At 47.4% G+C, this 576716-nt stretch overlaps 3 protein-coding genes, 1 non-coding gene and 1 pseudogene across 6 annotated transcripts; 4 read left to right on the top strand and 1 right to left on the bottom strand.

The window, feature by feature from the left end:
- The first annotated feature begins 117903 nt into the window (after positions 1–117903).
- Positions 117904–237981, top strand: REC114 (REC114 meiotic recombination protein). The gene is made up of 4 exons (XM_074964886.1): positions 117904–118104; positions 124561–124650; positions 177045–177128; positions 237817–237981. The coding sequence occupies exons 1-4, from the start codon at positions 117925–117927 to the stop codon at positions 237979–237981; spliced, it is 519 nt and encodes a 172-aa protein (XP_074820987.1). The 5' UTR covers positions 117904–117924.
- Positions 237982–238050: 69 nt separating this feature from the next.
- On the bottom strand, positions 238051–338286 carry NPTN (neuroplastin). The gene is made up of 8 exons (XM_074965865.1): positions 337998–338286; positions 275206–275374; positions 272385–272479; positions 259637–259770; positions 252582–252855; positions 240632–240653; positions 239713–239789; positions 238051–239096 (listed from the first exon to the last, which is right to left on the bottom strand). The coding sequence occupies exons 1-7, from the start codon at positions 338071–338073 to the stop codon at positions 239729–239731; spliced, it is 831 nt and encodes a 276-aa protein (XP_074821966.1). The 5' UTR covers positions 338074–338286; the 3' UTR covers positions 238051–239096; positions 239713–239728.
- A 40288-nt stretch (positions 338287–378574) lies between these two features.
- On the top strand, positions 378575–460903 carry CD276 (CD276 molecule). 3 transcript variants are annotated; one of them, XM_074965862.1, is made up of 8 exons: positions 378580–378782; positions 417105–417268; positions 423512–423961; positions 426198–426494; positions 436687–436827; positions 450679–450720; positions 453563–453598; positions 460198–460900. In XM_074965862.1, exons 2-8 carry the CDS (start codon positions 417220–417222, stop codon positions 460218–460220), a joined length of 1038 nt encoding a protein of 345 aa, XP_074821963.1. In that variant the 5' UTR covers positions 378580–378782; positions 417105–417219; the 3' UTR covers positions 460221–460900. The 3 variants fall into 3 exon arrangements, with proteins under 3 accessions (XP_074821964.1, XP_074821963.1, XP_074821965.1); XM_074965864.1 differs by having other exon boundaries at positions 378583–378782; positions 423512–423862; positions 460198–460899; XM_074965863.1 differs by lacking the exon at positions 450679–450720 and having other exon boundaries at positions 378575–378782; positions 460198–460903.
- Positions 414556–414627, top strand: TRNAE-CUC (transfer RNA glutamic acid (anticodon CUC)). Its single transcript has one exon. It is a non-coding gene; the product is annotated as a tRNA-Glu (tRNA).
- A 43586-nt stretch (positions 460904–504489) lies between the features above and the next one.
- On the top strand, positions 504490–544536 carry LOC141994658 (zona pellucida sperm-binding protein 3-like; annotated as a pseudogene).
- Positions 544537–576716: the final 32180 nt, after the last annotated feature.

Raw genomic sequence — 576716 nt, 5'->3', positions numbered from 1 at the left:
AGCATTGCTGCTCCATGTCTCCTTCTCTGGAGAACAACAGACAAAGGGGAAGTTTTTTTTCCATTTTAAAAAGTTCTAGCCTCCCATTGGCTCTTTTGGTCAGGTTGTGGCAGATTTATGTTACCATCTGCCTGGGGCATCAGGTGATCAGGCTGAGGCCGCAGGATCTTGAGGGGAGGAGATGAAGGAGCACACCAATTGACTCAGTTGTAAGCTTTATTTATAAAATAACAGCGGTGAGTGCTGGGGGCACCCCACGTCACTTAGGGGAAGAAAGAAAGCGTTACTGCCCATGCCCTAACCCACTTTCATACTCACACACGCACAACCCAAGGCTGGTCAAGCCTGGGTGTAACGTCAGAAGAAGAGGGGAAAGAGTGGACGAGAGTTCTGTCCTGTGCACAGGCCATCCAGGGTCCGCTGTTGATCTCCGATTTGCTTCAGCTCTCAGGAGGGTTTTAAGTCCTGGGGTCTTTTGGGGGTGTTTCATTCAGGGACCTCTGTCCCCTGTGCTCTTTGTACCAGTCCAAACCGGCCTTCCGTGGCTTCCTCAGCTTTCCCAAAACACACCGGCTTCAGGGACGTGAAACTGTTGTTTTCCCCCTCGCTGGCCTTCACTGTCTTACTAGTTTTTGCCATCCCCTGCAGTCTTGTTTGGTTTACTGCTCTGTTCTCACGGCTGGTCAGGGTTGGAATCCAGGCCCCCGTCTTTCTTGGCAGGCAGCCAAGAGTCGGTTGTGTGCCGTGGCCTTGGGCTGGAGTCAGTGTCTTATCTTCGGACCTAGCTGGAGCGTCGAGTTAACCCATTCCCTTCTCCCTTCCTCCACCTTCAGCCTCTCACAACCTACGAAGGAAACTTTCGCTCCACACTCACCTTCAACCCTTCCCAAAATACTTCCCCATGCATATACATATATAGGCGTTAGCGATATACAATGCTGATGCTTACCCAGGGGACCCCATGGGGGGAAATTTTACTGTGACTGGGACATTCCCATGGGGCTATTTTACTATGATTGTGACATTCCCCCCCCCCTTGACCCCAAATCAACATCCTGTTGTGAGGGGTCACCACTTAGGTTTTTACCCTCCCTCCGACATGGTGGCTAGTGTCACTTTTGGCCTCCTACACAAACAGCAATATAGCACAAACAAAATTGTCAGGGTGGCAACAATTGCATACACTAGCCAGTAGTGGCTTCTGGCTTCATTAGTAACATAGCATAACACATCCCCTTGTTGGTATAGACGCCCCATCTGGATGGCTGTGGCAAAGGCAGCTTTCTCCAGATTAAATGTGTGCTGCAACACTGTAAAGGAGGAGGCATCTGTCTGGAACATGGTCAGTTGTTTCTGGGTGTGCGTCAATGGAAGAAAAACACTGGGCATGATCCATGAAAATTTAAACACAATATAATTAGAAACATTAACACTGCTTTGGATAACAGCGGGCCAATGCACCAAAAAATTTTGCACTTGAGATTGCAACCGCAAATCGAGGGGCACCCTGGGGTAGGTGGTCCTTGAAACGCACGCAGAGGTATTGGTAAACAGATGTGCCTTAGTGGGGGCATATCCCAATGCCTCCCTGTCACGGTTCCTTCCCCACTCTGAACTCTAGAGTACAGATGTGGGGACCTGCATGAAAACCTCCTAAACTTACTTTTACCAGCTTAGGTTAAAACTTCCCCAAGGTACAAACTATTTTACCTTTTGCCCTTGGACTTTATCGCTGCCACCACCAAACGTCTAACAGGTATATAATTGGGAAGGAGCCCATTTGGAAACGTCTTTCCCCCCAAAATCCTCCCAAACCTTATACCCCCTTTCCTGGGGAAGGTTTGATAAAAATCCTCACCAATTTGCATAGGTGACCACAGACCCAAACCCTTGGATCTTAAGAACAATGAAAAAGCAATCAGATTCTTAAAAGAAGAATTTTAACAGAAGTAAAAAGAATCACCTGTGTAAAATCAGGATGGTAAATACCTTACAGGGTAATCAGATTCAAAACATAGAGAATCCCTCTAGGCAAAACCTTAAGTTACAAAAAGACACAAAAATAGGAATCTACATCCCATTCAGTACAACTTATTTTCTCAGCCATTTAAAGAAATCAGAATCTAACGCATATCTAGCTAGATTACTTACTAAGTTCTAAGGCTCCATTCCTGTTCTGTCCCCAGCAAAACCGTCAAACAGACAGAGAGAGAGGCTTTTTTTCTCCCTCCCCCCAGCTTTTGAAAGTATCTTGTCTCCTCATTGATCATTTTGGTCAGGTGCCAGCGAGGTTATCCTAGCTTCTTAACCCTTAACAGGTGAAAGTGATCAATGGCTCCATGTCTAGTTGGCAGCCGGTGTCAAGTGGAGTGCCCCAGGGGTCGGTCCTGGGGCCGGTTTTGTTCAATATCTTCATAAATGATCTGGAGGATGGTGTGGATTGCACTCTCAGCAAATTTGCAGATGATACTAAATTGGGAGGAGTGGTAGATACGCTGGAGGGGAGGGATAGGATACAGAAGGACCTAGACAAATTGGAGGATTGGGCCAAAAGAAATCTGATGAGGTTCAATAAGGATAAGTGCAGGGTCCTGCACTTAGGATGGAAGAATCCAATGCACCGCTACAGACTAGGGACCGAATGGCTAGGCAGCAGTTCTGCGGAAAAGGACCTAGGGGTGACAGTGGACGAGAAGCTGGATATGAGTCAACAGTGTGCCCTTGTTGCCAAGAAGGCCAATGGCATTTTGGGATGTATAAGTAGGGGCATAGCCAGCAGATCGAGGGACGTGATCGTTCCCCTCTATTCGACACTGGTGAGGCCTCATCTGGAGTACTGTGTCCAGTTTTGGGCCCCACACTACAAGAAGGATGTGGATAAATTGGAGAGAGTCCAGCGAAGGGCAACAAAAATGATTAGGGGTCTAGAGCACATGACTTATGAGGAGAGGCTGAGGGAGCTGGGATTGTTTAGTCTGCAGAAGAGAAGAATGAGGGGGGATTTGATAGCTGCTTTCAACTACCTGAAAGGGGGTTCCAAAGAGGATGGCTCTAGACTGTTCTCAATGGTAGCAGATGACAGAACGAGGAGTAATGGTCTCAAGTTGCAATGGGGGAGGTTTAGATTGGATATTAGGAAAAACTTTTTCACTAAGAGGGTGGTGAAACACTGGAATGCGTTACCTAGGGAGGTGGTAGAATCTCCTTCCTTAGAGGTTTTTAAGGACAGGCTTGACAAAGCCCTGGCTGGGATGATTTAACTGGGAATTGGTCCTGCTTCGAGCAGGGGGTTGGACTAGATGACCTTCTGGGGTCCCTTCCAACCCTGATATTCTATGATTCTATGATTCTATGAAAGGGTTTTTCCTCTGGGCAGGAGGGATTTTAAAGGTGTTTACCCTTCCCTTTATAATTATGACACTCCCCTTCCCAGCAGATGTGTTGACCCACCTCATAGAAGAGGCCTGGAATTGCCTTTTCTTTACACATCATTTGAGGGTGCTCCATAGGCCATAGTTGCCAGGTGTTGCTCTCTGCAGTCCATACGTGCTGATAGGGACTGCAGTCAGCACATACTGCTTCGCCATGTCATTGGGGGAAGCCACCTCCCACATATCGCAATGGACCACCCAGTCTCAGAGGCAGCCTTCCCAAAGGCTTGGTTGGATTTTTATAGCAGGGGCCCACACTCCTCTCATGGGTCCAAAGGCCGTGAAGGAGCAGGTTATGCCTGTGCACTTCCAGTTAGTGAGTTTCCAGGAGTATCAAAAAGACCATTGTTCCTGTTAGGGGGCTTATTCCTTCACCCACTTACTTCCCTGGTCCTTCTTGCATGAACAGAGAGCAACAATACCCGAAGTCCAAAGGTGCAAACAATTCGATGTTTATTGGGGTGAACTTCCAGCAAGCATGATTCCAGTTTCCTTCCTTAGTATCCTCCTTCCCAGCTCTGACACCACAGAGCCTTACACCTGTTTCCCTGTTCCCATTCCTGCCCTTAGCCAACCATTATTCCAATTTCCTTACCCCCATTCCCTGTTCCCATTTCCCTTCTTTAGCAAAACATGATTCCAATTTCCACACCCCCATTCCCATCCTCCCCCCACTTCCTCATTGACTACAGATTATATAGTAAAACTTGAGTTCTGCTTAGCTATACCTTAACCAATAATTTTCCTGAAATTTAACTAACCAATCCTAACATATTGTAACATGATTATGTAACCAATTATATTCCACCACCTTAATTAGTTTACACCCAGCAAAATTAATTATACAGCAGACAGGAACAATCACAGAACCAGACAGAGATTATACAGACAAACAATAGCAAAGTGGGAACTATAATGACAAAACAATACAGAAGTGAGGATTTCACATCCCAGTATTGATAAGTGAGTTCTTGCCAGACAGGATGCTGTTTCCTTTTACATTTTCTAGGCACTTCCCTTTCTCTGGAGGTGATAGGCATTATCAGGACAGGATTGTATTCCTAACAGCACAATAGCACCTTCTTTCAATGTGACTTGTTTGGAATGTGAGGATGTGACTGGTCGCTTCCTAGCTTATGGCTGCCTCTGCTGCTTAGCCAAAGGCCTTAGCCTAAGCACAGGACCTCAGACTGTCACAGTAAGAGAAGGCCCTTACACCGGCAGACAGTGATTTTGATTCTTTCTTTTATACCTCTAGAACTAGCCAAGTGATAAGAATACACCTAAATTCTTAAAGTACAGGCCTTTGCAGACAGGCCTGAATATCTATATCCTAACATGTTAGGATTGGTTAGTTAAATTTCAGGAAAATGATTGGTTAAGGTATAGCTAAGCAGAACTCAAGTTTTACTATATAATCTGTAGTCAATGAGGAAGTGTGTGTGTGGGGGGATGGGAATGGGGGTGCGGAAATTGGAATCATGTTTTGCTAAAGAAGGGAAATGGGAACAGGGAATGGGGGTAAGGAAATTGGAATAATGGTTGGCTAAGGGCAGGAATGGGAACAGGGACACAGGTGTAAGGCTCTGTGGTGTCAGAGCTGGGAAGGAGGATACTAAGGAAGGAAACTGGAATCATGCTTGCTGGAAGTTCACCCCAATAAACATCGAATTGTTTGCACCTTTGGACTTCGGGTATTGTTGCTCTCTGTTCATGCGAGAAGGACCAGGGAAGTAAGTGGGTGAAGGAATAAGCCCCCTAACAGTTCCCGGGGAATCTCTGAGGAGGAATGGATTTCCCTGGGCCAGGCTTCATGGAGCACATTCTCCTGGATGCTACGGACTTGCTGGGTCAGATATTGTTGGATCTGGGAGCACACAGAATCCCAGGCTAGTCAGTCTCTGGCCTCAATTATGGTCTCAATCAATTCCCTGCAAGGTATCCCGCATGTGGAGGGCCAATTCGGTAGTATGTTTGAGGGCGGAGGGGGCCACCATAAGGTGGGTGAGATCCGCACTTGTGACAAGTCCCGTGGCCTTTTCCAATTGTCCCAATTGTTCGTCTCTCATGGCCCCTTGCTGAATGTTTTAAATACTAGCTGCCGTATTGGCCCCATCCCACAAGGAGCTTACTAAGGTTCGCCTTCTCCGGGGAGGGGCAAGGACAATGTCTGCCTCAGGAGGGCAAGTTGGACAGTGGCCCCCCTTGTACAATTGGGAAGGAAGGCAGGGACCTGAACGCATGTCAGGGGCAGGTAAATATCTAAAGCTCCCAAGGTGGCATTAAGGAGGATTCAGCTTTGAGTGGCTGCTTCCCATTTGGTGGCCGGTAACATCTGCCACCACCGCTGGTGGGGGGAGATGTGGAGGTGCTTTCCTAGAATTGTTTCCTGAAGTCTAGGGAGGAGGCTACAATTTAAAAGGGATGCTGGAAATCGTGTGGGGCATGTGATATTTACCTCCCCACACTGGTGGGGCACGTGTGTGAATGAGGGGGTGATATATGTGATATACCAACGTTTGGAACTGTGGGGGTTAGGTTGGACCCAACACCATCCAGGGACCAATACTGCAACCACATCCCGATGCCAGCTGTCAATGTGGAGCATTGACTCGGATGGCATATTAAACTCTTCTGTGACATTGAAAACCTCCCCATGTACCCTCCCATCGGTAGTCCACTGGAGCCATTGTTCCCAGATTTCCCCTTCCCAGTGGGACCATAAGTGCTGGCAGTATGGATGGAGATCTTCCTCCTCCAAAGGTAGGGACCACTGTTCCCAGGTGGACACAAACTTTTTGGGAGGGGGATTCAGACGGCGATGGGACGTAGTGTTGTCCATGTGGTGTTGCCTGGTGAGGTAAGGAACCCTTCTGGGTTAATCCCGTCTGGGATCCAATTGGTGAGGGATCATAGAATCATAGAATCATAGAATATCAGGGTTGGAAGGGACCCCAGAAGGTCATCTAGTCCAACTCCCTGCTCGAAGCAGGACCAATTCCCAGTTAAATCATCCCAGCCAGGGCTTTGTCAAGCCTGTCCTTAAAAACCTCTAAGGAAGGAGATTCTACCACCTCCCTAGGTAACGCATTCCAGTGTTTCACCACCCTCTTAGTGAAAAAGTTTTTCCTAATATCCAATCTAAACCTCCCCCATTGCAACTTGAGACCATTACTCCTCGTTCTGTCATCTGCTACCATTGAGAACAGTCTAGAGCCATCCTCTTTGGAACCCCCTTTCAGGTAGTTGAAAGCAGCTATCAAATCCCCCCTCATTCTTCTCTTCTGCAGACTAAACAATCCCAGCTCCCTCAGCCTCTCTTCATAAGTCATGTGCTCTAGACCCCTAATCATTTTTGTTGCCCTTCGCTGGACTCTCTCCAATTTATCCACATCCTTCTTGTAGTGTGGGGCCCAAAACTGGACACAGTACTCCAGATGAGGCCTCACCAGTGTCGAATAGAGGGGAACGATCACATCCCTCGATCTGCTGGCTATGCCCCTACTTATACATCCCAAAATGCCATTGGCCTTCTTGGCAACAAGGGCACACTGTTGACTCATATCCAGCTTCTCGTCCACTGTCACCCCTAGGTCCTTTTCCGCAGAACTGCTGCCTAGCCATTCGGTCCCTAGTCTGTAGCGGTGCATTGGATTCTTCCATCCTAAGTGCAGGACCCTGCACTTATCCTTATTGAACCTCATCAGATTTCTTTTGGCCCAATCCTCCAATTTGTCTAGGTCCTTCTGTATCCTATCCCTCCCCTCCAGCGTATCTACCACTCCTCCCAGTTTAGTATCATCTGCAAATTTGCTGAGAGTGCAATCCACACCATCCTCCAGATCATTTATGAAGATATTGAACAAAACCGGCCCCCAGGATATGCAGGGCCAGGGGATCTGGGGCTCTCGGCAGGGGGCCACCCCTGAAAGAATACCCAGATAATACATGGTGCCACATTCCCATGATGATGTGCCATAATTGCCCCTCTGCCAGTGGATAATTGACCTTTTCTTCCACCATGGCCAATTCTGAACAGAGGTAAAATTAATAAAGGAGGCCAAAAACATCGGAAACCCGAGGATTCCCATAGAGATGTGCCACCATACTTACATTGTATCACCCTGATGAATTCTGCAGGCCTGAAGCAGTAAGAGCAGTCCTACCGCTACTGTTCAGGGTGTCCCTGGGCTCTCGCTATTACTGCCTGTCCTGTTAACAAAGTAAAAGGGAAAGAAAAAGAACAACACAAATGCACCTATTGGGGAAACTGAGGCACATATGAAAACTCCCTAAATCATTAGTTATTCCATTACAGCCCCTCCTGGCCTCCGTCAAGGATGTCATTTGCCTGGTTTAGGAGGTCGCAACAACAATATTGCATCCCAGGGATCAGGGACTGCTATTGCTTGCCAAAGTGCTTCCCATTCTGCTCCAGGCCACCACATGAGGAACAGGATTTGCCCCCAGGGAGTCCAAGGGAGATTTGGGGCCACCCACCAGGTATTTTGTTGTGGCCCTGCTGTGTCTATCCGGACTATGCACTGTCTCCAAGGCACCTCCCCTCCAGCATTGTGCCACATTGTGGCTTTGGCCCCATCAGCAGCTCGAGCTAGGGAGAGCCTTTGGAGGTATTTTTCTTCCTTATAATTATGATTATCCAGATAATCCCATGGACAGCTGGAACCCTGGATGGTCCAGGCAGGTGACTGGTCCACAACTGAGGTCCACAACGCCATGACCAGAAACCTAAGGAGAAGCATATGTTTTGAGCTGATTGGCATGTGCCCATTTTAGTTTGCCTGGTAGCTGAAGCTGGTACACTACCAGGGAGATGCAATTCACAATGGAATACGGACCCACATACTTGACGTCCTGAGTGTGGGCCACCTTCCCCAGCTTTTGCAACATTACCTTGTCTTCAGTTTGCCATCCCTGGATGTCTTTAACAACGATTTCCTTACACTTGGCCTTTTCCTTATCTAAAGCAGCCTCTATGGCTTCGTGGGTTTCACATAGCTCCTTCCTCAACTGGGCAAAACTGAAACTTTTTTGGTTGTGGTAAATAGTAAATGTGATTATTGGTAAACACAGTACTTACATTTACATTTGTCTACTAGTGGGTTGCTAACACTTCCCTTCTCCCAAAACACTTCTTTTCAGGAATTAACACATATACATTGCCCATTATACAGTACTTTGGTCTCATTATTCAATTCATTCCACATACAGGATCCTAGTGAAATGTCTTTATTACAGGGCTCTGGAGCAACAGGCAAGGACAAGTACACCCACTTTTGAGGAGTCCACTCGGTACAACCTCTGGTGTCCAATAGCTTCTCTACCTCCCCAGCCCACTGGCTCAAGGTCTGGGGTAGCCAGAAGGATTCCATGTGCCATATGAGGAGTAGGCTAACTTTCCATATCTTTGCTTTCAGAGTTTATAGGTGTGCGATTTTAACAACAATTTCCTCAATTAAAAGGTCTGGCCTTACTATGCTAGAAACATACTGCATCCATTCGTATTGATTAGTATTAAACAGTGATCTTTTTCTTTGCTTTAGCAAGTGTATTCAAACCTTAGTGTTTCCTGATATTACCCAAAACATTTTGTGTTCCAAGGCGGACAAAAAAAGTATCTGCATTTCAGTGCATCCCATAGCTATAGCAGTATGATTTTTCATTTCCATTTGTTTCTGCATTAGGCTGTCCTGTAGCTGGGACAGAGAGCTTAATTTATTTTTTTTAATTACCTTCAGGTTTACAGTATTTATAATCCCTGCTCCAAAACCAATTCCTCCTAATATGGTGTCTACTACCTGAAGATGTTTCCCTGCAGTATTTTTTTTTAAATACACAACAGTGCTAGCAACAAGACAAACAACTCAAGACAAAACATTGAACACAAAACACAATTTCTATTGTGACAGCAGATTCATGGTATTTTGGGTTGCTCTTCAGCTGGTATCAGCTTTTCCTGATTTTCTAAAAAAGAACATTTTTCTACCCCTTTGGGGGTGGCAGATTATTGCTTAAAATATTCCTTTCTTTTATAAATACCCTTGCTGATTGCAGGCAAAACAGAGGAATTACCCCCATATTTTCCTGTGTTTGTTCTCTAGGCAGGCCAGGTTTCAATGGCTTCTACCTTTATCCATTAGGTAATTTGCATTAATACAGATGCTTTTTGGCCTGCTTTTGGATCCAAAGCCATTAGCAGCTCAGAGACTCTGTCTTAAAAGGGACACAATTAACTTTTACCAGAGTTTTGATTACTTTTCACTTTTAACTAGTGCTTTTAAACAAAAATCTGACAAAGAAAACACAACCTATTGTGCCCTAATAGGATTTTAATTAAGTAGCATGGTATGTTTGCATTTCTTTTACCCCTTCTACAATATACACTGCACATGTCCTGGGGAAAATACACATTTCTTCTACACTGCTCTGTTTTTACATAGCTGTATATAGATTACATTCCCTTTATACATTTAGGCAGTTAAGTTCCAATAGAACCCCCTTATATTTTTTTTGGCAAATTTGACTAAATTGTCCATAGTCAAATTATTTCAATTAGATAGCCTCTTTGCCTGGATTATTTACAGACATTCCTTTGGAAAACGGCCCATTTTTTGTTCAGAATGGATGCAAAGAAACCAAGAATTCTCTTTTTATAAAATTTTTCCTCTTCAATACTTTCATAAAGTTTAACTGCTTAATTCCCTCCAGCCTCTGCAGAGTTAACTTTTCACTCTTTCCTTAAATCACTTGCTTATCTCCCAAAAGGACACCTTAATCAACTCAGATTTTACCATTCCAAGTACTATTTCAGGGATCTAAATTCCCCATGTTTGCACTTACTCCTTTCCTTACTCCTACCACTATGCCCCCAGGGCTTCCAACCTATTTTCCATACAGGTAGAAGAAGGGTTAAAGCAGCTTTGGGGAGGCTGTGCAGAACACAGCCAATTAGCAGAGGGCTTATTGAGCCAGCCAATAGGGAGAAGGCTTAGTGGAGCAGCCAATCAGGGCCTGGCTGGCCCATATAAGAAGGGCTGATGAGCAGAACAGAGGAAGTCTCTCCCTAGAGACTAAGGGAGGAGGACTGGTTGCCCTGTAGGAGGGTTGAGTGAGAGCACTATGGACAGAGCAGTGCTAGGCAGGGTCAGGGGAGCAAGAGGGAGCTCCAGCCTGATGGCTGCCAGACTGAGGCCCTGATACAAGGGTGGAGAAGGTTCTAGGGCTGTGGGGAAGTGGCCCAGGGAAAAAGACAGTGGAGTAAAAGGAGGGGCAGTACGTGGCTGCTAGCTATAGAGTTCTTGGGCTGGGGCCTGGAGTAGTGGGGAGGACCCAGGCCCATCCACCCTTTGCCCTCCCACTAGCCACTGAGGGGAGTAGCCAGTGCATGGACTGAGTTTGCCACTGAGGTGAGTGGCTAGACTAGAGACTGCAGTTTGCCACTGAGGTGAGTCACTGGACTGAGGACTGTTGGGTCCCCTAGAAGCTGGGAGAGAACAGAGTGGGGCACAGCTAGAAGGCTGCCTCCAGAAGAGGATGCCAGGGAGTGGTGTGGGTCTGAGAGGTGGAGGCAAGAATGATGATGGGCAAGATACCACTAGATAAGGGCGCTCTGGTGAAATGAGAGCTAATTCCCAGGATGGCTAGTAGGAGATGCTGCAGTGGTGAGTCCCTCCCTGTTACAGCATGTCATTCATCTTTTTTGGATTGTAATTATCTAGGTACGACTTTGGCTCCCACCAGCATAGCATAAGTGTGTTTCCCAGTTGGTAATATACTTCTCCTCAAGCACTTCTCTGCTGGGGATGTTGTAAGTACCTCTATTGATGTGGGCCTCTTTGCCTCACTTCCCCCACCTGTAAAAGGGGGACAATAGCATTTTGCCCAAAGCACCGCTGAGATCCACAGAACTCCTGCTCTGCTGTCACCTAAACTCGCTCTTCTCCCTCCATCTAAGCATCCTGCTGCACAACTCCCACCTAAGCCCCAGAGTGTTCCACAAACTGGGGAAGATAAGTGTTCAGCTCCCTAAGGTGCTGAATCTAGCAGATGGCCTCTGAGCAAGCCATCCCATCCAGAATCCAGCTGGAGGAGGAGCCCACCTTTCAGCCCAGTGGTTCAAACACTTGCCTGTCATGTGGGAGACCCAGGTTCAATTCCTATCCCTCTGCCAGAGAGAGAGGAAGGATTTGAACAGAGTGCTCTACTTATAGGATATTCTGATGTGTGGTTCCTGCACTGTCTCATGGAAGCTGTTCAACTCTGGATAAAGAGTAGCTGGAGCAGATGGACTGGGCCCAGGGTCTCCCACCTCCCTGGTGGGTGCCTGGACCATGCAGTGAGTCATTTTCTCTCTCTGGACCAGTGATTAAATCTTTATCCGCAGTGGACCAGTTGCTGGGCCAGAGAGAGAATGGAAATGACTCCATTGTCTAGTGCTTCAAGTACCCATGTTCAAGCTCCAGCTACCTCTTTTCATTAATTACCCACAGTGTGCCAGCTTCAAGAGGAGAGACTGAGGAAGCACCAGCTCCTTGGCAGAGTGAGGCAGGCACCTAGCTCATTTCACCCAGGGAGCAGCTTGGGGCCCTATGTCGCCTGACTAGAGGTTGTGGGTTTCCATTTGTGGACTGCTAAATGGACATAGGGGCCTAGGCCTGTGAGAAGGGCAGGGCTCAGCACATAACCCTCTCAGCACATCTCCCATTGGCTAGTTTTGGCAGTTTCCTGCCTAGAATGCTGGCTTTTGTGGATCACGTTTGATGGTGCTGGTCTCTCCTCATTCATTGTATAGGGAGCCACGGCACTTAACTCAGGCTTTGTGGATCACAGGGTTTCAGTGATTTTTTTTTTCTAGGTGCCTAAAAGTTAGGCATTGTTAAGCTTAAACCCAGGCCTAAGAGACTTGCCTGAAGTCACACGGGGAAGTCTGTGACTGAGCAGGACATTGAAGCTGGGTCTCTTGAGTCTCAGGTTAGTGCTCTAATCAAAGCTGCTGGGGGCAGGGACTGTCTTCATATGCTTTTGTACAGCACCTAGCACAAAGGAACTAACCTATACTCTGTCTTGATTGTGGCCTCTGAGCACTAGTTCAGTAAAAATAGTTACATATCATAAGCAGACTTAAAACCCGGTGATCTAAACCATGGAATCCTTTCCCCTGCCTTTTGATGTGGTGGTGTGAATTGGGGACTTCAGCCAGCACAGCATTCTGAGGCTGGAGACATCAGTTTTACCAGTGAAGAAGCACTTTAAACATGAGAACAAGTCGCCCTCTTCCCCAGTCTAAGCAGCTCTGTCATGACAGATGGATGACAGCCTGCTGCTAGTGAGAAAATATCAGTCATTTTTGTGCCTGTTGATTCTGCCTTTGTTTCTCACTGCTCTGCAAAACCCTTGCACAAATCTGTTTCAGAGGAGCAATAGACTTCCACTCCCTTGGATCTGCAGGCTTCACTTAACAGGATTGATGACCAGATCTATTTAGAAATGTGTGGGTATAAAAAGACACTTTTTTCACCTGTCCCTGAGTAATGGAGGAAACACTTGGAGTTTTGCTGATGCTTTTTAAACTCCAACTTCTCAGTAGGAGAAGTTCAGATCAGGTGTTTGCCCCCAACACTTTTCAGTACTAGCCAGGGTTTAACTTTTTCTAGCAGGGAGAAGAGTGGGATGAAATGAATCAAAGACCTGATTTTCTGTGTTTTCTGAGCTGTTTGTTGCAAGTGCAGAAGGGCTGGGAGCAAAAAGTAGTTCTGAGCTACTTCTCTGATTATCCGTCAGATCCCAGGGCTGATCTGGGCTGGACCCATCCCCTGCTGCAGCCTCAGACTGCTCTAACTTAGGGTGTGTCTGCACTGTGCTGAAGGAGTAAATTCCAGGTCAGGCAGCTCCAGTGGCCAGGGATTTCTACCTCTGGCACTGGGGTTTAAGAGGGTGATGCTGGAGCTGCTCCAGTGATTGTGAAACCATATGCACCAGGGAATCCTCAGAAGAATCTCAATGAATGGTTAAGCTTGATTTTAGGGCTGCTTTGTGCTGCCAAAGTGGCACAAAACAGCCAGAACAGGGCCAAAGGATCAGTGTCAGTGCATTTTAGTGATCAGGAAAAGGATTGGAAAACACCTTCTATTGAGAATCTAGGAGCTTAATATATCTAGCTTTTCACAGAGAAGGTGAAGGGGTGACTTGATCACCTCCTGTAAGTACCTAGAGGAGGAACAGAATACTAGCGATAGTGTCACAGTTCAGCACAAGTGCAGCTGTATTTCCCTCTCGTGGTCCACCATAGGCACCTATTCTAGGCGCATGGCTTCTCAGCCATCACCTCTTGGGCAAGAGACCTGCATTTCTCTCCTGACCAGGGTTTTTCCAGGCTGCACATTTCCCTATATACATTGTGTTACTCCCAGCAAACCAGACTGCTTAAACAGGCCAGCATCTGCACTTTGTGCTCGTGCCAGAGATTATAAACAGCAAACCCCTTTATTCTTGAGGTTAATGCTTTCTCTGCAATGTTTTCAAAACAGAACCTACACATGCTAAAGCTTACGAGTGATTGTAGAAACCATATGCACCAGCTTACCAACTCCAATCTCAGGCTCTGGCAGGTGTCAGTCCTTCCATAATGATTGCTTCCCTCCCATCCATGGACAGAAGCTCCTGTCAGTTTGCTGGAGCAAAGAGAAGGCCCTGACTCAGTTTAAATTTAGCTATTTATCCAAAAGTCCTTTGTCTGTTGGTCTCTGGAGAATCCAGTCTGAACCAAGATGTATGAGTGTCTCCAGGTGGTGGGATCTCTCTAGAGGTGTTAGAACCTGAATAAATTTGCCTAATCACCCCCCCCCCCAATTGCTCTTAGTTCCTGGAGAGCTGGGGAACACTCTCATGGAATTACAGTCAATCCCTGCCCCACAATAATACATAAACTTAATACAGTGAGATCTTGCAGGGAATTGCCAGATCTGTCTCAGAGGGCTCTTCAATCTAGCAGACAAAGGTTTAACAAGATTCAATGGCTGGAAGTCGAAGCTAGACAAATTTAGAGTAGAAATAAGGCACAAACATTTTAACAGTGGGTATCCTTAACCACTGGAACAACTTACCAAGGGTTGTAATGGATTCTCCATCACTGCAAAGTTTAAAATCAAGATTGGATGGCTTTTTTTTAAAAAAAAAAATGCTCTCATTCCAAGCAGAATTAATTCAGGGAAGTTCTGAAATCAAACTAGATTGTCATAGTGGCCCCTGCTAGTTTTATAATCTGTGAAGGTGAACAACAGTAGAGGCTAAAGCCAGGTATGATGCAGGCAGGTGCTATGCCTCTTGCTCCATGCGCAGGGAGCAAATGCGTCTACATCCCACTCTGCCATAACTCCTGTGTTTCAGGCCTCTGATTCCCCACACAGAAATCTGCCAAGGAACCTCAGTCCCAACCAGCATCTCCCCCTATTATTCCAGTCCTGGGCTCCAGAACTGCTCTGACAATGTTCCTTCATTCTGACCTGCCATTTCCTCTCTTTGCCTGCTTTTCTGGGACAGTTGCTGTTTAAGCATTATATGAAGAGACATGGGAGTTTTCCTTAGACTACATGTGCCTGCACATCTCTGACTGATTCCTTAGGACTAGGATGCCGTTTGCTGCATCCTCTTTTGTGATGTGCCTGGGGAGACCAGGGGTCCACAAAGACTTTACCGGAGAGAGCTATCTCTGGAGAAGCTTTGCTGAGAAGTTGATGGTAGCAGGTTACTGTGACTCAGAAGCTAGGGACTCTGGCTTTGGTCTAGAGGCCTATTAGACTGTGTTTAAGGTTTTCATAGGAGTCCAGGAACATATCTGGCCATTCATAGTTTAGCTCCTGCACTTTTGACACAATAGCAATTGAAGCATCCGCTGTATAACAGACTTTATAAAACAGAGACCTGAATTTCCCTCTAGAATCATCAAAGAATAGGGTTGGAAGAGACCTCAGGAGGCGAACCCCCTGCTGAAAGCAGGACCAATCCCAGCTAGGGCTTTGTCAAACCTTCCTTAAAAACCTCTAAGGATGGATATTCCACCACCTCCCAAGGTAACCCATTCCAGTGCTTCAACCCCCTCCCAGTGTTTCCTAATATCCAACCTAGACCTCCCCCACTGCAACTTGAGACCATTTCTCCTTGTTCTGTCATCTGCCACCACTGAGAACAGCCTAGCTCCAACCTCTTTGGAACATCCTTCAGGTAGTTGAAGGCTGCAATCAAATTCCCCCCTCACTCTTTTCTGCAGACTAAATAAGCCTAGTTCCCTCAGCTTCTCATCATAAATCATGTGCCCCAGTGCCCTGATCATTTTCGTTGCCCTCCGCTGGACTCTCCCCAATTTGTGCACATCCCTTCTGTGGCGGGGCGGGGGGGACACAATACTCCAGATGTGTCCTCACCAGTGCCAAATAGAGGGGAATAATCACTTCCCTTGATCTGCTGGCAATGCTCCTAGTAATGCAGCCAAATATGCTTTTAGCCACCTTGGCAACAAGGGAGCTCTACCTTTCCAAGAGCTGCAACTACCATAGGACACAGTAGCTGACAATGCACCTCAATCCTGATCTGCAGCACCCCCTGCTATTCCAGCTCTGCAAATGTCTGCATCCTGCTCTCCAGCCCCCAGCTGCTGATCCAGCCCTGGGTTCTCTCACAGCTCTGTCAGGGCACCTCAGTCCTGACCTGCAGGGTGTGGTCCCCAAACAGTTCCATTCCTTCTAGAGAAATGAAGGAAAGTGTGGGTTTCAAAGAGCTGATTCAAGGTTCCAGGCAGAACAGGGTGGCCTTTGTCAGTGAACTATAGTTCGGCAAGACACATGGCCTCAAACAGAGCTCTGTCTTGCATAGCTATCCAACTCTGCCCACTGCAGAGATTGTCAGAATGTTTGCTTGATAGCACAGACTCTCCTTACATAGTTCTAGCACTAAATATTTCCCCTCCCGTCATATCAAAATCCTGCTAGTACCCACTGCTCTGTTTTATTTAAATCTCCTGATACTTTTGAATGCCAGTTCTGGTGTTCTGATTAAATTCAGCCCTAAGGGGAATTACTATTGTGTCTTGAGTTGAGATAATACCTTTTCCTCTCTAATCCCAAGCCTTTCTCCTACCACTGAAAAGAAGGGAACGAAGATACCTAGATTCATAAAGGCCATGTTAGATACGCTAATATCCCCTGTGCTATTATCCTCTGGTAACTCAAACAGTCACTTGCGACACACTTGTGCCCCTATACAATGAAAGAAGTAGGAACTGGATCACTGATCCTCAAAAGACAAGATATCCATGCACAAGTGAATATTGGCATATCTCATGCAAATCATAATGGTCTGTTCTCTACTCAGCCCATGCCCCTAATCAGAACTGTAACTAGGCATTTTAGTGCCTGGGGCAAGCAAGCATATTTGCACCCCCTAGAGGTAATGGGGGGTCATGCCCTGCCCCCCCAGATTTTTGCCTTCCACTTAGCACAGAGGTTTCAAACTGTGGGGCATACCCACCTCAGTTTGAAAACCATCACCTCCTGCCAGGACCTGGCAGATCAGAAGCTGGTAGGAGCTGCCTGGCCTGCTCATGCCCTGACTTTCCATGCTGCGGGAAACAGGGCACTGTCTGGCTGCCCAGCAGCTCTCCCTGCCCTGCTCTCCAAGCCAGGCCACCTCTGCACAACTGGGCAGTTCCCAGGCAGGGGGATCAGCACAGCTCTGAGCTGCATCCCGACACACTCTTGCCCCTTCCCCAAAGGAGCCAGGTGACACCCCATGGAGCCAGCCCCTGCCTGTGGAGCCTGGCTGCCAGGAGATCATAGAATCATAGAATATCGGGGTTGGAAGGGATCTCAGCAGGTCATCTAGTCCAACTCCATGCTCAAAGCAGGACCTAAATCTAAATCATCAACTAAATCATCCCAGCCAAAGCTTTGTCAAGCCTGACCTTAAAAACCTCAAGGGGTGCTCACTCACTGCTGCCCTGGCACTCCTGGCTCTGCTGCTGCTTCTCAGCTCAGAGGCAACATGTGGGGTAGTCATGTGTCCCCCACTTGCCCCAGCCTGGTTTTGGCTTGCCCTTAATGATTGTTAAAGAGTTATAGGGGCCCATCACAAAGGGGAATAAATCCCATAGGTAGGATTGAGAAGGAATGCATTGAAACAGTGTAAACCAAATTATATGAGCCACAATTCTGAGTGGAATGGACATGAGGCAGCAAAATAACTTGGATGGGGTTGTCACATCCCAAGTTGCTAAATCCAAGCATCAAGACTCAGTGGTAAGCTGCATAACTGAGCATTATTGATCATGTTTGCACTGCATGGGGATCTGTATCACACTGACTACGCTCCCATGGCTCGGCTTTGAGAGGGCTGATCACCCACAGGTCCCACTGAATCAGAGCATCAAAGTCCAGTCTGAGCATGTGCTGGGTTCAGTGTAAAATCTGGAAAGGACTCTTGGGAGCAGCAACTTCTTTGGGTGTTAAAGTCCTGATAAGGAATATGGAGAGGATGTCCAACTGTGAAGCCCCATTAAAAACCATTAATGGTTAATTTAGCACTGTATGTAATATTCCATTTCTCATGGAAAATTAAAATAAGGCATCCAGATTTCCAGGACACTTTGAGCAACAATAATGCATGGATTTCCCTGTACAATGGGGTGAACTTTAGTCTTTTGTGTTTTATTAATGCCTCACAGCTAAGGAAAATGACTAATAAACTGGCACTTTCGAGGATTGGATGGAACCATTCCATAGGCTGAATAAAACTAAATTCATTTGCTAATTTCCAACTAGCTGTCTCTCAGTATACATAAAGGAAAATTATAAAGCCACTGAAATAAGATCAATCTACGTTGTACCAAAGATCCTACCCTACCTTATATAGACAGGAAAAATGAGGCCCAAGTGTCTTGCCCAAGGATACCACAGCAAATCAGTGCCAGAGTCAGGAGCGGAAACCAGATATCTTTACCATCATTCTCTAACCACTTGATGATGATCTGTCCTCTTGTATATTACAGGGCAGAATAGTAAAGAAGCTAACAATTAAAAATAGTCAAACAAATCCATGTGCTGGCTTGAGGACCTCTTCATTTAGAAATCTGCCCTTATTTCCTAGGTCCTCTTTGGAAAGGGACTGGATATCCAGAAGATTCCTTGAGGTTGGGCAAAATTAAACGGTCTCCCCTGTGTCTTCTATTTTCCTCACCCAGAACTCCATGGAAATTCTGCCAGTATTCCCATCCCTTTTGTATTATTGCAATAATGTAGAATTGCCCATCTGTTGCTGAAGGACCTGTACCAATCTAATAGATTTTTATAGCCTGGAAAAACCACATGTATTTTTCATCTTCAAACACTGTACGAACTCACCAGCTAGTTAGTCTTCCATGAGCTTGAAAGGCAAGTTTTAGTGCTACCTACAAATCAGGAAACTGAGATACCATCTACAGAGAGGCTAAGGGATATGACCAAGGCCACTTAGCAATGCAATGGCAGAACAGGAATTAGACTGCAAGACTTCCTGATTCCTAGTCCAAGGTCAGTCCACTATAACATGTGACCTCTCTGCATCTGTGATCATTAAGTATGGCATGCCGAAAACAGAGATCAGGTCATTATCGGCCAACTGTGGGCAGCATTATGTTAAGCACTCCTCCCTATTGTTTCTGCAGTTTCCTAAATGTTAGCACTCCAACACAGAACTATTCCAGCTGCTGTATCCTGTCTACCCTGAGATCTACCTGCTATCACGACCAGAAGAATCTGAAGGATCCTCCTCTACCTGCAGCTCACATGAATGCTCCAGCCGGGCAGCAGAGTGAGAAATCCTGGACCAGAATCTAGAGAGAAGGGAGTCAGAAGTTTCACTGCTAGATGTTTCAAAAACCCCTCTCAACTTGGGTGCTGCCCTTATTCAGGGAGGCCGCCTCCACCCCCTACACTCCAAATGGCAGATACTGTCTGATGGGTAGGAAGGAGAGATCTCCACAAGAGACAGGATAGGTGCAGCTGGAGAACAGACAAGCAACTCCGTGTCAGAAAGAGGACACAGTGCTACCTCCAGTTTGCCTGTGTCAGAATCTTCTGCCTGTTAGAGCAATGGGTACCAAGCATTTTGAGCAATCACACTGGTTTACCAGGCGAAGACCTTGGTTGTACCCCCCAGGTCCTATTCAACTCTATGCACCCTTTGGCTGCACTGAGCCGGAGTTGCACAATCCCAGGCCATGTTCCATTGTGGGCGAGTGGAAGCACTGCTGAATGAGAGAAGAGAGCAGTACTTCATTGTTAAAGTAAGTAGCACTGGTACACGTGGCAGTGATTGGGAACCACTATGTAAGGAGAAGATGGCAACAGCTGTTACCTTTTGGTTTCACTAGGTGTGACACTGGAAATGCTGGAGACTAGTGTATTTTAAAATGGCAGCATGTGCAGAACACTGAACTGTGGTTGTAATTTCCAAGGGCTTTCTCGGTTTCTATTCATCCCTAATTTCAGAGTGCCTCACAAGATTTGCAGCTTCTGATTTTACTGATCTTTGTTTCTCTTCATATGTTTCACTTCCCTGCTCAGATCTTGCCAGCAGGGTTTCATTACAAAATAGCTGGGTTTTTTAAATAGCATAATTGAAAATCATAAGTTATGAAGATTGATATTTATTATCTGAGCACTCCATATTTGAATATCACATGTCAGTCTTTCACTGCTGAGCTAAACCCCCTGCTTTGCGTTAGCCAGCTGTGCATCCCTTTTTGATTCTTCCCTATTTGCTGTAATTGAATTTTTATGCATTGCTCATTCTCCAATGTATAACTGCTTAGTGAATGCAGGAAAACGGAGACCAGAGGCTTGTACTTCTCACCATCTCTCAGCAGAAGAAGGTGGTGCTGTGTATCACCTGATTTGAAGTGTGTTTTTAATCCTTTAAAACACCTAAACTCCTGGTTGCTCAGCCATATATGAGACTGTCACCTTGATGAATGTCAGTAGAGGAAAATGTTATCACTAACATTGAGTTGGGATGGGCAGGGATGAGTGTGCGGGGAGAATAGCAAATTAGACTGGATTAGTGTTAACATTATCACCAGGAATAGCCCCATGGAGTCAGTTGTTTGTTCTGTCATCTCTGCTGTGGCCATGTGGGTTTCCAGAAGAGCAGCTGGGAACCAAAACCTCACATCCAAGCCCTTTCTCTAAGATGAGTGAGTGTTTTAAATCAAGATGCACAGTATTTTAGCCTGGGCCCATTTATACTGTATGTAGACAGAGTGGCCTACAGGACTGAGTATTGAGATTGGATGGGAACTCAGGAGATCTGTCTTCTATTTCCAGTTCTGCCAATGGTTTGCTGGATGACCTTGGGAAAGTCAGTGCCCCTTGCTGTGCCTCAGTTTCTTCATCTGTAACATGGAAATATTAACCTCCTTTGTACAGTGCTTTTGAGAATTATAGAAGTTAGGTTTTGTTATGTAAGGGACCCTTTGCTCTGACTAGAAAGGGGTTAAAACACCTCCCTAAAAAGCCCTCTTTGGGACTCCACTAATCAGCACTTGGTGGATTAGAAGATGCCCTTGGCAAAGAATGCTGATGAGCATCTTTAGCAGCAGGCAGCTGGTCCCCTTAAAGGATCAATACAGTCTTCAGAATCACTTTTGGTTTATAATATACCATGTTACAGGTGTCTAAGCTACACACAAGCTATGCAGAATCCTATGTTTGACCAAGCACTGTTCTGACAGGCCCTCAAAAAGATAACAAACTGGCTACTCTGTCCATATACCATTGCCCTCTGTTGGCCAGAACTGTTCAACTGTTTATCCTAGACCCTATAGTGCTAATAGTAGTGGGGATTTCCCATTAGCCTAAAGTAGTGCAGGGCCAGTGCAGAAAAAGGAGAAATTAGTTATATCCCCACTGTGTCCATGAAGTTCCAAGGGGTCCAGCTCAGTGGCAGCTCTGAAATTCTTAGGTGCCATAGATACGTGACCATTTATGTGACTGAATTACACGCCTTTTTTGGGTTCTTTCCTGGGTAGTTTAGGCCCCTCCATGTTCCAAGCTATTAAATTATGATTTTGTCAGCCATTTTCAGGCCTGTACTTGAAGGATTAGGCCTGTGTAGGAGCACAACACTTTGTGACTGTGTGTATCTGCCACTAGAGAGCAGGAGAATGGTTCCCAGCTGATTCTTGCCGCAGGGACAGCGGCTGAGCTCCACAGAGAAGTATTTCTGTAGCTTGTTATGTAAGAGAATTTCAGAGGATGACATTTACAGTGAAACTAGACAACCTTTCACTCCATTTATCCAAGCTCTCACAGCTGCCATTTCCAGACAGATGAAGCTGTGCTAAATACCGAGCAAAGGAAAGCATCCTCTACCCAAAGCAAAGCTAGAACAGCAGTCCTGCTGTTCTCATGCTCACCACTCGGTGTTAGCTTTTGAAAGTCAATGCCCTCAGTTTCAGGCTGACACTCTCAAACCTTCCCCATCCTACATGCCCAGGCCTCAGGCACCCCGGCACACATCTCATTAGCTGCAATCTAGGCATACAGGAAGGCCGACATCTGCCTACCAGAAGCAGGAGAAACTAGGGGACAGACAGGTGGATTGGTCCTAGAGGAAAACCCTAAGGACAGCCAAGTTTAAGGAGAATGCTTAGACTGAGGTTTATATTTTTCTATTTAAGTGATGAGTCAAACCAAATCCCAAGAATAGGATAAGCTTGGACTTTAGACCAGGGTGGGGACTCTACCTTCTTTCAGCCAGATACAATAATTTCTGGACTGGAGTAAGTGGAAGAGTGTTCTCTAAGGAAGGCTGAAGGAACAGTAACTGCAATGCTTATCAGTAGGATAGAGGTTACAAGGGAGATCAATCCACATGCTTCAGGCATGTGCTGATCACTGTGGGGTCTGGAAGATGTTCCTGGCAAAGAATATTATTGCACTTAGGTGAATTATGGATGGAGACCTCCTTCAGCCAGAAAGTTTGACTTTTCCTAAAGTTCAGGGGTATAGTGTGATGGAACAAACTATGTAAATAAAACCCCCACAAAACCAGGAGGAGCTCCCTCCCAGGCAGATCTAGTAGCCTCCAGAGTATTTTCCAGAGAGGAGTGGAATCCCTACCCTTAAATGTGAAGCCCTAGAGATCCCACTGTATTGGTCCCCAATGGGCAATGCACCAGATGGGACCAGAGAGGACTTTCTTATCTTTGTCAGTTGCCCACTATCACCCTTTACTTCCTAGCCACAAGATTTCAGGTTTTTAAGAACTCTGCTTCTTTTGGAAAAACCAAACCATTTAACACAAGCTCATCACACTCAACATCCTTTTCCCCCTGACCCGGCTCTCCTGCAAGAGCCTGCCTACACCCTACAGAATTATAGTCTTGAACATCACATGCATGCAAGCAAGCCAGATTCTTGACTCTTCCTTCTGACCCAAGAACTCCCACACATCCCTAACTCAAGGAAATTACCCTCTGGCTTTTATGAGAATTAGGTGATCTTCCAGCTATCACCTGATCTCCATCTGTCCTCAGAGCATCAGTTGAGAGGCAACTGAGTGCTCACAAATGGGACTAGGCTCATCTTTCCTTAAAGGGCCAGCCACCCATGACAGAGCACAAAATAGTGCCCCTCCAAGAGGGGTGCTGCACTCACACAATGGGAATAAGCACTCCAGGACATACTTCCCACTCTCCTCCAATGATGGGGACACTCTGAGATCAGGATCTGTGGGTTGGGAAGCCAATAGCCCAGCAGTGTAATTGTGTTGTTCTCTTGACACTGTCTCCCAACAAAACCTGGTAGGATAACTTGATGCAAGTGAATGCAGCTGGGGTTCTGGGTGGGTCCTTTACAGGGATAGCAGCTAGTTGCAAAGTGAGATCTGGGCTCCTTGAGTGCTTCCAGCACCCCCCAGTGCTGGAGACTTGCTACTAGCCCAGAAGGGACATGAGGTCTGTTTGGATACATTAATTCCTGTGATTTTTATACCCAAAGGAGGACTGGGCTCATTCTTCTGTTATAATTAATTAGCCCAAATGCTTTGTAAGCTGGGGCAAAGCCAGGGAGATGCCAAGTAGAGTTTCTCACCCTCTCAAAATAAATTCAAGTTTCTCCCCACTTTGTTTCTTCACAAAAGTGCCTTTTTACATTGAAGTAATTGTCCCACCAGGTTGTGTCAGCAGCTTGTGCTGAAACATAAGACATTAATTTTGTCACCTGTGACAACTAGCTGAGGTTCCACTCTACATATTGACTGACCTGTTTACAAAAAAGCCCAGGCCTGGTGAGTGTGCTGCACAAATCAATTGTGGCAAGCAGGGGAGCAGTGACCAGGTTCACACACATAGCTGAGAACATTTAATTTGCAAACCTCCTTAAGCAGATGCAATGAAAGGACAACTAATCTTTGTTAAAGCCATGTGCTCTGGGCCACTAGAGTGAGGGTTCTGTCACAGTCTCCATTGGGAAACTTGTTTCTAAGGTTTAGAATGAGCTGGGGGCTTCAACCTGGGGCAAAAAGACCCAGACCATCAAAGGCATTTGGGCACCTAATTGCCAATTAAATTCATGGGGGTTAGGAGCCAAAATACCTTTGAGGACCTGGACCTAACAGTCTAAACTGATCCACCCTTTGCCTGACGTGAGGGGAAACAGAGTCACAAGGAGGTGAACTGACTTGCCCAAGTTCACCTAGCTGGTACCAGGAACAGAATCCAGGTTTCTGAGTCCTAGCACAGTGCTGTAGCCACTGGACCACACTGCCCCTTAGTTAGTCACACTGCAGTTTCATCCCATTGCTCCTAGTGAAACCTCTTCAGACCCACCTAAACAACACACGGCAAACAGTTTTAGATATGTTTGTGCAGTCGCAGGGCTTGGTCTGTGAGGTGCTCAAGCATCTCAGGAGCAGATCCCAGGGAGCAGAGGATTGGCAGTCAGGGCTCCTGGATTCTACTCCCAGCTCTGCCAGTAATTCACTGCATGTAGTCTGATTTAAACACATAAGCATAAAAGCTTAGGCTCTCTCCACCCTGACAAATAATTAAAACCACAAGCTGTAACAGAGACAAGACAGCCAACAAAAATTGGATGGCTCCTACAAATATCCCAGACCAACATACTTATGTCTGACCTTGGGCAAGGCCTGAAAACTTAAGGAGGACATGGGACAGAACACTGGATACAAGTCTTTCATGCAGTATGGCAGGAAAGAAAAGCCAATGCAGTTTGCAGAAGCATCAAACCATGATTCAGGGCAGGTAATAGACTCAGCTATGCCATTGGGGTCGGTCCTGGGGCCGGTTTTGTTCAATATCTTCATAAATGATCTGGAGGATGGTGTGGATTGCACTCTCAGCAAATTTGCAGATGATACTAAACTGGGAGGAGTGGTAGATACGCTGGAGGGGAGGGATAGGATACAGAAGGACCTAGACAAATTGGAGGATTGGGCCAAAAGAAATCTGATGAGGTTCAATAAGGATAAGTGCAGGGTCCTGCACTTAGGATGGAAGAATCCAATGCACCGCTACAGACTAGGGACCGAATGGCTAGGCAGCAGTTCTGCGGAAAAGGACCTAGGGGTGACAGTGGACGAGAAGCTGGATATGAGTCAACAGTGTGCCCTTGTTGCCAAGAAGGCCAATGGCATTTTGGGATGTATAAGTAGGGGCATAGCGAGCAGATCGAGGGACGTGATCGTTCCCCTCTATTCGACACTGGTGAGGCCTCATCTGGAGTACTGTGTCCAGTTTTGGGCCCCACACTACAAGAAGGATGTGGATAAATTGGAGAGAGTCCAGCGAAGGGCAACAAAAATGATTAGGGGTCTAGAGCACATGACTTATGAAGAGAGGCTGAGGGAGCTGGGATTGTTTAGTCTGCAGAAGAGAAGAATGAGGGGGGATTTGATAGCTGCTTTCAACTACCTGAAAGGGGGTTCCAAAGAGGATGGCTCTAGACTGTTCTCAATGGTAGCAGATGACAGAACGAGGAGTAATGGTCTCAAGTTGCAATGGGGGAGGTTTAGATTGGATATTAGGAAAAACTTTTTCACTAAGAGGGTGGTGAAACACTGGAATGCGTTACCTAGGGAGGTGGTAGAATCTCCTTCCTTAGAGGTTTTTAAGGTCAGGCTTGACAAAGCCCTGGCTGGGATGATTTAACTGGGAATTGGTCCTGCTTCGAGCAGGGGGTTGGACTAGATGACCTTCTGGGGTCCCTTCCAACCCTGATATTCTATGATTCTATGATTCTATGATTGTGGTGAAATTGCATCTGTAATACTGTGTTCCATTCTGGGCCCCTTGTTACCAAAAAGACGTTGACAAATTTGGGAGGGAGTTCAGAGGAAAGTAACACAAATGATTCAGGAGCCTGAGGGACTGACTTAGGAAGAAAGATTAAAATAATGAAATTAAATATGTATAGGTTGGCTCAGAGATTACCAGGGCACAGGATAACAATCTCCAAGTAGTTAAAGGGTTTAAACACCAAGAAGGGAGAGGAGTTATTTAGTGTGATATTTAGGAGTTTAACTAGGAGTAACAGAATGGAAAGTGAGTTAAGGAAAATGTAGACTAAATCTCAGGTAGAACTTCCTGACGGTGAAGTGTAGCTGGCTAAGGAACTGTCTCCCAAGAGAAGGGATGGAAGCCTTATCCCTGGAGACATTTAAAACTGGAGTACCCGAAGCTCTGGGGAATGGACTGTAGGGAACAACACCTGAAAAACAAAGGAAGCATTATTGGACTGGGGAAGGATCCTGGCTGAAAGATTCAGCCAGTAAGGCTGGTAGAGCATGTGGTGAGAGAGACCCTTTTGTTTTAAATTCATTCAGCTTGTTAAATTAGATATTAGTTTGCATTTTACCCTTTATTTTTTTATAACCAATTCTGACTTTTATGTCTCATTACTTGTAGTAATTACAGAAAAAGATTAAGTGAATAAGCTTGTTTTATAGTTTTATCGAAACCAGTGTGTGTTTGGACTGAAGTGTTTGGGAATCTCCATTTGAGATAACTGGGTTGTGCGTATCGTTTTCTAATAATGAAATGACAGACTTTATATGAGCTTGTATTATCCAGGCTGGTGTTGGGCAGTACAAGATGCACATTTCTGGGGACAAACCTGGTACTGGGAATTTGCTGGTGTCGCTCTGTAATACAGTTCTTCAGTGACTGGCTACGGCACTCATACAACATATCTAGGAGTGAATTATATGCTGCGGGCTGTGTGTAAACAGACCAGGAGTGGTTGTTCTCACAGCAAAGCAGTGTAAGGGGCACCCCAGTTTGGAGAGTTATGGGGTCACAGCTGTCCATAGTTCAGATTGTACCCTGGGTAATGTCCTGGTACCTTTAGGCTCCCCCACTCCTGGCATTTCCTTGCACTGATTCATTCGTTAAAAAAGGGAAGGAGGAGGATCTGGGGAACTACAGGCCAGTCGGCCACACCTCAGTCCCTGGAAAAATCCTAGAGCAGGTCCTCAAGGAATCAATTCTGAAGCACTTAGAGGAGAGGAAAGTGATCAGGAACAGTCAGCATGGATTGACCAAAGGCAAGTCATGCCTGACTAACCTAATTGCCTTCTATGGCGAGATAACTGGCTTTGTGGATGAGGAGAAAGCAGTGGATGTGTTATTCCTTGACTTTAGCAAAGCTTTTGACACAGTCTCCCACAGTATTCTTGCCAGCAAGGTAAAGAAGCATGGATTGGATGAATGGACTATAAGGTGGATAGAAAGCTGGCTAGATTGTCGGGCTCAATGGATAGTGATCAATGGCTCCATGTCTAGTTGGCAGCCGGTATCAAGTGGAGTGCCCCAAGGGTCGGCCCTGGGGCCGGTTTTGTTCAATATCTTCATAAATGATCTGGAGGATGGTGTGGATTGCACCCTCAGCAAGTTTGCAGATGACACTCAACTGGGAGGAGTGGTAGATACACTGGAGGGTAGGGATAGGATCCAGAGCGACCTAGACAAATTGGAGGATTGGGCCAAAAGAAATCTAAGGTTCAATAAGGACAAGTGCAGAGTCCTGTACTTAGGAAGGAAGAATCCCATGCACCGCTACAGACTAGGGACCGAATGGCTAGGCAGCAGTTCTGCAGAAAAGGACCTGGGGATCACAGTGGATGAGAAGCTGGATAAGAGTCAGCAGTATGCCCTTGTTGCCAAGAAGGCCAACGGCATATTGGGCTGTATTACCAGGAGCATTGCCAACAGATCAAGGGACATGATCATTCCCCTCTATTCGGCATTGGTAAGGCCTCATCTGGAGTACTGTGTCCAGTTTTGGGCCCCACACTACAAGAAGGATGTGGAAAAATTGGAAAGAGTCCAGCGGAGGGCAACAAAAATGATTAGGGGACTGGAACACATAACTTATGAGGAGAGGCTGAGGGAACTGGGATTATTTAGTCTGCAGAAGAGAAGAATGAGGGGGGATTTGATAGCTGCTTTCAACTACCTGAAAGGGGGTTCCAAAGAGGATGGCTCTAGACGGTTCTCTGTGGTAGCAGATGACAGAACAAGGAGTAATGGTTTCAAGTTGCAGTGGGCGAGGTTTATGTTGGATATTAGGAAAACCTTTTTCACTAGGAGAGTGGTGAAGCACTGGAATGGGTTACCTAGGGAGGTGGTGGAATCTCCTTCCTTTGAGGTTTTTAAGGTCATGCTTGACAAAGCCCTGGCTGGGATAATTTAGTTGGGGATTGGCCCTTTTTGAGCAGGGGGTGGGACTAGATGACCTCCTGAGGTCCCTTCCAACCCTGATATTCTATGATTCCCCCAGTGCAAGTCAGAGCAGCCTGAAAGATGGTCTAACACAGAGGTCGGTAACCTATAGCACACGTGCCAAAGACGGCACACGAGCCGATTTTTAATGGCACGCTGCTGCCTGCCGAGTCCCAGCCACCGGCCCCGCTCAGCCCACTGCCGAACCCAGGCCGGGACCCCGGCAGGCAGGAGTGTGCCATTAAAAATCCTGCCCGCCCCTGCCCGCTCTTCTCTTTCTCTCCCCCCCCGCCCCACAACTCCCGGGGCAGGGTGAAGAAGCTTGGTCCTACCGGCTACTGCTGCAGGGCAGGCAAGCTCCCCTCCCCCACCTCTTCCCCCAGAGCGCTGGGTTCCTGCCCCACCTCCTCTCCCTCCCTGCCGCCGATCAGCTGATGGCCCTCGTGAGGGAGGGGGAGAAGCGAAGCCGCAGCACACTTCCTGTTCCAGGGAGGAGGCGGAGAAGAGGTGGGGACGGGGCCTTGGGGAAAGGGGGTGGAATCAGGGCATATCCCCTCCAGCCCCCTGCCGTGCGCCGCTCAGGGCAGGGGGCTGGGAGCACTCCCAAGACCCCAGCCCACACCCCCAACCCTCTGCCCTGACCCCTGCACCCCCCACGACCCCAGCCCTGACTCCAGCGCCCCCACACACCCCATGTCCTGACTCTTGCACCCCCCACATTCCCACCCCCAACCTGAGCACAAATTGGGAGCTCCTGCACCCCCCCTTACCCTCCCACATTCCCACCTGCACCCCTCATACCAAATGGGAGCTGCCCAGGTAAGCATTCCACCCCCAAACCTCCTGCCCCAACCCTGAGCCCCCTCCCTCATTCTAGCTCCTGGCCAGACCCTACACCCCACCCCCAGCCTGCTCCTTCACCCCCAGCCCTGTGCTCAGTGCACTCCCACCCTCAGCTCAGTGCAGAGAGAGAGGAAGAGAATGGGCTAGAACCAGGGAGAAGATAGGTACCCACTCTATGTGGGCAGGGCTGGGATCCCAGACCGGCAGCGGGCTGAGCAGGGCTGGCAGCCAGGACCCTGGCAGCCAGGAGCCGGCAGACGGAACTCCAGACTGGCAGCGAGCTGAGCCACTCAGCCCGCTGTCTGTCTGGGGTCCTGGCCGCCGGCCCCTTGCTGGTCTGGAGTCCCGGCCACCGGCCCCGCTCAACCTGCTGCCGGCCAAGGTAAACAGAACCCCGGGCCGGCAGCGTAAGATCAACATTTTAATTTAATTTTAAATGAAGCTTCTTAAACATTTTGAAAACCTTGTTTACTTTACATTCGACAATAGTTTAGTTATATAATATATAGACTTAAAGAGCGAGGCCTTCTAAAAAACGTTAAAATGTATTAGTGCCACGCGAAACCTTAAATTAAAGTGAATAAATGAAGACTCGGCACACCACTTCTGAAAGGTTGCCGACCCCTGGTCTAACATATGCCAGCTGCCACTGGCTCTATGGAGCTGTCATAACAACAAGTGATCAACCAGGTGCAACAGAGCCCTGGCCATACCTTCTTTCCAGGCTGATGCATCCACCATAAGGTGCATGTGTGTATGAGTCTCTATGCCACCTGAGGATCCTCCAACATGGAGATCAGCCTCCTGTGGCCGCTTTAGTGAAGCTTTGTGCCAGAAGAGTGGCAAAAAGTTGGCCTAATATAGAGAAGAACCTGGCCCCATGGGTCTAAAATGGGGTTAATTGCTTTACTTCCTATGGCTGTTCTGAGGCTAGCTATTGGTACAGAACTCTGAGATCTTTGGATGAAAAAGCAAAGCGTTCCTACTGGTAGAACTCACTCAAAACAGGCTTATTTTCCACATTAACGGTTTTGCAGGCAGTTAGCCTTTGTCCTTGACACAGGCTAATAATTCTCACCTTTCTGTAGCAACCTCTTTGGAGGATCTCAAAGCACTTCACAATCAATTGGCCTCTCCAAAACAACTACAATCAACCTAGTTATTCAAAAACCTGGCTATTTATCCCTGTGCTGGAACTTTATATCCTGGAGCCTGTGGACACTTCCAGATAAAACAGCAGAAGAGTCAGAGACACCTGCTTTTCCAAAATCTCATTACACAGTTCTTTCCAACAGACACCGATTTGTGAGGCTGCCACTCGGGTCCTGAAGGAGATTGTCATTTCTAAAGCTATTCCAAGCCGAAGTACTGAGTTCACACATCTCTGAGAAGACAAAAGAGATGGTATCAGGATATAAGTTTCAGCTGAAGTGTTGGGACTGTGCTTGAAAGTAATCAAATGCCTTAATAGTACCAAGCTTATCTCTCAGGCTTGTATTTTTCCCTCTCTCTTTAAGGTGTCTGCACTCAATGTTTTTCTGTTTCTCCTAACAATAAGGGCTGCAAAGGAGGCTTTCAGTGCATCAGTTGAATAGTCCCGAGACTAAGAAGGATTTACACTGAAGATTGTAACAGCATCAAAGACACCATTTCATCTTCAGCACCAGTAATCCCCATTTTAAAAACTCTATTATCTGACTGGGTCTTCATTTGCTAGTTACATAATCCCCATCGATGCAGCAATACAGAAATGCATACAGTGATCTTACGGAGACAGCCACAGAATTCCCAGCCCCCTGACTCATCCAGGAGTAGTGCAAAGACCAGGAAGAATGCAGAGAGCAGCAAGAAAGGGTTTAAAGTTAATGACTGAATGAAGGGAAGAAAGTCTGTGAGGATCCCACTGTGACTGCAAAATGCCTGTCAAAAGTTCTGGGGATCGATCGCCTTCTGATTTTAATGAATCATTTGAGAGCAAGTTCCCGAATCCCTAGCTTTATGATAAAACATTTCACTGCAGGTCATGAATACTGAATCTAGCTGTTCTCCAAACTGCTGGTTTCCTAGAGAAATCTGGTGTCTCTTGTTGAGGGTTAGAGGGGAGAATTAGGTTTGGCTACACTTGCGAGTTACAGCGCATTAAAGGAGCCCCGGGCGCACTAGCTCACTACCCATCCACACTGGCAAGGCACTGTGGAAGTAGAAAAAGGGAATTTGGATGCAGGCCTCTGAAATGAGTAGGAGTCAGGCTAACTCTAACTTTAATAACATGAGATTTGCAGAAGCGGGGATAGTGCGAAGCGAGTAGGAAAAGAACTGTGAAAGAGGCTGTTGTGACCTTGTATTAGATAAGAATAGAATGTAGACTGTAAGAGAAATTGGTGAGAAAAATAAATTATCATGAAGGAATATGTATAAACAATATGCAGCTGTTGCTTATTATTGTCTGTAATAAAGGTATAAATGCTTGCTCTATTTGTTTATCTTTTGAGACACCTGCCTAGGTGGCAGAAACCCTGTGTCCTAGTGCACTCTCTCCCTCTGTGCAATTGCTTGAGATAATAAAGTGTATCTGACTTGCTGCACCCAACCTGAGAGTGAGAACTATGGTTTTTCTCCGACAGCACGTAGAGCACACTGACTCCACTGCTGGTCCGCTCCTGGTACTCCACCTCGGCAAGTGGAATAACGTTTTGCGCGCCCCCGCTAGAGCACGTGGCACCAGTGTGGATGCCCTGGTCTGTTAGTACACTCTGGTCAGCCTCTAGAAGTGTCCCACAGTGCCTGTTCTAGCCACTCTGGTCATCACTTTGAACTCTATTGCCCCTGTCCTCAGGTGACCAACCGTTAGACCCGCCCTTTAAATTCTCTGGAAATTTTGAAAATCCCCTTCCTGTTTGCTCAGCAAGGCATGGAGTGCTGTCAGTGAATCTTTCCAGGTGAACATGCGCCAAGCAATCCTCAGTATGGAGCAATGGCGAGGTGCTGGACCTCATCAGTGTTTGGGAGGAGGAAGCTATCCAGTCCCAGCTGTTCTCAAGCCATAGGAATTACAATACCTTTGGGCAGAGGTATCAAAGGACATGATGGAAAGGGGCCATGACCAGGATGCACTGCAGTGCAGGATTTAAAGTCAAGGAGCTGTGGAATGCCTACCGCAAAGCCCGCGAGGCAAACAGCTGCTTTGGTGCTGCCCCTGCGACCTGCCATTTCTACAAAGAGCTGGATGTGATACTTGGGGCTGACCCCACCTCCACTTCGAGGACCACCATGGACACTTCAGAGCCCGGTTCAACAAGGTGGGAGGAGGAGGAGCAGCAAAGCGGGAGCAAGGGTGCTGAGGTGGAGGAAGACACCCCGGAATCCCTAGATGCATGCAGCCAGGAGCTGTCCTCAAGCTAGGAGGAAGGTAGCAAGTCGCGGGGGCCGGTGCTTGGGGAAGGACAAACACCAGAGGAGGTTCCCGGTAAGCAGCTTTTATTTTGGGAAGGAAGTTATTTGGTGCGGGCTCTTGGGGTGAGGAGGGTTAGGGCTGCATGCATGCCTAGATGCAGAATAGGGTGTTGATGTGCTCTCTCACGTCATGGTAAACGGCCTCAGTGATCTCTTCAAACGTCTCACGCAGAAGTTGTGCAATGCGCTTGTGCAGGTTTCTCGGGAGAGCGACTCTGTTCCTTGTCCCAGTAAGGCTAACATGTCCACCCCAAGTCACCAGTCCTAATTCAGTTTAGATCAGGGGTGGGCAAACTATGGCCCAGGGCCCACATCTGGCCCTCCAGACATTTTAATCCAGCCCTTGAGTTCCCGCCAGGGAGTGGGGTCCAGGGCTTGCCCCACTCTGGCGCTCCAGCCAGGGAGTGGGGTCCGGGGGTTGCCCACTCCACATGTCTTTCAGAAGCAGTGGCATGTTCCCCCTCTGGCTCCTATGCATAGAGACAGCCGAGGGGCTCCGCACAGTGCCCCCGCAGCTCCCATTGGCTGGGAACCATGGCCCACGGGAGCAGCAGGGGCAGTGCCTGTGGACAGGGCAGCGCACAGAGCCACCTGGCCATGCCGCCGCGTAGAAGCCAGAAGGGGGGACATGGCGCTGCTTTCGGGAGCTGCTTGAGGTAAGTGCCACCTGGAGCCTGCACCCCTGACACCCTCCTGCACCCCAACCCCCTGCTCCAGCCCTGATCTCCCCCGCCTCCCACCAAACCCCTCGGTCCGAGCCTGGAGCACCCTCCTACAGCCCCAGTAGGAGCCTTCCCCCGCCTGCAACCCAACCTCCAATTTTGTGAGCATTCATGGCCCGCCATACAATTTCCATACCCAGATGTGGCCCACGGGCCAAAAAGTTTGCCCACCCCGGGTTTAGATCCTGGCCTGTGTGGTGGCCTCTGTAGAAGGGGGTTTGTTGCCAGTAGACAAATATCCATATAAAAAGCCATTGGGTTCTCCTGGTGTTTTTTGTCTGTAAGCAGGAAGAGTAGAAGCATTACACTGCCAATTAACTTTATACTCAAGTTACCCAAACTCCATTTTACTTCAAAAGAAAGTGGAGAGGGTTAAAATTTGGTTTTGGATTTTATTTCATTCCCATTCCTACAATGCACTTCAGATTAGTGCAGGGCCAGATTTATGCAGGGGCTTTAGGGGCTGCAATCAAGGGCCTCGGGCTAAAGGGGGCCCTGCAACAGGCCCGTCAACAGGGGAGGCAAAGTGGACAATTGCCCAGGGGCCTGGATGATTTAAAAGGGCTCAGGGGTCCCCGGCTGCCACCAGCACCGTAGCAGGACTAAGACAGGCTTCCTGCTCACCCTTGCTCTGCACCGCTCTCGGAAGCAGTTGGCACATCCCTGTGGCTCTGGGAGAGGGTGGGTGTCTCTGCATGCTGTCCCTTGCCCCGAGCACCGACTCCACAGCTCCCATTGGCTGGGAACTGTGGCCATTGGGCACTGTGGGGGTGGTGCCTGCTGGCAGTGGCACACCGTAGAGACCCCCTGGTTCCCCCCCCCCCGCAGGGAATGCTGCCAGAGGGGTGTTCCAATTGCTTTCAGGAGCCACCCGAGGTAAGGGCTGACCAATTGGCTCCCTCCTGCAGCCCCACCCCGTGCCCCAGCCCAGAGCCCACACCCCCTCCCACACCCAAACTCCCTTCCAGAGCCCACATCCCCTCAGACAGGGGTCCCACAAAATCTAATAGCGCCAGGCCTACAGGAGAGTTAATCCAGCCCTGGATTAGTGCCAGGAAATCCCTGGAGACTGGGTGTTTTATAATATTTCCCATGTACCTTGGAGTCTGACTGACATTTTTCACAAGAATTACATAGCTGTAAGAGCTGAGTTTTCCTTCACAGAGGAAAACCATGGGAAATATTGTGAGCTTCAATGCACCGAGTTTCCTTCAAACTCATCAGTTAAATTGCAGAGGGCAGATTTGCCCTTCACCAAATGGAAGGTGAACAGGGTGGTGTGATGTTATTGACAGAATCTGTAACTGTATAGATCATTGTTGCAACCAAGGTCCTTTAGTGGCACCAAATCTTGTATTTGGTCAAAGAGGGTCAAATAAGGTGTCTACGACAAGGTTATGGTTTGCTGGTTATGATTATGCTATCTGTATGCATGTATCATTTTTGTATTTAAAGATATAAGTATTGGCTCTATACTGTCTGTATTTCAAACTTGTGCTGTGCTTCTAGGTGACACCCCAGACAAGTTGGTGTCAGCTCTGCCTAGCCTGCTTGATGGCCCATCAAGGACCATCAGCTATACAATTGACCCACTGAGAGAAGGCAGACACACCTTGTGACCTTGTGCAGGGACATGCCTATGGACAGAACTCAGAGGTTTTTCCAGGCCATGTGATGGACGGCTTGTCTTTGGGACAAAGAAAGAAAGACCACATGGCAAGAGAATATAAAAAGCTGCTGCAGTTCCTCCATCTTGTCTTCAATCCTGCTTCTTACCTCTGGAGGGACTTTGCTACAAATGGAAGCTCTACACAAAGGACTGATGACCCATCCCAGCTGTGGACGTACTCCAGAGACTTGATTTGAACATGCAGTTTATTGTATCACTGCTACAAGCCTGAACCAAGAATTTTGCCATGACTGTATGTAATTGATTCCATTTAACCAGTTCTAGCTCTCATCTATATCTTTTTTCCTTTTATGAATAAACCGTTAGATTCTAAAGGATTGGCAACAGCGTGATTTGTGGGTAAGATCTGATTTGTATATTGACCTGGGTCTGGGGCTTGGTCCTTTGGGATCAAGAGAACCTTTTTTCCTTTACTGGGTTATTGGTTTTCATAACCATTCATCCCCATAATGAGTGGCACTGGTGGTGATACTGGGAAACTGGAGTGTCTAAGGGAATTGCTTGTATTACTTATGGTTAGCCAGTGGGGTGAGACCAAAGTCCTCTCTATTTGGCTGGTTTGGTGTGCCTTAAAGGTGGAGAACCACCAGCCTGAGGCTGACTGCCCTGCTCTAAGCAATTTGTCCTGAACTGGTACTCTCAGTTGTGTCCCACCAAAGGCAGCATCGTTACACAGGCACAATTGGCTAGCTCCAGGGCTCTGAGAAGACCAGGCCCTACCTTAGAAGTGCATTGTGGGAACATTTAGTAGCCATTCTGGGAGCTTACCATGTTTGTTTGGGACAGAAATGGGACAGAGCGCCCCTTAATGAAATGTATGAGACTCTTACAAAAGGGACAGCCCTGGGGTGGGGGGAGGTGCATTGGGGAGGGTTGTGGCTGAAGGGGTATTTTCCAAAGCAGTTTGTCTCTCTCCAATCACAGCCCGGAGCAGCATGGCTGTAGACAGAGGTAGTGCACTGAACAGAAATATATTGCTTTGAAAAGATGAGACACAGCACTGTCCACATTCTGTATTGCTGCTGCTTAATGAGTGACAGCTGGTGCACATTACAGACTGAGGGCATGATGGCTGAATTTTCATGAATGCAGTTAAGGGCGAGGGAAGGGCTCATCCTTTACTGATTGTGCTGGCACTATAACAATGAGGTGACATCTCCTTCTGTCCACATTGATTAGGACATCGAGTGGGCTTGGCAAGCACCCTTTATTTATCCCATCACATGGGTTTGCTGGAACTGGCAATTAAAGAAATTGGGAGACAAACCTGAACTTACAATTGTCTGATGAGGACACCTTGGAAAAGAATAGAGTTGCTTTGCCATCAATTGCTTGTGACAGCCAGCCAAGCTGAGAAGGGTTTAGTGAATTCATTTCACTCCAGCCCAGGGACCAGGAGCCCAGCATTCACAAGGTCAGCATTCTGCTTCACAGGGAGACAAGGGAGCTTGTAGGCATGTTTCAGAGATCTAGAGCTTTTAACTCTTAGTAATTTGAGATATAACCATTTGGTGATGGCAGAGGATGAGAGGAGAACTAATGATTTAATCCTTCCTCTGCTGGTCCCACCCCTCACACACCTGCTGTCATTTCTTAGCATTCCACAAATCAATGAGAAGATCCGATCACATGGGGAAGAGGATAGTGCAGAGGACAGGTAACGGGGATGAGATTAGGAATGAGGATGGGACAGTGGGAGGACTGGGAATCACCGGCCCAGGGCTAAATCCAGCACAGGTAAATAGTGACTGAATGTAACTATCTTGTCCTGGTTCTTTGATAGTGTCTATGAAGTGATCTCATTCTCATTCCTAGGAGTCTCCTTACCTCAACTGTCACTAATATTGGCTGAGGACATGGAGGGCAAAACCTCCTCACCCACTGAGGCAATTTTGGCACTTACTGGCGAGGGACAAATGTGTCCTGCTGGCTGGGTAGATAAGTAGAGGCCTTGGTTCTCCAGGGCTGTCAACTATTCACCAGCACAAAAGTCACATGCATTTAAGAGTGAAAGTTAAAAGAAAGATACTTCCACCAGCTGCTTTATCCCCTGCTCCCTCACAGGAACTGCTGGGAGCAGGAAGTGGTGTCTCTGCTGGGCCACCTTGAAGTTTAGTTTATGACTGGAATTTTCAGAGGTACCTAACTCCCTTAGGCTTTTATTGCATGTCAGGCACTTAACTCCCTTAGGTGTCTTTGAAAATCCCACTCTTGATGCCTTCTTGCATTAGAGCTTTCACTGTTGTGCTAATCCCAGAAGGCATGGCACACCACTCTTTCAAGACACCTGCACCACAGTGCGGGGAGGGGAGGAATGTCTCTGATCTGATCTCAGAATAAAGGTTCAGATTTGTGTGTGTGTGAGAGAGAGAGAGAGAGTCAGGCCACTTCTTCTTGTGCATGATCGGCTTTGGCCAGCTAAGCAGCATAATGAATAGTTACTACAACTCCTGAGGAAGCTCTTAGAAGGAAGGTAGTATGGATGGTGAGCATTCAGCTGTTGTGACCTGCATTGGGTGTGCCATGTTTGTCTTTCTTCCACAGGACAGAAGCGACTTTGTCTGTACAAAGTGCAAGCTGGTCTCCATATTGGAAGAGAAGGTTCTAGGTCTGGAGAAACAAGTATCGACCCTGCGTTGCATAAGAGAAACTGAAGATTTCCTGGACAGACGTCAGGATATGCTTCTATGGGCACAATGTTCTGAAGAAGCACAGCAGGCTGCGCAGCGGGGACAGAAGGATGGTGAAGAAATTTGGCAGCATGTGACCTCCAGAAGAAGAAAGGGGAGCGTTCATGTCCCAGCAACGCAGATACAGGTAAGTAACCGTTTTCATGTTCTCTCCACAGGTACTAATGCAGAGAGCGGACCAGATGATAGATCTGAGGGAAGGGAACAGAAGGAGACTCCGCCGATTGGAAGGCATGAGATGCGCTGTCCTAGGGATGGGGGTTCCACGACCACCGCTCCCAAGAGAAGGAGGCGGGTGGTGGTGGTCAGGGACTCCCTCCTCAGGGGGACTGAGTCATCTATCTGCTGCCCCGACCAGGAAAACTGAGAAGTCTGCTGCTTGTCAGGAGCTAGGATTCACGATGTGACGGAGAGACTGCCGAGACTCATCAAGCTCACGGATCACTACCCCTTCCTGCTTCTCCACGTGGGCACCAATGATACTGCCAAGAATGACCTTGAGTGGATCACTGCAGATTATGTGGCTCTGGAAAGAAGGATAAAGGAGTTTGAGGGGCAAGTGGTGTTCTCGTCCATCCTCCCCATGGAAGGAAAAGGCCTGGGTAAAGACTGTCGAATCGTGGAAGTCAAGGAACGGCTACGCAGGTGGTGTCGGAGAGAAGGCTTCGTATTCTTTGATCATGGGATGGTGTTCCAAGAAGGAGGAGTGCTAGGCAGAGACAGGCTCCACCTAATGAAGAGAGGCTGGCTAACCTAGTGAGGAGGGCTTTAAACTAGGTTCACCGGGGGAAGGAGACCAAAGCCCTGAGGTAAGTGGGGAGGTGGGATACCAGGAGGAAGCACGAGCAGGAGAGTGCACAAGGGGACGGCTCCTGCCTCATACTGAGAAAGAGAGACTATCAGTGAGTTATCTCAAGTGCTTATACACAAATGCAAGAAGCCTGGGAAACAAGCAGGGAGAACTGGAAGTCCTGGCACAGTCAAGGAATTATGATGTGATTGGAATAACAGAGACTTGGTGGGATAACTCACATGACTGGAGTACTGTCACTGATGGATATAAACTGTTCAGGAAGGTCAGGCAGGGCAGAAAAGGTGGGGGAGTTGCATTGTATGTAAGAGAGCAGTATGACTGCTCAGAGCTCAAGTATGAAACTGCAGAAAAACCTGAGAGTCTCTGGATTAGATTTAGAAGTGTGAGCAACAAGGGTGATGTCATGGTGGGAGTCTGCTATAGACCACCGGACCAGGAGGATGAGGTGGACTAGGCTTTCTTCCGGCAACTAACGGAAGTTACTAGATCGCAGGCCCTGATTCTCATGGGAGACTTCAATCACCCTGATATCTGCTGGGAGAGCAATACAGCGGTGCACAGACAATCCAGGAAGATTTTGGAGAGTGTAGGGGACAATTTCCTGGTGCAAGTGCTGGAGGAACCAACTAGGGGCAGAGCTCTTCTTGACCTGCTGCTCACAAACAGGGAAGAATTCATAGGGGAAGCAAAAGTGGATGGAAACCTGGGCGGAAGTGACCATGAGATGGTTGAGTTCAGGACCCTGACAAAAGGAAGAAAGGAAAGCAGCAGAATATGGACCCTGGACTTCAGAAAAGCAGACTTTGACTCCCTCAGGGAACTGATGGGCAGGATCCCCTGGGAGAATAACATGAGAGGGAAAGGAGTCCAGGAGAGCTGGTTGTATTTTAAAGAATCCTTATTGAGGTCACAGGGACAAACCATCCCAATGTGTAAAAAGAATAGTAAATATGGCAGGTGACCAGCTTGGCTTAACAGTGAAATCCTTGCTGATCTTAAACACAAAAAAGAAGCTTACAAGAAATGGAAGATTGGACAAATGACCAGGGAAGAGTATAAAAATATTGCTCAGGCATGCAGGAGTGAAATCAGGAAGGCCAAATCACACCTGGAGGTGCAGCTAGCAAGAGATGTCAAGAGTAACAAGAAGGGTTTCTTCATGTATGTTAGCAACAAGAAGAAACTCAAGGAACGTGTGGGCCCCTTACTGAATGAGGGAGGCAACCTAGTGACAGAGGATGTGGAAAAAGCTAATGAACTCCATGCTTTTTTTGCCTCTGTCTTCACGAACAAGGTCAGCTCCCAGACTACTGCACTGGGCAGAACAGTGTGGGGAGGATGTGACCAGCCCTCTGTGGAGAAAGAAGTGGTTCGGGACTATTGAGAAAAGCTGGAGGAGCACAAGTCCATGGGGCCGGATACACTGCATCCAAGAGTGCTAAAGGAGTTGGCGGATGTGATTGCAGAGCCATTGGCCATTATCTTTGAAAACTCATGGCGATCAGGGGAGGTCCCGGATGACTTGAAAAAGGCTAATGTAGTGTCCATCTTTAAAAAAGGGAAGAAGGAGGATCCGGGGAACTACAGGCCAGTCAGCCTTACCTCAGTCCCTGGAAAAATCATGGAGCAGGTCCTCAAGAAATCAATTCTGAAGCACTTAGAGGAGAGGAAAGTGATCAGGAACAGTCAGCATGGATTCACCAAGGGCAAGTCATGCCTGACTAACCTAATAGCCTTCTATGATGAGATAACGGGCTCTGTGGATGAGGGGAAAGCGGTGGACATGTTGTTCCTTGACTTTAGCAAAGCTTTTGATATGTTCTCCCACAGTATTCTTGCCAGCAAGTTAAAGAAGTATGGGCTGGATGAATGGACTATAAGGTGGATAGAAAGCTGGCTATATTGTTGGGCTCGACGGATAGTGATCAATGGCTCCATGTCTAGTTGGCAGCCAATATCAAGTGGAGTGCCCCAAGGGTCAGTCCTGGGGCCGATTTTGTTCAATATCTTCATTAATGATCTGGAGGATGGCGTGGATTGCACCCTCAGCAAGTTTGCAGATGACAGTAAACTGGGAGGAGAGGTAGATATGCTGGAGGGTAGGGATAGGACACAGAGGGATGTAGACAAATTAGAGGATTGGGCCAAAAGAAATCTGATGAGGTTCAACAAGGACAAGTGCAGAGTCCTGCACTTAGGACGGAAGAATCCCATGCACCGCTACAGACTAGGGATGAAATGGCTAGGCAGCAGTTCTGCAGAAAAGGACCTGGGGATTACAGTGGATAAGAAGCTGGATAAGAGTCAGCAGTATGCCCTTGTTGCCAAGAAGGCCAACGGCATATTGGGCTGTATTACCAGGAGCCTTGCCAACAGATCAAGGGACGTGATCATTCCCCTCTATTCGACATTGGTGAGGCCTCATCTGGAGTACTGTGTCCAGTTTTGGGCCCCACACTACAAGAAGGATGTGGAAAAATTGGAAAACGTCCAGCGGAGGGCAACAAAAATGATTAGGGGACTGGAACACAAGACTTCTGAGGAGAGGCTGAGGGAACTGGGATTGTTTAGTCTGCGGAAGAGAAGAATGAGGGGGGATTTGATAGCTGCTTTCAACTACCTGAAAGGGGGTTCCAAAGAGGATGAATCTAGACTGTTCTCAGTGGTAGCAGATGACAGAATGAGGAGTAATAGTCTCAAGTTGCAGTGGGGGGAGTTTTAGGCTGGATATTAGGAAAACCTTTTTCACTAGGAGGGTGGTGAAGCACTGGAATGTGGTGCCTGGGGAGGTGGTGGAATCTCCTTCCTTAGAAGTTTTTAAGGTTAGGCATGACAAAGCCCTGACTGGGATGATTTAGTTGGGGCTTGGTCCTGCTTTGAGCAGGGGGTTGGACTAGATGATCTCCTGAGGTCCCTTCCAATCCTGATATTCTATAATGGCATTGGAGGACGAGTACATGCCCTGGAGAGTGCTTCCCTTCATTGACATGCTTTGGTTTTAGGTTCTATTGATTTTAAATTAATGGGATTATAAAACTGCATTAAAATAGAATGAAGAAAATATCCCCAATGTGAAGAAGCACACAGCAAACTGTAACAATTTCTCACTTGAGGGTGTGAATTGGAATGGGGCTCACTTCCAGAGCAACTTTCATCCAACGTCCTCATGGTGTTTTAGAAACAAAGTAAGGGATGTTTTAAGGCATCTGTTACAGGACAAGGACACCCCATCCCCCCTTGGGGCAGGGCAAGGGCATTGCAGCCCTGCGGTTAAGTCTGCCTGACTAATCTTTCCCTCAGGGCAGTAGGGCCCAGCAGCCAGTATCAATATGGTCACCCTCCTCAGCAGGGCTGCATGGCCTAGTGGTCAGAGTCTTTATGGCTGCCCTCCTCAACGGGGCTATGTGGCCTAGTGGCCAGTGGGGGAGTAGGCCACCACCTAGGGTTGGGTGGCAGCCAGGGAAGGGGACCCAAGCCCTTCCTGCTGCACCAGATTCCAGCCCAGGCCCCTCTCAGGGGCAAGTGTTCTCACAACTGAGTCAGCGAGGATCCATCCAAAACATGCTGATGACACTTGGGAGAAGGGCTAGTCCCCTCCCACTCCCCACCCTCTACTTCCTACCATATCTCCTGTTGCTATGGTCTGGGCATCATCGGGTGCCTCAACCTGTGCTGCTCTCGGTGGTTCCAAGGTGGGGGGAGGGATAGCTCAGTGGTTTGAGCATTGGCCTGTTAAACCCATGGTTGTGAGTTCAATCCTTGAGGGGGCCATTTAGGGATGTGGGGCAAAAATTGGGGATTGGTCCTGCTTTGAGCAGGGGGTTGGACTAGATGACCTCCTGAGGTCCCTTCCAACCCTGATATTCTATGATTCTATGATAACCTCCCTTGGGCATCCTCAGCTGCCTGGGTCTCAGAGCTTCTGGCTTCCAAGGTCTGAGGCTTCAGCTGCTCCCAGGCCAGAGCCTGCAACATGTATCCTTCCTGCTTGGCAGCCAGTCCTGACTGAACTGAGCTGTTCCCTTTTATACTGCAGCTCCAGCAGGGGCAAGGGGGCATGGTTTCTGCTGCCAAGGGAGTGGACTTAACCCTTTTATCCCCAGTGCGTGACAAGTACACCCCATCACAGCATCATTAAAGGCCAACAGTTATTCTCTCCATTTTACAAATGGATAATGGAGGCACAGTTTGTTTCAGCAACTTGCTCAGAATTGCACTATAAAAAGCTAGTGTTAGAGCTCGGAAAGGATCCCAGGAAATTTGGTTCCCAGTCCCCTGCTCTAATCACTAGACAACACTCTCCTCAAGCCAAGCAAGTTGTGTATATAATTAAAATATCAGGGATCACATCCTGGCCTTTGCTCTGGCTGCTTTGTGCCACTCCAGTGGAATGAAGAAGCTTTAAAGCCAGTACAGATCCAGCCATTCAAACACCTTTGCCCTAGGTGCTCCTAAGCCAGTCACACTTCCTCTCACCACCACTCTGTCCCCCACCCCAGCTCCTGCGCTGGGGAAAGTTCAGGGATGTGGCTGGGGTGTACTACGCCCCAGCAGTCTCCAGTTACCAGAATGGCCTTGGGCACTGTGAGCAGCCCATTACATTACAGCAATTTTCAGGCTAACTCACTCCAAGGGCTGGGGTGGCATAGATTGGTCAGGGGCTGCAAAGTCAGCTTAAATCCATCTTTCTCCCCATGCTTGCACTGAGCATGGCTTGGGCAGACCAGAGGATCTGGCCCTTTATGTAGCTAGAATTAACAGAACCTTTGCTGGGGGGGGGGGGGGGAAGAAAGCCAGTGTGTGGATCTAGTCAACTCCAAAGAATGTGCTTATCCTCCTTCCCGCTGCCAGTGACAGCAATGCACAGCAGAGGGATTCAAGAGCCTGAGCTGGAGTTGTGTGTTACACACAGAAGGGACATAGTGAGGGCAGCCTTTCCCAGCAGTGCAGTAACTGGGTCAGACTCAGAAAGGGGAAAACCCAGTGTTCCAATTAAATAGGAGTGAGAAACATATGTTTCTAAAGGCTTTTTCATACCATTGTTACATGCCATTGAAAGTTGGATGGATCAGATCAGTGGGTAATGGGACAGTAGTGGCATCTGGAATTATTTTGAAATAGCATCCCATCTCACTGCATCTGGAGGGCAGTGCTTTTTATTTTACTGTATACTTTCTGGGAGCAGAAAAGATAGTAAGGAATGATAAAAAAGCAAAGGACAAGAGGGGGAGCCTACCGGCAATCACGCTGTGATAAGAGGGCATTTTCCATGCCATATAATTCCACCTCTTCATCTTCATTTTGTAGAAGCTTTCATGAGATTTGCATTCATCTTTAAGTGCATTCAAGAATCTTGTCTTGCTTCTGCACTGCATAGTGTAACCCATGGTCTGTGTATTATGCACCCCCCTCGGTGCCCATTTTACAGACATATGAGTCTGCTACAGCTGCCTGTTAAGCAATTTAGTCCTTTAGCTCAACCTGTAGTGGCTGATGCTTTTAGGTGTGACGGTCCCAAGTTCACTCCCCGTTCACAACCAACACAGCAATTGTCACAACTGCACCTTCAGACTCAAAGAAACCCCAAGTTTGATGTTTGTTAACCAGTGGCAAGCCAGTGGCAAGAGTCAGTACTGAGTGACATGAGACAGCCCCATCCTTCGCAATTCTACCAGGCTCTCACTGGTTCAGGGCACGAGAAACCAGGTAGAGAACTGTGTTTCCAACACTGATCAGTAGCCCTAAGCCACTGAGTGAGACCCTCCCCTCTAGCAGATTGTCTTCCAAGACACTAGTTAAAGGCTGAGGCTTTGTTTTTTTGTCAGGGATGGATATAGACGGTGGGATGTCTCAGACATGGCATGTGCCAATGTTAAATGTTTGTCCTCTAACAATGCATGTTCAGATGTCTCTGCAGTATGTCTTCTGCCACTGTGATAGACTCAGACACATTCAGCATGGCAGGATATACATGGAAGCCATATTCACCACAGGGGTCGAAACCAGGAGTTGGATTACCTTTCATCCTGTGCTTTGAGTTTATTCACCTTACAGAATCTACAGCTATTGTTAAAAGAGACTCTTCATTTGGCATAAGGAAGGATACTGTGGGCTGAAACAAGGAGTGATGCTGGCAAGCCAGGTGCCAGCTTATGCCTCATTTGGATGCTGACAAACGCACAGCTGGAACCAATCTGGCTCACCTATGTGTTAGTATTGTTAAAATAGGTATTAGTGTTACAAAAATGTGCTTAGTGTTCAGATTTTACTGAGTGCTTTAAGTTGTTGCATGCATTAATTTAACTTATAACAATCCGTAGCTCATATTGTAAAGTAACATTCAAGCATTTGCATTGTAAGCCTCTGTAGCTGTGTAGGTCACCAGGCAGGAGAGAGACATTAACTAGTGTGAAATGCTGGCCTACAGCAAAAGGTGTTATGTCCTGCCCAACAGAGAAGGCCCATCGACACCGGACAAACACCACCAGAGGACAAGATACTTTGTTGGTTGCTGTCTTCCCTCCCCATGAAGAGTAGACTAGACATGCAAGTAAACTCCTCCCATCAGCTGAACTGGCTGCTCAGAGAAGGGGGAAAAGGAAATAACTATCTCTGTGCAGCATGGACTCTCAAGGGCAGGGTTTTCTAGGCACAAGCAAGAGATCCCTGGTGTTTAGCCTGGATTAGCCTGGACATATAGAGCTTGCTTATTAGAGAAGCTTGTATTACCTTTTGAAATTTAAGAATAACTCATTTGTGTGTGTATGTTTACCTGATTTAAATTTGTAAATAACTATTTCCTTTTCCTAGTTAATAAATATTTAGATAGATAAATAATATCTAATTAGATCTTGGTGTGAGATCTAAGGTGCAATTGACCTGGGGTAAGTGATTGGTCCTTTGGGACTGGGAGTAACCTGAATATTGTTTGATTTTTGGGGGGGACTATTTATCACAAAGGCAAGCTTACGGCATGGCACGATAAACCGGAGTCACAGACAGTCCCCTTTAAGCCTGTTATAGTGCTTGAGGCATTTACACTTGAAATTTAAGTATAGAACTTACAGCCAATTTGGGGTTTGTGCCCTGCCACTTAACTGTCTGCCCTGTGATTGGTACTCATGCTCTTGAGCCACTTCAGAACAGCTGGACACAAAGAACTTCATAGTTCAAGCAGGCCATGAGTAAATACCATTTGTGGCTTAGACAAAGTGGCACTGCATAATATGGGCTAGAAATACCCTAGAAGTCAGCACAGATGAACAGTTTTTTCCCTCTTGGCTACAACTGGCACATCGGAGCCCAATATTGTCCTTACCTCCCCATTCAGAAAGAACGCTGTCAATACTAGCAGAGGTATCTTGCCTTTCACTAAAGCGTTGTCATCCCCTTCTCCTCTCCTTATACTTGCACCTCTACCTCTGACCACATAGCCCCTCTCACACTCTCAGACTGACACATGCACAGCATTTGAATCTGAAGGCTCTACTTGTATTTGTTCATTTCTGTATCAGCATTGCTAGCCTCAAGCATTCAAAAATCATGAGTCAGGAGATTGTTTTTCACATTTTCTTGAAAAAAAGATATATTTGGGGTTCTTGTTATTCACCTTCTGGATTTAGAGCACTCAGGGATCACATTCTCAAGCTTTTATCTGCAACTACAGAATCATAGAATATCAGGGTTGGAAGGGACCTCAGGAGGTCATCTAGTCCAACCCCCTGCTCAAAAAGCAGGACCAATCCCCAACTAAATCATCCCAGCCAGGGCTTTGTCAAGCCTGACCTTAAAAACTTCTAAGGAAGCAGATTCCACCATCTCCCTAAGTAACGCATACCAGTGTTTCATCACCCTCCTAGTGAAAAAGTTTTTCCTAACATCCAACCTAAACGTCCCCCACTGCAACCATGAGGTCTAGACATTTGCTTTTTTAAAATAAGAAAGTTGAGAGTCTCACCTAAATAACATGACTCCGGGAGCCAGAAATTTAAGAAAAACACCAAGTATTGAAACTTATGCTAAAATGGTGAGAGTTGGCAATGCTACTGAAGAAACTGTACGTAAGCTACCTCATCTGACAGGTTCTGCTTCAGATCCATCACTGTCCTCTCCCCTGCCCTCCGCACCCTGTAAAACTCCCAGAAGACTACAGGGAAAGCTAGAAACAAAAGGTTACATTAAACCCAGCTGTACCTCCCTTAACTTCAATGGGTTTAAGCCAGTAAGAAATTGGGCCCAAACACCAGTGGTCCATAGCATGAAAGTAAAGCTACAGTGAAGAAAACAATCAATATATTCCAGGTTCTGTAAACAGTGGGTCAAATTCTGCTCCAGGGTACACTGGTGTCAAGCTTGACGTGCATCTTAAAGAACTATGGTGACTGGGTGTGGGTGTTGCACCTTTAAGAAATGGATGCAGAGTCCAAAAGTAGCAGCATAGCTGCCAGTGGTCCTGGATTGGCCTGGACAGTCCTGGATCACATCAGGGAACTGTAATCCTGGCCAGTGCTCTGGGTCTTGAGCAGCTGGCATGTTCCTCACTCTCTGCTTTAAAGAACTAGACTCAAACTGTTTTAGTCCCTGGCTCCCCATCCCCAGGCAAACAGCTAGCTGCCGCCCTGGTGAGCTAGTTGTTTTCCAGGAGGGAAAAGGAGATGAGGAGGGTGGCTTAGGGTTATTTTGCTGCTCCTAAATCACTTGCTTGTTCCCTGGAACCCCAAGAGGGGAAACATCAAGAGGCACAAAACCAGAAAGATGAGAATCCATCCCCTTCAGGGTGCTATTGAGCACCTACCCTTGAGTTAACAGGCCTGGAATAAGTCTAGAACTTCCTCAACACCCCAAGGGGATGCTGTTGAAGGACCAGAATCCTGACACGCCCCTATTCAGGACAGCACTTAAACACATGCTTAATTTTATTCACATGCTTAAGTGCTTTCTTGACTTCAGGCCTGCCTCCCTTTGTTGTTAACTGTATTAGTCTCCCCCTGGTCCTTGTGTGCCAAGAGCATGAGGCCTGGGATTGTGCCCCCGCCCCTCGGACACACACAGGGCAAGGCAAAAGATGGGCCTAAATATTGTCAAGAAAAAGAGGAAAAACTTCACAAGCTCAGAGTCTCACATTACCAGTAAAGAGTAATAATAACCATGAATAATGTCAGGGTTTTTTTTGTTTGTTTTTGTTTTTTTTAATTTTAGCATGTGCATAGTTTTCTAGTTAAGCGATGGCATCTTCAGTGATGCAGAAGATGCAGTTCTTCTGGGCCACCACTGAACCTAGTCAGCAGGCATTCATCGACAATCTGTGTCATCATCTGTGTTGTGCTGCAGCTGCACAAAGGGCTGTCATGAAGGCCCCAGCGATAATGGATGGATGCACAGAGATCTTGTCTGGTCCGGAATCTATTCAACAGGGACCATTGGTGACAGAGCAGGTCAAAACCAGGCGGGCAAATTGTGAAGTCGGCGTCGAGGGACTGGTTGGGGATTATAACAGATATCCATTCCTCTTGTCAGAGAGTTTCTGCCCTAATATCCTGGCGTGGCAGATGAGACCATAGTGGGCGGCGTGATGGCAAATGTGCAGCTGGTGGTTTAAAAAGGTCATTGTGCAGCGACAGGCTTGGGTTGGCGCATACTTTCTCCAGTAACTTGCCAGTGGCAACCTCTCGTCTGATAGCATCTCCACAGGCAGGGTTGCTAACCTAATGAGGAGGGCTTTAAACTAGGTTCGCCGGGGGATGGTGACCTAAGCCCAGAGGTAAGTGGGGGAGTGGGATACTGGGAGGAAACACAAGGAGGAGGGTACAAGATGGGAAACCTCCTGATTCATACTGAGAAAGCAGGGCAATTGGCTAGTTTTCTTAGATGCAACGCAAGAAGCCTGGGAAACAAGCAGGAAGAACTGGAAGTACTGGTACAACCAAGGAACTATGATGTGATTGGAATAACAGAAACTTAGTGGGGCAGTTCACATAACTGGAGCACTGTCATGGATGGGTATAAACTGTTCAGGAACGACAGGTATGGGAGGAGGAGTTGCCTTGTGTGGAGGAAAAATACAGTAGACCCAAGTAATCCTAAAACTTTGGTCAAGCTAACTGTGTATATGAAGCCTAAGAAGAGAGTAAGAAAAATTCCATTGTGGGGCAATTGCAGCAACACAGCTTAAGAAATATCACCCTAACAGCTAGAAATTAGGAAAGACCATTAACCGCAAAAGAGCAACTTGTCAATAATGGGACAACCTTGTTTTGCTATATTCCAAATAAGGCAAAACTACTGTTAAGGCTCATATTATATGCCAAATAAGGGAAAGCTCCACTGGCGGAAGTTGACCAATTGTGGTTTTCAGCTATATAAACTCATGTATTTTCTGTTTATGCCAGAGCAGCTCCAGCTGACTCTCCCTGTATGCGCATGCTTGAATAAAGCTGGCCTCAGGCTTGTTCTGAACAAAATACAATGTGTGGTTAATTTTCCACCACAATCTTGGTGCCGTGACTCGGATAGACGATGATCCCCAAGTGCCGGAGGACCGCGAGCTGCTCCCCACCCGGACCCATCCGAAAGGTAAGAGACCTTTTGAAATCTCTATATTGGGTTTCTGGTGGAGGACCGCACGTAGGCTCTGGGCTTGGGTGAGTTGTACGCTCTATCTGGACTTTTGCTGCCAGACATGCCTGATGCCCTTGGGGTGGATTAGAGTCCCATCCAGGTTTGGTTTCCCCGGGAAGAGCCATTGAGTTTGGCTGGGCAGGTCATGGATAGACCTGGTTCTGTGTGCCAGTGTGAAAGTGAAGGTCGGTAGACCGGTGTGAGTGTGAGTCACAGGAAGACGCCCAGAGCGCCCTGCAAAGCCATGGGCTCATGACCAGAGGTGCCTCTAATGCGAGCCCTGTGACTCTATCTAGTGGGCATCGCGATAAATGCCCTGACCTTGGCAGTTTCCCTCTGCATGGCATGACCGGCGAGGGGCCTGTCTGGGTCTAGGAGTGTGTGATCCCATCCCTTCTGTCCTCGGACAGTCTGTTTCCTTCCCTCTTTCCTTCCCTATCTCTGGTTCCTGCCTGAAGGCAGTTTGACAAGCCACTGACTGGTCTGATCACCTCGCCTGAAGCGACAGAGTATGCGGTGCCAGCCGACGCGCTTTGCTGAAGGGGGCTGCAAGACAGTCGAGGAGGCCCTAAACAAAACCTTCCCTGTGTGACTGTGATGAGTGAATCGAGTTGGGTACTGGGGGCTGGAGGGTCCAAGAGGATCCCCGCCTCATTAGGTAAAAAAATGGGGACTGGTGAGTCAAAAAGGATCACCGTCCTGCCAAAAGGCACACTGGTGTACTACATGTATGCAAATTATAGTCCTTTCGCTTGCAAGTTTTTAAAGAAATGGAATTGGTATACCAGGGATGATCCAAAATTACAGTTTCCCTTAGAGGGAAGCTTCGACCTTGACAAGATTGCGCACCTCAGAGGCGCACTACAGGCCAAAGCAGTAGGGCAAGGTCAGTTTGATGCATATTTCGATTGGAATGGGGAAACAGAAAAAAGGCACCATGAATCTCAAATGGGGAGTCTCAAGGACTCCCAAGAGAAACACAATTAAAAGAGAGAAAGGAGAAATGAACTCTTCCCCAAACCCCAGCTGGCCAACAGATACCCCTTTACTCTTCAAGGCCTCTCCAAAAAAAACCCTCGGCCCCATCCGAAGATCTTATAGATTTACATTTAGAATGTAGACCACCAGCTGCCCCTACATCACCTGGACAATCGGGTGCAGGACTGTCTGCCCAGGGCAGAACAAATAGAGAGGCCGGTAGACCCTGCACGCCTCCACCAGACTACAACCTGGAAGCTGACTCCACTATCCAGGGACCCCTACTCCAAGCAGTAACACCAATATCAGCATCTATCTCACCCCCTTCCCCTGAGTCGCCCTCGGATCCCACAGAAAGCCCAATCACTGCCCTAGCAGACTTGGTCCGATTCCTATCTGGCCAACTAGACGGACTGACAGAGAATTCACCTGGACCACCGGCATGGAATACTAGGTTACAAAGAACTTTACAATCCCGGGAACCCCCCATGCCCAGTCCTCAGCCCCTGTCTCCCCACCAGGAGGCAACCTTTCCCCTGAGCCAACTTCCAGTCCCAGGTTTAGATGAGTCAGGCCAGGTGACCCTGGTAACTGTACATGCACCATGGTCTCCCACGGATTTGTATAAACTTGGTTGAAAAATTCCCCAAAATAAGGGAAGACCATGTCAAATTCCAAGAAGAATTAAGAACAGACATAAGCTGTTATAACTCTAACTGAGCAGATTTAAATAAACTCCTGAGAGGAGTCCTGCCCAGGGAAACATTAAATCGCCTCCTACAAGAGGCCCAGTGGCCGATCAATGACTGAGGTGAGGATAGGGACTTAAACACAGACAGGAACAAGCTGTTGGACGCGGTTCTTAAAATCTGCCTGAGAAAGACAGATTGGACAAAAATTAGTGCTTGTAGACAAATTAGAGGAGAAAACCCTGCTGATTATATGCAGCGTCTTAAGCAGGTTTTCGAGAGATATTCTGGCATAGATAATGCAGAGCGAAATGCTAAACAAACCGTGGTGGCTGCTTTTGTCCAAGGACTCAATCCACGATTGCGAGACCAATTGAAAATTGGTATCGTGGATTGGGAAGGAAAAAACCCAGATGAAATTTTAGCAGCTGCCCAACACTACTACTGCCAGTTGGAAAAGAAAAAGGATGACATCAAAACTAAATTAATGGCCCTCCAGATTCAGAACCTACAGAAACCCTGCAGCAACCACCCATTAAGGGGGAAAGGAGCGAGACCCAACAGAGGTCCCCACCATCTCCCTACCCAGAGGCAAAATAATGATGCCTGTTACTTATGTGGACAGGTGGGCCATTGGAAAAGCAATTGCCCCAATCGCCTAAACTGATCAACTGATCCTGCCCTTTCATAGCAATAGTCTTCACCTGTTCCCTTATGCCCTCAAAGCCATTAGGATAGCCAGGAGACGGGTGACATCATCACTTTGCTTGTTCCTTTGAACCAGACGGGACCATATGTAAACTGTATAATTAATGGCACCCCTACCTCTTGCCTCATAGATACTGGTGCCTCGCGGTCTACTCTCCGCGCGGGTGATTTCCCTTCCCTCCCAGTAACCTCAGAAATAGTAAATGCAATGGGAGTGAGCAACACTCCTATTTCCCATCCCATCTCCTTACCTCTGACCGTTTCTATCAGTCCTCTGTCTGAGCACCATGCTTTCCTCCTCAGCCCTTGCTACCTGTTAACCTTTTGAGAAGAGACTTGCTGTACAAATTAAACTGTACAATTTATTGCACCCCAGACAGTGTGCATTTGGATGTCCCGGATCCCAGTCAAAATGAGGTCCTGGCAGTCCTGCAATTGGGTGTTCCAGAGGAAGAGACAGACTCCAGCCCTTCCTTGTTGCAACAGGAATTGCTGGCCAAGGTTCCTCCATGTTTGTGGGCTGAGCATGCCAACCAAGTAAGGTGCATCAAGACTGCCAGACCGGTTCAAATTCACCTAGCTCCAACAAAGCCCCTTCCTAGAGTTCAGCAATACCCTCTCTCAAGGGAGGCCGAGGAGGGAATCCGCCCAGTGATTATCTCCCTAATTCTACAAGGAGTTATTATTTCTACAGTCAGTAAATGTAACACCCCCATTTTACCTGTAAGGAAACCTGGCAAGCAGACTTGGCGCTTTGTCCAGGATCTCCGTGCTGTCAATGCCTCTGTTCTCCCTACCTACCCAGTTGTCCCGAATCCTGCTATTATTCTCTCCTATATTCCTCCCTCTGCAGTTTATTTCAGGGTTGTTGACCTCTGCTCGGCTTTCTTCTCTATCCCTGTCCACAGAGATAGTCAATATCTGTTTGCTTTCACCTACCAAGGGTGTCAATACACTTGGACTAGGTTACCCCAGGGTTACACCGAATTGCCCACCTTGTTCTCGCAGATCCTCAAAAGGGATCTGGATGACATTGAATCCAAAATGGGGTCCACTCTAGTCCAGTACATAGACGACCTGCTATTGGCATCGCCGTCTTTAGAGGCCTCTAAAACTGATTCCCTTACGCTATTGCAAGCTCTAGCCAAGAAGGGTCATAAAGCCTCCAAGTCTAAGCTGCAGCTCTGTCTGCCCAAAGTCCATTATTTGGGACATGACATTTCAGCTGGAGAGAGATGCTTGTCCTCTGCGCAAATATGAGTCATCCTCCAGGTCCCTAAACCAACCACTAAGAAACAAATGCGCAGCTTCCTAGGTATGGCTGGGTATTGCTGACAGTGGATCGTTGGGTATACAGCTATTGTTAGGCCCCTGCAAGAATTAACCCTTGACAAGGTCCATGAACCCCTTCCATGGACCCCAAAAGCTGAGGAAGCATTTACTAAGATTAAGAAAGCTCTTACCAGGTCCCCCGCCTTGGGCCTACCTGACTATCAGAAGTCCTTCACTCTCTACTGCCATGAGAGGGAGGGAATAGCCTTGGGGGTCCTTACTCAAACTCATGGTGACAAACAATGCCCCGTAGCATATTATAGCTCACCTTTGGACCCTGTAGCAGCTGGACTCCCTCCTTGTCTTCAGGCGGTAGCTGCAGCCGCTTCCCTTGTGGAGGCTTCTGATACTCTCGTTTTGAGTTCCCCCTTATGTGTTGCCATCCCGCATGCTAGGACCACCCTGCTTCTGAAAAGCAGAACCCAGCATGTCTCTAACTCTAGACTAAGTATGAAATGCTGCTTTTAAACGCTTCACATGTAACCCTTACTCGCTACCCTGTCCTTAAACCCGCTTCCCTACTTCCCGCGACAACTGAGGGAGAACCCCATGACTGTTTAGCTGAGACAACAGAACTCTTCACTCCTAGAACTGATCTAAACGATACCCCGCTTCATAATCATGATCTACTATTCTGTGTAGATGGGTTCTGCCTCAGAAATCCTGTGGCCCTGCTTGTGGCCGGCTATGCTGTTTGTTCCCATCACGAGCCTGTGGAGGCCCACTCCCTTCCAGGAGCACACTCAGCCCAAGTCGCAGAACTTGTCACCCTTACCCATGCTTGTACTTTAGCCAAGGACAAGTCTGTTACCATCTACACAGACTCTTGATATGCCTTCGGGGTGGTTCATGATTATGGGCAACTATGGAAACACCGAGGATTTCTCACTTCGGGGGGGCAAAGATTAGTAATGGGCCCTTTGCTGATGCTCTTCTCTCTGCCCTTCAACTCCCTTCTGCCATTGCCATTGTAAAATGTACTAGTCATGTTATGATGATGTTACCAGAGGAAATGCACTGGGAGATACTACTGTTAGACAGGCGGCCCTTTCTGGGTCTCCGGCTTCATTTGGTTTTATTTTCTTCAGTTCACAGTTCCCCTCCATGCCTGCCTCTCTCCACGATTTAGTTTTTATGCTAGATTCGTCCCCAGAACCAGAGAAGGATAGATGGAGGCGGGATGGATGTACTTTGCATCCGGATGCCTTGTGGCACTCCCCAGGAGGCCGCTTGGTGGTGCCCAAAGCTGTGCTCCCCTATCTCGCTCGTGTGTCCCATGGAGTGGCGCATGTGAGCAAAGGGGGGATGATCGCCTCAGTACTGCGTCATTGGTATGCCCCAAATTTCTCCATTATGGCACAGCAGTACTGCAATTCTTGTCCAATCTGCCTAGCCCACAATTGTGGCAGACCAGTTCGGACAAAACCAGCTGCGCACCCTACCTCGTGGGGACCTTTTGTAAATATCCAAATCGATTTTATCAATATGCCGAAGTGTTGTTCTTATGAGTATGTTCTTGTTTGTGTTGTACGTATTCCGGATGGGTAGAGGCCTACCCTTGTGCCAAGGCCGATTCCCTCACCATAGTAAAAAAAATGTTAAGGGATTTTATTCCTCGGTTTGGTCTACCTCTCTCTATTAACAGTGACCGAGGCACCCATTTCACAGGCCAAATCATGCAACAAAACTGCAAGGCTCTTAACATCACCCAATACTTACATTGTGCTCATCACCCTCAAAGTGCAGGGGCGGTTGAGCACAAAAATGGGGAACTAAAGAACGAAATCTCTAAGATCTGTGCTGAAACCAGCCTTAAATGGCCTGATGCCCTACCCCTTGCTCTCATGTATATGAGGAGCACACCTGCATGCAAACATGGCCTATCCCCATAAGAAATCCTTATGGCCAGATCCATGCATATGCCAGCATCCCCTCCACCACTCCCTTGCCAACTGGACCTGCAACTAAACGATGATACTGTTATGACATACTGTCAGACGCTAATTCGTTGCATTAGGTCTATCCACTCACAGGTCCAAAGTGCCCTGGTGGAACCAGCTGACACATCGTGCCATCCTCTTCAGCCTGGAGACTGGGTTTATATTAAGGTATATCAGAGGAAGACTTCTTTGGAACCTCACTGGAAAGGCCCCTACCAGGTCTTTCTGACATACAGCGGTCAAGTGCAAGGGACTCGTCAGCTGGATCCACGCCTTCCATTGCAAGAAAACAACGCCACCTCTGGACCCAGACGCTGGGGATTTTCAACTGGCAGATCCAGTTCCCGAAAACAACCAGAGTAACTGTGACAACAACCCCGCTTCAGGCCCCGAAAGGGAACCTAGATATAACCTCAGGAACAGAAAGTAATACCTCCAGTGTTTCGCCTTTATAGCCAGCTGAGGCATTGGCTTGCTGGTAAAAGGGACACCGGAGACCAAAGGTCAGAATAAAGCCTTTAGAAGTCCAGTGGAGAGCCTACTGTCCGCTGGCACTCGGCTGCCATGACCAACCGTGTGGTCAGAATAAAAGAATCAGCCATGGTGCGAAAATGCCTTCTATTTGGTTCGTATGTGTAACTATGTTCTTGCTACTATTGCTGAATTTTCATGATACTGTTATGTTCTTTTGGATGGACAAAGCCACCAGTGATTCATCAACAAAAAAACCCTTTGAAGGACCGGATACAGTGCCAGTAACCTCTCCCTTGAATGACGTTAAGCCATGGACGTTCCAGGAAAGGAAGAGGAACATCTGCTCTGCTGGAGCCAAGGTACAAGAATTCATGACCACAAAAGACATTGAAAACTGACCCTGGTGGAAGAGACGGAGTATTGTATACTGGCAAGGAGGGAGTTGTGGACTCTTTGCTTGGGAATGTGGTACTACTTGGTATTTGGGGTTTCTCCCGAGGGTGGCAGAATGCGCCGTTGGGCAAGTACCCTGGGGATGTACTGCTCTCCCTAATTGACTCCCAGACAATGTATATCCAGAAAGCCTTGCTACCACAACCATCAACTCCATCATCCCTTCCTCCATTAATCTCACCACCACCCCCACAACCTACCCAAATATAGACGATATCCTATATTCAAATGAAACCCAATGGCCAAAACCTTCACATTTAAGTGATTTATGGACATTTTGGTCAGAGAAATTATTTTTTAAGGTTCAGGACCGTTCATATGAGTGAATGATTGAGTGGAGAACAGATGGGTTGGTGGAAATAGAAATATATGATATCACTGCAACTGAGCCCCAAAAGTCAGAAATTGAAATTGATGGGGCCCATAGCAGGACAGATATGATGGCTATTCCCAGAGTTTGTAGCATAATAGGGCCCTTATTGTTATTTGGTCACCCAACTGGTAAATAATCAAACAAATTACCCAAAAGATTTGTCCTGCTGCTGAAAAAATTACCTGTACTGAAAATGTCCCAATAACTAACAATTTAAACTGTACCATATTGCAGTACACCCCGTCCTATGCTATTGATGCTGAGGCCCCTCAAGAGTATATAAGGGTGTTCAGCCATCAAATGTGGCATAATACTTCATCAAAAAAAAAAGATGGGTTAAAATTTCAATAAACTGTAATTAATGCTACACTAGGGTGAAGGATTCATGCAGGGTTCATGCACTTGGCAACATTCAGGGCACACCTTGAGTGTTGTGTAGGAGCAGTGCACACACAGCTCCTCTCAAGGGCATGAACCTTGGAAACTCGCCCAGATGACATGAACCGTGGGAAGCCTCCCAGGACTGGGCTCAAGGCCCGAGAGCAAGGAATGCGGTAGATAGAAATTGGTAAATAAGAATATTAAACATAGCCAGTGTATTCCTTTTATCTGTTGGAGTATGTAATGCACAGGAGGAGAAAAAGAATAAAAGAGAGATTGGAAAGCTGACAAGGCAGACCAGCCTGCTTGCTTGCTTAAAGCCTTGTTCTGTCTTGTATTTGGACCGCAACAACTGGCGCCCAAACGTGGGGCCCTCAGCACTCACCTCGCCCGGCAAGGGTTTCAGACGCGTCACTCATCCGCTTCGCGGATCCCGGTGAGTATTTTTCGTCGTGGTAAGTATTGGAAGCTCCCTCTCTGCTTTGCAAGTGCAACACCGCAATGAGCTACAGTATTTGCTGCGTAAGGCTCAGCATGATTGCCCCACTCCAGAACTCACTCTCCTGCTACAGGAGGTGAGTGCCCAATGCCCGTGGTACCCTGAAGCCGGAACCCTTAAGCTAGCGGACTGGGAGCGGTTGGGCCAGACATTGCACAAAGAGCCTCGGGCGCCCGTGCAGGCTTTACATGCCTGGCACCTCTGCCGCGACGCAATACAGCGTGTCGCCTTGGAAAGGCCCTCCCTCGCGCCAATAGAGAGGCTGGTGATCTCGCCACCCCCGTCCGCTCCTGCAGCCATCCCTCCCCCTGCTTCGCCCCCAGTGCCTCAATTACTGCCGCCTCCTTTGTCTTCCCCTCTGGAGCCGGTGAGTGGTCACCGGGGCCCCCCGGGGGGTCATCTGCATCTGCTCAGGGGCTTTCACTGGTGCAACAAATGGTTCACGCAGCGAAGACTCGCCCAGATCTTACAGCAGAGGAATTAGCTGATCTGGTCTCAGTTTGCCCGGTGACCTGGCAGGATGATGGCCAGGGCAACCAGCTTGCAAACTGGGTCAGTTTGCCTTACTCGGTGATCAGAGAGGTAAAGAAAGCGATTCGCGAGTTCGGCCTCATTAGCACGTATGTACGTGGTCTCCTTGAAGGGCTAGGTACTGGGTACACCCTCGTCCCTGAAGATTGGAAGGCGCTGTTGCGCATGATGCTGACGCCCAGTCAGTATGTTATTTGGCTTAGTGAGTATCGGCAGATGGCGGAACGCCAAGCCCAGGTATATATAGCGCAAGGTGTCACTTATGAGCAGTTAGCAGGGGAGGGCCCGTTTGCTACCGTTCAGATGCAGTCTCAACTCCAGCAGGCTGTTTTCCCCATTATTTCTGCCGCACCCAGCATGCTTTCCGGAAGGTCCCGGATTCAGGCAAGCCTACCAAAAGCTTTGCCAGTATCCGTCAGGGTGCATCAGAGTCCTTTATGGATTTTACCAACAGATTGCAGGAGGCTATCCTCCGAGAGGTGGGTAACCCTGCGGCAGCTCAGGAGATTCTGTTAAAAATGGCGGTTGAAAATGCGAATGAGGATTGCCGCCGTGCTCTCCAGGCGGCACAAGCTGCTGGCGTTCTAGAGCTGTCGGACATGCTGCGGGAGTGCCAAAACATCGGCACACAAGCACATAAAGCTGGGGTTCTGGCCACCACCCTGCGGAAAAGCGGGAAGGAGGGGAAGCGTTGTTATCGCTGTGGTAAGGAGGGTCACTTTCAGCAGGAGTGCCGCTCATCGACGGCGCCCGCCCGCCCCTCAAAGAAGTGCCCCAAGTGTCGGAAGGGCTATCACTGGGCTAATCAGTGTCGTAGTGGGTAGGGAAACCGCACGACGGGTCCCCCCCGAACCCAGGGCCAAACGGGGGTGTTCCCCACTCAGACAACTGTTCCTCTGCCTTAAAATCCATAGACTCCATGAGGGCGGCGACTGCCGGAATGCAGGGCTTGATTTGATTATGCAGGAGGACACTGATTTTCAGTTGCCGGGGAAGGTTTGCGCCATACCTACACAGGTGACGGGACCTCTCCCTGCCAGATTTGTGGGTCTGGTTCTCCCTCGCTCACACGCTGGGAAACAGGGATTTTTTGTCATCCCAGGGGTCATTGACGCCGATTACACCGGTGTTATTAAGGTTCAGGTGTGGACCCATCTTCCGCAGATGCTCCCGAGTGGACGGTCAATTGCACAATTGATTTTAGTCCCCTATCAGGTGCCAGCCGCAGAGGATCGAACCCGGGGCGGAGACGGCTTTGGATCGACGCTGTCTCAGTCGCCACCTCATGACACGTCCTCTCAATTTGTTGCTCTAACAATGTCGCTCTGCCCCTCGAAACCTCAGTTAACACTTCTTTTAAATAATTTTCCTTTTACAGGGCTGGTGGACACTGGAGCTGACGTTACAGTGATTCGTGATCAGGACTGGCTGGTCAGTTGGCCAACAGTACCTTCTAAAGAGTTGTTGGGGATCGGGGGTAGCAAACCCGGGCGCCAAAATTTGTCTTGGGTCACGGTCTCTAAACCAGGAGGCCGTGCCCTTGCTACAATCCACCCTTTTGTGCTCCCTGTCCACCTCAATATTTGGGGCCGTGACTTACTTGTAAAGCTGGACACCACCCTCGATATTAATATATAATGGCCCCAAACCCTCCCCCACCCACCTTGCCCTCCGCATTACCATTGGTATGGCAATCCTTAGAGCCCGTATGGATTGACCAGGGGCCCCTCCCCCTAGAAAAGCTGAAAGCGCTTCATTCACTTGTACAATAACATTTGCATGCACAGCGCTTGGAGAGCTTCACTAGTCCTTGGAACTAGCTGCTGTTATTTTGGCCTTTCAATTTTTTGCTGATTGTCCCTTTAATTTGATTGTGGACACGCATTATGTTTATCAGGTAATCGATCATTTACCCCTTGCCCTCATTACACCTCAGACTGATGCGGACCTCCTCCGCCTGTTTTTGTCCTTACAGTATCTCCTCACCACTCGTAATTTCCCTTATTTTGTTGCTCATATTCGCAGTTATACCCCTCTGCCTGGGCTACTCACCGAGGGCAATGCGCGCGCCAATCGTGCGTTACGTGGTCAGGTAATTTCCCTCTTTTCTGACCCCATCGAAAGCCATTCCTTTTTTCATCAGTCTGCCTCTGTTTTGGCCCGACAGTTTCACATTCCTGCTGATCATGCACGTTCTATTGTTCGTTCCTGCCCCCACTGTGCCGCTGCTGCCCCTACCTTTTCTTATGCCATTAACCCCAGAGGTACCGCAGCGAATCAGCTGTGGCAAATGGATGTCACTCACGTGCCACAATTCCGCCCCTATTCGTTTTTACATGTTTCCATTGATACCTATTCGGGATTCCTCTGGGCGACCCCACAGCGTGGGGAAGCCACTCCCAAAGTTATTCACCATTTGCTAGCCTGTTTTGCGGTTATGGGTCGCCCGAGCCAGATAAAAATGGATAATGCCCCAGCCTATTGCTCCACAGCCCTCTCCACCTTTTGTGCCCAATGGGATGTCCGTCTCAAACACGGGATCCCTTATAATTCCACAGGCCAAGCTATTGTTGAACGTGCAAATCGCACACTAAAAACCTTGCTTGACAAACAATTAAAACAAGGGGAGCTGCGTCTCCGAACCTTAGGAGACATTCAGCAACAATTGCATGTCCTTTTGTTTACTTTAAATAATTTAACACTGAATACAGATCAGCAGTCCCCCGCGGATTGGCATTTTCATAAGTCCGAGGTACTGGAAAGACCGCGTGTCTATTACCGTCAGCTGCCTGATCCGCAATGGTTGGGCCCAGTACCTTTAATTACTTGGGGTCAGGGATATGCTGCTGTGTCTCTCCCTGCGGGACCGTTGTGGGTTCCGGCCCGGTGTGTGCGACCGGCACTGAAACAGCATGGCATGTTACGTGGCACGTGTTACGTGGCAGAGGGGTATAACTGCGAATATGAGTGTGCTGTGCATGCAAATGTTATTGTACAAGTGAATGAAGCGCTTTCAGCTTTTCTAGGGGGAGGGGCCACTGGTCAATCCATACCGGAGTTTCAGCTGACCTTGGAGGAGAATGCGGTGCCTCCCGGGTCGACAATGGTGGGACGGAGACGGAGGAGACGTAGCGTCCCAAGCCAGCCCGTGACATGGGGAGCAGTGAAAGCATTGGTCGCCGCGGCTCAACGAAGACTGGCAGCAAACCAACAGCCAGAGACTCCTGAGACTCTGTTTGTGGCCATTCTCGCCCAAATCTCTGCTAATTCTGTATTGATTGTGTGCCTTATGTGCCTGCTATTTCCTGTAGGAGTTGACTCGGGAGCGCCTCCTCCGTTACGGGCCCGAATGACATATAACCTATGGGAAAGATTGGCTTCAATAGCAAATGTTACCCACTTTTGTTAATCTGATTTTGTAGCAGCTGAAGAATTGTTAGGTATGTGCCTTATTCCAGTATGTCATCACCCTGAGGAAATAGGGAATGAGACGATGCTCGCTGCTTACGCAAACCTCTCTTCCCAGTACTCTAGCATGGCTAATTGGGGCCCGGCCAACTATACTTTACCTTCTTGGGCTTATTTTTTGCTGTTGCTGTGTGCAATGTATTTCCTTTTTGTTAAGGCTTTGTCGAGACCCGCCCTGGCATGCTCCACGACTTATGACATTGTCTGTCCGGGAGTTAATGGCTTGCAAAAGCAAATTGATGGCTACCATGAGATGGCCGAGCACAAATAAACAAAAAAGGAGGGGATGAAGGATTCATGCAGGGTTCATGCACTTGGCAACATTCAGGGCACACCCTGAGTGTTGTGTAGGAGCAGTGCACACACGGCTCCTCTCAAGGGCATGAACCTTGGAAACTCGCCCAGATGACATGAACCATGGGAAGCCTCCCAGGACTGGGCTCAAGGCCCGAGAGCAAGGAATGTGGTAGATAGAAATTGGTAAATAAGAATATTAAACATAGCCAGTGTATTCCTTTTATCTGTTGGAGTATGTAATGCGCAGGAGGAGAAAAAGAATAGAAGAGAGGGTGGAAAGCTGACAAGGCAGACCAGCCTGCTTGCTTGCTTAAAGCCTTGTTCTGTCTTGTATTTGGACCGCAACACTAGGTAAAATTTACACTACCCTTATCTAGTTTTCAGATTACCTCTATATATCCTAATTGTTCAAAAGGAGCTGCCATTCGGTTGGCACAGCAACGGACCTGGGTTTCCGCTAGAAAGAAAAGGGACTTGGCCGGACACCTATGGGATGGTGCAAATAGCGTAGCTGCAATCTAGAATATCCATAAAGGTTAGCAACATGAGGAAAAATGGGGACAGCTGGAAAAAGCCACGGGCCTTATTACTGGAGCACAGCTAGCTCAGGTTCAGGCTGGTGTTGGTGAATTATACGCCCTTAGTTCAATGACCCAAAAGCTGTTAACAAAAATGGTACTGGGTATCACCAACGCTGGAAAGGCATTGCAGTGGGATCAGGCTTGTTCAGCGGTTCAGGATTTTCTGAATGACCAGCTCACGGCCATTCAGAGGGATCTTGAACATCAGGCATGGCCCTCTGCCCTTACAGTCACCTCGGGAGTACCATCTGATCTGTGGCCGTGGAGACATACTTGGAGATTTTCTGAGTGGAAATGCAGACGTTCGCAGTGCTCCTTCCAAGCATATGGGCCGGTCGGAGGGGTGTGGGCTCCCACCTACTGAATCCTGCTGGGTCCACGGGGAGGATGCATGTGGGACTGGATAATTCACCGAGACATTCGGGAACTTGAACTACCTGGTATGCCCAACCGATTTGTAGTCAGTGCTCCTGGAATAACGCCCGACATTTGGGTAGGGATTGGAAGCCAATGGACACTCTGGCCGTTAGAACCCCCTCAACTTCAGTGTGTACGTAAACTAAAACCAGGAGAGGTTGTCACTGTTCATGACAACATTTGTTGGGAGGGTATGGGACACGGGACTATCCAGACCGGACATCTACTTTTCCAAGCTAATAATAGCTGTGTGCATGTTAAGACCACTACCTTGAATGATGTACATTTTAATCTCACCACAGTCGCAGGCAATCGTATCATTCATTGGCCTGCGGATAAAATTCTACAATTAGCTCTTAGGTTCCAAATACCCTCTAACTGGACTACTTTAGTACCTGATCGATTCCAAAATTTGCTTTCAATCCTACCAGAGATTCAGAAAATTTCCGAATTACAGGGACAAATTCACATGCTCCAAAATATATATCAAGCCGAAAAGAATGCCTTTTATACTGCCTATAGAATGTCTACTTTGTGTACCCAGACTGATGTATTGTGTTTTGTGAATAAAGCTGTACACCAATCCCAAGCACATCATATTATCACCATGGGAATGTTGTTGCTTTTACTGCTGTTTAGCACAGGGTTATGTTATTATTGCTGTAATAGATGTATTCATAATTGTCTATCCAGCCTTAGACCTGCCAACCTCGGATCAAGAAAGCAGGTGGCACTGATAATTGTAAATGAGACGTATGATACAGTTTGGGCAAAAGAACAGGAGGAAGAAAAGGAGGAAATTGACAGGCTCATGGCTATGGAAGTTTAGGCCCCAGGCACCAAATGGGGGAATGTGGAGGAAAAGTAGACCCAAGTAGGCCTAAAACTTTGGTCAAGCTAACTGTGTATATGAAGCCTAAGAAGAGAGTAAGGAAAATTCCATTGTGGGGCAATTGGAGCAACACAGCTTAAGAAACATCACCCTAACAGCTAGAAATTAGGAAAGACCATTAATCACAAAAGAACAACTTGTCAATAACAGGAAAAGCTTGTTTTGCTATATTCCAAATAAGGCAAAACTACGGTTAAGGCTCGCATTATATGCCAAATAAGGGAAAGCTCCATTGGTGGAAGTGTGCTTGACCAATTATGGTTTTCAGCTATATAAACCCCTGTATTTTCTGTTTACGCCAGAGCAGCTCCAGCTGACTCTCCCCGTATGCACATGCTTGAATAAAGCTGGCCTCAGGCTTGTTCTAAACCAAACAAAATGCATGGTTAATTTTCCACGACAATTGTATGTAAGAGAGCAGTATGATTGCTCAGCGCTCCAGTTTGAAACTGGAGAAAAGCCTGTTGAGAGTCTTTGGGTTAAGTTTAGAGGCGAGAGCAACAAGGGTGATGTCACAGTGGGCGTGTGCTATAGACCACTGGATCAGAAGGATGAGGTAGATGAGGCTTTCTTCGGACACCTAACTGAAGTCTAAAGATCACAGGCCCTGGTTCTAATGGGGGACTTCAATAACCCTGACATCTGCTGGGAGAGCAATACAGCAGTGCACAGACAATCCAGGGAGCTTTTAGAGAGTGTTGGGGACAACTTCCTGGTACAAGTGATGGAGGAACCGACTAGGGGCCGTGCTCCTCTTGACCTGCTGCTTACAAACAGGGAAGAATTGGTAGGGAAAGTAGACGTGGGTGGCAAGCTAGGCAGCAGTGACCATGAGAAGGTTGAGTTCAGGATCCTCACAAACGGAAGCAAGGAGAGTAGTAAAATACGGACCCTGGACTTCAGAAAAGCAGACTTAGACTCCCTTAGGGAACAGATGGGCAGGATCTCCTGGGAGGCTAATATGAGGGGGCAAGGAGTCCAGGAGAGCTGGCTGTATTTTAAAGAAGCCTTATTGAGGGCACAGGAACAAACCATCCCAAAGTGCAGAAAGAATAGCAAATATGGCAGGCAACCAGCTTGGCTTAACAGTGAAATCTTCGGTGAGCTTAAACTCAAAAAGGAAGCTTAAAAGAAGTAGAAATTTGGACAGATGACTAGGGAGGAGTATAAAAATATTGCTAGAGCATGCAGGGGTGTAATCAGGAAGGCCAAGGCACAATTGGAGTTGCAGCTAGCAAGGGATGTGAAGGGTAACAAGAAGGGTTTCTACAGGTATGTAAGCAATAAGAAGGTGGTCAGGGAAAGTGTGGGACCCCTACTGAATGGGGGAGGCAACCTAGTGACACATGATGTGGAAAAAGCTGAAGTACTCAATGCTTTTTTTGCCTTGGTGTTCACAGACAAGGGCTGCTCCCAGATTGCTGCACTGGGCAACAGAGAATGGGGAGTAGGTGAGCAGCCCTCAGTGTTGAAAGAACAGGTTAAAGACTATTTTAAAAAGCTGGACATGCACAAGTCCATGGATCCAGATCTAATGCATCCAAGGGTGCTGAGGGAGTTGGCTGATGGGATTGCAGAGCCATTGGCCATTATCTTTGAAAATTCGTGGCGATCGTGGGAGGTCCCAGATGATTGGAAAAAGGCAAATATAGTGCCCATATTTAAAAAAGGGAAGAAAGAGAACCCGGGGAACTACAGACCGAGGACCGACTGGCTAAGCAGGAGTTCTGCAGAAAAGGACCTGGGGATTACAGTGGATGAGAAGCTGGATATGAGTCAGCAGTGTGCCCTTGTTGCCAAGAAGGCTAATGGCATATTGGGCTGTATTAGTAGGAGCATTGCCAAGGTCAAGGGAAGTGATTATTTCCCTCTATTCGGCACTGGTGAGGCCACACCTGGAGTACTGCATCCAGTTTTGGGCCCCCCACTACAGAAAGGATGTGGACACGTTGGAGAGCGTCCCGCAGAGGGCAACGAAAATGATTAGTGGGCTGGGGCACATGATTTACGAGGAGAGGCTGAGGGAACTGCGATTATTTAGTCTGCAGAAGAGAAGAGTGAGGGGGGATTTGATAGCAGCCTTCAACTACCTGAAGGTGGGTTCCAAAGAGGATGGAGCTAGGCTGTTGTCAGTGGTGGCAGATGACAGAATGAGGAGTAATGGTCTCAAGTTGCAGTGGGGGAGGTTTAGGTTGGATATTAGGAAACTCTATTTCACTAGGAGGGTGTTGAAGCACTGGAATGGGTTACCTAGGGAGGTGGTGGAATCTCCTTCCTTAGAGGTTTTTAAGGCCCGGCTTGACAAAGCCTTGGCTGGGATGATTTAGTTGGTGCTGGTCCTGCTTTGAGCAGGGGATTGGAGTAGATGACCTCCTGAGATCTCTTTCAACCCTAATATTCTATGATTCTATGATATGAGGAGGAGCAATATTGCTCATAACTGGAAGCCATGGGAGTGGAGTCGGACAAAGGGTGCCGGAGATGATACGCATGGCAGCATTTTACTGTGTATCCACCAGTTTGGTGTGTGACAATCGACTCCAAACTGGTGCATAGTACTCCTCCACCGAATACGAGGTGGCAAGAGCTGACATCCAGAAAGTTGGAGCACGAGCACCCCATGACGAACCTGCCAGTTTGCTAAGAAGATTGTTGCGCATCTTAACTTTAGCTGCTTTCTTCTTCAGGTGGGCATGGTAACTCAGTGTGCGGTCTAAGGTCACACCTAGATAGATCGGTTCTACTTCATGCTTCACCTTCTGACCATTCAGATAAACATTCAGTTCTCGGATTGTGCTGGTGTGATGAAGATGGAACAAACTGGAGATTGTTTTTATGACGCTTGGCTGGAGGCACCAAGTCTTACAGTAGTCAGCTAACTTTATCATGTCCCAGTTTAAGGTGGCATCAAGCTTTTGGAACGTCCAGACTTGGGTACGGCAACTGATGTCATCTGCGTAAATGAACTTTTGTGACTCTGTTGTTGGCAGGTCATTGATGTAAAGGTTGAACAGGGTTGAACAGGGTTGGAGCACAGAGCCCTGGGGTAGCCCATTGCTCTGTCATCTCCAAGCACTCATCTTCAGTGTAACAAGCACAAGCTCCGTCCCTGTTCTAATGCCCCAGAAACCCCTGACCCTCCAGTAAGTAGCAACTTCAGGTGGATTTACTTATACTCCCATTAGGGTTGCCAATTTTGATTGGATGTATTCTTGGAGATTTAATCACATGACATAATCTTTAATTAAAGATTAATCTTTAATTCCTGGAGACTCCAGGCCAATCCTGGAGGGTTGGCAATCCTAATTCCCATCACCAACACCAGTACAGCCTCATGCAGCAAAGTCCTTACAGTGTTTCTTACCCTTTCCCACAAGGCCAGAAAAAAGCAGAGCACTCCCTTCCTCAAGATCACAGCACATATTGAGCCCACCTAGCCCAGACCCTCCCCCTCACTTCCTGCTTGTGTCATCTTGTATACCCCTCTGCTGGTGGCTAATTGGTTCATCAGCCTGATCAGCTAATTAGCTACATATCCCCAGTCAGCCTTCTCTGTAGGGGAACTGATTGGTGCCTAAGTGACCAAACTGCTGGCTGACCCTCTAGCTTTCGGCAAGCATCAGGGAGACGCTAACACACGTCTACTTGGAGTGCACCAGGTTGCAGCACCTATTCCAGCTTCTGAAGAACCTTCTCCTTAGGTTCTGGCTGTGCTTTGCCCCCCACCTCCTGCTCTATGCACACCCTATCCCTAGCCCCACAAAGTCACAAGACCTCCTTTTCAACCTCCTCCTCCTGGCGCTGGCCAGATGGCCATCCACCATGCCAGGAGGAGGATGTTGGACGGGAAGGTGCTCTGCGACTGTGGGAACTATTTCCGCTCTTCTCTTGGTTCAGGTATCCAGGCAGAGTTCCTCTTGGCCTCATCCCTGGCTCCCTGGATGCCTTTGAGGAGCCGTGGGTGCTGTCCAGTGTTCTCTGCTCAGTGTCCCCTTCTGGCTCCCTGCTTATGACCCTGTGACCCTCACTCCTGTCCTTGTTTTATCATTAGTTGTCCCCCATAATCATTTGAGCCCTGGGTTTAGTTGCTCCTCCCTTTAGGCTGGGGGAGAGGCCTTTAGACGTGGGCCGGCTTGCATCCACCCATTCCTGGAACTCAATAGGTGCTAGCTTCTGACATTCTGTCACAGTTACTGAGTCGCAGAGCCTGGGTCTACAGAGTCAGGGTCACGGGCCTTGCAGTATAGGGCTAAAAGTAGCACTGTAGACATTCCTGCTTGGGCTGGAGCTTAGACTCTGCAACCTGATGAGGGAGCTGGGTCCAGAACTCAGGCTCCAGCCCAAATGGAAATGTTTACACTTCTGTTTTTAGCCCCATAGCATGAGCCTGAGTCTGTAGACCTGGGCTCTGAGACTTGCTGCTCTGGGTCCTTTTTTTGCAATGTACACATACCCTAAGAGATTCGGTGACCCAGGAAAAGTGTGGTAGACCTGGACGGGTAATTAACAAATTCCAAAAAGTGTTGTATGTCTTGCATATTTTGGGGACAGTGCATGTCCAAAATAGCTCAAACTTTCTCAGGGTCTAGTTTTAAGCCCTTTGCTGCTAGGTGTCCAATACATGGTACAGCTGACAGGCACAGTCTAGTTTTTTTGTTATTCAGCTTGAGATTCACTTGATATGCACTAATCCAGGTTTTCTCACCACCACCACCCCCCACCCACACACACACACCCCTCCAAAAACCACACACACAAACTCACTCTCCTGCTGGCATTATAATGCATCATGCGCATTATAAAGAGAGGTTTCAAAGAGGGATGGGCTATTACCAGCAGGAGAGTGAGTTTGTATGTGTGTCTGTGGGGGGGGGGGGGAAGGGTGAGAAAATCTGGATTTGTGCTGGAAATGGCCCTCCTTGATGATCACTTTAGATAAGCTGTTATGAACAGGACAGTGGGGTGGGAGGAAGTTTTGTTTCATGGTCTCTGTGTGTATATAATGTCTTCTGCAGTTTCCACAATATGCTATGCATCCGATGAAGTGAGCTGTAGCTCACGAAAGCTCATGCTCAAATAAACTGGTTAGTCTCTAAGGTGCCACAAGTACTCCTTTTCTTTTTTCTTTTTACGAATACAGACTAACACGGCTGTTACTCTGAAACTTGATATGCACTATTGCTATCAGATTCTGATCATAATCAACATTAGCCTTTTCAAGGAAGTCTCCACAACCAAGCACTAAAATGTCATCTGCAATTACACCAGCCCCTTCAATCCCTCTAGCACTTTATGTTGATAAGTCTGATATCCTTCTGGCACTGGAGAAATTTCCAGTAGCATTCACAGCCATTTATGTCTGCCAGGAGAACTCCAGAAGGTCCTCAAATACTGGCTGTCTTCATCAAATTTTACCTTCCAGAAACCATCTTTGACATCTACAGTAGAAAGGCCTTTGTGAGTCTTGGCAGCATCTCTTCAATCATTGGCAAAGGATAGTGGGAGGCTTTCAAAGCGTCATTGACATTTAACACATATGCGGAGTTTGCTTGAATTTTTAATCCCAGGAGGGGGATAGATCTCAGAGCCCTGACTCCAGCCCAAGTGGGAATAACTACACTGCTATTTTTATCCCTGTCACCTGAGCCCTGCAAGCCCAAATCAGTTGACCCGGGCTCTCAGACTCACTGCTTGTGAGGGTGGGGGTTATATTGCAGTGTAAACTTCTAACTGTGCACACCCTTGGCTATTTTTCTGCAGCCCTGGCATGGATTTTTTTTTAACATACAAGAGGAGGATGTTTGACATCTCTATAATGGTTTCCTGTTGGGGACGGATTTGCCCACTCATGAGGAAATCCTAGTCAATAGCCTACTTGTGTCAACACAGTCAGAATTAATCAAGTCCTTCCTTACTCAGGGGAGAAGCTGCCATGTCCCACAGGAATATACTGCAGCCTCAGTAAATATTCTCTTTAAAGTTACAGATTGCTTTGACAAGCAGGGTCAGAGTGTGTGCCACAATTACCCTGGATTTCTGAACAGCTACAGTATTTGGTGAGCAAGGTACAGAAGCAGAGGTCCCGCACATGATTGATTGGAACCATCTGCTGTATTCCTGGAAGCAGACAAACTCCAGGGGGAATAAAACAATATTTTATTGATAGTAAAGAACTGTTGTGCCTCCCTGAGACTGCAATGAGATATGCCATTGGTGCTGGAGTCCTCTGCAATTAACAGAGACCTAATAAAACAATTTTCCTGAAAGTTATCATTAATTTGGAAATTGCTTTTATCTGTTTAATCATATGGCCCCCATCATGGTAGTATTTGAATGCCTCACAATTGTTAATGCTTCCAACACCCCTGTGAAGTAGGGAATTATTAATATGCCCATTTTACTGACTGGAGGACTGAGGCACAGGGCAGATCGAGTTATTTGCCCGAGGTCACAGGGAAGCGTGTGGCTGAGCCAATAACTGCCCCAAGTTTCCCAAGTCTCTGGCCTGTAGCCATACCTAATCCCTTACATCTGCAGAACACTTGTTCTGCTATATTAACAAAAGGAGGTTTCTGTGTCACGGGGAACCTCGACTCTGCAAGAACAGTAGAGGTCTATGTGGAAGAGGCAAAGACTGACCTGCTGCTCTACTTATGAACCAATTTCAGTGACAGAAGTGTTATTCTTATGGGCTGTCATTGACAGAATTCCCACTTCGATAACGCCAAGCAAATTCTTATTTCTGACTGTTTTCCTTAATTTTAGGGACCAGTTTCTACTTCATAGCAATAAGAAAGCATGTCAGGCTGGTATTTCACAGAAATTATTGCACTTCTAGGATAGTTAGAGTTGTTCATCCTTAAGCTTGAGATCAGGCTATTGTTGGCATTATACAATTTCCCCTACACCCCCTGTGTTATTGCTAAATGAATGTCCACCTATTATTGAATGTTACAGAAGAAAATTCACTAGAAAAATCATTTCAAATTGCTCGAAAAATACCAGTTTGTGACAGTGTTTTTTTCAAAGTTAAGAAGGAATATTTGGATCTCAATTAACTGATTTTTTTTAAGAGTCAGGATGTGAGGTTTGTGTTTAATTTCAAATCAAGGAAGCATTGCTACAATGGACTGAGAGATGGGATCCTAAATACTGCTTGGTCATAATTTACAAACAATTGACATGGACAAAAACCAAATGCGTGTTCTCCAATGCGTCTGGTAGCACGCAGGGCTATGGGATGGGAAAGCCCCCCATTTTGGCTTCTAAGTTGGGGCAGAACTTGGAACTTTCTGCTCCCAAAACACAGGACCCTACCACTTGAGCTAAAAGGGAATCCTTTTTAGCGACATCAGTTATGTAGAGTTTATATTCTCTTTTTGGATGAGCCATTAGAGGGCAACAATCTCTCTGACGCACACATACACTCCGGTACATCAGTTTAAACCAGGAAATTGCATGTGTCAATGGAGATTCAGGCAAGCACCCACTATATGTGCACCATTATGTTTACAAGTGTGCAAACCTGTTTTGGAGCTGGTCTACATGTAAACATTGCACTGCTTTAACTAGCATTGGTTTTGAAATCCAGCTAATTAAACCAATACAAAACTTGGGTGGATACATTTAATTGATTTATATTTAAATTGGTCCATGCAGAGGGTTGCACTGGTTTAGTTAAATTGATTTTAAAAAAACCCAAAATCAGTTTTAGTTAAAGCAAGCATATGCTCTGTGCAATCCTTGACAATGTAGCCCAAGTCATGGGTTCACTAGTAGTTGCCTCCAGTGACAACTGTTAGCTGACAAAGTCTGCACCATTGTCAGACAAGTAAAGGACTTGCCCTTGGTCTTCTCATTCTCGTTGAATAACTGATTTGTTACGTTTCAGAGTAACAGCCGTGTTAGTCTGTATTCGTAAAAAGAAAAAAGAAAAGGAGTACTTGTGGCACCTTAGAGACTAACCAGTTTATTTGAGCATGAGCTTTCGTGAGCTACAGCTCACTTCATCGGATGCATAGCATATCGTGGAAACTGCAGAAGACATTATATACACACAGAGACCATGAAGTTGAAGTTTTGTTTCATGGTCTCTGTGTGTATATAATGTCTTCTGCAGTTTCCACGATACGCTATGCATCCGATGAAGTGAGCTGTAGCTCACGAAAGCTCATGCTCAAATAAACTGATTTGTTACGATGGCTCGTCTTTGGCTATAAGCACGTCCTAACTTTTGTGCCTGTTTCCTCTGCCCAGAAAAACAAATTGGCTCTCACTAGAACCCCTGTTTCTAATACTGTTAACAATCAGCTAACTGCACAGTTACAAAGGTACTATTGCCCAATGCACCATCCATTTAACTAACATACTTCTCTTCAGATTACAGATGCTTAGAGGAGAGAGCCTAAAAATAGCCTCCTTCAAGGTGGTAGAGCAGAGAGGTCCAATTGCCGTTGATAATAGAACAAGTTAGACAGTCTCTTTGGAATATGCCTTCAGAGCAAGAACACTGGTGAAAAAATAATGTTACCACTACAGAAGTGAGCTTACTGCTTTGCCATATGGGGAGAAAACAGGTAACTAGTTTCAGGTTACCTGATTGGCCGGAAGTGAATGCAACCACTTTAGTCCTCTGAAGCCCCTGGGTCTGAATTCATGACCCACTTACTAACAAGACACAGGTAATAGAAAGAAGAGCAAGTGAATAACCTGAGTTAAATGTCGGATGTCGGAGGACTGAATTGGCCTGAACAGGTTAACAAGCCCTTTATCATCTGGTCAACAGTTCAAATCTGAAGAAGGAGGGTAGCACCTGGAGGTCTTAACCATTGAATGGGCATTCAGTGAAGTGAGTTGATGGTCAGTGCATAATGGGCTATGTCAATATCATCCTGTAGCAAGTGGCATTCATTGAACCCACTGTTGACAGTCCCAGAAGAGAGGCAAGGCCTGAATACATAGCACCAACAGCACTGGGCATGTTCAAAATGCCAGCATATCAATCCCATCTCACACCTAGCTGTGCCCTCTCCGGAGATGGGTTGAGGCACATTATCAGCAAGGAGCAGCTTGCTCTGCAGCTGCCCAAGTTATTGCTGTTCTGAGGATACGCAGAGACTGTCCAGCCTGTGCTACATTCACTTATGTTATTTTTAAATACATCAGTTGAGAATGGGTTTGGCTTAACCAAAGGATGTGTGTCATGTACAGACATGCACGTGCACACACTTCTCTTCACAAAAAGAGGGAAGAGAATTCACATCCTAGCCTGCAAGCAGCCTCTTGGTGGCTGGAATAGCAGCCACTGCCTTCCCAAACCTCTTCCAGGTGCATTTGGAGCCACTGGATCTGAATACAGAAAGAGCCCATGGCTCCTTCCTCGGCTTGCACCCCCCCCCCCCCCGCACACACTGAAATTGCTCTCCTGAGTCCTTTAGGGGTAAAAGAACTGGAGCCCTCTGGCACCTAGTACTGATTTGAAGCCCACCAGGAAGATTTCTCACTGACCATAGCCATGCATGGGCAGGACAGATTGTTTAATCTATGGCACACTCCAATTTTGCAGCTGTTGAGTTAGCCATGGCTTCCCTAGGCTCTCAGGCTCCCTGTGAGAAGCACACTTGACATTCTTTCAGCCACTTCATCATCATCCTCAACCTCATCATCAATTATTTCCACTCACAATCTTTTACAATATGTAGAATATCTCCACAGGCCTCCTGAGACATGCAGCAGCATGTTCTTCTACAGGACCTGGACATCTTAATATGACCTCAGAGCTCTTCTACTCTGGGTTGGTGGAGTTTAGAGCTTGGAAGGGCATGAGATTAACAAAGCCAGCCCAGGCCCATGTGCACAACTGCCTGGTGATAATGTTGGATCATATTAAAGAAGTTCCATATTAAAATCACAAATGAGTTTGATTCCCCATAGTTTAAATTCCAGAGTATTAATAATTAAGAGGTCTCTTGGTTTTTGGTACTGTTTCTCTCCCTCTCTGTGTGAAACTTGCAAACTGCTAATTGTGTTAGTACATTCTAAGACAGAGTCTGTTCTCAAAGCAATTCTTTGTAACAACTACTCACACAGAGAGAGACTCAAAGCAATACTCTGTAAAAACAGAAACCGCACACAGAGACTCCCCGCCCTTTTGTTGTATTTATCTCGCTTTGTTAACAATTGTGATTAAAATAGAGATAGAGGATGTATGTGGATGGATGGTTGGTGTGGATAATAACTGAATGATAAGGGAGGTGCCAGCCTAAGAATCCAGTCTCCATTGGCTGAAGAAGGCATCAAGTGGAAACAACCAGAGGACCCCTGGAGGGCAGACTGGAATCCACCCAACAGCCTCAAGGATGGGAGAACCAAAAAACAAGATAACATCTGGCAGCACGGAGCCATCAGGAATGTGCCACCTGCTGATTGATTCAGGAACAGCATGATGAAGCAATTCCCATAGACTAGCATAGGAATAAATTCCTATAAAAATGGACTCTAGAAAGTGAGAACTTTGGGGTCTGATTCTGCAAACCAACTTCCAGGAGCATCAGATGTGCATCTGACAAGGCCCTGCTCCCTCCTTGTGTCCAGGCCACCTGGCCAGTGGGTTGGCATGAGCAACTCTAAGGCTGGTAACTATGATAACAACCTTGCAGAACCTGTGTGTGTATGAATGAATGTGTGAATAAATATGAAATTGAATGGAATGTTATAGCTACAACTAACTGCTTACTATGATTCTTTCTGTATTCACAATAAATGTGGCAATTTGCCTTTTCCCCTTTAATAAGATCCTGCTGGTTTTTATTTTATTGGTATAACAATAACAGCATGCTGCACATTAGCCTCCCCTGGTAATGGGGGTGCCAGTGCTAATACCCTGCACAGTAGCAACTGTCTGAAAATGAGGATGAGTTTGAGAATGAGGCCAGTGTGCTGCAGCCACTGAATGAGAACCAGGGGGCTGAGAGGGATAATAATGAGCCTACTGTGTACTCTACTCTTCCTGATGTTATTTGAGCCTGGGTTTCTGTCTTTCACCACTCTCCTGAGTCCCGCTCCTGCAGACAGCAGGCAGGCTGACGAAGAAAATGCTCCTGCCCTCCAGCGCTGAGACCTGCGATGTTCCCAAACACTCATCCTGCAATGCCAAGACCAGGGATGCTCCAACCACTCTCCTCAGGGTGGTTATATAGGAGATGCTCCCACTCTTCTGCCCCATGGCACCAGGATGGGAGCACACTCCCACCCACTTGCCCTGTGGCATCCAGATCATCATCTCACACAGCAGTGCCAATGGTGGGTACACTCCTGCCTGTGGTACCAAGACAGGGAACACTCCCTCCCACTCACCTCTAGAAGAGCGCAAGAGAGAAAAGTGTCTAATTCATTTTAATGCCTTTTATTTCTGCATTCCCCTTCTTGGAAAAGGCTATACACTGATTTCCCTGATTTTGAACCCTATAAAATGACCTTCAAACAGTCCCTCCTTTAAGACTATGTTTCCTCCAGCAGTGAAAGCTGAGTTCATCACTGACTATGTGGCCTACATCCTCCCACACCAAGAGACACTGATATTTGTACCAGTCAAGGAGTGCCAACAGCCAGCTGTTTACAGATTCACAGGAGGGGATGTCACAGAAGACTCCCTCTTGGTGATGCCTGACTTGTTAGGATTTGAGCCTTCCAACAGAAGCAGAAAGATCATGTAAAAAAATTCCAGGCTCTCTTTGCACCTACAGAGTGAATTTTCTTTTTTCCCATCCTAACTGAGTTGGTGGCAGACAAGTGATTCTGCCACTTGGAGGGTTTAAATCAAGATCAAATTGGTCTTTTCTAAAGATACTTGGTAGTTTAATTACAGGTTGCTTAGCTTGGCAAAGGAATCACTGGGTGAAGACTTAACTTCTTGCACTGCTCTCATTACCATAGTATCAGAACATCTTCCAATCTTACCTTAAGCATGTGTCTAATAACATAAGCTTTGTTTTCTCATCCTCTCTCCTTAAGATCTATCAAAGGGTGTGCTAAGAGTAGCTGCGTGTCTCAGGAGAAGAATGTTTGCCAATCCCAACCAAAGGAATTACCTGACTGCATCCTCCAAATGTGATGCTACAACTATAAAATTAAATTGGGCCCTTTCACCATGCAGAAGGAGAAAAAAAAAATGCATATTGAACAGCCGCAGACCCAACTAAATAAAGCTCCTTCCCCACTCTGAGCCAAGTTTATAATTACTTTTTCATCAAGTTTTGAACCATGCACTTTAATGGAAAAAGTTAGCAAGAGCAATTCTGAAACTGACATAAGTGTATTGGATTTTGTAAACATTTATATATAAAAAAAGTCATCAACTGGAACCTGAGCTTCCTGATTTGTTCTCACTAATCAGCAACAATGTGCCAGACTGGCTTCTGGATCCACACACCATTTAAAACAGCACTTTCAGATGCTTGGACAGAGTCATCTTTTGCCTTTTCAATTCTGTTGATTTTAACACCCTTTTTGACATTTCTTTCTTGGTTGTTCCATACTCCTCTCTCCACCCCCACAATAACTCATCCCCACCACCATTCTTTGCTGGCCCTCCAACACCCAGGCCAAATTAAGGCCTAAGCACTTTAGGTCCATGCTTAGAGTCGAGTTCATGTAGTCGTGATTAATTTGAGATCTCAGTTTTCATTTAAAAACAAAAATTAAATTTCTAGCCCTTGTGGCTTGAAAACGTGAATGGTGTGTGATGCAGTGGTGTCTGCCTGAGTCTGCAGCCAGCCTGAAACAATTGTTCAGAGGGGTGAACTACCCCATGTGTCTCAATGGGATGTTAACTCCAAGACCTCCTGCTGTAGGGCCTTCACTGACACCTCCAAGCAGAGGACTGTGTGTGACAAGGTCATGATGTCCCTCATCTCCAGTGGGATCACTGATGTCGTCCCATTTCCTTGGGGAGCCTAAACACAATTCTCCCTCCATTCAGATAGGAATCCTTAGGATTCCCATGGGCCAAAACTGCATCATTTGGTCCAGCTGCTCTGATTGGTGACAGAAGCAGCTGCAGGATGGTGTCGCTCCAGGACCTCATCTCCCATTGCATGGAATGGACAATTCCAGAAGGTCAGCACTAAGCAGCAGGAATGGGACTAGGATCGGAATTCAGGGAAATGCCTTGAGGATCCCTGGGAAGGAGAGTTACTCCTTCAGGATAGTCACTGTGAGCAAATCTAATAAAAATCCAGGTGGGGACGGGGGCCATATATCCCAGAAGGATTGAGGCTGCAGGTGGGGGAGATTGCTTTCAGTTCCCATGTCATCCAAAGGAGTCTCCCACCTGCCCTCCAATGTCCCTGGATACTCCTTGTCTCATGTTCCTTGCAGAGACCCCGGGAGAGTGGCCAAGCCCCACAGCTCTCAGACTAATGTCAGAGTTAGGAACTGCTCCTCAGCTGTCACTCTGCTTTTCCATGGGGATTGGGGCTGCGGGGGTGGGGGGAGATTAGGGAGTTTTCTTAGCACAGGAGAGGTCGCACTGCCTGAATTCATGAGTTTAGGGTCTGTCCCTTTCTCTCTATGCAGGTTTCAGAGTAACAGCCGTGTTAGTCTGTATTCGTAAAAAGAAAAAAGAAAAGGAGTACTTGTGGCACCTTAGAGACTCAAATAAACTGGTTAGTCTCTAAGGTGTCACAAGTACTCCTTTTCTTTTTTCTCTCTATGCAGGTTGCCCGTCAGTCACTTTGTGATCCCAGCTAGCGGACTTGTTGTAGCACATTGGAGCTGGAGGAGGAACAAGATTGTCTCCCAGTTCCAAGGCCTCCATAACTCAGGTAGGAACCACTTCTGGCTTTAACTCCAATGTCTCTCTGTAGCTGGGTGGGTGATAGAGGGCAGTGTTTCCAACTGGGGGATGGTTCAAGGGGCTCAGGATTGGGTCTGGCCAGTTTAGACAACCTGGCACTAAGTGACTTTGCCCAAGAATCCCCAGTGACTTAGCAGCAGAGCTGAGTTGAGAACCCAGATGTCCTGGCTTCTGTACCTGCATTTTAGCCAGAAGTCCATCCTTGCTCCCTACAATGGTCTGGTGTTCACTCTTCAGATGGGCCCGACCAGCTTCCTGACCTGCTTTCCCACTGACTCCTGTCTCATGCTCCTGCAGAATTTGGGGAGAAGAGGAATATAAACCCTGTCAGATGAACCCCACTGCTCTGAATCAGAGGTGGGACCTGCTTCTACTTATTGTGTTAGCTTTGCCCAGTTCTGTGAGCTGTATTGGTTGGAGGGATCTGGAGAATCTGCATAGTTTCTGCAGAAGTGGGTCACCCTGGCTGGTGGTCATCGTGGAGGGGTGTGTGCAGGTTGGGTAGATTCCCCAGGGGGCACAGGCTTAGGGTGAGGCAGGTGTGGGACTGCAAGTGGGTTTGTTCTCACTCACTGGGCAATTGGCAACCCTGGGTAAGTCCCTTGCTCAAGGGGTGGGTGAGTGGGAGCTTGGCACTAACATCTGTTACAGATCTCACAGGGATCTTGTAACCATGCCTTTGTGGGTCACAACTGAGAACACCAAATTCAGGACAAACTGTTGAGAATTAGGGCAGCTACACCCCTGGTGGTTATTCTTCCATAAGATATACCAAACCAGCAACAAAAGTAAACTTCTGTCTCACCACACTAACAAGAAGTCATAAAAGCAGTTTTCTTAGGTATTCCAGTCCTAGTATCACCCCCCAAAACACTGGATTTAAAGATAAGTGGTTATTTACAACCAGTCTCATCAAATAAAAGGTACTTCTGATCCCAAAGGACCAGCCACACACCCAGGTCAATATATAACTCAGATCTTACCCAAAAATCATGCTGATGCCAATCCTTTAGTTTGTAAAATCTAAAGGTTTTTTTATAAAAAGAAAGAAAGGTGAGAGTTAAAACTGGTTAAAGGAATGAAATACATACATTAAATGCAAAGTTCTTGGTTCAGGCTTGTAGCAGTGATGGAATAAACTGCTGACTTAAGTCAAGTCTCTGGCTGCTTCCAAATCATTGGAAGGACCTCAGTTCCTTGGTTAGAATGTTCCCATTAGTATAAATCCATAGTCCAGAGCAGGTCTGAGCGAACTACGGCCCGTGGGCCACACCCGGCCTGCCAGCCGATTTTATCTGGCCCTCGAGCTCCTGCTGGGGAGCAGGATCTGGGGCTTGCCCTGCTCCCACACTCTAGCAGGGAAGCGGGGTCGGGGGCCTGATTCTAATGGACAACTAATGGCACATTTCATGTGCTGTACTTCAGGTGGGATTTTTCCAGACTTCTCCACTTCCATCCTTCTGCTCATGCAATACATCTGAAATCCTCCCTTGAGGAAATATACTATCTGAAGAAGTAATAGAAGCAGATGAGCTGAGGTTAAGAATCCAGTTCAGAACTAAGTACCTGAAAATCAAGTACCACTTCATGGTATTTATTAAATACTGCAGAGCGGTGCTTGGGCTTAAATGATTTTTGGCAAATCTAGAAAAGGTCACTTAGCAATTATAAATCACTGAAATGGATGTTTCAGGACACATGATCCTGATTCTTGGAAGTTTATGATTAAACCAGGTAAATGATGGGATTTGAATGTGCATATGCATTTGGAATTAATCTTCTGCACATATGCACGTCACAACCTTACAAAATTTTACACTTGCACTTGCCTGGGGGGAGATTTTATGGATGAGTAAATTATCATTCCATTTCCCGTCATCATGACAAGGGTTGGTGAGTGCCTGGGCTGGTAACTTTTTCTGAAAATTTTGCAAGGCTGGTGTAGTGTATATTTCCCTATAGGTTGATATATCTCAATGGAGCATTTAGTCTATTGGTTTAGTTTAGTTAGCTTAGTCTATTTGGTTTAGTTTTAGTTATTATATGAATTTCTAGCTTATTCTTTTTGCTTAATAATAAAAACCTTAGAATTTGAGAAGATATTAACAGATTTAGTTTATAGCAAACCTTCAGATTGATACACCCTCCTCTCTCCCCTCCCCAAACAAAAAAAAAAACTACCTTGAACAGCACTCCCTATAGCTGAGGGAGAAAAGCTGCAGACTACATGACCTCACTTTGCCACTTTTGAGAGTAAAGCAGCATGCAGTGGGCATTCGAGAGACACTCCCTCTCAATATGGTGAGTGCTTTGCCTTATTGACACCTATATGCAGCCTACACTTGCACTGGAGAGCACAGCCTTGTGCCCCCTCCTGTGCATGGTGCAACAAAGCCTTGATATTTGTACAATGCTTTCAAGAAGCGATTATGTTACTCCGCTCAGACCTAAGTAGCCTTGGTATCCCTGCTCCCATCCCATATGTGAGGGTTCCATGAGTGGAAAGGAAGAGCAGTTTCTGTTCAGTACTTGGGGCCTTCTCGCAGACAGTATCTTTTGCACTATATTAAATTGTCCATAAAACCTACAGCTGGGCTAGACCTCCATGGCTGAGAGCACCAGTCCTCAATCTTTGCTTCAGCCTGGTGCTGCCAGTAACAGCAGGCAAAGCTCTCCAGCCCAGGCAAGGCAACCTTTGTGTGTGATCAGGCTTAAGTATACCTTTGTCATGTCCATTTTGCCTGCCACCAGTATCCACTGAATATGAATTGTAGCAGGGCTTCTTCTCCGCCTCGGTAGGTCCCACACTTCCTTCTAGCGATGGGTCAGGATAGTGTCTTGTCTCTCAGAATTTCCCCCGCTCTGTTTATAGTGGGTGGGGAAATTCTGTCTCCAAGCAGCCTTCCCATTTCTGGGCCTGCTATGCCCTCAGTGCTTCACTGGGGCTTCTGGCCTCCTTGGTGGACATCCAGTGAGAGGAAAAAAGGGGTAGGGGAGGGGCCCAGTTCTGCCCTCTACTCTGGGCCCCAACCCAGGGATCATACAAGTAGCAGCATCATGCTGCCAGTTTCAGGAAAGCTGCTAGTTTCCCTGGGTTACTTCCCCACGCCCCTTGGCTTACTGTCCCCACTTCGCTTGGGCGGGGTACCTCCCAACCCTCCTGCCGGGGGAGGGAGAGCCCCTAGTCTCTGGTAGCCCTTCCAGGCATGGCAGCACCACACCAAATGCATGGCTCAGTCTCTCCCCTCTGGCGGGGTCCTTTTCTTAAGGTCTTAGGACCTGGAAGGGTCCTTAGCTCCTGTTTAGGGAGGGTTTCTCCCCAATCTCTGTACCTGTGGGGTTCTCCCCTGGTCCTTGTCAGCTTCCGCACTGCTAAGCTCTCCAACAACTCACCTTCACTCTCACACCACCTATCATCTCCCCTGACTGGCTGACGAGAAGGCTTTTAACCCTTTCTGGCAGGTTTTTAATTGGCTCCAGGTGTCCTAATTAAGCTGGAGTAACTCCTGCTCAGGTACCAGGGGAAGAGGGACCTGTTTATTCCCAGGCTAATGCCTTCCTTCCTGCACTCTCCTGTAGCAGTCTAGCCTGACCCTGTCACAGAATGAACTGCTGGTCAGGGATAGGTAGAAACCACACTACAGTCACTTTGTCCTGAGGAAATACAAGACTGGAAATCAAACTTGACCGATCTCTGGCAAGGTATTGTACTCTCTACAGCAGGGGTCAGCAACCTTTTAGAAGTGGTGTGCCGAGTCTTCATTTATTCGCTCTAATTTAAGGTTTTGCGTGCCAGTAATACATTTTAATGTTTTTAGAAGGTATCTTTCTATAAGTCTATAATATATAACTAAACTATTGTTGTACGTAAAGTAAATAAGGTTTTAAAAATGTTTAAGAAGTGTCATTTAAAATTAAATTAAAATGCAGATCTTATCAGTTTAGTGTGATCCTTGCCTTTGCTTTTCCTTGCTGAGTTTTCCAATGTCTGGCATGTATTTGGATACTTTAAGCTGCACACAGGCTTCTGAGTGATCAGTTGTCAACCACTAGTGTTAAACACTAACCCAGGAACCTATCCTTGCAACAAAGCCCATTGCCAACTGTGTCCACATATCTATTCAGGGGACATCATAGGGCCTAATCACATCAGCCACACTATCAGAGGCTCGTTCACCTGCACATCTACCAATGTGATATATGCCATCATGTGCCAGCAATGCCCCTCTGCCATATACATTGGCCAAACCGGACAGTCTCTATGTAAAAGAATAAATGGACACAAATCAGACGTCAAGAACTATAACATTCAAAAACCAGTTGGAGAACACTTCAATCTCTCTGGTCACTCGATTACAGACCTAAAAGTCGCAATATTACAACAAAAAAACTTCAAAAACAGACTCCAACGAGAGACTGCTGAATTGGAATTAATTTGCAAACTGGATACAATTAACTTAGGCTTGAATAGAGACTCGGAGTGGATGGGTCATTACACAAAGTAAAACGATTTCCCCATGTTTATTTCCCCCCCCCTACTGTTCCTCACACATTCTTGTCAACTGCTGGAAATGGCCCAACTTGATTATCACTACAAAAGGTTTTTTTTCTCTCCTGCTGGTAATAGCTCACCTTACCTGATCACTCTCATTACAGTGTGTACGGTAACACCCATTGTTTCATGTTCTCTGTGTATATAAAATCTCCCTACTGTATTTTCCACTGCATGCATCTGATGAAGTGAGCTGTAGCTCACGAAAGCTTATGCTCAAATAAATGTGTTAGTCTCTAAGGTGCCACAAGTACTCCTTTTCTTTTTGTGTTCTCTGTCAGTGTCTCAAAACATGAATTATATAGGGTGATTATTAATATATATTTTACTCTTACTTTTATAGTAAATATAAGGGACACACAAAAATGTTTGACTTTGACTAAGGGGTTGCCAACTTGAAAATCTGAGAAACACTGCTCTACGGCATATGCAGGAAATATGGAAGCTGTTGAATGGTCTCCAACTTTTCATTTTGGCCTTAGGCCTCGTATCTGCTCAGATAGCAGAAATGTCTCTTAAAAAGTAGAATTTGCTTGATTAACTTGAGAGCTTATGTAAAGAGACATCCTAAGCTTTCCATTGACATCGTGCCCCTGTTAAATGAGAAGCAAATGTGTTAGCAAGCCCTGTCCCTGGACTGCTAAGAAAGGAACGCACAATACCTTGTGTCCCAGATGGCATTCCATCTAACACACTTGTTATTTCACTGAGAATGTTAATGAAGGTTTTGCTTCTTGAAGGCCCTGACTGTTCGGTTCCAATATAACCTCTAAAAACAACAAGAAGGAATAAGACTGAAGGGGCGAGCGGGCGGGGAGGGGGGTTAGACTTTTATCTCTCGATGGTGGATTTCAGGAATCAATCAATGGAAGTCAATGGAGTTTTACTGGTGTAAAACCAGCTGTAAGTGAAATCAGGATCAGACCAAGGTTCTGCAAGGAGTAATTGGAGAGGTCTCTGCATTTTCAAACAGCATCGAAATTAACCTGAATTAAGCATTTGTTGACTGTATTAAAATTAACCCAAACATAATTTATAGTCACAGGGAATACATTCTATACTTAATGTTTGCTAAGGACTGACAGTGTGCTTAGCATTGTAAAATAGGTGAAAATTAAGACAGTCCCTACCGCAAAGAGGTTACAGTCTAAAATGCAGACATGGAGGAGAGAGAATCCACCATCACAGAAATATTCTCTTGAAGAAATATCCAGGGTGAAATCCTGTTCACCTTTCTCAGGCTATAGGTCCCACTGAAATCAAAGGGACTCTGGAGGAAAGCAACTTTCAGCCTTCAGTGTCTTATTGGATCCCGAGAGATTGATATTCATAGCGAAGCCTTGGAGACTCACACTTCAGATTGATGGGGACTAGATTTGTCACAGGGTAAATACATCCCATTCCTAATGATTGGGTGGAGGCTAGGTATTTTACACTATTCCTGAAGCACTTTCCACAGTGTGTGTGCATGTCAGGTGGAGTGGGAAGGGTTTATAACAGGGAAAACTAAAGCCAAATTCAAAAGGGAAAACACTTCATGGTCTTGGTGTTGTTCTTGGCTGTTATTTCTCTTTTGCTTTCTGATAAACTAGGAAGAGGATCAGGTTATATTCACTATTGGTGACTGTAAAGAGTTATCAGTGGAGGGTCCAAACCTGTGATCCTACACTGTCCAACTCTCTGCCAAAGCCTGAGTTTAGCAATATACAGGCCAGAGCATAAGACCGATTGGTTTAGACAGACTTTTGATTAATATTTACTAATAACAGGGAGTAGGATGAGCAAATGTTGCTACGGGTAGATGATCATATTTAATAATTCACTGTTGTATTAATGGCAGGCACCCAGGTGTCTTGGTGATGGGCTCCAACATAAGGGCTAGACTATGCCTTTAAGGAACAACCTTGTGCTGGGGGCAGTGCAGAGTCACCAGGAGCAATGGGACGTGAAGGCGCAATCTCTCCCTGGGCTCTCCAGTGCTTAATGCGAGGTAGTCCTCGTGGAGGGAGAGGGGAGACCACCAGGTGTCCCCTACTTTTCAGTCCACTGATTCTCCCTAGTGCAAGAGCTGCAGTTATTTGAGCCTGCACCACAGCATCGCTTTTGAGGAAGCCATACCTTTATGGAGGAGAATGGCTTGGGAAGTAGAGTGGAGGCACCAAGGGTGGAATCCAGAAAGCTATGTAGGCACCTAAACCCCAGAGTTAGCTACCTAAATCCCCAATGCATTCAACAAAATCCCTGCCAAATCCTGTAGGGGCCTAAGTCATTTGGCACCAAAGTTTTTCAGTGTAAAAGTTCCCTGCACGCCTATGTTTCTGCCTCTGGGCATGCACACTATTGCCTCACTGTTGGCTTCTCGATGCCTCCCTCCCTCCTAAGCCCCAGTTCATGAATTGGGGAAGACAGGCAGCTGGAAACCTAACTCGCCCAAGGGGCCTGATCTGGAAGGTGGCCTCTTAGCACACCTACCGGATCGGGCCCCATTCAAAATCTGGAGGGGAGGAAGTGGTGCCTACCTTGTAACTGTTAGCTCATAGTTAAAGCACTCACCTGGGAGACAGGATACCCCGGTTCAATTCTCCCCTCTCTAGCAAGGGCTGGAGGGAAGGTTCTTTAACAATGGCCTCTCCTAACTCTCAGGTGAGTTCTCTAACCACTCTCAGCTATTCTGATTTGGGGCTCCCTCAGTCTCCTCTGTTGAAGCTTTCCCACTATGGATAAATAATGAAAAAGTGATCAGAGCAGGGGCACATGACCAGGGTCTCCAGCCTCTTAGGTGGGTGTCCTCACCAGTGGACGATAGAGTCACTCTCACATCTCTGGCCCCATTACTCATTCATTATTTATCCAAAGTAGAACAGCTTCAACCGGAGAGACTGAGGGAGCCTCCCACATGAGACAGTCCCATAGCCCAGTGCATAAAGCATTCTCCTAAGACAAGGGAAACACCTGTTCAGATCTTTTCTCCCCCAGCCCCGCGTCACAGAGGGAGGAAATTAATCTGGATCTCTATATCCCAGGTCAAGGCTTTAACCACTGAGCTAAATCTTATAAAGTTGGCAGTACCCCCCACCTTTGACAAGGGAGATATCTAACTAATTCCTGCAAGAAATTACACAGGCACCTAAACCAAGAAAGGGATTCCTGTTCACAGACTGCTAGCAGAACAAGGTGCTTTCCTGCGGCCTGGACATAGGCACATATCTCCGAGAAGGAGGCAGGGCTTAATACATCAGCCTCACTTGTTGGCTAGCTTAGTCAGCTCTCTGCCCAGTGTGTTAGTTTTGACGGATTACATTTTTAGGCACCTCTCTCCCCGCTTCGTTGTATAGGGAGCTAGACAAGCATCTAACTCAGTCTTTGTGGATTGCGGTGTTCTTCCTGTGAATTTCTAGGTGCCTAAAAGTTAGGTGCTGCGATGCTCAATGTTGCAATGCCTAAGTACTTTTGTGGAGTCCACCCTAAGGCTTTCTGTTCATACCCCAGCCCTCCATGGATTGCTTGAAATCCACAGGATATCAGACCCCTGTGGGCATGGTGAGTCTTGCACCCTACCTATTCAGTGGGGAGCGGGGAAGGGACATCTCTGCCACACCAGAAGCATGACCTGTAGGTGAAACTAGTGGAGTCTTCTTGTGCCACCATGGGCCCTGCACAGGAGATGATGTGTCCCAGTATTTTTGCTCACTGGGGGCCTCATCCAGCAAGCTATTGAGCATGTTTTGTGTGTTCTGACTGCCCTAAAATGCTACTGACTTCAAGGGGGGGGTACTCAGTAGCCTGGAAATACATGCTCAAAACCTTGCAAGATTTGGGCCCTGAGATACCCATCTGATTTTATTGAAGTCTCTGGTGGCATGGATGGAGAGTAATCATATAGTCTAACTCCAGCTTCAGTATTACACAAGCAATACTGTCCACAGTACACAGTCTTAAATAGGAGATAACACTGAGTAGTTGCTATTTCTATTCCTTTTACACTGACAAGTCATCTACTGATATGGGATTAAAAGTCTCTCACATAAAGAACACAGAGGCTAAGTTAAAAGGAAATTCAGATGATGACTGGAAGGAAGGTCACGGGGGAATAAAAAGGAAATAAGGGATTGCAAGGAAACAAAAATAAATGAGGACACAAACAGAACAAAGTTCTGATGACTCAGATTCTGAAGGCCTAAAAGCTGCCCTACAAGTGCACATATGCAATATTACTTACTTCAGTGACACTACAGCAGAATTTGGCCCTGAATGCTCACTGATATTAAGTCTTGATTAATAAGGTTGATGGTCTAACATTTTTCTGAAAAGCTACACACAGTAATCCTTTACCTCGTCCAACTGAAATGATTAGCTAGAATAAATACAAAAAGGAATGGCTTTTTCTAAAGTGAAAAGTGTTGTCTTGGTTCAAAAGTTCCCCAACTGCCCCATATTTTTAGTGATAATAATAATACACTTTGCACCATTATACCACCACTTTTTTCTAAAGACCTCACAGATCTTTACAAATGTGAATTATTGATCACATCACCACAGTGAGGGGTAAGTGTTATCTTCAATCTACAGATGGGGAAACAGGCACAGATCCTCAAAGACATTTAATTTCCAAGTTAGGAGCCTAAATATCTTTGAAGATCTGGGCCTAAAGCCCCCGTTTCCACAACATGTCAATGGCAGAAATGAGAGTAGGACCCAGCAGTCCTGACTCCAAGTACTTTAAGCTAATCACTGTTAAACTGCTTCCAGCAGTTTCTTTTACTAAAGGTCATCGTTTTACTTTTTCTGAAATATGAATAACGCTGTTTCTTGTTAAGATCTTTCCCACTTTTCACTCCTCCTTCCCAACCACACAAGTGAAATAACTCCACTTAGATACAGTCAGGAGCCAGAATATAATGAGTATTTTGAAACAGCAAATTGCAACTGCCGATCCTGAGTTCAAAAAGCTGTAGGCAAAAATAAGACAATGCAGTGCTATCAAAAGTCCTCAGGCAAACAGCACAAATATTTATAGTCAAGAGAGGCGGCTGAGTAAATAGTGGCTATGGTACCTCTATATAAGTCACTATTTGAGATGGAATCCTCTGCATAAGACCTCTCCAGTGCCCACAGGTCTCATCTGGGATTATCTCCCTGACCCTCCACTATGGGTACTATGTATCTAGTTGTGGGAGGGCTTTGGAAATCTGCAGTCCCCCTGCACATAGTCAGCTCAACTTTCGACCAGCTAGCTCAATAACTGGGGTAAAGAATGCGTGTTTATGTATTCTTTGTTCCAGGTGCCCTGTTATTGTCACTGCCTGCAGAAAGTCTCCATAAGTATCTAACAATACCCATGGACAAAGGATAGCATCCTAACTGGGTCAAGCAAAATCTGAAGCACAGCTCTGTGACTAATTGATACCCAGGGGACCCCAAAAATGTCACCTCACACCTCAAAAAGGAGTTGGCTGTTGGGTGTCACCTTGTCATATGACACCTTAAGAAAGGCGAGTTTCCTGTGATGTATAGGAGGCCACATGCCTCTCTAAAATAGGAAGAACTCATAAGTCTGATAGCAAAATTGCCCCAGCTGATCTCAGCTAATAGTTCCTTGATTACAATGTCAGGGAACTGGGGGCAGGATTTTTTCTGTGGCTGACTATTAACCATCAGATCACATTAGAAAGCTCATGTATTCCTTTAAGCATTCGCTTGAGGCTGGCTACTGTAAAGAAGACACCAAGCTTCATTGGAGATGGGACTCCAGCTAGTTTGATGTCAGTACTTAGTGTTTTATTTTTCATTTCTCCCTGCACATGCACAAACTTGGCCTCCAGTGACACCAGTGAGATTTTATTAGTATAAGATAGAAGGAATCTAACCCCAGGACACTGATGGCAGCATCTGAGGAGTCAATTAACAAGAAAACAATCATGATATAAATTAATACTTTATAACCCAATTCCTGCACTGTACAGTATGCAAACCAATATCAAAGCAAAGACAGTTTGATGCTGGGACAGGGATTGGTCCTGGATTTTGTCATTAGGCTGTACGAATAAATAAAAACTTAATGTGTGACATTGCAAGGTCATGTTCAATATCCTTTCTGTCCTCCATGCCCTGATTCTGTCACATTTAGTGGGAAGAGAGTCTCTCTAATATCTGGTTTCAGAGTAACAGCCGTGTTAGTCTGTATTCGCAAAAAGAAAAGGAGTACTTGTGGCACCTTAGAGACTAACCAATTTATTTGAGCATAAGCTTTCGTGAGCTACAGCTCACTTCATCAGATGCATACTGTGGAAAGTGTAGAAGATCTTTTTATATACACACAAAGCATGAAAAAATACCTCCTCCCACCCCACTCTCCTGCTGGTAATAGCTTATCTAAAGTGACCACTCTCCTTACAATGTGTATGATAATCAAGGTGGGCCATTTCCAGCACAAATCCACGGTTTAACAAGAACGTCGGGGGGGGGGGTAGGAAAAAACAAGGGGAAATATCTACAACCTCATCATCATCATCATCTTCTTCGTCCCCAAAACCTGCTTCCGTATTGCCTCTATCTCCATTGAAGGAGTCAAACAACACGGCTGGGGTAGTGGTGGCTGAACCCCCTAAAATGGCATGCAACTCATCATAGAAGCGGTATGTTTGGGGCTCTGACCCAGAGCGGCCGTTCGCCTCTCTGGTTTTCTGGTAGGCTTGCCTCAGCTCCTTCAGTTTCACGCGGCACTGCTTCGGGTCCCTGTTATGGCCTCTATCCTTCATGCCCTGGGAGATTTTGACAAAGGTTTTGGCATTTCGAAAACTGGAACGGAGTTCTGATAGCACGGATTCCTCTCCCCATACAGCGATCAGATCCCGTACCTCCCGTTCGGTCCATGCTGGAGCTCTTTTGCGATTCTGGGACTCCATCATGGTCACCTCTGCTGATGAGCTCTGCATGGTCACCTGCAGCTTGCCACGCTGGCCAAACAGGAAATGAGATTCAAAAGTTCGCGGTTCTTTTCCTGTCTACCTGGCCAGTGCATCTGAGTTGAGAGTGCTGTCCAGAGCGGTCAAAATGGAGCACTCTGGGATAGCTCCCGGAGGCCAATACCGTCGAATTGTGTCCACAGTACCCCAAATTCGAGCCGGCAAGGCCAATTTAAGCGCTAATCCACTTGTCAGGGGTGGAGTAAGGAAAATTGATTTTAAGAGCCCTTTAAGTCGAAATAAAGGGCTTCATCGTGTGGACGGGTGCAGGTTTACATCGATTTAATGCTGCTAAATTCGACCTAAAGTCCTAGTGTAGACCAGGGCTAAGGTGCCACATGTACTCCTTTTCTTTTCTCTAATATCTAACAGCAGAGCGGCTAATAGTGGCTAACAGAGGGAGTTTGCCTGGGATCTGCCTGAGAGGAGGTACGCTAAGGGCTGCATTAAGGAGGCTGTGTTGGTGAGCATCTGAGTGTCTGTTTTGGGGACAGTTTGACCTTGTGCTTGATTCGTAGTTTGAAAAGTGTGAATTGGGAATGCTTTCTTCCAGGTGAGCCTTGAGTGGGCCTGACTGTATAAAAAGCCAGTCAGCTGCGAACCAGCTGAGCAGCAAACAGCAGAGCAGCTAACAGAGGGAGTTTGCCTGGGGAGAGCCCACTGAGGCTTACATCTTGCCGGCTTCTCTGAGTAGTTACTACACCTCCTAAGGAAGCTCGTAGAAGGAAGGTAATATGGATGGGGGGTGTTCAGCTGTTGTGACCTGCACTGGATGTGCCATGTTTGTCTTTCTTCCACAGGACAGAAGCGACTTTGTCTGTACAAAGTGCAAGCTGGTCTCCATATTGGAAGAGAAGGTTCAAGGTCTGGAGCAACAGGTATCGACCTTGCGTTGCATAAGAGAAACTGAAGATTTCCCGGACAGATGTCAGGATATGCTTCTATGGGCACAACGTTCTGAAGATTCAGAGCAGGCTGCGCAGCGGGGACATGAGGACGGGGAAGAAATTTGGCAGCATGTGACCTCCAGAAGAAGAAAGGGGAGCGTTCATGTCCCAGCAACGCAGATACAGGTAAGTAACCGTTTTCATGTTCTCTCCACAGGTACTAATGCAGAGAGCGGACCAGATGATAGATCTGAGGGAAGGGAACAGAAGGAGACTCCGCCGATTGGAAGGCATGAGATGCGCTGTCCTAGGGATGGGGGTTCCACGACCACCGCTCCCAAGAGAAGGAGGCGGGTGGTGGTGGTCAGGGACTCCCTCCTCAGGGGGACTGAGTCATCTATCTGCCGCCCCGACCGGGAAAACCGAGAAGTCTGCTGCTTGCCAGGAGCTAGGATTCACAATGTGACGGAGAGACTGCCGAGACTCATCAAGCCCTCGGATCGCGACCCCTTCCTGCTTCTCCACGTGGGCACCAATGATACTGCCAAGAATGACCTTGAGCGGATCACTGCAGACCACGTGGCTCTGGGAAGAAGGATAAAGGAGTTTGAGGCGCAAGTGCTGTTCTCGTCCATCCTCCCCGTGGAAGGAAAAGGCCCGGGTAGAGACCGTCGAATCGTGGAAGTCAACAAACGGCTACGCAGGTGGTGTCTGAGAGAAGGCTTTGGATTCTTTGACCATGGGATGGTCTTCCAAGAAGAAGGAGTGCTAGGCGGAGACGGGCTCCACCTAACAAAGAGAGGGAACAGCATCTTCGCAAGCAGGCTGGCTAACCTAGTGAGGAGGGCTTTAAACTAGGTTCACTGGAGGAAGGAGACCAAAGCCCTGAGGTAAGTGGGGACGTGGGATACCGGGAGGAAGTGTGAGCAGGAGTGCGCGAGAGGGCAGGGCTCCTGCCTCATACTCAGAAACAGGGATGATCAGCCAGTTACCTCAAGTGCCTATACACAAATGCAAGAAGTGTGGGAAACAAGCAGGGAGAGCTGGAAGTCCTGGCACAGTCAAGGAATTATGATGTGATTGGAATAACAGAGACTTGGTGGGATAACTCACATGACTGGAGTACTGTCACTGATGGATATAAACTGTTCAGGAAGGACAGGCAGGGCAGAAAAGGTGGGGGAGTTGCACTGTATGTAAGGGAGCAGTATGACTGCTCAGAGCTCAAGTATGAAACTGCAGAAAAACCTGAGAGTCTCTGGATTAAGTTTAGAAGTGTGAGCAACAAGGGTGATGTCATGGTGGGAGTCTGCTATAGACCACCAGACCAGGGGGATGAGGTGGATGAGGCTTTCTTCTGGCAACTCACGGAAGTTACTAGATTGCAGGTCCTGGTTCTCATGGGAGACTTCAATCACCCTGATATCTGCTGGGAGAGCAATACAGTGGTGCACAGACAATCCAGGAAGTTCTTGGAAAGTGTAGGGGACAATTTCCTGGTGCAAGTGTTGGAGGAACCAACTAGGGGCAGAGCTCTTCTTGACCTGCTGCTCACAAACTGGGAAGAATTAGTAGGGGACACTAAGGTGGATGGGAACCTGGGAGGCAGTGACCATGAGATGGTCGAGTTCAGGATCCTGACACAGTGAAGAAAGGAGAGCAGCAGAATACAGACCCTGGACTTCAGAAAAGCAGACTTTGACTCCCTCAGGGAATGGATGGGCAGGATCCCGTGGGAGAATAACATGAGGGGGAAAGGAGTCCAGGACAGCTGGCTGTATTTTAAAGAATCCTTACTGAGGTTACAGGAACAAACCATCCCAATGTGTAAAAAGAATAGTAAATATGGCAGGCGACCAGCTTGGCTTAACAGTGAAATCTTTGCTGATCTCAAACACAAAAAAAGAAGCTTACAAGAAATGGAAGATTGGACAAATGACCAGGGAAGAGTATAAAAATATTGCTCAGGCATGCAGGAGTGAAATCAGGAAGGCCAAATCACACCTGGAGGTGCGGCTAGCAAGAGATGTTAAGAGTAACAAGAAGGGTTTCTTCAGGTATGTTAGCAACAAGAAGAAAGTCAAGGAAAGTGTGGGCTCCTTATTGAATGAGGGAGGCAACCTAGTGACAGAGGATGTGGAAAAAGCTAATGTACTCAATGCTTTTTTTGCCTCTGTCTTCATGAACAAGGTCAGCTCCCAGACTACTGCACTGGGCAGCACAGCATGGGGAGGAGGTGATCAGCCCTCTGTGGAGAAAGAAGTGGTTTGGGACTATTACAGAACCATTGGCCATTATCTTTGAAAACTCGTGGCGAACGGGGGAAGTCCCAGATGACTGGAAAAAGGCTAATGTAGTGCCAGTCTTTAAAAAAGGGAAGAAGGAGGATCCAGGGAACTACAGACCAGTCAGCCTCACCTCAGTCCCCGGAAAAATCATGGAGCAGGTCCTCAAAGAATCAATCCTGAAGCACTTACATGAGAGGAAAGTGATCAGGAACAGTCAGCATGGATTCACCAAGGGTAGGTCATGCCTGACTAATCTAATCGCCTTCTATGATGAGATTACTGGTTCTGTGGATGAAGGGAAAGCAGTGGATGTATTGTTTCTTGACTTTAGCAAAGCTTTTGACACGGTCTCCCGCAGTATTCTTGCCAGCAAGTTAAAGAAGTATGGGCTGGATGAATGCACTATAAGGTGGGTAGAAAGTTGGCTAGATTGTCGGGCTCAACGGGTAGTGATCAATGGCTCCATGTCTAGTTGGCAGCCGGTGTCAAGTGGAGTGCCCCAGGGGTCGGTCCTGGGGCTGGTTTTGTTCAATATCTTCATAAATGATCTGGAGGATGGTGTGGATTGCACTCTCAGCAACTTTGCGGATGATACTAAACTGGGAGGAGTGGTAGATATGCTGGAGGGCAGGGATAGGATACAGAGGGACCTAGACAAATTGGAGGATTGGCCCAAAAGAAATCTGATGAGGTTCAATAAAGATAAGTGCAGGGTCCTGCACTTAGGACGGAAGAACCCAATGCACAGCTACAGACTAGGGACCGAATGGCTAGGCAGCAGTTCTGCGGAAAAGGACCTACGGGTTACAGTGGACGAGAAGCTGGATATGAGTCAGCAGTGTGCCCTTGTTGCCAAGAAGGCCAACGGCATATTGGGATGTATAAGTAGGGGCATAGCCAGCAGATCGAGGGACGTGATCGTATTGGTGAGGCCTCATCTGGAGTACTGTGTCCAGTTCTGGGCCCCACACTACAAGAAGGATGTGGATAAATTGGAGAGAGTCCAGCGAAGGGCAACAAAAATGATTAGGGGACTGGAACACATGACTTATGAGGAGAGGCTGAGGGAACTGGGAATGTTTAGTCTGCAGAAGAGAAGAATGAGGGGGGATTTGATAGCTGCTTTCAACTACCTGAGAGGTGGTTCCAGAGAGGATGGTTCTAGACTATTCTCAGTGGTAGAAGAGGACAGGACAAGGAGTAATGGTCTCAAGTTGCAGTGGGGGAGGTTTAGGTTGTATATTAGGAAAAACTTTTTCACTAGGAGGGTGGTGAAACACTGGAATGCGTTACCTAGGGAGGTGGTAGAATCTCCTTTCTTAGAAGTTTTTAAGGTCAGGCTTGACAAAGCCCTGGCTGGGATGATTGAATTGGGGATTGGTCCTGCTTTGAGCAGGGGGTTGGACTAGATGACCTCCTGAGGTCCCTTCCAACCCTGATATTCTATGATTCTATTTAGAAAAGCTGGACGAGCACAAGTCCATGGGGCCGGATGCACTGCATCCGAGAGTGCTAAAGGAGTTGGCGGATGTGATTGCAGAGCCATTGGCCATTATCTTTGAAAACTCATGGCGATAGGGGGAAGTCCCGGACGACTGGAAAAGGGCTAATGTAGTGCCCATCTTTAAAAAAGGGAAGGAGGAGGATCCTGGGAACTACAGGCCAGTCAGCATCACCTCAGTCCCTGGAAAAATCATGGAGCAGGTCCTCAAGGAATCAATTCTGAAGCACTTAGAGGAGAGGAAAGTGATCAGGAACAGTCAGCATGGATTCACCAAGGGCAAGTCATGCCTGACTAATCTAATTGCCCTCTACGACAAGATAACTGGCTCTGTGGATGAGGGGAAAGCGGTGGACGTGTTGTTCCTTGACTTTAGCAAAGCTTTTGACACGGTCTCCCACAGTATTCTTGCCAGCAAGTTAAAGAAGTATGGGCTGGATGAATGGACTATAAGATGGATAGAAAGTTGGCTAGATTGTCGGGCTCAACGGGTAGTGATCAATGGCTCCATGTCTAGTTGGCAGCCGGTATCAAGTGGAGTGCCCCAGGGGTCGGTCCTGGGGCCGGTTTTGTTCAATATCTTCATAAATGATCTGGAGGATGGTGTGGATTGCACCCTCAGCAAGTTTGCAGATGACACTAAACTGGGAGGAGAGGAAGATACGCTGGAGGGTAGGGATAGGATACAGAGGGCCCTAGACAAATTAGAGGATTGGGCCAAAAGAAATCTGATGAGGTTCAACAAGGACAAGTGCAGAGTCCTGCACTTAGGACGGAAGAATCCCATGCACCACTACAGACTAGGGACCGAATGGCTAGGCAGCAGTTCTGCAGAAAAGGACCTAGGAGTTATAGTGGACGAGAAGCTGGATATGAGTCAGCAATGTGCCCTTGTTGCCAAGAAGGCCAATGGCTTTTTGGGATGTATATGTAGGGGCATTGCCAGAAGATCGAGGGACATGAGCGTTCCCCTCTATTTGACATTGGTGAGGCCTCATAGAATCATAGAATATCAGGGTTGGAAGGGACCCCAGAAGGTCATCTAGTCCAACCCCCTGCTCGAAGCAGGACCAATTGCCAGTTAAATCATCCCAGCCAGGGCTTTGTCAAGCCTGACCTTAAAAACCTCTAAGGAAGGAGATTCTACCACCTCCCTAGGTAACGCATTCCAGTGTTTCACCACCTTCTTAGTGAAAAAGTTTTTTCCTAATATCCAATCTAAACCTCCCCCATTGCAACTTGAGACCATTACTCCTCGTTCTGTCATCTGCTACCATTGAGAACAGTCTAGAGCCATCCTCTTTGGAACCCCCTTTCAGGTAGTTGAAAGCAGCTATCAAATCCCCCCTCATTCTTCTCTTCTGCAGACTAAACAATCCCAGCTCCCTCAGCCTCTCTTCATAAGTCATGTGCTCTAGACCCCTAATCATTTTTGTTGCCCTTCGCTGGACTCTCTCCAATTTATCCACATCCTTCTTGTAGTGTGGGGCCCAAAACTGGACACAGTACTCCAGATGAGGCCTCACCAGTGTCGAATAGAGGGGAACGATCACATCCCTCGATCTGCTCGCTATGCCCCTACTTATACATCCCAAAATGCCATTGGCCTTCTTGGCAACAAGGGCACACTGTTGACTCATATCCAGCTTCTCGTCCACTGTCACCCCTAGGTCCTTTTCCGCAGAACTGCTGCCTAGCCATTCGGTCCCTAGTCTGTAGCGGTGCATTGGATTCTTCCATCCTAAGTGCAGGACCCTGCACTTATCCTTATTGAACCTCATCAGATTTCTTTTGGCCCAATCCTCCAATTTGTCTAGGTCCTTCTGTATCCTATCCCTCCCCTCCAGCGTATCTACCACTCCTCCCAGTTTAGTATCATCTGCAAATTTGCTGAGTGCAATCCACACCATCCTCCAGATCATTTATGAAGATATTGAACAAAACCGGCCCCAGGACCGACCCCTGGGGCACTCCACTTGACACCGGCTGCCAACTAGACATGGAGCCATTGATCACTACCCGTTGAGCCCGACAATCTAGCCAGCTTTCTACCCACCTTATAGTGCATTCATCCAGCCTATACTTCTTTAACTTGCTGACAAGAATATTGTGGGAGACCGTGTCAAAAGCTTTGCTAAAGTCAAGAAACAATACATCCACTGCTTTCCCTTCATCCACAGAACCAGTAATCTCATCATAAAAGGCGATTAGATTAGTCAGGCATGACCTTCCCTTGGTGAATCCATGCTGACTGTTCCTGATCACTTTCCTCTCATGTAAGTGCTTCAGGATTGATTCTTTGAGGACCTGCTCCATGATTTTTCCAGGGACTGAGGTGAGGCTGACTGGCCTGTAGTTCCCAGGATCCTCCTTCTTCCCTTTTTTAAAGATTGGCACTACATTAGCCTTTTTCCAGTCATCCGGGACTTCCCCCGTTCGCCACGAGTTTTCAAAGATAATGAAAACTCATCTGGAGTACTGTGTCCAGTTTTGGGCCCCAGACTACAAGAAGGATGTGGAAAAATTGGAAAGAGTCCAGCGGAGGGCAACAAAAATGGTTAGGGGACTGGAACACATGACTTATGAGGAGAGGCTGAGGGAACTGGGCTTATTTAGTCTGCGGAAGAGAAGAATGAGTGGGGATTTGATAGCTGCTTTCAACTACCTGAAAGGGGGTTCCAAAGAGGATGGTTCTAGACTGTTCTCAGTGGTAGCTGATGACAGGACAAGGAGTAATGGTCTCAAGTTGCAGTGGGGGAGGTTTACGTTGGATATTAGGAAAAACTTGTTCACTAGGAGCGTGGTGAAACACTGGAAACACCTAGGGAGGTGGTGGCATCTCCTTCCCTAGAAGTTTTTAAGGTCAGGCTTGACAAAGCCCTGGCTCGGATGTTTTAGTTGGGTATTGGTCCTGCTTTGAGCAGGGGGTTGGACTAGATGACCTCCTGAGGTCCCTTCCAACCCTGATATTCTATGATTCTATGATTTAATGTTATGTGATTTGGAGAAATGTACAAATACCTGATCCTCCACTCCCAGATCCCTACTCTCCTGCCACAGGATATAACTAGCTCTCATTGAAGTTACTTGTGTCCTGCAGGAGGAGATTAAGGCCTCCAGGGTGTGAGTGAGGTAAATGTGGGTAAGCCCATTTACCTTAAAATCAAAGAAAAATATTTGTTACATAAGCACACCACGGCTCTTATGCTACCCAGATTAATACAAGATACCTGGGGAGATTAAGCCAGGTAATGATGATGATTTATGAGTGAACTGGTGCTCACAATCCAAAACTGAGACCCTATCCTCCCTCTCGGCTCTACCCTATTGCTGCCTGGGTGTAATTAACCACTGAGACTTCAAACAGCACAACAGGGCTGAGTAAGGGTCAAAGCCACATGGCCCTTACCAAGACACCAACCAATCGCGAGTATAAGCTGTGTTTCTACTTCACTGTGCCAGTGCAGCTCTTCCGTCATCCCCCAGTCTCCAGGCTTTCTACATTGGCCCTGTGTCTCCTCCTTTCCTTTGTTCTGACAAGAACTGTGCACATTTACCAGGCTTTCTGTATGTTCTTCATTATCATCATTACTGTCACTTATCTGTGGAATTCTCTGTCTAATCTTTGGGCTATTTTATTATCTTTCTATCTTAGGTACACATATGGGTCTCATTACTGTAGTGTCTGAGCACCTCACAATCCTTAATGTATGTCTCCTCACAGCACCCCTGGGAGATGGAGAAGTGCTATTATCTCCATTTACAGAGTGGGAACTGAGCCACAGAGAGATTAAGTGACTTGCCCATGGTCACACAAGAAGCCTGTGACAGAGCAGGATCTCCCAAGTCCCAGACTATTGCCTACCCACCAGATCATCTTCCCTCTTTTGTATTAGTCATGCATCTGTCTGACTCTGTAATATTTAGCCACTCCCCTAGCTGTCCTATCACTCTGCACATATACCTTGGTCTTGAGGCTGAAAATTCCATTTTAGCTGATCAGCCATTAACTTGCTCAGTCCTACTCCCACTGAAGTTAATGGAAGCTCTTCTATTAAGTTCATAAGAGCAGGAGCAGGTCCTCGATACCTATGTCTCAACAAGTTTACAGGTAGAATTTTTGTGCAACTGGTGTACTTCCACTGCAAAGAGAGACCAAAAGTAGACATTTTGACACTCCCAATAATACTTTTCTGTAGGAGGCAGAGACAGCTCGTAATAAATTCAGGACAATTGTTTTAGGAAGTTACCCAACAGCATTTCAGCCAAAGACACAGGAGTTTACGATATAAGACAACATTTCAATCCAATTAACTAAGTGCATGCAGTTCCCATTAAGAATGACAAAACACCAATAAATGTTGAACAGAGAAAGCAAATCTGTATCCAGGGCATTTCACAAAATTAACATTATTTTAAAAAAATCAGTGCAGACACACTGGCTCCTGCCCACTTTCATTTTGTTTTTCAAATTATTTACCTGATTTAGGATGGAGAGGCTGCCTTTTACTACAGGTGAACCAATGCTGAATCCAGAAACAAGATAAATAGTGATTCCTTAAAGAATTGCTGCTTTGTTCTCAATATTTTTATTCATTAACCATTGGTTACTTCTGTCAGGATTGCCTCCTCACTCTGAACTCTAGGGTACAGATGTGGAGACCCGCATGAAAGACCCCCTAAGCTCATTTCTACCAGCTTAGGTTAAAAACTTCCCCAAGGCACAAATTCTTTGCCCTTGCAGGGTATGCTGCCACCACCAAGTGATTTAACAAAGAATCAGGAAAAGGACTACTTGGAGTCTTATTCCCCCAAAATATCCCCCCAAGCCCTTACACCCCCTTTCCTGGGGAGGCTTGAGAATAATATCCTAATCAATTGGTTACAAAGTGATCACAGACCCAAACCCCTGGGTCTCAGGACAATAGAGAAATCAGTCAGGTTCTTAAAAGAAGGATTTTATTTAAAAAAAAAAAAAGGTAAAAATCACCTCTGTAAAATCAGGATGGAAAATAACTTTACAGGGTAACAAAAGATTCAAAAACACAGCAGAACTTCCTCTAGGCTTAGTTTCAAAGTTACAAAAAATGGGAATAAACCTCCCTCCAGCAAAGGAAAAATTCACAAGCAGAACAAAAGCCTGGCTTTTACTTACAATTTTTGTAATATGTGAGACTTTTAGGATGGTTTATAGGAGAAGGAGTTTTCTGACCTGATGCTTCTCTGCTTCCCAAGAGAACACACAAAATAAAGCCTCCCCCCCCCAAGAATTTTAAAGTATCTTCTTTCTCCATTGCTCCTTTTGGTCAGGTGCCAACCAGGTTATTTGAGCTTCTTAACCCCTTACAGGTGAGGAGGAATTCTAGGCTACCCTTAGTTGTATGGTTATGACAACTTCTAAATGTACAGGTCCAATTGCAAGCACTTGTGTCATTTTCAGAAAGGTGTGTAATGAGGAATGTCAGGTAATATGGACTAAGAAGAAACCCAGTATGTAAAGAGGGACTTTTACACAGTAGGTGAATGCTATACATAAAAAAATGTTCAGTCTTATTTTAGTATTTCATTTGCTATTGTTATTAATTGTGGGAGTTAATGTATGTTTTACTACTGCCCTGTACTGGAGAGAATACTAACTACTCAATTATGTGTCATAGGCTCTATACTACAGTAGAACCTCAGAATTATGAACACCTCAGGAATGGAGGTTGTTTGTAACTCTGAACAAATCGTTATGGTTGTTCTTTCAAAAATTTACAACTGAACATTGGCTTAATACAGCTTTGAAACTCTAATATGCAGAAGAAAAATGCTGGTTTTAACCATCTTTATTTAAAGAAACGAGCACAGAAACACTTTCCTTACCTTGTCAAATCTTTTTTTTAAACTTTCCCTTTATTTTTTTTAGTTGTTTGTGTTTAACACAGCACTGTACTGTATTTGCTTTTTTTTTTTTTTTTTTTTTGGTCTCTGCTGCTGTCTGATTGCTTACTTCTGGTTCCAAATGAGATGTGTGGTTGATCGGTCAGTTTGTAACTCTGGTGTTCATAACTCTGAGATTCTACTGTACTTGCAATTAGCAGAGGTTGTCCTTTAGTTCAAGTAGCAGGGGCCTGTGTTTTTGGAGCAGGAGGATCTAAGAGTTGAGCCCTGCTACCATCATGAAATTCTGAGTGGCCATTGTGTGCAGCGTGGTGGCACACATGAAGTCCTGGGGGGCCATAGATTTATTGTACTACTACGGCAGAGAATTGTACATGTCTAAGAGTTGTACATGTTTCTCCTTCTGTCTGTTCCTGTAGTGAATCCTAGGTTGATGACATTACTATCCAGAAATGATGATCATAGCACAGATTTAGAATTATTGAAAAGAAAAAAAAAAAAAGAGATTCCCTCTGAGCTACATGCAAGAGTTTGATTGATATTCTCCTGTCCCTACACGCATATAACTCTCATTGACATTGGTACTGGGGGCAAGACCTGCTATGAGGATCTGAGGGGAGAAATGTGCCCCATAACTTCACTCCAGGATCAAGGGAAAGGGGCAGATGGAGTCTGAGAGTACAGTCCCTTTATCTTATATAATCAATGAGAATGGTTAAGTTAGTGGGAGAGGTACAATGTGTGTCTAGAATTTTTTTCCCCAACCACCTCCTCAGTTATGCAAGGCCCTAAATCATTTTGATTCTGCAACAAAGTAGAGCAGGCTGTGGAGATGCCCTGCATAAGGACCCTTTGCCTCTCTACATCTTTCTCTATGGCAATGGTGTGAGGGATTTGGGGTGCGGTAGGCCAGGAGAGTAGCCAGTGGAGCTGCCACAGAGTAGATCCATAGGACTAAAATCCTTGCAGAGGGAGCTCACAGAGGCTCCAATGGCTAATTCAGCACATGAGCTGCAGTAGTAGCAGTAAAGTGGCCGTGCAGATGCTGAGAAACCAGCCACCAGGCTGGGATAAGGATTCCCCCATCCCATTCAACTCCTGAGACCATTTATTTCAGCTTTAAGGGGAATAGGTTGGACAGCATTTGATTTCAGGTTTGCAAAGATAACTTCTTAAGATCCATTTCCCCAGTGTGGAACCTTGTAAAGTTGAGTTCAAACACCAAAGTTTTGCTTTATTACCAAGGAATCATAGAATATCAGGGTTGGAAGGGACCTCAGGAGATCATCTAGTCCAACCCCCTGCTCAAAGCAGGACCAATCCCCAATTAAATCATCCCAGCCAGGGCTTTGTAAAGCCTGACCTTAAAGACTTCTAAGGAAGGAGATTCTACCACCTCCCTAGGTAACGCATTCCAGTGTTTCACCACCCTCCTAGTGAAAAAGTTTTTCCTAATATCCAACCTAAACCTCCCCCACAGCAACTTGAGACCATTACTCCTTGTGTCCTGTCATCTTCTACCACTGAGAATAATCTAGAACCATCCTCTTTGGAACCAACTCTCAGGTGGTTGAAAGCAGCTATCAAATCCCCTCTCATTCTTCTCTTCTGCAGACTAAACATTCCCAGTTCCCTCAGCCTCTCCTCCTAAGTCATGTGTTCCAGACCCCTAATCATTTTTGTTGCCCTTCGCTGGACTCTCTCCAATTTATCCACATCCTTCTTGTAGTGTGGGGCCCAAAACTGGACACAGTACTCCAGATGAGGCCTCACCAATGTCGAATAGAGGGGAACGATCACGTCCCTCGATCTGCTGGCTATGCCCCTACTTATACATCCCAAAATGCCATTGGCCTTCTTGGCAACAAGGGCACACTGTTGACTTATATCCAGCTTCTTGTCCACTGTCACCCCTAGGTCCTTTTCCACAGAACTGCTGCCTAGCCATTCGGTCCCTAGTCTGTAGCGGTGCATTGGATTCTTCCGTCCCAAGTGCAGGACCCTGCACTTATCCTTGTTGAACCTCATCAGATTTCTTTTGGCCCAATCCTCTGGTAGCTATATTTCAAAGTAGACTTGTTTCTGGCTTTCAGTTGAGGGTTGAGGTGTGGGGCTGAGAGAGAGGTTAGTGACATGAGTTTCCTGTGCTGTACTATCAGGCAGAAATGAATTTCAACGTAGTCTTGTGTACTCAGAATTCCTTTTAATGACTGTTGAGTCCAAGCCAGTACTTAAGGAGTCTATATGTGGTGACATTAGGCAACACTGGCTGTGTTAGTCAGTGTTAAAGAACCAGAGACAACCACAGGGTCTGTCTGTGTCCAACAACCTTAATAAAGAATCCCTTTTGTATTTGTAACCTTTCTGCCAAGTGGAGTAGGCAGCAACAAGGGCCAGGTTGAATATGTAGGGATTCCTTGTCAACAATACAACATAGAACCAGATAGAGCTCCCACCTAGTAACCTGGGAAAATTACACACCATGCCCTGGGCACCACTAAGAGGCAATACTTCCCCTCTTGCAAGCAGAGAGTCTGAGTATAGAAAAGAAACTTTTAATAAAAAGGGAGAAAGTAAGCTTGTGCTAACTTGGGAAAACGTGGCAAGCAGGATTCATTAGCTTAAAACCATGAGTAAAATCACCCACTCCAGAATATATTGGGCCGTGTCTTTTGCCTCAGGCTCTCTAGTCCAACAACCTTTAATGTGTCCCTCCCATCTGCCTCCACCACACTCCACTCACAGAGGTGCATTGGCATGAGTTCACCTTCCACCAAGGTGCGGAGGAAAGGTAGATACGCTGGAGGGTAGGGATAGGATACAGAGGGACCTAGACAAATTAGAGGATTGGGCCAAAAGAAATCTGATGAGGTTCAACAAGGACAAGTGCAGAGTCCTGCACTTAGGACGGAAGAATCCCATGCACCGCTACAGACTAGGGACCGAATGGCTAGGCAGCAGTTCTGCAGAAAAGGACCTAGGGGTTACAGTGGATGAGAAGCTGGATATGAGTCAACAGTGTGCCCTTGTTGCCAAGAAGACTAATGGCATTTTGGGATGTATAAGTAGGGGCATTGCCAGCAGATCGAAGGATGTGATCGTTCCCCTCTATTCGACATTGGTGAGGCCCCATCTGGAGTACTGTGTCCAGTTTTGGGCCCCACACTACAAGAAGGATGTGGAAAAATTGGAAAACGTCCAGCGGACTTCTGAGGAGAGGCTGAGGGAACTGGGATTGTTTAGTCTGCAGAAGAGAAGAATGAGGGGGGATTTGATAGCTGCTTTCAACTACCTGAAAGGGGGTTCCAAAGAGGATGGCTCTAGACTGTTCTCAGTGGTAGCAGCTGACAGAACAAGGAGTAATGGTCTCAAGTTGCAGTGGGGGAGGTTTAGGTTGGATATTAGGAAAAACTTTTTCACTAGGAGGGCGGTGAAGCACTGGAATGGGTTACCTAGGGAGGTGGTGGAATCTCCTTCCTTAGAAGTTTTTAAGGTCAGGCTTGACAAAGCCCTGGCTGGGATGATTTAGTTGGGGATTGGTCCTGCTTTGAGCAGGGGGTTGAACTAGATATAGCTCAGTGGTTTGAGCATTGGCCTGCTAAACCCAAGGTTGTGAGTTCAATCCTTGAGGGGGCCATTTAGGGATCTGGGGCAAAAATTGGGGATTGGTCCTGCTTCGAGCAGGGGGTTGGACTAGATGACCTCCTGAGGTCCCTTCCAACCCTGATATTCTATGATTCTATGACCTCCTGAAGTCCCTTCCAACCCTGATATTCTATTGATTCTAACGCACTTTGCTCACTCCTCCGGCTGCCCTGCTTGATCCGCCAACCACTTGCTGCTCCATCACACCCTCTGGCATGTCTTGCGGTCCCACCACTTAGCACAGCTCTCAGTGATTTCAGCTATTGGGGGGGGAAGCTTCACTGCTAGTGTAGGGTGGGAGGTCTCTTTCACCAGTGATGTTATCTCACCACAGGTCTAATACTTAGACCTAGTTATTAGTGACTTCAGCTCAATTGATCCACAACAAAAGACTCACAATTGAGTTTAATTGCTCTATCATTACACTGTGGAGAAGGAAAAGGTTAAATAGCATCTGGACCCTCAGGCAGCACCCACACCACCAGGTACAAACACCTATCCCCAACCTCTCTTCTCTCCACTGGCTGTTGGCTCCTGTCCCCTGCCTAGCGAGTGCAGTTCAGTTGAGGGCGAGTCCCTCAATCAGGGTATGCCAAGCACAGTTCTGCTGTCCTTGATTCACACAACAAGGATAACAACACTTTATTACCTTGACACTCAATATCAAAGTGACATGATACAAGCCCAGCCAAAAGTGATCTTTTAGGCAAAGCAGCTCCATAGTGCTGCACACATAGGCAGAGTGGGTATGTCTACGCAAACAAGGTCAATTCCTGAAGTCTTCTTCCCCAGCTCATCACTAGATGTCAGGGGAGAGCTCACTCAGATCCTGCTTGCATATTAACCACTATGAAGTCCCGCCTAGTCTCTACCACAAGGGCTAATGCAGAAAGAGAAAATACCTGATAGCTGAGTGGGGTGGGGAAGGCTTGGCTTTCCATAAAAAATACTTCTCCTTCAACCTACTTCAAATGAGGGGTAGACAGCGAAACACACTTCTCTGATCTGCAGTTCCCCCCTCCATCCAAGTGTAAATTTGAATTAATTAATAAATGCCCTTAAGTTTTTAAGGTCACAGAAAATGAAAGGCATTCAGCAAAACAAATGCAGTGACAGTGGGGATTTTTTTTATGTCAGTGGAAAAGTTGTGAGGCAGAAGCTCCTTCATCTGTGCCTTGCAAGTGCTGAAGTTGGAAATCTTTAAAAAAAACAACAATAATAATAAAACATGGGGGGAAAATGATGCAGATAAATTTGGTTCACCAGAAATGTAGGGTACTTTATAAAAACATAAAGAGACAAAGGCCTCAATGCTCAATTCTTCCATTCTAGTGCTTGGGGCAGGAATGGAAGGAGAGAAAAAATGGCTTTAAACCAGGACTGTCCTCCCGGTATTATGGGGCATTCAGGAGCTTGCCCAGCCCCCAGTGTAAATTAGAGCTCTTTTGGTTTGCTCTTACCGATACCCTGCTTCCCAGGGTCATTTGTGGGTACTAGGAAGCAGAGAATAGCCATAGCATAGTATACTCAAGCCATGCCTTCACCTCACATCCCACTTTGTCCTTCCTCCCCTTGCCTCACATGCTAGGGGCTAGGAGCAAGGCTGGCATAGAGCTCTTATGCCAGCTCTACACCAGCCAGAGAGGCTTCCTGTACAGGGAGTATTTTCTGGGGGCTGTTTCCACTTCCTTTATGGCTCCTAACTCATATGATCAGACACTGTCTAGTAGATCTCTCGGTTGTCCTAGAAGACACCCTTTCTGATTGATCTAATTTAAGGAAGTGGCATAAAATGAGAGAGAAATTGAGAGTCTGCTTCTTTTCTGGAGAGAAATGCTATACTTAATTATGAACATGGTGCCTAGTCACTGTAGAACAGAGGTTCCCAAACTGTGGGGCATACCCACCTAGGGTGGTGCAGAGGAATGTTTGGGGGGGGATGTCTGGGACCTGGGCCAGCCCCCACGCAGGGCGGGGAGGGAGCACCACCCAACTCGGCTCATGTCCCTGTCCCTGGCTGCTGGCTCCACTCCCAACCCCACATCCGGGGCTCCGCTCATCCCAGGGTTCTGGCTGCCAGCCCCACGTCCTGGGCTTTACTGCTGGCCCTGGCTGCCAGCCCTGGCTGCCAGCCCCATGCCCGGGGGCCTCGGCTGCCAGCCTTGCACCCCGGCTGCTGGCCTCCGCCCCTCACCGAGGCTCCACTCCTGGCCCTGCCCCCAACTCCACCTGTGTACCTGTGTCCCCAGCCTTGGCCCCCTTACCCATGTCCCCTCCTCCTGGAGCCACAGCCCCACTCCTGGCCCTGGCCAGTTGGAGATGGGGTGTGGACACGGTAAGGGGGGCTGCGAGGTAAAAAGTTTGGGGACCATTGCTATATAAATAGGTTAGAAATGCCTAGATTAGATAAAATGAACAGGTGCAGTGCAAGAACATATGGAGGTACTATTTGTGAAGAACTAATTTTGGATGGCTTCAGGAAAAAAAGTGAGTTTGAGGATTGCATTCGAGGAGATGGCTAGTACTTGGAGAACAGGAAGTGGGAGGCTGAGGGGAAATGTTGCAAAATGTAGATTCAATCACTTAAAATTAGAGATGGGCCTGAGTCACAAAGTCTAGATACTGACTGGAACTTCACTGAATTTCTGGGGTGTTTGGATCCAGGGTTTTGGTTTGGCCCATCATAGACAAAGGGACATCTGTGACGTTCAGATCCAGGGCATTATTTGTAGCCATAGCTGTAGAAAAAGAATCTAATACAAACTATCAGCCTTCAGACTCATGCTTTTTAACACTACTTGAACTGTGCTACAAACACCCAGAAATGCATTGCCCATTCTATTTATTACTTAAACATTCTAAAGCTCACTGCAACAGACTGATTTTCTGTCAGGGGAAAATGTGAAGCCAGGGCTAAATATCATGAGTAAAATTTCATACTGAAGCCTAAGTTGCTGTGATGATTCTCAGAGAAACAAATCTCTGTTGGCAGGTGACTGGTTGGAGGACAGAACTTCTGGCACTCTCTAGAACTGGGGTCCTCCAGGTGGGCTCACAAGGATTTCCAAGCGTCCCCTTTCCATGCTCCTGAGCTTTAAATCTGAGTGTGTGTACGATATCTTTTATAATCCATCCCCATCCAGCTAAACCATCCTGACCATGGTTAACATTTATCACCAGATCTTAAAGACATTATTTTGTGACTGATGTGGAATTGCAATGTCTAAGAATACTGTGCTATAACAATTTTATGAACATTGTGTGTGGCCTGGTCAGTGAGGTGAAGTTATTGTATTCTGTAAGATTTTCCTCATTGAATGTTGTAACCTAATAAGGGGCTGTGGGAAAAGCAAGCAGGAAAGCAACACAAGAGCTATAGATAAGCAACCCTTCCAACAAACATGGGTGGCAATTACAAGACAACGGCATATTTCTAGGCTCCAAGCTAAAGTGACACAGCTGTTCTGCCAATGCTGGGAATAAAGAGATCCAAAGAACACTAAACAGTTAAAAAGCCATTTGCAGCAGAGGAAAGAGTGAATTGTCAGGAGGACAAGTTGACACAGAGATAGAACTCTGTGGAGAAGTCTGAAAGAGTTGGCTCTCTCCCCAGTTACAGGGAATGGTAAGCCTTATGGAAAGACAGGCTAGCATGCAGGCTGTTTATTGTTTTAAGATTTGTTTTCTCTTAAATGCTTTTGTTCTAAATAAATAATAGCTTGCTTTAAGAAAGCTGTCTGGTGACTGGTTACCACTGTTGTTTCTTCTGGAGGGGAAAAAAAAAAAAAAAAAACTATGGGTGCTAAAGATGTCAGGCCTGCTGAGGTAATAACAGTTAGCACCTACAGACTGCAACCCAAAGCCTGATCTGAGAGGGGAAGAATCACCTGATTCCATGCTGCCACCATAGCGATATGGCTGGAGGCCTGAGCCCTGCAGCAGGTGAATTCTGAGGACCCGGAGGGGTCAGATGTGCAGTTAGCCCAGGAACTGTGACATAATATGTAAGAGATATTTGTAATCTATCCCCATCTACCTAAATCATTCTTACCAAAGTTGACATTTATCCCTACATCTTAAAGACCCTGTTTGGCTTTTGAAATGCACCAGATTATAGCTGGTTTCAGAGTAGCAGCCGTGTTAGTCTGTATTCGCAAAAAGAAAAGGAGTACTTGTGGCAACTTAGAGACTAACAAATTTATTTGAGCATAAGCTTTCACAAAAGCTTATGCTCAAATAAATTTGTTAGTCTCTAAGTTGCCACAAGTACTCCTTTTCTTTTTGCAGATTATAGCTGCTTTTGTTTTTTAAATGCACAAGGAAAGAGGTACACCCAGGCCACGTTGCAGCTGCCAAAGCAACTCCCCAGACAAAGGTGAGCCACAGTCACTTGCAAGACTGGAAGGGGCTGGTATAGAATGACATACACAATTTTGACTGGGGAGGGAAATAATTTTGGGCCCCTACACTCAAGAAATTTGAAAACAGCAGATATGGGATATAAAATAATGTAAAACTCTGCAAAATCACAGCATAGTAAAAAAATGCTTTTAGTTTCACCCTCATCTCCCCTAGGCTACATCCCCGAATATATTTATGCTCTTCTAGTTCACGGGGATTCTCACTGCTAGGGTCTTGTGCTTTTGTAGCAGGAGGATTTGACTTCTACCACTGCTGTCTCTGTGAAGTTCCAAGCAGCCACAGTGTGCAGCACAGTGACAATGGAGAAGTCCTAGGTGGCTACGGATTTGCCACCACATCTCTGATGAAATGCGAATTTGTCAATTTCACCTTTCAGACACTTTTTTCTCTCTCCTCTTTTTGTAGTTTAAAATTGGCAGCCTCAGTAGCCTTTTGCAAGAATTGCATTTTAACCAATTTCACACACGTTTATCCTCTAGCTATAGAAATAATGGTGCAATGTTCCAGGAAAGTCAGTGTTGTCAGGAGCTGGGAGATCAGGGGCTTAATGAACTAGCCTTTTCCTCTGGGTAAAAATCCTACTTAGTATATAAGAAAGACTGGAGTTCGATAATCTTCCTGTAACCACATGTCAGACCACAGAGCCAGTGACACACTGGTAGTCTCTGTTCAGGGGACGCTCAGGGCTGGAACAGCAGGGAGTGATGAAATCTTCCCTGAGGTCCACTAGCAGAGATATATGTGGAAGTGGTGCCTCACAACCACAATAGTAAGCAATACTCAGGGCCATCTGGGGATGGGGGTGTGACAAAAAGGGCAGTTTCACCCACATCCCCTGTTTGAGAAGGTCCCCAAACCATGTGGCATCACAACCAGGATTGTGGGATCAGAGAGCCACACAGTTTTGGCCTTGCTGGCCCTCTGTCATGATGGAAGGGTGGCCAGGCCAAACCAGATTGGTGCTGCAACCCTGTGCGCCAGGTCGCAATGTCTGGAGTGGGGATCTAGGCCCAGCCCCATGGGACAGGAGCCATCGCTTCAGAGTGAGTGTGAACTGGGCTTGCTCTCCAACATCCTCCCGTCAGGCCTCCCCTCAGTGATAATTTGTTTAGAAGATTGAGTGGGAGGGTCCTCAGTTTTGCATTTTACCCCAAGCCCTCAGAAACCTCTGTGAGGCCTGGGGATACTGTAGGTTCAAGGCTGACGTAGAGCAGCAGAGCTGTGTGAGGGTTTCATGTCTGGAACAGCCATGGGCACTTCAGCTTAGGAGTGGAGTGCACTGGCAAAGCTGTGAGGGTGGAGAAGTTTGCATATCCTCTACCCATACTACGGCTCTAGCTGCTGCAATTTAGGTCTTCCATTTCATGGGCATCAAATTCAAAACAGGATTTTTTTTAAATAAAATTTGATAGAAGCATCTGATTTCACAGCTGCTCTTGCTTCAGCTCTGTTTCTTCTAAAGTAACATTTTGGTCTTTTTTGGTTTTGTTAAAAAATTGAGATGCAGACTGAGATTTTTATCTTCCTTCCTTCTTTTATGGGAACATTGTTTTGCAAGAAAGAATTCTGACAGACATGCTCAATCAGACACTAGAAAATGTTGCAGACAAACCACTTTCCACAACAGTTTTTGTTGCACTGAAGAAAAATGCATTTGATATATGCTCACTCTCACACTCTTTATTTCTCTGACATTCTTCGAAACCACAGAGGAAAATAATGTGAAAGTCCTAAGTTTACAGGTCAACTCTGGTCATTTGACAGGAGCAGGATGAAATCTTCTGGCAAAAATCTTTCTGAAATTTCCCTTTCACTCATGAAAAGCAAATGTGTCTGTTGGTTAGAGAAGGTAACTGACAATCAGGAGACATGTATTCCTGTTCTGTCACTGACTTTCTGTGTGACCGTGTCAAGTCATTTAACTTCTTTATGCCTGAGTTTCCCCATCTGTGAAATGGGCAAAAAACCCAAACACTTAACTTTGTAAAATGTTTTAAGGCTGTTTATTCAGGATTGTTCTGAGCGGGTTAATTGAGGAGGTGGTTTAAGAGTGGCACCCCAGCTCACTTTGTTAGCACAGATTCCCAACATCTCTCTGGACAGAGACTGCAGCCCCTATCACAGCCCTGTCAATGACCTTGGATGGCTGATGTGTAGTGAGCCTAGAGGTTGATGATAGGTAAATCCTATAAGTGAAATGGATAAAAGTGCAAAGCGTTATTATGAGTCACTGTACTATCACTTTTTTTCTTTTTTTTTTTAAAAGAGAAAATTTAGGCTGCTCAGAGGATTATATAAAACCAAGAGCACAGAGAGAGAGAGAGAGCACGCGCACATGCATGCAATTTTCTATTTTATTACCAAGATATACAATCCAAGCACAGGCACCATAAAACTAAAATAGAATTGGTTTTTAAATGTAGTGCATTTCCTACTTACAGTGATATCCCAAAGTGCTTTACAATCCTTGGTCAGAAGAGACTGTTAGAGCAGTGGCTGTGCCAGGAAGTACAGAAGTCAGCTGCACTAATAACTCATACAGAGCCCTGGAGCTTAGAATGAGAACTGGGTGAACCGTTCATAATGAAACCCAAAACCATTTCACTTGGTTTCAGATTTCATTGCAAAATGGGAGGTTGAGGATGATCTACTTAGTTTTGCTGATGTTTACAGACCTTTAATTGAACCAAGGACAAATGTAAGGCCTTCGGTGAAAACTAGGCAAAAATAGGGAGTTCTGAATGAACTTCTCTTGAGCTTTTTGGATTTGTTAGAAAATGAAATTGGAAATGAAATTCGGAGAGCGTAAACCTCATGAGAGCTGTAACTGAAAAAAGCTTCCAACAAATCCTTAAGATCTGTAGCTTCCACATTTCACACAGATTAATAGTAAAACAATAAGGGCTGGATTGTGATTTATAGCCACAGCCTCACATAAGCTCCAAAGGACATAGTTCCTGAAGCAGGTACAAAATGCTTCTCACTGGTCCCAGGGGCACAGTGTGGGTGCTGTGATATCCTTGGAGACAATGCTCCTCTGTACCTGGCCAGCTCTGCCCTACTGGGTCAGACTAAAGGTTCATCTACCCCAGTATCCTGTCTTCCAACAGTGGCCAGTGCCAGGTGCCCCAGAGGGAATGAACAGAACAGGTAATCATCAAGTGATCCATCCCCTGTTGCTCCTTCCCAGCTTCAGGCAAACAGAGGCTAGGGACACCATTTCTGCCCATCCTGGCTAATAGTCATTGATAGACCTATCCTCCATGAATTAATCTAGTTCTTTTTTGAACCCTGTTATGGTCTTGGCCTTCACAACATCCTCTGGCAAGGAGTTCCACAGGTTGACCGCGCATTGTGTGAAGAAATACTTCCTTTCATTTGTTTTAAACCTGCTGCCCATTAATTTCATTTGGTGACCCCTAGTTCTTGTGTCAGGAGAAGTAGTAAACACCACCTCCTTATCTACTTTCTCTACACCAGTCATGATTTTATAGACCTCAATAATATATCCCCTTAGCTGTCTCTTTTCCAAGCTGAAAAGTCCCAGTCTTATTAATATCTCCTCATACGGAAGCCATTCCATACACCTAATCATTTTTATTGCCCCTTTTCTGAACCTTTTCCAATATATCTTTTTTGAGATGGGGCAACCACATCTGCACACAGTATTTAGGACGTGGGCATACCATGGATTTATATAGAGGCAACATGATATTTTCTGTCCTATTATCTCTCCCTTTCTTAATTATTCCCAGCATTCTGTTTGCTTTTTGACTGCCTCTGCACATTGAATGGATGTTTTCAGAGAACTATCCACAATGACTCCAAGATCTCTTTCTTGAGTGGTAACAGCTAATTTAGACCCCCATCATTTTATATGTATAGTTGGGATTATGCTTTCTAATATACATTACTTTGCATTTATCAATATTAAATTTCATCTGCCATTTTGTTGCCCAGTCACCCGGTTTTGAGAGATCCTTTTGTAGCTCTTCGCAGTCTGCCTGGGTCTTAGCTATCTTTAGTAGCTTTGTATTATCTGCAAATTTTGCCACCTCACTGTTTACCCCTTTTTCCAGATCATCTATGAATATGTTGAATAGGACTGGTCCCAGAACAGACCCCTAGGGGACACCACTATATACCTCTCTCCATTCTGAGAACTGACCATTTACACCTACCCTTTGTTTCCTATCTTTTAACCAGTTACCAATCCATGAGATCACCTTCCCTCTTATCCCACGGCAGCTTACTTTGTGTAAGAGCTGTAGCGGGGCGCAGACTCACCCAGCGGCGCGTCCTGCTGGTCCTCCAGGAATTAGCTCTTTCACCGGCTCTGGAGCGCCTTCTGCTGGTGTCCCTCCTGGACCCCGGTGCCCTTTTACCTGGGGTGTTGCCCCCTTGCAATACCCCTAACTCTTCCTGGGTCTCCTCAGCCTATGGGCTACTGCCAATCACCATCTAGCCCCCTTTCACTGTGGCCGACTGCAGTCTGTACAAACCAGTCATCATAGGCAAGGGAGGTTTTGACCTGCTGCCTTCCCCTGCAACCCAGTACCTCCAGAGGCCTTGTACAAGGCCCTGCAGCCTGGGGAATTGCCGGCCCAGCGCTCCGGAGCTCCTCTGGCCTTTCCCCAGCCCTGCTTCACTCCAGTACCCTTTAGCACTCAGAGAGCTAGGTCCATCTCCCTCCTCAGCTAGAGGGAGACTTTCTGCTCCTGGCCCACTGTTCTTTTATAAGGGCCAGCTGGGCCCTGATTGAGGCATGGCCACAGCTGAGGCTGCTTTCCCCACTCATCCTTTCCCCAGCAGTAGCCCTCTCCCAGGCTGCTTTTAACCCTTTTCCCCAGGAGTGGGGCAATCACTTTTGTGAGGGACCTTGTCAAAGGCTTTCTGATAATCTAAGTACACTATATCCACTGAATCCCCTTGGCCACATGCTTGTTGACCCCATCAAAGAATTCTAGTAGACTGGTGAGGCATGATTTCCCTTCACTAAAACCATGTTGACTTTTCCTCAACAAATTATGTTCATCTATATGTCTGACAATATTGTTTTTTATTATAATTTCAACCAGTTTGCCCAGTACTGAAGTCAGGTTTACAGGCCTGTAATTGCCATGATCACCTCTGGAGCCCTTTTAAAAAATTGGCATCACATTAGCTATCCTCCAGTCATTTGGTACAGAAGCTGATTTAAATGGTAGGTTACAGACTACAGTTAGTAGTTCTGCAATTTCACATTTAAGTTCCTTCAGAACTCTTGAGTGAATACCATCTAGGTCCTGGTGACTAATTGAGGTTTAATTTATCAATTTGTTCCAAAACCTCTTCTAATGATAACTCAATCTGGGACTGTTCCTCAGATCTGTCACCTGAAAAGAATGGCTCAGGTTTGGGAATCTCCCTCACATTCTCTACAATGGCCTTATCATCCTTGAGTGCTCCTTTAGCACCTCGATTGTCCAGTGGCCCCACTGGTTGTTTAGCAGGCTTCCTGCTTCTGATGTACTTAAATTTTGTTTTGCTATTACTTTTTGAATCTTTGGCTAACTGTTCCTCAAGTTCTTTTTTGACCCTCCTAATTGTATTTTTACACTTCATTTGCCAGTGTTTATGCTCCTTTCTATTTTCCTCACTAGGATTTAATTTCCACTTTTTAAAGAATGCCTTTTTGCCTCTCACTGCTTCTTTTACTTTCTGGTTTAGCCACAGTGGCTCTTTTTTGGTTCTCTTACTAATGTTTTTTAATTTGGGGTATACATTTAAGTTGAGCCTCTATTATGTGTCTTTAAAAAGTTTCCACACAGCTTGCAGAGATTTCACTTTTGGCACTGTACCCTTTAATTTCTGTTTAACTAACCTCCTCATTTTTGTGTAGTTGATACTGGAAACATAACCTTGGCATAGTCCTTATGCTTACTGGGCCTGATTTTTCATTGCTCTGAACCTTGCGTAGTCAATTAGACCTTTGCAAAGTGAATACAAAATGAGTGTAAAATTCTCTCATTTTAATTTTGGGAGTGCAAAGACTCTCATTATGACTGGTTTCTGTCCCAGAGAGGTAAAGAGGAAAAGAGGACCCTTGTGCCCATTCTCTCCTTTGAACACTCAGGCAAGAGCACAATCTGGACCTAAAATAATAACTACAACATTTTACTTTATAAAGCTCCTGTCACACTGTCTGGAATGATTCACAACCATGAGTGCCAACCTCATGGCAGACTGTCAAAAAGCAGGGCCAAGTCAATACTTTAGTGTTATTTCACAATGTTTCATGCTTCACACTTTGCTAGCAGCCACACAAATCATTAGCCAAAAGAGTAGCATCTGATAGTTTTTGCTTGAAATGACAGCAATGATGAGTCCCATTACTTTTCCTAACAATTCTCAAACATTTTGGGCCATCTGTGAATATAAAGATATTATGAAACCTTGCAACGGACTTACAAAAATCAGTTGCTTAATGGAGACCATCTTGTCATAAAGGGGAAGCAGAACTGTATTCAGTACATTGGGGAATACTTGGGGTGGTTCCTTAAAACAGGAGTTTGCTTCATAAAGATGGTGCCTCGTACAAATTTCATCACAGTAAATCAGAACAAAGAACAATGACGAATAATTAATTTATTTATGATTTTTTTGTCTATCCAGATTTCAATAGCCACAAATCCCTGTCTGAATCACGATCAGTTTTCTGTTGGTGTTTTTTGGAGCTTCCAGCTGAAATGACACCGGTGGGAAATGGTGGAGAGTAAGGCTCAGAAGAAAAAAAATTTAGGCTAAAAGTTTGATCTAGATTATGTTCTTTGATTCCCATCTGTCAGCGCAACAATGATGATGAAGACGAATGAAATCTTTTCCATTCTTCATTTGATCTACGGTCTAATATTTGCCAAGTGTATGAGCATAAGTCCTTGGCATGTGTGTGGCATGTGACCGCGGCTTGTACATGCCATTTGCCCTTCACTTGCACTTGTCAATGCTAGCTACCCTCATTAGCTTTAGCATGCCAACGAAGGCAAGGTCCCAGGGCATAGCAGAAGTAGGACATACTAAGAAACATTCTGTGTCCAATGCAAACCATCTGTTTTTCTGTCATATGATATTTGGAATTGGAAGAGCATTCGTCACCAATTTATTACATTGTTAACATAATCTAGGATTTGTATGGGGTGAGCTCCACAGATAGTATCTCTGCATAGTAAACAACCACTCCTGTAAGGGGTGGTTTTGCTTGCAGTTGATCCCAGCAACTCACTCAGTTCTCACTAGGGACTCTAGCAGGAGGTGCTGCGCCGGTGAGTCTCAACCTCACTACAGGGGAACTTCAATCACCCTGACATCTGCTGGGAGAGTAATACAGCAATGCATAGACAATCCAGGAAGTTTTTGGAGAGTGTTGGGGACAACTTCCTGGAACAAGTGATGGAGGACTCGACTAGGGGCCGTGCTCCTCTTGACCTGCTGCTTACAAACAGGGAAGAATTGGTAGGGGAAGCAGAAGTGGGTGGCAACCTTGGCAGTAGTGACCGTGAGATGGTTGAGTTCAGGAACCTGACAAAAGGAAGAAAGGAGAGTAGCAAAATAGGGACCCTGGACTTCAGAAAGCAGACTTGGACTCCCTTAGGAAACTGATGGGCAGGATCCCCTGGAAAGCTAATATGAGTGGGAAAGGAGTCCAGGAGAGCTGGCTGTATTTTAAAGAAGCCTCATTAAGGGCGCAGGAACAAACCATCCCAAAGTGCAGAAAGAATAGCAAATATGGCAGGCAACCAGTTTGGCTTAACAGTGAAATCTTCAGTGAGCTTAAACTCAAAAAGGAAGCTTAAAAGAAGTGGAAATTTGGACAGATGACTAGGGAGGAGTATAAAAATATTGCTAGAGCATGCAGGGGTGTAATCAGGAAGGCCAAAGCACAGTTGGAGTTGCAGCTAGCAAAGGGATGAGAAGAGTAATAAGAAGGGTTTCTACGGGTATGTTAGCAACAAGAAGGTGGTCAGGGAAAGTGTGGGACCCTTACTGAATGGGGGAGGCAACATAGTGACAGATGACATGAAAAAAGCTGAAGTACTCAATACTTTTTTTGCCTCGGTCTTCACAGACAAGGTCAGCTCCTAGACTGCTGCACTGGGAAACACAGTATGGGTAGGAGGTGAGCAGCCCTCAGTGATGAAAGAACAGGTTAAGGATTATTTAGAAAAGCTGGACATACACAAGTTCAGGGGTCCAGATCTAATGCATCCAAGGGTGCTGAGGGAGTTGGCTGATGGGATTGCAGAGCCATTGGCCATTATCTTTGAAAATTCGTGGTGATTGGGGGAGGTTCTGGATGATTGGAAAAAGGCAAATGTAGTTCCCATCTTTTAAAAAAGGTCTCACTTCAGTCTCCGGCAAAATCATGGAGCAGGTCCTCAAGGAATCCATTTTGAAGCACTTGGAGGAGAGGAAGGTGATCAGGAACAGTCAACATGGATTCACCAAGGGCAAGTCATGTCTGACCAACCTGATTGCCTTCTATGACGAGATAAGTGGCTCTGTGGATATGGGAAAAGCGGTGGATGTGATATATCTTGACTTTAGCAAAGCTTTTGATACAATCTCCCACAGTATTCTTGCCAGCAAGTTAAAAAAGTATGGATTGGATGAATGGACTATAAGGTGAATAGAAAGCTGGCTAGATTGTTGGGCTCAATGGGTAGTGATCAACAGCTTGATGTCTAGTTGGCAGCTGGTAACAAGCGGAGTGCCCCAGGGGTCGGTCCTGGGGCCAGTTTTCTTCAACATCCTTATCGATGGTCTGGATGATGGGATTAATTGCACCCTCAGCAAATTCGCAGGCGACACTAAACTGTGGGGAGAGGTAGATAAGCTGGAGGGTAGGGATAGGGTCCAGAGTGACCTAGACAAATTGGAGGATTGGGCCAAAAGAAATCTGAGGTTCAACAAGGACAAGTGCAAAGTCCTGCACTTAGGAAGGAACAATGCCATGCACCGCTACAGGCTGGGGACCGACTGGCTGAGCAGCAGTTCTGCAGAAAAGGACCTAGGGGTTACAGTGGATGAGAAACTGGATATGAGTCAGCAGTGTGCCCTCGTTGCCAAGAAGGCCAATGGCATATTGGGCTGTATTAGTAGGAGCACTGCCAGCAGATTGAGGGAAGTGATTATTCCCCTCTGTTCGGCACTGGTGAGGCCACACCTGGAGTACTGCGTCCATTTTTGGTCCCCTCGCTACAGAAGGGATGTGGACAAATTGGAGAGAATTCAGCGCAGGGCAATGAAAATGATTAGGGGGCTGGGGCATATGATTTATGAGGAGAGGCTGAAGGAACTGGGGTTATTTAGTCTGCAGAAGAGAAGAGTGAGGGGGGATTTGATAGCAACCTTCAACTACCTGAATGGAGGTTCCAAAGAGGATGGAGCTGGGCTGTTCTCAGTGCTGGCAGAACAAAAAGCAATGGTGTCAAATTGCAGTGTGGGGGGAGGTCTAGGTTGGATACTGGGAAACACTATTTCACTGGGAGGGTAGTGAAGCACTGGAATGGGTTACCAAGGAAGGTGGTGGAATCTCCATCCTTAGAGGTTTTTAAGGCCCAACTTGACAAAGCAAAGGCTGGGAGGGATGATTTATTTGGGGCTGGTCCTGCTTTGAGCAGGGGGTTGGACTACATGCCCTCCTGAGGTCTCTTCCAACCCTAATCTTCTATGATTCTATAAGACGTGAATGGGGAATGACAGGGTCTGTCAAGGTTCCTTCCCCACTCTGAACTCTAGGGTACAGATGTGGGGACCTGCATGAAAACCTCCTAAGCTTACTTTTACCAGCTTAGGTTAAAACTTCCCCAAGGTACAAACTATTTTATCCTTTGCCCTTGGACTTCCACTGCCACCACCAAACGTTTATCTGGGTTTATTTATTAGGAAAGCGTTGTTTGGAAACGTCTTTCCCCCCAGAATCCTCCCAACCCTTGCACCCCATTTCCTGGGGAAGGTTTAGTAAAAATCCTCACCAATTTGCATAGATGACCACAGACCCAAACCTTTGGATCTTAAGAAGAATGAAAAAGCATTCAGTTTCTGAAAAGAAGGATTTTAATAGAAGTAAAAAGAATCACCCCTGTAAAATCAGGATGGTAAATACCTTACAGGGTAATTAGATTCAAAACATAGAGAATCCCTCTCGGCAAAACCTTAAGTTACAAAAAGAGAGACACAGACAGGAATATCCATTCTATTCAGCACAGCTTAATTTCTCAACCATTTAAAGAAATCATAATCTAACGCATAGCTAGCTAGATTACTTACTAAATTCTAAGACTCCATTCCTGTTCTGTCCCCAGCAAAAGCATCACACAGACAGACAAAGACCCTCTGTTTTTCTCCCTCCTCCCAGCTTTTGATAGTATCTTGTCTCCTCATTGGTCATTTTGGTCAGGTGCCAGGGAGGTTATCCTAGCTTCTTAACCCTTTACAGGTGAGAGGATTTTTCCTTTGGCCAGGAGGGATTTTAAAGTTGTTTACCCTTCCCTTTATATTTATGACAGGGTCCGAGGAGGGGGAGGTGATGAGGCGATGTAGGCAACAGATGAAGCCAGAGAGTGGGGCTAGCTGGGATGAGGGGAGTGAGGGGATCTAAGAGACGGAGGGGACGGGGGACTCTGAGGGAAGGGCACGCTGCTGTCTCTGGACACCTCGCCCCGCGCGCTTTAGGGCTTTGCGCTGGGTCGGTCGGCTTTGGGCAGGGAAGGCTCGAGCGGGAAAGAGAGGACGCCACCCCATTGGCTGCCTTCTACTTCTCACCTCGTGATTGGCGTCCGGGTGCCCTCCTGTGGCGCAGTCGTTGTCGCCCTTAGCGGTGGAATGGCGGTTGCGGACGAGGGTGGCCGTGTCTGGCTGGGGCGGAAGGTTTCAGGCTCTGCCTCGGAGCCGGCTGGGACGCTCCCGTGTTCCGGCGCCGAGACGTGGCCGCTCAAGCGCTACGGCCGCTTTGTCTCCCCAGGAGCCCCTCCCTGCGGGGCGGGAGCTTCGGCCTCTTGGAAGGTGAGGCCTGGTTTGTGCGCTGGGTGCCCCGGGTGGAGCTGCACTCGTCGTCACTGCCCTGATTCCCGGCAGCCTCAGTACTTGCCCCCAGACGCCCGTGTGTCCGCCCCATCTTGCGGGGCCCCGCCGCGTCTCCCGCGTACCCTCACTCCGTGCCCCAGCCTCTCTGGACCCCCTAGTCTCTTGTATACCCTCGGTCTGTGCGCTGTAGCTGCCGAGTCTTCCTCACACCCTCGCTTTGTGGTCCTTTGTCACATCACATAAACTGCATTTAAACATATCTTAAAATTAAACAGTATTTGTTACCCACTGACTTTATGGATGTTTCCAACTTGAATGAGAAGCAACAGGATGGACATGAAGTGTGGGAGAGAGAAATCTGCAGAGGACATGGTGGTGGGTAGGAAATAAGGATAAGGCGTTTTAGATTATAAGTAGGGCCCTACCTAATTCACAGGAAAAATGTGACATGGACCATGAAATCTGATCTCCCTCATGAACTAGGGGCTCCTACCCTGAGTTTCAGCTGCTGCTAGTCCTGGCTGGGGATGGGGAGGGACCAGACTTCCTCTTCCCCTTCAAGGGCTGTTCCTGGTGTGGGTCAGACCCACCTCTGGGATCTTCCCCAGCTGCAGGAAGCTCTGCGGCTTGAGGTGAGCTGTCACCTTCCAGTGCTGGCAGGAGACTGCCGGGATGACCAAACATACAGTAACCCACACCCCATATCATATGACTTTCACTTTGGCACTGGCGGTGGCGCTGGCTTTAGAGCAGGATGCCTTGCCTTCCTCTCCTGCTGCTCAGCTCTGAAGACAGTTTCTCTGCCATCAGCAAGGCAGAAGTAAGGGTGGTAATCCCACAACCTACCTATAATAACCTTGTGACCCTTTCACCCTGTCCACCTTTTGGGTTGGGAGGGACCCCCATGGTTACAACATATGAAATTTCAGATGTAAAGATCTGAAAAGATGAAATTAACTAATTTCAAAACCCACTGGCTATGAAATTGACCAAAATGGACCATGAATTTGGTAGGGCCCGACTCATAAGCTTTTTAGAGCTGGGACTTGAAGTTGTCCTGTTTGTACAAGCCAAGCATGATGGGGCCCTGGTCTATGACTGGGACTCCTAGGTGCTACTGCAATACAAATAATGAATCATAATACTAGGGTTCTTTGCCAGTCTCTCCAACTCTTGTGATTTTTTTTTATCATGAGTTTTGTGATATTGGGTTACTTTCTCAAAGCTTTTAGAGTTACATGAATATGCTAGAATCTCAGCTTTTATTAAAAAAAAAAAAACCACAAAAATTCTAGCCTTCATGGTTGTGGAGATAAGCTTGAAAGCACAAACGCCTAAAAGTGCAAAAGGGACAAGGAAAACAAAAAAACTCTACATGTCTTATTTTTAAAGCCAACCATGATCATCATAGAATCATAGAAGATTAGGGTTGGAAGAGACCTCAGGAGGTCATCTAGTCCAACCCCCTGCTCAAAGCAGGACCAACCCCAACTAAATTATCCCACCCAGCCAATGCTTTGTCAAGCCGGGCCTTAAAAACCTCTAAGGATGGAGATTCCACCACCTCTCTTGGTAACCCATTCCAGTGCTTCACCACCCTCTTCATGAAATAGTTTTTCCTAATACCCAACCTAGACCTCCCGCAAATCATGACCTTTGATTTGAATACTTGGATTTGGCATCACTGAGGTGCAGAGCTAGAGGGTACCTCTTCTGGGTTGCCTCTGTGACTAGGCTTCCCAACAGACAGCTTCAGCAGTGCTGAAGTGCTCCAATATGTGAAACTTGAAGTTTTCAAACCATCATTCTGTGAAGAAAATTTAGATAGAAATTTAATAGGACACTGCCATTGTGTTGCATAGGAATATCTTGAAAACCCAGGTTAATTTTGTACTTAGTGTTGTAAGTCCTGAATGTACCAAAATCTCTTTTAAGAGAAACCAACAAAACCAAACACTTCTGTACCACTACTCAAATCAGTTAGTCCAATCAAAAGGTAGGAGAAGGGGACTTGAATGTAGGATTCATAATGGATGTCTACCTGCATCCCTAAGTATGCAGTTGCTACTACTGATGCTGCCATAATAATTTGCAACTAAAATGAGAGCACTGGACTTGCTTGAAAGTGAAGTAAATCGGAGTTTGAAAGAGATAATTGGGAAGTATATAGGCAGGCCTAAACTTTGATCAACCTGTTCATTTCTTGGTACAAAACAGTAGCAGGAACATTGTTTGGGCTTGCATGATGTTAAACATCTCTTCCTGTTGCATCTTTCTGCTCTTTGCATGCATTCTTAGACATAACCTTTTACGTTTGGTTTATTCCATGACTTTTGTACAGTGTCTTTTTTATTCTGCTGGTTTGAAAAATTTTAAAAAGAATTTTTTAATGATGGAAGCTTGTCCTTTGCATTAAAAGCAAAAATAAATTAGTTTTTTAAGGCTCTCAAGATTCCCAAAAGATTTCGTTCTATTTAGGTGATTTTATCCTTAAAAATGTTCACATTTAAAATAAACAGTAAGGACATAGAATGATTGCTCTACTTAATATGTAAAATTAAATGTAATGGGGCTTGTCCTTGAAAAGAAATAGGGGCTTTGACAGTACAGAAATGTACCCTGGGTGCTCTTAACAAATAATTTGAAATAGCCTTTTATGATTTAAAATGAAAATTATTGGACTGGATTGTCCATTGCCCAGCACTTTGGGTAGTAGTCATTTATACCAGTAGAAAGGGTATGGAAAAGGCTAGTAAAACAGAATGGTAATGATTTATGCTGACTTTGCATTGGTGTAAATAAACGCACAAAAGAAATGATGGGTTGTTTATCTCTGTCAAGATACTTGGGCTGTCTGAACTGTTAGTTGTTCTCTTTGTACAATGATTTATCCTTGTAAAATCTCTTGTGGTCTGAAGTGTAGCAAAATGTGGTAGCTGCAGCTACAGTAGCTCTTGACTGAGAGTCTTAAGATTTAATGGAACTAAGATTTGATTATGATTTTTTTTTGTATCAGTGTTCATTTCTGTTGCACAGTATGCCGTTTGTACTGCCTTCAGCTGTGTAATGAATGAACTTAGAAGTAGCCCATGTTGAATTCCACACTACTGAGAGGTGATCAGGGATCAGTTCTGGGTCCAGTTCTGTTCAATATCTTCATCAATGATGGCATAGAGTACACTTATAAAGTTTGCAGACAATATCAAGATGGGAGGGGCTGCAGGTGCTTTGGAGGATAGGATTATAATTCAGAATGATCTGGACAAACTGGAGAAATGGTCTGAAGTAAATAGGATGAAATTCAATAAGGATAAATGCAAATACTCTACTTAGGAAGGAACTATCAGTTGCACACATACAAAATGGGAAATGACTGCCTAGGAAGGAGTATTGCGGAAAGGGATCTGGGGGTCATAGTGGACTACAAGCTAAATAGGAGTCAACAGTGTAACATTGTTGCAAATAAAGCAATCATTCTGGGATGTATTAGCAGGAGCTTTGTAAGTGAGATACAAGAAGTAATTCTTCTGCTCTACCCCATGCTGTTAGACTTCACCGGGACTATTGTGTCCAGTTTTGGGCACCACATTTCAGGAAGGATATGGACAAATTGGAGAGTCCAGAGAAGAGCAACAAAAATGATTAAAGGTCTAGAAAGCATGACCTCTGAGGGAAGATTGAAAAAACTGAGTTTGTTAGTCTGGAAAAGAGAAGACGGAGGGGGGACATAACAGTTTTCAAGTACATAAAAGGTTATTACAAGGAGAATATTTTTCTCTTAACCTCTGAGGCTAGGACAAGAAGCAATGGTCTTAAATTGCAGCAAGGGGGATTTAGATTGGACATTAGGAAAAAACTTCCTAAGTATCAGGGTAGTTACACACTGGAATAATTTGTCTAGGGAGGTTGTGGAATCTCCATCATTGGAGATTTTTAAGAGCAGGGTAGACAAATACTTGTCAGGGGAGGTCTAGATAATACTTATTCCTGCCATGAGTGCAGGGGACTGGACTAGATGACCTCTCAAGTTCCCTTCCAGCCCTATGATTCTATGTGGGGAATGAATACTTTGGAAACGATTTCATGTTCAATGGTGCTGTTAACTTCACCATAATCACAAATGATGTTTTGTGTTACATATGGTCATTAAGAATATGGAGACTGATGTGATTTCATAAACCAATATTTTGCTATTTACACTGTTTTACAAACTATATATTTAAAATAAACAAAAAAGGTATTAAACTGGGGGGGGGGAGAAATTTAAGAGACCTAAGCCTTCCTTTTACATGTCTGTAAATCTTTTTGAACAAAATATGTCAGTGGAATAGCTACTACGTTTCTTTTTATTTCAATTGATCTGAAAACCTAGTCACGAACAGTAGAATTTTGTCAAATGTCTATATTGTTCATGAAAACAACAAGGAGTGTGGTGGCACCTTAAGGACTAACAGATTTATTTGAGCATAAGCTTTCGTGGGTAAAACCCCCACTTCTTCAGATGCATGGAGAAGTGGGGTTTTTACCCACGAAAGCTTATGCTCAAATAAATCTGTTAGTCTTTAAGGTGCCACTGGACTCCTTGTTGTTTTTGTGGATACAGACTAACACGGCTACCGCCGATATATTGTTCATGATCTTCCTAAATATACACTGGGAATGTAAACTATGTGGGAATGGACTGTGTCTTTCTTTTTATTTTGTACGGCACTGAGCAGGCTTCACAGGGAGGGCCATCTCCTGTGTGCATTTAATATTCATTCTTGCATAAATGTTTAGTTTTATAGCTTGGAAAATTGGAGTTTAAGTCCTAAACATTTCATAATTTAGCAGGATGAAAGCAAAACCAACCCAGAAGCAGTATGGCATTTTTAGAATGGCAAAATTTAAATGCAAGAGAGGGCTCAGGACAATCTGAATATAAAAAAGATTTGCTGGAGTATTGTGTCCATCAAAAATCATAAAAGTTTATAAAACCTAACCTGTGAGGAAAGGTTAAAAAATCTGGGCATATTTAGTCTTGAGAATAGAAGACTGAAAGGGGACTTGATAAACAGATACATTAAGGGCTATTGAAAAGAGGATTGTAATCAATTGTTTTCTATGCTAACTGAAGGTAGGACAAGTAGTAACAAGCTTAATCTGCAGCAAGGGAGAGTTAGGTAGATATTGGGAAAAACTTTCTAACTATAAAGATAGGTAAGTACTGGAATAGGCTTCCAAGGGAGGTTGTGGCATCCCTTCCATTGGGGGGTTTTTAAGAACAGACTCCTAATGACAAACACCTATAAGGGATTATCTACATATAATTGCCTCAGCATAAAAGGTTTCAGAGTAACAGCTGTGTTAGTCTGTATTCACAAAAAGAAAAGGAGTACTTGTGGCACCTTAGAGACTAACCAGTTTATTTGAGCATAAGCTTTCGTGAGCTACAGCTCTCTTCATTGGATGCATACTGTGGAAAATACAGAAGATGTTTTTATACACACAGACCATGAAAAAAATGGGTGTTTATCACTACAAAAGGTTTTCTCTCCCCTCACCCCACTCTCCTGCTTGTAATAGCATAAAAGGGTGAACTAGATGACCTTTTGTCATCCCTTCCTTCCATACATTTCTAAGATTCTGAAATCTAGATCGGTGGTATAAATATTGATTGCCTGAAAAATAAACCATACAAATCTTTGAAGTATGATAGTTGCTGAAACTTTATTAAAAGAATCTGGGTGAATCAACTGGCCTAACTTCCTTTCATGTGAAAGAAAAGAAATGTTATATAGCTTATCAAGCTCTTTGCATGACAGGAGATTCAAGGTTGAAGGGAAGAAAGTCAATGTGAATCTTGCTTACTGCAGCTCTGCTTATTATAGAGTTTGTCAGTACTCCAAAGGACTTTAGAACTGAATAGCAGTACAGCTGAAGATTGACTTGTACTATCATTAACTTCTTGCATAAAATTGATTAAATTGAGGAGCAACCACTGTATTTAAATATCTAAATGCATCATTTCTGCTTTAGATTGAATTGTTCATGAAATCATGATTAATTGTTGAACATAAATATTAAAATTAATAAAATAGTGGTCAATCATTTTCCCCTCTTTCACAAGTGGTTTGTGGTATCAAGAATGCTGAGAACCACTGTTTCAGATGAGAAAAATTCAAACTTGGTTACCTATAGTTAGGTATCTAAATCTATATTTTAGTGTCTAAATAAGAGGTCCTTTTCAGAATCAGTGAGCTTTCTCAACTCCCATCGTTATCAATAGCAGTGGAGTGCTCACTATCACTGAAAACTAAGCAGCTTCTTTAGGTGCCTAACTTCTGGCACCCAAGAGTGAAAACTTTGGTTTTACCTGAACCCATTATACTGGCAGTGGGATATACAGGTTTCATGTATATAATTGATTGCTCTCTTGTGTGTGTGTTTTTAAAGGTTTTGGAGTCAAATGAAGAATCAGGCTATCTTATTCTCACCATTGTTGTATCTGGCCATTTCTTTATTTCCCAAAGACGGGCAGTACAGGTAGGTTTTCAGTTTCATGTACTTAAATACATTTCTCAACTCAAGTTAGTAATCAGTCTTGGGTCTTTTGTCCTTCCTCAATTTAATGAGGTCTGTTACTGAAAGAAATCTGTACCAATTTTACTTAGCACATGCAAATTCTCATGGTTGGAAGAAGTTCTCTGAACTTACCTATATAATACTTAAAGTGCACTTTTCTTTCCCTATTGAATAGTGGTGTTTTTCTTGTGTGGCTGATAAACTAAATTTAAAAAGTGTGGTGAAACTGTGCCACTGGTGTCAAAGAATGTCATTATCAGCAATATGCTGGATACTTTCACCTGTATAGTTCACCTATTTGAGTACATCAGGTAAAAATATCAGATGTCAAGAATTATAACATTCATAAACCAGTCGGAGAACACTTCAATCCTGTGTGGGACCTTAATCTGGTCCTCTCCAGGCTAATGGGGCCCCCATTTGAACTGCTGGTGACTTGCTCCCTTCTCTATCTGTTGTGGAAGGTAGCCTTGCTAGTCGCCATTACATCAGCAAGGAGGGTGACTGAGTTAAAGGCCCTTACTTCAGACCCACCTTATATGGTTTTCCACAGGGATAAGGTGCAACTCAGACCTCACTCGGCCTTTCTTCCTAAGGTTGTGTCACACTTCCACACTAGTCAGGACATTTTCCGGACTGTTTTTTATCCTAAGCCTCATGCCAGTAGCCGTGAGCAGAGGCTGCACTCCCTGGATGTTTGGTGAGCACTACCCTTCTACATCGAGCGCATTAAGCCATTCAGGAAGTCGAACCAATTGTTCATAGCGGTGGCAGACCAGATGAAAGGACTCCCAGTCTCATCTCAAAGAATGACTTCCTGGATCATGTCATGCATGCACACGTGCTATGAGCTGGCCAAAACACCAGCCCCGGCTCTTACAGCACATTCCACGAGGGCTCAGGCTTCATCAGCGGTGTTCGTGGCCCAGGTCCAAAGACAAAAAATCTGCAGGGCAGCAACTTGGTCCTCGGTAAATACGTTCACCGCTCATTACGCTATCATCCAGCATGCCAGAGATGATGCAACTTTCGGCAGAGCAGTGCTCCAATTAGTGATTCCATAACTCCGACCCTACTGCCTAGGTAAGGCTTGGGAGTCCATCTAATTGGAATCGATATGAGCAATCACTTGAAGAAAAAACAGTTACTCACTGTTAGGGGGTTATTCCTTCACCCACTTACTTCTCTGGTCCTTCTCGCATGAACAGAGAGCAACAATACCCGAAGTCCAAAGGTGCAAACAATTCGATGTTTACTGGGGTGAACTTCCAGCAAGCATGATCCCAGTTTCCTTCCTTAGTATCCTCCTTCCCAGCTCTGACACCACAGAGCCTTACACCTGTGTCCCTGTTCCCATTCCTGCCCTTAGCAAAACATGATTCCAATTTCCCCACTCCCACTCCCATTCCCTGTTCCCATTTCCCCCTTTAGCAAAACATGATTCCAATTTCCTTACCCCCATTCCTTGTTCCCATTTCCCCCACACACACCCACCCACCCACCTCCCACTCCCTCACTTCCTGATTGACTGCAGACTATATAGTAAAACTTGAGTTCTGCTTAGCTATACCTTAACCAATCATTTTCCTGAAATTTAACTAACCAATCCTAACATATTGGAACATGATTATGTAACCAATTATATCCCACCACCTTAATTAATTTACACCCAGCAAAATTAATTATACAGCAGACAGAAACAATCACAGAACCAGACAGAGATTATACAGACAAACAATAGCAAAGTGGGAACTATAATGACAAAACAATACAGAAGTGAGGATTTCACATCCCAGCTATTGATAAGTGAGTTCTTGCCAGACAGGATGCTATCAAACTAAGTTTCCTTTTACATTTTCTAGGCACTTCCCTTTCTCTGGAGGTGATAGGCACTATCAGGACAGGATTGTATTCCTAAGAGCCCAGTAGCACCTTATTTCAATGTGACTAGTTTGGAATGTGAGGATGTGACTGGTTGCTTCCCAGCTTATGGCTGCCACTGCTGCTTAGCCAAAGGCCTTAGTCTAAGAACAAGGCCTCAGACTGTCACAGTAAGAGAAGGCCCTTACACTGGCAGACAGTGATTTTGATTCTTTCTTTTATACCTCTAGAACTAGCCAAGTGATAAGAATACACCTAAATTCTTGGAGTATAGGCCTTTACAGACAGATCTGAATATCCATATCCTAACATTCACCTTCTTGTAACTGTTGTTCTTTGAGATTTGTTGCTCATATCCATTCCCAACCCACCCTCCTTCCCCTCTGTCTGAGTAACCAGCAAGAAGAAACTGAGGAGGTGTCAAGTCGGCAGGGTCATATATTGAGTGCCACTCCAGGGGGCTCCACAGCCGACCCAATAGATGCTGCCAGGGGAACAACTTTCTAATGACTTTGTACGTGGCATGCACGCGGCTAATTGGAATGGATATGAGCAACATATCTCGAAGAACAACAGTTACGAGAAGGTGAGTAACCGTTTTTTGTCCAGCTCAGAACACAATTTTGTAATGTATGTGAACATTATAACGCCTCCATTTAGAAATGTTGTTGGTCCTTATGAATAAAATGAATATTTATAGGGAATAAAACTAATATTTACAGTTTGGAGAAAAATATGAGTGTTAAGTATTGACCTTGGATACATTAAAACAAATTTTGTGATAGAAACTGCATTTACAACTTCTATATAGTTGAAGAGCATACATTTCTTGGGCTGCTTTTTCTTACTTGGTCTGTGCTTGTAGATTTTTGTTCTAGACAGATAAATGTTAGCAGTAAAGAGTTTTGAAGGCTTAACGTTTGTCTTTTTTTTTTCTTCAAACTGGACTGGTACAGCTATTGTTTTGAGAGAGAAGTGTCTTAGATGAAATATACTTATCCTAAAACCAAATAGTACTTTTTTATATTGATCTGTGAAAATAGATGTGATTTACAGAAATTTCTAGAAAATGTTTAAATGACTTTTTTAACCACAGCTCTTTAAGGGCCTGATCCTATGAGGTACTGAGCACCTCTGGAGGAGTGTTGTGTGGGAGAGGACACTCAGCTCCTGGGAGAATTGGATCCTCGAAGAGGATCTTTCCCATCACCAGTAATTTTGTACTGCCTTTAATCACAGGAATTCAGAGTGCTTTACAAGCACTAATTTTCATAATGTCTATTGTACAAAACAGTACAATTAGGTGAAATGTCTTATCTATGGTCCAACATCATTATTTCAGTTTCAGGGTTCCCTCCCCACTCTGAACTCTATGGTACAGATGGGGGGACCTGCATGAAAGACCCCCTAAGCTTATTCTTACCAGCTTAGGTTAAAAACTTCCCCAAGGTACAAACTTTGCCTTGTCCTTGAACAGTATGCTGCCACCACCAAGCGTTTTAAACAAAGAACAGGGAAAGAGACCACTTGGAGACATCTTTCCCCAAAATATCCCCCGAAGCCCTACACCCCCTTTCCTGGGGAAGGCTTGATAATAATCTTCACCAATTTGTACAGATGAACACAGACTCAAACCGTTGGATCTTAAGAACAATGAAAAATCAATCAGGTTCTTAAAAGAAGAACTTTAATTAAAGAAAAGGTAAAAGAATCACCTCTGTAAAATCAGGATGGAAAATACTTTACAGGGTATTCAGATTCAAAACACAGAGGATCCCCCTCTGGGCAAAACCTTAAAGTTACAGAAAACAGGAATAAACCTCCCTCTTAACACAGGGAAAATTCACATAAAACAAAAGATAAACTAATCGCCTTCCCTGGCTTACTGATACTGGTTGCAATATTGGAGACTTGGATTAGGATGGGTTGGAGAAGATGGATTTCTGTCTGGCCTCTCTCAGTCCCAAGAGAGAACAAACACGTAAACAAAGAGCACACACAAAAGCCTTCCCTCTCCCCTCCCCCCCGCCCCCCCCAAGATTTGCCAGTATCTTGGTCCATTATTGGTCCTTTGGGTCAGGTGGCAGCCAAGTTAGCTGAGCTTCTTAAGCCTTTACAGGTAACAGAATGTTGCCTCTGGCCAGGAGGGATTTTATAGCACTGTATACAGAAAGGTGGTTACCCTTCCCTTTATATTTATGACACATGAATACTAAGATGTTTGTGCAGGTCTTGATATTCTTATTCTGTCTTCAGTCTTCTAAACCAGCCAGATCCTTGGAACTATAACCCAAACATCTAGCTTGCTATAGAAGATCTCAAAGAATGAAAAATAACAGTCAAGGAAAATTTCCTCTACTGTAGGTGTTGGTCACAAGTCAGTAGTTGAAAGTATAATTAGAGTTTCATTCTAAGCCTAACGTTCACAGCTCCTAAGTTTACACAAGAATGAGATTTTCCTTTGGAGCCGTCTGTGATTAATGTGAAGACAACATTTTTTAAAATGTCAACAGCACAGAAAAAATATATTTCAAATTACAAGAACTTAAAAATAACTGTTTGTAACAGAGGTCTCTGTCTCCAAGTGCAGCCCAACACACCACAGCTATGCCGAAAGGGTAGGAATAAATGGTCAGTTTTCAGAATGGAGAGAGGTAAATAGTGGTGTCCCCCAGGGGTCTGTACCGGGACCAGTCCTATTCAACATATTCATAAATGATCTGGAAAAAGGGGTAAACAGTGAGGTGGCAAAATGTGCAGATGATACAAAGCTCCTCAAGATAGTTAGGTCCCAGGCAGACTGCAAAGAACTACAAAAGGATCTCTCAAAACTGGGTGACAGGGAAACAAAATGGCAGATGAAATTCAATGTTGATAAACGCAAAGTAAAACAGATTGGAAAACATAATCCTAATTATACATATAAAATAATGAGGTCTAAATTAGCTGTTACCACTCAAGAAAGAGATATTGAAGTCATTGTGGATAGTTCTCTGAAAAGATCCACTCAGCGTGCAGCAGCAGTCAAACAAACTAACAGAATGTTGAGAATCATTAAGAAAGGGATAGATAATAAGACAGAAAATAAATAAATAAAATCATGGCTGGTATGCCTCTATTTAAATTCATGATATGCCCACTTTTTGAACCCTGTGTGCAGATGTGGTTGCCCCATCTCAAAAAAGATATATTGGAATTGGAAAAAGTTCAGAAAAGGGCAACAAAAATTATTATTGGTATGGAACGTCTGCCATATGAGGAGAGATTAGTAAGACTGGGACTTTTCAGCTTGGAAAAGAGATGACTAAGGGGGGATATGATTGAGGTCTATAAAATCATGAGTGGTGTGGAGAAAGTAAATAAAGACGTGTTATTTACTCCTCATAACACAAGAACTAGGGGTCACCAAATGACATTAATAGGCAGTAGGTTTAAAACAAACAAAAGGAAGTATTTCTTCACACAATGCACAGTCAGCCTGTGGAACGCCTTGCCAGAGGATGTTGTGAAGGCCAGGACTATAACAGGATTCAAAAAGCGAACTAGACAAGTTCATGGATAATCATGGCTATTAGCCAGGATGGACAGGGATGGTGTCCCTAGCCTCTGTTTGCCAGAAGCTGGGAATGGGTGACAGGGGATGGATCACTTGATGGTTACCTGTTCTGTTCATTCCCTCTGGGGCACCTGGCAATTGTCCACTGTTGGAAGACAGGATACTGGGCTAGATGGACCTTTGGTCTGACCCAGTGTGGCCTTTCTTATGTTCTTATGACAACTTAAAGTTCTCTGTCACCCCTTCTTCTCTGCACTAGGTTCTTCCGGTATTGGCTGATTTGAACTAGAGTAAATGGTGGAGTCTCTGTAACTTGAAGTCTTGTAAATCATGATCTGAGGACTTCAGTACCTCAGCCAGAGGTTATGGGTCTATTACAGGAGTGGATGGGTGAGATTCTGTGGCCTGTGATGTGCAGGAGGTCAGACTAGATGATCACAATGGTTCCTTCTGGCCTTAAAGTCTGAGTCTAATAGACTCCCTGGTACTGGGCACAGGCCCTCAGTGTTCCTTCATAAATGAAACAGTCAACCAAAATGATATCCTCCAATCCCAGGGTAATCAGTCTTTTGGTAGCTTCCCAGTGATTGCTTTAGTCTTCACAGAAAGGTAAATTCTGATCAGATAGTTAACACAATTAATATTAACAAGGAAGAAGGAACACAAGCCAAAGTAGGGAAAGAACGGATTGAAAAATATTTAGATAAATTAGATATATTCAAGTCAGCAGAGCCTGATGAAATGCACTCTAGATATTTAAGGAACTACCTGAAGCAGTCTCAGAACCATTAGTGATTATCTCTAAGAACTCATGGAGGACAGGTGAAGTCCCACAGGACTAGAGAAGGGGGCAATCAGTATCTATCTTTAAAGAGGGAACAAAGAGGACCCGGAGATTTGTAGACCAGTCAGCCTAACTTTGATATCTGGAAAGATACAGAACGAATTATTAAACAATCAGTTTGTAAACACCTAGAGGATAATAGGGTTATAAGTAATACCTGTTATGGATTTGTCAAGAATAAATCATGGCAAACCAACCTAATTTCCTTCTTTGACAGGTTACTGGCCTAATGGAAGTGGGGGAAAGCAGTAGACAAAATGTATTTTGATTTTAGTCAGGCTTTTGACACAGTCCCACATAATCTCATAAGCAAACTAGAAAAATGTGGTCTAGCTGAAATGTCTATAAGGTGAGCGCATAGCTGGTTGAAAGGCTACTCACAGTAGTTATCTATGGTTCACTGTCAAACTGGAAGATGTATTTACTGGGGCCCCACATGGGTCTCTCCTAGGTCTGATACTATTCCATACTTTCATTAATAACTTAGATACTGGAATAGAGACTATGTTTATTAAATCTGCAGATGACACCAAGCTGGGAGTGTTGCAAGTACAGTTGCCAACTTTCATGCAGTAAATAAGCACCCCGACTTTCACAATAAGCCAAAAATCAAGCTAATCCCATTTCAAAACAAGCCAATCCCTAAGAACCTCAACACTCTATGTGACTAGATCTCCTGGAGTGCAGTCTGGGACTATGGTGGGCTCGCTGTGCACCCCTGATTCTCTCCCCGCCTTGCCCCTGCTTGCCGGGAGCCGGTCAAATAAAAAGAAGCAACAAGCTGCTACAAGCCAAACAAGCAACAAGCTACAAGTCAAAAACTAGCCAACCAGCAACTCACAAGCCAATTAAGCCAAAAACAAGCCCAATTTCTGCGTTTTTTTCGTGGGTTTGGCATGTCTGGTTGCAAGCACTTTGGAGAATAGGATTAGACTTCAAAAGACCTTGGCAAATTAGAGAATTGGTCTGAAATCAACAATATGAAATTCAATAATGACAAGTGCAAAGTACTATGCTTATGGAGGAAAAATCAAATTCACAACTACAAAATGGGTAGGCAGTAGAACTGCTGAAAAGGTACTCATGCTTATAGTGGATCACAAATTGAATGAGAGTCAACAGTGTGATGCTGTTGTGAAAAAGGCAAAATAATTCTGGGGTGTGTTAACAGGGGTGTTGTACGTAAAACATGGGAGGTAATTGTTCCATTCAACTCAGCACTGGTGGAACCTAAGTGGACAAATTGGAGAGAATCCAGAGGAGAGCAACAAAAATGATAAAAGGTTTAGAAAACCTGACATATGAGGAAAGGCTAAGAAAACTAGGTATGTTTAGTCTTGAGAAAAGAAGACTGAGGAGGGACTGAATAAGTTGTCAAATAAGTGCTGTTTTAAAGAGGATGGTTAACAGTTGTTCTACATGTCCACTGACGGTTAGATAAGAAGTAATGGGCAGCAAAGGAAATGTAGTTTAGAGATTAGGAAAAACTTTCTATTGACAAGGATAGTGAAATACTTGCATAGGTTTCCAAGGGAGGTAGTAGAATCCCCATTATTAGAAGTTTTTAAGACCAAGTTAGACAAACATGTCCGAGATGTTCTAGGTGTACCTTGTCCTCCCTCAGTGCAGGGGGCTAGACTAGATGGCCTAACAAGGTTCCTTCTAGCCCTACATTTCTATGATTCTTTCTAGCCCCCCTATCCCAGGGTATCCACAGTCTTTTCATAGTGTATATCTGCTCTTGTTGGGCCTTACCTTCTTTCCAAAGGTTTCAGGCAGCTTCCCAGCCATTCTCTTTCTGGCCCATTGCTGGCGGGAAATACTGCAGGAGCTAACTCCCCTCATGCCGCTCTCCTTGTGGCCCTGCCCTAGGCTCGTCTGCCAGACTCTTTCTGGGCTGCCCTGCTCCAACTTGCTCCTCCCAGTCTGCATCTTTGCAGCATTATTTTTATCCCCTAACTCAGTTATCCCCTTGCCTGTCAGTAGGCCCAGCCTACTCCCATCTTCGGAAGCTGGACCCACTTCACACAAAGAGTCCAAATACCCTGTGACAACCTTTAAATATGTTCTTTTGTAAAGTATGATGCCTTTTCAGCCTAACTTTTCAGAACTAATCATTCTCTTGCACAGTAATGGAAACGTACTCAAATTCACAAATAATATCTAAAGAACTCATGCACTGTTTAGGCTTGAATAATATATAATTTCAAAAAAAAGTTATTGTACTAGAAATCTTTATCACTGACTGAATCTCCGTCAGCAAAATCACTATAAAAACATTAACTTGCGAGTACAAGTTTTCAAATCTCACATCTACAGGTTCTCTATACAGTGCTCTAGCCTACTGCACACTAGTGGCCACGTGGACCTTGCTGCTTTCACCTACTGCTGTTATAGAGTCACCCTTACTTTAGACATATCCTAATTTTTGAGTGCTTGATATTGTAACCTTAATATTCTTTTTTAACATAGTTTTTTGTGTATTTTAAAACTTTAAACAAGTCTAAAAAGATGCACAGAATTGAGTTAGAATATTGCTTGCAGTGAGCTTTGTGTTAAAGTCCTAAAAATAATTGATACTGTACTGCAAATATGTATATTTGCACACTTACACATACATACATACATACAGGCAATGTAAAAATGCTGTTTTAACTAAAGACCAGTTTATCACAGTCCTTTTATGGTATACTGGGAAGATGCAAGAGAAGCGCATTTCTTCCACCCCAACCTGATGAGAGGCAGTAATCAAGTGAATGCTTGTGCACCCTGAAAACCCTGAAAACAAGGAAGGCCTGTAGAGCTGCTTGCCATATTGCGCACCTCAAAACAAGTGTCTGGAGTGGTTATGAGTGTGGCCAGAGCTCCATCCATTTTGCACACCAGGGAGGACAGTGCTGTGGATCTATGCAGGCAGCACTTTTAACGTGTGGCAAGTACCTCTGCTAAAGGAGTCTTCTTTGCAGCACCATGGAGGCAATATGCCTTATGCAATCATCAGACTTCCTTTCTCCATCACTGCTTGGGCATCACAGACATTGAGACCCTGTCCTTGCTGCTTGCCATCTCCCCCCACAATGTGCAAAAAACTGCGACCCCAACCCCCCAAAAAAGAAAAACTGAGTCATAGTTTAGCCCCAAGTATGTAGTGATTTATTCAGATTGGCCTGCTAGACCTTAACAGTCTCTTCAGCTGGATAGGAATGTGGTCAAAAACCTTGTAAGTACATATTATTTACTCGATAGGCCAAAATACTTCTAAAGTATAAAGTTTTAATACTGTCTGAAACACATATCCCAGAGTTGGCTACAAAGCTTTTGACAGGATTGACTCATAATCCAAGTTCTTTTCTTTTGAGATATCAATCATATGGTCGTACATCTTGGAGTTTATGTTCTGTCCATCATATATGAGCACTGATGAGAGGATTTAAGTCCAGTCCTGTTAGCATAGCTCCAAAATCTCATTTCAAAACACAGGGATGTTATTGGCTTGTTCTGCATTAATGGTTTATGTATCAATTTTACAGAAATAATGGCAGTGTAGTTCTTTTAACGAGTGTGGATTCATGTTTTAATTTTAAAAATTAAATAGAGAGGAATTTGTAAGTTATAAAACTTTGGGAAGTAAACTTTAGAGGAAGCTTTTGTATTTTCTTTCCCATCTTTTCTCAAGTTCCTCCAAATACAGGATAAAATCCTGACTCTGGGCTAGGTGAGAGGTGGGGACTCCCACTAGTACCAGCTGTCCTGCTACTCCTGGGGGAATTCTATGCCACTGCGCAATGCAGAATTTCTGCAGAATTAATGTGCTGCACAGAATTTCTGTTTTTCCTCACAGAATTGGCACTGCAGAGTTGTTGGATGCCACGAGGGGCCAGTGGACCCAGCAGAGCTCAGTTCCCTAATTTGCAAATAGAAGACACTTGCTGGGAGGAGGGGGACCCCGTTGAAGTCTGGAAGATGGGTGGGCGCAGTTCCTGGCACATCCTGAAGGAAGGAGGTGGCACACAGGAAACTCCGTACAACCCTGGGACCCAACATCAGGCTGCTTCTCCCTCTGGATCCCTGGGCTCTGGAAGGGGAGGAGGTGTGAGTGTGTGGGCGGGAGAGGCAGCTGATCTCTGGGGAGGATTGGGTGCGAATGTCTGGGCTGGGTGGTGCCCTGTGGCTGGGCTCTGGGGGAAGGAGGTGTGGGTGTCTGGCCTGCGGCTGGGCTCGGGGGTCAGAGACACAGGAACTGGATTGTTGTAGGGGTTTCTTTAACTCTGCTCCTGGGGGAATTTTTTTGAGTCTGTATTGTTACATAGTTGCTGACAGGTATTTTGAAATAAATTACAAAAATAATTGAAACTGGTATGATTATATAGTGTTATTTTGATTAAATGTGCAGAATTTTGCAGAATTTTAAAATATTGAGTGCAGAATTTTAAATTTTTTGGTGCAGAATTCCCCCAGGAGTATCCTGCCCCTTCTTTAGAGATGAAGATAGTAATATTCCCTTTTATGGCTTTGGGGGTGCAGAAGAGTAGCCTCTGAGGAAATGATGCCTCCCTCCTAATTCCAGTGGGGAGTTGAGATTTTCACAATTGAATGACCACAGAGGATATAGTGAGAGGGAGCTCAGAGGTGAACAGCTCCAAAACAGAGTTATCTGCTTCTTAACACCAATTGATTCCCATGATCTTCCCACTCCCACAAACTGGAGAGCAAGAGAGAGAGTACCTTAATACAGGGCTTTACAACCTCTGTAGCTGGCCCTCTCACCCATCAGCTGGCTCTTTGAGGTGTTCTTTCTCTCTCCCACAACTGCTCCATGGGTGTTATTGCATTCTCAGGAGGAGTGCTAATTGGTGAAGTCGGGGATGGGAAGGCTCTCTGTGATTCCCTGACACGTTGCTGGGATTGCTCAGGATAGTGTGCTTGCCTACATTTGGAGTGAGGGACTTGCATGCCTCTTTAGGACTCGCTCCTTAGGGACACTATTGACAAATCTTGCAGCATAGATGTGTCCAGAAAATAAATGGTGGTTAGAAATTTTTGAATGATTACTCTAATTTTTCACCTCTCGAACCAGAAATATTTCTGGCATATAAGGAGCAAAGAGTTTGCTGTTTACCGGAGCAATGTTGCCAATAATCAGACTAGAATTAGAGAGCAGCAGTCTCTGTGCGCTAGCTCCCTTCAGGGTATATCACTACACTGTCACACTTGTATTTCTAAATGTTTACCCATTGCAGTGGAACTCCTCCTCCTCCTCACCTCTAGCAAATGCAAAACACTTGAAGGATCAAAACTGTTAAACGAATAAATTTACTGTGGATTAACCAGAAACAAAATAGGCTTGTAGATAAGGGTCTTAAATAACTGATATAAAAATATAAGGATGTGGATCTGAAAGGGACACTTACACCCTAATGGAAATTGATAAGAAGAAAACCTTTATAGATTTTTTTTCTAAAGTAAAGAACCTCCAATATAAAAAATTCTGGAAAATAAAGGGCTGAACCATAGCATCAAAATGTGCAGGTAGAAGAAAGGAAACCTTCACAAGTACAGATCAGAGTTGGATAGTGCACTTAGAAGAGGAGCAGAGAAACGCAGTTAAGTAGCACCAGCCTTGTCTCCTAGGAGCTCTATGGATTTGGGGCTCTGCATTTCTTCTTAGTGTGAAGGTCCATATAGCCGTTACAATGGGTGCCTCAGCCTGCTTCCAGCTTGGAGACAGAGCTACAACTGTCAGTCACTAGCAGCAGGAGAATGCTCTGCCTTCTGAAGTTTCTTCTATTTTTTTTTCTGCCTCCACAGTGGCAGGCAGGCTCTACCAGACCTCTGCTACAGACTTTTTTTGAGGAGAATTCCAAACTTTATTTCAATTCTTTAGACTAACAATTCAGCTCAATTATTTGTCAGTCTAATTTTCAGCTGTGTCCTATGGCTGCATTTGATATCTGGGGAGATTGTTCCCTATGCTCTGCTTCCCCTGCTGAGTCATTTGCAGCAGCTGGTGCCCCTGCAAACTTCAGGGAGCGAATTAGGCTCAGAAAAGCCAGATGCAAAAGGAAAGTCAACCCTCCCACCCCTTCTCTTATCGATTATCTCATTGGGGAGCTCTGTGGGAGGATGCAAATTCTCCTCTCACAGCTCAGTCCAGATGGGGTTGACTAGGTCCTCCTTCCCTGAGCAGGGAAGTAGCCAGGCAAGATTAGGGAGAGGCCAACTCTGCTAAGCCAAATGGAGCCCAGGGTGGGTGGGGTTGCCTCAGCCCTTCTCCTCCTGACAAACAAAAAAGCAGGCAGCATTGGAAAAGAATTGGCTCCAGGGGAATCAGCTCCTGTCCCCATCACCATGAGGCAGACAAAGCCAGAAGAACAGTGCGCCAGATGGAAGATCATGCCTGAGTCCCAGTAGCCCATACAAGCAGTAATGCCTTTGACTCGAGTTCAGCTGCCTCTTTTCTCTTCTCCTTTGCTTCCCTGTGGGTCAAGAATGGAAGGCAACACACACAGTACAGATACTGCCAACCCTGGAGAGGGTGGAAAGGGGCCTTCTACCACAGCTCCCTCCACCTGCTGCCACTTTCATGGAGTGCAGCAGGGCTGGTAGTCCTCAGCTGTCTGTTTCCCTGCTCACCTTTTTAGAGTGCAGCATGGGGGATAATTCTCAGTGCCTGGTTCCCCTGCTTATCTTCATGGACAGAAGTATGGAAAACCAATGCAAAAAAGATTAGGTCATTGCTGTGCTCATTCCTGTAGGTGTTCGCCCCCTCCCCTTCAAAGACAATTCTTCCTCTTTAGGGAAGGAAGGCCAGCAGTCCAAATCAGATTAAGAATCAAATAGTAAAATATATTTACAGACAAACAAACAAAAACACAAGAGGATAAACTTCATCAGTACAAAAGTGTACTGAATATTGTGAAACCATAAGTGGTCTGCAGTTGCCCTAGACAAGTTATAGCTATTTATTCCTCATGCAACCTGGAAAGTGGTGTAACAGAGGGATAGGAATTTCCTGCCACTTCTACAAGATTGGAAAAATATTCGGCTGTCATTCCCGGCTGCTACTTGAGTCACCGTGCCCTCATGTCCAGGTTATGGCACTTAGCTTCTGTTGCAGGTTGCCATGTCTCACCAAGGCCTCCCCATAGTTGAGGGCTGTGTCAGACAGAAGAGGGACAGAATTCCAGATGTGAAATAAATGGTAGTTCCAGTTATTGCATATGTCCATTATACTAGTTGTATATGCATCTTGTGCACCAGTGCCAGAGAGTTGTCCCTACTGGTGCCTGTAGGGGCGACCATGCCAGTGCCCTGGAGTCCCTTGTGCTCCAAGCTGAGCAATAAAAGGTGGAGTCACCCTGCCCCTCCTTCTTACCATCTGTGGTCAGTGTTTGAAGCATGCTGTCAGCTCGTTCCTTCTACAAATGTACCATTATGCTTAATTGCTTTTCGTTAGTGGTACTTGTTTTGGGTCCTTGTATCTCTCTCTTCGCACAGAATTTCCTTTACCCCACAGAAATGGGCTGTAGTGCTGACAGCTATCACTATGGGCTGTTGGACCTGGCAGAACCCAGCTCGCACATAGAAGACACTGCTGGGGGAGGGGGAGGGGAGAGGGAGCTAGAGGATTCCTGGCAGGTGCAGTTCCCAGCATGCCCTGAGGGAAGGAGAGGGCAGTGCTCAGGAAACTCCATGCAGGTGGGACCGAGCATCAGGCTGTTTCTCCCTCTGGATCCCTGGGCTCTGAGGTGGGAGGGGGTGGGTGGCTGGGCTCTGGGGAGGAAGGGTGTGGGTGTCTGGGCAGGGGTGTATGTGGCTGGGCTCTGGGAGGGGGGAGGAGTGCAGTTGTATTTGCTGGGGGGCGCCCTGTGACTGGGCTCTGGGGAAGATGGGGGGCAGGTAACTGGGCTGGGGGGACCCATGGCTAGGCTCGGGGGGAGGGAATGTGGTATCTGAGCTAGGGGTCCCCAGTGACTGGGTTCTGGGGAGGAGGGGTTTCAGGTGTATTGGCTGGGGGGAGCCCTGCAGCTGTGCTCTGGGGAGCAGGGGTTGTGAGTATCAGGCCCCCCGGCTGGGCTTCAAGACAAGAACTAAGAAGCAGAGAGAAGAATGCCTCAGGTACATCCTTATGGAGGCTGCTCTTTGCCTGGCATTGGAACCACCTCAGCTGGTTGGAGGAATTTGCTCTCCGTTTAGGAGTGCTATCCCAGCCTTACCTGCGGATAGAGATAGGAGGATATCCCCTTTGCTGGGCAGTCTTCAAAGAGGTACAAATGCTCAGAGCACTCTAGACCTTTAAGCCAAAGAGGATAATGACTTATACTTTGTCCAAGTTCTTGATGTGGGACGCTTCAAATGCAGAGGCTAACCACGCTGGTACTGAAGGTAGAACACATCTTTCGGCCCACCACTCCCAAGTACTGCATTCTAGTGGCTTGTCCAGGCCACAGCCATTGACTCTGGTGCCCGTGCTAGGACAGTCAAGGCCAGCTGCTTCCTTGGTGCAGCCACTGGAGCCACTGCCCCGATCACACAGATCCATTTCGGTACTGACAGCTCTGGAGGCCAATATAGCTGTGAAGGATCTGCTGAGCCTCTCAATACTGCCCTTACCAATTATTCAGATCAACAGTGCCTTGCTGGGGCTGTCGCACATGGTACACACATTGATTAACACGTCAGGATCTGTTATGGCACCTGTGACTTCTGGTTTGGTAGCACTTCCAGCAATCTTGATGCCAGCTCTGAGACCAATTGTAACTGCTCCCCCTCACTGCACAGTCGTCAGACATTCAGCTGCGTGTCCCATCCCAGCTCTGCCCAGACAGCTGGCACAGCAAACCTCAGAAGAACTGCCCAATGAGCACAAGATCCGTTAATGTACGAAGGCACCTGGCCAGGTTTATTGTTGACAAAGCATGATCCTAGCTCCCCGGATCAATGTCTACGGTTACACTAGCACATGTATGCCTGTCACAATGGATGCAGCTGAGTCAGTGGTAGGACTTTCCAGTGTCCCCAAGGCTGGCCAAAGACACTTCCTCTGAGACTTCATTTTATACACCAGTACAAACAAGTTACATATTGCCCCTCTGATGTGGTTAGCTACCACCCATCACCTTGTACATGTTGGTACAATCAAAACATCTCTATCCATCACACTGTCATCCTGACCTCATCTTTAGGTCAGTGTGTTCTTGTTACCTTGTGGGGAGTGTTTGTACCTTATTGACTGTCGTCCTTCTGGAATGAGTTTACATGAATGTCTTAGGCCTAGCCTTTTGTAGGAATGTGTGTGTTTTTGCAATACCAGCCCTGTTCGTGCCAGATTCTGTGAGCTTGCAAGCAGGCAGAGCCTGACTTTTGCTAACTTTCCTCCTTTCTTTATATCAGCAAAGCTTGACCACTACTTTAGTTCAGGCCTTAGGCCTCACACCAGGCTTCTGATACAAGGCCTTATGTCTCAGGCTCTCTTCCTACTACAAGTACCAATAGCCAGGAAGCCCCCAGAGTTTCTGCTGGTACCGGAGGCCTATCATGGATCACAGTTCTGATCTCCAGCTTTACCTTGGCCTTTGGAGTACTCTTAACTCCTTTTTGGAGTTTGAAGCAGGTTACTGTGTCTCCCACTTCGGAGAATCAGGCTTCTTCCAGGGATTGTCCTAACTCTTGTAGGCATTGTCCTGGCAAGAGGAGATTAAGGGAATGGAGTGCCTGGTCAAGACACAGTTAGTCTCTAGTACTATATCAGATGCATCGTTAGCCTACTGGTTAGTGTTGGGGATGCCTTCAGTGTCTAGATCCTTTTTTCTACTGTACTACAGAAATAGATCCCCAAGAAAGGAAGTCTCCCTGACCAGAACTGAGACTATCCAAAGTTGGTGCTGGGCAACCACGGTGGAAACATATCCCCAAGAGATGAATTTTCTCCATGTGGTACTGATAGACGTGCTCAACGTTGGTACTGAGCTTCAGTGGGGCATTGAGGATTGGCACCAACTGTTACTTGCTTCAGATAGGCCTTGTACATAGATAGTGGAAGACCAACCCCAGGAAGGTTTTAACATGCCTCATCTGAGCATCTCATCTTCCTCAGTGGAAGATGCCCTGGTATCAGAGATGTCTTCTCCAGTACCAGATGATTTTAAGGCCTACATGGAGCTTCTGGAAAGGATCTCTGTCCCTGGGGATACTATGAAGCTTGTGGAGGAAAATCCCCATAATCTCATAGTCAACTTACACTTGGCTACAGCAAGGAAAATTTGTCCTCTCTATAAATTAGGCAGTTATGCAGCCTATAAAAGCCTTATGGCAAACCTCATCATCCCTCATACTGGTAGCTTAGTGCATGGAGTGCAAGTACCAAGTTCCTTCATAGGGGTATGAATAGTTTTATCAGCACCCCACACTAAGCTCCCGGAGAGTGGTGGCAGTAAATGAAAGACACTGCCACAGTAAAACAAAAGTGACTCCCAAAGATAAAGATGTAAAAAGAGCGACCTCTTTGGTAGAAAAATTTATTCATCTGCAGGGTTACAACTATGCATAGCTAATCATCAGCCCCCTTTGGACCCATTTTGATTATTCCGATTGGGATGATTTCTCCGAATTCCTCGATAAATGCCCAAGGACGAGTTCCAGTCTCTCTTGGTGGAAGATCATCTTGTTGCAAGGTTGCGCTGCAGGCTTCCTTGGATGTGGCAGACTTGGCAACTACAGTAACCATGCGCCACTCATGGCCCCAGTCATCAGGGATTCCTGTAGAAGTATAACAGACCAATGAAGATCTCTCCTTTGAGGGCTGTGCTATGTTTTCCTTATAGGCAGTGGTGTTGTAGCCATGGTGATCTCAGAATATTAGAGAGACACAGTGGGTGAGGTAATGTCTTTTATTGGGCCAGCTTCTGTTGGTGAGAGATAGGCTTTTGAGCTTGTTCAGAGTTCTTGCTCAGGTCTTGTCTCTCTCACCAACAGAAGCTTGTCCAATAAAATATATTACCTCACTCCCCTTGTCTCTATTTTTCTTGAAAGACAGATGAAGCATTGTACACATTAAAAGATTTGACGTCAGTGTTGAAATCCCTGGGTCTGTGTATACCAGCCCTGAAAAGAACAAAGTTTCATCCTCAGTTACCACTGAGGCAACAATATTATATGCCATGGGATCAGTACAGGTGAAAGCACAAGCAGCAAAGGAGGTCCCCTCTGTCCATACCCACCACCTCTTCCTCCAGGCAGCATGCCTCAAATCAGCCTGTTTGATTCCTCTGTTGAGGAAGGCATACTGACCATGGCAGATCCAAAAATCTTATCTCATTTGGGAGCAGGCTGTCACATTTCCTAAGTTATGGTGGTCCATGCTAAGCGCAGTGGAACTGTGTGTTTCTGTGTTCCCCACCTTCCCCCCGGCTTCCCTTTCCAGGGACCCATCTCATGAGTCTGTATTAAGGAAAGAAGTTCAGACTACGTTCTTTGGAAGCTGTAGAAGAAACCTTCAGTACTGGGGCAGGGGATCCTGCTATTTCCTAATACCCAAAACAAGAGGGTGTCTCAGGGCCATTTTGGAACAAGTATATCAAGAAGCTGCAGTTCCATATGGCTTCCCTCAGAACTATTATCCCTTCATTAGATCTGGGAGGTTGGTATGCTGCCCTTGACCTCAGGGATGTTCATTTCCATGTGGCAGTTCACCCTGGCCACAAGAAATTTCTAACCTTTCTAGTAGGAGGAATCCACTTCCAGTCCATACTTCTACCTTTCAACCTCTTATCCACACTGAGGGTTTTCACCAGGTGCATGGTGGAGGTAGCATCCTACCTTTGCCATGGGACATCCAGGTATACCCAGACCTGGATGATCTGGCTGGTGTAGGGTTGCTTCCTTCAGCAGGTGGAGAGGAGTATCCATTGAGCACTCCATCTCTTTTCATGCTTAGGCCTGGAAGTGACCAGAAAGCATTGATCCTCATGCTCCTCCAGAAAACAGAATTTATTGGAGCAGTCCTGGATTCAACCTTATCCAGGACTTTACTGTTACCAAGGTTTCTAGCTATACAAGACCTCTGTGCTTTCTTCAAGGGCCATCCATAAACCTCAGTGAGGAATTGCCTGGGGGTATGCAGTTTTGTGAACCTTCCTCCCTGCATGCCAGATTGCATCTCAGAGGGTTACAGACATGGCTCAAGTTAGCAAACCACCCTGAGGTACCAGGACAGACTGTTATGCATCCCACACACAGTCCTGTCATTCTTGGATTGGTGAATGAATGAAGACAACATTTTCAGGGGAGTATCTTTCTCCCTGTCTCTCCCCTTTATGACTTTCTTAATGGATGCTTCAGCAATGGGGTGGGGAATGCATCTGGGAGCTGCAAGCTCAAGACTTGTGATCCACTCAAGAGGTCAGGCTGCATATAAACATTTTACAGTTATGGACAATTGCCAGAGTTGACACTGGTTCCTGCCTCATATACAGGACTACCCAAGTACTTAGTGACAACACCACAGCGACGTTATATGTGAACAAGCAGGGGTGGGGGTGCCAGATCAAACGGCCTGTGTCAGGAGGCAGTCAGGCTTTGGAACTGCTGTATGCAGAATTTCTTGACTGTCAAAGCATCAGACCTACCAGGTGTTCAGAATGCATTGGCAGACTGAGCAGGTCGTTCGACCATGAATGGTCTCTCAACAGGATCATTCTAAGAGCAGTATTTCAAATATGGCGAGTCCCATTGGTGGACTTTCTTGCAACCCATCAAAACAGGAAATGCTCCCTTTTCTGTTGAAGGGTGGGCCACAGCCCTAGAGCAGATGCATCTCTCTTCCACAGGACAAGGGCCTGCTCTGTACCGGCCCTCCAGTGCCACTAATTCCCAAGATCATTTTCAAGCTGAAGCAAGAGCTAGGCAAAATGATACGTACTGCACCAGTCTGGACAAGGCAGCTGTGGTTCTCAGACCTGCTTAAGTTGTCCATCAGGAAACTCCTACCCTTACAGTTAGTCAAGGACCTGAAATCCCAGAGTCAGCATGCTGTTTGGAAGCAGTCCAGAATGTCCCACTTATTGGTAGGAAACCACAAGGGCTGCTTACCTTAGTAAGTGGTAGCATTTATCTTGGCAACTAAACATGATGTGTTGCCTACGTAATCTGAGTCAAAATATTTTTGACTGTTTGTTAAACTTAGAAGAGTCAGGTTTGGCAGGGAGCTCCATCAAAATATACCTAGCCACAGTTTCAGCATTCACCCACGTGTTTTGAGTAAGACTGTATTCTCTAACTCTATGACCACCAGGTTCCTAAAAAGCCTGGAGTGATTGTTCCCATCTATCAGAGATACTACTTCACAATGGGATTTGAACTTAGTGTTATCAGCCCTTATGGGAGACTCCATTTCAAACCGTTAGCCTCCTATTTGTTCTTACATCTCTTAAGAAAGGCAGCCTTTCTAAAAGCCATCACCTCAGCAAGAAGATTAGGGGAGCTACATGCCCTGGTGATGGATCCAAGTAATAGCCAATCAATACATTTACTGGTCTTCTTTCCAAAGCCACATGGTGATAAAGATGAACAAAATTTCACACTTTTGATGTTTGCCACGCATTGTTTTTTTATCTGGATAGAACAAAGCCTTTTCGGGTCTTTTCCCACCTGTTCATATCCTGCACAAAACAAACAAGAGGACATCCTGTAACAGTGCAATGACTGTCCAGGTCAGTGGCTCTCAATCTTTCTAGAATACTGTACACCTTTCAGGAGACTGATTTGTCTTGCATATCCCCAAGTTTCACCTCACTTAAAAAACAACTTGCTTACAAGATCAGATATAAAAATGCAAAAGTGTCACAGCACACTATTACTGAAATATTGCTTACTTTATCATATTTACCATATAATTATAAAATAAATCCATTGGAACATAAATATTGTACTTACATTTCAGTGTATAGTATATAGAGCACTATAAACAAGTCATTGTATGAAATTTTAGTTTGTACCGAATTTTCTAGTGCTTTTTATATAGCCTGTTGTAAAACTAGGCAAATATCTAGATTAGATAATGTATCACCTGGAAGACCTCTGCGTATCCCCTGGGGTACATGTACCCCTGGTTGAGAACCACTGGTCCAGGTGGACCACCAGCTCTGGTCTTGTGCTACAAGATCAAGGGCATCATGCCTCCTGGAAAACTCTGCACGTTCAACCAGAGTGCACTTAGCCTCCACAGCATTTGGGGGAAATATCACTGTAGTGGACATCTGTAGGACAGCAACATGGTCTTCAGTCCACACTATTGCTAGACATTATGCTATTACTGTCTCATCAAGAGAAGATACAAGTGTGGGGAAAGCAGTTCCTTTTCCAATGAGATTCCTACACCCACCTCCATTAGAAACTGCTTGGGAGTCACCTTGTGTAATTGACATATGCAGTTATGCCAAGAGGGGGAAAAACAGTTACTGACCTCAAAGAGCAACAATTACACTAGATGTATTACACATGTCCATTACACTCCCACCCTCATTCCCCAGCACATCGGCAAGTACTCCTTTTCTTTTTATCATCTAAAAGCCAAGTACAAAGAAACTGAATCATGGGTGTGCAGTTCTTCTCTGTGCATCTTCAGTGTGGAGCACAAGGAACACCAGAGTGCAGGTGTGGCTGCCCTTAAGGCAACCACTAAGGAACAAAGAAAAAGAGTACTTGTGGCACCTTAGAGACTAACCAATTTATTTGAGCATAAGCTTTCGTGAGCTACAGCTCACTTCATCGGATGCATACTGTGGAAAATACAGAAGACGTTTTTATACACACAAACCATGAAAAAATGGGTGATTATCACTACAAAAGGTTTTCTCTCCCCCCACCCCACTCTCCTGCTGGTAATAGCTTATGTAAAGTGATCACTCTCCTTACAATGTGTATGATAATCAAGGTGGGCCATTTCCAGCACAAATCCAGATTTTCTCCCCTCCCCCAACCCCCCCCCCACACACAAACCCACTCTCCTGTTGGTAATAGCTTATCTAAAGTGATCACTCTCCTTACAATGTGTATGATAATCAAGGTGGGCCATTTCCAGCACAAATCCAGGGTTTAACAAGAGCGTCTGGGGGGGGGGGTAGGAAAAAACAAGGGGAAATAGGTTACCTTGCATAATAACTTAGCCACTCCCAGTCTCTATTCAAGCCTAAGTTAATTGTATCCAATTTGCAAATGAATTCCAATTCAGCAGTCTCTCGCTGGAGTCTGGATTTGAAGTTTTTCTGTTGTAATATCGCAACTTTCATGTCTGTAATCGCGTGACCAGAGAGATTGAAGTGTTCTCCGACTGGTTTATGAATGTTATAATTCTTGACATCTGATTTGTACATTGTCATTTGTACATTGGTCAAACTGGACAGTCTCTACGTAAAAGAATAAATGGACACAAATGGACATGAAAGTTGCCATTTTCCCTAGTAGTCAGAAACCCAGCATTTCTAACTGGAGATCATTTTTACCTGACAGTGTGGCCTTCTCACAATACCAGCCCTTTACAGGCAGCCAGTCTCAGCCAGGCATTGCCTCAGCCCCCCTCTTTGGGCATGAAAATCTCAGGTGGCATCAGGCCAACAAAAAATAAGCACATAAGAACTGTCATCTGACACTCAAAGTGCCTCTGCATGCTTTCGCAAGCAATGCTATCATGGGTGTATGGTCCCTGTCAACCTACGAATTGCGTGGCCTAACAGCTTCTCCCCGGGGGCGGGGGGGTGGAGAACAGGATTCAAATCTGTTTCCTGTGGGTATATGAAGCTTTGGGATCAGATGTTCAGACAAATCAGTTCCCAGCTATCTTAGTGATACAGTGGGAAACCTTATAGAAAGCTGAGGCTATTCAGAGTCATCAGACATGTCTGTTTACAATCCTGACTCCTGCTAGATGCTATAGAAAGGAATTCAGATTTGGCAATCTAAAGCAGTCTTTGAAGTATATAACAGGAAAAAATTTCCTCTTTGCACATGGTAGCTAGAACAAGTGCAGAATTGGTAGCTGCTCTCCCTTGCCTCAGAGCTGTCTATCTTCAGGTATCCCAACTAGCCCTGTCTGGAGTTAAACCCCTGATTGATGCCATGCTCTCAGTTTGGGAGCAAAAGGGCTATCCATTGCTTTGATCAAATGAGGCCACTGGACATTGTCCATAGGGGGCACCCTATGGAGCTCTTCAAGATTTTCAGGAACCACTTTGTCCTGTTCACAATCTCAGAAACCCATAGAAAGGCTATGACATGAATTAAGTCTCCATTATTTATATCAGATTGGAGCATTGAAACCTGCTCCCCTCATCCTGTTTCTAGTCTCAGAGAATCAGATACAGACAGAACAAGGCCCTGTTTGAAACATATATGTAAGTTCATACTGGAGGCCTGTCTTCAAAGCATTCCTTTTTTACCATCCTGAGACAATTCTTATGTCTTGCAGCCTTTTTTTCTTTTCACAACTTCCATCATTGCCATTTGATCTTATATCTACTCTCAGGGTGTCTCTTCAGGATCAATGTCAATAATATTGGCTTTAGGAAAGAAGGAAATTCATTGATTCATAATAAACACAAACACTTGATGCCATGAAAACCAATCATAGGCCTGGTCTGAGGATGAATACTATTGGGTACAAAGTCTTATCAGAAGAACGTTAACAGAAGATGAAGATAGCCATAATGGACAACAAGTGATGTCACAGAAACACAAATCCAGAGTTCATATCATACTTACCCTGTAACTCCAAGTATTCCCTCCACATTTGGTGAATGCAGAGACTCAGATGTTTTGAATGGATCTTCCGGATTCAATTCAGGAATGGGTAACAAAACAAAACAAAAAAAAGAAAGAAAGGAAAAAAGAAAGAGCATACAACATCTACCAGCATCTCCTCCATGGATAACAACTGGGAAGAACATAATCAGCCCTACTCTAGAGAAATTCTTCCATCCTGTCTAGAGCAAAGTTTCCTATCTCTGCGTGCGCTGCCCACCAAGATTTACATGGTGGAAATTGGATTAGCAGAATGGCTTCTACACCCAGAAATCTCACTGGTAAATCTATTTGATTTACTGTTTCCAGATGCAAAGAGGTCAATAAAGGGGCCAATGGCCTCTCTGTGTGTCAGGACCTGGGATATGAAGTGGTAAATGACATATTGCAAAGCTGAGCAAGGATGCTGCTATGCATCTCCCCACCTCTTCCACTGCCCCCCAGGTAGTACAAAAGAGGCATGAGAGAGCAGCAGTGATACTATTTATGCTTTCTGGCTGAAGAGGCTATAGCTTTCAGGCTTGATTAACCTAGCCTTGGAGCTTTGGATGTCTTTGTCTCACAGAGGTGGTCTACTGTGGCAAGATCAAGTCTCCATCAGGGACCAGACAGGTTTAAAATGAATGCTTGGATGAAGTGATTATTGCTCTCATGGACCTCAAAAGAGAAATACAACAAATAAATATATCTTCTTCTACTGGCAAGGTCCTTAGTTTAACATGTCAAACCAATGAAACATAGACTTGAGTGGCCATAGCCCAATAGGGCTTTATTGCGAGTATAAAAGAGTTGTGCAAGCAAAATGGTCAAGTCTCTATAGTATAATGTTCTCAACATGTTCAAGAAAAGAAAGTTTGTGCACATCCCAACATTAAGTACTTCCTTAGGGCATCAATCTTATTCTAATGCTACAAGGTCATAGCTAGGGCCCTATCAATTTCACAGTTGTGAAAAACGTGTCATGGACCTTGAAATAAGCCCTTCCCCGTGAAATCTGATCTCCCCCATGCTGCTGAGAGTGCCCCAGCCAGAGGATCCTAGCTGCAAGTCCTGGCCAGGCTGGGAAGGGACAGGACTTGTTCTTCCCATACATAGCTGCTCTTGGGAGTAGATCAGACACACCTCTGGGTGCCTCCCCCTGCTGCAAGATGCTCTGGGGCTAGGCAGCAGCCCTGGAGGTTCCTGCAGCCAGAGGAGGCTGCCAGAGGTGGAGGTGGGTACAATCTCCTCTGTGCTGCTGGGAGTTAGTGTTCCAGAATACCCTTCCCCAAAAACCCTTCCTTCCTCCCCACCACAAGAAATAAACCAGAATTTCCTCCCACAATCCTTTCTCCACCATTCTGGAAAAAAAAAATCACATTTATTTATTTAACTCAAAATATAAAATATGAACTTTTTAAGGACAGTTCTTAACTAATGGACTGTCTGCAGAGACAGATCAAACCCTCGGACCACTAACCTTCCTACTTCTCCACGTGGGCACCAATGATACTACCAAGTATGACCTTGTGTGGGTCACTGCAGACTATGTGGCTCTGGGAAGAAGGATAAAGGAGTTTGAGGTGCAAGTCATGTTCTCGGCCGTCCTCCCTGTTGAAGGAAAAGGCCCATGTAGGGACCATCAAATTGTGGAAGTAAATGCGTGGTTACGCAGATGGTGTTGGAGAGAGGGCTTTGCATCCTTTGACCATGGGATATTGTTCCAGGAAGAAGGATTGGTAGGAAGAGATGGGATCCTCCCAACTAAGAGAGGAAAGAGCATCTTCGCAGGCAGGCTTGCTAACTTAGCGAGGAGGGCTTTAAACTAGGTTCGCTAGAGGATGGAGACCTAAGCCCTGAGGTAAGTGGGGAAGTGGGATACCAGGAGGAAACACAACTGGGAGGCCTCCCGATTGATACTGAAAAAGTAGGGTAGTCGGTTAGTTATCTTAGGTGCCTGTACATGAACACAAGAAGCCTGGAAAACAAGCAGGTACAGTCAAGGAACTATGATGTGATTGGAATAACAGAGATTTGGTGGGGTAACTGACATTACTGGAGCACTGTCATGGATGGGTATTGTGACAAAGGTCGAAGCCTGTATTGATGGGTGCCATGCTTCCAGGTAGATTCAGTGGCCTCAGAAGTTCGCTAAGACCCTCAGTATGACCTCCCTTTCTTAGTGTAGTGGCAAAGGTCACAGCATATTGAGCTACTTTCATCACAGGCCAGTATGGGAGGTGGGAAGGGGGATACCCCACAGTCTCTGTTGCTCCTTAGAGCTCAGTAGGCACAGTTCAGCCTCCTGCCTGCTTCCCCTCTCAAGGGAGTTTCTGTAGGGCAGGGTGCAGGAATCAGGGCCCACCCTCTACTCTGGGTTCCAGCCCAGGGACCCTAATGGGAGCAGCTGTTGATGGTTTCCTCTTCACCACTGGAGCTGCTTTGATTCCCTGGGCCACTTCTCTGTGGTCCCCTTCTCCTAGCTTCATCCTTATCTTGGGATTCAGCAACACTTCCTCTCCTCCAGTTCCTTTCACCTAGGCTCTCTTGAGTGAGCTGGAAGGAGAGCTTTTAAGCAGTATGAGTAGGACCTTGATTAGTTCCAGCTGTCTCCATTAGCCTAACGGCCTTAACTGGTTAATTGGCATCAGGTGTCTTGATTGGTCTGGAGTAGCCTTTGTTTGGCTACCTAGGGAACAGGGACCTGCTTCTCGAGTGGCTACTCTCCCTGCCTTCCACTCTGGCCTGGAGGGAGGCAGGGGGTTACTGCTCCTGCTGTTGCTCCAGCTCCTCCCTCTCTGCTACCTGGTGGCTGGCTGGCTGGCTGGTGGACCACCCCCCTTCCGGTTGCTGCTGCTCCTGCTGCAGCCCCTTGGGGAGGCCTGCTGGCCCGCTCCCCAGGAGAGGGGAGTGGGGGACCCCAGTCCTGGCTATTGCTGCTGCTGTGGACACCGTCACCACCACCACTACCACCTGGACAGGGTCCCTCCTGCCTGGCCTGCTGGAGCTGCTGCTGCTGCTGTGTTTGCTGCCTGGGAGCTGCTGGAGCCTTGAGGTGGAGAAGAAGAGGATTGTTCGCTGCTGGGGGAGCATGCAGGGACTCTGCAGACTACTGTGGAGGGAGCCTTTTGAGACTGAGTAATTTTCCAGCTGTGTTTTTGTGGTGGGGGTTTTGACTGTGTTTGTGGAGACACAGAGGGTGTAGTGTGGAGCCTGCCCCTGGTCCATCTGTGTGTCCCCTCCACCACCCCCACTGGCCATTTACCATCTGCTTCTGCCTCTGGAACTCAGCTGCTTGCCTGGCTTGCCATGCCCTTTTGCCACCATTTGGGCCTAGAGCAGCAGCTACCAAACACTGACATTTTCCAAGTGCATGTGGACACTTGTCCCCCTCTCCTTGGATTTACCCTCCCCCCCAGCAGACCCCCAGCTTTTCCCCTTACTATCTGCCCCTTACAGCCTTTGCTCCCTGCTTTTGCCCTAGCCCCTGAGCAGCTTCAGTTTGTTTGCCTGCCCTGTCCTTTTCCCTCTGCAGTTTTGCTTGTTTGTTTGCCCCACCCCAACCTCTGCAGTTAACCCCTTGGTTTCCCTGTCCTACCTCTAGCCTGGTTGTTCCCCCCCCACCTCCCCCGCAGTCCACCTGCCCTGATTAGCCCCTCGCTCCATGCGCCCATGCCCCCTCCCATGTGCTTGTGCCCCTCCCCTGTTTCAGTTTGAACCCTGGTATCACTGCACCCCACATTGCTGTTATAACCTCCCTTCCCTAGTGCAGCTAGAGGAGCCGGAATCCCATCGTGTGTCGGTGACTGAATCCCTCCCAACCCCAAATCCTTGCCTTCATAGGCCTCCCTGTCCAGCCCCCCCTTTCGGCGCCCTCCTCCTCTGCCTGCAGCCTAGTGGGGAGGAGTGGTCGACCTGCCCTCCCCTTTCCCCACCTCCCTCCCTGCTCACTATGGCGGGGGACAAGGCGGGTGGGACCCTTTGGGCAGCCCCCACTGCCCCTCCTCCACCTGCCCCCCTGTCGTCCCCTATGGCTCCCACCTCAACCGCCACTGCCAAACCACCTCCTACCGCCCCTGCTGGGACACCGGCAGTGATGGGCAAAGGGGTGGACTCCACTGCTGCCACGTCCCTCACCCCCTCTGATTCTGGGAGGTCCCCCCAGCCGGCGGGAAAGGACAAGGGAAAAAGAAGGGCTATGCAAAAATGAAGGAGGTTAGTTAATCAGAAATTAAAAGGTACAGTGACTAATGCCCCTACTCTACTTGCGCTACATTGATGACATCTTCATCATCTGGACCCATGGAAAAGAAGCCCTTGAGGAATTCCACCATGATTTCAACAATTTCCATCCAACCATCAACCTCAGCCTGGACCAGTCCACACAAGAGATTCACTTCCTGGACACTACGGTGCTAATAAGCGATGGTCACATAAACACCACCCTCTACCAGAAACCTACTGACCGCTATTCCTACCTACATGCCTCCAGCTTTCATCCAGACCACACCACACGATCCATCGTCTACAGCCAAGCTCTACGATACAACCGCATTTGCTCCAACCCCTCAGACAGAGACAGACACCTACAAGATCTCTATCATGCATTCTTACAACTACAATACCCACCTGCGGAAGTGAAGAAACAGATTGACAGAGCCAGAAGAGTACCCAGAAGTCACCTACTACAGGACGGGCCCAACAAAGAAAATAACAGAACGCCACTAGCCATCACTTTCAGCCCCCAACTAAAACCTCTCCAACGCATCATCAAGGATCTACAACCTATCCTGAAGGACGACCCATCACTCTCACAGATCTTGGGAGACAGGCCAGTCCTTGCTTACAGACAGCCCCCCAACCCTGAAGCAAATACTCACCAGCAACCACATACCACACAACAGAACCACTAACCCAGGAACCTATCCTTGCAACAAAGCCCATTGCCAACTGTGTCCACATATCTAGTCAGGGGACACCATCATAGGGCCTAATCACATCAGCCACACTATCAGAGGCTCGTTCACCTGCACATCTACCAATGTGATATATGCCATCATGTGCCAGCAATGCCCCTCTGCCATGTACATTGGTCAAACTGGACAGTCTCTACGTAAAAGAATAAATGGACACAAATCAGACGTCAAGAATTATAACATTCAAAAACCAGTTGGAGAAAGCTTCAATCTCTCTGGTCACTCGATTACAGACCTAAAAGTTGCAATTCTTCAACAAAAAAACTTCAAAAACAGACTCCAACGAGAGACTGCTAAATTGGAATTAATTTGCAAACTGGATACAATTAACTTAGGCTTGAATAGAGATTGGGAGTGGATGGGTCATTACACAAAGTAAAACTATTTCCCCATGTTTATTTCCCCCCCTCCACCCCCCACTGTTCCTCAGATGTTCTTGTCAACTGCTGGAAATGGCCCACCTTGATTATCACTACAAAAGGCTTCCCCCCCCCCCACTCTCCTGCTGGTAATAGCTCACCTTATCTAATCACTCTCCTTACAGTGTGTATGGTAACACCCATTGTTTCATGTTCTCTATGTATATAAATCTCCCCACTGTATTTTCCACTGAATGGATCCGATGAAGTGAGCTGTAGCTCCTGAAAGCTTATGCTCCAATATATTTGTTAGTCTCTAAGGTGCCACAAGTACTCCTTTTCTTTTTGCGAATACAGACTAACATGGCTGCTACTCTGAAACCAGTGACTAGAGTGAAATCCTTGCAAGCTGCATGGACACTTTTCAAAGACACCATAATAGAGGCTCAACTTAAATGTATACCCCAAATTAAAAAATACAGTTAAAGAACTAAAAAAAAGCCACTGTGGCTTAACAACCATGTAAAAGAAGCAGTGAGAGATAAAAAGTCATCTTTTAAAAAGTGGAAGTCAAATCCTAGTGAGGTAAATAAAAAGGAGCGTAAACACTGCCAAATTAAGTGTAAAAAGGTAACAAGAAAAGCCAAAAAGGAGTTTGAAGAACAGCTAGCCAGAAACTCAAAAGGTAATAACAAAATGTTTTTTAAGTACATCAGAAGCAGGAAGCCTGCTAAACAACCAATGGGGCCCCTGGACGATCAAGAGCACTTAAAGATGATAAAGTCATTGCAGAGAATCTAAATGAATTCTTTGCTTCAGTCTTCACGGCTGAGGATGTTAGGGAGATTTCCAAACCTGAGCCGTCTTTTGTAGGTGACAGATCTGAGGAATTGTCACAGATTGAAGTGTCACTAGAGGAGGTTTTGGAATTAATTGATAAACATAACAGTAACAAGTCACTGGGACCAGATGGCATTCACCCAAGAGTTCTGAAAGAACTCAAATGTGAAATTGCGGAACTATTAACTATGGTTTGTAACCTGTCCTTTAAATCAGCTACTGTACCCAATGACTGGAAGATAGCTAATGTAACGCCAATATTTAAGAAGGGCTCTAGAGGTGATCCTGGCAGTTACAGACCTTTAAGTCTAATGTCAGTACTGGGCAAATTAGTTGAAACAATAGTAAAGAATAAAATTGTCAGACACATAGAAGAGCATAAATTGTTGGGCAAAAGTCAACATGGTTTCTGTAAAGGGAGATCATGTCTTACTAATCTATTAGAGTTCTTTGAGGAGGTCAACAAACATGGACAAGGGGGATCCAGTGGACACAGTGTACTTAGATTTCCAGAAAGCCTTTGACAAGGTCCCTCATCAAAGGCTCTTACGTAAATTAAGTTGTCATGGGATAAGAGGGAAGATCCTTTCATGGATTGAGAACTGGTTAAAAGACAGGGAACAAAGGGTAGGAATAAATGATAAATTTTCAGAATGGAGATGGGTAACTAGTGGTGTTAGTCAAGGGTCAGTCCTAGGACCAATCCTATTCAACTTATTCATAAATGACCTGGAGAAAGAGGTAAGCAGTGAGGTGGCAAAGTTTGCAGACAATACTAAACTGCTCAAGATAGTTAAGACCAAAGCAGACTGTGAAGAACTTCAAAAAGATCTCACAAAACTAAGTGATTGGGCAACAAAGTGGCAAATGAAATTTAATGTGGATAAATGTAAAGTAATGCACAATGGAAAAAATAACCCCAACTATACATACAATATGATGGAGGCTAATTTAGCTACAACTAATCAGGAGAAAGATCTTGGAGTCATCGTGGATCGTTCTCTGAAGACGTCCACACAGTGTGCAGCTGCAGTCAAAAAAGCAAACGAGATGTTAGGAATCATTAAAAAATGGATAGAGAATAAGACGGAGAATATCTTATTGCCCTTATATAAATCCATGGTATGCCCACATCTTGAATACTGCATACAGATGTGGTCCCCTCATCTCAAAAAGGATATACTGGCATTAGAAAAGGTTCAGAAAAGGGCAACAAAAATGATTAGGGGTTTGGAATGGGTCCCATATGAGGAGAGATTAAAGAGGCTAGGACTTTTCAGCTTGGAAAGTGGTATGGAGAAAGTGAATAAAGAAAAGTTATTTACTTGTTCCCATAATATAAGAACTAGGGGTCACCAAATGAAATTAATGGGTAGCGGGTTTAAAACAAATCAAAGGAAGTTCTTCTTCACTCAGAGCACAGTTAACCTGTGGAACTCCTTGCCTGAGGAGGTTGTGAAGGCTAGGACTATAACAGGATTTAAAAGAGAACTGGATAAATTATCTTTGAAAACTCATGGTGATCAGGGGAGGTTCCGGATGACTGGAAAAAGGCAAATATAGTGCCCATCTTTAAAAAGGGGAAGAAGGAGAATCTGGGGAACTACAGACTGGTCAGCCTCACCTCAGTCCCCAGCAAAATCATGGAGCAGGTCCTCAAGGATTCCATTTTGAAGCACTTAGAGGAGAGGAAGGTGGTCATGAATAGTCAACATGGATTCACTAAGGGCAAGTCATGCCTGACCAATCTGATTGCCTTCTATGATGAGATAAGTGGCTCTGTGGATATGGGAAAAGCAGTGGACATGATATACCTTGACTTTAGCAAAGTTTTTGATACGGTCTCCACAGTATTCTTGCCAGCAAATTGAAGAAGTATGGATTGGATGAATGGACTATAAGGTGAATAGAAAGCTGGCTAGATCATCGGGCTCAATGGGTAGTGATCAATGGCTTGATGTCTAGTTGGCAGCCGGTATCAAGCGGAGTGCCCCAGGGGTCAGTCCTGGGGCCAGTTTTGTTCAACATCTTAATAAATGATCTGGTTGATGGGATGGATTGCACCCTCAGCAAATTTGCGGATGACACTAAGTTGTGGGGAGAGGTAGATACACTGGAGGGTAGGGATAGGGTCCAGAGTGACCTAGACAAATTAGAGGATTGGGCCAAAAGAAATCTGATGAGGTTCAACAAGGACAAGTGCAGAGTCCTGCGCTTAGGACTGAAGAATCCCAGTCACTGCTACAGGCTGGGGAACAACTGGCTAGGCGGCAGTTCTGCAGAAAAGGACCTGGGGATTACAGCGGACAAGAAGCTGGATATGAGTCAACAGTGTGCTCTTGTTGCCAAGAAGGCTAGCAGCATATTGGGCTGCATTAGTAGGAGCACTGCCAGCAGATTGAGGGAAGTGATTATTCCCCTCTTTTCGGCACTGGTGAGGCCAGTGTCCAGTCTGGAGTATTGTGTCCAGTTTTGGGCTCCCCACTACAGAAAGGATGTGGACAAATTGGAGAGAGTCCAGCGGAGGGCAACGAAAATTATTAGCAGGCTGGGGCACATGACTTACAAGGAGAAGCTGAGGGAACTGGGGTTATTTAGTCTGCAGAAGAGAAGAGTGAGGGGGGATTTGATAGCAGCCTTCAACTACCTGAAGGGTGGTTCCAAAGAGGGTGGAGCTCGGCTGTTCTCAGTGGTGGCTGATGACAGAACAAGGAGCAACGGTCTCAAGTTGCAGTAATGGAGGTCTAGGTTGGATATTAGGAACAACTATTTCACTAGGAGGGTGGTGAAGCACTGGAATGGGTTACTAAGGGAGGTGGTGGAATCTCCATCCTTAGAGGTTTTTAAGGCCTGTCATGACAAAGCCCTCCTTGGGATAATTTAGTTGGGGTTGGTCCTGCTTTGAGCAGGGGGTTGGACTAGATGACCTCCTGAGGTCTCTTCCAACCCTCATCTTCTGTGATTCTAGGATTAGAACCAAGAATCTAATTAACAGTTTTATATGAAAATCGTGAAAAAAAACAAGCTATTCATAGAGACTGTATTGAATTTGGGGGGCAGAAATGTTGTTTTTTTCATATGAAAGCAGAGGTAAAGCTCCTACTTCAAGTGTAAAATAGAACCCTTCACTATGGAGTTACAACTCTTCCATAATAGAATGCCACTTTACTCTTCCCACTCTGTGCACTCTTGCACAAAATAACAGAAAGTACCCTCCAGTTCCCCACTCCAAACTGGCATACTCTTTATCTTATTATTCTTCCTGGTGTTACACATACCTAGTGTATAACTAGTTGGGAAATTTTTTGATTTATAAATCTTAGTGTCTCCTCAATGGTAGATAAAGACTGAAATGAGGCATACCTGTGATGTATTGTGAAATGAGGCATGTAGTGAAACATACAGTATTGACATATTTTAAAAGTAATGGCATTTGCAAAGTACACACAAAATCCAGCCATATTGACTTTCATCAATCATGTTTGACTCACTAATTTTGAGAAGCAGGTTCCTGCAGTCTTTTTATAAAGCTCAGTTATTTGAAAACATCTTGAATGTAAGCAATAAATTTGAAAAAAGTAAAAGATTGCTTTTCATCATAAAAATACTAAGTAGTTTGCTATTTTAAATTTAAACTAATTTTCTTATAAAAATTATCACCCACTCTCCTTACTGGCAATAACTTAACATAGCAAATACAGTGTAAAACATCATAGTTTGCTCTCTCAGTTTGCAGTTCAAACAGTATGTTGATTCTGCATGGCATAGGTAAGGAGTGTTGTGAATATAAATTCAAGGTAAGAAATGGTGAACAGGACGTGGAGTGCAAGGGAATTTGATCCTGTATTAATTAACATACTGCTATACAGCTGCCAGGTTAGTCCTGCCTGATAGATGGAGAGGGTGAGTTGCTAAGGCCGAGATCTTCAAAGGTATTTAGGCACCTAATGACCAACCTAATCAGTGCCTGTTTAGCACCCTGAAGGTAACAGTTAAGGGTGGGATCATACCTAAATGATTTATGAACAAAGGTTCTGTTGAAAGTCAGTGTGACTTATGCTCCTAAATCAAAAGGAGTACTTGTGGCACCTTAGAGACTAACAAATTTATTTGAGCATAAGCTTTCGTGAGCTACAGCTCACTTCATCGGATGCATTCAGTGGAAAATACAGTTAGGATGAGATTTTCAGAAATGTGTAAGCCCATATTTGCTTAAACACTGTATCCATCTCCCTTATCTCTCTTGTACCCTTTTTAGAATATAAAGGAGCTGGTTTATATGAGGGTTGAAATGTCACACTATGAAGAGCTGTGTTTCTTGCTTTAACTTACATGTGTCTATTTGTAGTCATGGAATATCAGGGTTGGAAGGGACCTCAGGAGGTCATCTAGTCCAACCCCCTGCTCAGAGCAGGACCAATCCCCAATTTTTGCCCCAGATCCCTCAATGGCTCCCTCAAGGATTGAACTCACAACCCTGGGTTTAGCAGGCCAATGCTCAAACCACTGAGCTATCCCTCCCCTAAACTAGAATGCGATGAGTGGTGCTCCCTGGAGTACCCACACAGATTCTTATAGTATCAAGGCTTCAGTGGTTATAGGATAATAAATGTGGTAATTATGGTGTATATAATATTTTTGGAATATTTATTCTTTATATAAATCCCTTCCATCTGCATAACTAATTGAATAGTAGAGCTTGGATATTGTGATAAAGCATTGCATAGTGAATAATCAATTTATTAAAATGTACCATTTAGTAAATCAGTAATATTAATTCTAGTTCTGATTTAGCTGCTCTGTTCTCAGCAGCTTGAATATTCTTTTGAGGTTCATGTCTAGTTTTTAGCTATTCTCAGTTGCCTGTCTGTATCCCTCTGCTTGTGTAATTCAAAATCAACCACAAGTGAAGTGTAAGGTTAAAGCAAGTGATTCTGCTTAGTCCTGCAGTTTATTGAATGTTAAGGTTCCCTGGAAGTTGTCATTGCATTAAAAATGCAAGAATTCTTTTTTAATGTTCAGATGCTTTGATTTATTCTCTCAGTACAGAGGACATCATTTAGAGGAACTACAAACAACCTGAGAAACTAGAATTAGGGTACTTAGTGGAAAAGCTAAAGAGAAATATTCATCCTGTTTAGTATTCTGTTTGAAAGCATAATCATTCATCTTTGAGTGCATGCCCCTCTGTGTATTCCACTGTGGCTACACATGTGCTCCATGCACCCAGAGCTGGAGAATTTTGAAAGAAGTTTCCGTTGGTCTGTGCGTGCTCCCTTGCTCTCCTTGTGCCTCCATCTGAGAAGATAAAGGGTTTGGGGGTGGAGGGGTTGTCTGACCGCCTCTCCAGTTCCTTCTTACCGCCACATGGCCTGGTTTGGAATCTCCAGTGTCCAGAGCTTCATCTCCTTTACCCATTTATCTGTAAAAAATATATATCTCTGCAAATAATTTTTAGACATTTTAGAATTTGAGTGTATACAATAGTTTTACTTAGAGTTTTTATAGTTTAGCTTCCCCATCCTGCGGAGCCCTCCCTGTACCCCATTACAGGTACTGGACTAGGCCCTGGATTCTGGGCCTCAAAATTTGTGCTTCCTGCAGACATTCCTTCTTGATCAGTAACAAACCATCAACACTGCTTTTACTGCCACAGAGAAGCCCACATCACGGCAAGGTGCAGTATCTGCCACTGATTTCCCAGTCAGACCTGAGAGAGATGCAAATTTTGCCTTAAGAAGCACCTAATAGAAAAGTTTCAGAGTAGCAGCCATGTTAGTCTGTATTCGCAAAAAGAAAAGGAGTACTTGTGGCACCTTAGAGACTAACAAATTTATTTGAGCATAAGCTTTCGTGAGCTACAGCTCACTTCATCGGATGCATTCAGACTGAATGCATCCAATGAAGTGAGCTGTAGCTCACGAAAGCTTATGCTCAAATAAATTTGTTAGTCTCTAAGGTGCCACAAGTACTCCTTTTCTTTTTGCTAATAGAAAAGGGCATCAGGCTGCAGTCAAATCCAGGCTGGGGGACCCTCCATGTATATTGGTTTGGGATTCAACGGCATCGATAAAAGGCAGCCATTGAGAGCCTTGGCTACCAATGGTACTGACTTTTTTGCATACCTGTGGCACAGACTGTTAATACTCTGGCTCCATTGGTTTGGGAACACAGGACTTCTTGCGCTCTGGAAGAGCCAAGTCTTATGCTTTTCTTGAGAACATTTTTGCTCTCCTATATGTGGTGTCTCCTTCCCTATCAGATCCTTCCCTCACGAGGAAGGTCCTGCCTCCACCAGGTGATTTATGGGAGAAGCCTGTCTCCATTCCATCCTGCACTTATAACGTCCCTTCGGTGGAACTGTTGATACCAATGGTGGATCTGAACTAGGCCTTCACCTCTTTGGGAGACTCTGAGCCACCTGATGAACCAATGTTTCCTCCTCCAAGGCATGCCTTCCTGGGCAAGGGATGTGGACCAGTTTGAACCAACCTCCAACTCAACATCTACCTCAGATCATGCCAGGGGACCTCTACAACCTCCATTTGACCCATCTCATTGGCCATATTGGGGACCGTGGGACCTGTACCATCCCGTGGGGTCAGTTCGATCTGCTAGGGAGTCAGTCCATCACTGTTTCCCCTGAGGGGACAACTGGACCTTCCTCCTGACCCTATTGAAGAGGAAGAGTATGCACTGGCTCCAGCAAGATTGTCCTCTTCTCCAAATGAGGAAATGGCTCCAATGTCTCAGTCCCATCCTGATGACCATAAGCAGTTCCAGGACATGTTATGTAGACTTGCAGGGGAGTTTACAGATTTCTTTTGAGGAAGTTCAAGATCCTCTGCATATGCTCCTGGACATCCTTCAGTCCTCTGGTTCCAGCCATATAGTGCTTCCTGTTAACAAAGTCATACTGGATCCAACTAGAGCAGTCTGGCATACTCCAGCCACCTGTGCACACACTGAAGAGAGCAAAGAAATGTTATTTTGTTCCAGCTCAAGGGGAAGATTTCTTCCATCCTGCTCCTAACATCTTGGTTGTCCAGGCTGCCACGGAGAGATCTAAGCAACAACATCATTGATGTACTCCGGTTGAGAAAGAAGGCAAATGTCTCAACTTATTGGGTAGGAAGTTCTTGTCTACTAGCTTCCAGTTCAGGATAGCCAACTACCAAGCACTAATGGCTAAGTATGATTACCTGAACTATTCCAGGTTTAATGACTTCACTGACAAGCTCCCACACCAGGATAGAAATCAATTTCAGGATCTCATAGAAGAGGGCAAGATGGATCCCAGGCCCACTCTTCAATCGGTGGTAGATGCAGTGGATACATCAAGTGCAATGGCTTCTGCTATTGTAATGCACAGAGAATGATGGGTTCACGCTTTCGGTTTCCAAAGGAGGTCCAGAACACCATGGAGGACCTGTCCTTTGATGAAGCTCATATGTTTAACCAAGTCTTTACAAACCGGAAAAACTCTAGGGCCACCATCCACTCCTTGGGAATATATACACTTGCCCCGAAAAGAAACTTCTAAAGGAAGTCATACAAATCTGGACCCTCAATAACAGACTTAAAAGTGGCAATTCTTCAACCAAAAAAACTTCAAAAACAGACTCCAACGTGAAACTGCAGAACTGGAATTAATTTGGAAACTGGACACCATCAAATTAGGCCTGAATAAAGACTGGGAGTGGATGGGTCATTACAAAAACTAATTTCCCCCTGCTGTTACTCACACCTTCTTATCAACTGTTTGAAATGGGCCACCCTCATTACCATCACAAGTAATTTTTCCTTCCTTGGTATTCTACTGTTAATTAAATTGTCTTGTTAGACTGATCCCCGACTTGGTAAGGCAATTCCCATCTTTTCATGTACTATGTATATACCCGCTACTGTATGAAGTGGGTTCTAGCTCACAAAAGCTTATACCCAAATAAATTTGTTAGTCTCTAGGTGCCACAAGGAGGACTCCTCCTCTTTTTTTTTTTTTTTATTAAATCTGGACTGATAACTCAAATTCTGCCTCAGAGACTGTATGAGCCACACCATAAAAGGCAAAGGACTCAGAAGTCCCACTTTTCTGCACCTTCTGTGCCTGCATTGTCATTCCAATCTCATCCCCTGCATAAGTATTATTTTTGATGGGAGCGCAAAAGCTGCAGGTCAGTAATACTATCACCTGCCAATTTCCACATACCCTTTAGGGGTCGTCCAGCACTCTTTTTTTTCACACCTGAAGTGCAATAACAATGGACAAGTGGTTGCTAAATATCAACCATTTTGCCTATGTGATCAAGATTACATTCCTGCTTCCTCCAAAACCCATTCACCACCTGCTTTCAGGGACCATTCTCATGTGGAGATTCTCAAACAAGCAGTAGAATCTGTCTCACAGCAAGGAGCAATAGAGTGGGTACCTCTTCAGTACCAGAAGGGTTTTTACTCAATTTACTTCCTAGTATCTAAGAAGAAAAGCTGCTGAAGACCTATGCTCAATCTCTGCCACCTCAGTCATTTTATTTGCAAACTCAAGTTTTGCATGATGACAGGTTTCAGAGTAGCAGCCGTGTTAGTCTGTATCCTCAAAAAGAAAAGGAGGACTTGTGGCACTTTAGAGACTAACAAATTTATTTGAGCATAAGCCCTGATGAAGTGAGCTGTAGCTCATGAAAGCTTATGCTCAAATAAATTTGTTAGTCTCTAAGGTGCCACAAGTCCTCCTTTAAGTTTTGCATGGTCACTCTGATATCTGTAATCCCATCCCTAGAAAAAGATGTGTTGTTTTACAGCTCTTGACATAAAAGGCACATATTTTCACCCCATTCAGACATTTTCTCAGGTTCATGGTGGGTGTGGTTGACTTTCAATTCAGAGTGTGTTACCTGCACACTCTAGGCAGGACACCCCATCTTTACCCTTCCATTGCTCAAGAAGTAACCTGGTTAATTTAGGCACCCCCACCCTTTCCCAGTTCACAGGGCTAGGGGTGAAAGGCATCTACCTGTACCCAGTTCCTATGGTTCAAGGCCATCCTTACCCAGTTCCTAGAGTTCATGGCATAACCTGGTTAATTCAGGTACGCACCCTTACCCAGTTCCTAGGGCTCAGAATATAATCTTTTGTGGGTTTGGGGGCCTTTTCCCAGTGAACAAGCCTTACGCCATAATATCTCTTTAATCTCTATTAACAATCACGAAGCAGAAAACATAAGACAGGCCATCCTGGGTCAGACCAAAGATCCATCTAGCCCAGTATCCTGTCTTCTGACAGTAGCCAATGCCAGGTGTCCCAGAGGGAATGAACAGAACAGGTAGTCATTAAGTGATCCATCCCCTGTCGCCCATTCCCAGTTTCTGGAAAACAGAGGCTAGGAACACCATCCCTGTCCATCCTGGCTAATAGCCATTGATGGACCTATCCTCCATGCACTTAACTAGTTCTTTTTTGAACGCTGTTGTAGTCTTGGCCTTCACAACATCCTCTGACAAGGAGTTCCACAGGTTGACCATGCATTGTGTAAAGAAATACTTCCTTTTGTTTGTTTAAACCTGCTGCCTATTAATTTCATTTGGTGACCCCTAGTTCTTATGTAATGAGAAGGAGTAAATAACACTTCCATATTTACTTTCTCCACACCAGTCACGATTTTATAGACCTTTATCATATCCCCCCTTAATTGTCTCTTTTACAAGCTGAAAAGTCCCAGTCTTATTAATCTCTCCTCATATGGCAGCTATTCCATACCCCTGATCATTTGGGCTTTTTCTGAACCTTTTCCAATTCCAATATATCTTTTTTGAGATGGGGCGACCACATCTGCATTCAGTATTCAAGATGTGGGCATACCATGGATTTATATAGAGGCAATATGATATTTTCTGTACTATTATCTATCCCTTTCTTAATTATTCTCAGCATTCTGTTCCCTTTTTTGACTGCTGCTGCACATTGAGTGGATGTTTTCAGAGAAGTATCCACAATGACTCCAAGATCTCTTTCTTGAGTGGTAACAGCTAATTTAGATCCCATCATTTTATATGTATAGTTGGAATTATGCTTTCCAATGTATATTACTTTGCATTTATTAACATTAAATTTCATCTGCCTTTTTGTTGCCCGGTCACCCAGTTTTGAGAGATCCTTTTGTAGATCTTTGCAGTCTACTTGGGACTTAACTATCTTGAGTAGTTTTGTATCATCTGCAAATTTTGTCACCTCCCTGTTTACCCCTTTTTCCAGATCATTTATGAATATGTTGAATAAGACTGGTCCCAGTACAGACCTCTAGGGAGCACCACTATTTACCTCTCTCCATTCTAAAAACTGACCATTTATTCCTATCCTTTGTTTCCTATCTTTTAACCAGTTACCAATCCATGAGAGGACCTTCCCTCTTTATCCCATGACAGCTTACTTTGCTTAAAAGCCTTTGGTGAGGGACCTTGTCAAAGGCTTTCTGAAAATCTAAGTACACTATATCAACTGGATCCCTCTTGTCCACATACTTGTTGACTCCCTCAAAGAATTCTGGTAAATTGGTTAGTCATGATTTCCCTTTACAAAAGCCATGCTGACTCTTCCCTAACAAATTATGTTCATCTATGTGTCTGACAGTTTTGTTTTTTACTATAGTTTCCACCAGTTTGCCAGGTACTGAAGTCAGGTTTACCATCCTGTAATTGCCGGGATCACCTCTGGAACCCTTTTTAAAAATTGGAGTCACATTAGCTGTCCTCCAGTCATCTGGTACAGAAGCTGATTTGAATGATAGGTTACAGACTACAGTTAATGTTCTGCAATTTCACCTTAGAGTTCCTTCAGAACTCTTGAGTGAATGCCACCTGGTCCTGGGGACTTATTACTGTTTAGCATCTTGATCATCTAGTGACCCCACCGGTTGTTTAGCAGGCTTCCTGCTTCTGATGTACTTAAAAATTTTTTTTGCTATTGCTTTTTGAGTCTTTGGCTAGCTGTTCTTCATATTCTTTTTCAGACTTCCTAATTATATATTTACACTTCATTTGCCAGAGTTTATGCGCCTTTCTATTTCCCTCATTAGGATTTAACTTTCACTTTTTAAAGGATGCCCCTTTGCTTCTCATGGCTTTTTACTTAGTTGTTTAGTCACTTTTTTGGTTCTCTTACTGTGTTTTAATTTGGGGTACACATTTAACTTGAGCCTCTGTTATGGTGTCTTGAAAATGTTTCCATGCAGCTTGCAGGTCTTTCACTTTTGGCGCTGTACCTTTTAATTTTTATTTAACTAGTTCCTCATTTTTGTGTAGTCCTCCTTTCTGAAATTAAATGCTACAGTGTTGGGGCTGCTGTGGTGGGCACTATTACTAAGCAGTCCAGCTATATTCACCCCTTGGACCTGATCCCATGCTCCATTTAGGACTAAATCAAGAATTGCTTCTCCTCTTGTGGGTTCCAGGACTAGCTGCTCCAAGAAGTAGTCATTTAAGGTGTCAAGAAATGTTATCTCTGAATCCCATTCTGAGGCGACATGTACCCAGTCAATATGGGGATAGCTTTTTAATTTAATAGCCTCTCTAATCTCCCTAAGCATTTCACAGTCACTATCACCATCCTAGTGGGGTGGTCAGTAATATATCCCTACTGATATATTCTTATTATTAGAACATGGAATTATATATGCTAAGCATACAATCCTATGCTCATCAATACTGATCACGCTAGTGGACTTTCCCTGTTGGCCAGGCAAGGTCAGTGTTATCTGGGTTCTGGTTGCTGCACATCATGGTTGTTGTTTACAGGATTCTAGCCACTCTGATCTTGGGCTGTGTCTTGGAGGTGAGTTCTTATTCCTCCTGCAGGTCTTTCCTTCTTATTTTTCCCTGCTGATCTCCTTCTGGGACCCCAGTTTATATAGTGAAACTTAACTCCTGCTTAGCTATACCTTAGCCAATCACTTTTCTAAAATATTACAAAATAATTTTTGACCAATCCTAACATATTATGAAACAATTCCTTAACTAATCATAACCCAACACCTTAATTGATTTAAATCTTGCAAAATTAGTTATGCAACAGACAGAAATAATCAAAGAACCAGACAAACTATACAGATAAACAATAGAGAAGTTGGGACTGTAAAGGAAAAACAATAAAGATGTATAGATTTCACAATCACAACTGTTGATAAGTGATTCATTGCCAAACAGAATGCTGTCAAACAAAGTTTTCTTTAAACATCTTAAGCTCTGTTTCTTTATCTGGTGATGTTGGGTATTATTAGGACATGAGCACCTTTTAAACAGACTGATATTACATTGTTTTGATATAATTAAGAGCAGTGGTTTTCAAACCGTGGGTCGCGACCCAGAACTGGGTCGTGGAATGGAAGGGACTGGGTCACGGCGGCTCTGGTCACCACCATTAAAAGTCCCGCTGGCAGTACTGCCTGTCTAAGGCAGGCTAGTCCCTACCTATTCTGACACTGTGCTGCGCCCCGGAAGTGGCCAGCAGCAGGTCTGGTTCCTAGGAAGGGGGGCTACGGGGCTCCGCACGCTGCCCAAATACCGGCTCCGCACTCCCATTGGCTGGTTCCCAGCCAACGGGAGTTGAGGGGGGCGGTGTCTGCTCGTGAGAGCTGCGCGGAGCCTCTTGCATACCTCCGCCTAGGAGCCGGACCTGCTGCTGGCTGCTTCCGGGGCGCAGTGCAGTCTGTGGTGCCAGGACAGGCAGGAAGCCTGCCTCTGCACCCCAGCTGTGCCACTGGCCAGGAGCCGCTGGAGGTAGCCCCAACTCCCTGCCCCAGCCCTGAGCCCCCTCCCAAACCTGGAGCCCCCTCCTGCACCCAAATCCCTCCGCCCTGACCCCCTCCCGCACCCAACCCCCCTGCCACAGCCCTGAGTCCCCCCCACACCCCGAACCCCTATTCCAGGCCCCACCCTGCATCCCTCACCCATGCATCCCAACCCTCTGCCCCAACCCTGAGCCGCTCCCACACCCCAAACCCCTCATCCCCTGCTCCATTGGGTTGTGGGCATCAACAATTTTCTTCAACTGGGTTGCCAGAAAAAAAGTTTGAAAACCAGTGATTTAGAGGGAATGGGAGGATGTGACTTTCTGCTTCTTATTTCATGGCTGATACTGTCCTAATGTGACTTTGGAAAAAGGCCTGAGACCTTACAGGTGTTCCTGTTTGTTCTTGCTGTCCCGCCCTCCTCCCAGCATCTTTACCAAGGTATTCTATGTAGTAGCAGCCCATATCAGACATTGTAGCTTCACCATCTTCCCCTATCTTGATGACTAGCTTCTTGTTGCCAAGGCATGTTGTGAGGCCTAATAATTGATTTTGTCAGTGCTTCAGTTCCTGTCTTTCTTGGGGGTCAGTGTAAACTCAGAGAAGTTCATTCCTATTCTTAGTCAGACTTTAGATTTCATTGGAACATCCCTAAGTTCAATCACAGGAAATTTTTTTTCTGCCATGCACAGGTGATGGATGACCTCGGAGACCAAATCATAAGCAACCCTTAAGCACCCCTCAGAATCTGCCTTTCCCTCCTGGATCATATGGCTTCATATACTTACATCACTCCGTTTGCCAGACTCCATTTTCACTGCCTGCAAGGGTGGCTTCAAATAGTGGACTTACCAGTCTAACAGTCCATGAATACCATACTAATTGTTCCCGCCAAAATAATATCATCTGTGCTATGGTGGAAGAATCCCTACCAGGAATGCAAGGGCGATCACTCCCTATCCTCCCTACCTTCCAGGGAACCAGAAAGTGCTAGTGGATTCCCTCAGCAAATATTTCACGATCGACCATGAATGGGAGTTACACGACTTTAGTGAACAGTGTTTTTGTCCTATGGGGGACCCCCTAAGGGACCTGTTTGCCTCTCAGATAAACAGAAAATGCAGCATATACTACTCCAGAGGAGTCATAAGATGCCATTCTCAAGGTGATGCTGTACTTATTCCATGGTCAGACCATCTGAACTATGCCTTCCCTCCATTACCACTCCTACCTCAAGTCTTTTATGGTAAATTTGTCAGGACACGGTGCAAGTTATCCTCATCGCTCCCAACTGGCCCAGACAATTTTGGTTCCCAAGGCTCGTACTCATATTGTCTCAATCGCCAATCATCATTTGGTCCTTTTCCAATCTCCTGACCCAGGGGAAAGACAAAATCAAACATCCCAACCACTCCATCTCAGACTGTGTTTTTTGAATGAGTGTTAACCTTAGAATGGTTATGTTAAAACTAAAAGAGAGCAGGACTATCGTCTAAAGCACCTCCTGATGGAGTTGGCCCTCAGCTGGTTCCAGAAATGGCACTGGCATCATCGGTGCGCAGTGCCCCGGCCTCAGTGCGGGATGCCCCGGCACCGAGGAATGACTCCTCCAAGGCACATTGGCACTGCTCCCCAACTCGTAAGGTCAGCTCTAGCAGGCGGCTGCTCACAGTCCCCAGTACTGCATAAGAGAAAGAAGGCGGACAGGATTCGTTCCCCTGTTAAGAAACCATGAGGGGATTCCAGCGGGATGCATCCCACGGCGGGATACCCGCAGCCTGGCCCTCAAGACCCGGCACTGTTGACTCTGGCCCCAACCGGAGGTCTGTCGAGTCCAGTGCTGGTGGACTCCCCGACCCGGGAAGATTTGGAGGAAGAGCTAGATCTCCCCTCCACGCCAGATACCTACGAGGCAGCACAGGACCTTATTGCCATGGTGGCACAGTCCCTGGCCCCGCAGATGTGAGCTCTGGCACCACTCCAGACGCTGGCCCAAATTCAGACACCGTCAGCGGCATCTATGATGGCGCCACATGTGGCACTATCTCCGACACCCTTCACGGCACCGATGGTGGCACAGCCCCCTGTTCATCATCAGGGCGAGTCCACGATGTTATGGTGCAGCTCCCTGGCACCGTCAGGCTCCTCCCACCCGTGGTCGGGCTCAGAGTACTCTTTCAAGTTGGAGGCTGAGTCTTCTGTCTCCCGACACAGCCGGTATCACTTGCAATCCCAGCACTGCAGAGTCATGGACTCTTCGGCACCAGCAGTATCCTTGCCACCCCAGTGGCAGGGCCCAGTACAATGGCCCTTTTGGACTCCTTGGGCCTATCATTAGGCTCAGGGTCAGGGCTCCAGGATTGCATTGGTGGCATCCACACCTCGTGCTCCCCCCTCAGCAACATCGGTGTCACGCCACACCTCCAGGGCTCTGGAGGACCCCGCGCGGGACAAAGATTTTGGGCCTTCACACTCAGGCATAGCATCCAAACCAGCGCCACCAGTTGTACAGGAGCCACTTCCAGTCACATGGGGGATCGATGCACCCGACTCTGCCTCTGGGAAGCCAGAAGGGCAGGAAGACCCGGTCCCACTGGCCTCCTCCTCCTCGCCGGACGAGGTGATGGTGGGCACCACCAACACCACACTGGTGATGGACACCAGGGGACACTAGGACCTTCTTAGGAAGGTGGCCCTAAACCTAAACCTCCAGGTGGAGGAGGTCACGGAGGAGTCGGACCCGATGGTGGGCATCCTTGCCCCGGAAGGTCCATCTAGGGCTGCCAGTGGCGCTACAATCACATCAGCCAACTCCTTCAGCACCTTTGGATGCATTGCATCTGGCCCCATGGACCTGTGAACGTCCAGCTTTTCTAAATAGTCCTTAACCTGTTCTTTCACCACTGATGGCTGCTCCCCATATTGTGTTGCTCAGTGCAGCAGTCTGGGAGCTGACCTTGTCTGTGAAGACCGAGGCAAAAAAAGCATTGAGTACTTCAGCTTTTTCCACATCATCTGCTACTATGTTGCCTCCCCCGTTCAGTAAGGATTCCTCACTTTCCCTGACCACTTTCTTGTTACTAACATACCTGTAGAAACCTTTCTTGTTACCCTTCACATCCCTTGCTAGCTGCAACTCCATTTGTGCCTTGGCCTTCCTGATTATACCCCTGCCTGCTCGAGCAATATTTTTATACTCCTCCCTAGTCATCTGTCCAAATTTCCACTTCTTGTAAGCTTCCTTTTTGAGTTTAAGCTCACCGAAGATTTCACTGTTAAGCCAGGCTGGTTGCCTGCCATATTTGCTATTCTTTCTGCACTTTGGGATGGTTTGTTCCTGTGCCCTTAATAAGGCTTCTTTAAAATACAGCCGCTGTCCTGAACTCCTTGCCCCCTCATGTTAGCATCCCAGGGGATCCTACCTATCAGTTCCCTGAGGGAATCTAAGTCTGCTTTTCTGAAGTCCAGGGTCCCTATTTTGCTACTCTCCTTTCTTCCTTTTGTCAGGATCCTGAACTCAACCATCTCATGGTCACTACTGCCTAGGTTGCCACCCACTTCTACTTCCCCTACCAATTCTTCCCTGTTTGTAAGCAGCAGGTGAAGAGGAGCACGGCCCCTAGTTGGTTGCTCCATCACTTGTACCAGGAAGTTGTCTCCAACACTCTCCAAAAACTTCCTGGATTGTCTGTGCACTGCTGTATTACTCTCCCAGCAGATGTCAGGGTGATTGAAGCCCCCCACCCCCCTCCATGAGAACGAGGGCCTGTGATCTGGAAACTTCTGTTAGTTGTCCGAAGAAAGCCTTGTCTACCTCATCCTTCTGATCTGGTGGTCTATAGCACACACCCACCATGACATCACCTTGTTACTCTCGCCTCTAAACTTAACCCAAAGACTCTCAACAGGCTATTCTCCAGTTTCATACTGGAGCTCTGAGCAATCATACCACTCTCTTACATACAGTGCAACTCCTCCACCTTTCCTCCCATACCTGTCCTTCCTGAACAGTTTATACCCATCTATGATAATGCTCCAGTCATGTGAACTGCCCACAAAGTTTCTGTTATTCCAATCACATCATAGTTCCTTGATTTTGCCAGGACTTCCGATTCTTCTTGCGTTCGGATACAGGCACCTAAGATAACTAGCTGATTGCCCTACTTTCTCAGTATGAATCAGGAGACTTCTTGTACCCTCCTCCTTCTGTGTCCTCCTGGTATTCCACTTACCCACTTACCTCTGGGCTTAGGTCACCATCCTCCGACAAACCTAGTTTAAAGCCCTCCTCACTAGATTAGCAAGCCTGCCTGTGAAGATGTTTTTCCCTCTTTTCGCTAGGTGGATCCCATCTCTTCCAAGTAATCCTGCTTCCTGGAACAACATCCCATGGTCAAAGAATCCAAAGCCCTCTTTCCGACACCACCTGCGTAACCACACATTCAGCTCCACAATTGGACGGTCCCTACCTGGGTCTTTTCCTTCAACAGAGAGGATGGACAAGAACACGACTTGCACCTCAAACTCCTTTATCCTTCTTCCCAGAGCCATGTAGTCTAGAGTGATCCTCTTCAGGTCATTCTTGGCAGTATCATTGGTGCCCACGTGGAGAAGTAGGAAGGGGTAGCTGTCCAAGGTCTTGATCAGTCTCTGTAGACACTCCATCACATCCTGGATCTAGCTCCAGGAAAGCAGCACACTTCTTGAGTTTTCCAGTCTTGTCAGCAGATGGATGACTCCGTCCGCCTCAGAAGGGAGTCCCCTACCACCACCACCCATCTCCTCCTCTTGGGAGTTGTGGTCATGGAACCCCCATCCCTAGGACAATGCATCCCATGCCTTCCTGCTGATGGGGTCTCCTTCTGATCCTTTCCCTCAGAGGGATCTTCCAAATCCTTCTCCGCAGTAGTACGTGTGTAGAGAGCCTGAAAGTGGTTTCGCACCTCTGTCTGCATTGGGCATACATAGGTTCTCGTCTTTCTTCTTCTGGAGGTCACATGCTCCCAATATTCTTCCCCATTCTACACTGCACTCTCTGATTCTTCAGCATGTTGTACTTTCAGCACCAAACACTGACTTTTGTCCAGAAAATCTTCATGTTCTCTGATGCGATTCCGGTTTGATATTTGGTTCTCTAGTCCTTTTTAACCTTCTCTTCCAATATACAGACCAGCTTGCACTTTGTACAGATGAAGTCGCTTCTGTCCTCTGGGAGAAAGACAAACATGGCACATTCTGAGCAGGTCACAACAGCTGATTGCTCACCATCCATGTCTTCCTTCTCAGAGGCTCCTCAGATGTTGTATGTACTGCTCACAGGAATCTGAAAGGCAAAAACACTGTGCGATCTCCCCACAGGCGAACTCACAAGCAAACTCCCTCTGTTTGCCGTCCCTGACACTTGCATGGATAAAGGGATTACTGACGGGGCTTTTGTCCTTTCTCTGCCCCACATAGCTGCAATTTCTTGCCCTTTGTGGCAGCTCCCTCTACTATTTCTTGTTTCAGTGCTGTCACCTGAAGAATCTCTTTAAGCTATGCAGCTAAGCCATTCTGTGAGCCAAGAAGGAATTCCCTCCCCCCTCCCAACTCACAACTGTGATACTGGGGAGGCATTGCTCATACTTAGTGCCTTCCCTGATATCATTTCCAAGCATCTGATAGCAACTCCTAGCAGTTAAGCTAGCAGTCACAGGCTCTACCCCAGGAAGAGATTGTTCATCCATTAAAATGCTTCTAAGATACTGTAGGGTGTGAATAGTGGCTTTCTATCAAAGTATGCCTTGTCTTCTGTGCTTACAATTTACATGTGGACTGTTCTGCTCCTGCGAAAACAACTAGGCTTAGTACTTGGTCCGTCTTCATTTACACTTTTAGTCGCAGGTATTTTTAGTAAAAGTCTTGGACAGGTCATGGGCAATAAACAAAAAGTCACGGCCCCGTGACCTGTCCATGACTTTTGCTAAAAATACCAGTAACCTCTTACCTGCTGGGAGGGGGGCACTACTGAAGACTGCTGCTTGGGGGGAGGGCGGAGCAGTGTGGGATGATGCTTCTGCTGGGGGGGGTGGCCTGGGCCCCGCTGCTGCTGGAAGTGTCCCAGGGCCCCCTGCCACTGCTGGGGAGGGGGGTGGCCTGGGGCCCCGCTGCTGCTGGGGGGCGGCCCACGGCCCCGCTGTTGCTCTGGGTGGGGGGCAGCCGAGGCCCCCACCCCCACTGCTCCAGGCGGGCGACGTCCCAGGGCCCCGCCGCCACCGCCGCTGGTTCTGGACCACTGCTCCAGGGCAGTGCCAGGGACCAGCTGCCTGGGGCTACCAGAGCAGCAGCTCTAGGGCTTCCCTAGCTGCTGGGATGGTCCTGGGGTCAGCCACACCAGTGCTGCAAAATTCACGGAGGCTGCAGAAGCAGTGACTTCCTTTCCCTCCATGAATGACTCTCAGCCTTAATTATTATACTTTTGTTTAAGTGGTAAGGTGGAAGTCCTTTATTTCTCCCCATGGGTCATGCACAGCACATTTTATACACAGATTTTTAAATACTTTTGTTTCTGTAAGAATATTTTAAAACTTCATTTATAAGATCAATATGAGTGTTAAATCTGGAAATTAGCCAAGGAGACAGTGCTTTAGATCCACATCAAGGTTTAGGTTAAGAATTGAAGCATATGTCTTGGCCTGGGTTTCATAGTACATTGCTGGCACTGAAATGTTACATTCTGTTCTCTTAAAACTTCTACCATCTTAAATGGTGCAAAATCTTGATTATTTGTTCCCTCACTGAATAGGAACCAGAGATCCCTTCTGGATTTTGCATATGACACAGGCTATAGTTGAAAATATGGGGTGGATGTGGGTAATCAGAAGTGAATCCCCTTCCACATTTGAGGAGTTTCTGATTCGGACTTTTCATTTTGACCCACCTTTAGTTTTAAACCACACCTTTAGTTTTAAACCACACCTTTAATTTAAGATGCACACTTAGCATTTTGCTTTATTTTATGTGTTCATGTAATGACACCTCATTTTATTGTATCTGCACAGCTAAACAAGGATGACATTTCTGTAGGAAATGTAACATAATTTCTTTGTTAGTGATTGAAAACTCAGATTTAACATTGTCTGAATTTTGTTCAAACATTTAATTAAAAAAATTATGTGCACACAGTATATTTTTAGCCAGTAAGTTACTAATACTTCTCTGTATTCAGTATTCAGTAGTACTTTGTATTGTGGGTCAATTTCTACGTAACTGAGAACATAATTAGGCAGAGTATCTCTAAGTACACCGTACAGTGTACAGTTAACTTAGAAATACTTAATGTAAAATGCTACCCAATACTCTAGAAATTTTAGTTGTATTTTTATACCATTTACGGTAGGTGTTGTTTTACTCCATCTCATCTCAACATGTAAATCTTATCTTCTCCCCAGTGGGTCCAACAGAATGAATATGAATTAGGATATTCAAAACATGTACATGCCTCAACAGATTTACTGCTAAAATTAGGAAAGCACTTAAAATGTGTTTGGAAATTTGGCATACCAGAATGGATACATTTGTAATCTCCTACTACTTTTGTATACTTTAGAGAGAACTGTGTGACCACTAACTGCCTGGAAATTTCCTCTGTGGGCACATTATTTCATTATTGTCTATTATGGAGATTTTTGTGCCTTCTTCTGAAACTGGCTACTGCCTAAAATGGGATGGTGGATTAGTTGGATCATTGGTCTGATCTGGTATTGGCAATTCTCATGTTGCTAACTGATAATTCATGTGAAGTGTGCCCAGGTGCAACAGTTTTGGGCTCTTTAGAAATACTCTATGTGTAATAACAACATTACAGGAATTCAGGAATACCATATTCAATTAAATAGAATTGGTAGAATTTAGATATGTGGACTGTAGTTACCAAAATGGAATTTAGCCAGTATTCTCTGGAAAAGTGTGATGGTATCCTTAATGACTGTAATAGGTACTCAGCATTTTGGTTTTAAATTTTATCTGAGGCATGCTACACTGGTTTACTTCTTACTTGGAGAAAAGAGTGCCATCTACTGACTCCCCAGTACAACCTAATAACCTACAATGCAGGAGTGGGAGTAAGGTGTGAGGTGTCTCCCATTAAAGTACTGACCAGTTCTGATCAGTAAGACCAGACAGGTGTTGCTTTACTAGGCATGTCTTCTGAGATATTCATGTCATTAGGTATATAAAATCAAACCTATTTATATATAGTGAAAAACTGTAATTCAGCTACCTCTCTCTGAGCAGATGTTGAAAGCACTTTTTTTCTTGGGGGCTGAGGGGTGTCTCACCCTCCACTGAGTTTCTGGGTTTCCCTTTTCCCTTCCATTATTTCTTTATATCTACCCTCAGTTTCTCTACCTCCCCTTTTTTTGTCTGTCTTCCCTTTTATATGTTGTATGCAGCTATTGCTGAAAATTAGAATAATCCTTGATTGCTATCTGCAACCCATCACAGCTGCCTTTTCCAGCTAGCAGGATTCAGAATCCTATTCTTGAGGGGAAGAAATAGTAATAAAATTGTATGTTGGTCATGACAAAACTCATTTTGTGGTCTTACTTTTCTGTTGTTTGGCTTCTTGGTGACTCATAACAGCCAGTTTGGTTCAGGAATTGCTTCTGCATCTGATATTATGATTTGTTGTTGTTTGCTAGATTGTTTCTACTTCCTTGTTTTTTGTAGTTGTTTCCTTTTGACTTATGTTTGACTCCTGAGCAGCTGTTCTCAAACTGTGGTCAGTGAACCGCTGGTAGTCTGAGGAAAGCTGGCTGGTAAAATGGTGTTGGCTCTCTTCATATTTCTAGCTGCTGATCTTCATTGAAAGGTAGCTTAAATACATTAAATCCTTTCCTGATACTATTTTTGCATGTAAGCAACTGTAGTAGTTGCCACAAGCATGCTATACATTCAAGAATGGGTAAGGAGATTGTCTCTCTATTAAGATATGGTCCTCACTATGAAAAAGGTCTGAGAACCCTAGTTCTAGGGGATTTATGCTATTTCAGTAAATATCTATGTTATAAACTCAAATAGAAACACTTGGCTTGAGTCAACAGGCCTACAATTGGTATGGTTTCAGATCATGTACAGCTCACATCATGCTTAGCTAACTCCCTTTGTGCTGTTTTTTACTCTCTTCCTTCATCTTTGCCTTCATTTCATCTTCCTTTTGCCTCTCTAAATAGTCTTCTGAGCTCTGTCATTGCCATTTGTCCCCTTTGAGATTTTCTCTTATCTTTGACTGCCTCAGAAATCCTTCTGGGGGTCCTTCATGCTCCTCTAAACTGTTTGTGATGAATTAATAAAAACTGTTCACTTGCGATCCTGTTGACGTATTTATTGAGCAATCTAATTTTATTTACAATACATAAAGATTTCACATTAATTCTTTTGCCAACACATCTTTTAAAAGATGAAATCTATATAACTTAAATAAGTACATAACTTCAACTTTTTCATTGCTATATCCCAAGAAGGCAATATCTTGGAGATAATAGACGGATTTCAGGTGATGTTTAAACTTTTTTTAACCTGGACAGCAGTGTACTAGAGTTCCATGGTGGAAGTCTAGTGCTGAGTATACAACACTCTGTGAAATAGCTTTGACATGCATAGCCAGTTTGTATGCAAAATTTGTAAAGTCAGCTTATCAGCTTCCTAAATTAGTACCACACGCTAAACTTTGTAGTTTAATGTACTGCTTATGTGAGGAGATTCACAGTCAACGTAACTGGTGTATAAGCTTTAATAATTTGATAGAACGTTTTTGTTTTCTTTAAGTATATCTTAAGAAAATACCTAAGTATCTTTCTCAGCTGTAGACAAGCCCACTGTTACCACATTCTCAAGACTTGCATGTCTTCTGCTGCCCTCTAGGGCTACTGCATGGGATTTGTGAGTAGAATTCAAAGCTCTTTGTGGAAGGCATTATATAGTACAAGTCAAATTGCCTTTCATTATGTATGAATTGTGAAATATATTTAAAAATAAAACTTTAGTTTAATGTACTGGTACTGCTGTAGATATATTTTTAACTTAATTTCATACTGTGGTAAAAACAAATGAAACCCTGGAAATTTTGTATTGTATATGTGTTATGTTTATGTATGATAAATATTGTTTATTACAATATTTTTCTTTCAAAATATATAAGATTTGTATTTACATTCTTTATTTCTGAAAGAATTTCTTCGCCTTAAATTCATGTTGTAAATATTTTCTCATTTACTGACCAGGGTCAGTTTATTAGCTTGCATAACTGGGTCCTTTTGCTTTTCTGTTTTCTGTACTAGTCACTATTTTTTTTGCTTAATTTCAGGAAGGTTTTTCATTAATTGATGCCCACAAATGGTTGAAGATAGTAAGAAGAGCAGATTGTCTGTTATTTGGTTCAAAGTTAAAAGTAAGTTGCATTGTTGTTTCTGCTAGAAAAATCTGGGTGCTATGTCTGAACTTAATATCTGCAATGTCATTTTTGGTGTTGATTTTGGTGAAATTCAATAGGAAGTTCAAAGGTACAGTGAGTTATTTGTATGCTTAAGGTGAAGATGAAGGAACTCCTTTCCTCAAGCTAATGGACCTATGGTTTTGTTACTTGAATTTCTTTGCAAGTAGATGGTTTGGAGCCTAGATACTTTTGAATTCATCATACGTGACCATGGATAAAAATTTTAACTACATGTGCTTATTTGATATAATTAAAAGTGCTCCAGATTGTCCTAGACATCTAAACAAGATTTTCGGTAGAAATGACATCAGTTTCCTAGGATGTGTAAGTCTGAAACTCAGAACTGAGTGCTGTGTTACGGGTCATGGACTGCGCCTCTCCCATTCAGGTGTAGAATAGTTGGGGCATAAGAACGCCCCAGTGATTCTTTGACCTGTTCCAGCATACCACATTTCCAGGATCATGTGGGGGAGGTGCAGAACTGGCTAATATAGCTGTAAGTGAAGGAAGCAATGTCTAGCATAGCTCTTGCTTTGTTCCTTATGAAAGATTCATGTGGACCCGTCACAAGACTGCTTAACAGTCAGTGATTGCATTTTGTTTTTATATAGGTATGTTTGATTTATAAACAGAGAAGTGGTATTCTACAGTTTGCAGGGAAAAACACCTTATTGTCTGCAGAATGCTAGTAGACTCAAAGAAGAATAACAAACATTGGTCAAGTGAACAGGAAAGACATTTTCTTGCCTCAGAAATAGCCTAGTTCTTCTTCGAGTAGTGTCCCTATGGGTGCTCCACTGTAGCTTCTGCATTTCTGATCAGAGATCTTTGGTAGCAGTGTGTGTTGGGCCTGCACATGCACTCTCCCCTCCTCATGATCTGCCTCGAGGCTAATTAGTACTGTGTGGAAGAACTGTCCTCAGTTCCTTCTAAAGCACCCGGGCTAGAAACGGAGCAATTAGCAGTGCATTCACAGATACTTTACTCTTTAGAAATTCATTCTTAGCTAGTTTTAGTGTTTTTCTTCTTAGTATCATAGAGTTTCCTTTAGTTTTTTTCTCTTCCCTTTTTTCTCCCTTAATTGGGGATTGCCCTCAGTAACAGGTGTGCCTGGTTCGCCCAGGTTTAAGAGGTGCCTCTCCTGCAAGGAGTCCATTCTGGTAATGGTTGGGCATTCCTGTTGTGTCCGTTGCCTCGGGGAGGGCCACATTCCACAGAAGCGTACCATCTGTCAGCAGCCAAAAACCAGATCCTGAAAAAATGGGAACTGAAACTAAATCTGCTCCTCATGGGGCGAGCTCATCAGCCGGTGTCTGACCTGGGCCCAGAGTCTCCCAGGTGATGTGAGTCTTCTCCACAGCCTTCCATCTCCAAGGCCGGTGAACCGAGAGAAATCCTTCAGACTCTCCACGTAAGACCTCCAAAAAGAGAGCTTCAAGCCCTCATAGTGAGACCTGAACCAGCTAGAGGAGGTCCCCAGCATGTTCGGTCTCCCCTGTACTGATGGCACTGAAGGCATCTAAGCATGGTACCCATAAATCACATGGATCCAGTGCAAAAGATACTGCTGATATGCCTAAGGACCCTAAGGACACAGGCTTCGAAGCATCAGTAATGCCTGTCAGGTACAGGAAAGGAGATCATGCCGCTTCCGGGAAGACAGCATCAGTATGTACGCCCTCAGTACCGACCATCTCAAGATAGTACCTCCATCCGGAATTCGCACATAGTCCATGAGATCAGTTTGCCTTCTTCTCAGAAATCTGCAGATCAGCCACCTGGGTGTCCATACATACCTTTGCAGACTCTGCTTCAAACACTAGCTTCGGCTCCGCAGTATTATCATCCATAACAGACTCAACTCTGAAGCCCCAACCTCCCTGTGACTGCCCTATATTGACTATTTATGGTATAATTATGATATGTTTATGACATAATTATGAGGTATCTTGTGCAAAATGTCTCATGTGAGATGTCTATGGAAAAGTTATAATTTGCTGAATATTATTATCTTATGTGTATGCATGTATCTGAAGATATGAATATTGACTGTGTCTTTGTATTTCAAATGTGCTCAACCCTGGGTAACACCCTAAAGTTCGTTTGCATTCAGGCTAGCACATCATGGTGTGGTGTGGATTGCACTCTCAGCAAATTTGCAGATGATACTAAACTGGGAGGAGTGGTAGATACGCTGGAGGGGAGGGATAGGATACAGAAGGACCTAGACAAATTGGAGGATTGGGCCAAAAGAAATCTGATGAGGTTCAATAAGGATAAGTGCAGGGTCCTGCACTTAGGATGGAAGAATCCAATGCACCGCTACAGACTAGGGACCGAATGGCTAGGCAGCAGTTCTGCGGAAAAGGACCTAGGGGTGACAGTGGACGAGAAGCTGGATATGAGTCAACAGTGTGCCCTTGTTGCCAAGAAGGCCAATGGCATTTTGGGATGTATAAGTAGGGGCATAGCCAGCAGATCGAGGGATGTGATCGTTCCCCTCTATTCGACACTGGTGAGGCCTCATCTGGAGTACTGTGTCCAGTTTTGGGCCCCACACTACAAGAAGGATGTGGATAAATTGGAGAGAGTCCAGCGAAGGGCAACAAAAATGATTAGGGGTCTAGAGCACATGACTTATGAGGAGAGGCTGAGGGAGCTGGGATTGTTTAGTCTGCAGAAGAGAAGAATGAGGGGGGATTTGATAGCTGCTTTCAACTACCTGAAAGGGGGTTCCAAAGAGGATGGCTCTAGACTGTTCTCAATGGTAGCAGATGACAGAACGAGGAGTAATGGTCTCAAGTTGCAATGGGGGAGGTTTAGATTGGATATTAGGAAAAACTTTTTCACTAAGAGGGTGGTGAAACACTGGAATGCGTTACCTAGGGAGGTGGTAGAATCTCCTTCCTTAGAGGTTTTTAAGGTCAGGCTTGACAAAGCCCTGGCTGGGATGATTTAACTGGGAATTGGTCCTGCTTCGAGCAGGGGGTTGGACTAGATGACCTTCTGGGGTCCCTTCCAACCCTGATATTCTATGATTCTATGATCATGAATGGCCTATCCAAGTAGAATAGCCCATCAGCAAAGACAGTGGGCCTTGGGAAAGGATTGTCCCCACCTGGGGATGCTTCAGCCAGCCTATGAATAATGGCTGCTATGACTCAGCAAGGTATGCAAGAGCATGTGACTAGATCACATGATACTGAACTCCATTTTGGTACCTGTATTTTTCCACAAACTGGGCTGGGAACCTGACTTGGAACAAAGGCATTCTCGCCCTGTGGAAAAAACTATAAAATGGGGAAGTGACATCACCAAGGAGCCTCACTTTCTCCACAACTCGACACCTGAAAATACCTTTGGAAGAATAAAGATTTTGAACTGGGGAAGTGCTGGTCCCAGGCAAGAAAGAAGGAAACCCTGCCTGTGTATGAGACATCTACAAACTGTTTGTGAGACTGTTTAATTCAAATCCTGTGTAGTATATTAGGCTTAGATTGCATTTTTGTTTATTTGCTATCACTTAATCTTTCTGTAGTTAATAAACTTGTTTTATGTGTTATCTTAACCAGTGTGTTTTTAAGTGAAGTGTTAGGGAACGTTAGCTTTGTTAACAAAGCCTGTTGTATATCTTCCCCACACTGAGAGGGGAGCAGACTGTGCAGTGCATGATGGCATAATTCTGGGTTTATACTCCAGTAGGGGTGCAAGGCTCAGGAGTGAGAAATTGGCTGATGCCTCCCTTGTTGGTCCGTGAGTGGCTTAGGTAAAGCACTCAGGTGACTCAGTTGGGTGTGTGGTGGCACCTGCTGTCATGTTGGGTAATAACAGGGCCCAGAGGGTCCAGCTGTGTCTTACCAGCAGAGCAAAGGGAAGAGGCCAACCCAGCTGAATAGTTAGGGGCCCAGTAGTTCCAACAGCTTCCAGGCTTCACTCTGGGGGTACAGCCCATCACACTCCCCTTAGAGATACTGCTCTGGAGGTACCTACAGTGGAGACCCATAGGTACACTACTCAAAGAAAAGTAGTTACTTTGTGCAGTTAACGATGGTTCTTTGAAACATGTGTCCCTATGGGTGCTCCATGACCCACTCTCCTCCCCTCTACTTCAGAGTTCTTGATAGGGACTCTGTGGTAGAGAAGGAACTGAGGGTGGTTTGTGCATGCAGCACTAATTACCCTTGAGGCACAGCATGAGGAGAAGAGAGCATGTGTGCAGGCCAAACAGTCCCTGCTACCAAAGATCTCCAATCAGAAGCGCAGTGACCCCCAAACACCTACAGTGGAGCATCCATAGGGACGCACATCTCAAAGAACCATTGTTACAGCTCAAGGTAACTACTACTTCCTCTTACCTTGCTGTGGCATCAGAAAATGTATTTACTTTTTTCCCCAGTTATGAAGAGCTTATATCTCTCTCAGCTGATTTTAAATCCATGGATGATAATGACCCATAGCCAACCTATTTCCACATATGATCGCATAACTGAACCTGGGTCAGCATGTAGATGGGAGACCTACTGGAGGAAAATGTCCAGGTGCAGTAGTAAGTAGTGTTGGTGAATCAATAGATCATCATTTTTCCAATGAGCACCCCAGCATAGTGTTAAAAGGGCACTATGCTGCACCTTTCAGTTAAGAGATAAAATCAAAGTTTTGACAGCTTTTGTTTACATGGAGCACAAGGACACATTTCAGAAGGAGGAGGAATATTAACACCAGTGTCTTGGGTAAATTCAATCTGCATTGCCATATTATTTACCTAAATTCCTCCTGCACTTTCAATAGGATGTGGTGGTTTCGGCATGTCCTGTTAAACATTTGCCCTATTTCACACCAGAAATGGCTGCATTTTACTGGTGGAGAAGATATTAGAATCATAGACTGTCAGGGTTGGAAGGGACTTCGGGAGGTCATCTAGTCCAACCCCCTGCTCAAAGCAGGACCAATCCCTAATTTTTGCCCCAGATCCCTAAATAACCCCCTCAAGGATTGAGCTCACAAGCCTGGGTTTAGTAGGCCGATGCTCAAACCACTGAGCTATTCCTCCCCCCCATTCCTGTGCACAGTTGGTGTATTACATTTCAGGCCTGTCTTTCCATGTTGGTAAACCAAAAACATTGAAATTCCTGCAAAATATTGAGACACAGAGAGAGAGGCAGGAGCCCTTTGAATAGGGGAAAGCTGCTTATTTCTTTTCAAAAACAGGACTTATTTCTCAGTAAACAGAGAAACGAATGGTCTTGTACTAAAATGGCTTTTCCTTTGTTATGCTCCTTGCTTTTTATTTTGTTGACATAGTAGGAAATTAAAAAACACACAAACCACATTTCATTTATTTTGCTGCTTCTCTTTTCTCCTGTTCTCTATGTTCCCAGTTACCTGCTTCACAGCTGTACAGAGTCTAAAGACAGGTTTCAGAGTAACAGCCATGTTAGTCTGTATTCGCAAAAAGAAAAGGAGGACTTGTGGCACCTTAGAGACTAACCAATTTATTTGAGCATGAGCTTTCGTGAGCTACAGCTCACTTCATCGGATGCAAGAGTCTAAAGAATGATCCTCATTAAAGAAACATGGAGATTAATGACTGGGATTATATACTTTAGAAAAAGATTTATGAAAACCAATCTGACATTCACTCAGTTGATAATATTGCATTTCTAGTGAAATAGTCTGTTTTTATACAATGCCTTGCAAACTATCAGTTCAGAAACCCATTCTGCTGCTGTTTTAATTGAGAAATTTAGTTTGGAAACATCTTGATTTAAATGAGTTGCACATTTAAGAAAATCAGAACTAGTCAGAATTTTTTGCACCACAGCTGTATTTTTCTTTAAAGGATATTTCCTCAGGTCCTCAATTATATAACCATTCCAGGTGTGAAATTCACATTGGTGGTAGTAGGAAATCTGGGTAGCAGTTGTGCAATTAGGGGCTGAGAAGGCTTTGTTGCCTTATAAAGAGGAAGGGCTCTGGACTGAGAATTGGAAGACTGGCTGGGTTGCTAACTGTGTGATTTAAGGCAAAATCGAAACCTTCTATCGCTCACTCATCATATCCATAAAGTAATATTTATGTTTACCTTTGTAAATGTCCCTTGAGATCTGTTTAATAAAGTTCCACATAATAGTGTGTTAGTAGTTACAATTTACACCTTTGGACTAAAAAGAAAAGGAGTACTTGTGGCACCTTAGAGACTAACAAATGTATTTGAACATAAGCTTTCGTGAAGCAGCCATGACCCACCCTCCGTTACTCTCCTTACCATCTGTAGCAACAAGATTAAATCTGGCAAAAGGCCTAACCTACTACATTTCTCCTAGCCTCAAACTCGTCTTTTAGAAATAATTTGATGAAGAAATACTGGAACCAGCCAAAGAGCGCTGGCAAAACTGAGTTGTTATCCAGCCTCTATTTAAACAAGTGGAGAAGTGAGATCAAGTGTCTCCAAAAAATTTTGAACACTTTTACTCTTACCTAACTCAGGATCATTAGTAGTTGCAACAGTGCAGGAAAAATCAAAAATCAAAACAAGGCCCAAGGACAAGGCGGCCAAAGAGCTAGACCTGTCTGAGTGCAAAGCCTGTTCTCTGCCTCACTGAAACTATGTGGCAAACTACCAGGTGTTCACCAAATATAATTTGACGTGGGACAGGGTGACCCCTTCCTCCTGCTGAAAGGGGCAAAGGATACCAGGGAAGAGTTAAGGGAGACCATTAGAGAAGGTCAGATGGTGACCAGAATAGCCTTACAAGCAGTCATGGACATCTCTGACATGGCCATTTTGTTACCCTTTTTATTTATTGATATTTTGTAAATATAATGAAGGGAATCAAATAAGGATAAGGGTTTTCATAATTTCAAAGGAAAAATGAGTAGCCTTATCAAATTCCACTAAATCTACCAAAAGGAACAGAAAAAGGGAAGTAAAAAGAGAAATGTTAGCAGTTCAAAGTCAAGATCAATTGCATGTACTGTTCCATGTGAGATAAAGAAGAAAGAATTGTCCAAAACATCCTCCTTGGGATCTGTATCATCCAGGGTGGATAAAAATCAATGATTTAAATAAAAAAATCCAATTTTTTTTATTTAAATCAGATTATTTTGATAAAATGCTTTTTGAGGAAAAAACCTATCTAAAGATAGTTTTAGATGAAATATCTTTGAGCTATAATGTATCTTATCATGGAATAGGGATTATAAATTCTAATTCTATAGAATGAGACAATATATTCATGTAATGTTTAAGAAAAGTTTTGTAAATGAGTTCCAATTGTTCATGGATTAGGGACCCAATTTTATGGGCTCCAGGGGGCTGCTGTATAGATGATTTAGGTTAATCCTTCTATCTACCTAGTGGGACTCAGTGCTCAGTCTAGAAGATATCAGAGATGCTTAGTTCTTCTTCAAGTGCTGTCCCTGTGGATGCTCCACTCCAGGTGACCATTGATCAGAGATCTTCTGTAGCAGTGCCTGGTTGGGATACACGTACTCAGCTCTGTCTTGTGGCATCATTAGGGTCTGCCGGAATGCACACGTCCCGCTCCCCCCTCAGTTCCTTCTCAACCTTCTTCGGCTGAAGACGGGACTCGGGGCAGTGCTAACCTCTTCCCTGATTTCCTTCAGTGACAAGTAGAAAGGAATAGAAATAGTTAGCTAGACATATCCCAGTTCTCTACCTTCTTTTAGAATATTTCGTTAGTTTAAAACGAACGAAACCAAACACACACTTCTCTCATGTTCATCTCCCATTGAGTCTTCCCCCCAAGCAGTCATACTTCCATGATGCCGGGGTCCTATGCCATGGTCTGACTGGCACTCACTCGGTGTGAAATGCCTCAGCGAGACACACGTCCTTGCCAAGTGTCTCCACTGTACCAACCTGAAAACTAGGGCTCGTCATGACAGTGACTTGCAGCTAAAAATGCTCCTGATGGAGAAAGCTCTGCAACCACGTGTGGAGACGGGCAGTAAACCCTCTCCCTCACGCTCCCCTGCTAAGTTGGAACCAACCAGGAGCACGGCTTCACCCTCTCAGGCAAAGAGGCAGGAAGTCCCAATGTCTCCGCACAGGGACTTTCAAAAGGATAAAGGGTCGCCTGAAAGATCTTTACCCTCGGTGCTGACAGCGCCAAGAGCAGGTGCCTCCGACTGGCCCAGCACCTCAGCCGCGGCTCACGTGGGGTGCAAAAGCAGGGACCCAACTTCCCACAGTGGAAAGCTCTCCTCGGCACCAGTCCTGCCAGCACTGATGATGGACCCGGTGCTGGCAGCCCATTCCACCTCAGTGCTGACAAGAACATTGGCACCGAGCCTGCCCGTCACCCCTGCAGCAGACACGGAACCTCTGCAGGGCTCCTACAAACGGCCCGTGGCTCCTGCTAAAGCTAAACAAAAGTTGCTGTGGGCTGCCGTTCACACTCCACGCTCTGCAGCACCACAGCCCAGAGAGCAGCAACAATTTCTGTATCAGGATGATATCTCCATGGCCCCTGAGCCTGACTCTCCGCTCCTCGACACAGAGTGCTAACTGCTTGAACAACCGCTCTCGCCACCTGACCGGCTACCTTCACTGACAGCGAGAATGACATGCAGCAGCAGGCAGAGTTCTCCCTGCCTGATTCTCCTCCTCCACCGGAGCCATATCTGTCTCAAGGGTCGGCACCTCACAAGAACCAGCCTCAGTTTCCCTATTTTGTCCCCTTGTGGGAGGGGCCCCACTTTTCCTACCCCATGCCCTGGCCTCAGTGGTACCCTTTGTTGGCTCCTGCCACCACTCCTCCTCATGCCCCTACCACCAGACTGCAAGCCCGTTCTGCGCCTCTGTCTCCAGCTCCATCTACATCTAGAGCTCCTGAACCCCCTCTTGAAGATGTGGGCTATGAACCCTTCTGGATTTACTGGCTCCTGCCTCTCCATCTGCCGCAGATGAAGCCCTCATGCCTCCTCCTCCACAAAATGTGGACGACTAAGCAATTCCAGGAACTTTTCAAGAGGGTGGCAGTCAGCCAGGACATTCCTTTGGAGGAAATCCAGGAGACAACACAGACTCCTCAAAATCCTCCAACCCTCTGTGCTCTCAAAGATTGCGCTACCCATAAATGAAACCCTCCTGGAACCAGCTGATACTCTCTAGCAGACCCCTGCCTCCATGCAAGAAGGCTGAACGTAAATATTATGTTCCCGCTAAGGACATAGATTTCTTATTTTCCCACCCACAACCCTACTCTTGTGGTGGATGCAGTGATGCACAGAACAAAACAGCCACAATACCGGCCCACTCTGCAAGACAAAGACCTCAAACACCTTGACTTCCTGGGCCGCAAGGTTTATACCTCCTCCACTCTACAATTTAGAATGGCAAATTACTCCGCCCTCCTTGCAAGCTATGACTACGACAACTACAACAAGCTCTTTGATTTTGCCTCCCATATCCCAGAGGACAGGAGAGTGGACATGGCGGACACAGCAACCCACACTACTGCAACTGCGGTGGTGATGCGCAGGTCTTCCTGGCTGACTGCATCAGTATCCCCAAAGATCTGCAGACCAAAGCCGAAGACTTTTCCTTTGACAAAGAGGAACTTTTTTCTTAAAAAAACTGACTAAGTCCTTCACACTATGAAAGACTCTAGAGCCACCCTGCACACACTGGGCATATACCCGTCCCTCCCCAGGAGACAATGGTATCAACCTTATCAGAGGCACAAGTGCACAAGATCACCATCCCCATCCCAGACCATATGATATTGGGAGAAACCGCAACAGACCACCTAGGCGCAGACAAAACCATGTGCAACCAGCTACCTCCCACCCATCGGGAAACAAAAACAGCAATTTTGAAGTGCTGGTCGGGGGTCTGCGCTACCACCCTTTGACTCCACTGCCAATTTGCCCATTTGGCCACCGCCTCCAGGTTTTCCACCATGTCTGGCAACAGGTCACCCAGGACCGCTGGGTCCTGGAAATACTTGAGTCGGGTTACTCCATCCCTTTCATATCTTGCCCGCCCACCCTTCCCTGTCCCTCTTCAGGAACCCCTCTCACGAGCACCTACTTTGCATAGAAGTGGCTCATCTTCTACAGCTAGGTGCAGTGGAACCTGTACCAATGCAATATCAGGGGAAAGGCTTCTACTCCCACTACTTTCTGACCCAAAAGAAAGGTGGGGGATGGAGGCCTATACTAGACTACGCTGACTGAACAAATTTGTATGTGTACAGAAATTCAAGATGGTCGCATTGGGCACAATACTACCCACGCTGGAACTAGGGGACTGATTCACAGCCCTCGACCTACAGGATGCCTATTTCCACATATCCATTCATCTAGCACACAGATGCTTCCTGCAATTCACACTCGGACATGACCACTTTCAATACAGAGTACTTCCATTTGGTCTCTCCACAGCACCGAGAGTATTCTCCAAGACCTAGCCATAGTCGTGGCCCACCTCCGCAAACATGGGCTTATACTTTTCCCCTACTTAGACGATTGCCTTATCAAGGGCAGCTCATACGATGAGATGTTAAAAGCGATGCGTTTACCATCTCCCTCTTCCACAGTCTAGGCTTGCAAATAAACTTCCAAAAATCCACTCTGATACCCACACAGCAGATAGAGTGCTCCCTACAATGATGGACAAAACCAGAGAACCTATGCATGGGTGTCCCCTTCCATCCACACGCCTCAGTATTCATACTCACCACAGATGCTTCCCTGATAGGTTGGGGAGCGCACCTAGGGGAACACATGGCACAGGGCCTCTGGTCCCTATCAGAGACACATCTGCACATAAATCTTCTAGAGCTCAGAGCAATCGGGTACACCTGCCTTCAGTTTCTCCCCATCATAAAGAACAAATCCATTTGGGTCCTGAAGGACAATATAGCATGCATGTTCTACATTAACAGGCAGGGGGCAGTACGATTGCACTCCCTATGCACAGAAGCCATCTGGTTATGGAATTGGTGCATACAACATCACATAGAAATCACCGCTTCTTACCTGCCTGGGTGTCACAACACTACTGCCGACACAATCAGCAGACAGTTCTCTGAGGAGCACAAATGGGAATTACATCCCACAATAGTCCAACAACTCTTCTCTCACTCGGGCACCCCATTGATAGACCTGTTTGCCACAACTCAGAACCACAAATGCCATGTATTTTGCTCCAGAGCGGGACTCGGGACCGCATCCCTAAGGGATGCGTTCCTCATTCTGTGGAACAAATCCCTCATGCACACTTTTCCGCCGATCCCACTGATACAGAGGGGTCTACGCAAGATCAGAGAGGACAAGGCCACGGTCATACTTATTGCCCCAGCTTGGCCCAGACAGACATGGTATGTCCATCCGTCCTCCAAGGATTCTACCCAACAGACCAGATCTGCTCTCCCAGGACAATGGTTGGCTTCTGCATCCGCAGCTCCGGAAACTCCATCTGACGGTGTGGTTCCTTCATGGTTTCAGACCCATGAATTAGCCTGTTCGGAACAGGTCCAGTAAGTCGTCCTGCACAATAGAAGAGACTCCACTCGTAAGACTTACCTGCAAAAGTCGAAACGCTTCTCCATATGATGGTTCCACAGACGCTTGACACCCCAGACCGCGACCCTTCCTGACATCTTAGACTACCTTTTGAAATTAAAACAGGACGGGCTCTTTCTCAGTTCTATCACAGTACACCTCATGGCCCTCACCATTTTCCATGACCTGCTGGATGGATATTCACTTTTTGCCCAGCCCACCATAAAAAGGTTCCTCCCAGGCCAGCAAAATCTCTACCCTGAGATTCATCCATCAGCAGCCTCCTGGAATCTCAGCCTAGTTCTCCAAGGTCTCATGAAACCTCCCTTAGAACCCTTGGCTACCCTGCTCCATATGCCTATGAAAGTAGTTTACTTGGTTGCCATAACGTCAGTGAGAAGGGTCGGTGAAATAAGCACCCTGATGGCCTAACCTCCCTACATGATTTTCTCTAAAGACAAGGTTACGATGCAACCCCACCCCAAATTCCTCCCCAGTGTGGTGTCTACCTTCCACCTCTACCAACCATAACACTTACCTGCATTCTATTGCAAACCTCATAAGACTCCACAGGAAGCAGCATTACATATCCTCAACGTCCGATGGGCAATTGCATTCTATCTTGACAGAACTAAGGGGATTTACAAAATGGCTAGGTGATTTGTCTCCACTACTGAGAGATCAAGGGGTGATGGCATCTCTAAGCAACAACTCTCCAAATGCATCTCTGACTGCATCAGATCCTGCTACCAGACTTGGAATGCTCAACCACCTGAGGTCATCAGAACTCATTCTACTCGGGCGATGTCAACATCTGTTGCCTTCCTCCACAACGTACCTATTACCTACATATCCAAGGTGGCCACGTGGACATCTGACCACACATTCGCAAAACATTGTGCTATCACACAGGATACCACAGCAGATGCCATAGTAGGCCACACAGTACTGTCTACCGTTATTACTGCCGCAACTCCAAAATCCCACCAACCATAATGGGCACTGCTTCACATTCACCTGGAGTGGAGCACCCACAGGGACAGCACTTGAAGAAGAGAAGGTAACTCACCTTGTAGTAACTGAGGTTCTTCAAGATGTGTGTCCCCTAACGACGCCGCGAGACAGCAGCTGAGTGCATGCATCCCGACTAGGCACTGCTACAGAAGAAGATCTCCGATAAACGGTGCTGGGACGCACTGTCACCTGGAGTGGAGCACCCGCAGGGACACACATCTCGAAGAACCTGTTACTGCAGGTGAGTAACCTTCTCTTTTGCAGTTCTCAAACTGTGGATTTGTGTCTCCAGAGATAATATGCTTGTTAACAGCAAAAATGTTTTTAATAAATAAATAATAGACCTCAGCTATATTGTCTCTGCAAATTTGTGTACACAGAGTCAATCCCTTACCTCTCTCTAAAAGTTTCAAAAAGTTCAATGAATAGAAGATTGTTGGGTTGGAATAGAGCTGGAGAAGGAGAAGAAGTCTGGAGATAAATGTGAGAAGGGAGGCACAGGCAGTAGAAACAAAAGTGAAACTGTTTGAGCAGCATATTCTAGAAGTCTTGAGTCTTGGAGTATAGCCTTCATTGATTTGAGATCTACCATACTATTCTCTGACTAGAAGGGAAAACCTATGATGGCAGCAGGCCATAAAAGAGACCCAGTTTGGGAATAAGAACGATTCAAGAAATACGTTTGCTGATGATGTTTTAAAGAAAGTCACACCACTGAACTGATGGAAGTCACTTAAGCACTTGGATTCAGAGACTGTTGAAGTGATAATCTCACTTTTAACAGCAGTAGCTTCTTCTGCCGGTGTAGAAAGAATATTTTCTTCCTTTGGACTAATTCATTCCAAATTGAGAAATCATTTGGGGCCTGAAAAAGCAGGAAAGCTTGTTTTTCTTTTCCAGATTATGAACAAACAGGAAAATGAAGGTGAAGACGACTGAGTTAGCTGCAGAAGCCAATATTTTAAGTTTCTCATGTTGACCTGGCTGACATAGTCTATTTAATTTTTTTAAAATTTCATTTAAATATTTTAGTTAATTTTAACAAAAACCTAATTCAAAAATTCATATGCTTGTTTTGTTATAATAGTATATGTTTGCTGTTGAAGAAAATAATCCAGAATACACGATGTTGTTATTTTAGTTAAATAAAATAATTTAAATGTCTCTCTGGTGATGTTCTCCTAATACAGCATGGCAAGAAAATCCTCCAAATATTAATGATTAACCTGTTGAATTGGAGGTATTTATGAAGTCATTGGGAGGTGAACTATCTGCTTCAATTACCTTTGGTAAATGAAATAACCAAACATTTTCTGATATAGCTGTAAAACTAATCTGAAAAGTTTTCAAACTAAATCACTTAAAAATATAAATAGTGTGTACCTTCTAAAAATGAAACCTATCTCTGAGTTGTGAAGAATGTGCGTTAAGGTTATAACAACCAACAAGAATGCACTCTTATGTAGAAATCCATGATTAAATAGAGTCTTTCTGACTAGTGATTTAAATCATGATTAAGAGATTTAAATCAAATCCACCCCGATATCATTTTCATTTAAATGAGCTTCTTTTGGGGCAAATTGTGTTCAAAGGTCTACTTTGGTGTATTTGTAGTTTTAAAAAAAATTTAAAATGGCCCATAAATTAGCAAGAATGAATTTTGGGCAGAGGGCCAGTAATTTCCTTCTTGATTTTGAGTAGTAATTTTATCTGATATTAACAGATTTTTTTCCTAAAATTTATACATGGCCCTTTTCCCCCACACTGCATTCATAATAGATTAACAGTCCTGTGATATTCTCGCTCACGTAGCTGAGTCAGACAATGATTTAAGTAGGGCAGAGTTAAGGGGTATACAGACCATCTTTAGAACATGCAGTAAGAGGCAACATTTGGTCAGGGAATTCAGCAAATAGGAATTTTTTTTAAAATATCTCCCCATTTCAACAATTCTAGACACTAGAGATATTTTTTAAAGTTTTCCTTCTAAATACCCTTCTAACTGTTTCACAAGTCTTGTTGCCTAGATTGTTCACATTTCCCTCAACATTTAGGGTGACGTTCTGGCACCAATGAAGTCAATGGCAAAACACCTATGATTTCAATGACCATTATTTTATCCTTAAAGTTTTTTGTTCCAGGTCTGATGTTAAAGACGACCAGATCAAATTTTAAGAGAATCCTCCCTCTAAAAAGCAAAAATCTGCAGATTAAAGCATATCTAAGGCAAAGGATTTCATGGAGGAAATACTATCAAGACTATTAGCTAGTTTTAAGTTACCCAAATAATTGAGATGGCTGTATTTCAGAGTTTTCATGTACAGAAGCTGATTTCCAAGATTTTCCTTTCATTTCCCCATCTCCAGTTGTGTATTGAAGTTTTTTCTTTAAAGGTTTGGTCATGTTATGTACCGTTGCTATTATTTTTACCTCTTCAGCTTACCAAAGGGGGGGGGGGGGAGGAGGAGCTCTTGCTGAAACTAAAATCAATTAATTCTGTGCTACACTTCAGTGAGTTTTACACAGAGATCCAGAAGTTGGATATGTTGACAAGTTTAGTAAAATATCCTTTTAAAAAAAAAAATCAGAAGAAAAAGTCCTCTAAAATTTAGATTAGGCATTCAGATCTTGATTATATCTTCCTCTGCTTGGAAAGCACATGGCACATTTCAGACACTAAATCAATAATGGTGTTTTTCTTGAATGAAAGATAGCAGCAAATACTACTTTACATTTTTTAAAAGAAAATTAAAACCAAGCAGAGGGATATCTAATCCTAGCTTCCCCTGAAAGTTTGTTTTATTTCTGAAAGCCATTTTATAGATTTATAGTTACTAAGGTCAGAAGGGACCATTATGATCATCTAGTCTGACCTCTTGCACAGTGCAGGCCACAGAATCTCACCCACCCACTCCTGCGAAAAACCTCTCACCTATGTCTGAGCTATTGAAGTCCTCAAATCGTGGTTTAAAGACTTCAAGAAGCAGAGACTCCTCCAGCAAGTGACCCATGCCCCATGCTACAGAGGAAGGCGAAAAACATCCAGGGCCTCTTCCAATCTGCCCTGGAGGAAAATTCCTTCCCGACCCCAAATATGGCGATCAGATCCCACCCCATCTAACATTCCATCACAGGCCATTGGGCCTATTTACCATGAATATTTAAAGATCAATTAATTACCAAAATCATGTTATCCCATCATACCCTCTCCTCCATAAACTTATCGAGTTTAATCTTAAAGCCAGATAGGTCTTTTGCCCCCACTGCTTCCCTTGGAAGGCTATTCCAAAAGCTCACTCCTCTGATGGTTAGAAACCTTCGTCTAATTTCAAGTCTAAACTTCCCAATGACCAGTTTATATCCATTTGTTCTTGTGTCCACATTGAGCTTAAATAATTGCTCTCCCTCTCTGGTATTTATCTCTCTGATCTATTTATAGAGAGGGGGGAGGAATAGCTCAGTGGTTTGAGCATTGGCCTGCTAAACCCAGGGTTGTGAGTTCAATCCTTGAAGGGGCCATTTAAGGATGTGGAGCAAAAATTGGTGATTGGTCCTGCTTTGAGCAGGGGGTTGGACTAGATGACCTCCTGAGGTCCCTTCCAACCCTGATATTCTATGATTCTATATCTCCCCTCCACCTTCTTTTAGTTAGGCTAAACAAGCCAAGCTCCTTGAGTCTCCTTTCATAAGACAGGTTTTCCATTCCTCGGATCATCCTAGTAGCCCTTCTCTGTACCTGTTCCAGTTTGAATTCATCCTTCTTAAACATGGAAGACCAGAACTGCACACAGTATTCCAGGTGAGGTCTCACCAGTGCCTTGTATAACGGTACTAAAACCTCCTTATCTCTACTGGAAATACCTCGCCTGATGCATCCCAAGACCGCATTAGCTTTTTTCACGGCCATATCACATTGGCGGCTCATAGTCATCCTATGATGAACTAATACTCCAAGGTCCTTCTCCTCCTCTGTTACGTCTAATTGATGCGTCCCCAGCTTATAACTAAAATTCTTGTTATTAATCCCTAAATGCATAACCTTACACTTCTCACTCTTAAATTTCATCCTATTACTATTACTCCAGTTTACAAGGTCATCCAAATCCTCTTGTAGGATATCCCGGTCCTTCTCTAAATTGGCAATACCTCCCAGCTTTGTATCATCCGCAAACTTTATTAGCACACTCCCACTTTTTGTGCCGAGGTCAGTAATAGAAAGATTAAATAAGATTGGTCCCAAAACCAATCCCTGAGGAACTCCACTGGTAACCTCCCTCCAGCCTGACAGTTCACCTTTCAGTAGGACCCGCTGTAGTCTCTCTGTTAACCAATTCCTTATCCACCTTTCAATTTTCATACCGATCCCCATCTTTTCCAATTTAACTAATAATTCCCCATGTGGCACGGTATCAAACACCTTACTGAAATTTAGGTAAATTAGATCCACTGCGTTTCCTTTGTCTAAAAAAATCTGTTACTTTCTCAAAGTACCATTGACCTCAATGTCCTTAACTACTTTCTCCTTCAAAATTTTTTCCAAGACCTTGCATACTACAGATGTCAAACTAACAGGCCTGTAGTTACCCGGATCACTTTTTTTTCCTTTCTTAAAAATAGGAACTATGTTAGCAATTCTCCAATCATACGGTACAACCCCTAAGTTTACAAATTCATTAAAAATTCTTGCTAATGGGCTTGCAATTTCATGTGCCAATTCCTTTAATATTCTTGGATGAAGATTATCTGGGCCCCCCATTTTAGTCCCATTAAAGTGTTTGAGTTTGGCTTCTACCTCGGATGTGGTAATATCTACCTCCATATCCTCATTCCCACTTGTCATGCTACCATTATCCCTAAGATCCTCTTTAGCCTTATTAAAGACTGAGGCAAAGTATTTGTTTAGATATTGGGCCATGCCTAGATTATCCTTAACCTCCACTCCAGCCTCAGTGTTTAGTGGTCCCACGTCTTCTTTCTTTGTTTTCTTCTTATTTATATGGCTATAGAACCTTTTACTATTGGTTTTAATTCCCTTTGCAAGGTCCAACTCTACTTGACTTTTAGCCTCTCTCACTTTATCCCTACACATTCTGACCTCAATAAGGTAGCTTTCCTTGCTGATCCCTCCCATCTTCCACTCCTTATAGGCTTTCTGCTTTTTCTTAATCACCTCTCTGAGATGCTTGCTCATCCAGCTTGGTCTACAAGTCCTGCCTATGAATTTTTTCCCCTTTCTTGGGATGCAGGCTTCTGATAGCTTCTGCAGCTTTGATTTAAAGTAATCCCAGGCCTCCTCTGCCTTTAGATCCATAAGTTCTTCTGTCCAATCCACTTCCCTAACTAATTTCCTTAATTTTTGAAAGTCAGCCCTTTTGAAATCAAAAACCCTAGTTGCAGATTTATTTTTGTTAATCCTTCCGTTCAGTTTGAACTGAATTAGCTCATGATCACTTGAGCCAAGATTGTCCCCTACAACCATTTCTTCTATGAGGGCCTCACTACTCACCAAAACCAAATCTAAAATGGCATCCCCTCTAGTCAGTTCAGCAACTACTTGATGAAGGAATCCATCAGCTATCGCATCTAGGAAAATCTGAGCCCTATTATTATTACTAGCACTCATCCTCCAGTCTATATCTGGGAAGTTAAAGTCTCCCATGATAACGCAGTTTCCATTAGTATTTACTTCATTGAAAACATTAAAGAGGGCTCTATCCATATCCAGATTAGATCCTGGCGGTCTATAGCACACCCCAAGCACTATCCCAGGGGAGGCTCTAGTAGTTTTCTTCCCCAATGTAATTTTTGCCCAGACTGACTCTGTCTTATCCATTCCATCGCTTCTCATTTCTTTACATTCTACCTCATCATTGATATACAATGCTACTCCACCACCTTTACCTTTATTTCTGTCTTTCCTAAACAGCACATACCCTTCAATATCTGTATTCCAGTCATGACTACTATTCCACCATGTTTCTGTTATCCCTATAATATCTGGTTTCACTTCCTGCACCAGTAGCTCTAGTTCCTCCATTTTGTTACCTAGGCTCCTCGCATTGGTGTACAAACATCTTAATTTTTGCTGTTTGGCCTCGCTCACATTCTGTACCCTATTAGGCACGGTCATTCTACAGCCAGTGTAACCTATTAGACTGGTATCCACGCTACCCTTCCTCCTTATATACACATTCTCCTACCCACGGCTGTATCCTTTCTTACTTCGTTTTCTTCCCTCTCAATGCTAAAATCCGGCGTGGAGATTACCTGGACATCTCCCAGCCATCTCCCCCAAATTCCTAGTTTAAAGCTCTCTTAATCAGTTGTGCCAGCCTCCATCCTAGAAGTCTATTTCCTTCCCTACTCAGATGAAGTCCATCCCGAGAGAACTGTCCTCTGTCCATGAATGCCTCCCAGTGGCCATACATCCCAAAGCCCTCCTTATAGCATCACTGCCTAAGCCATCTGTTGATGGTCATAATCTTGTCACACCTTTGTTGCCTTTCTCTAGGAACAGGCAGAATCCCACTAAAGATCACCTGAGCCTCAATTTCCTTAAGCGTCTTCCCCAGCCTAGCATAGTGTCCCTTAATACTTTCCAGCGAGAACCTAGCTGTATCATTTGTTCCCACATGATGGATAATTAGGGGATTCTTTCCTGCTCCCTTTAGGATCCTTTTCAACCTCAGGTCTACATCCCCTATCTTAGCACCTGGAAGACAGCACACCCTTCTATTCTCTGGATCAGCTATGGTTACAGGCCTGTCTATTCTTCTCAGCAAAGAGTCCCCGATCACATAGACCTGCCTTTTCCTGGTGACGGTGCTATTCTCCAGTCTATCCCCTGTCCCCTCTGGCTGCAAGTTCTTTCCATTCCTACTTTCCCTTGTAATCCTCTTCAACCCATCCTGTATCCTCCTGGGGCTCATATTTGGTGTAGTCTCCATTGACTCTTCCCCTTTTCCTATAGGGCTAGCTGCTCTTCTCTTCTTCCTTGCCCTTCCACTTTCAGTGACTACCTGCTGAGCCCCTTCTTCATTTTCCAACTCTGCAAATCTGTTCTTGAGCTCTATTTCTCCTTCACTAGCCCGTTTTTCCTCTGCCTGGTTCTTTTAGTCACATGCTTCCACTGACCACTTTCCTCACCCAGTCTCCCCTCAGAATTCCTCAGTCCTGCTTCCATCTGCAAGTCTGAGCTTTTCCCTTCAGATACCTCATGTCTTTGCTCCATAATCTGCTCAAACCCCTTTCTAAACTCAGCCAGACTTTCTACCTGCATCTCCAAACCTCGGATCTTTTCCTCCATCAGCTCTATCAGATGGCATTTCCGATAGACAAAACTCTTACCAGGTACCCCCTCCAGGATTATGTACATACCGCAGCTTCCACATCCAGTCATCTTCATTGTGTCTTCCACTACATGAGTCACTCCCACTGCTGCCTCTGTATCTGTCATAGCCTTCCCACCTAAATCCTGTTAATCTGGGAAACACAAACCACACCAAACCACCACTACCCACTGCAAAAACAAACCCGAAACAAGTACCACAAGACGAACTCCCTTTACAAACGCCAACTGAAACTCCCCTGTTTGCTAGCTCCTGTGCCGCTGCAGCTGTCTGTGCTGCTGCCTGGCTGGCTACCTTTATAAGACCCCTAGTCAGAGAATCCCCGCCCCCTAATCAGGGCTCAGCTTCCCTCCCAGCACAAAGTCCCTACAAGCCTCTTCTCCTCCAACAGAACTCCCACTGAAACTCCCCTGTTTACAGCTCTGTTTGCTAGCTCTTGGGCCGCTACAGCTGTCTTTTGACTGTCACTATGGTGGCCTATTACCTTCATCTCTTCTGGAGAAAAAAATTTTTTAACCATGTTTTTTCTAAACACATCACTTCAGCATATGAAGTGGAGTGTTGCTTATTAACTATATCCTGGGCTAATAAACATTTCAGACCCCCACTGGCACCCAAACCATGGCCCCGCTCCCCTCTCACTCGTCCTTATGGACAGTAAAAAGTGGGAGGACCATGGCCTTCCCCCTGTTCCGGTGCCCCTGTTTCAGACTCCAAGTTAGTTTATCCAAGGATAGGATTGATACCTCACAAATAGGAAGTGCATTCAAGTTATATAAATATTTACATGAATGATAATGAAGGAAACTTTAAAACACTGCGCAAACAGAATTATGAACAAACTTGTAATTCTCATTCATATTACAGCTTCTTATCGTTTACTCAAGGCACAAAACTCTTCTGGTTATTAACTATCCCCCAAAATTATGTAGTCTGTTAGTTACCGCCACATATAAAATGGAAAAGTATTCTTATATAAAAATTATCGTGCAATGTGTTCTTTAAGATAGTTGTAGGAAGCAATGTTCCTTTATACACTTTATTTTCACTGAAACTCTATTGGTGACTAAGCACAATATACATGATCAGACTATTTAAAAATCCTTACAGGGTACACTCTGCACTTGAATAGCACACTTAGCTGTGCATCGGACCTGAAGTTTGTGCTCACATCCATTTATATATGCTCCTTAGCTAAATTGTTGCTGCCTTCCTCCTACATAAAGAAAATAAATGTCTACAACAAATATAAATCAATGGTGAACAGCAATTCAAAGTACCGATGTTATAACTTTTGTATAATTCAGATCCACATATACACAGCAAGGGAACAGTAGCTCATCAGAGCTGGAGTGTATTTAAATATTTTACAGTGCCCCCAAGAGACCATAAAGATATTATTTGTCTCTTGTGAAAATCCCCCAAAAGGAGTTCAAATTAAAATGTCATTTCTGATTTTGTCCCATATAGGTAAATTCTCCCATTAAAAATATGCCTTGCATCTCCATGAGTTACTTCTGAACTGGGAGGAGTTGATCAAATTCCTCTATCAGCTCAATAAACTAGAAGAAAAATCCCACAAGCTTTTCATGGTACAATGGATAAAGAGAGTTAAAAATCTGAACCATCACTTTGACATTTTTCCATTTAAAAAGCATTAGAACAGGGTTATTTACTTGCAGTGCCGTTAAATCACATTATATAATAGCTGTGTCTTAAAATAATGTGCCTGTAATAATATGCCAGATTGTTCGGTGAGCTACATAAATTTAGAGGACTTCACATTTAACTTCCAAGTATTTGACTACCTAGTAAAGATGAATGAGTAACAGCTGTGTTAGTCTGTATTCGCAAAAAGAAAAGGAGTACTTGTGGCACCTTAGAGACTAACCAATTTATTTGAGCATAAGCTTTCGTGAGCTACAGCTCACTTCATCGGATGCATACTGTGGAAAATACAGAAGATGTTCTTATACACACAAACCATGAAAAAATGGGTGTTTACCACTACAAAAGGTTTTCTCTCCCCCCACCCCACTCTCCTGCTGGTAATAGCTCATCTAAAGTGATCACTCTCCTTACAATGTGTATGATAATCAAGCTGGGCCATTTGCAGTAGTACAGTTTACTGATCTGGTCATTAAAGAAAAAGATAGGATAAATATGATATTGGCTTAGTGATGTGGAGCTCTATTCAGAAACATCCAGGATCAACTAAGCATTGTCCATCTAAATGAGACTTGTTCATGTTTGGTATCTTAAGCCCATTTTCGGTTTTAAAATTTCAAGATCAGCATAAAAGTCTGAATAATTTGCACATCACAAGCTGTCAAGGTTCCTCCCCCACTCTGAACTCTAGGGTACAGATGTGGGGACCTGCATGAAAAACCTCCTAAGCTTATTTTTACCAGCTTAGGTCAAAACTTCCCCAAGGTACAAAATATTCCACCCTTTTGTCCTTGGATTGGCCGCTACCACCACCAAACAAATACTGGTTACTGGGGAAGAGCTGTTTGGACACGTCTTTCCCCCCCCCAAAATACTTCCCAAAACCTTGCACCCCACTTCCTGGACAAGGTTTGGTAAAAAGCCTCACCAATTTGCCTAGGTGACTACAGACCCAGACCCTTGGATCTTAAGAACAATGAACAATCCTCCCAACACTTGCACCCCCCCTTTCCAGGGAAATGTTGGGTAAAAAGCCTCACCAATTTGCATAGGTGACCACAGACCCAAACCCTTGGATCTGAGAACAATGAAAAAACATTCAGTTTTCTTACAAAAAGACTTTTTTTTTTATTTCTATTTACTTCTATTTCTATTAAATCCCCCCTGTAAAGTCAGGATGGTAGATACCTTACAGGGTAATTAGATTCAAAACATAGAGAACCCCTCTAGGCAAAAACCTTAAGTTACAAAAAAGATACACAGACAGAAATAGTTATTCTATTCAGCACAATTCTTTTCTCAGCCATTTAAAGAAATCATAATCTAACATGTACCTAGCTAGATTACTTACTAAAAGTTCTAAGGCTTCATTCCTGGTCTATCCCCGGCAAAGACAGAATATAGACAGACACACATACACTTTGTTTCTCTCCCTCCTCCCAGCTTTTGAAAGTATCTTGTCTCCTCATTGGTCATTTTGGTCAGGTGCCAGCGAGGTTACCTTTAGCTTCTTAACCCTTTACAGGTGAAAGGAGATTTCCTCTGGCCAGGAGGGATTTTAAAGGGGTTTACCTTTCCCTTTATATTTATGACACAAGCTTTTGCATCCTGCATGCTATTAAGCATATAGATCAGCCCTTAAGGCATGCTAGCTCACTTGAAAGACATGCATGTCAGATACTTGAATCCTTTTTTGGCCTGCATTTTCAAAATGATTTACAGAATTATATCTAGTAGTTGCAGTTTCCAGTCTATTGTGTGATGTGACTGCTATCAAGGCGGATGCTATCAAACTCACCTTGGAAATTATACAGCATCCATCTGGTGAGGGGGTTTTATAAAGATATTGTTTTAATATTTAGAAACAAGTTCTCCATTCATTATATAAGTAAAAGGTAACATTATGTGAGACTCTGTTACCATTGTATGCATTGTTGGCTATTCCATGAGTGCAAAGTGATCCAGAACCTCATGGAACTGAGGGCATTGTTTGTGGGGGAGTGGATTGAGTGAGGCTGATTTTCACTAATAAGTGCTTCCAAAGACAGATTTCAAAAAGTGATTACAATAGCCTTCCATTTACATAGCATCTTTCAACACGGAAGGATCACAATGTGCTTTCTAAGCTCTAGTGGTCCCTCACACTCTTGTGGAGAGGATTTCCAATAAAACCTTACTACTGGTAGACTGCAAGTAACAGTCTTATAGGGGAGAGCTCCAGCTCCCTGTGTGGGGTGAGGCACAACAGTCCTTAACCCACAGCCACCTGACTGGGGAAGACAGTAATTAACAGCCTATAATTAACAGTCTGTGAGGAAGCTCTGGCCCTTTGGGCAAGGCAGAGCCACAATCAGTCTTAAGGCTTCAGCCACCTGGCTGGGGCAGACAACACACAGGGCCTTCTGGCCTAGGAGCGAATAGGCTGCTACCCAAAGGGTGGGGGCTCGCAGCAGGCGGTAGGGGAACCCAGGCCCACCCAACTTCACTGGGTCCCTGCCCAGGGCCTTAACAGTGGCAGAGTGCTCCACCACTGGGTCAGTGGGGAATCCAGACAACACACTGACTTACACTCCCACAGCAGAACTGGACTAGAGTCTGGTCCCCCTGGACTATTTCCTACCAGAGTCTGGGTGTAGGGTCCCATGGTCCAAAAAAATCCCCTGTCTCCTCATAGTATTCAGCCACTGGTAGCCCCTGGCGGTCCTCATCTGCATCCCCTGATGGCGGGACTGGGCTAGGCTTGGCTCTTGTAGGATCATTTGCTCTGTAGAAGAGACCTCCACTCTCCTGTGGCTCAGCAACAACTGAGGTCCAGGGCTCTCCTTCTCTACTTCCTGTCCTGCCCTGGTACTTCCAGTGAGTGGGGTGGGGTGGATTTGGCTCTGCCCACCCAGGGGAGGGAGGTCAGTCTGTCTCACTACATAAGCTTAAACAGCTGTACATTGCATTTGATCCACCACTGAAGTGCACCTGTCTCTGGGGTGGAAGGCAACAACTGCTTAACTATGCATATTCGCACTAAACTGTGGGTTCAAGAAAGTCTGAAATGAAGAATAACTTAATAAATTGAAACGGTAAGGAAAATTTAGAAATGGAAAATTTAATTACCATGTAATAATAATATCAAAGTCAGAATTTGGCTTGGATTCCATGGCTAATACCTCTGCTCCTCTCTGTAGTGACGTTGGATTTTTAGTAGCCAGAAGTGGTTAGAACTTGGTTTGTATCCTCTAAAAGATTCTACATTCCTTCGGTCATTATTAAACCAATACCCCAGGGAGGGCCCTTAATTGTACCCTGGGACATTGGTTTAATAATGACCAAAGGAATGTGCTTCTTACTTCCCCAGAAATACTTACAGCAGCCTGCTTTATTTTTTGGCAATCTCTGATTCAAGTAATTGCCCAAGCCCCACCAGGCTTAGATGGTGAGAGCTCTGATTAGTCTTTGATGGTCTGGCTGCAGGCAGAGTGCTACTTCTCGGGAAATCACATTTGCAGCCATGGACACTAATAGTTAAACATTCGTGGCCTTTATGTTGGCCAGCGTTGCATTAGAAATGCAGTGAACCACCAACTTTCCAAAAATGTTAAAGCGATAAATTGAAGTGGAATGTGCCTTAATATTTCAGCATCAACTTATGGCAGACTGAAAATTCTCCCTTTAAGATGCAGATAGATAGTGGCATGTGCAAAAGTAAAACCTTCTTGCTTACATTTCCTGGTTCCATATTTGCACTGGGAAACACCTTTGACTATTTGACAAAATGTTTCTGGTGTAGCTCCTGTCACGGAGTCCCTGGGCAATGCTCTGGAACTGCTCCCCATGAAGCCAGTCAGGACTCCGGGGAAGTCTCCTCTCTGGGAGCAGACTGTCTTCAGGACACAAAGCTCACACAGCTTCCACCTTCCTGGGTCTGACCTCAGAGCATTCAGCATCCTCTGCCCCTCCGTGCGCGTCCCACAGTGAGTCTGCTCAGGCGGGGCTCCTGGGGAAGCCAGAGGGTCCTGCACCCCAACTTCGCAGTCAGATGTGACTCTCAGACAGCCAGTAAAACAGAGGTTTATTAAACGACAGGAACATGGTCTAAAACAGAGCTTGTATGTGCAGAGAACAGGACCCCTCAGCTGGGTCCATTTTGGGGGGCAGTGAGCCAGACAACCACGTCTGCCCTTCACTCCATGTCCCAGCCAGCCCCAAACTGAAACTCCCTCCAGCCCCTCCTCCTCTGGGCTTTGTTCCTTTCCCGGGCCAGGAGGTCACCTGATTCCTTTTTTCTTCAACCCTTTAGCTCTCACCTTGCAGACTCCTGCACACACCTGCCCTCTAGGGCTCTGCAGTGATCATACACCCTTATCCCACCACCTAGATACTTAAGAACTGCATAGGGGAAACTGAGGCACCCCCACACTATTCAGAGGAAACATTAAGAACAGTCCCACTTCGTCACAGCTCCTTTGGAGTAAATGAAGAGGAAATTAATAAGCAGCAGGTTTAAAACGAACAGAAGGAAGCATTTCTTCACACAACACACAGTCAACCTGTGGAACTCTTTGCCAATCAGTGGTTATTAGCCAGGATGGGCAGGGATGGTGTCCCTAGCCTCAGTTTTCCAGGAGCTGGGAATGGGTGATGGGGTGGATCACTTGATGATTACCTGTTCTGTTCATTCCTTCTGAAGCACCTGGCTTTGGCCACTGTTGGAAGACAGGATACTTGGCTAGATGGACATTTGGTCTGACCCAGTATGGCCATTCTTATACAGCAAGGAGAAATTTAACCAACCTTGTGTTTATAGTTGGTGCAGTGATCCAGTAACTATCACTATTTTGTTTTGGCTACAATAAATACAAATTTAATTAAAAACAAAGTTGTTTGGTGGGATGCACACTCAAATTAATTTCTCTCTTTGGCTTTAAACAGAATGAATGCCGCATGTTTCGTATTCAGTTTGGTGGAGATTCAAAAGAGCAGGCGCTGGAACACTGCTATAATTGTGTGCAGAAACTTGCAGACTATGTAACAGTTCAGGTAACAGATGAGCAAAGCCAAGAGCTGCACCAAGGTCATAGTCAGCTGGCTAACCGTGAAAGTCAAGTGAAGGACTCTGAACAAAATACATCGATGCTGCATGGAGTAAGCCAGAAGAGTGTGTGTGTGAAACTGAGAAATATAATGGTTGCCTACTTTAAGTGCCATGTCCATACTCCTTCAAGCCAGTGGTTTTCAGCCTTTTTTCATTTGAGGACCCCTACAAATTTCAAATGGAGGTGCGAACCTCTTTGGAAGTCTTAGACATAGTTTGCGGACCCCCAGATGTCCGTGGACCACAGGATGAAAACCACTGCTTTAGGCCCAGAGCTTGGATGTGTAGTCTAATAAGAATATGGTCCTTGTGTGGTTGTTGGGTATAAGACATCACTATTTTAATCCTGTTGTTTAATAGTACAAATTTTTGAAAAGAGGCATTTCATCTATGCATTTGTCCAGAAACAAAACTATGCTATCTGCTAATGTAGTATCTTATTGACAAGCAGACCGATATTAAGATAAACCCTTTATTATGAACAAGAACTATGTATAGCAAGGAGGTAACAAACTTCCTACTACTCTGTGTAGCTGCAGCCTGTGACTCCTGTATCCTAGGCTTCTTTGTTTCTGCCCAGCAGGAAGTATGTCACATTACACTTTTTGATACTGTCTCACATGACCTTCTCATAAATAAACTAGGGAAATATAGCCTAGATGAACCTACTACAAGGTGGGTGCACTACTGGTTGGGAAAGCATTTTCAGAGTAGTTATTAATGGTTCTGTAGTGAGGTCTTCGACATAGGTGAGGCCTCATCTGGAGTACTGTGTCCAGTTTTGGGCCCCACACTACAAGAAGGATGTGGAAAAATTGGAAAGAGTCCAGCGGAGGGCAACAAAAATGATTAGTGGACTGTAACACATGACTTATGAGGAGAGGCTGAGGGAACTGGGATTGTTTAGTCTGCGGAAGAGAAGAATGAGGGGGGATTGGATAGCTGCTTTCAACTACCTGAAAGGGGGTTCCAAAGAGGATGGATCTAGACTGTTCTCAGTGGTAGTTGATGACAGAACAAGGAGTAATGGTCTCAAGTTGCAGTGGGGGAGGTTTAGGTTGGATATTAGGAAAAACTTTTTCACTAGGAGGGTGGTGAAACACTGGAATGCGTTACCTAGGGAGGTGGTGGAATCTCCTTCCTTAGAGGTTTTTAAGGTCAGGCTTGACAAAGCCCTGGCTGGGATGATTTAGTTGGGGATTGGTTCTGCTTTGAGCAGGGGGTTGGACTAGATGACCTCCTGAGGTCCCTTCCAACCCTGATATTCTATGCTTCTATGCCTTATTGGAAAAATCTGGGAGGTGAGTGGGCACAAGCACACCCACTTCTAAAGGCCCTTCACCCAGCCTAGCGGGAGGGACCACTGGACCCGGGTTCCAACTGATTACTTGGGACAACTAATGAGAAAACAGGGGTCGGAGTGATGGTCATAGGTTCAAAAAAGGGTACCGGATGGGGACACCAAGCAGAGGACCCCGGACAGCTCCCACTGCTCCTCAAAGGGAGCCAGCGGATGCTGCCTAAAGGAACTTTGCCCGGAGGCGTGAGACAATTGACCCCAGAATTGCAGAGCATCCCCTCATCCAGCATCCAGCTCCTGGTATTAAAGATGGCAACCTTTGTGAGGACCAGGAGGAGGTTGATGAGGAGATCTTGCGACTTTGTGGGGCCACGGACAGGGTGTGCGAAAATGAATAAGTGCAGGGAAAAGTGCAGCCAGAACCTCAGCAAGAGGTTCTGGAGGAGCTGGAAGAGGGGCTGTAACCTGGCGCATTCAAGGTCAGTGTGCGCCAGGTTCTCCCTCGCCGCAGAACGGGAAGGCCTCAGGAATGTGTGTGAACTGCGCCAGCAACACACCTGTGCTCACGGATCCGTAAAGGAGCCACCAACTGATGTGCCCGGCAGCCCGTGGGCCCAGGGTGGAATAGATACTGTCCCACCGGGGCTCCTCACCCTCTACAGATGGTAAGTAGTCCTGCCATTTGGTGTCGGAGCGGGACACAAGAGTGAGGAAATGCAACATGTGGAGCACGAGCATGTATAGGGCATGGTTCGGAAGTGAATCAGATACAGGGCGTGCAGCTGGCTCGAAGTATGGGAGTGGGGAGGCTGGGGGAGGTTCACGGAAGAGGGGCCCGATAAAAAGGTCCGGAGGGCCTGGGGTGAGGATGGACAGGGAGCCTTATCTTAGGGCCCGCCCCAGGAAGATGAGAGAAGTGGGTGACAAGGTAGCCCCCACCTCCTGGAGTACGCGCAGGGGGGTTGGAAGGGTGAAGAGCCCCATGCGCCAACCAAGCACCCGGGGATTCTCCCAGTCCCCCCGTCATAATGCAGGAGGTCTCCAACCCTGGTGATTTCTGCCAGGACCAACCTCTGGCACATCGAGGGAGACTCCGTCACATGCACATGTAGATCAGGGTTGTGTAGCAGGGGCTCCGCAAGGAGGTCTGCCCCCTCAGTGGCCACAAGGGACCTGGTTGCCGAAAAGAGCTTCCAGGTCTGCAGGAGGTCCTGGTAGAAGGCCGGCAGCTTGGAGAGGTCTCACGGAAGACCCCTGCCAGTCTTATTGGAGCCGTTGGAGGTGGCGGCGTAAGGCATGTGCCAACGTGCTCCACGCCAGACTACCTGTACCATAAAGGAGTCTCTGCAGGGCCTGGAGGCGGAAGACAGACCTGGCTGTGAAGGCAGACCATGCCCTGCCCTCCCTCCTCCAGGGGAAGACTCAAGACCCCTGCAGAGACCCAGTGCAGTCCTGGCCAGAAAAACTCCAGGACTGTCCTCTGGAGCCTGGCCAGGATCCCCGGGGCCAGGCTCAGGGTGTTGAGCCGGTGCCAGAGCATGGACAGGACTAGCTGGTTCAGCACCAGCGCTCTCCCTCACAGGGAGAGACACTGGAGCAGTCCTGTCCATCTCTGCAGCCGCTCACCCACCCTAGGCTCCAAATCCTGCTAGTTCTCCAGTGAAGAAGGATGCGTGGCGGAAAGAAAAACGCCAAGATAGAGCACCAGATGGCTTGAAGCGTGGGTGAGAGGGAACTCGCCTGCCACTTGTCCCCAACCACCAGGCCAGAGCTTTTGACCCAGTTGACCAGAGCAGAGGAGGCCACTGAGTAGATAGCCTGGCAGGCCTCGACCCGCACCAGGTCACCTGGGTCCTGGACCATGAGGAGCACGTCGTCAGCGTACACCAACAGGACCAGCCGCAGCTCCAGCTCCCGAAGCACCAACCCCATCAAACTCCGGTGGAAGAGACAGAGGAAGGGCTCGATCGCCAGAGCATACAGCTGGCCAGGGAGGGGGTCTGTAGCGAGGCGGTGTGGTTCCCTGCCACCCCGGGGAGGGACGAACCCCTCCGGCCACTAAAGGGGCAGAGCCAGTGACTCCTGCGCCCACCCCCCAGAGGTCAATGCGCAGGACAGGAAGTATAAAAGCCCAACCCCAGAGCTCACTGGAGGAGCAGCCACCAGAGAGGCCAGTTGCCTGCAGCCTAGCTCCCGGTTGGGAGACCCCAGCAACAGGTGGCAGACCCAAAGACTCACCCGCCTGACCAATGCCTGCCCCTCGCCAGTTACCTAGAGGAGCTGCCAAGCCTACCCCTCGCCAGTTACCCTGAGGAGCCCATGGTACTTGACCCCCCCGGAGGACACCGTCCGGACCCAGGTACCTCTAGAGGGGGAGTTAGGAATTAACCCGGGGGCATCGAACCCTAGTCTGGCTGTATCACTGCCAGAGCCTATGTCAGTGTGTTGCAGCCAGGATCCCCACTGACTCAGCAGCAGGTCTTCTGCTAGGACGCAGTGGAGTGGGTGGGCCTGCTTCCCCCTGCCACCCAACTTGTGGGTGGCAGTCTCCCCCTCTCCCAGGCCCCTCTGAGCTAAGAGCCTGGGCTTGTTGTTTACCTGCCTTTGCTCAGCTCCTGCCTGAGGACCTGAGCCCTTGACTCGCTGTTGCCGCCAACCACGGGCTGGTACAAATAACTGTCTGTGTTTGCCTTTATTGCTCCATGGTGAGAGACTGCCGCAACCAGGCTAATACATCGTCAAGAACTGAAAGGAAGTAGCGAGGCAGTGTGGTCTCCCGCCACCCCAGAGAGGGACGAGCCCTGGCCAAACCCCTCCACATGTGGAGAATGTGGGCAGCAGTCCCCTGATCCCTGTGAGAAGGGGTCTTAGGAGGAACGTGCCCAGGATGGCCATGGATATGGACAAGCTCATTAAGTTCCTGGCTAAGAGCCAGCAGCAGCAAGTGGCAGCCCAGCAACAGCAGCTGGTCCAGCAGTTAGGGGCACAACAGCAACAGCTGATTTTGGAGCTGGGACACCAGAACCAGGACCACCAGCAACAATGCCTGCAGCAGTTGGCAGCTCTGCTCCCCCGTCCTGCAGAACCCCAGCCAGGAGACACCGTTGGGCCGTCCAGTGTAGTCTGCCGATCCAGTTGACCAAGATGGGCCCCAACAATGAACCCAAGGCCTCCCTTGTGATCTTTGAGAGGGTGGCATTAGTTGTGGGGTGGGTCCAAGACCAGTGGGCCACCCTCTTGGCCCCGTATCCGACCGGGACCGCCACACACTGTGTACTGCGGACTATCGATGGAGGAGGCACAGAGTACAACCGGGTAAAGGCAGTGATTCTATATGCCTTGGACGTCAGCCCGGAAACCTTCTGGCAGCGGTTCTGGAGTCTGACCTTCCCTACGGATGCCCGACCTTGGTTGGTGGCCCAGGACCTGAGGGAGGCATGCAAGCAATGGCTACAGCCCGAGAGGCGAACCCCAGATGAGCTCACTGAGCAAGTTATTATGGACCAATTTGTCCACATCCTCCCACCGCAAGGAAGGGCCTGCGTCCTCCGCCATTGGCCTGTGACACAGGCCGCCGCCGTCACTCTGATGGAGGATTTCCTCACAGCTGAAGCCCTGTGGGGACTGGCGATTCAAGCCCACACACCAGGGCCCAAGCGCCCTAACCTAAAGAAGAAGGGGAGCACCCGGGCCGAACTACGAAACCCTTCACGGGGCCAGGAGCCCCGTTATAGCAGTCCGGAGGTGCTGGTTTGACAAACCCCAGCGACTGCTGAGCCAGGGGTCAGAGGGACCAATCGAAGCCCACCAAGGGGCCCCGTGGGAACATCTGCCCAGCCTGAGCATCCAGAGCTTGGACCCTGTTTCTTCTGTGGGAAATACGGACACCTGCAGCGTGACTTCACCGAGATGGACTGCAGCCCCGGTCACATTTGTGCGGGAGAAACCCACGCCTGATGGCCACACCCCACCAAGATTAAATTGCCAGTAGTTGTTGGGGATTGCCCGACCCTGGCCCTGATTGATTCAGGATGCGGCCAGATGCTAATCTGCCAAAATTTAGGCCTTTCAGCTGACCTGCACCTGGGGATGATTGGACTGCAATTCATCCACGATGATGTCTGGCCCTACCCCAGTGCCCGAATCTGGCTAACCATTGGCGGGTCATGCGGCTGATGGTGGTCGGCCTGGCTCCTCAACTAGCCTACCCGGTGATCCTGGGACTTGATTGGTCCTAGTGCCCAGAGGTCCTTCACTCAAGTGCTGAGAAAGGCCCTGAGGTCACCCTAGCGTCTGAAGGGGGCTGCCCCGAGACCTGCTCCAAGGAGCCAGAGGAACCAGACCCCAACGGACAGGGAGGAGAGCCCAAGGAACCCCCGCCGGGGCCCACCATCGAACCCATGCTTAGCACTGACTTTTGCCAGGACCAAAGGGAGGACCCCACCCTCAGTCAAGCATATGAACAGCTAGTGGCTGTCGATGGGACTCTGATCGATCAGTCCCAGACAAAGTGGTGGCCCCATTTCAAGTTGCGCTGCAACCACCTCTTTTAGGTGGAATGAGACCTTCACACCGGAGAGCTCCAGACCCAACTTCTTGTGCCTTAATGTCACCGACGAGCTGTAATGAAACTCGCCCACAGCATCCCGGCCGCAGGGCACTTGGGCCATGAAAAGACCCTCGCCCGAATTTTGACGAGGTTCTTCTGGCCCGGTGTACACCAGGAGGTGAGGAACTATTATAGTTCCTGTCCAGAATGCCAGCTAGCCGCTCCGCCACAGACGCCCAAGGTCCGGTTGATTCCTATGCCCATTGTAGAAACGTCGTTCAAGTGAGTAGCCATGGACTTGGTGAGCCCCCTTCCGAAAAGTATTGCCAGATTTCAGTACATACTGGTCATCGTGGACTATGCCACCTGTTTCCCCGAAGCAGTACCACTATGGAGCATCACTGCCCGAACAGTTGCTGATTAACTCTGAAGGTCTTCACCCACGTGGGCCTGCCCTGGGAAATCCTCACTGACCAGGGCACCAACTTCACCTCCCAGCTGCTGCAGCTGATATGCGACCTGGGGATTAAGTAGCTGCACACCTCCATATACCACCCGCAAACCTATGGCTTGGTTGAATGGTTTAACCGTACTATGAAGGACATGCTGTGCAATTTCCCCCAGGTGACCTACACCGATGGGATCAGCTACTCCTGCCCTTGCTTCTGGCCATCCGTGAGGTGCCTCCATCCCCCTTATAAGAGAGAGTCACCAATCACCACTACCCTACATTTCCTCCTGGGAGGAATCAGAATTGTAGGACTAGAAGGGACCTCAAGAGCTCATTTAGTCCAGGCCCCTGCACTCATGGTGTTTGTTTAACCTGTTCATAAAAATCTCCAATAATGGAGATTCCACAATGTCCCTAGGCAGTTTATTCCAGTGCTAAACCACCCTGACAGGAACGTTTTCTAATGTCCAACCTAAACAACCTTTGCTGCAATTTAAACCCATTGCTTCTTGTCCTATCCTCAGAGGCTAAGGAGAACAAATTTTCTCCTTCCTCCTTATAACAACCTTTTATGTATTTGAAAACTGTAATTGTGTCCCCTCTCAGTTTTCTCTTCTCCAGCCTAAACAAACCCAGTTTTTTCAATCATCCTTCATTGGTCATGTTTTCTAGACCTTTAATCATTTCTGTTGCTCTTCTCTGGACTGTCTCCAATTTGTCCACATCTTTCCATAGTTGCCCCAGAATTGGGCACAATGTGGCCTAATCAGCATGTAGTAAAGAGGAAGAATGACTTTTTGTGTTTTGCTTACAACACTCCTACTATTGCAGAACGAAGTTTGCTTTTTTTGCTATAGTGTTACATTGTTGACTCATATTTAGCTTATGGTCAACTATGAGCCCCAGATCTTTCTGCAGTACTCCTTCCTAAGCAGTCATTTCTCATTTTGTGTGTGTACAACTGATTGTTCCTTCCTAAGTGGAATACTTTTCATTTATCCTTATTGCACTGATTGAACTGTGATCCTTATTAATTTAAATTCTGTTTTGATACTTTCCAGCCAAGTCACGTTATAGATAAACCTCCAGCCCAGTCATGCACAAGCTTTCCAGAGAGACAGAGATCCGTAACAGAGCTAGCACAGGTAGAGTCAAACACTGTCATATGACAAGACACCGCTTCTCTCTGGCAGGGAGAGACAGTTTGTGGCAGGCTATGTTGATGATGTACCAGCTTGTTCAGTGAAACAGTAACTTGCAGACATCAAGACAGAAGCACACAAAGACCATACACTGAGAAAAGGGCAGGACCTTGTGTGTCTGCTGTTGAGTAGCCATGGACTTGGCTGCAGAACCTCAGATTTCACTCTAATTAACATTCAGGCCCTTATGGCTAGAAAGAAAAATATTAGATGCACTTAAACCAATCTAGTGTGCTGAGACAAATTCCAATTTTTACTTAACTGTGGGCTGGTGAATAAATTTAGAAACACATACTAACCTTGATCCAGAACTGCCACTGCTATCAATAGAAAGTTCAAAGAACAAGGTAGAGTGGCATGTATATAGTAACTACATTTTTTTTTATTTGTTCAGTACCTTATCACATTCAGTATCAGTAAGACAACATGGCACTATTATTCTTGTCCCGTTTCTGTGTCTTCCCCCTACACTTCCTTCCTAGCAACAACTCCCAGTTCCCCGTGGGCTTCACGTCTACCCTTTTACCCTATTTCCACTGCCCATGTGAAGGGCCGTGGAATAGTAAAACTTTCCTTAGAAGTCATTGGCTTTAGAGTTGATAGTTCAGTGACATTAATAGGGGCCTAGGAGTTCACCCCTCTCAAAGCTATTGATTTCCATAGACATCAATGCATGGGTTAGTGTCTGTTCATGTTTGGAAGGTTGTTTTTGCAACCATGAACCCTAAACTTTTTTTAAACACAGTGGAGATTTTGCATTAGGTGAATGGCATATAGGCCTCAAAATATATCACAGCCTAGATCTAGCACACAGGCTGTTTCTCACCTGTGTACTGGTCTGTTTGCAAACTATAGAATACTTCCATCAAAATGCTAAAGCCTAATGCTAATTTGTCAGCTGTAGTATCAGAGGGAGGAATGCGGCCACTGTCCACTCCTTAAGTTGACAGTTGGAGTGGGCCACTGATTCTCTCACAATGGCAATCTCAGTTAGAGACATTAATTCTGAAAGCAGAATGGGGTCTGCTCTGGAAGTTGCCTTGCTGTGGTAAATTAGAGGTTCCCCAAGAGCAGTAGATGTGCTGTAGACAGCTACACATGCCTGTGCACCATGGGGTGGAGGCAAGCTGAGGGTCAACTCTATTGCATGGCTGTGAACTCCAATGCATCAGACACACTCTCCTCTGACCATCTTCTCCCCCCACCAGCTCCTGCATGACACTCTTACGTTGGCTGCTTTGGGAGCCATCTAGTTACTAAATTGTCTAAACACAGACTAAACTTTTTAAGAATATATATATCATCCTAGTCTAATCACACACATCTCTGATATTTATAATACCTGCTCCAGATCAAAGGTTTTTGGTAGCAGGGCAGTAGCAATTATTGAGACTTTTCTCATGACATACACAGTAGTTACACACTGCAGCCATTACTACAATTGCTAGAACTTTTAGATTGCTCTTACTTGACTATACCAGGTAACGTTCTCCCTTTTGGAAAAACAGCTGCTTTTCTGTGTCCACTGAGATTGTATCAAGCAGTCAAATAATCCTTTACTGGTTTGTGTGCTTTCAAGTCAGCTGTTAATGTAACCCTTCTGCCCATCAGAGTTGGCAGCAACAAGGGCCGGGTTCAATATCTAGGGGATCCATTCCAATAACACAATGCAAAACCGGCTCGAGCCCCCACCCAGTGACCTGGGACAAATATATACCACCCCCCGCTGGGCGCCTTCAAGAGGCAATACTTCCCCTCTCGCAAGCACATAGTCTGAGTGTAGCAAAAAGCCTTTTAATAACAGAGAGAAACAATGTGGCATTATGTTGGGGAGACACCACCAACAGGATTCATAACACAACCCATGAGCAAAAAAAACCCACCCCAGGCAAATTGGGGCATGCCCCTTTCCCTCGGGTTCTTGAGTCCTAGCACCCAAACATCTCTTGAGTCCAGCAATCCACAAATCACCCAAAGTCCAAAAAGTCCAGCCCCAGAGTTCAAAAGTTCATCTGCATAGTGTTACCCCTTTCCCCCACACACAGGCACATTTTAGCCAGACTGGGGAGTAAGGGGCACCTTACATGTCCTGAAGCTGACTGCCCCACAGGGCTCTGCTCTGCTACGCTGTCTCACGAACGGCTCTGCTCCACCACGACCGGCTCCGCTCTGCACAGCTCGCCATCTCACGAACAGCTCTGCTCAGCTCGCCGTCTCACGAACGGCTCCGCTCCACCATGACCGGCTCTGCTCAGCTCGCCGTCTCACAAACAGCTCTGCACAGCTCGCCGTCTCACGAACGGCTCCGCTCTGCACAGCTCGCCGTCTCACGAACACACCGCTGTCTCACAAACGGCTCTGCTCAGCTCGCCGTCTCACGAACACACCGCTGTCTCACAAACAGCTCCGCTCTGCCAGCCTATCCACGAACAGCACCACTGCACTCTAGATCTTCCGGCTCCCCACTACTTGACACAGTGCTCAATGATTTCAGCTCTTCGTAGTGGGGGCCTTAGTGCTGGTGCACCATAAGGCCAAAGTGAATGCAGCACAGTACCTGTAGCAAGACTCTTAATAGACCCAAAATTAGCTCTGACATTCCACAGTGGAGAGAGACAGAGGTGCAATTGGTGCTTCAGGCCCTCACAAAGGGGCCCACACCACCAGGTACTAATACCTGTCTCAAGTCTCTCCCCCTTCACAGAGTTTTGGAACCCATGTCCCTTGCCTAGCGAGTGCTACTCAGTTGATGGTGAGTCCCTCCATCATAACAAAAGGCCAAGTACAGTTCCAAGCACAGTTCCCATAATCAGGGTAATAACAATTTACTCTTCCTGCCCCAATAACAAAGACACTGGGGATCCCACAACAGCCAAAGTGACCATTTGGGCAGTTATGGCCTCATTCTAGGCGGGGTGGGTGTGCCTATGCAAATTGAGATCAGCCCCTGAAGTTCTTTTCCACTACTTGCCACACCTCACCACCAGATGTCAGGGTGGAGCCCATCCTGACTCTGCTTACATCAACATACTGTCTACTTACATAATGAGGTTCCTCACCTTTAGCACTTTGGGCCACATGGCTGCTGACCAGCAAGACCTTACAAGCTTTTGGCTTTGTTTTCCAACTCTACTGCCATTTTATAGAATTGTAGAGTCTCCTTCAGCCACTTTATTTTGCCCTGGACTTAGACTTCAGAAATGCCTCTTTCAGTGTGTGTGCTTTGAGATCTTCACATCTGCTGAAATGTGGTAGTTGTTGCCACAAACTGACCAGGTAGGGTGTTTTGTGCTAGCAGCCTTTATCTCAGAGGTTTAGAGACTAACCAATTTATTTGAGCATAAGCCTTCGTGAGCTACAGCTCACTTGATCGGATGCATTCAGTGGAAAATACAGTGAGGAGATTTAGATACATAGAGAACATGAAACAATGGGTGTTACCGTACACACTGTAAGGAGAGTGATCACTTAAGATGAGCTATTACCAGCAGGAGAGCGGGGGGGGGGGGAGGGGGGGAGAAAACCTTTTGTAGTGATAATCAAGGTGGGCCATTTCCAGCAGTTGACAAGAATGTCTGAGGAACAGTGGGGGGAGGGAATAAACGTGGGGAAATAGTTCATAAATCTCCCCACTGTATTTTCCACTGAATGCATCCGATCAAGTGAGCTGTAGCTCACAAAAGCTTATGCTCAAATAAATTGGTTAGTCTCTAAGGTGCCACAAGTACTCCTTTTCTTTTTGCAAAGATTTAGTTGTGTGACAAAGTTCCTCCTCAGCCTTGGTGGGTCCTGTGCTTATTGGCGGATTTTCTTACCTCAGTTTGGCCACTTTCATGGCTTAAATCTGCCATTCACTCAGTTAGCCTCATCACTGGCCAGCATAGGGAAAGGAAGAACAATCTCCACAGTCTCTGCTGATCCACCTAGTGGATCAGGGAACAGGCCAGAGACCTTCCCCTCTGGTGGAACCCACAGTCCAGTTCAACTCCTCCGATATCAAGCAGGGAGTTGGAGGGATGGGGGGAACCCGGGCCCACCCTCTACTTCAGGTTCCAGCCCAGGGCCCTGTAGATTGTAGCTGTCTACAGTGGCTCCTGTAACAGCTGTGTGACAGCTACAATTCCCTGGGCTACTTCCCTGTGGCCTCCTCCCAACACCTTCTTTATTCTCACCACAGGACCTCCCTCCTGATGTCTGATAATGCTTGTACTTCTCAGTCTTCCAGTAGTACACCTTCTCACTCTCAACTTCTTGCGCCTCTTGTTCCCAGCTCCTCGCATGCACCACAAACTGAAGTGAGCTCCTTTTTAAACCCAGGTGCCCTGATTAGCCTGCCTTAATTGATTCTAGCAGCTTCTTGATTGGCTGCAGGTGTTCTAATCAGCCTGTCTGCCTTAATTGTTTCCAGAAGGCTCCTGATTGTTCTGAAACCTTCCCTGTTGGAGGACGGGACTGTCCCTTGCTTGCTCCTAAGCTATTTGCTTTCTATTCTTTCCTAAAGCCCCCTGGCCTGGATTTTTCTTACTTTTGGACCCTGCCTTAGTCCGTCCGCCCGACTGGGCTGGACGCTTTGTTGATTTGGTTTGATTTTCTGTCGTTCTTGCTTTTTTTTTATTGCTGACAAGCTGCCATCTTGCAGCCAGCACCACCCTCCCCCCCTCGCCTGCTTTCGGGCTCAGCTATTTGTTTTAGCTGAACCCCCGGAGGAGGGGGGGGAAGATTGCTGATTCTGCTATCCGGAGGGGGGAGTGGAAGCCCCCAGACCCAGCCGCTTTGCTGGCAGCTCGGACTATCTTTACAACATTCTTAGCATGCCGGAAGCCTTGGAACACAGCCAACACGGCTGGAGAAGAAGAATTTTAGAAGACAGGAGAAATAATTTAAGAAGCTACAAATCATTGTGAAGGGGGCCGTAAGATTGAGTAATTTTTCGAATTCTATTCTCGTGGGGGGGAGTCTGACTGTGTTTTAATTGCGTTTGTGGTGGCACAGGGAGTGTGGCACAGAGCCGCCTTCCGATCCATCGGTGCCCCCCCCACCGTTATTACAACTGTCACGGCCCCCCGCCATTTGTCCTTGCTGGCAACCTGCCATCTGCCCTCGGATCCAGCTGTTTGCTTTGGACTTTGCCTTTCGGACCGGACATAACAGCCGACCAAATGAGACTCTTTGGACAAACGTGCGTGGGTCTACACGCCCCCCCCCCCCCCCGGATTGCTTACTTTACGGCTTGCCCCTATTATTGGATTCCTTTTTGTTCCCCCCCCCCGTCCAACCCTTTGGCATTCCCCCCCCCGTCCAACCCTTTGGCATTCCCCCCCTCCCGCCTGCAGCCTAGCAGGGAGGAGTGGTTAATTCGCTTTCCCCTCCCCCTTTCTTCCGGCGTCTCCCCGTCTCTCCCTGCTCACAATGGCGGGGAATGAGAGGGGCGAGGCCCCTTTAGCAAATTTAGTTGTTTCTCCCCCCCCCCCCCCCCGATTGTCAAAATACTTGCCACCGCCCCTGCTGGGGCACCGGCAGCAGGAGGCACCGGAGTGATTACTGCTGCTGCTGTGCCCCCTGCCCCCTCAGGTTCTAGGAACCCCCTGCCAGCTGGCTGCAAAGGCCAGGGCAGGCAGAAAGGAAAGGGCCCCGCTAAAACATCTGGGCCCTCCATGGCAGGGGCTGCCCCCACAGCCGTGGCCTCGTCATCGACCGCGGCGTCCTTCCCCGCAGTTCCCTCCACCAGCTCTGCAAATGCTCCTCCCCCGGCCCCCAGGACGTATGCCCGGGCGCTGGCAGGCTCCCCCCTGCCTCCCTCCTCGTCATCTCGCCCACCCACTGCCTCCGCTACCATCACCAGCAGTCGGGGCCCTTTTCCCACCTTGACCAGGAAGCACGGTGTCCGTTGCCTCCTGGTGCCCGCCTCGCCCCATGTGGAGGCATACGTGCAGGCATTAGCGAAGGTGGTAGGACCCACGGCTATTGTGGCGGCCTCCAAGATGTATGGGAAGGTCGTTTTTTTCTTAGCTACGGAGGCTGCCGCCCAAGAGGTGGTGGAGAGGGGCCTGGCGGTGGGGGGGGGTGTTTGTCCCCCTAGAGCCGCTAGAAGAGCTGGGCGTTCGCCTCGTCCTCACCTCCGTTCCCCCCTTTTTACCCAATGTTGCCCTGTTACCCGCTCTCTCCACCCTGGGGAAACTTACCTCTGTCATCAGCCCTCTCCCATTGGGCTGCAAGGACCCCACCCTCCGTCACGTCCTTTCTTTCCGCCGGCAAGTGCAGCTTCTACTGCCGGCGGGGGTGCGTGACGGGGAGGCGCTCGAGGGGTCCTTCCTAGTCCCCTACCAGGGAGCCCGCTATCGGGTCTTTTACTCCACCGGAGAGGCCCGGTGCTACCTCTGCCGCTCAGCCGGGCATGTCCGCAGAGACTGCCCTTTGGCCCGGGGGGGAGGGGCACCTGAGACCCCCGAGACCCGGCAGGACATCGGCCCTGTTGTTGCCGACGCCTCTGGCTGCCCGGCACCTGAAACCAACCCTCCTCCTACTCAATCCATCGCTGCTCCCGTCCGGGCCCAGGAGACTCCTTCCCTACAACGCCCGGGCGAGCAAGGGAGTCCCACCCTTGCTATTTCCACTTCGGCAGAGCCTATGGAGGAGGGTGCGACAAAGATATTATTGGGCATAGGAGAGGGCCCGCCCCAAGGAGAACCCCCCCCCATGCTGCCTCACCGCTACCCCCCCCCGAACCCCTGAACCATTGCCTCCGCCCCCCGACACGGCCCCTGCTAACCAGCCCCCAGACGACGCTATGGAGGGCTGGAACCTAGTCCAGGGGAAACGGAGCAAGCGGAAGGCTCGAGCTCCGCTGCATCCATCCGACGCGGAAGCCCCCCGGAAGACCAGGAAGGGAGGCACTGACATCGGGCCCTCCGCTACGACCACGAGTGAGATCCATCCGCTGGTGTCGGGAGGGGAAGACAGACTGGCTTTGGAGGGCAGAACTCCCCCTCCACGGGAGACCCTCCCCTCCGAGACCCCTGAGGACGCCCCTTCTGCCCGGATACCATCCGAACCCCCCGCGAACCCCAAGGCGACCGCTGAGGCGGGCCCTAGAGGAGAGGCCCCCGGGGTAGCAGGCGTTGGCCTCTCCTCCATGTACGCGGAGATTGAGGCCCTAGATTTGACCCCGGTCACCCAGGGAGAGGATGATCTACTCCCGGCTGGCCTCGAGCTGGGCAACCTCACCCCAGCCCCTCTTTCCCCATGCTCCCTCCCCCTGATTGCCTTCCCGGGCGAGCACCCTGCAGAAGGTGGTCCACCACCTGATGCCACGGCCACCAAGACCACCGCGGAGCCAGCGCCTAGCATTACTGGGAGCCCCCTCCCTTACCCCTTAACCCTCGACTCTGCTCAGGAGGCACCTTCCTTCAGCTGCTTGCCTCCTGAATCCCAGAGCCTTACCTCTGCCCCTGCCCCCTCCCCTGCCCCCGCCCAGTTTACCCCCTCCTGTAATGCTCTTGCTGCCCCTGGGGTCGTTTTTTTTCCGCCTTTTGCAGATTCCCCCCAGGGAGCAGTTTTTGCACTTTCTAGTCGCGACCCATTAGGAGTTGCAATTTTTCCCCCGCCATCCCCTTCCACCCCAAGGCATGAAATGGATTTAATAACCCCAGCCTGTCAGACGCCCCGTCGCTGATCCGCACCCTGCCTACCCGCCTTAGCGGACCACAAGGCTGTATTAAGAGCCCCACCGGGGAATACCCCGGGAACCGTAACCCCACCCCCCTATGAGCTGCGGCATGCACTACGGAAGTTCCTAGAACACACCCATGGTGCCCGCAATAGGGTACAGCTAGCTCTTCAGCTCTGGGGGGACTTTGATCAAATTTTTCAGGCCACAAGGGCCCTTATAAAGGAGGGCAGAGGGCAAGGCAGGCGCGGTGCTGCGGCCTACGAGCGGGCCTGCAGCTTCCGAAGCGATCTACTCATCTACGGGATGGGTCACGGGTTGCTGCGCAACCCGCCGGGGGCCACGAACACCCCCGCCACTGAGAAACCCCCACCCCCCCAGCCCTCCGCATGATGCCTCTTATTATTGCAACCTTGAATACCAGGGGTTGTAGGATGGCTCTCCGCAGGTCCCAGGTGCTCTCTTACCTTCGGGAAGGGGGGTACTCTGTAGCTTTCCTGCAGGAGACCCATACGGACCCGACCGTTGAGGACAGGTGGCAGCTGGAGTGGGGGAACGGGGTCTACTTTAGCCACTTCACGACTTGGCAAGCTGGAGTGGCGACCCTGTTCTCCCCCACCCTACGGCCCGAGGTGCTAGGGGTCACTGAGGTCGTGCCGGGCCACCTGCTGCACCTTCGAGTCCGTATGGAGGGGCTCGTGGTCAACCTTGTTAATATCTATGCCCCGCAAATGAGCCCAAAGCGGCCACAATTTTACCAGCGGGTGTCCGACTTTCTCGGCACCCTAGATTCGCACGAGTGCCTGGTCCTGGGAGGGGACTTTAACACCACCCTCAAGGAACAGGACCGCTCAGGGGCCGAGCCGAGCCCAACCGCCGCGAACATCCTCCGGGGAATAGTTGAATATCACTCCCTAGTGGACGTCTGGCGTGACCATCACCCAGATGACACCTCCACGTTCACTTTTGTCCGGGTGGAGGCCCATCGGTCACACCACTCTCGGTTGGACCGTATTTATTTATCCCGTTTCCATCTTTCACAGGCTCACTCCTCCACCATTCGGCCGGCCCCTTTTTCCGACCATCATTTACTTACTATAACGGTCTCCCTCCGTGCAGAGAGACCGGGGCCAGCCTATTGGCACTTTAACAACAGCCTGTTGGAGGACGAGAGCTTCGTGACGTCCTTCCGGGAGTTTTGGCTCGCCTGGCGAGAGCAGTGGCGTGCCTTTCCCTCGGTGCGGCGATGGTGGGATCTAGGGAAGGTACGCACCAAGCTCTTCTGCCGTGACTACACTCGGGGCACCAGCCAACGGAGAAATGCGGCGATAGAGCAGTTGGAATGGGAGGTTTTGGAGCTGGAGAGGCGCCTGGCCGCCGACCCCGAGGACCCGTCCCTCTGCGGAGCATGCCGGGAGAAGCGGGAGGAGCTTCGGGCCCTCGAGGACCACCGGGCCCGAGGTGCCTTCGTCCGGTCCCGCATCCGCCTCCTTCGGGAGATGGACCGCGGCTCCCGCTTCTTCTATGCCCTGGAGAAAACGAGGGGGGCCAAGAAGCACGTCACCTGCCTTCTAGCGGAAGACGGCACCCCCCTCACGGATCCGGAGGAGATGTGTGGGAGGGCCCGCGACTTCTACACAAGCCTTTTCTCCCCGGATCCGACCGATCCTGGCGCTTGCAGGGTGCTCTGGGAGGACCTCCCCACGGTCAGCATGGGCGACCGAGAGCGGCTAGAGCTGCCTCTCACCCTGGCCGAGTTCTCGGAAGCCCTCCGCCGCATGCCCACCAATAAATCTCCGGGCATGGACGGGCTGACCGTGGAGTTTTACCGCGTGTTCTGGGACATCCTCGGCCCAGACCTAGTCACTGTCTGGGCTGAGTCCTTGCAGGGCGGGGTCCTCCCTCTGTCGTGCAGGCGAGCGGTGCTCGCCTTGCTGCCGAAGAAGGGGGACCTCCGCGATTTACGAAACTGGCGTCCCGTCTCACTCCTTAGCACGGATTACAAAATCGTAGCGAAAGCAATTTTGCTGCGGCTTGGGTCCGTGATGGCGGACGTGATCCACCCAGACCAGACCTATACTGTCCCAGGTCGCAGCATTTTTGACAACCTATTTCTAGTCCGAGACCTTTTGGAACTCGGGCGGAGAGATGGTCTGTCGTTCGCCCTCCTGTCTCTCGATCAGGAGAAGGCGTTCGATAGAGTAGACCATGGGTACCTCCTGAGCACTCTGCAGGCGTTTGGATTCGGACCTCAGTTTGTGAGTCTTCTCCGGGTGCTGTATGCCTCCGCGGAGTGTTTGGTTAGGCTCAACTGGACCCTGACCGAACCGGTCAGCTTCGGGCGAGGAGTGCGACAGGGGTGCCCCCTCTCGGGCCAGCTGTACGCTCTTGCGATTGAGCCTTTCCTCTGTCTCCTCCGCAGGAGGTTGACGGGGTTGGTGCTGTGGGAGCCGGAGCTGTGGCTGGTCCTGCCGGCGTACGTCGATGACGTACTTCTCGTGGTCCAGGACCCGGGCGACCTGGCGCGAGTGGAGGCATGCCAGGCCATCTATTCGGCAGCCTCCTCCGCCCAAGTCAACTGGGTCAAGAGCTCTGGCTTGGCGGTGAGGGACTGGCGGCAGGTAAGCTCCCTCCCACCCGCGCTTCAGACCATCCGGTGGAGCGCAGGTCCTCTGCTCTATCTCGGCGTTTACCTTTCCGCCACGCACCCTTCCCCGCCGGAGAACTGGCAAAATGTGGAGGGCGGGGTGATAGAGCGGATCCGGAAATGGACAGGGCTACTCCGATGTCTCTCCCTCCGAGGGAGAGCACTGGTGCTTAACCAACTAGTCCTGTCCACGCTCTGGTACCGGCTCAACACCCTGGCCCCGGCCCCGGGTTTCCTGACCCACCTCCGGAGATTGATTCTAGAGTTCTTTTGGTCGGGAATGCACTGGGCCCCTGTTGGAGTTCTTCATTTACCCCTGAAGGAAGGAGGACAGGGCCTGAAGTGTCTGTACACTCAGGTCCGCGTTTTCCGCCTCCAGGCCCTGCAGAGGCTCCTTTACAGTGCAGGTAGTTCGACGTGGAGCATACTGGCGCACGCCTTCCTGCGCCGCTTCCAAGGGCTCCGATACGACCGGCAGCTCTTTTTACCTTTGTTCGAGAGGTTTTCCGCGAGACCTCTCCGGGCTGCCGGTCTTCTACCAGGACCTCCTCCGGACCTGGAAACTGTTTCTAACGACCAGGTCCGTGGCGGCCACCGCGGGAGCAGATCTCCTCACGGAGCCCCTGCTACACAACCCCCAACTCCGTGTGCAGGTGGCGGAGTCCCGCTCGGTGCGCCAGAGGTTGGTCCTGGCGGAAGTCACGAGGGTCGGAGACCTCCTGGACTACGACCGGAGAGACTGGCTGGATCCCCTGATGCTCGCTCGGCGCATGGGGCTCTCCAGCCCCCGTACTCCCTGGCGCGTACTTCAGGAGGTGAAGGCCGCCTTGACCCCCGCTGCTCGGGCTTATGTCAACCGAGCCTTGCGCGAGGGCGCACCACGCCCATCCTCTACCCCAGGCCCGCCGGACCTTTCCATTGGGCCCCTACCCTGCCGATCCCGACAAACCCCTCACCCTTTCACTGCGAGCCGGCTGCATGAACTGCAGCCGGTCAGTTTTCAACTTGCACCACGGAAATATTTGTATACACTCATGCTTCACACCCTTCACGCCCACACCCTGGTGTCCCGCCCCGACACAAAGTGGCGGGACCTCCTGCCACCTTTGGAGGGTGAGCAACCTCGGTGGGCCAGCCTGTATTCCACCTTGGTCCCGAGGCCCGTCAGAGACATCATTTGGCGGCTCCTTCACGGAGCTGTGAGCACGGGCGTGTTTTTGACACGGTTCACTTCCATCCCGGATACTTGCCCTTTCTGTAATGTGAGGGAAACCCTGGCGCACATCTATTTAGAGTGTGCCAGATTGCAGCCCCTTTTTCGGCTCCTCACAAATATCCTATTGCGCTTCTGGCTTCATTTTTCCCCCCACCTCTTTATCTATACACTCCCCATCCATGGCCCCACAAAGTTGCGGGACCTCCTGGTTAACCTCCTCCTAGCTTTGGCAAAAACGGCCATTTATAAAACCAGAGAGAGGAGGTTGGCCCATGAAACATCCTGCGATTGTAGGGCCTTTTTCCTATCCTCAGTACATTCACGTATCCGGGCGGAGTTCCTCTGGGCGGCGTCCACCGACTCCCTTGACACCTTTGAAGAGCGGTGGGCGCTGTCCAAGGTTCTCTGCTCAGTGACCCCATCCGGTTCCCTCCGTCTAACCCTTTGATTGAGGGGAAGAGCGAGAGACACCAGCCCCAGCCGTTGCCGCTGTGGATACCATCGTCACTGTCATCTAGGAGGGCCCTATAATACGTGGGTGTCTACCCCCCACCCCCGAACTGCCCACCCCGCAGCCGTGCCCATCTTGCCGGGCACTCTCGGGGAGGGGGGGGGATAATCGGTGACACTGGGCGCGGCACTAGGTAACTCGAGGGGGTGGAAGACCACGAGTGTCGAGGAAGCCCCCCCGCTCTAGGCCACCAGGTAACTCAGGAGAGTGGAAGACCACGAGTGTCGAGGAAGCCCCCCCGCTCTGGGCCCAGGCTAGCCTGAACACTTCTCCCTCCTGAAAGCTGCTGTGTTATACCTTCTGTTTGCGTTGTTTTGTTGCATACTTTGATTTGGTTCTTTGGTAATTCTTGTAATTGTCACAATAAAATTTTTTTCTGTTTCCAAAAAAAAAAAAAAAAACAAACCTTCCCTGTTACCTTACCTAGGAAAAAGGGACCTACTTAGCCTGCTCTCCTGCTGCTGCCCTCTGGCCTAGGCTTTCCTTGCTTTTGCCCCTGCTTTCGACTTCGCCCCGACCGGGCCAGACGCTCTCCCCCCTTTCTTTTCTTTTTGTTGTTGTTTTTTCTTTCTCCGCTGTTGCTAGAGTGCTGGCTGGCTGCCGGCTGGCTGTTAGCCCCGCCCGCCCGCCCGCCCGCCCTCGGACACTGCTGCCGCTCCAGCTGAAACCGCCTGCCCCCCCCGAGAGAGGGGGGACCTGCCGGCCCACTTCCCCGGAGAAGGGGGAGTGGAAGGACCCAGCCCCCAGACCCAGCTGCTTGCTGTTTGTCTGCGGACCTGTCTCCGGCTGAGAGAATTTCTTATCATCCGCTCCGGCATCCCTGAAACCCCTGAAAAAGAAAACCCGGAACAGACAGAGAAACAGCCGTCTACTGGAGGAACACCACCCGGGGAATCTACAAATCGCCGCGGAGGGGGTCCAAGACTGAGTAACTTTCGAACTGTGCTCTCGTGCGGGGGGAAGCCTTGACTATGTCATGACTGTGTTTGTAGGGACACAGGGGGTGTGGCATGGAGCTGCCCCCCGATCCATCTGTGTCCTCCCAACCCCCACTACTATCCTCATCACTGCCCCCTCCATCGTCATTGCTGGCTGTTTAACATCTGCCTCTGGACTTGTGTGCCCCCCCCCGAACTGCCCATCCCACAGCCTGTCCCTTTTTACCTAACCCCAACTCCTGTTAACCACCTGCCACTGCCCCCACTGGGGCATCGGCAGTGGAGGGCACCGGGGTGACCTCCGCTGCTGCCATGCCCGCCGCCTCCCCAGACTCTAGGGGAGCCCCCCCAGCCAGAGGGAAAGGCCAGGGCAAGAAGAAGAGGAAGGGCCCCGCTAAAAGCACCAGGCCCTCCGGGGCAGGGGCCACCCCCACTGCTGCGGCCCCGCCACCGACCACAGCGTCCCTCCCCGTTGCCCCCTCCACCGGCTCTGCGGGTGTCCCTCCCTCACCCCCCAGGACGTATTCCTGGGCGGCGGCAGCCCCCCCACCTGCCGCCTCGTCATCTCACCCGCCCGCCGCCTCCACCACCATCAACTGCGGCCGGGGCCCCTTCCCCACCATGACAAGTAAGCACGGTGCCTCCTGGTGCCCGCCTCGCCCCATGTGGAGACCTAAGTGCGGGCATTGGCGAGGGTGGTGGGGCCCTCGGCCATTTTGGCGGCCTCCAAAATGTATGGGAAGGTCATCTTCTTCTTAGCATCGGAGGCTGCCGCCCAGGAAGCGGTGTAGAGGGGCCTGGGGGTGGGGGGGCGTTTGTCCCCCTAGAGCCGCTGGAGGACCTGGGCGTCCGCCTGGTCCTGACCCCTGTCCCTCCTTTTCTTCCCAATGCTGCCCTGTTAGCCACCATTTCCACCCTGGGGAAACCTGTTTCTGTCATCAGCCCTCTCCCGTTCGGCTGCAAGGACCCTCCGTCACATCTTTTCCTTCCGCCGGCAAGTGCAGCTTCTACTGCCGTCGGCGGCGCGTGACGGAGAGGCGCTCAAGGGGTCCTTCCTAGTCCCCCACCAGGGGGCCCGTTACCGGGTGTATTTCTCCATGGGGGAAGCCCGGTGCTACCTCTGCCGGGCATCGGGGCATGTCCGGAGGGACTGCCCCTTAACCCGGCAAGGAGGGGCACCTGGGATCCCTGAGACCTGGCAGGACATCGGCCCCGTCATTGCCGACGCCCCTGGCCGCCCGATACCCGAACCCGCCCCCCCTCCTCTTCGGACCACCACTTCTCCCGCTCAGGCCCAAGGGGCACCTCCCCTACAACGCCCAGACGAGCGGGATTGCCCCGCCCTCACAGCTGACAATCTGACGGGGCCTATAGAGGAGGGTGTGGCAAAGATACCACCAAGCATGGGAGAGATCCTGCCCCAGGGAGAATCCTCCCTCCCTTATGCTGCCCCACCGTCCCCCCCCCCCAAGTCCCTGAGCCATTGCCTTTACCCCCTGATACGACCCCTGCTAACCAGCCCCCAGATGATGCCATGGAGAGCTGGGCCCTAGTCCAGGAGAAGCGAGGCAAGCGGAAGGCTCAAGCTCCGCCTCATCTACCCAAGGCAGAGGCCCCCTGGAGGACCAGGAAGGGGGGCACCAATGCCGAACCTTCCGCTTTGCCCACAAGTGCGTCCCATCCACCGGTGTCAGCCGGGAAAGACGTGGTAGCACCGGAAGGTAGTGTCTCCCCTTCACGGGAGACCCTCCCCTCCGAGACCCTCGAGGAAGCCCCTTCTGTCCTGACACTACCCGAAGCCCCCGTGAACCCCAGGCAACAGTCATGGCGGGTGCCAGTGGGGTGAACCCTGGGGCGATGGAAAGTGTCCTCTCCTCCATGTTCAAGGAGATCGAGGCCATAGATCTGACCCCGGTCGCCCAGGGGGAGGACGACCTTTTGCCAGCAAACCTCGATTTGGGTGACCTCACTCCACCCCTCTTTTCCCCATGCTCCCTCCCCCTAACTGCTGCTTCTGCTCCCACCTCCAAGGAGCCCCTGGACTTCTCCATCGACCCAGCCGCTGATGGCACCCTGCTGACGACCACCGAGCTTGCTCAGGTGACAGCCGGCGCCACACGGCCGGGACACGAGCCGCCAGGGGCACCCCCCGTTGGTGCGGAGCAATCAATTTTCTTCCCGGGCGGTGGCCCAACAGAAGATGATCCACCTCCTGATGCTGTGGCCGCTAAATCCACCATAGAGCCCGCGCCCGGTATCACTGAGAGCTCCCTCCCCACCCCCTTAACCCTCGAGCCTGATCGGGAGGTGCCACTATCCAGCTGCTTCCCTCCCGAAACCCAGAACCTCGCCTCTGCCCCTGCCCCTACCCCTATCCAGTCTACCTCCTACGATGTTATCGCCACCCCCGGGGCTGTCTCCTTCCCTTTTCCAACTGATGACCCCCAGGGAGCGGCCTTTGCGTTCTCCTGCCCCGACCCATTAGGGGCTGTTATTTTTCCTCCACCGCCCCCTATCGCCCCAGGGCTTGAGGCGGGCCTAGAAGCTCCAGCCCATCAGGCACCCCGTTGGGGGTCCGCACCCTGCTTGCCCGTTTTAGTGGGCCACGGGGCTGCACCAAGGGCCCAGCCGGGGAACAACCGGGAAACCGTAACCCCACCCCCCCCACGAGCTGCGAGGAGCGCTGCGGAAGTTTTTAGAGGATGTCCGTGGCTCCCACAATAAGGTACAGCTTGCTCTCCAGCGATGGGGGGATTTTTTTCAAATCCTCCGGGCCACAAGGGCCCTTATGGTGGAAGGTAAAGGGACAGGGAAGCGGGATGCCGCGGCCTACTGGTGGGTCCGCATCTTCCGTGACCAATTACTCACCTATGGGATGGGTCAAGGACTGTTGCGCAGCCCGCTGGTGGATGCGAGTGTCCCTGCCAGTGAGGATCCCCCCTGGCCCTCCCCATGACACCTCTCACCATCGCAACGTTGAACACCCGGGGCTGTAGGATGGCTCTCCGCAGGTCCCAGGTGCTCTCCTTCCTTCGGGAGGGAGGGTACTCTGTGATTTTCCTGCAGGAGACCCATATGGATCCGACCACCGAAGACAGTTGGCGGCTGGAGTGGGGGGACAGGGTCTACTTTAGTCATTCCACGATTCGGCAAGCTGGAGTGGCGAACTTGTTCTCCCCCGACCTATGGCCCGAGATGCTAGGGGTCGCCGAGGCCGTGCAGGGTCACCTGCTGCATCTCCGGGTCCGTATAGAGGGGCTCGTGGTTCATCTCATTAACATCTATGCCCGGACATCGGGCCTGGAGCGGCTGCAATTCTATCAGCAGGCATCCGCCTTCCTCGGCACCTTAGATTCTCACGAGTGCCTGGTCCTGGGAGGGGATTTTAATACCACCCTCAAGGAGCGAGACCGCTCGGGGACCGAGTGGTGCCCGGCCGCCACGGACACCCTCCGGGATATAGTTGAACATCACTCCCTAGTGGACATCTGGCGTAACCACCATCTGGATGACACTTCCACGTTCACCTTTGTCCGGGTGGAAGCCCATCGGTCGAGCCACTCACAGTTGGACCGCATTTATTTATCATGCTTCCATCTCTCACGAGCCCACTCCTCCAGCATTCGGCTGGCCCCATTTTCAGACCATCGCCTAGCCACCGTGACAGCCTCCCTCTGTGCGGAGGGGCCGGGGCCGGCCTATTGGCATTTTAACAACAGCCTGTTGGAGGATGAGGGCTTCGTGATGTCCTTCCAGGAATTCTGGCTGGCCAGGCGAGGGCAGCAGCGTGCCTTTCCCTCGGTGCGGCGATGATGGGACCTGGGGAAGGTGCGCGCCCGGCTTTTCTGCCGCGACTACACCCAGGGCACCAGCCGACGGAGAAATGCGGTGAGAGAGCAGTTGGAACGGGAGGTCTTCGGGGCTGGCGGCCAGACGCCTCTCCAGCTCGAAGATCCGCTCCTCTGCGGAGCATGCCGGGAGAAGCGGGAGGAGCTCTGGGCCCTCAAGGACCATTGGGCCTGGGGCACCTTTGTTCGATCCCGCATCCGCCTCCTTCGGGAGATGGATCGCGGCTCCCGCTTCTTCTATGCCCTGGAGAAAACGAGGGAGACCAAGAAACACGTCACCTGCTTCCTGGCAGAAGACGACACCCCCCCTCACGGAACTGGCGGAAATGCGCGGGAGGGCCCGAGCCTTCTACGCAAGTCTTTTCTCCCCAGATCCGACTGACCCTAGCGCTTGCAGAGTGCTTTGGAAGGAGCTCCCTATGGTCAGCGCGAGTGTTTGAGACCGGCTAGAGTTGCCTCTCGCTCTGGCCGAGTTCTCGGAAGCCCTCTGTCGTATGCCCACTAATAAGTCTCCAGGTATGGACGGGCTGACCGTGGAGTTCTACCGCGTGTTTTGGGACGTCCTTGGCCCAGACCTAGTCACCGTCTGGGCCGAGTCTCTGCAGAGCAGGGTCCTCCCTCTCGTGCAGGCGAGCTGTGCTCGCCTTATTGCCGAACAAGGGGGATCTCCGCGATTTACGAAATTGGCGTCTCGTCTCGCTCCTCAGCACGGACTACAAAATCGTAGCGAAAGCAATCTCGCTGCGGATAGGGTCTGTGCTGGCGGACGTGATCCACCCAGACCAGACCTACACCGTTCTGGACCGCAGTATCTTTGATAACCTATTTCTGGTTCGGGACCTTTTGGAACTCGGGTGTAGAGACGGTCTGTCGTTCGCCCTCCTGTCCCTAAATCAGGAGAAGGCGTTCGGTAGGGTGGACCATGGGTACGTCCTGAGCACTCTGCAGGCGTTTGGCTTCGAACCCCAGTTTGTGGGTTTTCTCTGGGTGCTGTACGCTTCCGCAGAGTGTCTGGTTAAGCTCAACTGACCCTGACCGAACCGGTCAGCTTCGGGCGAGGAGTACGGCAGGGGTGCCCGCTCTCGGGCCAGCTGTACGCTCTGGCGATCGAGGCCTTCCTCTGTCTCCTCCGCAGGAGGTTAACAGGGTTGGTGCTGCGGGAGCCGGAGCTGCGGCTGGTCCTGTCGGTGTACGGTGATGACGTGCTCCTCGTGGTCCAGGACCCCAGTGACTTGGCGCGGGTGGAGGCTTGCCAGGCCATCTATTCGGCAGCCTCCTCCGCCCAGGTCAACTGGGTCAAGAGCTCTGGCTTGGCGTTAGGAGACTGGCGGCAGGCGAGCTCCCTCCCCCCCGCGCTTCAGACCATCTACCTGCTCTACCTCGGCGTTTACCTTTCTGCCACGCATCCTTCTCCGCCGGAAAACTGGGAAAATTTAGAGGGCGTGGTGATAGAGCGGCTCCGGAAATGGACGGGACTCCTCCGATGTCTCTCCCTCCGAGGGAGAGCGCTGGTGCTTAATCAACTAGTCCTGTCCATGCTCTGGTACCGGCTCAACACCCTGGTCCCGGCCCCGGGTTTCCTGACCAACCTCCAGACATAGATTCTGGGGTGCTTTTGGTCAGGAACGCACTGGGCCCCTGTAGGGGTTCTTCATCTACCCCTGAAGGAAGGAGGACAGGGCCTGAAGTGTCTACACACTCAGGTCTGTGTCTTCCGCCTCCAGGCCCTACAAAGGCTCCTCTATGGTGCAGGCAGTTCAGCGTGGAGCACACTGGCGCACGCCATCCTGCGCCGCATCCGAGGCCTCCGATATGACTGGCAGCTCTTTTATCTCCGTCCGGGAGGTCTTCTGCGAGACCTCTCCGGGCTGCCGGTCTTCTACCAGGACTTCCTCCGGACTTGGAAACTCTTTTTAACGACCAGGTCCGTGGCAGCCACGGAGGGGGTAGATCTCCTCGCGGAGCCCCTGCTACACAACCCCCAGCTCCGTGTGCAGGTGGCGGAGTCCCGCTCGGTGCGCCAGAGGTTGATCCTGGCAGAAGTCACGAGAGTCGGAGACCCCCCTGGACTACGACAGGGGAGACTGGCTGGATCCCCTGACGCTCGCCCAGCGCATGGGGCTCTCCAGACCTCGCACCCCCCGGCGCATACTTCAGGAGGCGAAGGCTGCTTTGCCGCCCGCTGCTCGAGCTTACCTCGACCGGGTTCTGCTCGAGGGCACGCCCCGCCCACCCTCTACCCCAGGCCCGCCAGACCTTTTAATTGGACCCCTGCCCCACAGACCCAATCGACCCCCTCACCCCTTCACTGCGAGCCGGCTACATGAACTGCAGCCGGTACGCTTCCAAACCGCACCAAGGAAACATCTATACACGCTCGCGTTCCACACCCTTCACGCCCTCACCCTAGTGGCCCGCCCTGACACAAAGTGGCGAAACCTTCTGCCACCTTTGGAGGGTGAGCAGCCCCAGTGGGCCAGCCTATATTCCACCGTGGTTCCGAGGCCCGTCGGGGACATCAGTTGGTGGCTCCTTCATGGAGCTGTGAGCATGGGCACGTACTTGGCACGGTTCACCCCCATCCCAGATTCTTGTCCCTTTTGTGGTGTGAGGGAAACCCTGGCACACGTATATTTGGAGTGCGCCAGGCTGCAGCCCCTGTTCCAGCTCCTCCCAAATCTTCTATTACGTTTTTGGTTGCATTTTTCCCCTCACCTTTATATTTATGCACTCCCCATCCGTGGCCTCACAAAGTCGTGGGATCTCCTAGTTAACCTCCTCCTGGCCCTGGCTAAAATGGCCATCTATAAAACCAGAGAGAGGAGGTTGGCCGATGGAGTTACCTGTGACTGTGGGGCCATTTTCCGATCCTTGGTCCGTTCACGTATCCGGGCGGAGTTCCTCTGGGCGGCATCCACCAACTCCCTTGATGCTTTTGAGGAGCAGTGAGCGCTGTCCGAGGTTCTCTGCTCAGTGTCCCCATCTGGGTCCCTTTGTCTGACCCTTTGATTGGGGGAGAGAGTAAGGGACCCCAGCCCCAGCCATTGCTGCTGCAGACACCACCACCTTAGAGGAATCCTTTCACATGTGGGTGCACGTGCCCCCTCCCCCTCCCGGACTGTCCACCCCACAGCCTGCCCCTCTTGTTGGGTGCTTTCAGAGGAGGGAATTGTTGGTGACACTCGGGCGTGGTGTCAGGTAACTCGAGGGGGTGGAAGACCACGAGAGTTGATGAAGCCCCCTCGCTCTGGGCCACCAGGTAACTTGGAAGGGTGGAAGACCACGAGAGTTGAGGAAGCCCCCCACTCTGGGCCCAGGCAAGCTTGAACACTTCCCTCCCCTGAAGCTAATGAGAAAACAATTGTGATTGGTTGCTGTGTTACACATTGCATATGCTGCTGTTTTTATTTTGTAAGTGTGTTATGCAAATAAAAAAATTACCCTCCTATAAAAAAAAAATCACTCTCCTGTAGCCATCTGGCCCGACCCTGTCACAGTTGTTTTTTTAAACCCCTTGAAATGAAGCAGTTCCTTATTTAAAAGTTATAGTCCAATGATGGGAGGATCTTATTGTACTGCTATGCAAGAGCAAATCTGGATTCTTATTTTCCTCATCTTTGGTCTTGAGAGTAGAGGATTCAGAGAACAATGGCACAAGTAGCAGCATCTCCTACTAGCTGATCCGTGGAGAGGTCACTGTAAGAGACTTCATAGAATCATAGAAATGTCAGGCTGGAAGGGACCATGAGGAGTTGTCTTAGTCCATGCGGCTGTAAGTGACAGGACCAAGTCTACAACACCATTCCTGAGTGGTGTTGCTCTAACTGGTTCTTAAAAAACCTCCACTGATGGGGATTCCACAATTGCCTTTGGAAGCCTATTCCAGAACTTAACTACCCTTATAGTTAGTTAGCTTTTCCTAATATCTAACCTAAATCTCAGATTTAGTATTGGGCAGATTAAGCCCATTACTACTTGTCGTACCTTCAGTGGACATGGAGAACAATTGATTACCATCCTCTTCATAACAGCCCTTAACATATCTGAAGATTTATCAGGTCCCCATTCAGTCATCTTTTCTCAAGACTAACCCATGCCTAGTTTTTTTTTAACCTTAGCACATAGGTCAGGTTTTCTAAACCTTTTATTTTTGTAATTCTCCTTTTGACTCACTCTGGCTTGTTCACATCTTTCTTAAAGTCTGGTGCCCAAAACTGAACACACTACTCCAACTGAGACCTTACAAATGCCAGACAGAGCAGAACAATTACTTCTTGTGTCTCACGTACCAGACTGCTCTTAATACAACTTGGAATATTAACCTTCTTCACAACTGCATCATATTGACGACTCATCTAATTTCTGAACTACTGGAGTGCCCAGTTACTTTTCAGCAGTACTACCACCTAGCCAGTTATTCCCCCTTTTGTAGTTGTGCATTTGATTTTTCCTTTCTGAGTGTAGTATTTTGCACTTGTCTTTAATTTAATCTGGTCAATTTCAGACCAGTTCTCCAATTTGTCAAGGTTGTTTTGAATTCTAATCCTGTCCTCCAAGGTGCTTGCAACTCCTCCCAGCTTGGTGTCACCTACAGATTTCATAAGTATATTCTCCATTCCATTATCCAAGTAACTGAATTGTACTGACAGACTCCAGAAGGACCCCACTGGATACACCCTCCTAGTTTGAACACAAACATTGATAACTGTTATTTGAATATGGTCTTTCAACTAGTTATGTAGCCACCTTATAGTAATTTCATCTAGACCAATGGTTCTCAAACTTATTTGACCGGGCCTTCCTTCTGTGTGTCTGTAGTCATGTACGCACCCCATCCCAAGTATATATACCTTCACCCAGCTCTGAATGCAGCGCCACACCGGAAGCAGCACAGAAACAAGGGTGGCAATGCGAAAAGTGATATTTGTCAATATCACTTTTCACAGCAAACTTAGCACCCCATTACCACCCATACTTCTGCACTGCTGCTGCCACCCCACTGCCTCCAGGTGAGGGTTTGGGGTGGGGGGAGGGAAAGAAAAGCCTGAGCCCAGGTGGTGGGGCTCTGGCTGTCCCTTTATCCCCACTTCCTGCATATGCATGTCCTTCTGCACAAGCTCCAGGCACTCAGGGTTGTCAAAGTACACAGCTCGCACCTCCCATGGAAGGCCTGCCCCATAGTTTGAGAACCGCTGATCTAGACTACATTTCCCTAGTTTGCTTATGAAAATGCCATGTGGGCCTGGGTCTAAAAAGCCTCACTAAAATCAAGGTGTCATGTCTACTGCTTCCCCCCATCCACTATGCCAGTAACCATGTCAAAGAAGGAAATTAGGTTCATTTGGCATGACTGGTTCTTGACAAATCCATGTTGGCTATTACTTATAACCCTGTTATCCTTTAGGTGCATGCAAACAGTTTGTTTAGTAATTTGTTCCAGTGCCTTTACAGATATCAGAGTTGGGCTGACTGGTCTAATTCCCCAGGTCCCTTTTATTCCCCTTTTTAAAGATTGCTTCACCTAGTTCTGTAAGTACGTTAGGGTAAATATTTAACCTGTTTTTTCCCTATTTTAGCTCATGATCCTTCCCCCTTGTTATTACTATTAATTGTGTTAAGCATCTGGTCACAATCTTTTCAGTGGAGACTGAAGCAAAATAGGCATTAAACACTTGAGCTGCCTTGATATCATCTGTTATTAGCTGTCCTTCCCTATTTAATAGTAGATCTGCACTTTCCTTTGGCTCTTGCTCCTAATATATTTATAGAACCTCATATTACCTTTTATGTCTCTTGTGAGTGTAATTCATTTTGTGCCTTAGACTTTTTGATTTAGTCCCTACATACTTGTGCTGTTCTTTTGTATTCATCCTTAGCAATTCATCCACAGTTCCACATTTTGTAAGATTCCTCTTTGATTGTCAGGTCATTAAAGAGCTCCTGATGGAGTCATACAGGCCTCTTATTCTTCTTTGCATCAGGATATATTGCTATTATGCTTTTAATATCTCTTTGGGAAACAGCCAGCTCTCCTGAACTCCTTTTTCCCTTTAGATTTGCTTCCTTTGGGACCTTACCTACCAGGTCCGAGTTTATTCAAGTCTGCTTTTTTGAAGTCTCTGCCTTTTTATTTTTTTTTATCTTCTCTCCTTCCCTTCTTAGATTACATTATTATATCATTTCATGATCACTTTCACCCAAGTTGCCTCCTATCTTCAGATTTGCAACCAATTCCCCCGTTAGTCACAATCAAGTATAAAATGGCTGCCTCCCTCACCTTCTGAAACAAGTCATCCCCAGTACATTCCAAGAACTTACTGGACATTTTGAGTTTTGTAATATTACTGGTCAAACAGCTGTTGGGGTAAAATCCCCCTTGGTTAGCAACTCTTGGGTTTTGGCTATTTCTGTATTTGTTCTAGAAATGCCTCATCCACCACCTTCCACCCTTTTATCTTCACCCACAGGCTTTCAAGTTGTCTGCCTCTTACCTCTATCTGGAACTCAGAACAAGCGTATACGTTCCTGGTGTATAAATAATACAACGCAACCCTCTTTTTCCCCCTGCCTGTCCTTTCTTCATTAGAGAGGATGCTGGCAGTGACCCTGGTATTTAGGTTGCATAATATTCTCCATTATAAAAGATGCTTGAAAAGCTCTAGCACCTGTATTGTTTGCAGCAGGCACTTACAGTTTAGAAAGCTCTGGTGTCAGAAGTGTCTTTTCTTTGCCCCAGGAAAATCTGTTCCCATTTGGTTGAGATGTAAATGGTCAAATTGCCATTTCCCCCACAGTGACTTGCATTCCTCAGGAAGTTTTGTCAGCATCCCAAAATAATTGAACATGAACGTTTTAAAACAGCTGCTGCCAAAATAGTAAGAGCACAGGGAATCCTGGGAGCTGCCTCCTCCATACCGCTCCCTAGACCTGACACATTGCTTCACTCTCCCCTCTGGCATCACCACATGGGACAGGAGCCCCCACCTCCTGCTGGAGGGAGGTGGGCCAGTGCCCTCCAATGCAGCACGTAGTGCCAGTTGCTGATTCTTCCCCCTCTGGACCCTTCCAGGAATAGCAGTCACCTTCTGCTGCCAGCTGTGTAATACTATTGCTGTTGTATGATTTTTTGTTTGGCATTATTATTATTGTAAATTGTGCTAGGCTTTTTTAAAAGAAAAGTTACCTTAAAAAAAAAAGCTGTTGAGATATTATTTAGGCTGCAGAGTCAAGCACTCAAAGGCTAGGAAATGCCAGATTTATGGCTTGCCAGGCAGCCTTCTTCTTACACCCTTGTACACATGTACTGATAGTACAGAATCATGTAATTAGACTTTTTTTTCCCCCCATAGAATCTAGAATCCATAGACTCCTTGTGGAGTCAATACTCTGTGTCAAGCAAGCAAGTTTTCAGAGAGTTTGAAGTACCTGTGATCAAGTGCTATCTTTGAAAACATTAATTAAAAATGGTTTTCAGAAAAAACCCAAAGACAGGAGCTATATTTCTGGACCTGACAGCAGCATATGACATGGTCTGGCACAGTGGTTATCAACCAGGAGTACACGTTCCCCTTGGGGTACACAGCAGTTTTCCAAGGGGTGAATCTAGATATTTGCCTAGTTTTACAACAGCTTACAGAAAAAGCAATGGTGAAGTCGGTACAAACTAAAATTTTATACAGACAATGACTCGTTTATACTGCTCTATATACCATACACTGAAATGTAAGTACAATATTTATATGGTAAAAATGAGTAAATAAACAATTTTTTCAGTCATAGGGTTCTGTGACACTTCTATATTTGTCTGATTTTGTAAGCAAGTAATTTTTAAGTGAGTTGTAACTTGGGGGTACGCAAGACAAATCAGACTCCTGAAAGGGGTACGGTAGTCTGGAAAGGTTGAGAGCCACTAATCTTAGTCAAATTATCAAGAGCACTCCCAGCGTGGATAATCAACATCACTGACCTCCTCTGCAACAGATGTTTCCGAATGCACATGGGAGACAGAGTTATCACATGGAAAAGACAAACCAATGGTCCTACCTCAAAGCTGTGTGCTGGCACCAACGCTTTTCAAACTGTACATGAATGACATTCCACTCACCCAGTACTGTGTGCTCCTGTATGCAGATGACGGCATTTGCTTAGGCATCCAAGCAAGATCATTCCCAGAACTCAAAGATGCCCTAAATGCTGACTTAAGATGGCAAGATTGTAGTCGGTGGCATTTACAACTCAGTGTGAGCAGAACAGTTTTGAGTGTATTCCATGTTTACAACACCAGAGCAGACCAGGAACTAAATATCTTTCTCAGTGGACCTCACTTGAAACATGAATCCCACTCACTCTACTTCAAAGTAAACCTAGATAGATGTCTCACATATCTTAAACCCCTGAGGAAAACTGCTGCTAAGGTAAGGATGCATAACAGCCTTCTAAGCAAATTGGCTGGCACTTTATAGAGAGCAAACGCTTAAACTCTGATCATCCATCTTAGCCCTCTGTTCCTCTGCAGCAGAATGCTGTGCTCCACTCTGGCTCCATTCATCTCAGATCAAATTGGCTGGCACACAACTACACTCAACCCTGTGCATCATAACTGGGATGATTCGACCCACATCAGTACCGTGGCTCCCTGTGTTAAGCAACATCACTCCTCCAGACATCTGTTATGAGGATGCTGCAGCCAGAATGATTGAGAAGATCAGGGAAAACCTGAGCCTACCAGTATACACCAACCTCTTTGACCATCCAGGAGTGCACTAGTCATGGAGGCACCTGTTTGTGGGCCCACTTACCCTGCCCAGATTTCTCTGCAACATCAAGGTAGTGTGAAGAATGGTCTGCAGCTGATATCAGAAACCAGTCTCTTATAACGGACCCTACCAAGCCGCTCACAGGCACTTCTGAATCTATTTCGAAGGGGCAAGGGTCAACGTGCAACCAGCCTTCATAGCTAGGTCTAGCACAAGGATCCCTACATGCAACTAGGGCCAAAGACAGACTATGTCACACCTCACTGATGACTACTCTCTGACCAGATTTGATAGTGGTCTGAAGGCTGTGCACTTTGCTGATGAGGCTGCCACAAATTGGCCTGGCAAGCTCTGCAACAGATAAGAACAGAATCCTTGCCTCATTCAGTGTACAGGATGGACATACAGGTGGCGGAAATAAGGTTGCAACTGTAAAACTGGCATTTCCTAATTTCTGAGTTCCTGACTTAGGGAAAAGAGATTGGAAAGAGGTCAGAGAAAGACTAGCCATGACGGAAAAGGGTGCAAATATCTTTTCTTGTGTGCAGAGGTCAAACATACATTAAATACTATTGTTTGGAAAATACTTTAAAACAGTGACTCCATCTGAAATAGGCTAGTATTTAGATGTTAGACCATAGCAAGCAAAAACTGTAGATGTGTCTTTTTTAACGTGTTAGCAATTAACATAAAAGGAAGATCTGACCTAGTTGGACTGTTCTACTTGTAATGAACAGGTGCCATGTAGATTTTTAGCGTGCATGTGTACTAAAACAAGCATTTCTGTGGACTCATGAACGCTACTTTAAAAAACATACTCAATTGCACTGACAATGAAATGTATCTTAAATAAAATCACCTTTGCCTTTGCAGTCTGTGCTGAAAAATACCTTTGCCTTTGCTTTTGCAGGCTGTGCTGAAATCATCAACATTTGAGCTCCCCCTTGCATATCAGCATTCCGTGTGGACTGCTGAAGAATTAGGGCCTTTTATTCGCCTATGTCTCATGGATCAGAATTTCCCAGCATTTGTGGAAGAAGTGGAGAAGGAGTTGAAAAAACTGACAGAAGGTTGAGGAAATGTTAATTCTGTATTTCAGGTAATAACAAGTAGAGTGGATACAAATTTGAGAAAATCTGATTTTTTTTGGTCAGTGTTTTATTTTTAAAAACAGGTGAATCCACTTTTTAATACATCATTGCACTTCAACGAATACACAGAACACAAGTTCATGCATCTACAGTTATGCACGGCATGAGAACCCTGTAACGTCTAATTCTACAATCAATCTTTAAATCAACATGAGAAATTACAGTGTCAAACTGAAGAGTATTACTAGTTGCATAGAATATCACCATGCTGTAACATTTCAACATCATTTAAAACAAAAAAGTAAATTATAAAAGTTGCCTGAATTGAATGTACAAGAATATGTTGAACACATCAGTGCAAAAGGATTTGAGAATTTACATGATTTAACAAACAAACAAACAAAAATCACTTAAAAAGCCATCATATATATTTATAAACTGAAGTTTGTACTACAATTCATCACCACTTGTTGGACTGTTCCAGCTTTTAAAGTCTTTGATTATACGACACCCAAATCTTTCTATATACGTTAAGCCCTTAAAATAATTTCAATTTATATTACTCCTCTAAGTACCAGAACCAGTATAATTCTCTCATCTCTCAGACATACAATATAAGGAATGAATATCAGCAATTTAAAAATGAAACGCTTACTGTATTTTGGTTTTCCTCTTCCCCAAAAATATAAATATATACGGTATACATTTTTAGGTTTTGCTGTACTTTACAAAAAGTCACTAGATGGCAGCAGTGCATTTTAGAGCTTTGCCAATTTAAGAGCTACATTAAGAAAGTAAAAAATGCCGCATGCATGATTTGACTTTACTTCTAATGTTTATATGCCATAAGGGAAAAAAAGCAACATTCACAGCACATCAAGCCCAAAATAGTTTACACCTTCTACACTGAAGCATTGTTAAAATGTGTCTGGGTACGTCATCCTTACAGGACAGGCTAAATAAGGCATGCTTTTATAGACAGTCATATTGTTGCTCACTTGAAAGGAAAAATCAAATAGAACTGGAGTTCTAGAACCAAGAGTTCCAATCATTAATTTAGCAGGTTATATTGCCATCAGTCTCTCAGAAACTTAAAGCTCTGTGGGAAAAAAAGAATTGAGAACAAAGGTATTAGTCAATGATTAATGCCACCCTGATTACAGTATGCCATAATGCACATCATAAAACTGCTTCAGATTTGCTATTAAGATAAAGGCTTGTCTATTTTTGTTTCAACCTAAAAACATCAGTTTCATACCATATCCTGGAACTGCTTACACCTAGCAAGCAAATTCACTTTTATGGTATAAAATCTGCAGAAATTATCCTTCAGGGTGGGTGTGTGTGCTTGTGTTAAGACTTACTTTGCTGCTGAAGCCGTAAGTGCTGCACAGGTAAGAATCATGTTAGAATTTGACTAGAGTTCTGTGAATATGCACTAACTACTGTGCCTAAGCTATTATGGCAGGGATCTTTTATAAAAATTCTTGGGTAGTGTATCCTTTTCAGCAGTGTATGGAAGAGTTCAGTAGAAATAATGCTTTATTCAAAACAGTTTCAGATAGCTTTGCAATTCAGTGAAATACCTACACATGGCTTGCTCGATCAGTATTATTTTTTGATTATTCTTTACATTTTTAGTTACACCTTACTGAAAGAACAGAAGTACTTAAATAGTAAGAATATTTTTTAAACATCTAAAAAGTCATACTTACATTACACGCATTATTTTTAATTTGTGTTTCTCTGACGTAAGTTTTTATCTTTGTGATTGTTTGTAGAGTTGCTTTTCCTTTAGAGGGGAAAAAAGTCACATCAAAATTGTTGAAAATGTAACAGCAGCATGGTTAAGAGACAAGTCACTCACAGTATGCAGTGTTGTAGCCATGCTGGTCCCAGGATATTACAAAGACAAGATGGGTGAAGTAATACCTTTTATTGGACCAGCTTCTGTTGGTGAGAGAGACAAGCTTTTGAGCTTATACAGAGCACACAAGCTTGTCCCTCACCAACAGAAGTTGGTCTAATAAAAGATATTACCTCACCCACCATGTCTCTCTAAGTCATTCAAGGTAAGGGTCAGGAGAGCTCTTCTGTCTTGAATAATCTTGTGAATATTTGCTTCCACTGACACTTGCTTTTGCAGGAAGGTTCTTGCAAATATAATCTCCCTCACCCAAATGGTCATGAATAAGCAAGAAAAAGCTTTGGGGGCACAAATACCAGTGAAAATCAGCAGGTTTTATGAGTAAGGATATTTGCAAATATTTTTCCTGTATTTGTCCAGCTGTGTGACTAAGCCCTTCATTCCTCTCACATCCACCTGAATTTGTATTGCTTTTCCTGGCCTGGGAAGGAACACTAAAGTAGGTGGCCTTAACCCACAGGCTCTTTGGGGCAGGAAGTATTTTCTTATTTGCTTAAATACCATCTAGCACAATACTCCAATCCCCATTAGAAACGGAGTGCTACAATACAAATAGTAATTGCTATCATACCTAAATCTAGGTTTCATGCACTACAAAATCCCGTAAGCCACCAAGCTCTTCAACTAAGCAATTTTAGGCTACAAATTTAGTAATAGTTTTATCTAGTTCAGTCACTATCTTAAGAAATTCAGATAAAAGTACTTACATTGGCCCAGCTGGTTCGTCATCTGCAGCAAGAGTTCCATTGTGATCCAATGAAAGACAAAGGAAGGAAAGAGAGTGGAGTCAGGTTCTATATTAAACTCTAGCTCGACAGTGAACAGCAAATTGATCTATTATGCGTTAAAGGCCATTCCACTTGGTAGTGCAAAGGTTCATGAGGTTATTTTTCTGGATTCAAGTTTTAATGGCAAGTATGTTGTTTCAATGGTTTGAGTTAACACTTTGAATGCTCGTCATGAAGAACTGCAACTGTAGCGGACAGATTGTTGCAATATGGTCATACTCATCTTGTCCCCAAGTTCCAGTGGTTCAATCTTATAAATTAGATGAGAAGACAAACCAACATTTCAGTTGTAAAATCCTGCTGTTTGTTTTCTTGCATTAACTTTGTTTTTAAATACACATTCGTCAACTCTTGATGGGCAAGTAGCAGTATATACGCAAAAGGTATATACCATCTCTTCTCCCCCAAGGATTATACAACCTATTTCATATTCCATTTTTCCAGATTCACATTGAACCAGTTTTGGGGGAGGTAGAAGCAGCAATATTTTAATGTGACGTTATAAACAAGTGCAGTCCCTTGCATAGCAGCAAGCACTGTGCATGTGTGTATCAGGACAAGACTCATGTAAAATACCAGGAAAAGTTAAATGGTGTTGCAACTCCCCTAGAGACAACAGACTTCAGCTACAGCAGACTGACAGCTCTGATCTGCCTGTCTCTCTTGGCAAAAACACCAGAAAAAAGTTATATATCATTTAGAAATTGGAAAAAAATCCAATAATTTGTGATGTTTCAACATATGCTTTCATTAACATTTTATTCTTTAGGATTTATAAATGCCTTATTTTGCCCTCAGGCTGCACTATAGAGAATAGTAATTGGGTACACAGTGTCACAAAAATTAATCCACAAAGTTGTGTTACTGCTCCTTGTAGAACTACTGTTGGGGAGCAATTGCTAATCCATTGTTTTAAGCATCAACTTTTTTTTTTTTTTTTTTTTAAAGGTTTGATGATTTTTTTCACTGATGCCTTTAAGAAACTCTCAGCAGGATTCCACAAGGGGGCTTAGTGCACATGAAGCAGTTATGGAAATTACAGTCTTAACAGTGTAGGCATCTGCATGAGCACACACTGGGAGTAATGTCTGTCAAAAATAGGACATTACTCCACCTGTACCTTCAAGGCAACGGATAGGCAAAGCCACTGCCAGCACAAACAGTGACTGGAACAAAAAAATATTTCAAAAAAATAAAGAACTAACCACAAACCAACAGCTTTGCAACCAAAGTAACACACTAGCGATACACCAGTGTCCACAGAAGTCCATCACTAGCAACAATACACTATCAAGACAAGGTACAGAGAAAACTAGGACTAGTAAGGACAACCAGACATCAATGTGCTGTATATACAGTGGAGATATACAGAGACACATCCAGGAACTGAAACACAAAGCACAGTAGAATAAAACTAAGTCCTGCCTCCACAAACATCTTCGATTCCTAAAAGATTTCAAAACAGACGATGCTACATACTCTACAAACTAAACTACACACTATTTGGGAACCTTTTAATGGAATCGGACAGACATCAGTGAGTCCTTAGGTTTTGTTTTTTGTAAGGATTAGTATTGGTTAGTAATGCCATATGAAAGCAGACATTCTACTTCAAGACTGTCATCTCAGCCTTCTACCAATATAATGAACATCTCTGGGAGTTTTGTTAGACTTCAGAAACATAAAACTATACTAATGGGATGCAAGCCATCTCTTGTTATGGTAACCATTCTGTGATCTTAACTAAAATACATGTAGCATGGATGCAGATTCCAGATGAATAATTTTGTTAGTCTAACATTTTTCTGACTTACAAAGGCTACCAGTGTCCTAGCAAAGATCTAATAACTATAGGAGCTGTGCCTGTAAGAATAGTTACAGTTAAGCATAAATTTGGAGACTGATAGATTCCTCCCACCACCCATCTAAATTCTATAGGTTCAATATAAAACAAAATGAAAGAATATGCCTTTGTATGTCACTAGCTTCTTGGTCAGCCATTTAACTGCTACAAAATCTACAGTACAATACAGTACAGACAAAGGACCAAAACCCTAATGAAAAAATCGCCCCAGGGGGGACAGAACTACAGAAAAATAAGTACAAAATTAAGAGTAAATCAAGATTAAAAACAGCAAACTGAAATCCAAATTAGTTGTGAACGTGAATGAAGAAACTTTAAGAAAAGTGTTAACATTATGAACTGTGCATCGTATAGACTGAAGCGGAGATTAACAAACTCCAAAGCATGCAGATCTCTCACTTACCACCATTTTTTTAAGGGTATGATGCAATTGAGGGGGAAAAAAAAGAAGTCATAGTAACCGATAAATATCAATATAACCCAAATCCCTCATGCCAGACGGCCTGCTCTAGTAACTGACTGTCTCTAACTCACTAGTATTTGAAACCAATAGTCAGAGAAGATGTGAACATGTCTCTTCATTCCATTCAAATGTTTGCAGATGATCAGTACTGTGCCAGGCTCTTGAAATACTGTGACTCAGTCTTCAGTTGTACAAGCTAACTGCACTACACCCCTCACTCTTTAGGAATTTGCTTTTTAATTTGGAGGATCGGCAGATTCTGTGAATCATTGTTTATATAATGCAAGGTTAACAACAAACCTTGCTTGTAGGTAAAGTGATTATCTGCTTAACATTGCCCTGAAATAGTGTATTCCGAAATTGAAAAGTTTACAACCTCTAGTATCTATACTTAACTAGCCCTCCTTCACATTGCAGTGTACATGGCTAACAGTGTTTGAGGTCATTTGTAGTATGTAGGATGAGTAGAGAAACTAATACCATTCAGCTCTAATTTCCTTGCTTGTCACTGTCAACATTTATTTAATTCTACTTTTTTCATTTAATTTCTCATATTACCCAGTTATTGTGTGTGTTTAAGGTTAACAGCACAGAATTTGGGTCCTTTGGAACAATCACACTATACCACCATTTTTTGTCCTGGATTAATACTTCGTGTGGCCCGTTATGATGCTACTGTAACATGGACATCATAAATTTAACATTTCTGATGTGCTCAGTATCTAGTTTCCTAGTAGTAACTTTTTTTTTTTTTAATTACTCTCGGGGTCATTGAGAACTAATTTTCAGAAGTGGATTTAAATAAAATTTACAGCATAAGTAAATATTTTTCTCCCTCAAAGTCCATTTTGCTGCTGAATATCCCTTTACCTAATGTAAGTCTCAGTTTAATGTTTCACTGAAGTGAAGTTTCAGAGAGAAGCAGCAGCATAAGAGATGAACATTTGCCAGATAGACCAGAGTCACAGGGCAGCAGTCAATTCTGCTCGCTTACCCCACTTCAGCTAAATACTCCCGGCCCAGGCTTATGCCAAATTTCAACTCAAGGACTTTTTTTTCCCCTTCTTTTAAAATGGCCAGTCTAAGCCACTTGGAAGTCTGGTTTTATAATGGAACTGCTTATAAAACTTTATAGCAGCTCTGTAAAATTGCTATAAAAACCAGCACCTAAGTGTAAAGCTAGTTTAATATTTTGCCTCTCCAGAAAGAGAAATAAAAGCAAAACAATCTCGAGGGAAATTTGAACATTCTACTTCCAGAGAACTTTATCACTGAGAAGAGTTTTAGACTTTATTTGTCCAATATTAAGTTTTTGTATTTTATTCTTCAGGTTCCCAAAAAGCACGATCAGTATTCAAGATGATCTGATGACTTCCAAAATGCAGGATGATATTGTGTTCTTAAAAACTAGTAATTTTTTGGAGATATGCAAGCTTTAGAAGAGCTGTGAGTTAAAACCCTTCTTATTAACTGTCAAGGGCTTTTGTTATACACAAAGATTTAGAGGCAACATTTACAACCACTAAGTCCCAAATTTGCAATAGGAATGGTTTTAATGCTATTTTTCTATCATGCTACATGACCAGTAGGAAAATGGGATAAGGGACTCATGGGCTGCATAAAACGTGCATATTAGTGAAGAGTTCATGTACCAAAAAAGCAAACAATCTGAAATGGAATGTAGGCATAAATAGAGATTTATAACAAAACATATGGCCAAGAGTGGTCAAATCAGGCGTATAATGAATTCTGTTCCTATAATAGTATCTAACAAACCTATACGGTGCTAAAGAGCAAAGCCGCCTGAGAAGTGATGCCATTTCGGCTGTCACTATGCTATAGTAATCCTCAGTTGCAGGTATAGTTAACACCTATGCATTTTTACAGTTTGTGTCGGACAGTTTGCTCTCCTTGGTGAGGTTAAGTGTGGGGGAGAAAGGTGAAGAGTAGTAGAAAAATAAAAAAAATTGTAACAAGATAAGCCGTTTTAGTGAAATAAACATATTCTTTAAATTACTACTTACAGTAATAGCAGTATCATAGAAAAGCAAGAAAAATGAGTATTAGAAAAAACGTGGGGTAATGAAATGGAACTGCTGCACCGCTGGAGCAGAAACATTTATGGAAATAGTTTACTTCTGATTAAGCTGACAAATGAAAAGGGAAGAAAGAGAAGACACGTTATAATAACTAACTTATTTCTTGGCTTTAAACTAAAGAATATGTAGAAAATGGATTTGGAAGTAAAAACTGTTCACTTGCTACAATCTTTGGTAGGAATGTAACCAACGAGTTTTTACTTTCTACTTACCCAAGAACACACCCTCTTAAAAAGTGATTTGCTAAATAAAAGAACTTTCTTCATTTAAGAGCCTTTAAAATATTACAGGGGTCACAATGGCTGATTTCTAGGGCTGTCATTACAGTCTCAAAAAATTAAGCAGCTTAAACTACCATGGGGAGGGGGGAGAGAGCTATTTGCCTCCTTTTGTTGTAAAATGCCCACCAACCAACATATGTGCTGGGCAAAATGAATCAGCACTGCCTCACTGAAAACTTTTGGTCCTACATGCAGTGAAGGAACAGCACTCTTGGCCTGGACTTGATATGTGACTTTTGAACAGCTCCTGATGTTGAAAGCTGCACACTATTCAACTACTGTATCAGAGCCTATGAACCCTGACAGCTATTTACAAAAAGAAATGCATTGGTGTGTCATGGGGGAAGCAAGGTTGGGTTTTTCTTTAAAAATTATGAAGGGGGGTCAAAGCACAGTCTCTCCCTCCCTCCAGCACACAAGTGAAAGCAAGGGATTCATTTAGCAAGCAAATAAATGAAGTGTTCACTGCAAGAAGCTCTTATTGTGGTATGTGAAAGGATACCCCTAGTCAACAAGGCACTACAGCAAAAATTGTAAGAACTCAGACACTATTCACATTTCCAGTTGGGAATACAGTTTTCACTGGATTCAGAGACTGGTTTTCCTCTCTTTCTGCTACACAGCAGCAGCAAAAAGGTGAGCAACTTGAGGATGTCAGGAAAGAAATACTAACAAAAGAGCTTTACACTACTGTCTTCCCCTTTTCCTTGGAATGGGAGACATGATTAAATTAAATGCTAAAAGCTATGTTCATGCAGTACTGAGGCTGAATACACAGGAACTCAAGTCAGGAAATGCCAGAGTTAAAGACTGCCCTCTCCTGTCTATGGAGTGAGTTTTGTGTGTTTTAGTACCAGCACCACACTTGCATGTGTGCATCCTGGCAACACCATTTACAGGCTATGGGGTGAGTCTTCCTTGTTCATCAAGTAGCCAGTGTGGGGAAGAGCACCAAATCATCCTTTTCAGCAATGATGCTCCCTGCCCCCATTCCTTGTCCATCAGAGTCAGAGTTGAGCTGAGGTATCTTAGAATCATAGAATATCAGGGTTGGAAGGGACCTCAGGAGGTCATCTAGTCCAACCCCCTGCTCAAAGCAGGACCAATCCCCAATTAAATCATCCCAGCCAGGGCTTTGTCAAGCCTGACCTTAAAAACTTCTAAGGAAGGAGATTCTACCACCTCCCTAGGTAACGCATTCCAGTGTTTCACCACCCTCCTAGTGAAAAAGTTTTTCCTAATATCCAACCTAAACCTCCCCCACTGCAACTTGAGACCATTACTCCTTGTCCTGTCATCTTCTACCACTGAGAATAGTCTAGAACCATCCTCTTTGGAACCACCTCTCAGGTAGTTGAAAGCAGTATCAAATCCCCCCTCATTCTTCTCTTCCGCAGACTAAACAATCCCAGTTCCCTCAGCCTCTCCTCATAAGTCATGTGTTCCAGACCCCTAATCATTTTTGTTGCCCTTCGCTGGACTCTCTCCAATTTATCCACATCCTTCTTGTAGTGTGGGGCCCAAAACTGGACACAGTACTCCAGATGAGGCCTCACCAATATCGAATAGAGGGGAACGATCACGTCCCTCGATCTGCTCGCTATGCCCCTACTTATACATCCCAAAATGCCATTGGCCTTCTTGGCAACAAGGGCACACTGCTGACTCATATCCAGCTTCTCGTCCACTGTAACCCCTAGGTCCTTTTCCGCAGAACTGCTGCCTAGCCATTCGGCCTCTAGTCTGTAGCTGTGCATTGGGTTCTTCCGTCCTAAGTGCAGGACCCTGCATTTATCCTTATTGAACCTCATCAGGTTTCTTTTGGCCCAATCCTCCAATTTGTCCAGGTCCCTCTGTATCCTATCTCTGCCCTCCAACGTATCTACCACTCCTCCCAGTTTAGTATCATCCGCAAATTTGCTAAGAGTGCAATCCACACCATCCTCCAGATCATTTATGAAGATCTTGAATGTATGCTGTTTCACAAGCTGGTTTAGACTCTTAAGATACAGTATGTGGCATAACTTTCCAGGCCTCTGAAGAACTAAATATCAAGTACACTCTTTTACTCCTATCGTCTGGGAAGAGGATGCTGATTTCTGAAAGATGAAACTGGGCTGGGGGTAATGAAAGGGAGGAAGTTTATGATATACCCCTTTTGAACTAATAGGAGCATTCAAGACACTGAAGTAATCCTGCTCCAGCTGTGTGGCGGTCTTTGTGCCTTAGAAAAAGAAAGTTGCTGGAATTTGGCCCTGTTGAGTTTCTGTGTAACTGGAAATATTCTAGTGGAGAAAAAAAATGAAGTTTCCTTCTCCCTGATAAAGATCATGAGAGGTCTCATTTGTATTAAGTCGTAGAGATGTATTATGGAGAGATTCACATTCCTGAGATCTGCTTACAGAGACAGTCCAGCAGGTTACTAAAAAGCCTTGGGGATCTTTAAAAGAAGAGGAGACTGGACACAGATCTCCCCTCCTCCCCCAAAGCCTGCCTTCAGGGGGCTCTGAACTGGGATGGAGTATACCAGAAAGTTAGGCTATAGATGAAAATTGTGTGTGCTGTGTCACTCAGACTGTTTACTACTAGCAGCCACTTGATAAGCCCAAGGAGGTAGCTTGGAGCAGACTAAATTGTCTGGATAGATCTTGATGACCTATGAGCATACAGGTCTCAAGTTAAGACACAAATGGCCATGTCATTCCATTCGAGTGTTCTCCTGACTGCCTCTCCTAATTGCCACTCCACAGGAAAATCTCTTTGTTAGGAATAAAAAATGAGGAGTTCTTGTGGTTCCTTAGAGACTAACAAATTTATTTGGGCATAAGCTTTCATGGGCTAGAACCAGTGGTGAGCTGGAGCCGGTTCGCACCGGTTCGCTAGAACCGCGAGGGACAACCGGTTCTAAAAGGGCTTCTAAATTTAACTGGCCAAAAGTGGCACCTTAGGCGCTGACTCCATGGGTGCTCCAGCCCTGGAGCACCCAAGGGGAAAATTTGGTGGGTGCCGCCCCACCCCCGGCCCCAGCTCACCTCCGCTGCGCCTCCTCCCCTGAACGCGCCGCCCCACTCTGCTTCTCCGCCCCCCGCCCCCAAGGCTTCCCTCAAATCAGCTGTTCGTGCAGGAAGCTGGGGCAGGCTGAGAAGCAGGCCGCAGCTTCCCGCTCAGGCCCAGGGAGGCGGAGGTGAGCTGGGGCGGGAGGGCCGCCCGTGCCACAGCAAGTAACCCGGGGGGGGGGGGGAGGGGAACCGCTCCCCGCTCCAGCTCACCTCCGCCATCCTCGGCCTGAGTGGTGAAGCCGCCACCTGCTTTTCCGCCCCTGCAGGCTTCCTGCCGAAGAGCTGATTCGCGGGAAGCCGGGGGGGGGGGGGGGGGGGCGGAGAAGCAGAGTGGGGCAGCACCTTCAGCGGAGGAGTGGAGGTGAGGTGATCCGGGGCCAGGCGCGGGGTGGGGAGCTGCCGGTGAGTGCTCTGCACCCACCGAATTTTCCCTGTGGGTGCTCCAGCCCCAGAGCACTCAGGGAGTCAGCACCTAAGGCGCCACTTTTGATGTGATCAGTGGGGGAGCAGCCACTCCCCCTGCTCCCCCCCTAGCTACGCACCCCCGCCCCTAGGAGCCAGAGGGACCTGCCGAATGCTTCCTGCCAGATGCTTCCTCCGGGATTCCCCACCTCGCCACCCGCCAGGTGCCTCTGGCTCTTAGGGGTGGGGTGGGCACCCACTACGGTGGCCCACGAGACCCTCCTGCCCCCGTTCTGGGGGCAGTCAGGGGACAGGAGAGGGGGGTGGATGGGGCCGGGGTCCTGGGGGGGTGGGGGCATCAAGGAACGTGGGGGGGTTGGATGGGGCAGGAGTCCCGGGGGGCGGGGAACGACCCCCTCATAGGGTGAGGAGGGAACCCGTTGTTAAGATTTTGGCAGCTCATCACTGGCTAGAACCCACTTCATCAGATGTATGAAATAAAAGATACACGAGCAGGTATAAATACATGTAAGGATGTGGGTTGCTTTACCAAGTGTTAGGTCAGTCTAACAAGATAAATCAATTAACAGCAGGATACCAAGGGAGGAGAAATAACTTTTGAATAAAACAGCCAAAGCTCAAGGAAGGAGGTAGCTTGTAGAGTCTGTGGAAAGATTTTTGGTAGATCTGGTGGCGAGTACACATCCCAGAGTCAAAGGTCCTCCTGCCACTAACCCTCCTCTTAGGTAAGCCAGGAAGGACTGATAGATAGCTCAAGCATCTCCACTGATTACAGCTGCAGTAGTATTACATGGGGAGAGATAGCTAGGAACCAAGTCATTTAGGACTTCATAGATCAAAACCAACACCTTAAAACAGCCCCAAGGAAATTAATTGATAGCCAGTGCAGATTACGGATCACAGTTGTGTTTCCAGCTGTTAATATAATTAGTGTTATTTAGAGCAAGATGCATTAATGAAATGCTACAAAATGCTCTGGCATATGCTATACAACGGTTAATATGAACTTCTTCTTTAGCAGGTTAAATACAGCTCACTGTTTAGTACTTCCATAGACTGATATGTAGAGAGGAGAATGGTACTACATGGGTTTTAGATGTAATTGAAAGTTCAATGCTAATGGCACACACAAAGGCACAGTTAAAGTTCACCCTTAACTTTGGCATTTCATGACTTTAGTGTTCAAAGGGGCAGTCAGTTTAAAAATTGCTTCTCCTTGGAATGTTTTGCTTAATATAACTGAAAGCTCAAAGCTTCTCCAGGTTTTTCATTTTCTTTTACGTGCATTTGACAGCACTGTGTGTACAGTCACTTTCCCCTGCTTGTGAGGGTCTTTTCCACAGCAGCGAAAAACTTTATGGTGCGATTGTAAAAGCACAGGAATAGCCAAGGGACTCCAGGACACTCGTCTGACGCAGAACTAACTGTTTTTGAAGTCAAGTGGATTTCAAGATGTTGGATTTCCTTTATGCAGGTAACCTTAATGGCACACCCATGTAGACATTTACATTTAATTTCCTCCCCTAGAAAAGGAAGTGGGAAGAGGGAGAAGAAGAGAAGCATCTCAAGGGCCTTGAGCTTAGTAGCCTTGAAAATAGCGAACAAAACAAGCAAATTCAGTAATCTCAACTCTTTGGCCTATCATTACCAGAACGTCTCTACTGGAGGAGATGATCTTGGGGATTTGAGAAGAGTGGCCAAGCCAAATGAGGACACTTCATGGGAGCCTAAGTTCACTACACTTAATTGTTGACGCATCATTTCAGGTACACAGTTAATGAGTTTAAGATAATGTCATTACAATGCTTGGAACTTGACCAAATGAAAACCAGTTTCCTCTGGAATAAATCCATGCACTGCTCCTTAGTAAGGACTGTTTTCCATGCCAAATTGCAAGTGTTAAGATTCTGCTGTAACCTCACTAGATAAAGGGTAGAAAAGTGCAATGAATTATGAAAAGCCACCAATGGAAAAGGTGGGACTATAACACAGGCTATTCTAACTCCTAGCCTAGTGTATATTCTGCTAAGCAACGAGAGGTTTGTAAACAGAGAAAAAGACTAGTAAAGAGGAGAAGTTTTTTAAAATTCAAAGTTTATCAGCACACAATGTAACGTTTTGTGGGCTGGTTGAGAGCCACCTTGGGACTAGGTCAGAGTTTTATACCGTCACCCATCACTACAGTGAGTATGCATCACTGTGCACCACTTTGTCCCTAGGTGCATTTCTAACAATCTTAGCAAAGTCTCTGTGCATGCTTTGTAGGCATTTTTACATTCACATAACTTGGCTGAACCAAAGCAGGTTTTCTCAGAACCCAGGGTATGCCTTGCTCCATGTCAGATTGAAACTTACAAGCCTCTGTTGTTTTGATATGAGGTTGTTTAGTAAAAAAAAATTTTTTTAATTAAGACTTTCTGTTCTCCAAGGTATTACTCAGAAATGGTAGAGCTATTTTCACGCAAACTTGGCAAAGAAGTTCACCGTTAGGCTCAGAAATTTTCATCCCAATAGGTGAACATTTGAAGACCACTGAATAATCAATCTGTTGTAGTGCATCAGCTACAGTAGTTATTGTTGCATCAGCTACAGTACTCAGGAGCACTGTGTTACCTGTCTGATACACCAGAAGGATTCTCCAGTATTATAAAATGATAGTGAATTATGATATGGACATGGTCACTCCCTGCTGCACCCTCTTCACCTGATCCATTACTTGAAAACATCACATCCTTATAGTGAGCAATAAGTTCCTCACTAGGACTCCTTGGGTAGGCTTTTGACAGACAACATTGTAAGCAACTAGTTGTTACGTTAAAGTCTGTTCACCAGTATGTCTTTCATACACCAGCTTCTCCTCTGAAATTGTCCCTCTTCCTTAAAGAGAGGAAGATATAGTGCAAAGAGCTCAAATAAGGATAAAATAAAAACTCTACCTTTTCTAAACACTGTACATGCATTAACTAATGAATCTTATCACCAGCATGGAAGGCAGATAACCTAGCTCCTTTCAACTTGGAATTTAACCCAGTGGACACAGCTAGACTAAAATTTCCATAACATTCCTTAATTACATTATGTAACCTCATAAAATACACTGTTAAAAACATTACTGATGCTTTCACCAGAGACCAGGATGCAAAACAGATTACAAGACCAGAGTCTTATTTAAATATCAAATAACTGATGAATGACTATAAGAACAATAAAATCAATGTCTCCCTATGGTCATTTGAAGTCAAAATTAAGATCCCTTTAATGTGACATGAAAACCTATCCCTGAATTTGCTCAATCCAACATAGCTTGCCAGATTTAGGAGGACACACTAAGGACTTGGGAGGTTCAGTTTATTTTCCTATGTTGCATGGCTGAAGTGTCAGATCTAAAAGCTATAGCACGGAAGAGAGATGGAACCATGGAACCACTACCAGTTTTACAATGAACGTTTCAAAGATCCAGTAATAACTGTCACCTATTCCATAGCATGAGGAATCAGGGACAAGCAAAGCTAGGAATTAATGTACAGATTCTTCAGAGCTACTGTGAAGGGCCTAATATTTGAGGCGAGAACAGCTGCTCAAATGAGAACTTTTCAGAACTCTTCGTGGACTGTGGTGCTTATTTTCTCCCATTGACCTGGTTCCATAAGTTTTACAAGTGGCTTTGAGAACACTCTTACCGTCTGGGACTTCATCTGGCCGCTTCCTCTTCTCATAAACGACTATGATAACGACAAGGATGATAATCTCTGCCAATATCCCCAAGAAGGGCCAGAGAGGGGCCAAGTGGCTGCGCACTCGCAGGATGGTGGTGGCAGAGGCAGAGCCAATTGGATTGGTTGCATTGCACTCATACTCGCCGGGATCCTCACTTATCTGGAGGTTTGTGATACTCAGCTCAGTGTAATTGTCTTTATTTGTAATGAAGAATCGGCCAGAGGAGTTGTTGATTTCCTGTAAAAAGCAGAAAGGGAACAGGGGGATGGGAACTTTGAGTAAGCCCAGGTGACACAAGCTGTTAGGGTATGTCTACACTGCAAAGAAAAATCTGTGGCAGCAAGTCTCGGCGCCCAGGTCAACTGACTCAGTGTCGTGCTACAGGGTTAAAAATAGCAGTGTAGACATTCTTGCTTGTGCTGCAGCCCAGACCCTGAAAACTGGCAAGGTGGAGGGGTCTCAAAACTCGGGCTCCAGAGGGAACATCTGCACTGCTATTTTTAGCCCTTATAGTGCAAGCCTCAGTCAGTGAGACTCACTGCCGCAGGTGTTCCCCCCCCATCCCCACCATTGCAGAGTAAACATACAGTTTCCATTCAGTCACTGTGCTAGGTGGGAAAATGTAAAGAGATTCTTGTAAAAGTGAAGAGGCTGGTTACTTCAGACTATTCAACAGTTTGAGTCCAATGTTTAAGTGTTCAGTCTTAAAAAGTTCCAAAATATTTACAGAGCTAAAGTCAGTCTCCAGTCACTTAAAATGCAGTTCTGCTCTGAAAGGAATATAAAAATGGCACCTTAAATCAGCAGACTTGCTCATTGCAATGACAAAATCTACATTTTTTTCACTCCTTTTTACTACGGTAAGACCTGCAACACCAACACAGCCATGATCATGTAAACAGAATTCTTTTCTGGCTTGTGTATCAGTGGAATTGTCAAGTCTCAATCATCAACTCTAAGGGCCTGGCTACACTTGCAGATTTTGGGCTTGGCTACACTTGCAAGTTAGAGCGCATTTAAGCAGTCCCAGGCGCCCTAACTCACAATCCATCCACACTGGCAAGGTACTTAGAGCGCCTGGACTCTGCACTTGCAGTGCTCCTGGTAATCCACCTCCAGGAGCAGCATAAAGCTTAGTGTACCTCGGCTGCAATGCCCTGGCATCAGTGTGAACGAGGTGTTGCATTACTGCGCTCTGATCGGCCTCCAGAAACGTCCCACAATCCCCTTAAGTCAAGTGGCCACTCTTGTCATTGTTTTGTAATCGCTGCAGGAATGCGGATATCCCCTTTCAAAGCTCCGTTTTTGACAACCGGCTGCTTATCTGCTCCAGGACAAAGCAAGCCATTAGTGCGGAATGCTGTCTGTGAGAGAGCAAGGCGGGGGGAGAGGGGGTCTGCTGCTGTCTGAACTTACAAGACAGCATGGTGACATGCTTTCGGCCCCCCAAAAACCCAGTCTCTCTACCTCCATGTACACACAACACACGCCCCGTCACACTCCACGTACACACAACACACTCCCCGTCACACTCCACCGCACCCCCCCCCCCCATTTGTAAAGCACATTGCAGCCACTTGCATGCTGGGATAGCTACCACAATGCACTGCTCTTTGTGGCCATTGCAAGAGCTGCTCATGTAGCCAAGCCAGTGAGCTTGAATCTTGACAGTGTGAACACACTGCAGCACTTACCCTACTGCGGTCTCCGAGGGCTGGTTTAACTAACAGCGCTCTACATCTGCAAGTGTAGTCATGCCTGTAGAGTGCTGAGAGTTAAACCAGCCCTCAGAGAGTGCTGCAGTCTGTCCACATTGTCAGCTGCAAGCGCACTGGCGTGGCCACATTTGCGGCACTTGCAGTGGCATTGGGAGCGGTGTATTCTGAGCAGCTATCCCACAGAGGACCTCTTCCCTTTCTAGCGCTGTGGCTTGTGGGAAGCGGGTGGGGGATGCGGGGCATTCTGGGTCCTGTCCCAATGCCCCGTGATGCATCGCTTCACATCCCAGCAATCCCTGTGCTTCCGTCCACATTTGGCGCCATCATTCAACATTGTTTGTACCGTGCGCTCTGTCTTCCCTTTCAGACTGCAGGAATGGAGCCCAAACTGCTGAGGAATATGCTGATGAGTCTCACCAGCATGTCACGTTTGGCAGTCAAGTTACTCCTTAAGATACAAATGGACAGTTGGCACTCTCTGTATGGGAAGCTGGACCTGACCGATGACAGCATCCCGGTGGTTATATCCGCGTGGTCTAACCTCCATAACATTTGTGAAGGGAAGGGTGAAAGATTCACTCAGGCATGGAACTCAGAGATTCAACTGGAGGCTGAATTTGAACAGCCAGAGAGCAGGGCTATTAGAGGGGTTCAGTGCAGGGCTGCAAGAATTAGGGATGCCTTGAGGGAGCAATTTGAGGCTGAAAGCCACCAGTAATGTTTGGTGCCCTGCATGGGAATGAAGTGCAATGGTTCCAATGTTAGTAGGAATCTGTGTTTGCTATGCTGACTTGCAGTGCCTGTTGGTTTCTGGGGCTAAGGTATCTTTTACTTAATGCAATAATAAAGAATGTTTTCAAAGCCAAAAAAGCCATTTATTTAAAAGAACATTCATTTACTGAAAAGAAACCCAACTGCTTGGGAAACAGAAAGGGCAAGGGGGTGGGGTGGGTAACGGTTCAATCACAGATTTGCGTACGTCCTGTTCTCATACTCAGCCTTCCTGTCTGGAGTGCTGTACAATGAGTGCTGTACTTCAGGATGGCTACACTGCATGGTGATCGGGGTTGAATGCAGTGGGTAAGGGTCGTAGTTTGCAGGGCTGGGTGGTGAAGCTATAGGTGTTGGTGGCAGCTGGTGGAGATAAGAACATGAAAGTAGGTTAGAGATGACATGGGGGCACAAGGGAAAGAGAGTTTTGGGACAAGGGCTGCAGGGGGTGGGTGGGCACGATAGTGCTCCGCCTGCATGGCTACGAGTGCCTGGATCAAGTCTGCTTGGCGCTCCATAATGCTTAGCAGCCGCTCCGCACTTCGGTGCCAGCGCTCCGCATTCTGCTGGCAGAACCTCCTTTCACTCTCCCTCCATTCCTGCACTTTTTTATTTTCATGAAGGGACTGCTGCATTACTTCATGCAGCATGTCTTCTTTGCTTCTACGTGGCCTCTTCCTAATTCTTTGGAGTCTTTCGGCCGGTGATAACATGGATGGCTGAGATCTCAAAGCTGCATCTGTAAAGGCAAAATGCAACACTTAACAGAGGCAGCATTGTTCACTCCAGACAGAGCAATGATTCGCCCGTACTTAAAGATGAGCACAGTCTAAACAATAGCACAATTTGCCCTTTCCAAAGCGGGCGCACATAACCCACAGGAGCCCCAAATGGTGAGTAAGCACAGGGTCAAGCGGGACTGATTGTTTCACTGCTGTACTGTCCTCTGGGGTTCTGTGCCTTGGGGAGAGCCAACAGCTGCAGGGGACCCCTTTACTAAACACTGTCCCCACATTTTCCACAGGAGTTCGTCCTGAAACTGAGGGTGACCTGGGAAGCAAGGAGGGTCTTCTACTACAATGTGACTTCTGCTCTGGCCCATATGCAGCTTGCATGTGTGCAGCAATGGTCCCGCTGCCCCTCACAGCACAGTGGCACTGACATGTTAGCCTGATTGGGACAAGGAGCACAGTAGCTCTCCCAAGGAACCTGTGCAAGCGCATTGCCCAGCTTCTGCATGAGACCTCTGAAGAGATCACTGAGGCCGATTACTGTAATGTGAGAGAGCACATCAACGCCCTATTCCGCATCTGGGCACGCGTGCAGCCCTAACCCTCCTCGCCCCAAGAGCCCGCATCAAATACCTTCCTTCCCAAAATAAAAGCCACTTACCGGACACCTCCTCTGGTGTTTGTCCTTCCCCAAGCACCGGCCGCTGCAACTGGCTACCTTCCTCCTGGCTTGAGAACAGCTCCTGGCTGCATGCATTTAGGAATTCCAGGGTGTCTTCCCCCTCCTCAGCACCTTCGCTCCCGCTTTCCTCCTCCTCCCTTGTTGAATTGGACTCGCAAGTGTCCATGTTGGTCCTCAGAGTGGAGGTGGGGTTGCCGCCCAGTATTGCGTCCCGCTCTTTGTAGAAATGGCAGGTCGCAGGAGCAGCACCGGAGCGGCCGTTTGCCTCGTGGGCTTTGCGGCATTCCACAGCTCCTTCACTTTAGCCCTGCACTGCAGTGCATCCCGATCATGGCCCATTTCCATCATGTCCCTTGATATCTGCCCGAAGGTATCATAATTCCTGCAGCTGGGACTAGACAGCTTCCCCCCCGCCCCCCGAAACACTGATGAGGTCCAGCACCTCGCCGTTGCTCCATACGGGGGATCTCCTGGCGTGTGGAAGCATGGTCACCTGGAAAGATTCGCTGACAGCACTCCACAACTTGCTGAGCAAACAGGAAGGGGATTTTCAAAATTCCCATAGAATTTAAAGGGCAGGTCTGACGGTTGGTCACCTTAGGGCAGTGCAGTAGAGTTCAAAGTGAAGCACTGGAATGGGTTACCTAGGGAGGTGGTGGAATCTCCTTCCTTTGAGGTTTTTAAGGTCAGGCTTGACAAAGCCCTGGCGGGGACGATTTAGTTGGGGATTGGTCCTGCTTTGAGCAGGGGGCTGGACTAGCTGACGACCTGAGGTCCCTTCCAACCCTGATATTCTATGATTCTATGACCAGTGTGGCTAGAACAGGCATTGTGGGACACTTCTGGAGGCTGATCAGAGCGCATTAATAGACCAGGGCGTCCACACTGGCGCTGCGGCACTCCAGCCAGGGCACACCATGCTTTATGCCTCTCCTCGAGATGGATTACCAGGAGCGCTCCAGCTGCGGAGTCCGGGCACTCTACATGGCTTGCCAGCATGGACGCGTCGTGAGTTAGGGCGCCCAGGGCTGCTTTAATGCGCTCTAACTCACAAGTGTGGCCATGCCCTAAGCAATAAGCTTGCACAGATGGCGCTAAACTTCAGACATTACTACTGATGATGGGAGGGTATATTTGCAGGGCTAGCAGGTAAAACACATTTTGATCTGAAAGTCATGTGAAGCTGCACATTTTTCCCATGCCACTTTCATCAAGTCACTTCTGAGCGTCACCCAGCAGGATGTCTGGACTCATACGACTGTGCTACGTAAAAGAGTTTTTATTCTATGATGCATTTTCTGGGTATCATTCTTCCACCTCACTTTTAAAATGTATGGACCCTATTACTTTGGCTCAGAGTCAACTGAAGTCAATGCACAGCACACAGATTCTCTTAAGTAATTTCCAAATAAGGGTGTCTAGTATACATAAACCCACTCTCAGTTTCAGGGATGAAAGATCTCACTCTTAGGCATTCAAGGCTGCTTCTTAAAATTACGACTTCTTGGAAATGGGCCTTTTACCTCAAAGAGTTGAGTTCATGTGCGACTGAGGGTTTGTCTACACTGGCAATTTACAGTGCTGCAACTTTCTCGCTCACGGGTGTGAAAAAACACCCCGCTGAGCGCAGCAAGTTTCAGCGCTGTAAGACGCCAGTGTAGACAGTGCCCCAGCGCTGGGAGCTACGCCCCTCATGAAGGCGACCGTACAAGGCACGTTAAAGTGCTACCGCGGCAGCACTTTAGCGTTGCAAGTGTAGGCTAGCCATTAGGTCACAAGCAAAGTGAGTGTTGTCTCAATCTAGCCCACAGGGTGACTCTGTCCACATTGTAAAGTCAGCTGCAGAACATACAAACACTGGAAGAACTGCAGGTTAGGGTCAAGGTGTCAGGGTATAGTTTGGGGGAAAGGGACCCAGGACTGGAAATACAAGAAACTCTGCAGGTTAGGATTGAGGTGCAACAGATTTGCTTGCACCATGTCCAGTTTGGACTTGATATATCCATTTTTAGTTTTCCTTAGAAATAATTAATGTGGCTTTCACCATCAAAGAGATAGCTGGGAAATTTTCACTTAAAAGAACACATTTATTCCATTACAGGTATATCATGATATTTTCTCTGCTTATAAGCATGTTTCTGACCCACAAGCAATGTGTAAAAGCCAGGACAATCTATAATTTCAACCACTTGTTAAATCTTTTGCCCAAGAGACAAGTATCCACATGGAAAATATGACTGCCAAAGCTCTTTACTGCCACCCTCACAGTGAACTTAATAAATTAGCTTCATAATAAGAAAATCAATCTACATTAGTAGAGATAATGGGAAAATGGACCATTTTGCACTGTTTTGTCTGAGATGCTTTACCCACCATGGAATGGCTGGTGTTACTACTTTTATCACCACCACTGCAACAAAATGCACCTGTACTACAATAGCACAGAATGTGCATAAGATTAAAGCAGCCAGTGACATCAACATTCATCTTGCATTCTAATATAGATAGGAATGACTAAGCTTAGCTGTAGCTTCTCACATGTGATGCCAAAGATAATTTCTTTACATAGTATAAGTGGAAAATTGGATTTCCAGGGTATCTGGAGAACCTGCTTAAAATGAAAGCAAATGATAAAATGCTGATGAGATTTTTTTCTGGAATTGGTATTCTTGCCCATTAAACACAGATTTGAAGGGACTCTGAGAATGTGTCCTGTTCCAGTTGCCCACTGCAAATTACACCATCCTTCCACGTTCTTGGCAGTTCACTTAGTGGTCACACCCAGCAGCAGTGTAACAAGCAGCTTTGCTTGCATTGGAATGGAGAATATAAACAAAGGAGACCATTTTAGAAAGCTTTAAATATTTCAGCTACTAACTTTAAAGGTAACCAGAATTACTTATTTCATTATTAAACAAATCATTTCAGCTCCAGTTCAGTAGATTCAAACAGACACCTCTCTCCCTCCCCCACCCCAATCAGTTTTTCAAAGAAGTTACAAAAGGCATTAGAGTGCCCAAACACTGGGAACAAATAAGAATTCCAGTTCTCTCGCCTATCAGAAGCTTCAGCAGGTTAATTCAGGCTTGCATACTGACATTATGGCTCTCACTCACCACAAATACTCCATTGACCTTCTTGCGCCACACCCAGTCGGGGTGGGGGAAGCCCACAGACTTGCAATACATGACTGCCTCCTGCCCTTCATTTTTGTTCTCACTTCGCTTGTGGACAGTGATATCAGGAATAGCTACAAAACACAAAACAGAAGTTTTGCATTTACAAACCATTCCTTTCAAAAGTGATATCAAGCTCAGAGAGCTTGAACAGATATTTAAATTATAAAATGCACAAAGAAGTGGACACCTACCCTTCCAAGCCAAGTCCAACTTACAAAATGTAAATCACATAAAATAGTAAACTCCCACATCTGCCCCAGTTAAGAAGTTCAGGCTGTAAAGACTGTGGGGGAGGTGGGGTGGGGTGAGGCGAATGGATGGGATATGAAGGAGGAGTCTCAGCCTCAGTGTTGAGGACTACTTACAGTCACATTCATCATCTTCTGATTAGGCCCCTTCCCTATTAAGGGAAGAGACTTATAAGGCTGAAGTTCCGCCACTGATCTCAACTGCAGCAGGATCACACACAAATCAATTCCAGTTGTCCTGCAGGGGCTTTCAGATTTAGGGACAGATTTACAAGTTCTCAGAATAGTCTCCCGTCTGGTGGAACATCTATAATTGAGGATTCTGAATGGATTTAGTCTGCTTTGAACTCTAATTTGCAGGAGTTCAGGGTCATGCCAAGCTAGCTGAAAAGCAAATTTCCCAAGGCTTGAAGCAAGATCTTGGATTTGACCTGAGACCAAGATATAGGAACCTGGCTGCTGTTCAGACTCCTGCCACCCAAGTGAGGACTTGTTACATCATAATAGAGATGGGCTTAGAAAAACAAGTGAAAAGAATTCTAACCACCACCATTAAACAGACATGATTTAGAGACTTCTCACTCTTACATGGGGTGGTACCTGCAGTATAGAAGAGCTTGCAGATACTGGAATCTCTCCTTTATCTTGGGGTTCTCCCATCCATCCTACTCATAAGCCTACATTCCACAGGAGGTCATGGGTAAGCGTGGGAACTATGTACACAGAATGGGGCCTTTACACTGGAACACACTATGCTGGCATGCATTTGTTTATAAATAATACTGTTGTCATCGCTTTGCCAGTTTTGCCACTGCAGCCTGTTGCACTATAATACCTTGAGAGATTAGAATGGATCAATGGACTGCCTGAGCTGAACCTTCACTTAGCAGATGGGTTAGTGTGCTGCAGTGACCACCACCTTTAAGAGCCATTCCCTTTCTAGCCTGCTAATGATGTCACACGTGGCCTGCCATGTGACTGCTGGGCAGTGAACTGTTAATCCAGTCAAAGTCCAAGCCAAGTGCTCCAGCAACAGACCCCAGACACTGGAAATTATTCCAGGGCTCACTCAATGCCAAAGCTTCCTTTGCCACTCTCCACTTTGCTCAAATGAGCACTGGACAGTCATCCTTACAGAAGGAAAGGAAGAAAATCTGTGTTCATTACAGCACACGTGCAGATGAAAATTAGTTTGGGAAGCTAGATAAATTTGATTATTCAAATCAGTCCAGCAAATGGAATAAACAAGACCTCCAAAACGACTGATCAACAGAGGCTGAATCTGCCCTTTGCTGGCAAATAATTGCATCGTGCCGTTTACTGTGAAAATATTTCTCAGCCAGAATGAGAAGTTCATGGTCTCAACATGACAGTTATTTTGCACTGTTTCAGAGTAGCAGCCATGTTAGTCTGTATCCGCAAAAAGAACAGGAGTACTTGTGGCACCTTAGAAGCTAACAAATTTATTTGAGCATAAGCTTTCGTGAGCTACAGCTCACTTCGTCGGATGCATGCAGTAGAAAATACAGTGGGGAGATTTTATATACAAAGAGAACATGAAACTATGGGTGTTACCATACACGCTGTAATGAGAGTGATCAGGTAAGGTGAGCTATTACCAGCAGGAGAGAAAAAAAACCTTTTGTAGTGATACTCAAGGTGGGCCATTTCCAGCAGTTGACAAGAACGTGTGAGGAAGGGGGGGGGGGGTAAACAAGGGGAAATAGTTTTACTTTGTGTAATGACACATCCACTCCCAGTCTTTATTCAAGCCTCAGTTAATTGTGTCCAGTTTGCAAATTAATTCCAATTCAGCAGTCTCTCGTTGGAGTCTGTTTTTAAAGTTTTTTTGTTGAAGAATTGCCACTTTTAGGTCTGTAATCGAGTGACCAAAGAGACTGAAGTGTTCTCCGACTGGTTTTTGAATGTTATAATTCTTGACGTCTGATTTGTGTCCATTTATTCTTTTACATAGAGACTGTCCAGTTTGGCCAATGTACCAACGTGATATATGCCATCATGTGCCAGCAATGCCCCTCTGCCATGTACATTGGCCAAACTGGCCGCACTCAGAGCACCGCTCCTGGCTCCTCGCCTGAGGTCCTGGCTGCTGACCCAGCGTTCCATTGCTGGCCCCACGCCTGCCCCCAGCTATGGCCACAACCTTGGTTCCTTACCCCTGTTTCTGCTCCCTCCCCTCCCTCCCCCCAGTCAAGGCCCCACTCCCAGCCCCGGCTCTGGGGGCAGGATGCAGACAGGGGCAAAGGGAGGGGGGGGGACAAGGTAAAAGTTTGGGGACCACAGAGTTAACCTGAAAAAGGCTTACTCTCTAATAGAGGAATACTGGCAACTGGATTTTTTTTTTTAATTGACTAATATGAAAAAATTCCAGAAGTTTCTGGTAGATCCCCATTTTAACCAGTAAGCGCTGAGAATTTAAAAACAATCCTGTAAAATAGTAAAGAGGTTTTCAGCTCTGATTTCAATTTAGTGGTCTGTTCAGCAGGGGAAAATTGATTATCCATGATAAACCATGAGACAGACTACATCCAAAGAATAGTCAAATGCACAAAACAAACTAAAGAAATAAAGGAGTTAGCAACATTTTTCTCCCTCAATTATAGTGATTCTAGCTGTTACCTGAGACTATGATACGCACTAGACTTTCAGACAAATGGGGTTTACATGCTGAGGGTCTCTAAACAGCTAAGGGAAAGCTACCTTTGTGCTCTGCACTGCCATGTGGGGAAACTAGGTTCACTGCCCACTTACTGTAGCCTCCAGCAGGAATGAGGCACTTGCTCAGCAACAGTCTTTATTACTGGATGGGACACCAGTTTTTATTAGCAGAGTTCTGAAAGGGGGTGGACAAAAGGCAAGGGCCTGTGGAGCATGTGGAAGGATTCATGGGCCCCCTAACTGATACGGAGGTCACCTCCTCCCCACTAGTTTGGAAGCTAGCAACAGGGAAATTAAGCAAAGGCCAAGGATTGGCCCTGCTTTGAGCAGGGGGTTGGACTAGATGACCTCCTGAGGTCCCTTCCAACCCTGATATTCTATGAAAAGTCAGGGTGAGCCCTAGAGATGTTTCTATGTTGTGCACTAAGAATGTGAGATTCAGGGAGTATGTCCCATTTCATGGAACAGAAGAGGCAGGAGGGAGGGGAAGAAGAGAAAGGCTAGCAGGCAACAAGGTAATAGTCCCAAAGCTGGCATCACAGGAATATCGAGAGTGACTGTAAATTACTCCCATTAGGAAAAGGAGAAACAGGATTCATCGGCTTAAACTGCAACCTCTCACAGTCTCCATCTGTCAGCACTGAGCTTTTCACTGCCATATATCAGCAGAGAGGAAGCAGGGCAGAGCCTTGCAGAGGAGGAAGGTGCAGTAAATCAGCACTGCTAATGCTGGCCCACTTTTACTGCATCAGCAGCCTTTTATAAAAAGAAAGGTGGGGGGGGCAGAAGAGAGGTTTCTAGGACAGTCACTCCAACTGCAGAGTGACCTCCTAGAGTCAGGAGATAATTACATTCCTTTAAGGAGAGGACATTTGTGTTGGGTTATCCCAAAGGGACAAGGATACATTCTATTTTATAGCTGGATGTTTACAATTCCACTAGGACAAAGACTATTTCTAGCTTGCAATCTATTGAAGGGAGCATGATATGGAATAGTAATATTCCAGAGCCTCCTATGCTAGCTGGTTTTCAACTACGGCTGAGACATTAACCCAATGCTTATTCTGCCAGAGAGCCTTGGCTAACTGGCAGTTGTGTTTTACTGTGCAGATTGCAATTAAGCAGCAGAGACCATACTGGTTCACCTGGATCAGGAATTTAGCAACAGAATCATAGAAATGTAGGGCTGGAAGGGACCTCAGGTGATCATCTAGTCCAGCCCCCTGCACTGAGGCAGGAAAAAGTAAACCTAGATCATTCCTGACAGGTTTTTGTCCAACCAGTACTTAAAAACCACAAGTGATGGGAATTCCACAGCCTTACCTGAAAGCCTATTCCAGAACAATTTAATTTTTCCTAATATCTAACCTAAATCTCCCTTACTACAGATTAAGTCCCTTACTTCTTGTCCTATCTTCTCTGGACATTGAAAACAACTGATCACTGTGCTCTTTTTCACCGTCCTCAACATATTTGAAGACTGTCACGAGGTCATAGTCATCTTTTCTCAAGACCAAATATGCCAGTTGGTTTTTTTAAAACCTTTCCTCATAGGTCAGGTTTTCTAAATTTTTTATCATTTTTGTTGCTCTCCTCTGGAGTCTCTCCAATTTGACCACATCTTTTCTAAAGTGTCACTCCCAGCAGTGGACACAGTACTCCAGCAGAGGCCTCACCAATGCCAAGTAGAGTGAAACAATTACCTCCTGTGTTTACATACGACACTCCTGTTAATATACCCCAGACACACATTTGCCTTTTTTGCAGCGGCATCTCCTAAATGATGACTCTCATTCAATTTGTGATCCACTACAATCCCTAGGTCCTTTTCAGCAGTACTACCACCTAGCCAGTTAGTTTCCACTTTGTAGTTAGGAAGAAAAAAATCAAATGCACAAATTTAGTTCTTTTCTCTTCACTCTGGATTTAGATTTCACTTAAGCTTTTGAGCAGTAGTGTTTGGTCAGAAAAGCAGAGGACTGGAAGCCACACTGTAATCCCTGCTCAGATACTAACTTGATGTGTGATCTTGGACAAGCCACATGCTTTGCCTCAGTTTCCCCATTCATAAAAATGGGCTAATAGCTTTCTCATTCATTACACCTCAGAGGTAATTTTTATGAAGTGCTTTTATGCATCTTATTTTTATTTCTACATCACAAAAAAGAGGAAAATAGTTCCTCAGTTTGAAGAAATTTTTAATATAATGTGTAAGCAGATAACACGAAAGAGGACCACTTTGAATTATACTTCACTTAACAATTTTGTAACTAACAATTATGTTTGAGCCATTCTGAAAGCAAGAGGAAATTCTTTATATTACTAGCACCAATTTCCTGTTAGTTAGAAATTGCATCTGTCCATTTAGTGCATCCTGGAAGATAATCCAGTGACAGAGAGAGATGCTCTCCTAGGAAGACAAACTGGGTGCGAGCCCTTTCCCACCCCCATATCTTCAAACACTTAACTATGTCACAGCCACACAATACACAGCACCATAGGGGTCTGACATGGTATGTTTAGAACTGATCCCTGAAAGAAAATTTCCTTCCAAGCACAAGTTTACAATGCTGCTTTTGACCTGCGGATGGAATTTGGTCCCAAGCTTCCAGTAAAGACAAAGGGAGCTGTATGCACATATCTGTGGGTAGAAATTGATAAGTAGGGAGTGCTGGTGCGCAGATGAACAGTTCACAACCATGCCCAGTTTCCCTTAATCCTTTGAATTTTTAAATGGGAAAAATTACATGTCAAGCAACCAGCTAAAGATACAAAGGGTTATGGGAATACAAAGGTGGCCTAGCAGAGGAAAACAGTGGGTCCAGTGCCCTTTCCATATTTACTATGCATAAAGCAGACCAGAAACATGTTTTAGTCTCCCACTAAATCGCATTAAAATTCTGGTTTTGTCTAAGCTGAAAAACTGAGTAGAGAACTAATAAAACAGTGACATCAGAATAAAAATCTTTGCCCATCAACTGCTCAACTTTCAGTAAGGCAACCCCATATTATAGTTTAGCGTGGTGCTATCTTCCATGTTCATTTACACTGCCTACAACAAGGGAATTTGGGGATGGATGAGAAAAGAAAAATTCCATGTCTTTAAAGGGGACATAATATTTTTTATCTGCCCTTTTGCATATGAATGGTATCCTGGCTGATGTCTGCCAGATGGTTTTTGCTGGGTCTAGCAGGACCTCATTGTTAGGGAGCGCAATATAAGCTGATGACAAAGTATGCAGGATGTCAAGCAGCTTGTGTTACAACTCCTTCAGTTCTCTGAGCGGAATCTGTAGTGAGTCCGCTACTCTCTTAGTAAGGTCCTGGAATTGTTTGAAGTCATCTGCCATGGTTGGTGGAGGAAGCATAACAGCTTCAACAGGAGAGGACGAGGAGATGTTTGTTGCTGAAGTGATCTCCTTGTCCAGTCTTGCTTCCTGTTCCTCAAAAGTCTCCTCTTGAGGATCACAAGCTGAGGGGGATTGTCTTCCTCTATCCCGATGTGAAACATTCAAGGTCCTAGAGAACTGTGTCTCTGCCCATGGGTCCCAGTACAGCCATTGAGGTGGTGCAAAGGACATTGGTGGTGGCATCCAAGGGTGTCCATACCAAGTGGGTGTGCCTTGTCTTTTATGGCAGTACTGTGGCTCTGAGACTGTTCTGGGTGATTGGTTCCTTGATGTTGCCCCAGAGAGCTTTCCACTGAGAATGAATATATGTTATTCTCATCCTCCTCTTCCTCGTTGCTCAATAGAGGTGGAGCAGTTAAGGAAGCTGACGGTGATTGTCTCGGCACTGTAGGGAATTCAGGAGACCGAGATGCAGTTGGTACTGCAGTTGTGCTGGTACCAAGGATTCTGGCGTAACAAACAGACCAATAGGTCTTTGGTGAAAAGGAAATGGAATTCCTGCGGTACTGTGGTAGCAGTCAGTACCATTAAGGCTTGCCAAGAGCGACACAGAGGGAGTCAACGGTACTTGCAGTCTTCAGTGCTCTGAAGAGCAGAGATAAGATGGTGCGGTCAAAGTGCTCAGTACCAAGGCTCACCTTGTCTCCAGCAATGGCATTTTAGTGGCGCTAGTACACATTCTACTGCTCTTTTCCCCTGATGGTACTGATGTTCACGAGCCTGTGCCCTTCAGGTCTTTAGGTTTACTGGCAATATTAGTACTTGAGAAGTCTCTAGCCTCATGGGGTCCCTGTCACCGCTCAGTTGTAACCAAGGTGGTTGACCTTGCTGTGGATCTCTTTTTTCCCTGGTCAATTCTTTAGTCTGGGGACTTATCGCTCGCTTTTTTGAACTTTTCTGAGAGGAATCACTACGTTTCCTCTTTGCAGCCACTGGAGAGTGCTGCATGGAAGACGTTGATGTGATTGGTCTTGTCAGGGACTGCTATGCCAGGGATGGGGAGGAGGGAAAGTTGTTCCAGGTCTGGAGGCTGGTGTAAGTGAACTTTCCACCATGAGGAGTCTGAACTTCAGCTCACGGTTTTTTCTGAACCTTTATTTTAAATTTCAGGCAGAAAGTGCACTTCTGTGGTATGTGGGACTCTCCAAGGCAGCAAATGCAGCACAAATGGCCATTGCTAACTGTAATAGCTTCGCTGCAGGACAGATAGCATTTAAACCCAGGAGCCAGGCATACCCTTGTCAGGTTTCACTTCCCAAAAGGGAAGAGATGAAGAAAATAAACTAAGGACAGGGAGATAACGATCTTCGAAAACAAAAAGAAAAATTTTTTTTAAATAAAAGGAGAATATTAACCTAACGGAAACACTACTAGCTACACTTAACTGGAAATGAAATTCAGAAATAAATTGGATTCTGCTTACTCAAACAGCGCTCATTTAGATTGACATATATACAGTAAAATAGCAGGGAAAGGAACAGAAAAAGACAAGCACCTCTGATGCTGTTTAGGTTATATCTTTAGTGATACCCCACAGCAAGTTGTTCCCAGATTTTATCTCATGAAAAAAACACTATTTTGTTCTGTATGCAGGCACTTTCACATTCAGTATCACATTTGCAAAGTTACATCTGCAGTTAAACATATTCATTTGCTTGTGCTTAATTTATGAGTGCAAATAGCCAATGTGCACACTCACGACCAGTCAAGTGCTAAATGGCCACATGTGCATGCTCAGACCCTATTTGTGCATCACATTGAGTATATGGACAAATAAATTAGGCACATGCAAATGTGTACACCTAACTTTGGCCCATACGTAGCTTTTTGGGTTAGCTTGCTACATTATTTGAGCAATAAACATGCTAATCTACATTTCCTCCTGATAAGGCAATAGCAAAGTTAATTTCTTTGTTTTCAGCACTACTGCTAGAGCATAGTAGTCTAGATCCAGAAGAATGATCTTTAAGTCTTGGTTCCAGAATTTTTGAACTACTATGCCATCGCAGTATGAATATTAAAAAACTCCCATTGAACTGGCAACGAGGTTTATTAGTTGGGAGAAACCGGTATACTCGTAACATACAAACTAGTCACTTAGTTTCAGAGTAGCAGCCGTGTTAGTCTGTATTTGCAAAAAGAAAAGGAGGACTTGTGGCACCTTAGAGACAACAAATTTGAGCATAAGCTTTCATGAGCTACAGCTCACTTCAGTGCATCCGAAGAAGTGAGCTGTAGCTCACAAAAGTTTATGCTCAAATAAATTTGTTAGTCTCTAAAGTGCCACAAGTACTCCTTTTCTTTTTAGTTTAGTGACATTCTACATTTAAGAGGATACATGTGACACCATATATGCTCCAGCTTTTATACAGTGGTTCTTGCAGTAGCAATAAATTTAGTGAGTAATCATTTTCAACATAATAAATTTATATGCAGTTCTAGGAAGACATTGGTTCTGCAGTTAAACGAGTAATCACCAGTAGCTTAGAAGACCCTCCTAAATACAGTCCTATGTAGCCACTACACAGGAAAATAATTTATATTGTACAAAAGTTTTGAGTTTTCCTTCAGCTAAAAAAATTTGCCTGCCACAATTTTCAGGATGGTTAAAAAGAATTCTCCCATTCCTCCACACCCCATACTTTGTATGTCTACAAATTTGTTTAATGCCTATTGGCCTAGGAATTAATAGTGATATTGTATGGAGTGGCTTCAGAATAGGGTTCAGGAGTCCTCTCAAGTTACTGACTGCTGTGCAATCTGCAAGTGTAACTCCTCCAGAGAGTGGTGCTTAACAGCCATTAACTTATAATTGGTAATGATTACTCAGTCACAGGTATTTATACATAATTTCTATGGAAAGTGGTTAATGTAATTAACTATTTTTCTGCCTCTACCCTTTGTGCCAATGGTTCAATCTAGGAAACTGAGTTTTCCCTGTGAAAGCCACAATCCCATGTTTCTACCACTGCTCGGTAGTACCACCAGGTTTTCTCCATGTCTGCAGCTATCCTTGGGCAGCAGAGTAACAGCACTTTTGGGGAATGCACAGCAGACATGCCAAACCCGCGGAAAAAACACAGAAATTGGGCTTGTTTTTGGTTTAATTGGCTTGTGAGTTGCTTGTTGGCTTGTAGCTTGTTGCTTCTTTATTTTGATCAGCTCCTGGCAAGCAGGGGCAAGGGGAGGAGAGAGTCAGGGGTACACAGCGGGCCCACCACAGTCCCAGAGTGCCGGGGGGGGAATCTAGTCCCATAGAGTGTTTGGGTTCTTAGGGATTGGCTTGTTTCAGCCTTGTTTTGAAATGGGATTAGCTTGATTTTTGGCTTATTGTGAAAGTCGGGGTGCTTATTTTCCATGTGAAAGTTGGTCACTCTGATGCACAGCCCCATGCTGCATCTTTTGACAGAGTGCTCTAGGCTGGCCATCTTTTCCCCTTATCAAAGCTAAGAAGCTTTCCTTCTCTCTGGAAATGACTTGTAAGGGTCACCCCTAAGAGCAAAAGTTATTTTACGTAAAGCGATAATTATTTAACAAGTTGAGCAAAATCACAGTAAACAAGATTAAGAGGCATAAAATCATGGCCAATCTAAATCCTGGAAAACAGGCTCACTAAATACGGCACAATCTTCTATTAAACTGATTCAAGCAAAGCGATAGAACTTGCATTCTTAGAGTTAAAAGAACAGGACTACATGTGGCACCTTAGAGAGACTAACAAATTTATTTGAGCATAAGCTTTCATGGGCTACAGCTCACTTCATCAGATGCATAGAATGTAAGAGGCTAAATTAGCTAATTTACACTTGGTATGGGTACTTCCACCTTTTCATGTTCTCTGTATGTATAAATATCTTCTTACTGTATGTTCCATTCTATGCATCCGATGAAGTGGGCTGTAGCCCACGAAAGCTTATGCTCAAATAAATTTGTTAGTCTCTAAGGTGCCTCAAGTACTCCTGTTCTTTTTGCTGATACAGACGAACACGGCTGCTAATCTGAAACCATTCTTAGAGTTGTGTGACTGTGCTCAAATTTCAGTCAGACTCCTTGTCATAAATATAAAGGGAAGGGTAAACCCCTTTAAAATCCCTCCTGGCCAGAGGAAAAATCCTCTCACCTGTAAAGGGTTAAGAAGCTAAAGGTAACCTCGCTGGCACCTGACCAAAATGACCAATGAGGAGACAAGATACTTTCAAAAGCTAGGAGGAGGGAGAAAAACAGAGGGTCTGTGGCTGTCTATATGCTGCTTTTGCCAGGGATAGACCAGGAATGGAGTCTTAGAACTTTAGTAAGTAATCTAGCTAGGTATGTGTTAGATTATGATTTCTTTAAATGGCTGAGAAAAGAATTGTGCTGAATAGAATAACTATTTCTGTCTGTGTGTCTTTTTTGTAACTTAAGGTTTTGCCTAGAGGGATTCTCTATGTTTTGAATCTAATTACCCTGTAAGGTATCTACCATCCTGATTTTACAGGGGTGATTCCTTTACTCCTATTTACTTCTATTTCTATTAAAATCTTCTTGTAAGAAAACTGAATGCTTTTTCATTGTTCTCAGATCCAAGGGTTTGGGTCTGTGGTCACCTATGCAAACTGGTGAGGATTTTTACCAAACCTTTCCCAGGAAGTGGGGTGCAAGGGTTGGGAGGATTTTGGGGGGAAAGACGTGTCCAAACTACGTTTCCCAGTAAACCCAGTTAGAGCTTGGTGGTGACAGTGGATATTCCAAGGACAAAGGATAAAATTAATTTGTACCTTGGGGAAGTTTTAACCTAAGCTGGTAAAAGTAAGCTTAGGAGGTTTTCATGCAGGTCCCCACATCTGTACCCTAGAGTTCAGAGTGGGGGAGGAACCTTGACACTCCTGATCAGCAGTGAATTTCTTCTTCCTCTCCCCTCCCACACAAAATGCCCTCTTGCCTTCCTAATTACATTTTCCTAATTATATATTTTAGAGAGCTTATCACCACTTTCTCCTTATGAGCACAATACCCAACATTTAACAAAAATTCACTATCTCTAGATAGTCTTTATGTAAAGATCCTCTCTCAGAGCCCACTGCAAAAAGGAACACTTTGAACAGAGGCACGCATTTGACAGTATTTTTTCATACATCTTGACTAGAATACAATCTTTTTAAACACAATAGTTTTAAGCCTCAGGAAATTGTTTGCTTTCTTTGTCTGAAGGTGTTAGAACAATGTAACTCACTTTTAACCATAATTTTACAGTTATTAGGTTTTCTTAATTTTATTTTAATATCAAATAAGTTGTCTCTTGGACTGCACAGTCTGTTACCTCCACTTTCCTGCTATGCTTAATTCAGTAGCTCAGCCATACAACATATCTTCAGTCAGGGGCAGAGAAGTTCCTGATGTGTCCATAAACAGCGTTTGACTTTGCTGAGGGCCTTTCTTAGGTAATATCACAGGAACATATCAAATAACTGAGGTCAGAAGCTACCCCCAGGGATACCAAAAAAACCAATAACCCATTTAGAAGACAATGATCTGTCTTCCCTTGTTACTTGCCATTAGGACTGGAACAACAGCAGACAAAGCTTTACACTTTTTAATTGAGCTTGAGGATGGGTTGGAAACAGAACCCCTTCAATGTAAGTTTAGGGACTCAGTATATGACAGACCTATGTAAAGGCAAAGAGCAATACAAAACCTGAAAGGGAGTGAGGTTTACATAGTTGGTTATGAGAATTTTGTACCTTGCAGACTAATTAGCTGCCTTTTCTTCTAACTGACCAAGCTCTTACCTGTTTTTTCATTAGTGCACCAAGTCCAGTTTTAAGCTCTGAAGTAGTTTATACACCTACTGTTAAACAGATAGGGCAGGAAAAAGGGCCACATACGTGGGGAATAACTGAGAAACCAGTGCCAACATTTGGTACAGGTAACCTCTGCAAACTGAATCCATACCTTGCCACCAGTGGAATGAAGACTCCAGAGAGAAATCTAGAGCGTGACAACCTAAACTGGTTTACTTTAATTAGTTGCTGGGTTCATACCATTTCCATTCAGTATCCACAAAAGGGACAGAAAAGTTATCATTATACACTGCAAAGCAGTCATAGTGGGGTACAGTTTACTGTAATGCTATGAACCAAAGGATGTGCCTCCAGAAGTCATATGAGCAACTATGGTGCCAGTGTGGATGCAGAACATTACTTCGTGATAAGCTAACACAAGGGAAGTAACTCAAGGGAGGGTCACTTGCGTTAATTATGTAGTATGGACAAACCCGGAGAGGACTAATGACAAAGAGGACCCAGAAGAGAAGAAAGGAAAGAGCACTGCTCAGACATAGCTTTCAGGAGAGAGAAAAACCGAAAATACCTTTCACTTCTATAGTGAAGTTGGCTACTGGCGAGTTAGCAAACATGAACACACATAAGTATTCCCCCGACTCATCTGCTCGGAGTTTCAAAATCCTGTAGGTATAAGGAGAGAATGTGTGTTAGTGGTATTGGGAATTATTTTTAGCAATTGAAAGGTCGCAGGAAACCAAAATATATTGGAGATTTTCATTTTTTAATCTGAATTTCAGAATGGTATCACAAACTGGTAAAATTGTGTTGGGTAATTATGATTTTATCCTGCAGTATAAATATATGTTGTATTTGCAGAGTATTCCCTCAGCAATAAAATACACAAACTCTAACACACTAGAATGACAATCAGTATTAATATTTCCACACATGAGGACTTTTCACTGTCTTCTCCATTCCCTCTGTTAGCTCTGTTCTTGTGAACCAGCTAGGATAATGCTACAGTTCTAGTTTTGGAGACTAAAAATATCAAAGATATTTTATACTTAAAGCCTAAGAATCTTCAATGTCACAAGAAAAGCTTTGACTCAATTGCATGCAGTAAGTTCTTCATCTAATAAAGAGTATTTGCTAAGTTCAGTTGATATTTAGCCTACAAACAGCTTGAGGGTCAGGTAAATAGATGTGCTTTGTGCTGCAGTATTTAACACAGAAGTCACATATCCACTCTGCCTAAAGCAAATGTTGCTAATGTTTCTCCCACCCCTCCCTTTACTGAAATCTACCCAACCCTCTTACAGAAAGGAAGTAATGTGCAGATGATCAGAAAGCCTACAAAAGATGTTTCCAGTAAAAGAGCTATTGAATAGGACAGAGCAATTGTCAAGATTCTTAGAAGCAGCCAGTGAATTTAACATGATACATTGCACTAGCTTCTTTTATCAGAGAATCTCAAAGTGGTGTACCAATATCAAGCCTCCATACCCGCCTTTTACACAGCAGTAAATTAAAGGTTCTTCTGCACTAGAGAAAGAATGGGTGCTTACTATAGTACCTATGGTTCCTAGAGACAATTGCCTTCATGGATTCAGATTGCAGGCAATGTGTAGCTTGGGGGCACAAACTTGAAACTCTGAACAACACTGTCCACTGATGCTGCAAGTGCACCCTGCCGATATCCTTGTACCACAACACCCAAGGACAATTCCAGCCAATCAATTCCTCCCATTAAATATCAAGAATTTACGGTAAGACTCGGAAATAATGGGGAAGAAGGGCAGGCATTCCCTCTTGCGGAAGATTAACAAGCAGTGCCGTTTCAGGAAGACGGTGGGTGAAGTGTTCTTAACTAAATATGGACCCGTAGCCCTGCTCTCCCCATCTGGGTGCGATGCTAAATCCAGGGAGGTTGTCTGGTGAAACTGTACAACAAACTCAAAGCTGCTGAATTGCATTGCATATCCCCACCTGCTTAAGCCACTGATGCAGAAGTAGCTCTTGTTGAGTGGCTCTCATGGAACAGATCTTTGAACCAAAGGGCCATGGTTTCCTAGCTAAGCTTAGTGGACAGACTATGTACACTAAGCTATTCTATACTACTCTACACTAACTACAAGGAGATCAATTAAACTAAGGAAAGAGCTAGCCTGAGGAAACACAGGAGAGTTCTGTATGCTCTCTTTTGGAACAACAAGGGAACTGAGGCAGTTGCGCTCCCATACATAGAGTATGTTGATGACATCACCATTGCACAAGATGTCTTGTGCACACCCCCAATGGATGTGGCTTTTCAAGGTAGTTTCACAGTTCAGTGCCAGGGGAGCCACACCTCACAAGAATTTTTCCTTACTGCAAACATCATACAGAAGGATATATGAGTGGGATTTGGGGCATCACCCTCTTATACACCTTTGGACAGGAGATGCTAGGACAGAGATATGGTTAGCATATTCAAAATTACAATCTCATGAGATCAATGTGTGCATGCCAATCATAGAGGGAACTCATGAAAATAATGCTTAAAGAATACTGGCATGTAATGGCATAGACTCAAGTGTATGGAAATACTAGTCACAAACGTTACAGGCTCCAGTACTAATGCACTAGCTCTATAGGTTTGCCAATTTTGGTTGGATATATTCCTGGAGGTTTCATCACATGACAATCTTTAATTAAGGATTAATCTTTAATTCCTGGAGGGTTAGCAACAGTAAGCTCTGAGCAGAGTTCGGTCTAAAATCTTACTGTGCTGACAAAAATGAGAAGTTCAGGCAGCTGCACTAGTTCAATTATCTCATCCATAATTAGCAATTCCATAATACTCCTGTCTATACTTCAATGACAGCTCAGAGCACTGGCTTTCATCTGTCAAGGCCCAGAGGATGTCTCCATCTGTCAAGTCCAAGCTGGTGGTAATCTCAGCTCAGACCAGCTCTTCTGTTCAGGCACAATATGCACAGATTCAAGAACACATTCTGCAATGTATGTAATAGGATATTGTACGATATATAGTATACTCAGCTGAGAAAGGAAACCATTATCTGTACTTCTATCCATACAATACACACCTGCTCCAAGAAAGTTCTAAAGAGCTGTGCCTTAAATTATGGGATATGTGCAAATACTACGTGGATATGAACTACTCAGGATAGCTATGGAGAACACTGATCCCTTTCAGAATTAGCTTTTTCTAGAACTATTTAGTTGTTCTGTTTAGCCTAGAAATCGCACACCCTTCTACTGCAGATGAATCTCATGCAAACTGTCCAGCCACCCTGTAGCAGAGATGTGAACAGAACCATGAAGTCCTGACTTTATCCTCTACTTTAAATCATAAGGCCACCACGTTTGATGCTATAGTGAAGAGACGTCTCCTCTTACAGACTTACTTGTGCTCTGTGGTGCTGGAATTCTTCTTAGTGCCAGAAATTTCTTCCCCATTCTTCACCCAATAGCTGTAAGTGAGGGGGCTGGGACTTGTGGTGAGGTTACATTGCAGGACGATGGGAGAACTATACTGGTGAATGTTCACAGCCTCACTGGCATTGATCCTGGGCTCTGGAACAAAGTGCACATTAAAGAGAGAGTCAGAAATCTCAGCTAACAACTATACCTCAAACCCAGGTCTAATGGTCAGCTGGGAGATAGGGAGGGAAGAGACTACTACTTCACTAATTTGGGAGACAAAGAAACAATCGCGAACAGCTGACCACTAGTGAAGGCAACAGTTTAAGGACCAGTTCCCCTATATAAAGAAAAAAAATTTAGATTCTTCACTTTCACACTTCAAACAACCTCTACACACCTCGAAGTAAGATTTTTACAAATCTTTTGCATATGGTGGAACGCAAAGAGGTAAGCTGCATATTTGGTGACTATGCAAGCAAAATCAGCTTCTTTTCCTCACCTCCTGAAGGAAGGAAGTCATTGTTTCTGGGCAATATAATGCAGTTTTATTCATTCAGAATAAAGCAAAACCCTTTCTATATGCAGAAACTTCAAGCAAAAACAGCCTGCTTTGGTGAATAATATGCATCTCTTTGGGTACCCAGTTCCCAGGAAGAAACCACATGTCAAGAGTCTTAGGAACAAGGCCATGTCTACAAGGGGGATATGCGCTCATTATTGCCATCAGTGTAGCTGCAATAGTACAAATCCCTACTGGAAATGGGCAGAATTTCTTTTTCTGCTGGTCTTATTCCCGCTTGAAGTTAAGGGTAGGCTCCACCAGTGCAAACTAGTTTATAAACAGTTTTTATCCTGTCCACATGAGGGTGCAGCTTCACCAACTGGTAGCCTGTGAAGGCTGAAATTGGAGCAAATCCCCAGTGTAGACAAGTATGCCAAAGCCCTAGTCCTCATTTTAGTCATCCAGTAAATCTTCCCGCAAAGTGGGTAGATAAGACTTGACATTCCTGATATTTTTAAAGTTAAAAATCTAGCAGATTTTTTAAAAAGCTTTTAAGCTTTCTTTATACATTGTAAAGACAAAATATTCTCTCTCTTTTGCAGGCCATCTTTAACTCTGGCCCTATAATTGCATTCCACATTTAGGCGAGAGGACCCTGATCAGTTGTGTCCATGACACTCAGCACTGTGCTGTTGCACACATTATATGAATTACAACTGTATGCAAGTTAGTTGCACAGTATAATCCACATCTATCTTTTCAGCATATACCAAGTACTGGAGAGGAAAGGGGAATCTCTGGCTCCTGTTGGGAGGGGGTATACAGAATCTCTGGCCAGAGAGAAAAAGGAAAAGTTGTTTTCTGTTGACCTCATTAGTTGACACAAGTTGGCGGAGAAGGGACAGTATGGCTGGGTAAAAGGGCAGCCAACAAGGGGGGGTGAGTTGGTACTTTGTAGCCCATACTGGAAACAGCATTCGTAGTTGAGGGGAGAATATCCAACTTGTACAGTAGTTGGAGGGTGAAAAGGTTTTTTAAATAAAGGGGGAAGAATAGATTTCCTACCTTTACTCAAACGAGTTTGACTGGGAGTGTCCTTAGTTTTATTTACTAGGAATCATTTTTTTGTTCACTTGAATAGACTCTGCTTTCAACACTGAGTCCCAGTGGTACTCCGCTGACAAGTTTTTAGTTATTTTCTGAAGCCTTGAATATCTCACATTTCAATCCTGAGTGGCAGTGTGAGAACTTATAAATTGTACGAGTCCAACTATATATCTGAAGCCTTGCAGAAATTAGCATTGGGAACTTGGACATTATGAATTTTCTCCTTAAATTTGAAAGCGGCATTATGCACAATTAAGGGCCAATATCCACAACCACCAAATTTTGAAAGCTGGCCATTGGAGCTATGAGTGGACAAAATGCCTTTCCAAAACTGCAAAGCAAGGATTTTTTCTACTGAGACTAAGAAAAGATCTTATCTACCTTCAAACTAAAAAATTATTAAGCATGAGAAATCACAGGTTTAAAAGATGAGAGAACTTTTGGCGGTTAGGCTTGGAAAAATGCCAATATCTCAGAATACAAGAACTTCCTTTGCATTCCAAACAGTAGGAGAGAAAACTGCAGATGGGTTGCCAGGTGTGGGTGTGGTTTATACAAACACATTCATATAATTCCTGATTAACATTCCATGGCCATGTCTGGAAGTTAATGAAGAATATTTATTCCAGTTGGTTCCATATATCTTGCTGACAGCTATTTTAAACATATTTGGAGTATAGATTAAGTCACACCATACAGTCTTCTGAAGTCTCACCTGTAAAGCACTTGGAAAGCAAATTATTAACGCAAATTATTAAATTGAATCGGGAAAAAAAATGAGGCACCATGAAGGTTATATTGTTATTCATAATGTAACATTAATCTCTACAATAATATAGTACTTGCCCTTCTTGCTGCTGCCCAGCGAGGCAAAGTGAGAATCTGACTACTGATGACCAATAAGCTCCTTACGTCACCACTTGATATGTGCATATCTTTTTCTTCCTAATTCTACGAGGTTGGCTATGCAAACTCCCTCTTGCAGTTACTTAGAAGTCCCAATATTAACCACCCCATCCCAGATACAATATTGCAGCTATCAAAATGCTGGAGTTCCTTCTATCCTTTCTTGTAGAAACTTTATTACTGTCCATCAGCTGCAACTCTGCCCCACTATGTCCTGCAATAGGAATTTTACCTGTGCAAGGACCACAAGATCAGGTCCTAGATGGAGGAAAATCATTTGTTTACCACTCCACCACTACTCTCCTCTCCCTTCATACCCCAATATTACCCCCAATGAGCAAGCACACAAGATTTTTTCACCTAAACAAAAAATACTATCAACTGTGAAAATACCCCTTTGAAGCAACATTAACTCAATTTCTGGGAATTTTGTAAACAGACATCAGCTTTACTAGAACTGCCTGATATTTGCTTCTGTTTTACAGATTTTCATTCAATATGAAAAGAAATATCTTCAGTTTTATTTACGTCAATGTACTATAAATAGCATTTTCCTGTCAAAAGACGAAACTGGTAAAACAAGTGCACTGGCCACTGTAATAGTGAACTGGATAGGTTTAAACAGAGTCATTAGTAGAGGCAGTCTGATGCTGTCTGCAGTACACTGGACTGAAGCCATGAACACACTATGGTGGTGGTTACAGTGCACCATGAGGTGACTCTGGAATGGAAAGCATATATGCTGCCATCAGAGAATGTTACAAGCATCATACCTTCAAAAAGCAAGTAATGGAAAACAGTTTTAATCTAGTCTACAGAACTAAAAAATTTGTGTAATAGAGACTTAATCCAGAAATCCTTTGGGAATTGCTTTATTTTTCAAATGTTTTTCATATTTAGGACATATTATGGACCATTTTAGGTCTGCTTTTCAGACTGTAAGTTGATGACCTGGCACTCAGAACAAACAAGCTATTTGGGACTTTAATGGCTACCTCTGCCAGTTTAGACCTATTCTTACCCGCCTGTCAGTTACATAGTAATGTTTGTGATATTTACAGGTGGTCACTTAACAGTTTGTGGCGCTGAATGAAATAATGGGAACCAAGTGAACAAGCAGCCTTTTTACAGGACTTGTTGGGAGCTTTCATATCCATCCTGGAAATATATGGAAATTACTAAACAGATGTTTGAAGCAAGAAGAGTTAAAGACTGAGAATGTAACTTAGAGTTTCCTGATGGCTGATCACTTTAAGTATTAAAATGTAAGCAGAAGTCACTAACGTTTCATCAATCTGTAAGAAAGCAGACAAGCAAGCAGGCATTGCTGTTTAGTTCTGAGGAGATAATGCATTGTGGAAGGGGTACAGGGTTAGGTGTACACAAAAAAAAGCCGTCCCACTCCAAAAAGGAACATCCTGAAGATCCTCATGAGGACAATCCTCCCTATACCTCACATTTGAGGTGTCAATTTTATATGAGCAGTGGTTTTAAAATAAGTGCATCCTACTGGAATCCACCATCCTGGTTTATGTATACAAACACTCAGAGTAGTGTTAAAGATAACATCCGTCCTCTACTATTCACAGCCCTAAAACATTGAGACATTTACACTAAATCAAAAAACCGCTCCTTTACGTTCTGCTCTTCACACTTGTACACAGTTAAGTCACTCTCTGCAGGTATTTCATTGTGAATGTGTGTAGATCTAAGCTGTATATCAATCACTACATCTCAGAGAAAGCAAACAGCATTCTTTCTATTCAATGTACATAAAAATAGGACTGAGTGTTAAAAGGGTTCTGAAATTTCCAGAACCAAAACTCATGTGGAACCTAATAAAGACAGCAGAAAATGTGTACAAAATCTAGGACAATAAATGGAACAAACAGCAACTGAGAATCAACTCATGCTATCCATAAGTTTTTTAAAAGGGATGTTACATTCCCAGTGGGGAGTGATTTGGCTAAAGCTAGTGCACATTAAGTTGATAACATCCCTTCACTCTGAGTGGCATTTACTTTCACACCACCATGTAAGAACAGCTGTATCAGTAATGTACTGTTGCATCAGAGAATCCGTTAGGACACATACTGTTGTTTAGAAAAGAAAAGAAGCTCTATGACTTTACGGAAAAATCCAGGCTTTAAAGATCACATATAACAACAAAATCAAAATGGGAAGGATTTGTACAGAAGCTTATGAACTCAAAACCATGTAAGTAAGGAAGGTATTCAGAGATTCAAAGAAAAAAGAAGAAATAAAAGTGGTTAGATCAGGAAAGAATAAAAACCATAACAGAAAGGCACTCATGAAGAAGCCAGCGACAGGGTGCAGGAAACCTACTATAAAAGTAAAGGGTTGTGGAAGAAAAAAAAATAATCAAAGACTGAGCTTGTTTTCACACAGGAGCTGTAGGACAGTTGCGTAGATTTCCCCAAGTCCTTTGATCCTACGGAAGAGAGACATAAAAAAAAAAAAGGTGGCAGAGACACTCTCAAGTATTACAACTGGAGGAATAATCTTGGGTTCAAAAAACAAGACAAAGGGTGGTAATATCAAGGGTCATGGGAGAGGGAGAAGGGTCACTGGACTGCCTCTAGTTACTACACTACTACTACTACTGTAGGGTGCTGAACTCACTCTGAAGGACGCTTATCGTAGCCTGGGCTCGAATCCACGTTATGGAGGGATTTTGTCTCAAGTCATTCCTCCTGGGATCATTGCTGGCCCTGCACTCGTAAGTCCCGGAGTCTTCCAATGTAAGGCGGGTTATTCTCAGCACACTCACGCCGTTCACCCCGTAGGCAGTGTTAATGGTGACACGGCGCTTCCGAGCACCATCCCAGAGCTGTTTGAAAGACTCAGCCCGGTTGACTTCAGCATACCACCACTGGATCTCTGGAGTGGGTTTCCCAACCACATCACAGTACAGCTCAAAAGCATCCCCTGTGAATTTAGTTTCTGACATGGGCGACTTGACAAACCCAGCTAGAGGGAGGGGCAGCAGAAATGCAGTGATAGATCAGCAGAAAATAACAGATGTTATAAAGAACAAAGCAAGTGAGTTGCAGAAAACAGACAAAGGATTAGATAAAACACCATAATTTACAGAAACCAGGTGTTAACAAGATTTTTATAGAAAGAAAGCACAACACACAGAGCGCTTGCTAATTTTGTTGGTTTGAAGGCGTGTTATAGTTTTCATAGCACAGCACATACCCTCTCAAGGAAGATTTCAGAGTAGCAGCCGTGTTAGTCTGTATCCGCAAAATGAACAGGAGTACTTGTGGCACCTTAGAGACTAACCAATTTATTAGAGCACAAGCTTTCGTGAGCTACAGCTCACTTCATCGGATGCACAGAATGGAACATATATATGTATGTTTATCCTCACCCACAACTATTTCACATTTGGGGACAATATATACCTTCAATTCAGTGGCACTGCTATGGGTACCCGCATGGCCCCACAGTATGCCAACATTTTTATGGCTGACTTAGAACAACGCTTCCTCAGCTCTCGTCCCCTAACACCCCTACTCTACTTGCGCTACATTGATGACATCTTCATCATCTGGACCCATGGAAAAGAAGCCCTTGAGGAATTCCATCATGATTTCAACAATTTCCATCCCACCATCAACCTCAGCCTAGACCAATCCACACAAGCGGTCCATTTCCTGGACACTACTATGCTAATAAGTGATGGTCACATAAACACCACCCTATACCGGAAACCTACTGACCACTATACTTACCTACATGCCTCCAGCTTCCATCCAGGACACACCACACAATCCATTGTCTACGGCCAAGCTCTAAGATACAACCACATTTGCACCAATCCCTCAGACAGAGACAAACACCTACAAGATCTCTATCAAGCATTCTTAAAACTACAATACCCACCTGCTGAAGTGAAGAAACAGATTGACAGAGCCGGAAGAGTACCCAGAAGTCACCTACTACAGGACAGGCCCAACAAAGAAAATAACAGAACGTCACTAGCCATCACCTTCAGCCCCCAACTAAAACCTCTCCAGCGCATCATCAAAGATTTACAACCTATCCTGAAAAATGATCCCTCACTCTCACAGATCTTGGGAGACAGACCAGTCCTCGCTTACAGACAGCCCCCCAACCTGAAGCAAATACTCACCAGCAACCACACACCACACAGCAAAAACACTAACCCAGGAACCTATCCTTGCAACAAAGCCCGATGCCAACTCTGTCCACATATTTATTCAAGTGCCACCATCATAGGAACTAATCACATCAGCCACACCATCAGGGGCTCGTTCACCTGCACATCTACCAATGTGATATATGCCATCATGTGCCAGCAATGCCCCTCTGCCATGTACATTGGCCAAACCGGACAGTCTCTACGCAAAAGAAAAAATGGACAAAAATCTGACATCAGGAATCATAACATTCAAAAACCGGTAGGAGAACACTTCAACCTCTCTGGCCACTCAGTAAAAGATTTAAGGTGGCAATTTTGCAACAGAAAAGCTTCAAAAACAGACTCCAATGAGAAACTGCTGAGCTTGAATTAATATGCAAACTAGATACCATTAACTTGGGTTTGAATAGAGACTGGGAGTGGCTGTGTCATTACACATATTGAATCTATTTCCTTAAGTTAAGTATCCTCACACCTTCTTGTCAACTGTCTAAATGGGCCATCTTGATTATCACTACAAAAGATTTTTTCTCCTGCTGATAATAGCTCATCTTAACTAATTAGCCTCTCACAGTTTGTATGGTAACTTCCAACTTAGATGATATATACATACAGATATCTATATCTTTATCTATATATATTACTATATGTTCCATTCTATGCATCCAATGAAGTGAGCTGTAGCTCACAAAAACTTATGCTCTAATAAATTTGTTAATCTCTAAGCTGCCACAAGTCCTCCTATTCTTTTTTCTCAAGGAAGAGGAGTTCTTGGGAGACAGACTACTGAGATAAGCATTTTATGATGGGGAGAAAACCTGGATTTGTGCTGGAAATGGCCCTCCTTGATGATCACTTTAGATAAGCTGTTACCAGCAGGAGAGTGGGGTGGGAGGAAGTTTTGTTTCATGGTCTCTGTGTGTATATAATGTCTTCTGCAGTTCCCACGATATGCTATGCTATGCATCCGATGAAGTGAGCTGTAGCTCACGAAAGCTCATGCTCAAATAAACTGGTTAGTTTCTAAGGTGCCACAAGTACTCCTTTTCTTTTTTCATTTTATGATGGGTTTTCTAGAGAGTGTCAAACTGGATTATAGGAGACTGCATCAGGGGAACCATTTACAGCAAACACACATCACCTTTTGGAACTGGAAAGCGATGAAATGGCACCAGGGAGCTATGGAAAAGCAGACTGTGAATTATGGTGGTCCTTTTTCTAGCTGCTTGAACTGTTTGGTTTATAAAAGTCAAATGTCCAACAGAAGTCCTTCCCCTGTCCATTCTCAGCCCTCTCATTAAAACAGAAAACTGATCAAACACCTACAGAAAAAAAAATAGCAAGCTTCTGTCCTATATACCTCTCCACCATGAACTCTACTTTGACCTTTTCTTCCATCTATTCTGAACTTCCGAGACAGGGAATTCCCTGAGATATAAGTGACCTACTTTCTGGCAGTAGCTAGATCATTGCAGCTGAAAGCAGTAGATTCTCACAATCTCTGTTAAAGTATGATAGGGATTTTCATCTTACACATATAAAATGACAAAAAAAATTCACTAATTGAGAAACTGACAGCATTGAGTAACTAGATATGTTACAGAGGAAGTCCTTCTGTACCTTTTGTAAAAGATGCACAGTTGTAATTCAGTACTAAAACCATTGGAGCCCCTTCTGTGATATACATTTCCCTGCTATTTACCAGCACTACTACAGCAGTACATTTGACTTTGTTTTAAGTTGTCCCCCAAAGCATATTTTGGAAGTGACCCACTGAAAATAGTGCAGATTTAAAGCCAGTCTATTTTGTATACTGAAAATTTTTGAAAAAACAGCTGGCCAGCTAGATTATGCAGCAAAACCTGTCATTTCTATGTTGAATTCTCTCTGGGCACCAGGGATCAGCAACAGCAGCAAGCAGGGAGGGCAGACAGCGTTCCGAACATCTACACCACTGATCAAATAGACTGCTCCATCCCACGCGTCCCCACACTCTTCCCCCACTCCCAAACACAATCCATTTCAGAAAGTGGTGTGGGGAAACAAGCCTTTGGGCTCTGTTATAAGGGAGAGGAGGAATGAGATGCTTATTCCATTAAACTTTTCATGCACACTGGTTAGATGAAATTTTTCAGTCCCTTGTCAGACAGTTTGAACTGCATCCTTTTATTCTTGTTCCAAGGTACTCTCTTCTCTGCTACTCAATAGGTAACTGATGAGCTGGGGTAAAATAAAATTTAAGTGACCAATAAATGCACACTGGAAAGCTAATATTACAGCAAGCGTTTCTGTAGATTTAGGAGGAATTTTGTATTCATGTTACACAGGCCACAGGCAGTTGAAGTATGGACAGAAAAAGCTTCTCTTGCTGTTCTAGTACTGGTTCCTCCAGAGCAATTGAGATAATCCATTACAACAATGTATAAACAAGGCCTAAAATTCTATATGCACATGTAAACTAGGCATAAAGGGTGTCCATCCAAGGACCATTTTGGTAATTTGCAATGAGCCCTAAGGCTACACCTAACTTTTATATTAAGTAGATATCAGCTGCCTTCATCTTCAGTACAAGAGTGCTGACTGTGAGATTATAGGTCCCAATACAATGTTCCATCTTGATCTGTGTACCAGATTTGTAATCTCTACAGACTGCTGCTCCATACTGCAAACTGCTTTTTAGAACTCCCTGAGATGTATTTGGGCTCCCCTACCTGAAGCAGCATAGCACAGAAGTTGCTGTAGCGCACACTTCAGTGAAATACAGATTAAATCTCTCATTGGCATTCTACACAGTCATGCAAGTGAAAATATTCTGCCATCAATATAAGGCAGTTTAGCATTAGACCACCAATGAGGAAATAATGAATTACTTTCTACCACACAAGATATTTGGGGTTTGCAGAGAGCTCCCCACACAAAAGGATGGAACCCTGGAAGGATTTAGAAGTGAGAGAAGTCACAGGAAGCCTCCTTATACAAAGCGTACTCTGAAAATGCCTTATTAGTAAGGGACTAGCTGCATGATTAGAAATGCCATGCAAGTCTATCAGCTTTTATATGTAACTCAGCGCTTTGCATTTTCACTAATTCATTACTAGGTACACAACACCAAACAGCATCAGCAAGTTTCAGGCAGTACTTTCAGTGAGCCATTTCTGATAAGGAAAGAGTTCCAAGAGGAAGCTACAAGTAGAGGTGAAATCCATCTGCACCTCATCGATTACTCAAAAAATGGAATGCACACTAAACAGAATACTTTCCATAATGGAAGAAAAGACTAGAAACTTACCTGGAGAACTCATGCTGTTTGGCAATTCTGTCAACGTTTGCCATCAAAGTGTACAAAACCAAGTAAATAGAGAAAGAATGTACAGATTTCACTACTTATATAAGAGGCTTCTGAAGCCAGAAAGTTTCCTTACTTGGTTTTCCCCATGGTATGTATACACTGGGGGGTTTTGCAGCATTGCGCATAAAGACAGATATTCAGGAGGTAGGTGCTAGAGCAAGAAAGAATAATAACGTATTCTTAAGAAGAGACCCCCACAAAAGACAATCTCTCTCTCTCTCTCAACAGATAAGGGAGAAAAATAGGTCCAAGTTAACTGATCTTGACATCTGAAAATTGCCCTCATTCAGATTTTCTAGCTGCCTACAGCTTTTAAAGCTGAATGCACCTTTCTCACACTTTGAGAACCCCCAAAACAATTTAGAAAGAACAACAGTCTTGTTTGGACTTCACAAGTGTCATTAAGGCACAGCTGGCAGCACTAAGTCTCGTAAAATTTGGGCTGACATTTGATGCTGATGCTGTAGAGCAAAAAAGATAAGGGAGTGGGAGAGGCATATATTTAACTGAGGTCTCCAGTTCACCTGGTAGCTCTTCAAGTATAAGGTAAAGAACTAAGGCCCTTTTGCAAGTTATAGAATAGCCCTGGTGCACTAGACAAAAAGGGCTCAGCCTCAGACACCACTTACTGAGAACTAGCAAATAGAAATGCTTATGAAAAATATTCTCCCTCTCAATAAGGCAGGTTCTTATGGGCATGGCTGTAAAGCTACCAATAGCTTACAGTCACTGGTAAGCCACCGACTGCTTTGTAAACTCCTAGGGAGTGAAATGCACTATGGAAAAAACAAAACGTTGTTCTACTGTATGTGGTAGCATTGAGCAAGTGGAGAGTTACTGTGAAGTCTGCCACAAGATTTACCACAAAGTCTCAATATAATTTCATGATACACCAGAGGACCAGGGATGTTACACTACTAGGACAGTCCAGGAAGCTTTGCCATTTCAGAGTAACATTTACTTGCTCTCACCAACATAAACTGATGTATTATTTTTTGTAATTTATTTTCTTCTAAGGCATTGTTCTTCAGATAAAGTCACAGGTTTGAGTAATGAAAAATTATATTAGACGCTCAATAGCTAAAATAGCTTTTTTTTTTTAAGTATATAAGCATAGAACTAGTCAAAGTGGATAAGTTTTCCATGTGCATCTGCACCAATGCATATGAAGACTGACCTGCAATAGCTCCTGCTGTACCTGTCTAAGACCTGCAGATTACAGATTGTGCAGTAGTTGTACAATGTGGAGATTCACTAAGACCTAGAATGAGAAATTACTTTAATTCAAATGCTAAAGGAACACTTTTTTCTGTAAGGACAGCTAGGAAAACTCAAAGATTGAAAGGATATTTGAGAGTCAGTACTTAGTTTATAAAACGAAAGGAGACATATAATGTAACATAAGTAAACTAACAGCACCAGAATGTTAGGAAAACTTCATGATAACAGACCCAGAGTGAATAGGAGACCGGAAATTCTAGTAATCCTGGTTTAAAAAAAAAAGTCAGATTTTCCCTTTAGTGCAGTACTTTCATTGACTAGGTCCTATCTGCAAAGACATGCAATTTCGCAACTGGACCAAGAGCTGCATTTTTGTCCAGCATACTTTTGATATGCATATTCTATGCAGCTAATTTTGGAATAACTGATCTGCCAAGGATCAAGAGTGATGCCAAGCTAAACTCTGTGCCCCTCTGGCATACATGAGTACACAGAACTCAGTTGAAGAGCACTGCCAGTTCAACTGCACACTGAAACTGCACACAAACTGGTAATGAGATGGTAACATGTTATCTGTGGACATGGCAGGTGAGCGGAATAGGCTTTCCTGCCCCTTTCTGCTGGCTGTTGTGTCATCTGTCTTGTCACCTTACCATTGGTCGTGTTACATAAGGGTTAGGCAATCACATGCACAAAGCCTAATTGCAATAAAATGTTTATGCAATGTTACAAATCTTAGAAAGCATGATTTAAATACGTATGGCAACTCCATGACATCTTGGTTGGAGTCCAATTTAAAACCACAAAAGGGGATTCCTTAATTGTTGAACAACCTCATTAAAAATTTAAAAGATGCCTACTTCCTTTCCGCTTGTTCTTTCTAGCGGAAAGAATGATCTCAGTGGGGGGGGGGGGGGAGAGCAATCAAGGAAAATATATTCGCTACCATCTATCTCTTTACCAGTCCAAAAATAGCTCAGAATTCAGTAGATAACTATCTTTTGGCAGAAGAGGCTATTTTGATTCTTAAATCATCTATTGCCTTTTATTACCAAGACTTCATAACTGATGTCTTAGACTGTAAACATATTGATGCCTGCAGGGTCAAAGCATCAGGGACATTAATCTTTGTAAGCAATTATCTGGTCTACAAGAGGTGGTTTAAAATAAAACCTAGTCTTCCTTGTATTTGCATGGCCAACCTTAATTCTGGCATTTTTCTTTCTGAGTGCTTGCCTTTGCACCCTTAAAAGAGCTGGAAGAATATGAAGTGTAATTTGATTTAGGGTCCACACTACACTACAAAAAGCTATTACCACAAGGTAGTGCTCAATACTGAACTTACAGCACAGACAAGACTCTAACCATCTTAATCATGCTCCCAAGTTGTGCTACAGTGCTGCTAAGTCCAAGGCTGGACCAAAATTCGGTTCATTTTACACTGCAAAGCCAAACAGTGTTTCACCAACATCAGAGAGAAACCACCATACTGTAACCAGGTCCCAAAATGTAACCTTTTTATAGCTTAGACAGGATCTTACCAGGGTCGATAAAAATCAATGATTTTTTTTAAAAAGGATTTTTTTTTAATTTAAATTGGATTTTTTTTTTTATAAAATGCTTTTTGAGGAAAAAACCTGTCTAAAGATTAGTTTTAATTAAGATACACTATAGCTCAAAGATATCTCATCATGGAATGGGGATTATAAATTCTATAGTATGAGACAATATATTCATGTAATGTTTAAGAAAAGTTTTGTAAATGAGTTCCAATAGTTCATGGATTAGGGACCCAATCATATGGGGTTCCACAGGCTTCTGTATAGATTATTTAGGTTAATCTTTTTATCTACCGACTGGGACTTAGTACTCAGTCTAGAAGATACCATCAGAGATGCTTAGTTTTGCAGTTCTCAAACTGTGGATTTGTGTCTCCAAAGATCACGTTTGTTAATAGCAAAAATGTTTTAAAATAAATAAATAGATAGAGGTGAGAAATAACAGACCTCAACCCTATTGTCCCTCTGCAAATTTGTGTACACAGAGTCAATACTTTACCTCTCTCTAAAAGTGCAAAGTTTCAAAAAATTCAGTGAACAGAAGATTGTTGGGGGCAGAATAGAGCTGGACAAGGAGTAGTCTGGAGATAAATGAGAAGGGAGGGACCGGCAGTACAGACAAAAGTGAAACTGTTTGAGCAGCATATTTCAGAAGTCTTGAGGTCTTTCTGCGTGTAGCCTTCATTGATTTGAGATCTACCATACCATTCTCTCACTAGAAGGGAAAACCTATAATGGCAGCAGGCTGTAAAAGAGACCCAGTTTGGGAATATTTTAATGAAGTTCCTCTACCTGTGGGTAAGACAGGCATGCATAAAAAATGCAAACAGCGCAACAAAGAAATGCAAGGCCTGGTTGCCCCAATGAAAACATCATGAAACGTGTTCCTTCTCAAGAGGAAGGCTGCGTTGAAGATGATGAAAGGAACATGTCTGAACATGCAGGATCTTCAGGTTGGTAAACTTTTTTATTTCATACGTCTTTCTTAAGGATTGCCTGTCTTCCTTCTGGACTATTCTTGAATTCTCATGTTTGAGCAAAAAATATAGTTTGTTACTCTATGGTACTATCATTTTAGATGCAGTTGGGATAAAAAATAAGTAGCTGAAATAGGCACTTCTTCCTTTTACAATTTCACCTTTAAAGTACTACTGAGCGTCAGTGAATGCAATGAGTAATACTAAATGAGCAGTATGGTAATAATACTTAAACAAAATAAGTCAATGCAGTTATTTAGGAGAATCCATCTTCAACATACAGGATTCTGAAGACTCTCCACCTTCAAGATCACCAATATTTTCTATAGTTTCAGAGTTATCTGCCAATGATAGTGTTTCAGTCACATCATGTGTGTCACATAGCCACAGTATATCACCTGTAGCAAAGAGAAACAAAAATCTGTCATCCAGAGACAACGATAGATAAGTTTGTGATAAGAACCAGCAGATCAGAAAAAGAAGTAACTGATGAAAAAATTGCCCAGTTTGTTTATGCAACAGACTCTCCTTTCCGTACGGCTGAGAACCTATACTTCACTAACATGGGTCAGTGATTAAGACCAGGATACAGTCCACCCAACAGAGTAGATGCCACAGGCAAATCACTGAATAAAGTGTATGAGAGAGAAATTGAGCAGTGTGCAAAAGGTGTAGAGGGTGAAATTATTAACCTGAGTCTTGATAGGTGAAGCAATGTCCACAATGATCCTGTTGTATGTGCTTGTGTGAGGGATAGCTCAGTGGGTTGAGCCTGCTAACCCCAGGGTTGCGAGTTCAATCCTTGAGGGGGCCATTTAGGGATCTGGGGCAAAAATTGGTGATTGGTCCTGCTTTGAGCAGGGGGTTGGACTAGATGACCTCCTAAGGTCCCCTCCAACACCGATATTCTATGATTCTATGAACGTCTTCCTTACAGAAACAATTGATACATCAGGAAATGCACACACAGCAGAATACTTACAAGAAGTAACAATAAAAGCTATAACAAACTGAAAAATAATTCAAGTGCCTAGTATGCAGCTTGGTCACAGACAACGCTGCAAAAGGTATCCAAGATGAGAAGAAATTTAGACGAGAGAGTCCTAAGCTAACAACATACGGTTGCAGTGCTCATTTGATGCACCACCTAGCCAAAGACTTCAGTGTTCCAGAAATAAAGGCTAATGTTGTTGAAATGGCAAAATACTTCCGTAACAACCACTTTGCAGCAGCTGCTCTGAAGAAAGTGGGAGGAACCAAGCTAACTCTCCCACAAGACGTGCGATGGAACTCAGCAGTGGACTGTTTTGAGCACTACATCAAGAACTGGCCTAAGCTGATGACAGTTTGTGAACAAAATCGTGAAAAAATAGCTGGCACTGTCACAGCCAAAGTTCTCAACATTGGGCTTCAGAGAAAGGTTGAACACATGCTGAGTACCCTGAAGCCTATTTCTGTAGCCTTGAACAAAATGTAGGGAAACAGCTGTTTTATTGCTGATGCTGCTGAAATTTGGAAGGAACTGAGTGAGATCTTTAAAAGAGAAATTTGCAAAGACAGAGTTAAAATAAGAGCATTAAAAAAACCCGAATGGGACAAGCACTATCTCCAGCTCATTTTCTTGCAGATAGTCTCAATACTTGATACCAGGGTCAAACCTTAACTGCTGAACAAGAGGAGTTGGCTATCACATGGACGTCCAGCAATCATTCCTCCATAATGCCAACTATAATAAACTTCAGAGCTAAGGGTGAACCATTCAAGAAATATATGTTTGCTGATGGTGTTATAAAGAAAGTCACACCACTGAAGTGGTGGAAGTCAGTTTATCACTTCAACAGTCTCTGAATCCAAGTGCTTATCTCACTTAACAGCAGTAGCTTCTTCTGCCAGTGTAGAAAGAATATTTTCTTCCTTTGCACTAATTCATTCCAAATTGAGAAATCATTTGGGACCTGAAAAAGCAGAAAAACTTGTTTTTCTTTTCCAGATTATGAACAAACAGGAAAATGAAGGTGAAGATGACTGAGTTAGCTGCAGAAGCCAATATTTTAAGTTTCTCATATTGACCTGGCTGACACAGTCTATTTAATTTTTGGGTTTTTTTTTTTTTTTTTTTAAGTATTTCATTTAACTATTTTTGTTAAAATTGTTTTAAACTAAAACAAACCTGATTTTAAAAAACTTGAATGTTTAACTACATTCAAAACTACATATGCTTGTTTTGTTAAAATATTATATGTTTGCTATTGAAGAAAAAAAATCCAGAATACATAATGTTGTTGTTTTAGTTAAATAAAGCAATTTAAATGTCTGTCTGGTGATGTTCTCCTCCTAATACAGCATGGCAAGAAAATCCTCCAAATATTAATGATTAACCTCTTGAATTGGAGATAGTTCACTTCATCACTTCACCAATGACTTCATAAATATCTCCTTTCACTCCTCCTGTAGAAGCCCTTATTTGGGCTTTGGCATCTTGTATATTGTGAGTGCATACTAATTACACTAGTTTTTTCGGCTATGAACTTTCTTCTTTAGTGTAACACATTAATTATCTGTAACACTTCAGACAAGGTATAGCATCTTTATTTAAGCTGTGAGAAATGAAACCAACCCAATTATAGAAAAACTAATTTCACTAGCTATCTTTTCAAGATTTAACCAAAGATTACTTAGGTCTGTGGTTCTGAACCTTTTCTATACCAGTACCACCCTTGTAATCCCTCCCATCTAGCCAGGAAACAGCCCCTCTTTCTCCAACCCTCATATCTATCCACAGGGAACAGACAATGTGGCCACCATACCCAGACTAAGAACCTCAACCTCAGATAGAAAGGTAGTAATTACAGACCACTAGTGACCTATTTGTCTTCTCCCACATGAGTCCTGATGGAATTTAAAATAAAAATCTTAAGTTTCCTCAATGTAAACATTCAAGTATAATGTTTACTTCCACAAAGCAAACACTTCCATGCATGATTAGAATGTGAGAGTGGGTGGAGGTTCTCTTCATATAGGATCATCATGTAGTAACAGTCAAGAACTGCCCTTTTGAAAGACAACACTAAAGATGACACCATTCTCAGAAATACTGCTGCTCCTATTTAAGGCTCCTGCTGTTCAGCTTCTTCACTTTTAAGAAATATTCCTAAACTACTTTTCTTCTAAAATACATCTTTATCTATTAACTGTGCTCAGAACCTCCTGCCCTCCCCCACCCCATGAGTCCATTTCACAAACAATATGAATATAATTTCTATGTACCAGCCAGATTATTCTTTCTAGTTACTCAGGGCTCCAAAGTAACTGGAACTTCTCTTGAACCTTATTATTGTATTATTGCAAGATATCATGATCTATGGGCAATACTGCTAAGATTTCCTCTGGTGCCTGCACATATGTAGTAATTATAAGAAAGGTAAATTTACGGAATTCAGATCCTGAAAATTCCCCATTTGCTACAATATTTTGAACAAGCAAGCGATAAGATTCCAAGCTGATGCTAATCTGTTGACTATTGTATGTTTTCAGAATGTAACATTTGAATAAGATCATCAAAGCAAAATGCATCCAAATATGATTTTTACTTGAGATAGATTGTAGTCAGAAGAACACAAAACAGGTTAACATTCTACTTCAATGACAGGATGGCCGAGCCAGTGTCAGGATGGCTGAGTGGTCTAAGGCGCCAGACTCAAGGCTCTGTCTTCCCCCTCTCCTGGGTGTTCTGACACATTTTGGGGGGAGGGATAGCTCAGTGGGTTGAGCATTGGCCTGCTAAACCCAGGGTTGTGAGTTCAATCCTTGACGGTGCCATTTCGGGATCTGGGGCAAAAATTGGGGACTGGTCCTGCTTTGAGCAAGGGTTTGGACTAGATGACCTCCTGAGGTCCCTTCCAACCCTGATATTCTATGATTCCATGATTTACAAGTGACAAAGAACTTCAGACTTAGCTTAGTATGGAGTGGGGTGAAAGAGGAAATAAAGCCACTTTCTGATTTGTACACCAAAGATTCTGAAGCACTACTGAATTGCTAATTTTGTTGATGGTGCACAAAGCATAGAAATCCTGTTCATTCTTCGGCAGTTTGGCTCAGAGGAGAGGACAGTAGCTGATGCAGTAGTTTGCAAAAATGATTTGCAAGACACTAGTGACAGATTGAGTAATGAGATGCAATTTTTAAACATTTGGGGAATCACGCTTCTCAAACATTCAGAAGTTCCTAACACAGCCACCGTTTTCTGTCCTGAGCAAAACACATTTCATTTCCAATGCTTGCTTTCTGTTGTAAACCCAGAGTTACCAAGGGTATATCTACACAGCATTTTGGACTGAGCAGGAGGAATCTGGGTCAACAGATTCAGGCTAGCACTCTAAAAACATCTGTATAGACAGCGCTTGAAATTGTGGCTTGGGCTGGAGCTCGGACTCTGAAGACTGCAGGGACTGAGGGGGGTTGGCTTCAGGGCCTGAGCGGCAACTGCAAAGCACTGTCGATACCAGGGATGGGCAAACTACAGCCTGCGGGCCGGATGCGGCCTGTCATGGCTTTGGATCCGGCCTGCGGGATTGCCATCCCCGTGGCACCGCGGGCCCTGGGCCGCTGCTGGAAGTGACCGGCACCACGTCCCTGCAGTCCCTGGGGGAGGGGGACAGAGGGCTCCCAGCGCTGCCCTCGCCTGCAGGCTCCGCCCCCCACAGCTCCCATTGGCCAGGAACAGGGAACCGCGGCCAAGGGAGCTTCGGAAGCAGTACTCACAGGCGAGGGCAGCGCCTGGAGCCCTCTGCTCCCCCTTCCCCAAGGGCCGCAGGGACGTGGTGCTGGCCGCTTCCGGTAGCGGCACGGGGCCCAGGCAGGCAGGGAGCCTGTCTTAGCCCCGCTGCACACCATTGCCACCCCGGAGCTGCTCCAGGTAAACGGCACCAGACTGGAGCCTGCACCCCAAACCCTTCCTGCATCCCAAGCCCCTGCCCTGAGCCCCCTAACCCCCTCCCACACCCCAACCCCCTGCCCCAGCCCTACATGCATGGCCCTGCATGCAATTTCCCCACCCAGATGTAGCCCTTGGGCCAAAAAGTTTGCCCACCCCTGGTCTATACAGCTATTTTTAGAGCATCAGTATGAGCCCCACTGGCCAAGTCTGTCAGCCCAGCTGGGAGGCTCGCTCCCGCTCACTCCAGAATTCTGACCTAGAGGTTAGAATAAAAGAGTGGAATCCAGTGCTCCTCTGACTCCAAGATCCAACTGAGCTGACTCACTATGTAACCTCAGGACAGCCATTTTACTTCCTTGTGCCTCAGTCACTCCAGATGGAAAAGTGTTCAAAAAGATTGTGCCCAATGGAGAAAACACATTGTATGAGTTGTGTTTTCATGAAGTTAAAAAAAAACAACAACAACAAAAAAAAAACCAACACTCTGGAGTTTGTTGTAGTATGAAGATTCAACATCTCAGTAACAGGAAAAGCAAAAGACTAAAACAGTTACGTATTCTTGGTACAACTACCCTGAACAGGATCTAAAGATAGATTAAGAAAGCACAATGTTCAGTACATTGGAAAGTATACATCCTAGACACATTAGCTAAAGAAATTAGAAGACACCCATCAAGAACTACCCATAGACACCTTTTGATTTAGTATTATCAATATATCAAACTGCATAGGAGATGCACAATAGGACAACTCAAGGGTCTGGACTAAGGCCTGGTCTACACTAGGAAATTAGGTTACTTTAACTATATCACTCGGGGATATGAAAAATCCACACCCCGCAGCAACGCAGTTAGACTGGCCTAACCCCAGGTGTAGACGGCGCTAGGTCAACAGGAGAATTCTCCCATCAATCTAGCTACTGCCTCTCAGAGAGGTGGAGTATATACGCAGATGGGAGGGGATCTCCTGTCAGCACAGATAGCGTCTTCACTGAAGCGCTACAGCAGCGGTTCTCAAACTGTGGGTCACTTTTTTAATGGAGTCACCAGGGCTGGCTTAGACTTGCTGGGGGACCCAGGACTGAAGCCTGAGCCCCGCTACCCAGGCCGAAGCTGGAAGCGCTTTGGCCTCTCCACCCGGGGCAGCGGGTGGGCTCAGGCTTTGGTCCCCACTCCTCGGGTCGTGTAGTAATTTTTGTTGTCAGAAGGGGGTCGCAGTACAATGAAGTTTGAGAACCCCTGCGCTACAGCACTGCCGTAGTATTTTAAGTGTAGACAAGCCCTAATTGTAATAAATGCAGACCACTGCTTTCAAAAAGGGTTGTTTAGCTGTGTAATATTTTGATCGCAATCTTGCTTAAAAGAGCTGCACCCAGTTTCCTCGGCCCAGTAGTTTCAATAGGAAGCAGTGTTGCACATAAATGGCATGCTGTCAGTGAAACTAGTTTTATCAAAGTGTGCATTTCAGAGATTTCAGCAAAATGGCTGCACATATACCACAGGAAGGACTGACATTTGATGCAAGCAGTGAGTCCGTCACTAGAGACTAATGTAAGCCAACTTACGGTAAGAAATGTAATGTTGAATATTCAAGTACAAAATTCCTTAAAAAGGATTTTTTCTAAACATGAAAAGGGAAAACAAACTGGTTTATACTTGCTCGCATCACTTACCTACGTTATGGAAACTTGTCCAGCACTGTCTGTGCACTCCAATGTATTCATCACACAAAGTTAAATTATACATAAATGGATTAGACAATCAAAGAATCACAGGACTGGAAGGGCCCTCAAGAGGTCATCTAGTCCAGTTCCCTGCACTCATGGCAGGACAAAGTATCATGTAGACCAGTGGTCACCAACTGGTCAATCATGATCCTGGAGACTCTCCCCCTCCTGCACCCCAATCTCCTGCCCCAGGATCAGCCCAGAACCCCCTCCCACACTTCAAACCCCTCAGCCCCAGCCCAGAGCCTGCACCTGCTCCTGAACCCCAACCCCCTACCCCAGCCCGGTGAAAGTGAGTGAGGGTGGGGGAGAGCGAGCAACAGGGGGTGGGGAGGGGAAATGGAGTGAGTGCGGTGAGGCTTCAGGGAAGGGGCACAGTAGATCCTGAGTTACACTTAAATTCAAAAAGTGATCTTGTGCATAAAAAGGTTGGAGACCTGATCTACATCATCCCTGACAGTTGTTTGTCTAACCTGCTCTTAAAAATCTCCAGTGATGGATCCACAACCTTCCTTGGCAATTTATTCCAGTGCTTAACCACCCTGACAGTTAGGGAATTTTTCCTAATGTCCAACCTAAACTTCCCTTGCTGCAATTTAAGCCCATTGCTTCTTGTCCTATCCTCAGAAAGTAATGAGAATCATTTTTCTGCCTCCTCCTTGTAACAACCTTTTATGTACTTGAAAACTGCTATCCTGTCCCCCTTCAGTCTTCTCTTCTCCAGACTAAACAAATCCAATTTTTGCAATCTTCCCTTATAGGTCATGTTTTTTAGACCAGGGGTTCTCAAACCGGGGGTCATGAGGTTATTACATGTGGGGTCACGTGTAAACCCCAAACCACCACAAACCCTGCTTCGCCTCCAGCATTTAAAATGGTGTTAATGTGTTTTTAATTTATAAGAGGGGTCGCACTCAGAGGCTTGCTATGTGAAAGTGGTCACCAGTACAAAAGTTTGAAAACCACTCACTGTTCTAGACCTTTAATCATTTTTGTTGCTGTTCTCTGGACTTTCTCCAATTTGTCCACATCTTTCCTGAAATGTCACCTAGAACTGGGCACAATTCTCCTGTTGAGGCCTTATCAGCATAGAATAGAGCAATTACTTCTTGTGTCTTGCCTACAACACTCCTGCTAATACATGACAGAATGACATTCATTTAAAAAAAAAAAAAAATACAGCAGTGTTACAATTCTAACCCATATTTAGCTTGTGTTCCACTATGATCCTCAGATCCCTTTCCACGGTACTCCTTCCTAGGCAGTCATTTGCCATTGTGTGTGTGTGCAACTGATTGTTCCTTCCTAAGTGGAGTCTTTTATTCAGTGCTTAACCACCATGACAGTTAGGAAGTTTTTCCTAATGTCCAACCTAAACCTCCCTTACTGAAATTTAAGCCCATTGTTTCTTGTGCTATCTTCAGAGGTTAAAAAGAACAATTCTTCTCCCTCCTCCTTGTAACAAACTTTTATGTACCGGAAAACTTATGCCCCTCTCAGTCTTCTCTTTTCCAGACTAAACAAACCCAAAAGAGTTAAAGAAGTAGTTACTCTGACAAGATCAGTGCTCTGCTACATGATGCAGAAAAAAACGCAAACTCAGTCTACAGCTTCTTCCCTGACAGGGCTTGGGAGTGCTGCAGCAGAAGGATACTTGCCTGCAGAGAGTAAGAGAAGGGAGGTGAGAAGAGATCTGTACCATCAGTCCCTCTCCAGAAACCTCCTCCATTCAACCAAAGAAGTGGTAGAGATTAGAGCTGGGAGACTTTTGGGGGGAGGGAGGGAGAGGAATAGTGAACTTGTCCCCCAAAACTGCATGCAGGTAGAATTTTGTGAATTGTTTTAGCTGACACAAAAACGGACAAAAAATTAGAGTTGGAAAGTTTTGTTCCAACTTTTCCTTTCAAAAAAATTTTTTTTTAATTTAGCATTGTTCCCCCTCAAAACCAAAAAAGCATGAAACTGAAAATGACCTGAAACAAAATGAAAAAGCCAAAAAAAATTATTTCGGGTCAAATAAAATGTTTCATTTGACCTAAAACAACATTTTCAATTTTAAGTTTCAGGGGGAAAAAAAGTGTTCTGGTTTAAACAAAACCTAAATTTTCTTTTTTCACCCACCCTACCCAAAAAATTGCTCAGTGCTAGTAGAAATGGGGCACTCTCCAGAGCCAATCCAACTCTTTCTAGCTACAAGCGGGGGGTGGGGAAATCACTGCAGTGGAAGACGAGGGGAAAAGGCTTTTGAAAAGATATGAAGTGCCTCCCTGAAACGTGCCCTCCCACCAACATGCAACAACACAATCCAATTAATTATTTGTTATAGAATCTGCACAGCAACTGCCCTAAAAAGTAGGACTGAGTTTTATTAAATCCATCTAGCTATTAGTGAAGACTTCTACATTCTCAGCATCCTGATGAAAGAACTGTGACCTCGGCTAGAAGCAAGATCTACCTGATTGACCCTAGTAAACCCAAAGCAGCAGGTATGAAGGCAGAAACATACATATGGGTTCTCTTCCCCATAGTATTAGCACGGGATGACTTACGAACTATTAGCTTCACCAAAGAATTCTGCTGTTAGACACCTCTGTATACCACAAGGCTGGGTCTTGATCTAATATTGGCATGGCACGTATCAAACAAATATGATGTGATGTATACGCCCACAAGCTACAAGATCAGACTAGTTTCAGAGTGGTAGCCATGTTAGTCTGTATCGGCAATAAAAACTAGGAGTACTTGTGGCACCTTGGAGACTAATAAATTTATTTGGGCATAAGCTTTCGTGGGCTAAAACCCACTTCATCGGATGCATGCAGACTAGAGTCCATGTTTTGGGACCATACTTTATGGAGAACCCTACTAACTCCGCAAGCTACACAGGAGGTTGGGCATCCCTGATAAGTTCATTTAGAAAAATACCGTAGAGTGTTTGGCACATTTCCAATAAAGAAAAACAATGAAACAAATTAATATTTAAAATACTGCAGCAGAAACAAGAGAGTTATCCTTTCAACCAGGTATTAATTTGCCAGAGTTCTGCTGTTTTGGCTTTTTACATGCGCTTGTGCCGAACTGTATCCTTTGAAAAAAACAGTTACGAACGTTTCTGTAAAACTTGTTCTTCAAGATGTGTTGCACATGTCCATTCCGATTTAGGTGACTAGCAAGTAGTAGACTGAGAGGTAAATTAAGGAGAAGCCAACTGCAGAAACACACTGCCCAAGCAGGCGTCGTCTCTAGCCTGCTGTGTGATAGCATAGTGCGCCAAGAATGTGTTCCCAGAGGACCAGGTCACTGGTCTGCATATGTCCTGGATCGGGACCTGCACTAGAAAGGCCGCCAAAGAGGCTAGGGACCTTGCAGAGTGGGCAGTTAAGTTCAATGGAGGGGGAATGCCTGCGAGGTCGTGGCATGTTCTTATGCACGATGTGATCCAAGATGAGACCCTTTGGGCAGAGACAGGAAGCCCTTTCATTCTCTCAGCAATCCCCACAAAGAGCTGTGGTGACTTATGAAACAGTCTGGTCCTTTCAAAGTAAAGAGCACATCTGATGTCCAGGGAATGCAGGCATTTTTCTTCCCTATTTGCATGAGGCTTGGGGTAAAAGACTGGCAGAAAGATAGGTTAGTTGTAATGGAATTGGGACACAACCTTTGGAAGAAACTTCGGATGCAGCTGAAGCTGTACCTTGTCCTTAAAGAAAATTTTATAGGGGGGGCTCTGCTGTGAGGGCTCGAATCTCTGAAACCCTCCTAGCTGAAGTAATCGCCACCAGGGAGGCTGTCTCACATGAAAGATGCAGCAGAGGGCACATCACCATTGGCTCGAAGTGTGGCCCCATTAGTTTCATGAGGACATGGTTTAAGTCCCATGGATGGAGAGGTTCTCTTATCTGCAGAAAAGTCTCTTCTAGATGTTTGAGGAAACAGATCACCATTTCATGTGAAAACACTGACTTACTGTCATCAAGAAGGCGTCTGTCATGGCTGTGACCCCTCAGAGAGTGGAACTGATGACACTTCCGGTTGGACCACGTGGTGAACAGGTCTATGTGGGGAAATCACCATCTGTGGAAGTTGCTCATCGCGACATCTGGGCATATAGACCACTCGTGATGAGTCGAGAAGGACCTGCTGAGCCAGTCTGCAAGCTGGTTCTGTACCCCTGGCAGCAATGAGGCCTTGATCTCGATCGAATGTTCGAAGCAAAATTCCCCTAGACGTACTGCTTCTCGACACAAGGGGCAAGAACGAGCCCCTCCTTGTCTCTTGATGTAGTACATGGCCGATGTGTTGTCCGTGAGGATCAAGACCGTTGTGTTCACAATATGGGGTAAGAACACCTGGCATACCAATTGGACTACCCTGAGCTCCCTCACATTGATCTGAAGCAATAGGTCCTCTGAGGACCAACGATCCTGGATCTTGAGCATCCCTAGATGGGCTCCCTAGTCCTTCTCCGAGGCGTTGAAGATCAGGTGTGCCAATGGCTTAGGTTTTGTGAAGAGAATCCCTTCACAGATCATCTGAGGATCCAGCCACCATGGCACGGAGCTGAGAATATGAAGTGGCACCATGACTGCCTTGTCCAGATGGTACCTTGAAGGGGAGTAGACCATTGCAAGCCAGGCTTGGAGAGGTCTGAGTCTCAGCCTCGCATGATGAGCAACATGCATATGAAGCCATATGGCTGAGGAGGCTCAAATCAAGCCTGACCATGGTGATCAGTTGAGACTGCATGCAACGTATTGACTCTGTGATCACTTGGAAATGACTCTCTGGGAGAAGAACCCTCACCAGCTGGGAGTCGAGAACCACACCAATGAATTCTATTCTCTGAATAGATACCAGGGTCGATTTCTGAATGTTGATCAAAAGGCCCAATTCCCAGAAGGTTGACTGATGTTTGACTACACTTGCACTCAAGACCTGCCCTTGATGAACCAGTTGTCGAGGTAAGGGAATACATGAACTCCTCTTCTCCTGAGGAAGGCTCCTACCACTGCCATGTATTTGGTGAAGACTCTCGGGGCCACTGAGAGGCCAAATGGCAGGGCCACAGACTGGTAATGTCCTTGGTTTGCCACAAACCTCAGGAATCTTGTGTCCTTGGAAGATCGACATGTGAAAGTATGCATCTTTTAAGTCGAGGGCAGCATACCAATCCCCTGGATCCAGTGACAGAATGATCAACCCCAAGGAGACCATGAGAAACTTCAACTTCTTAAGATGGCTGAGTCGATGCAAGTCTAAGATGGGTCTGAGACCTCCTGTGGCCTTGGATATCAAAAAATAAATGGGAGTAAAACCCTTTTCCCCTTAAATCAGGGGTGGGCAAACTTTTTGGGCCAAGGGAGATATCTGCAAATAGAAATTGTATGGCGGGCCATGAATGCTCACAAAATTGGAGTTGGAGTGCGGGAGGGGGTGAGGGCTCTGGTTAGGAGTGCAGGCTCTGGGGTGGGGCCAGAAATGAGGAGTTCAGTGCAAGAGGTGGCTCTGAGCTGAGGCAGCCGAGTGGGGTGCGGGGGGGATTGAGGGCTCTGGAGTGGGGTTGGGGATGAGGCGTTTGGTGCATAGGAGGATGCTCCGGGCTGGGACTGAGGGGTTCGGTTGCCAGGAGGGGAATCAAGGCTGGGGCAAGGGATTGGAGCCCAAGGTGGCGGCTCAGGGGTGCAGACTCCAGGCGGCGCTTACCTCAAGCGGCTCTGGGAAGCAGTGGCATGTCCCTCTCCAGCTCCTATGTGGAAGTGCGGCCAGGCAGCTTTGCTCACTGTCCCGTCCACAGGTGCCACCCCTGCAGCTCCCACTGGCTGCGGTTCATGACCAATGGGAGCTGTAGGGGCGGCGCTTGGGGCGGGGGCAGCGTGCAAAGCAGAGCCCCCTGGCCACCCCTACACGTAGGAGCCAGAGAGGGGACATGCCACGACTTCCAGGAGTAGCGTGGAGTGGCCCCCGACCCTGCTCCCCAGCTGGAGCACCAGAGCATGGCAAGTCCCAGACCCCGCTCCCCAGTGGGAGCTCGAGGGCCAGATTAAAACAGCTGATGGGCCGGATCCAGCCCACGGGCCATAGTTTGCCCACCCCTGCCTTAGATGTAGCGGAACCTCCTCCACCATTCCCATGCTGAGGAGGGATTGAACTTCTTGCTCTAGCAAAAGCTTGTGAGAGGGGTCCCGGAAGAGGGACTGGGAAGGTGGAGTTGAAATAAACTGGAAGGTATAAACAAATTCCACTGTATTTAGAACCCAGTGGTCGGAGGTGATCCATTTCCAGGCCTCTAGGAAGTGGGAAAGACTGTCAAAAAATAGGGGTAACTGAATCCCGACCATGAGGAATTGGTATGCTGTCCTTGACAAACCCATCAAAACAGGTGTTCCGAGGCACCTGAGTGACGTGGGGCCAATTGTGCCAGGCATCCAGAGGAGGAGGAAGGTGGGAGAAGTCTACATCCCAAACTCTTGTTCCTCTGTCTCCTGTGGTCATAGTGGTTCTGGTGGGGGTAGAAACGACTATTTTGCTGTAGCCTATATTGCCTCGTAGGCTGTGACTGCAGACCCAGGGACTTCAGTGTTGCCTTGGTATCTTTGAACCCGTGGAACCTGGCATCGGTTTGCTCCGAAAAGAGCGAGGGTCCCTCAAATGGCAGGTCTTGCACTGATTGTTGTACTTCTTGAGGAAACCCTGCTGCCTGCAGCCATGAGCTCCTACGCATAGTCACAGCTGTGACCACAGATCCGACTGCTGGGTCCGCAGCGTCAAGGGCTGTCTACAATGAGGCTTTCGCCACTGTCTTGCCCTCATCTATGGGGGTTGAGAACTCCTGTTGACTATCATGTGGAAGCCTGTCCTTAAATTTGTTCATAGACTCCCACATGTTAATGTCATGATGACCCAGCAGCGCCTGCTGGTTCGCTATCCTTAGCTGAAGCCCCCCCCGTTGGGTATGCCTTCCTCCCCGGAAGGTCCATTTTCCTGGGCTCCTTAGGCTTGGGGATAAACCCACCTAGCCATGGTGGTCCTTCTTGTTGGCAGCCACTACAATCAGAGCACCCAGTGGAGGATGCGAGAACGGAAACTCGTAGCCTTTAGCAGGCACAATGTATTTTCTTTCTGTTCTCTGGGCCATAGGAAGAATGGAAGCAGGATTCTGCCAGAGAGCCTTGATCGGTCCCATGATAGTGTTGTGCAAGGGAAGGGCAACCCTTGCAAGAGCTATGGCTGACAAAATATCCAGGAACCCATCTGCTGGTTCCTTGACAACCTCCGCCTGCCACCCTAGATTGGAGGCCACCTGCTTTAGCAAGTCCTAGTGGGCTCTAAGGTTGTCCTGAGGCAGAGAGGACCCCTCTGGGAAAGATGAGTAGCCATACGCTGCCAAGGAGCTTGTTCTGGTTGATCAGTCCTGGTCCTGACCTTGGCACCATGGAGTAGTCCAGCATCGGTACCAGGCTCAATTGTGAGACATGCTCCAGCATCTGCACTGAGCACACCGAGCAGGAGCGCCGTGAGCTGGTGCCCTGGCCCTGGGGAATTAACATTGTACATGCAGAATTTCCTTTCCCCCTCATAAATGGACTGCAGTGCTACTAGCCACCACTAAGGGCCACTGGACTCAGCAGAGCCCAGCTTGCACATAGAAGACACTTCTGGGGAGAGGGAGATAAGAGGGTTCCTGGCAGCTGCAGTTCCCAGCATGCCTGAGGAAGGAGACAGCAGTGCACAGGAAACTGTGCAAGCCTGGGACCGAGTATCAGGCTGTTTCTCCCTCTGGATCCCAGGGCTCGAAAGGGGAAAGGGGGCAGGTGTGTCTCGGCAAAGGGGGGCCCTGCAGCTGGGCTCTGAGGGATGAGAGGGTGGGAGTATCTTGAGCCATGGGGCCCCATGGCTGGGCTCGGGGAGGGGCGGGGACTGGTATCTGGGCTGGGTTGGCCCCACACTTGGGCTCTGCAGGGGAGGGGTTGTGGGTGTCTGGCCCTCCAGCTTGGCTTGAGGGGAGGAAAAGGGGCAGAGGACAGAAACTGGGTTGTCATGGGGTTTCTTTAACTCTTTACTCTCGGGAAAATTTCTGTGTGTCTGTACTGTTACAGACATACTTGCTGACAAGTATTTTGAAAAAAATTACCAAAATAATTGAAACCGGCATGTGTAGTGCTATTTTGACAAAATAAAATTTGCAGAATTTCTCAATATTGTGTGCAGAATTTTAAATTTTTTGGTGCAGAATGCCTCCAGGAGCATTACTCTACTGACAAAGATAAGCTAAATCCTGTTAGCAATAAAGCAGCAATTCAGGTCTGGAAGAGTGGTTTGAATTCTGTTCTGCCTCATATATAAGTGTTAGCAAAGCAACCGCGTAACATCTACTACTCGCACTTGTGATGTAAAAGGCAGGAAAAACAAACACAGATAGAGTTAGATCTGAACCAAGACTGGAAGTTAGAAAAGTTATTGGGGGGGGGGGGGGGGAGCGGTTTGTTGGTTTGTTTTTTGTTTGATCCACAATAAAAAAGTCAATTTACTAAGTAAATAATGAATACAGAAACCTCTGATGTAATTTTTTTTTAACACCTTCCAAAATATAATTGCACTTTGAGTAGTAGTCCCTGTAGTAAGTGTTCTGAGTGTCCTCTGAATATTCACTTGTAAGATGTGTTGGCGGGTGCAGTTCTACGGTGGAACCCACTCAATCTGTGATCCCTCTAAGCTGAGAGGTCGCACAGCCCCCCAGAAGTGATTCAAGTACCACATACTTGATTAGCAGAGTTGCGCACATCCAGCAATGTGTGTTCAGGTGCCCCTCTCCCAGCTGCTTTGCAGCCATGTTGCTCCTGCAGCTGCTCCCGGGACCTTCCTGCTGGCTGTGCAGAATGCTGGGGCGGTGAGAGAGAGGAAAGCTGATGTCAGGGTGTCCCCCTCCCCCTGTGCCCCATCTCCACAGAGCAGGGGAGAGGGGACAGGGCTCAGGACTTGGAGCAGGAGAGAGCTGATACGGTCTGAGGTTTGAACAAGCCTTCTGGGCGGTGAGTGAGTGCCTTAAAGAGACAGCGCAGTCTCTTAGGGACTTCCCTAGCAGCCAGCTCACACAATCTCTCTCTCTCTCTCACACACAAAGTCTCTTACCCTCCCCCCTGTCCATGTACACCATTCTCTGCAGAGTGAGGGAAGGGCTCAGGAGCAGGGGAGCTTTCAGTGACTGCCTTAAAGAGAGAGTGCACGGCGTCTCTCAGAAACTTCCCAGCGGCCAGCGCACATGCGCGCACACACACACAGTCTCTGTGTCACGCACCCCCATGGGCGTGCGCACACGCACACAGTCTTTCACACTCACCTCCCAACACATGTATTATTGTTATTGTTACTTCTTGGTACTTCGTGCAATGCACATATATTCTCTGTAATTTTATTCTTTCAAAGTGTGTTATTTTAGTTTTTTGACTGGTCTATGCATTTCATAATTTTTATTTCTCTCTCATACTTAAATCTGGTTCTTTGAGTAGTGAGTTCTAAAATGCCTAACCTGTCCTGACTGGAGTAATTATCCCTATGGTAACTCTTTAAAAATATTATATTATACCTAGGTTTTTTGTTTCTACTGGTGGCGCACATCATTTATTCCACACATGGATGGAAAAAATTAGAAGGAACACTCATAACAGTGCCTGTTGTAACGTTCATGGGTCTCCTCCCACCCCTTCCCTCTCCATTCTTGAAGGATTTCAGGACGAGGCTATAAAAGGGGATGTGGCACTCAAGCCACCTCAGTTCCTTCCAACTGTAGCAACACATGGTCATGAACCTTTCCGGGTCCACTGGATCTGGATCCTTTGTAGTAACCCTGACCCCGGCACTAGCACGTGCTGAAGCAGCATAGAATGCTACCCTAGGGAGAGAGGCAGCCAAGGAGACAGCAGATCAAGCTGGGGAGGTGACACCAAAGGGGGAAGTTGGAAAAAGATGTTAGAGAAGAAGGAGGGAAGCAGAAGAATCGAGATGCTGAGTTAGCAGATGAACTGGAGCTGGGGTAGGAGGTGAGATGATAAAGTACAGGAGGGATCTGGTAAGCCAGAAGGAGGAAAGAAGGAAAACAGAAAAGGTTTCAGGTCAGGAGAAGGAAAATGTGTGAGTAATGTGAGCAGACACTACAAGAAAAGGGAAGTAGAAGAAAATAACAACATCTACAGACATACTGGAGAGTATCAAGGGAAAAAACTGAAAGGAAAAATATAATTGGGGGAAGAGGGAATTGATCAAAAAGCTGTGTTAGATTAAAACAGATCCTGAAAACAGTATACGAGAAGTCCACCCACAAAAGAACTGAAGTATATGAACAGAGAGAATGACTGTTCGATATCTATTGAAAGAATACAGTTCAAAGGTTCTTAATATGGACAAGTGAGGGCCCACCAGGGTGAAGAAACCCCACTTGTGGATAAACTGGGTGAAGAGAGGTACAGTCATAAGATCATCAAATCTAAGGAGCACTTCAAGCCAAAGAGAAGCTAGACAGCAAGAGTGGAGCTGAACCTACAGCCAAGGAGAGGAAAAGTTGTTTCTTTCCCTGAACTGACACTATATTATGCTGAGTAATCTCTTTTGTTCTTTTTAATACCATGCCATTTGGTATTGTGGCAGAGCTCCGACCTTGTCCCCGTGGGTCCTGCGCTTCCAGGCGGTTTATTCTAGCTTCAGAGGCTCATTGCAACCCTCCACATAACCATTCTCTCTCTAGGGCCAGGGATACAGTCTACTGAGCCCTTTTCATCATAAGCCAGCAATGGAGGTTGGTGAGAGAATTCCTAGTCTCTGTTGCTCCTACAGCCTCATGCCAAAACAGTTTAGCCTCCTGTCCTGACAGGGGCCTGTTTTCCCCTCTCAGGAGGTGTTTCTGTAGTGGTGGGTTGGGGGGAACCCAGGCCCGCCCTCTACCCTGGGTTCCAGCCCAGGGACCCTAATGGTAGCAGCTGCTGGCAGCCAACCTTTTACTGCCAGAGTTGCTACATTTTTCTGGGTCACTTCCCCACAGCTCTCCTGCTTCTCCCTTCTTCACCCTTACCTTAGGGTTCCCTTACTAATGACTTGAGGGTGTCTTAATTAACCAGCCCTTCAGCCGCACTTCCTCTCCCCTGGCTCCTCTCTGCCTGACTGGAGTTAGCCTTTTATATTATCAGAGGGGCCTTAATTAGAGTCAGGTGGTCACATTAGCTTAATGGCCTCACCTGACTCTTTGCAGGTTAATTGGAGTCAGGTGTTCTCATTAGCCTGGAGCAGCCCCTGCTCTGGTCAATCAGAGAACAGAAAACTGTTAATCCAGTGGCCAGTATATCTGCCTTCTGCTACTCTGCTGTAGGGCGGCGTCCACTGACTCCCTTGACGCCTTTGAGGAGCAGTGGGCGCTGTCCAGGGCCCTCTGCTCCGTGTCCCCGTCCGGTTCCCTTCGTTTGACCCTTTGACCGCACTCCTGTCCCTGTTGTTCATTAGTTGTCCCCCGTAATTATTTGGTTTTCCAGGTCCTGTGGACCCCCCCCCTTAGGCTGGGAGGGATCCTTTAGCAGTGGGCGGGCTTTGCCACTTCCTGGATCCCCCAATAAGGCTACTCTGCTGTACCCAACTGGCCTGGGTCTATCACAGTATTAACTGCACAGAGTGAAGAAGAGTATCCTGTACAAGCTCACAAAGGTTAATGTATTGGTTACCTATAGTTTATTATTATGAAATAGTAAGTACTTGGTAATGATCTATATTATTTATCCTCCTGGTACAATTTTTGGGTTTTCCCTTATAAAGTTCTAAAAATTTAAAATTATCTCTTTTGTCTTAGTTTGCTTCTGTCTCTCCTCAGAGTTAGCACAGCCTAGGCTAGCTGTGTTATTGCACCTTCTCTTTAAGAAAGATCTGTGCTTTATCACCTAAGAACAACATTAAGCTTATCTGAGGTTCTTGTTTATTTTATTTTGTTTTTAGGTTAGATTACTTAGTTCAGATTTTGATTCTGACCACCAAACCCATGGCAGACATGAAAGCTCGGAGAGTTGGCTTCAAGAAGCATGGTTCTAGTCTATTAGTCTTTCCGGCATCAGATGCCTGGTGTGCCTCAAAGGGACGTTCTCCTTTCACAGTGCTCAATTCACAACACTTTTACCCTGAGGCCCTACAAGGAGTGCCAGAAAAGGCTACAAGCTTTATATTGCAATAAGCTCTAGTTGCAAAATCTCACATCCAAAGGACCTTGGCTGTAAGAAAGATTAAAAGGTGTTAGAGACAAAGAAGATTAAGAGCAGAATGCAGAAGGGACCAATCTCTGCGCCAGAGTCTGGATCCAAGATGGATCCCAGACCATCAGATTCAATGTGAAAGCACTCAGTGAAACGGTCTGTGTCAGCCTCTGGCATCAGATCAAAAACATAGGAGAAATCTTCGGATCAGTTTCTCTCTCTAGTCTGAGAAGAGCTACTAAGGTCAAAAAGGCTCCTGTTAGAAGACCAAGTCACATTCAGGAGAATCCTGAGACTCAAGACCACCAAAGAATAACGATGTTGTAGAGGGTTAAGAGCCATATTCCTGTTCTGAAAAGTTTATCTAATTCATAGAGTCCAAGGCCAGAAAGGATCACTGTGATCTAGTCTGATCTCCTGTATAATACAGGCCATAGACCTTCCCCAAAACAATTCATACGGTGTACCTTTTAGAAAAAACATCCAAGCCTGATTCTAAAATTGTCAGTGATGGATAATCCACCATGACTCTCAGTAAATTTTTCCAGTGGTTAACTACTCTGTTATAAAATTATGTCTTATGTGTAATCTTCAACTTTCAGCTGTTGGATCATGTTAAAAAAATTTCCTGCTAGTTTGAAGAGCTCATTATTAAATACTTGTTCTTGATGTAAGTACTTATAAACTAATCAAGTGCCTCTTAATAGTCTCTTTGTTAAACTACACAGATTGAGCTCCTTAACTATCACAATAAAGTATGTCATCTAATCCTTTAATCATTCTTGTTCTTCTATGAACCCTTTTCATTTTATCAACATCTTTCTTGAATCGTGGACACCAGAACTGGACACAGTATTCCAGCAGCTGTCGTACCAGTGCCAAATACAGAACTAAAATAACCTCTCTTACTCCTACTTGAGATTCCTTTGCTGGTGCATCCAAGGATCATATCAGCCCTTTTGGCCACAGCATTGCACAAGGAGCTCATGTTCAGATGATTGTCCACCATGACCCCCAAATCTTTTTCAAGGTCACTGCTTCCCAGGCTAGAGTCCCCCTTCTTGTAAGTATGGCCTACATTCTTTGTCCCTAGATGTACACGTTCAGCTTTAATCATACTAAACACATATCGTTTGCTTGCACCCAGCTTACACCAAGCTATCCAGATCACTCTGTATTAGTGACCTCCTCCTCATTATTTACCACTCTCTCAATGTGTGTGTCATCTTCAAGTTTTATCAATGGTGATTTTATGTTTTCTTCCAGGTCATTGATATAAATTGATACTAATAGCATAGGGCAACAGATCCCTGTGGGTCTGTTCTAGAAAAAACCTGCTCCATGGCAATTCTTCCTTTACACAGTTACATTGAAACCCATCAGTTAGCCAGCTTTTAATCCACTGAATGTGTGCCATGCTAACTTCACATCATTCTAGTTTTTTGTTTTGTTTTTTTTTAATCAAAATGTCATGTGGTACTAAGTCAAACCCTTTACAGAAGTCTGATCTTCATCAACCAATCTTGTAATCTGATTTTTAAAAAAAGATATCCAGTTAGTTTGACAGGATCAATTTTTCATAAACCCATGTTGACTGACAATTGTATTACTCACCCTTAATTCTTGATTAATCAGGTCCTATACCAGCCACTCCATTATCTTGCCTGGAACTGATGTCAGACTGTCAGGCCTGTAAGTACCCAGGTTACCCAATTTACCCTTTTTTAACTATTGGTACAATCTGGAAAATTTGTAACTTCTCCAGTGTTTCAAGACTTATGGAAAATCAACTGTGGTCCACAGAAACATTCCTGATCCAAAGAATATTCCTGATTCTGTTCTTGTTCACTCATCCATGCTGCACCAACATTTACAAAGGAAGCTCAAGTGCAGTTTAAACAATGGATCCAAAAGGTGCAGTTGGGTGGGTAAGGTTGTATCATCCTCCAAAGAGCATGGGGGGGGGGGGGGGGGAGAAGAAAGCCCCAGGTAATTTCTCTACTCATAACTCCACCCACAGACAGAAGAGGCAGTCAGATAAGTCACTGCAGATATCCCAACATTCCCCTTCAGCCCTCTTACATACTTACAGGCTCGTCCACTAACATTTTATGTCTCTCAGTCATACACATGCCAGGACCTGTAGTTTCATCCATAGTTTGAGCCAGATCCAAGATCAGAATCACAGTCCAAAGAATAATTGGAATGCATTAGACATATGTCCTAAGTTCCATTCTCACAATTAAAAAAAAAAAAAGCACCTCTAACTAAACACGATTCCTAGAGAATGACAAGGAACTTCAATTTGGCATGACTGATTCTATTGACCCTCTCCTAAGCAGTATAGGAATCTTCCACATTCTCATCCAGATAAAAACTCCTCTCCTCCTAAGGGTCAGAGAAAGTCTTGCTCCTCATAACAGGACTCCTAGATCAATTGACTTCACCTCCTTATAGGAAGTATTCTTCCACTGTAATTTCTGACACTACCAGAGGAGAAACAGCAGTCTGCAGCACAGGCTGAATATCAGGAGTTGAAGACAGAACCTGATGATGAATCTTTCCCAGACAAAAACATTATGGTTGCTTCTGCATCCTCTCCTTCTGATGTTGTTACAATTCTACTAACATGCACAGAAATGCAACAACATTGAAACTTCCTTCAGTCACAATGGAAGAGACCTCCCAGCCCATTTTTGACATCCTCTGTCTTTCATCTAAAAAAAAAAATCATAATCTAGACACTTTAGCCATATAACATACCTCTCTCCGGGTGTGAAGAAGGGTCTGTTCTATGCCTTCCACACTTCCTTCTTATCCAGAGGGTACAGACAATGCCAAAATAATTTTTGTTACTCTAACACAGGCAGGCAACAATAATTCTTGGAACACCTTCAGTTCTCCAAGGCGGTATCAAACTTCTCCCTGTGTCCCCAAACTTAACACAACAGGCAGGTGAAACCTCCTGTCCCTGCACCTAATTGCACAGGCTATAGGCCTCTACTGAATCTTGAGAAATCTTGCCCATGCGAAGTGCACCAAGTATTGACTAACTTTAGGAAAGTCAACTAGAAGGCACTATGCTCTTAAATGGAGTAGGTCTGTAAAGTGGACAAATGAAAAAAGGATAGGTCGATCTACCAGTAGCACAAATTCAGTCTACTCTTGAATACTTCAGTTAAAGCTCTCAGGACTTCTGTATCTTCCTTGAAAGTTCACTTAGCAGCTATATCAGCTCACCATGCATCAGTAAAACAAAAGCCAGTCTTTGTGCGTGATAGAGTGAAGAAATTTATTAGACGACTTGTCAATATGTATCGACCAGTAAAGGATCCAATATAGTTATGGGATATTAAATTAATCTTTACACAGCTAATGAAGCCTCCCTTAAGGCCCTGGGAGAGTCTGTTTTTTGTTCCACCTATCAAAATGGCTTTCCTCAGAGCCATATAGAATCATAGAATATCAGGGTTGGAAGGGACCTCAGGAGGTCATCTAGTCCAACCCCCTGCTCAAAGCAGGACCAATCCCCAATTTTTGCCCCAGATCCCTAAATGGCCCCTTCAAGGATTGAACTCACAACCCTGGGTTTAGCAGGCCAATGCTCAAACCACTGAGCTATTCCCCCCTCCCCCCATATCATAGGCTACTGAGTGCACTACATGCCCTTATGGCTAATCCTCCATTCATTACCTTTCACAATGATAAGGTGGTGCTTCATCCTGACTCTAGATTCCTTCCCAAAGTGGTATCGGACTTTCAACTTAATCCAACAATGAGTCTGCCAGTATTTTTTCTTAGATCCGATGCTCATATAAGGGAGTCAAAGCTGCACACCATGAATGCTAAAAGAACTTTGGCTTACTATCTTAACAGAACCAAGGCATTAAGAATAGGCTCTAGTTTCTTCATTTCATAGTGTGTCCCTTATGGATGACTGTCTATCTCACTACAGATGGGTTAGAAAGTGCACAACAGAAAGCTATAAATCATCATCTATTCTACCTTTTGTAGCGGTTGGGTCACATTCCAGAGCAATGGCTGCCTGCATAGCATGTTTTAGGCATATTCCAACTGCAGCAATCTGTAGGGCTATAAACATTTAAAAACACTACTCTCTAGACCCAGCATTTAAACTGCACACTCAGTTTAATACAGCAATATCTCAATCCCTACTCAATTAAGCTCAGATTACAAACTTTCCTTACATGATGCACTGGTTATCAAACTATAGTATTAGCAGGAATACACTTTTCTATGATGCCTACAAAAAAACCCAAGTGTTACACTGCTGGTGGGCTGAGACCACAACTTATAATGACCAGTATGGTCTCATTTTTTTCTTTGCACTCTGCCATTGGTCTGTCTGGATCCATCTGTTGTCGCATAATACTTGACTGTAAGATCTTTGGGGAAGGGACTGTCTTTTTGTTCTGTTTGTACAGTACCATGAACAATGGGGTCCTGATTCATGACTAAGGCTCCTAGGCACAATAACACTACTAAATAATAGTTTCCTGTAACTGTAGTTCTTTGAAAAGGACTCTGCATATGCACACTCACCACACACCTTCCCCTCTTCCTCAGAGTCCTAACAGAATCATAGACCTGAAGAAGCAGTGGAACAAATGGAGGTGGCTAGGGCGCCACATACCCCTTTTATAACATCACGCTCAGAACATTCAAGAATGGAGAGAGATAGGAAGGGCGCAGGAACACTGCAATGGGTTCGGCTATGAGAAGGTTCCACCATCTGCCCTCCGCCACTCCATGTTCTATACCATTTTGTAGGCATGCCTAAAAATTAGCCATAGTGAAGACAGCAATAAAGTATGACCCAAAGCAACCAACAGTACTGGACAAGTTTTTTCAAATGTTATATCCGTATTAAAAATGTAGCCTACTAAACAGACTGAGGGAATGTTGCAGAAGGGTAACATAACTCTGCTAAACCATTACTAAAATACAACCACAAAGCCTTTCCCAAGCTAGCTTCAAGTTGCTACTGAAATATACATAATCTTAACTTAAACATGAATGCCAGCAGGCTCAACCTTCTATTAGCTTTCTCACTGTTGTATACCAGAGCATAATCTCCCCACCGCACTAAAAATTACTATTCTACATAGCCTGTCTATATTTTTCCTAATTCATTTAGTCAGGTGCAGCATTAAAGACTTTTAAAAAAAATAAGCGAGTTTCTGCCTGCCTATGGACACAGATTTAAACAAAGTTGCCTGAAGTGAATGCTGAAGACAGTGATCCACTCAGATCTCACAAACTAAGTTGAGCAACACCTTGTCAGATGGGAATCCAAGAACAAAATAAATGGGCTGCAGGAAGTGATGCTGGTGATTCTATAGTGGGTGTTCTTCGTGTCCTGACAGTGCTGAAACAATGCCCAGCATCATCATGGTATATCGATATGACATACCATTTATAAGATGAGACTTAAAACAAAGTTCTGATGAAATCATGTTCATTGGAAATCTCATATGTTCTGGATGAGTACTGATGTTAATCCAGATGATCTGCCCCATTCCTTTCTACCTCCCTCAACTCCACCTGCTGTATTAATCGAAGAGTTATATTTGAACTATTTTTCAAGGTAGTGTGCTGCGCACTGTTAAACAGCTGCTGCATTCAAATAAGAAGTGGCTGTAGGAACATGTGAGAGGAGCCATATTTAAAAAATATTTTAATAGAAGTTTTATTATTGCAATAGGAGGGCCTATGATCTACAGCCTCCTGTGACATGCACTGAGATAACTGATATTTCCAAGTAGCTGAAGGGCTTCCATTGCCAGCTTCCTGTCTCTCCGGGAACAAAGCCCATTTGTGCACAAGAACAGGACATCAGTTTGGGCCTCTACTGATTTGATTTTTTATAGATAATACTAGGCCATAAAATGGAGAAGAGGCGGCATTGCAAAACATCCTTATTTGTATCATGGTATTGCCTGACTAGTCAAGAACAGGACCCCATTTTGACAGGCCCTATACAAAAAGTAATAGACGATCTGTTCCCCCAAACAGACTTACAGTCTGGACAAGACAGACACAGGTTAGGGGAAAGGGAGGTGATATAGAAGCAGAGTGAATAGTGAAAAGAATGACTGTTTGCAAGTGTCATGTTAGTTCCATGTTTGTTTGCATTGTTGTAGCCATGTTGATCCAAGAACAGACACACAAGGTGGGTGAAGTAATATATTTTATTGGACCAAATTCTATTGGTGAAAGAAGTTTTGAGCACCATAAAACTGAAGAACTCCTCTGTGGAGAGGAAATGCTGGTCTCTTTCCCCAACAAAAGTTGATGTGGAATTCAGAAACAATCTTGTGAGAGAAATTTAGGATGGAGGCAAAAGGATACCTTTTCCTTGTGAAAAACTGTATAAGGAGGGTCTGTCATGATGGCTCCCAACTCACTGACCCTCCTGGCCAAAGTGATTGCCACTAAAAATGGAACTTTCATGGACAGGTGGGACATGGAACATGTCATCAAGGGTTCTAATGGTGGTCTGTCTGGACCACCACCACAGAAAAAGATTGAAGTCCCACTGAGGTGTAGGTTTGACCACTGGCAGCAAGGTCCTAATCAGGCCCTCCATGAATCATACTGTAGTTGGGTGGGTGAAGTCTGTCTACTGGAGGGAGGAAGACACTAACTGCTGCAAGGTGGACTTGTAATGAGCTAATAGAAAGTCCTGAGTTGTTGGAGTGTTTTTTTAGAGACAGGAGATAATCTAAAACGACCGGCATATCTGCAGTGACTGAATAAAGTTAGTTGTGCTGCACCCAGGCAGAGAAACACCTCCATTTAGGTAGATGACAAGTCCTATACAAACTTTTCCTACTTTGGATAAGGACAGTCTGAATGGGTGATGAGCAGGAGCATTCTATTTCTGACACCCATCCAAACATTAGGCCATGAAGTGGAGCGAGCCCAGATTAGGGCATGTGATTCTGCCCCCCTCCTGAGTTAGGAGGTCCAGGAAGGGGTGAATTTTGATTGGAGGGTGGGCTGAGATAGTAGTTCAGGGAACTAAAACTGCCTGGGTCATTGGGTGCTAGGAGAATGATGCTGGCCCTGTCATAATATATCTTTCTTAGGACCTGTGGAAGCAGGGGAATGGGAGAAAAATGTATAACTGAGATAGTTTGTCCATGACAACAGAAGCGCTTTGCCCTAGGAGCAGCAGCCCATAGCTTCTCTGGAGCAGCACAGAGGAAATTTTTTGTTCATTTGAGTCACAAAGAAGTCCCACTGAGGTGTACCCCACAGTGTGAATATTTCACTTGGACAGAGTCATGGATCTTCCACTTGTGGTCCACAGAAAAGTGCCTGCTCAAATTTTCTGCTAAGGAGTTCTGAATACCTGGGAAGTATACAGCCTGGATAGTGATGAGGTTTCTGATGCACCAGTTCCAAAGCCTGACTACTTCTAGGCAAAGGGGAAGAGATCTTGCTCTGCCTTGTTTACGTAAAAGACCATGGTGATACTGTCTGACATCACTTGGATACGGAGTGAAGGTATAAGCAGGAGGAAGGCCTTGCAAGCAAGGCAGACAACTCTCAGTTCTAGTATGTTCATGTGTAGTCTGGCCTCCTGTGGGGTCGAAGTACCTTGAGCAGCATTGCTATTTAGGTACGCACCCCACCCCAGAAGAGAAGCATCTGTTACAACAGTGGCATTGGGGGTGGGAGTACTGAAGGGGATGCCCACTCTGACTTTTTCCAGGTTTGATCACCAAGTGAGGGAGGTGATGACTCTAGTGGGAACAGTAACCTTGTAGTTGATGTGATCCTTGTTCGGTGAGTAGACCAAGCAGAGCCAGCCCTGTAAATATCACAGATGAAGCCTGGTGAACGGTGTCACATAAGGGCATGAGGCCATACGGCCCAACAGCAACAGGCACATTCTCACTGTAATTAGAATCATAGATTCAAAAGGGACTGCAAAGGTCATCTAGTCTAACTCCTGCCAAGAGGCAGGATTTGTTGAGTCTGAACCATTCAAGACAGCTGGCTACCAAGCCTCCTTTTGAAAACCTCCAGTGAAGGAGCTGCCACAGTCTCCTGAGGCGTCTGTTCCATTGTCCTACTCTGCTTACAATTAGGAAGTTTTTCCTGAGATTTACTCTAAATCTGCTATGATGTCGTTTGAACCCATTACCTCTTGTCCTGCCCTCTGTGGCAAGAGAGAACAACTTTTCTCCATCTTTTTTATGGCAGCCTCTCAGGTATTTGAAGACCACTATCATGTCTCCCCTCAATCTCCTCTTTTCCAAACTAAGCATACCTAGTTCCTTCAGCCTCTGCTCAGATGACTTGCATTCCATCCCTTTGACCATCTTTGTTGCTCACCTCTGGATTTTTCTATACATTGGTGACCAAAGTTGGGACACAATACTCCAGCAGAGGCCTACTCAGACCTAGTAGAGTGGTACTATCACCTCCTGTGACTTGCATACTATGCCTCTATTAATGCAACCTAAAATTGCATTTGCCTTTTTTTCGGGGGGGGGGGGGGGTGCAACAGCATCATATTGGTGACTCATGTTGGGGTTGTGATCCACCACAACTCCCAGATTCTTCTCAGCAGTGTTGCTGCCAAGCCAGTTATTCCCCATTCTGTATTTGTGCATTTGGTTTTTCTTCCCTAAGTGTAGCACCCCTACTCTTTCATTTTGTCGTCTTATAGCCCAGTTCTCCAATTTATCAAGATCCCTTTGAATCTTAGCTCTAAGCCCCCCATAGCTTTGTGTATCAGCAAAATTGATCAGTATGCTCTCTATTTCTACATACAATTCCTTAAATAAAGATGTTAAGCAACACTGGACCCGGAACAGATCCCTGTGGAACCTCACTTGAGACCTCCCTCCAATCTGACATCATTCCATTAATAGTTAATTCTTTGTTTGCAACGGTAACCAATTATGTATCCATTTAATGGTAGTTCTATCAAGCCCCCGTTTCTCCAGCTTACTTAGCAGAATGTCATGTGGGACTGTCTAACAGAGCCTTGCTGATGTCCACCACATTCCCCCACCCACCAAACCAGTTAACCTGTCAAAGAAGGAAATCAAACTGGTTTGGCATGATTTGTTCTTGGTAAATCCACCCTGGCTGCCAGTGATTATCCCTTCATCCTCCAGGTATTTACAATCTGAACGTTTTATACATTGCTCTAGTAGCTGCCCAGGCAACAAAATCAGACTGACTGGTCTATAATTCTTGGACTGCAGGAAATTCATGAGATCAGGCTGTTCATTAACAAAAATCTTTCTGTGGAAAGAAAGCTCTTGCAGAAACAGAGTCCAGTGTTGCTTCATTAAAGTTTATCATCATCTTTGTGGGTGATAAAATGGACTTTTGTTTATGCAAATGCCCAGGGCTACTAGAAGATGGATCAGAAACAACAACTGCCAGCTTGACCTCCTGGCAGGAGCAGCCTACCAAGAGCTAGTTGCTCAGATGGGAGAAAACTCTGATGTCTCATTTGGGCTGCCACCACGAAGAAAACTTTTATGAACACTCTAGATGCTGTCACCAACCCAAAAGTAAGGACTCTGAACTGGAAATGTTCTTGGCCAACCACAAGCAGAAGGAATGCCCTGTGGAGTAATGAATGTCTAATAAGAAAGTACGTGTCCATCATGTCAAGAGCCCTGAACCACAACACCTCCAGTAGGGAGGGGATCGTGGATGCTAACGTAGCCATCCTGAATTTCAACTTTCAAATAAAGATGTTGAGCTTGTCAAAGGTTCAGAATGGGTCTCCACCCTCCGTCTTTTTTGGAGACTAGGAAATACAGGGAATAGAACCCTCTCCCTTGATAGTGAGCTGAGACATGCTCTATTGCCCCTCTTTGCAGGAGGAAGTCCACCTCTCGTGGAAGAATCACCTCATAAGAGTCGTCCCAAGAGGAGGACTGGGAAGGGGGTTTGTGACAGGGGAAGAGTATGAGACGGCCCCCAAAAGGTGATGGGAGAAGAGGTGGGTCGCAGATGGGGTCTTAACCAAGATGCCAGAAGTAGCCCTTTGCAGGTGGCTGGGAATGGGTAGAACTTGTGGTTGTAGAGGGGACCAAGAAGCAAGGACTCTGAACAGTCTGACACTTCCACAGCAGCTCGACTGCACACTGGTAGTAGAACACATGATACTCCTGGAAGAATTCTGTGCCAAAAAATTAAAAATTCTGCCCACAATATTTTAAAATTCTGCATATTTTATTTGTCAAAATAACACAATATAATCTCACCAGTTTCAAATATTTTTGGTCATTTATTTCAAAGTACCCATCAGCAAGTATGTCTGTAACAATACAGACAAAAAAAAGATTTAGGAAATGTTTTTTGACAAATAGCTTTCTTACTAGGCATATTAATACAGAACTCTTGAGTAATAATTCATTTAAACTACAACATAGAACTGTATTTCCCGCACCCATTAGAAGCAGTGCAAAGCTTTGGGGGAGTCAAGGATAATGGAGGAGCTGAGTGTGACAGGTGTCGGTCGGTCCTCCAAGCCCCTAGGGGCGATGGAGAGCTATGGTCTCCGTGGCAGGCCTCAGCCACACCTTCCGGGCGTTGGGGAATTAGCGGGGAAGGTGTGCCGGCCTGAGTCAGTAGCGGGCCCCTCAGGCAGGGGAGCGCCGGCAAGGGTCAGTAGCGCGCCCCTCAGGCAGGGGAGTGCCGGGGTAGGGGAACGCAGGCCCACCCAACTCCACTGCATTCCAGCCCAGGGCCCTGACAGTGGCGGGAGGCGAAAGTCCTGCCGCTGGGTCAGCGGGGCCGTCTGCGCCCGCTGACCAAACACACCCACCCCACAGTGTAGTTCGGCCCCTGGGCTACTTCCTACCCGGTCTCTCAGGCGGGTCGCTCCGGTCCCTCCATCTCCTCCGGGTATTCCACTGCGGGCAGCTCCAGTCCCTCCATCTCGTCCGAGTATTCCGCTGCGGGCCACTCCCACTCAGTATCGGACTCACGCTGGCCCGGGCTGCAGTCAGGCCCCTCCAGGTCCTCTGGGTATTCAGCGGCTGGCAGCCCTGGTTGCCAGAGGCCTTCCTCCCGGTCAGGCTCCTCCTTGCCCAGGGCTTCGCCTGGGTCAGCAGCAGGATCGCGAGGGAGCAGCCTGTGTCTGTCTCCCTCCCTGGTGCTCTCTTCACTGGGCAGAGGGCCCCGCCCTTTGTACTTCCTGTCCCACCCTTCCCCTTCCGGGGATTGGCGGAAGCTTGGCCTGGCCCCGCCCACTCCGGCTGAAAGGGTGGTTCTTTACCCTCTGGTTCGGAGGGGAGCCATCCTGGCTCCCTACACTGAGGGAGAGGGAAGTAAATTGCTGGGAAGGAGCCTGCGTGTGAACTTGGAGGGTTGTTGGGTATGGGTGGGAAAAATATGGAACAGGGTTGTTGGGTGGTTTTTTTTTGGGGGGGGGGGGGGGAGGGATTGTTAGGGAGAGGAAGTTACTCACCTTGTGCAGTAACGATGGTTCTTCGAGATGTGTGTCCCCCAGGGGTGTTCCACTGTAGGTGTATGGCTGGAGAGAAGCCAGTTCCTGAGACACCAAATTAGTATCATCCTCCAGTGTAGTAATGCAGGAGTCACCAACAGATCTTTCTTCCTGAACACTTTACCCTCCAGCCTGGGGATTTTCCAGCACTGCTGGTCCATTAGGGTCTGTAACAAACGCTCACCTGACCTCGACAGGCTCGGGGAGGGACTGCATGCTTGATCGGGAACTCTTTGTGACCATGAGAGTGCCCCCTACTCTCATGGGAAGCCCTGGAGAAAGAATCCTTGGGCTTAGGTGGTGCAAAATCCATTCCTAAGCATGTTGTTTGAGGGACGCTGTTCATCTGTTGGGGCCAATGTACCGGAGAGGGAAGGGAGAGGTCTCCCTGACCCAGACCAGAGAGGGGCCTCATAGCCTTCTCCATCAGGTGTTTTCCTTAAGCAAAGCTTTGTGAGGTCTTGGTGGAAATGAATGACCAGTACAGCACTTTGCAGAGATATGCATCTCACTCAAGCACTAGAGGCAGCGCTGGTGATTGCAGCGGACAGAGAAAGAGTGAGGGCAAGAGAGAGAGTTCCTGAACTCTAGGACCCTGGGCATAGTCCCAGATCGCAGGGAGGAAGTCTCCAGCACGAGAAAACAAGCTACCCTAACAGTACTATAAAAATCTAATACAAGGCTTAGATGTATAAAGAGTATTAACAGATTTATAGATTCTATCAAAAAAATCTGAGGATGCAGGATTCCAACTCAGGTCATGCAGCAGTAAGAAGGAACTGGAGAGGGGTTGGCCCACACTGCCTCTTATGACCTCGGTTGGGAGCATGAGGACATCTACTGGGCATGCGCAGACCAACAAACATTGCTTATTAGAATTTCTGGACTCAGGCACAAGGCATGTAAACGTCCCCACATGTGGAATACACATAGGGACCAGCACTCTAAGAAGAACTATCACATTTAGTTATCTTGCTATGTAAACACACTTGTATCTCTGAAGACAAAGCAAGGGATTAAGAAACATGAGGAAGGGGGTGAGAGAAGGTTGCACAGTGGAGAGAACATTTAGAGTGGAAACTGTAAGCAGCCTCCTATCAGTGTCCGAGGATCTCTGCTGAGGCTGCTTCTCATGTTTGCTCCTGACAGCCTGAGTTTCTACATGTCCCTCGCCAGAAAGGAAGAGGTTTCACTCTGCATATTTCTGGATCCAAGAGGAACTGAAGATATGCAATGTATTGCACATGAGGCCTCATTTACAAAAGGGTAAACTGGGCATACATTATGTAGAACTCTGGTGTGGCAAATTACAAACACTGCAGAAACTTCCTTTCAGCTAAAAAAGGGATTAAATATGAAAGTGAATCATCATGACAGTTTAGTTCAATATTAAATTCAAGTTTGTACTGTCTTCACATTGAGTTAAGCAAATGTGACAGTTCACACCTCAAAGTAGTTAAGTCAGACTGTCTGCTGATCCAAGAAGAGACCCTTGCGTCACTGTACACTCCATTCATGTTTCCAAGGTTATTTTCAAAACCACAAGGGGCCAGGAAGTTTTATAAATGAAAGCTTAGGATTATGGAGCACAACACTGTGGCAAATTCCACACTTTCAGAATCACAGAGTACAGTGTACCCTGACTGCGTGGTAACATCAGTGGTGCCATATTTATTCTTGTCAAATAGGCCTACTGGATATCATATAGAAGACGTGAAAGACCGAAATGCAAGTAACAAAGTTTCACAGTAACAAGCCCATCTCAGATAGCAAACATCCTCCTGGCTTGTAGGAAGAAGTAGGTATAGGAATGTCAAATAGAAAATATGTGCCAATAGGTTAGGGAGTGAAGTTTTTACACCACCATAAAATTCTCTCAATTGTTCCATTCAGTACCCAACCGCTCAATGCAGGTTATAGAGCAGTCAGCGGAAAGGGGGGTGGAACAAAGTTCAAATATTTCTGAAAGAGCAAAGGAAAGAGGTGATAGCACCAGACTGTAAAGAAAAAGGTGAAGGCAAGATGGAGTGCAATGAAAACAGGGTTGTAAAGCCATGTCCAGGACAGAAAGAGCCCTAACATTTAAATAAAATAAAAATAAAAATTTTAAAAGCAGCAGCAGCTGGAAAAAGTCATCTAAGCAATGGTAAAAACAAAAAGCATAAATATCAGAAGAGACTTTGATAAAGGCAATATTAAAGGAAGAGTAATTTAAAAGAAGAGTGTGCGAAAGCAGGAGAATCAAGCAAGAGAAATGGTTAGAAACTAAAGACTGCTGCCACCAAACCCCACCAAGGTGTAATGTAAAAATCAAGGTGTTAGACATTTGGCATGTGAGCTTTTACAAGCATTTGTTCTTATAAGAAATATGAAGAACTTCCACAGACATTAACTGCAGTACCTCAGTTGAATCCTAATCTGGATGTCTGTAAAAGGTATTTTAATAGGGGAAATCCAAGGAAACAGACTTGTCCACAGTAATTAAGATGAGTGCTAGAAATTAGATACATGACCTTAATGTCACAGGTCAAATCAGAGACCTTAATGCAAATATGGGGGGGGAAATCTAGGTTCAGAATGACTTAAAGAATGATTAGCATCTGACTATTTGTACATTAAGCTCCCAGATATGAATGCTAGTTTGTAACTTTAAGATAAATCTGTAATTAAAAATCCTCACACCACAAGTCAAATGATCCCATACTTACTTTTCTACTTTTAATTTTGTTTCAAATTACTAAAACAAGCAGTGTTCTGATTAGCTGTTGTCTCAATTTTGCTGAAGTCTTCCACTGCAGGTACATGGGTGGGAGCGAGCCATCAAGTAAAACACTAAAACCAAGCTGTTGAACAGCTCAGAGCATTAGTAATACTAATCGGATATGGAGCCTTTTTGGCTTCAGGTGTTCAAATCTAGCCCAATTTAGTGGCAACTGAAAATGTTTGCCATCTGATGACTCTTCTTAGGCCTATGCAAGATTAGCTGGTGGTCTCCTTGGGTATGTCTACACAGCCCACAGAAGCAAGCCTCCAAGCCCAGGTCAACTGACAAGGGAAGCAGGACTTGCACTGGCGCTTTAAAAATAGCTGTACAGACAATGCTTTGAATTTGCAGCTCAAGCTCTGAAGCCTATGGAGGGAAGTGGGCTTCAGAGCACTGTCTACACAGCTCTTTTTAGAAAGCTAGCATGAGCTCCACCACCTGAGCCTGTTGACCTGGGCATGGAGGCTCGCTTCTGCAGGCTAGTAGACATACTCTTAAGTTCCAAGAAAAGAGGTATCCACATTGAAACACTAACTCAAACTGAAATAATTGGTACTGTTAATCTCCAAAGACAAGCATTCCATAGGCATCAAGAATGAACCATGCCAACCATTAAGAGGTCCTTCCTAGTGGGAATTAAAGCACATTCGTAATTTAGCAGCATGGTGCGGGGACCGTGTGCTACTACTGCCTATATTCTGTGGATATAAAACTATCATTTCCAGTACTATCACTCTAACACCAGCACTAAGCTTTAATAATAATAAAAGCTCTTTCTAACCATCTTTTAAAAAATGGAGCATGCACAATTGCACCACTTGTCCCTGGCACAAAGTTTCTCTTTAGCCTGCCCCTGAGAAATACCTATACTCTTTTCCCCAATACCAACCCAAAATAATCCCAGGTCTGAACTGTGTTTGCTACCAAAACACTCACCTATCACCTGATATGTTACATTTGCTGCTAAGCTGCATAGTGTAAAAAAAAAAAAAAAAAATTCTTGTATTTGTCACATTTTAAAGTGTAAAAGTGTAGCAACATTTTATCAAACCAATGCTTACCTCTATTTACTGTATCAGGTGCCATTTAAGGATATTGGGGAGAAGATTTTCAAAGGCACAAAGGGCAGCTGGGTACCTAACTCCCATTACCTTTTCATGAGACTTTGATGCCCAACTGCTCTGGGATTCTGAAAATATCCCAAGAAGTCTCTCTTTCCTGTCAAACTAGTAACTCTACCTAACACAGTTCATCACCCTTAGAACTGGAGAACTCACTAGCTAGCCAGGCTTGCAATTACAGCAAAGGAGATTACAAGAAACCCAATACAGAATGCAATACCCCAATTTCCTGGATGCAAGCCCTGAACAAATCAACATGTCCGTTCTGACCTTCTCATCCACTTCCTGCAGAGATTAAGGCAGTTTAACCATCCAAGTAAACCCTCTCTACTGATGGATCCCAAACTCAAGAGTTTTTAGTTACACACTGTTCTACAAACATAACATAATCCATCATGCTAAAACAACTGAAGGTTTGCTTTTGTGATTCTGTCTGTCATTTTGCCTTAACGGGTAACTATCTGGTTTACAATACAGCTGCAATTTTCATGTTCATTATTTCATTCCATTATAAGAAATTCAGATGGAAGAGTCTTACCAATACAAAATTAGAGGAACTTTGTCAAAATATTTGGACTCCCAAATTTAGTCTGCTCTATCTGAATATCCTGTAGTGTGCTATTTACCCTTTGCTTCCTCTCCTTGATCTACCTCAATGTCTCTTTCAAGCCCTCCTTGGTCCCCATCAGAATATTTTCCAAGCCTCTCCATTTCACTAAAACTGCTCTGACACACCAACAATCTAAGACTTCATTCTAATTTGCAATTTCTTTCCTGCCTTAGAACACTCTTTGCTTTCCTCCACTCTGAATTCTTGAAAAAAGAAAAAGGAGTATTTGTGGCACCTTAGAGACTAACAAATTTATTAGAGCATAAGCTTTCGTGAGCTACAGCTCACTTGATCGGATGCTGTAGCTCACGAAAGCTTATGCTCAAGTAAATTTGTTAGTCTCTAAGGTGCCACAAGTACTCCTTTTCTTTTTGCGGATACAGACTAACACGGCTGCTACTCTGAAACCTCTCAATTCTTGGTTTCCAGAACTGCGCTCTTACCTTGTTGACCATCTCCCTAATAGCTGGCTCCTCACTCTCCCTCCTACCAGCTGGCATTCCCAGGGCTCTGTTCTTGCTCCTTTCTTTGTATTTCACCACAGCCACCTTCATCTACTCCCATTATTTGAAATACAATCTTGATACTGAGGATTCCTAAGTTTACCTCTCTAACCCTGGCCTCTCTTCTCTGTCAAAATCTCACATCTCTATCTGCCTCAAAATCTTGATATTCAACTGCCTTATAAACTGCATTTTCTGCCATTGTTCCCCAAAAGCAAATTTGTTTCCATCCTGTCCCTCTCCTCTGCTTTTTTTCCCCTCTCTATTAACACCTCTATTCTTCCCATCTCCCAGACCATACTCAATGTAATCAAGCTCCCCTCCTCCACCATATCCTGTTTCTTGCTAAATCCTGCTGATGCTGCTTCTGTAATAGCACCAAAATCTTCTCTTTCCTCACTCACATCATTGCTAAAAAAGAAAATCTCTTGTTCACATTGTGGATATCTCTCACCTTGATCACAACGTCTCTAACCTCTGCCTTTCACTTCCTCGTCTTTCTGTCCTAAACACTCCAACTACAGTGACCATCCCTTTCCTCTGGTCAAATCAGCTCCTTTCTTGAATTTCCCACTGACTTCTCATCTTAAGCCAATTTAAGATACTCATCTACAATGCCCTACATCAGGGGTGTGCAAACTACAGCTCAGGGGCTGCATCCCGACCTCCAGACATTTTAATCCATCCTCAAGTTCCGCCAGGGAGTCTTCCCGCCAGGGAGTGGGGTCCGGGACTTACCCCGCTCCGCACAGCTTCCAGAAGCAGTGGCATGTCCCCCCTCCAGCTCCTACGCGTAGGGGGAGCCAAGGGGCTTCACATGCTGCCCCCACAGCTCCCATTGGCCAGGAACCGTGGCCCATGACAGCAGCAGGGGCAGCGCCTGCGCACAGGGCAGCACACAGAGCCACCTGGCATAGAAGCCGGAGGGGGGACATGCCGCTGCTTCCAGGAGCTGCTTGAGGTAAGCGCCACCTGGAGCCTGCACCCCTGACCCGCTCCTGCACCCCAAACCCTTGCCCCAGCCCTCATCCCCCTCCTTCCAAACCCCTTGGTCCCAGTCTGGAGCACCCTCCTAAACCCCGGCGGGAGCCCTCCCCCCACCCAACCCCCAATTTTGTGAGCATTCATGGCCCGCCATACAATTTCCATACCCAGATGTGGCCCTCAGGCCAAAAAGTTTGCCGACCCCAGCCCTACATAGTCTTGGCCCTACCTGTCTCCCCCAATTCTGTGCCCTTCATCCCACATCTTGCACTCTTCCCAATATGTTTGCTTTACTGAATATTTAGTCTCCTTCTCCCCTCTCAACAGCACCTTCTGTCATGCTTTTCCCCCATACCTGAAACAACCTCAAACTTCCCTTGCCTGCCAAGAGCCCTCTCCCCGCTTTTAAACTCATCTCTTCAAGCACCCCTGCTGCTCCTCAGCAATTAACCCTACTTTCTCCTTTGCCTAAAATGCTATCCAAATTTTTCATGTGTTTGTTTTCTTTCTTAAACAGCAAGCTCTTCAGAATATGTATTAATCAAGGTTAGTAAAACCATGTGTACAATACAGCACTATATAAATGTGCTTTTAAATATTATATTTGGATATGGGACAACTTTACTTTAGTGAGGAAGAGGATGATTTGCTTTTCCCATCCCATCAGATCCAGGACATATTTAAAAAGCAAATATCACATAGTACAGGTCCTACATCAAGAGATTACTGTATATGCTTTCTAAAACCAGGAGAGTGTACGTACATTGATTTGTTTATTATTACTGATCCTTGGACTGATTAAAATCAGCTTGTTTCTTTTTTTTTTTAAGTTTATTTCCGGCTTAAAAGTACAACTTTAAAGATGAGCTGAATGTATTTTAATTATCTAATTACCTAGGGTTTTTTTATTTATACATACAATATGGAACTTTATAGCCAAATAAGATATGGCCCTGCTCTGAACAGCTTCAGTTGAAACCCAAGTTAAAATGTGTGGTTGGGGAAGAGGACAATGTGGTTTGCAACAATAAGCAACTGGTTGCTTTGGACAGTGTCACAAGCACTTTGAGGGTTCTGCAAGGGGCCTCTAGGCACAGTGGCCACAAGGAATAAAGCCCAGAAAGTGAAAGGAGACAAAGTGGAGGTTAAATTAGACATGTGGTTTGGGTTTGACCAAAAAAAAAAGAAAAAAAAAATGATTGCCAATGAGACACCCAGGAGTCAAGCTATGTGAGTTTTGAAAGACAAGACTTGAATTTGATATAGAAATCAAAAGGAAACCACAATGAATGAATCTGAAGAGGAGATGGACACCAACCTAGTGATGCGAAAAGTATGATTTTTTTTTCCATGGACAGTAGGGGGATGAGGTATGGGAATATGGCTACAGTAGTAGAGATGGGATACAATCATAGTTCAAGTAACAATTTTAGAGCAACGTCCAGTGGGATTTAAAGATAGGATTAGCATGGGTGAGAAGAGAAGAATCAAAAGTGTCTACACTTGCGAACCAGAAAGGATGGTGGAGACTGCTAATCCTTGCTATGCAAGAAAAGGCGCTCCGATTAACCACCAAGGGTGGTAAGAAGGAACTGAGAGGTCATAGGGCCGGTGGCGCCTGATATAATGACGCATGAACGTGGCACTCAGGGGAGCGCCACAGCTGGCCCTACAGATACCACTAAGGCAAAAATCTCTGACGAGCGCACACCTAGAATGGCATCGACATGAGCAAGCACTTGTAGAAAGTTTATTTCCATCACTGCATCATATCATATAATGTGTATTTTGAATAACAAAGTATCAGGGGATAGCCGTGTTAGTCTGTATCCACAAAAACAACAAGGAGTCCGGTGGCACCTTAAAGACTAACAGATTTATTTGAGCATAAGCTTTCGTCGGTAAAAATCCCACTTCTCCATGCATCTGAAGAAGTGGGGGTTTTACCCACGAAAGCTTATGCTCAAATAAATCTGTTAGTCTTTAAGGTGCCACCGGATTCCTTGTTGAATAATAAAGAGAAACACAGGATACAGTACAACTGGGAAGTTGTTTCCAAACACAATTTCTCAATACATCTATTTACATCAATCCATGATGAAAATCCACAATTGTTGCCACACAGTGCACCCCACACACACACACACACACACACACACACACCCCTTTTCATAAGAAGTAATCTCATCCATAATTAAAAATCATGCCAATCACTCCCCACCCCCCATTTATTGCATACAGTGACAGTTCCTCATTTACTGTTAACATTGTTATATAAACACATTCAGAAACATACTACTCTTCCTCTTCCATTGGCCCATGCAAGTCCATAATATGGGAGCACAAAACATTCCTGATTTTTTGTCCAGGCAGATCCTGCTCCAGACAGTGACAGGTGAACTTTCTGGCTGAGTGTACCAGTTCAGCAATCCATTACTGTCAGAGGTGCATTCAGGGGCAAATGGCTCACCTTTGGTTTCACAAAGCTTGTGAAGAGCACAGCAAGCCACAATAATGCAGACTGCACTAATTCCATTGGAATCCAAACACTTCTGTAAACAGCACCAACGGGATGTCAATCTGCCAAATACGCATTCAACCACCATTCTACCTACTGAGAGTATAATTAAACCTTCATTTGCCAGGCCCTCTGAGATCAGGATATGACTTCATAAGCCAAGGCAAAAGGGGATAGGCAGGGTCCCTAGAATAACAGTGGGGACAGTAACTCCATTTATGACAATGTCATTTGGTGGAAACAGCGTCCCAGCCTGACCATGGAGGTAGACTCCCAAACAGCGGAAAATCCTAGCACAGGGGTAGGCAACCTATGGCACACGTACCAAAGGTGGCACGTCAGCTGATTTTCAGTGGCACTCACACTGCCCAGGTCCTGGCGACCAGTCCGGGGGGGGCTCTGCATTTTAATTTAATTCTTAATTAAGCTTCTTAAACATTTTAAAAACCTTATTTACTTTACATACAACATTAGTTTAGTTATATATTATAGACTTATAGAAAGAGACCTTCTAAAAACGTTAAAATGTATTACTGGCATGCGAAACCTTAAATTAGAGTGAATAAATGAAGACTTGGCACACCACTTCCGAAAAGTTGCCGACCCCTGTCCTAGCATCATGAACTTTTCCAGTACAGCTCATGCTGGCATCCATAAATCAGCTTCTATAGTCCACAATATCAATGGAGTAGTATCCTTCACAGTTTACGTATGCATGTGCTCCTTCAGGAGGGCAAACTATGGGTACATGAGTCCCATAAACACCCCCAGCATAGTTTGGAAACCCCATTTTCTCAAAACTAGCAGTTACTTCAGGGATATTGTTTACGCCCACCACCTTTGGTTAAATCACATGCCTGATGGCAGAGGTTTCTGAGGCAACCACTTTACCCACAGCTGTCTTTCTAACACCAAAATGGATAGCAACAGATTTGTAGTTGTCTGGGGTAGACAGCTTCCTGATGGTTATAGCCCCTTGCTTCTGGACCAGCAAGGCAGCCTTCATGCATGTGTCGTGACGCTGGAGAGCTGTGGCAAGCTGCTCACATGGCTCCAGAAATGTAGCTTTCTGCCTGAAAAAGCTCTGGACCACTTCTGGTCATCTCAGGTTTGCATGACAATGTGATCCCAAAAGTCTGTGTTTTTGGCCCACCTCCAGAAGTGCTGGTCTACAAAGGGGGTATCAGCAGCTACACCAGGAGTCACGAGAGGCATCAGCCACATCGAGTTTGCCATGTCTGCATGCTCCTCCTTCTCCAACAGATGCCTTCAGTAGGGTCATAAAACACCATCTAAGTGTCCACTAGTGTCTCATAGATGCTCTGCCCATATCTTGAAACAGGAGTGAAAGCACAACCAAGACAAGTTCTTCAAATGGTGACTCTTCCATGTTGCCGAGAGCGTGCAGACCCAAAAGACAGCTCGGAAGAATATTTTGGCAGGCTGTGACAACTTCCTGCGAGCTGTGGGGTAGACAGTCAAGTTTTCCCACACTGCACCACAAACAAAGGGCTAAAGCAGCTACAGCTGGGAAGGGCACTAGGAAGCTCAGAATAGGCTGGTTTGACTCAGGTCTGTGTAATGCAGTGTCAACGCCCAAGCATGGGTGAGAGACCTGGGTTCAGAAATTCTAAACCTAGGGTCAATATTTAGTGTGGACATTCAAGCCCAGGCTTGCAAATACTGAACTAGTGGGCTTGAGTCCCTCTGACCCTTAGCTTATATTGCAGAGTAGACATCCACTCAGTCTTGCAAAATCTGACAAGTTTCTCCCAGGAATTCCCATGAAAGTTTAAATTGCAAGAATGTCAATTTCTCTAAATGCTTCCAATTTGATATGTTTTTAGAATCTTCACACAATCTTAAAAAGTACTTAATAAAGCTCCAATAGAATTTTAAATTATTAAAAATAATAATTTATTATTCCCCATTCATTTGAAGAGGAAACTTCACGGTAATTTTTTTTTTAAGTTCACCCTACAGAATCAATGACAATCTTTTGTCTGAGACCGAAATCAGAGATTTGCTTGCCTGTGGGCCATTCAAGACACCATAGCATTTTTGGAGGAGCAAGTTGTTTCATCAAAATACTGTGGTAATGTCTTCTTCAATTTCAACTGCTATGCTACTTTTAACTTCCTGTCCTAAACTCTTGCAGTGTTACTGTGCGCTGTGAAACACTGAAACCTTACACTACAGTGATGACTAGGTTTCAAATAGATAGTGTGATCCCTAGGTATATTTGTAAAACATTTTGGGATCCTTCAGCAAGATAGGAATGAATACAATATTTATTGTATTTAAAAGTCACATTTCTAAGCAAGTTGTTACCAAACTTAAAATACTTAAGTAGACCTATTCAAGCTGTAGTGATTTGTTTTTGTTGCATTTTTAAGTCACTGATCTTTGATTTTATTAGTGGCAATGCACATTCTTTAACAAACAAACAAGTTTCCTTTTATTTGAGCATAAGCTTCCGTGAGCTACAGCTCACTTCATCGGATGTAGCTCACGAAAGCTTATGCTTATGCTCAAATAAATTGGTTAGTCTCTAAGGTCTCCAAGGTGCCACAAGTACTCCTTTTCTTTTTGCGAATACAGACTAACATGGCTGCTACTCTGGAAAGTTTCCTTTTGTGACATTAAGACTATGTCTACACTACACAGCTTTTAGCGACATAGCTGCATTGCTACAGCCATGTCACTAAAAGTCGTGCGGTGTAGCCACTGTCGGCTCTCCTGCCAACAAAACACTTCCACTCCCATCAAGCGCCGTTTGCATTGTCGGCAGGAACGCACTGTTCACACTGGCACTTGTCATGGCAAAACTTTTGTTTTCCGGGGCTTGGGGGACGACGACTAACACCTCTGAAAGACAAAAGTGTTGTCGTTCAATTGCCAGTGTAGACATAGGTAAATTGAACTCTGCACTACGGCTATCTACATTTCCTACAACTGAGCACAACCTCAAAGCATCTTGAGGCAATCTATCAAATACTGGGACAACCACCATTTATGCCAATTGAAAAGTTGGGATGGGTGTGTGCTAAGTAATAAATATTCTAATTAATAAGCTTAGTCCACTCCATCCAAACACCACATGCCTTAACTAAGGTTCTAGTTCTGTGTCTAAAAGGACTTGCTTTATGCCAGCGCCTGATACTACCTGGCTAGCTAGGTAGGCCTTTATGCCAGCAACAGGAATCATGATCAGTGCACTACAGGGCTAAACACTTTAGCCTAACCCCAGCTTTATGTCAACATTCACTAATCTAAAGACTGGTACTCACTGTCACAAAGCAAAGGTTTACGCTGCAGATCTGCATGCAGTCTACATAGACTTCTTATACCAAATCCCATTATTCTATATCCTGCCTGCCATTGCTATGAAAGCACAGTTACAAGCACATGGCCCATTTAACTCAATGCTCCACTCACTTCACTTACATAAAATAGAAAACATAACAGATAGACAGATAAACTCAACAGAGATGACACCTGGAAAGTAATCAGACCACAAGAGTCAGACAGCATTTCTCTGACAGAAGGGAGGTCAGACTTATCCACAGCACATTCCAAACAGCATTTTTACAGGGATCCGAGGAAATTAGGTGCCCATTCCCCATTAGTCTCACCCTGCTGCAAAGTAAATGCTAAAAACAATAATGTTTGCAGCAGGTTGAGACTATTATCTTGTCAACATAGGTCAGTTCCGTTGACTTGCCTCCTACAAATTGTTGGTTTAGAATAACTAGTGCAGACCCCTTAACACACTTATCTACCAATGTGATATATGCCATCATGTGCCAGCAATGCCCCTCTGCTATGTACATTAGTCAAACTGGACAGTCTGTACGTAAAAGAATAAATGGACACAAATCAGACATCAAGAATTATAATATTCAAAAACCAGTTGGAGAACACTTCAATCTCTTTGGTCACTTGATTACAGACCTAAAAGTTGCAATTCTTCAACAAAAAAAAAACTTCAAAAACAGACTCCAACGAGAGACTGCTGAATTGGAATTAATTTGCAAACTGGATACAATTAACTTAGGCTTGACTAGAGACTGGGAGTGGTTGGGTCATTACACAAAGTAAACTATTTCCCCATGTTTATTCCCCCCCTCCACCCCCCACCGTTCCTCAGACGTTCTTGTCAACTGCTGGAAATGGCCCACCTTGATTATCACTACAAAAGGTCCCTCCCCCTCCCCCACCCCCACTCTCCTGCTGGTAATAGCACTCTCGTTACAGTGTGTATGGTAACACCCATTGTTTCATGTTCTCTATGTATATAAATCTCCCCACTGTATTTTCCACTGAATGCATCCGACAGCTCACGAAAGCTTATGCTCAAATAAATTTGTTAGTCTCTAAGGTGCCACAAGTACTCCTTTTCTTTTTATTTGAGAACCTCTGCAAATAAATAAACGAATGGAGACTTGGAGAAGATATGAAATCTTTAACCTATACTGCCATGTTTGGAAGTCTGAAACAGAAGAGATGGCAGCACTGCTGAAGAAAAAATTGCAAACCAGTGACTTATAGTTAGGGCTATGATTTTGTCAAGGAGATCACTGAATCCGTGACTTCCAGAGACCGCTGTGACTTGAGCCCCAGACGTCTGGGAGTTGCAGGGTCCACCGTTATTCCTGGCGGCTGGGAACTGCAGGGGCCCGAGCTCCCAGCCAGGGCGGAGGCAGGAGTGCCCAGCGCTCCCAGATGGCGGGGCTCCCGGGAACTCCCGGGGGCCACCCCACAACTCCCAGCCCCCACGGCCACCCTGTAGCATGAAGATGCCGCAGACGGCAGGGGTACCCTGGAGCATGGAGCCGCTGTGGGTGGAGGTGGACCCCTGAAGCTCCGAGCCAACGCAGGCGACGGGGGTGCACCAAGCTTAGAGCCACCGGAGGTGGAGGGGACCCTGCAGCTCCGAGCCAGGCCCCGCGGGGTGATGTAGGGAGCCTGCAGCTCCACATTTTGTCATGCATATTTTTACTAAAAGTCACATACAGGTCACTGGCTTCAGTGAATTTTTCTTTATTGCCTGTGACCTGTCCGTGACTTTACTAAAAACATGCATGACAAAATCTTAGCCTTATAGTAAGTGATCGCCTTCCTTTTAGATATATTTCAAAATGTGCATAGATTCGCAGTCCCATCTTTCTGCACTAAAACCTCTAAGCCCTACAGCATTTATACCTTCAGCTATGTCTTAATATTTACTACCTAATTTTTACAGTGTTTTACAACTGCACCTGTATACTTCCTGGTTGCAGAACCCACCTAAACTATATATCTCACCAGCTCAGCTGTTCAAACTTTATTGGTTCATGTACCACATTATGCTCAAATAAATTGGTTAGTCTCTAAGGTGCCACAGGTACTCCTTTTCTTTTTATAAAACATCTTGGGTTTTTAGACAGTGAATCAAAAGCATCAATTATTAATTTATGTAGGTTATGTTACTCAAATGATAGAAAACAATGAAATATGTCAAATGATGTTTTGATATGCTGCTAAATTAAGTCAATGGCTTGATTTTTTAATTTGTCTAATTTGAAATTGCTGCTTAATTCTAATCTGGATTGTTGTTGAACATGAGCCAAAATTTACTTTGTTTACGTTTTACAAAGTTTAAAATCAAGAAAAATATTAAACATTTTGAATAGCTCAGAGAAAATTTTAAAAGTGTCATTAATGAGAAGGGTGTGCTTGCGTCACAGAATATATAGTAGTTGCTATGTAGACTAGTGATACTCACTAGATACTAGAGAGCTTGTCAGAGGTCCAGTTCTACACTGAGGTTTGTCCTATACTTATTTTTAATGGCAATCAGGGAAAAAATGCTTGCAGAGATACCTAGGGCTGAAGGGCATAAAAAAAAATCCCAAAATTCTGTCAGGTATCAGGCTAAAGTCCTCTCTTCTTCTTAACTGCAAGTTACTGAGCAGCACTTTGTTAAATTCAAAATTGAGTGCCCCACCCTATGACAGTTTAATCAACTCTTCCTTTTCCTTTGACAGGAAGCAATGGATCCCTGATTCTTACCTGAGCACCAGGAAGCTTCAGCTTCAATTCATCCTAGTTCCAAGGCTTCAGGTTCCCAGATCCCCTCCCCAGTTCCCTCTGAGCCAGGGAGTTCGGTCAGTCCCACTGCAGGCCCTGGCTTCACGGGACAGTCTTTCCCACAGGTCTCCTCCTGCCCTGGTTATTGGACTGAACTTCTTTCCCCTTCATAAAAGGACTGCACAGCCCTCCTTCATGGAGCTGTGCCGTGATTCAAATACGCTTCCCCAGCCCACCAGTATCCAAGCTCCAGCCCCACTACATAGAGGCTCCTGTGGTCTTTGGACTCTTATACTTGGCCCCTCTCCCTCCTCCTTGGAGCTGGGCTGTGATTCAGACAGGCTCCCCAGCACACCAATAAGAACATAAAAACAGCCATACTGGGTCAGACCAATGGTCCATCTAGCCCACTATCCTGTCATCTGAGAGTTGCCTGCCAGATGCTTCAGAGGGAACAAACAGAAGAGGGCAATTATCAAGTGATGTATTCCCTGTTGTGCAGTTGCAGCATCCGGCAGTCAGAGGCTTAGGGACACCCAGAGCCTGGCTAACCGCCACTGATAGACCTATCCTCCACAAATTTATCTACTTCTTTTTTAAACCTAGTTATACTTTTGAGCTTCACAACACCCCCTGGAAACAAGTTTCCAGATTGACTATGTCTTGTCTGGAGAAGTACTTCCTGTTTGTTTGAAACCTGCTCCCTATTAAGTTCATTAGGTGACCCCTGGTTCTTGTGTTACTTGAAAGGGTAAACAACACTTTCTTATTCACTTTCTCCACACCATTCACGATTGTGTAGAACTCTATCATATCCCCCCCTTGGTTGTCTCTTTTCCAAACTGAACACTCCCAGTCTTTTTAATCTCTTCTCATATGGAAGCTGTTCCATATCCCCATCATGTGTTTTGCCCTTCTCTGTACCTTTTCCAATTCTAACATACCTTTTTTCAGATGGGGCAACCAGAACTGCACACTGCATTCAAGGTGTGGGTGTACTAGGGCTTTATATAATGGCATTATAATATTTTCTATCTTATTATCTATCCCTTTCCTAAAGGCTCCTAACATTCCATTAGCTTTTTTGACTGCTGGTGCATGTTGAGCGGAGGTTTTCAGAGAACTCCAAGATGTCTTTCTTGAGTGGTAACAGCTAATTCAGACCTCATCATTTTGTATGTATAATTGGGATTATGTTTTCCAATATGCATTACTTTGCACAATCTCCCCTCTGCTTCTGGTTCCCATCCCAAGGAGCCTCCCTCCTGACTCAATGCTCCCCTGCAAATCTCCTCTCCAGGCTCTACTTCTGATCCTCACCTACTCACTGGATGTTATCATGTTAAGGAGGTATCTACCTGATTAACAGCTGGTGCCAGTCCACTGCTCTCTTCAATACCTGTTTCCTTAAAGAATAAGGTCACGGAACAGGGGTTGGTTAGCCCCAGGTTCCACCCCTTAAAGGGGACAGAACACCCTGTTACAGGGTTCCAGTTGCAACAATTTCACATACCACAATTAGGGAACCCCTGCACTAGCTTTAGGATCACATGTCTCATCATGTCACATAGGTCCATCAATGGCTATTAGCCAGGATGGGCAGGAATGTTGTCCCTAGCCTCTGTTTGCCAGAAGCTGGGAATGAGCGACAGGGGATGGATCACTTGATGATTGCCTGTTCTGTTCATTCCCTCTGGGGCACTGGCCACAGTCGGAAGACAGGATACTAGGCTATATGGACCTTTGGTCTGACCCAGTAGGGCCGTTCTTATGTTCTTATTCATTTTTATAAGCTCTGCGTGACCTTCCTTGAAAAGAGTTTCACTCATTTAACCCAGCCTCTTGGCCCTGCTTTACATCGCCACTATCATGCACTTAGCTGCAAACTCGCACCATGGAGATGGTATGCTATGCTAGATTTAGCACACACTACCCTACGAGAAAACAAACAGTTTTTCCTTTATGGCCCTATCAGAGGATCTCTCTTTGGTTGCTAAGGAACTACAATTTTATTCCATTATAAATCATTTAAAGCAGCTCAGCAGATGCAGATTTAGTAGGCGGACATTTTACCAGGAGCATCTCATACGCTGCATAAGGCGTTATATGCCTCAGAAGCTCCTTGAGATACAAAAATTCAGAAAGCAGCTGTGATTTAAAGTTATGGGTCTTGACATTGCAGACAACATTTACTGTTTAAATAATATTTGCACTGCATGAACAGGTTCTGCTATTCAGAACAGGTTCAAAAGTGCCATCAGAGATTTTAAGTGGGATGACTGATCCAAAGCATTATGTTTTCACAGTAGCTATTAGCACAAGTATACTTTTTAAACTATATATTTATATCTTGGCAGAGAGTATTTAAAGTGGCAACTGCTGAACTCTGCATAAATAAACAATCTTTTTCACATATAGCCACACTGACTCTCTACGTTCTTCTTACAGAACGGCACTAGATTTCCAAAACCACTTTTCACACTCCAGTATTCAGCAGATCATATTGCTTTTGCTGCTCCAGCGCTTAGGCCTGGTCTACACTACAGAATTATGTCAACATAAGACAGCTTACATTGACCAAACTTGGTAAGCGTCTACACTAAAATACAGCTCCCACTGATGCAGTCCACTCATTTCACCAACTTAATGACTCCACCTCCGTGAGAGGCGTAGCGCTTAGGTTATATGATTAGGTCGACACAGTGTCAATGTAGACACTGCATTGCTTACATCAACCGTTGCTGCCTTTCAGAAGCCATCCCACAATGCCCTACACCGGGGAGGCCAACCTGAACCTAAGGAGGAGCCAGAATTTACCATTGTACATTGCCGAAGAGCCATAGTAATATGTCAGCAGCCCCCCATCAGCTCCCTCTCCCCCACACCTGCCGATCAGCTGTTTCAAGGCATGCAGGAGGCTGGGGGGGGGAGGAGCGAGGGCATGGCTGGCTCAGGGGAGGGGGCAGGAAGGGGTGGAGTGGGGACAGGGCTTGTGGCAGAGCCGGGGTTGAGCAGTGAACACCCCCTTGCACACTGGAAAGTTGGCGCCTGTAGCTTCAGCCTCGGAGTCGGTGCCTATACAAGGAGCTGCATATTAACTTCTGAACAGCCGCATGTGGCTCCGGAGCCACAGGTTGGCCATCCCTGCCCTACCCTGACAGCTAAATCAGTGCAAGCGCTCCTGGTGAAGACACGAACCGCCAACACGAGGAGCGTAGTGCGGACATGCAAAAACGATTTAATTATTGTGATGGCTGTATGTCGATGTAACTTAATTTTGTAGTGCAGACTTGCCCTAAGAGATCAGGGCATCCAGCGTGCACACCTGCTCCTGTCTCGCCTTGCTGCTTACCCAGGCGAATCAAATTTATTCTGCTATCCACACACCACCCCGATTCACTACTGCCCTGCCTCACTCTCTCTCAAACCACCCTCAGAAACATGCACACTCCCTGACATTACCACCACCCAGACTCCCTCCACACTACCTACTCACCCCTTCCAGCTCTACACACCTCACTATTAATCCCCCCATCTCTTGCTGTTCCTGCTCTCCCTTTCAGCAGCCTCCAGTTCCCCCCACCACAGCCACACTCCTCTCCACTTCTCTGCCCACCCCTACATATCAGCCTTGCTTCCTACCAACCTCTCTCAGGCTCCTCCCCAGCACCACTGTACCCTGCTCTCACCCTTCACACACACCTGCCCCCGCACCCCACCGCCCATCCCCTTGTCCCTTTCACCCCCCCCTTCTCTTCCAGCACCATGCTGCCTCCCCATATATGGGAGGTAGCCCCCTCACAACCCCCATCCCACTCCTCAGCCCAGCCATACCCTGTTCCCCAGCCCACCTCCCTCCCCCCACTCCGCCCCCAGCCCCCCCCGCTCCGCTCCCCCCTGCCCGGCTCCGCACCCCAGCCCCCCTGCTACCCTCCCCCGTGCCCTGCTCCGCTCCCCAGCCCCCCCGTGCCCGGCTCCGCTCCCACTCACCGTTCTGCGCTGCGGCGGGACCCGAGATGAGGCTGGCGGCGGCCAGCAAGAGGCAGAGCGACCCGGAGCCCGACATCCTCCTCTCAGGCCGGACACAGCGCGACACGGCCTGGGGCAGGAGGGGAACGGCGGCGACACCGAGAAGCGAACAGAGACCGGCTCCGTCCTTCTGCCTCCGACCTCCTACTGCAGCGCCAAGCCCCGCGAGACGCCGCAGCGGGAGGAAGCGAAGCTCCACCCATGGAGCTGCATGCTCACGTGACAGGCTTTGGGAGAAAGTGACCTGTGTCACGTGACAGCACGGGCCCTTAACCTGCCCGGCCACCGTACTGCAGCCCCTTACTACTCCCTTCCCTCCCCTCTCCAGCTCAGAGCCCCTATTCCTGCTGCACCCCCTAAGTGCCACCCCTTCCCCAGCGCAGAGCCCCCTGTCCCTGCTGCAGCCCCTTACTGACACCTCCCCCTCCTCAGAGCCCCCCAACGCTGTTGCAGCCCCTTAGTGCCACCTCCCCTCCCCCAACCCAGAGTCCCCCTGTAATGATGCTCCCTTTTGTTGCCGGCACCCAGTGCCGAGAGGCTGAACGACAGCTTGAGTTGGTTCGTTACCCGTGTGCTACACCCAATAATCACAAGGGGGTGGAGAAGCAGAAAAGTTTATTTGCAGCTGCAAAAAGGTACAGGGAGATTTGAATCTCAAATCCTGCACCCAGAGCAGGAAGTTACACAGGCTTTTATACATCCTTTTTCCCAGCATACTTATCCAATAGCAAGCTGCCCCAAGTATCCATATAGCCAGCCAATCCAGTTCCCAGCTAGTTCCCTGATTCTCTGTATCATTTGTTAAACTATACATAAAGCTGCTTTATTCAGCATTGTTCTTCCATATCTGCCCTGTGTGGCCTTGCTTAGTTTCAGGCAATCTGACTCTGCAACATATTGTTGCAGATCCTCAGCATAACTGCTGTGTGTGCCTCCAGGCGGGGGGGCCAAGGACACTTGGGCCTAGTACGCAGAGCTGCTGCGAGTGCCTCCAGGCGGGAGGGGGGGCCAAGGATACCTGGGCCTAGTGCGAGGGGGCTTCATCGACACTCGTGGTCTTCCATCCCCTCGAGTTACCTAGTGGCCATGCCCCAGTGTCCCCAACACTTTGGTGGGACACTTCTGAGAGTATCAAGTCAAGACAAATTGTTTAGAGCAGGGCAGTCACAGCCCCAGGGTGGTGAGTCTCCTCCTCTAAGGCAAAGCAAACCAGCCAGACAGAGAGGACTTTGCTCTCAACCCACTGGCTAACCACAAGTCATACAAGCAATTCCCTTAGACACTCCAGTTTCCCAGTATCACCACCAGTGCCAATTATCATGGGGACAAATGATCATGGAAACCAATGCCAGTGAAAAAGCTTTTCCTAACATCCAACCTAAACCTCCCCCCTGCAACTTTAGACAATTACTCCTTGTTCTGTCATCTGCTACCACTAAGATCAGTCTAGATCCATCCTCTTTGGACCCTCCCTTCAAGTAGTTGAAAGCAGCTATCAAATCTCCCCTCATTCTTCTCTTCTGCAGACTAAATAATCCCAGTCCCCTCAGTCTCTCCTCATAAATCACGTGCTCCAGCCCCCAATCAATTCTGTTGCCCTCCGCTGGACTCTTTCCAATTTTTCCACATTCTTCTTGTAGTGTGGGGCCCAAAACTGAACACGGTACTCCAGATGAGGCCTCACCAATGCCAAATAGAGGGGAATGATCACGTTCCTCGATCTGCTGGCAATGTTCCTACTTATACAGCCCAAAATGCCGTAAGCCTTCTTGACAACAAGGGCAAGCTGTTGACTCACATCCAGCTTCTCGTCCACTGTAACCCCTAGGTCCTTTTCTGCAGAACTGCTGCCTAGCCATTCGGTCCCTAATCTGTAGCAGTGCATGGGATTCTTCCGTCCTAAGTGCAGGACTCTGCACTTGTCCATGTTGAACCTCATCAGATTTCTTTTGTTCCAATCTTCTAATTTGTCTAGGTCCCTCTGTATCCTGTCCCTACCATCCAGTGTATCTATCACTCCTCCCAGTTCAGTGTCATCCGCAAACTTGCTGAGAGTGCAATTTACACCATCCTCCAGATCACTAATGAAGAAATTGAACAAAACCAGCCCCAGGGCCGACCCTTGGGGCACTCTCCTTGATATCGGCTGCCAACTAGACATGGAACCATTGATCATTACCCGTTGAACCCGATGATCTAGCCAGCTCTCTATCCATCTTACAGTCCATTGATCCAGCCCATACTTCTTTAACTTCCTGGCAAGAATACTGTGAGAGACCGTATCAAAAGCTTTGCTAAAGTTAAGGAATAACACGTCCACTGCTTTCCCCTCATCCACAGAGCCAGTTATCTCGTCATAGAAGGCAATTAGATTAGTCAGGCATGACTTGCCCTGGTGAATCCATGCTGACTGTTCCTGATCACTTTCCTCTCCTCTAAGTGCTTCAAAATTGATTCCTTGAGGACCTGCTCCATGATTTTTCCAGGGTCTGAGGTCAGGCTGACTGGCCCATAGTTCCCCAGATCCTCCTTCTTCCCTTTTTTAAAATGGGCACTACATTTTACATACTGGCTGTATTTCAAGGAATCCCTGTTGAGGTTACAGGGACAAACCATCCCGATGAGTCGAAAGAATAGTAAATATGGCAGGCGACCAGCTTGGCTTAATGGTGAAATCCTAGCGGATCTTAAACATAAAAAAGAAGCTTACAAGAAGTGGAAGGTTGGACATATGACCAGGGAAGAGTATAAAGATATTGCTCGGGCATGTAGGAAAGATATCAGGAGGGCCAAATCGCACCTGGAGCTGCAGCTAGCAAGAGATGTCAAGAGTAACAAGAAGGGTTTCTTCAGGTATGTTGGCAACAAGAAGAAAGCCAAGGAAAGTGTGGGCCCCTTACTGAATGAGGGAGGCAACCTAGTGACAGAGGATGTGGAAAAAGCTAATGTACTCAATGCTTTTTTTGCCTCTGTTTTCACTAACAAGGTCAGCTCCCAGACTGCTGCGCTGGGCATCACAGAATGCGGAAGAGATGGCCAGCCCTCTGTGGAGATAGAGGTGGTTAGGGACTATTTAGAAAAGCTGGACGTGCACAAGTCCATGGGGCCGGACGAGTTGCATCCGAGAGTGCTGAAGGAATTGGCGGCTGTGATTGCAGAGCCCTTGGCCACTATCTTTGAAAACTCGTGGCGAATGGGGGAAGTCCCGGATGACTGGAAAAAGGCTAATGTAGTGCCAATCTTTAAAAAAGGGAAGAAGGAGGATCCTGGGAACTACAGGCCAGTCAGCCTCACCTCAGTCCCTGGAAAAATCATGGAGCAGGTCCTCAAAGAATCAATCCTGAAGCACTTAGAGGAGAGGAAAGTGATCAGGAACAGTCAGCATGGGTTCACCAAGGGAAGGTCATGCCTGACTAATCTAATCGCCTTTTATGATGAGATTACTGGTTCTGTGGATGAAGGGAAAGCAGTGGATGTATTGTTTCTTGACTTTAGCAAAGCTTTTGACACGGTCTCCCACAGTATTCTTGTCAGCAAGTTAAGGAAGTATGGGCTAGATGAATGCACTATAAGGTGGGTAGAAAGCTGGCTAGATTGTCGGGCTCAACGGGTAGTGATCAATGGCTCCATGTCTAGTTGGCAGGCGGTGTCAAGTGGTGTGCCCCAGGGGTCGGTCCTGGGGCCGGTTTTGTTCAATATCTTCATAAATGATCTGGAGGATGGTGTGGATTGCACTCTCAGCAAATTTGCGGATGATACTAAACTGGGAGGAGTGGTAGATACACTGGAGGGGAGGGATAGGATACAGAAGGACCTAGACAAATTGGAGGATTGGGCCAAAAGAAATCTGATGAGGTTCAATAAGGATAAGTGCAGGGTCCTGCACTTAGGATGGAAGAATCCAATGCACCGCTACAGACTAGGGACCGAATGGCTAGGCAGCAGTTCTGCAGAAAAGGACCTAGGGGTGACAGTGGACGAGAAGCTGGATATGAGTCAACAGTGTGCCCTTGTTGCCAAGAAGGCCAATGGCATTTTGGGATGTATAAGTAGGGGCATAGCGAGCAGATCGAGGGACGTGATCGTTCCCCTCTATTCGACACTGGTGAGGCCTCATCTGGAGTACTGTGTCCAGTTTTGGGCCCCACACTACAAGAAGGATGTGGATAAATTGGAGAGAGTCCAGCGAAGGGCAACAAAAATGATTAGGGGTCTAGAGCACATGACTTATGAGGAGAGGCTGAGGGAGCTGGGATTGTTTAGTCTGCAGAAGAGAAGAATGAGGGGGGATTTGATAGCTGCTTTCAACTACCTGAAAGGGGGTTCCAAAGAGGATGGCTCTAGACTGTTCTCAATGGTAGCAGATGACAGAACGAGGAGTAATGGTCTCAAGTTGCAATGGGGGAGGTTTAGATTGGATATTAGGAAAAACTTTTTCACTAAGAGGGTGGTGAAACACTGGAATGCGTTACCTAGGGAGGTGGTAGAATCTCCTTCCTTAGAGGTTTTTAAGGTCAGGCTTGACAAAGCCCTGGCTGGGATGATTTAACTGGGAATTGGTCCTGCTTCGAGCAGGGGGTTGGACTAGATGACCTTCTGGGGTCCCTTCCAACCCTGATATTCTATGATTCTATGATTAGCCTTTTTCCAGTCATCCAGGACCTCCCCCAATCGCCATGAGTTTTCACAGATAATGGCCAATGGCTCTGCAGTCACATCTGCCAACTCCTTTAGCACTCTCGGATGCAGTGCATCCGGCCCCATGGACTTGTGCTCGTCCAGCTTTTCTAAATAGTCCTGAACTACTTCTTTCTCCACAGAGGGCTGGTCACCTCCTCCCCATACTGTGCTGCCCAGTGCAGTAGTCTGGGAGATGACCTTGTTCGTGAAGACAGAGGCAAAAAAAAAGCATTGAGTACATTAGCTTTTTCCACATCCTCTGTCACTAGGTTGCCTCCCCCATTCAGTAAAGCGCCCACACTTTCCCTGACCTTCTTCTTGTTGCTAACATACCTGTAGAAACCCTTCTTGTTACTCTTAACATGCCTTGCTAGTTGCAACTCCAATTGTGATTTGGCCTTCCTGATTTCACTCCTGCATGCCTGAGCAAAATATTTTTATACTCCTCCCTGGTCATTTGTCCAAGCTTCCACTTCTTGTAAACTTCTTTTTTGTGTTTAAGATCAGCTAGGATTTCACTGTTAAGCCAAGCTGGTCGCCTGCCATATTTACTATTCTTTCTACACATTGGGATGGTTTGTTCCTGAAACCTCAATAAGGATTCTTTAAAATACAGCCAGCTCTCCAGGACTCCTTTCCCCCTCATGTTATTCTTCCAGGGGATCCTGCCCATCAGTTCCCTGAGGGAGTCAAAGTCTGCTTTTCTGAAGTCCAGGGTCCGTATTCTGCTGCTCTCCTTTCTTCCTTTTGTCAGGGTCCTGAACTCAACCATCTCATGGTCTCTTCCTCCCAGGTTCCCATCCACTTTTGCTTCCCCTACTAATTCTTCCCCGTTTGTGAGCAGCAGGTCAAGAAGAGCTCTGCCCCTAGTGGGTTCCTCCAGCTCTTGCACCAGGAAATTATTCCCTACACTTTCCAAAAACTTCCTGGATTGTCTGTGCACCACTGTATTGCTCTCCTAGCAGGTCCCCTCTGAGAACCAGGGCCTGTGATCTAGTAACTTCTGTTAGTTGCCTGAAGAAAGCCTCGTCCACCTCATCTCCCTGATCCGGTGGTCTATAGCAGACTCCCACCATGACATCACCCTTGTTGCTCACTCTTCTAAACTTAATCCAGAGACTCTCAGGTTTTTCTGCAGTTTCATACTGGAGCTCTGAGCAGTCATACTGCTCTCTTACATACAATGCAACTCCCCCCACTTTTCTGCCCTGTCTGTCCTTCCGGAACAGTTTATATTCATCCATGACAGTGCTCCAGTCATGTGAGTTATCCCACCAGGTCTCTGGTATTCCAATCACATCATAATTCCTTGACGGTGCCAGGACTTCCAGTTCTCCCTGCTTGTTTCCCAGGCTCCTTGCATTTGTGTATAGGCACTTGAGATAACTCACTGATCGTCCTGCTTTCTCAGTATGAGGCAGGAGTGCTCCCCTCTTCCACTCTCCTGCTAGTGCTTCCTACTGGTATTCCACTTCCCCACTTACTTCAGGGCTTTGGTCTCCTTTCCCCGGTGAACCTAGTTTAAAGCCCTCCTCACTAGGTTAGCCAGCCTGCTTGCGAAGATGCTCTTCCCTCTCTTCATTAGGTGGAGCCCGTCTCTGCCTAGCACTCCTTCTTCTTGGAACACCATCCCATGGTCAAACCATTAAAACCACCATGGCGCCTGGGAGCCAGGCACCAGGACCCCATTGTGTTACGTGCTGTACAAACACAGGACAAAAGGATGCACAAACAGCTGGAGTGTGCTGGTGAACATGGCTGTGAGGTTTGTAAAGCACTGAGAGATTTCTGGATGAAAGGCTCTTGGGAAATCCTCGAACAGAAACAGTGGGATCCCTTGGTGCATGGCACTCGCCATTTCTGTATGTAAAGGAATGCATGGCACTGCTCCCGGTTCCAAATCCATGGAAAAACCCAGTAGGCCTCTAGGGGAAAGGTGATGCAGCCTGATGCTGTATAACTTTTCCTGCAGAGGTCTGCCATACATGCCCTGGAACTCCAGGGTCAGTGGGTAGCTGGGAAAGCCCTGTTAACATGACTCCACCAGAGCTGTTTTGACAACAGACTAGAAGAGACAGAGTATACAAGGTTCAGGAGGATGGGTTGAAGCACTGAGAGCCTGATTCTCCACTGACCTGCACCTTGTGCAGTCACTTACACCTGTGAAAATGCTTACTATTCTGCAGTGTTAATGCTACTATTCTGTGTTTATACGGTGCCTAGTACAATGGGGTCCCAGTCTATGACTTGGGCTATGGTAATGGGCTATTATGACTTGGGCTATTATTATGACAAAAGTCATAATAATAACATTCTGATCCGTAATCCCTTCATAGAGGATCCTGGGGACAACTGTCAATTTAGGAAGCTCAGGCAGCCTGATTCCAATGGAGCTGCACAGTCTGGGAGTCAGAAAAGGGGGCAGACAGCCCAGGTAGAGGTACAGGAGCTAGGGCCTGCTCTAACTGACACCAGCTACATATAGTGCCAAAAGTGCATTACACCTCCTTTCCAGCCCCCCAACACACACCTCCACCCTAGTGCCAGAGCAGCAGCTGGTGTTTGCTGCAGTAGCCAGCTCGGCTAGGTTTACACCATCCGAGAGCTTCCCCTGCCCTGCCTCGGGTATTCTCAGCCAGCCAGTAACAGATATAGTCTGGCTCCTTTGCATCATTTATATGGCACAAAGAAGCCAGATGGGACATGGGAATCTGGCCCAGTCTCTCTAAGAAAATCTCACTACTCAGCTAAAGACAATGAAACTCTGTCCCTAGGAGTATGGCAAGAAGTCACTGACAGCCATGGAATGCAACCATTGGTACCATAAAGCCCCATATTGATAACACACTTCAATGGGACTTAAGCATATGTTGATGTACTTTGTGGAATTATGGCTTAGATCTCTCCAACCAAAGCTGCAGTTCTAAAGCTGACCAACATCAAATATTCCAACTCTGGTGCATCCTGCATTTAAATAATTTCACAGTGCATCTCTATGGCTCACTGAACTCTCCAGCTGTATAATTTGTAATGCTGCTACTTACTTCATAGTCATCATGCAGGAATAGGGTTGCCAGGCATCTGGTTTTTGATAGGAATTAGAAAGTAACTAGTTAGGGATGCGGTTTTTGTAACTATCTTGGGATTCATTAAACAACAAACCAAATGAATGAGAAAGGAATAAAACTGTTAATAAAACAAACAGGAGAGCTTCTGTAGTGAACTGCTGCATACAGCCATGGGATGTTCCCAACCTCCACCTCCAGAGCACATCTCCAAATGCCTATATTCATAATACTGTCCCTTATGAGGGAGCATCTCTAAATTATAATCTTCTACAAACATATCTCTACATCTTCCCTCTTAAAGAAAAACAAATGAACTTCTATAGCCATATATATATATGGCTATAGAAGTTCATTTGTATATATAAAACAACTAACAACTATCTAATAACACATGTATTAATTTTTTAACCCATGTAGTACATTTCCATAAACCCAATGTGTCAGCTGCCTAGAGAGGAGAGGTTACCATCACATCACTCTGGAGTGAGTCTTTACCACTCACTTTTCCCAAATACCCCTTCTCCAGGCAGGTTAGCAAGTCTCAGCAGGCATTGATCATGACATTGGAGGTGATGCGGAGGAGTGTGGCACACTCATTGACCTGCTCGATCGTCTTGTTACTTTCAGCAGGCAACTTGAGGGTCTCCAGCTCGTTGAGGGAATGCTGTAGTGCCATGCCGTGCTTGGCGATCTGGCCATTGCATGTGCTCAAGTCCTCCACTTTGCTGGATAGGGTGCACAGCATGCTCTGCAGCTCTGCCTTGTCTGTCTGCAACATGGACTCTTCGTCACCTGACTCATCCAGTTCCGCCAGCATCTTGAGGGCCTTGGCCTTGAGTTTATCATGGAGTGCAAATGGCACCTCTCGATATGGATGGATAACTGGAGTGACCTGCTTGTTTATCCAGATTGTATGTTCACCCTGCAAGCAACCCAACCTTGAAACAGGTCATAGTATTCCCAAATAAGTGCCTTGTAGACAGATTCAGTGTGCTCTTGTTGTGAAATCATCAGTTTTATCACACTGAGTTTCTCACATGCAGCCAGGCCTAAAATTGCTATCAACTCCTTTGGCACTACAGTGAAAGGGAACCTGTACCTGATGTTTTTATGGCTGATCCTAGCAATGCACCTCCCCTTCACTGATATGTTTGTTCTAGAATAACCAGTTACTTTTATTTTTGTTAGTTCCAGTTTTGGTCTTATTTTCAGTCTCTCATAATCTTGTTCAGACAGAATATTAACTTGAGCTCCTGCGGCCAGTTTTAGTGGTATAATTGTTCCATTCATTGTCATAGGCAGTATCCAGTCGGCTTGCTAGATCGCAGTGCATCTATGAAAAATGTCTCAACCAGATTGTCTTTAACTGAATGCACTTGACTTTTCTGCATTGGGGATCTGCAGCATTTTGCAAAATATGACAGAGTTTCCCGAAGGGAAAACACTATTTGGGGCCATTCTCTGATCCACACCTTCCACATGACTGTCTGTGTCCAGTCTTTCCCCTAGCAGTGGTTTCATAGCGAGCGGTTCCACTCTTTGATTTGACCTTGTGATAAATTAAGGGGTGGAGGTAGCTCCCTTTTATGGACACCCAGCCAGTCAGTTAGCTATAAGGTCCCTCTTGGTGGCTGTTCTCTGCTTGCTTTACCTGTAAAGGGTTAAAAAAGTCCCCAGGTAAAGGAAAGGGAGTGGGCACCTGACCAAAAAAGCCAATGGGAAGGCTAGAACTTTTTAAAATGGGGAAAAAACTTCCCTTTTATGTCTGTTGTGGTTCTCTGGGAAAGAGGGGAACAGGGCAGCAGTTATGTTGTGAGAAGCTGAAGGCCAGATATGAAAATCATCAGATCATATCAAGAACTACCTAATTAACAATCCAGATATGTAAGTAGATCAGGAATGTTTAGAAAGATGCAATTAGGTTTCTTTCTGTTTATTTCTTATGGCTAGTGAATTCTTCTGTGCTAACCCCAGATTCTTTTGTTTGCTTGTGACCTTTAAGCTGAACTCCCAAGAAAGCTAATTTGGGTGCTTAATTTTTGGAATTGCTCTTTTAAAATCTAGCAATGGCCTGAGTTTTCAGATGTATTTTCTTTCTTTTTGTTTTTAATAAAATTTGCCTCTTTTAAGAACAGGATAGGATTTTTGGTTTGTGCATATGTTGTTTAATTAGCTGGTGGCAACAGCTAATTTCCTTTGTTTTCTTTCTCAGCTCTTCCCCGGAATGCGAGTGAAAGGGCTTGAGGGTACCCCTCAGGAAGGAATTCCCAAGTGTGCCTTTCTGGGTTCCAAAAAGGGGTTTTTTGCATTTGGGTGGTGGCAGCATCTACCCATCCAAGGTCAGAGAGAAGCTGTAACCTTGGGAGTTTAGTACAAGCCTGGAGTGGCCAGTATTAATTTTTAGAAACCTTGCAGGCCCCCACCTTCTGCACTCAAAGTGCCAGAGTGGGGAAATCAGCCTTGACAGACCTATTCTGGCTATATTCTTTTGTACTTAGTACATGGATAACCCCTTCTGGTACATTCAACTCTTTGGCTTGTGATTTCACAGTTTCTGCTGCCTCCCATACTTGGAGAGCTTTTTGTACAGTTAAGTCTCCTTCACAGAGGAGTCTCTCTTAACAGATTGTCTTTAATGCCACAAATGATTCTACCTCTGACCAGAGAATCTGTCAGCTCACCAATATCACAGGTTTTACTGAGTTTCCTTAATTCTGTGACATATTGCTCTATGGTGTCATCAGTTTAATAGTCAGCAAGCTTAAAACAAACAAAAGGAAGTATTTTTTCACACAACACACAGTCAACTTGTGGAACTCCTTGCCAGTTGCCAGGATGTTGTGAAGGCCAAGACTATAACAGGGTTCAAAAAGAACCAGATAAGTTCATGAAGGATAAGTCCATCAATGGCTATTAGCCAGGATGGTGTTACCTAGCAGCTCTGTGTTCTTGGGCAACCAGGGTGCAGTACCCAGCCTGTCTGACTCACAAAAGACCTTCCCCCCAGCCTCTGCTTGAACCAAAACCAATCAGAAGAAAGACTTACAAAAAAGCAATGAAAAGGCAGTGGGAGACACACCTAAACCCCTGGGACAAGAGTGACAGGATAAAGAAAACTCCCCTAGCCTCATTTGCATTGAAGATGGGACAGGGAGGCATCTCCATTAGCATACAGAATGGACAACAAAGATTCCAAGGCAAGAACTGCATGGAACTCTGGGACCAGAAAAGCAGGGAAGCACTGCATGATGGGGGATCTCTGCTCTAGATATTAATGAACCCACACCTGCACACACTCAGCTCAGTAGTTATCAGACCAATTCTAGTAATAGATCCTTTATTGACAGGTTTCAGAGTAGCAGCCGTGTTAGTCTGTATCCTCTAAAAGAACAGGAGTACTTGTGGCACCTTAGAGACTAACAAATTTACTAGAGCATAAGCTTTCGTGGGCTACAGCTCACTTCATCGGATGCATAGAATGGAACATATAGGAAGATAGATAGATAGATACATACAGATAAGTTGGAAGTTACCATACAAACTATGAGAGACTAATTAGTTAAGATGAGCTATTATCAGCAGAAAGAAAAGGAGTACTTGTGGCACCTTAGAGACTAACCAATTTATTTGAGCATAAGCTTTCGTGAGCTACAGCTCACTTCATCGGATGCATACTGTGGAAAGTACAGAAGATCTTTTATACACACAAAGCATGAAAAAATGGGTGTTTACCACTACAAAAGGTTTTCTCTCCCCCCACCCCACTCTCCTGCTGGTAATAGCTTATCTAAAGTGATCACTCTCCTTACAATGTGTATGATAATCAAGTTGGGCCATTTCCAGCACAAATCCAGGGTTTAACAAGAACGTCTGGGGGGGTAGGAAAAAACAAGGGGAAATAGGTTATCTTGCATAATGACTTAGCCACTCCCAGTCTCTATTCAAGCCTAAGTTAATTGTATCCAATTTGCAAATGAATTTCAATTCAACAGTCTCTCGCTGGAGTCTGGTTTTGAAGTTTTTCTGTTGTAATATCGCAACTTTCATGTCTGTAATCGCGTGACAAGAGAAAGTGAAGTGTTCTCCGACTGGTTTATGAATGTTATAATTCTTGACATCTGATTTGTGTCCATTTATTCTTTTACATAGAGACTGTCCAGTTTGATCAATGTACATGGCAGAGGGGCATTGCTGACACATGATGGCATATATCACATTGGTGGATGTGCAGGTGAACGAGCCTCTGATAGTGTGGCTGATGTTATTAGGCCCTGTGATGGTGTCCCCTGAATAGATATGTGGGCACAGTTGGCAATGGGCTTTGTTGCAGGGATAGGTTCCTGGGTTAGTGGTTCTGTTGTGTGGTATGTGGTTGCTGGTGAGTATTTGCTTCAGGTTGGGGGGCTGTCTGTAGGCAAGGACTGGCCTGTCTCCCAAGATTTGTGAGAGTGTTGGGTCATCCTTCAGGATAGGTTGTAGATCCTTAATAATGCGTTGGAGGTGTTTTAGTTGGGGGGCTGAAGGTGACGGCTAGTGGCGTTCTGTTATTTTCTTTGTTAGGCCTGTCCTGTAGTAGGTGACTTCTGGGAACTCTTCTGGCTCTATCAATCTGTTGATTGATAAGAACCAGACTCCAGCGAGAGACTGTTGAATTGAAATTCATTTGCAAATTGGATACAATTAACTTAGGCTTGAATAGAGACTGGGAGTGGCTAAGTCACTGGAAATGGCCCACCTTGATTATCATACACATTGTAAGGAGAGTGATCACTTTAGATAAGCTATTACCAGCAGGAGAGTGGGGTGGGGGGAGAGAAAACCTTTTGTAGTGGTAAACACCCATTTTTTCATGCTTTGTGTGTATAAAAGATCTTCTATACGTTCCACAGTATGCACCCGATGAAGTGAGCCGTAGCTCACGAAAGCTTATGCTCAAATAAATTGGTTAGTCTCTAAGGTGCCACAAGTACTCCTTTTCTTTTTGCGAATACAGACTAACACGGCTGTTACTCTGAATATTATCAGCAGGAGGAAAAAAAACTTTTGTAGTGATAATCAAGATGGCCCATTTAGACAGTTGACAAGAAGGTGTGAGGATACTTAACTTAAAGAAATAGATTCAATATGTGTAATGACCCAGCCACTCCCAGTCTCTATTCAAACCCAAGTTAATTGTATCTAGTTTGCATATTAATTCAAGCTCAGCAGTTTCTTGTTGGAGTCTGTCTTTGAAGCTTTTCTGTTGCAAAATTGCCACCCTTAAATCTGACTTAGAACAATGCTTCCTTAGCTCTCGTCCCCTAACACCCCTACTTTACTTGCGCTGCTTTGATGACATCTTCATCATCTGGACCCATGGAAAAGAAGCCCTTGAGGAATTCCACCATGATTTCAAGAATTTCCATCCCACCGTCAACCTCAGCCTAGACCAATCCACACAAGCGGTCCATTTCCTGGAAACTACTGTGCTAATAAACGATGGTCGCATAAACACCACCCTATACCGGAAACCTACTGACCACTATACTTACCTACATGCCTCCAGCTTCCATCCAGGACACACCACACAATCCATTGTCTACGGCCAAGCTCTACGATACAACCACATTTGCTCCAATCCCTCAGACAGAGACAAACACCTACAAGATCTCTATCAAGCATTCTTAAAACTACAATACCCACCTGCTGAAGTGAAGAAACAGATTGACAGAGCCGGAAGAGTACCCAGAAGTCACCTACTACAGGACAGGCCCAACAAAGAAAATAACAGAACGCCACTAGCCATCACCTTTAGCCCCAACTAAAACCTCTCCAGCGCATCATCAAAGATTTACAACCTATCCTGAAAAATGATCCCTCACTCTCACAGATCTTGGGAGACAGACCAGTCCTCGCTTACAGACAGCCACCCAACCTGAAGCAAATACTCACCAGCAACCACACACCACACAACGAAAACACTAACCCAGGAACCTGTCCTTGCAACAAAGCCCGATGCCAACTCTGTCCACATATTTATTCAAGTGCCACCATCATAGGAACTAATCACATCAGCCACACCATCAGGGGCTCGTTCACCTGCACATCTACCAATGTGATATATGCCATCATGTGCCAGCAATGCCCCTCTGCCATGTACATTGGCCAAAACGGACAGTCTCTACGCAAAAGAAAAAATGGACACAAATCTGACATTAGGAATCATAACATTGAAAAACCGGTAGGAGAACACTTCAACCTCTCTGGCCACTCAGTAAAAGATTTAAGGGTGGCAATTTTACAACAGAAAAGCTTCAAAAACAGACTCCAACGAGAAACTGCTGAGCTTGAATTAATATGCAAACTAGATACCATTAACTTGGGTTTGAATAGAGACTGGGAGTGGCTGGGTCATTACACATATTGAATCTATTTCCTTAAGTTAAGTATCCTCATACCTTCTTGTCAACTGTCTAAATGGGCCATCTTGATTATCACCACAAAAGTTTTTTTTTTCCTCCTGCTGATAATAGTTCATCTTAACTAATTAGCCTCTCACAGTTCGTATGGTAACTTACTTACATACATACATACATACATACATACATACATACATACATACAGATAAGTTAGATCCATCTATCTTCCTATATGTTCCATTCTATGCATCCAATGAAGTGGGCTGTAGCCCACGAAAGCTTATGCTCTAATAAATTTGTTAGTCTCTAAGGTGCCACAAGTACTCCACATCCTTTATTGGTACGCAAAATAGCGAAGTGCCCTAATTGCATTGTGACCTTCCTCCAAGGAACACCACCCAAAGCTAGGAATTATCAGTTCCTATTGTCTAGGCTGAACAAAACAACTTTGATATACTCCCTTGAGTCATCAGTTTACACATTAACAAATCTAGTGTTCTCCTGTGAACTATTACTGTTTCCCTACAAAAACCAGGGCTAGCTGTGAGGGGACGGGGGGGCTCCACTAGGACACAGTATAGAAAATTGTGTCTGCTGCTGGTGCATACGTATTCTCTCTGCTCTAGATGCACAGAGATGGTGGAGTGCTGTGCTGGAGGAAGGAGGGCACAAGAGACATAGCAGACAGGCAGGAGAAAAGGTGAGAGGGAATAACAGAAAGCAGCAGGAGCTGCAGGGAGAGAGGAGGAGGAGCCTCTTATGCACCTCTCTAGCACCCCCAGGAGTCCGGACTGATTAACACCAGCTTCTCAGGGAGCTTCCTGTTTCCTGCTGCTTCCCTGAACCCACATGAGGAGAACAGGCAGTCAACTGAAGTAGTAGGAGCCAGTTAGGCCCTTCAAACGCTGATATCTTCCCTCACTCAGACCCTGTTACCAGCCTGCTTCTTTGTCCCCTTCAACTGAGTGTTGAGAGCCACTATAGCTGGCACAGAACAGCAGTCATGAGTGAAAGAAGAAAACACCCCTCTGGGGCAGCATTCAGAAAAAGAAAGCAAGCAAAGGAAGCTTTTCTATCTAAGCAGGAGAGCTCCTTGCTCTCCTGAGATACATAGACACAAATGTTCACGGTGAGCCTTCCGGCCCCAGTGAGGATGTGAGTGGTGAGGAGATGCCTGATCTTCCAATTAGTCAGAGTGCAGGTGACCTGGCAGCTACTGCAGCATCCATATCTCCATCTCAAATGGACGTAACCATGCACATTCCTGAAGAAAAGTGTAGATCAGAGAAGAGTGTGGTGGAGGCGCAAGAAACAGCTGCTGCTGAGTTTAGTTCCTTAAGTCTAGATGATCCAGGACTGTGGACCCACTTGAGCAGTAGCCTGAGGGACTTTCTTGTACTGCATGGACTTTCTTGTACTGCATGGGCCACAGCAAGTGAAAAACTTCATGTTCCCCAAAGACAAAGAAAATAGAAGTTTCCATCCAACACATTACTAGCGTGAAATCCCCAATGGTGACAAATTGGAGAGGCCATGGCTTATGTACTCAAAAGCCCAGAATGCTGCATATTGTTTTTGTTGCAAACTCTTCCAGTCTAATGTTCCAGCCACACCGGGTTCTACAGGAACAAAGGACTGGAAAAATCTGGCTAGAAATCTGGCATGCCATGAGAAGGCAGCAAATCACCAGAGAGCATTCTATAGGTGGAAAGAGCTTGAGATGAGACTAAGGTTAAAGGCCACCATAGACGATCAGCATCAAGAGAAGATTGCATCAGAGTCTCTTTCCTGGCAAAATGTTCTGAAAAGGCTCATTGCCATTGTGAGACTGCTTGCTACCCAAAACCTAGCACTGCGTGGCACTTCAGATCAGCTGTATGTGCCAAACAATGGAAACTTCCTTAAAATTGAGGAGCTGATGGCTGAGTCTGATGCTGTACTCCAGGAGTATCTAAGAAGAGTCGCCATCCAAGAAATGTACACACACCCCTACCTGGGAAAAACAATTCAAAATGAGATCATACAGTTACTGGCAACAAAAGTCAAACAGAAGATTGTGGCAGATCTGAAGTCAGCAAGATATTACTCTGTTATTCTGGACTGCACACCTGACATCAGCCATACGGAACAAATCACTTTAATGGTGCGTTTTGTAACAACAACAGAACCTAGTGAAAATGTCCCTGCAATGGTGACTGTCAGAGAGCATTTTCTAGAATTTATTGACATTGATGATACTACAGGAGCTGGTATGACAAATGTGCTTCTTAAAAAGCTGGAAGATATGGGAATTGCAATAGCTGACATGAGAGGTCAGGGCTACGGTAATGGTGCCAACATGAGAGGAAAGAACAGAGGATTGCAGACACGGATTCGAGAGTTAAACCCTCCAGCTTTTTTTGTCCCATGCAGTTCTCATTCATTGAACTTGGTGGTCAGTGATGCAGCCTTCTAGTGAGGCTGCTGAATTTTTTAATGTAATTCAAAGCATCTGTGTATTTTTCTCTGCATCAACTCATTGATGGCAAATTTTGAAGCAACATCTGGGAACATCCTCTCTGAAACTGAAACCACTGAATGCCACATGATGGGAAAGTTGAGACGACGTGATAAAGCCTATCAGACTCCAAATTGGGAAGATAGATGATGCCATAGTTGCCATTAGGGAGGATAATGCTATGACAGGAACTGTTTTTTGGAGAACAGTGGCAGAGGGAAATGGAATCACCAGAAACATACATAACTTCAAATTTCTGTGTGGCTTAGTGTTGTGGCATGACATACTGTTTGAAATAAATGTTGTAAGCAAGAGACTCCAAAGTCTTGACCTTGATATATCTGGAGCAATGGAAAAACTGGACAAAGCAAAGTCCTACCTACAGTCTTACCCATCAGATGAGGGATTTCAAAACATTCTGAACAGTGCACAGAATTTTGGCAGAGGAACTTCACACTGAAGCTATTTTCCCATCCCTTCAAGAATACAAGAGTCACCAAAGAAGAAGACATTACGAGGCACGGGATAATCCCATAAGAGACCCCAAACAATAATTCAAAGTTGAATTCTTTAACCAGATGTGAGATTATGCAATACAGTCAGTTGAAGAACATTTCATGCAGCTCAAGGAACACAGCAGTATATTTGGGATGTTATATGATATTCCAAAACTCCTCACTATACCTGAAGAAGACCTACATGAGCAATGCAGGGCACTAGAGACAGTGTTGACACATGATGATATTGCGCGATATTGATGCCAGTGATTTAGGTGATGAACTGAAAGCCCTTTCAAGATACATTTCAGCAGGAAGAACTCCAAAGGCTGTTCTGGAATATATGTGCACAAATAAGATGACCACCCTCTTTCCAAATTCTTTTGTTGCTCTGCGCATACTTCTAGCACTTCCAGTAACAGTTGCCAGTGGAGAACGCAGCTTCTCCAAGCCAAAGTTAATAAAAACACATCTAAGCTCCACAATGACACAGAAGAGGCTGGTCGGCCTTGCAACCATCTCAATAGAGCATGAGCTGGCCCAGACTGTGGACCTCCAGCAGAAGCAGTTCAAATCTTTGCAACCAAGAAGGCACAGAAAGCACCAGTTTGATTATTTAAACAGACAAAAATGCAGTGTTTACTATGCAGACGAGAAAAGTTACATTTGCTGTTCAGGTGTTTGAAAGTGTTACTTAAAATTTTTGAACAAGGCATTTTAAGTTGTTCTCCTTTATTGGGGTAGGTAGTACCATGTAGCAGTGCCATGAGAGGTGTAGAACAGGAAGAAGGCAGAATTGAGACCTTTCAGAAAGTTTTGGCCCAAGCGAGGGGGCATGGGGGTGTCATTTGAGCTCCCTGCCTCAGGTGCCAAAATGTTGTGGGCCGGCCCTGAAAAACCCCTACCCATGCTTAAGTAAGTGTTCTGATGCCTGGATCCAAAATCTGCATCAGTGCCATTGGGACTTCATCTTCTCCTGACTGATTGTACTGGGGTATCTGCCTGTCTCCAGAACTCCGGACCCTCAGCTACCACTACCACCACCTGGGACCCTCGATCGATTCAAGCTTCATGGAGTGGTGAGAATCCAGCTCTCTCTCTCTTTCTCTCTCTAGGTATAGCCTTCTGACCCTGACTTGTGTGATCAGTTATAGTTTTCTAAACCTGACTTTTGTAATCAAATTTAAATTAGATTTAATATTATAACTGTTTTGTTTATTTGGCTTCCTTATGGTTATTACCTGGCAATAAATAACTTTCATGGTTAAGCTGATTGCTTCCCTCCCTCAACCTCCCCTCCCCCCGCTGGTGTTTTTTGGCTTCCTCATTCACTCTACAGCAACGCTTCTCATACCTAAGCTAAAAGATTCCTGCAGTGCCCAAAAATCCTGTGGGGTTTGCTCATCAAGTGGGTTACTACTCTGATGGGTTGGGTCACAGAGACCCCCTTGGGACTGCCACCTGATGTGCTGAGACTACCTCTGAGCCCATTTTCCCTGGAAGCTTGGGATTTCAGTACCCTGTCTTGTTGAGCCAGACATGCTAGCCTGCTAGAAACATAGACCCAGGTCTGAACCACGTCCCCCACAAGCTGCAGACTTAACTGAAAACAGCTTAGTAAGTGTTCCTGTCTCTAGCACGCAGATACCCACTTCCCAATGGGATCCAAACCCCAAATAAATCCGTTGTACACTGTATAAGCGTTATACAGAGTAAACACATAAATTGTTCACCCTCTATAACACTGATAGAGAGATATGCACAGCTGTTTGCTCCCCCAGGTATTAATTACTTGCTCTGGCTTAATTAATAAGTAAAAAGTGATTTTATTAAGTATAAAAAGTAGGATTTAAGTGGTTCCAAGTAATAACAGACAAAACAAAGTAAATTACCAAGCAAAATAAAACAAAAACATGCAAATCTAAGCCTAATACAGTAGGAAACTAAATGCAGGTAAATCTGACCCTCAGAGATGTTCCAATAAGCTTCTTTCACAGACTAGACTCCTTCCGAGTCTTGGTCCAGCAATCACTCACACCCCCATAGTTACTGTCCTTTGTTCCAGTTTCTTTCAGGCATCTCTTTGGGGTGGAGAGGCTATTTTTTGAGCCAGCTGAAGATAAAATCGAGGGGTTTCCAGGGCCTTTTATATTCTTTCTCTTGTGGGCATAACCCCCTTTGTTCTTCTGTGCAAAATCACAGCAACAAGATGGAGTCTGTAGCCACCTAGGCAAATCACATGTCTATGAATGATTCAGCTTTTTGCAGGCCGACACCATTGTTTACATGTTAGTCTGAACTTTCCCAGGATAGCTCAGACGTGGATTGGCATCTCCCAACGTCCATTGTCAGTTAAGTGTTTCTTGATTAAGTACTTTCTGAGAATAGTCCTTTCTCAAGAAGCTGACCAAATGCTTTACTGAGTTTATTTAGAATCAAACAAATACATAGCCAATATTCATAACTTCAAATACAAAAATGATACACATATACAGACAGCATAATCATAACCGGCAAACTACAACCTTTCCATAGAGACCCCACTTGACCTCCTCTGTACAAGAACTGGTGCAACCATAGGACCCTGGTTGCAACAATGATCTATACGTTCATAGTTTTTTGTCAATAACGTCACAACTACCAGAACAATTGTAACATGAAAGTGGAGATAGAGACATGCTGAAGCTGGGACGTATGAAGGTGGCAGCTTGGAAGTGCTGCTCGACCCAACCTACTGAGTCCAGGGACATATAAGGGGTCAGCTTGGGAGTGCTGATTAACCCGGTCCTCTCAGATGTGCTCTGTTAATGTGTGTGTGAGTTCATCTGATTCTGGGGCTGGAAGAACCAGCCCTGGGGAACCTAGATCCTGCAGGATAGCTCCTGGAGGGAACTTGAAGCAGGGAGAAGTAGAGCTCTGTATGAGAACACAAGTGGCACAAGCAGTACATTGATAGAATTAGAGACACCCCCTTCCAGAAGAGTAATCCTAAAAAATGAGCATACCCCAAAGTAATGGGCAAATCTGGTAATAATGGGCAGAGATGGTGTCCCTAGCCTCTGTTTGCTGGAAGCTGGGAATGGGCAACAGGGGATGGATCACTTGATGATAACATGTTCTGTTCGTTCCCTCTGGGGGACATGGCATTGGCCGCTGTCAGAAGACAGGATACTGGGCTAGATGGACCTTTGGTCTGACCCAGTGTGGCTGTTATTGTGTTCTTATGTTTGTTTTTTGCATGCATGCAAAAAACAATCTGTCAAAGGTTTCATTCCTTTTTGGCATTCAATATTCCTCAAATAGAGTCAGTATTTTACCTCATGCTTTCCCCTTCTTCAAACCTAAAGTTTTTATAAATGTCCAATGCTTCCTCCCCAACAACATGCAAAAAGATTGATTTCACTTTATCATTTTTCTCCTCTGCCCCTATTGCTGCTAAATACAATTCAAATCAATGTCTGATTTTTTTCCAGTTCCCTGCAACATTGCCTGAAAATTGCAGACTGGATGGAAGTTGCAACACATCCATTTTGGGCTTTTTCCCCCTTCTTAGTTCTCAAGTGCCTATACACAAATGCAAGGCGCCTGGGAAACAAGCAGGGAGAGCTGGAAGTCCTGGCACAGTCAAGGAATTATGATGTGATTGGAATAACAGAGACTTGGTGGGATAACTCACATGACAGGAGTACTGTCATGGATGGATATAAACTGTTCCGGAAGGACAGGCAGGGCAGAAAAGGTGGGGGAGTTGCACTGTATGTAAGAGAGCAGTATGACTGCTCAGAGCTCCAGTATGAAACTGCAGAAAAACCTGAGAGTCTCTGGATTAAGTTTAGAAGCGTGAGCAACAGGGGTGTTGTCGTGGTGGGAGTCTGCTATAGACCATCGGACCAGGGGGGTGAGGTGGACGAGGCTTTCTTCCGGCAACTCATGGAAGTTATTAGATCGCAGGCCCTGGTTCTCATTGGAGACTTCAGTCACCCTGATATCTGCTGGGAGAGCAATACAGTGGTGCACAAACAATCCAGGAAGGTTTTGGAAAGTGTAGGGGACAATTTCCTGGTGCAAGTGCTGGAGGAATCAACTAGGGGCAGAGCTCTTCTTGACCTGCTGCTCACAAATGGGGAAGAATAAGTAGGGGAAGCAAAAGTGGATGGGAACCTGGGAGGCAGTGACCATGAGATGGTCGAGTTCAGGATCCTGACCCAGGGAAGAAAGGAGAGCAGCAGAATACGGACCCTGGACTTCAGAAAAGCAGCCTTTGACTCCCTCAGGGAATGGATGGGCAGGATCTCCTGGGAGAATAATATGAGGGGGAAAGCAGTCCAGGAGAGCTGGCTGTATTTTAAACAATCCTTATTGAGGTTACAGGGACAAACCACCTGATGTGTAGAAAGAATAGCAAATATGGCAGGCGACCATCTTGGCTTCACAGTGAAATCCTTGCTGATCTTAAACACCAAAAAGAAACTTACAAGAAGTGGAAGATTGGACAAATGACCAGGGAAGAGTATAAAAATATTGTTCAGGCATGCAGGAGTGAAATCAGGAAGGCCAAATCACACCTGGAGTTGCAGCTAGCAAGAGATATTAAGGGTAACAAGAAGGGTTTCTTCAAGTATGTTAGGTGGATATAAGGTGAGTCCCCCTGGGGGGGGGGGCTGCTGACCCGCTCCCCGGAAGGGGGGAGTGGAGGGACCCAGCCCCCGGACCCAGCCCCCAGACCCAGCCGCTTGCTGTTTGTGGACCCGTATCCGGACGAGAAAGTCTCTTATCATCTGCTCCGGCATCCCTGGAATGCTACAGCTGCAAAGAAAGCCCGGAAAAGAAAGGGAAAAAGCCGTCCACTGGAGGAACACCGCCTGGGGAATCTACAAAAATCGCCATGAAGGGGGCTTAAGACTGAGTAACTTTCGAACTGTGCTCTCGTGTGGGGGGAGGCCTTGACTGTGTCTTGACAGTGTCTTGACAGTGTTTGTAGGGACACAGGGGGTGTGGCACAGAGCTGCCCCCCGATCCATCTGTGTCCTCCCAACCCCCACACTACTATCCTCACCACTGCCCCCCTCCACTGTCTTTGCTGGCTGTTTAACATCTGCCTCTCGACTCACCTGCTCGCCTTGATTCCACCGTGTGGGCCAGAAGCACCAGCCAACCAAACAGGACTCTCTCTGTATGAGCATACGTTGGTTCATGTGCACTCCCCCCAACTGTCCATCCCACAGCTTGTCCCTTTTTACCTGACCCCAACTCCTGTTAACCACCTGCCACCGCCCCCGCTGGGGCATCGGCAATGGAGGGCACCGGGGTGACCTCCGCCGCTGCCATGCCCATCGCCTCCCCAGACTCTAGGGGAGCCCCCCCAGCCAGCAGGAAAGGCCAGGGCAAGAAGAAGGGGAAGGGCCCCGCTAAAACCACCATGCCCTCCATGGCAGGGGCCACCCCCACTGCTGCGGCCCCGCCACCTACCACGGCATCCTTCCCTGCTGCCCCCTCCACCGGCTCTGTGGGTGTCCCTCCCTCAGCCCCCAGGATGTATGCCCGGGCGGCAGCAGCCCCCCTGCCTGCTGCCTCGTCATCTCTCCTGCCCACCGCCTCCACCACCATCAATAGCGGCCGCGGCCCCTTTCCCACCATGACAAGGAAGCAAGGTATCTGATGCCTCCTGGTGCCCGCCTCACCCCACGTGGAGACCTACGTGTGGGTGTTGGCGAGGGTGGTGGGGCCCTCGGCCATTGTGGTGGCCTCCAAAATGTACGGGAAGGTCGTCGTCTTCTTAGCATCGGAGGCTGCTGCCCAGGAAGTGGTGGAGAGGGGCCTGGCGGTGGGGGGGCGTTTGTCCCCCTAGAGCCGCTGGAGGACCTGGGCGTCCACCTGGTCCTGACCTCTGTCCCTCCTTTTCTCCTCAGTGCTGCCCTGTTATCCGCCCTTTCCACCCCGGGGAAACCTGTTTCTGTCATCAGCCCTCTCCCGTTGGGCTGCAAGGACCCCACCCTCCGTCACATTTTTTCCTTCTGCCAGCAAGTGCAGCTTCTACTGCTGTTGGCGGCGCGTGACGGAGAGGCGCTCGAGGGGTCCTTCCTAGTCCCCACCAGGGGGCCTGTTACCGGGTGTATTTCTCCATGGGGGAAGCGCGGTGCTACCTCTGCCGGGCGTCGGGTCATGTCCGGAGGGACTGCCCCTTAGCCCAGCAAGGAGGGGCACCTGGGATCCCTGAGACCCGACAGGACATCGGCCCCGTCATTGCCGATGCCCCTGGCTGCCCGGTACCCGAACCCGCCCCCCCCTCTTCGAACCACCACTACTCCCGCTCAGGCCCAAGGGGCACCTCCTCTACAGCGCCCAGACGAGCGGGAGAGCCCCGCCCACGCTGCTGACAATCTGGCGGGGCCTATAGAGGAGGCTGTGGCAGAGATACCACCAAGCATGGGAGAGAGCCTGGCCCAGGGAGAATCCTCCCTCCCTTACGCCACCTCACCGTTCCCCCCCCCAAGTCCCTGAGCCATTGCCTTTACCTCCTGATACGACCCCTGCTAACCAGCCCCCAGATGATGCCATGGAGGGCTGGGCCCTAGTCCAGGGGAAGCGAGGCAAGCGGAAGGCTCGAGCTCCACCTCATCTACCCGAAGTGGAGGCCCCCCGGAAGACCAGGAAGGGGGGTACCGATGCTGAATCTTCCGCTTTGCCCATGAGTGCATCCCATCCACCGGTGTCAGCCGGGAAAGACATGGCAGCACCGGAAGGTAGTGTCTCCCCTCCATGGGAGACCCTCCCCTTCGAGACCCTCGAGGAAGCCCCTTCTGTCCTGACACTACCCGAAGCCCCCGTGAACCCCAAGGCAACCATCGTGGCAGGTGCCAACGGGGGGAACCCCAGGGCGGCGGAAAGTGTCCTCTCCTCCATGTTCGAGGAGATCAAGGCCATAGATCTGACCCCGGTCGCCCAGGGGGAGGACGACCTTTTGCCAGCAAACCTCAATTTGGGCGACCTCACTCCACCCCTCTTTTTCCCCATGCTCCCTGCCCCTAACTGCTGCTGCTTCTCCGACCTCTGAGGAGCCCCTGGACTCCTCCATTGACCCGGCTGCTGATGGCACCCCGCTGATGACCACCGAGCCTGCTCAGGTGACAGCCGGCGCCACGTGGCCGGGACACGAGTCTCCAGGGGCACCCCCCATTGGTGCGGAGCAATTGACTTCCTTCCCGGGCGGGGGCCCTACAGAAGATAATCCACCTCCTGATGCTGTGGCCGCTAAATCCGCCATAGAGCCCGCACCCGGTATCACTGAGAGCTCCCTCCCCACCCCCTTAACCCTCGAGCCTGATCGGGAGGCACCACCATCCAGCTGCTTGCCTCCCGAAACCCAGAACCTCGCCTCTGCCCATGCCCCTGCCCCTATCCCTATCCAGTTTACCTCCTACAATGTTATCGCCGCCCCCGGGGCTGTCTCCTTCCCTTTCTCAACTGATAACCCCCAGGGAGCGGCCTTTGTGTTCTCCTGCCCCGACCCATTAAGAGCTGCTATTTTCCCTCCACCGACCCTGTCAAGCTTCCTTCCCCACTCTGAATTCTAGGGTACAGATGTGGGGACCTGCATGAAAACCTCCTAAGCTTACTTTTACCAGCTTAGGTTAAAACTTCCCCAAGGTACAAACTATTTTACGCTTTTGCCCCTGGATTTCCACTGCCACCACCAAACTTTATCTGGGTTCCTGAGAAAACGTAGTTTGGACACGTCTTTCCCCCCCAAAATCCTCCCAACCCTTGCATCCCACTTCCTGGGGAAGGTTTGGTAAAAATCCTCACCAATTTGCATAGGTGACCACAGACCCAAACCCTTGGATCTTAAGAACAATGAAAAAGCATTCAGTTTTCTTACAAGAAGACTTTTAATAGAAGTGAAAAGGAATCCCCTCTGTAAAATCAGGATGGTAGATACCTTACAGGGTAATTAGATTCAAAACAGAGAATCCCTCTAGGCAAAACCTTAAGTGATAAAAAAGACACACAGACAGGAATATTCATTCTATTCAGCACAGCTATTTTCTCAGCCATTTAAAGAAATCATAATCTAACACATACCTAGCTAGATTACTTACTAAGTTCTAAGACTCCATTCCTGTTCTGTCTCCGGCAAAAGCATCACACAGACAGACACAGACCCTTTGTTTTTCTCCCTCCTCCCAACTTTTGAAAGTATCTTGTCTCCTCATTGGTCATTTTGGTCAGGTGCCAGCGAGGTTACCTTTAGCTTCTTAACCCTTTACAGGTGAGAGGATTTTTCCTCTGGCCAGGAAGGATTTTAAAGGGGTTTACCCTTCCCTTTATATTTATGACAGCCCCCTATTGCCCCAGGGTTTGAGGCAGGCCTAGAAGCTCCAGCCCATCAGGCACCCCGTCGGGGGTCTGCAACTTGCTTGCCTGTTTTAGTGGGCCACGGGGCTGCACCAAGGGCCCCGCCAGGGAACAATCAGGAAACCGTAACCCCACCCCCCATGAGCTGCGAGGAGCGCTGGGGAAGTTTTTAGAAAATGCCCGTGGCTCCCGCAACAATGTACAGCTTGCTCTCCAGCGATGGGGGGACTTTTCTCAAATCCTCCAGGCCACAAGGGTCCTCATGGGGGAAGGTAAAGGGACGGGGAAGCAGGATGCTGCGGCCTACTGGTGGGTCCACGTCTTCCGTGAACAATTACTCACCTACAGGAGGGGTCAAGGACTGTTGCACAGCCCGCTGGGGGATGCAAGCATCCCTGCCAGTGAGGATCCTCGCCGGCCCTCCCCATGACACCTCTCACCATCGCAACGTTGAACACCTGGGGTTGTAGGATGGCTCTCCGCAGGTCCCAGGTGCTCTCCTTCCTTCGGGAGGGAGGATACTCTGTGGTTTTCCTGCAGGAGACCCATATGGATCCAACCGCCGAAGACAGTTGGCAGCTGGAGTGGGGGGACAGGGTCTACTTTAGCCATTCCACAGTTCAACAGGCTGGAGTGGCGACCCTGTTCTCCCCCGACCTACGGCCCGAGGTGCTAGGGGTCGCCGAGGCCGTGCCAGGTCGCCTGCTGCATCTCCGGGTCTGTATGGAGGGGCTCATGGTTAACCTCGTTAACGTCTATGCCCCAACATCGGGACTGGAGTGGCTGCAATTCTATCAGCAGGCGTCCGCCTTCCTCGGCACCTTAGATTCTCACGAGTGCCTGGTCCTATGAGGGGATTTTAATACCCCCCTCGAAGAGCGGGACCACTCGGGGACCGAGCAGAGCCCGGCCACCGCGAACACCCTCCGGGAGATAGTCGAACATCACTCCCTAGTGGACATCTGGCATGACCACCACCCGGATGACACTTCCACGTTCACCTTTGTCCGGGTAGAGGCCCATCAGTCGTGCATTTATTTATCATGCTTCCATCTCTCACGAGCCCACTCCTCCAGCATTCGGCTGGCCCCATTTTCAGACCATCACCTAGCCACTGTAACAGCCTCCCTCTGTGCGGAGAGGCCGCGGCCGGCCTATTGGTATTTTAACAACAGCCTGTTGGAGGATGAGGGCTTCGTGACGTCCTTCTGGGAATTCTGGCTGCCCGGGTGAGGGCAGTGGCGTGCCTTTCCCTCGGAGCGGTGATGGTGGGACCTGGAGAAGGTGCGCGCCTGGCTTTTCTGCCGCGACTACACCCGGGGCACCAGCTGATGGAGAAATGAGGCAATAGAGCAGTTGGAACGGGAGCTCTTATAGCTGGAGAGGCGTCTGGACGCCAGCCCTGAGGACCTGCTCCTCTGTGGAGCGTGCCTGGAAAAGCGGGAGGAGCTCCGGGCCCTCGAGAACCATCGGGCCCGGGGCACCTTTGTTCGATCCCGCATCCGCCTCCTTTGGGAGATGGATCGTGGCTCTCGCTTCTTCTATGCCCTGGAGAAAATGAGGGGGGCCAAGAAACACGTCACCTGCCTCCTGGCAGAAGACGACACCCCCCTCACGGAACCAGTGGAGATGTGCGGGAGGGCCCAAGCCTTCTACGCAAGTCTTTTCTCCCCGGATCCGACCAACCCTAGCGCTTGCAGAGTGCTTTGGGAGGAGCTTCCTATGGTCAGCGGGAGCGACCGAGACCGGCTAGAGTTGCCTCTCACTCTGGCTGAGTTCTCGGAAGCCCTCCGTCGTATGCCCACAAATAAATCTCCAGGCATGGACGGGCTGACCGTGGAGTTCTATCGCGTGTTTTGGGACATCCTTGGCCCAGACCTAGTCACCGTCTGGGTCGAGTCTCTGCAGAGCGGGGTCCTCCCTCTTTTGTGCAGGCGAGCTGTGCTTGCCTTATTGCCGAAGACGGGGGACCTCCGCGATTTACGAAACTGGCGTCCCGTCTCGCTCCTCAGCACAGACTACAAAATCGTAGCAAAAGCAATCTCGCTGCGGCTAGGGTCTGTGCTGGCGGACGTGATCCACTGAGACCAGACCTACACCATCCCGGACCGCAGTATCTTTGATAACCTATTTCTGGTTCGGGACCTTTTGGAACTCGGGTGTAGGGACAGTCTGTTGTTCGCCCTCCTGTCCCTAGATCAGGAGAAGGCGTTCAATAGGGTGGACCACGGGTACCTCCTGAGCACTCTGCAGGCGTTTGGCTTCGAACCCCAGTTTGTGGGTTTTCTCTGGGTGCTGTACACTTCCACAGAGTGTCTGGTTAAGCTCAACTGGACCCTGACCGAACCGGTCAGCTTTGGGCGAGGAGTGTGGCAGGGGTGCCCCCTCTCAGGCCAGCTGTACGCTCTGGTGATCGAGCCCTTCCTCTGTCTCCTCCATAGGAGGTTGACAGGGTTGGTGCTGCGGGAGCCGGAGCTGCGGCTGGTCCTGTCGGCGTACGGTGATGACGTGCTCCTCGTGGTCCAGGACCCCGGTGACTTGGCGCGGGTGGAGGCTTGCCAGGCCATCTATTCGGCAGCCTCCTCCGCCCAGGTCAACTGGGTCAAGAGCTCTGGCTTGGCGGTAGGAGACAGGCGGCAGGTGAGCTCCCTCCCACCCGCGCTTCAGACCATCCGGTGGAGCGCGGGTCTGCTGCTTTACCTCGGCGTTTACCTTTCTGCCACGCATCCCTCTCCGCTGGAAAACTGGGAAAATTTAGAGGGCGTGGTGATAGAGCGGCTCTGGAAATGGACGGGACTACTCTGATGTCTCTCCCTCCGAGGGAGAGCGCTGGTGCTTAATCAACTAGTCCTGTCCATGCTCTGGTACCGGCTCAACACCCTGGTCCCGGCCCCGGGTTTCCTGACCAACCTCCGGACATCGATTCTGGGGTGCTTTTGGTCAGGAACGCACTGGGCCCCTGTAGGGGTTCTTCATCTACCCCTGAAGGAAGGAGGACAGGGCCTGAAGTGTCTGCACACTCAGGTCCGTGTCTTCTGCCTCCAGGCCCTGCAGAGGCTCCTCTATGGTGCAGGCAGTTTGGCATGGAGCGTACTGGTGCACGCCATCCTGCGCCGCATCCGAGGGCTCCGATATGACCGGCAGCTCTTTTATCTCCATCCGGGAGGTATTCCGTGAGACCTCTCCGGGCTGCCGGTCCTCCAGGACCTCCTCCGGACTTGGAAACTGTTTTTAACGACCAGGTCTGTGGTGCCTACCGCGAGGGTAGATCTCCTCGCGGAGCCCTGCTACACAACCCCCAGCTCTGTGTGCAGGTGGCGGAGTCCTGCTCGGTGCGCCAGAGGTTGATCCTGGCAGAAGTCACGAGAGTCGGAGACCTCCTGGACTATGACTGGGGAGACTGGCTGGATCCCCTGACGCTCGCCTGGCGCATGGGGCTCTCCAGACCTCGCACCCCCCGGTGCATACTTCAGGAGGTGAAGGCTGCTTTGCCGCCCGCTGCTCGAGCTTACCTCAACCGGGTCCTGCTCGAGGGCACACCCCGCCCACCCTCTACCCCAGGCCCGCCGGACCTTTTAATTGGACCCCTGCCCCGCAGACCCAATCGACCCCCTCACCCCTTCACTGCGAGCCGGCTGCATGAACTGCAGCCGGTACGCTTCCAAACCGCTCCAAGGAAACATCTATACACTCTCGTGCTCCACACCCTTCTCGCCCTCACCCTAGTGTCCCACCCTAACACAAAGTGGCGAGACCTTCTGCCACCTTTGGAGGGTGAGCAGCCCTGGTGGGCCAGCCTATATTCCACCTTGGTTCCGAGGCCCGTCGGGGACATCAGTTGGCGGCTCCTCCATGGAGCTGTGAGCATGGGCACATACTTGGCGTGGTTCACCCCCATCCCAGATTCTTGTCCCTTTTGTGGTGTGATGGAAACCCTGGCACATGTATATTTGGAGTGCACCAGGCTGCAGCCCCTGTTCCAGCTCCTCAGAAATATTCTATTACGTTTTTGGTTGCATTTTTCCCCTCACCTTTTTATTTGTGCACTCCCCATCCGTGGCCTCACAAAGTCGCTGGATCTCCTAGTTAACCTTCTCCTGGCCCTGGCTAAAACGGCCATCTATAAAACCAGAGAGAGGAAGTTGGCTGATGGAATTTCCTGTGACTGTGGGGCCGTTTTCCGATCTTCAGTCCGTTCACGTATCCAGGCGGAGTTCCTCTGGGCGGCGTCCACCGACTCCCTTGATGCTTTTGAGGTGCGGTGGGCGCTGTCCGGGGTTCTCTGCTCGGTGTCCCCATCCGGGTCCCTTTGTCTGACCCTTTGATTGGGGGAGAGAGTAAGGGACCCCAGCCCCAGCCATTGCTGCTGCGGACACCACCACCTTAGAGGGGTCTTTTCACACGTGGGTGCACGTGCCCCCCCCCCGGATTGTCCACCCCACAGCCTGCCCCTTTTGTTGGGTGCTTTCAGAGGAGGGAATTGTTGGTGACACTCGGGCGTGGCGCCAGGTAACTTGAGGGGGTAGAAGACCACGAGAGTCGATGAAGCCCCCTCGCTCTGGGCCACCAGGTAACTCGGAAGGGTGGAAGACCACGAGAGTCGAGGAAGCCCCCCGCTCTGGGCCCAGGTAAGCTTGAACACTTCCCTCCCCTGAAGCTAATGAGAAAACAATTGTGATTGGTTGCTGTGTTACACATTGCATATGCTGTTGTTTTTGTTTTGTAAGTGTGTTATGCAAATAAAAACACCTTTTTTGCTTCAAAAAAAAAAAAAGAAACACTCTCCTGCTGCCCTCTGGCCACGCTGTATCACAACACCCATTTGTGGTAAAAAATTTGGTATTAATGTTAAGTTTTGGGGATAAGAATTTTGACACAGATGTCAAACCTTAGGATAATGCTACTGTCATAAATATAAAGGGAAGGGTAATCACCTTTAAAATCCCTCCTGGCCAGAGGAAAAATCCTTTCACCTGTAAAGGGTTAAGAAGCTAAAGGTAACCTTGCTGGCACCTGACCAAAATGACCAATGAGGAGACAAGATACTTTCAAAAGCTGGGAGGAGGGAGAAAAACAAAGGTCTGTCTGTGGGATGTTTTTGCCGGGGACAGAACAGGAATGGAGTCTTAGAACTTAGTAAGTAATCTAACTAGGTATGTGTTAGATTATGATTTCTTTAAATGGCTGAGAAAATGGCTGTGCTGAATAGAATGAATATTCCTGTCTGTGTGTCTTTTTTGTAACTTAAGGTTTTGCCTAGAGGGATTCTCTATGTTTTGAATCTAATTACCCTGTAAGGTATTTACCATCCTGATTTTACAGAGGTGATTCTTTTTACTGTTTCTTCTATTAAAATGTTTCTTTTCAAGAACTGAATGCTTTTTCATTGTTCTTAAGATCCAAGGGTTTGGGTCTGTGGTCACCTATGCAAATTGGTGAGGATTTTTACCAAACCTTTCCCAGGAAGTGGGGTGCAAGGGTTGGGAGGATTTGGGGGGGAAAGACGTTTCCAAACGACGCTTTCCTAATAAAAATAAACCCAGATAAATGTTTGGTGGTGGCAGTGGAAGTCCAAGGGCAAAGGGTAAAATTAGTTTGTACCTTGGGGAAGTTTTAACTTAAACTGGTAAAGGTAAGCTTAGGAGGTTTTCATGCAGGTCCCCACATCTGTACCCTAGAGTTCGGAGTGGGGAAGGAACCTTGACAGCTACTTTTCAATGAATACCTGTAAACAGACTTAAAGCTTACCACAGTGGAGAAACCATAACAAACCTGGTTTGCTGGGTGAGGGGGGAAATTGAGGCACACTGCCTCATGGCCTTAATGGTTGGATGCCAAGAGAACTATAACACAAACTTCCTTTGAGATAGTTTACTGCAAGAGGGTTAGTCACTGACTAAGGGGGCAGGTGTGTCGCCTTGTACCTCGGGGAACACCCTGAACCCCTCATCCTTATAATATGATTGTGTGGTATCCACTGCAAAGTTTGTCATGTCGGGTGTCTTCGGAAGGCTCATGATGCACTGAACATTGTTGTTATAGTAATGTTATAAGTTGTAATTTCATGTATATAGTTATGAGGCTAAAAATGTGTCCTCATGGCTTAAAACAAGCCCAGGCAAAACTCTCCAGGAACAGAGGGGCAGTTCACACCTCATTAGGGCATGTATAGGACAAACCCAGCCCAGCCTCAGAGGAACAAAGGACGTAGGCCTAGGCAGCAAGAAAGGATCTATTAGACTCTTGAGTGAGTAACCCCCCTTCCCTTGGTCAGTTGGGGACTACAATGAGGTAATGCTCACCTGACTCTGAAGGACGGGGCAAAGCCAAGAGGGAAGAAAGAACATGATAAAAGGGAGAGATGTTTGCCATGCTCTTCCTTTCTTTTCCACCTCTATCTACAGACATCACCACCAAGCGACTGAAGCACTGCTCAAAGGGGAGAGCCTGGCTGAAGAGCAACTGGCCAGCCTGTGGTGAGATGTATCTAAGTTTGTAACTGTACTGAAAGTGTTAAGATCAGCTTAGAATGCTTTTTGCTTTTATTTCATTTGACCAAATCTGACTTGTTGTGCTTTGACTTATAATCACTTAAAATCTATCTTTTGTAGTAAATACATTTTGTTTGTTTATTCTACCTGAAGCAGTGTATTTGGTTTGAAGTGTATCAGAAACTCCCCTTGGGATAACAAGCCTGGTACATATCAATTTCATTGTTAAATTGATGAACTCATGTAAGGTTGCAGTGTCCATCGGGCATAACTGGACACTGCAAGACAGGTTCCTAAAGTTGTGTCTGGGACCGGAGATATTGGCTAGTGTCATTTACTTGCACAATCCAAGGAGCAGCTTACATGCTAGAGGCTGGCTCCCAGCATCGGGGATTGGAGTGACCTAGGAGATCACCAATCTAGATAACAGCAAGGGAACATCATAGTGGCTCACCCCTCAGCCCAGACCCATCTCCAGTGCACATCCAAAGGGTTTTATCTCTGTGCCTCGTGAGCGAGCAGGATTTATGGTGTCTCTGACATAGTCTATCAAAAAGGCTACGGAGCTTGAAGTCAGCAACAATTCAGCGTTGTGGGCATATGGCTGGCATGGATCCATTCCTGGCAAGGGCTTGATGCTCAGCCTGCCATTTGAAGCAGCCAGAAGAATATGCTTCTTGCCTTTCCTTGTTCCTTTGCTCTCCACAGACCCAGTGTTAGCTTTGCTAACTCATTCTGGTGCTCCACATTCTCCTCACCCTCTGCATATTATTTTTCTTGTCCTAGGCCAGGTTCTGGGACTGGGGCAGTCAGTGAGTGGAGCAATCCCCTGCTGCTCAGTAAAGATAGCCCAGCCCCTGGGCTGCAGTTGCTTTGTTCCACATTGTTGTAAAGCCAGCCTGTGAAGGAACTTCTGAGGCTGGTGACATCACCAAAGGGGTGGAGCCTACAGGGGTTGGTCAAGGTAACAGTTGGAGACAGAGTGGATCTCCAAGAGGGAGATCTGGGAATGGTGACAGAGAAAGCCATTACAGAGGGTCAGACAGAGGGTCCAGCTACACTTGCCTGCAGAGAGAGGGCTACCTGAAGAAGGGTTGTCTCTGAGGAGGGAACTGGAAGATAGCTCAGATTGACATCCTGAGGCCCAGAAGCTCCAACATAGGTAGAGCATGGGGTGCTTTGGAGGAAAGAGATCCCTCAGTGAAAGGCATGATCCCAAAGCCATCCCATGTACCCAGCAGCAAAGGGCTGGTGCTTGGAGGCAACATGAGACATGGGCAGTCACGGCCCAGTGTGTTTATATATTTGTAAATGATTCAGAAGCTCAGGATGCATTAACACAGACAGGATAAGTGATGTGGCTTTTGTGTATAAAACTGTTTCTTTAATGCCTCCCATTCCATGTTAGATTAGGTTGGTTCTTGGTGTAATAAATAAGATACTTTGTTTTCACTAACTGAAAGACTAAACCTGATGTGCTACTAGTTTATTTAGATACCTTACTATTGCTTCTCCAAGTGACACTACCTAATAATTATATCACACTAGACCATAGCTTTGGTCTTGTCAGTTCCTGGGGAGAAAAGACTGTAACCTTTTAACTCTAAAAGAGACAAGGGGTGAACACTGTATGACGACAGCAATGGTACTAGAGAGCAAGTCACCCACTGCATGTGTGCATACCTGTCAGATGTTCACCAAAGGGAGAGCAGGTCATCACACAGTCTAATCAACTCTGTAGGGGGTCTGTAGCAGGGCAGTGTGGGCCAGCCAGCCTACATACCTTGTTGCAGTCATCAGTTCATTGTCATCATTATCTTCTGCTGCTGCTCAGGAAGTGTTTGTCTCTGTTGTAAGAGCAGAGCTGGGTTCTGTCTTATATCTTCCAGCTGGTACTCAGGGTCAATCATTAGCTGCCACTTAGTTGGAGCTGCTGATTCTCAGTATCTACCTGCTGAGCTTCTCCTTAGGCCAGGGCATGCTGCTCCTTGGCTCTGCAGGCGTTTAAAGGGGCAGACTGCTTTGCTACAGGCTCTGTGGGTGATCTAGAGTAGGCATCACTGCTTCTGGAACACCCCTCCTCCCTGTAGCTGGCAGAGAGGGTGGAACCATGGGAAAGGGTTGGTGTCCTTCTAGTAGCTCTGACGTATGTCAGGGGATCAGTTGGCCCAAGAACAGGGAAGCCCAAAGGCAACGTAAAGCCCCCTTGAGATGCACTGTCAGTAGTATATGACTCGATAGAATTAATCAGTCTATTTAGGGCTTATGTCCCACCCTCCATTCCTGTTTCCATTGGTGTTGAGGTGTGGAGCCATTGGCCATTTTGAATTTTTTTTATTATTTTTTATGTTTGAATAGTGGGATTGTTGTGTGCTTGTGCTTTGATATGTTTGGTTGATTGTTTAGAGAAAAAGATTGAAAGAATGGAGTGAGAGCTTAAAGATTTAAAAAAAGAAAGCTTTGGTTAGGTTTAGAGGAAAGAAAGGTTATTAAACAGAAAAAAGACTGTTTGGTTATGTTTAGTAAGGAGAGATGATTTTAAAGGACTAGTTTGGGATGTTATTAAAGAATAAAAAAATAAAATGTAAAAGGTTTAATATAAAGTTTGCTAAAAAAGAGCACATAGCAGAAAAAAGGGAATTTTATAAAGTGAAGACTGTTTAGTAAGCACATGGTAAAAATATAAAGGTAGGTTAATAGAAAAGCATTTAAAATATTAAATATAAAGTTAGGTTACGAAAAGAGCATTTAAAAAGAAAGATTAAAAGAGAGAACATGGCAGAAAAAGGGAAAAGAAAGCCCTTTGCAAAGGGCAAAGATAGGCAGCACATGGTTGAGTCAGAGTGAGAGATCCTACCCTTGTGACTGTTTTTTTTTTTTTTATTGAAACAGAAAAAAAAAATTTTATTGTGACAATTACAAGAATTATCAAGAACCAAATCAAAGTATGCAACAAAACAACGCAAACAGAAGGTATGACACAGCAGCTTTCAGGAGGGAGAAAGTATTCAGGCTAGCCTGGGCCCAGAGCGGGGGGCTTGGTCTTCCACCCTCCTGAGTTACCTGGTGGCCTAGAGCGGGGGGGCTTCCTCGACACTCGTGGTCTTCCACCCCCTCGAGTTACCTAGTGCTGCGCCCAGTGTCACCGATTATCCCCCCCCGAGAGTGCCCGGCAAGATGGGCACGGCTGCGGGGTGGGCAGTTTGGGGGTGGGGGGGTAGATACCCACGTATTATAGGGCCCTCCTAGCAAAGGGTTAGACGGAGGGAACCGGATGGGGTCACCGAGCAGAGAACCCCGGACAGCGCCCACCGCTCTTCAAAACCCTTGTGACTGTTCCTAGGGAAAGAGTGAGCTCCGAGGCTCACAATCCCTCAGGCTAATTATCTCCAACCTTGGGTCGGACCAATCAGATGCAGGAATGGAGGGCAGGACATAAGCCCTAAATAGGGCATAGAAACCTGTCAAAAATATATGGTGATTGTCAGGGTTTCCCCCACCACTCTGGGGTACAGATGTGGGGACCCATATGAAAGACCCCCTAAGCTTATATTTTACCAGTTTAGGTTAAAACTTCTCTAAGGCACTAATTCCTTAGCCTAATATTGCTACCACCACCAAGTGATTTACAGGGAAGGGTCACTTGGAATCCCTCTCCCCCAAAATATCCCAAGGCCCTTCACTCCCCTTTCCTGGGGAGGCTTGAGAATAAACTACCAAGCAGTTGCCTTAGCAATGTGAGCACAGATCAGAGCCTTTGTCTTCAGGACACTGAAATCAATCAGGTTCTTAAAAGAAGAACTTTATTTATAAAGAAAAAAGTAAACTAATCACAAAATCAGGATGGAAGGTAACTTTACAGGGTAATAAAAAGATTTTAAAACACAGACTATTCCCCCCTGGGCTCAGCTTCACAGTTACAAAAAGAGGAATGAAACTACCTCTGTAGGATAGGAAAATTCACAAGCCAAAACAAAAGATAACCTAATGCATTTCCTTGTCCTACTCACAGTTTCTGTGGTTTTAGATGGATTATTCTAGGTATATTTTCAGGAGATATTGTACCTACTTGGCTTCTCCCTCCATCCAGAGAGGGAACAACCCACACAACAACCAACAAATCCTTCCCCACCAGATTTGAAAGTATCTTCTTTTCTCATTAGTCCTTCTGGTCAGGTTCCAACTAGGTTATTTGAAGTGCTTAACCCTTTACAGGTAAGGCAATCCAGTTCAGCTGCCAAGGATACATAAATACTATCGAGCCATATACTTCTACTTTCTGTGAGCTCCTTGGCCACAGCTGAGGATCTGGGGCTATAACTTCCCATGTAGAGATCATTTTTCATCTCAAATGATCATGAAGCTCTTTACAGAGTGTCAGTGATCACTTACTCATCAATGGAATGCAGTCACTGCTTGGGAGGAGCACAGCTGCCATTGTGTGCCAGAAAAAACAAACATACAACCCTTTGAAGGAAGAGAGAAGAAGAAGAATTTCTCCTGATAAAACTATAGGGGGATTTAGGGAGATGGATATCGGCCATTACCTGAGTTAGAATTTAGCCTATCCACACTACTACCCTCTATTGGATGAGATCAGAACTACTTAGCTATGTGTGGTAAACCCTATATGGATGGGAACTAGCAGAGATTCTCCTTTAGCTTATTTGGTAGATGTCTGTGTCTTTTGGAGCCTGAGGTTCTGTCTCTGCTGTTGCCCTGAAATCCCAAGTGGCCACAGTGTGAAATGCTAAACGTCCACAGATTTGTTGCTGTAGCGGGGTGGTTACCCCGCTCCGGCCCTGAAGGGTTAAAAGCAGCCTTGGAGAGGGCTGTGGCTGGGAACAGCTAAGCTGATTGGGGGAAGCAGCCACAGCTGGGGCTATGCCCCAATCAGGCCACAGCTGGCCCTTATAAGAGGGCTGTGGGCCAGAAGCTGGAGGAATCTCACTCTAGCACTGGAGTAAGAAGGGCTAGCTGTTTGGGAACAAGGTACCTTAAGTGGAGCAGTGCTGGGGAAGGGCAAAGGGAGCTGGGGAGCTCCAGCCTGGTAAACCCCCCAGGCTGCAGGCCTTGGTAAAGGCCCAGAAAGGTACTGGGGCTGCAGAGGGGCAGCCTGGGAATAGGCAGAGGCAGTTGGTCCTAACCCCTTGCCAGTGATGAGTGGCTATTATATTGCAGTCTGCCCCAGTGAGCAGGGGCTAGATGATGACTGGCAGTAGCCACTGAGGGGAGGTGGATTTAGAGGGTTGGAAGTTCCCCAGGGAGGGGAGACCCAGAGTGTAGGGGAACTGCTGGGGCAGAACCCTGAGCTAAAGGGGCACTGGGGGCCAGTGGCAGGTGAGACACTGGCCTGCAGAGGGTGCTCTGGGCTGGAAGAGTTAATTCCTGAGATGACCAGCAGGAGGTGCTGTGCTGGTGAGTCTCACCTCACTACCGTTGCCAATGATCTAAGTCTATAGTTCTAACCAGCTGTTGAATGGGAAAAAAAGAACAAACATTAGCACCTCCCAGATAAACACCGGGAGAACTGAGAAGCAGAAAGCTGACCTTCAGCCTACTCTTTGCTTTCTGCTCACTATCTCCATGCCACTTCTGAAGCCCTGTCAGAATACTGTCTTGCCAAGATAATGGAAACTTCCCTTCCAGCTTTCACTTGGCTCCTTGATCAAATATTAGATGAGTGCAAAATTAAAATTGCAGATTGCTCTTTTTCCTCTCTCCTCCCCCCCCCCTTTTGGGGAGGGGGCGATGGCTTCATTATTAAGCACATTTTTATGGACATACCTTGGATAGTTCATTTTCTGAGAAGGAAAAATTAGCCAGAAATAATCATTTAGACAAAGAACATACAGTATTTAAATTCCTTCCCTGCAACTCTTTTTATTAATTCCAAGCAGATGTGGGAGGGTCTAATTTAAACTTTAAACTGAATTTCAATTCCTCAATCTGCCTTCATTTTCAATTATTTCTTTTGAGTTTTATGATTGTTTGGATTGGGGAAAAAAAGTCAACAATGCTCAGATACTGATTGTTACTTCCTCAGAGCCTAATGAGGGCAGTTGTCAGGATCTGTGGCAGACTCGAAGTGAAATCCTATATGAAAACCATGCTATCTGATAATATTGATATTTAGAGAACTGATTGCCAGATGGAACAAACAGCCAACCTCCCCCCCGCCCCCCAAACAAAAACAAACAACCAGCATCAATTGCCTACAAGTGCCCTATGTTGCATGTAAGCCCTTTGTGGGTAGGGATTGTTTTTGTTCTGTTTGTATAGCACCTAGCACAATGGGGTTCTGGTCTGTGACTGCAGCTCCTAGGTACTACTGCAATATAAATAATGCTTGTAACTTAACCTCTCCAGGCCTTTTGATGGCTCAGGATATCAATTGTTTTTTGCATTGAGGGAGAAACTGACAGTGACAGACATTTACTGATTACAATCAAATTCTGCATCTTTTAAAATCACTTGAAAGATCTGATCCTGTAAGGTGCTGAGTGTTTGCAACTCTCTCTGAAATCAACAGGGCTTATGAGTATTCTGCTTGTCTCAGAACCAGGCTTTTCCTTGGCAGAAACTGAGGCACAGTTTACCACCTAAAGTGACTCTGGGTGCCCCAATTTTTGGGTGGTAAACATGAGACAGCTTGTGTCTGCTTTTCTGAAGTGCTTTTCCCTCCAGTTGAGCTCAGTGGCAAGTGTTCAGCACCTGTGAAAATCAGGCTGCAGGTATCTCAAGTTGAGCACCCCAAAAAACCCAGTTGCACTGCTGACTTGCCCAGCATCAAAGAGAACCCAGGTCTCCTGACTTAGGGCTTGTCTACGCTACAGAGCCTTTCCCAGTATACGCAAAAAGAAAAGGAGTACTTGTGGCACCTTAGAGACTAACCAATTTATTTGAGCATAAGCTTTTGTGAGCTACAGCTTATGCTCAAATAAATTGGTTAGTCTCTAAGGTGCCACAAGTACTCCTTTTCTTTCTGCTCACAGGCTTACAGCAGAGTTGCAAAATACACAGTCTTGGCCAGCTGAGCAAGACTCTTATTAGACAGGAGGGAAAGGGAGAGGGAAGAAATAAGGTGGGGAAGAAAGAACACATATGGTGTGTGGGACAAAGTCTCACATACCAGATGGTATTTGGGATTTAGCCAGAGCCAGTGGAGATGCCAATGTTATCTGGGTCCCTCTTTCTTGACCCAGTCTGGTCAGGCCATATCTCAGGATCAGGACAATGAAGGTCCAAGGTCACAGGAGATGGTGGGAGTGACAGCCATGATGGTGAAGCTTGGGCCTGAGTTAAGCTGGGAAGCAGGGCTTTGTCAGCCAGAGAGAATCAGAGAAGCAGCAAAGGGAGCAGAGCCACAGCAACAAAAGCCAGGGAGCAGACCTGCGCTGGGAGGAGAGCTGCAGCAACCAGAGCCAGAGAAGCAGCCCAGGGGGCTGGAGGCAGAGCAGCAGCAGTGCTGGGGCTGGAGCTGGGTGCGGTGAGCATCTGGGGAGAGCGAGGGGGGACTCTGGGCAGCAGGTCCAGTGCAGGGAGACACCCCCAGGCAGAAAGATGCCTTGCAGGCCAGGCTTGGAGGGGGAATGTAACCCCGCTAGAGAAGTGGGGGGGAGGCTGACGCTAGGAAGAAGGCCCTACCACCTCCAAAGCAAGTGTCCGACCTGTGGCATCCCTGCAGCACAGCCAGGGCCTGGGCAAGAGGCCTGGGATATGTGAGGAACAGACTGAACTGCCCTGACATTTCAGCGATGGCTATTCATGGTTCCCTGTGCCCACAGAGCAGGGTGATGGGTTTTCCTTTGACCTTTCCCATTTCCCCCCTTATTTTTTGTAATAAGTTGCTGTTTAATAAATTGTATTTGCTTTAAACTGTTTGTAATGATCAGTGGGTCAGGGAAGCATCCATAATGGGGACACCCTAGCCCCTGCCCTAAGTGATCATCACAATGTTGGGGGTCAAGCCCCCAGAAGTCCTGAGCCCAGCCTTGTTGGGGTTACAAGGACTCTGCCACACCAGAGCGTGGAAAGGGAGCCCTCAAGGTCAGGCAGGCCTCTGGGTAAAGGGAGTGAGGACTCAGCTCCTTTCGCTAGCCCTCTTCACCGGGGTAGTGTATAAGCTAGGAAAGTTCCCCACAATAGCAGGATGATTTAGTTGGTGTTGGTCCTACTTTGAGCAGGGGGTTGGGCTACATGACCTCCTGAGGTCCCTTCCAACCCTGATATTCTATGACCATTCCCCCTCTTGCACAGGTGTCCCCCCTGACGCCCCTTCGAACGCAATGGAGGGGAGGTTGGGGTAGGAGGATGAAGGGTTTGCTGTAACACAGGCACCATCTCTCCGAAGTAAGGTAAGTTAAGTTGGCCTGTCCACCGGCTGCTCCTCACCCCACTTTCCCCGTGCCAAGAACCCGAGACCCGCCCGCAGCCCCACCTCTCGCTCCCAACCTTGCCCGGCAGCTCCCCAGGCCTGCCCGGATCCGGGCCCCTCCCGGGGGCAGCCGGCCTAGCCAATCGGGTAGCTCCCCCGTAGCCTGGGGGCCGGGATGAGATCACTCCCGGCTCAGGCAGGCGGCCCCCACTGCTCCCAGCTGGTGCGGCGCTATCCTCCGCCTCTGCCCGCTTCTCCCGTGGAGTTCGCTGCAAGGCCTGCCTTGTCCGGCCGGCTCGGGGCCCTGGCCACTACCCCCCGTAGCAGGCGGGGGAAGAAACCGGCCGGTTCCGCTTCGTACTGCCGCCGCCGGCCCAGGCTGGGTGAGTGCTCGCGGGGCCATTGTTTGAATGAGGGGCTGGGCGGGGAGCAGCCCGCAGCTGCTGGAGGGAGAGAAACTGGGCCTGGCCAGGGAGGTGTTCAGCCGCCGTCGCTTGCGGTTCCCCTGCGAGTTTGCAAGGAGGGGGCTGCCCCATGCCTGCGGGAGGGGTGGGGTTAGCCAAAGCACCAGGGGAGTTAGGTACACACCGCCTAACTCCCCTGGGCGCTTTGGCTACCCCCACCCTAGAGCCACGCACCCCTTTATAGTGTATATCCTTCTTGCCACATTTATCGATGCCTATCTACTGGAGACACGCTGCAGTGTGTGTCTCATAAAAATCACTCATTAAGTTCACTGTGTGCTCAGTCTTAGCACCGCCAGGAGCTCTGCCTGGTTGCGGGACCGAGACATCCCTAGGAGCGTCTTGCTGGATTAGGAACATTTTAAGAGGGAGCAAAGAGCCGGCGTGGACCGCGCTGGTTTTCGGAACTGGAGGCCGCTTGGCGTGGCCCGCTGGGGCAGGAGGGAGTACTGTGGCGTTCAGTGCGGGAAGAAGCTGGCTAGCTGCTGTTTCTCTGTCACGCGCCTAGAGCAGGAGGGTTGCTGGCCAGAGCGAGCTTCCTGAGTGACTGAAGAGATGGGGAGGGATCCAAGGCACCAATATAAGATTCTCTGCCTAGGGTGTCCTGGGGAAAGGGAGGGCCACGCTTCACAATCCTCATCTAGACAGGAACCAGACCTGCTTGGGAGACTCTGCGTCCTGGTTAGGATACTCTGCTATCCACCACTGTGGGCACATGTTCTCTCCCCCACCCTATTATTGTTCCTGGAAGTAGCTGTGTCAGTAGCATGGTGCATGTGGCAATAGTGCTGGAAAATGCTGATTGCAGAGCTTTGGTGTCAGGCTGGGAAGGTGGTGCTTATAAAACTGCAGGCACACAGCGTGGGTTGAGTGGCATTGTTGCAGGCATAGGGTGGGCTCTTGACCCCAGACCTAGTTCCATCAGGGAGCTCTGTGTGTTCTTAGCCAGAAACAAATCCCTGTGTGAAGTTCCCACTGGGCAATGGGTGCCCATAAGTATGCCAGCTGGCTCCAGCGTTTGGGAAAATGGACATGTTCCAGCCATAACTGGATGAGAACCTTTGCCCAGAATTAAACCGAACACTATGTTCCAAAAAAGTTCAATTAAAAGGGACATTGTCAACTTGAAAGTTACATTTCTCTCTGAAAATACCTGCTGTACTTACAGATGACACTTCGATTCCTATTGGTGAAAGAGACAAGAGGGGGAAACAACTCTATTTCTTTTCCAGTTCATTTTGTGCATTTGACAACAATTGCCGTGTTGCTGGTTTCATTGTTTCGTTGCAATCAGATGCACTTCTCATCTTAAGGCTTAGCATGAGAACATCATTCCTAGTCTGTACTCCTCGGCAGGGCGCTCACTTATGACACGCTCTGTCCCAGATCCCAGTCTGCAGGAAACTCACCCCTTCACATCTTAATAGATCTGTAAGGCTAGGATGGATCACTGTGATCTAGTGTGGCCTGCATGACACAGATCTTAGAATTTCTCTCAGTGGTTGCTCATTAAACCCTATCTTCTGGGTGAGCAAATGTGCAAGTACTTATATGGCTCCCATCATCACGTTATGTGAGCACCTCTAACGCACTCGTCTTCACAAGTACCATCATCCTCATAGTCTCTCTGGCTGTTGGTCTCTAAATCACTTGACCAAGTCCCCCACTCTTCAGCATAGCAGGGAACTAAACCCAAATCTCCTGAGTCTCTGGCTAGCGCCCTAAGTGGTGGACAGTCCTTCCTGTGTACCAGGCCCTGCAAGAGGGTGCAAGGGGAGCTGAAACAGAAACTAAAGAGGCAGCTGGCAGGAGTGTGCAGAGTGGAAAGGCAAGGGTGGGCCTGAGCACGTTCATTGGTATTGGTCTCCGTTCCACCCCAAAGACCCTTCTGAACATGAGCCAAGACAACACGAACCCCTCTAATAGCTTTAAAGAAATAGGGATGTTTTCAAGTCAATACTATTTAAAGGGGGATCTTTAAAAAAAAAAATCCAGTTTCTGATAATTTGACAATTAGATTCAAGTGGACAGTATCCCTTTAAATGACCTCCCCCTCCCCTTGCCCCCCAGTTCTGAGGTGTGATGGGAAAAGTAGAGATGGCATCAGAGAAGTATTTCTAGCCCCACCGGAATAGTTTTCTAAGGCTCCTTAAAAAGGATAAAGTTTGGGCACTGAAACTCCAAGGCTCATCTGTCATTGGTCTGGAATTGGTGCTGGCTGTTCGTCCTTGCTCCAGGAAGAGGAAATTAGGAAGTCTTTCAGCATCCTGTTTTCTTGTGCCATGGCAGGAAGACTGGGGTTGGGGCCTGAGGGTGGAGAGAGCAAAGCTGGACTTTGGAGGAAGCCAGCTGGGAGGGGGAGAAGCAAAGATGGATGCAAGAGGAAGCCAGTCGCTCAGCATGGCTGTCTGGAAACTTGTGCAGACCGTGCTTCATTGATTAGTACAACTTCCTGGTACAAGTGTTAAGGGAACTGACTAGGGCCGTGCTCCTCTTGACCTGCTGCTTACAAAAAGGAAGAAAGAAGAGGAGCAAAATATAGACCCTGGACTTCAGAAAAGCAGACTTAGACTCACTTAGGGAACTGATAGACAGGATCCCCTGGGAGGCTAATATGAGGGGGCAAGGAGTCCAGGAGAGCTGGCTTTATTTTAAAGAAGCCTTATTGAGGGCACAGGAACAAACCATCCCGAAGTGCAGAAAGCATAGCAGATATAGCAGGCAACCAGCTTGGCTTAACAGTGAAATCTTCGGTGAACTTAAACTCAAAAAGGAAGCTTACAAGAAGTGGAAATTTGGACAGATGACTAGGGAGGAGTATAAAAATATTGCTAGAGTATGCAGGGGTGTAATCAGGAAGGCCAAAGCACAGTTGGAGTTGCAGCTAGCAAGGGATGTGAAGGGTAACAAGAAGGGTTTCTACAGGGATGTAAGCAACAAGAAGAAGGTCAGGGAAAGTGTGGGACCCTTACTGAATGGGGGAGGCAAAGTAGTGACAGATGTGGAAAAAGCTGAAGTACTCAATGCTTTTTTTGCCTTGGTCTTCACAGACAAGGTCAGCTCCCAGACTGCTGCACTGGGCAGCACAGCATGGGGAGTAGGTGAGCAGCCCTCAGTGGTGAAAGAACAGATTAGACTATTTAGAAAAGCTGGACATGCGCAAGTCCATAGGTCCAGATCTAATGCATCCAAGGGTGCTGAGGGAGTTAGCTGAAGTGATCGCAGAACCATTGGCCATTATCTTTGAAGATTCGTGGCGATCGGGGGAGGTCTCGTACAATTGGAAAAAGCCAGATATAGTGCCCATATTTTAAAAAGGGAAAAAAGAGAACCTGGTGAACTACAGACCAGTCAGCATCATTTCAGTCTCTGGTAAAATCATGGAGCAGGTCCTCAAGGAATCCGTTTTGAAGCACTTGGAGGAAAGGAAGGTGATCAGGAACAGTCAACATGGATTCATCAAGGGCAAGTCATGCCTGATCAACCTGATTGCCTTCTATGATGAGATAACTGGCTCTATGGATATGGGGAAAGCAGTGGATGTGATATATCTTGACTTTAACAAAGCTTTTGATACGGTCTCCCACAGTATTCTTGCCAGCAAGTTAAAAGAAGTATGGATTGGATGAATGGACTCTAAGGTGGATATAAAGCTGCCTAGATTGTCGGGCTCAACGGGTAGTGATCAATGGCTCGATGTCTAGTTGGCAGCTGGTATCAAGCAGAGTGCCCCAGGGGTCGGTCCTGGTGCCGTTTTTGTTCAACATCTTTATTAATGATCTGGATGATGGGATTAATTGCACCCTCAGCAAATTTGCAGATGACACTAAACTGGGGAGAGAGGTAGGTATGATGGAGGGTAGGGATAGAGTCCAGAGTGACCTTGACAAATTGGAGAATTGGGCCAAAAGAAATCTGATGAGGACAAGTGCAGAGTCCTGCACTTAAGAAGGAAGAATGCCATGCACTGCTACAGGCTGGGGACTGACTGGCTAAGCAGCTGTTCTGCAGAAAAGGACCTGGGGATTACAGTGGATGAGAAGCTGGATATGAGTCAGCGGTATGCCCTCGTTGCCAAGAAGGCCAATGCCATATTGGGATGTATTAGAAGGAGCATTACCAGCAGATTAAGAGAAGTGATTATTCCCCTCCATTCGGCACTGGTGAGGCCACATCTGAAGTATTGTGTCCAATTTTGGTCCCCCCACTACACAAGGGATGTGGACAAATTGGAGAGAGTCCAATGGAGGACTATGAAAATGATTAGGAGGCTGGGGCATATGACTTATGAGGAGAGGCTGAGGGAACTGGGGTTATTTAGTCACAGAAGAGAAGAGTGAGGGGGGATTTGATAGCAGCTTTCAATTACCTGAAGGGCGGGTTCCAAAGAGGATGGAGCTTGGCTGTTCTCAGTGGTGGCAGATGACAGAAGAAGCAGCAATGGTCTCAAGTTGCAGTGGGGGAGGTCTAGGTTGGATATTCGGAAACACTATTTCACTAGGAGGGTGATGAAGCACTGGAATGGGTTACCTAGGGAGGTGGTGGAATCTCCATCCTTAGAGGTTTTTAAGGCCCGTCTTGACAAAGCCTTCGCTGGCATGATTTAGTTGGTGTTGGTCCAGCCTTGAGCAGGGGATTGGACTAGACAATCTCCTGACGTCTCTTCCAACCCATATATTCTATGATTGGGAGTTCTGGTAGCTCACAGCATTGTCCTGGCACTTAACTAAGGGGAGGTGCCAGGTCTGTAGTGTGCAGACCCTTCAATAACAAAGTGCTTGGGTTTATTTGATTGCCTAAGTGGTTTTCAGAACTGATTGGCCAGAGAGAGCATACTCCAAGGTCTATTCAGAACATGTAGGCTGAGCCTGGCAGGCCCCTCCACTCTCCTCCCACACTCCACAAACGAGATCAATGGAGGCATTATTTACACGCCAGGTTTTGACACACAGAGATCAATCCCTGCCTGTGCTTTTGGCCAGAGGCAGCCAGATGACACTGATTTCTCTCCCCCCCCCGCCCCAAATGAGTTTGAAACAGATGCTTCATTCAGATCCAGGATGTATAGAAGGGATGAGTGCACCGTAGAATGATTGCCTCTTCATCAGCTTATTAAGCACCAGTCACTCAGTGGCACCTGAAATAATGGAGAGAGAAAAGAGCCTCTTCCAGAGGTCGGGGGCAGGAAAAACAATGTCCAGGGCCTGGCAGGAGTGGTGTAGGGGTCTGAGCCTCACGTGTGATAGGTTAGTGCTATCTGGACACACATGATCAGCTTAGGCCTTCCAAGGCAGGTAAATGGGAGCCACCTGTGTGGGGAACTTTCAGGGAAGACCATAAAACCTCAAGGCCCTGCTTGCCCGACCTGGCTGAGCTGGGCTAGATTGGCCCTTAGTGCCTTCAGGCATGCTGCATGGGCGCAGGGGCCATTCTCTACTGTCCTCAGAGAGAGTGGGGTGAGCCTTGTGGCCCATTCTCCTCCCACCCTCTTCCAGGCAGCCAGCAGCCATAGGGCAAAAAGAAGGGGGCAGAGCCTGCATTTTTAGCCCCACTATGGCTGGGCCCTTTGCATGGGCTCCTTGCTTTACTTTAGGTCCCCAGGCAGAGGCTGGCTGCAGCTTGGTCCTAGCAATCTCAGAACACTTTTCCTAGGAAGTTACACTCAGGTATTCTTGATCTAAACTCCCCTGGTGTCCAGTCTGTCCTGTCAATGTGTGTGCACAAGTTGGCTGCTGCCCTGCACGCCAGAGGTGGATTTTGTAGCCCCGCTGAAATGGGAGGAGCTAGAGGAATATAAATGCCCATGGTCCAGCCTAGCTGGGCCCCCCATGCATTCCTTCTTGATCACCAATAGCTGTGGAACCTCACCAATAACTGAAGGGGTTGCCAGAGCCAGGGTATCGCAGCCAGGTCTGTGTAGCTGGAGGTAGAGTAGGGGTGCAGAGCTGGGGCTGGGTCCCTGCACACCTCAGCCCAGATTTTCAAACTCCGATACCAATACTTATTTGTTGTGGTAATGCCTAGGACCTGCAGTCATAGGTTAGGGCCCCATTCTGCTAGGTGCTGTATTATGACTGGGTTTGACTCACTCCTGCTGGCTTTCCTGGGGATTAGCTCTGTATGCAGGTGTACTCTCTTGTCTCACCAAGTGATGATCTCACCACCATCACTTCTGCTCCAGGGACTCATGTCACTCCCAGGATCGCAGAATCCTCTTCATGACACAGCCCTTCAGCCATGCCACACTCCATGCTCCCCCGCTTCCAGAGGCCAGTATCACAGTCATAGAATCATAGACTTTAAGGTCAGAAGGGACCATTATGATCATCTAGTCTGACCTCCTGCACAACACAGGCCACGGAATCTCACCCACCAACTCCTGTAACAAACCCTTAACTTATGTCTGAGCTATTGAAGTCCTCAAATCATGGTTTAAAGACTTCAAGGTGCAGAGACTCCTCTAACAAGTGACCCGTGCCCCACGCTGCAGAGGAAGGCAAAAAACCCCAAGGGCCTCTGCCAATCTGCCCTGGGGGAAAAATGTCTAATCCTTTTTTGAATCCTCCTAAACTCTTGGCCTCAGTGATACCTTGTGGCAGTGAGTTCCACGGCTAACTATGCCTGGTGTAAAAATATGTTTCTTTTTATCAGTTGCACATTGGTTGGCTATCAGCCTTATGCGACATCCCTTGTTCTTCCCTCAGTCCAGCCATGGTCTCAGTGTCGAGTGGGGGCAGGGGGGACCCAGGCTCACTCAGAACTCCGGGTCCTGGCACAGGGACCCTGTAGGTGGCTGCCACTTGCTGCGTTCCCACCGACTCCTCTGTAGATCTCCCTGGGCCACTTCCCCTTGGCCCCAGACCTCTCTTTGCCCTTGCTTCAGGGCCTCAGCCTGCATTTCCCTGCAGCCCACCAGGAGCTACCTTTAACTCCCCGGGTCTCTGCCTGCAGCACTGCTATGTCCAGTGTGCTTGCTGCCCTCCGCCTGCAAGGTAGCCAGTCCACCTTCCTCCTCAAGCTTCAGGGGGTGACAAGCTGCTCTATACTGCAGCTCTTCTTATATGGGCCTGTCCGGCCCTGATTGGCTGCTCTTATAAGCCCTTCTGTGATTGGCTGCCTCCTACACACCATCCCCCTTAAGACCGGCTGCCCTCGGGGGAGAGGGTATTACTTTCCCTGCTTCCCCTGCAGTTGTGTCCGCAAGACATCCTTCTCCTGCCTCAATTTCTCTACCATGAGGAACTGGCTATTCTGCTCCATGGTGTCCCTGGTTTTCCCTCTCTGTCCTTTTGCATTATCTTGTGCTATTCGCAAGGCCAGCACGGTGGCTTTCAGTTTTTCCCATAACCCTGGCCCTTACTCCGCAGGCTTTCCCAGTATCCCTTTTCCCAGGGTGTGAGCCCCTACCACAGCTTGTCCTGCTACAGTGTGGATTCCCTTGTCTCTCTGGGTCCTCTCCATCCCAGTCGTCATATCCATCATCTCCCTACCAGCCCCTGCTGAGTGTGGGAGATGGCCCCCTGCCTGGTCCATGGTCATCACTGCCACATTCCTCTTGGCAGTCCCTGGCCTAGCCGGATTCCTGGGCAGCCCTCTTCTATCCCACCTTCTCCTAAGGGGGCAGTGCTGTTTGATATGGCCCTCTTCATGGCACCGGAAGCAAGTCCTTTGCCTTCCCTTGGCCATGTTCCTCTCATTGTTCTTCCCTTGCTCAGCCCTTTCCCCTGGGTTAGCTTCGGCCCTGCAACTAAGAGGGCACTTCCTCCTCAGGTGCCCCTGTTGCCCACAGACCCAGCATGCCCATCCCTGCCCTGTTCTCCTCACAGGTAGGACTCTTTGGGCCCTCACTTCTTCCCAGTCTCCGGGAGAGGCTTCTGTCCCCTAACCTCTCTCAAATAGTCTTTCCAATTCCCCTTGTATCAGGGGCAGCAGTCAAACAGTCTGAGTCTCTCACTGAGTCCCCTTCCCTCAGGGGTGACGGAATACCCATATTCGCCAACACTTGTAACAGGGTTGACTCACCACTGCAGCGCCTCCTGATGGCTGTCCTGGGGATTAGCTATATATGCTAGTGCGTCCCCCTCTGGTGGCATCTTCCCACTGTCAATTCTGCTCCAGGGACCCACATTGCTCCCAGAACCACAGCACCCTGCTTGTGACACAGCCCTTCAGCTGTACCACACTCCTTGTTCCCCCCTTCCTGGGGACAGTATTACAGTGTAGCCACTTCCCCAGTGGTGAGTGGGACACAGGCCCACCCACTACTCCAGGTCACGGGCCAGGGGCCCTGTAGATGACCGCCACTTTCTGTGTCCTTGCTGACTCCTCTGTAGATCTCCCTGGGCCAATTCCCCGCAGCCCTAGCACCCTCTTTGCCCTTGTCTCAGCCTGAGAGATCCCTGCACCCTGCCAGGAGCTGCCTTTAGTTCCTTGGGTCTCTGCCTGCAGCACTGCTATGTCCAGGGTGCATTCTGCCCTCTGCCTGCAAGGTAGCCAGTTCATCTCCCTCCTCAAGCTCCAGGGGGGTGACTGAAACTGCACTGTACTGCAGCTCTTATATGGGCCTGTCCGGCCCTGACCGGCTGCTCCTATAAGCCCTTCTGTGATTGGCTGCCTCCTATGCATCCTCCCTAGGGCACTATTAACCCCTGAGAGCCCAGTGTGGGGCAGGCGCCCCATCACATTTATTAACACAGGACAAAAAGTGGTCCCTCTCCCCTTATTTAGGTCCATCAATGGCTATTAGCCAGGATGGGTAGGAATGGTATCCCTAGCCTCTGTTTGCCAGAAGCTGGGAAAGAACGACAGGGGATGGATCACTTGATGATTACCTGTTCTGTTCATTCCCTCTGGGGCACCTGGCACTGGCCACTGTCGGAAGACAGGATACTGGGCTAGATGGACCTTTGGTCTGACCCAGTAGGGCCATTCTTATGTTCTTAAGAGTGTACACACTTTGGTACTCACTCTGTGTGTGCATGTGCATGCAGCCCTCTCCCCAATGCCTCTGTCCATGTCATGTGCAGCTGAAAGTCTCTTTATGCGCGGCGTTCGAGATCATGCTTCCCAGGGCGCCATCCTACACAACCAGTGTCTGGGATTCTCCACCAATCCTCCTCTGAGCCCCTCCCCTCCCCTCCATCCTGGGCTCCCTCTCCACAGGGAACTGCCCCTGGTTCAGCCAGGCCCAGGGCACTTGAGAGCACGTCATTACTGCTGCTGCTCCTTCTGGTGTTCCTTTGGTGAGGAAACCCATACCAGGCCTTACCTTGTCCCTGGGCTCCGTGATCATGGGTGTCGATCAGGGTGTTACCTTCAGCCCAGCTTCAGAGACCCAGCTAGAGAGAAGAAGGGCCAGAGCTGGAGTGGGAGGGGATGAGGAGCCTGGCTGGGCTCAGGAGCCAGACCCCTGCCCCTTACCCACGGCTCAGCAGGAGGGGACATCTGAGCAGCTGCTGCTGGTGCAGATGCTGGTGCAGACTGTGGTGCAGCCACAGCCCAGTAGAGAATAGTTTCCACTCTCTCCACCCCACCTCTCTGCTGAGCCCATAGGTCTGGACTTCTGCTCTCCCCCAGCCTGCAGGCCCCAAACTGATGGGAGCCTTGAACTGTTCTCTCCCTCACCCCCAAAGATCCCCAAATGGGATGTGTTGCGGGGGAAGCAGGAGAAGAGAGGGAGAGAAGTGGACAGTTCCCCAATGTGGGGGAATGCCTAAGTGGGGAAGGGGTGAAATGCCAGTGACGAAGGATTATCCAGTGGGTAGGGCACTAGCCTAGAACTTGGGAGACTTGAATCTAACTCCCTGCTCTACTACAGACATCCTGTGTGACCCTGGGCTAGTCACTTAGTCTCTCCGGTCCCCGTCTGTACAATGGGGACAAAAGCACTGCCCTACCTCAGGGAATGTTGTAAGGTTATGCACATTAGGCACTCGGATCCTGTGGTCATGGAGCTGTTTACGTACCTTAGATGGCGAGATTTCCAAAGTGTTGGGAAAGGACAATTCCCAAAGCAGTGTAGGGGTCCCCAGGGATGCACGGTGGGGAGTTAATGGGCAGAAGAGGGGTGGCTTCATAAATGTGTTTCTCTTATAAAATGTCTGCCTTTAGCTAAATAAATACTGCATTTCAAGAGGCACATTCTGCACTGGGACAAGTAGCCTATTGCTAGTGAACTTGTTATTCCTGGCCCCTAGACTCTGGTGAAAGGATAATTTGCCTCCCTCCCCAAAGAACAAGTTTGACACCCCTTCTGTAGCCCCGCCTCTCCTAGCATTCCCTGCTGTGCTGGCCCCATTCTAGGCTAAAATCAGGCAGAGACTGATCTCTTAAAATGCCAGCCTGGCCTATTGCAGTTTGGAAACAGACTATTCCTTGCTGGTTTTTCTCTTGCTGCTGGGGGAGGGTAAGGGTTGGAACCAGGAATGGATGAAAGAATCTGTCCCAGTGTAGGGGGTTTTGGATTGCCAGAGAGAAACTATTGGGGCTAGCACAAATCCTCACCTCTCCTCTGAGAGAAATACTTTAAAGGAGATCGGGTAAAGGCAAAAGGAAAATCTTCCTTCAGACATTTTTGAAACCTTGGTGCATAATTTTAAACACATGGATAAGGGCAGATTGGTTAGGTTGTTTTCTTGTTGGATCATTTCCACTTAAGAGTTGGCCAGGGCAGAACTTTCAGTTCAATATGCAGGATACAAATGCAGTGTTGCCAGTCCTTGCAATATTGGATGTTTTACTTACAGCTCCAGCTTCTGGAGACAAGGATTATGAAGGAATCCCATCTTCCTATTTTTAAATGAGAGTTTCTAGCCCTCGTGGTTGCAGAGAAGCTTGAAAATGTGACCCGAGTGCATCTTAAAGGTCAAAATCCAGAGGGCAAAGAACTCCAGTTTTTTTAATCCCCTGATTTTTAAACCAGTCTTAGGATTGTTGGGGCCCTGATTCATGATTTTTGAACATTTGGAGTTGTCCTGTGCAAATGATGGGTTTTAATACCTGAACTAAAAAGTGGATTATGCCTGAGCTGGTAACTTCACGGCACTTCCTAATGAGCAAGTGTCCTCTTCACAAACCACCGCAGCTGACACTAAGTCCCCCACATGTTCATGATCTCAGCGGAGAGGCCGAATTCCCCTTTCAGCCTAGCTTTGGTCTCTTCGTGTTTGTGCTGGGAGAACCTTGCTCTGCTCTGAAGCCAGCTGGAGGACTTCAGTGTCGAGGTGCCACACGGATTCCTTTGCTCCAGCACTCTAACCATGTACAATACAAATCAGTAAAGGAAACCATTATTAATTTGCTTTTCCTGTGCTGGTAGGAGCATCAGTTGGACAAGCCACACTTCCCTAGGAAGAGCAGGTTGAGGGAGCAAGAGCATGTAACTGGAGCTCTGCAAATCTGTGGCTATCTGCTTTACAATCGTGGATATCTGCATCCGCAGACCTCATACACTTGGGGCAAGCTTGTCTAAGAGGTGTGCTGTGCACTGGCTTAGCATGTGTGAGCATAACTCTCTCTAGTAGCAACTATAATGCCCTGCTACTTAAGTGTGGTTCATGGTTATTCTTTTCGCTCAAGTGGTTCTTGTGCAGAAGGTGTTAGGTTTGATTCCTTTGGGTGCTTAGAGGATCTATGCAAAGGGGATAGGTTCTTTTCATATCACATGATGCTTTCTAGGGAGTAAAGTACTCTTCTGAAATGGAGGTAGAAATTCTGTATCTCTCTAAAAATGGAGTTCACTAGTAAATAGTGCATGGTAACTAGTGATTTATGCTCTGTGTGGTTTGTATTTAGTTTACTAAACAGCACACGCTCTGTGAAAGTGTGTTAACCAAGATTTTAAATTGTTTACATGTTTGGTGAAGTGACTTCATCTGTTTATATACTGTTCAGGGTCAGATTCTGATATAGGGTTGCCAGGTATCTGGTTTTCGACTGGAATGCCTGGTCGAAAGGGGATCCAGGCTGCTCTGGACCGGAGCATTAAAAGTCTGGTCAGCTGCGCAGTGGGGGCCTGGGGCTAAGGCACGCTCCCTGCCTGCCCTTGCTCTGCGCGGTTCCTGGAATTGATCACCAGGTCCCTGTAGCCCCTAGGTGCTGGGGCAGCCAAGGATTGGGAGGCTTCGTGCGCTGCCCCTGCCCCGAGAGCCAATGGGAGCTGCAGAAATGGCAGGGAACCGCAACCAATGAGAGCTGTGGGGGGCAGTGTCTGCATGCACAAAGGCAGCGCGCACCATGCAGAGTCTTCTGACTGCCCGTACGCTTAGAGGCTGCAGAGATCTGGTGGCTGCTTCCTCGGAGCCATGGTAAGTGCCGCCAGGACTCTGCACCCCATCCTGCACCCCAAACCCCTCATCCCTGGCCCCACTCCAGAGCCCACACCCCTACCCGCACTCCGAACCCCTCAGCCCCAGCCCGGAGCCCTGTCCTGCATCCCAAACCCCTCATCCCTGGCCTCACCCCAGAGCCCAGACTCCCAGCCAGAGCCCTCACCCCCCCGCATCCCAACCCTCTGCCCCAGCCCGGAGCACCCTCCTGCACCCCAAACCTCTCAACCCCAGCCCACTCCAGAGCCTGCATCCCCAGCCTAGAGCCCATACCCCATCCTACACCCCAACCCCCTGCCCCAGCCTGGTGAAAGTGACAGAGAAAGGGGGGATGGAGTGAGCGGGGGCAGGACCTTGGAGAAGGGCCAGGGCATGGGCGGGGCCTTAGAGAAGGGGCGGGGCAGGTGTGTTCCGTTTTGTGTGCTTAGAAAGTTGGCAACCCTACCAAAGTAATATCTTTACGGCACAAATAAGGTCCATTCGCTTCAATGGGACTTGATCAGGAAGTTAGTTCCAGCTCAGTGTGGGTGTGCCAGAATCTGTCCCTGAGACAGGGTGACCACCCAGCCCTTATTTTAAGATGTATTCCCATGGTATATTTCAGTTCTGATACATTACATTTCAAACAATAAATTGAAGCTTATGATAATTGCACTGTATACTTGGGAGCAGTAGACATGTACACTTGAGAGAAGAAATACATATGCTAAGAGAATTGTGTCTCTCTAAAATGTCCCTTTAAAATTAAGGATTCTCCTCCCCCTTTTGTTTAATGTTTTCCTTTAATTTTCCATTCAACAAAGGTGGCCCCCTCACCCTGAGATTCCCTGGAGCCTCCTGCAGGCTAAAGGAATTCTTAAAAATACAGTCAAACAGGACAAAGTCCCCGATTCAGCCACTCTGTGAAACAAATAACAAAATCTTCCTCCAGGCAACCCAATACCGGTTTAAGATCACTGGACTGCAGTATGCCTCGCAGGACCGCAGCCCTGGGCTTTGTGGGACCAAGGTGTGGCCTGGTTCTGGCATCAGCAATGCCCTCCTTGAAAAGGCTATCTGGAAATATCATGGGCTGTGAGATCCAGTGCTAATTAAGTGTAGAATGTGACTGTAATTGTTCATGGGAGCGTGGCACTAATTTATATGGCTGTGCTGGCTGTGATTTATACTGCTGTATAAATCATGTATTTCCCTAAACTGTGGACTGGAAACACTTACATGTCCAGGATATGTAAACTGGAGATTATATCCCGGAGCACTGATTTACATACACACATGACCTTCATTTCTCATGCAGAGTGAACAGTGTTTGGCCTTCAGTGTCTGGAGGGTTAGAACTTAAACCTGTGTGTTCCCCTAGAGCAGGGGTTCTCAACCTTTTTCTTTCTGAGGCCCCTCAACACGCTATAAAAGCTCCACGGCCCACCTGTGCCACAACAACTCTTTTCTGCATATACAAGCCAGGGTCAGTGTTAGGAATGGCAAGCAGGGCAATTGCTCAGGGCCCCATACCACAAGGGTATGGATGGCCCCATAACTTCATAAAGCTAAGTTGCTCAGGCTGTGGCTTCAGCCTGGGTGGTGGAGCTCAGAGCCCGGTCTGCAGACCTGCATGGCTGGGCTTCGGCTTTCTGCCCTGGGCCCTAATGAGTCTAATGCCAGCCGTGCTTGGTGGACCCCCTGAAACCTGCTCATGGCTCCCTTGGGGGCCCCAGACCCCTGGTTGGGAACCACTGCCATATCATCAGAGTGGGTCACTGTGACTTAGATGTTAATTATTGAAGCCTGACATTCCCTGTGTGCAGTGGGCATTATCTGTCTCTTACAGATGGGACCCTGAGACACAGAGAGGTGAAGTGACTTGCCTGAAATCACACAGCAAGTGGCAGAAGGACATTTGAAACCCAGAAATCCTGACTTCTAGTCCCCTGTGCAGATCAAGCTCCCTCCCTAAGCTGGGAACAGACCCCAGGAGTCCTGGTCTCCATCTAACCACTAAACACAGTGCCTCCCATGCTTCCTCTCCCTTTGCTATCTATGAAAGAAAAAAGGTCCCTTCTGTAACCCTTCTGCCAGGCCAAGTTGATAGCAGCAAGGGCCGGGTTCAGTACACAGGGGTTCCCTCTCATCAAAGCAAATACAAAACTGGCTCGAGCCCCCACCCAGTGACCTGGGAAAATCTTACACACCCCCTGGGCGCCTCAAAGAGGCAATACTTCCCCTCTCGCAAGCACAGAGTCTCGGTGTAGTAGAGAATCTTTAATAACATGAGGTAAACAACATCAGCATTAAATTGGGGAAACACCACAACTAGTGTTCATTAACCAAACCATGAGCAAAGACCCACCCCAGAAAATTGGGCCACACCCCTTCCCTTGAGTCCCAGAACCCAAACGTCTCTTGAGTCCAGCAATCCTCAAATCACCCAAAATCCAAAAAGTCCAGCCCCAGAGTTCAAAAGTTCATCTGCATAGTGTTACTCCCCAGTCTGGCTAAAATGTGCCTGTGTGTGGGGGAAAGAGGTAAGGGGTACCTTACGTGTCCTGAAGCTGACTGCCCCACAGGGCTCTGCTCTGCTCTGCTTCACCACGACCGGCTCAGCTCTGCACAGCTCGCCGTCTCACGAACACACCGCTGTCTCATGAACAGCTCTGCTCCACCACGACCGGTTCCACTCTGCTCAGCTCGCCGTCTCACGAACAGCTCTGCTCAGCTCGCTGTCTCACGACCGGCTCCACTCTGCTCAGCTCGCCATCTCACGAATGGCTCCGCTCTGCTCACCGTCTCACGAACAGCTCTGCTCAGCTCGCCATCTCACAAACAGCTCCGCTCTGCCAGCCTATCCACGAACAGCACCACTGCACTCTAGATCTTCCGGCTCCCCACTACTTGACACAGCGCTCAGTGATTTCAGCTCATAGTAGTGGGGGCCTTAGTGCTGGTGCACCATAAGGCCAAAGTGAATGCAGCACAGTACCTGTAGCAAGACTCTTAATAGACCCAAAATTAGCTCTGACATTCCACAGTGGAGAGAGACAGAGGTGCAGTTGGTGCTTCAGGCCCTCACAAAGGGGCCCACACCACCAGGTACTAATACCTGTCTCAAGTCTCTCTCCCTTCACAGAGTTTTGGAACCCGTGTCCCTTGCCTAGCGAGTGCTACTCAGTTGATGGTGAGTCCCTCCATCATAACAAAAGGCCAAGTACAGTTCCAAGCACAGTTCCCATAATCAGGGTAATAACAATTTACTCTTCCCGCCCCAATAACAAAGACACTGGGGATCCCACAACAGCCAAAGTGACCATTTGGGCAGTTATGGCCTCATTCTGGGTGGGGTGGGTGTGCCTATGCAAATTGAGATCAGCCCCTGAAGTTCTTTTCCACTACTTGCCACACCTCACCACCAGATGTCAGGGTGGAGCCCATCCTGACTCTGCTTACACTTCCTTTCATGGGGATTGTGCAAAAAGGTAGACCCCCAGATCCTTAGGACTGCTTTGTAAGTGTCAGTGTGCTGGATGGGTATGAAATTAAGAACTGGTTAGTTGCATGTTTGTTTGTGTTTTTGCTTCTGGACATGTACACATAGATTGCTAAGCCCCACTAAATTAGCTCACCAACATCAAATTAAATCTAAAGAGACTCGCCATTAACAGCCACTGTAAGCAGAGAGGCTCCACCATTGCCACCTTTAGCGAAAGCTTTATGTAGTGCCATAAAGGCCAATGTGCCTGGGCTGCTGGACCAAAGAGGGGAGCAAAATCCAGAGGTGATAGCCCCTCAGTGAGAATGTCCTGCCTCAGCTGTTCAGATCTAGGGATGATGAGTGCAAGAGCTGATTGCAATGGTGCATAAGGGGAGAGGCACTTACGTGGGTAGCTTTGACCCAAATCAAGGCGGGCTTTACAGTCACTTGGAGCCTAGATACCATGGTGACTGTTGCTGTGTTATTGCCTAAGATCATGAAGTCAATGCGTCAAGACCATGAATGGCATTCAGAAGCCAAGGTTGATGTTAATACCAATGTACCCGAGATCACTTATCCACTGACTTTTTAAAAAACTCCTGCACCCCAATCTGGGGCTATGCTGGTTATGTACTATGTATATATCTTGTGAACCTTTCATAATTTAAGCCTGACCCCAGATGTACAGTACCTTCCTTCTTAACTTGTGTAAATTTGATTTTAAACATAAACTTTAATAACATTTTTATTCTCTGCGGCTAATGCAGCTGAGAAAGTATGATATTGGAATAGAGTGGTTACTGGGAGAAACCTATCTAGCCCAACCTGGAGATCCCCCAGCAGTCTGGATCCCTCTGCTGAGGCTGACATATCAGAGAACTGTCACTCCAAAACCAGATGGGCTGGGGGGAGTTACTGCTGGCTACTGGCACCATCTGGGACTCTGGGAGAAACTGAGGGTCTAGAAGGACTTCTGGTACTCCTTCAGTCAAGGGAGCAAGCACCATCCCTGCACTTCTCCCATATGCTTCCACAAATCAGCCAGCATCACCTCCACCTCACTGGGGGTGTCTCAACCAGTTTGCTGTCAGCTGGACACAGGGAAAGCAAATGTACTGCACCATCTGGGGGTGTGTGAAAATAAGTCTTAGAGCTGGGGTTCACCTGTGTACTGATAGCACTGCACCCTGCAGTGGTATCTGCTCTATCGGCCTCAGCTGTACTTCAAGTAGGAGGGATGGAGAGGTACGGCCCTGAAAAACCTTGTGTGGGTGAGACGTTACCCATCGCCACCCCAATAGATGGGATAAACTATGGATCTGGGTAATCAAAGCCTTGTTAGCAGGTGAGGGAAGTACTGTAGTGGTGTTGGTCAAGTAGCAGGATATGATCAGTGCCTGAGCTTTGTATTTCTCCAGTGACTGCTCTTTCCATAGCTAGAAAACAGGAGGCTCTCTGTGGCTCGGGTGGTGCTTAGGAAAATATTGCTCAGGCACTGGATAGATAAAGGCCACACCAAGATATGCAGAATGGTGCTGGAGAAGCCGATGCAGTGTCTGTTGCTGAGCCAGTGTGTGTGTGGGGAACACTTGTTGGAATAGGCCGGCAATTTTCTTTAGTGCTGGTGAAATTTTGCTGGCCTTTTCCAACAAGTGGAACACCAGCTGGAGAGTCCAGGAGACTGAAGTCTTCTTTCTGTCCCCCACTCGTATGAAGCAGGTATGACAACACTGCGACCTTCCCACACCTTGCCCCTTGGTCATTCCTGACTACACTGAAAACATCATCTGAGATAATCTTTTACACAACACAGAATTAGCCTGTGGAGCTCGTTGCCACAGGATATTGGTGAGGTCAAGAGCTCAGCAGAATTCGAAAAGGGACGAGACCTTTATGTGGATGACACTATTCTCCAGAGTTAGAATAATAAATATAACAAAATACAGAAGAGTTTTGTACAGGATCTAAACCTGCCTGCTTTGGGACATAAAGTCTTTATGTGTGAGGGCTAGGAACTTTCCCTACGGACTGGTTATCCCATAACTGCCTCCTGCAGTGCTTTCTCCTCTGAAGCAGCTGTTGCTGGCCACTGGACTAGATGTCTTATCCAGCATGACATTTCCTATGTACCTTGAGGGACCATATTAAGGGGGCAAAAAGGGGATTTGGTCTCTATGCGTATTCAGTTGTTAGGTTCCTGTCAGGCTGCCTTCCAGGGATTCACACTCCTGCCTCTTAGGAGGAGAGCCTGACCAACTCATTCCCTCCCAGAGCTCAGCAACTTTGGATTTATTATCATACTGAGCTAGATTTGAACAGCTGACACAGAGAGGTGAAAGGTTTCATAGTCCAGCACTAAGTCACCAATCCTCTCATTCGAGGGACTCGACAGGGTTATACTTAGAAGTTGTTTGTATTTTATTTTTTGTTTTTTCCTTGTAAGTGCTCGCTGTGTTCCTCTCTCCATTAGCTTGTAGCTTTATGCCAAAATTGTCATGAGTGGCCATTCTTGGTGCCCAATATGAGAGCCTGAGGGCTTGGTTTTAGACTCCAGGGAGTGCACTCAGCTCCCACTGAGGGTAGATTGTTCCTTTCCAGGGGATGGAGGTGAGGGGCCAGGAAAAGCTACGAGGCTGATTGTAGGGAGGAGTATGAAGGTCAGAGGGGCTGTTTCCTCCCAAACCCATGATTCTTCTTTGAGTGCTTGCTCATGTCGATTCCATTCTAGGTGTGCGCGCGTCCCCGTGTGCAGCCATTGGAGATATTTGCCTGAACGGTAGCCGTCAGGCCGGCTGTGGCGCCCTCCAATGTGCCACACTCACGCTGTGGTATATCAGGCCCTTCCAGCCCATGCCTTCTCAGTTCCTTCTTATCGCCTGTGCTGTTCAGTCAGAGTGCCTCTCTTGCTTGTCAAGACCTAGTGGTTTCTTCCATTGGACTTCATGCCTTCGGGTCTCCTGTACATTGTTGATAGTGTTAAGCAGTTGTTAAGTGCTAGTTAGCTGATAGTTAAGGTCCCAGCCGGGACTTTGACCAAAGCAGGGCATGCGCTGAGCTCCTGGCTTTAAGCTCTGCTTGGTCTGTGGCAGGCTTATGCCTCTGAGTGACCCCCACAACAGCTGCCTTAAGCGCTTGGGGGAATCAGACATCAAGGAGAGTTGCTGGATCTGTAAGAAGTTTCGGCCTTGCACGCAGAAGGAGAGGGACATTCGCCTCAGTGCCCTCCTGATGGAGTTTGCCCTGCGCCCAGATTCCGAGCCTTCTACACAGGCTGCACCGAGTACTTTGGCCTCTGTGCGCAGTGTGCCGCTAGTGCCCAGCTCCTCTCAGCACCATTCACTGTTGCCGGTGCTGAAAAAGAAGTCAAAGAAGTGCTCGCTGATGCCAAGCAAGAAGGCCCAGGGGTCATCTGGTAAAGAACCCAGGCCTGCCTGCCAGCCTTCTCCAGAGCAGTGTGAGTGTGCCTCCACAGCTGGGGCTCTTAGCCCTCTTAAAGGTCCATCACTGACTCTGGTGAGAGGTATGGGACCCACCATCCTGCCTGCACCGTCGTCATTCCAAGCCCAAGTGCAGAGAGAACACAGGTCTCCACCTGCTCCTATGATGTCTCTGGTGCCACAGTTCTGGGGTAAGGCTCCCTGAGAGGGCAAGCCAGCCATTAAGACCCCTCCAGGGAGTGGGGGAATGCCGTCGGTCGCAGAACAAACAATCCCGTGGCAGGTTACAACTGCGTTGTCGGTCACCCAAACTCTTCCCCTGGCCGCCGAGATGTTATTCCCTAGTGCGGGGTCAATGCTCCCCATATTATAACCGACGCCGTTTGCTCTCTCACCGATCCGCATCTAGACGTTGGTCTTGGTCGCCGGCACCATGAGACTGCTTCCCCTTGTGTTACTGGTCTCTGCAGCACCATTCTCCCCGGCACCAGGACCGTTCTCCCTGGTATAGCCACCGGTCGCTTATGCCTGGTCAGTGCTCACCGTTAGCCATGACCAGCAAGTGGACCCAGGTGTTGACGGCTCCTCTCTGGTCACAAGAGAGCGGTTCCTCTGGCGTGAAGACCCAGTTCAGCCCATCACCCATCTGCGACAGGATTGGGCACTGGTGACTGCTGGCACTGCAGTGGCAGCAGGGCCAGTGGCGAACACAGTGGCTGTATTGGGGAGCTTGGGGCGTTCCAGTGATGACGATGCCCCCTTCTCAGTGTGTTTCAGTAGCTGCATCGGAGCAGAGGTTGACGGCCCCACCGGCACCGGGCCTGGTACCGGAAGCTAGCTCCGAGGTCGGGATGGAGGATCTGGTACCCACCCCCAAACCTCCCTCTCCAGCGGCTGCTGAGCCCTCAGTGCCTCCACCGGTGGCCAGAGCGTCCTCCTCTTACCCGATGAGGTGGTCACAGGACCTTCCAACGGCTAGTGATCAAAGGCTCCATGTCTAGTTGGCAGCTGGTATCAAGTGGAGTGCCCCAAGGGTCGGTCCTGGGGCTGGTTTTGTTCAATATCTTCGTTAATGATCTGAAGGATGGTGTGGACTGCACCCTCAGCAAGTTTGCAGATGACACTAAACTGGGAGGAGTGGTAGATACGCTGGAGGGTAGGGTTAGGATACAGAGGGACCTAAACAAAGTAGAGGATTGGGCCAAAAGAAATCTGATGAGGTTCAACAAGGACAAGTGCAGAGTTCTGCACTTAGGACGGAAGAATCCCATGCACCACTACAAACTAGGGACCGAATGGCTAGGCAGCAGTTCTGCAGAAAAGGACCTAGGGGTTACAGAGGACGAGAAGCTGGATATGAGTCAACAGTGTGCCCCTGTTGCCAAGAAGGCCAATGGCATTTTGGGCTGTATACATAGGGGCATTGCCAGCAGATCGAGGGACGTGATCATTCCCCTCTATTCGGCATTGGTGAGGCCTCATCTGGAGTACTGTATCCAGTTTTGGGCCACACACTACAAGAAGGATGTGGAAAAATTGGAAAGCGTCCAGCGGAGGGCAAGAAAAATGATTAGGGGGGGTTGGAGCACATGACTTCTGAGGAGAGGCTGAGGGAACTGGGATTGTTTAGTCTGCAGAAGAGAATTATGCTGGGGGGATTTGATAGCTGCTTTCAACTACCTGAAAGGGGGTTCCCAAGAGGATGGCTCTAGACTGTTCTCAGTGGTAGCAGATGACAGAACAAGGAGCAAGGGTCTCAAGTTGCAGTGGGGGAGGTTTAGGTTGGATGTTTGGAAAAACTTTTTCACTAAGAGGGTGGTGAAGCACTGGAATGGGTTACCCAGGGAGGTGGTGGAACCTCCTTCCTTAGGGGTTTTCAAGATCAGGCTTGACAAAGCCCTGGCTGGGATGATTTAGTTGGGGCTTGGTCCTGCTTTGAGCAGGGGGTTGGACTAGATGACCTCCTGAGGTTCCTTCCAACCCTGATATTCTATGATTCTTCCAGGGCCAGCCCCCCGGATCACTTTAAGGAACATCAAGCCCTTCTCAGGCAGGGGGCTGAGAACTTGGGGCTGGAAGTACAGGAGATGGCGGAGCAGGGGGACACCCTTTGAGGGGTCCTCAAGATTGCTAAAGCTCTGTGGCAGACTCCATCCTGCCCACCTTGAATTAGGCCGAGAAAAAGTGCTTTGTGCCAGCTTAAAGTTTCGAGTACCTGTATACCCACCCTCCCCCGGCTTGCTGGTGGTGTCGGCAGCCAGCAAGAAGGACAAGGAGGTCCCCACCGCCTCTACCTCCAAGAACAAAAAAGCCAAAAAACTTGATTTATTTGGCAGAAAAAATTATTCAACAGCCAGCTTACAATTCCTGGTGGTGAACCATCAGGCCCTGCTGGGCCAATATAATTTTAAGCTTTGGGACAGCTTCCAGAAGTTCCAGGACTCCCTTCTTCAGGGTCAGGCTTAGGAGTTTGATACCCTGGTAGAGGAAGGGACTGTGGCAGCCAGATGCTCCCTGCAAATGGCATGGGATGCAGCGGACTTGGCAGCGAGGGTGGTCACATCGGTGGTGGTGGTTATGCGACCCAGCTCCTGGCTCCAGACAGTGGGCCTCTCCCAGGAGACGTAGGCCTCGATTCAGGACCTCCCCTTTGACAGAGCTGGGCTCTTCTTCGATCAGACAGATGCTAGGCTACACGGGTAGAAGAATACTAAGGCTACGCTTCGCTCATTGGGCATGCATACCCCACAGTCTGCCAGAAAGCCATTCCAGCCTCCGCCGCTGTCGATGCCTTCCCAAGCCTGGCCGGGATCTACAAGAAGAAGGGATGCTGGGTTTAGCCATCGTCGCCCTTCCTCCTCTCGCTTGCCAGCCTAGTCTGGACCTACTAAGCACCCGGGGGGCAAAAGCGATCGTTTTGAGGGTGCGCTCGAGAGCGACGCCCCAGTCATCTGGTCAGACCCGGCCCATCCTTTCCTCAACCGCCTTTCTCCCTACCACTTGGCCTGGTCGTGGGTTACCTTGGACTGCTGGGTCCTGGACATAGTAGCTCGGGGCTACACCCTGCAGTTTGTGGATACCCCTCCTTCCCGCCCCCTTGCTTCCCCATCCCTTTTCAGGGACCCCTCTCATGAGCGCCTCTTGGTCTAGGAGGTCGACAAAGTCCTGCAGTTGGGGGCTGTGGAGACGGAAGTCAGAGATTCTACTCCCGATAATTCCTAATCCCAAAGGCCAAGGGGGGCCCCAGACCCATCCTGGACCTGCATGGCCTCAACAAATCTCTCAAGAAGTTGAAGTTCCGCATGGTCTCCCTGGCCTCCATTATCTCCTCCCTGGATCTGGGGGACTGGTACGTCACTCTTGACTTAAAGGACACTTACTTCCATGTCTCCATATTCCCAGGACACAGATGTTTCCTACGCTTCATAGTGGCAGGACGCCACTTCCAGTTCATGACGCTACCCTTTGGCCTGTCCTCGGCCCCCAGGTTGTTCACGAAATACGTGGCGCGGCTTACCTCAGATATCAGGGGAGTCCAGATCTTTCTGTACCTCGACGACTGGCTCATAAGGGGCAGGTCTCCAGGACAGGTGCAGAGAAGCCTCGATCTGGTGCGCTCCACCTGCAATGATCTGTGCCTGTTAATAAACACAGAAAAGTGCACTTTAATGCTGATCCAGTGTAGAGAGTTTATCGGAGTGGTTCTTGATTCCATGCATGCCAGGGCCTTCCTTCTGGAAGTACGCTTTCAGACCATGGTGGATCTCATTGCCCACATAAAGAGACATCCGATCACCATGGTACACGTTTGCTTGCAGCTGATGGGCCACATGGCGGTGTGCATGTACATGGTCAGGCACTCCTGGCTTCATCTGCGACCCCTGAAAATGTGGCTGGTAATGGTTTATGTTCCCAGCAGGCACCCCCTGGACCGAGCAGTCACCGTGCCGGACTGTACCCTCTCGTCCTCAAACTGGTGGCTAGACCCTAAGTCAGTGCTGCAGGAGTTCCCTATGCGTCCTCATCACTGTTGCTCACCCTGGTCTCGGACGTGTCAGTTCTGGGCTGGGGAGCCCACCTGGGCAAGCTCAGCACCCAAGGTCACTGGATGCAGCACAACTTAGCTCTTCATATCAAAGTCAGGGGGCTCAAGGCGGTGTGCCTTGACTGTCAGTCATTTTTGCACCACCTGAAAGGCAAGGTGGTGCAGGTCCTCATGGACAACATGGCCGTGCTGTATTACATCAACAGGCAGGACAGCTCGAGGTCCTCGGCCCTGTCAAGAGGTGCTCAGCCTCTGGAACCTTTGTGTGCAGAACGCCATCCACTGGTAGCCGCTTACCTACCTGGGACTGACCCAGCAGGCACGAGACGATGCTGGTTTTGGCAGAGCTGTGCTACAAGCTGCGCAACGGTGAACTCCGAGCCCACCTCCATTGTTACTGCTTGCAAGTCACCTGGAATGGAATCAACATGAGCAAGCACTCAAAGAAGAAAAACTGTTGTTCTTCGAGATGCGTTGCTCATGTCTATTCCATTACCCGCCCTCCTGTCCCTCTGTTGGAGTTGTTGGCAAGAAGGAACTGAGAGGGCTTGGGCCAGTGGCACGTGATATACTGCAGTGTGAGTGCAGCACCTGGGAGGGCCACAGCCAGCCCTACTGTTACTGCTAAGGCAAAAATCTTCGGCTGCACACACATGTAGAATGGAATGGACATGAGCAACACATCTCAAAGAACAACAGTTACGAAAGATAGGTAACCGTTTTTTCTTGGAGGTCTGCCAGGAGGAAACCTCAGTTCAAAGGATGGAGGCTCAATCCACATGAATGGCTGCTCTGCCTCTCCTGGCAGCGTAGAGGAGCTGCATTGCACTGAGCATGTCCCCCTGGGGTACTAGGAGATTCAGATGGGCCCAGTGGGATCTAAAGCTACTTCAGCATTAACTCCCTGTTAACTGCCCTGATGGGAGGTATGCTCTACGGAGTGGCTGGTTCCCCAGATCCCTCATTCTGCTCTGCCCCAAAGAGATAGATGGGGAAACTGAGGCACAGAGCATGGAAGTGACTTGCCCAAGGCCACTCAGTGGACTAGAACTCTGGTCTTCCCAGTCCTAATCCAGTGCTCTAGCCACTAGCATATTTGGGAATCCTGCTAGCTAGACTTGCAGGCTTACCCTACTTTCCACACACACAGCCCTTGTCTCTGCTGGTGAAAATCCGCTATTAAAAGAAATGATTTGGAGTATAAAAGTCCCCAGTCATGACTCACTCTAGCTGAAGGAGAGCCATGGTCAGTTGAACAGCGGAGTGTGATGTGTCTGTGCCATGCTGCTCCCTCCCACCATGATTCACTCACTTCCTGCCTCCCTGGGGTTTTGGAGGTGGGGTGGGGTGGGGAAGGGAGGTTGGCTTCTTTCTCTCCAGATTTAGAAAAAGCTGTGCTCATCAAGAGAGAGGTCAGTGGTTAAAACCAGCCCAGCCCAACCATTTGTTTCCAGGACAGAAACCATGTGATTCAAAGAGAATAGAGGAGCCTGGGAAGGAGAAGTGGGTTTGTTTCATCTCTGCTCTTTTCCCAACAACCAAAATTGCTATGTAAGGGTAACAGGTGATTGACAGAGGCCTGGACAGCTATTGCTTGGGAGGAAATGTGGTCAGGGAGTCAGGAGAGACTGGTTCTGTTTCTAGATCTGGCAATGGGTGGACAAGAGCTTCCATTTTTCTGTGCCTTGGTTTCCCCACTGGTAAAATGGGGATAATGACACCTCCTAATGTGCTTTGAGACCTATGAGTGAAACGTTAGTGGGTTGCTGCATAGCAGTATGGCTTTTCTTTTCCGTTTCTGCAAGCCCATGTGAGACTTAAAAAATAAAAAATCTGGTGGTCTGCAGTCTGGTCCCCAGAATGACAGCGACGGATTGAGGGTACCTGCACTGCTTGGGGCTGATCCTGAGGCGTTGCTGTGGGGGGTCTTTGAAGAGTGGTGGGCAGGAGCTGAAGTTCCAACAGAAAAAGGTTTGGAATCTCTTCTGTGCAACCCTTCGGTGCTGTGCTCTCCAGGGAAGAGTCCTACTGTGGTGAGCTTGTCATGTTTTGAGGCCATTGCTGGGGAATTGTGTTTGTAAAGCAGCAAGTCCCTTCCCCCGTCTGTGCCTTGGTTTCCTCTCCTAGCCTTTTTGTCTTGTCTGTTTAGACTGTAAGCTCTTCGGGGTGGCGACTGTTTCTCGCTGTGTGTGGCTGTAACCTACTGGTCAGTGAGTGTTAAGCATCCGCACCTTGCGAATGGGGATTTGGGTGTTTTAGCTCTCAGTGTGTTCGCCAAGGTGGTTGCCATTGCAAGTACAGCGCCTAGCACAATGGGACCCTCATTTTGGATGGGGGGCCCTCTAGGTGTTACTATACTAGAAGATGTCAATGGCCACCGTTGAGTGTGTCTTTGCTCTATATGGATCAGTCACAGAGACAGTTAAAGCTGATGGGCATGTAGCCACCATTTATTCCAGCTAAATGGAAAGAGTGAATAACTCCTTTATGGAGTGAGATTTCTAGAAATAATTGGGAGCCACTGTCCCAGGTCAGGGCAGCTGCACTGATATCTCCCCTTATTGGCCCAGCATGGGCACCCACTCCCAGCTCCCCAGCTGTTGCTTTTCTTGGGTGGAGACCCACGTCTCAATCCATTCTAAGCAGGGTATTTCCAGGCTGCGCAGTTCCCTGCCTTCACTGTGTTGTTCCTAGCACAGACAGGCTGCCCAAGGACATCTGGATGCTTCTCTTCAGAGATGGTTAACAGTGTGACTGCCCCCGGTAATAGATACCACCCAGCTCTTTTTTTTTATGCAAGCCTGTTTTATTGTCTTGGTAAAGACACTATGGAGAAAACATTAAAACCAATGAAATAACCTGCACACATGCTAATACTGGAGATCACCCCAACTCCAACATGGGCTCTGGCAAGAGCAGTCCTTCAGCGCCCCACAAGGGGGTCTCTTCTATGGCCACAAGTTCATAACAGCCTCTGTTCAGAAATAGTCCACCTTTACACAGTTCAGGAGTCTCTGCTCTTGAGTTTCCAGGAGCAGGTAAATATTAGATCATGGGATTTGGTCCCCAGGGCATAGCTTCCAAAAGGGTTGATTCCAAGTGGATCATTTGCATTCCACTTATTCCCAGGTACTTCCTAGGAAATCCACTTCACACGTATCAGGAAGTTCCTAATATCTTCTGGAGGTTGCGTTAGGCCAGGTCTGCACTACTGACCTGTGTCGGTATGTCTCCCCAAGTGACATAGTTATACTGACCTAACCCCCGGTGTGGACAGCGCTGTTTCGACAGGAGAGCTGCTCCCATCTACATAGCTACCATCTCTCGGGGAGGTGGAGTAACTACGCTGACAGGAGAAGCTCTCCCGTTGACTTATTAGCGTTGTCACTAAAGCGCTACAGCGGTGCAGCTGCCATGCTGTACGTGAAGACAAGCCCTGAGTCCCTCTCCTAGAGAAGTTGCATACATGCACAATTGCATTTTTAATATAATGGATCCCAAGGTATTACATGTAATTCACTCAGGTTTAACTTAATTCAGTAAAGTTCATTCAGGATACTGCAGGAAATTCAGTGTGTCACGGCCACCACCGAGGCGCTAGGCCTTAGCAAGAACTAACTCAGGGAGAATGAGGGTTTTATTCTCTAATTACTAACACAGAAGCTGGGGCATTGGTTGCAGGGTGTGTGTGTGTCAGAGCCTGAGAAAAGCAACTGGACAGCACAGAGAAAAGCCAGCAGACTGTGAGGGCAGCTGTCATGAGTGTGACCCTGAGAGGGACAGAGGCAGAGCCCCTTGGGGTACAGGACTGGCTTGAAAATTGTGAGCAAAGAAACTGCCTTCAGTTTGATCCTACTGTGTTCAGGAAAACAGGACTTTGTGCGCATTCTGTGAAAATTAAGCAGGATTGCACTACAGAAATACCTGACTCCATCCTCAGGTTCTCCTTCTGATGGAAAGAACTGAGGAAGGCCCCAGTATTGGCTCACCATTTGGGTTAAGGGACGGCAGCATTAATAGTCCTCTTGATCTGAGGCCAGAGAGGTCTCTGGTTGGGCAGAGTTTGGACAAAGTTTGGACCCCCTGCTTGGGTGAGCAACAGCTGTGTGTTTGTCTTTCAGGGTGGATTCTCTGCCATTCTCTGGGTTAAAGGTGGACGCTCTAGATGGAGCTGGCATGCAGGGTGTCATCAGCTGCCAGCTCCAGGTGCTGTGATGACTAATGGGCTGCTGCAGCCCAGCCTGTCTGACTTTCTCTGTGGCTGCAGGCTGTGCATACCTGGCTTTGTTTGCAGAGGGCTGCATGCCTGCCCTCTGGGTGCCTGGCTGCCGTAAGTGGCAGATTCCCTTGTGTAAAGGCCAGGCAGCCAAGAGTATGAGTGGGGCTGAGGGAACGTGTGCAGGCTAGTTGTGTGCATAAAACCAAGTGATTAAACTGACGGTTGGTAGGGGAAAGAAAAAAACTTTTGGGGCAAGGAGGAAGGAGAGATGGGAAAAGACTAGGCGAGAGAAACTGCCATGGAAATAAAAATAGAAATACATAGATTTCTAAACAGCCAAATCCCAGGACTGCCAAAAATAGGGTTGAAGGTATGGAGCCATAACTGGACAGTGAGGAGCTGGGAGCAAGAGGGTGTCCTTGCGCAGCACATGGTATTACATGCCTTGCTTGGTGCTCTCTGTCTGCAAAGCATGTTACAGTCCCCACTCCTGGGACGTGGGTGAATGCAGTCTTACCATCCCTGCTTTACGGATAGTGATTTGGGCAGAGACACTAAGGGAGCTGCCCAAGGCCTCGGACATACGGGCACAGTGTCCGAGACAGGAGAACTCAGGAGTTCCTGGCTCCAGCCTAGACTGGGCCTCTCTCTAGGATAGTGGTGATCTTGGACATAGTGAATATTCTCCTGCCTTGTAACAATCCTAGTGTGGCCCCAGTTATGTGAAACTAAGGGTGGCTTGACCACCTAAAGTAAGATCTTGTTGCTCTGTCTGTCTCTCCCTGCATTTGGCTGTGCATGGTATTTATAAGATGCCCATTCTTTTGATCTCCAAAGCTGTGATCCTGCAAAGGGACCTACAGCTATGAACCCTGTAGGAGTAAGAATCCATATTTATAGGTCTCTTTGCAGGCTGGAGCCTAAGGGCCAGATTATTAACAGTATTTATTGTTGTTATTGGTTATTTTTATTACTGTAGTGCCTGGGAGCCCTTGACATGAACCAGGACCCATTGTGCAAGGTGCTGCACAAACAGAACAAATGACTGTCCCTCCCTGCCCCCAGGGTTAGAGACAACAGCTGGGTATAGACACAGGGGAGTAGATGAAAACAAGGAGCTAGTATTGGTCAGCATGGTGGGTGGTCTCTGCACACTGACAGCCTACCTTTTGCTGAGCTGTTTTGTAGGCCACAGGGCTGAGGAGGGTCTTTGACAGATAATGAGATAGCTTTGCAGATGTTTACTGGGAGCAACTCACAAGTGTATGGGGCAGGGTGGCAGAAAGCAGGAAGGTGTTTGTTTGAAAACTTCACCAGTGGGCAGTGGAAGCTGGCCTCCTGGGCTGACTAGGGACCGAATGGCTAGGCAGCAGTTCTGCGGAAAAGGACCTAGGGGTGACAGTGGACGAGAAGCTGGATATGAGTCAACAGTGTGCCCTTGTTGCCAAGAAGGCCAATGGCATTTTGGGATGTATAAGTAGGGGCATAGCCAGCAGATCGAGGGATGTGATCGTTCCCCTCTATTCGACACTGGTGAGGCCTCATCTGGAGTACTGTGTCCAGTTTTGGGCCCCACACTACAAGAAGGATGTGGATAAATTGGAGAGAGTCCAGCGAAGGGCAACAAAAATGATTAGGGGTCTAGAGCACATGACTTATGAGGAGAGGCTGAGGGAGCTGGGATTGTTTAGTCTGCAGAAGAGAAGAATGAGGGGGGATTTGATAGCTGCTTTCAACTACCTGAAAGGGGGTTCCAAAGAGGATGGCTCTAGACTGTTCTCAATGGTAGCAGATGACAGAACGAGGAGTAATGGTCTCAAGTTGCAATGGGGGAGGTTTAGATTGGATATTAGGAAAAACTTTTTCACTAAGAGGGTGGTGAAACACTGGAATGCGTTACCTAGGGAGGTGGTAGAATCTCCTTCCTTAGAGGTTTTTAAGGTCAGGCTTGACAAAGCCCTGGCTGGGATGATTTAACTGGGAATTGGTCCTGCTTCGAGCAGGGGGTTGGACTAGATGACCTTCTGGGGTCCCTTCCAACCCTGATATTCTATGATTCTATGATTCTATGAGGTTGATTTCAGTGAGAGGTGCTTAAATACCTTTTAGAAACCTGGGCCTAAATACTTCTTGCGTTGGTATTTCTCTTGTGTGCGGACTCATTGTCCTGGTAGATTTCCTCCTCAAAAGTTGAACTGTCTATAGAATAGTGGATGTCGGTGATAGCTAAATTAGTATCAGAACAACCCCAAAGCCAGCAAATTCACACTCAAATGCAAATCTAAAGTCTGGGAGCTTTTGAAGTTGGAGTTCAGGTTTGGTCCCATCTCTAGTAATAATTCATGTCTTGCTGCTTACTGAATATTCTGTTCCAGTTGCTTTCCCACCACAGCCTCCCAGCATGCCCGGTGCTGACAGGTGTGGTCTGGACACTGGGACTCAGAGGAGAATGAAATAAAAAGCATGCACACCCACATCATGACAGCAGCTGAGCTCTGTGTGAAACTAGGCTCAAACCACCTCGCTCGAAGGAGGAAGGAACTGTCCAAACCTATGGAGCAGGTACCAGGCCACAAAGTCTGGGGCACCCACATCTCCACCACAGCAGCTCGGAAACAAAGAGCCAAGCCTCCTCAGCAGCCCTGATCCACAGGGCATTCTGGGCGGGGGCGGGCCAGGAAGGGAGGGGTATGTTGGGATTGTAGGGGTCTGGCCAGGGCAGACCTGTCTCCCAGGGATTGTCCACCCTGGCATGCTCCAATGGGTTTATGAAGCAAAGGTACAACTTAGAGCAGCCCTGAGGGCTCACTTAGCCTGTGCCTGGGGCATGCTGGCCTGTGCAACCCAGAAGAGAGGAGGCTTAAGCTGGCCCCCACTCTATCGCTGGGCCAGTGTGTAAGAAACATGTGCAGTTACGTTGGATGGAGAGAATCTAAACTCTCATGGTTCACGGCGTAAGGCAACCTCTAACGGCCATGGGGTAAGAAGAATGTTCTTCTAGGGGCAAGTTATCCCATAACTATCTTCTCTGGGGTTGGTTCCCTTTCCTCCTGTCATAAAAATAAAGGGAATGCTAACTACCTTTAAATCCCTCCTGGCCAGAGGAAAAAACCCTTTCACCTGTAAAGGATTAAGAAGCTAAAGATAACCTCGCTGGCACCAAAATGACCAATGAGGAGACAAGATACTTTCAAAGCTGGAGGGGGGGAACAAAGGGTTCTCTCGGTCTGTGTGTTGCCTTTGCTGGGACCAGAGCAGGAATGCAGGTCAGAACTCCTGTAAAGGGCTAATAAGCAATCTAGTTAGATATGTGTTAGATTCTGTTTTGTTTAAATGGCTGATAAAATAAGCTGTGCTGAATGGAATATATATTCCTGTTTTTGTGTCTTTTTGTAACTTAAGGTTTTGCCTAGAGGGATTCTCTATGTTTTGAATGTGATTACCCTGTAAAGTATTTACCATCCTGATTTTACAGAGGTGATTCTTTTACTTTTTTCTTCAATTAAAATTCTTCTTTTAAGAACCTGATTGCTTTTTCATTGTTCTTAAGATCCAAGGGTTTGGGTCTGTGTTCACCTATGCAAATTGGTGAGGATTTTTATCAAGCCTTCCCCAGGAAAGGGGGTGTAGGGTTTGGGAGCATTTTGGGGGGAAAGACGTTTCCAAGCGGGCTCTTTCCCTGTTATATATTTGTTAGACGCTTGGTGGTGGCAGCAGTAAAGTCCAAGGGCAAAAGGTAAAATAGTTTGTACCTTGGGGAAGTTTTAACCTAAGCTGGTAAAAATAAGCTTAGGGGGTTTTTCATGCAGGTCCCCACATCTGTACCCTAGAGTTCAGAGTGGGGAAGGAACCTTGACACCTCCGAAGTCTGTAATGTGAAAAACTGCTGTCTGACTTAATTTGCTACTTACTTAATTTGCTACTCACACAAACTGAGCATGCTCAGTAACATTTGCTGAAGCCACTGCCCTTACCGGCACCAGGTACTTCAGAGACGGGATACTGGTCTGACGATTGCTAGCTCTCTAATGGGTGCCTACTGATTGCTGTGATTTTTAAGCACCAGAGAGACTTAGCGACAGCCTCACAAAGGATTGGCAGGAATCAGTGCCCTGGTAGATGGTTATTAACACTGTGTTGAACTGGATCAGTGATTTTTTCAACCAGTGTTCCCTCTAATTTTTCCCACCCATGTGCAAAATGAATTTTGTTATGTGCACCAATATGGAGGTGATGTGTGACACATCACCTTCATATCGGTGCACATAACAAAATTCATGTGGTGGGGGTGGGGCCAAGGGGTTGAAAGTGGGGCAGAGGGTTGGGGTGTGAGGGCTCCGGCTGGGGATGTGGGCTCTGGGGTGGGGCCGGGGGTGAAGGGTTTGGGGTGCAGGAGGATGCTCCGGGGCTACAGCGGGGACAGAGGACTCCCCCCCCGCCCCCCCAGCTCTCTCCCTGCAGCAGCACCTGGGCTGGGGGCAGAGGCGCCTCTCCCCGTCGCAGCAGCTCGGGGGCTGGGGCTGTAGGATAGGCACACCTCCCCCCGCAGGTCCCGGCCACGGCTGGGTCCAGGCGGGGGGGTGGGGCGCCTCGGCCACGGCTGGGTTCGGGCCGGGGTGGGGTGCCCCGGCCGCAGCAGAGTTGGGGGTTGGGCTAGGTGGGGCTGGGGGAGGGGAACCCCTCCCTCGGCTGTGGCAGGTCCCCAGGTGGGTTCCCTGAGTGCCTGCATGGGCGCTAAGATGGCTGCTGGGCGGCCACGCAGCTTACAGGGAACTTAGTTCTCAACCTGTTTGTCATTGTGGACTGCATATGCAGCTCTCTGTGTGGGCCACAGCCACACAATACATCACATGGGCTGCAGCTGTGTTCTGATGGGGCCGCAAGCGGGCTGCGGATTGAGAACCACTGAACTAGATTGTGCTGTAGACCTCTTGAGAATACTTGACAGTGGTTGCTTGTAACAGGCTTGTCTACTGCCATTTGTTGTGTCTATTTAGAGTGTAAGCTCTCCAGGGCAAAGCCTGTCTCTTTCTCTGAACAATGCCCTGTCCAGTAGGGCCACGATCCCTGCTAGAGGCTTGTCTGGGCTGCTAGGTTCTAGTGTAATACAGATAACACTAACGGTTCCCATTGTCTGGGTGTAGCCAGGCCTCTCCTGGGAGAGGCTGGAGGAAACGGGGGGAGGGATAGCTCAGTGGTTTGAGCACTGGCCTGCTAAACCCAGGGTTGTGAGTTCAATCCTTGAGGGGGCCATTTAGGGATCTGGGGCAAAAACTGGGGACTCGTCTTGCTTTGGGCAGGGGGTTGGACTTAGATGACCTCCTGAGGTCCCTTCCAACCCTGATATTCTATGATTCTAAACCCTGTGTTAGTCCTTGCCTGTGCTTGCTGTTTATTTCATTTCCGCTGCCTGGAAGCTCTGTTGGGTGCTGCTGGCTTTATGCCATCGCAGCCAACCCATGGAAATGCCTGGGCCTTGCTGAATAAAGAGGCTGTTGATGTGGCTGGGGAGGTGCTGGTATGAACGGTGAATAGCTGCTTTTGACAGGAACCAAGCGGCTGCTCTTTTCTATCTGTTTGTTGTCTCCCAGCCTGTACTGGCTCTGATTCCATGGGAAATCAAACTAAGCTGAAATGCATATGCAGGGCCCGATCCTGCTCCATTGGAGTCAGTGGTAGTTTAGCTATTGGGTTTGGTGGGAGCAGAATTGGGCCCTTAAAAGGAGGTATCTTGTAAAAGAATGTGCTTGGCTGCACCTTGGAGGCAAAAGGGAGTGCACAGGGAACGGGTAGCTACAGGGCACCTTTTTATGGCCCCCTGGATGCTTAAAGTGGCTGGGAGCCATCCTCATCCCTCTCCCCGATGTAAACGGCAGCATCTCCAAAGCAAGCTCTATCTGTCAACGATTGCCCCCAGCACAGCCCAGAGCAGCTGCAGAGCAGTGTGCTCCCAGCCTCCCCTGAAGCGCTCCCATGGCAGGGGTTCAAGGGGGGGGGTGCACTGACATGGCTGTGTGGGGGTCCAGGACTGAAATAATGGGGTGCTGCAGGTCTGTGCATTGACAGAGTGAGGGGATGTGTTTGTGGGGAGTGTGTGTGGGGGGGTGTTTCTGGACTACAATAGCAGGGCTGTTGGGGAGCAGAGTGCACTGGCACATGCTCTGCCTTTGCCTCTGGATCTTCAGCCTATCTCCTCCATCCCACACTTCCACAGCAAGACTAAAACCAACCAAAACAAACTGCAAAGCCCCTGGAAAGTGGGGGTCTTCTGAGCACCTCATGCCTCCCAGAGAGGTTCTCCCCTTCCCATGGGCATTGCCGACTTCCCAGGAGGAGAGCTGAGGTCTCAGCAAGGACAATACAGTAGAACCTTAGAGTTACGAACACCTCGGGAATGGAGGTTGGTTGTAGCTCTGAAATGTTCCTAACTCTGAACAAAAGGTTATGGTTCTTTCAACTGTTTACAACAGAACATTGACTTAATACAGCGTTTACTCCTGGGGGCATTCTGCGCCAAAAAATAAAAATTCTGTGCACGATATTTTAAAATTTTGCAAAATTCTGCAAATTTTATTTGTCAAAATAACACTACATAATCACTCCAGTTTCAATTATTTTGGTAATTTATTTCCAAATACTTGTCAGCAACTATGTCTGTAACTATACAGATGCACACACAAATTCCCCCAGGAGTAGGGAATTAAAGAAACCCCTATTACTACCCAGTTCCTGTTTCTCTGCCCCCTTCACATCCCCTGCCCAGCCCAGCCATCGTGCCCCCCAGCCAATACACCCAAACCCCCTTCCCCCCAGAGCCCAGCCGCAGGGCCCCCCTTGCCCAGACTCCCACCCCCCTTCTCCCCAGAGCCCAGGGATCCAGAGGGGGAGACAGCCTGATGCTCGATCCCAGGCTTGTATGGAGTTTCCTGTGCGCTGCCCTGTCCTTCCCTCAGGGCATGCTGGGAATTGCAGCAGCCAGGAACCCTCTTGTTCCCTTCACCTCCCCCCAGCAGTGTGTTCTATGTGTAAGCTGGCATATGCCAGGTCCAGCGCCCCCTAGTGGTGACCAGCAGCACTGCAGCCCGTTTCTGTGGGGGGAAAGGAAATTCTATGTGCACGACGTTAATTTCTGCAAAATTCTGCATTGCGCAGTGGTGCAGAATTCCCCCAGGAGTAAGCTTTGAAACTTTACTATGCAGAAGAAAAATGCTGCTTTTAACCAGCTTAATTTAAATGAAACAAGCACAGAAACGGGTTCCTTACCTTGTTAAACATTTTTTAAAAACTTTCCCTTTATTTTTTTCATAGTTTCTATTTTACACAGTACTGTGCTGTATTTGCTTTTTTATGTGTGTCTCTGCTGCTGCCTGATTGCTTACTTCTGGTTCCAAATGAGGGGTGTGGCTGACCAGTGAGTTTGTAACTCTGGTGTTTGTAACTCTGAGGTTCAACTGCTATGATCCCCAGACTGTGAGGTGTGCTCCCCTAGGGGGGGTGCAGAGGAACATTTGTGAGAGGGGGCACAATGGGGCCTGGGCCAGCCCCCATGGGGGCCGGGGAGGAGTGCCTCTCAGCCCCGCTCTGTCCCCATCTCTGCTCTGGCCCAGTCCCAGCGACAACTCTGGCCCTGGCTTTGGCCCCTGGCTTCTGGCCCCGCTCTCAGCCATGGTGCCAGCTCCAGCTTCGGCCCCAGCCCTGGCTTGCGGTTCCTGGTCCTGGCCCTGGCCCCAGCTCCAGACCTAGGCTCCTGGGTGGGCAAGACCGGGTAAGGGGAGATGCGACCAGAAAAGTTTGGAGACCACTATTCTACTTTAATTTCCCCAAATTACCCAGCATACTTTGATTTATGTTACGTGTAATTTATTCCCCTTGGCCCCCACCTGGCACTAAAATCCCTGTTGATCTAATTAAAGCAAACCAAGGCATCCAGCAGGGAGGCAGTGAAGGATGACTGGAGGAGAGACCGTTGGGCTTAGGCAATGGGACAGGCTGCTTGTTTTGCTAAAAGTGTGGGGGCGTTGTCTAACCCAGGAAATGAGGGCCAGAGGCGCAGGGTGGTGGGGAAATGAAGGGCTCAGGTCTTCCCAGGCAGGGTGAGTTTAGGGCTCAAGTCAGGCGGGATGAAGGATTTTTGGGAGGGCTAGTGACATGATTATTTCTGGGCTGGCCTGTCAAACCATCCCAGGATCATTTAGCTCTTCCCTGGTGGTCTAGTGGTTAGGATTTGGCGCTCTCACCGCCATGGCCCAGGTTCGATTCCCGGTCAGGGACCAATATTTTGGGGGGAGAGATAGCTCAGTGGTTTGAGCATTGGCCTGCTAAACCCAGGGTTGTGAGTTCAATCCTTGAGGGGGCCATTTAGGGATCTGGGCCAAAAATTTTGGATTGGTCCTGCTTTGAGCGGGGGGTTGGACTAGATGATCTCCTGAGGTCTCTTCCAACCCTGATATTCTATGATTCTATGAACGGAGGGTGTGTGGGAGGCTCTGGGTGGCGACCAGTGCCCTCTGCAGGAGAAGTGGATCCTGGCAGCACTGCTGCAGCCTGTACCCTTTGCCATCTTGGAGTGTAAGCCAGTCATGGTAGCCACCAGCCAGTTTATGTGTGCTGTACAGCACCTAGTGCCGTGAGGCCTTGATCCATAGCTCTAGGATGCTATCACAGTGTACATTATTTCAGTGGGCTATTCAATTTCAGGGCAGGGCTGGGGACTGCTGGGCCCCACTGGCTGCAGGGCTGTGTGCGATCTGGGGCTTGCCGTGTTCGCTTTCAGCTGTAGAGTCCAGAGTTGCCAGCAATGTCAGTGGGACAAAGGGAGGTCTGGAGGTCCCCACACTCATTTCAGGGCTGTTTGGTCTCTTATTCTGCCCTTCATGCCCTCCCCACTGGTTCGCTCTCTGCTGCCCGTCCTGCATGACCACTGCAGAAGAGTGCTGGAGAACTGGGTATGCCCAGGTAGGGGGTTGCCATGGAGGTGGGGGGAAGTCCTGCCTTTTAATGCAAACTCTGCCAGTGACTTTGTGGGCTCCCCTGGCAGCGCTTAAAGGGCTGGGTCCTGTGGCGGGGAGAGGGAGGCTGAGCTTCCTCCACTGCCCTTGGCTTCAGCACTCCCCAGGGTCTGGCCCAAAGAGAAGGGGAAAGCGTTGTGGGTCTGTCAAAGCCTTTAAAGGGCAACGATCCTTTTTGCTCCCCTCCTGGTCTCTCCCCACCTCTATCGCTCTCCCCCTGCCCCCGCTGTTCTGCTTCCCATCCCCATGCTATCTCAGCCCCTGCACCCTAGAGCCGAGCAGGGCTGCCAGGCCTTGCTCTGAGCCTGCTTAGCCCTTCTCAGCCTTGCCAGCCCCGTGTATTCACAAATCTTGAGTTGGACCCCCTAAAAATAATGGGAGTGGCTTAAAAATCCTAATTTTGACCAAGAACAGCCTATTTCTGGCTCCCTGAGCCTTCGGGGGTCTCGCTTTCCGGCTTGTCTCTGCCGGAAATGGACTCTCCTTTTTTCCTTTATTTTTTTTTAAAAGGAAAGCTGAGATTCTGCTGTATTCATTTGACTCCAGGAGATGAGGCTAGCCACCAACAGCATGAGGCTCATGAGACTTGGCTGCCCTGCCTCCTGGAGGAGAGACCTCTGACTCCACCTGTGGGTCTTGGCTATGTGGTGGCAGGCTGTGAAAAGTGGTGCCCAGAGACTGAAAGAGAGAAGAAGGAATGTGGGGAGGAGAGCAATACGTAATGATAAAATCCCCCCGCGGCGTATAACGCATATGGAGGGTCCCCGTGTGCCAGCCGGGGTCTTGTGACTCTTCTGGCCCTTGGGCTGCTCCGAAGCTGGTTGGAGTCTGTCCTGTTGCACGTATTCCGATGGGAACAAAGCTGGACAAGCCTGACCTCTTTGAAGCATGTGGGTGAGAGAGGCTGGTAACAGTGGCCGTTGCTTGGGGCAGGATTATTTGCATCCTGGTAGTGTGTAGCGGCCCTGTTGAGATTGGGGCCTCCTCAGGAGAGATTGCCCCTGCCCCAGACAAGACAAGGGCTGTTTATTGCCAAGGCACAGAGACCAACTGACCTTCCCAGGGCTGTGCTGAGAGTTGGTGGCAGCAGGGAGTAGAATCATAGAATCATAGAATATCAGGGTTGGAAGGGACCTCAGGAGGTCATCTAGTCCAACCCCCTGCTCAAAGCAGGACCAATCCCCAATCAAATCATCCATCCAACATCGGCAAAGGCGAATGCAGCTCTCTGGAATCCCAGGCCAGTGCCTGACCCACACAGCCATCTCGGGTGGTTGGACTGAGCATGGCAGGAGGTGGGATCCTGAGCTGGATGCACCCACACTCTGAGCTGGTGCAGCCGCGGGGGGAAATACCGAATTAGGAGAACCAATGGCCAGACAGTGGGCAACTGGGCTGTATGGGCCGATGGCCTGTCTGAGCCGATGCAGGAGGCAAGCCGAGTTTGACCCTTCCAAGAAGGAAGAGTGCCATGACGTGCACCAGGGACCTTGCTACTGCTGTTGTACATGGAAGGTGCTCAGATGCCATGGTGATGAGCAGCAGTGTAAAGCCCTCAGGGAGATAGGTAGCGGCAGGACACAGTCCGAGGCGGGTCTCTGGCTGAGCTGATGTGCTGACTCTTCTGTGCTGGTGGGGCTGAGCTCAGCCGTGCCTTCAGCTCTGTTCCTGGTGGGCCCAGCCCGGAGCCCCTGCTGTCCACGGCAGTTCATGCTGATTGTTGTATCTCTTTCTTTTCAGCTCAGGGCAGTTCCTGCCGAGAGGGAAGATTCCCTTTGCCAAGGACACACGGAGCCTTGCTCTCCCCTGCCCACTACCCCCCACTGACGCTCTGGGATCTCGCCCTGCATCACAGATGCCCTGCCCATTGCTCATCCTGGTCCTGCTGGTGCTCGCTCCAGCCGGTGAGTGGGGCTGGGCGGTGTGGGGCACTTCAGGATGGGAGGTGGGGCACTAGGATGGTCCAATGCCCCTAGTGAGACCTTTGGCCTGAGTTACAATCCCCACAGGCTGCCGTAGGCCCATGTCCCATTCCCATTGGGGTCAGTGGGGGCTGTGACTTGGGGAGGAACAGGATCAGGACCTTTCTCCATGGCGCCGACTCCTGGGATGTGTGGTGTGAGCGTCAGGATTTGAGGGGGCTGGAGCTCATCTGGCGATGACGTGAGACCTTCTCGCCCGGCTGTCTCTCCCCTCTGCTCCTCAGCCCTTGCAGGGCGGGAAGAAGGAGCAAAGAGCCCAGCAGCTCGGTGTGGCTTTGCTCCCTCCTCTCCTGTGAGCACCAGGGCAGAAAGGTTCCTCTCCCCCCGCCCGGCCCTGCTCCTTCCCTGCAGCACCCAGTCTGGGAAGGAGCAGAGGGAAGATGAAGAACCTCTGGAGCTTCCCCCCTCCTCCCCAGCCTGGAAGGGGGGGAGAGGACCATTCTGCAGCCCTCCCAGGGCTGGGAGAGGGATGGAGACCCCCAGGAGGAGCAGAGGTGAGGCTGGAGGGGGCAGAATGGATGGTGGGGATAGGATTAATTGTTGGGCAGGGGACGGGCAGATGTGGGGTGAAAACTCCAGCAGAAGTGGCCAGATCATCTCCTGCAATACAGTACCTGTCACCCATGTGCTGGGTGTGAGCATGAGAGCAGGCCATCAATAGATGGACTGATGAACCACAATAGAGTCTTTGGCCCTGCAGTTGATCCCATAGGAGTCTCTGGGAACAGATGTTCTCATGGCACGTCTCAGATCTGGAGGTTTCAGCTGGGCTGTCAGGAGAATGGTCTGTCTGGCTGCATTTCAGTTGCTCCCACTCCTGACTGAAACCTCAACACAGACATAGTGTTTGTTTCCCACTTCGGGTGTAAACTTAGGTAGGTTTTGACTTCCCTAGAGTCACAGTACCTGGCTGTGGTTCTTGGGAGGGGCATGCTGGTGGGCGGGAGATGTTCTGGCAGCAAAGGGCAGAGGCAGGCATGGTGCCGGTGGGAGAAACATGCTCACCAGCAGCCCTTGCTACACTGTTGGGAGAGAGGTCGCTTGGTTTCCCCCCGCACCCACTGCAAGGGAAGACTGGCAGGGCGGGACCAGAGCCATGGCCCAGTATTGCTGGTAGCACTAGTGGCCTCCGTGCTTGTGTTCACAGGAGCTTCTGCAGCCATCTCATGGCTGGCTCCTCTGGAGCAACATCGGCAAAGGCGAATTCTCCAGCTGTGCCCCCACACTGGGGCAGCCCTATCAAATCCAGAGGTGGAGCAGCCCCAGTAGGTCATGTAGTCCTGCTTGCTGCCAATGCCATAGAGGATTGAAAGATGGATCTTGTGTGGCAGGGAGACCAGCTGAATTCAGATGGCTTTGTTTGTCCCACCTCCAAGTCCTGGAGGAGCTGTTTAATTGGAGGAAGAGGCTCCAGCGGTGTGACTCTTGTCCAGCTCAGGGGCTTGGAGCCAGGCTGGTTTGTGCCTCTGCAATGGGTGTCCCCAGCAGACTTGGCAGGGCAGGGCTGAGTGTGGGAAGTTGCAGCCCTGGTCAGATAGTGCAAATGGAATGGTGGGGGAGCAGGGGTAACGGCTGGGCTGGGAACAGGTTGCAATGGCAGATCAGAGGGAGGGGGAGGAGGGGAGGACCAGAACAGCAGGGGGCACTGGACAGTACTGAACCATCTAGCACAGGGGAGGACAAACTACAGCCCGCGGGCCAGATCCGGCCTGTCAGGACTTTCAATCCTGCCCTTGGGATTGCCAGCCCCGTGGTGCAGCAGGGGTTAAGGCAGGCTCCCTGCCTGTCCTGGCCCCATGCCACTCCCGGAAGCGTCCGGCACCATGTCCCTGGGGCCGGAGGAGGGGGGCAGAGGGCTCCGTGCACTGCCCCCGCCTGCAGGCACTGCCCCCCCCGCATCTCCCATTGCTGAGAACAGGGAACTGTGGCCAATGGGAGCTTTGGGGGTGGGACCCACAAGCAAGGGAAGGGCGCGGCCAAGCTGCCTGCCCCACCCCACCCCCAGGAGCCACTGCTGGACATGCTGGCCACTTCTGGGAGCGGCGCAGGGCCAGGATAGGCAGGGAGCCTGCCTTAGCCCTGCTGCACACTGCTGCCATCCCAGAGCAGCTCAAGGTATGCGGTGCTGGGCCAGAGCCCGCACCCCAACCCCCTGTCCTGAGCCCCCTCCCACACTCCACACCCCCTCCTGCACCCCAACCCCGTACCCTGAGCCCCTTTCTTCACACCGGAACCACTCCCACACGCTGCACTCCCTCCTGCACCCCAACCGCCTACCCCAACCCTACATTCATGGCCCTGCATACAATTTTCCACCCAGATGTGGCCCTCAGGCCAAAAAGTTTGCCCACTCCTGATCTAGCAGGTCTCGATTTCCCAAACTTGGTTTAAAGGCCAGCACAGATAGCTCCCAGAGAGGGAGAGACAGGCAGGTGAGGTAGGGTCACTCCCTGACGTGGCTGGAGGTTTGATAAAGTCAAACCTCTGGCTCCATCTGGTGTCTGAGAAGGAGTCACACACATCTTCCACTGGGCTTTATTCCAGCTTGCAAGGACTGATGTGGCTGCTGCGCAGTACCTATTAATTGCCTAACACCTGTGGCAGCTGCAGGATGGTAGGAGTCCAGAGTGGTGTCACCACCCCCGCTTCCAGAGCTGGGATAATTTTCAGATTTTGTTTTTTCTTGAAACATCTAAGCCACACTGAGCGCCTAGTGTGAGAAGTGCCGGATCTAAAGCGAACTTCCTACAGCATAAAACCCGTGGCGTACTGCCTTTCCCGAGCCGATTCCTTCTTTCCTTTTTCTCTAGTCTCCACTTTTCCCTAGGCTGTGATGTCTTTCCTCACTCTCTTCCTTTGCCTGTGTTCCCCTTGTATGAGTTAGTCCATTGTTTTTCCTCCTTTTAAAATATTTCACTCCCTCTCTTTTTTCCTCTAAAAAAATCTCTTTCTCAGGGCATGTTCACACTAATAATTTAAGTCTACCTAAGTTACATCGATATACAGTAATTAAATTGCTTTTGCCTGGATCCCCTGGTTGCCTGTCCCCCATACTTCTCCTCCTCCTCTTCCTCACCCAACATCTCCTGCTCATTGTGCATTGCAGGGGCCTGTGTCTCCAGCTCCCCCGAAGTATCCATGGGGAACTTGGGGTCGCTGCCGAGGATGGCACGCAGCTCCTTATAGAAGCGGCATGTCTGCAGCTCTGCACCAGAGCGACTGCCTCCCTTGCCTTCTGGTATGCCTGCCACAGCTCCTTGACTTTCACACAGCACTGCTGTGGGTCCCTGTTCTAGTCCTTTTCCCTGGGGCGATCTGCTCATTATATGTCGCTGTTTCTACTGCTGGATTAGAGCCATGCCAGAACAGCCTCTTTTCCCCACAGACCCAGGAGATCCCCCTCCTCCAGTGTAGCCCAGGCAGGAGCATGTTTGCTGTATGGAGCCAGCAGGGTCAACTGGGCAGTTGCTATGTGAACTATCCATGACGACCAAACAAGAAATGGAATTTCAAAAATGTATGGGGCTTTAAAAGGGCAGCTGGGCAGCAGAGTTCGAAACGGTGACCAGACTGGCAGTGTGGGGTATTGCGGGACACCTGTTGGAGGCCACTAAAGTTGACATAAGTAATGCAGTGTCTACGCTGATGCTGCATCGATCTAAGTATGTCGACCTAAACGCTATTCCTCTCATAGAGGTGGAGTTATTAAGTTGGCGTAGCAGGTGAGTTACATCGGCGGGAGTGACATTGTAGCATAGACGCTTCCAGAGTTAGGTCTATGTAGGCTGCCTTATGTCGACCTAACTCTGGAGTATAGATCAGGCCTCATTCATGTCGGGATATTTTCTAAATCCCCCTTTCTCCCCATCTCTGTTTTCTGTCAATCCATATTTGAAACAGGGGAATGTTGGTAAAAGCTGTGCTGGCAGAGCTGCGTGCGGTGGGCAAGTGCCATTTGTGCAGGCTCGCCCTGCCCCTGAGCTGGGCAGGAGGCCAGAGAAAGGCAGCTGGGATAATTGCAGAGGCAGGGAATGGTTGCACCTGTGAAGCTGGTTGAAGTAGATGGGCATCTAACTCAGACCCCACAAGACGGGAAACTGGCAGAGTGATGAAATGTACAAAATTGCATTCATCCTGAGGCAGTATGGTCAGGGCCATTAAAGCCAGATTCAGAACGACTCCTTCCTGTGGGGATACATGCACAGGGCTGTGTCACTGTCTGTTGTTTGAATGAGATCTTGGGAGGGGAAAGAGATCCACAGGGAACAGACGGGAAATGTCACGTTAGTTCTGGAATGGTGACAATAGAGTTGAAAAGAACAGAGTGTGTTCCTCCAGAATCAAGTTGCTTCTTTAGAGCAAAACATAGAGTGAGCGTACATGTGTGTGTGTACACATGCACATTCATGCACCCTTCACTGAGAGAACATGGGTCATTGAGAATGTTCCCCTAAATGCCCAAGGATAGCTGGTGCCTAAGGACTGTCCTGGCACTTGGGAGATATGGGCTCTCCTCTCAGCTCTGCCATTGACCTGCTAGGTGACCATGGACAAGTCATATCCCTGCTCTGTGCCTCAGTTTCCTCTCCCACCCTTTGTCTCTTGTTTCTTTAGCTTGTAAGCCCTTTGGGGCAGGGACTGTCTCACTATGTGATTGTACAGCACCTAGCACAATGGGGCCCTGATCTCAGCTAGAGCCACTGGGCACTGGTGGAATATCAATAATAATGTTTTGGGGCCGATACCTCTATTGTCACTTCAGCAATTGGGTTGAATCTTTGTTGGTATAACATCCGGTACAGCGTTCTAACGTCAGCTTGGTCTCCAGATTCCTCTGACAGCAGAGACACAGCCAAGGGTAAAATATGTGGAGACTCTTTTTTCCTGCTAGCACCTTCCTGTTACAGCCAAGGCAGGAGCCCTGGGTATAAAAGGAGACCGCTGCCCTCGTTAGTAATGCTGAGTTACTCTTTCAGGATGGCTGCGCCCTATGGCGATGAGAGACCTAAATGGAAGAGGATTTCAGCAGAGGATGGTTGTTTGCTGTAGGGCATGCTGCTAACAATATCGCAGAGCTGGCAGGAAGGTGTGGGTTGACTTACAGGCACATTGCCCAGGCAGAAGTTACAGCCATGAATACCCTGCACCAACGCTGAGCTGAGCTGAGCTGAGCAGAGCAGAAGGTCCCCTCTAGGCTTGGGTAGCTGATCCGTACCCTGCGATTCCCCTCGGGCAGCGCCATCCATGGGTCTCTACCATTGGAAGAGGGTTCAGTTAGTGGTGGTGGCCAGCTGAGGGCAGCAGTGGTGCAGATGTGGGGGACAGTGCCTATTCTGTGATGCCTGCTGAGACTGGCTCTTGCTGCAGCAGACTGTGTTGGCTCAGCTCTGGCATGCCCTAACCCAAAGGGACTTGGTATGGATGCTGTGATTTAATGGTGCTTTCTCTGCAATCACACCAGTGTGAGCTGTATTCCTGAGAGCTCCCACAAGCTAAGCAGGGTTGGCTGGGTCATTGCTGGGATGGGAGACCTTCAAGCAAAACAGAGCGCTGCAGAACAGAGTGCCGGTGAATCAATAGGGGGCACTCTTCCCTGACAGCCAGCACTGGCCAGCAGCAGGGGATGCTGTGCTGTTGGGTGAGAGCTCACATCCTGACCACTGTGATCATTAAGGATCAGAAGAGGCAGGGTTGTTAACCTGTGGTGTCCTGGCCAAATTCTAACTGTAGTTTGCCTTCCTCAAATCCCTCCAGCAGTGCCAGCTGGGTTCAGAGTGCTCCTTTGCTTCCTGCCCTAAACTGCTATGTTCTGTTGCCAGGCAGCTGCCATGTTCCTCCCCAGGGGTGGCCATAATGGTTGTGTCTGTATATGCAGCACTATCCTGCAAAACCCAGGTGTGGGTAGCGCCTGTTGACTCCAGTGCAGAGAAGGAAATGGAAAGGCACCTCAGCACTTTGGTCCTGGGGGGTAAAGCCCGACCTCCCCAGAGGCCCCCTCCCAGTCTAGGGGAAGGGAAAGCTGGGCTGAGGTTACCCCCTTGTTGTCCAGGGGCCTTCTGCCTCTAGCCCTGGTTTGCATGGTGCCGTGAGCTGGGAGGGGCTGTGCCATGGCAGTGTTTTTAGTGGTGTCTCACTGCTGTTTGCCTTTTTCTCCTCTCCCCCCAGGCTCAGTGGATATCCGGGTACCCGATGACCCTGTGATCGCCCTCTTTGGTCGGGACGCCGTCCTCCACTGCTCTTTCTTGCCTGACACCAGCTTCAGCCTGGCCGAGCTCAGCCTCATCTGGCAGCTGACAGACACCAAGCGGTTGGTGCACAGCTTTGCCAGTGGGCGGGACCAACTGGCTGACCAGGGCAGCGGCTATGTCAACCGCACGGCCCTCTTCTACGAGGAGCTGCCCCGGGGCAATGTCTCGCTGCTGCTGCGGCGGGTGCAGATCTCCGATGAGGGCAGCTTCACCTGCTTTGTCCGGGTCCATAGCTACAGCAGCGCGGCGGTGACACTACAGGTGGCCGGTGAGAGACGGGAGGAGGTGCTGGCTGTGGAGAGACACCTGGGCAGGCCCAGCCCCTATGTCCCCTGGCAGAGCCATGCTCACCTGGGGCTTACCCCAGGTTCGCCCTGCAATCTAGTGTCTCATCCCCTCACCCTCTGCCTTCCCACAGCACCTGCTGTCCTGCTCCCCATAGTCCCCCTCTCTCCCACTCCATCCCTTCCCCTGTTTTCCTACACGGTTCCTGTCTCTTTCCCCTCTTGCCTGACCCAGAGCCCAGCCATGGGTGGGTGGGGGCTAGGAGGGTTCAGGGTCCTGAGCTGAGTTTTGTGATTCTCTCTTTCAGTAAGGGCTCAGCTTGAACCCAAAATTCAACCTCCCCAGGTCTGGGAAGGGTTAGACGTGGGGCTCCCCCACTTTGGCAATTTGGGCCCATCTCTACCCCGTCTCGCTGTACTCCCCTGCCCCGGGGATCCCCTCTCAGATGCTGTGGGGATGGGGACAATTTAAATTATCTGGATAGCCTGCCTGACCTCCCTCCCCTGGGGAAAGCTGCTAGCCCCAGGAATCCATTGTGGGGCTCGGCTAAGCCCCAGGAATCCATTGTGGGGCTCGGCTAAACAACTGCACCACAGAATCATAGAATATTAGGGTTGGACGAGACCTCAGGAGGTCATCTAGTCCAACCCCCTGCTCAAAGCAGGACCAACACCAACTAAATCATCCTAGCCAAGGCTTTGTCAAGCCAGGCCTTAAAAACCTCTAAGGATGGAGATTCCATCACCTCCCTAGGTAACCCATTCCAGTGCTTCACCACCCTCCTAGTAAAATAGTGTTTCCCAATATCCAACCTAGACCTCCCCACTGCACCAAAATCCTGTAGCCGGCCCAGTGCAGTTAGCCCTCATGGGGATGCAGTCATGGCAGCTGGGTCGTTGATGCCGCCCAGCCTGGAGATGTGAAGGGATGGCCTCAGCCTGCCAGTCCCCCTTGGCTCGCCCTGGCCTCTGATGTGCTAGATCATAGAATCATAGAATCATAGAATATCAGGGTTGGAAGGGACCTCAGGAGGTCATCTAGTCCAACCCCCTGCTCAAAGCAGGACCAATCCGCAATTAAATCATCCCAGCCAGGGCTTTGTCAAGCCTGACCTTAAAAACTTCTAAGGAAGGAGATTCTACCACCTCCCTAGGTAACGCATTCCAGTGTTTCACCACCCTCCTAGTGAAAAAGTTTTTCCTAATATCCAACCTAAACCTCCCCCACTGCAACTTGAGACCATTACTCCTTGTCCTGTCATCTTCTACCACTGAGAATAGTCTAGAACCATCCTCTTTGGAACCACCTCTCAGGTAGTTGAAAGCAGCTATCAAATCCCCCCTCATTCTTCTCTTCTGCAGACTAAACAATCCCAGTTCCCTCAGCCTCTCCTCATAAGTCATGTGTTCCAGACCCTTAATCATTTTTGTTGCCCTTCGCTGGACTCTCTCCAATTTATCCACATCCTTCTTGTAGTGTGGCGCCCAAAACTGGACACAGTACTCCAGATGAGGCCTCACCAATGTCGAATAGAGGGGAACGATCACGTCCCTCGATCTGCTCGCTATGCCCCTACTTATACATCCCAAAATGCCATTGGCCTTCTTGGCAACAAGGGCACACTGCTGACTCATATCCAGCTTCTCGTCCACTGTAACCCCTAGGTCCTTTTCTGCAGAACTGCTGCCTAGCCATTCGGTCCCTAGTCTGTAGCTGTGCATTGGGTTCTTCCGTCCTAAGTGCAGGACCCTGCATTTATCCTTATTGAACCTCATCAGGTTTCTTTTGGCCCAATCCTCCAATTTGTCGTTGTTTGCTGTCCACAGAAACACGCTATGGGGAGGGGAGAGGGGGTACGTTCTCAGCCCCCAGGTCCCATTAGAGTGAATAGGTGTCATGTATATTGGGTTGGGGGTTAGATGCCATGAGCCAAACCAATGCCCAGCAAGAGGGCGCAGAGGGGTTGCAATTTGTGGGGTGTTCCTGCACAGCTCAGCGTTTTGCCTGGCAGGCTGTTAAGCTATCTGGGGCATCTGCAGCTCCCTCCCCCATCTCCAGCTCCGTGGGTCAGCTTCTCCATGGCCTCCCAGCCGAGAGCATTGTGGGAAAGTTATCCTAGCATGCCCTTTGCTGTATTTCTGAGGTGCAGGGAAGGGGTGGGGTGGGAATGGTGCCCTGGGTCCCAGTGGTGTGATGACTATGGGGTGGGAAGGCCATGGGGGAGGAAGGGGAAATGACCTTGCATTATTCATCAGCGCCCACCTCTGGCCAGCTGGCTAACTTCCATTGCATCATACCGGCTCTCCTCTCCTTTTCAGCTTTGTATTCCAAGCCCAACTTGAACCTGGAGCCCAGCAAGAACCTGAAGCCAGGGGACCTAGTGACAGTGACCTGCCACACCTTCCGCGGCTACCCTGCGGCCACGGTACTCTGGCAGGATGGCCAGGGCAACAACATCACAGAGAACGTCACCACCTCCCAGGTGGCCAATGAGGAAGGGCTCTTTGACGTGCAGAGCGTCCTCCAGGTGGTGCTGGAGCCCAACAGCACCTACTCCTGCCTGGTGCGGAACCCCGTGCTGCAGCAGGAGACCCACGCCTCCGTTACCATCACTGGTGAGCCGGGCAGGCGTTATGGCGGGGATGGGCCTACTGCCCAACAGCCCTGGGCATCCAGAACTCAGATCCTCAGGCTGGAGCTTTGGCCTCCCAGATAAAACCTAGAGAAGGGTGAAAGTGGTCCTGGAAAATGAGGACTGAACCAAATCTTCCCCCTAGACGCCAGCCCAGCCTGTCAAGGGGCCCAGAGCTTGCCTAGGCAGCTGTCTTCCTGTCTTTCCTTTGGCTTCTTGGCCTCTTCCTGGCCTCCACGCCATGCTGCAGGAATCTGGCCCTCACTGACTGATCTGAGTCTCTCTGATGTGCCACGCTGCAGGGGGACCTGGGGCCGAGTCAAGGGGAGTGCGTGACAAATCATTCCACCAGCTGGACACCTGCGTCCATAGAGGGGCAGACTCTGGCCTGTGGGAGACACCCCGCTTAGAAGGTGCAGCCTGGGAGGAGCAGGGGGGAAAAGGTGGCTTCACATCGCCTGCACTCTGGGCTGCTGCAGGGACGGAAGCAACCTTCACCGTAACCTGGAGTAGCCCAAAGGGTTGGTCTTATGGCAGCCTCCCCTGCACTGCTCAGCAGCCCCAAATCCCTGCATTCCCTCCTACTCCTGGCATGCCACCAACACTGGGGGCTGAGGAGTATGGTAGTGTGGGGCTGCTTATGCTGGGAGTTCTCCCTTGCCCCTATATGCTGCTGGAGAATCTGGCTCCTCGTCTCCATGTGCATCTCTACTCTGTCTGCAGTCCTGCCAGCTGCTTGTATGACAGACCTCCAAGGGACCCCTGGGAGCGAGGGGATGTGATGTGCATGGTTTGGTAGGTGGTGCTCTTCTCTCTGAGTCAGCATGGAGCTAGTGCCCAGCATGGCACCAGGGGGTGCTATGCTGCCAGAGATGCAGTCCCAGCTGAAATGGAAATAGAGGTCCTGACTGCTTGAGATCATTAAAGATCCTATTAATAAAGCCCCAGCATTCTGCATAGATCTCAACTCAGGCAGTTACATTCCACCAGCCTAAATCACCTCAGTATGTTTCAATAGGGTAAGGTGTTTTTCACTCTTTTTCTTACACTGTTGTGCAGCTGTGAACTGTTAAAGAGTTGGTGTGTTCCACCCTAGAGGTAGCTGCAGTGATCCCTATGTGTTCCCCACAGAGCACACTGGGAGCCTTGGGGCTGTAAGATTACTGTTAAGTTCCACTAACATCCTAATAAGTAACTTCCCTGAGCAAATCCCTGCTATTCCTGGGCCACAAATATACCTATAATTACAGTAATCCTTCCAACCAGGAGCCTACCGTTTTCCAGTGTAACTCATGTCCTGGTGAAGTTCCTGGGTAGTTCCGTTCAGCTAATATGCTGGCAGTTTGATTCCCACAGGCTGTCAGTGGCACCACTGGATTGTTGATGGCTGATTGTTCAGTGTTGTTCCCTCCACTTGATGGCTGAGCGAGGAGGAGGAGGGAGTTGAGAAAACAGATCATAAATATAAACAGGCCCAGTTTATTAAACACTGTTTATCGTACAGGAGGTTCTGTGCCGTAAGAGCATTGTTCAACTTAGCCACTTCCCTCTGAAAGTGTCTTGCTCTGCTGGCTCGATAAATAAAGAATTGTCACAGCTGGGGCTGCCAAGGGAGCACAGTCAGGGCTCGCTCAAGGAGACTGGCAGCTGATAATACCAAGACTAGTTCCCCATACAGGCCACCACTTGCAGTGCCTGTGCCCTGGGCAGGTTGTCTGCAGTGGGGCTTACACCTGGGGTGTGGATGCTGGATCTTAAAGCGTGACCTTCTACTACTTGAGCCAAATCCGAGCTGTCAGCCTAGGCTGCAGCAGGCTTAACCTGTGTATGGGCCCGGCTAGAGGAGATAAGAGTGCCACGCTGAGTGGGTGAGCAGGTTACACATGCGCCACTCCCTCCACCCAGCTGGGTGAGACTGACTGGCTGCAAGACAGCCCATGGCAGAGCAGCTCTTCTTACTGCAGCATGATGGGCACAGACCAGGCCCAGGACACATGAAGCACGGATCATGACTGTGGTATTGTGAGCCTGAGGGACCTAAGGAGAGCGGCCACCGTCCACAGCCCTTAGCCGAAGGAGGCCTGGCAAAGGAGAGCAGCAGTGTTGGGAGGGTTAGAGCCATCTGGGGCACGCAGAGTTCCTTGGTCGGCAGAGCTGTAACAGCCACACCTTCCCTCAGACCACGGGGCAGCACTAACCTTCCCCAGGGACTAGGGACCCCATCTGAAGGGGAGATAGGCAACAGTCCAACCAGACCCTCTGTTCTACCTGGGTCTCTCTTGTCCAGCCACGGGTTGTGCTGTGGCTCAGCCCTTTACTGCCCTGAGACATAATCGGTGCCCCTCAGCCCCCTCGATGAAATTCACCCAGCCCTACAGTCCTGCTTGGCACCCCTTTCCTCTCCAAAACACACAGTCCACCCATCCAGCTGCTGCTGCTGGGGGACACGACTCCTGAGGAAACGGGCGTGGGGGCGCAATTTGTGTGGTGTGCTTCACCTAGAGCGATGGGTCAGGCTGCTCTGGGGTGCAGACGGTGCTGGCTGCCCCACTGTCCCCTGCCGTCCCTGAAGAGGGAGCAGGGCTCAACCCCAGCTCTGGGAGGGCAGAGGGGAATGTTCATGTGGCTTTGCTCTTCCACCCTCCTCCTGTTTTCTTGGAGGAATCTTGCTCCACTTCTCCTGGACTCCAGTCGTGTTCCCCTGCTCTGTGGTCAGCTCCCCTCCCCCTCTCATTAGTGCCTAGATAGTCCAGACTCTGGAGGGATTGGGGATGTTCATGCTCCATTTTAAAGAGGAAAGCAAGGAGAACGGAGTGAATTTGGTCTGGGAGTAGCCAGGCGTCCTGGGTTGGCTACTCGTCCTGGGTCATTTTCTGCCCTTTGTGTTCCTGCTGCATGATTGAACTACCCCAGCTACTCCATTGGTAAAAGGGGTGCTTGAAATCTCTGCCCAGTTCTGGCCCCGGGCAGAGCCGCTCCCATTGTATGCGACGGGACCCAGGTGGGTCCCAGGCTCCGTTTCGTGGAAGCTGAGCTGGCAGGAGAAGTTCGACTTCTCAGTAAAATACTTTATGGGCCTGTCTCAGTTGCGCAGGTGACTAGCTCGCAGCTGGGTTATAAAGGGCTTCCAATTGTCCTTGCTAGCACTGCTTTTATAGCTGCCTTGGAGATCTTTATAACCTTGCACACTTACCGATAACATTAATTTAGTGCTTAATTATCCTTGGTACAGCACTTGCTGGGATGTGAAGGAGGGTCCCCGGTGGAGCATAAAGCTTTTGGCTAGATTCATGGCGCTCCTTCCAGCAAGCTGAGCACTGCTGTGCAGATGCTGGGCGGAGGATGGAGGACCAGGATTTCTTCCGTACAGACACAGCTAGTGCTAGGCACCGTCACTAGAGGAATAGAGGTGGTGGGCTCAGGTGGCACCAGGGAACTGCATTCCCCGGGCCCCAGACCTCTGCTGAATGTCCCAGGGGAACGCGTGGGGAGGGCAGTGACGGGTGAGCGCTAGACAACACTCCTTGCAGAGCACTAATGGAATCTTGTCCAGCTGTGGTAAGCTGTGATTTCGGTGTAGTTACACGGGTTGAGCATGGGAGTGATGCCGCGCTGACTAAGATCCAGCATATGTCCTCTGCCGGAGAAGGGTGGACGTGTACTGAAGAGCACTCGCTGAGATGGTCGTTCTGCTTACTGAGTCGATAAGTCTCAAGCTGGAGTGCTGTTGCCTCCTCTCAGCGCCAAACATACGTCTGTGGTGTCTGGCTTCAGTCTGGTACCTGAGTGTGGGTGGCCACATATCATTCCAATAGCTCCAGCCTGCTGCTTCTTGGCTTGGGTGGCAGAGCCTGCCGGGCAAAGTTCCCAGAATCTTGACCTGTGAAGAGAAAGAGGGAGGATACCGACTACTGTCCTCCCCAGGGTCCTGCTGTATAGGCTGGCCGAAGTGGATAAGCTTATTTCAGGGAGCACCAGGTGGTGCTGTTATAGTTATCCAAGTCTTTTTCTTGTGAGAAAAAGTCTTGGAACATGCCTTGGGAAGACATGCTGTGTTGTTGCTAGATTTTGGTGAGGCGAGATTCTGAGTAGAGTCAGTGTCTTGTGAAGAGGGAGCTGTGTGAGCGTCAGGAGAGATTTCTGTGTGCCTTGAGCTCTGAGAGTTAATTCCTGAGGCAGCATGGCCCTCTGGGAACCAAACATTGGTGCTGAGCTGAGATTCTGAGGGGCTGATGTACAGGTAAATAAAAAATTACACTTAGAATTTACCCGGATTTCACATAACTGATTTCTCTTCTACTGAGAAGCTGATCTGCAAGATCCTGGACTCCTGCTGTCTACCACTCAGCTGAGGGCAATTCTGAGGCTCAGAATGGAATATTTATAAGAATAAAGGGCACCACTGGTTGTGAAGAACATGTATCTTCCCAGACTTTCAGCGCTTCCTCTTAGAGCACTAAAGGAATGTGAGTGGATAGGGCTATAACTGCCCCAGTCATGCAATTTTCTGTATGGGTCTGAACACCGCTGTTTATCGCTCTTTAATCCTCTCCCCATCCCCAGTAAGATTCGCAAACTCATTTCTCTTGAGTAAGGCCAACCTACTAAAGCAAGTGTGCAGCTTGTTGGCCAACCCATTGCAGAGCTAGACGGAGTCCCAAGGCTTGTCTCCTTTGAACAGAACTTCCCAGATGAAAGTTCTCCTGCAATAAGACAGGCCATGGCAAATCTCTGGGCTCATGAAGTTGTGGGTGGCACCCTAATGGGGAGCAAGCTTCTATCTGCACTATGCAGACACATCCCCTTGACGCTGCTGTCCGGTCTGCCTGCCTCTAGGGTTCCACCCTCAGACTGCTCAGCCTGTACCCTGGATTCTCTCTCTGCAGACCCTGGACAACAGAATTCTATGTCTGGAAAGAAAGCTTGGTTGGTGCGTTCTCAGTAGAGCACACAACAGTGGGTTGTGTAACAGACTCACTATTGAATCCATTGCCATTCATCATGTGCAGCTCACTTGAGGTTTCCCTTGGGAGTCGTGGTACTTTCCTAATGGAGTTGCCACCTCCATGTGTTTGTCCAATGGGCAAAATGATGATATGGCATTTACTCCCCCACATCCTGTGTCCAGCGCTCAAGTCCAGGATTCTCTTCTCCTCCAGCAGGCTCCGGGGCAGGACTCTGGGAATCAGAACTGCCCAGCGTTTTCTGTAGCTGGCTGGCAGCCCTTGCTCTCTGTCTCATGCATTTGATGTGTGTCCTATCGTGCTGCTCTGGCATTGTACCCAGCTTTTTTTTCTCCTCCCTCCCAGCAGAGCAACCTTGCACCACAGAACTAATTGCTGGGCAAATTAGCATGTAAATGTAAACTCATTTGCTCCAGTTTTGTTTCCTGGGCAAGAGGGGTGTGTGTATGTGTAGGGGAGATGGGTGTTGGGTTTGCTTCAGGTCCTTAGTGGCGGCAGCAAAAGTAGCAGGTTTTCCTGTGGCAGGACCATACGTACATGTGTCCTATATACTCCACTCTCCTTTCTTCAGCAGCGGCCAGTGCCAGATATGTGCAAGCCACTGTAATTGACCTGCTTGTGCGATATCCTGCAGAGCCATGGGAAGAAATCCCTTCCTGATCCCTAAGGGCGATTGGCTGTTTCCCTGAAGCCTGAGGATTGAGGGGCCTTTTTGTTTTTAATCCCAGCTCATGTAACCAGAGGTACTCCTGTATTCTCATTCCTCAAACAAAATCCAGATCTCTTATGACCAAAGCTACTCCTGATGATCAAGGAATTTGAAGACAAAATGGATGAAAAAAAGAATCTGCCTATTTATTTACTACTTGGCTGCCTCTGAAGGACTGGTGCCCAGGTCTGCATCTTCCTTTATTTAAAACAAACCCAGTGAGCTGTTTATTATTCAGGAGTAGCCCAAACACTTCCACTTTGTGTAACATCCCCATATCATGGGTTGTCAGCAGGCTTTGAACTTGGGACCTTTGGCTCTATAAGCACAGGCCTCTGCTACCTGAGCTAAAAGAAAAACTTCATTAGTTGGCACTAATAGGCAGCTTTTTATCTTCTGTTTGGACCAGCTGCTAGAGGGAGCAGTCCGCTTAGCCAACATATTACACAGGCTGTAGAGTTGCTACAGTATTTGGGCCAATGCTGTACCATAACAGCAGCTCTAGCTCAATTCCTCCCTTCCCCCCGTATATCATAGAATTATAGAATATCAGGGTTGGAAGGGACCTCAGGAGGTCATCTAGTCCAATCCCCTGCTCAAAGCAGGACCAAGCCCCAACTAAATCATCCCAGCCAGGGCTTTGTCAAGCCTGACCTTAAAAACTTCAGAGGAAGGAGATTCCACCACCTCCCTAGGTAACACATTCCAGTGTTTCACCACCCTCCTAGTGAAAAAGTTTTTCCTAATATCCAACCTAAACCTCCCCCACTGCAACTTGAGACCACACTCCTTGTTCTGTCATCTGCTACCATTGAGAACAGTCTAGATCCATCCTCTTTGGAACCCCCTTTCAGGTAGTTGAAAACAGCTATCCAATCCCCCCTCATTCTTCTCTTCCGCAGACTAAACAATCCCAGTTCCCTCAGCCTCTCCTCAGAAGTCATGTGTTCCAGTCCCCTAATCATTTTTGTTGCCCTCCGCTGGACGCTTTCCAATTTTTCCATATCCTTCTTGTAGTTTGGGGCCCAAAACTGGACACAGTACTCCAGATGAGGCCTCACCAATGTCGAATAGAGGGGAACGATCACGTCCCTCGATCTGCTGGCAGTTCCCCTACTTATACATCCCAAAATGCCATTGGCCTTCTTGGCAACAAGGGCACACTGTTGACTCATATCCAGCTTCTCGTCCATTGTAACCCCTAGGTCCTTTTCTGCAGAACTGCTGCCGAGCCATTCGTCCCTAGTCTGTAGCGGTGCATGGGATTCTTCCGTCCTAAGTGCAGGACTCTACACTTGTCCTTGTTGAACCTCATCAGATTTCTTTTGGCCCAATCCTCTAATTTGTCTAGGGCCCTCTGTATCCTATCCTTATCCTCCAGCGTACCCTCTTCCCAGTTGAGTGTCATCTGCAAACTTGCTGAGGGTGCAATCCACACCATCCTCCAGATCATTAACGAAGATATTGAACAAAACCGGCCCTAGGACCGACCCTTGGGGCACTCCACTTGATACCGGCTGCCAACTAGACATGGAGCCATTGATCACTACCCGTTGAGCCTGACAATCTAGCCAACTTTCTATCCACCTTATAGTCCATTCGTCCAGCCCATACTTGCTGGCAAGAATCCTGTGGGAGACCGTGTCAAAAGCTTTGCTAAAGTCAAGGAACAACACGTCCATTGCTTTTGTGTATGCCCCAGCTTAGTTTCCGTGGCCAGATACCACCCCCAGCCCATGGGTGGCATGGGTGACCCACTGAGGTGCATGCCAGGACGTGCGTGAATACCTCTGAACCTGTGGTGGGAACATGCCGTGCCTGCTCCTAGCACTCACTGCTGGAGTTAGATTGCAGGGGAAGGATGAAGCAGCACCTGAGTCTCCTCTCCAGACTCCTAACATGAGGCAGATCAGCATTTGATCTGAATGTATTAGGATAATTATTTAAAGGTTAATGAAGTGTTTTATGTAGTGACTTAACCGGCTGCTTTCCTGCGTTGCCTGCTGCATCCAGAACCATGGCGGAAGGTGGCAGTTAGAACATCCAAAGATCCAAATGGCCTGAGAGCACCACACGGTTCTACAGGTGCTGTTGAGATGGCTGAGAGGCTGCAGCTGGCCCAGTTTGACAAGCAGTCACCTGATCTACCACTAGCTAATCTAACTCTAAAGCCCCATCACCATGGGCACAAGGCCAAGGCACCCTGTAATAATACCTAGCTCTCACAAAGCCCTTTTCACCTGTAGATCTTGAGGGAGGTGAGAATCGGCTCCATTTTATAGATGGGGAAACTGAGGTACAGAGCGGTGAAGCCTAAGTTCAGGCAGCAGGCCAGTGGCAGAGCTGGGACTAGAACCCAACTCTCCTGAGTGCTAGTTGATACTCTATCCACTAGGCCATGCTGCCTCACTTAAAGCCCACTTCAGCCATATGGGATGGAATGAGGAAATTTAGCAGTTGTGAGAAGCATCTTTGCAGATGATTGCTGATGGTGAGGCACTTGTACCATATTCTAAATAATGGGACCAATCCTCACACTATCTTCTCCAGCAAACTTCACCAGAACATGCAGCATATCCCGTAGGATGCACTGCAGTCTCTCTTCCTCTGCTATGCTGAGAGCTAGAGTGTGTTCATCTAAATACTATTTAATGAACCCCGAAGAGAGAAAGTTAAACATATTAACCCAGTAGCATGAACTGTGGTTAAAGTACTGTCACAGCAAACAGCTTTCCTCTATCTAATTTATACGGACACACATCCGCCCCTGCCTTTTCATCTTCACTCACCCTTAGGATAATTTAGGTCTTGGCTGTACCAGGAGCGACTCCCCCTTCTTGTTGTTAGCAGTTTGGACCAATCCTGCTCTGAAGAGTTTTTAGCTGCAACCATAGGCAGGACCAACCCCCGGTCAGCACCAACAGCTGAGCCTGGCTTTGATCTCAGTTGTACATGCTTTTGTCTTTACGGTACTTTTGCAATTAAGCCATTTTCAGTATTAGTTCAGGCTACACCCACTGCTCAGGCAAATGGGGTTGAGCTAAGCTGGCAGGATGGGGTCTTTGGTACTTGGCTGGCCCCCATTACCATGTCATTGGAACACCGCATAAACTTTAGCATCCCTGGGAGGCAGGGCTGTTCTCATTGTACAGAAGGGGAAACTGAGGCACAGAGAGAGAGTGACTTGCTCAGGGTCACACAGGATGATGATGGGAGAGCAGCAACTTGAACCCAGATCTCCAAATCTCCAGATCTCCCTAACCACTGGGCCATCCTATCTCTCACATCGAGAACCCACTTTCCCTGCAACTAACTGGCGGGGCGCTTCATTCACCAGGGCTGCTGAGCCAACACTTTTCAACATTATTAAACCCACGCAGATTTTCCTTTTGTGCTGAAGTTTATGGTTATAAGCAAATTATTTGTGATTATGCAAATTAGGCTATTTCGCATAAAACATTACTCCGAGGCTGCACAAAGCAGTGATGGAGAGAACTTAGAAACCAGGTGGTTTTGAATGGCTTTTTGAGAACCGCAGTTCTCACACAGTTTTTTTTTTTTTTTTTTGTTGCTACATATATTTGGGAGTGACTCGTTCTCTCCTTTTGGCTTGGTTCAAGATCTCGCCGCTGAATGAGTCAGCTGCAGGCCTGGCAGCCATCCGCATTCTGTGTAATGTGTGCACCCATGACCCCACGGTGGGAGTGTTTTTCCACCAGTCATTGTGTTTGACTGAGGTAGTCTGAATTGCAAGTAACTGGCGGAGGAAGTCAGCCTACCCCACCTAAAACCCCCTCTGCCGTGGGGAGAGGAGACCCTCTGAACTGACTGCCTTTTTCCTTAGTACTCTGGGCATCAGCTAGCCTCGCCCCCTCGTGGCAGAGCAGGGTAGGAATGGGTGATAAAATCAGACTCCCCCATATTTACCCCAAAGCCCCCATCACTCTATTTCTGAGGTGTCCGTAGCTGGGCTGGCTTCCCGGAAGCAGGAGGTGCTGGAAGGCCGCCTGTTCTGGTCAGATTTCCCACTCTGCTCTGCACACTCAGAGACTCGGAGATGAACCCTGACTTAGGGCTGTGTCATCCCCACTGAGCCACCTCCACCTTTTTGCGGGCTGCCCATTGCCGCAGTAAGGGGGACTGCGATAGCTCCAGAGCTCTGGGGGCCACTGAGATCCCGCCAGGTACTGGCCTGGGATCATCTCCCTTGATGCACTCAGGCATCGATTCAGTACGTGCCTAACTCCAAGCACGTGAGTTGTCCCATTGAAGCCAGTGGCAGTGCTCCCCAGCTTGCAGTTCGGCGTGTGCTCTGGTACCTTGCTAATGGGGGAGGCACAGGACAAAGAGCCCCTCAGTGTCTCTGTCCCACCAAACGCCCTTCCCGTAGGAGGGGAGCAAGGAGCCAGGGCATAGCTTCTGGCATTCCTCTGGGATGTGCTCCCTCTCTCTCTGTAGCAGCAGCACTGACCATGGTTGCATTTCTGTTTTTCTCTCTGAAGGCCAGCACCTCACCTTCCCTGCCGTGGCTCTCTGGGTGACCGTGGGACTCGCTATCTGCATCTTGGGGCTACTGGGCGCCCTGGCTTACGTGTGCCGGAAGAAAATTCGCCAGAGCTGCAAGGAAGAGGAAGAGAATGCCGGTAAGGAGCCCAGAGCCTGGCGCGCGCGCTCTCTCTCTCTCTCTCTCGTGTGTGTGTGTGTGTGTGTGTGTGTGTGTGTGTGTGTGTGTGTGTGTGTGTGTGTGTGTGTGTGTGTGTGTGTGTGTGTGTGTGTGTGTGGCGGGGGCAGGGAGGGTGTGAATTCTCAGAGTCCGTCTGCTCCGAGCCTGGAGGGCCTGTCAAGGTTCTTAGCCTTAACAGTTAATCCTGCCTCCCTTATAGAATATCAGGGTTGGAAGGGACCACAGGAGGTCATCTAGTCCAACCCCCTGCTCAAAGCAGGACCAATCCCCAATTTTTGTCCCAGATCCCTAAATGGCCCCCTCAAGGATTGAACTCACAACCCTGGTTTAAGCAGGCTAATGCTCAAACCCCTGAGCGATCCCTCCCCCCTCGAAGACTTTTTGTAGATGTTCCAGGTGTTCTGCCCAGGAATCTGAAAATATGGCCACATCGTAAAGGTAGGCAACTGCATATTCTCCTAATCCCACTAGGAGACCATCTACAAGTCTTTGGAAGGTGGCGGGTGCATTCTGCAGCCCGAGAGGGAATACATTAAATTCATACAGCCCGACCTGTGTGGTGAAGGCTGACTTTTCCTTGGCGGATTCATCTAGCGGTACCCGCCAGTACCCCTTGGTTAAGTCCAAGGTACAGATGAACTGGGCCTTCCCAGTTTCTCTAATAGTTCATCTGTGCATGGCATTGGATAGTTGTCTGGGCGAGTTACAGCATTTAGGTTACGGTAGTCCATGCAAAAAAGTATCTCCCCATCTGGTTTGGGAACTAGAACCACTGGAGATGCCCATGCACTGCCAGAGGGGCGGATTACTCCCATCTGTAGCATATCCTGGATCTCCCGTCCTATAGCAGTTTTAGCTTGAGGAGACACCCGGTAAGGTTGGACTTTAATTGGGTGAGCATTACCTGTGTCAATGGAGTGGTATGCCCATTCAGTCAGTCCTAGGGTGGCTGAGAACGTCGGCGCGTAGCTAGTGCACAGCTCCCTGATTAGCTGTCGCTGCATATGCCCAAGGGTCATGGAGAGGTTCACCTCTTCCACACCACCAGCACTTTTCCCTTCGTAGTAGACACCTTCAGGCCACTCAGCGTCATCTCCTCCCTGGGCTGTAAACTGACAAACCTTTAATTCTCTGGAATAAAAAGGCTTTAGAGAATTAATATGGTACATTAGGCTTTTGGTTGGAGGTGGGGAATGCTATGAGATAATTAACAGCTCCCAGGCGCTCCTGAACCGTGAATGGTCCTTCCCACGATGCTTCCATTTTATGGGCCTGGAGTGCCTTTAAGACCATGACCTGGTCCCCTACTTTGAAGGAACGCTCTCTGGCATGTTTATCATACCAGGCTTTTTGCTCTTTTTGAGCATCCTGTAGGTTTTCTTTAGCAAGGGCTAAAGAGGTTCGGACGGTGTTTTGTAGGTTGGTTACAAAGTCCAGAATGTTAGTTCCTGGAGAAGGTGTAAATCCCTCCCATTGCTGCTTCACCAACTGTAATGGCCCCTTAACCTCACGGCCATATACAAGTTCAAATGGTGAAAACCCTAAACTAGGATGTGGTACAGCTCTGTAGGCAAAGGGCAACTGCTGCAACACTAGGTCCCAATCATTGGAGTGCTTATTTACGTATCATGGCCCCCAAAGTTCCATTAAACTTCTCCACCATGCCATTTGTTTGATGGTGGTAAGGAGTGGCAACCAAGTGATTTACCCCATGAGCTTTCCAAAGGCTTTCCATAGTGCCTGCCAGGAAATTAGTTCCTGCATTTGTGAGGATGTCGGAGGGCCAACCTACCCTGGCAAAAATGTCTGCTAGTGCCTGGCACACACTTTTAAGCCCTGGTGTTGTTTAGAGCTACTGCTTCCAGCCATCGGGTGGCAAAATCCGTGAAAGTCAGTTTGTACTGCTTCCCTCTAAGTGTCTTTTTTGGAAAAGGACCCAGAATATCCACAGCTACTCGCTGAAATGGAACTTCAATGATGGGGAGTGGCTAGAGAGGGGCTTTGACCTAGTCTTGGGGTTTGCCCACTCTTTGGCGTACCTCACAAGTCCGGACATAGGTAGAAACGTCCTTGCCCATTCCCTCCCAGTGGAATGACCTCCCCAAACGGTCTTTGGTCCTGTTCACCCCAGCATGGCCACTAGGATGATCATGGGCTACGCTCAAGAGCTTGACCCGGTACTTAGTTGGAACTACCAACTGTCTCTGAGGATGCCAGTCTTCCTGGTGTCTACCAGAAAGAGTTTCCTTGTATAAAAGTCCTCTTTCTACAACAAACCTGGATCGATTAGAAGAGCTGAGAGGTGGTGGGTTGCTCCATGCCGCCTCCAAGCTCTCTGGAGGCTTTCATCTGCTTCCTGTTCGGTCTGGTGTAGGGTTATCGGCTGCTGCCGGTTCAGGTTTGGTGGAGCCCTCTGGGGTTGGGGTTGCAAGTACTGGATTCAGTTCTGGCAATGGGTCTGGTGCTGGTTGTTCCGCCGGTTCCGGTTCTGGGACTGGCTCTGTCTGTGTCTCTGGGACTGGATTATCACTGGATCCATCACCTCTGACCGGGTCCTGGTAGGAGTTTCCGGAACAGAGCTAGGCGTGACAGCTTGTTTAGCCTGGCTGCGGGTGACCATTCCCACCCTCTTGGCTAGCTTCACATGATTGGCCAAGTCTTCCCCCAACAGCATGGGGATGGGATAATCATCATAGACTACAAAAGTCCACATTCCTGACCAGCCCTTATACTGGACAGGCAACTTGGCTGTAGGCAAATTGAAAGAGTTGGACTTGAAAGGTTGAATTATCACTTGGATCTCTGGGTCGATTAAATTTGGGTCCACTAAGGAAGCATGGATAGCTGACACTTGTGCTCCGGTGTCCCTCCACACGGTGACCTTCTTCCCGCCTACCCTCACAGTTTCCCTCTGCTCCAAGGGTATCTGGGAGGTATCTGGGCCTGAGGACCTCTGGTGTGATTCCAGTGCAATGAACTGTAATCTGTAGGGGTTCTTGGGGCAGTTGGCCTTCACATGCCCAGGCTCGCTACATTTAAAACATCGTCCAGCTGACAGATCATTGGGGCGAGGTGGGTTGCTAGAGAACGGTGTGGCAGAACGATAAGGTGTCTGGAGGGTTCCTTGGGGGGTAATTGGGGCCTTGGGCTGCCCCCAGTAGTAGGGTGTGGTCTGAGGTTGTCCGTTCTGGTATCCGCTCCAACTGCGACCAGTTTTTTTCTTTTCTGCCACCTCCACCCATTTGGCTCCAATCTCCCCTGCCTCGATTACAGTTTTGGGCTTCCCATCTAGGATGTATCTTTCTATTTCTTCAGGAACACCCTCTAAGAACTGCTCCATTTGCATTAGGAAGGGCAAATCTTCTGGAGATTTAACACTTGCTCCCAATATCTAGGCATCCCAATGTTTCCCAATGTGGTAGGCATGTCGGGTAAATGACACGTCTGGTTTCCACCTTAGGGCTCTGATCCGCCGATGGGAATGCTCGGGTGTTAGCCCCATTCTGACTCTCGCCTTGGTTTTAAACAGTTCATACTTGTTCATGTGTTCCTTAGGCATTTCAGCCGCCACCTCAGCTAAGGGTCCACTGAGCTGCGGCCTCAGCTCTACCATGTATTGGTCTGTGGAGATGATATACCCAAGGGAGGCCCTTTTGAAGTTTTACAAGAAGGCCTCGGTATCATCTCCTGCCTTGTAGGTGGGGAACTTCCTGGGATGTGAAATGGTAGCTGGAGAAGGATTGCTATTCTGCTGAGCCTTTGCCTTCTCTATCTCCAGGGTATGCTTCCTCTCTTTTTCCTTTTCCTCCATTTCTTTTTCCTTTGCCTCCATAGCTCTCCTGTGGGCAGCCTCTTTGGCTGTTTCTGTTTTGGGCTCTGTCATGTTTGCCTCTCTGTTTTTAACTAACTTTACACCCGAGAGTTAGAAATAAAACAAACAAAAAACTTGGCTTGTAAAATTTTGCTGTGCTGTAACCAGATACCTATGTTCTCTGATGGTGATTGTCAGCCTACAGAAAAATCCTTAAAAAAACCCCTAACACCTTTGTATCCAGGCAAATAGACAGAAAACCCCTCTAGTTGCTCTTAGGTAAAAAAAAAAATCTTCTTCAGGTCTGTGAAGACTTGTGAATTTCCCTGCAGGAGGTTAACTACCCTGCCTTTTGGTAGAGAAAACTCCAGCTCACAAAAGACAATTCCCTTTTGTCTCTGCTCTGGACCCCAAGCAGAGATGAAAAAAAACCTCTTAACTGCTTTCAGCTGAAAACCTGCTTTCCAGCAGCCCAAAGGAAAAAAAAATCCCTTTTTAAAATCTGTGCTTCTTGTTCAAAAAATCTCAAATTGATCTCAAAATGATTTCAAGTTAATCCCACCGCTTCCACCATGTCAAGGTTCCTTCCCCACTCTGAACTCTAGGGTACAGATGTGGGGACCTGCATGAAAAACCCCTAAGCTTATTTTTACCAGCTTAGGTTAAAACTTCCCCAAGGTACAAACTATTTTACCTTTTGCCCTTAGACGCTTGGTGGTGGCAGCAATAAAGTCCAACAAATATATAACAGGGAAAGAGCCCACTTGGAAACGTCTTTCCAATTTGCATAGGTGAACACAGACCCAAACCCTTGGATCTTAAGAACAATGAAAAAGCAATCAGGTTCTTAAAAGAAGAATTTTAATTGAAGAAAAAGTAAAAGAATCACCTCTGTAAAATCAGGATGGTAAATACCTTACAGAGTAATCAGATTCAAAACATTGAGAGTCCCTCTAGGCAAAACCTTAAGTTACAAAAAGACACACAAAAAGGAATATACATTCCATTCAGCACAGCTTATTTTATCAGCCATTTAAACAAAACAGAATCTAAGGCATATCTAGCTAGATTACTTACTAAGTTCTAAGACTCCATTCCTTTCTGTTCCAGGCAAAAGCCTCACACAGACAAAGAGAACCTTTGTTTCCCCCCCCTCCAGCTTTGAAAGTATCTTGTCTCCTCATTGGTCATTTTGGTCAGATGCCAGCGAGGTTATCCTAGCTTCTTAACCCTTTACAGGTGAAAGGGTTTTTCCTCTGGCCAGGAGGGATTTTAAAGGTATTTACCTTCCCTTTATATTTATGACAGGGCCCGATTCAGGGTAGCACTTATGCACGGGCTTGAGTCCCTCTGAATTCAATGGGCTCAGCGACTCTGCCGCTGGGGAGATGTAGGCAGTTTCCACTCCCTTTGTCCCGGCATGCTTGAAGCACTTCGGGGAGGAAGATGCTGGGCATCTGGCAGATCTGATGCCCATCTCCCTGGCTGTGACTTCCCTGCTGAGGGCAGTTTTGATGTTGCTGGCCTGGGAGGAGCTGGTTATTCCAAATGTTATTGACTGGGTGGAGAAAGCCTCCTGAACTATGGATGACCACCACTACCTACACCTCTAAGGATGAACCCAGCTCCAGGGAATTCGCCCTGCTGCAGGCAGCTGTGGGCGGTGGAGAATGCAGTATGCACACAGTGCCCGGGGGAAACTTTACCACTCAAAGGCCTTTAATTGTGTCAGTGAAGGGTGAAAGGCTCTGCCAATGGTGAGAAGCCCTGTATGCTGGAGAGGATAGAGGGGTGTTTATGTGGCAGCCCAGCTTGGAGCAGTGCTGTGAGGGTTTTGCTAAGTGAGAGGCAATAGGGTGTTGGGTGTGAAATTCTCCCACTCTGCTTGATGGATGGTCGTAAGCCTCCAGCTCCACTATCCCCAGACCTGTGACATGGCCAATGGGGAGGTACCAATAGCTACATGTCCATGTGCGTTTCACGGCTGCCTGATTTCAGCAAGGCTCTGTCCAGGAACGTACCCCAAGAGCTCTCACCGCCCTCTGGGCGGGCAGGAGGTTTGCAGGCAGCTTCTGGCAGGAGCCTGGGTTAGAGTGAATTTAGTGAACTTAACTGTGAGCAATATGGGGTCTGTTCAGGCCGGTGCTGCTCAAACTCGCACACTGTACCTCCTGCCTGTGCCCTGGAACCCCACCCTCTCTGCCCTAGTCTGCACACGCCCTGCTGTTCCAGTCCTGGGGCCAGCACATCGCAGCACTGGTCCCTCTACTGTGCCAGCCAGCTGAGCTGCGGCTGGAGGTTTGGGCGCCCTGGCGGAGCTGGGTGTGGGAAGGTTGCCATAGTGCCGGCCTGCCTTGTACCTGACTCCATGGAGAGCTAATGGCCTACTGAGCTCCTGTGTGCCTCCAGCACCCCCTAACTCATTTGAAATAGCCTATGGCATGTGATCTGCTTTCCTTACCCCCCACGGGAGGGGCTAGTGCCCCCCTCTGGGGGACCCAGCTGTGCCAGAGGGGTGCAGCCTCCCAACTCCAGTCCCGCTTGCTTTTGAAGTGTCTGTCTTCCCCCACCTGGCACTGATTGCTTTCGCAATCACCATCATCTCACGGTGGGGGAAGGAAACACTTGCAGATGAACTGCATCCTGCCGGATCAACCCTCTGCTGGGCTGCACACCTGGGGGCAAGGGGTGAGAACGAGGCAGGCCAGTCCAAGAACCCTGTGCCATCTATCAGCAGGAGGCGACAGAAGATCAAGGAGCCCATGTGTACATAGGAATGGTTGTGGCTGCTGGGTTTGTGTTGCAAAGTCTCAGGGGTTTGTCTGGTAGCCCTAGCCAATGTGTTGCCTGTGCTGATATTGCAGTACCATGGGAGGGAGGCCCATACTACAGGAATGGGCCTGCCCACAACACTCTGTGCCTTGTGTGTCTCTGCTGCTCTCCGGACATGTGACTGCAGCATGTGTAGGGATACCCAGGCTAGCTTGATCAAAGCTCAGGGTTCTGCAGGGGTAGGGCTAAGTCTAGCTGCCATAGCTTTACTGCTGGATCAAAGCCAGCTTGGGTCTGTCTACACATGCTGCAATCACACATCTTGATTGCTGTCTAGACATGCCCATTGAATGGCCAGGTGCAGTGCCCCCATGTGGGAGAGAAGAAAGGGGGCTCATTTGTAGTGCTATTGAATTCAGGCTGCTGGACCCAGACAGGATCCTGTGGTTTGCAGAAGGGAGTGCTGGGGACTGCAGCACAGCAGGGGACTGAAACACCTGAGAATCCTGCCAGGCCTCCAGGGTACCAGGAGAGCAGGATGCTTACCTGGCGCAGACCCCTGCCTTCTCACAGTCAGGGAGTGCATTGTGAGAGGGCCTCAGGCTTGCTGCTCTCCATGTGGCCCAGACACAAGGCAATTTGAATATCAAGGCTCCTGGCACTGATGAATGGCCCTTTCAATCAATAGCAATGGGACGTTGCCAAGGTACGGAGAAGTCTCAGGGTGAGCCCCTCTGCATGGCTCTCTGGCTTCCAAAAATGGCACCATGCCTCGGAAGTTAACACAGCCAGAATTTCCCTGGAAAGTAGCAGTGCTGGAGGACTGCCATGTTTGAGTAGCTGCATCCCTACAGACCCCTGAGCTGTCTGCGCAGCCACATGCATGCAGCATTGCAGACAGAACCCAGCACACTGGAGTGAAAACAGCTGCTGGCGCGAGCAGTAGGGCTTTTATCTTCTTTAGGCCTCCAGCCACTAGGAGGCAGTGGTAAATACACATACACTAACTAGCACTTTCAATAGCGGGTTTACCTACAACCCATGCTGCCTGCTGCACCCAGGCACCTGCTACATTGAATGGAACAGATGGGGGGAGAGTGCAGGTTTGTGTTTGGCAAAGGGGTACTACTATGGGAGGGAAGTGGAGGTAGGAACTGGTTTAATATTACAAATGATGCTAACTTCTAGTCCCAGTGCCATCTGGGTTGTGGATAAATTCACAGTCTGTCACAAAAAGGAGAGAGGGGGGAAAAAAAAGAAACCAGGGATGGGAGGGGGGAATTGTCCATCAATAAAATCTGTGAAAATGTTTAAATGTCCGTAAAAACTGGCAAAATAATCTATGAATTCTTCTACCGCCTCCTTAATCCTCTGCCATGAACTCAGCAGAGAACTGAATAAAGGCACAGAGAGTGGAAGCAAGGTGTGTATTTCCTATGCTCCAGCATCGATTCCCTGCTCTAAATGGACCAGGGAAAATCACCCAGCAGTGATGGGTTCTGTAAATGACACACTGGGTTCTTTAGACTGGGAGATCAGGCTCTTGGGTGCTGGGCTCTGCCCTGACTTGAGGTGAGCCTTAGGGATGGAGCACAGGACTGGGAAGACCTGTGTTCTGTTCGTACCTCTGCTGCTGGTTAGTTGGGTGATCTTGGGCCAGTCACTTCACTTCCCCGGGCCTCAGTTTCTCCATCTGTAAAATGGAGATAATGATACTCCTTTGTAAAGTGTTACATGTAGAAAGTGTTTCCAGCTGTGAAATGTCCCCACCTCCCAGAAGGGTTGGGAGGCATAACTCATTCCAGGGTTTTGAAATCCCTAGATGAAAGATGCTGGAAAAGGGGCAAACTAGTGTTCCACCTCTACCAGAAGGCTGAATCAAAATGACTGAGAGGCAGGTTTCTGGGTTACATGGCTGTTTTTTCAGTCAAGTCACATTTAGTGGTAGTATTTTTGTGGGGGCGGCTGGGTGAAAGCTTGCAATGCTGCTACTACAAGGTGGGACCAAAGAAATTGGACCACAGGATTTAATCCCTTTTACTGCGATGCCCCAGTTAGCCAAACCTGGGTTCCTACTCTCTGGGGTCGTAATAGATGCACCAGGTATCTCTCCTCTCCCCAGCCATGTGCATTCCCAGAGTTTGGACGCACCCTATGCCAAGGAGGGTGTCCTGTGTTGTCCACACGTGTCTGCCTAACCACAGCTGTGGGGCAAGGACCCAAGTTAGCAGCAGCAGTCTATCCCCTGGGATGCCTTGGGATGGATGCGCCTGTTGCAAACATTATGCATCTTCTCCCTGGGGAGCAAACAGAGATGATCTGCCTGGGGGAGGGGGGGGGAATCTTTGTTGTTGAGGTTTGCAGCTGACATTTTGGAAGCAGCGAGGTGTCGCCAGCCAAGAGGCAGATGCTCAGAACCTGCCTCTCAATCTGCTCTGACATTTCCCTTCCCTCGCGACTCCTCACCCCACCCCCGACGGAGATGTGACGCGCAAAGTGACAGTTGGCCAAGTGCAAACACACAAAGGGTAGTATTCACTCGGGATAGCTCCTTTCCTTTCTGTACCCACCTTCTCATCTGAGAAGACATCACTAGCGTTTGCCACCATGGAAATGTCAAGGAAATAGCATGAGACACAGATGCTCTGTGCTCTGCCTCTCTTGTTCCTTTATCCCTGCACGTGTGTGTTCAGCTTTGAAAGAATTAATTAAAGCCCTGCCAATGTCTTGCTGGAAGCACTTTGAAAGCCCCTGTTTGAAAAACTGTTCTCCCCCTCGCTCTGTATTTTCTGCATCCTTGTCCTTTTCCCTGCTCTTTATTTCTGAAAGGTATTTGTATGAAAAGGGGATTTTTGTTCCTTTAAGTGCAGTTGCACATTCGGAGTGGCTGTAAAACCAGCTTTGTTGGCATTCCATACTTATTGTCTCCCACTGGTTCCGGAACCAATGGGCTCAATTTGCGAAAGCAAAAAAAGGTGGGTTTTTCTAGCTGCCACCACTCAAACTCCACCCAGGTGTGGGAAGTTTGGCTGGGTTCTTTCCTCCTCCTCCAGCCTCGGAGCCAGGGATGAAGAAGATTCTACAGATGGAACTCGCTTCATGAGTCTGTTGTTGCACAAGCAGAATAGAATTCAGCTGGCTCTCCTGGTAGGTGGGCTGCTTCTACATGACTGATGAGAGTGATTTTTGCCAGTGAAGTAAGCAAATCATGATGAATGGTCAAGAGAAGGTAGACAGTGAGAGTCTCCTAACACAAGAACAAGGAGACAATCAGTGAAACCATAAATAGATTCCTAGGTCAGAAGGGATCATTAAGATCATCTAGTCAAATTTTCTCTGTAACATGGGTCATAGTTACTTTTCATTTCTGCTGCCCCAGGATTTAAACCCGGGACCTTTGGCACTATAAAGCAAGACCATAACCCTATGCAACAGGTGTAACAAAGCGGCCTTTGGCGGGACACTACTGAGAGTATCAATTTAGGACAAATTGTTTAGAGCAGGGCAGTCACAGCAAGACTGGGGGTCCTTCACTACTAAGGCACACCAAACCAGCCAAACAGAGAGGACTTTGTTTTTTACCACACTGGCTAACCAGAAGCCATTCCCTCAGACACTCCAGTTTCCCAGTATCACCACCAGCACCACTCCTTATGGGGATGAATGGTCATGAAAACCAATACCCCAGTAAAAGAAAAAGAGGTTCTTCCGATCCCAAAGGACCAAGCCCCAGACCCAGGTCAGATCTTACCCACAAATCACGCTGTTGCCAATCTTTTAGAATCTAAAATCTAAAGGTTTATTCATAAAAAGAAAAAAATATAGATGAGAGTTAAAATTGGTTAAATGGAATTAAATACATACAACAATTTTAAAGTTTTTAGTTCAGGCTTGTTTCAGGCTTGATGGGATTACTGCTGATTTAAACCAATCAAGTCTCTGGAGTACAAACATACCAGCTTGGATGGGTCGTTCAGCTCTTTGTTCAGAGCTCCAGTTTCAAGCACAGTTCCTCCAGCAGTTAGAAGCAGGATTGAAGACAAAATGGAGGGGTTTCCAGGGCCTTTTATATCCTCTGCCATGTGGAGGGACCCCTTTGTTCTTACTGTGGAAAGTCACAGCAGCAAGCTGGAGTTTGGAGTCACATGGGTAAGTCATATGTCCATGCATGACTCAGTTTGCTGGTGGCAGCCATTGCTCACATGCTACCTTGAACGTTCCTAGGAAGGCTCCGTAGATGTGGATTGGAGTCTCCCAAGGCCCATTGTCAGTTAAGTGTTTCTTGATTGGGCACTTACTCAGAATAGTCCTTTCTCAAGAAGCTGACCAAATGCTTCACTGATGCTACTTAGAATCAAACACATTGCGATACAAGTACATAGCCAATATTCATAACTTCAAATACAAAAATGATACACACAGACAGACAGCATAATCCTAACCAGCAAATTACAACATTTTCATAGACACCTTACTTGACCTCCTTTGTACAAGATTTGGTGCAACTATAGGACCTTGGTTGCAACAATGATCTATGCGGTCACAGTTCATGTCAATAATGTCACATTAATAGATTCCTAGGTCAGAAGGGATCATTAAGATCATCTAGTCAAATCGTCTGTGTAACACGGGTCATAGTTATTTTTCATTTCTGCTGCCCCAGGATTTAAATCCGGGATCTTTGGCAATATAAAGCAAGACCATAACCCTACACAACAGAGCCAGCCATTTTCTTTGCTTCTGTGGCAGATTAGGTGGGATTTGAACCTGCCGCCACTAGCATACACAACAAAAAATGTTCCATTGCTCCACCAAATTAAAAGGGCAAATTTATAACTGATAAAATGAAATACTTTTTTCCACACAAATTTGACTGTATCATTTGATTGTGGAACTCTCTGCCACATGAAATTGTTGAGGCCAAGATCTTAGCTCGTTTCTAAGAGACTGTTACGTCTAGATGGATAACAAAAATATGCAAAGTTATCTTAGTTAATGCTAACAAATTTTGGAAGGGATAATACGCCTGGTACTTCAGCCAGTTTCTGTCTGGTAGAGATCAGTGTAAATTGTAACGAGGGGGCAGATTATTCCACAGCTGTTGTGTGGGGTCTTACCCCTTCCTGCGGAGCAGCTGGCCACTGTCGCAGACAGGACGCTGGACCTCTGTTCTGATCCAGTCTGGCAATCCCAATGCTCCTAAGTGCAGGTTGCCCTTGGGGGGCCTATTAACTTCGGTAGTGCCCCTTTAACAGTGCATTAGTGTTATGGAATCGACGTGGATCCTTCTGACCTGTTTGCTTGCTACATGAGCCTTCCAGGGCTGATGTGGGACCCTGGTGACGTTGCCATCTCGGCATGCCCGGTGCCATTTCAGCTGTCTGGCTGCTGGGGTGGGGTAGGGAGAGCGACTTGCCCTGCGAAGGACCCAGGGGAGGGAAGGAATGCGGAGGATGCTGTCTAGGATTTGTCAGGATGGATTCCTGCAGAGCAGCCGAGGTGCACGTCCAGGGTCTGTTCTGTTGAGGGCAGGTGCAATGCCATAGACACTTGGAGGTGTCACAAGTGGTGGGTCAGTCTTGAGTGTAGAATTCGCAGGGCCCTGCCAGGCAGAACCAAAGCAGGGTGATGTTACAGCTTGGTTGTGGCTTAGCAGCTTCAGCACAAGGTTGGGGAGCCAGGAGCTCCTGGGTTCTAGCTCAGTGTCTTAGAATCATAGAATATCAGGGTTGGAAGGGACCTCAGGAGGTCATCTAGTCCAACCCCCTGCTCAAAGCAGTCTCTGATAAGGACTCTTCTGTGGCCTTGGGTGAGTCAGCTAGGAGACAGTCGTTACAGCCTGTCTGTAGCAGTGGCCTGTCACCCTGCACGGAGGCAGTGTCACAGCAGGCTGTGCACGTTACAATGGCATGATGCAGTCCTGCCCTTACGGTGCCCCACAGGACAAATACAAAGGGCTGGAGACTGCACAGCCTAGTGTGACTGGTGTGTCCCTCTGTGGTGGGCTTGGAGTGAGGAGGATGAAGGTGGCGTGAAGTGCAGTCATGCTGGCCTTGTGCATTAGTGGGTTCACATGCCACAGCGTGCATCATTCAGTGCATACATGACCGTTCGCTTATACAGCATGTGTTCATGTACCCGTATCTGCAGGCAGAAATGTGCATATGTGACGTGTGTTCCAGTATGTGCTCACGATGTGGTGCGTGCATGGAAGCAGAAGGAGCATACCTTGGAAAGCAGATGGCAGCGATCGGAACTCCCCTGGGTCTAGGCCCCTTTGGAGCTCTCCAGACCTGTCCTCTCTCCAGGTCTCTGCTTGGGGATGCTGAGCCTTGTTAAGCCACTCAGAGAGCACTGCTCCAGATGGCAGCTTTGCTATAAATAGGGGCGCTGGCAGCGGCAGAGCCTTTGTTTGGCAGCCAGGCATCTGTGTCACATCAGACTGATTGGTGGGTCTCCTCTACACTCTGAGGAGAGGGGATCACGCTTATCAATCGCTGCTTCAGCCAAGGGCCTAGCTCTGCACTGGGATGGGGAGAGGAACCGCCATAGCACCAAAGCATAGCACCAAAGCATCACAGCTAGGACAGGACAAGGCTCTGTGTCTGGGATCACAGGGTCTGCAGCCTGGGGCTGCCTGACCAGCTGCCAGAGGCTAAAATTGCCTTCTCTGCAGGCCCCTGCTCAAGGAGAGTCCTGTACACACAGCTGTACACACAGCTCCGTCAGACAGACTCAACCTGCAAACAGCCTCCTCCCTTTCCTGTTAGCTGCGGATGAGCCATTATCCCCAGCAAGTTCCTGCCTGTTTCATCTGTATCAGAGTATGCATGCCCATCACTGTTGCATATAAATGCTTCCCTCCCCTGTTCCCACTGCAGGTGCATGGGCTCCTGAGAGCTGGAATTGGGCTCTCTCCTCTGCTCAGTCCTCCCTGCTTCAGATAATGAATGGAGTTCCAGGGCTGGGATAGCAAGAGGGGCTGTGGGCCAGGATTGAGGAGCATCAGCAAAGCTGTGGGGGCAGGGCAGGGCTGGGATAATAGGGCTGCAGGTTCAGACCTAGGGGCATTGGCAGGGCTGGAATAGCCAGAGGGCTGTGGGATGGGATGGGGACCATCCGTAGAGCTGGGTCTGAGAGCCGCCTCTACCTACCCATCCCCATTTTCTCAGTGATTTCTCTGTGCACCTCCGGAGGCTTCATGCACACATGGCTTTTGTTTTTCAGGGATGGAGGAGCAGATTGAGGATGATGGAGAACCCAAGACAGGTTGGTGAGATCTCAAAGCCCACATTCTGTGTAGATGACCGGGGTGGAGGCTGGGGCGCTGAATTTCATGTTGGGGCTGGGATTGCTAAAGGAGAAACCAACGTGCCTGCTGGGAAGGTGGGTCCTTGTGTTCTCACCCCAGCCTCCTGCATGAGTTCCAGGGGGCACCCTGTGGAGGGGGCTGGAATGGGTGGGTGGGTCTAATTCCTCCCTGCACCTTCCCACTGGTTTCTGTGCTGCCTGGCTTGTTTCTTACTGTCACCTGCTCAGTCTTAGCTAGGGTTGCCGGGCATCTGGTTTTCAACCAGAACACACAGTTGAAAATGGACCCTGGTGGCTCTGGTTAGCACTGTGACTGGGCCACACACAGTTCTTGCTCTTAAACAGTGACCCTTGCTGGGTCAGCTACATCCAATGCTGACCTTGTGGTCAGCAGGAAGTAGTTTCCCTAGTGCAGATGAGACAGGGTATGTTCTTGCATGAAACTCACAAGAGTATTAAGGAAAAAAGGAGCCCAGCCCTGAGTCGGAGAATATGTCTGACCCGGAAGATGGAGCTGATGTGCCACAGCCTGGGTGTGCACACAACATATCATGAACACATACTGAAACACACATGTCACATATGCACAGTTCTGCTTGCATATACTGGTATATTCACACATGTTGCGTAAGCAAACAGTCATGTATGCATTGAACGATGCACGCTGTGGCATGTGAACCCATTGATGCACAAGCATGTGCATACACAGAGTGGTGCACACTTGCATGTGCACACACCGATGCATGAGCATGCGCACACAGTCGTGCATGAATATAAAGGCATACGCACACATACACATGCTAATGCATAGTGTCGCGCACACTTCCATGTGCACATATGGATGCACAAGCATAAGCACCCAGTCGTGCATCCAGTTAAGAGCACATGCTCACACATGTACATACTAAGGCATGAGCATGTGCACATAGTTGTCCATGTATATTGCATACATGCAAACAGATACACTTGCATATGCAAACACATTGCCAAGTATGTGCATACAGTTGTGCATGTTGTACACATGGACTGTTGCAAACACACACATTGATACATGAACATGCGCATAGTCTCACACAGAAGTGCACTGTCGTGTGCGTGATCACACACATGCCAACACAGCCAGTCTCATGTTGGCGCCTGTGCCCTCTCGCACGACTCTTTGAGGCAGGCCAGCTGGCTGTCAGTGAACCCCTCCAAGCTGTGAGCAGACTGGCAGTTTCGCAGGGCGGAGATAAGCTGTGTTATCTTTTAATAAAAAGTGATAGTGGTGCTCTGCTGTACTCAAATGAGTTAATTATATGCCTGGTGATTCCCTTTATCTGCTCTGAGCACAACAATAGCTTTGTTGTATACAGATTGGCTTGCGCCTAATCTCTCCTTGGGAGAAAGCGCACTCCCAACGCAGACTTCTTGATGTTTGTAGCTGCCTATGAGATTTAAGGGCTGGGGCTTTGATTGGTGGTGGCAGTTGGCGAGTGTAATTACTGTGGAAGGCTGATAAATGCTATGAACTGTTAAATGGATTTTTTCCCCCTACCTTCATTAGTGGTGGGAGATAAACCACACAGCCTCCCCTCCTCCAGCCTAGTCCTTTCTCCTGACCCCCCCAAACCAACAGGAGACTGGTTTCAAATCTCTACTATAAATTTCAGCAATTAATTTACAGAGCCTCAGTGCCAGAATTTGGAAGCTGAAGGATGTGGTAACATAGCCTGGCATTTGTCCTCTTTTTTTTTTTTTTTTTTTTTCATATTGTGGCAGTAGTTTCTATAGGGGGGATTTGTGTGTGGGGAGATCATAGTCAGAACGAAGCACCCTGTCCTTGCCTGATCAGGAAATTCACTTTTGTTAAGCGCTGATGCCAAGAGCTGCCCAGAGGAAGCCATGTGCAGGCTACAGTCACCACCAGTGTTTAGCAAAATCAGCTCCGTATCTTGAGTGCCATATCTATTAATGGGCTAGTTACTAGAGCATTCCTGAAACCGCACTCAGGAGATGTTGCTTTCGTTACAAATTACAGGGGGTGAGTGGAGGGGAAGGGAGATCTTGGATTTTACTATCATTCAAAGATATGGCTGGGTCTCTGCCAATTTCCTAATCAGTAGGCATCCCCATCACAATCCCACTACTAATAATTGACACTGATAGGCCCCCTCGATAGCAATTAGAGAAGCCAAGGACTGAGCAGACAATGGATTTCAAACTCTCCACTCATGCCTAGGGGTGGTGTCTCCAGAATTGGACTCTGGCTCATAAAAGAGGGGCAGCTTTGGGTATGTAGAGAATGTGATCTCTAGGGCAGTCAGGCCGGGGGCTCTGCTCAGTGTCCTCCTCTGGGTCCCTTGTTTTGATTGTCTGACCTGTACTCAGTTGAGGTCTGGGCTCTGTTGCCTCTCTCTCACCTGAGGGGGCAGGCTTTTGTTGTTCTCATGGGCTCCGCCCACTGACCTGGGATTCAAACAGGCAGGATCACAAACAGGGGGAGCAGGCAAAGACAGAGTTTGCAAAACAATTAAATCGGGTTGTTTGGCTCCTTGATCAGAGGCAGCTCAGATGCGGCAGTGAGTCCCGGGCAGGGCAGCCAGGGCCAGTGCAGGACCGGCTGGGCAGGACTACATCACTGGGGAGGAAGAAAGGGATCCATTTGGGGTGGAGGAGAGCTGGGAGGAAGAGCATGTCCAGGATGCCCTGACGAGTTGGTGGATCTGGGCCCAGTGTGGTTGAATGCTCTGCTGCTCTGTTTGCTGCATGCTGTGGTCCTAGGCCTGAGTTTGACAGAATTCTCTCTTCTCACCAACAGCTTTGCAGCCTCTGAAGAGCCCAGAGAACAAAGAAGGTAAAGGGCATTTCTTCTCTCCTTTTGCACTCGCATACAGGGTCTCTTGCAATAACTACACAGGCTGGCAGACCCACTGGCTTCTGTACCCTTAAACCTCTGAAACCTAACTGCTATTACAGCCAACTGGCTGGTTAGCTCAGCAGGGACAGTTGGAGATCTGAGCTGTGGGTTATCTAAAAACAGCAACCCAAAGCCTAATGCAGAACCACAACCATCTGCTGGATGCTTTGTGTATCTGGGATTTAGATGATTTGCTCATCTCCATGGTGTTTGCAACTTCTCCCAGTTTGGTGTCAGCTGTGTATTTCATTAGCACCCTGTTGGCTCTTACTGCCAGATTGGCAATGAAGGTGTTAATTAGACCAGATTGGATTCGGAGGCCATAACCCCCCCCCCCCAACAGATCCGTTGCTGTTTAATTCTACCCTTTGTTTGTGGTTTCTTGGCCACTTTTCAGTTCACATCAATGATTTTATCCCAAGCCAATCAGGTTTTTGCTAGGTACAATATTAACCGCATTAATAAAATCCAAATGTATTATATTGATATCTGCTGCATTCCCCTCGTCCATTGATTTTGTAATTCTCCCAAAAAGAGCAATCAAGTTTGCCAAGATTTATTCTTTCCCAACATCCAGCGCAGTTTATTGCTCATGCATCCATTATGCTCTAGCGATTTATTGACTTTTTCTTTTAATTTCCATCATTTCACTAGTGCTAGAAGCTGGGCTAATGAGACAGTAATTGCCAGAATGATTCATTCATTCCTTTTTGCTGAGAACATCCTGGCTTCCCAAGTTCTCTGCGATACAGGCAATCATTTCCCAGGTGCACTGCGGAGGAAATGGACAAAAGGCAGCCAGATGCCCAACTCAGTGAAAATCTATGGGAGTTGGGCACCTAATTCCCATTTATGCCTTTGAAATTTCTCCTCCCTTCTTCCCCTGATTAATTAGCTGGTTGCTTTAATATCCTAGGGCCCAACTACCTTGGGTTGCACATGCAGATTTCCTTCTCAGTCATCAAAATTTATTTCTTTTGGTGTTAAAGGCAGATTTTCCTAAAGCAGCTTGGGGTCTCAGCTATTGTTAAGTCATGGTTAATTTCACCCCCTCCTCCATTATTAATGGCCCTGCTTTCTCTCTAGTGCTGCGTTTTGCCCTTCTGGATTTATAAAAACCTTTCCTTACTCCTCTTCACTCTGTTAGCTAGAGCATTATCTCACTCTGCTTTCTCTTCCTCCCCTTGCTGCCCTTATCTTTCCCCTGCAAGCCTAAACAGTCTGTGCTTGTTGTCATTGCCTCCTCACTTTTCATCTCCAAGCCAGATTGTTTGCTTAACCCCACAGCTTTGAGGAGTCCCTTTGCATCCTTCCTTGCTGCTTTTTTTTTTTTTTTTTTTAGCAGAAATGTAGTATGAATAATGGCATCTCCTAGGATTCTCCAGCTGATGAGGGTTTTTCAGTGCTGTACAAGGAGCTTTGAAAACACACACTCTTTCTCAACATGCACACAGGCCTTGCTGTGTAGGCAGGCTCAGCCTCTGGGAATGAGGGTGGAAATCTCTCAGCCTTTACTCTCTGCACTTTGGCAGCCCAGACCTTTTGCAACATTGGCTTTGTCTGACAGACCACCCCACCCTGATGATCTGACCACTCCAGCTTCCCTGTCTCTATGCCTTAGTGTGTGATAAGGAGAAGTTCCTGTGGAATATGGCTGAGTGAGACTGGCTATTTAACCATTACATTGCTGGACAAATCAATGCTTAGGGAAACCCATCAACACAGCCTGCAGACACTCGATAGCAGAATGTTGGTTAAAGTGAAAGGTAGTGCTGGCTCAGTGCTCCATAAATAGGGCACTTTGTATAGTAATTATTATTCCCTTTAGGTGTATATGACTTTAAGGGAAGCTGGGGTCTCCAACAAGCATAGAGATTGGTGCCCTCCAGCACTGGGTGCATCATAAGGATTAGGCCTGTGTGAAGCTTGCAGGAGGCATGGGGTCCTCTGCACAGCCACCTGGAGCTCTGTTCCTACCTGTGTTCTCATTTTCCCTACGTCCCGGGTGCACTCTTGGGTTCCTTGCATCTTGAGTCAGTCATTGCAGGGGGGAGTGTTCCAACTGTGGCACTACACTCCAAATTAAAGATGTCACTTTGTTGTAAATGTATTGGAGTTGTTCCAGTGTTGTGTGGGAGGAGGAAGGATGGCCAGGTGCTTATGGCCCACACCACGGATCTGAGCTCCTGGGGTCTATTTCAGCCTCGATCACTGTGCGAACGAGGACAAGTCTTTTACTGGCTTTGTGCCTTGGTTTCCCCATATGTAATTAGACAGTAAGAGCACCTCCCGTGGGGCTATATTCATCTAGGTTTGTAAACCCCTTTAAGTTCCATGGCCTGCAGCAGCAATGGGAGAATGCAATATTGTTGTAGTCCAGAAAACCAGCTCTAACCGAGAAGGCATGGGAGCTGGTGACCAACCTTCCCATCCTCAGACCTGGTGGGCCTGCGAGCACGTGCCATGCACAGTTCTTAGTAGTCCAGCCTTTGTTAGTTGGGCACAGCAGTGAGTCCATGGACATGTGTCTGTGCTTGTTTAGGGACTGTGCTTGCTCACCATACAGAGGCAGCTAGCTAGGGGATTCCAGCATGAGCACAAGGGATGAAAATCCCCTAACAAACCCAGTTGCAAACCCACTAACAGCCACGACAAGAAGAGAAGGGTCTGTCCTACCTACCGAGCAGTGTCTGTGTGCTGCAGGGCTGCTGTCAAAGCTGGCAGCCTGCCCGTGCCAGCCTGCTGGCTGAGCTAGGCTAGAAAGCTGCTCACCCAGGACACTGGGTACAAGCCACCTTGTGCCAAAGCCATATTTTTAAGCTACTGCCAGTAGGAGCAAGGTGCTTTGCTAGGATGCAGATTAACGTCATGGTTGGGCAGCATTTGCTGCTAGCTGGGAGCAGTGATGGGGGTTGCTCTCCAGCTCACGGGAAATCAGCTGATACATGCCAACTGCCCCTCATCAGCTCAGGCAAAGCAAGGGCCTGCCTGGGAGCCCTGCATCCCATGCAAACCCTGAAACTTGTGGGCTGGCCAGAGACCGAGGGGAAGATCATCCTGGGCTTCTGCAAGCCCCTGCAGAGCAGAGATGACCTTTGGTGTTATGGTCACGCCAGAAAGGTCCTCACACTGTTAATCCCATGGATGTCAATGTGTCCACTTCCAGAGTGGAGCTCTGTCCAGTATTAAGAAACCCCAGACTTCATCAGAGGTTTGTAAATACTGGGTCTGATTCTGCTCTCACTTACTCCAGTGCAGCTCCAGTGACTTCAGTTCATTCACCAGCGTGAGCAGCACTGGGCCATCATTTCATTGCTTCCTGGTTTTGTGTCAAGCATGAGATCCCAGTGAATGGAGGGGAAGGTTGTGGGCAGGGACCGCAGCATGTAGAGTCGCATAGTGTAACACCACCCTGCTGGGGCTGTGTACAGGGATCAGACTCTGGGCAGCTGGATTGAAAGAGCATGTGCTGCTACGGCCGGAACGAAAGAAGCAAAGCTGCCAGGGCCCGCAGTAAAAGGCTCTTCGGCTTGTGTGTGGGGACGAGCCACTAGAGAGGGACAAAGACCCACCCCGTTCTAGCCTGGGCATACTGGTCTGGGGTCATAGGATGGAGGGCATTTAAATGACCATGTGAAACTGAAGCTCTGCACAACAGCCTCCAGATTATCCACATTTCAGGCCTGTGGAGCCTGATCCGGAGAGGTGCTGAGCATCTGGAACGCACATTGACATCGAGGGGCATGCCAGGAGCTGAGCATCTCCCAGGAGCAGGCCCGCGACCACTCTGAGATTACGAATTTTTGCTTTGTAAGTGAATCCAGTGGTGAGGAGGGAGATCAGGCCTGGAGTCGGAAGCAGGCCCAGGCTGGACAGCTGTGGTGCAGGCTTCTCCATGCTTACCTGCCCAGGCAGGTAAGCACCTTTAGGTTGAAGAGAGGAACTTGGCCTCCATGATGCCCCCAGCCCAGGCTGGCAGTGGGGAATCACTGGGACCAGTTGTGGTGTGGGAACCAGGTTACTGAGAACTGTCCTCAGACACCAACACGTTCCATGCAGGCCACTGCAAAGCTGTCACAGGAGAACAGCTTGTGGGCACTCCAGCCCACATGGGGTTTGAACCCACAGCCTCATTACTAAAGGCTGTATCTCCTAGGCATGAGGCACTTGCTCCCAGGTGGGGGTTGTTCACATTCAGGAGTATCATCCGTGCCTGCAGTGTAAACAGCCCTCACAGTGGACTGGCCACACAATAGCTGCTGCCTTTGCCAGTGCAGTCACTGCAGTGCCAGCGTCTAATGCTCCGTAAAGCACTTGGAAATGCCTGGCATTTTGCAGGAGGTGCACAACCGTGCTCTCTGCGCTGGCCTCCCGGTGGTCCCTGCGTGGTAGGAGAAGTGTGGATTTTGATGCAGTAAAAGCACCGTGCTGGTCAGACAAGCCCCGTGGCACATCACCTGGCTTGATGAGAGTGCTGGAGGAAAAGCTTTATGGCCCTGCAGCATGAGCTCTGGATCCACAGTGTGCCATGGTATGATAGCAATACTCTCTGCTCCCTGAACTCTTTTCTCCTGAGGGTCCCAGAGAGCGTTGGAAAGGGGAATGGAGGAAGTCGCCTTACGCTCCTGGAAGGAAAGTGTGAATATCCCCATTTTTCAGATGGGTGAAGTTACAGGGTCTTCCAACACAGCAGTGAAGGAGCCTGGAATTTCTCTTGTGAGTCCCCTGCTCTATCCACTAGACTCTGGGATATTCTCTCACTGGGGGTCACAACACAGCAAGCTACCCAATCCTTCCCAGATTGCTCAATGAAAGAGAGTCTCATAGGGATGGGAGGGAGCTCCTAAGGGGCTCCTGCTATTGTTGCTGGCACCCAGTGCCGAGAGGCTGAACAACAGCTTGAGTGGTTTGTTATCCGGTGTGCTACACCCAATAATCACAACGGGGTGGAGAAGCAGAAAAGTTTATTTGAAGCTTCAAATAGGTACAGGGAGATTTGAATCTCAAATCCTGTACACAGAGCAGGAAGTTACACAGGCTTTTATACATCCTTTTTCCCAGCATACTTATCCAATAGCAAGCTGCCCCAAGTATCCATATAGCCAGCCAATCCAGTTCCCTGGTTCTCTGTATCATTTGTTAAATGATACATAAAGCTGCTTTATTCAGCATTGTTCTTCCATATCTGCCCTGTGTGGCCTTGCTTAGTTTCAGGCAGTCTGACTCTGCAGCATATTGTTGCAGATTCTCAGCATAACTGCTGTGTGTGCCTCCAGGCGGGGGGGCCAAGGACACTTGGGCCTAGTACGCAGAGCTGCTGCGAGTGCCTCCAGGCGGGAGGGGGGGCCAAGGACACCTGGGCCTAGTGCGAGGGGGCTTCATCGACACTCGTGGTCTTCCATCCCCTCGAGTTACCTAGTGGCCATGCCCCAGTGTCCCCAACACTATGGAAGAGGGGCCATGGATGGGATAGGACGCATACCACTGCATTCCCCGTATCATGCTCAATGCAACAGTTCCATGCCCTTCAATGCGTGCATCTTACAGTAACTAAAACCTACCTCAGTCCCTTCCTGTGCCCGTGGGGAATGCTAAGTGAGTTGTCTGTATCCTCATGGAGACTTGTAAAGCATTTTCTCCACAAATCATTCATCCGGTGCCAACCTTAGCAGAGCATGAGTGATATAAGCATGAACCCCAGGGCACCGGTTGAGCTGCTGTAACTTTGAATGGTCATTTATTGAAATGGGTGATTTGATGGATTTATCTTTCTTTTTTTTACTTTAAATATCAGCCATTTTGCTGTATTGGTCTGGTCGAGGTTTTCCTGACAATTTTTGTTAACTGGGATGGGGGCAGGAGTGTGAGCTAGTGGCTGGCGCACAGGACTGGGGTTTTTTGAGTTTTTGGTGGAAAAAAATCAATATCTGAAGTATTTTGTCCAAAAGCTGAAATACTGTGATTCTGAAATGCCGACCTAGTGGCGCATGGGAATTGTAGTTCAGGTACCTCATGTCCCCATTCTCCTCTATAGGTTGGAATCCCTGGTTGAACTACCTGATGAGGGGAGGGGGGGTGATCCATCATGGCAGTGGTGTAGCCGCAGGGCATCATGGGAAATGAAGTCCACCTATAGAAGAGAATGGGAATACAAGCATCCAAACTACCATTCCCATGAAGCAGTATGATGGCATTTCACAATTAAAATATTTTGGCTTTCTGGCGTTCATTTTTTTTTAAATGAAAATTTGAATTTTTCTATGGAAAATAGACACTTTGTGAAAACGTTCACTACGTCGAAATCCCAATTCTGCATCAAAAAAGTTTCAACATAAAATTTCCCACCTGTCCTATTAATCACGTAACATTCACCCAGTAGGCTGAACCTTGTGAAAACTGGCCCCTTGTGTGGATTGTGCCCTTTGACCTGCCTGGGAGCCATTCTCGGTTTCTCTGTATTCTGTGTTTCTCTCACCTTGTCCCCTCCCCCCACATAAGGTCCGTGGATTGATTATTCACTTTTCTTTCACTTTCAGGCAACGAACAAGAAATTGACTGACAGGAAATGGAGGAGACACACAAACGATGCCCCATGCCACAGACTAGCAGCCTGTCCTCTCAGACCATTGTAGCCTCCTGGGGGATGTCCTATAGGAGACACTGAATATCCCATCGTCTGTGCCACCATTGCTGCATACCCTGGCCATGAAGGACAGCAGCTTCAGCCTGTTTTCTCTGTTTGCTTCATCATAACCATCTCCCCCACCAACACACACACAGGGTAGATGCGACTGTGTCGCTATGTAGGGCTTGCTTCCTCATGGGGCTGGATACACTTTATTTCCAGGAGTTATTGTCTTCCTGGCCCATGCAGCCCAAAGGGGCCTGATTCTCCATTGTCCTGCACCTTGGGTGCTCACTTCTACCGGTGCAAAGTGGGTGCATAGTGCTCCCAATGGTGACCATTTGCACTCACGCTGCCCCAGTGGAAATGACTGCACAAGATGAAGGGCAGTGGAGAGTTGGGCCCAGGATGTGAAGGGCCCCTTCCTGTAGGTGATTAACTTAGAGATCAGTGGGATTACTCCTGCGTTTAAAGTTAAGCAGGCGCTTAAGTGCTCTGCTGGATGGGTTGGAGGGCTCTGGCCCCTTGTGAGATTGAACCCTCCCTGCACAGGAGGTGCAGCCAGCAGAATCTGAGCAGCCAGGAGGGATGCAGTGGGGACTCTTGTCCTGTGTCAAACGTGTGTGTGGGCAAGTGGGGTGGGTGGTGGGGTGGGCAGTATCGTTGGTTAAGGGGATATTTGGTTATCAGTGCCCCATTACAGCACCAGCTCTTGGTGTCTTGGCCCTTGTAGCATGTGACTAATGCGAGAGCCAGCTCTATGGCTCCATGGATGTCCCTCCTCCCCACTTCCAGCCATCCTTCCCCCGCTCTCACCACAAAGCAGGCTCCAGCTTATTCCCACACCCCAAATTCAGCTTCTAAAGCAGGCGGACAGGGGGAGGGGATGGGACCAGGTGTCCATGTCTTTCAGAAGATCCTAAAGACAGAGGCTCTGAGTATCCTTGTGCCCTCCTGTCTGTCTTTCCTCTCCTGCACCTGGTGCCTGAGGCCCAACCACAACTGCTCTCCTCCATTCAACCAAGGGGAGCCTGCTGATCGTTGGACCATCCTCCCCCCAAGATGCCTTCATGGACAAGGTTCAACAACCTCCAAGAGGCAGGCCTGTGGAGGTGGACAGTGGGCCCAAGAAAGTCTTTGAAGTTCCTTGGAGATGGACAGTGGGTCCAGGTGGCTGTAGAGATGGAGAATGGCCTAGTATGGTTGTAGGGGCTTGGTGGGGATGGAGGTCATAGACTTGAGTGGAAGTGGTCCATGCTCTTGGTCCTGGCTATGGCAGAGGCACAGCTCCAGAGAGCGTCTTGTTATCTTTAATGTTGTACCACTGTCACCAGCATGTGTCTTTTGCCTTAAGCCCCTGGAGCCAGATCTGTCCCTGGCTTAATTCCATTGAGGTTGGTGGAGTTACCCCAGGGGTGGGTTTGGCCCAGAGGATTTTGTGAGGCCGGAGAGGGAGAGGAAACTTCATAGATCTCACCCCCCTGCCTTGGCCTTGCTTTAACAAAGAGTCAGGAAGTATCTGTAACTGGATGTTGTGCCTGCTTGGGCCAACTGTGAGGAGGGGAACTTGCAGGTCAGATGTGACCCTCGGCTACTATCTCCCAAGCTGCTTGCGTCCCTGCTGGAGAAGGGGACGGGCATGAGCAGAGGCAGAGATGGATTCTCCCACGGTTTTTGCATCCCTGGTTGGGAGGGAAGATCCACAATTTTCTGCAACAAAGCTATCCCCATTTCCTGCTCTGTCCGTCAGAAAGCCTCCCCTGCAGCCTGGTTCCAGGGCCAGTGAGGCCAACGGTGCCACCTCAGCTCCCTGTGAGGAGAACTGGGTCAGGCACCTCAGTGAAGTTAAATGGGAGTTCCCCCATGGCTGTAGCTCTCACACACTGGCCAGTGTGTTCCTGGGCATCTGGTAGCCATTTTGAAGCCAAGGTTTCCCATGAGCTGATGCCTCTAAAGTATGTGTTTGGAGCCAGCAATTCTGAGGTGAATGGAAAATACCTGACTGAGCAGCATGATACCTGCCTGTGACCCTAAGCTTTTCCTATCAGAAAGCGAGAAGCAAGGGGAAGCTAGGCTGAGAGAATCCAATGGGCCATGGAGGCCCACCTGCCTTCTCAGCCCCACACATGGTTCATCTGAATCCAGAGGGAGGCCCCATGGTGGAGCAAAGCAGGGGATGGGTGCCAGGGCCTATCTGATGGACTAAAGGCTCTGGTTTCTGAGGCTACCACTGGCCCTCTCACCAGCACTAAAATCACTATGGGCTTCCCAGCTCTGTCGATGGGGGGTCGTGCGATTAACTTCACTGGGGATGCACTCGTATCCCAGCTGAGGGGCTATTATAGGGGGTGGTGGGGAGCACCTCCTATCATTAAGATTGCTGATACCACCCTATATAAGACCCTGCTTTCAGTTGTTTTATAGCTTTGCCAAGCTTTAGCTGTTTGGGCGGAGATTTTCCATGCCAGAGGTCTGCCTCAGGCTGAATGCATTTGGCAAATTTCAGCCAGAATGGCTTGGCCGTTTCTGAGAACGAGGCTAAGGGAAAGGACATTGTTTAGTCCACATTAAAAACAATTTGGGCACCCTTTTCTTTGAGCAGCTTTTGCACCCTGTGCTTTGGAGTGACACTTGAAATTTGGTGGGGGCATGGCCTCTGTGTCAGATGTGCCTGTTGCCACCCTGGTGAAAATCTGCCCACATTTGCTCAGATTTCTTTTTAAAATTGCAGTTTGCATGTGCCCAGAGACTTCAGTTTTACCAGCAAAAATCTCTGATGATTCCATCCTCATTGAGCATGCTCAAGGCTCTCTCAGCTCTTAGCGCTGACCAGACTCTGCATGTGCCATCCCCAAAGAGCAGCTGTGCATGCTGCTGCTAGACTAGGGCTGCTGGGACAAAGCTGGGCTTGCCCTGTGATTGCTGTTCTAGGCCAGGTGTGGCTAGGCACTAGAGCTGAGGGCAGAGAGGCTGTCTCTCCTGTGCTCTCAGGGCCCCCTTGCCTTGCTGGGATCTAGGCACTCTGGGGGAGAAAGCTGTCTGATGTGAGTGCAGAGGGGACAAAAGTGGGATCAGGACAAGGGAAGGAGTAAATTGGTGAATCTAGTGAGCCTGGGGTTGCAGGGGGAGGGATGCTGGGACTAGCGGGATAAGGAGGCTGGGACTGGCAACTGGGGGAGGGACTGGGAACCAGGGAGAGAAATGGGACAGGACTGGGAGCCAGTTGGCTGGGGTGGGTGGGGTACTGGCACTGGCTGGACAGTGAGGTTGGGATTAGGGACCAGTGGTGGGGGGCAAAGGAGGGGGACAACTGAGAAGGAGTTGGGATGTGGGAGGAGAATTGGGACTGCTTGGGCAAAGAGACAGGGCAAGGAGGGTGGGAAGGGGAGACTGAATTTAAATGAGCAGCCCAGGGAGGGAGATTAGGAGTGGGAGCCTGTGGGGGTGGGAAGAAGAGGGATCTCTGATGTGGAACTGGGAAAGGGAACTGGCTGGGAGAGGAGTTGGGGCAAAATGGGGAGAATTGTGACGGGGTATGAGTGAGATTTGGGAGAGAGTTTGGTATTTGGAGAGCAAGTGGGGGGATGGAGTGGGAGGTGGGGGAGAGGGAGACTAATGCAGGCTGGACAAGGAGATGGGCTGGGATGAGAAGCCTGAGCAGTAAAGGCGACAGGGTAGGCCAGGAGAATGGGACTGGAACAAGGAACCAGGGCTGGGACAGAGACAGGAATAGGTTGTTGGGGAGAAGGGATCAAGCTTGGGAGCAATGATGGGAAGAGTCTGTGCCACTAGAGCACATGCCCCTCCAGAGCTGGATTGGAACCCAAGGTTACTGAGGCTCATTCCTCTGCCGTCAGCAAGCATCTGGCAAAGTGTGGATCTCATACCCCTCTGAGCCACATAGAGGATGACAACCCACTACTGTTACCAGTTACTCCATGAGCTCCAGTGGCAGAGGTCTGTGGGGTGAATCTAACAGTTCCAGCCCTGCTGCTGATGCATATAGGTGTCAATATGCCACACAAAGGAATTCCTGATCTTTCAGTTTATTTTTTTAAAACTTTGGAAAATATGTGACCCCCTTGTGCATGTGTATTATGGTACAGTGTTTAATGACATGGTCACATACTGTTGTTTCCACAGGATCCCTTCCTGGTTCAGTGCACTGGCTGGACCTACTCTAGGAATTATAGAATCATAGAATATCAGGGTTGGAAGGGATCTCAGGAGGTCATCTAGTGCAACCCCCTGCTCAAAGCAGGACCAATCCCCAATTAAATCATCTCAGCCAGGGCTTTGTCAAGCCTGACTCAAAAAACCTCTAAGGAAGGAGATTCCACTACCTCCTTAGGTAACCCAGTCCAGTGCTTCACCACCCTCCTTGTGAAAAAGTTTTTCCTCATATTCAACCTAAACCTCCCCCACTGCAACTTGAGACCATTACTCCTTGTTCTGTTGTCTGCCACCACTGAGAACAGTCTAGATCCATCCTCTTTGGACCCCCCTTCAGGTAGTTGAAAGCAGCTATCAAATCCCCCCGCATTCTTCTCTTCTGCAGACTAAATGAATGGAGTCTGCAGGACCCTGTCTCGTTTGTTGCTGAGGAACGGAGCTTCAAGAAGAGAAAGGCATGGGTCTCATAGGAAAGGCAGTTGAATGCTGCCCTGGACAAGTGGATTCTATTCCTGTCCCTGAGGCTGAGTCCCTGTGTGATGCTGGGCAAGTCAAACCAATTCTTAACAGGGGGCCACTGACTGTGTTCCTCATTTTGGGGGTGCCTGACTGGAGACCCTGGTTGGAAGTGTTGAGCACGCCCTGCTGCAGCTGGTCAGTAAGAACTGTGATTGAATATAGAAAGTGCTATATAATGCTTGTCAGGCCCTAGGTGCCTCGTATTGGGCACCAAAATTAGTAGATACTTTTGACCTTAATCTCTTTGTGCCTCAGCTGTCCACCTGTAAAATGTGGATAATACCTCTCCTCTCTCCGAGATGCTGGGGACAGGGGATTCATTAATTTTGGTGAAGCACTTCACTACTCTAATGATGAGTGGGGGAGAAAAGCTCCTGAGGAAATGAATAATTCTGTCTCAGAGCAGGGTTTGAATAGTGGGCAGTAGATGGGGCGTTCGGGCCTCACATGGAACAATGAGGCCAAAACAAAATATTGACTAACTGCCCATTAAGGGAACACAGTCCACCGTGCATCATGATGGAAAAAACAGTATGAGATTGTGTAATTAAAGACTGTGTCATAAAGCGTAGGCACCAGGGACCGAATTTAGATGGCCACGGTGGCCTTAATTCTGACATTTCCTAACTTTTGATGGCTTGACTTTGCAATCTAAATAGCTTCCTTTTAATGTAGCTTTTGTGCGTAACAAAGACCTGTGCAGGCCACGGAATGTTTGAGTTAAGGGGCCTAAGACGGAATGTTCTGGCCCATAAAAGGAGCAGAGCCATTTAAGCTGTGCTCACAGCACCAGCGGAAACATAAAGGGACAGACCAAAGTCAGGGAGATGCCAGCATTGTCCAGCCAGCCTACCTTATGCACATTTTCTGATTCCTGGCTGCCTTCTTCACCCTCCATCCCTGCTTCTCACACTCAGGCCCAACCGTGTTGCATTCGGACATCCTCAGCACTCGTCTCTGGCCCCACTCAGGCAGGGAGATACCATTGTGCTAGAATCAAGGTCTGATTTGGTATTTTTTTAAATTATTTAAATTCTGGAAGCTGGAGTATTTTGTGCCTTGACACATTTTGGGGGGAATAAATGCTTGGTTCTTTTTGACAAAGTTCCTGGGGCCTGGTGTGGTTTGTAGTATGGTTTGGTGTGCAGGCCCAGCAGTCCTCGTTGGCATGAGGAGAGAACATCAGCCGTAGAAAGACCTGAGTTGTAACGCAGTAGCTGGGGTAGATGTATGTTCCTATGATCTACTGGGGGTTCTAGGAGAACCCAGCTGCCTGCTAGGGCCCTGCCAGAACCTGTGGACTTCCCCACCCTGGAGAACCTGGGACGACTCTGTCAGCCCTATGTTAGGGAGAGCGGTGCAGGTCTACATCTCTGGCCAGACCAAGAGGAGTCCCTGATGCCCTCATCCCATGGTAGGACTCGTTGCCAGATGTGAACGGCGTGCAGACGTAGCCCTTTAGAGGCAGCCTCCACCCACATCCACTGTCAGGGATCCTCAGCTGCCCCATCCCAGCTGTTGGGGACACTCCAGCTCTCCAGCTCCGGTGGGTATTGGAGAGGCTAAAACTCCTGTTCAAACCTGCTGTGAGGGGTTCCCATATTAGAGGCACGGGCTCCTGCAAACGAGAGAGCCAGGTCACAGAAGAACTTCCCGCTTTCTGGAGCTGGCTGTAAAGAAGGGTCTTAGGTGTTACTGCATTGCACAGTTCTGTCGGTAGTCAAGGCTGGAGCCATGTGGGGTTGTTTCCATCCTGCGTTCAACCTCAGGCCACTCTCCCCAGTCATTGTCCCAGCATACAAGAGGTACTCAGGGGCAGCACACACAAGTGCTAACCAAACCCTGTGCACCCAGCCTGCAAAAGCTTTCTCAGGTTCTCCTGTGGTGATGTCTTGCCCCTGGGAAGGTGCTGGGATTCATGCTGTGTCACTGAAGGGTTTGTACTCTGGCCATGAAGCCAACTTTTCAAGTGTTGAGGTCATGGGGGGCAGGTGGAGAGTGTATGGTTTAAGGATATCTGACATGCAATGGCCATGAAGCAGCCTGGGAGCCTTGGGGTACTTGCTAAAAGCACTGGGGTATGGATCCATGCAGAAAGTCTATCTCCACTGCTTCCCCAGTTCTGGAGTTTACAAGGTTCACCCACTAGTTAAGTCAATGGGGTTGCTCCAGATCTACACCACTGTAGCGAGATGCCACTGAAATCAATAGGGTTACACCAGATTAACAGCAGTGTAAGTGAGATCAGAATTTGGCATGGTGGGTGTAAGCATCTCTCCTTAAGAGAGCTGGCTCAAATAGTTCATTCAAAACATTTTTTCAGTAGGAATGGCTTTTTTGTCAAAATGACAATATCCATTTTTGATAATAATTTGGGGGTTTTATCAAAAAAACTGGAAAAAATTTTTTTCACATGTTGGCAATCAAAAGCTGAAAAATGTTGGCTGAAAACTGAAAGAATTCTGCTGAAAATCGAAAATGTTGGTTTGGACTAAAATTTTGGAGGTTCTGAAAACTTTGAAGAAAAAAGTGAAAACATTTTCAGTTTTGTCAAAATTTGTCATGGAAACAAAACCCATTTTTCCCCAACCAGCTCTGCTCCCTGTATCCAGAGGTTACCAAAGATGGGAGTTACCGCCTTTTAAAATATGTGACACAGATTGCTCCTGAAGGACAAGGAATAGTGGAGGGAGGAGGAGGACGGAATGGTTGCTGGGAATAAACTGAGAGTCATATTTTGTATCATGTATTAAGTGTCTTCTAATCCCTGTTACATTCTGGCTCAGTATTTGCACCATGCATCATAGTAATAAGCAGCCGGACAATGGCAGGTGAGTGTGTGTGTGTAGCCCAAGATATATTTGGGGTCTTCCAATAAATGAGGTTCTTTCTAAGGAGCTCCTAGATAGCCCCTGGGAACCTCTGAGTTCATGAGACAGCATCTAAATGTGGTGGATGGGGCAGAATGAAATAGAAACCTCACCCTCTCCAAATGCTTATATGCGTTCTATTGATGTGTCCATATATCAAAGGGCATTGGAGCCTTTATCAAAGGCGTAAGTATAGCACTCCATTAATCTGGCCTCAGGCTGGGAGGAGGTCCCAAATATCATTAGTAGGAAAGGGTATTTATATTAGACCATAATTTATCTACCCAAAGGAATCAGATGTGAGTTTGTGGGGCAGGTTGTATCATTGCTAGGCCACTTCTCAGTAAGTGCTATGTGAATGTGTTCTAACACAGGAGTCTCTGGGCCATGGTGCAGGGGGTTGGAGGGCTGTGACTGTGATGAGATCCCAGGGTACAACCTGGAACTGGGGGATGGCTGTGCCCCCCTAGTTCCCCAGCCTGGGTTGTCTCTCACGATGCTTTGCTAGTGACAAGCAGCAACCCCCTCCGGGAGCTATCATCACTCAGCCACCAGTATGGAGAGACACACCCAGCTATATTGAACGAATGCTCTCCAAGACACCTGTGAAACACCTGTGAACAGGAAATGGGAAACACCAGCAAATCTACCTGAGCCCCCAGCCTTGCACCCTATACATGTACTGTCTTATACAGCTCAAGACCTCCTCTTGAACAATGCAAGATCATTAATTAGTTCTCCACTTCATCAAAGGATAATGGACCTGCACCAGCCTTCGTAATCTGAGCAGATTCCCCAAGAACTTTAGACAAACTGACTTGGTTAAGATACACCATTAACATAAATTGATTAACCACAGAAAGACAGATTTGAAGTGATTGTAAGTGGTGGACATACAGGACAAAGATAGTTACAAAAGAAATAAAAGTAAAATCACAGTCTAAATTCTGAACTTTATCAGACTAAGCAAGATTGGAATCAAACAGCTTTTCTCACCCCACTGGATGTTACAGATAGGTTATAATTCTTAATACACAGGCTGAATTTCCTTCTTAACCTGGGAACAATCTTCCCAGTTCAAAGTCTTTGTCTTCCCAGCGTTCTTGTTGTCTTCAGTGTATGTGGGGGAGGGGAGAGGTGGTTTCATGATGCCACTGTCCTTTATTTTATACTCTCAATCCATGTCCCAGGGAAGATACTGACCCAGGCATGTTCTGGTGGGGCTTGCTGAGTCAGAGTTGAGCAATTCCCATTATGTGGTGCTTGTGCAACTGTCTCTTACAAAATTGTAAATCCCTTTTTTACAATTCCCCTGCTGATTAATGAACACCTATCTGGGTCACCTCTCTTTTAGTCACTGGAGAGCTAGTTGTGGGCGTCTCCCAAACTCACAGCGTATTTCAATAACAGCCATACAGCACATCTCATAACTTCATCCACACTAACAATATACATAATTTGACAGAACAATGAATTTCAGCAGACCGTGGCCTTTCATGTGGTACCTTATGTCAAGGTTCCTTCCCCACTCTGAATGCTAGGGTACAGATGTGGGGACCTGCATGAAAACCTCCTAAGCTTATCTTTACCAGCTTAGGTCAAAAACTTCCCCAAGGTACAAAGTATTCCACCCTTTGTCCTTGGATTGGCCGCTACCACCACCAAACAAATACTGGTTACTGGGGAAGAGCTGTTTGGAAACGTCTTTCCCCCCAAAATACTTCCCAAAACCTTGTACCCCACTTCCTGGACAAGGTTTGGTAAAAAGCCTCACCAATTTGCCTAGGTGACTACAGACCCAGACCCTTGGATCTGAGAACAATGAAAAAGCATTCAGTTTTCTTACAAGAAGACTTTAAACAGAAATAGGAGTAAATAGAAGTAAAGAAATCCCCTCTGTAAAATCAGGATGGTAGATACATTACAGGGTAATTAGATTCAAAACATAGAGAATCCCTCTAGGCAAAACCTTAAGTTACAAAAAAGATACACAGACAGAAATAGTTATTCTATTCAGCACAATTCTTTTCTCAGCCATTTAAAGAAATCATAATCTAACACATACCTAGCTAGATTACTTACTAAAAGTTCTAAGACTCCATTCCTGGTCTATCCCCGACAAAACCAACAGACAGACAGACAGAGACCCTTTGTTTCTCTCCCTCCTCCCAGCTTTTGAAAGTATCTTGTCTCCTCATTGGTCATTTTGGTCAGGTACCAGCGAGGTTACCTTTAGCTTCTTAACCCTTTACAGGTGAGAGGAGTTTTCCTCTGGCCAGGAGGGATTTTAAAGGGGTTTACCCTTCCCTTTACATTTATGACACCTTACAAGGCATGCTTTGTATGAAATATCACAACCACATACAAATAATAAATATGGGGGTTACAGGGTGCTGCTTTGAGGTCCAGTGTGTCACAGTGACTTACTGCACTTTTGGGAGCTGACTTAAAATAGGAAAGTTTGGCCACCAATGCAGTGACTTTGGTCAGTCTCATCCTATGGATATTTGTCCCTATCCCCAAACTGCCACCAGGATGAATTCTTATTAATTTTATGTTAGCTACTAATAATGAAAATTATCTGTAGAGTGATGCCAGCATACAGCACTTTATGAACAGGGGCACTGGCAAGCATTGCTCAGGTGGCTCCAGGATTAGACCAGCAGGGGCAATGCAAGAGGTATTGACAGAGCCGGATAGGGGCTCAGGACAAGAATAGCAGGGAATGGGGTAAGAGGGGGGGCTGCAGATCTGGACTGAGGGGCATTCAGAGAGCTGTGCACGGCCCAGGGCCAGAAGAACAGGAGGGCTGCAGATCTAGATAGGGGAGGGGGAAGGTCAGTGCTGGATGGCAAGACAGCGCTGCAGGCCCCCGGTGGGGATTTTAGACTAGAACCGCAGACTCCGTGGGTCAGATCTAAGATGCTTTGACCAAGTGTTGTCATTGGTCAGGTCTGGACCAGCAGGGCGTGCTGCAGTTCAGTATCAAGGTGCAATGGCTGAGCTCTGGGTTGGAAGTTTGCTCAGCTCCAGCCCATGGCAAGGCCAACACTGGCAAGCGGTTAGTGCCCGGTTCCGGATGTGAATGGGGAGGTATGGATTTGTGCATGAGAGGAGAGGAAAATGTGTGTATTGATTCTGCAGGAAGCCTTGAGCGCTCATGTGCCCCAGCTTCCTAAGGGCAGTGGAACCTGAGCTGAGCCTAGGGAGCATTTCAGGCTCAGAGCACACATCCTGTAGCTCCAGCACCATGCTCCTTAGCACAAGCTATGAGTCTGCAGATAAGGACCGGCTGCACGTGAGGAGGATCATCCTCAACCCACCTTCCAGATAAGCATCTCGCTCGCCTTCCATCCTCACCAGTGCTGCTGCACCTGATACCTTGACAGGCTCATCCATCAGCCAGCGGCAGGTACGGAGAGAAAATCCCTCTGGCCGAGGCAGGAGCGAGATCCCGGCCTGGTAACATCTCTTTATTTTAATAACTAGAACAGCAGCATCTAGACCCAATTCCCAAAGGGAGGTTGTATTTTCATGTCTAAGGGAGATTTTATTACAGGCAGCTCAAGCCGGGCTCTATCTCTCTTCCAATCACACCCGGCCTCTCTCCCACTCACTGCGCTCTAGGAGAATCTTATTACCTCCTCCTCCTGTTTCTGTTTTAGCTAGGACCTCTCTTCAAGTCAATGAGGATCTGCCCTCTCCCTGGGAACCAAAGTCTCTCTCAGCTATGCTAAGTGCTGATTGCGAGAGTGGTTGCTCCCACTGTTGGGCTTTCATCCCCTTTCTGAGACTGGAGGAAACTCATCACATGACTTAATGTGATTCTCTGCTTTGGTGGCGTGACCTGGCCCAGGTCACACAGCAGGTCAGTGGCAGAGCTGGGAGTAGAATTCAGGTCTCCTGAGTCCCCGTCTCAGGCTCTAGCCACTGGGCTCGCTAGCACCTCACCGTGGAGAGCCAATGCAAGGGGATATTGTGGCTTTGCCAGTGTTTGATTGACAAAGACTTCTCCATTGTGCTACCATGGAATTCCAGCTCACGGAATTCATGGCCATCCAGAGGGCAGAATTTGTGGGGCGGGGAACAAAGTCCTTGCACATTACCAATTGGGGGAGATTTGTGCAGCTGATACACTGGGGCTGTTGGATAGTTTCTCGATTTCAGTCAGAGCCTGGCACAGGTTTGCTGTTTAGACAGCTCTATTGAACATGTGAGTCCTAATAAACGCAGCATTTCTCAATCCATGACCATCCCCCAAGGGAAAAATAGCTTATTTGCTGTAGATATCGCAAATAGTGGAGGGCGAAAGAATCAGAACAGCACTGTAAAGCAGTGAAAAGAAAATCACCTACTAGTTGAAACACCTAACGTGTGATGAGCAGAGCTGGGGGAAATTTTGTGGACAAATAGTTTATTCAACAACAACAACAACAAAAGCAATTTCCATTGAAGCTATGGGTGAATTTTACATGAATAATTTTGTCCATTCATGAAACAGCCGGAGGAGGAGATGCAGCTGCTGCCACTGCTGCCCCCAACATTCTCCCCCCAAAATAGCCTTTAGCTGAGTTGTTAGGGCACTTAGCTTGGAAGCAGAAACGACACTGGTTCAAATCCCTGCTCTGGAACAGACCCAGAAATGGCCTTCTTTCAATTCACCAAAAATTCCAAATTCGGTTTGAACTGACCCATTTTTTTTAATCTATTGGAACTGCCTGTGAACTGAAAAATCAGTTATTCGTCCAGCGTCAGGGCATGAGGCAAACTCCCCAGGCTGTTTTCCTAGCAATGCTACCTGTCCTAGTAGTCCCAGACTAGCCACTCTGTTATTCTGAAGGTGCTCAGATACCATGGAGATGGGAGCAGTGTAAGATCCTGAGTAGAACACCCTGATTTCGAAGAGGCCAGCTCACATCCTGCCAGCACCCCTTGCCCTGACATTACTGCAGGGCCCATGTAACCAACGTAACGTTCTGCTCAGTGACAGTGTGCTAAACTGTGTTGTGACATGCTGCTGCAGCAAAAACATGTCCTGACATTATTGACATAAACATAATGGCAGCCTGACCTATGTGTGTGTCCCATTGGAGAATCTGTCTGACAGCCAGCCTTTCACACCCCTGCCAGCCGCAGAGGCTTGTAAATCCCAGCTCATGAGACTGCAGAGTCAGGCACATGCTTCACCCGTGAGCTCAGACCCGAGCTCTGACTTGGATGTCAAGGTGGGGAGGGTGAGGGAAGGAAGTGGGGCAGGACCTGAGGTAGGACAGCCTTTTGGACAGGTGGGGCGGATACTGTGGCTGGGACAGTATTATTTTTAGCCATCCTTCCTGGGCATAAAGCCAGGCTCTGCATTTTAATAGAAAAAATATTTCTGAAAGTGAGACAAGTTAAAGCCTGTAGGTATCAAAGTCGTATTAAAGAGGGAATGGATGGTTATTTCATTTGTGGAGCTTGATATATGGCCTGACTCAAGCTGTGATGCTTTTAAAGAGGGCCCTGAAGTGCCATTAATATAATTTACCACCCAGGCGCAATGCCACAGGCGAGGGAATCAAGCCAGCAGAACACCCCCACTGCTGTTCCCCCACCTTGACTCTGGGGGCGAGGCAGACAGGTGGGCAGCTTCTGGGTGGGGCTGCGATTGTCTGCTCTGCTTCCTGTTGCTCTGTGAATAATTCTAGTGGTGCGGTGCAGCCATGGGATCACAATGGATGAGGGGCTGGGGTAAAGGGAGAATGGGGGGGACTCAGAAAACTGGGGAATGGAATAAAGGAGGCTTCCAAGGGCATAATGGATCTTGGTACATGTAGGTCAGTGGTTTAAGTCCATGCTGGCTGGTAGCAATCCAAAGTTATTAGTATCTGATAGCTGTTTAGTAGTCCAGATGTGGTGGGAAGAGGTGGGGTTAGTCCAGTTCCAAGCAGCGAGTTTGAACAGACTTCCTTGGCATGACTTTATTGGTTACCAAGTCAGGCATCCACAGCCCAGAGCCACCAATTAGCACGAATTGTCAGGCTCAGAGAGGTGGGAAAAGTGAGGTTTGCTGGCACCCATGCTGCTTGCGCTCGCCTCCACAGGACACCTTTCCCTGGGGGTTCCACAGCATTCCCTCTTTTAAAGGCCTGGTCAAGGCAGGAGATGTAGGGTAATGAGCCTAGATCAGTTCCCTTCTCTTTCCCATGTCAGGCCGCCAGTCCCTGGGGATAGGGAGATCTTGGCCTAATTGCACCAGTTCAGGCTGGCCCCAGCTCTGGGATGGAGTGAGGCGTGGCCTAGCGCCCGCTAGCCAGGTGTGTGCTGCCATCACAGCCAGGAGAGGTTGACAATCAGTCTGGCTGCTGATTGGCCTCCGGAATAAGGGCCTGGATTCAAACTAGTGAGTAGATTGGGCTGGGGACAGAGAGAGACCACAGCTGCTGGGACAGCTCTCCTCTTCCCAGAGAGATGCCCGTTCCCATGGGCACAGTCCTGCCTCCAGTACTGCCTGAGTGACAGAAAAGTAAAAACTCCAGTAGAACCAAGCTGGGGAGAGCTACAGGGGGCATGGGGTGGGAAGGAACCCTCAGCCTCAGGACAGGGAGTGGCAGTAGAGCCATTTCCCAACATCCCTCTTGAGAGAAGTGAATGGTAGCCATGGACCCCCAGCTTCACCCCAACTCACCGAGCCCTATCCCCACTTCCCGGCTGTGGGCACCAGGAACCTCATCCTACACTGCCCTTTAAGGGCATTCCCTCCCCTGAGCCCCCCAGAACTCTTTGCCCAGCTGCAGCCGATTTCATTGCTCTCAATGGCACGGCTGCAGGCAGGGGCTCTGCTGGGAAATAAGCCATGAAGGGACGCTAACTCTTTCAGTCAAGGCAAGAAAACAGACACGCTCCCAGGTGTCTCCAGAGGTCAGGGCTTGTGTGACACCCCCAGCAAACGCTGGCCACTCTGATCTGGGTATCACCGGCGCCTCACGTACAGCCAGCCAGTGATCCCACCAGATCTCATGAGCTAAGCAAGCAGGGTCCGGGCCTGGCCAGTACCATGATGGGAGCCCAGTGAAGAAAACCCAGCGGGATGTAGGAAGTGGTTCAGCGGGGGGCGCTCTTTTCTCAGCCTCTCAGGGTGATACCCCAGCTCTGTGTAGGGCGGGGTTGGGTTTATGCACATCCTGCTCTTAGTTGTTGTGGATTAATGCTGGTGTGACTGTGATCCCCTGACTACCGGCTAAGATACAGTCTTGGGAATTCATCATTAAAGATCCCCTCACAGTTTCCACCAAAGCTACGGGCGTTAGGCCCACTGTCACAGTAAAGTCAACATTGGGTAACACCATACAGTCTCCCTGACATTCCCCTGCAGTTTTGATTGGACAGTCTTCCTCCTCATTTGTTTAACATTATTGCACACTGCTAAACATCTGCTGCCTTTCCCCCACCCCAGAGATGGCTGCCTGTCACTGGCAGGTGACGTAACTCTGTGTCTGTGACATAATGTGGGATGGAAAGGTGATATATAAATATACAATGCTGTTTGTTCTTTCTTTCAGCCATTAATAGCAGGTGCAGAAGAAATAAGAGGAGCTGGTTGCGAATTTTTAGACAAAACATTTTTTCATTGAAAAATGCCCATTTGCAGAAACACAAACTGTTAGAAGGGACCGCAAGGGTTATGTAATCTAACCCCTGCCAAGATGCAGGATTTGTTGTGTCCAAACCTTCCAGGACAGATGGCAACCCAGCCTCCTTTTGAAAACCTCCAGTGAAGGAGCTTCTGTGACCTCCCTAGGCATCTGTTCCATTGTCCTACTGTGCTTACAGCTATGAAGTTTTTCTTGAGATTTAATTTAAATCTGCTGTGCTGTTCTTTGACCCCATTGCCTCTTGTCCTGCCCTCTGTGGCACAAGAGAACAACTTTTCTTCATCTTTCAGCATTTTGGGGATAATTTTTCACGATTATTTCTTTCTGGTGAACGTCTGCCCTTCCTGGGCCCACCCTGGCCTGGGAGAGTCAGAAAGCTGCTCTCCTGAGATTCCTGCCCAGGTTTGCACACTCAGGGAATTCAGAGGCAGATTCCTCTCTGCTCACAGTATCGCTTTTCACAAGGAAGGAGGGGGTGCAGGCTTGGAGGTGGGTGGTGCAGGGGCAATAACAGATCCAAAGGGACCCATGCTGCTATGGAGAGGAGCCCAGAAACATGGGCAGAGGGAATGGCCTTCTGCAGGGAAAGATCAGGGTCCATGCAGTTCTCCATTGGCTCCCTGTCTGATTCAGGGGCTCCACTGCATGCCCAGCTGATCTGACCCGAACCCGGAGGAGTTGGGGGAAGAGAGGTGTGGCATTAGCTCAGAGAGTCTGGAGCACCCGTCTCCCTCTATCTACTGATGGGAAAAGGAACATGCGACCCGTTAGACCCAAATGTAACACCCCCACCCGTGCAATTCCCTAACTACCACTGGCAGTGTGCACCTGTCATAACAGGTACCACACATGCTTGTGCCATGGGTGCAGCATTTGGCTACAGTGTGTGTCTCTCTGGGCGGGGTGATACAGGAGGAAAGAGTGGGTGGGCTGTCAAGGAAGAGAAGACCTTGCTATTTATTAGGTAGTCATCAGCATGTGCCAGAGCTGGTGCAGGGACACTCACAGCAGCTGCTCAGCTCAGCTCTTGCATTCAGTGCCACCCCCTTTAGCAGGAGAGTCCAATACAGGTTCCCATGGCTGCTATGGAGATAGCAGTGGAGAGGCTAATGCTATTCACGTGCACGGAGTGAGGGATAAGCCTGCAGGAATCTTGGCTGCAGTTCAGCTGCTAGAATTCACTTGTGTGTGTTCTTCACTTTCTGATGCAGCCTCTGGAGGAGCAGGTGAGGCTGAGAGTTGATCCAAACAGCCTCATTTCTTCAAAACAAACATCTCATTTGCTGGGTTAGTTCCGAAAGCACCAGGGTTACACTCCCCTGGCTCTGATCAATGGAGGCTTGACTCCCTTCATCAATAAGAAATAAAGGTTGCCCCATTCTTCTATTGACCTAATTACAGAGGGGAAGAAAGTAAAGACACTGCTCATATTTAACTCCATGCCCTCCCTTCCCACTCTCCTCCACCCATCTTGCAGCCTGGAAACCAGCGGGTTTAATTTGGATTAATGTAATGGTGCTAGTCTGATCTCTTATTGCTAGCTAGGTATGAGGAACAGGTGGTGAATCCCGGGGGTGGTGTGGTGGGGGAGGAGATTCTAGTGGAGATCAGAGAGCACTTTATATGCTGTTACTAAATCGAGCTTCCACACACTTTCTAATCCACACCCCCCAGAGCCTTTTGAAAAAAAGCATGCTGAACTCAGACTGTGGTGGTAACCTTGCTTCTGTGTTTGTATGGTTGCTGCTGAGCTTATCCCATTGGCTGGTGAACAGTAGTTCACAGTGTTCCACCCATGCCCTTTATGAGATCAGGTCAGCCCCACGTGCTCCACTCACCAACCATCTGCTGCACTAGCATATGGGCTCAGCTAGGGGTGCAATCCCAGCTCTGACTAGCACTGATCTGCTATCCATGCTTTGCATCTGCCAGGGGACCAGAGGAGATGGTGCCATTGGACACCACCTATGCTGCAGCATTGAGATGTAATACACATACCGGTCAGTGCAGCCATCTTGGTTCACACCCTGGGGATTGTACTGGGGCCCTCCAGAGCTAAAAGCATGAACGAAAGTGTCAAGGCGGGGCTCTAACAGACTTGTGCCCTGTATGCTGTGGGCACAGAGGGGGCCTGTACACACTGTGCAGTGGGTTCCAGAGACACACAGGCATAAGCTTAGGCTGGTTTGTTTCTCCTGGGGTGCACCACAACCCCTATGGCACTGTGTGATGGTGTGAACCCCGGCCAGGGCTAAGGGAGCCTTGACTGCCCCTGAGGATGGAGAGGGTGTGGCCCAATGAAGGGGGTAGAAGTGAAAGAGGACCAAGGTCAGCATCAGCTGGAGAGGATGTTGTGAGTGTTCTGAGGCTGGGAAGGGGCCTGAGAGAAGACTAGGAAGGAGTAGAAAATCTTTGCTAGGCCTGAGCTGAAGCCTGACTGGAGACAGGGTCCTGAGGAGCTGTAGCCTGAGCTAGAGCCGCTGAGTGAGGGGGGAAGTGTGCCAGCCCCTGGGCCATGAGGCTGCGTAAGGCACAGGAGCCTGTGGTTAGGCAGGAGGGCAGCCTGGAGCAGCAGAGGCATGCCTGTGACAAGGTGGTGGCCAGCTGAGCAAGGGGAAGGTTTGGATGTTTATCTGTTTCTCTTGGACTTTGGTAAAGAACTCCGTGACCCTGGAAGGAGCTAGATTCTGTCAGGTTGTCTGGCTGGAGGGCCAAGTCACTCCTATTGCCAGAGTAGGAGAAAGGACAGTGGGAAAACTGAGGCAGACTTGCTGCATCACTGTGTCCAGACACCAGGGATGTGCTGGAGTGGCAACTTTGCTACACACTCCCACCTGTGTTGTCTAGACTTTAACACCCCTAGTGTCTTCATCATGGCATCCCAATTCACAGCTGCCTTCCTCCCACCCAATGAGGAGTGGCTGTGGCTTTCTTACGGAGTGCAAAGCCTTTCCTTAACTTGCTGATGTGGGCTAAAAGGTGTCAGTCATCCTGCTGCTTTCTTGGCTGTGCCTTACCACAGTTAATCCAGAGGGAGGCATAGTATGGTTTGGTGAATGGGACTGAGGATGCCTCCAGCACATATGTGGAAATCAGGGTCTGCATGAGTGAGGTTTGAGTACTGGGTAAACTGACAATGTCCAGCTATCCACAGCCTTGGGTGAACAGGCCACATCCTAGACTTCATTTGAGAGTGGGGGGAAATAACCTTCCCAGAGACATACAGCATGGCCTTCAGCTGCTCACAGGCTCTTGGTGGAGGTCAAATCAAGTTTGTTCGTGCATTCAAAATCCCCAGATGCTGTAATGGCCTGGCTGCATCCACTCTAGAGTGCTGAATGGGACTTCGCGGTGACCAAAGAGGCTGCCATCCTGGGCTTTCTTACACTGGCCCTATGAATGCATGTTTGGAGCAGACTTTGGGCTTTAGTCAGAGCTGCATGAATGCTCACACAACGCTGACAGGCTCAATAATGCTAATTGCTTACCTACCTCATTCTCAAGGCAGTGATGTAAGCAACTTTGAAATGCTAACTCCTTTGTCTCACAAAACTGGGTGATTGGGCAACAAAATGGCAGATGAAATACAACATTGTTAAATGCAAAGTAATGCACATTGGAAAAAATAATCCTAACTACACATATATAATGCTGGGGTCTAAATTAGCTGTTATCACCCAGGAAAGAGACCTTGAAGCCATTATGAATACTTCAGCTCAGTGCTCAGCAATGGTGTCATAAACATACAGCTAAGGGTAGCCTAGGATTCCTCCTTACCTGTAAGGGGTTAACAAGCTCAAATAATTTGGTTGGCACCTGACCAAAAGGACCAATGGGGAAAGAAGATACTTTCAAATCACGGGGAGGGGAAGGCTTTGTTTGTGCTCTGTGTTGTATGTTCTCTGGGGAAGCAGAGAAGCATCAGGTCAGAAAACTCCTTCTCCTAAAATCATCTTAAAATGAGTCTCAGTATTGCAAAAAGAGTAAGTAAATAAGGCAAGGTGTGTTAGATTATCTTTTGCTTTTAGCTTGTGAATTTTCCCTATGCTTAGAGGGAGGTTTATCCCAGTTTTTTGTAAAGTGTTGCCTAGAGGGGAATCCTCTGTGTTTTGAATCTGATTACTCTGTAAAGTTACCTTCCATCCTGATTTTACAGAGATGCTTTTTTTTACTTTTTTTTCTTTATAATAAAGTTCTGTTTTTTAAGAATCTGGTTTACCTATTTGCTTGGTATATTGTTCTCAAGCCTCCCCAGGAAAGGGGGTGAAGGGACTTGGGGGGATATTTTAGGGAACAGGAACTCCAAGTGGTCCTTTACCTGAATCTTTGTCTAACTCACTTGGTGGTGGCAGCAGTACCCATCCAAGGACAAGGAAGGATCTGTGTCTTGGGGAAGTTTTTAACCTAAGCTGGTGGAAATAAGCTTAGGGGGTCTTTCATGTGGGTCCTCACATCTGTACCCTAGAGTTCAGAGTGGGGAGGGAACCTTGACAAATGGTCAAAAAAGGCTAACAGAATGTTAGGACCCATTGGGAAAGGGTTAGAAAATAAGACCCAACATTTAATAATGCCACTATATAAATTCATGGTACACCCACACCTTGCATACTTTGTCCTATTCTGGTAGGGTGACCAGACAGCAAATGTGAAAAATTGGGATGGGGGTGGGGAGTAATAGGAGCTTATATAAGAAAAAGATCCCAAAATCAGGACTGTCCCTATAAAATCGGGACATCTGGTCACCCTGTATTCTGGTTGCCCCATCTCAGAAAGGATACAGCGGAACTGGAAAAGGTTCAGAGAAGGGCAACAAAGATAATCATGGTGTGGCACATACGACACCATACGAGGAGAGACTAAAAAGATTAGGGCTGTTCAGCTTAGCAAAGAAACTATTAAGGAGGGGTGATACAATAGAGGTTATAAAATCATGAATGCTATGGACAAGTGAATAGAGAAGTGTTATTTACCCTTTCCCACAACACAAAAACCAGAGGTCACCCCATGAAATGAATCGTCAGTAGGTTTAATACAAACAAGAGGAAGTACCTTTTCACACAACGCACAATTAACCTGTGGAATCAGATGCCATGGGATGTTGTGATGGCCAAAAGTATAACTGGGTTCAAAAAAGAACTAGATATGGTCAATGACTATCAGACAAGATGGTCAGGGATGGAAACCCGTACTCAGAGTGACCCTAAACCTCTGACAGCCAGAAGCCAGGAGGGGAAGACCGGGGTGGATCTCCCCAAAATTGCTCTGTTTGATACACTCCCCCTGAAGCTTTGGTACGGCCACTGATGGAGACACGATACTGGGCTAGATGGATCATTGCTCTAATCCCAGTATGGCCGTTCTAATGTTCTTTGTACTGCACCTTTAAATATTTCTACAAACTCTGCCTTTCTCCACAGACAGTTGCCATTTAGCTGTCATGCTTGCTACAGCCTGCTACAGAGGAGCACACATGCTGTGCTCTCTCATGGAGGCTTTGCTTTTGTTCTTTCTTGAAGTTGTTGTTTTCCTTCATCCAAAATAACAGCCCGTCAGACGCAAAGCATGTGGTTTGCTCTTTATATAAGGAAAAGACCTACCGAGGTCTTAGGATTTAGGAGCCTCCTAGTGACCTTGGGAATTAAAACTACCTTCACGTGAGGTGGGTTTCACGCATTGGGTCTTTGCTGATCTGTCGGCCAGGCCCATTAGAAACCACAAGAGTCACATCTCTGCTCAGTGCTGAAGCAGGGCACTCTCCCCGTTAACGCAGCCTGGCACACTCTCCTCAGCTGACAGGTCTTTTTTTAGAGGCTGGCTGCCAAGCTGCTACTGTAATGAGGAGTGACTCAGACATTCACAAGGTTCACTGACTCTATTTCCGAGTTAACGCGTGACTGACTGAGGCAGGCTGAACAGGCAGCACTGGTGCACTCCCTGCTGCCACCGCAAGCAGGATATCCATGAGACAGGGTCTCTGACCCGCCAGGGATTGGGGAACTTGGCAGACTGTTGCACGGGCCACCAAGCTGTGACCTGTTGTGGGGTGTAGTGAGAGGCTCAGATGGGCCGGTCTTTGTTCTATGGATACCATTGCTATTGGCCCACTGAAAATCCCTAGATTAGACACATCCTTAAAGGAGTTCAAGTACTTACTGCCTATCATTGAGAACTCCTGGGAAAGCAAGGTAAAGAGGCAGAGTCCAAATGCACTGGCCCGGCTTCACAGACAGACATGACCTACCATAGGACCGTGGCTACAGAACTGCATGTCAGAGCCCTCAGACTTGGTGTAGCCAGGCCAAATTCAGAGTTGCTGAGCACCCAGAAGGCCTCCTGCAGCCTATGGGAGCAGCGGGGGCTCTCGCCCTCAGGGGTTGATCCAACAATAGTTGCTGCTGCAGAATTTAGAAATAAAGTCCCTGGAATTATGAAGCTACAGTTGTGATCTCGTAGTTGCAAGCAGGCTTCCAATATAAGTTCTTTTTTTTGTTTTCTTTTCTGTAATGGCCTGCTCCCACTGGGAGATCTGCTGTGGAGTTCAATGGGAGCAGGATCAGACCCTACCTTTTTTTTCACCCCTCCCCCCCCCCCCCCCCAAAACAAATACCCAGTTACTTTTGGCCTGGAAATGGTTATGCTTCTTTCAGGCCACAGTAGAACTATCTGAAAAGCAAATTGACTGAGTTCAAGTCCCCTGAAAATGTAGCACCTCATACTTCCTTTGGGAAGGCAGAGCTAAGAAACAAATTGGAACCTGATCCTCCTCTCACCCTGGCATAAATCTGGAGTAACGCTACTGAAGGCAAGGGAATAACCCTAGTGTAAAGCCAATGTATGGGAGAGGAGCATGAAACCCTATTGTATGAGTTCCCACTGCTCCTGTCTGTAACCCTGCTGGAGAACTAGCACCGGGGGCAGATTTGAACAAATTGGGTCTAAAAATCAGGAGAGACACTGAAGGTTGCAGGCTCCATGTGAACAGCTGCTTGAGATGGAGAACTGGGTGTGGGATGGGCAATTAACCCTTTAGGTGTCAGGGCAAACCTTGTCTTTCCTTTTTAAAGCCCAGGTGCTCAGATGTGAAGGGTAACAAGAAGGGTCTCCCACAGTATTCTTGCCAGCAAGTTAAAAAAGTATGGATTGGATGAATGGACTATAAAGTGGATAGAAAGCTGGCTAGATTATTGGGCTCAGTGGATTGTGATCAATGGCTCCATGTCTAGCTGGCAGCCGGTATCAAGCGGAGTGCCCCAAGGGTTGGTCCTGGGGCCAGTTTTGTTCAAGATATTTATTAATGATCTGGATGATGGGATTAATTGCATCTTCAGCAAGTTCACAGATGACACTAAACTGGGGGAGAGTGGTAGATATGCTGGAGGGCAGGGATAGGGTCCAGAGTGACCTAGACAAATTGGAGGATCAGGCCAAAAGAAATCTGATGAAGTTCAACAAGGACAAGTGCAGGGTCTTGCACTTAGGAAGGAAGAATCCCATGCACCGCTACAGGCTAGGGACTGACTGGCTAAGCAGCAGTTCTGCAGAAAAGGACCTGGGGATTACAGTGGACGAGAAGCTGGATATGAGTCAGCAGTGTGCCCTTGTTGCCAAGAAGGCCAACGGCATATTAGGCTGTATTAGTAGGAGCATTGCCAGCAGATCGAGGGAAGTGATTATTCCCCTCTATTCGGCACTGGTGAGGTCACACTTGGAGTATTGCATCCAGTTTTGGTCCCCCCACTACAGAAGGGATGTGGACAAATTGGAGAGAGTCTAGTGGAGGGCAATGAAAATGATTAGGGGGCTGGGGCACATGATTTACGAGGAGAGGCTGAGGGAAAGGGGATTATTTAGTCTGCAGAAAAGAAGAGGGGGGATTTAATAGCAGCCTTCAACTACCTGAAGGGGGGTTCCAAAGAGAATGGAGCTAGGCTGTTCTCAGTGGTGGCAGATGACAGAAGAAGAAGCAATGGTCTCAAGTTGCAGTGGGGGAGGTCTAGGTTGGATATTAGGAAACACTATTTCACTAGGAGGGTGGTGAAGCACTGGAATGGGTTACCTCAGGAGGTGGTGGAATCTCCATCCTTAGAGGTTTTTAAGGCCTGGCTTGACAAAGCCTTCGCTGGGATGATTTAGTTGGTGTTGGTCCTGCTTTGAGCAGGAGATTGGACTAGATGACCTCCTGAGGTCTCTTCCAACCCTAATATTCTCTGATTCTATGTAGTTAGGCTCCTGACACCCATTGAAATCAATGTAAATTAGGAGCCTAAGTACCTTTGAGGATCTGGGCCTAAGTGCCTCACCCTCTTTGTTCTGGGGAGGCCTTCAATTGCTAGGGCTGAATGACAATCCAGGATTACTCCTGTAACTCCCCCTCCTGGTCCCCACCCCACCCTCTGGCCACGGGGAATCCTCAGAGCTTCTCGAGCAGGGGGTCTCAAACTTTTTTATTGGCAACCCTTTTCACACAGCAAGCCTATGAGTGTGACTCACCCCCCGCCCCCCAATCCTTCCTGGCTTGGACCCAGCTCCACTCGCTCTGCTGAGTCTCAGTAGTTCCTCCCGTTTCCAGAAAGTGTTTTTCCCCTCCCTCCATCCAAGCAGATGTCACTTTCATCGTGGAATCAACAGAGGGGCCAGTGGCTTGTTCCGGCGTGAGTTTGGCCTCACCTTGCTCACAAAGGGCCTGGGTGCCTGCAATAGCAGGGATAATGGGGAAGAGGAGGAATCTGACTGTAACAGCATGGTAATGAACCCTCAGTTCATGCTGAGGAACTGCTGACCCAGGCCAGGAGGTACTTCCAAACCTGCAGCTGTATCAGTTGGTTCCAGGTGTCCTGGGTAGGAAGGGCATGTGGAACAGGGAAGTTTGTCCCTTTATGGCCAAGGGGCCTTGGGCCAGCCAGCCCTGATCAATTAGCCCCATCTGTGCCACAATTAGCTTCTTCCTAGCCTGAGGAGGTGGGACTTCTGGGCACAGTATGGGGAGCACCCAGAGCTCAGAAAAAGGCTTGAGAGAACAGAGCTGGGAGGAGAAAGTTATGGCAGGGGCTGCAGAGAGGGGGACACTCCTGCAGGGAAAGGGAAGCCCGGGCAGCAGGTGGGCACATGCGGGGGTCCTGAGATAGGCTCTGTAGGAAGGAGGAAGGTCCCTAGAAGAAGCTGCCAGAGTTCCTGGCAAGGGGAGGCAGTGGGAAGCAGCTAGGAGGAAAAGAGCCTCCATTGGAAAGCCCTGGGAGGCCATGCTTAGCCTCTGCAGAGCCCAAGAGTGGGGGTATAAGTCCGGGAATGTCCATGTAGCCTAAGAGGGGCAGAAGAACTGTTTTGTTTGGATGGTTTTTGGCTTTTCCTAGAAGGGAACTGAATTGGAAAGCTGAGTTGGCTGGAGGATTGGGCCATGACAGATACAGCCTGCTGGAGAACCAAACTGGCTGACAACAGAGGGTGCTAGAGTGGGAGAACCTCTGCAGTGTGACATCGTGGCCCCAGGGATGGCTCTGGTGGTGAGCATGCCCCTTAGAACAGGGCCTTTAAGGACTGTGTGATGAGCAGAGATACACTGTCTTGGGCCATGCTCACTGAGAATTTTCTGGCTGAGTGGTAGGAGCAGTGGAACTGTGGATCTGCTGCCGAGAGGGAACAGGGAGTCTCTTTAGAGATCTCAGTGTATGTCCCTTTCATATGCAGGTGAGAGGGCTATGACATCAATGCAGGGAACATGTCAGCAGAGTGCAGCAGGGAGCAGGACCCTAGCGGATGTTCAGGCCAGATGAAAAGACCAGGCAAAGATGCCAGAGAAGAAACAGGAAAAATTGTTGCCTCCCAACTGTGCAGCACCTTCTACTCCAGTCCTAGACCTCACACCATATTGCCAGTACAGTGCACCCCTGTCATGACCTGCAGCCCCACTGCGTGTCCAGTGCAAGGTCTCTCCTGACCACTGAATGATAGCACTAGCTGAAACTCAGTATTGGATGGGACCTTCCCCTTTGCAATATCCTTTGGTGAAGCTCCCAGTGAGACACAGCACATCGTTTGGTAAAGTGTAGAATAAGGCACAGATTGTTGGGACACATCTCACTCCTGCCCACTGTACTCCATCACTCACCTGGAGTCATGCATGGGAACATTCCTCCATCAGACTGCGGCTCATGAGAAACTGGCTCTGACGGGAGAACTGCCAGCCACCAGCGGACTTTGTGCCAGGCCTGAAGAGGCTGTGCTCTTCCACCATCCACACAGTGTGGTCCATGGCTCCCTCCATCCCTGCCCTACAGAGTGACCTGGTGGATGGCAGCTGGGGACGCCAGCACATATGCAGCCCATGCCTGAGTTCCTGTCAGCCCAGAAAAAGACAGATCACAGCCGGGAAGGAGAAGGGAGCTGCCCCTCAGCTCCCATTCATCCCCAGAGGAGATACATAATGAGAGCACTTCACAAACAGAAAGAGCTGGTCCTCCATTGCTATTAAACACCAGCAATTACAGTGATGAATCCTGCATTAGCAGCAATGAGAGAGCTGGGAAATGGTGAGTGGGGTTTGCTGCTTATTGATCACAAGCTGCTAATGTACCAGTGTAGGATTTAAAACTCCAAAATTTATCCTCTTCAACCCTGTCAAGAACCAGCAGCACTTACACCCAGGAACCTTCTCTCCCATAACTTAATGTTGATAAATATATCCATCATGCTTCTCAAGCTTCAACCCTGCCAGTGCATGTTAGGAGCAAGAGAAATGTGTGTTTGACAGTGCATGGTCATAGAGAGCACCTGGAATTTGCTATGAGTTGTGTCATAATTGACAGTTTGTAACGTTTAACTATAAAACCATTTGTTAAGGTTCTCTTCTTACTGTACCAAATTCAATACACTAGGCTTTTAGGAAGAAAGTGGAAAAACAACCCTAAGGACTTGTCACGTGAGACATCAGCAGGGTTTCCACACTAGCTTTTCGGATCCCCAGTGCAGATCTCTGCCTCCTAATTGCATAACCTTTTTCTTTCATGTGGAGCAGCCACTAGAGGGGGACTTGGCATAGACTTTGCCAGTGAGTTATACAACCATTTGTGAGGCAGCTATAAAAAAGTTAGGAACTAAAGAATCCTGATTCTATTCCTGTCAATGGGTGGTCTATTGTTTAGAGCAGTGGTTACAGGCAGGAGAGTCAAGTACATAGATTGCTTTTCAGAATGAATGTACCAAATGTGACAAAGTGGGTGAGACTTAATTGGCCCTATTAAAAAGCAGGGGTCTAGTCCCAGCAGTGCCAGAAATTGATGTTTGCTGCCTCCCAGTTAACTTGTTTGCAAAATGACTGGAAAGATGCTTGCCTTCATTCTAGCACTGAGGTATGAGGTTGCTCACTAATAAGCATTATGAAGTATATAGAAATATAAACAGCAGTGATGAGGTTTGTACTCCTAATACATATTCTTCTACACACTCTAACCTGGTGGTTCCCAACCACCAGTATATGTATCAACAATGGTACTTCGGGTCTCGATGACCAGTACTCTGAGTTCACCCTCCTTGCTTTAATGATGAAGTTCGGTGCTAGGCTCTAGTGCACCACCACGTCTCTCCTTGCACTCAGCTGCATGCAATCTGGTGCACAAGAGAGCCTGCTTGACTCTAACGTGTCCAGTTTTGCAATCTAACTCTGTTGTGAGTTTGAGCAGCACAACTGAATGGGATGCATCGAGATCTTTCACTCAGCATAGGTCTTAGCTGGGTAACCCAGCACAGATACCCCAGGCAGGCTGAGGTGCACAATGTGCTGGGGTGCCTAGATTGTCTATATCCCTCCCTGAATTAATAAAGAGCAGCCGCACCACGAAAAAGCTTTGCTTGTGGCATAACTTATTCATCGTTACTAAAAATGTCAGGGAGCAACTCCAGGACATGTAGATCTACTCGGAGCAAGACAGTCTGTGTGGGGAGTTGTTCATGTTTTACTGATGGCTTTTTCGGCACAAAGAGACCATAGAGAAAGAATAAGGCATGGGGCAGTGGTGTCTCTAGGGATTGCAAACACAGTCACTGTTGCCTTTCTTGGCTGGGGATACATGCCACTGGTTGTGTTATCATGCACTTGGAAATCCCTGCGAGCAAACTTTGCACCCTGTTTTTCCTCTCTGTTAACGCTGCCTTGATGTGGCCCTCATTTGTCCAACATGAGCTTACACTGCACTCTGTAGCTGAGGCTACAGTGTGGTATGGAAGCAGGGGACTGATAAGCACTTAAGAGAAGTTCCCGTACTGTATATTTATTATACACGAAGGGCCCAGAGAGCTCTGGAGATGTGCCCTGCTCTGAGACAGAAATGAGGGGAGCAAAAAGAATCTCCATGATGTGATTTTATGTGACAGATTTTCCTCCCAAAGAAAGGGGCTTTCTGCTGCAATGGGCATGTTTCCTGCTTAGATTAGTTGAGCTGTTGATATGAAGTCAGTTTTAGATGAGTACTGGTGAGCAGGGCTACCTAGAGAGGCAGGATGGCTGAGTGGATCTGGAACCAGAATGGGACTAGCGCTGGTTGAAAATTTCCCAACGGAACATTTTCCTGTCCGAAAACGCTGATTCATCAAAATCAAACCAGTGTGGAAATGTGACAATTTCAACAAAATTCCGTTTTGGGAAAACAAAAAAAAATGAAGCATTTTGATAAGGTTGTTTTGGCCCAATCAGAATGGAACATTTTGATTTTTCACTGTGAAACGACTTCAATTTGTAACTTATTTTATTTCAAATTATAATATACAATTTAAGAAGTCAAAATTGAAATGAACCGATTCAGTTTCATCAAAACAAAACATTTGGATTGACCCACGACTCTTTTTTATGTTTTGTTTTGCAGTACATTTTGACAATCTTTGTTTTCGTTCAAATTTGGCATGACTACAAAGGTCAAAAGAGGGGAATTTCCTGCCAAACAGAAATACTGGCTGCCGTACAGTGCTAATGGGGGCTTAAGAACCCTGGGTTCTGTGCCTGAGTGCTACTGACCCGCTGGGTGACCTTGGGAAAGTTACATCCCCATCTCACTAAACTGTAAGCATTTGGGGGCAGGGACTCTCTCTCACAGAATCATAGAATATCAGGGTTGGAAGGGATCTCAGGAGGTCATCTAGTCCAACCCCCTGCTCAAAGCAGGACCAAGCCCCAACTAAATCATCCCAGCCAGGGCTTTGTCAAGCCTGACCTTAAAAACCTCTAAGGAAGGAGATTCCACCACCTCCCTAGGTAACGCATTCCAGTGCTTCACCACCTTCCTAGTGAAAAAGTTTTTCCTAATATCCAACCTAGACCTCCCCCACTGCAACTTGAGACCATTACTCTTTGTTCTGTCATCAGCTACCACTGAGAACAGTCTAGATCCATCCTCTTTGGAACCCCCTTTCAGGTAGTTGAAAGCAGCTATCAAATCCCCCCTCACTCTTCTCTTCTGCAGACTAAATAATCCCCATTCCCTCAGCCTCTCCTCAGAAGTCATGTGCTCCAACCCCCTAATCATTTTTGTTGCCCTCCGCTGGACTCTTTCCAATTTTTCCACATCCTTCTTGTAGTGAGGGTCCCAAAACTGGACACAGTACTCCAGATGAGGCCTCACCAATGCCGAATAGAGGGGAATGATCACGTCCCTTGATCTGCTGGCAATGCTCCTACTTATAGAGCCCAAAATGCTGTTAGCCTTCTTGGCAACAAGGGCACACTGTCGACTCATATCCAGCTTCTCGTCCACTGTAACCCCTAGGTCCTTTTCTGCAGAACTGCTGTCTAGCCATTAGGTCCCTAGTCTGTAGCGGTGCATGGGGATTCTTCCGTCCTAAGTGCAGGACTCTGCACTTGTCCTTGTTGAACCTCATCAGATTTCTTTTGGCTCAATGCTCTTATTTGTCTAGGTCCCTCTGTATCCTATCCCTACCCTCCAGCGTATCTACCACTCCTCCTAGTTGAGTGTCATCTGCAAACTTGCTGAGGATGCAATCCATGCCATCCTCCAGATCATTAATGAAGATATTGAACAAAACCGGCCCCAGGACCAACCCTTGGGGTACTCCGCTTGATACTGGCTGCCAACTAGACATGGAGCCATTGATCACTACCCGTTGAGCCCGACGATCTAGCCAGCTTTCTATACATCTTATAGTCCATTCATCCAGTCCATACTTCTTTAACTTGCTGGCAAGAATACTGTGGGAGGCCGTATCAAAAGCTTTGCTTAAGTCAAGGAATAACATGTCCACTGCTTTCCCCTCATCCACAGAGCCAGTTATCTCGTCATAGAAGGCAATTAGGTTAGTCAGGCATGACTTGCCCTTGGTGAATCCATGCTGACTGTTCCTGATCACTTTCCTCTCCTCGAAGTGCTTCAGAATTGATTCCTTGAGGACCTGCTCCATGATTTTTCCAGGGACTGAGGTGAGGCTGACTGGCCTGTAGTTCCCCAGGTCATCCTCCTTCCCTTTTTAAAAAGATAAGCACTATATTAGCCTTTTTCCAGTCATCTGGGACCTCCCCTGATCGCCATGAGTTTTCAAAGATAATGGCCAATGGCTCTGCAATCACATCCACCAACTCCTTTAGCACTCTCGGATGCAGTGCATCCAGCCCCATGGACTTGTGCTTGTCCAGCTTTTCTAAATAGTCCTGAACCACTTCCTTCTCCACAGAGGGCTGGTCACCTGCTCCCCATGCTGTGCTGCCCAGTGCAGTAGTCTGGGAGCTGACCTTGTTCATGAAGACAGGGGAAAAAAAAGAGTGTTTGGCCAGGGCTGTCCTTACCCATATGCAAAGTACGCAGCTCCGTAGGGCACCAGGAAATGGTGCCCTGCGCAGCTGTGTGCTGCTCCAGCCCCTGCTCCAGCTCTTCCCCATGGCCCCCACCCCCGCTCTGCCTCTTCCCCACCCCAGTCCCACCTCTTCCTGCCCCTGCTCCGCCCCAGCCCTGCCCCCACTCCCCATAGCTCTGCAGCAGGGCCGGGGCTGCACTTACCGGAGGCGGGAAGTGCAGCGATCCAGCCCCAGCCTGCTCCGCGCCACCAGTGAGTGCTGGGGGGTGGTTCCCCCCTGCTCCCCAAGCCAGGCCTACCCCCCCGCTCGTCCCATGGAGGCCTGGGGCCAGCCCCCCTGCTCCGCCCCGCAGAGGCCTGCCCCCCCACTCCCATGGGTGGGCTGTGTAGGGCACCAGAATAGCTAGGGACAGCCCTGTGTTTGGCCATCACCTAGTACAATGTGGGTGCCAGTGTAAAATCAATAATGAAAGGAGCGGAGCCTCACAGCCCTGGAGACTGACATCCTTTATGTTTTCATTGATCAGGTGCAGTCAAGTAGTAGCATTGCATTCCTCCTCCCTTCCACCTAGCCCATTGTTCCTGGTTCATAGAGCATCAACTCTGACCTCAAAGGAACTCTTCCAGAAGTGCTAGGTTAGCTCAGTCTCCAGGCCCTTCTAGTCCTGGGGCTCTCTAGCAATCGCCAGTGAGTGCCTATTGTCATGGGAATTTAACATGACATGGACATCTGGGTCAGATCCTCAGCTGGGGTAAATCAGCATGGCTGCATTGACCTCAGGGGAGCTGTATTGATGTACCCCAGCTGAGGATCTGGACACTGGGAACTGGACTGAGACCTATCAACTCATTTCACTCTAAACAGGATGGGGTGGATTTTCAGTTGCTTTCCACATGGATTCAACTAATTCAACAAACCTAGGGGTGACTTCCTGGATTGGTGACACCAGCAACTTGGCCAAGAAAAAGGGCTGGGTGCATCTTCTTACATGTGGCTGTGAAGCCCTATGGTTTGAATTGAATCCAGGACATCCTGCTAGCAGACAGAAAAATTATTGCAATATCTGCCAGTTGGATGTCCTGAACACAGCTCAAACACAGGGTGGCAAAGTCCCCTGTAAGAAAGCACATCATATGGGCACAGTATCAGTATTTACCATGCGTTTGAACACAAGAGCATGAGACCTGGAAGAACTTGCAACGGTGCAGGAAGTTTATTGGCAACTTACTTGTTTCTACACTATTGCCCAACACTGTACGGTCTATCTTTGTAGCCAGCCATGATAGTTGTAGCAAAACACAGAATTCCTAACTCACAAGTAGTTGGTTTCCTCCATCAGAAGAGGACTTGCTCATTGATGAGCATTTGCCAGCTTCTTTCCTAGCTAAGGGCCCAATCCTTTCAGGGGCTGAGCAGCCTTGACTCCCTCTGAAGTTCATAGGAATTAAGGACACTCAGCACTTCACAGCAGGAAGTCAGCCCCTGGAAGTATTGGGCACCAAAGCAGTGAAGGCTTCAGCCACATCTCCCATTTGCCAGTGAAATATCCCACCCTGTATGGGTTATTTACTTGGCCAAGATCATCAGAGGTATTTAGGCATTTAACTCCTATTGAAATCAGGTAGGCACCCAACTATCTAGAGGATATGGACCTTCTCAATGTCTTTACTCTTGGAACCCTTGAGACCTGGCTCTAGTTAATTCCCATTGCCTTGAAGATTGTTGTTTGGAGTCTCTGTGTTTTCAAGTTTCCTTGTCACATGCACACTTCCAGCCAGTAATAACAATAACTGTGGTGTATTGAGCCTTTTATTTTAGCCTAGTACATACCTGTTATACCCATGTGTCCGATCTCTAAGAAGTCTGTGGTCTGCAGTGCCAGGCAGCCATTCATGGCAGAACACCAGGGCCCAAGTTACACACACTCTGGGCTCTCTTCCTTGGTTTGCTGGGTTCTCAGGCTTTGTGTACACACACAAGTTGTACTGAATTAACTCTAAAGCTGTACAGCCTCCCCTAGTGGTAGAAAGATGCTTATATCAGTCTAGCTTATTCCCGTCTGGGAAGGGGAATGAGCTACTGTAACCAAGTGTGCTCTTGGGGGACACTACTGAGAGTATCAATTCAGGACAAATTGCTTAAAATAGGGAAGTCACAGACCAAACCTGGGTGTCCTTTATTACTAAAGCACACCAAACCAGCTAGAGAGGACTTCGGTTTTACCCCACTGGCTAACCAGAAGTCATACAAGCAATTCCCTCAGACACTCCAGTTTCCCAGTATCACCACCAGCACCGCTCCTTATGGGGATGAATGGTTATGAAAACCAATACCCCAGTAAAAGAAAAAGAGGTTCTTCCGATCCCAAAGGACCAAGCCCCAGACCCAGGTCAGATCTTACCCACAAATCACACTGTTGCCAATCCTTTAGAATCTAAAATCTAAAGGTTTATTCATAAAAAGAGAAATATAGATGAGAGCTAAAATTGGTTAAATGGAATGAATTACATACAATAATGGCAAAGTTCTTGATTCAGGCTTGTAGCAGTGATGGAATAAACTGCAGTTTCAAATCAAGTCTCTGGAGTACATCCACAGCTGGGATGGGTCATTCAGTCCTTTGTTCAGAGCTTCAGTTTGTAGCAAAGTTCCTCCAGAGGTAAGAAGCAGGATTGAAGACAAAATGGAGGGGTTTCTAGGGCCTTTTATATCCTCTGTCATGCAGAAGTAAATCCCTTTGTTCTTACTGTAGAAAATCACAGCAGCAAGATGAGTTTGGAGTCACATGGGCAAGTCATATGTCCATGCATGACTCAGTTTGCAGGTGGCAGCCATTGCTCACATGCTACCTTGAAGGTCCCAGGAAGACTCCTCAGATGTGGATTGGAGTCTCCCAAGGTCCATTGTCAGTTAAGTGTTTCTTGATGGGGCGCTTAGTCAGAATAGTCCTTTCTCAAGAAGGTGACTAAATGCTTCACTGATGCTACTTAGAATCAAATACATTGAGATATAAGTACATAGCCAATATTCATAACTTCAAATACAAAAATGATACACACATACAGACAGCATAATTATAACCAGCAAATTATAACCTTTTGATGGACACCTTACATGACCTCCTTTGTACAAGATTTGATGCCACTATAGGACTATGCTTGCAACAATGATCTATACGGTCATAGTTCATGTCAATAATGTCACAGCTACCCAGTATAAGCCTGCTTTATACCAGTGTAACTGCAGCTACACTAGGGGTTGTACTGGTCTAACTATATCAGTAACAAATCACACCCCTACCTGTACCAACTGTGTGTGTAGAGCAGGGGTTATCTATAATAATGGCCATGGAAAGCATCAGTTTACTCTTTGTGCACAGGGAAACATGACAGTGACATCACGAGTACAGCGTGTGTCACTTCAGCAAATATTTGCTCATGACCACAACCTTTTTCTACAGCCCGTGCCAGAGAGCCATTTTTCTTTGTACTGTATGTACAAACAGCTGTACCAATTAACATAACTAACACACAAAGGCCAATTAATCTCTTGATTATGCCTGCCATTCACTTATCTGAAGCTATTATGTTAAGATCAGCTTTTGTACCTCTGCTTGCTATGCAAATAACTAAGTCATGATGCCTTCATTACCAATATACAACTACCCGGAGCTGATACCCATGAAATCTAATGCGGACAGATTACCAGCGTGTGGAGCCAAATGGATTGCGCAGTTAAAGGTTGGGCATGCTGGACTGCAGTGCCTTGTGTCATGCTAGAAAATGGCACTTAAGTCTCCATACAGATCCTGCCACGTTCACCTGGGCTGGATTTGGCCTGGATTTACACCAATCTCTGCTGGATCAAAGAGGCACCCAAGGCAGAAAGACCACTAGGGAGCTTCTCAAAGCAGCTGGCACAGCATGGGAAAGGGACAGAGCCAGGGCCAATGGGGAAATGTATTCATGAGGCACATCCCCTCAGCGGTCTCCCCTGGTTCCCCGGCTCTAAAGTACTGCTACTCCTCTAGCTGGCAGGGATTCTAAGGGAGGTTCAAAACCATCCTACCCTCAGGCCTTAGGGGCCTTCACTGGGAAAGGGAGGTGTAATAAGGCTTTTTTTGCCTGGACCATCAGTGGTGACTCTCGGTGTGTCTACACTGCAATTAGACACCTGCAGTTAGCCTGTGCCAGCTGACTCGGGCTTGCGCAGTCTGGGCCAAGGGGCTGTTTAATTGCAGTGTAGATGTTTGGGCTTGGGCTGCAGGCCGAGCTCTGGGACTCTCCCACCTCACAGGGTCCTAGATCTTGGGCTTGAATGTCTACACCACAATTAAACAGGTCATTAGCCTGAGCCCTGCAAGCCTGAGTTAGCTGGCATGGGCCAGCCACAGGTGTTTAATTGCAGCGGAGACATACCCTCAGGCCTGCTGACATTTCCCCTCCTGCCTTTCTCATGGCTCCAGCACTCACTGATCTCCCCTGTTGTTCACGTCTTTGTTTGCCACCATCCCGGTTGCTACAACTCATGGAATAATGGGCCAAGTTCTGTCTTCCTGGATGCAGTGGGAGCACTGGGTGCAGAAATGGGACCAGCGTTTGTAACCTAACTGTGGCTGGAAGCTAGCCAGGAAAAGAAGTGTGAGAGCATGCTACATTGCTTTTGTGTTGGCCTTAAAAATATCATCACTGATGATAAGCAGGTGCATAAGTGCTCATAGAATTGATGGCCAGAAGGAATATTGTACCATCCTAGGTACTTATACAGCCCCTATTACCACAGGATCTGAGCACCTCACAATCTTCAGTGTATTTATCCTTTTAACCTGAGTCATGGTGGAAATGTGGACGTAAATGTTTAGTGTTGCATGAGGAGCTCTTGGTGTACATGGAGGGGAGTTGATGGGAATTCTCTGTGATAAGAATATGTCAAGTAAGCTAAAGAGCAAAGTTTCTAAATCATGACTAGACCAGCCTTGCCATACTGGTCGGAATGCTGGCCAATGAGGAAGAGCAAAGAACAACCACTGCACACCCGGGTGCTGGAACTAGGGGTGCTGCTGCACCCCCTGGCTTGAAGTGGTTTCAGGGTTCACAGTTTGGTTCAATAGCTTTCCGCACCCCCACTATACAAAATATCCCAGCGCCCTGCTGTACGCTGCTGAAATGAGAATGCCCAGGTGGATGCTGGGTAAGATGAGAGAAGCCTCCATCACAGAAAGGCTGAGGGAGTATCACCTGGGTTGGCTGTGTCATGTGAGATGCTGAGATGGGGGCTATGCTGGCCAGAGAGTATTGTTAGGCAACAGTTAAAAATTCAGTTAGCAGCTGAGGCAGAAACCCACATAACTAACAAGCAGGCATACCAAAGGCCCAAGGACAATGGCAGCTGTAAAAACTTAAGAACTTAAATGGTCAGATGTCTGCCCCCTAACTCGGCCTCTCAGTATGAAAGAATAGTACAAACCCTCCACAGCTCTCTGGATATCTGTGAACACTCACCCCTACCCCCAACCCCACCCCTTCACCTTAAGGGTAGTCATAAATAATTAATGTAATCAGGATGGTTTCTATGCATATGTTTTGTTCCTGTCATTATCATGTTAAGTGTTCTCTCTCTCTCTCGTTCTCTCTCTGAAACAATGTTTGTCTCTGAAAGTACAAAATAAATGAAAATAAATTAATAAAAAAATGTATATAACTGGTCACTATAACATCACACTTTTAAAGCTGTTTATCAGTCTTCCCGGTGCCATGAATAAACCTCTTCAGTTTTGTCTGTGCTGCCTAGTCCTTGGGGAAAAGAATCTCCTTGCTTCACAGTATAAATGCTGGTAGTCACGGGACAAAGCCCATGAGGAAGGTGGGTCAAGACTCTGTAGGAGGACATGAAGAAGGTTGGTGTCAGTTGGGAAGATGCTCTTGACAAGAACTCTTGGAGACGAAGAACAAGAGCTGCTGACCCTGATTGGTGGGACATGATGAAGGCAAGAAAGATGCTCACTACACCCCTGTGAGGCCTGGCAGTGCTATCATCCCCATTGTACAGATGGGGAAACTGAGGCACAGGGACGATGAATGACTTGCCAAATGTTATGCAGGGAGTCTGCGGCAGAGCTAGGAATTGAACCTAGGTCAGCCAAGTTTCAGACTATTTTTTTAACCACTGGATCATCATTCCACTTAAATAATTCTTTGATGATCTTCTGTCTAGTCCAGCTCCCTGCTTATGAAATTTCACTCAGTGATTTGCATCATATCCAATAACTTGTGGCTGAATTGCAGCCTATCATTTAGACAGACATCCAGTCCCAATGTAAAGACTCCAGGTGAAGGGAAATTGTCCACTCTCTTCCCATGGTTAATTGGTCTTGCTTAATAGTCACTGGAATGTTCTATTAGTGACCAGACCTGGACCCAATCCTGCAGCAAACTCCATTCAGATAAACCCCTGTGCCCACCTAGGATCCACCCACTCAGAGCTAGTTGCAAGATCAGGGACGCAAGCAGCCTGGCACCCCTAGCACCAGGCAGGGGCATGTTTCAGCACTGAGTAAGTGACAGGTACCTCCTGCTGACTCATCTATACCACTTGTATCCAAATGTATCCCCACTGTAGTTGGAATCCCATTCACGTACTAACTCTGCTTAGCCATTGAGACCATTAATTCAGCAGTGTCCAAATCCCTTAGGCAGCTTTGAGACCCCTTAGAATCTGGAGGATATTTTCAAGCAGATATGAGGATAGGACATGTGAGATCATCCCCTTTAAATCGGCCACCTTATAAATTGATGCTGATGATGCTCAGTGGCACTGGTCTTTGGGCACCTCTAATAACTTCTCCCTGCCTGTGCTCCCTCACTGTGATGACTGAATCAATCTATGGCTTCTGTAATCAGGTACCTGTTTCAAACACTGAGAGCGTCTCCTGGCCTGAGGAGGCTCCTCTGACAACAGCTCTGTTCTGTGAAATCCGCCCATGTGCAGGGAGCCAGCCCAAGACCTGACTTACAACCCACGGATGACACGGAGCTGGAATTCCGAGGACTCAGCACCCATCATCGGGGCTAGATGTTCCAAAGAGGTCAGCAGCCATGGAGGTGCTGAAATAAGGGTCAGAGTTGCACCAGGCTCCCATTGAACCACTTGTGGGTGGACTTTCAAAAGAGCTCAGGCCCAGATTCTCCATGGTATTTAGATCCCTAACTCCCATTGATTCCAATAGGAGTTAGGCACCTGAATACCTGGCAATATCTGAACCTCATCCCCTAACAGGCTGAGCCCTTTTGAAAATCTGGCCCTAAATGGATTTGAAAATTTGGAGGTTAGCGCTAAACCAGGTCATGTGTGTCTGCTCAGGAGGGAATTTTACCCCCTGGGAGGGAAGGACAATGGGTGGTGCTGGGCTCTAAATGCTGCTCGTTTGGGGCGAGAGTGGGGGAGTGTTAAATCCCACACTGGTGCATTAGCAGCTTGTGATCAATAAGCAGCAAACCCCACTCACCATTTCCCAGTTCTCTCATTGCTGCTAATGCAGGATTCATCACTGTAATTGCTGGTGTTTAATAGCAATGGAGGACTAGCTCTTTCTGTTTGTGAAGTGCTCTCATTATGTATCTCCTCTGGGGATGAATGGGAGCTGAGGGGCAGCTCCCTTCTCCTTCCCAGCTGTGATCTGTCTTTTTCTGGGCTGACAGGAACTCAGGCATGGGCTGCACATGTGCTGGCGTCCCCAGCTGCCATTCACCAGGTTGCTCTATAGGGCAGGGATGGAGGGAGCCATGGACCACACTGTGTGGATGGTGGAAGAGCACAGCCTCTTCAGGCCTGGCACAAAGTCCGCTGGTGGCTGGCAGTTCTCCTGTCAGAGCCAGTTTCTCATGAGCCGCAGTCTGATGGAGGAATGTTCCCATGGAGGTTGCACCTCAGGTGGGTTGTGAGGTGTCCTGGCAGAGCAGGTCTAGGTATGCGAGTGCTGGCAACTGGCACTGAGGGACATTGGTGCCTGGGGAGTGGAACTGCAGGGATGCTGTCGGGCAGGGTTTACATGCTATGGCAGACCTGGGTATTTGGGGGCTTCTTGTTTCTCCTGTTCTTGTTCCTCTCTCACTCCATTTGTGAGGCCTCTGCCATGTTTCACACAGGCCCTTCCTATGGACAACACTTAGCTGCTGTCCATCTGTTCCAAAGCACTTTATAAAGGCAGGTCAGTGTAATTTTCCCCAGATGGGGACACTGAGGCACAATGAGGGGCTTGTCCACAGTTGCAACAGCTCAGTAGCAGAGCTGGGCATAGAACTGCCATGCCCTGACTCCCAGCCCCACTAGCCCTGCCCTTCTTTGCCCTACGCATGCCCAACACCTTTCCAGATGAGTCACACTTCAATGCCTGGCTGTAGATGGAAGCACTGCAGCAGTGTAAGGCTCTCCCTCCTGCCCCCTGGGTTTGAACTGGAATGCTCTGTCTACACCCCAGGCAGCAGACAGAGCCAGAAGGATCTTCTGCCCCATCTCTAGCCCCATGTTTACACTTACTGCAGCCCCCGTGGGCACTGAGGCCACATGTCAGATGAGTGCTACTCACCAGGGAGGTCAGCCCACCTTTTGCCCTGGAATTGGAGCTCACGATGCTTCTGGCAATGCACAAGCACTATGCTTCCATGTCTGCACTCTCTACAGCCCCCATTCCTTACCTCACATGTGCCCCTGACAGACAGGCCCAACTGTGCCTGTTGCCCTCCTGCCAGCCTGCGCCAGCCACACCTCCTTTCCCTGTGTGTCCGTGCTCAACGAGCAGGTGGAGGGGAGGCTGCCAGGATGGTTTATCATGCTGCTACTCAAATGCCATTCGTTCCGCCAGCCTGCCTATCGTGCAATGTTCCCCAGCTTGCTAGACTGAGGGTGCAGGTCGCCCGCCATGGGGTGGCTCACCATGACCTCAGAGCACTAGCCAGATGCCGTTTTATTGCTGGCTTGGTGGCTGGAGACGCTCCCACCCCATACAAGGAGCTCCTGCAATGGGTTTTTAGGCATTTATCATCATCAAGGTTACAAGGAGCTTCCAGCTCCTCTTTCCCCTCCTCTTGCCCACCAGCAACCCCCCAGTTGCCATGCAGAGTGACAGGAGAGGAAGAGGCCATTGGGAGGAGAGAGCTGGAGGAAGTGCCTCAGGCCAGAATCTCTCTGCACAGAACTGCTCATTGGGGTCCTAGGCCAGATTAGGAGCCCAGCTGCCCTTAGGTGCCTGATTCCAACCTTCAGGAGCCACAGACATTCTCAAAACCTTTCAGCAGCTGAAGCCTCAATCCCCCAGGGGGCCCTGGCAGAGCTGCCCAAGTCTTGACCTGCCTGGAGCCTTTGTTCAAGCAAAAGTCCCAGTGGGATTCTCATATGAGGTGCCCCCAGTTTGCCAGCTGTGTGCATTGAGTGTCCTTGCCTGCAACAGAATTGCTGGGGTGAGCAGGGTGGGAAGCTGTCATGGCTGTGTGCACCCTAGAATACCCAGTGGGCAGCGCACTCACCCAGGAGGTGGGAGACTCTGCCGGACTTAGAGCAGGGACTTGGTTTTTCCAGTTGCTGGTGAGCCCAGGTGATCACTGGGCTTCAGGGACAATTGCTCTCTTTTGCTGGTCCAATTAAGGATTATTTAATACAAAGTGGAACAGCTTTAGCAGGAGAGCATGGGGAGACCCCCAGAATAGGCTGGTGGTCAGCGTGCCCACCTGGCAAGTGGGAGTTCTAGTCCCTGCTCCAGCTCGGGAAATGCAGGGATTTGAGCAGGGGCTCCATAGCCCGGGGCAGTGCCTGCCCTAACTACTGTGCTGTTGGCTATGATGGGTGAGGTCCCTTCCTCTGGCTTTCTATGAGAAGGGGTTGACCTTGGTTGGGCATCTAACTCCAGGAGAGGGCTCCTGGCTGAGAATCCTGAGCAGAGACGGGTTCCTCCCTCGAGCCTGTCAGTCAGGTGCCTATGGCCTAGATCAGTGGGAGAGAGGTGCCTAAATACTTGGTAGATCGGGGCCCAGAGCCCATCTGCATTTCACTCCTGGCTGGCCTGGGTGGCTCTCCCACTCAGCTTGCTGGCTGCTGAGGCTTCCTTCCTTAGGTGCCTAACTCGGGCTGTGAATTCCCTGGGGTGGTGAGGTGCCAGGGAGTTAGGCATTGCAACACCAAGGTGCATCTGTGAATCTAGGCGCTGGTCCAGGCAATCCAGATAATCAACTGTGATAATACTCCACTGGAAGCTGGTGAGGAGGACGGATCCAGCCCCAAACACCCCCCAGATTCAAAGGGATCAAACATGTCCCCTCAAAATTATTGGGCCAGGGTGAGCAGAAGGCCTCCTCAACCCTGAAACCATGCCAAGGACTTCTTTGGCCACAGGGTGCAACGAGAGAAGGATAGGCATCGAGGCTGACCCACCTGGGTACACACCGGATTGCTTAAAGATGGGTGGCAGGGACATCTGCAACTAAGGACCCTACATAGTGCAAATCACGTGGCTGGGCATGTAGAACGCACCCACTGTGGGGAGAGACTGAGAATAAACTGGAGTTTTAGCCTACATGGTACTGTAATTTCCAGTGCTGATTAATACATGCTGGGCTAATATCTAATCATCTAATCTCTCTATCCCCATACACCTCCTCTATCTATCTTATCTATCTCACATTATCAATATGTATTATTGACACCACATATATTCATATACATTCAGCACACAATATCAATATAACATTATAGTGTATATATATTTCTAGCATTACGTGGCCTGAATTGGCCTATGTCTTTCTATGATCCTGTTCATTGATGCTTAAGTTTCTATAACACCTTGCATTCGCCAAAATAAGCTTTTGGACTCCATCAGAATCAGGACTGGACTGTCCCAAAGAAAAGGACATGCTATATGAGTGTTCTCCCCTGGTAGAAGGCTAGGCAGTGCCTTCGGTACCTGGAATGGATGTGTTCAGAACAGAGAGATAAGGGTACACCATGGTACTGGAAAAACAAGGCAGAAAGATGATTGGTTACCTCTAGCTCAGCTGCTGCCTTGTTACTGATAAGCGCGCCGGGTACAGAAAGGAGAGCTTTAGGGGTGTAGCTTTGGAAGCAAGCCTTCTTTGTAACTCAAATTCACCAATGCTGCATGAAATGGCACCCCAGAACTGAGTATTGTACGAAACCTTTTTTCCTGTACTATACTAGTGTTGACTTTTAGCACTAAACCTGATTGACATTGGTTATTTGGTCTCTTGAGTATATTTCATAATCAGCTGAAGAGTGGTCCAGCAATTAACTATACAATTTACCAACACCAGCATGGAAATATGGGGGAGGGGAGACCTGCAGCTCTTCTAGATCTGTCTCCCTGATTGTTCTGCAATGCCCTTCACTCGTGACCCACAGCATTCCCTGCTAGTCCATTTCTGGACTCCCACACACAGCTCAGCCCATGCACCTCAATCTTGGCCTGTAGCCCCCGGCTAGTCTAGCCTGTTGGGTGTATGTGCAGTGGAGAGGCAGGGTAGTAGAGAGCACAGTGAATGGGGCCTCAGGAGACCTGGGTTCAAGTAGAGCCAGGGCTCTACTGCTGCTTTGCTGGTCCACCTTGGGAAAGTCCTGTGCCTCAGTTTGCGCACCTATAAAATGGGGACAATGATACTGCCCTCCCTTGTAAAGTGCTTTGAGATCTACTGATGAAAAGTGCTTAGTATAATTATTACAACCATCTTTCAATCTGTGAGCTTCCAGAAAAGGCACAGGAGTAAAATGAGTCCAATGAAACTCTGATTACGACGATAGCTTAATCACGTTACCCATCAAAGGTACAGTTGTTAGCCAAGCAATGGATGTGCCACTATGTAATATGCCTTGCTCCTGTGGGATTCAGCAGCTGTATGAATTAACCCCAACTGAGACGTGTCATCCAATGATTATTTATTAGCATCTGGGAGCACTGGGCACCCATTGGGTGAGGCACTGTAAAGACAGACTCAGAACAAAAATATGGTCTCTGCCCCAACAGCGTAAATTAGAGACTTCGAACCATCACAGTCTCTTACAAGAAGTGGAAGATTGGACAAATGACCAGGGATGAGTATATAAATATTGCTTGGGCATGTAGGAATGGAATCAGGAAGGCTAAATCACACCTGGAGTTGCAGCTAGCGAGGGATGTTAAGAGTAACAAGAAGGGTTTCTTCAGGTATGTTGGCAATAAGAAGAAAGCCAAGGAAAGTGGGTCCCTTACTAAATGAGGGAGGCAACCTAGTGACAGAGGATGTGGAAAAAGCTAACATACTCAATGCTTTTTTTGCCTCTGTCTTCACGAACAAGGTCAGCTCCCAGACTACTGCACTGGGCAGCACAGCATGGGGAGGAGGTGGCCAGCCCTCTGTGAAGGAAGAAGTGGTTCGGGATTATTTAGAAAAACTGGAAGTGCACAAGTCCATGGGGCCGGAAGCATTGCATCCAAGAGTGCTAAAGGAATTGGCGGATGTGATTGCAGAGCCATTGGCCATTATCTTTGAAAACTCATGGCGATCGGGGGAAGTCCTGGAAGATTGGAAAAAGGCTTATGTAGTGCCCATCTTTAAAAAAGGGAAGGAGGATGACCTGGGGAACTACAGGCCAGTCAGCCTCACCTCAGTCCCTGGAAAAATCATGGAGCAGGTCCTCAAGGAATCAATTCTGAAGCACTTCGAGGAGAGGAAAGTGATCAGGAACAGTCAGCATGGATTCACCAAGGGCAAGTCATGCCTGACTAACCTAATTGCCTTCTATGACGAGATAACTGGCTCTGTGGATGAGGGGAAAGCAGTGGACGTGTTATTCCTTGACTTAAGCAAAGCTTTTGATACGGCCTCCCACAGTATTCTTGCCAGCAAGTTAAAGAAGTATGGGCTGGATGGATGCACTACAAGGTCGGTAGAAAGTTGGCTAGATCGTCGGGCTCAACGGGTAGTGATCAATGGCTCCATGTCTAGTTGGCAGCCAGTATCAAGCGGAGTGCCCCAAGGGTTGGTCCTGGGGCCGGTTTTGTTCAATATCTTCATTAATGATCTGGAGGATGGCATGGATTGCATCCTCAGCAAGTTTGCAGATGACACTCAACTGGGAGGAGTGGTAGATACGCTGGGGGGTAGGGATAGGATACAGAGGGACCTAGACAAATAAGAGCATTGAGCCAAAAGAAATCTGATGAGGTTCAACAAGGACAAGTGCAGAGTCCTGCACTTAGGATGGAAGAATCCAATGCACCGCTACAGATTAGGGACCGAATGGCTAGGCAGCAGTTCTGCAGAGAAGGACCTACGGGTGACAGTGGACAAAAAGCTGGATATGAGTCAACAGTGTGCCCTTGTTGCCAAGAAGGCCAATGGCGTTTTGGGATGTATAAGTAGGGGAATTGCCAGCAGATCGAGGGACGTGATCATTCCCCTCTATTCGACATTGGTGAGGCCTCATCTGGAGTACTGTGTCCAGTTTTGGGCGCCACACTACAAGAAGGATGTGGAAAAATTGGAGAGAGTCCAGCGAAGGGCAACAAAAATGATTAGGGGACTGGAACACATGAGTTATGAGGAGAGGCTGAGGGAACTGGGATTGTTTAGTCTACAGAAGAGAAGAATGAGGGGGGATTTGATAGCTGCTTTCAACTACCTGAAAGGTGGATCCAAAGAGGGTGGATCTAGACTATTCTCAGTGATAGCAGATGACGGGACAAGGAGTAATGGTCTCAAGTTGCAGTGGGGGAGGTTTAGGTTGGATATTAGGAAAAACTTTTTCACTAGAAGGGTGGTGAAACACTGGAATGCGTTACCTAGGGAGGTGGTGGAATCCCCTTCCTTAGAAGTTTTTAAGGTCAGGCTTGACAAAGCCCTGGCTGGGATGATTTAGTTGGGATTGGTCCTGCTCTGGGCAGGGGGTTGGACTAGATGGCCTCCAGAGGTCCCTTCCAACTCTGTTATTCTATGATTCTATGATCAGTTTTCTGAACCGCACCAGGAACTTCCCAAAGGCTGGAGGGCACTGACTGCCAGGAGGCACGAATCCCCATTCATTATTTCCCTGCCCCAGGGGCAGGGCAGTGGCTGTGATTGGGCCCCGGCTGTCTGCAGTCTAGGGGAGGGTGTTAATTACCTGGGGCAGCTGGGAGCTGGCTTTTGGTCAGGGGATAAAGGGCCCCAGAGCAGCAGTTTCCCTCCAGGCTGGGTTTGCTGCAGGCAGGCAGGATGGGGCACAACCTGGGCTTTGCTCTCCTATACTGGGCAGTCAGTAGGGTGGCCTGTTACAATCCCTGGGAATTCTCTAGGAGTGACTCAGCCATCTGGAGACCCACCCCCAGGGCTGAGCCCCCTCTCAGACAAGCCCATGTGCCCTCTCTTGCCCAGCCCTACCTTTGGTCTTGGGCTGATGCTTCCCAGCTCAGGGCTGTGTCCCCACTGCAGCCTGTCATGGTGCAGTGTGAGGAAGCTCAAAGGGTGATCACTGTGCACAGGGGTCTGTTTGGGATGAGGCAACTGACCAAAGCTGCTGACCTGAGCCTTGGCCCAGTTGCCTGCTGGTACACGTCCCTTAATGCTGCCGAAAACATGGTGACCTTTGCAGCTGGGCTCCATGAATGTGGCAGCACCTTGCAAGTAAGATGCCCCAAATGGGTACAGAATCTCTTTCCCCTCCCCAGTCTCCTCTTTGCATCGGACAAGAGCTCAGAGATGTACGTCTGGGATGGAGCATCGTAACTTTGGTTGTGATTAGAGCTGGTCAAATGGAGAGATTATTTGCAAGTACATTAACTAGCCCCCGGTAGTGTTTCATTTGGACTGTTTACAATGCTGGTTATTCTCTCTCTGCAAACAGTCTTAATCATACAAATTATCATGGAAAGCAGACTTCAGCCTGAGCTGTCACTCTGTGATGGACACAACCCTGTCTTGGCTGGAAGTCCGGCATGTAAATTAAATTATGCTATGGGGTATTGGACCCAATACCATGTGGCTTAAGTGACCAAGGCACAGCTCCGGTATTAAAGCAGGTATATTATCTCCACTCCCAAGTGAGGTACAGGCTGAGACTTGTCCCCCCAGTAGCAAACTTGTGAGATGGATAAATGTGTCCTACTCTCTAGGCTCTACCTACATCTAATCAGGGCTGGGGATCCCAAGAGACAGCAGTGCCCCTAACCGGGCCAGACCTTGCACATGAGTGCAGCATGTTGGATGCTAAGTACTCCTGGGGACCTGGCCTTCCTCTAGGTACCTGAACAGGAGCTGAGTTCTGCACAAAGTCTGGCCTTAATGAGGCTCAAACAGCTGGTAGATGCGGTGCTAGTCCCTCTGAGCTGCTGCCATTTTGTCTGGTCTCTGTTAGAGCCACTGGCCAAATGTGGCCAGGGCCATAGATGCTGGAACTAGGGGTGCTGGGGTTTATTTGGTTCAGTGGCTCTCAGCCCCTCCCTCACACTATACAAATTGTTCCAGTGTCCCTGGCCAATGGTGCAAAAATTCAAAAGTCTGGGTGTCTGAGACTGGCCTAAGATCCTCAGCAGAGGCAGCTGCTGCGCCACCTGTGGAAACGTGTGGGGGTGGAGAGTGGCAAGAGCTGCTGCCAAGAGTCCTTTGCCTGCTGGAGGAGCAGCTCCAAGGACCATCTGTCTGGCTACATCTGGGAAGCACCCTCTGCCCAGGAAGAGTACAGCTTATTGAGGGACTCCTGTGCATCCCGTGCAGTATGGGGCCCCAACACGTCCCAGTGCACTCCCAGTGCAGTCATTGTAGTGATGCATCATGGTGTTGCACTGCTCTGTCAGGGTGTTCAGGCACAGGTCATGATGGCATCTGTCCATTGCCACAGTCCTGGGACATGGGAGAGTGGATGGTGCCTGGGAAGTATCACTAGAGGAGGTCAGGAACTGGAACTTCCGTTCCGTGGGGAACTCTGAAACTTCCAACCTCTGTTCTAAGCTGGAACACAAGGAAATTTCCCACAACGAGAATTCCAGAAAATGTCTTTCTCTGGAATCAATGAAATATCTCATTTCTATCCTGTTGAGTCAATGTGCTTTGACTCCAGTGCATTTAAAATATTAATCAAAACAAAACACTTTAACTTCTTGTTGAAATCGTTTCCGTGAAACAGATTTCAGTGAAACTGCATGTTTTGATAGAAAACTGTTCTGTCAGGTTTTTTTCCAACCAGCTCTTAAGTATCATCACCTGGGTCAAACTGGGCTGATGGGCCCTGAGTTCTTGCAAATGTGGCTCTCAAGGCCTCCTTGAATGCTATTATTAGTGGTTGTAAATGACACCTTCATCTCCAGCCATCCTGTGAAAATTAAGACCTCTACTCTCCAGCTGGCCCTGCGGATCACCTATAGTCCCTTGGCTTCAAATCCTGCTTAGTTCAAAAGGGGAGGGGAAGAACACCAAGAGAAGCCAGATGGTGTATTGATCTCTGTACTCTCCACAGTAGAGTAACTCTTCAAACTATACAGCAGGGAAATAGCTTCATGCCCTGCCTTAGCTGTAGACAAGCTTGATTGCTAAACCTCACTGACAGGTTTCAGAGTAACAGCCGTGTTAGTCTGTATTCGCAAAAAGAAAAGGAGTACTTGTGGCACCTTAGAGACTAACCAATTTATCTGAGCATAAGATTTCGTGAGCTACAGCTCACTTCATCGAATGCATACTGTGGAAAGTACAGAAGATCTCTTTATACACACAAACCATGAAAAAATGGGTGTTTACCACTACAAAAGGTTTTCTCTCCCCCCACCCCACTCTCCTGCTGGTAATAGCTTATCTAAAGTGATCGCTCTCCTTACAATGTGTATGATAATCAAGGTGGGCCATTTCCAGCACAAATCCATGGCTTAACAAGAACGTCGGGGGGCGGGGGGGAGTAGGAAAAAAACAAGGGGAAATAGGTTACCTTGCATAATGACTTAGCCACTCCCAGTCTCTATTCAAGCCTAAGTTAATTGTATCCAATTTGCAAATGAATTCCAATTCAACAGTCTCTTGCTGGAGTCTGGTTTTGAAGTTTTTCTGTTGTAATATCGTAACTTTCATGCCTGTAATCGCGTGACCAGAGAGATTGAAGTGTTCTCCGACTGGTTTATGAATGTTATAATTCTTGACATCTGATTTGTGTCCATTTATACTTTTACGTAGAGACTGTCCAGTTTGACCAATGTACATGGCAGAGGGGCATTGCTGACACATGATGGCATATATCACATTGGTGGATGTGCAGGTGAACGAGCCTCTGATAGTGTGGCTGATGTTATTAGGCCCTGTGATGGTGTCCCCTGAATAGATATGTGGGCACAGTTGGCAACGGGCTTTGTTGCAGGGATAGGTTCCTGGGTTAGTGGTTCTGTTGTGTGGTATGTGGTTGCTGGTGAGTATTTGCTTCAGGTTGGGGGGCTGTCTGTAGGCAAGGACTGGCCTGTCTCCCAAGATTTGTGAGAGTGTTGGGTCATCCTTCAGGATAGGTTGTAGATCCTTAATAATGCGTTGGAGGTGTTTTAGTTGGGGGCTGAAGGTGACGGCTAGTGGCGTTCTGTTATTTTCTTTATTAGGCCTGTCCTGTAGTAGGTGACTTCTGGGAACTCTTCTGGCTCTATCAATCTGTTTCTTCACTTCCACAGGTGGGTATTGTAGTTGTAAGAATGCTTGATAGAGATCTTGTAGATGTTTGTCTCTGTCTGAGGGGTTGGAGCAAATGAGGTTGTATCACAGAGCTTGGCTGTAGACAATGGATTGTGTGGTGTGGTCAGGGTGAAAGCTGGAGGCATGTAGGTAGGAATAGTGGTCAGTAGGTTTCCGGTATAGGGTGGTGTTTATGTGACCATCGTGTATTAGCACTGTGGTGTCCAGGAAGTGGATCTCTTGTGTGGACTGGACCAGGCTGAGGTTGATGGTGGGATGGAAATTGTTGAAACCATGGTGGAATTCCTCAAGTGCTTCTTTTCCATGGGTCCAGATGATGAAGATGTCATCAATATAGCGCAAGTAGAGTAGGGGCATTAGGGGACGAGAGCTGAGGAAGCGTTGTTCTAAGTCAGCCATAAAAATGTTGGCATACTGTGGGGCCATGCGGGTACCCATACCAGTGCCACTGATTTGAAGGTATACATTGTCCCCAAATGTAAAATAGTTATGGGTAAGGACAAAGTCACAAAGTTCAGCCACCAGGTTAGCCGTGACATTATCGGGGATAGTGTTCTTGACGGCTTGTAGTCCATCTTTGTGTGGAATGTTGGTGTAGAGAACTTCTACATCCATAGTGGCCAGGATGGTGTTATCAGGAAGATCACTAATGGATTGTAGTTTCCTCAGGAAGTCAGTGGTGTCTCGAAGATAGCTGGGAGTGCTGGTAGCGTAGGGCCTGAGGAGGGAGTCTACATATCCAGACAATCCTGCTGTCAGGGTGCCAATGCCTGAGATGATGGGGCGCCCAGGATTTCCAGGTTTATGGATCTTGGGTAGTAGATGGAACCCCGACCTGACATATTCTAGGGGTGTGTCTGTGCGGATTTGATCTTGTGCTTTTTCAGGGAGTTTCTTGAGCAAATGCTGTAGTTTCTTTTGGTAACTCTCAGTGAGATCAGAGGGTAATGGCTTGTAGAAAGTGGTGTTGGAGAGCTGCCGAGCAGCCTCTTGTTCATATTCCGACCTATTCATGATGACAACAGCACCTCCTTTGTCAGCATTTTTGATTATGATGTCAGAGTTGTTTCTTGAGGCTGTGGATGGCATTGTGTTCTGCACAGCTGAGGTTCTTGTTAAACCCTGGATTTGTGCTGGAAATGGCCCACCTTGATTATCATACACATTGTAAGGAGAGTGATCACTTTAGATAAGCTATTACCAGCAGGAGAGTGGGATGGGGGGAGAGAAAACCTTCTGTAGTGGTAAACACCCATTTTTTCATGGTTTGTGTGTATAAAGAGATCTTCTGTACTTTCCACAGTATGCATCCGATGAAGTGAGCTGTAGCTCACGAAAGCTTATGCTCGGATAAATTGGTTAGTCTCTAAGGTGCCACAAGTACTCCTTTTCTTTTTGCGAAACCTCACTGAGAGGCCAATAGGGCCCCTTAGTCAACTGAATTGCCTGTCTCACAGCTGTCACTCTCAAAAGCTAGTCAAGTAACTCCAAGAAATGGTAGGGATGCTGTGGCACCCAGAGCTTGTCTCCCATTACGGCTAGGGTGCCCAGTGTCCTTCCAGAGCTAAGAGCACAGCTGCTGTCTGGTGCCTGTAGCCCTGTGAGGCACGGTGTAGGGCTTTAGGCTTCAGGAATTAGAGGTACCATTCTGACTGTACTTCCTGTACATTTGGGGCCTAGGTGCTCTGCCTTGTGACAGATAAAAGACTAGGCCCTGCTGCCAGCTCTAGGGGGTTGGAGACAGCTTGTAAACCATATTTAATTTGATGGGCCTTGATCTTATTAAAGGTCACTACAGTTAGCCAAAGGCATATTTGGCTGAACAGATTTAACAAGAAATCTCTCTTAGGGTGAAGCCACCCTGAGAGAAACCCATGCTTTGCAATGCCCAAACTGCACACTGCTGGGAGCTAGTAACCTTTGGCCAAGCGGTGGGCTTGGCTGCACTGTTGAGAAAAGGCTGCTCCTGGGGCCTCTCTTGTGGACCAGAATGCAGTTGTCCTGTCCCAGTAGTACAGAGCTTTCTTCTGCGCTTTGGTGCTGCTGACAGGGGAAGGGCCACTACCAAGCTCTATGGTCTAATAATCAGTGATGGAGCCAAGCTTTGGCTGTCTCCTGTGCTGCCCATGGGGAGGCTAGGTGCAGGGGGAAGAATGTTGCTTCTATTGAACTGTAGAAGTCTTGCCAGCTTCATCCTGTTAACATGGTATTAACCGCCCCACTGTCTGCCTCTCCCCAGATGATCCCAGATTACCTGGTCTACAGCACAAGCCTGTCCTACAGCTCCACCCCTGCCAGCAACCCAACAATCCTGAGAATGAGTCCAGCTGTGATCCCTATAGAGTGTCACTATCCCAGGTGACAAGTATCATGGGGCTACAACAGTGGTACCCTCAGCTCACCTAACAATATTTTTAACCTATCCAACCACACACTTAGCCCAGTGGAAGAGTCTGTCCTATCTCGGGGACTCTCTTTCTGCCCCACCACCCCCACGAACATGCTACAGTTCTGCGGTGATCTGGAAGCCTACTTTCGTCGTCTCCAACTTAAGGAATATTTTCAGCACACCACTGAACAGTGCACTGACCCACAGGAACCCTCCTATCAACACTACAAGAAGAAGAATTCTGTGTGGACTCCTCCTGATGGTCGAAATGACAGACTGGACTTCTACATAGAGTGCTTCCACAGACATGCACAGGCTGAAATTGTGAACAAACAGCATCACTTGCCCCATAACTTCAGCCGTACAGAATGCAATGCCATCCACAGCCTCAGAAACAACTCTGACATTATAATCAAAGGGGCTGACAAAAGAGGTGCTGTAGTCATAATGAACAGGTCGGATTATGAATAGAGGCTGCCAGGCAACTCTCCAACACCACATTCTACAGGCCACTGTCCTCTGACCCCACTGAGGAGTACCAAAAGAAACTACACCATCTGCTCAAGAAACTCCCTGCTACAGCACGGGAACAAATTTACACGGACACGCCCCGACTAGGGGTATTCTATCTGCTACCCAAGATTCATAAACCTGAAAATCCTGGACGCCCCATCATCTCAGGCATCGGCACTCTTACAGCAGGATTATCTGGCTATTTGGACTCTCTCCTCAGACCCTACGCTACCAGCACTCCTAGCTATCTTTGAGACACGACCGACTTCCTGAGGAAACTACAATGCATTGGTGATCTTCCTGAAAACACCATCCTGGCCACCATGGATGTAGAAGATCTTTATACCAATATTCCACATGAGGATGGACTACAAGCTGTCAAGAACAGTATCCCTGATGAGGCCAAGGCACACCTGAGCTTTGTGACTTTGTCCTCAACCACAACCATTTCAGATTTGGGGACAACTTATACCTTCAAGTCAGCGGTACTGCTATGGGTACCCACATGGCCCCACAGTATGCCAACATCTTTATGGCTGACTTAGAGCAACGCTACCTCAGCTCTTGTCCCCTAGCGCCCCTCCTCTACTTGCACTACATTGATAACATCTTCATCATATGGACCCATGGGAAGGAGGCCCTTGAAGAATTCCACCTGGATTTCAACAATTTCCATCCCACCATCAACCTCAGCCTGGACCAGTCCACACAAGAGATCCACTTCTTGGACACTACAGTGCAAATAAGTGATGGTCACATAAACACCACTCAATACCGGAAACCTACTGACCGCTATACTTACCTACATGCCTCCAGCTTCCATCCAAGACACATCACACGATCTATTGTCTACAGCCAAGCCCTAAGATAAAACCGAATTTGCTCCAATACCTCAGACAGAGACAAACACCTACAAGATCTTTATCAAGCATTCTTAAAACTACAATACCCACCTAGGGAGGTGAGGAAACAGAGATGGGTACCCAGAAATCACCTACTACAGGACAGGCCCCACAAGGAAAATAATAGAACACCACTGGCCATCATGTACAGCCCCCAGCTAAAACCTCTCCAGCACATTATCAACGATCTACAACCTATCCTGGAAATGATCCCTCACTCTCACAGACCTTGGGAGACAGGCCAGTCCTCGCTTACAGACAGCCCCCCAACCTGAAGCAAATACTCACCAGCAACTACACACCACACCACAGAAACACTAACCCAGGAACCAATCCCTGTAGCAAACCTCGTTGCCTATTCTGTCCCCATATCTACTCTAATGACAGGTTTCAGAGTAACAGCCGTGTTAGTCTGTATTCGCAAAAAGAAAAGGAGGACTTGTGGCACCTTAGAGACTAACCAATTTATTTGAGCATAAGCTTTCGTGAGCTACAGCTCACTTCATCGGATGCATCCAATGTAGCTGTAGCTCACGAAAGCTTATGCTCAAATAAATTGGTTAGTCTCTAAGGTGCCACAAGTACTCCTTTTCTTTTTATATCTACTCCAGTGACACCATCAGAGGACCCAACCACATCAGCCACACCATCAGAGGCTCATTCACCTGCATGTCTACTAATGTTATATATGCCATCATGTGCCAGCAATGCCCCTCTGCCATGTACATTGGCCAAACCAGACAGTCCCTATGTAAAAGAATAAATGGACACAAATCGGACATCAGGAATGGTAACACACAAAAGCCAGTGGGAGAACACTTCAATCTTCCTGGACATTCTATAACAGATTTGAAAGTAGCTACACTTGAACAAAAAACTTCAGAAACAGACTTCAAAGAGAAACAGCAGAACTAAATAAAATTCATTTGCAAATTTAACACCATTAATTTGGGCTTCAATAGGGGCTGGGAGTGGCTGGCTCATTACAGAAACAGCTTTGCGTCTCCTGGAATTGACACCTCCTCATCTATTGCTGGGAGTGGATTACATCCACTCTGATCAAATTGGCCCTGTCAACACTGGTTCTCCACTTGTGAGGTAACTCCCTTCTCTTCATGTGTCAGTATATTTATGTCTGCATCTGAAGAAGTGAGGTTTTTAGCCACGAAAGCTTATGCTCAAATAAATCTGTTAGTCTTTAAGATGCCACCGGACTCCTTGTTGTTTTTATCCCAGGTGAGTGACTGAGATGCTGTCATAACCATACAGCTAAGGGTAGCCTAGAATTCCTCCTTACTTGTAAGGGGTTAAGAAGCTCAAATAACCTGGTTGGCACCTGACCAAAAGGACCAATGGGGAAAGGCTTTGTTTTGGTGTGTTCTTTTGGGAAGTAGAGAAGCATCAGGTAGGAAAACTCCTTCTCCTAAAACCATCCTAAAAGCCTCTCATATTACAAAAATTGTAAGTAAAAGCCAGGCAAGGCATGTTAGATTATCTTTTGTTGTGCTTGTGAATTTTTCCTTTGCTGGAGGGAGGTTTATTCCCATTTTTTGTAACTTGAAAACTAAGCCTCGAGGAACTTCTGCTGTGTTTTTGAATCTTTTGTTACCGTGTAAAGTTATTTTCCATCCTGATTTTACACAGGTGATTTTTACCTTTTTTTAAAAAATAAAATCCTTCTTTTGAGAACCTGACTGATTTATCTATTGTCCTAAGACCCAGGGGTTTGGGTCTGTGATCACTTTGTAACCAATTGGTTAGGATATTATTCTCAAGCCTCCCCAGGAAAGGCGGTGTAAGGGCTTGGGGGGATATTTTGGGGGAATAGGAACTCCAAGTGGTCCTTTCTCTGATTCTTTGTTAAATCACTTGGTGGTGGCAGGGTACCCTCCAAGGGCAAAGAATTTGTGCCTTGGGAAGTTTTAACCTAAGCTGGTAGAAATAAGCTTAGGGGGTCTTTCATGCAGGTCCCCACATCTGTACCCTAGAGTTCAGAGTCGGGAGGGAACTCTGACAGATTCTCTGTCCCTATCGCTTGCGTCCAGTCCTTGTCCTAGGAGCAGGTTCAGCATCTGAGGTTTCCTCCTCTCCCAGGAAGGACAATGTGAGCAGTAGAGCCATCAAGCTGACATGGGTTCCCTTCAGCTCTACCCTGTCTGCGGAGGAGAGGCTGGATTTCTCCCTGCACCTGATGAATGGTAGGTGCAAGTTTACTTAAGAAAAGGAAGCACTATTCACTCTGATAGCACAACCACTTCCACTAGGGATGGACTGCAGCGGCAGCTGCCACACTCTAAATCTCCCAAGGTTTGGGTATTTCTGAATGGCAGAGCAATGATGTGCTTGCAGCAGGAACTTCTCTGCCAAGAAGAATAATTCCTTTCCCATGGTATACTAGTGCAGGCTTCTCAAACACGCGGCCCGTGGGGTTATTTTCTGCGGCTCACCAGCCCCGCTTCTCTCTCTGCTGCACCCCGCACAGCTCCTGCACCCCACCCCCTGCCCTGAGCCACCTGCAGCACCCTGCACCCCTGCCCTGAGCCCCCTGATGCACCCTGCACCCCTCCTGCACCCCAACCCCCTGCCCTAAGCCCCCTGCCACACCCTGCACCCCCTGGGGGAAGGGAGGGGGTGGAGTTGGGGTGGGGATTTCAGGGAAGGGGTTGGAATGGGGGCAGGGAAGGGGTGGGAAGAGGCGGGGCAGGGGCAGGGCCTCACAGAAGGGGTGGAGTGGGGGAGGGGCCAGGGCAGTGGGGGGGGGGGTGGTCAGTGGTGCGGCCCTCAGGCCAATATACTCGTCCTCATATGGCCCTCATGGTCATTTGAGTTTGAGATCCCTGTACTAGTGTCTAGGCCCTTCCCTAGCTGATTTATACTGTCCCTTGGACAGTCAGGGCCTCATAAAGCACCCAGTACCTTTGAAACTCTTCATGGTGAACTTGCCTTGCAGATGACTGGAGCACTGAGAGACCCTCCAATGGATTCCAGCTTGGGGAGGTCATGCATATCCAAGCTGATGTCAGCACTGGGAACCATGTGGCTTTGAGGCTCTTTGTGGACAGCTGTGTGGCCACCCTGAGCCCAGAAAGGGACTCCTCTCCCAGCTATGCTGTCATTGACTTTAATGGGTAAGAGCTGGGGCGTCCCTTCTAGGGGATATTTACTGATGTAGCTGGTAAGGAACTATGCTTGGTTAGCACCTCATTGACCATGACTCTTGTGTCTAGCTGCCTGTTGGATGGGAAATCAGATGATTTCCCATCTCAGCCACCCCAGGCCCAGGCAGGACATGCTGAAATTCATGGTGGATGCGTTCAGGTTTGCAGGAGACACCAGCAACTTGGTGAGATGCCTTTATCCCTCTCCTGAGTCTGCTAATCTGATCAGAGCAAGGCAAAACTTTTTTTCAGCCAAGACTTCTTTGCTGAAAATGTGAACTTGGGCTAACAAATAATTCAGTGAACAAAAACTATAAAATAAAAACATTTGGTTCTGACACTTTCAAAATAACTTTTATTCAAAACAACTTTGTTTAAATCTTAGTGTTTTTATAAAGTAAAAACTTCAAATGAAACAACTCACTTTGGGTCAAGTGAAATGCTTTGTTTGACCCAATCCAAAATTTTTTTAACTTAGTTTTTTGGTTCACTGGCCAAACCAACTAGCACAGCTGTAATGCTGGCTAAACAGATTTATTGTAACTAACCTCTGGGATGATCCCCGTGCTTTCACTCCCTCTTCAGATCTACATCATCTGACATTTGAAGGTCACCTCAGCTGACCAAGCTCCAGATCCCTTGAACGAGGCTTGTTCCTTCTACAAAGCCGGCAATTTGTGAGTAGCTGGAGTAAAACATAAAGAAGGGGGAAATGGACCCAGAGAACAATTCTCACTCTAGCTCATGCTCTGTTCCAGCTGGTCTCCAGTGAAAGGCGCCAGAAACATCTGCAGCTGCTGTGAGACTGGGAACTGTGGACAATTTGGACAGTCCAGGAGAGTGAACACTCTGGACAGCTGGCCAGGAAGGCGCTTCCAGAGAGAGATGCCTTCTAGGAATCGTGAGCTGTCTAATGCACTGTGTTTACTGAATGGGGTGGCCATGTCTTCCAGTTGAGATGGTACCATTCAGACTGTCAACGGCAGTCATCCCAAATCCAGGGTTGAGAGGAAGGACTGGACTGGGACTTGGGGAGAGGCTAGGAGTCAGGATCAGGCCCCCATCTGACCCTGGGTGAGTCATGCAGTCTCTGTACCTCCTTCCCCTCCATCTATAAAAGAAACTCTTATTAACCCTGCTCTCCCAGGAGCTGAGGACTAGTGGCCTAAAGAAAATGAGCACCATAAAGTTATTCCACTCAGACCTGGGTGTTTTACTAATCTTCATTCACATCTCATCTCTATCCAGATGGGTCTTCAGTAACAGGATCTGAGGCTGATGTTGCAGTCGGACCACTGTTCATCCTTGACCCAGCTCAAGGCTTGTGGGGTCCCTCAGAAGGCCAAGTGGCAGCACTGAAGATGTCATTGCAGGGTATGGAGGCCATTAGCTGATGGGAGAAGTGGGTGGAAAGCTCCTGGCTCATGCTCTAAACTAACTTCTTTCCTCTACAGGTGCAGCAGAGGGGCCCAGCTTGATGGTGGGCTAGCAGTGGTGGCAGCAGCCTTGGCTGTGGCCTTAGTTGCCCTGGGATTCTGTCTTGTGTACAAAAAATGCAGCCATCCTAATTCCTGAGCTGTCCTGTAACAGCAGCTCTGCAATAAAGAGAACTCAACTGTAGTCTGGCTAATGTGTCTCTCCTTACTGCAGACACTGGGTCAGGGAGGGACAAAACTAGTGGATGCAACTTGGCAACAAGGCAAACAACTGCTGCTGGGATTGAAGGCTGAAGGGTTCTGGCTGTGCACCAGGACACATGTGAATACACTAGTCCTTTCTGTCTCTCTGGGATGTCTAGCTGACAGCTAAATGTCTACAGTAACTTCTAAAAGACATGGTTGGGTCCCTCTTAATTCCCCTCTTAACAGAACAAGCTCTGCTTGTGGACAGGTGCTATTGTCATGCAGCCATTCTGTCCCTCCGAGCACTCCTTCTGAGTTGTTTTGTGGTGGGTGCTGTGTACTGACCCACCTTATCTAACTCCTCATTCTAAACTAGGGGTGGGCAAACTATGGTTCGTGGGCCACATCCGGCCTGCCAACCGATTTTATCTGGCCCTCGAGCTCCCGCTGGGGAGCGGGATCTGGGGCTTGCCCCACTCTTGCGCTCCAGTCGGGGAGTGGGGTTGGGGGGGGGCACTCTGCACAGCTCCCGGAAGCAGCGGCATGTTCCCTCTATTGCTCCTATGTGTAGGGGCAGCCAGGGGCCTCCACACACTGCCACCACCACAAGCAGCTCCCGTTGGCTGGGAACTGCGGCCATTGGGGAGCTGCTGGGGAGGCACTTGCGGATGGGGCAGCATGCAGAGTCACCTGGCTGAGCTTCCACGTGGGAGCTGGAGTGGGAACATGGCGCTGCTTCTGGAAGCTGCTTCATAGAATAACAGGTTTGGAAGGGACCTCAGGAGGTCATCTAGTCCAACCCCCTGCTCAAAGCAGGACCAATCCCCAATTTTTGCCCCAGATCCCTAAATGGCCCCCTCAAGGATTGAACTCACAACCCTGGGTTTAGCAGGCCAATGCTCAAACCACTGAGCTATCCCTCCCCCAGGTAAGCGCCACCTGGAGCCTTCCCCCCCAACTCCCTCCTGGGCCCCAACCCACTGCCCCAGCCCTGATCCCCCTCCTGCCCTCCAAACCCAACTATCCCAACCTCCCTGCACCCCAAACCCCTGCCCCAGCCCAGAGCCCGCACCCCCAGTCGGAACCCTCATCCCCTCCCAACCTCCTGCCCCAGCCCAGAGCCCCCTTCTGCACCCTGAACTCCTCATTTCTGGCCCCATCCCAGAGCCTGCACCCCAAGCCAGAGTCCCCCTTTCACCCACAACCCCAATTTCGTGAGCATTCATGGCCCGCCATACAATTTCCATATCCAGATGTGGCCCTCAGGCCAAAAAGTTTGCCCACCCCGTTCTAAACCAATGCCTGCCAGACAGCTATGGGCAGGGCAATGGGACCTTGTGGTCAGTGACCTGAAGCTGGAATAGCACTCACTGCCGGGGCTCCTTAGGCAGCCCTGTTGGAGCACTCAGGCTTGCAGTCCTGCTGCCACCAGCTGTTCCCCCATAAAAGCTACCTGCTCTCATATCTGCTTCTGAAACAGCGCTGTGCTCTGCTCTAGCAAAAGCAGCCCTCAAGACCCAATGTGGGCTCCCGCTGCTCAGGGCCGGCTCCAGGCACCAGCTTTCCAAGCAGCTGCTTGGGGCGGCATTCAGAATGGAGTGGCAGTCCGTGTCCCGCGGCGGCAATTTGGCGGCAGCTCTGCCCCTCTTCCCACCACAGTGGCTTTTGGCGGCAGCTCCGCTGCTGTTGGGGTGGCAGCAATTCGGCGGCGACTGCTTGGGGTGGCAAAATTGGTAGAGCCGCCTGTCCCTGCCTCTGCTCGCCTCACCATTAGCAGCCTTGCCTCAAGAACCTCTTCCTATGCACCCAATTGTTCACGTGGCTGCAGGTGTGTGTTGCAGGCAGCCATGTACAACACTCTCTGATGCAAGCCTTCCTAAATATGGAAGCCTTCCTTTAAAGTTGATTCTAATGAGGGGATGACTTGCGCTTACAAATGAAAGCAAACAACTGAAGCATGGATGCTGCTAATGAACTGCTGCATCGGTTTGCAACTATTGTTCCCTACTATGGCTAATATCTGATCTGGCTCCAGGCAGTGATACCATCTCAATCTCAGTTGTTTATTGACCTAGAGTCCTAGTCCCCATGAGTTGTGAAGAGATGCTGGAGCTCTTGGGTGATAGCACAGCAGTTTCACAGGTAGGGTGCAGGCTGTCTATTTTCATAGATTCATAGTTTCACAGTTAACATCACACAGGACACTTCATGGTGTCAACTGTAACCTGCTCAGGGAAGAAAAGCTACACGTACTTATACGGTTCATACCACCAGCCATCTGTAGTGCTGGGCCAGTGGAAAATCAAGACTGAATATTTTTGGTCAGATGAGGGGGCTGCAGAAATCCATTGGCTCTCCCACACCACCTGGATGCTGCACTAGGTGGCACTTCCAGTCATGATTCTGCTGATTCTTTCCCTGTGGGGAGTGCGGGGTAGAAATTGCTGGGTTAGCAGTGCATGCTAGGTCCAGTTCATATAACGATGCATCTTCTGGGCACAGCAACACCCTCTGGCCCTCTCCACTAAATGAGACTATGCTCACCCTGAACATGGAATGTCTCCAGCAGGCTTTGGATTTTATGACTGGGGTCAGACCTTGGTTGATTGGCTGAGATGTCACCACTAGGAACTTGGACAGTGCTTGATGGAAGATAGCAGACAGGGCTGAGGCAATTTTAAGGGCTGCTGCAACTGGTTCTAGCTGTGATCTAATTAAGTGACTTTTTTGGGGGGTGACTAATGATGCCTAGTCTGTCCCCAGACCTTTTCACTTTTCAGGTGCGGAAACTACATGTAATGTCCCCATGCACCCCACTGTGAGGAGTCCTTCAGCTGGCCCTTAGATCTTCTTGGCCTCCTCTAGGGAGAGGAAGAGGCTTTCTGGGGAAAGGCTTCTAAGTCATTGGACCCTTGTACTATTGGCTGAGACCAGTGCACGGGGTGTGAACATAAGGCTGATTTTTGGCATTGATAAAATGGGTAGATCTAACCTGGCTTCCATTATCCATAAGGATTTGGCCCTGAGGTGGAGACTAGCCCATCTCCCATAAATTGAGTTCCCCAACTATACTCTGAACTGATCTATCCTTTTCCCTGTGCCCATCCTCACAAGCTGTTCTGACAGCACCTGGCCCTGCAAGGGCATGGTTACTTCAGAAGCTGTACTGCTCTCAAGCAGTCACAATGACAGAAAGCAGCATGTGCAGCTGGCTTGATGGAGCCGCTTACATGTCACTTCCAGTATGTTGCTAAGGCAGCAGCTTTCTCTGGGGCCATAGCTGGGACATTGGGGCCCTTCAGTGAAAAGTATGAGCTGCTTGAGTTAAGGCTCCCAACTGGGTTACACTGTCAAAAGGCTGCTGCTGTTGAGAGCAGTTTGTGGCTTAGGGTTGTCCCAGCCCATGAGCCTCACAACAAGGAAATGAGACCACTCCTGCACCTACTCATGGAACTCAGCTGAGTTCAGCACTCCTACTTCATTTCTGTCCAAAGCCAGCCTTGGAACGAGGTTTTAAGGATGACCCAAGTGGTGTGAGGTGACAAAGGGAGCCGTCTGCCCCAGTTATTTAGCCTAGAGTGGTGGTAACAGAAGGCACCTTCTGTAACTTATGGTTTTGTCAATAAATTTAAAGAAAAACTTGCAGGGGTAGGGACAGTACAAGGTAATGTTAGCCTGTTAGGAAAGGAATGGAGCTAAGCAGGAAATGCCACTCAAATACCTGGCTCCTTCAGTTATGGGTATAACACTGCTATCAGCAAAGAGATGTGAAGGAATTGAAACTCCAGCTTAGCGCAGGGTCTGAAGCTTAGAGCTTCAAAGATGCAAGACAAAGAAGCATTTGAAAGTTCAGATGTTAAATGCATGGACACACCCATTCCCTGGGAGAAGGGCAAAGTCTTAAGGTGACACCTGAGGGGATGGGGTAGGTGAGGACTTTGGAAAGGTATTAGTTAATTACCTTGTCCATCTCTCTGTTCCTGGACTTGCCTTGTCCTGCATGAACTCACCTCATTGGAAATATGGTCTATCTAATGTGATATTCACTGGGTCCAAGGGCTCCAGCCCCAGAGGTCCCCCCTTTTTGGAATGGGAGAAAGGTTCCTCTTAATGCTGTTCTCCCCATGAAACACTTGCATCCTGCAGCCTTAAAAATAGGGGTTGCTACCAGCTAAACCTATAATATTCCCTGCATTAATGCTGTATTGACTAGGAAATGACAGTAGGCAACCTCAAATTGTGGTTCAGCCTAGGGATTATTCTGCCCTCAGACATGAACGTCAGCTCTCCTAATTATACATTGAAATGGTCGCCTGTCTTTTGCTAAATGCCAGCAGGATGATGGGGAGCTTGATTTTCTTCATCAGTGCCTGGTGTGATAGACATGATGGCAAATCAGGGACTGGTCTGGAAACAGCTGTTGGCCTGGTCTCCTCCGCTGAAATGAGTAGTCATGGAAATAGCAGTTGGCCTGGGATGAGCCTCTGCTGAGATGGTTCCATAATGGAGGGATCTGGCACAGAAGTGCCTTGTCAAGCTGTTCTCTGCATGAAACGTTCAAAGCTTTGTCTGATTCAGCCACTGAAGGCATTTGCAGTGCCTGACAGACATCTCCCCACCATGTGTGCCATGTTGTGTGTTCACTGGTTGTGTCTTAGCAACAGCTACAGCAGGAGCTGCTGTAAAGTGGTCATGATAGGGTTACCTGCATAGCCCAGAGTATTATGGGGTGGAGCCACGCAGCACCCCTTTTTTCTGTTTAGGCTGTGCCTCCTGCCCCACTCCCTCCTGTACACTCTTGTGATACAGATACATAAAGTAGCAAGTTCCAAGCCAATGATCCTGTGAGGAGGGTTATTTTTGTTGCACTGAGCAGTCATTAGTCCCCGCAGTAAAGTCATAAGTCTATGCTACTTGTCCTGGTTTATAACCCTGCTTGTGGTCCTGCCTGGGTCACGTATGCCACCCCTGGGGATGTCAGCAATCTGAAACAGGGTTTGGCTGCCTGCGGACTACGCTATTCACTGGGGGCGGCGCTGTAGTTCTAGTTGCATTTTGGTATGGTGCTAAATTATCTTGATCTTCAGGAAGAAATGCTTCTTGTGACGAAGCCAAGGCTTGTGTAATTACTTGAATGTCTATTTCTGCTGAGCTCTTGGTGACTGGATGGGGTGGGCAGATTTGATGTACACATCTTCAGAAAAGCTTCAGACTCATGAGACCTCGCTGAGCTCTGTTGTTGCTTACTTGGTGTTCAGGTAGGTCATGGCAACTGGAGGGCGTATACAACCGCCGATAGGCTGGGCGATCATTATCCACAAATGCCTGACCACCCTGAGTAACCTTCCCAGCTCACAAGTCTTCAAAAGGGCTATCAAAATCCCTGTGGAGGCAATGCCATGTCCAGCAGATTCCTTGCCATTTGATTTGCCAAACAAGCCATTGGCCTCCTCTTTAGTGACATGATCTAACCCAAATCGCCCAAATTCTGGTGATGTCCTACAGATGCACCACTCCACAGTGCCTAGTGTGAAGCTGATCCAGCCTCTACACTTCTTTGACTGTATTAAAAGGGCATATGCCCTTATAATTATACAACTGTTCTCCCATGTGACACCAAGTTGAAAACTTGCCATCATAGGATCTACTTTTGTATAGTAGATCTACTCCAGTGCATGCTACTGGTGAAGGTGTCACTGGTGTGTTGTGTACTTCAGATGCTTGAATGGCAAAGATAATCTGACCCAGCCATCTGCATTCCCATAAATAGGGCTTTTCTCTGCTTGGTGCTATAGATGTATAGCATAGTAATAGAGTTCAACACTTTGCATTGTAGGGACAGCATGCCCATGGGAGATGCAAAGACAGCAGTAAGAGGGAAGGGATCTGTCAGAAGTGTAACTCTTTGTCCAGACCAGCACTGGTTATATTCACACACTCCAAAGCAAATTGCCAGTGGTCCCTGCTCAGTTTCTGCTTGGTTTATTATCCTGAAAGCACTACACTTGGTTTTGCCTCCTCCCTGCAGAGTCATGATGCTTGTGCCAGGTCCTTCCTTGACCTGGTAAATCAGGGAGAGGGCTCAGGCCTGGTGCTAGATGGGGAATAAAGCAGCCAGAGCTGTGCAGTCATCCCAAAGAACAATGTAAATAGGCATGAGGTATCCCTGTAGCATTAGCCTTTGCTGGTGCTTTCTGAAGTATGCTAATGACAATCACATGGCCCAAATGGGTCTATGGATTGCTGGGAAATGTTCCTTTTAGTTCTTGAGAACATGCAGCCCATAATGTTCTAACCCCTAGAATGTGATTTTGAAATACATTCACAATCTAGTCTGTAGCCCATTGGCAGGTGGCTGGTGCTGATTTTATGGTGGTATTGTTACAAAAACTGGTGCATTGTTATTGCACCTTCTAATGACAGCAAAGGCAGGAATGACCCTCCCTCCCCACCCCACCCCGCAACTGGATGGGATGTTAAGGGCCTAATGCTGTGCTCATAAGACTGTCAATTCCAGGTTATGTTCTTTTAGAATTAAACATTTGGGCTAAAAATTAAAAATAAATCAGGTGAAATAATGCAGAAGCCACATGCTCTTCCTTGGCTAAAATCTTTTTAGCTCAAGGATTAGGCTGTTCATGTTTTATGCACAAGCTGATGATTTCCCCAAGGAGCTACAAAAAATTAAGCATGTGGTTTTCTTTCTTTCTTTTACTGGAACAAGTTTATGTGAATCGTAAGGCTGCGCCTTATAAGCAGCAATGTCACTGCACTCGGGATCTATACTATTGTTTTTCAAATAGGATATTTACGTTCAGCCCAAGCGGGAGGAATCCAAGCTGCTCATCAGCTGGTCACAGCCACAAGTTTGCATGAATCATAAGTAGGGCCCTACCAAATTCATGGCCATGAAAAATGCGTCACGGACTATGAAATCTGGTCTTTTGTGTGCTTTTATCCCATAATATACAGATTTCATAGGGGGAGACCAGCATTTCTCAAATTGGGGGTCCTGACCCAAAAAGGAGTTTCAGGGGCTCACAAGTTTATTTTGGGACGGGGGTCATGGTGTTGCCACTCTTACTTCTGCACTGCTGCCATAAAAGGGTGGCCGGAGAGTGGTGGCTACTGACAGAGGGCCCAGTGCTGCAGGCAGCAGTGCAGAAGCATGAGTGGCAGTACCATATCTTGCCATCCTTACTTCTGCGCTGCTGCTGGTGGCGGGTCTGCCTTAAGAGCTGGGCTCCCAGCCAGCAGCCGCTGCACTCCAGCTGCCCAACTCTAAAGGCAGCACCGCCGCCAGCAGCAGTGCAGAAGTAAGGGTAGCAGTACCGCAACACCCGACCCCTCCCCCCCCGCAACTCCTTTTTGGGTCAGGATCCCTACAATTACAACACTTTGGAATTTCAGATTTAAATAGCTGAAATCATGAAATTTACAATGTTAAAAATCCTATGACAGTTAAATTGACCAAAATGGACCATGAATTTGGTAGGGCCCTAATCATAAGGCTGTATTTTCTATGCAGTGTCAGATATGCTGCTTCAGTTGGGGTCTGTGCTATTATGACCCACTGGTCAGAGCATGTCAGGCTTCACCCTGATCCCTAGAGGTGATGGATCAGTTACAGCTCTCAATGTGAGAACTGACGGGTTTAGCTGTAGAGGGTTCAGGTTCAATCCCAGGTTTCAGCCAGGATAGTGGTGGTCCCATAAGTTAATACAGAATATAGTATAGCAGTTAGAAATGTTGTTAGTAACTGACCCCTTTTTCACCCAAGAGTTAGGAAATTTTCAAGGTCTAGCTGGTTGTTTCCATTAGAAAGAGAAATTGATGATGGAGTCAGCTACGTCTTTGACGCAATCCTGTTTATTTACAGAGGAATGTACAGTGCCCTGTTTCCTTGAACACAGGAGGAATCAGACAACTGGAGACAGTTTTGCTCACAGTTCCAAGCCCCTTTCTAGGCAGCACTTGTCCCAAATGCTCTCTCTTAGCTTTTTCTCTTAGCTGTGTGCTTGGGTTTCTTCTGCTTCTCTTTCTCACACATGGACAGCTCCACCAATCCAGGCCCAGGCCCCTGAATTTGGTATATCAGCCCCCAGGAAAACTGCTTAGAATCATAGAATATCAGGGTTGGAAGGGACCTCAGGAGGTCATCTAGTTCAACCCCCTGCTCAAAGCAGGACCAATCCCCAACTAAATCATCCCAGCCTCTGAGGAAGAAGATTCCACCACCTCCCTAGGTAACCAATTCCAGTGCTTCACTACCCTCCTAGTGAAAAAGTTTTCCTAATATCCAACCTAAACCTCCCCCACTACAACTTGAAACCATTACTCCTTGTTCTGTCATCTGGTACCACTGAGAACAGTCTAGATCCATCCTCTTTGGAACCCCCTTTCAGGTAGTTGAAAGCAGCTATCAAATCCCCCCTCACTCTTCTCTTCTGCAGACTAAATAATCCCAGTTCCCTCAGCCTCTCCTCATAAACCAGCCCCCTAATCATTTTTGTTGCCCTCCACTGGACGTTTTCCAATTTTTCCACATCCTTCTTGGAGTGTGGGGCCCAAAACTGGACACAGTACTCCAGATGAGGCCTCACCAATGCTGAATAGAGGAGAATGATCACTACCCTCAATCTGCTGGGAATGCTCCTACTTATAGAGCTCAAAATGCCATTAGCCTTCTTGGCAACAAGGGCACACTGTTGACTCATATCCAGCTTCTCGTTCACTGTAACCCCTAGGTACTTTTCTGCAGAACTGTTGCCTAGCCATTTGGTCCCTAGTCTGTAGCAGTGCATGGGATTCTTCTGTCCTAAATGCAGGACTCTGCACTTGTCCTTGTTGAACCTCATCAGATTTCTTTTGGCCCAATCCTCTAATTTGTCTAGGTCCCACTGTATCATATCCTTACCGTCCAGCGTATCTACCACTCCTCCCCGTTTAGTGTCATCTGCAAACTTGCTGAAGGTGCAATCCACGCCATCCTCCAAATCATTGATGAAGATATTGAACAAAACTGGCCCCAGGACTGACCCTTGGGTCACATGGTTCAGTTTCTACTCAAGCCTGGATATAGGCTTGTATTTTGGGAGCTGGCTTCTATAGCTGGCTTCTGTATCAGCTATCTGGTTCCACAGAATACCACAGTTACTTTTTACACTTAATGAAAGACAGTTTAAGCTAGGTTTAAGCCAACCTATAACATCTTATAATGAGCGACAACTATTGGCAGATAAAAGCAGGGTTTTTTGTCTTGTTCGTTAATCAGCAACTTCAATGAAGTTGTTATGCTTTGGAAATGGCTTCCTAAATCAAGCTTTTAACAGCTGTGACAAGATGGGTGGATCCTCTGGGGCCAGTGGAAACCCTTTAATTCAGAGCCTGGGTGATGGCCAGCACTGAAAGATGGAGCCACTTGCCTTCTAGTTGGCTAGTGATGTGACATTGTCAGCAATCAGCCTAGGCAATTTGGCAGCCAGTGACCTGGGACTTTTGGTTTAGTTGAACCCTGATTTTGGGTTCTGAGCAGGACTAGAAATTGGAGGCTTTGGAGAGCTTGGAAGAGATGCTATTAGCACCGTCAGTGCTAAAATCTTCTTTCCAGGCCTGTGGCCAACAGAAGATGAGATCGTTACACTAGCAGCTAATAAGCTCTCGCTGCTTTTTCTGATTCACTCTAGCTTACCAGCCCAGGTATGAAGTGAAATTTAATAGCCACTGGCTTTGCTTTTAATATTCAGGGTGTTTTCTTCTTGCCCCCTTTGGCTGAAGGGCTTTTTATGTCAAAATGCTGGATTATGTTTACTTCTGATTGTGCCAAAAGTCTGACAGAAGAGACCATTCCAGGCCCAATGGAGACCTTCAGCGTGGGGAGAGGTAAACCCTGATTGTACAGCCTCCTAGCCACTGAGCAAAGCTCTGGCAATGACCGGAGTGTGCTAAACTTACTGCCTCATTGAAGGAACAAATATGGACACTTGATTCTTCACTTGATTAATGCAAGGCCCAGAGATTGGTTTTTAAGGTGATTAATTGTGCTGGCAGAAGCTCCTCTGCATTGTTTTAAAAAAGGAGAGAGGGATGGAGAACATTTGTGCGTGTTAAAGAGGATTGTTTGTTACCCTAGACAGATGTGGGAGATAAATCAAAAAATGTCAAGGCAGGTATATGTCCTTGTGCTTTTGAGAACAGGAGAAAAAAAAGGGAAGGAGAAGAACACAGAAAAGAGGAAGAGGCGGGAGTTAAAAAGAAAAGAGAAACAATGGATTCAGAGATGTTTAAGGCCTGAAAGGACCATTAGCTCATCTAGTCTGACCTCCTGCATAGCATGGGCCAGAGAATACAGAGAGGGGCAAGCTAGAGGAGCGTTTAATGAGCCAGAAGCTGAGAATGCAGGAGCGTGATTTACAAGCCAGCAGGGGGAGAGGAGACGCACGGATTGCGATGGGACCTTTTGTTGGACTGGGGAGCGCGTAGGAATACCCGGGGCCTTGCCAGCCACAGGGGTGTTCTTGAAACAAAAGGACCATGCCAAGCACCCTTTGGCTGGTGTGGACCCTTGGTGCTGAGAAAATGCGACTAGCCAGCAGTCACCTGAAGTATAAGCCATTTGATCACATTTGTCTTTGTCGCAGTCAGTCTTTTATTGTCAACAGCAACGTGCTATTAAATAATCAGGGTGTGTGTGGAATACAGGGAACCAGGAAGTCAGGTTCCTTGGCTGAAAGGGTTTTGCATTGCCAGCAGGGACAGGTTAGTGGACAGATAATGTGAAGGGCATGTTTAGCAGCCATTTCTCTGTCTGTGTAGGACTGATAGCAGGAAAGCGGCAGCAGGATGGTTCAGACCTGGGGAGGCGATGGCAGACATTGCATGCTGAGCTGCTGCTGCAACCCAGAGAGTTTGGGGATCCTATATCATCCATGGAAAGGAGGCATGATGGAACCCTGGAACCACCTGACCTGTGACAATGTTCCAAGCGGTTGAGAGACTGGGGTTGCCCTCACTCAGAGATTCAAATGCTTCCTTGGGGTCAGGAATTCTCGGTCACAGAATCATAGAATATCAGAGTTGGAAAGGACCTCAGGAGGTCGTCTAGTCCAACCCCCTGCTCAAACCAGGATCAGTCCCCAATTTTTGCCCCAGATCCCTAAATGGCCCCCTCAAGGATTGAACTCACAACCCTGGATTTAGCAGGCCAATGTTCAAACCACTGAGCTATCCCTCCCCACTCTCCTTGGGGGACAAAGCTGAGCTGAATGGGAAGGGGTTGGTCTCTTTGGCAACAGCAGGTTTGTGTCATGAAGGGACAAAAATAGCATCTTCCCTGGTTGAATTTCCCTCAGTTCCATGCACTCAGGAGACACTGGTGGATGGGCCCAGGAGCTGGGGCTGTGGAGTTGTCCAGCACAGCTAGAAATGAGAATGTTGTACCATGGGACAGGGGACATTCCCAGGCAAAACGGGGGTTCTTCTGCCCCTAGAAGGGCCTGAGATATCAGATTTTAAAATCATGACATTTTAGTCCTAGAGACGCTATTTCAGGTCATTTTTGTGGCTCCCTCCACCCCTGTCTAGTTGGACTCATGGTAACAAAAGCACATGCTTAGCTTTAAAGCTGCATGGATAAAAATGTCTCAGAACAACTCCATGAAACAAAATAAAAGCCGCTGCACATGAGGCGTATCTAGAGCACAGGCAGAGAAAGGCTGTAGGATGATCAGGGGACTGGAGAGCCTATCCTATGAGACAGGCTGGAGATCTGCTGATGAACCGTGCTAGACAAGAGCTAGGTGACCGTCCACAAACCAATGGCTCCAAACTGGCCATGAGTAATATGAAGCTGGAAATTAGAAGCAGGTTTCTAACCATTAGAGGGAGGGAGCGAGGGTCTGAAACAGCCCCCCAGTAGGAGCAGTGGAAGGCAAACAATCTACCTGGTTTTAAGAAGGCCCTTGCTAAGTTTATGAATGGGATTGTGTGATGGGGTTGGCTGTAATAGCAGGGGACTGGACTTGGTGGCCCAGTCCTGTGCTTTTACACAATGGTGAGGAGTGGGGCAGATGTTTTATCTGCATTCAGTGGGGACTGCTGGTGTAACTCAGTCATGGCTTCCCCGCCCAAGACTGCATGAGACCATCCCAACCCCCACGCCAACGGAACCGTCACACCATTGTATCCTGTACACACACACACTCTCTCTGTCTCTAATTACAGGGCCTTTATTTTATTACCATTAATTTTCCCTGCACAAACAGCACCTGAATAGGTACTTTGTTCCGCCAGCCTATGCTGGCTCCTAATTATCAATTTGGAGGGATTCAGAATGGCTCCGAGTATACATTATACTCTCAGGCTTGCTGTACATAGTGCATTATATAGCACCCTTTGTGATGCGTTGGAGCCAGCCTTCAAGTGAATTATTAATTTAAAGAAAATAACTATTTGTCTTGCTCCCTGTGGGTGGGGAAGGTCAGGGAATGGGCGGAGACTTGACTCCATCCTCCCAGTGCATTGGCTGGTGCATGTCTGCTGGGGATGCCTGATGTGTCAAGGTTAGGACTGGTGCAGGCTACATCTCTCCTCAGGACAGGGGGACTCTGGGAGGCAGAATGTGATTCTCGATTTTTATTGGGTTTCCATGTTTGTTCCAGGGAAGCACAACCATGCACTACCCCATGCACAAGACTTGTGGGAAAGACACAGCTGACTCCAACACAAAGTCAACCTAGTTTGCAGTGTAGGGGTGAGACAGCGGTGAAATGGAGTGCCAGAGGAGGTGGGGCCAGTTTATTAGGCCTAGATCCTCAAAGGTATTTAGGTGCCCAGCTCTCACTGAAATCAATGGGAGTTAGGTGCCAAAGTACCATGGAGGATCTGGGCCTTTGATGCTCTGGCCACACTAAGAAGAGCTGGGCAGGAAACTGTCTTCCTAGGCTGCAAGAGTTTTCCAAATATGGAATATTTTCCCCATCTCCAGTTGGGACAAAAAGTTGAAAGCTTGAAAATTGTCCCAAACTGGTAATCTGAAAAACCACTCAGCTCCGGGCAGTCAGGATGGTTTGTGTTCAGTCGACTTTTTAAAAACTGTTTTAACCTTTTTTCTGTTAGTATAAATAACTAAAATTTCTACACAAAAAGTCGCAAGTGTCCTTTAGGTAATGTGAAAATGGGATGTTTGGTATACTTTGGAAAAAAATTCCAAAAGCTTTCAAAGTGGGAGATTTGTCAAAGCTGACCCTTTTCTGCCAGCAGTATCAGTTTGGCCAAATCAGCATTTTCTGACACTCCTTCCCTCCTCCCCGCCAGTCATACAATACCCAACCAGCTCCAGTGTTAGCCACCATGTCCAATAAGCAAGTAGACTGCATGAGAATGATTCAGTTCTTTAACCTGCTTGTTCATGGGAGCGTGGCATAACCGGTTGGTGCTAGTGGTTTTTCTTCATGCGGGGAGTGCTGAGCTGACAGCTGTGAAGGCTGATGCCCTCTATCACACAACATGGGTTTAGAAGTTTAGAAGTGTGAGCAACAAGGGTGATGTCGTGGTGGGAGTCTGCTATAGACCACCGGACCAGGGGGATGAGGTGGATGAGGCTTTCTTCTGGCAACTAACGGAAGTTACATGAGGCCCTGGTTCTCATGGGAGACTTCAATTACCCTGATATCTGCTGGGAGAGCAATACAGCGGTGCACAGACAATCCAGGAAGTTTTTGGAAAGTGTAGGGGACAATTTCCTGGTGCAAGTGCTGGAGGAACCAACTAGGGGCAGAGCTCCTCTTCACCTGCTGCTCACAAACCAGGAAGAATTAGTAGGGGAAGCAAAAGTGGATGGGAACCTGGGAGGTAGTGACCATGAGATGGTCGAGTTCAGGATCCTGACACAAGGAAGAAAGGAGAGCAGCAGAATACGAACCCTGGACTTCAGAAAAGCAGACTTTGACAACCTCAGGGAAATGAAGGGCAGGATCCCCTGGGAGAATAGCATGAGGGGGAAAGGAGTCCAGGAGAGCTGCTGTATTTTAAAGAATCCTTATTACAGTTACAGGGACAAACCATCCCGATGTGTAGAAAGAATAGTAAATATGGCAGGCGATCAGCTTGGCTTCACAGTGAAATCCTTGCTGCTCTTAAATACAAAAAAGAAGCTTACAAGAAGTAGAAGATTGGACAAATGACCAGGGAAGAGTATAAAAATATTGGTCGGGCATGCAGGAGTGAAATCAGGAAGGCCAAATCACACCTGGAGTTGCAGCTAGCAAGAGATGTTAAGAGTAACAAGAAGGGTTTCTTCAGGTATGTTAGCAACAAGAAGAAAGTCAAGGAAAGTGTGGGCCCCTTGCTAAATGGGGGAGGCAACCTAGAGACAGAGGATGTGGAAAAAGTTAACGTACTCAATGCTTTTTTTGCCTCTGTCTTCACGAACAAGGTCAGCTCCCAGACTACTGCACTGGGCAGCACAGTGTGGGGAGGAGGTGACCAGCCCTCTGTGGAGAAAGAAGTGGTTCAGGACTATTGAGAAAAGCTGGAGGAGCACAAGTCCATGGGGCCGGATGCGCTGCATCTGAGAGTGCTAAAGGAGTTTGCGGATGTGATTGCAGAGCCATTGATCATTATCTTTGAAAACTCATGGCGATTGGGAAAAAGGCTAATGTAGTGCCCATCTTTAAAAAAGGGAAGAAGGAGGATCGTGGGAACTACAGGCCAGTCAGCCTGACCTCAGTCCCTGGAAAAATCATGGAGCAGGTCCTCAAGGAATCAATTCTGAAGCACTTCGAGGAGAGGAAAGTGATCAGGAACAGTCAGCATGGATTCACCAAGGGCAAGTCATGCCTGACTAATCTAATTGCCTTCTGTGATGAGATAACTGGCTCTGTGGATGAGGGGAAAGCAGTGGACGTGGTGTTCCTTGACTTTAGCAAAGCTTTTGACACGGTCTCCCACAGTATTCTTGCCAGCAAGTTAAAGAAGTATGGGCTGGATGAATGGACTATAAGGTGGATAGAAAGCTGGCTAGGTTGTCGGGGTCAATGGGTAGTGATCAATGGCTCCATGTCTAGCTGGCAGCCGGTATCAAATGGAGTGCCCCAAGGGTTGGTCCTGGGGCCGGTTTTGTTCAATATCTTCATTAATGATCTGGAGGATGGTGTGGATTGCACCCTCCACAAGTTTGCAGATGACACTAAACTGGAAGAAGAGGTAGATATGCTGGACGGTAAGGATATGATACAGTGGGACCTAGACAAATTAGAGGATTGGGCCAAAAGAAATCTGATGAGGTTCAACAAGGACAAGTGCAGAGTCCTGCACTTAGGATGGAAGAATCCCATGCACCGCTACAGACTAGGGACCGAATGGCTAGGCAGCACTTCTGCAGAAAAGGACCTAGGGGTTATGGTGGACGAGAAGCTGGATATGAGTCAACAGTGTGCCCTTGTTGCCAAGGAGGCCAATGGCATTTTGGGCAGTATAAGTAGGAGCATTGCCAGCAGATCTAGGGAAGTGATTGTTCCCCTCTATTCGGCATTGGTGAGGCCTCATCTGGAGTACTGTGTCCAGTTTTGGGCCCCACACTACAAGAAGGATGTGGAAAAATTGGAAAGAGTCCAGCGGAGGGCAACAAAAATGATTAGGGGACTGGAACACATGGCTTATGAGGAATCGCTGAGGGAACTGGGATTGTTTAGTCTGCGGAAGAGAAGAATGAAGAATGAGAAGATTTGATAGCTGCTTTCAACTACCTGAAAGGGGGTTCCAAAGAGGATGGATCTAGACTGTTCTCAGTGGTAGCTGATGACAGAACAAGGAGTAATGGTCTCAAGTTACAGTGGGGGAGATTTAGGTTGGATATTAGGAAAAACTTTTTCACTAGGAGGGTGGTGAAACACTGGAATGCATATCTAGGGAGGTGGTGGAATCTCCTTCCACAGAAGTTTTTAAGGTCAGGCTTGACAAAACCCAGGCTGGGATGATTTAGTTGGGGATTGGTCCTGCTTTGAGCAGGGGGTTGGACTAGATGATCTCCCGAGGTCCCTTCCAGCCCTGATATTCTATGATTCTATGGGCAGTGGCCATGCCACCTTTTCTATGGTGTCCCCAGGCCAATGTGCTTCAATCCTGACCACGGGATGAGAAGGGAACTGAGTCATCCTAAAGTCCCCAATCTCTCAGAAGAGGCTGACAGCTTTTCAAGGAGGCCCATTCTTGGGCGGATTCATGGCCAGCGATTCCACTGCCACCCTCCCTTGGGCATTGGGTTGGCAGAGTCCCCTCAGGGGATGCACTGACTGGTGCTGTGGCCACTGAACTATGCTCCCCTCTCCAGACAGAAAGGCTAATTTTGGAGCGCTCCGTTTCCTGTGGGTCACCTAGTAGAAGGTGGGTTTTGGTCACTTTCCTGCACCCCAGTCTCCTCACAGTGGACTTCCCATTGCTGAGCACCTTGGGTGGATGTAGCCGAGAAAGCCCAGACCTGTATGGACACCGATTCTGGTGGGCCAGTGTTCCCCTCTTTGAAGATGGGGGAGCTGCTTATGGCTCCCTGCTTCTCTGCCTGGTTCTGTGCCAGCCTTGGCTTTGGTGGAATTTAGAGCAGCCTGGGGGCCAGCTGGCACGCATCCCCGCACCGCAGCCATTACCTAAGCTGGCTCCACATCCACATAGGGCCAGGTTCCATCCCGCCATGTGGCACCAGAGGGCAGCAAAGGGAAGGAGCTCAAGAAGGAGCAGGCCCCTAAAGCTTATGAAGTGTTTGTGGTGTCCACCAGCTGACAGGGACCTTTAATACAGATCCAGTGATGTTAGATATTTAATCAAAGGCTCCTCAGGATGCTGGCCAAAGCCATGAGTTAGGTGCTGCTGTGTCTCAGGTGGTCAAGAGCCTAGAATAATCCCTGAGACTCAAAGAAGCAGCAGCTTTATTGAATCCGGTGGAGGGGTGGGAGTGCATCTAGACAGGCAAATGACAACTCGTCTCCTAATGCAGTGGGCATGGGGCAAACCCTGGGATGGCTCCTTCAGGACTGACCCCATTTCAGGTGCTCCATTGTCCTGTACTAGGCTGGGCACTAAGGACATCACAGATGCTGGCTGTGCCCTCAGGCATGCAGCAAATGTTGTTTGCTAAGCAACAGCTTCTGCAGAGAGAGAACCCTGGCCAGGACACCCCCCAGGTACCCCCTGCTCTTTCCCTCATGTTAACAACTCCAGATGACAACTCCCTTCAGGCGGCATCAGAAGACAAGACGGCCCAGCTGGGGTTTGAGAGCTGACCCATTGGCCTGGTCTACAGGTAGGCGCGCTGCTCCCCAACAACACAGCCAGGTGCTCCTGTCTGCCCAGATGCAGCAGTGACGGCAACAGGCAAGGTGGGTGATAAATGCAGCGTGAAGACTGTTTAGCAGCACAGCGCTAAGGTGCCAGACATGGGAAAGGAAGGAGAGGGTTTGCAGGGCAGGTGTTTTTTCCTCTCTGTTCTGCAGCCTCCTGTTGGGCCCCAAGCCTGGTGGGGAGGAGTTAAGCCTCAGCCCTCTTTTCTTGTGTGGGCTAGTCTCCATGGCCTGTTCATGTGAATAGACATTAACAAGGGTGAAGCAACAGGGCTTGGAAGGTAAGTTTGAACCGAGGGGCAGGAATGACAATTCTGCAAAGCAGAGGATCAAAGGGAGGGGAAAGAAATCATGTCTGCTTCTAATAATGATCTGCGCAACCGATCGGAAGGATTATCTCCTACAGATTGGGCCTTCCCTTTATCCTCTAGTGCCACTCCCCAGGCCCTTGCAGGATATCCCTGACCTCTGTGCATGGTGGTTGGAACTGGGGGATGGTCACCGCACCGCTGGTGAGGTGTAAGTTGTTATCCCCAAGGTGCGCAGCATCAACTTTTCCCAGCTGCCAGTTCTGGCAAGGGGAGATGGGGTGAGAAGTCTGGACCGAAATGTAATGACACTTCTGGATTATGGCTTTCATCAAGTTAAGTCTGATTTACTCTCCTTAGGCCTGAGCACTGCTTCTGGCTTCAGTAAACTTATCCTAGGTCCAGGTTTCAAGCTATTATTTCATAATCACTGTCCTACAGAACAGATTAGGACAGGGCTTCTCAGCCTTTCCCGACTGCAAACCCCTGTCAGGAGTCTGAGACCTGAGCCCCGCTGCTTGGGGCTGAAGCAAATGACACAGCTTGGACCCCCTGTGGCATGTGGCCCTGGCAATTGCTCTGCTTGCCAACCCCCAATACCGGCCCTGCACTTGTGACTCCACCGGCACCCATCCTGCGACCCCTCTGGGGATCATGCCCCCCCCAGGTTGAGAAACACTGATGTAGATGAGTTGATGTACCTGCTGGAAGCGAAGAGGGAGCTTTAGGGAGAGACTTTAGCCCAGAAGGTGTACTTCTTTCTTTCACTCTTGTAAGAAAGAGGACTGACTTCTCTCCCTGACCTTCCTAGCAAACAGGCCGCCCGGAGCCTGCTATTGCAAGTTCTGCACTCCATGAGCTGAAGGGACCTTTACCGGCTCGATGCCAAACTACGCCTGCACAGGATCTCAGAAGATAGTAGTTTTCGGATAAGGCCTGTGCACAATTCACAAATCACCTTGGCAGATAATAGGTGGCTATAAAAGAATTAGGGCTGGCGTTTTCAAAGTTAGTCACCCAACTTCCATTGAAAATCAATGGGCTTTGGGCGCCTGACTCCCTTAGGTTCTTTTAAAACTCCAAATCTCGATGGATAATCTCCCTCCACTGTGAGACATCACGTTTTAGGGGGAGGAAAAGCACTGTAAAGAAATGGGCACTTGTGAAGCATGAGTGACTGTTGTCAGTAATTGGATGCTGTTGTGCTCTAAGTAACCACCTTGTTCTGTTCCTTTCCCATTCCCAGTGCTCGCTGCTGTAACTGCATCTCACCTGCAAGTGCTCTTGGTGAGAGACGGGTTCAGAGGGCTGGATGTGTGTGAGTTTGTGCAGAATAATAATCCGATTCCTAGCGTGGAATTAAGCTAGCTGGGTCACGGGGGGCAAGGGGTCGTTTCATGGCTGTGTTCTCCGATTTATACAAGACTATGTCCTGCATGTTCTCTCAGGGATACCCAGGAGGTAATTTAGACACAATATCAAAATTAGATGCCTACAGTCAACAGAGATAAGAAAGGTTTCGGAGTAGCAGTCGTGTTAGTCTGTATCCGCAAAAAGAACAGGAGTACTTGTGGCACCTTAGAGACTAACAAATGTATTTGAGCATAAGCTTTCGTGAGCTACAGCTCACTTCATCGGATGCATGCAGTGGAAAATACAGTGGGGAGATTTATATACACAGAGAACATGAAACAATGTGTGTTACCATACACACTGTAACAAGAGTGATCAGGTAAGGTGTGTATGGTAACACCCATTATTTCATGTTCTCTGTGTATATAAATCTCCCCACTGTATTTTCCACTGCATGCATCCAATGAAGTGAGCTGTAGCTCACGAAAGCTTATGCTCAAATAAATTTGTTAGTCTCTAAGGTGCCACAAGTACTCCTTTTCTTTTTTTAGAGATAAGAAACTGTCCTTGCTGTTACCTAAAGCTCTACCCACGGCAACTCAAAGGCCAGCGTGCCCACTTCCTCTTACAGCCCTGCTCAGATTAGCACATGCACTGCACATAGCAAGAGGCGGCCCCTGTCCTGTAACACAGACAATGTAAATAGAGTGGGGAGTATTATCCCCATTTTACAGATGGGGCCCAGATAGATTAATTGACACACAGGGAGCCTGTAGCAAATCCAGGAAATGAACTGAACTCTCGTGGGATACACATCATTGCCTTAACCATGGGGCTGGCCTTCCTTTCATCTCTTTGAACCTATTGTGTAGCGTTGCTGTGTGGCATTGACCAGCTGTCATGTTCTGTCCCAGAGGTGGCTGCACTGCAGCGGTGACTGATATGATTCCTGCTATTCAAAGCCCTTGAGATGATTATGAGGGTTCTGTTGTTTCAATGGGTGAATTGCTGTGGTATTCGCAGCACGAGTGCGGAGGCGGAGGGAATCACATGCGTTGTGGATGCCACGGTTCTGGCACCGTGGTTCAGTGTCAGGTGCAGGCTTGTGTCTGTTGCTGTTGAAAGCACTGGAGAGGCGTCCTTCAGCAAAGCACTCCTGTGGCCTCTCCTAGCTGGCAAGGATGTGGGAAAGCAGAGCACTGCCCTGCATGGATGCATAAGAACTGCTGGCATGCAGTGGCTGGGCTCCATGTAAGAGACCAGGCTCAGTACCTGGCCTCTTGCTGGAAAGGCTTTGGGAGTGATGGTCAGGCAGCAGCATACTCAGGCCCTGTGTGCGGGGCAGGGATGCTGCCCAGCAGGATACAGCACCTCTGAATACAATGCTACAAGGGCGTGATTAGTGATTTACCTCGTTTCTCTTGGGAGCCCGGATCTGAGCCCTGCTGGGACTGGCTCAGCCCTTCACCCTTCTTTGGTCGATTTTAACTGAGTCTCATGCCAATTACTAGTGTGTGGGGGTGGGGGGAAGGGTCTTTCAGAGCAGAGCTTACCAGGCTGCTCTCGTGCAGATTCCATGACAGCTTTGTATGAGTTCCTCTCCTTAGTGGTGCCAACGTTTTGGAGGGAGGGGGGGTCTGCAGGCGGTGGGGGAAGAGACGACAAATTCCAGCCCCTATTTTCCCTCCCCTGACCGGGACCCTGTTCCAGTCCTTGCTCCTCTCTTCCCCCCTCCCCACCACAGGGACACTGGCTTGCCCTTGGCTGGGCAGTCTCTCCGTCTCTTACCCATCCAGCACATGAGCTGGTGCAGTCTGGAGTCAAGTTCTCGGTGGACTCAGGACCGGGCTCCCTTGTGCCAGGACATGATGCCATTTGGCCTGGCCATCCCACACAGTCGGAGCATGTTCCAGTCCGCTCCAAGGGAGTTGTGTTCATTTAACATGAGGCTACTGCTTCAAAGAGGTTGGGCCCTGCCCACCCCCCCAGCTCAGGAGGCTATGCAGCTTTGAGCAAGTGTAAATGTCTGGGGGGGGGGGTGCTCCCCCTAACTGGTGCCACTGGTATCCTTGGCCAATCCCCCCCGCCCTCCTTTTAGCCCACACTGCTGTGTTGCCTGGCTGCTGTCCTTCTACCCCAGAGGTGGCTGCATCCCAGAAGCAGGCAAAGTGACTCCCATAGGGTTTGGGGCTGGAGGAGCTACAGAGAAGTGAGCTGATGTTCCAGTCCATCCCCCAGGTAGGAGGGCAGAACTGCTTATCCCAAAGCCAAAGGTACTCCAGGACAGCACCCCAGAACTCCCTGTCCCCACCTGGTTGCTGCTGGATGGGGGTTGCCTGGGCTCTGGAGGCCTCAAGGAGGGTGAGTTGGGGAAGTGCAAGTGGCTCTCTTACTTGCTTCACGGCTTCACTCTGAAACACGCCTGCAGCTTACTCCAAACATAACTGTTCATCGATATATTTATATTTATGCTCCTCTTCATGGGGTTGCTTGAAAAATGAGCTTCCTAAGGATAGACTAGGTGGGAGGGAGGCTGTGCTCTGCTCTGCTCCTAATTACTGCCACCTATCCTTGGAATGGAATAAAGATGTAAAATAAACCTTTGGCTTCTGCAGTTCTCGCAGATCTCTGGATGAGGAGGTGACCCATGGACTGCGGCTGTCGCAGCTCTCTGTAAGTTGCAGTGACCCACGGATTGTGGCTCTCGCAGCTCTCCGGATGGTGCAGAGATCAAAGGGCTGCTGATCTCCAGGTGGTGCTGTGACCCATGGGCTGAAGCTCTCACAGATCTCTGGAGGGTGCAGTGACCCACCGGGTGCGGCTGAAGCAGCTCTCTGAAGGGTGCAGTGACCCATGGGCTGTGGTTCTCACTGATCTCTGGAGGGTGCAGTGACCCACAGGCTGCAGTTCTCACTGATCTCTGGAGGGTACAGTGACCCACAGGATGTGGCTCTCACAGCTCTCTGGAGGGTTCAGTGACCCCTGTGCTGCGGCTCTAACAGCTCTCTGGATGTGTCACTGAGTCACCAGGGTGATGCTCTGGAACTACTCCATATGAAGCCAGTCAGGACTCTGGGGGGAGCCTCCTCTCTGAGAGCAGACTGTCTCCAGGGCAAGAAGCTTACACAGCTTCGACCTTCCTGGGTCTGACCTCAGAGCATTCAGCATCCCCTTCCACACTGTGCGCTTCCCACAGCGAGTCCTCCCAGGTGGGGCTCCTGGGGAAGCCAGAGGGCCTTGCACCCCAACTCTGCAGTCAGGCATGACTCTCAGCCAGCCAGTAAAACAGAAGGTTTATTAGACGACAGGAACACAGTCCAAAACAGAGCTTGTAGTTATAGGAAACAGGACCCCTCAGTCAGGTCCATCTTTCCTCTCTTTCCCCAGCCAGCTCCAAGCTGAAACTCTCCAGCCCCTCCTCTGGCCTTTGTCTCTTTCCCAGGCCAGGAGGCCACCTGATCTCTTTGTTCTCCAACACCTTCAGTTGGCACCTTTGCAGAGGATGGGCCCAGGCCATCAGTTGCCAGGAGACAGGGCATCGGCCATTCTCTTTGCAGACACCATCACACTGGCGCTCTAGGGCTTTGCGACAATCACACACCCTTATCCCACCACCTGGATACTTAAGAAATGTATGGGGAAACTGAGGCAGCCACACAGTATTCAGAGAGAACATTAAGAACAGTCTCACTTTGTCACATCTCTCCCTCCTTCGAGACCGAACTGAGCAGGGTCACTTTAGCTGGTGACCTGGGGAAGTTCAAACCCACCAACATTCCCATGGATGCCCCAACATCTCTCCCATTCCTTGGTGGGAGTTACACCAGGCCCTTCCAGTTTCCCTTTAGCTCCTTCCCTTAGGTTGGGTGTGCTCAATGGCACTCACAGTCCATATGTGGGAAGGTTTATGCGGCCCGTGCCCTTTTGCCACCCCAGAACCCCTGGGGTTCAAACTGGGATTGGGTCTTCTCCCAGCACTCCAGTCTGGAGAGTTGTGATTCCGGCTCTCTTGGTTAAGAGCCCCCAGCTTCTCCGAGGAAGCTCAGAGTAGGAAGGTGATATGGAAGGGGGGGGTTCAGCTATTGTGACCTGCACTGGATGTGCCATGTTTGTCTTTCTTCCACAGGACAGAAGCGACTTTGTCTGTACAAAGTGCAAGCTGGTCTCCATATTGGAAGAGAAGATTGAAGGTCTGGAGCAACAGATAACGACCCTACGTTGCATACGAGAAACTGAGGATTTTCTGGACAAAAGTCAGGATATGCTTCTACGGGCACAAAGCTCTAAAAATTTAGAGCAGGTTGCACAGCGGAGCCAAGAGGCCAGTGAAGAGGCTTGGCAACATGTGACCTCCAGAAGAAGAAGGGGGGATGTCCGGGTTTCAGCAACGCAGACACAGGTAACTAACCGCTTTCATGTTCTCTCCACAGGTACTAATGCGGAGAGTGGACCAGATGATATGTCTGAGGGAAGGGAGCAGAAGGAGACTCCGCTGGTTGGAAGGCATGAGATGCACTGTCTTGAGATGGGGGGTTCCACGACCACCACTCCCAAGAGAAGGAGGCGGGTGGTGGTGGTCGGGGACTCTCTCCTCCGGGGGACTGAGTCATCTATCTGCCGCCCTGACCGGGAAAACCGAGAAGTCTGCTGCTTGCCAGGGGCTAAGATTCGTGATGTGACGGAGAGACTGCCGAGACTCATCAAGCCCTCGGATCGCTACCCCTTCCTGCTTCTCCACGTGGGCACCAATGATACTGCCAAGAATGACCTCGAGCGGATCACTGCGGACTACGTGGCTTTGGGAAGAAGGATAAAGGAGTTTGAGGCGCAAGTGGTGTTCTCGTCCATCCTCCCCGTGGAAGGAAAAGGACGGGGCAGGGACCGTCAGATCGTGGAAGTCAACGAATGGCTACGCAGGTGGTGTCGGAGAGAAGGCTTTGGATTCTTTGACCATGGGATGGTGTTCCATGAAGGAGGAGTGCTGGGCAGAGACGGGCTCCATCTTACGAAGAGAGGGAAGAGCATCTTTGCGAGCAGGCTGGCTAACCTAGTGAGGAGGGCTTTAAACTAGGTTCACCGGGGGAAGGAGACCAAAGCCCTGAGGTAAGTGGGAAAGCAGGATACCGGGAGGAAACACAGGCAGGAACGTCTATGAGGGGCGGGCTCCTGCCTCATACTGAGAAGGAGGGGCGATCAGCAGGTTATCTCAAGTGCTTATATACAAATGCACAAAGCCTTGGAAACAAGCAGGGAGAACTGGAGGTCCTGGTGATGTCAGGGAATTATGACGTGATTGGAATAACAGAGACTTGGTGGGATAACTCACATGACTGGAGTACTGTCATGGATGGTTATAAACTGTTCAGGAAGGACAGGCAGGGCAGAAAAGGTGGTGGAGTAGCACTGTATGTAAGGGAGCAGTATGACTGCTCAGAGCTCCGGTACAAAACTGCAGAAAAACCTGAGTGTCTCTGGATTAAGTTTAGAAGTGTGAGCAACAAGAGTGATGTCGTGGTGGGAGTCTGCTATAGACCACCGGACCAGGGGGATGAGGTGGATGAGGCTTTCTTCTGGCAACTCGCAGAAGCTACTAGATCGCACGCCCTGGTTCTCATGGGTGACTTTAATTTTCCTGATATTTGCTGGGAGAGCAATACAGCGGTGCATAGACAATCCAGGAAGTTTTTGGAAAGCGTAGGGGACAATTTCCTGGTGCAAGTGCTAGACGAGCCAACTGGGGGGGAGCTTTTCTTGACCTGCTGCTCACAAACAGGGAAGAATTAGTGGGGGAAGCAAAAGTGGACGGGAATCTGGGAGGCAGTGACCATGAGTTGGTTGAGTTCAGGAGCTGGCTGTATTTCAAGGAATCCCTGTTGAGGTTACAGGGACAAACTATCCCGATGAGTCGAAAGAATAGTAAATATGGCAGGCGACCAGCTTGGCTTAACGGTGAAATCCTAGCGGATCTTAAACATAAAAAAGAAGCTTACAAGAAGTGGAAGGTTGGACATATGACCAGGGAAGAGTATAAAAATATTGCTCGGGCATGTAGGAATGAAATCAGGAGGGCCAAATCGCACCTGGAACTGCAGCTAGCAAGAGATGTCAAGAGTAACAAGAAGGGTTTCTTCAGGTATGTTGGCAAAAAGAAGAAAGCCAAGGAAAGTGTGGGCCCCTTACTGAATGAGGGAGGCAACCTAGTGACAGAGGATGTGGAAAAAGCTAATGTGCTCAATGCTTTTTTTGCCTCTGTCTTCACTAACAAGGACAGCTCCCAGACTGCTGCGCTGGGCATCGCAACATGGGGAGTAGATGGCCAGCCCTCTGTGGAGAAAGAGGTGGTTAGGGACTATTTAGAAAAGCTGGACGTGCACAAGTCCATGGGGCCGGACGAGTTGCATCCGAGAGTGCTAAAGGAATTGGCGGATGTGATTGCAGAGCCATTGGCCATTATCTTTGAAAACTCGTGGCGAACGGGGGAAGTCCCAGATGACTGGGAAAAGGCTCATGTAGTGCCAATCTTTAAAAAAGGGAAGAAGGAGGATCCTGGGAACTACAGGCCAGTCAGCCTCACCTCAGTCCCCGGAAAAATCATGGAGCAGGTCCTCAAGGAATCAATCCTGAAGCACTTACATGAGAGGAAAGTGATCAGGAACAGTCAGCATGGATTCACCAAGGGTAGGTCATGCCTGAATAATCTAATAGCCTTCTATGATGAGATTACTGATTCTGTGGATGAAGGGAAAGCAGTGGATGTATTGTTTCTTGACTTTAGCAAAGCTTTTGACACGGTCTCCCACAGTATTCTTGTCAGCAAGTTAAAGAAGTATGGGCTGGATGAATGCACTATAAGGTGGGTAGAAAGTTGGCTAGATTGTCGGGCTCAACGGGTAGTGATCAATGGCTCCATGTCTAGTTGGCAGCCGGTGTCAAGTGGAGTGCCCCAGGGGTCGGTCCTGGGGCCGGTTTTGTTCAATATCTTCATAAATGATCTGGAGGATGGTGTGGATTGCACTCTCAGCAAATTTGTGGATGATACTAAACTGGGAGGAGTGGTAGATAGGCTGGAGGGCAGGGATAGGATACAGAGGGACCTAGACAAATTGGAGGATTGGGCCAAAAGAAACCTTATGCGGTTCAATAAGGATAAGTGCAGGGTCCTGCACTTAGGACGGAAGAACCCAATGCACAGCTACAGACTAGGGACCGAATGGCTAGGCAGCAGTTCTGCGGAAAAGGACCTAGGGGTTACAGTGGACGAGAAGCTGGATATGAGTCAACAGTGTGCCCTTGTTGCCAAGAAGGCCAATGGCATTTTGGGATGTATAAGTAGGGGCATAGCGAGCAGATCGAGGGACGTGATCGTTCCCCTCTATTCGACATTGGTGAGGCCTCATCTGGAGTACTGTGTCCAGTTTTGGGCCCCACACTACAAGAAGGATGTGGATAAATTGGAGAGAGTCCAGCGAAGGGCAACAAAAATGATTAGGGGTCTGGAACACATGACTTATGAGGAGAAGCTGAGGGAACTGGGATTGTTTAGTCTGCAGAAGAGAAGAATGAGGGGGGATTTGATAGCTGCTTTCAACTACCTGAGAGGTGGTTCCAGAGAGGATGGTTCTAGACTATTCTCAGTGGTAGAAGAGGACAGGACAAGGAGTAATGGTCTCAAGTTGCAGTGGGGGAGGTTTAGGTTGGATATTAGGAAAAACTTTTTCACTAGGAGGGTGGTGAAACACTGGAATGCGTTGCCTAGGGAGGTGGTAGAATCTCCTTCCTTGGAAGTTTTTAAGGTCAGGCTTGACAAAGCCTTGGCTGGGATGATTTGATTGGGGATTGGTCCTGCTTTGAGCAGGGGGTTGGACTAGATGACCTCCTGAGGTCCCTTCCAACCCTGATATTCTATGATTCTATGATTCTATGATTCATCTTGACCTGGGCCACCCTCTGACCAGGTGTCTCTGTCACCAGCAGCTCAGCATCAGCCCCTTTCATTTGATAGAGCGTAAGCTTTCGTGAGCTGTAGCTCATGAAAGCTTATGCTCAAATAAATTGGTTAGTCTCTAAGGTGCCACAAGTACTCCTTTTCTTTTTGCGAATACAGACTAACACGGCTGTTACTCTGAAACCTTTCATTTGATGGCAGCCACGTTGGAGAAAAGTGGTCAGTATACACAATAAAGCCCAAAGAGATACAGCTGCAGCTTTTTAAGGGCCTGCACCATGGCCAGGCATTTCTTCTCTATGGCTGCATAGTTCTGCTCCCAGGGCAGCAGCTTCTTGCTCACGTCCCCGATGGGGTGTCTCCCCCCTTAGCATCCGCTTGCATCAGCACCATGCCCAGTCCTGCGTCTGAGGCGTCGGTGAACACTGTAAAAGGCTTGGCACCGTCCAGGTTTACTAGATTTACTGGACCCTGGATTAGAGCCTCCTTCAGTGCCCAGAGAGCCCTCTGGGACTGCTCGGTCCAGACCACCTCGTCTGGCTTCCCCTTCTTACATAGCTCAGTGATGGGGGCAGCTAGGGAGCTAAAGCTTACACCTCCGGTAGTACCCCACCATCCCGATAAAGGCCTGGACCTGTTTCTCGGTCTGGGGAACTGGCCAATCTCTGATTGTCTCCACCTTGGCTGGCTCTGGGCTTGGGCAGCCATTCCCCACCTTCTGGCCCAGGTACAACACCTCTGCCATCCCCACCTTACACTTTTCAGCTTTTACTGTCAGTCCTGCCTCCTTGAGGCACCCCAGTACCCTCTTCACCTGAGACACGTGTTCCTCCAGGTCAGGCTAAAGGCACAGATGTCATCAATGTATGCCAGGGCCAATCCTCCATCCCCCTCAGTAACCGATCCACCCGGCGCTGGGAGGTGGCCGACGCCCCCTTGAGATCGAAAGGCAGGACCAGGAACTCAAAGAGCCCCAAAGGGGTGGAGAAGGCAGATTTCAACCTGGCATCTGGGTCTAAAGGGACCTACCAGTCGCCTTTGGGGAGATCTACAGTAGAGAGGTAATGAGCGCCCCCCAGCTTGTCTAGAATCTCACCAGGCCCAGGCATGGGGTAGGCATCAGACACTGTGATGGCATTAAGCTTCCACACAGAATCGGATCGACCCATCCTTTTTGGGGACCAGCACCACAGGTGAGGCCCATGGGCTGTTGTACGGCTGGATCACCTCTAATGCCAGCATGTCCTTGACCTCTGTCTCCAGGTTCTGTGTGTTTTTCCCAGTGACTGTGAATGGGGGACACCTGATGGGAGGATTGGCTCCCATCTCAGGAAAGAGATCCACCAGGGGGTCTTCCCCCTTCTCCTCCAAATTGTCCCTTTCCAGGTCCAGGGGTCCCCTCACTCTCCTCCCATACAGCAGCTTGAAAGGGAAGAACCCTGTGGATTCCTGGGGCATTTCCCTGTACCACAGGTGGGGCAGGTACTTGTCCCAGTCCTGCGAATGCTGATTCATAAAAGTCCTCAGCATCATCCTCAGGGTCCCATAAAATCTCTCCACCAGTGCATTGGACTGAGGGTGATATGCAGAGGCCCAGGTGGGCCAGACCCCACATTTCTCCCACAAACCACGGAGCAGGGCTGACATGAAATTGGACCCCTGGTCTGTAAGGACCTCGCTGGGGACCCCCGCTCTGCTGAAGATGGTCATCAGCGTGTCCGCTATGGTGTTTGCCTCGGTGGAGGACAGAGCCACCGCCCCTGGGTAGTGGGTGGCGAAATCCATCACCACCAGGATGTATATCTTCCCCAACCGGGTCACTTTGCTGAGGGGCCCCACTATGTCCATAGCCACCTTCTGGAAAGGTTCTTCTATGATGGGCAGGGGTCTCAAGGGAGCGTCACTCTTATCCTGGGCCTTCCCCACCCTCTGGCAGGGGTCGCAGGACCTGCAGTACGGCTGGGCTGCATCACAGAATCTGGGCCAGTAAAAGTTTTGCAGCAGCTGCTGCCTGGTGCTCTGGATCCCCTGGTGTCCTGAGATAGGGACATCATGGGCCAGGTACAACAGCCTGCGGCGGTACTTTTGGGGGACCACCAGCTGCCTCCTGATTCCCCACAGTTCTACTTCCTCTTGGGGAGCCCATTCCTGGTACAGGAATCCCTTCTCCCACAGGAATCTTTCCTGGCAGCCTTCCCCAAGGGGGTTTGCAGAGCTGTGGCCAGCAGGTACCCTCAGCTTCTCCAAGGAGGGATCCTTCTGCAGCTCGGTCTGGAATTCAGCTGCTGGGGAAAGGAGTGGAACCTGTTCTCTCTCGCTGGCTGGGCCTGGGGTCACAGGCCCGCTGAGCCCTGTCCCTGGTAGCTCCCTCCCTGCTTTCCTCACAGCATCAGAGCCAGTGCGCGCCCCCTCTCCAGTGTGCAGGGGGGCAGGGAGCATCTCTCTGTCCCACTCAGCCCCAGGGGTCTGGTTACAGGCAGGCAGGTATCCCAAGTTTAGCAGCTCCTCCCCCCTGCCAGCCAGGTCATTTCCATTTTCACTGACAATTTCAGTCTCAGCCAATTTGTTCCCTGGATTCAAATTCAAATCCTCAGCCGTTACAGGAGCAGGGCTGGATCCTGTCCCAAAGAGACACAGTCATCCCCCAACAGGACCTCACAGCTGTTATCCTGGAGAACCCCAATGACCATACAGCCCGAGCCCTCCTGTGTCTGCACAGGGATCTGGGCCATAGCCAGGGCAAGAGACTTCATAGAATCATAGAATCATAGAATATCAGGGTTGGAAGGGACCCCAGAAGGTCATCTAGTCCAACCCCCTGCTCGAAGCAGGACCAATCCCCAACTAAATCATCCCAGCCAGGGCTTTGTCAAGCCTGACCTTAAAAACCTCTAAGGAAGGAGATTCTACCACCTCCCTAGGTAACGCATTCCAGTGTTTCACCACCCTCTTAGTGAAAAAGTTTTTCCTAATATCCAATCTAAACCTCCCCCATTGCAACTTGAGACCATTACTCCTCGTTCTGTCATCTGCTACCATTGAGAACAGTCTAGAGCCATCCTCTTTGGAACCCCCTTTCAGGTAGTTGAAAGCAGCTATCAAATCCCCCCTCATTCTTCTCTTCTGCAGACTAAACAATCCCAGCTCCCTCAGCCTCTCTTCATAAGTCATGTGCTCTAGACCCCTAATCATTTTTGTTGCCCTTCGCTGGACTCTCTCCAATTTATCCACATCCTTCTTGTAGTGTGGGGCCCAAAACTGGACACAGTACTCCAGATGAGGCCTCACCAGTGTCGAATAGAGGGGAACGATCACATCCCTCGATCTGCTCGCTATGCCCCTACTTATACATCCCAAAATGCCATTGGCCTTCTTGGCAACAAGGGCACACTGTTGACTCATATCCAGCTTCTCGTCCACTGTCACCCCTAGGTCCTTTTCCGCAGAACTGCTGCCTAGCCACTTCATCCCTGGGGCCTTCACCCAGGTCTCACAGCCCTTCAGCACCTGGTGGGGCTGCACTATCTGGGGCCTGACAACAGTTCTCTCTATCCCAGGGTCTCGCTACCCCAGGAATGTCTCCCCATTGACCACCACCTTCTGCTCCCACTGTGGGTCCAAGGGGCCCGAGCCCAGGAGACTCCATGCAGACATATAGGTTGGGGCCAGGAGTGGAAGCCTGTCTACCACCCCACCCATCTGGCTGGCAGCATCTATGGCCGTGGGACCCAGCAAGGGAGCTAGATACCAGGGCTTTTCCACAGGGTCCCTCTGGTTCAAATCGCCAGCCTGCTCAAAGGCAGTGAGGTGGGCATCCATATCCCTCCCCACTCCTTAACCAGGGGCAGCAATTTTGTATCGAGGTTCCCTGTGGAACTGGCACCCCAGGGTCTATCCCCACTAAAGCCTGGGAAGTCCCCTATGCCTCTCCACTCCACCATCGCCAGTTCATGCTGCTGCTGCTTCTCCTGTAGCTCTTTTTCAGGCTCTCGCTGTCTCTCATGGTCCCCTCACTCCTTCGGACTCAGCTCCAATCCCAGCCGTCTCCGATCCCCTCATGGGGAACCCAATCATGAAGACCCCCTTCTGGTCAGGGACAGTAGTCTTGGGGATGCCTGGCTCCTGCTCCAGCTGCTCCCAGATCCTCTTGTAGCCCCATTTGGGTCAGGAATCTGCTCCTTAGAGTGGTCATCGTCCTCCAGCTGCATGATTAACTGTGCTTTGGTGAACTTTCCAATGTGTAACCCTCTCTTTTTGCACAAGTTTACAATGTTCTTCTTAAGGAGAGGGTGATAGGCCATCGCTTTGCTGTTTCCAAGTTGTTGTGGACTCACAGGCCTGTGTGCTCTCAGCTCCCCACGGTTTCCAGGAAGAACCCCTAGTGTGCCAGCCCTTCTCCAGGTCACCACCTCTCTTCCAGCGTCAAGCCGCAGACTCCTCTGCCCTTGGGACTGCTTGCTGAGTGCCCAGGGGGACCCTGTTACTGCAACTGTCCTTCTTGCTGGTCACACACTCCCAGGGGTTAAGCGTAGCTCCTTCACCCCCTGAAACTGCCCCTCTCTGAGCCTTCAGCATGCCTGGTCCTTGTTAATCCCCCTTTGTTTTACTGCTCCCCAGTCACTTACTGCCAGAAGCGCCATTCACGGGGTGCAGTACATTTGGGCCTCCCTCTCTTTCCCCAGCCAGCTCCAAACTGAACTTTCCAGCCCCTTCTCTGGCCTTTGACTCTTTCCCAGGCCAGGAGGCCACCTTATCTCTTTGTTCTCCAACACCTTCAGTTGGCACCTTTGCATAGAAGGGGCCTAGACCATCAGTTGCCAGGAGACAGGGCATCAACCATTCTCTCTGCAGACACCATCACACTGGTGCTCTAGGGCTCTGCGACAATCACACACCCTTATCCCACCACCTAGATACTTAAGACATGCATAGGGGAAACTGAGGCACCCACACAGTATTCAGAGAAAACTTTAAGAATAGTCCCACTTCACCACAGGAGGGTTCAGTGATCCACGGGCTGCAGCTCTCACTGATCTCTGGAGAATGCAGTGACCCATGTGGTTCATCTCTCACAAATATTTGTAGGGGGCAGTGATGCATGGGCTGTTGCTCTGGCAGATCTCTGGAGGGTGCAGTGACCCAAGGGCTGCGGCTCTTGCGAAGTTGCAGTGACCCAGGGGCTGCAGCTATGGCAGGTCTCTGGAGGGAGCAGTGACCCAATGGCTACGGCTGTTGAAGCTCTCTGGAAGTTGCGGCGACCCACAGATTATGGCTGTGGCAGATCTCTGGAGGGTGCAGTGACCTATGGACTGTGGCTCTGGCAGCTCTCTGGAGGGTCCAGTGACACATGGTCTGCGGCTCTTACATCTCTCTGGAGGGTGAAGTAACTCATGGGCTGTGGCTCTCGCAGCTCTCTGGAGGGTGTAGTGAACCACAGGCTGTAGTTCTCCCTGATCTCTGGAGGATGGAGTCACACACGGGCTGCGGCTCTCGCAGCTTTCTCGTGGGTGCAGTGACCCACAGGCTGAGGCTTCACTGATCTCTGGAGGATGCAGTAACCCATGGGCTATGTCTCTCGCTGTTCTCTGAAGGGTGCAGTGAACAGGGCGTCGGCCATTCTCTTTGCAGAGACAGGGCGTCTGGTTCTCGCTGATCTCTTGAGGATGCAGTGACCCACAGGTTGCGGTTCTGGCAGATCTCTGGAGGGTGCAATAATCCATGGGCTGTGGCTCTCACAACTCTTTCAAGGACTCAATGACCCACGGGCTGTCGCTCTCGCTGATCTCTGGAGGATGCAGTGACCCATGGGGTGCGGCTGAGGCAGCTCTCTGAAGGGTGCAGTGACCCATGGGCTGCAACTCTAGCAGCTCTCTGGAGACTCCAGTAACTCATGGGCTGTGGCTCTCGCAGCTCTCTGAACGCTGTAGCAATCCACGGGCTGCAGTTCTCCCTGATCTCTGGAGGATGGAGTCACCCACAGGCTGTGGTTCTTGCTGATTTCAGGAGGGTGCAGTAACCCATGGGCTGCAGTTCTCACTGATCTCTGGAGGGTACAGTGACCCATGGGATGTGGCTCTCACAGCTCTCTGGAGGGTTCAGTGACCCCTGTGCTGCGGCTCTAGCAGCTCTCTGGCTCTCTGCAGTGACCCATGGATTGTGGCTTTCACAGCTCTCTGGAGGGTGTAGTGACCCATGGTCTGCAGCTCTTGCAGCTCTCTGGAGGGTGCAATGACCTGTGGTTCTTGCTGATCTCTGGAGGGTGTAGTGACCCATGGGCTGAAGGTCTCACTGATTTCTGTAGGGTGCAATGACCCATGGGCTGTTGCTCTCACAGTTCTCTGAAGGGTGCATTGACCCATGGGTTGCAGCTCTCGCAGATCTCTGGAGGGTCCAGTGACAAATGGGCTGTGGCCATCACATCTCTCTGGAGGGTGCAGTAACTCATTGGCTGCAGCTCTTGCTGATCTCCAGGTGGTGCTGTAACCTATGGGCTGAAGCTCTGACAGATCTCTGGAGGGTGCAGTGACCCACAGGGTGCGGCTCAGGCAGCGCTCTGGAGGGTAAAGTGACCCACAGGCTGCAACTCTGGCAGTTCTCTGGAGGGTCCAGTGACACATGGGCTGTGGTTTTCACATAGAATCATAGAATATCAGTGTTGGAAGGGAACTCAGGAGGTCATCTAGTCCAACCCCCTGCTCAAAGCAGGCCCAAGCCCCAGCTAAATCATCCCAGCCAGAGCTTTGTCAAGCCTGACCTTAAAAACTTCTAAGGAAGGAGATTCCACCACCTCCCTAGGTAACGCATTCCAGTGCTTCACCACCCTCCAAGTGAAAAAGTTTTTCCTAATATCCAACCTAAACCTCCCCCACTGCAACTTGAGACCATTACTCCTTGTTCTGTCATCAGCTACCACTGAGAACAGTCTAGATCCATCCTCTTTGGAACCCCCTTTCAGGTAGTTGAAAGCAGCTATCAAATCCCCCCTCATTCTTCTCTTCTGCAGACTAAACATTCTCAGTTCCCTCAGCCTCTCCTCAGAAGTCATGTGTTCCAGTCGCCTAATCATTTTTGTTGCCCTCCACTGGACGTTTTCCAATTTCTCCACATCCAACTTGTAGTGTGGGGCCCAAAACTGGACACAGTACTCCAGATGAGGCCTCACCAATGCCAAATAGAGGGGAACAATCATGTCCCTCCAACCGCTGGCAATGCCCCTGCTTATACAGCCCAAAATGCTCTTAGCCTTCTTGGCAACAAGAGCACACTGTTGTCTCATATCCAGCTTCTCATCCACTGTAACCCCTGGGTCCTTTTCTGCAGAATTGCTACCTAGCCATTCAGTCCCTAGTCTATAGCAGTGCGTGGGATTCTTCCGTCCTAAGTGCAGGACTCTGCACTTATCTTTGTTGAACCTCATCAGATTTCTTTTGGCCCAATCTTCTTATTTGTCTAGGTCCCTCTGTATCATATCCTTACCGTCCAGCGTATCTACCTCTCCTCCCAGTTGAGTGTCATCTGCAAACTTGCTGAGGGTGGAATCTGCACCATCCTCCAGATCACTTATGAAGATATTGAACAAAACCGGCCCGAGGACCGACCCTTGGAGCACTCCACTTGATACCGGCTGCCAACTAGACATGGAGCCATTGATCACCACCCGCTAAGCCCGACTATCTAGCTAGCTTTCTATCCACCTTATAGTCCATTCATCCAGCCCATACTTTTTTAACTTGCTAGCAAGAATACTGTGGGAGACTGTATCAAAAGCTTTGCTAACATCAAGGAATAACACGTCCACTGCTTTCCCCTCATCCACAAAGCCAGTTATCTCATCATAGAAGGCCACTGAAATTAGTCAGGCATGACTTGCCCTTGGTGAATCCATGCTGACTGTTCCTGATCACTTTCCTCTCCTCGAAGTGCTTCAGAATTGATTCCTTGAGGACCTGCTCCATGATTTTTCCATGGACTGAAGTGAGGCTGACTGGCCTGTAGTTCCCAGGATCCTCCTTCTTCCCTTTTTTAAAGATGGGCATTACATTAGCCTTTTTCCAGTCATCCGGTACCTCCCCCGATTGCCATGAGTTTTCAAAGATAATGGCCAATGGCTCTGCAATCACATCCGCCAACTCCTTTAGCACTCCCAGATGCAGTGCATCCGGCTCCATGGACTTGTGCTCGTCCAGCTTTTCTCAATAGTCCCAAACCACTTCTTTCTCCACAGAGGGCTGGTCACCTCCTCCCCACACTGTGCTGCCCAGTGCAGTAGTCTGGGAGCTGACCTTGTTCATGAAGACAGAGGCAAAAAAAGCATTGAGTACATTAGCTTTTTCCACATCCTCTGTCACTAGGTTGCCTCCCTCATTCAGTAAGGGGCCCACACTTTCCTTGACTTTCTTCTTGTTGCTAACATACCTGAAGAAACCCTTCTTGTTACTCTTTACATCTCTTGCTAGCTGCAACTCCAGGTGTGATTTGGCCTTCCTGATTTCACTCCTGCATGCCCGAGCAATATTTTTGTACTCTTCCCTGGTCATTTGTCCAATCTTCCACTTCTTGTAAGCTTCTTTTTTGTGTTTAAGATCAGCAAGGATTTCACTGTTAAGCCAAGCTGGTCGCCTGCCATATTTAAAGTTCTTTCTACACATCGGGATGGTTTGTTCCTGTAACCTCAACCACATCTCTCTGGAGGGTGCAGTAACTCATGGGCTGCAGCTCTTGCTGATCTCTGGAGGGTACAGTGACCCACGGGATGTGGCTCTCACAGCTCTCTGTAGAATGCAGTGACCTGTGGGCTGCAGCTCTCGTAAATACCTGGAGAGGGCAGTGACTCTTGAGCTGTAGCTCTGGCAGATCTCTGGAGAGTGCAGTGTCCCATGGGCTGCAGCTGTCTCTAATCTCTGGAGGGTGCAGTGACCCCTGTGCTGAGGCTCTCGCTGATCTCTGTAGAATGCAGTGACCCATGGGCTGCAGCTCTTGCAAATCTCTGAAGGGTGCAGTGACCCATGGGCTGGAGTTCTCGCAAATCTCTGGAGGGTGCAAAAACCAACAGGCTGCAGTTCTCACAGCTCTCTTGAGGATGCCATGACCCCTGGGCTGTGGCTCTGGCAGATCTCTGTAGGGTGCAATGATTCACGGACTGTGGCTCTCCCTGTTCTCTGGAGGGTTCATTGACTCATGGGCTGTGGCTCTAACAGCTCTCTGGAGGGTGCAGTGACCCATGGGCTGCAGCTCTCACTGATCTCTGGAGGGAGCAGTGACTCACGGGTTGTGCCTCTGGCAGGTCTCTGGAGAGTGTAGTGACCCATGGGATGTGGCTCTCGCTGATCTCTGAGAAGTGCCCTCACCCATGTGCTGTTGCTCTCGCAGCTCTCTGGGGAATGCAGTGACCCATGGGCTGCAGCTCTCACAGATCTCTGAAGGGAGCAGTGACTCACAGGCTCTCTGTGGCCCTCGCTGTTCTCTGGAGGGTGCAGTGTCCCTCGGGCTGCAGCTCTTGCAGCTCTCTGCAGGGTGCAGTAACCCATGGGCTGAGGCTCTAGCAGCTCTCTAGAGGGTACAGTGACCCAGGGGCTGCAGGTGTCGCTGATGTCTGGAGGGAGCAGTGACTCTTGGGTTGTGGCTCTTGCTGATCTTTGGAGGGTACAATGACCCACGGGCTGTGTCTCTGGCAGATCTCTGGAGTGTGTGTTGAACCACAAGCTGTGGCTCTTCCTTATCTCTAGAGGGTGCGGTGGCCCACGGGCTGTGCCTTGTGCTGGTATCTGGAGGGTGTCATGACTCATGTGCTGTGGATCTTGCTGATCTCTGGAGGGTTTAGTGACCCACAGGCTGCATTTCTGGCATACCTATGGAGGGTGCAGTGACAGATGGGCTGCAGCTCTGGTAGCTCTCTGGAGAGTGCAGTGACCTGTGGGCTGCAGCTCTTGCTGATCTCTAGAGGGTACAGTGACCCACATGCTGTGGCTCTCACTGATGTCCCGAGGGTGCAGTGACCCACTGATTGCAGCTCTAACTGATATCTTTAGCCTTCAGTGACCCACGGGCTGTCAGTCTCACTGATCTCTGGAGCGTGCAATGATCCATGGGCTGTGGCTATTACTGGTCTGTGGAGGGTGTAGTGACTCATGGGCTGCAGGTGGTTGAGGACTGAGGCAGCCAAGGGAGCTGTGTCATCCTGGGAAAAGCAGGGCTCTCACTTCTTCTGAGCCTCAGCAAGGGATGCCGATGCCGAGGGAAGGGGCAGCTGTGGAGCCATGGCTGCCGTTCTGCTGCAGCATTTAGTAGCTCAGACATCACCCTGCTCCAGGAAGGGCAGGCTCAGCTGCTGAGCCCTGGCACTTCTTGGTTGTCATCGTGCTACATACGATGGCAACTCAGAATTTCATGGGGCCATCAGAAATAGAACTCTAGTTCCCAAAGCACCCTCTGCTTGAGCTGAAGGAGAATCTCCACTAGCTGTTAGTAATGTGAGGCATATGACACACAGGGCAGAGACGTATGGAAGCACACACACAGACTAGCCTGTTCATTGCAATATGATGACCTAGCAGTAGGTGGTGTTGATCCACGTGTGTGTGTGTGTGTGTGTGTGTGTGTGTGTGTGTGTGTGTGTGTGTGTGTGTGTGCGTGTGTGTAAACAAGCCAGAGATGTTGGCTCTGAGTTTAGCAGCTTGATCCCAGCTGCTTTGGGTGGGAGCTGCCAGCGCTTCAGCACAGTCCCCCCAGGTGAATCAGAGCATGATGTAGCCACGACTATGCCATGTTTAATGTACACCCATTAATCTAACAATTGCAGCTGTTGGTGCCCATTTTATTTGCTGGTCATGTGACCCCTTCTTTTCCGTATGTTTCCTGACAAACTTCCACCGCAAGCAGGGCAAGAGGGTGATCATAGAATCATAGAATATCAGGGTTGGAAGGGACATCAGGAGGTCAGCTAGTCCAACCCCCTGCTCAAAGCAAGACCAATCCTGAGGCTCAGGCACTGGTCTAGGGTGCAGGACAGCTAGCCTCTGTTCTGGCAGCAGCAGCCACAGATCCTGGCCAGTCACTCACTCCTCCTGAGACTCAGTTCCCCATATATGTAAGGGGGCAGCTCCTTTCTGGCTTGTCGCTTGAGAGGGTAAGTTGTATTGCAGTAGCACCAGGAGCTCAGTCACAGAGCAGACCCCATTGTGCTAGGTGCTGTACAAATACAGGACAGAGATGGTCCCTTCCCCATGGAGCTGACACTCTAAGTGTGAGACCAGAGACAAGGCTGGGTATGGACAGATCGGGGGCACAAAGAACCAATGAGACAATCATAGAATCATAGAATCATAGAATATCAGGGTTGGAAGGGACCCCAGAAGGTCATCTAGTCCAACCCCCTGCTCGAAGCAGGACCAATTCCCAGTTAAATCATCCCAGCCAGGGCTTTGTCAAGCCTGACCTTAAAAACCTCTAAGGAAGGAGATTCTACCACCTCTACAATACCGACCAGCTTGCCAGGTGATGGTCTCAGCAGAGGCTGGCACTAGCGGTTTGAGCTGAACTCATTGGGAGGCGTCCCATTGCTTTCAATGGACTTGGGATCGAGCCTTATGTGTATGTACAGCACTGAGTACAATGGGGCCTGGATTTTAGCTGAGGCTTCACAGTCCTGTTGTAATATAAATAGTGGTAATTAAAGCACCTGACTTGTGTATGTCTCTCAGAGACTAAGCTCATTAATCCCAAACAGGGTCACATTCTCAGCTGCTTTTGAACCCTTCCCAGCCATTCCCTGCAGACTAGCATTAACTGACAGGGTAACTGGTTTGGGGAATGCAGTGAACATAATATACCAGCATTTCAGCAACGCTTTTGACCCAGTCCCATATGATATTCTGATAAGTAAACTGGAGAATGCGGGCTTGATAGAAATACCATTAATTGGTGGATACACAATTGGTTAAATAACCACAAACAAAGAGTAACTATTAATGGAATGACGTCGGATTGGAGGAGGTTTCAAGTGGGGCTCCACAGGGATCTGTTCTGGGTCCAGTGTTGTTTAACATCTTTATTAATGACCTGGATGTAGGCATAGAGAGCAGACTGATCAAGTTTGCAGATGACACAAAGCTGGGGCGGGGGCTGCCAACACTTTGGAGGATAGAGCTAAAATTCAGAGGGATCTTGATAAATTGGAGAACTGGGCTATAGACAACAAAATGAAATTCAGCAAAGACACACGTAAGGGGCTACATTTAGGGAAGAAAAACCAAATGCAGAAATACAGAATTGGGGAAAACTGGCTGGGCAGCAGCACTGCTGAGAAGGCTCTGGGAGTTGTGGTGGATCATAACCTCAACATGAGCCAGCAATGCGATGCTGTTGAAAAAAAAGCAAATGCAATTTTTGGTTGTATTAAGGGGCCTAGCATGCAAGTTATGGGAGATGATAGAACCACTCTACTCAGCACTGGTTAGGCCTCAGTTGGAGTACCGGGTCCAACTTTGGTCACCAATGTATAGAAAGGATGCGGAGAAACTGGAAAGGATCCAAAGGAGAGTGACAAAGATGGTCAGAGGGATGGAACACTAGCCATATGAGCAAAGGCTTAAGGAACTGGGTACATTCACAACAGGTGACCTCCAGAAGAAGAAAGAGGAGAACCTATGTACCCCCAGTGTAGATAGAGGTGCGAAACTGTTTTCAGGCTCTCTACACAGGTACTACTGCGGAGAAGGATTTGGAAGAGCCCTCTGAGGGAAGGTATCAGAAGGAGACCCCCATCGGCTGGAAGGCATGGGATGCATTGTCCTAGGGATGGGGGTTCCATGACCACCACTCCTAAGAGGAGGAGATGGGTGGTGGTGGTCGGGGACTTCCTCCTAAGGGGCACAGAGTCATCCATCTGCCCACCAGACTGGGAGACTCGAGAAGTGTGCTGCTTGCCCGGAGCTAGAATCCAGGATGTGACGGAGTGTTTTCCGAGACTGACCAAGACCATGGACCGCTACCCCTTCCTACTTCTCCACATAGGCACCAATGATACTGCCAAGAATGACCTTGAGTGGATCACTGCAGACTACATGGCTCTGGGAAGAAGGATAAAGGAGTCTGAGGTGCAAGTCTTGTTCTCATCCATCCTCCGTGTTGAAGGAAAAGGCCCTGTAACAATGCTGGTTCTGGTGGGACACTTCTGAGAGTGTCAATTCAGGATAAATTGCTTAGAGCAGGGCAGTTACAGCCCAAGGCTGGGATTCCTTTGCACACCAAGGCTAGCCAAACAGACAAGCCTTCAGTTTACCTGTGTCACGGTTCCCTCCCCACTCTGAACTCTGGGGTATAGATGTGGGGACCCACATGAAAGACCCCCTAAGCTTATTTCTACCAGCTTAGGTTAAAAACTTCCCCAAGGCACAAATCCTTCCTTGTCCTTGGATGGAACTGCTGCCACCACCAAGTGAGCTAGACAAAGATTCAGGAAAAGGACGACTTGGAGTTCCTGTTTCCCCAAAATATCCCCCTAAACCCGTTCACCCCCTTTCCTGGGGAGGCTTGAGAATAATATGCCAACCAAATAGGTAAACAAGGTGAGCACAGACCAGACCCTTGGGTTTTTAGGACACTAAAAACCAATCAGGTTCTTAAAAGCAGAACTTTATTATAAAGAAAAACATTAAAGAAGCACCTCTGTAAAATCAGGACGGAAAGTAATTTTACAGGGTAATAAGATTTAAAACACAGAGGATTCCCCGCTAGGCAAAACTTCAAAGTTACAAAAAACAGGAATAAACCCCCCTCTTAGCACAGGGAAAATTCACAAGCTAAAACAAAAGATAATCGAATGCATTTCCTCGTTATTACTTACAATTTCTGTAATTTTATGTGTATCATTTCAGTAGAAGCTGGATTACTTGCTTGGTCTCTCTCTTTGTCTCGAGAGGGAACACACAGAGAGCATAAACAAAACTTCCCCTCCCTCCCCCAGATTTGAAAGTATCTTCTTTCCCCATTGGTCTTTCTGGTCAGGTGGCAACTAGGTTAATGGAACTGATTAACCCCTTACAGGTAAGTGATTCTGTACCTCTGGCCAGGAGGGATTTGATGTTACTGCATATATAAAGGTTGTTACTGTTCCCTTTATATTTATGACAAACCCACTGGCTAACCATAAGTCATACAAGCAGTTCCCTTAGACACTCCAGTTTCCCAGTATCCCCATCAGTGCCACTAGTTATGGGGACGAATGGTTATGAAAACTAATACCCCAGTAAAAGAAAAAAGGTTCTCCCAATCCCAAAGGACCAAGCCCTGACTCAGGTCAATATACAAATCAGATCTTACCCACAAATCATGCTGTTGCCAATCCTTTAGAATCTAAAATCTAAAGGTTTTTTCATAAAAGGAAAAAGATATAGATGAGAGCTAGAATTGGTTAAATGGAATCAATTACACACAGTAATGGCAAAGTTCTTGGTTCAGGCTTGCAGCAGTGATGGAATAAACTGCAGGTTCAAATCAAGTCTCTGGAGTACATCCACAGCTGGGATGGGTCTTTCAGTTCTTTCTTCAGAGCTTCAGTTTGTAGCAAAGTCCCTCCAGAGGTCAGAAGCAGCATTGAAGAGAAGATGGAGATGAGGCATCAGCCTTTTATAGTCTCTTCCAGGTGTAAAAACACCTCTTTGTTCTTACTGTGGAAAATTACAGCAAAATGGAGTTTGGAGTCTCATGGGCAAGTCACATGCATGACTCAGTTCTTTACAGGCGGCAGCCATTGCTCACATGCTATCTTGAATGTCGCCAGGTAGATTTCTTATGTGGATTGGAGTCTTCCAAGGTCCATTGTCCATTAAGTGTTTCTTGATTAGGCACTTAACTTGCAAGTTCCTTTCTCAAGAAGCTGACCAAATGCTTTACTAAGGTTTCTTGGAATCAAAACACATTGAGCTACAAGCACATAGACATAGACAATATTCATAACTTTAACTACAAAAATGGTACACACATACAGATAGCATAATCATAACCAGCAAATCATAACCTTTCCATAGATACCTTACATGACAATCTTTGTACAATATTTGCTGCAAATATATAAGAGTGGTTGCAACAGCAATCTATACGGTTACAGATTCTGTCAATAACATCACACCTGGTTACGCAGGTGGTGTCAGAGAGAGGGCTTTGGATTTTTTGACCATGGGATGTTGTTCCAAGAAGAAGGATTGCTAGGAAGAGATGGGATCCACCTAATGAAGAGTTGGAAGAGCATCTTCGCAGGCAGATTTGCTAACCTAGTGAGGAGGGCTTTAAACTATGTTCTTCGGGGGATGGTGACCTAAGCCCAGAGTTAAGTGGGGGAGTGGGATACCGGAAGGAAATTCAAGGCAGAGGATACAAGTTGGGAAGCCTCCTGATTCATACTGAGAAAGTTGGGCAATCGGCTAGTTTTCTTAGGTGCATGTACATGAACGCAAGAAGCCTGGGAAATAAGCAGGAAGAATTGGAAATCCTGGCATGATCAAGGAACTATGATGTGATTGGAATAACAGAAACTTGGTGGGGCAGTTCACATGACTGGAGTACTGTCAAGGATAGGTATAAATTGTTCAGGGAGGACAGGTATGGGAGGAAAGGTGGAGGAGTTGCACTGTATGTAAAGAAGCAGTCTGATTGCTCAGAGCTCCAGTTTGAAACTGGAGAAAAGCCTGTTGAGAGTCTTTGGGTTAAGTTTAGAGGCGAGAGCAACAAGGGTGATGTCGTGGTGGGCATGTGCTATAGACCGTCGGATCAGAAGGATGAGGTAGACGAGGCTTTTTTCTGACAACTAACTGAAGTCTCCAGATCACAGGCCCTGGTTCTAATGAGGGACTTCAATCACCCTGACATCTGCTGGGAGAGCAATACAGCAGTGCACAGACAATCCAGGAAGTTTTTGGAGAGTGTTGGGGACAACTTCATGATACAAGTGCTGGAGGAACCGACTAGGGGCCGTGCTCCTCTTGACCTGCTGCTTACAAACAGGGAAGAATTGGTAGGGAAAGTAGACGTGGGTGGCAAGCTAGGCAGCAGTGACCATGAGAAGGTTGAGTTCAGGATCCTCACAAACGGAAGAAAGGAGAGTAGTAAAATACGGACCCTGGACTTCAGAAAAGCAGACTTAGACTCCCTTAGGGAACAGATGGGCAGGATCTCCTGGGAGGCTAATATGAGGGGGCAAGGAGTCCAGGAGAGCTGGCTGTATTTTAAAGAAGCCTTATTGAGGGCACAGGAACAAACCATCCCGAAGTGCAGAAAGGATAGCAGCTATGGCAGGCGACCAGCTTGGCTTAACAGTGATATCTTCAGTGAGCTTAAACTCAAAAAGGAAGCTTAAAGAAGTGGAAATTTGGATGGATGACTAGGGAGGAGTATAAAAATATTGCTAGAGCATGCAGGGGTGTAATCATAGAATATCAGAGTTCGACGGGACCTCATCTAGTCTAACCCCTGACTCAAGGCTGGACCAATCCCCAATTTTTGCCCCAGATTCCTAAATGGCCCCCCTCAAGGATTGAACTCATAACCTTAGGTTTAGCAGGCCAATGCTCAAACCAGTGAGCTAGCCCTCCCCCCATCAGGAATGCCAAAGCACAATTGGAATTGCAGCTAGCAAGGGATGTGAAGGGTAACAAGAAGGGTTTCTACAGGTATGTTAGCAACAAGAAGAAGGTCAGGGAAAGTGTGGGACCCTTGCTGAATGGGGAAGGCAACATAGTAGCAGATGATGTGGATAAAGCTGAAGTGCTCAACACTTTTTTTGCCTCGGTCTTCACAGACAAGGGCAGCTCCCAGACTGCTGATTGGGCAACACAGCAGGGGGGATAGGTGAGCAGCCCTCAGTGGTGAAAGAACAGGTTAAGGACTATTTAGAAAAGCTGGACATGCACAATTCCATGGGTACAGATCTAATGCATCTGAGGGTGATGAGGGAGTTGGCTGATGTGATTGCAGAGCCATTGGCCATTATCTTTGAAAATTCGTGGTGATTGGGGGAGGTCCAGGATGATTGGAAAAAAGCAAATATAGTGCCCATATTTAAGAAAGGGAAAAAAGAGAACCTGGGGAACTATAGACCAGTCAGCATCACTTCAGTCCCTGGTAAAATCATGGAGCAGGTCCTCAAGGAATCCATTTTGAAGCACTTGGAGGAGAGGAAGGTGATCAGGAACAGTCAACATGGATTCACCAAGGGCAAGTCATGCCTGGCCAACCTGATTGCCTTCTATGATGAGATAACTGGCTTTGTGGATATGGGGAAAGCGGTGGATGTGATATGTCTTGACTTTAGCAAAGCTTTTGATACGGTCTCCCACAGTATTCTTGCCAGCAAGTTAAAAAAGTATGGATTGGATGAATGGACAGTAAGGTGGATAGAAAACTGGCTAGACTGTCGGGCTCAATGGGTAGTGATCAACGGCTCAATGTCTAGTTGGCAGCTGGTATCAAGCGGAGTACCCCAGGGGTTGGTCCTGGGGCCGGTTTTGTTCAACATCTTCATTAATGATCTGGATGATGGGATGAATTGTACCCTCAGCAAGTTTGCAAGTGACACTAAGCTGGGGGGAGAGGTAGATCTGATGGAGGGTAGGGATAGGGTCCAGAGTGACCTAGACAAATTGAAGGATTGGGCCAAAAGAAATCTGATGAGGTTCAACAAGGACAAGTGCAGAGTTCTGCACTTAGGAAGGAAGAATCCCATGCACCGCTACAGACTGGGGACCGACTGGCTAAGCAGCAGTTCTGCAGAAAAGGACCTGGGGATTACAGTGGACGAGAAGCTGGATATGAGTCAGCAGTTTGCCCTTGTTGCCAAGAAGGGCAACAGCATATTGGGCTGTATTAGTAGGAGCATTGCCAGCAGATTGAGGGAAGTGATTATTCCCCTCTATTCGGCACTGATAAGGCCACACCTAGAGTATTGCGTCCAGTTTTGGTCCCCCCCTATAGAAGGTATGTGGACAAATTGGAGAGAGTCCAGCAGAGGGCAACAAATATTATTAGGGGGCTGGGGCACATGACTTACGAGGCTGAGGGAAGGCTGTGGGAACTGGGCTTATTTAGTCTGCAGAAGAGAAGAGTGAGTGGGGATTTGATAGCAGCCTTCAATTACCTGAAGGAGGGTTCCAAAGAGGATGGAGCTCGGCTGTTCTCAGTGGTGGCAGATGACAGAACAAGAAGCAATGGTCTCAAGTTGCAGTAGGGGAGGTCTAGGTTGAATATTGGGAAACACTATTTCACTAGGAGGGTGATGAAGCACTGGAATGGGTTACCTGGGGAGCTTGTGGAATCTCCATCCATAGAGGTTTTTAAGGACTGATTTGACAAAGCCCAAGGCTGGCATGATTTAGTTGGTGTTGGTCCTGCTTTAAGCAGGGGTTTGGACTAGATGACCTCCTGAGATCTCTTCCAACCCTAATCTTCTATGATTCTATTCTACGATTCTATGTTCAGTTTGGGAAAGAGGAGATTAAGTGAGGATATGATAGAGGTCTTCACATACTTGAAAGGCTGCCTTAAAAAAGGCAGAGAAAAGTTGTTCTCTTTTACCACAGAGGGCAGGACAAGAGGACGGTTCAAACTACAGCCCAGCAGATGTAGATTAAATCTGAGGAAAAACTTCCTAGCTGTAAGTACAGTAGGACAATGGAACAGATGCCTAAGATGGTCATGGAAGCTCCTTCATAGGAGGTTTTCAAGAAGAGGCTGGGCAGCCATCTGTTGTGGATGGTTCAGACAGAACGAATCCTGCATCTTGTCAGGGGTTAGACTAGATGACCCTTGTGGTCCCTTCTGACGCTATGAGTCTACCCCTGGCCCCCATAGCAGTGTGTATGGCGCTGTGATGCCTTAAATCACTGATTCCACAGGGCCTTCACTTTGACCCTGATTCAGCAAAGCACTGAAAGACATGTGGGGTTTCATGGGACAACTCAGGTGATTCAAGTTTAGCACACAGTTAAGTGCTTTGCTGGATCAGGGCCAAATCACTCAGCACCTTCTTGGTGGAGCCCCTAGATTCCTTATCTTCATTTGCAAGCAGGTGCTTCATGGACTCACCTTGGCTCCTAAAGATCAAGCAAGGGCCCAAAAATACGGTACAGACTGGGCCCTCAAACAGGGAGGCTGGGCCTAGATGCTTGTGAAAATGGGGTGCTATCAGCTGTAAATGGATTCCATACTGTTGGGCCTTGCCAACGGTGGAGAAGCACTGGAAGAAATCAGCAATGGGCCTGAGCTGAAAAGTTCAGGATCAAGGGCCTGATTCTGCTGATCCCAGGAGTAACCCCAGTCCAGGCGATGGAGTTTTACTGGGGTGATTCTCACATGAGTTCAGCCTCCAGCCCCCGACCCTATCCAAAATTAAGCCATGTGCAGAAGCAGGTGTGGCCCCAACTCTCACAAATTTATCGCAGGTGTCATGATATATGGTATTTTTTCTTAAAGCTGCAGCTCCTGGAATCATGTGACTATGTGAGAATCTTGGCTTTCATTTATATATAAATGGCTGTGGAGGAAGCCTGGAAATATGAGGGCTAAAGGCATGAAGAGACAAAGGCAAATAAAAAGAACCAACAATTTGTGATTTGTAAAACCTTATGATTTTTAAAGCCAATCTCATGATTTGGGGGCTGAGGGGGGCTGACGTGATTTTTGAACACTTGGGGCCTTGGCAACACTGTCTTTACAAATTAAGGCCATGGTTTCCCCCTGCCAGTGCAAATAAGGTGTAACTCCACCGAATTCAAAAGCATTATGCTGCAGTGAAGGTTCTGTGTAGACAGAACTATGCCCTTTACAGATGCTATGAGGCAGCAGCAGTGAGCACCAGGCTAGGAGGACATTAAACTTTTATGAACATGTTTATGTATTAAACATGTACCAATTGGTAGCTCTGTGTTAGTGATAATTTCCAACAGCCGTAGATTATTAAGATGGTGGCTACACGTGTGTGAGCAAATTACTACACAGTGCGTTTTTTTTTTGGCTATTAGCAAAGCAAAACATTATTTTCAAACCCTGGGGCTGGAGCTGGTGGAATTATTACAGCACATGATCTCCTCAAGCATCTTTGTGAGTGTGGGTCCTGGAGATCATCTCATTTGTTGTGACTGAAATTCACCCCTGTACACAGAGCCAAAAGAGTTAGTTTCCTAGGCCTTGTGTTGGCTCTCTGTCCAATGGGTGAATTGTTCTCTACTTGTGAGCATGCAAGCAACTTCTAGGTATGCATGAAATTTTCCATGAATCTGTGCACTGGCCCACATTTTAGCACTAGCTTTTGTTTGAACATAAGAATGGCCTTAGTGGGTCAGACCAATGGTCCATAGCCCAGTATCCTGTCTTCAGACAGTGACCAATGCCAGGTGCTTCAGAGGGAATGAACAGAACAGGTCCTAGCATCTGGCAGTCAGAGGTTTAAAGGCTATGCTCAAAAGCCTGTCCCAGAATACGTCACCTATATTAGAGTTGAGTGAACTTTTTCAGTCAAAACTATTTTTTGGCAAGAAATCCAGATTCAGCAACACCAAGATGGTTCACGAATTCATGTGTGTTTCAATGAATTCTTCATCTTGGGGGAAAAAAATCCAGAACTGAAACATTTTGTTTTTTGCAGTGTTGTTGGGAGCCATGTTGGTCCCAGGATATGAGCAAGACAAGGTGGGTGAGATCATATCTTTTATTGGACCAACTTCTGTTGGTGAGAGACAAGCTTTCGAGTTAACAAAAGATATGACCTCACCTACCATGTGTCTCTCACATTTTGTTTTGACATTTTCAAAACAAAATGTTTCAATTGTTCAGGTTGAAACAACTTTTCGCTTTCAAATTTCCTTCAATCTTATTTTAAAAATGCAAAAACTTAAAAACAATCCTTCTCACAATTGAAACAAACTGCTTTGTTCAGGTGGAAATGAAGGGTTTTTTTTGGTTTTTTGGTTTTTTACTTGTTGATTCACTGAAAATTCTGAAAATTTTGGTTTTGGTTTGACCTGAAACAAAACTTTTTTTGTGTTTTTGGAATTACCAGTGAACTGTTATTTACAACGCTTTAACTCATTATTTTCCTGTTTTAAAAGTCCCAGCGGTCCAATCAGGAAATATAAATAATACAATATGCCTTTCGGTGACCAACGACATGCCATGCATAGCTGAAAACAACAGTTTGTCAACAGCCTCCTAGGCTGAAATTTGTTTGTTTCCACTATTTGTAAACCACACTGGGAGAAAGTCATTATTGCCTTCTAGTGCCTGTGCCATGTAAGATGTTTATGGATTGCTGCTGAGACCTGGCTTCCTACCTTCACTTGGGTAGGACCCAGTGATTTAGGCAGGACCCTGTGGGGAGGGATAGCTCAGTGGTTTGAGCATTGGCCTGCTAAACCCAGGGTTATGAGTTCAACCCTTGAGGGGGCCATTTGGGATCTGGGGCCAAAATTAGGGATTGGTCCTGCAGGAGGTTGGACTAGATGACCTCCTGAAGTCCCTTCCAACCTTGATATTCTATCTACCTTCTGGACAAGTGACTAAAGGGGATAAAAAATCCAGTCACAAGAGCATTGTTGAAGCTGCAAGTACATTTTTTAAAACCCCCACTCTGAATCCAGCTGCAGTGGTTCTAGTCAGATATCCACGGGAAAGGAAGTCCTAGCTCTAGGAGAAGATAACCACACTTCTATAAGTTAGTGAGATAACCCTGGCCAGAGTTGGCCCATGGAGGAAGGATGACTGACAGGTTAGGGCAGTAGGCTAGGACTTGGGAGACCAGGCTTCAGTTCCCTGCTCTGCTACAGAATCTCTATGTGACCTTGGGCAAGTCACCTAGTGTTTCTGCCAGTATGGCAAGGAAGCATGTTATATTGCAGACAGATGGTGAACTCTCAATAATAAGAATCATATAAAGCACTTGGAAAATGAACTAGAGAGAGTGAGTTAGGACTTAACCCCCGGACACCAATTTCAGTTGGGTTACTCTTCACTTCCTGTCCTAAATGTATGTAATGTCATTGGCATAGCATAGCTGTCCTGTTTCACTGCAGTTCTGTGGCAGCCAGATAGCCTGTAAAGTGCTTTGGGATTCTTTGCAGTGAAAGGCAATGTGGAAAGGGAAAGTCCAACCCACCATTCAGAGTTGAGAGCTCCCAGACTTTGAGAAGGTTTGGAGCTGGATGGATGGGACCCATGTTGCAGCTGACCTTTTTCTTTATAATAGGTCAGATCAGACCCTCAGATATGAACCCTCCTCCCTGAACTTTGAGGAAGTTCTGATCTAGTTCCAGACTTGGATCTAACTCTTGTGGCTTAGGCCCATCACCAGATATGCCTAGAGATGAATTAGGATTGGAACTCACCCAAAAGCTTGGGTGAAAAGTTCAACTCCCAGGTTGCAATTTCCATCAACATTGCTCTGCAGCAGAAGTGCAAAAGCCTATTGCTGGGGCCTATTTCTGATGATTGTTGGTGAATGATTCTTAAAAATAAGATGCCCTTGAAAAAAGAAAAGTGGCCGCCAGCTGGCTCTGTGCAGCGATTTGCATCCAAGAGGCAAGAATTCCCGAAGGAGTTTGGTTAATTCACCTCATTCCATCGCCTGTAATAAAAAGTGCGCCACAGCGTAAATGGAAATGGAGGAGTGGAAGCGGTTGGAAAATAGTGCTAGTAAATTGAAGTTTTGCCTTATTTGCTGAGATAATTTAGTGTAATTCTCTCCTAATGAATTAATGTACCACTTCTTGTTCATTATAGCTTTCCTAATTTGATTGGAACTCTAAGTGCTATCTAACTTCATTACCAGCAAATATTAATGTAATAAAGCCAGCTTTGGTGAAGTCCTTCATTCTCAGCAAGCTTTGGTTGGCATCTCTGCTGAGCTCTTGGCTGGGGCGATGCTGGCCCTCCACAGGATGTTGATGGAATGCAATGGTTGCATGGGGGTCAGTTAATAATATAGACAAGTACATTTTTTAAAACCCCTGCTCTGAATCCAGCTCTCTACGAAGGTTCTGGACAGATGGAGCGCTAGAGGACTGAGGTCTCTCTCTTTCTAGCCGTGGAGTGGGACAGCATGGGCAATGCCAGGGCAGGATGCAGTCAGCCCATGTGCCTCCACCCTGTCCTCTATGGAGAGTCCCCATTCAGTCTCTTCGCTGCTGAGGATTAGCATCAGCGTAGTTCTGTGGACTAGGGGCATGCTTCTCATTTATACGAAGGCCCTTTTGCCCCCCTCAGGCAGAATCCAGGGGCTTTAAATCTAATCCCAGCTGTTACATAGTGCCTGTCATCCATACATCTCAGAGCACTTTACAAAGGAGGTGAGTGTCATCACCCCCATTTTACAGATAGGGAAACTGAGGCACAGAGGGGGCTATGATTTTCCTAAGATCACTTAACAGGCCAGTGGCCAAGCCAGGACTAGAATGCTGGTCTACTGAGTCCCAGCCCAGGGCTCTAGCTGCTGGCCATTGTTTGGGGTTTGTGTTCTCAGGTGTTTCAGGGTGTTGGTTATTGCTGCTGGTTGTAGCACACAGGAGCAGGTCTTCAACTTAGATCCAGCTGAACTGGCATTGTCTACAATGACTTTTCCAAGTCCTTCAAAAATACATCTACACTGTAATGTTAAGACCCATACTCCCCAGTGGGGCAGCTCCATTAGTGCTAGTGTGACCCACTGGTGACTGTATGTTACAGGTCCCCTTCTGAAGCCATCCCACCATGGCCATGAGTCTGTCACAACCCTGGGCAGGGCGCTTTCTCCTTCATTGTAGTAGTGTGTGCTTTTTTTGTTCTGGAGGTCCCCAGTTCAAGCCCCCCTCTTGCTGCTATGATGGTGGCTGCTACACTGATGCTTGTGACAAATGTAAGCTTGCCAGCATAGATGTAGCCAGTGAGGGCAGGACAAGGAGCAATGGGCTTAAATTACAGCGAGGGAGAGTTAGGTTAGCCATTAGGAAAAACTTCGTAAGGTGGGGCAGTGAAACACTGGAACAAATTACCTGGGGAGGTTGTGGACTCTCCCTCACTGCAGGTTTTTAAGTGCAGGTTAGACAAACACCTGTCGGGGCTGGTATAGTTAATACTTAGTCCTGCCTCAGCGCTATTGAGGTCCCTTCCAGTCTGACATTTCTATGATTCTATGCCCAGGAAGCAATGAGCTTTGCAGATCAGCCAGTCCTCAGGCCCTCCCACAAAGCTGTGCTCAGGCATGGTAAAATGACCCCAGAGGCCATGCAAGCTGCAGCATTGCTGAGTGCTGTGGGATAGCGGCTCCTGGAGCCCCAGCATGCCATGGGAGGATATTGGCATGTGCGGAAATACTAAAAGCATCCCCCTGGGACAAGCACCACTGTGCAGATCTAGCTATGAGCCGCGTCTGCCCCATCGCCATAGTGCTGGAGCACCTCACCTTCTTTAATGTGTTTATTCTTCTCTCCCCCGGGAGACAGGGCAGTGCCATCTTCCACACTGTACAGGCAGGGAGTCGAGGAATAGAGACACTCAGCTGATGTCTAGCTCTGGTGCACACACCAAATTTAGCTTTAATCTAGTTAGCACAGCTGCTGGAGCAGTGAAGTCATTTCAGCACAGCTAGCCCCTTGGGTAGTCACCAGCATGATGCGGCTAGCACCCAGCTAGCTCAGGGTAGGGTTTCCCCCTGGGCAGGTATTCTCAGGATTGGCTCTGTTGTGAGATAGCTGTCCCAGGAATATGAAGGAGGCTCAGGAAACACTGGCAGCTGGCCAGTTTGACGGGCTTTGGCGCATCCCACACAGCCTTTTTTTGGTACCTCAGAGGTGGCATCCCTTGCTTGGGCATATCTGCTCAAGCTGTGCTCATGCCCTGTGACTGCAGCATAGACAGAGCCTCAGTGACTGGCCTGAGGGCCCACAGGAAGTTTGTGGCAAAGCAGAGCCTGGAACACAGGTCTCCAAAGCCCCCAGCTTGTGACCTTACCATGGGCCCATCCCACCATTCTGATGTCTTCTCCAGATGTGCTCAAAGTGTGCAGGGACCAAGTGAGACATCAAAACAACTTGTGCAGTCGATGGCCATCCCATGCTTCTTTCACTGCATACAGGCACATCCCAAGCACTCAGTGTGGTTATTACATTTCATCAGAAAACCCCATGAAGCCTCCAGCCAAATATGCCCTGGCGTACGTGGGGGAAGCATCCATTCCTGATTCCTACCCACAACAAGCGCCTGCCTGAAGCATGAGGTTTAATTAAGCGATAATATCATTGGCCCTCTGTTTTATGAGGCTATAATCCAATTCTTGAGTGGATAAACTGCAAGGCTGAAGGCAGAGTAGTTTATCACAACAAGGGAATCGGATTATTGCCAAGCAAAACAGAGGGGCATGATATTTATCGCTATTAGCATACAAGGCAATCCATCTCTTCATTTTTTCCTTCCTTTGCTGGCAGGGTCAGGAAGAGAGATGTTTTCTTCTCCTTTATGCAACTGCAGCGCGGGGGCAAAATGAGGCCATGAAGGGTGAGCTAGAAGGTGTTGTTTTCACACCACTCGTTTCAAACTGGGTCCCAACTATGACCCACCCAGCCCAGCAGATTTAGAGAATGTTGAAAATCTCACTGGGGGATCTGAATTCTGCTCTTCTGCATACTCATCAGATGAGCAGGGCGGCTTGTATCCTACTCTCAGCCCCAGTTCAGCAAAGCACTTGAGCACGTGCTTAATTTTAAATCAAGGAAGATTAAGCATGTGCTTAAATGGTTTGCTTGACAGGGATGTACTGCTGAATTGGGCCCTGTCTGCTGCCTTTGGGGATACATCGCCATGTGTGCACCTGACTGGGTTGAGCCTAAATAAAAATATGTCTTTAATAATAATCAAAATTAATTGGTATCCGAATCATACAGAATTTGATTTTACAGAACGTCTGCATAGGCGCGGCTGTGCTGGATGCTCCACACGTACAACATGCTGGCTTGGGCCCGGTTCATCACAGATATTTAGGCAGCTAATGAACCGCACTGAAATCCATGGGATATAGGCACCTAAATACCTTCGGGGGTCTAGGCCTTAGTGCCTGGCTGGCTCCAGTCACTTGAACAGCCTGCGGTTCCGTACAGCACATGAAGTCAGGGGGAGAGGGTTGTGCTTGTGAAGTTGAAGAACCTGGGTTCACTTAAGCAAGAGGGTTCACTTAAGCAAGTTCACTGGCCTCCTAGGTTTGAAATTGGCCGATCTTGTTAGCTTGATTGAAATTGGCCAATCTCGTTAGCTGGGTTGGTGGTAGGAGGGGAAGGAGGGGAAACTTTCCCTGGCTTTAAATGATGGGGTAGGTGTTTGTAATGGACAAAGCCAGGGAGAGGATGGAGCAGATCTATAGCCGGTTTGTGCTGCCTACATGGCACAAAGGACTACATCGTCATTGTAACCAGCATTAATTTCCTTAATTTCCCTAGCACTGGGGGACTCCTCAGCCCGCATCGAGTCAGCATAGTCAACTCTTTGCAACCCCCATCTCAGGTTCAAGTGCAGGGGGCATGGTCAGAGCACCAGTGTATTCCAGCTATTGCCCACAACCAGAACAGCTCCCTTGGGGTTGCTCTAGTTTGTGCCAGTGGCCAAACTGGCCTTCTGCCAAGACCTACAATGAGGGGAATGCAAAAGGCACTTTAGCATATCTTCCCTACCCCTGCCCCCGCCATGGGGCTTGCACTGAGTGCAATGCAGTCAGATCCAAGGATCAGGCCAAAGAGACAGACAATTAGTATTAGAGCTAGTTGGAAATTTTTCGTCAAAATTTGTTTTTGAAGAAAAATGTCATTTTTGTTGAAAACCCCTATTTCAGGGCTTGCAGCCCAAGAACCAATGTCTGGATCCCAGGCAGCAGCTCTGCCCAGGAATTGATTCTTTTTAGTGAGATTAAGGCAGAAAACAAACTCCCCTGCTGCTCAACAGCTTCCCCCAGAAAGAAACTCCATAAAAGAACCTAACAGCTGTAGGGTATTTCCTCAAGGATGGAACCATTCTTGCACACTAAGAAAAAGGATCATATGCAATAGCGCCACCTGCTAATGTCCACAATAACAGTAGATTAGCTGCTCCAACATGCATAACAAATGCAGCCAAGCATCTGCAACCACTGCAATCACTGGTGAGTACCAGATGACTGGAGGGTAGCTTATGTGACAACAATTTTTTAAAAAAGGCTCCAGATTTTGGCAATTATAGGTCTGGCTATATACTTCAGTACCAGGCAAATTGGTTGAAACTATAGTAAAGAACAGAATTATCAGACACATAGATGAACATGATTTGTTGGGGGAAGTGTCAACATGGCTTTTTAAAAGGGAAATCATGCCTCTCCAATGTATTAGAATTCTTTGACGGGGTCAACAAACGTGGACAAAGGTGATCCAGGGCATATAGTGTATTTGGACTTTCAGAAAGCCTTTGACAAAGTTCATCACCAAAAAGAAAAGGAGTACTTGTGGCACCTTAGAGACTAACCAATTTATTTGCGCATGAGCTTTCGTGAGCTACAGCTCACTTCATCGGATGCATCCGATGAAGTGAGCTGTAGCTCACGAAAGCTCATGCTCAAATAAATTGGTTAGTCTCTAAGGTGCCACAAGTAATCCTTTTCTTTTTGCGAATACAGACTAACACGGCTGTTACTCTGAAACCTTTCATCACCAAAGGCTCTTAAGCAAAGTAAGTAGTCATGGGATAAGAGGGAAGGTCCTCTCACAGATCACTAACCAGTTAAAAGGCAAGAAATAAAGGGTAGGAATAAATGGTCAGTTTTCAGAATGGAGAGAGGCAAATAGCTGTGTCCTCCAGGGGTCTGTACTGGAAAAAGGCTATACAGCGAGGTGGCAAAGAATGCAGATGATATAAAATTACTCAAGATATTTAAGTCAAAAGCAGACTGAGAAGAGTTACAAAGGGATCTCTCACAACTCAGTGACTGGGCAACAAAATGGGAGATGAAAATCAATGTTGATAAATGTGAAGTAATGCACATTGGAAAACATAATCCCAACTATATAATCAAAATGAAATCAGCTGTTACGACTCAAGAACGAGATCTTGGAGTCATGGTGGATAGGTCTCTGAAATCATTCACTCAGTGTGCAGTGGCTGTCAATAAAGCTAGCAGAATGTTAGGAACCATTAGGAAGGGGATAGATAATAAGACAGAAAATATAATCCATTAGAGGGAGACATGATCCAGGCACCAAGCCAGTGTAGTAACTGTGGTCAGGTTGAAAGTGTGTGATGTCACTCGTCATTATTTGTCCGTTGTTATTCTCCTGATGAAAATGTTTCAGCCATTCAGCCAGGGAGCAGAAGCAATCCCATGGGATGTAGGCAGCCAATCACACATCCTGAATAGGGAAGAGTTACTTAGGTTGTAAGCATGTCAGGGAAATGTCCTTTTGTTCTGTCTTTGTACAGCGCCTCATACCATGGGGTCCTGAGCCAGGACTGGGCCCCTGGGGAGGGACCACAACAGGAATAATAGCTAATGATAACAACAGGAGTCAAAGAGGACAAATAATCCATAGGCTGAAAAGTATCCTTCCAAACCCATTGAAGGAACTCTGAAGAACAGCTGCGGCCCTTGATGAACATCAGGTTCATGGGGGCTAGGACCCCAGTCCTGTCATAAGATCCAAGCCCCTGTCTGGACCCCCTCTGGCTCCAATGGACCCTGTGCTGGTGTCCGAGCAGGCTCAGTTCAGCCCGCTCTGCTCACAAAGGAGTACAGGGGCTCCTCACAGTCTGCACAGAGAGCTCCTCTCTGGTTCAGTTTAGTGCTGGGCGGGCACAATCCTTTTAACACCTCTCCATGCTGCAGTTGCAGGCCAGGGAGTGAATGCTGAGTAGAGAAAGCTCCTGCCACTGGTGGGAAACAGGAAGCCAAGGGCAGCATTGGTATGCATGGAACAAATTGTGTTGGGCCATTAGGGCTGCATCTCTTGATTTATTGAAGCACTTGCCCCAAAAGCACTCCAGCAGCAGGTCTCGGCCACTTTCCTAAAGAGATTTTAATGGCATGGCTAAAAAAATAAACAGAAAACCCCAGCAGAGGCAAGTCAGGGGTAATAATAAAAATAATCATGACACAAGTTTTATTGCTAGCCCGAAGGATTCAGGCTGGATCCCGCTCTCCAGTGTGCGGCCTCCCTCTGTCAGAGTGCAGCCCTGCGGAGAAGCTTCCTAGAAGTAAGGCTTGGCTTTCTGCTCCATGAGCAACGGCCTGATTCTTCAAGAGGTGTTGCTGGCATTGGCCCTGCTTGGGCTCAGCAATCAGGCCATGAGATAAATGGAGTGGATGGGGCGACAGCTTCCTGTTCAGAGATGCTTTGGTGCCAGGTTTGGCAGAAGGTGGGTGGGACAAGGTAAAAGCCTCTTGCTGTCATGGCGGTTGGGGCAGGTGTCTTCACACAGGAGGAGCTGGTGGACTCCACCTCACCCAGAGGGAATTAAAACATGGACCCAAGGGCCTAACCCAAAGCCCAGGAAAGTGGGAGGGAGTTGCTCCATTGACCTCAATGGGCTTCGGATCACGACCTCACAGAATGTTGGGGTGTAAAGGGAGAGAGACTCCACAGGGGTAAACTCAGAGTGGGGAAGGTTTTTTTCCTGGGCTGCCTTGGAAGGACACTTGTGGTGTCTCCTCTTCTTCTGGAGCACTGAGCCGGGTCACCGTTATGGTCATGTAGAGCTTGGTCAATAATCTTTGAGATTGTAGCACCAGAGGGAACATTGTTGGACCCTTCTTCCTGGTATTCTCCCTTCTCCAACATCCCATCCTAGCACCCTTGCCAGCGACTCCCCAACGCCCATTCCTACCTCCACTACCAAAGTCACCTTCCTCTGCAGAGCCAGATATGGGGCACTTGCCAGGAGCATCTGGGACACGTCACTTAGTCAATTCCTCGCCATTGCTGGGACCGTAGGCACTGGCACACTTTGGTCTTCTTCTTTTCTGCCTGTGACAAAACAGTTTAGTCTCCTGGGGGCTGTGATACTTTGGTCTCGTTTCCACTGTTGTGTGTCGGGGCCGGTGCTGGGTGGGGTTAGTGGCCTCTAATACACAGGCGGTCAGACTGGATATAATGCAGACATAATGCAGGGGTCCCTTCTGGCCTTAAGTTCTATGACTCTATGACTTTTTCCCACCTTACTCTGTGTATCCAACCATATCACTGCCAGTCACCATGAGTGCAGCCCTCTTACAACACTGTATCTGCCCTTTTACTAGAGCAGAGCTCGCCTAAACTTCCAGTGAAGAAATGGCCTTTTCATCCAAATGAAATTTCTGCAGGAAATGCTAATTTTGGACAGTTTCAGGGATTCGCAGCAAAAATCCGAAACTCAGAAAATGGTTTGGTTGCCCAAAAGGAACAAATCTGGCCATCTCCCTGTGAATGAGGCATTTGGTTTGCTGGCAAACTCCCAAAATGGGGAGGAAATTTTTGATGAAAAGAAAAACGTCATTTTTGTTGACATTTTTGGTGGGAACAAAAATCCATTTCTTGACCAGCTCTGTATGAGCCTGATCTTCTCTCATCTACCCTGTCTCCCTCCACCTCAGTGCTAGGCCTCAGTCATGTGGCCCTCTTCTCTGAAGTCCCATGTACCTCACTCTTCTGGCTTCCACCCCACCTCACTGAGTGCTCCTGTTTTGTGACAGGCAATGTGTCTGGTGGCTTCATGTTCCCCTATGATGTCCCCCAGGGTTAATCTGTTACCAAAATCCCCAGGCAGTTTGCTTTGCATTTGGGCCTGAGTTTCAGGTAACTTCGCATTGTATCGGAATGGATTTTGCCAGTCATTGGACAAAGGAAGCAAGGGCAGGATGTGAGGGTGGATGCCCTGTGAGAGGAAACAGCTGCAGGCATGGAGGCATGATGACCAGCATGATTGATCCTCTCAGAGGATGATGGGGGGCTGTGTGGCTAAAACTGGTATCCTGGAGTCTTGAGTTCTAGTCCTGGATCTGCTGTGGGTTTCTTCTGAGTTACTTGATCGCTCTGGGTCTCAGTTCCCATCTATAAAATACAAATAATGACACTTTGTCTCCCACATCTTGTGTGCTCTGGAGGGCAGGGACTGTCTCTTACAATGTACGGCGTCTAGGACAATGGGGGCCTGGTCTGGGTTAGTGCTACATCAGACCACTAATAACCAACTTGGCTCAGTTCAGCGCACATGTCCTACGCTCCCCTGGCCTTTGGGACATTTTGGGGGAAACGCAGAGAGCTTTTATTTCGGAGGAAACCATGAAAAACTCATTCAGAGCCGAGGCTCGAAGGTCGGGAATCCAACATTCCCAGAAACATGCAATGCTTTTGCTGACTCAGTGGAAACCCATCCCATCCCCTCTCCCTCGGCTTGGCCCCTGTCCCTGTTGTTTTGCATGTCCCTGTGACGTTCTCCTGGTGTTATCTGGACTGGTGATCTGCTAGGTCACTCCAATCCTTGACTCTGGGAGCCAGCCTTACCCTGCTCTGCTGTGAGAACCCCCACTCCTGGGCTGTTCACGCACAGCCTCTAGCATGAGTAAGCTGCTCCCAGGTAGATGAGTGAGCACTTTTGGCCAGCCGCTGCATGGATTGTGCAACCGAATGACACTAGCCAATATCTCCGGTCCCAGATACAACCCTTGGAGCCTCCAACTTGCAGTGTCCAGTTATGCCCGCTGGATGCTGCAAGCTTATATGAGTTAGTCAATTTAACAAAGAAATTTATATGTACCAGGCTTGTTATCCCAAGGGGAGTCTCTGATACACTTGAAACCAAACGTACTGCTTCAGGTAGAATGAACAAATTTATTAACTACAAAAGATAGATTTTATTTAATTATAAGTCAAAGCACAACACATCAGATTTGGTCAAATGAAATAAAAGCAAAATGCATTCTTAACATTTTCAGTGCCCTTACAAACTTAGATGCTTCTCACCACAGGCTGGCTGGTTGCCCTTCAGCCAGGCTCTCTCCTTTGATCAGTGCTTCAGTCACTTGGTGATGGTGACTGTAGATGTAAGTTGAAGAGAGAAGAGGAACAGCATGGCAAATCTCGCTCCCTTTTATCATGTTCTTTCTTCCCTCTTGGCTTTGCCCCCCCACCCCTTCAGAGTCAGGTGAGCATTACCTCATTGCAGTCCCAAACTGACCAAGGGAAGGGGGGATGACTTACTACAGAATCGAATAGATCCTTTGTTGTTGCCTAGGCCAGCGTCCTTTGTTCCTGTGAGGCTAGGCTGGGTTTGTCCCATACATGCCCTGATGAGGTGTGAACTGCCCCTCTGCTCCTGAAGAATTTTGCCTGGGCTTGTTTTAAGCCATGAGGACACATTTTCAGCCTCACAACTATATACATGAAATTACAACCTGTAACATTACTATAACGACAATGCTCAGTGCATCATTAGCCTTCCGAAGACACCCGACATGACAAACTTCGCATTGGATACCACACAATCATATTATAAGGATGAACATGGGGGTGCAGGGTGTTCCCCTGAGGTACAGAGCATCACAGTCCCATTGCCAATGTCGATGGGACTGTGTGTGCATGTGTGTGAGAGAGCTGGCATAGTAAACACTGCACCACTGCAGCAGAATCGGAAATGAGCAGAAGCCTGTGGAGCTCCAGTAATGTTATGTGAAGTGAACGCACAGTCCAGCTCCTCCACATCATCTGTGACAGCAGCGAATGTTATCGGGCTGGACGATGGAGGGCTGGTGCCTTGGCAATGCTTCAGGGAAGGACGGCTGAAGGGTGGCTTGCCATGCAGCCGCCACCTGAGCTGCTGCTGTGGAGGCAGGGACAGGTATGAGGAGACCTGTGCTTTGGGGATCGACTGGGATTACTTTCTACTGCCCTGAGCAGAAGAATTGTGTCCCCATCGAAGTATTTCAGCCCTGAGGCCTGTGTGAGCTCTCACCCCACGTTACCCCATTGTCTCAGCCCCCCATCTGCCCCAAAGCTATGTTCTGGAGGAGGGGTGGTGGTGGTGGTGGTGAAGCCAGTAGTCACTTTAGCAATTCCTGGATCTTGGAGTGGAGAGAGTCCAGTTTGTTTCCTGACTCAAGCTAGAGCTACTCTAGCCTGGACTGACTTGTGACAGGCCCTTGTGGCCATCACACTGGTGGGGATTGCTGGAGCACAGTGTGTGCTGCTTATGCACTGTCCCACCTGTAGCATTCCCCTTCCAGCCCCCTGTGCCAGGTTGGGAGGGGT

The sequence above is a fragment of the Natator depressus genome, chromosome 10 (genome assembly GCF_965152275.1).
Source record: "Natator depressus isolate rNatDep1 chromosome 10, rNatDep2.hap1, whole genome shotgun sequence".
Taxonomy (NCBI): Eukaryota; Metazoa; Chordata; order Testudines; family Cheloniidae; genus Natator; species Natator depressus.
Note: the sequence above shows the minus strand (reverse complement) of the source record. Positions and strands in the feature narration are given on the sequence as shown.

Coding starts and splice junctions, on each gene's coding strand:
- REC114 (XM_074964886.1), top strand. CDS start 117,925: ATGGCGGTTGCGGACGAGGGTGGCCGTGTCTGGCTGGGGCGGAAGGTT. Junction 118,105..124,560: donor GAGCTTCGGCCTCTTGGAAG/GTGAGGCCTGGT, acceptor GTGTTTTTAAAG/GTTTTGGAGTCAAATGAAGA. Junction 177,129..237,816: donor TATTTGGTTCAAAGTTAAAA/GTAAGTTGCATT, acceptor TTGCTTTTGCAG/GCTGTGCTGAAATCATCAAC.
- NPTN (XM_074965865.1), bottom strand. CDS start 338,073: ATGTCGGGCTCCGGGTCGCTCTGCCTCTTGCTGGCCGCCGCCAGCCTC. Junction 252,856..259,636: donor AGGTCAATGGAGTATTTGTG/GTGAGTGAGAGC, acceptor TGCTTTTTACAG/GAAATCAACAACTCCTCTGG. Junction 239,790..240,631: donor GACGAACCAGCTGGGCCAAT/GTAAGTACTTTT, acceptor TCCCCTCTAAAG/GAAAAGCAACTCTACAAACA.
- CD276 (XM_074965862.1), top strand. CDS start 417,220: ATGCCCTGCCCATTGCTCATCCTGGTCCTGCTGGTGCTCGCTCCAGCC. Junction 426,495..436,686: donor CGCCTCCGTTACCATCACTG/GTGAGCCGGGCA, acceptor TTCTCTCTGAAG/GCCAGCACCTCACCTTCCCT. Junction 436,828..450,678: donor GGAAGAGGAAGAGAATGCCG/GTAAGGAGCCCA, acceptor TTTGTTTTTCAG/GGATGGAGGAGCAGATTGAG.